This window comes from Aptenodytes patagonicus, chromosome 1 (genome assembly GCF_965638725.1).
Source record: "Aptenodytes patagonicus chromosome 1, bAptPat1.pri.cur, whole genome shotgun sequence".
NCBI lineage: Eukaryota > Metazoa > Chordata > Aves > Sphenisciformes > Spheniscidae > Aptenodytes > Aptenodytes patagonicus.
The window spans coordinates 32,063,615-32,551,201 of record NC_134949.1 but is presented as its reverse complement, the minus strand read 5'-3'; the positions used below and the strand labels follow the sequence as shown (position 1 = coordinate 32,551,201).

At 38.9% G+C, this 487,587-nt stretch overlaps 2 protein-coding genes across 26 annotated transcripts; both read right to left on the bottom strand.

Moving 5' to 3' along the window:
- Positions 1-748: 748 nt before the first annotated feature.
- CNTN1 (contactin 1) lies at positions 749-272,046 on the bottom strand. The gene is made up of 24 exons (XM_076331302.1): positions 271,950-272,046; positions 191,711-191,756; positions 98,922-99,051; positions 82,731-82,860; positions 78,681-78,853; positions 74,210-74,305; positions 72,976-73,182; positions 71,604-71,700; positions 71,268-71,449; positions 69,949-70,073; positions 67,861-67,978; positions 66,068-66,218; positions 65,446-65,573; positions 62,633-62,808; positions 50,306-50,426; positions 46,904-47,062; positions 43,526-43,675; positions 39,892-39,962; positions 34,750-34,984; positions 31,014-31,117; positions 24,543-24,729; positions 23,179-23,291; positions 21,892-22,048; positions 749-3,124 (listed from the first exon to the last, which is right to left on the bottom strand). Exons 3-24 carry the CDS (start codon positions 99,031-99,033, stop codon positions 3,045-3,047), a joined length of 3,072 nt encoding a protein of 1,023 aa, XP_076187417.1. The 5' UTR covers positions 99,034-99,051; positions 191,711-191,756; positions 271,950-272,046; the 3' UTR covers positions 749-3,044.
- A 38,945-nt stretch (positions 272,047-310,991) lies between these two features.
- Positions 310,992-477,534, bottom strand: NRCAM (neuronal cell adhesion molecule). 25 transcript variants are annotated; one of them, XM_076331191.1, is made up of 34 exons: positions 477,431-477,534; positions 421,674-421,768; positions 383,614-383,801; positions 381,229-381,246; positions 379,148-379,253; positions 376,051-376,247; positions 375,000-375,122; positions 374,452-374,622; positions 373,949-374,005; positions 371,711-371,822; positions 369,555-369,739; positions 367,962-368,093; positions 357,125-357,268; positions 356,012-356,123; positions 355,521-355,687; positions 355,290-355,437; positions 354,615-354,739; positions 353,911-353,940; positions 352,546-352,647; positions 349,377-349,574; positions 349,193-349,263; positions 348,114-348,339; positions 347,693-347,808; positions 343,605-343,809; positions 343,283-343,405; positions 342,080-342,256; positions 340,934-340,969; positions 332,783-332,848; positions 332,133-332,258; positions 330,878-331,030; positions 326,451-326,582; positions 323,173-323,251; positions 313,924-313,981; positions 313,295-313,354 (listed from the first exon to the last, which is right to left on the bottom strand). In XM_076331191.1, the coding sequence occupies exons 3-33, from the start codon at positions 383,702-383,704 to the stop codon at positions 313,948-313,950; spliced, it is 3,762 nt and encodes a 1,253-aa protein (XP_076187306.1). In that variant the 5' UTR covers positions 383,705-383,801; positions 421,674-421,768; positions 477,431-477,534; the 3' UTR covers positions 313,295-313,354; positions 313,924-313,947. The 25 variants fall into 25 exon arrangements, with proteins under 25 accessions (XP_076187187.1, XP_076187224.1, XP_076187206.1 ...); XM_076331072.1 differs by lacking the exon at positions 313,924-313,981 and having other exon boundaries at positions 310,992-313,354; positions 477,431-477,533; XM_076331109.1 differs by lacking the exons at positions 313,924-313,981; positions 477,431-477,534 and adding an exon at positions 477,149-477,168 and having other exon boundaries at positions 310,992-313,354.
- Positions 477,535-487,587: the final 10,053 nt, after the last annotated feature.

Sequence of the window (487,587 nt, the reverse complement as noted above, 5' to 3'; positions counted from 1 at the left end):
TCTCATTGACTCTCACAGTTTGCTCTCTCTGAATACAAATGAAACCAAGTTCTGCAATATGACCGTCAGCTTCACCAACTTCTCATATGCCACATTTTGTGCGTTTTAGGGCCTGAACGTGACCCCTCAAAGGCAGGCAGTATCTCAGTCAGTTATACGTGATGTCACCTCTTGAAATTACTGTGATCACACAACGCATTTAATCAGTACAAAGTTTTGCCATTTCAGCCACCTTTCTTTGTAATGTATCTACTGGAGTAGAAAACATCACCCGAAAAAAATACTCTGCTTGGTTAACTCTTGCTTCCAAAAATGCTGAAGAGGTCTTGGAAGACTCTCTGTCACTGACGTTAGGAAAATCTTTCTACCTGTATCACCTATAATCGAAGCAGAACAGCCACGCTTAGCCCACCAAAGCTCTTTAACTCCAGCAAAACTCACAAGAAGGCAGGGCAGGGACACACGGGACCTCATTCCATCCACACCTTTCCTGTCACAGATGACCACATCACTCTTATGAAATCAGAAAGCTCCAATTCAAAAGACAGTTATTCTATTTTGAGTAACATTAATACATTTATTTAATTGTAATTTACTTTTCATTCATAAAAAGGACAAAGCACGGTCCTGCTCTACTCATTTGGAAAAAAAAAAAGATAAAAAGTAACTAAAAAAACAGTTCAATATTCATCAGTATCAAATAATAGTAATATCAAGTTTTCTGAAATATAAAGAAACAACAAATATGTCTATCTATATAAACTTTAATTAAGAACCTTGCGTTTTAAAGCAGATGATACATTAGTTAGTTTTTCTTGACAACAATTTGAAACTGAAGGTCCCAGTCAAATTTACACAATTACGTGAAACAGAAAAATCTCCAACTATCTGATCAGTATGTGAGACCTACCTCATCTGTGTTGCTGATTTAAAAAAAGAAGTGGCTTTCCTTCCCAGGTCATTTCCATGCAAAAACTAAACAGTTTTGCTTTTTACACCATGTATTAGAAAAGTAAAAGGCAGTCATGCATTTGGCAAAAGATTTAGTTCTGGTTGTAGTGTATATAAAAATGAGTCATACTGCAAAAGAACCAAACAAAATGAAACACAATAAAACACAATTTTTTTGTACAGAAGGCTTACAGCGTTTTAGTTTCTTATGTATGAAGACAGCTCATTTCTCTTTCAAATAATTATACGATTTATGAAACTCAGTAGTGTTTGACACTTTGACATTCCTCTATAGGGAAGTTACCACTTTCACCTATTTAAAAAATTTTCATCTTGTAACAAATAGTTAAACTGAAACAGTATTATTGATATTTCTTAATGAAGACTCTACACTTTTACATGTAAATATATAGTACAAAATTATACAAATAAAAGAAGGGGGTGTAAACTATTAATAGACCTATTCTTGCTTCATGTAAATATTATTATTACGGACCTCTACAGTATCAGTTCTAAAAAGATAAAATCTATTTCTAAGTAGCTAGCAAGGTTGTGCTAATAAAATATGATTCAAAGCTTATAATTCTTGAAGCATCAGACATTGCACTATTACTTGAGCCAGCTGATTCAGTATCACTGTGTTTCTTCAACATTCACACTCAAACTAATTCCCAGCACACCGTGGAAAATGAAAGGAATGTGCATTTCTTTAACAACTTAAAAAAACCAAACCAACCAACAAAAAACGCAACACTGAAACACTCTAGACACAGTCAGAACAAAAACATTCTCTATCTCTAATAGAGTTCCCATTTTGCAAAGGCCATAGTAAACATTTAGATTCGACTAACGGTTGGGCTCTGACTTTCATGTATTAGCACACAGTTGGATCATTCAGTACTCCATCAAATAGGGAGACGGTCTCAGAACTTTAAAACTCTTATTTACAACACTATGAACATTAGAATAATATCAAGTTCTTGAAAAAGCATATAATTCTCCCAAATGTACACCTTCACTACAGGAAGGTAACACCTGGTATGTGCAGCATAAAAATGTAAATATAATAATTTTTTTATTGTTTTTGCCATTTATTGTATCTCTTTTTCTTTTTTTTAATATTTTAAAACTTTTCACTTTAAAAAATAACATACGTTTCCTACCATTTCATGGTCCACTTGGCTGATCTTAACATGGACTCCATCTCCAAACTCCTAAGTGTTACATTGCTACCTTAATAATAATAATAGTAATAATACTAAACCAAAAACCAATACATTACGCTGCTTCCCTGAAAGCTGACATTTCACTCCTAAAATCAGCCACAACGACCATAACGGAATTTTTCAACAGAATTGTTTTAAGAAAAGAATATGGTAAATCTTGTGTCAGTGAAGTACAGGTAAATTCCTTTAAGCTGAGCATGCTACGCATGCCTCGGGTGTTCTGAACATCTTCAAAAATAAAAAATTCCTTGTCACTGACTTTTATTTCAAGTCCTTCAAATTCTATCCAATTGCCTCAAGAAATATAGCTCTAAAAAAATGAAATGTTTTTGCTTTGACTGTCTCTCTAAAAACCAGTAATCCCAATAAATGATGATGGGGCCATTCAAAAATATGCAGTACACAAAACATATAGGATAGTACAGACAGACGTAGTACTCTTACATTTATCACATACAATCAACATTTCAATCTCTATTATACTTCACAATTTGTTATTCAAGTTAAAGCACCTACGCATGGTGATTTTACTTTCACTGTACAGCCTATGTTATTGGGTTTTAACACTGTAACTTGCCCCATTGGACCGAATCATGCAACTGTCACAGATCAGCAGAAGTGTTTTATAAGGCATATTGGAACAAGTTAAAAATATTTCTTAGCCTTTCAAAAGTTGATTTACTTCATGAAGGAGTTCCTGGATGCCTCAGTCCTCTTAAAGTTCATAGGAAATTGGTAGGGTAATTTATTTTAAAGTGTAATTTATTTGGCTTAGGATGGTGCCACAGGAATCAAAAAGAGTCGTGGTCCTCATCTTCAAAGGGAGTCCTTTGTGTTAGGCGGAGGACAAGGTAAACCCAGCTACATTCAGAATCCCGAGCAGGCGAGGACACCCAGGGTAGGCACCACCAGGACCAGGAGCAGAGTCGGTACTCCAGCAGCGGCACCTGCACGTCGAACAGATAACAACACGGTGTTGGTCTTACTTCAGTATTACTCACGGCGGAGGGGAACAACCCTGGATGCGAGCAAGAACGCGGGGTACGAAGGCTGGAAAACCAGCTGGCGTATCTCAGCACAGCCCCTACCTGTATGGATAATCTGAAACGGACAAAGAGACTTGCTACAGTACAGCGGAGGACTCGCTCTTTTGTGCTGCAAGAGCTGTTTATGCAGCGTGTTTATACAAGCAGCAAGGCCATTCAGAACACATCAGTGTATTTTGATTTGGCTGGTCCAACAAGCTGGGAGGTTATACCAGGAGGTAAAAGGTCAAACTAAATATTTAAACATGTGAAAACAAAATTAATGGAGTCTTTGAAATGTGACGAAGCAAAGAGACACCTTTGGAAACATTAATGTTCATATGATCAGCAATAATCTGAGAGATGTCAAAGAGCCTGGTTGTTTGTTTACCTGCAGGTTACAAAGTCCAGATGGCTGACTTCTAGTAGTGTGGCATTTACACATTTACGTCTCTTAAAGTCACAAGGTTCTTTCTTAAACAAATATTTTAAGACAAAAAATATTAATTGACAGCTTACAAACTTTTCATGACTTGCTCTGGCAAACAGGCATAAGAATTGCTATTATGTTAAATGGCTTGTGTTGCCATGGTCCAGCTCCCTGTTAAGAAGCATCAGTATGAGAAAATGATCCAGTCAAACCGATACCGACTGACAGCCTGGCTGTCAGCCTTGGAGACGGGCCAAAGGAGCTGGAGAACAGCCTATGCTTTCATCGCATTGGGCTCGTCTAGGTCAGGATGGTAACGTGTAGGTGGGCAGTGCGGGACCCAGCTTACTGCTCGTCTTGCTGTTGGACACAGCCTAAGGACAGACGTGCTTGCAGCTGGCGGTGACAGTCCTGAGGAGCTGCTGGAACCGACCCACTGGACAGCTCTCCAGCAAATGTTCTTCTGAATGAGGAAAACCCAGACTGAAAAGGTAACACGCAAACCAAACAGCACAGATTTCAGCAGACAGCCCTGTTTTAGCTAACAACAGGCAAAGTATGACAAATTTCAAGTATTCTTTCATAGAATTTAAAGTCCCAAAAGAGCATTCATATTTTCTCATCAGACCTCTTGCAAGGACAAGTAAATCACATCATCTGGTCCAGCACCATGCAGGCTTCTAGAAGGACAGATCTGTAGGTTTTACATGTCTGCCTCAGAAGTTTCTGCATCGTTCAGGATAAATAAAGAGCTTAATTCTTCATTTTGTGTCTATCTCAAACCTCCTATTAATAAGTGCTTTATTAATTATGTTAGCAAAACAAGATCCCAAGTGTGAAAAAAATGCTGGTTTGAAGTGAGAATTTGGCCAAATAAATATTTGTAAGTTAACTTCAAGCATTTATTTCTTACAGTATTTCCTACCCACAATAATAAGGAGAAAGTAAGGAAATGAGATGGAAATGAAACTGACTGATAACAAAAAACATTTTTAATAAAATTTGTGGATTAAGTCCAAATCAGAAAACTCCATAGTTCACCAGCTCATCGGTTAGCTGTGGATATATGGAAGTGATAGTATTTAGTCATTTGTGGTTCCTACATAAGTAATTGCAGGGATTTTTTCTGATGGGGTTTTCACAATATGTCTCAATACACTGTGGGTTTGACTTCCTTCTGATCAGCATCTTCTCTGATGTACCATACATGTACTATTTGCAATTCCGAGATGAAAGCTTTGTCCCTCAAACAAGTCGTGCCTAAGGATGCTTCTCCTTTTTGCAGTCATTTAACTGAGTCTTCATCTGCAGTTCCCCATGTTCATAGCACTGTCTCCTTTCCTCATTTGGCTTTAAACAGCCCCACTCCAAACAACGGCAGTTTCAGGCAGCTGTTTGGAAAGCCAGTTGGGAGCATATCTCAAACTAGAGTGCTTAGTCTTCTTTCCTCACAACTGGCTTATTACAATACTTCCCACTAAATCCTGAGCATTGGTACGGTGGAACAATCATGTTCCACCAGATGTATAGTACATGTGTATCACTGGAGAGAGCTGGGTCTAAAGACACCTTTCATCCCAGAGCTCTCTCTCTAGAGCTCTTTCATCTCTAGAGCTCGCTCTCTAGCTCTCTCTCTAGAGAGCTCGCTCTCTAGTGTGAGCGCTCTCTCACACTCTCTCTAGGAGTATGTGCCCTCCCCATCCCAGGAACAGAAGAATGCTTACGAAGTGACCAAATACCACACGACAGGATGTGCCTACAGCTGTTCACATGCACTTAGGTACAGCTTGTCACCTACCAAATCATTTAACAAAAAGCGGACCATAAGCTACTAGCAAACAGAAGGCCTGACTTGTTTACAGTTGGCTTTTGGTAGTGAATTTAAGTGCTATTAGAAAGGCAGATCTGAAAGGCAGTGTCTCCTGACCCATGGATGAAGCTCTATGCAGATCCCATCAGGGATATATTCAGAAGACAGCCTCCAAGACGGAGACAACTATTTCCCCTCCTGTTTCTACCACAGAAGGTGGAAACAAGTATTTTTACATGATCCTGGTTTCTCCATTGTCCCACCAGGGAGAAAGTCCATAACATCTGCCAAGAAGCCAGAATTTTAGAGCTTTCCCCACAGAATTTATTTTCAATTTCAGCCATATTCCTCTTATTGTCCCCCTCCTTTCTAGGTCCACCACCCTACTCCTCCTGACTCTGGTCCTCACTCAAATCAAGTTTTTCTGCCGCTCCACTCTCTTCCCTGTCTCCCATACTAAACTCCACCCTTTTTCTCTTGCTTCTGATGCCTCAAAACTCTTCTCTGCTCCCATTCCCACCCCTTCCCCTACTGCTGTAGGGATGCTTTCTGAAGTCAAGATTTCTTCCTAAGTCCTTTCTGATATCCAAGCACTTAGAAAACCAAGACAAGAGACCTACCAATCCTTCTTCATCAGCTCAATTCAGCTGTAAAAAGTACATTTCTACGAATAGTACATTTTTCCACAGGAAGCAGTATATCCACCTCAGTGAACGATAAAATTAAGGAACATATTGGAAGACTGCTTTTGTAAGTATCCATTAAACAGAGGAATTTTATGCTTAAGATGAACATGAATGTATGTTCAAATATATTCTCATACATAACAACTGCAGATTTTGGCAACTGTGAAAGTACGGGGGTATATTTATCTGTACTTTTTAGTGATTTATGAGACACATTAATCTTTTCTGCAGTCTTTATCCCTAAATATCGAAGTAGTGGTTCTTAATGAATGAATAATAGCCATAGGAAAAAAAAATCCAGATTTTATATTTAAGAATATCCACAGAAAATGTATTCTGCCTTTGTCAGACCAGGATAATGCAGTTGGAAAGACACAACTAAACTCATATTTTGAATGCTTCTAATGAAGGAAAACATGAAAAAAAGTTTGCTGAGTGAAGTTAAATGATGAACAAGTATGAGAAAATTTTTATTTGCGTGTAACTATTCTACAAAGAGAAAGGAATAATAAATCTTCCCCTGAGATGTGCTCGCTGGCTCCAGAATTAATAGTTAGCAATCCACCCCATTACAGCAATTCCTTACAAGGTTTAGGCACCGTTGCAGAGACATGTATAACAGCTCTCCGCAATGAAGCAAATCCTACCCTTAGACAGCACATTAGCAGAATATTAGGAGGACAAATGCACATTGAACAGATTATCTCTTCTTTTTTCTTGTTAGATTACTGACCCACATGTCAGGAACCATATTTTACTTGAAACACCAGTCACCAGTGAATGACAGCCAGTACGCTCCTGCCGCTCATGAATGGAAATTAATGTAAGTTTTGCCTGAGTACAGACTACAAGATTTAATTCTGTGCAGTAATGCAATTGTGATCTGTCAGTTTTAACAATCTTTAAAAACTAGAGAAATGCCAGATAAAGACTTAATGAATGTGTACAAATAAACATGTGGATGTAAATTAAAACAGAAGGATTATTAAGCTCCTTCTGAAGTCTGGCCAGGTATGAGCTGGATGTATTTAGCACCTAAAGATTTACTGTCTCCTCAGTGTTATAATGTGTGATCTCTCCTCTCAACCAGCACCTTGTGTATCCAGTGTGCGTGCAATTGCAAACTACAGTCATCAAAGTCAAGGCCAAAACCAAATCAGTATCACGTGACCTAACTACCACTCAAATACACCATGTGTGGACTTCATATCAAGAGTCCTCATTTCTTTCCAATAAACAATGAAATGCACACCTTAAATTTGTTTTTTTCCAACAGCCCCAAGCAAAAGAAGTTGTGAAATCTTGTTATACTCCCATAGAGACCTTGCTACTGTCTGCTATAGAGTTCCTGTAGCTGATATTTTTAAGCCTAGGACTAAAGTATCTACAGAAACATCTACTCAGAATGTAGCTTAAAACTGAATACAATTTGTATGAGATGCATGCAGTTTACCTAACATTTTTCCCTGCCTCCTGTTCTCAGCAGCCTTTCTCACAAGTGGTTGTTTATCTGAGTAAATGAAGAGAACAACTGCTGGACGGATTTTTCTTCAACAAGATCTTTACATATCACAGGAACTCCTGGTAACGTCCCACTAATCCACAGCTTTCTATTCGTATTTTAAATTCTGTGTTGCCGTCTCAATCACATAAAGTCTAAGATGAAATATTTTACACTGCTGAATAGTGTAAAATATTTACACTATTTTACTGACATCTTCAACAGTATGCAACATTTTTCCAATTATATTCAAAAGTAATGAAATCAATTTAATGCCTAAATGAAACAGGTGTTAAAACAATTCAGATTTTGATGTATTTCCCAAGCCTTTGTAACAATTTGCTATTAAAAATACATCATTATTTTCTTTAAATGTTACTTATCTTTAAGATATGACACTTTTGGCCCTTTTCCCAGCATCAAGTATCTTTTTATACTGGATTGTAAAAAAAAAAATAATCGAGAGGCCTTTATAGAAATCTTACTTTCATCAGATCTGTGAACCAGGAAATTAGTTACTGGTCATCTGTGAAGCTGTCATACGTGAATAACTTCTCTTTCTCAATGGGAAAGTGTTTGTCCTGCCAACATACACAAACTTCAAGCTATTCCTCGGCTAATCATGAGCTGATCCTGTTGTGGCAAAACCCTTTCTCTGCTTTTGTTGTCAGGAAGGATTGTTCAAGAATTAATTTGTATTAAATGACATCAGTTTTCTTAGTTTCCAGGTACTGAACATTGAGGGGGATGTCTACGTGACTGTTCTAGTTTGAGAAGGAGTGTGTTTTTAAATAGGTATCTCAGCTGTCCCCTTTATTGGGGTTTATTTTGCACTGTGGAGCTGTCTTGGATACCCTGTGCCGGACCAGATTAGAGGTAGTCCAAAGTAAAACCTGACATGAGCATACGGTGTGGAGCTGGATCCTCAACACCGCTGTTTCTCTCTATAGATCCACTCCTCTCATGCTGCACAAATTGTTCAGGTAGATGCAGACTGGCTACATGAATGATACAGCTGCTGCAACACATTTTTCATGACGCAAGTTATCATACATTTAGTAAGAGTTATCATACATTTAATAAGAGTAAGGAAAAGAGAAATTTTTCTTACCAGGACTGGTACTTTATATAATTCATAAAGGATTTACGTTTGTAATGTAAATTTTGTAACTTCTTAAGAAATGAGTTGGCCTTTGTGTCTGTTTTGCAAAATAGATTTCTTTTTTCTGAAAGAATGGGCAAACTCCTACTCATTTTCCTGTAAATAATATTCTCCTTTTGGTTCAGGATCCAAGACTCATCTTCCATCAGGACTGTCTGTTTTTATAGCTCTTCTTTTTATTTTAAGAAAGGTAAATGCAAAGCCTTCTCATGTTCTGTTTCTCCTTGCTTCTAACTAAGCTCACCCACTTCTCTGCAAAAAAATTGAGCTGCCTGGAAAAAGAAGGGATTTTTTGCCTGCTCTGTTCTTTAGTTTCTTTAGCATCTACTGGGCTTTATTAGTATCTGTTTTTTGAGTGTTTTCATATGTACCCAAGTAGAACAGAAAAGCAGGAAGGGAGAAAATGTAATTTCTTCAGGTTAAACTAAACTGCATAAAATAAGTGGGTGAGTTTGTAGTTCTGTCAACTGGCTTTTGAAAAGAAATTCCACTTATCCCAGCTGGAAATATTGTTTTCATGAAAGACTACTGCAAAAGATGGGTAGTATCAGCTGACATGATTTAAATTCTGCTATCCCTATTCATGGTAAATGGAAAATAACTGAACTAATTAGAATATGCTTATCTTGCATCACTGGCATCATTGCTAAGTCATGGGTCCAACTTTCCCTTGTCTAGGAATACCTTTGCTTGGGCACGAGGAAATTTTCCTTTTGCCTGTGCCATAAACCTTTCAAGAAAGGCGCTGTGGAGTAATTCACAACCCTGTGAATTACTGTTCTGCAGCAGAGTAGATGTATAGGATGACAATAATGCTGTCTGTGCATCTGCCCATGCTTTGTGCCATGTTAATAAGGTTTGCTGTGCACCTGCGGAACAGCTTTAAACCTATTGTAAGAAAAAGAGAGAGAACTTTAAAAACATATTTGAAGGGCTGCTGATGGTCTGGGTGGTTTGTCCACCCCGCCATGCTAAGTCTGTCTGCTCCTACTTGAAAATCCATATGCCAGAGCCAAGTAAACATTTTGGTTTGTTCTGGCAATGGCACCTGGTGTGTTGGCAGTGTTGGCAGGCAGCTGTGGGGGCTTCTTTGCCATTCACTCTGGCCCTGCTACAGACCTGGGCTGCCAAAATGAAAAGATGTCTTGGACTCTGAGGAAAATGAGGTAATTTTCAGTCAGTGGGCTACTACTTCACTATCCAAAAATGTAAATTATTTCTCAGCTACTTCTTCCCCTTCACATTATTACTGTTCATTACGTATTCTTTTGCATGGAGAGTTAAGTAGAAGACCACAGGTAATATTTTTAAAGGTACTCTTTTAAAGCAGTATACTCAACAAATAGTAGCAAGAACAATCTATGGGGGTTCTTCTGTGACCCAGGCAACAGTTGTAGTTGTACTTCACAGGCATTTTTTGAGTTTCAAGATTGCTTATATGACCTAAAGGCTTGTCATACCTCTCAGCATCTGCCCTGTCTCCCCAGCTGCGAGCAGTCACTCCAGACAAACTGGCTCACCAGCAGCACCAGGAGTACTGCCAGGCCAAGTAAGGCTGAATCATGTGCTCAGCTAGGACGAGGTGTTCACTGCTGGAAACTGCCTGCTGAAGCAGCAGGAGGAGCTTGGAGCGAGTTTCAGTAGCTTGCCCCTATAGAAAAGCTTATCTGTAATTACACTGATTGTCTGGTGTGGCAAAACACTTGGCTGTGAATGTTCCCACATAAATGTAGTCTGCATTGCCTCAGAAATTATGGTTGGTAGTCATTCAGAGGAATTCGATCATCCTCTGAGAGAGTCATCGACAGGTTTTTCGCCAAAAAGGGATAATTTGTCAGGAAAAAAATGGGAGGCCAGAAGAGAAAGTTTCATTGTAGCCCTGAAAAGAAGAAACAGGACAGTTCTTCTTTGGCCAGCTGGCATGTCTGGGGATTTCTGAGTAAGGAACCTGCTCCTCCTTGTTCAATAAAATAGGAATTTGTGAATGTTTTTTTACAAATAAATTCACCCCAAGTATACACCAGATGTGTCACTCCTTTTCACTTGCAAATAGTCCACATTTAAACAACCACATGGTACAATGGGCAAACAGTAGAAAGTCTTCAGGTGCAAAATGGTGGTGAATTAATGGGAAAAATACTATAGTTTTGGAATTTCTGTGTTCTTGGGAACAAATGTGGCACGTATAAATGCTGAGGTACATTAAAAGCCTGCCTTAAAAACCTTCATCTTTCAGCCTGGAAGCCTGGCTCACACATCAGAAGATGAAGAAGGATGCCCTCAGCTTCTACAAGAGCAGAAGCGCCCAGTCTCAACGGGCTGGATGACAGTGCTTGCTTCATGGCAGGGGAAGGCCACGATCCCTCGGCAGCACACGAGACTTCCATAGCACGTATAGTACAGCGCAGGTCTCATGCTCATGAAACTGGCCATGTGCTACACAGTCTTCATGTACAGGTAAGTCCCATCACCACGCAGCCCTTGAGAAAGAGGGAAGTGCAGGGCAGCCTCCCTCCCTCTGCTCCCTGAGCACAGCAGCACAGCGAGCAGGGAGACGAACAGCGGGAACAGGACTCACCCAGGGCTGGGGAGCAACATGGCAAACATGCAGCAGAATCAACTAGTGGACTGAGAAGCAGCAAAGAAAATAAGTTAGTCCAACAAACCAGCTCAGCTTAAATTTGGCCTTGCTATTCAGCAAGGCAGAAAAAAATCTTAAATTGGGTATGAAAGTTACTGCAGAAAGGAAGAAAGCAAACAGCTAGCCTAGCATGTGCCTCCCCAGAGCAAGATAATGTAATTTTTACTCATAAGGATATACTTTGAAGAAATGGGTGCTGTTAAACCAGAAAGGTCAATACAATTTTCCAAGGTAGCTGGATAGCAGGATCTCTGGTAAAGAAGACAGATAGGAATAGGAGGATAAAGCATCTTAGAGGGCTGCATAGGCTGCATAAACCAGAGAAAAGGTTTATGGTAGCGGGATAGCAGGCTCTCTGGAAAAGAAGACAGATAGGAATAGGCAGGATAAAGCATCTCAGAGGGCTGCATAAACCAGAGAAAAGGTACACACACTGGTTAATACGGAACCTTTACTGGGAACACTCCAATTTGCCCAGTTCCAAACAAAGGTAAAATAAAAGGAGAAACAGATTAAGGTAGAAACTAGCAAGAACACACAAAAAAACAAGAGCAGGGGGTTAGTGTAGAAATTGTTCCTAGTTTGATACATTTGTTGGCAACTCCATTTGACTAACAAAGTAATTTTCAGATTGTGAGGACTTTGCAGGTGCATGCAGAAAAGGCTGTGATTAGTACCACATTCCCCTCCAGCTGAGCACATCATTTTACATTTTAGTGTCCTGATACAGAAGTACTAACAGCCATTGTAACTGAGTGCAAATGCTTCCTTTAAAGCCAGATAAAGCTTTTTACCTCCACACTGTGTAACGTCAGAAAAAGATGTGAAACAACCCATCACTGGATTCTATTATTATACAAAATAATAACTTAGAAATTCATTAAATACTTGTTTTATAGAGAGAGAGACAAAATGTTCTCATGTAGAGGTAAATGAGGGAAACTTTTTTTTACAGATAATACCTAAATGAGCCAGTAGTGCCTAAACCCATCTTTAAACAGCTGCTCATCTGTTCAGATGAGTGACTTATACTGCCACATTAAATTCTACATTTCACTTACTTCTACTCTGCAGTATTAGAAAAAAAATGCTGTTACAGAATTTAAGCACAGAAAGGATCGTTATGTTTTTTAATATATATCCTATATCATCTAAATATTGCCTCAAATACAATACGGTTTAAGTAGCCTTTTACTTAGTTTCTCTTGTACTGAGCCCAGGCAGATGGATTTTTCTAAAACACACCTTCTAAAATGGCTTGCAGCCTTGGTTTAAAAACACCAGGAGTTGAAAAGCAAAAAATCAAGCAGATTTTTGTGCTTCTGGAGAAGAAATTTTCAAATTGATCTTCTGTTAGAATTTCTCTCCTGATAAAGTTCTTACTTCAGCCACTCTATAGCTAGAGCCACAAGCACCAAATCTGATACTCTGAAACATTCACATGAACTTAGATGAAGGATCCTTCTGACATTTCCTACTTTGACAGAAGTAATATTCCTCCTTCTCTTCCCGCTGGCTTAATATAATTGTGTTGAACAGGCACAGAAGACAGACCAGGTAGCACTCTTCCAATGCCTACTTCTAAGAACCCTGTTGTCAACTCTCCATCTATTGCTTCTATGAACAGGCTTTAAAAAAATGGTGAAAGCAACATATATGGTATTAATCTTTAAAGGCAAGAACATTTTGACATTGAAGTCCTTCAAGTATTCTGAAAAAGGCACGGAGAATTTCAGTATGTAATGAGAGGTACTATTTAATATATCTGTGTAAAGAAGGCAAAAATACACACAAGTATTTCCTATATGGTCACTGGCACTTTAATGATATGTTTGAGTTAGCACATATGTGATTTTATCTGCTCTTTATATCTGTAGTACCAAATAAATCTATTTATACATGAATACAAACCTGCCAAATAATCACAGTACAAACTGTGCTTCTGATGAAACATTTATCATTTAATGTACTGTCAGTAGATCTGAAGTTCGGAAGTTATACAGTTCGCAGGAGCACAAAACGCCTGGTTGTACCTGGTTGTACCTCTGGGGCTGTCTAGTCTGACCTCCCACTCATATCAGGACTGTCGCCAACATTGGATGTTGTCAGCTGCAGCTTTGCCTAGCTGAGTCACAGAAATCTCCAAAGATGAAAACTGCACAGCCTCTGGATAACCTGCTCCAGTGCTGCACTGCCCTCTGGGTGAAATTTTTCCTAATGTCCAGCCTGAACCTCCCAAATCGCAATTTCTGGCTGCTGCCCTGTATTATATCATCTGCCATTATCAAGACTTTGGATTCATCACCTTTGTAACCACTCTTTATACAGTTCTGTACTTCTGTTAGATCACCCCTCTCCACCACACTAAACCTTGGTGTTTATTAAAGGAACTAGACTCTGTGATACTTCCTTAATACTAAAGAGCTGTGCACCTTCCTTACTACCAGAGTTTTTCTGAAGTCCCTTGGGCTTTGCCACTGAAGTAACTGGAAAATTATCACTGCTGCCTTTGTCAGAGAATCACTGGGTTTTGTTCTCTTAAAAGAGAGGTTTCATCAAAAGGTGTGTTACAGCAGGTGTCTAACCTAGCACTTCTGAATCACTCTCCTCGCTAAGAAAAGGAGTCTGGCTAGGTTAGGTGCATAAAACTGAGAGGTATGAGCATGCCACCACTCCAAGGCACCCATAAAAAGTAAGAGAGATTGTTAACTGCTGAACTGAAAAATACCACAAGGATTTGAATAATGCAGTTCCACGGCTTGCTACTGAAAATTAAAACACGTAAGAATTGTCATGACTAGAAAGTATTCCCTTCTTCATTCCTTCACCCCTGTGATCACGTCTACAATTCTGTCTAGATTATTAAGGAGAAAAAATTAATGAGATGAGTCTTCCAAAAATTACTTTAAATCACTCTAAACACTGCTTTGATTTCTCAAAACAATTAAAAATACTGTATAAATATTGTTCAATAGTTAAATGTCCTACCAAGAGGTGAAAGCAGAATATGCATTTGTATTAAATTAAATCATTATGCATCAAAGGGATTACACTATTAAAGCAAAATACTAATCTTGACATTCACTCTATGAGCTATGTGATTTTTTCTGTGATATTCTTTTTTGCTATGTTGCTACATTTAAGCATAAGAGAGCTAAATAATTATCTTTTGGATTTTTTCCATCTTCTTCTAATGGTAGAGTACAATGAATATAAAATACCACGCATTTTGTTTCATAAAAGTGAAGGAGTATAGTGTTCCTGTGTTGGTGTAATAAAAAACCTGAAAGTACCTGTATGATATACCTCAACAACTGGATAAATTAATGGAGAAGAATAGTTCAGCCAAACTGAATTTGAATGTCAGACCTTTAATTCATGGATGAATTGATGGTCCTACCTAAACAGTGGCAATCAAAACCTTGCTTAAAAAAGGTATTTCTAACTGCACAGTGAACCAAAATTTATTTTTCTTCTTCTCCTTAAACATTTTAAAAGTCAGTCATTGTTTGGTGGGTAACATCCAAACTGCTGAAAACAGTAAAGAAAATATTTAAGGGTTTCAGAAGAAGAACAAATCCTTTGTCCATCAACTAAATATTATTCAGGCATTTCATAGTACACCAACTAAATATTATTCAGGCATTTCATAGTACACTTTTCTGAAGCTGGGAGTATAGGGTCAGCTTTAGGGAGTCACACCAAAGGCCTATGTAGCTCAGGATGCACTCCAACTCAGGATCCAACAGTGGTCTGTAACAGATGCAGTGGAAAGGAAAAACAAAATCATGGCATGCAGAATATGACTTTCCTCTTATATTCTCTCCCACTTGAGTTGAAGTAGCTCCTGAGCTACTTTGTAGCTTCTGTTCAGTAGCTCCTGAGTCAAAGCCTGAATATAGGACATAGTTTTAAATAAAGGCTGATAGACCAAGCCTCTATTTATAAATTTGTCCTGCACAACATCCTGTCACAGGAAGTTCCACAATTTAATTTTGTGCCATGCAAAAGAGTATTACTTTGATAGTTTTCAATCTGCTGCCTGCTAATTTTACTGAGTACCTTCATTCTCATAATGTGAAGAAAAGTGAATAATCTTTTCCTACTTACCTCTTCCTATTGTTCATGACTACCTTACTAGCCATCCTTACTCTAGCTGAAGGCTCCTTGCCTCTCTCGCCCACCTCACTCAGAATTCACTCCATAGCTGCTGTACCCTCACTGATTTTCTCTATACTTTTACAGTATCTTTCTTTAGTATCTTTTAGTATCTTCAGTATCTTTACTTTCTGAGATCCAACAAGAATGTATGTTTTCCGTGACAGTCACACCTTCCTATAGCGTTCTTGCAAGCTTGGGGATAGCCAGCAAAACCTCCAACATGTAACAAATTAAAACTTGTAACAAGGTATATGAAGTTGCCATAGATTTCTTTTTTGCTCATGTTTAAAGGCACTGCAGAGTTCTCATGCCTTTGTATGATCGAGCAATAGCCCTCAGCGGGGATTTTGCAGGCAATTCCCAAGCTCACACAGACAGGCATGTAGCAACTCAGACTGAAGATGAAAGCAGGAGGAAGTTACACGGTCCTTTTCAAGACAGTGGCCACTTTTTCTGTTTTCTGATGTATAGCAACTGTGGATTCCTGTCTTGTCAGTATTCTCTGATAATGAGTAACTTATCCTGCTCTTGTTTTGTGTGATATTGTTCTCTTAAACCTCTGTTGTGTTCTAAATCCATGTGCACACACATCCAATTTCTAGCCATAAAGCCTGTCAACCACCACTGCACAGCTTAGTTACGAGCCTTATGGCTAAAAATGAAATTTTGTTGTATCCACACTTCATGTGTATACAGGCTTTCCCATATAAATAAATAGAAATGACAAAATAAACAGCATTGGGGTTATCATAGGATAAAGCAGACTAAGAAAATGTAACTAGATATGAAAACATTTCTGCGGTCTGTCCTACTGTTGAGTTTGAATACAAGAAAAAGAGAAGAAATTGAAATTAAGGAGAATATGGCTTTTCAAGAAAATGCTTGTTCTAGCCCTGAATATGTTGTAATGCTTGGAATTGTCAAACCTTAGTTGTCAATGTAAGTCTTGAAAGGAGGCAGTACCAATAAATTAGAACTCTGATGAAATGAAATCTGATGATGAAGGAAAATCAAGAGGAAATACCAGAGAACTGAGTATGTTGTTTTAGACAGATTTATGTACCAGGTTAGAGGCTATTCTGAGTATTTTCTACTTAATTTTCAAGCCATGAGACAACAGCCAAATGCGTTGTGAAAATTACAGTTCTTGTAGAGGAGAGCTCTTTTGAAAATGTATTTTTAGTTTAGTAGAAGCTTTTTGTTACACTCCAGTCACAGATACATAATAAGTTCCAAGATCAGTAACAGGACTGTCATGTCAGTTAGAGGACTGTTTCCATAAGCATTCCTTATGATTTTTACCTGTGTTCTCCTCTTTTCTTATTACTACAACCATCTTTGCAACAGATGGACATTTTCAAAGTATGATCAAAAGATTTTGATTATACCACATGAAAAGTGAATGATCACCTGATTTACTTGGTACTAATATGTGCAATAAATATTAATGTCCCCTTTAAATAATAATAAAAAGAGAAATTAAAATAGAAAATAATTAAAAGGTTTGTATGAGTTACTACGGACAAAAATTTTGCATTTTCCTTTGAAAAAGCTATGCTTCAAAGTAAATACTTTTTCAGGATCCTAAAACATGCCTCTGGCAAATGGAATTCATATGTCTATATATATGTGTGCAGTGAACACAGAGAAGCTGTAATTTTGTTCTCTTGCTATAAGCATATACAATACATAAATTATTCTTTGTCCATGTCACTATTTAAACTGAGACGTTAACCTGATTTCATATTTGAAGGTGAAGGTGCACGGTATCTTCATTTTTTCACAACATTTTCCCAAATCAGAAGTTACCATCCCCTCTCCCCCACCCTGGATGCAATTTTAAAATTTGAGAGCTTGATTCTATTTTTCCTTACTCTGGCATAAATTAATTGCACTGAGGCCAGTGCAGTTACACAAGTCAAGTGAGAAAAGAACCAAGCACCATATGGTTTTAGTTCCTACTGATTGCAAGATTGCTTTGATTACATTAATATTAGCATTATGACAAAGCACCGCAATCCAAAAAGCATGGAGGAGACAGAAAAAATATCTCAGCCTTTAATATATTTCAAAGAAAACAGATAACCCTGTTATTAGCCACTGAAACAGACTCCTTTGGTTAAACAAATAGTTCCAACCTTCAACTGGTTGTTGTATCTCAAGAATGACTTTTAAATTGTGTAGCGCATTAATTTACTATAATGGGCTTGAAAAATATCCCCAAACCCCTAACTGTACAACAGGCACTGGCTAATAAAATATAACAGTTCATGACTGTATTTTACACTGATTATAGCTGTATGATGAAATGCAGCTCAGCATATACACAGTGAGTGATTTTATGATAGGCACTTATATTTCAAGATGTTCACTAAAACGAAATGCATGTGAGATGGCTGTGTTTGGTAAACTTCCTTTAGATCATTCTCAACTAAAACACTGTACCCCACAGGAAGCTGACTGGTTATATGAGAGCAAAGTTGCTGCAGGACGTTTGCCTCCCTCTTCAGCATGTGTCTGGGTTTTCTGTGAGAAGGAAGAGGATGAGGAAAACATAAAAGATAGTTTCTCCATTAGACAAGGGGTTGAGCTAGAAACAACATATATTTCTAGTTTCTTTTACATTTGACTTTCAAATGTAACTTTTGTTAGTTCAAACGTGCCGTATTTTTAATACCTAAGTTAAGACCTCAGGGCCAGTCCGGGTTCCTGAACTAGATGTTCTTGTACTTAAACCTAATTCAGACCTAATTCAGCAAGTGCTAAGAATTGCTCAGAGTACATCTACAATAGGCTGACAACACGGTCAACACAGCAACAGCAGCCACACAAATCAAGGAAATGGTTTTGGTTTGCAAAAGGGTGCAATTCATATGCCTGAAATATAGGCCAAAAGATGTCTTCTGATGTCCTGTCTGGCCTCCTGTTGCTGATCCAGAAGACCTCAGGTCGCCTGTAGATCATGTCATGCCTGCCAGCATTGCGTGGATGTCCCTGGTAATCTGGGGCATCTCAAATGCTGCAGGCTTTGTTTAAGCTTCTTGAAATTACATGCTAGATGACAACTGATTATAATGGGAGCTTAGACACCTAACTCAGGTGAATTATGTAGACTACTTTGGATTTGATACCCAATGAACAACAGGAAAACACCAATCTGGAAGACATATAGGTTTTCTAGACATTCCTCTTTCTTCGGTGCAGCCTTCCAGTTTGCTTAAGATTTGGTCATGCCTGGTCAGCATCCACGCTATTTTGAACCCCTGCCCTAGTTGCTTAAATCTCCCCATTTGCTTATGCAGGAAATTAATTTGGTTTGCAAACTCTAGAATCAGATGCCTAAAGGTCAAGTAAGGCAATGGTCCTCTCTGAATCTGATAAGATGCCTTACATTTTGCCTTAGCTATTGTTTACATCTCTCTGTAAATACGTAAGTTCCATTTTGGCCAGCTGACCACGAGAACACACATTCCTATCAAACTAGGTCTTCTTTTCTTTGCAAGTGTCTGAGAAAAATCATCATTATTTAAAAGCTTCTTATCACTCTATCACCCTTTTTGGGCAATTATTCTAAACCCTGTTGCACTACTGGAGAATTTCCTTAAGAATAAAAATTAGCAGACATAATTTGCCATGTGTAGGTGTTAAAACTACACCTTCATTCTGCTCTTTGGAAAAAGCATGGTTTGAGCCCAGAAATAGCCTGAAATGCTTGCCCAATTCTCTATATAGTGTGTATTCCAAAGAGATTACCCTGCCTTTTGTCTCCTTTTCAATCTCCTTTCCTAAACTGAGTCTAGGGAAAGCTGTCTTTATCTAGGCCACCAGAGGCACAGTCCCTCTCTGTCTAGCTGGGGTATGGTAGAAGTTGTGGCTGAAAACTTGGCTGCAGTGTGGAAGACAGAGCAATACAAAACTCTGCAACTAGCATTTATAGAGTGCTAACTCTCCCAGAGGTGCTAACTCTGTATGGGCATGCTTGGGGCAGGCCTCACTGGCAAGACTGATCAGCTTGCGCTCAACGTTGTACTGACATGATGGTTCTGCTTCCAGCCTGGGAAGTAATCTGTCTGCTGCTACCTAAAGGGTCTTTGCACCACACTGATGATAGATGATAATATATGTATGATAAATATAAAAATGACCTAAGACATGTCCTAAAGGTAGCAGTTGCTTCAATTGCTATTGTAATTCATAAAATATGTTAAAAGTGATTCACCCAGAGTGTGATAATATAATGCAATGTATTACAGCTTTTGCAAAGTGGTTGACTTAGTACCCCAAGACATTCTCATAGAAAAAGGTACACACAATTAACAGAGTGTATGCTAAATGGATTAAGAATTCAGTCAATGGCAGATTTCAAGACACAGTTATTGAAGAATGGTCACTGAATTTCTAGTGTAATTCCACAGTGAACAGTAATAGGCTGAACGCAATCCAATAATTTTCATCAAAACCAGAAGCAAACAGCTAAGGAACTGTGTACATGAACCAAAATGGCAAAGTAGTAAAGAGTGATGACAACAACACATTCATACAGAAATCCAGACAGCATGGGAACTTAAGCCATTCAAACCAACGGTGCTTCGTCATAGCCACATGCAAAATTATACACTAAGGAAAAAAGAGACATGCCACAGAGATCAGGATGGGACACTGTATCCTGGAAAGCAAGGACTCCAGGGGGATTTAGAGCTGGTGTTGGAGAGACAAGATGAACACCTTTTATAGCCCAGTGCAAGGAAATAAATGGCTAATGAAAGCCTTTCATGAATAGTGCTGGGAGTAGTAAGTGTAACTCTGCAGACAGCAGAGTTGAAACACTGCATATAGTTATAGTGTCTACAGTCCTAAAGGAATTCTCAGAAGTTGGAGAGGTGAAGAGAAGAGCTGTCGAAATTATTTAAGACGTGAAGAAAATGTTATCACAGAGAAATTCAAGGTGCTCAGTCTGTTTAGCATTTGATCAGTCACTTGACTGATATATATGCATTTCTTAATGGGGAGAACATATCAGGCACAAAAAGACTCTTTAATCTAGACAAAGGTTATAAAAGGAAACAATGGCCAGACCCCAAAACCAGATAAATATAGATTAAAAATTAGGCAAAAAAAATGTCAACAATACAGGTGATTAATCATGAGAACAAAGTATCCGAGAGGATCTTTGTTCCATCCAGAGGATGGGTCCTCCACCTCTAGATTCCATTTGATGAAGACTGGAATAGATGCTTCATACAAACAAAAATGGTGTTCATACAAACAAAAACAATACCCATGAGTTCACACTAGCTGATATGTCCGTATTATTGAAAACCAGCAGATCGGAGGTCCACTCCTTCAGGAATGGGCAGCTTTTCTCACAGTGCACAGATAATATGGCGTAGGCATTGCTTTTTTTAAAATACACAATAATGGTTGCATTGACTATGTGACAAGATACTGTTGATGTTTAATCCTTACTATTCCCCAAGTTCATTTTTTAATTAAAAAGACAAGAATACAATGACAGTGTTTAAATCATAACCTTGCAAAGACACTATCCAAGTCCTTGATGTTTATTCATATGTTCTCCTTCATACACTGTGCGCTAAGGCACTACTTAAATTACAAAACTAACAAGAAACAGATGTGCAGACCATGTCTGAGTTCGTAGATAGAATCAACACTGAGTAGAAGTTGAATCAGCCTGATCCACGCAAGCTCCCTTCCCCTCTTTACAAATCATCCAGACCACTCTCAACCTGAGCATGCTGCATTTCTCATTGCTTATTCATCTGCATGTGCCACAGCTTCCCTTGTCTCCCGAAAAGTGGAACTTCCCTAGCAATTGGTCTGTGGACCACTGTGGACAACCTACTTTTCTTTGTTACTTTCTCTCTTAGTGGCAGTTGACAAAGGAATGAGATACAGAGGCAACAGGTACTAGGAACTATAGGATTATTGCAAGCTGACATCTTGAGCCTGAGGCCTGCACCATGTAGTTATGCTTATAGGACACTACTAAAAGTGGTAGCCTAACTGGGGGCACCAGTAGAAACAGTTTGATTTTTGGAAGATTGGCAGTGCTTCCGGGATTGAGCTGGACTGCTGCTGAAGTGTCCTGTGTGCATTACGAGTCTTCAGAAAGATTTTAAGATAAACCCTAATTCTCAGTGCAGTCACTGCTGAAGAGCTACCTCTCCAATTTTGGATGGGAATGGTGTGCCCATCTCTGGATAGTGCGCAAGAGGAAAGTATTCAGTCCAAGATCTCCAAGGAGTGTGGGAAAGAAGAAAGGAAGTTATCTGCTCACCTGAAATTTTTATTTGAGCTACTTCTCCATCTCCTCCTTCACTGTGTGCTCGGACCTCAACAACATATTCACCATCACTGGGGACTGGGACCTCTATTGTGTGCTTTCCAGTTGAAAACAACTTGCCTTCATGTTGTCCATCTGGTCTATACAGTATCTAGGAAAGTCATAGTAAGTATAGTTACTGAAATGCTACATTTCCATGAAAACAGTTACTTATATACAGTGTGTAAATTAAAAAGTATTAGGTTTTCATTTATATATGAAACCTGTATATATCAAAACTTAGTGGCAGATACTACTTTTTCCATTTTTACGTAGGGTGAATCTAGACAGGTTGCTTCCTCATTGTTTTTCTGTTATAAAATTATGCCACCTTTTGAAAAATAATTTCAGCCCCTACATTCAAAATAAGCAATTAAATGATGAAGGATAATAATGCAGGGTGGCAATGAGCATCAAATAAAAATCTCAGAACTCAATTGGGCCTTCTGACATAAGATTTATTACCATTTTCATAAATGAAACAATTATTAATTTTATTATTAACTCTCAGTGCTGTTATACTATTGCAAATTCGATGGTATATGTCTTGTGGGACCTTTAGAAAAGATCTCTACTCTTTCTGGAATCATCTCTGTGAAACGTTTTCAGCAATTCCCAGGAAGCAGTTCAACTCCTCAAGCAAAATTTGTACATGTAGAGCATGACACTAATTTTCTTACTATCAAGCAAGCAGCAAAGTTAAACAGGAATTAATTTTTTAAGCTTTCTATACAGCCTATAGTTAGTATATACACTTGCTCTAGTTATACAGTAATTGCATCTAACGAGGTTAAGTGTCCCTTCTCTTCCTCTACCTTCCCAGACCTTGTGTTCCAGGAACTGTAGTTCCCATGGAGGTGGGAAAGGAAAGCTGGAACAATGCATACTGGTATAAGGAAAAACTATTAAAGTGTACATTTTTTTTCAGTGTTATTTTTAGCCAATAGACAATAAATGTAATCATATGGGAAACTAGGTTGCTTCAGTCACTGATCTAAAGTTTCCCATAAAATGGCTCACCACTCAAATGAATTTCAGTGCTCCAATGTTTTCTCATCATATCGACTAAGCCCACTGGCTTTTTCCTAAGCCTTTTGGATGTCTGTGATCTCTGAGCATGAAACCTTCATCTTCAGCGTGCAACTATGTTCAAGTCTGAGTAGGTACCAAAATTCAACACTGCCTATAAAATATACCTCATATAGTATACACAAAGATAAAAAATATTTTCATAGATCATACTTTGTATCCTTCAACTGCAGACTCATTTGACATTGCCTTCACATGATCCCAGGTGATGATGTACCTTGAACCAGATCTTACAGAACTGATAATTCTTGGACGTTGGCTTGGAGCTGAAAAGCAACATATGTATAATGTGCACATAAATGAGATTTCATAAACATTCAATGCCATTTTTATTAAGACATGTAAAAATGTAAAAAGGAAAATTATGGCTGACCTTTATATGATTAAAGGACAGTCTCTTTCCTAGAATGAATGCTACAGCTTCAGCCAGGCAATTTTGTACGGCTTGTGCAGTGGCTGCTTTGTGGGTTTGCCTTTCTGTGTTGCCAGAATGGATGTGGCCAACATTACCCTTCACTATGTTGCTGACCGTGTGTGTTTGCTGGCATGCAACTATAACTATGTTCAGAACCTCCCAGAAATGTGGCTTAAGTCATATTTATTCATTGAGATTAAATATTTAATTAACCATTTAAAGGCATTTCTACAGCATTTAACTCAGTAGAAATCAGAGTACCCCCCTGCAGAAACCATTAATTATATTTCACACAATAAGCTTATAAAAATGGGGTCTTCTTATTCAACACAATGAACCCTGCAGGTCCAAGTTGCACAATACACTATTTACTGACAGAAATCCTCAAATTAGTTGTACATCTTTTTAGCCTATGTAAGTGTGTCTTAAATACACAAGATGGGCGCCACTGACCTGGTGGGGAGCTGGAGCACTTGCCCTGTGAAGGGAGGGTGAGAGAGCTGGGCTTGTTCACCCTGGAGAAGAGAGGGGTGAACAAGGGGAGGGGGCCCAAGAGCCACCTGTCTGTTCTTATAGGTTATTAAGAAGATGGAGCCAGGCTCTTCAAAATGGTGCACGGCAGGAGGATCACTGACAAAAGGTACAAACTTAATTAAAAGAAAGAAGCTCAGACTAGATGCTAGGAAAAACAGTCAGGGAGTGGAACAGGTTTCCCAGGGAGGGAGGTCATGCGGTCTCTATCCCTGGAGGTTTTCAAGACCCAACTGGATCAAGACCCTGAGCAACCCGGTCTGAGCTTGTAGCTGACCCTGCTTTGAGCAGAAGGTTGGACCTTCCAAGTCCCTTCCAGCCTGAATTATCCTATGAGACTATAATCTGTGTCTCCTTACCACCTTTTGTAAGATAGCCACATTGTTCACGGCAACAAAAGCGAAGGAGGAGAGCCTTGGTAGAACTTTTCAGACCAAGAACCAATACAACATAAAGGGAGAACATTGGGTATATGAATGAGAAGCCAAGTCTGAAGACATGATGGACATGATGCAACATGCAATAATGAAGTACATGACGTTATACATAACCTAATGCTCCATTTACTTACGTGCTTTCCTGGTAATAATATCGATGGTTCTACTGGGAGGTCCATAGCCTGCACTATTGAAGGCAGAAACATCTACATGGTAGCGAGTATTAGGCTTCAGGTTTTCCAGTTTGGTTGAATATTCTTGATTGCTCACTTGTACCCGCTGTGCAGCTGCTTCTTTATCATGAGCAGCCCAGTAACGAATCTGTAAGCAATCAAATTGAATTATTAAATTTAGCATATTTAGTAAAAAAGAAAGTTTATAAAAAATTATGTACGCTGGGTATTTCTATACTACATACCCTGGGTAATAAGCGAGCTCAAAGAAATCTAACAGCGGTAGCATGGAATGCCTGCTACAGGCTGTGATTTTAACCAAGTTGTATATAGACATAAAGAAATAGAAACAAATTCAGATTTTTATTATGAAACCTTTTCTCACAGTTGTTTAGCTTGTTCTCAGCTAAGATAATGGATAATGCCTTCAGAGAACAAGACTATTTTCTGCTTGCTGTTTTGTTTGAGCATTTTACTCTGAACTTTAATATTGTTTTCCTACACTAGTGTAGATTAAACTCTGCTAATGTTTTCACAATATTTTTTTTTAAATGTCTTACAAATTTAATCCTTTTGTACTTCTACCCAGGAAATGAGAAGTATTCAGTCATGTTATCTGTATGTGTGGGTCTAGATACATGTACTTAACCATTTTCTAAAGTTTTTTGGCTAAATTCAATCAGATTTCATAGTACAATATGACATTTGTCAAAGTAGATGAGAAAGAACCTGAAAAAGCTTGAACTATGGGAAAAGCATCAATGTAAGTGTGTAACATCTTAAAATCCAAAGTCAATTAACTGTACATAGAAATTCTGTGAGGTTTTTTTTCCAAGAAATTGCTCCATTCTACTTTAATTCATTACACATTACAAAGCACCAGTTTAAAACAGAGTAATTCCTACGGAGTGATGCCATTCCATAGGTGTGTCACATACACAGGGTCCTATTCTGCATGGCCTTGTGAGATGGAAATGAGAGTAAAACACTGTCAGTCTCTGGGTTTTGTCTGGTTCATAGCCGTTTGCATAAGACTAAATTACCGCACTAACCTGAGAGAGTGGAAAGCCATGCCCATTACATTTTGGTTTTGAGTGTTTTTACTCTCAGCGTTTCTGCTCTGCTTCTGCTTGTCTTCATAATGATTTTTGGGTATGCTACATGAGGACCTTTTAAAATCTTTTTAGGAAGAGGTTAATGTTGTTGGTAATTTCAGGCTCTAGGAAAAATCTTGCTTTGTAAGATTTGACTAGTGACATCAGGTATCCTGTTATTTTATCTTTTAAATAGCAACCACTTTAATCTTCTGTTCTGCTGACATAAGTTTTCCTTGGAAATTTCATTTAAGGAATAGGTTAGAAGAGTGGATAGTTTGTCAAGGTGTTAATATCATAGTTCTCCTCTTTATAAATTATGGGCACAACCTTTGCTTGGCAACGCCTTATTTTCTCCTGTTCACATTTATATTAAAATGCTTGATAAAAACATTTGTTTTACCTCAGACCATGTACTGTGGCTGAACGAGGAGACATGCAGCAGAGGATTTCACTTTACCTACTTCAAATGTCTTTGGACACGTTAACAGTCAACATCACTACACAGAGGTTACTCACATTTAAATACTAAAGTCTTTTGTCAGAGTTTGTTGCCTCAGTCTTGCCCACCAGTGTTAGAGGTTACTCATACTCTGGTTATTATAAATGTGACAGTATCATAATGGCTTTTCTCATTCTTTCCTGGTGTAGAGAGAATCATATTGTATCTGCAGGCCAAACTGCCTCCCATTTTTAAATACAGCATGCATACCTGCCTTTCAGCAGGCATGAATGAGTAATTTTTAGTTATATAGATGTATGTCCTGCACAGTGTTTTGGAATTTTAATCCACTAGCATCCTAAACATCAGTTTACTGCAATTGAGGCACTCACGAATTTCCCACTTATGAAGGTGGCTATTTTACTGAGTCAACAGCTTTTGCCCAAAATGAGTGAGGAATGTGCACCCAATCCATCCTGCAGGCTTCTCCAGCAAGGTGGTAACCTCCGCTTGATGAATGGTTTCAAACTGGTGTGGAACTGAGACTGTCACAGACATTTCAGCTGAAGGTCTGATTATGATCCTCAAGTCAGATTTTTTTTTATATGATTATAATTAACAAACTGTTGTAGATTAGCTGCTGCTGTTGAATGCAACCAGCTGTATACCATAAGCTGCTAACTACAAGCGGCTGACTCAAGTGTGAGGGGCATGTCCATCAGGAGCTAGAGGACGTCATTTCTATCTCTGTCCCTAAGTTCAAACAAGTTTCTAGCCTGCAATAAAGGGATGTCTGTGAAGTTCTAGGTGGCCAAAAGTTTCTTAGCTACAACAGGACCAATGGTAGCTTTGTTGTTGATATTAACTGGCCATTGAAGACTAATTAATTCATTTTTAGTATGTTCTATTATGTTAATTAAGTACCTGCTTTACCTAAAGATGGCAAACACACTTTATGGGAAGGTTTTGTTAATCATGGGGCATATGCTGGAAGCCTTTGCATACCTCTGACTTGCAAAACTTTCTACAATCTTACTAGTTCATTTGCACTACAGTGGTGCTAAGGGTGTAATATAACAAGTAATATATAGCATCAAACAAGACAAGCGAGAACAATGAATGAAAATGTAAATTACTTCACTGAGAGCATATTACATTTCAGGCAGAAGTAATATAATTTAAAAATTAAATTAAATTTAAATCCCAAATACTATTGTTCTTGGCAGCAATGTTGTGGACTTAACTAATCCTATACTGTGTGAGCTGTGCGTCACTCACTCAGAATGTTCTTCTTTACCTCTTAATTTAATATACAGTCATATCTACATATTTGGATCATTGTAACTACTCTTGGAAAAGAAGAAAATTGAAATAAGATTACTCTCTTGAGAGCTAAGAAAAAGTACTGTCTTCTTTACACTATTCCAACATTTCTCTTCTCACTTATTATTTAAATACTTTAAAAGTCTCTTGAAATAACTTGGAAATTTCTTTCACTCTCTTGCCTCTGTGGCAGTGATACCAGAATTAATTGCCCCATTGCTTCAAGATACCACATTTTCCCACTTTGCTCAGTAGTCCCTCTCTCTTTTTATTAAAGAGCTTGGATAATAACCCCGGACAGTCTGCTTTTTCCTGGTGCTCTGCATTTACCTTGTTAGGATAACCCATAGGTAATGAATCCCCAGGGGACACAGGAGGGTATTTCACCCTAGCTCTAGAGTTCGTTGTAGGCGATAAACCAGCAGTGATCTGTGGGAAAGGAATGCCTTAGCCATCATGAATTAGTGCAGCCCTCCATGCTGAAATCGGGGAAAAGCACTCTCTTTCATGGTCCTCTCCTCTATTCAAATTTTAATATACTGAAATACATCAGAAGCTGTTTCTGTAAGTGTCATGAAACAACAGCTCTCATATTCATGAAAGTTTTTCATAGGAGAGACATAAAACATACTTTACTCATATTAAGAAAGAATGCTAATAGCATACTTCAGTAAACAAGGGACAATGGTGGTGAGTAGTGATAAATTTGTTTAATAAAATAAACATATATCTATTGCATAGAAGCAGCAGGAAATACAGATAGTGTCTTTGGTATTGCATGCACTGAAGAGCTGTGGCTTTTAGCAGGCTATTGAAAGAACTCGTAAATCTTAAATTCTCTATATGGATGGAGATAGTTTTCATACTTTATCTCTTCTTTAAGTGTCAGCTGAAGATACTCCTCTGTAATGGCAAAATGTATCAGCTCACACTCATCACCATGAGGGCAGTCATCCTGACAGTATGCATTAGTGTCAAGAAAATCTGACTCCTCCTGGTGTGAAAAGTGTGGTGTCACAGGTGAAATACCTTCAGGTACTTTGCTCAGGGTACTCCCACCTCTTAAACTTTAGCATTTAAAAGGTCAATTATGCAATTTTCAGGTAATAATAAAGACCAAAATGAAACTGAGAAGGTGTTCTGGTGAATGAGGGATTTTGCTAACCTGGGTTACAGCTCAGCAGTAATTAAATAAATTTTGGAATATTTCCTGATGCCTATAGAGAGAGAGCCTTCCAGACATATCCATTGGAATTTTATAATGTAGTTTGAGTGCTTCTTCCCCCACAACTTGTAACTTCACAAAAGCTATCTACAGCCTTGACCTTCCAGAAGAGCCCTCTCTATTTTTGCCCTGTCCCATGGCTCCTTCAGGACTGACGGGAGATGTGATCTTCAGGAGCACAAGACTTTCTTTTTGCCCTCAGTGTAGAAGCACAGGCTTGCCCTTTGCTGCTTTCCCCACTGCTAGTATGGGGCTGGTTTGCTCTAGAGAAAAAGATCTCAGAATTAACACCTTACTGACCTCCATGGGGCAGTAATTCATGCCTATCAGCCTGTTTATTGTGTACCCAGATGGGAACTTTTTTCCACAGTCCTGATAACTAGAAGGTTACTTGAGAAAAAGAGAAAAAAAGAGAAGAAATTCATTCTAATGCCACTGCTCACTTTACGTATTCAAGCCACCCAGTTCATACCGGATTTGTGGAAGTGCGGTACTTCTCTAGGAACAAGTGGACAAAGTCACACGCCAGCTATCAAAGTAAGGCCACACCCCACACCTCTATATTCTGTGTAAGAGAGCTCTCCACCCATTCCCAGGGTATCCCACCTTTCTTCAGAAGAGCAGTTACTCTCTTTTCAGCCCAAAGATCCTCCACGCTTCTTTCTGACTTTTTTCCTTTTTTCTATTGACTGTTCCATGCATCCTGTTCTTTCCTGCTGAATCCTCTCCCTTCCCTTCTTTCCCTGATGTCCCCAACAGCAATTCAGATGGCTTTATGTAAAATAAAGTAAAATTTAAAAAACGGCCAAAAGTGGGTTGCCTATGGGAATGTTCTCCCACGAAGTTCTTTCCCTATTCATCCTCACCCCTCCAGCCTTCCTACTCCCTTCCCCATTACAACTCTCAGCATCCAGTCATGCTTTATCACCACTGCAATCCCAGCCTCTCCAGTGCTCTCCTTGTTGCTGCTCTCTCCACACCCCTACAAGTCCCCTGGTGTGTGCCTGATGAGTGTCTGTTCTGCTTATTCAGGGTGCACAGGCTTCGTGCCCAATTTCTGTGCAGACTGTCCAGCTTGGGAGTGCAACACTGCTATGTGGCTGGCTGGTCTGAGCTCACAGATCTGGGCACTCCACCCAGCTCTCAGTTACGACCATGAACTTGTCTATCCTATTCTAGTTGCACAATACCCATGAAACACCAAACCAGTGGGCTGCTTTAGTAAATTAGGTGTTACCGTTGATGTCAGTGTCTTAATTTCAAACCCCAGTGTCCTCTGCTTGTAATTTTAAAACTTTATGTGTGTACTGTGTAGAACTGGGCTTTATATGGGACACTGTGCTAGTTCCTATTGAGATCTTCGCTATGATCTTGTTACAGTATCCCAAAAGTATTACATAAATCTCATGGAGACAGAAACAGAGATCAGGAAATATAGAAACAAGTACTACTAATTAAAAGAACATTTATTCATAAATTTCAGTCATAAAAATACATTCTATGAGATTACTCCACATTTGTATGTGCTCACTTTGGAGCACAGAGGCTACCATCAAGCAGCCAACAACTTAAATCATGTAGGAAGTCACTAACAAACTAAGGTCCAAATCCCTATTTTGGGGTGCAGCCGAAGTAAGCCGGCTGTACACTGCAGAGTTCATCAGCATCCACTGTGCATGGATGATGTTAAGACTTCCCTGCTGGAGTACTACGCGGCCATTTCTGGTTGCACCCATCCTGTGGCTGTTGTCATCTTTGTACAAGGACAAGAACAATTTTTACCGGTAGTACCACTTAGTCTTGGATGAGATGAACATACCTTGAAGCTCTTTTTCACGTGGAGAATAGAAACCATGAACAAAACATTGTTATCTTGCACAATAGCACTGTCTCTGTTATACGGGATTCTGGGCATTTGTCACCTGGTCCCACTTACTATTGGATTTGTGGGTGAATTATATTAATAACTGCTGAGAATTTAAATGACCCACGAGTTAGTTACAATTTCATGTCCATGTTGACAATTACACCCAAAACTTAACCTCAGTATGTTTTGAGAAGGTAGAGATAGGTATTCAATTACATAACACAAAGAGACAAGATTCATTTACGAAATAATGATGCCTTTTTTCAGTTGAATAGTGAGCACATACATTTGTTAGTGTTTTAGTAATGAGGTACATAGCACCAAAAATAATCTGTTTCTCAGGATATGAAATCTGTACAGCAAATGACAACTAAAGAGAAGTGAACTCTACGAGAGAGAATGCTAGAGTAGGAATTATCCTTGCATTTCACTACTGAAATTGAATGAATGAGAAGATATACAGTGTCACCTCTAAACTCACCTGATATCCTTCCACAGATTTATCAGAAACATGGTGCCAAGAAACAGACATTTCAGAAGATGACAAAACTTTTACGCTCACATCTGTAGGTATTTCAGTTGGAGCTGGAAGATGAAACACATATTAAGCATCCAATCTCATCCAGCGATACTGTTATACTTGCTTGTATTTCGTATTATTTTCTTGGTATCAGGGGGCCAAGTGTGTTAGTCTTTAATCTGTTTTTACTTGAGTAAACCTTAAATTCAGTGATGATCTGTATGGGAAATGACTCTATAAAAACAAAGCAATGATTCTATTACTTGGCTCAGACTATGTATTTTTATGCTTCAACAGATTCCATGCTGAAATTTGTGTAAATTAGAAACAGGTTTTGATAAATAGAATGAAGCATCCAATGATCTTTTACTAAATTGGACAGCAGCTCACAGATTATGTATATCAGATTTTTTAAGCTAGCTACACACAAATATTCATGTGTATGTCACTTAGTCATTATGATACAAAGTTTTTATGAGACCAGATATTAGACATAGAGCTGGCCAGTGGCACATACAAACTTGAACACAGGTGCGAAATAGTCCAAGAACACCCTTCTATTAGGCCTACATCACAAAGTTGATTTTGTTTGTGTTCTTAGTTCTGGACACCAGCCAATGCAGAATACAGACCATTATAATGTGGTATGCTTTTATTCAGGGCTTAGAATATTAAGTTCTAGTTTAATTATAAGAAGCTGTTAATTTCACTGTTGCTTGCATTTTAAGTGAGGTAAGGAATTTAAAAAGGCATAAACTTAGCAAAGTCTATAAAACATAAAGTTTTCCAAGCTAAGAACAGTTCTCTGTCGCGAATCTTTTGAAACAAGTTGCAACAGACAGGCATGGCAGCCTGAGCTGAGGAAAGCTTTCATATACCTAATCTTCCAACTGGGCATCCAGTCAACTATGCATCAAAACAGCCACTGTTAAGAAAAAAACCAGTTACATCTCTCATGAAAAGTATCCTAGGTAACAAAATAATCTTATATGCAAAGTTACCTTTTGTAATTGTCTTTCAATGACTGTTAATAATGCAAATGTATAATTAAATAATGATACATTATTGCAAAATTGTTTTCACAATGACAGGAATTTAGATAAGCAAGCGGCCTGTGCACTCATTACTAGCAATCATTACTCGCTACTAGCAATGGCAGATATGACTAGTAGTTGTCAGATATGGAACTTGGCTTAAAACACGTGGGAACACAGAAATTCCCCAGTCACTAAAGTGGATAAAGATGCCCACAGTTATAACTAGACACACATAGGTATATTACAAAATACACAACTTAGTGGAAATGCTGTCATTATATTTATGTATGTATGGAATATTGTACAACCATATTGCTTTAAAATCTCACTAATACCTTTGAGAAGTTGTGTTGTCTGATGGTAGTAATATCGCTTGCTGATTCAGAGGTACAGAAGTACAGGTGGGATAGATGTGATCATCTAATCTATTCCCAAATCACTGTCAGATTCTTCTCCATTGTATCAATTACAGAATTTGCCAAAATGTTTCATACTGAAAAGTTCCAACTGCCAGGGATTTTGCTGATACAATACTCTAAACAAAATTTCATCTGCTTATGCTTGTTTATGACCTCCAAATAATTTATATCCCTATTTGGCATTTATGTTCTCTAAATATTTTGCAGTCTCTCTTGAGCCAGAAAGATGACATCAGCTGCTTTTCTCCAGACTTCTAATTCAGTAATTCTACCAACAAAAGAAGCAATCATGCGGGCCTCACAGTATGTTCACTTCACTGAAAACACAGTGGTCATCACACAATTATCTTCTAAGCGTAACTATACAAAGTTAAGGCTGAGAGTCAGTAAGCATGCTACAAGGTACTGAGGTGACTTTGTACAAGTCCTGATGCCAGCAGAAAACTCTGCAGAATGTTCTTTGGAATAACTTCCATTACACCTATTGGAAAAATTCCTTCTAACCCACCCTGAAGTTCCTGGATTTGATATGGTCAGTAGTCATGGTCATAGCTCTGCGCAGGAGCTGTGAGCACTACTGGTAAGGTTTGGAGCACTGTGAATCTGACTGTTTTGGTGACTCTTGTGCTTGAAAGCAAAGAAAAGAAGTAGGTTCACTGAGCTTCTATTCCTTTTGCTGCCTGGATCTGGCATCACTTAACCACAAGTGTTTCTACCAAGTGTCTGGACTTTGCTAAAGTCTATGTTAGAACATCAGCAGCCACTGAAGTGACTTCTTTATCTGGAAGCTGGCACTACTGTGCATTTGCTTTTCTTCTGTCTTTTGGAGCTGCTAGACTCTGCCATGTCTCTGAACTTAGAGAGCTATACAAACACACTCCCATCCCTGACGTGGTTAGTATAATCCTAACACAAATATGTGTGAGCTTATCAGTCAGCTGTTGATAATGTCTCTGAAAAAGGATGGATACTGAAATGTTATTTGGCAGATACAGCTTTTATTACACCATAGCTACTAACTCATTTACACAACTGCAAAAACAACCGTTCTGTTGCTGCAGCAGCTGTTGAAGATGATACCCTAAGGTATGCTTTTCTGTAAAAAAGGGTTAGTATTAACCTCTTCAGATAGTTAAGTGTTGCTAGCTTGAATCCTGAACCATTGTAAGAAACAAAAGGACTATTTTATCTTTTCTCGGTGTGTGGGCAATTTGTGTGCAAAGTTCCCATTAGTGCTAATGGGAATCATGAACATAAATCTCCCATAAAGTACACAGAGTAAAGAACAGAGTCGGAAGTGTGAGAATGTGGCCTTGTTATCATATCCCTCCTCTTGGCTGTTTGGTCTGGATCTGTTGACTTTGTGAAGGAGATTCTGCTCTATGGAAAGAAAAATATAAGCAATTCTTCTTTGGGTTTCTGGCAGAAATTAATAAACCGTATTTTTTTAAAACAGACTTGAGTGATTATGTTGCAATTAGGTTGTTGTATATATTTCTTCTGATTTAAGGTAAACCTTCTTCTAGTGCTTTCTCTCTCCTGCTAAGTTTGGAAATGTCATTTAAACTTGAATCCTAAAGATCACAGCATGTGAAATAATTCCAGCAAGAATTAAGAAAAAGATTTTAGTGAAATGCCAAAGAGGTTTTCATTAAATTATTCACTTGATAGCTCTAACATCGAAACCAGAATAAAGAATGTGGCAGGGAAAATTTATATTAGACTCTAAACATGCTTGAAATATAACTAGATACAACTGAACTATCATTCCTTCACAAGTTTTGGGCTGAATTCTGATACTGATCTACTCGAATAATAGGCTTTAGTGTGGTCTGTTAAGAAGAAAAAACCCATACATATGTCAAATACATGTATTAAGATCACAGAGACATTGCTGGATAACGATGTAAATGTTTTAGGTAAGAAATATGAAGATCAGAATGTCTTTTTTTTTTAAAACTCTTAAATCTTTTAACAAGCTGTGTGAAAAATCTTGAATGCTTCTGTGTATTGCTCATTCAGACATCGAGTACAGCCAAGTACTCTGCTTCGCATAGAAAATAAAGTCTGAAGTTGTTTATTCAGAACAATTGCAAGTGTTTTGTGTGAGCAATACACACTCTCCTTGCTGAAGGTGTATGTTGCTATATTAATCGGTGTCAAGGACCAGGTTCTCTCTACTGATGTTGCAGGTGCTGATCTGGGCCCTCAGTGTAAAACTTATCTGGAACCTTTACTCACCATCTTGTGCTGAATAAATGACAGCAGTGAGACTGAATGGTCCATCCCCTTTGTTGTTAAAAGCTTTCACTTTTACTTGATACTGGGTTGAAGGTGGCATTGATTCATCCTTGTGGACATACCGGCCAATTTCAGGATTAGTAACTGTAACTCTTCTCCATTCTTTCTCACCAAACGGCTTGAAAGCCACTATATAACCAAAGTTATTGCCATAGTGGTATTCTCTTGATAAAGGCTAAAGAGGCAAAAGATAAAACATTACTTTTTGTAGCCAACTAAACAAATGGATCTCTAATTAAATATAAATAACACAGAAAGCATCGATAGGCGCATTGTAAAAACACTGAAATAAAGTTCCATTTTCTCCTGGTTTGCTTCTATGGTTCCCGCCCCCCCCTTAAAAATACACCATCTTCCTTTAAAAATACACCATCTTCATTATGCAGATCTGCAGTAGTAGTGTATCTGCTACTAAAGCATTTTAAGATCTTGTTCCTCATCCAAACTCAGTGCAAAACACATCATGTTATCTCCTACAGAAAGAAAACAAGAATGATTGTGTACTAAAACTGTTGTCAGCTGTAGCTAGCAAAAAAGGCTTTCTTAAGGAGCAAGTGATAGTAGATATGTAACACAGACACACTATGCAAGTATATGGGTTCATGTGCGTGTGTGGAGATAGATGTTCTTGTGAAACAGAGAGAAGAGAAAATTTACATGGCTGGCCTAAATTATATTAATTTACCTAAAGTTGGTCACCTAGGCAAATTGCATAGCTGATGAAGAGAGATGGTCATATTCAAAGAATGATTCCTCCTACCACTTTTCACTGATGATGGAGGGGGTCCAGTTGCTGGTTTAGACTATCTACCTAGCTTCTCACTGGTAAAAGTTTAAGTGAAATGACACCCACTTTCAGCATGAGCATTAAAGGTACCTATCCAAAATATTTCTTAAAACTGTAGCTGATTTCCTATACCTAGGAATATTGGAAAATACAAAATTACAGAAGACCGTCTGCTATAATGGATTTTGCTTCATTTACCAAAGCTTTACATTCAGTGATCCCTCCTCAGTCCATGGAGCCTTTACCACGAGTATTAGACAGTGCACCCAACGGGCCAAAATCATGTCATTCATCAGTGCATCTGAAGGCTGACCAGAAGCATCCTTTCAAAATAAACTTTCCGCATCACCTTTTCCCATACTGTAAACCACACAGAGATGAAACAGCTTATCTTGAGGCAATGGTCCTGGAGCAGTGCAACAGAGAGTAATTATTCTCCTTAGGTGTTTGCCCACTACTGTAGCACTTCAGCCAACATGTGTGGAGATATTCTGAGCAAGAATTTATGAAACTTACATGTTAACAGTGGAACAAGCCAAAAAAAAACCCCAGCTTGCAAATTTTGATGTTCATATTTGTTTGAAACTAGAATGGAACTCCAAAGATTCTCTGAGAAAGAAAATTCTGGTGAAAACTCACCGAATTTTTGGAACAACAGAAACATTTAAGTTTTGACTTCAGAAACATAACACATGGATTAGAACACTAGTATACATAATACAACAAGAAAAAAATTAAGGCAAACACAGATGTCGGAACTCAGAATTTGAAAAATGTCTGATAAGGACGTATGAACAATGATGGAACTTCTTTTCTTCATGACAAAGCTTCCAAGAGAAATGTACAGAATCAGACCAGAGGCTTGGACTTCTGACTTTACTCAGCTTAAGGTTAACTGACCCCTGCCCTGGGTGTGCCAGCTATCAGATCCCACTGCATGCCATTTTCTCTGTTGCTGCTGTAAAGTTTCACCACTCTGCAACATCAGTGCTAAAGTTACAAGAATAACAATACAGCAATATTAAAAGCAGGCAGCCTTCAGCTGGCTGAGGACAGAAAGCTGGTTCTAGATGAAGCTCCCTAGACACCAGTGCTTCAGCATAGGATCATCACTGGATACAGGCAGGGGATATTTGGTCTCTAGTTGTGACATTAACCACAAGCCACCAGGCAAAGACTCTACCTACAAATCAGCTATGAAAATTAAAAAAAAAAAACCTAGATAATCTATTTTATGTGCTTAATTTTTTTGTGTTTCAGGCATATTCTGAGTGTACCTATTGGATGAGGCATAACTCATGTCTTAGCTTATTTTCTATTTCAGGTCTGACTGGACATCAGGTGAAAATTGGATACCTAGTTTCCTGAAACAGCTAACGCACCTTCATGTACCTAAGTTTAAATTCATAGGCAACCTTGCAATTCAAAAAGTAGAAGACTTCAGGGACTGGGTCACCTTCGATAGCTTGTCTTCTGAATCTATCATTGTATGTAGCTGCTTAAAATAAACCAGAATCATATCTCATATGACAAAGTAAGCAGCCTGGATACAGCCCTAGTCTCAGAATGATTTTCAGCCAGAGCAAACTTTAGAAAGCCAGGACTGGCATTTAAAAATTATATTCTGGAAGGTCTTAAATAAAATGTTAAAAGCAGCTTGCCCTCCAATGGCTGCACATAATAAGTAGGTATAAGTAGCTGAATAGTTTGTAGTATCCACTAAAAACTTTGAAAAAGAAAACGGAAGAGGGAAAGACAAATGGCAAAAAATGAGGAAGAATGGGCACGCCACTCCTAGCTCTCTTTCTCAGTTCTTTCAAAACAAGACTCAGAAGAGCTTTGATTGCATCTCTGGCTGTCTCATTCAACGTGGGCTTATGAATCATAGCAAAAACTGAAAGGGGGTTGGCAGCAACATGTGAACCTGCCATACATTTTGTTCTTCTCTTCTTAATTAAGGACTATTTTGAGTAGCATATGCAAATGTCAGCACATTTGGGGGAATCAATATACACCTTTATCTTAGCCTTACAGATAGATATATTGTTGTCTGTCAGACAGGCTCCGTAAATCTAATGCCTCTTTTCAAAAGCGCTTGCTAGACATAGTAGTGGAAAATTCTTGGGAAGTAAATATTTGAAGCCATGCTTAATTTGTCTGACTAAATGAGCTACTCTTTACAGAACAGATGTAAAAAGCATGACATTAGGTAAGAGAAATAATTGGAATATAAATCTACTTGGGCGTATAGGAAAGACTGAAATGATCTTGTACTTCAGATCTTGCATTAGTCACTATTCTCCTGGTCAAAATTTTCTTTTTTTTGTTTGGTCACAGCCAAGTTTTCACTGTATTGAAAATGCCATGAGTATGGGTCTTTACATGCAATGCAAGAAGTAGCTCTGTAGTTTGTTAAAGTTTTTATAAGACAGCACTTGTGAAGAAATAATTAAATAATCTAGGTCTTGTGCAACTGTCCATTGCATGTGTTCTTATTTGACTTCTGCTCTTCAATTAGGATACATCTACTTCCTAACCTGTTGTTAGTGGAACTAAGAAATAACCTTTTCAATATATTTTAACAGAAGTGTAGATCTTCCTTTTTCAGAAACTTAGAAATTTTTTCTTTAGGTAAATTCATTGCTAAAATACTTAGGAAGACTGAATAAATATTTTGAACTGAATTAAAAAAAACCCAAGAAACCAAAAACCAGGAAAGCCCAAAAGTGCTAGCCCAAACATGTGGCTGACTATTTGTGTCATACTTGAGAACTTTTCCAAAGAGGCATGATCAACCTTAAGTACAAAAAGAAGGAAACAGGCATATGAATTAAAATTTGTACGTTCATAAGGATGATCCCTATACAACAATGACAAAGTTGCTGTTGGAATTATGTCATCTTTATATTACTTCCCACAAGAGAAAGCACTCTTCATAGGGGTAAATAAGCTGCTACATCTGAAACAAACTATTCCCCAAAAGACACAAATGGTGTAATGTATCTTATGTGCCTCACAGCCTTATGAAGGTGAACAGAGAGGTCATTAGCAAGATAAACTTGGTAATTTCTTCAAGCATAACATTTAATCATCTTTCTTTGCCAGAGGTAATGCTTCTGTAACTCTTTTTGCTGGATACTGATAGGCTCTGACATGAACCAGATAGGCTTTTTTTTTGCTTTATTTATCCTCCCTAGCTTTCCCAAATACCCTTCAGAAGACTTCAACTCTCTCTTCCATGCAACTTTTGCCTACACAACAACTTTGCTTATAAATTCTTATCCTCTCTTATTCTGGGCTTTGCCTTCTTCCTATCTTCTTGTCTCTTTTCCCTTCTTCCCTGTTTTCAGAACCATTTTTTTCCCCACAGTATAGGTAAATTTTAAAACCCACTGCTTCAATACCAGAATGAAGACAGCATTTATATATATAGCTATATATGCAAGACTTTTTAAAGACAAAATATCATGGATTGAATACCTAGAGTACACGAGAGAGATGACATTTTCAAAAGACTGCTTACTGAAAAGCTTTTTTGATAACACTGTAATTTTTTGAACTTTTCATTCCATTATTTTTGTGATTAACATTTTATCTCTGTCCCTTTCCCCTTTTATTGTTTTGCTTAATATATAATCATTCAAGAAAAATTAATGGCTTGGAGGAAAAGAACAACATCAGTATATGGATATCAATGAATGGCTAAATTGTGGTATGAGGCAACATTGTTTTGTGTTACCAGTCACATTAGCATAAAATAAAACTTATAAAATGTCAATATACAAGAATTTCCTTAAAACTCCAGTTAATAATTATGACAGGCTAGTTTATAGAATGGCAATGTATTTTCTTTTTTTTAAATAATGCCTGTAAATCTGTGCACAGCACATTACAGTCATAATTAAGATGTTATACTTTTAGTTGTAATAATCAAATCTGCATGCTATTCAGATTGTAACTTCAAAAAGGGCTCGAAGAAAGATACAATATGCAGAATTTTCAGATGCAGTTACATCAATGCATTATCATAGTCAGTATGTGTTTCAATCTCTTTGAAACATACTCAGAGAATGTTTTAGATCATATTTTAGAAACGTCCAATACATAAACATCTAAACTAGCATCTTCCTCATTCCTTTTTACATATTTTTATGAGAAAAGTCTGAAAACCTATATATATTGTGTACAAATCATGCTCTCAGAGGAGCCAGTGCCAAACCATCCATGGGTTTCAGGAGGAGCAAGATCAGACACAAGGAAGTATAGGTTTCATGCCATCTCAGTGCAATACCTACCATCCATGTTATTGTCAGCTCTCGATTGCTTCCCCCCCCTCCTCCGACATCAGAAGGAGCCACATTAGGAGCTAGAAAAATAGAACAGACAAGAAAAATTACTACAAAGTATGCAGTCAGTACTATTTACTAGTCTTTTTACCAGCAGGGCCAATGAGCACACGTGGCACACACAATTAAAACAATGATAGTCTGTAATAGCTGTGAGAGTCTGTGGTCTTGCCAAGACTAATGTACAGCTACTGCTGCAGGAAACATGCCAGTTCTAACCATAGCTAGCAATCATTTTTCTTTTCAACCATACTCTCTATAAAGATTTAATTGAATATTCAGAAACAGAACACTCCTCATAGGTCTTAAGAGAAGCACCGTATATTGTTCTTGCGCTTCCTCAGATGTTGGTATGCCAAGGGCTCAAGCACCCAGGACTTGCACGTGTATTTGCCTTAACAGACTGTGATTAGTTCCATCTACTTCAATATATTTACTCACAATGTGTAATGTTAAATACATGGATATACCTTTGAAGCACTGGCATCCTAATCCTATTCTAGATTAGTGGCACGTGTCTTCTTGATTGGCATGTTCAGAATGGGTAGATGTTCAGAAGCGAAGCTGGCATAGCACTTAGTAATTTACTAATTGCATTTTACACTGATATTCTGTGTAATGAAATAAAATCTGTTGATCTATCATTAGTGCACAGCTGAGTGGTAAAGCAGGATACTCTCAAGGACTCCATTACAAATCAGTCCTGTATTCTCATTTCTGTAAGACTCTTTGTGCCAAGTGTGATGATTCTATTGCTATCCTCTACGGTGTTTATGTGTTTATTTGCTGTCACTCAATACTAAGGACACTGAAAGTACCACTGAAAACTTAGGAAATGATGGCCTACCTACAGTGCATTAAATGCATGCCCCAGGCAATCATGCATTAGCTACGTGCCCTAGCTACATGAACATGTTCTTTGTGTTAAAAATTATTAAATGATCAGGCATTTTCTCCACTAATCAGTGAATGCACAAGATAGCAAGGGGATAGTTCCTAAGTGCTCTCCCACTATTTAAATAAGATGTTTGCTGAGGCCTTCTCTGAGGGTCAGCTGAGGAGAAACACAAGGCAAAGAAGAATTCATGTTTTCAGAAAGGATAAAAACACGTAACAATAAATTTGAAACTGAAATCAGCATTCAGTGCATGGTTTGCGTTATTTATTTGTGGCCTTCCAGAAAACAAATCAGTGGAGAATGAGACTAAACATACATATCGTGACAATGCAAGAGGAAGCTTGAACTTACTACTCGACCTTGTTATTACTGAAATACACAGTAGTCACACTATCTATTATAAGCATGTAACTTTAGTGCTAAGTTAGAAGCAGAGGTTTGCTAGCATGCTTAAGTAGTCAAAGAAGATACACAGGCTGCCAGAGAAGAGAAAAAAGACTGTCTAATGTCTTACAAATCACCTTTTTCAAGAGAATCTCCCTCATTCTCTCAACCGTTAAACCCATGTTTCTCTCTCCATTAAGACCAGGTTACTAATTTAGACAGCTAGACTTAGACAATTACTCTAATGCATCCAGAAGCTAAAATACATAAAAGCAGACTTTGATTCATTGACTTTCAAGAAATCACTGTGAAACGTGTTATTGATGAAGGAAGCAGATTTCATTAAAAAGAAAAATCATAGCACACATTCTTAGCATGCTAATAAAAATGTTACTGAACTTCCAGTTATCTACAAGAAGAGAGACTTAAAAACTGAAAAAGACACTGATAACATTTGAGTTTAACAGACATTATTCGTCACTCATACAGTACAGCAAAGACGCAGCACTGTTTGTTGCTGTTTAAGACAGGACAAATGTTAAAAATAACTACAAAGTGTGGATACGGGTTGTTGTTTGTGCAATAAAATATTTACCTTCTTCAGATTTACATGAAAATGCACATGCAGTCCTGACTCTGTAGTACCCTGGAAGCTGATAGCGCAACCCAAATCCTATTGTTGCTGCTCATAACAAATTCCAGCTCCTGGCAGGAAATGCACTTGGGCACAGAAGTTCATCTGCAAACTGTTACTGATTTACACCCTATTTTGGCATGGCAAGAAATGCTGACTAATGCCTAGGAAGACTACATTAACATTTTGCTTTGTTTCACCAAAAATGTCTCACAGTCTGACAGAGATGACAACGGTGCTGTGCATGGGGAATCAGACAACAGACTAAACAGACTACCTCTTGCAAAAGCATTGCATCCTGCTACAAAACTGGAGGATATGCCATTTTTTGGGAGGCTACAACAAATACCATGAACATGGCACACTGCAAACTGCAGGACACTACCACTATTCCACCTGTGAGCATTATTTCCCCTCCCTTTCTGTCTCTTTCCTGATATTTCAAAAATGTCTGTTGTGCACCAGGCACTCCAAGAAGCACGTGTAGATTTCTCATTTAGATTCCTGGACCTTCAAATACAGCTGTTGAGTCATAAAACGTATGACGCTAATAGTCAATTTTATAGGCAGTAATTTCCTTTTACTTTAGTATTAAAGTTCTGTGGTTTTTCCTTCCCTGTCCAGACTAATTTAACCAATCTGTAGTTCCTTTCTCCCTAAGCAACGGATTTTTTAATGGACCAAATGTGGGTCTTCTTTAATAAATGTTTTGAAATTTGCAATGCAAATACATTTTATTTTGAAAATGCTGTCTAATCAAAGCAATGACCTAGCAGGTGTAATTGCAAAAATTAATTTTTACACTTTGGTTTTGCATTTTTAGTTTCAAATCTCAAGCTATGGGACAACAATTGTAAATATATCTAGGTTGCACATGGGTGCTAATATGTGTTAAGGAGGATATACTGGTATACAGGCTTTGTTGGATACAGTCTTTTTGCAGTGATACATTACCTCCTAGAGCACCGCACTTATCTCCTTTGTACAGTCAAACCAGAATGTATTATCTTGAATAATAACATGTAATTCCTCATTTTGGAGAGTTCATTTTAAAAAGGACATGCCTGAGCCTAAAGGATATCCTTAAATATGCTCTGAGATTTTAACACTGAGCAATTAGACTGATAAGGGCATATGTTGTGTCAGATAATGTCACATCTTTGACGTGGAATAAGAAATCACAAGACCAAACCTTCAATCACAGAAAAATGGCATTATCCAGTGTAACACACATCCTGTCATGTATTCTTTAGTTAGAATACAAACCAAACAGCAAATGGACATTTTCCTTGTTAAACACATGCATGTTTTTTCCTAAGTCCTGTACCCTGGTCCCAAGCATGTGCGTACATTCATACACACACAGCCTGACTGATAGATATACAGTGGGGGATCTCTGAAAGATACAGTACGATTCTGTTTCAGCAATGGAGGCAAATTTGCCGTTTGTACCACGATGTTTCTTTCCTGTCTGCTTTGATGCTATCGCATCTGGACAGTCCGGTATTTGCTTACTAAAATCTATAGTAGCGTGTGGCTGAAAATACACGCTCTAGACTTGCATCTTGTGAAGTGCTTTTTTTAAATAAAAAACAAAATTACAAAATTAATAAAAATGTGAAAATTAAAAAGCACATTAAAAAACTTGACATTTTCTGTTTACGTACGAGCGCCTTCAGTTCTAATTCTCTGTGATGGCATACTAGGTTCTCCTGTCCCCAATGTGTTTGTTGCTATTATCCGGAACTCATATTCCATCCATGGAATTAAATCAATCACTGTAGCAGATTCCATATTTCCTTCAATATCTGATGGTTCTAAAAAAAAATAAGAACTCGCTTTAAAAACCAGCATTCTTACAATAAGGTCAGTCAACAATGTGGTTGATTTCGGCAAAGCTACCACTATTTTTAACTGAAGGAAACGATGTTGTATATTAGGAATACCACATTTTACAGGAGTACTCACAGCAGTGACTGGGAATTTGGAAACCATGACACTATCTTGGATAAACCCTTATAGACTTGTAAGTTTTAACTGGGTGTGAACTAGCAAAAGAAGTACATGTAGTTATGAGGTATCCTTACTAATTACATATTGTAGTTGTAGGAGTTCATTTTACCTACAAACAAATGCAATGAGAAATCTGGAATGCAGAAACAGTAAAATAAAAATTCATGATATAGACAAGGGCTAGACGTGCAAATGTAGGGTTCGAGCAATTGTTAAAGAGTGTTTTATAAAATGTGGTCATATTTTGGTGCACCTTATTAGTGAGCATGTTACAACTTGCTATCTAGTTCTGATCCAACAAAGGTAAGTGTTCTTGTAATTCCTGCGAAAAGACTTATTATTGTCATAAGGATGAGCTTCTTTACCATAAATAAAATGCGTAACTCATGACTCTCTGTCTACAATTCACAGACAATAGGGGTTGTTTCTGTAGCTGTCCACAGTTATAGAAAGACAGAGGATTTTCATTCATTGCATGGGCCAAGAGTTGTTTGTCAAATTAGTCTTGGGTTCAGAGGGAGATGAGAAATGAGATATTCTGCACTGGGAAGGCAGCTGATTTGGAATTAAAATATGAATGTAATAGCTGCAAAAAACCCCAGGCACAGCAGTGTAAGCACTGGATGGTGACACAACTTTCCTCTACCTAATGATCATCAAATTGTTCATTCCAAAGTGAGGCCCTGAAGGAGAACGAAAAACACTTTCCATTGTCTTTCCACCTGCCCACCACCCTCCCTCATCCCTACTCAAATTATTTTTCTATCCAGTCAATAGAGCCATTGCAAACCTCCTATGGCATCCAAGCCATGATGTAAGTTTGGCATTCCTTTTCCTGGGCTACTTTCAATCTCTTCATTTAATCTTACTGGGCCACAAATTCCCAGAATAATTATGAATACTCAACATGATGACAATCTGATCCCCTTAACTGGAAAGAGCAACACAAATGTAAATAATTTATTACATAACTCATTCATACATATTTCCATACTGTGAAGTAGAATACACTTCTTTCATAAAACACACTCGATATTATGCAACCTGAGATGAATGATTTGGTTTGGGAATAATGGTAGTAGCAATAATAACAACAATATTTCCAAAGTGCAATGCCAAAGTATATTTTTTTTGTTCCACACATTGAAAATCAGCAGCATTAAATGATAGCCTAAACACTGATGAGAGATCAGTTTGGGCTGTTCATCATGCTTCTTTCAGGTGAAAGTGAACACTGAGCCAAACTGGGAGGAGCCCAGAAATTAAGTAAAAGCTTGCAGTGGTGGCAGTGATGGTTACTATGGTGATTTTACCTATTTTTTGAGGGAATCATCTATTAATCAAAATTACTCAGTGTGGTTCAAATGAAAAAGCAATGATTTTGAAAACACCAGAATAGTTCCTTTCAACTTTTCAGAAATGAGTAATTTATATCTTGCCTGCCCGCTTCTTAAAAAAGAAATTCAGCAATCTAGATTCCTCCCTGTCCCACTCAAGATGTGAATCCCACTCAACATGCTACAGCGTAAGACTCAAAGTCTGACTGCATGTCTCAATGACTATCTCATTAATTCTGTGAAGCAGAACTTCAGAGATGCAGAGAAGTGCATCCCATCATGCCTATAACACTGCAAATAGGGAATCTTCCTGAGAAGAGAGGTGGGTTCAAGTGTCTGCTCTGAACCAGACAGCGCAAAGATCTGAATCCAACACTTGTATCTCCTACACGTTTCTAGTTCCAGTAACATGCAGCACAAAAGGAAGCAGTATCAGAGCTGCCACCCCCTGTTTATAAATTTTTCCAGTATCTTCCTATAACCTCGTTTCTTCCTAATTCCTTTTTTTTTTTTAATAAAAAAGAAAAAAAAAATGAAGAGGAAATAAAATATAATTTATCCTGAAAAAAGCAGAGGCTGGTATAAAAGGATCCTCCCTCCTGCATATATTGTTACTGAAGCAAATCATCGGTTATTTGAAAAGCTCTAATTTCTACATGAATTTTTTTTTTAAAGTTCAAGGAAATCTATTCTACAGAAACTATTAAACAAGATATAAGAGATAGGAAGGGACTGGGGAACCTTCTAGGTTTATTTTCCAAGCTACTTTAATGTAAGTCATACATTAGTGCTGGCTGTTGGAGTACGCCTACTATTTTTAACTTTTTACTCTAAAAATGTAACAGAGATTTTCAGGTCAATATGTCAAAGTCTATTTCTTAGACATCTATCTCTGTAGTTTCAAAGGACAACTTAAATGAAAGACAATAGATGAAACTATTAATATTCTTAGTATTTAGAAATGCTGAGTATGTGATGCTCTAATTCCACAAAAAAGCACTTAGGTTATAATTTATTATGGTGGCATAATGAATCATATCGACAATTCTGTATAGCTTGTAGCTATGTTATCCTTCATAAAGCATTCAAAGATACTAGTAGTTTAAAATATTTTCATAATTTATACATTTATGTTAAATCTTGCAAAAAAATATGTATTGGCATGCCCTGTATTCAGGTAGGTGCCTCCTCAACTGCAATTATGTGGCACAATGATGACATCCAGTGGTTAGAAGGATAATCCTAGCTATGTTTTCTCTAGAGGTGCCAGTTTTAACGCAACTGCAACTTAGTCTGCTCCCAGGAAAAAGCAGACAATTTTAAACAACTTCCTGCATAACAAATACAGACATGAAGACAACCGTTTGTCATCCAAATTAACCTGTAAATAAATTTTTACGATTCTAGTAGTTGATGTGGAATGTTTCAAGCAACAAGGAAAGAGGCAAAAACCAGGTAAAAACTCTGGTCTGTTCTTTTCTGTATTTCTTGATATTCAGTTCAGGCCCTCCAAGTGCTAGGAACAAACCTGCTGACAACACACTGACAGGACAGTACCTGCCTCCAAACCTTGTAGCAGACATTAATAGCATCCCTGGTTTCCTTTTAGTGTGACTATTTTCTGATTAGCTGAGTTTTCTAACAATCAAACACTTTAAAACCTATTGATCTTATTACTTCTGGCATTACTCTTACCTGTTTTGGCATCTTTCCACTCTTCAGATAGAAAGGTTTTTGACTGGATAGTGTATTTAGAAATGGGGCTATGATTGTCTGTTCCACGACTCCAGGTAAGTGCGACAGCAGTGTCTCTAATTTCTTCTACTCTTATACCTCCGGGAGGGCCTGGAGGACCTGAGAAAAAAACATTGGCAATTCAATTAACAAATTAAATACTCTAAAAATGAAAGTTCACTAACTTTCCTACTTGTATTTATCAGATACAAGGCTTTTGAGTCTCACTTTCTACTTAAGAACAGATTGAAAATGTATATATACATTTTAATAGGTTGCAGAGTGATTCAGAGGATAAATGCTCTTGCATGTAACAACTACCAAATGAAACTTCCATGACTCCCGCCTAAGCAGTAATATTGTGATTTCCTTAAGTAAAAAACCAATACTTTGAAACTGTTGCTACTCTTTTTTTCAAACAACAGTGAACTCAAGAGTCAGAAAAAATACACAGAATCTTCCTTCCTAAATTCCACCTAATGATGACCTTATTGGTGGCCCATCTTTCATCTACACTTCTGCTTGTGCCATATTGGCCTTGACTGCAATTTATATGGAAAATCTTGTACTTGTATTGGAGAAAAACCGTATCTTGAAAGACATTTCTGTAGACCTCTTCACATTTCTCTTGGCCTTCATATTAACCCAATGTGGTAAACCCATCATTGGATTAAAACTTCCTACACACTAATATAACTTGCGTGAAAGCAGAACTAGGCAACATTTCTCTACAGTTCTACAAAAGCCTTCCCACAACAAGAATTTGATAAATCCATGCCAAAATGCGGAATCCACTACACCCACTGAACTAAAAGCAGTCTTGCGAACTACATAGGTGAAATCAAACAACCTCTGTGCACCAGAATAACCCCACAAAGACCACCAACAAGGAACAGAAGCACCGAGTTGCCAAAGGGAAAACATTTTTCACAAAACAGCCATTCCACCTCTGCCCTTTCAGTCTTGATCATCAAGAAGGACCTATAAAATAATTTCTAAAGAGTATTTTCTTTTTCTTCAAAAGGCAGATACTTGCAAAGATTAATTTCAAAAGTCATAGTGCTAGTGAATATAAAAAGTCATGAACTAAATACAGATGTTGGCTTGATGGCACATTATTATGCTCCCAACAACCAGCTAAATCGTTACAGGTAGAAGTTGCCTGTCCTAAGCTAGTCTCATCTCTATGCTTTTCAAGTATTAAACACTATTTCTGCTCAAACCAACTACTTAAAATAGCTATGTTAAAATAACAGCAACTATTCTCAATCTGTATTTGGCTTTAAGTTTGTTATTTGTACTTCAGATCTGAAGAGATAGGCTTGTTCCTAAAACTTGCCTGTTTCTTCCAGGTGTATCACTAAACCTAATAAATGGTATTACATCTCTTCACCAAGTCTCACCTGGTTTATTTCTGAACAATAATAACAGGCAAAAACTGCTGGAGTGAATGCTTGCATTTTTCTAAATGCATTTTCTAAATTTTAAAATTTTTCTTCTAATTACTACTACTCCCATACCTCCACTTTATGTGAGTAACTTTTTTATTGTTGCTGTGCTGTGCTTTAGTCCCCAGAAGAGAGGCTAAAATGTGCAGATCAACAGGCACAGATGACTTTTTCATAGACTAGAAAGCTAAAAAGAGAGTGATGCAGGTGCACACATATGTGAGTATAGGAATCTTCATCTGTAAAAGACACCACAAGATTCTGTAAGCTGTGCTAAAAAAATCTCAAACTTAGAGTAATTCTGTAACCCAAAGCTTAGTACCTACTTACAAACTTGGCCTATAGATATTTTCAGATCATTCTTTTCATATTGACTGTTCCAGTTTTGTTATTATATTTCTGTTTTATATGATGCACAGTTACGTGATATATATTAACTAATGTGTAAAAACAGAGACAATGCATTAGAACTATTGAGAAGTATTTTCTGATTCCACATTCAGAGATAATAATATGTCAACAAGATTCAGGTAATTATCCAACAATCTGATCGAACAAGTCCCAGAGCATACGAAAAAACCAACAAGAAATAACAGGATATATTTCTCTGCAGTATTTACAGAGGAACCAAAACCAAAACAAAAACAACTCAACAGAAAGAATGGAATGAGATTTCTACATCAGATCTAAACACACAGTGTGCCAAATATGTCTTCAGCTCTTGAGCTCTTTATTTTCTCCATAAATCTGAGAAAAGGAACCAAATGAAACTAACTGAATCAAACAAATATACTACCATACATCATTGTTTGTCTGTTTCAATTAATTTATCCTTCTAACAAGCAAGCAGTTCCATTCCTGACTCCAAAAGTATTCAAGTTTAGACTGATTCCTCAAAGAATATATACGCCATAAAAACAAATAAGCGTGACCACTCTACACAACCTTTTGGGCTATGGCCTATGACTTTGACAATCAAATTCCTGATTGTTTCTTCTCCTAAGATCCAGGAATAGTTCCCATTTAGTATCCTTGGAAAAATGTATGTCAGTTGACTATTGGATTGCTCATAACCAACTTCTATTAAAATTCAAATACCCAGAGAAAATTAAATACAGAAATACTGAAGTCCACAACATCCCCAAATGACAGAAATTCAGAATCAAGGCACAAGCTATACTTCAGCTGCTGTTCAGCTCTACAGTATAACTGGAATGTGGGGCAAAACATGACAGTAATGTGGCTCCAAGTACAAGTTATGTCTGCTTTGAATTGTCAGCATTACAGCTCATTGCAGAGTGTTAGCACTCCAGAACATGTTATACCTGGAGGCGCAAAACAGAGTAAAATGCCCAAAGGACATGAATTATCTCACGCTATTGAAACCATGCATTGTAACAGATCTTGTAGGATACGTACTATATGAGCAAGCACAGTGTTTTGAGACTGCAGTAATACTTAACAGACATGAATCAGTTAACAATGGAGTGATAACCTTAACCCAAATGTCCTGGCTTCTGTAATTTTAAAACTAGGAATCCTTTTAATGTAGGCCTAGTATTATACACAATAATTTAATACATAAAGCTTTATGAGAAAACAGAAGCGGCTTCTTAAAAATGTTATACAGCGGATACATTGAAATGATACTTAAAATCTATTTTTAATAATGAACACCAAATTAAACTGTCTAAAAATTACTTTAACATAAGGAAAACACGCGCTCAGTTAGACCTCTAAATGTCTGGAATAGAATCAGTACCCCGAGTAGACTTCAAGGATTTTGCATGGTTGTGCACTTCTCATTTTGATTTCTGTCATTTCTTGATGAGAAATAACATATGCTAAACAATCAGAAACACTGCTTGTCTAGGTGAAAACCAGCCACATTTCTGTTTTACCTGGAGAACCTTACCTCTTACCACAAGGTCAGCCGAAGCCGAGGAGTTGTCAACAATCGTCTGAGCAGTGCACATGTACCTCCCAGCGTGCCGCAGCTGAACGTTTTTAATGAGCAGCTCACCGTTGGATTTAATCTGTTACAAAAATAGCAGGTAGTGAAGCTGGTAAACATCTCTGTACAGCTGTGTGATACCCGTCTACACATCCCTCCCAACTGATAGACAGTGGCCGCTATTTCCAAAGAGCAAGTGCTTACTTCGAGCATGAATCACCCTCAAAGATACATCTGATTTATATGACAGCTGTTGAAAGTGTCCTGTGTTTCCTGAAGACATGCTGCTCTTTACCAGACATGAAAAAACCAGACGTATTAGTAAATGCATTTTTCACAAGGCAATATTGCCCTTTTACTATTTCAAGCCCATATCTGAACGTTAAATTTAGTCAAGAATTTTTTCATGAAGAGCAGCAGTCAGATGATTCCTCCATACCATTACTTGCTTTTTTTATGCACGTTTGTATGAGAACATGTCATGGAGTCCTACTAACAGAGCAGGACACTGTTTGGCTCTTCCTTTACAAGCCTAAAGCAGTACGAACGTTTTTATCGCAGAGAGGCTACAATCACAGCCTAAATAAAGATGCACCAAAGAGATACCAAAATGCAGTGACTGTGAAGAAACAATTATGTTCAACGTGTGTCACAGCTCCTTAGAAAGGCCAGCCCCCGTTCTGCCCAGTGGTGTTGGCGATGGACAGGACAATGGCAGTAACCATAACCCCTGTGGCGGGAGCTGGGCTGCCGGGCCTCTGGGATGGCTCTGAGACAGCGCAGTCCAGGGCAGCCCTGTCCTTCGGCGACCCAGGATGGGGCGCACGCAGACAGCGCTGCAGTGAGGCCTCAGCCAGGGCCAACCCCCTGCTGCGGGAGCTGCTGTTGAGCTGAAACACTGCCTTTCTGGCCCCGCCAGAACTACAGCTCCCGTCATGGCTCCGCCCAGCCTGGCCGTGGGCCCTGCTGGTCCTGACATGCTGGGCGGCCAGCTAACTTCCCAGCCCGACTGCCACCCGGCCTCCTCATGATGGACCTGCCCAGCCACCCCTGGGCCGTGCCCGGCCCTGGCTGTCACCACCAGACCTGCCCTGCTCCCCGCCCTCAGGCCCAGCGGGATGGGGCCCTTGCTGGTGAGGCCCCTGCCCTGCCGGCCGTGCTATCCCCCCGGCTCAGCTCTCGCTGCTCCCTGGCAAACGGCAGCAGGACCTCCAGGGAAGCAAATTACCGTTCAGCGAGGCTCATACACTCATCATCATCATCACAGACCCTAATCTTTCCTCAGCACTCTTCACCAATGCTAGACTATTGGGAAAACATATAGCTATGTTTTCAGATGGCTGTAAGGTCCACTATCTGCTGCTACCTGTGATTGTACAGATAGGCAAACTGAATAAAGTATTTTTGTCCTATGACACTTCTGTGAACCCACTGAGTAACTAGATGCGCACCTGTAAAACAAGGAGTAGAACAGAGACCACTATATACACCACAGGAATTCTTAATGAAAAACATATTTTGTGTTAAGACATGTATATAAATGTTTAAAAATAACACACTTGAAATATTTTGCTTCTCTCTCCTGCATTTTATTCCAGAAAAAGATTACTAGGTTAAATCACAGGGTTATATATGTGTTAGTCATAAAGGTATTTCAGAAAAAAACCCAAATGTTCTCTCCAAAATATATCTGATTGCTTTAATGGAAATCAAAATGTTACAAAAGATTAACAGATGGATTTATACCACACTATACCGAAAGGGGCAACATTAAGATTTCCCAATTCACTGCAGATTGTTCAGAAATAATACAATTTTTTTTTAAAAAACAAACACTGACATAACTCACTGCAATCCTGAAACCTTCACATGCAGGAATAAAAGGAATTCAGATGCAAAATGATATGTTAAAGAGAAATTGCTAAATATTTAGGTGTAAGAACTAGTGCCATCATCATGGAAGGTTCTAGGGAACAACAAAGACCTTCAATACAATCTCAAATATTATGGGCTGTCATTAGCGTCTCTGCATTTAGACATTCTGAAGAAATGAAATAAATCTATGTCATCCAGTTTATGTTTCCTGGTTGAAAAGGAGGGGGGAAAAAAGTAAGGTTAAATCCTTTCCAAATGTTCTGAAACTAGAATGCCAGTTTAGAGTCTATATTTAGGGGAGATTAAAATAGCCAGATAAAACTATCCTTTTCCTTTCCAAACTCCAGCGATGATTTTGGATGCCAGCTTCAAATTCTGCTGGCATAAAATTTCAGCACAAACTGAAATCTGTTAACACCAATTTTCTTGGTCCAGCATAAGAATTCACATCTTCAAGAAATTACTGAGGTAAACCGGTGGTTGGATAAAAGGAGACTCAAGCACACATGAAAGAAACTGCTTAATCCTGGCTAGCAATACTTCAGCTGATTGCCTCATAAGGTCAGAGAGAAATGCAGGTTATACTGTAGCTTTTCAATTTTTGAGTGTCACAAGTGCTGTTAGCAATGGTCAAACAGATTAGTTGGATCAGTGAACAATCCAAGGTTCTTGATATATTTCTGACCATTTCTCTTTTAGTTATTATTAAACTATGTCCATGTATGTGTGTGTGTGTATATATATTTTCACACTTTTCACTCAAGACTAATATGACAAGGCTTTTAATTTAATTTGCCAAAGTGCATGCAGGATACAGAGATGAGGTGAGTCTGGGACAGTGGCATTTCTGTGCAGGTGCCCCCCCCCAGTTTATTCATGAGAACTCCAGGGGGACTGCCTTCGAGGACAGCATCCTTTGAAAATCTGTGGGCATTACTGCATAAGCGAACACTGGCTGGCAGCCTGACTAACCACATGTAAGCCTTTTTTGTCTACAGTGGGCTAAGCAACGCTGTCAACGGCTTTCAGGAAGAAAAATCAGTGGGAGTGTCAGTACTTCTATGGGAGCAGAGAGGGTGGCTACTTGCTCCTCTGCCTTCCAAAAAATTACAACATGCAGACATTCAAACTCCTTGAGTTTTTAGTTCCTGTTTTTTTTTCATTTTGTTCTTACTGGTTTTGGTTTTAATAAAAGGGACAAACAGTTCTCTATTTGAGTGCTGTGTACAAACCTTCAGTTTATTAACACTAAATGTCATCCTAGAAAGAACCACACTGCCTGTGAATCTCTGATCATTGCTTGCACTTTGATCTGCAAATAAACATAAGCAAAGGTTGGGCAAAGCAATAAGGTTTAGAAAAACTGCATAAACTTAGAATTCTCATAATCATATTATTACTTCAATAAAAAATGATTACAAATTCTTAATAGTCTTAGCACTCATTAATTCCCATGTTAGCACTTTAATTAAAATACTTTATTGTATTTATTAATGATATGCCCATATACTTGCTCTAACATTAATCTCCCGTATGGGAACTTGGTCTTAAAATCTAAATGATGAAAAACAGATGGGAAAAAGTAACAATTTAAAAATCAACAACCCATAGATATCATATTGTATCTTGTTGATTCAGAAGGTCTCCTGGAGCAAGGTTTTATGCAGTGGGTGATGAGGCTTTCCATACCTCAGAAGAAGCCTAAGTTCTTGGTGGTAAAAGAAAAGCTTACAAAGCAAATAAAGAGCATGGGCATCAGCAAATTCAGTCCACAAATTAGATATGAGTGCACTGTATGTTTTCATTCAAAAACCTCAGCTTGGCTAAGTTTAAAAATGCCTTCCTTAACTCAGAGAAAACTGAATCACAGACTGGAAATAGTGATAGCAGTGCTCAGGGATGTTCCAAGGGTATCTGTGGTTCACCACTCAGTTATTTACCAAGTTTCAAGCAAAGACTTTCATCGTATGAGCCGTTTATTTATGCCTTAATAGTGATGTCAAAAATAGCATTGTATGACCTATTTCTGAAATTCACTGTTCTCTTTTGACTATCACCTTTGCCAGTGCACTAAATTACTGAAAGCCATCAGAATGTGCCCCTGTGTGATCAAAAATCATTTACAGGAATCTAGTCTTTTGACTGAAAGCAGTATCCACCTCTGTTGGGACCTCAGAGACAATAAAGGAACTTATGTTAGTATGAAGCTAACAAGCCCTTTGTAATAATAAAACTAACTTGGCAGAAATAGAAGAACCTGGTAAGCAGAGACAAGTCTTTTTTTTTTTAATTCAGGTTCAAAAACTAGACATCTGAGCTTCAGAGGTGTTTAATACACAGTGGAGGTAAAATGGTAAGAGAATCGATAAGAAGAAATGTGGAAGAGAGAGGATTCTTGGTGATGAGATCAGCTTTTCCAAAGCTAGCAATAATTTGAAACATCTTTTTCTATTACCTGTACCTAAAATTATTAACTCTAAGTGAGTTCACGTGAACTGTTTTGTTCCTGCCAGTAGATCTGCTATGTGGTAGATACAAGTAGAACAGGTAATCCAACAGCTGTTGATGAATGTTAATGTAAATGTGATTATAGCTGTTTTCCTGATATTGAGATCAGAGATGACATGGGGACACCACCACCAGTACAGCTCTATTGTCTCAATCCTATTCACAGGAGAGCTTATCTCACTTTGTTTTATAAGCCATGGCTGGCATGAAAGTTACGGGCAAATAAAAAACCCAGCAGGATAATGATGACAGAGTCATTCCCACTGAAGAATCTCTTCCTTCAATGAACTATATTTATATGTAAAGGAAGTACAGTGCTAATTCTACCCCTGAAATGTGGACTGGGAAATATTTCCAACAAATATATTATTCTTCCCCATTCAGCATACCGCTGAGAATGCCTGAGGACACTATGCTTTGTACCAGCATCCCTGTGGTAATATGCCCTGTTATTTCATTTCCAGCAGCAGAAAAAGCCTAGGTACTTGTTCACTTATACTCATGGCTCACAACTTTACAGCTGATGACGAAAAATCACAATACACTACAAACTACATTTCTCTGAGTAGTGCTCACACCTGGCTTTCTCAGCTCTTGCTACCTAACTAGGGATGGTACGTGGATTTTGGTAGTTTGTGAAGTCTCACAAGCACATAAAGTTACAGTCAACTGATTTTGCAGTGTATTTTTTTAATTCTAGCACAGAAGTTGGCATATCTTGATCCTCTAAACAGACTACATTTCTTTGTGCTGGAAATAGCACTGTGGATTAATAATAGGTTTCCTCAGAGGCTTCTGTCAGAGCTAACTGCTCGTTGGCTTCACCCTCACCACTATGTCTTCTGCTTTCCTTCCCCTCCTTGCTCTTAACCACTGACTCCATCCATCTCATTCCATGCTCACTACGTTACTATTAGGCCTTAGCCTGTAAATTTTACCCCAAACCTAGCCAAAATATGTGACTCCCAACTCGCTCATGTTTAAAGCGTCTCCCTAATACATCAAGGCACTGAAAGCAATATATTGAGACAGTGCCCTTGGAGAGTCCTGCGACTCTTTTTCAGAAAAAGCAGTAGCTCAGCTGATTTGGTTGGCCATGCTTCATGAATAACCACCTGCCCCCTCAATATATTCAACAAACCGGACTGAATGAGCTCACTACGACGCTGTCTCCCAGGTTTTGTTCCAATCCATACACAGCCTCTTCTTCCTCTTCAGTGGGTAACTGAGGATTCCTATCTAAATATTCTTCTCTAATTCTTCAGTTCTCCTCCTGAAGTTTCTACTGATTTCCTGTCACATCGGTGTAGCTAGACTCCACACTCTGCAAGGAGGATTACCAGGGGAAGCAGTGAAGAAAAATTAAAATTAAAATCTTTGTATCTTTTCTGCTGCAGAAAACTGTGGAATGTGCAAGGAGAGATTTATACAATAAAACTAAGTGTCTACTCAGTAATATGTTGAAGCAGGAATATGCAGTAAAACACCTTCGTCTACCATGTCCAGCCAAGGAACTGCAAATTATAATAATTTACAAAAACCAAGCAGGTATTAAGCTATACTCCTCTACATAGGATTTTTATAGTCCAACTTATTCTCTGTGGTTTACAAAACCAGCTGTTTTAGAGAACTTTCCTTTTTGGGAAATGCTGTCTCCAATCTAGAATTCATCTCACCTATTTTAGACGTCTGTAGTGTGGATTTTGGTATCTGAACTAATCACCTTTTACAGTCAGAGTGAAGAAACAGGCTTTTCCATGTGTGATTTACTTTAATGTAAAGTAACTGTATGGCCATGCATCTCCAGAATATTATGAATGTGGTCCTAGAAGACTGCAAAGCTTCCTGTACTTTTGAGAGGTGTAAAGTAAGATGAATAGTATTTGCATAAGGAAAAAAAAGCTTTTGAGACTACAGTGAAGTCCACACTATTGAAGGTTAACTGCATGATGGTTGCAGGGACACCAGAACAAGTTATACACAGACAGCTTGGATTCAGAAGCAACTTCAAAGCTGAATAGAGCCTGAGCTACAAGCCCTGCAAGTTCTGTGCTGAACATGTTTGGTTGCCTTTGTGCCACATCCCTGAACCTATGAACACTGGAAAACACACTCTGGATTCAGCAGGTCTTAATTCCTGCTCAGTAGCAGTCATGACACTGAGGTGTGTCAGCACCGTCTTGAACAATGCTCCTCATTCTGTGAGAGCTTTTTAGCTGGGTGCAATGCTATGCAATGTCCAGCATCAGTAAAGACACCTTTCTTGTCCTGTGAACTCCCCGGGAAAGATTCCCTACCAATTCTGTAAAAAAATTCCATCATTAAAGCTGACGGTAAGGTGAATAATTCCTAAATGTTAAAATGAAATTATATGCCAATTCTCAGTGTTAAAATTCCTATTTTGATGGAAATTAGAAAGAACAAAGCATAAAGTTCCATGATACACTTTCTAAAATGACCTCATTCTTGCTGGTACCAAGCTTTGGTCCAATGCCTTAACTCCTTATTTCAAACACCGGAGCTTCTGCTTGTGGTGAAAGGTGCTGATATCCCATTACACAAACTGTGCACCAGCATATAAATGTATTGGCTGAGCAAAATACTGCTGCCATCTGCTTTCAACACTCAATACCGTCTTTGATACACTTCATTTAACAATGTTTTTTAACACAACTATATTAAACCACCACAGAATCACACAATAGTTGAAGTCAGAAGGGATCTCTGGATGTGTTTTGTCCAGCCTCCCTGCTCAAAGCAGGGTCGACTGGAACAGGTTGCTCAGGGCCTTCTTCAGTCCAAATATTTTGAATAACTTAATGGATGAAGACTCCATAGCCTCTCCAGGTAACCTGTTCCAATGTCTGACCACCTTCACAATGAAAAAGTTCTCCTTAGGTTTAACTGGAATTTCCTGTTTTTCAGCTGCTGCCCATCACCTCTTGTCCACTCCCTGGGTGCTAAAGTCTGGCTCCGTCTTCCTTGGTTCCCTCTCACCAGGTACTTATACATGTTGACAAGATCCTCCTGAGCTTTCTCTTCTGGAGGCTAAATAATCCCAGCTCCCTTGGGCTCTCTTCATACGTCAGATGCTTCAAACCATTAATCATCTTAATCCTATCACTGAAAAGTTCAGCAGAGGGTTTGAGGGCATGCATCTTTGATTCTTCTCCTTTTACAATAGGCACAGAATGTTTGCTTTCTACTTTGCAAGATTTTTTAAATGCAAGACGTAAATTTCATAACAAAACTCAAGTACCAAACAATAGAAACCAAGAATCTGACATGCAAAAAATTCTAAGAGAATTCCAAAATTCTCACAATTTAAAAAAATATTGTTTATCTTAAAAAAAAAAAAAAGGCAACGAGCTGCAAGTTTCTCTTATAAATAGTCTTGGTCACTCCAATTTTGCACCTACCATTTTGGAATTCTGTTTTTTGCTGGCTTTATTTTGTTTTTGCAGAGGAGAGGGGAACTCAACATCTCGAGTGGGGCTCCATGGAATGCTTTTTTTGATAAATTATGATCACAAAGCAGCATGAAGCCTTGAAGCTATCTGATGTAAAAATAAGGATAGTACCTTCTGTGGGAAGTAAAAAACACACCAGATGCCAAGAACAGAACTTCAGTAAGGTACTTTAAATGATCCAAATATTACATGACAGGGTGATACAGGCCTGCATTTTGGTCTCAGGTACCCAAATACAGTTTTTCCTTATGTTCTTTTGATAATCTCACTGCTAATATGAGAAAACACGAGCAAGCAACAAGTCAATTGTCTCTATGACAAAATTTATTGTCCGGCCTTATTGTATTTTTCCATCACCACTTCCTCTTTCTTTTAATTCTTACAAAATAAAGTTATTTGCAAGCAGGTCAAGTTCCTGAATGCTTGTATGGAATTTAATTTAATTATTAAAGATAAAATGGTGAGAAAAATATCAAGGTTTCATGTTCACTGAATTGTTTAAGACAACTAATAAACAATCTAGCAAACACAGGAATAACGATGGTATGGAAAGTATTTTAAAATGTATGCATGTCTATATGTGACTAAGACTATTACAGCCTACATTTGGACTCTTCCTAAGCGTATGTATAAGCTTCTGACTTGAATCAGTTAAATTATGGAGTTCTTCTTCCTGACTGTCTATACAAATGGACTAATGTGGCTTCAAAAGTATAAAAAAAATAGTTACACACCTTCACATATTAAAGAGAATTTTTTGTAATAAACTTAAAAGAATATACTTATTTGGATAGTGTATATTTTTAAATACATATTAAAAGTAAACTTTTCAGTCTTTAAATATACATGACAAAAAGCAGATCCATAAATAACAAATGACTGAACATTAGAGTTTTCCAGATTGCTTGAAGTGCTGTATCTCTATGGGACTTGAAAGGATGTGTTAATGTTTAGTTCCTCAATCAAATAATCAGAGGAACAACCATACATAAAGTCAAAAGCAATCAATTTAATAGTAAGATTTCAAAGACTTCATTTGACTCTTTGAAAGCTAACCAATTAATATGCTTATTTTTTATTTTAAATATCACTGTCATAGGAAATCAAAACAGCACTGACAAATGTTCTTTTGATAAATGAGTTTTAGTAATAATGTAATGCAAATTAGTTTTGCCTTCAGCAAATGATGGAGACACCAAAGCTTCCATTTAAAGAAAGAAGACCTATGCAGGTATTTACATGAATTTCATTAGCATTCCATTATGTGTATGTGACAACAATATTAGTATTATTTTGAGAACTGAAATACTGTGGCTGTATCAAGTTTCAGCATGTTGATCTGCATTGTCACATAAATTAATAGTGGTATTATCAGGAAGACAGATGAGGATCCTTCATCAACAGGAAATTATAGCACAGAGAGCATGCATCACTTATCCAGTAATTTTAATATTCATGATGGAATCTTTTTTTCTTTTATGTTTGTGAAGGGTTGGGTGGCAGCATGGGACTCCACTGCTTAAAGCCCAGCAGTCAGGGCTGCTGCTGTCAAATGCACAACAGCTCACCCTTTTGCATCCGAGAAAGCCTGAGCAAACCTGCCACCCAGTGACTTGAGCTGAGAACTGCCAGAGATGGAAGCGGTAGGCAGAAAATCCCTTTGCTCACACAGGAAGGAAAAAAACCCGTAATGTAAGAATACGATAATATATGAATGAAACAGAAATACTGAAAATGCATATTCCTTTCAATTACATCCCATATAAACCTTTTATTGGATTAGCGGAATTTGTTAAAAATTCTGTATTTGTTATTAATTACGTGCTGAATCACCGAATAACTACAAATCGCAATTCCAGACTTCAGATGCAATCCTACTGTCCCCTCTGTCCCGAGTGATGAAGACTGAGCTGCCCGTGGAAGAGGAACAGAGATTATCTGCACTTGCTTTGCATTTGAAAGCCCAGAAATAAAGCTTAGGAATGCAAAACAAGAAGCTGCCCCTGCTAAAATAATTTCTACCAGTATTGGTCAAGTGCAAAAGGAACACAACAAACCAAGAAATATCCTTCAGGAAGATGGAGTTACACACTGACAAATAAATTAATTGATGTTTGGATCTAACCTACTTAACTTTAACTGTCTAAGTGAATTAAGAGTTAGTCACTCGTCAGCTACTTCTGCATCCTATGGAGTATCCATCTCTATAATCTATTGAAAGAGGAAATCTTCCAGCACAAGATTCAACACCCACATGAAGTGAACCACCTCTTTCTCTCTCTCTACAGATCTTCTATGGTCTGCAGAGTCCAAGCTAGCCTAGCAAAGCTAGGCTAATTTGTTTTTAAAATCAAGCACTTCAATAAAGTGTCTAAAATACTGCGGAGTTAATCAGAATTTGGGATCAGGAGATTCAGGACCACTGGCTATCTGGAAGATGAAACAGGTGGCTGGGAACCTAAATATTAAGTCAATCTTCACAGAGAATTACACCTTACATACTTGCTGAGGCCTTTATTTGGCCCCAGATTTGTTCACTTGAAGTGCTTTGCTAAAAAGTGCCCTAAAATTGGGATTACATTTCAGAATTAATTTCCCCTAAAAGAAAAAAAATCCAATTTCCTTCTATTTTCATTATTAAGAGGAAAACCCAAAAGTATATGTCAATGATATAAACACTTCTGTTCAACATATGACCAACACATGGAGAAAGTTCAGGTTCCTTTCTCTTGCATTACATGGTCTTGCATTACAAAGTCCTCTGGTAAAGGCATTTTTACCTACCTTCTACACCAAAATCACTGATTCATCAACACTTTCAGCCTGATTTTCTGTTTCATGGAACACAATTTCTTTGTGTGACTTCTGTTAGGTAACTAAAAGCAATCAACTAAATAAAATTTGACAAAACCAGAGTGGTTTACTTGCTCTTTTATAAGGTATACATTTAATGGGGCTTTACTCTTTTAGCTCTTATTTTGACTGACACTCAGACTCATTCCAGCTTTTATCTAAGGACAAACTAATGCCATTAGGAGGCGATTCAAGCTTTTTCAAGGTACTCCTATGCACTGATTAGTACCAAAGTGTAAATATAAGCCTATCAAAAGTGTGGCTTGATAGCCACATGCAGGAAATGTTTTGAATGATGCTAGTGTCCTAGTGTGGATCTACGTATTTTGTAATTCCTGAGGCAACACAAAATACACTGCAAACTGCTTAGTACCCTGCTACTAAGTTTGGACATAGACTTTCGGGAGGTTTATTGCAGAATAAATGTCTTTGGGTTTCAATGTTTTTCAGCTGATCTTAGCATAGTTCTACTGGCTTGTTGGACAAGGACTTGTCCTCTCACTGAAAGAGAGCAGTGACTTCTTAGGGACGTTTACAACTCGGCAGGCTGAGGCAACTCTGACTCCTCAAAGGACTGGTTTGTTCCAAATCAGACTAGAATAGTTATGCTTGAAAAATCTTCTCACATGGAGATAAACAGACATTGAAAAAGAAAGAGAAAAAAGAATCTCTTGGTCCATGGGAAATCAAATAATATTGCCAGCCTAGTAGAAAGACTCTGCAGGAGGCACTGTTACATGGTACATCATTTTGAACACAGAGCTGAAACTGAACATGGCCCCTGGCATTCCCGCACGCTACAGGCACCATTAGCAACCTTTTCTCTCCACATATGCAGTTCCTCTGGGGAGCACAAAAAAAAGGTATCTAAATTCGAGGATTTTTGTATCATTTAAACCCAGAACAACAGAATAAATATATACACATGTGGGCAACCACTCCGAGGTTGTTGTTGAGTATTAGGTAAATTAGCATGTGATTAGACATAACCAGAAGGGATTTCTACTCGAGGTATTAATTTTGAATAAGCCTGATAGAAGACTGAAAAGATAACTATACATGCAAACACGAAAGATCTATGATTCCTCTTTCTATGTGCCAAAATGAGTGTCTTTGTATTAACTTGTTTAGCCTTCACACAAACTCTTCTCGCTCAGTGTTTACAGACTGTTTGACTCCTACCCACCATCTGGCCCGGACTTGTGCCAAATTCCAGAAATGTTGATGAGAAAAACATGGGTAAGTAAAAGTGAATGCATATGCACACTTTTTTGAGATATTTTGCACTCTGTTTACAGTCAAGCTACCTACTTACCAGCTATATTCACTATTAATCAGAGTGGGATTTAACTGAGGTACCAAAATACTTATGTCAATTTAGATACCTGATTTCAGGTATCTACCTGCAAGTGTCTACATGTCTGTAAGGTGTCTAAACTGTAATTTTATTTTATGTTCTTAGCCTACTGCGTTTTTCTAGACCTGAACCAACACAATAGAAAAAGTAAAACAGAAAAGACAGCTATTCACAATAAAGAAAACTAGGCTTTCACATATTAAATAAGGATCTATAGTATCTTACCATAACATTCCTTTCATAATGTTCGTGCTCTTTCTCAAAATCTATTACAAAGCCATTTAGAGACCAAATAAATGTCAGGTCTAATGTGGGATCATGGGATGCAATGCATTGCATGGTAGCATTCTCTCCAACGGTGACATCAACATTCAACGGAGCTAAAGTAATCCTTGTAGCTTCTGTGAAGTTAACAGCAAACATGGAAAATTCCAATAAATAAATGTTTATCTGAATGTAAGCTCAGCTCCATAACTGTTTGATTATACATTAAACCGCTCCCTCAAACTCTAGTTTACATGTTATTCATGCAGCTACATTTCAAAGGACCAAACTAAAGAGAACAAAGGAAACCTTTTACAACTGAAATGCCTAACTTCTATTTAGCTGTCCTTTGAAAATGGCTGTTTCAGTCTCTGAATCACGTTACTGACTATGTAAAGCTTTTTTTATTCATTGACTATATCTCAGGTAGAAAGAAGACAGATGATGAATCTTACGTGACTTGTGTTGCATTTCTTGTTTTAATTACAATATTTCTTATGTTTTAAAACCTGTCTCTTTAATGAATGGAAAGTTCTACTCAGTTGTCAGGCTGAGTCAGATTTCCATTAGAGCTTTGCAGGGACTGAGATCTTAATTTATCTACTGAGAAACAATATAATGGATGCATAACAAACTATGCAAATAGTTACATGTGGAAAGGAAGAGAAAAAAATACAACAAAAGGAAGAAAGCTGTATATCCCCCAGAAATGCCTGTTATTATTACAGAAACAAAAAAAGGCAGAGATTTCATGATACTTGCTAGAGATCTTGGTACATGCATCAAACTCATATGGCAAAATAGCAACACTGTTCTGGAAGGGACTCACTGGATCACTGAGACCTGTTTCTTTTCTTTCAAATATTACCATAAAACAAAAAGCCACAGAATATCTTCCTCATGCCATGACATATAATGTCTCTCCCACCAATATGACAGTGGGAGTAGGGTACCAAAACCTGGAAGACAATAGCCATAAGAAAAGAACTATTTCTACTAGGTAAGACGTAGGTTTGAGCATGCTCCAAGGAGCACACTACACCCCACCATACACAGAACAGCAAAACATCCTCAATAAAGCCAACATTTCTTGTCCATTTGCCTTGGTGAGAAACCTTTCCCCAGATCCTGCTCTAGTAATCTAAAACCTGCGTAATACTGAGATGATGAGGATGGCACAACTACTGGCTTTTGCAGAATGGAGTATCTCAGAGGGCATTGGCGCAACCTGTTAACATCTGATCTCTAAAGTCCTAGCTATAGACACATGCTTAGGATACCTGCTCCATTCTAGCGTTGTGCCTGTACGTTCAGCATTTGGTTCTACCATCAGTGATTTTCTAAATGTTTACGTAAAGTACTCTACCACTCTAAGAAGTTGCTGAAAGAGTGGTCCAGTGGCAGTGAACAAACAGCGTGTGGGAAAAACCATCAGACTTTGCAGTGCCTGTCAGCTTCAGAATTAACTTTTTAATTTTCTGTAGTCATGAGCAATGTCTGAGAAGTTTTATGGACCACACAACATGCTTGGGAATACATTTTTCAAAGCATTCTTCGTCAACCCTCATCATTGTCCACAATGTGAAAATAACTTTGAAATATGTCATCTGACCCTTCTGTTTCCGCTGTGATGCAAGGGAGATGTGTTAGTCTTTTGGTTTTTCTTTTTAGACGAATCAGAGCAGAATTCTCCAAAATTTTAACATTCTTTATACCCAGTTTATAAGTTTTATAAACATATGCTTTAAGTGTTTCACTGTGTGAATTTAGTATGCAAATGTTATTCCTGATTTTAGAAAGTATGCTATAATTATCAAGGGGCTGGATATTTATTTACATAACCTTTCAAAATAATGAAATGCCTAAGGGTAATATTAAGACATATAAAACTGCAGAAGATGATAAAAAGTAACTGCAAACATTAAACAAATCTGATTAATCAAAAAAAAAAGTCTTACAATTCATTTGGTACAATAAATTTGGTATAAATCAGCCAGAAAAATGTTTCCATATTATCTGATGATACAGGTTAATTCTTACATTAGTACATCAATATTGTGGCATTAAGCTGTCACATCCAGCATGATTTCTGCAACAGACATTAAAAAATGTATTTGAAAAATGACTCTTCTACTGTCAGTGATACTTGATAGACATAGCTGTTCATGAATGTCATCTTTCCTATCTGTATTCTACAGCTATTTATTTATTTGACATTGGATTTAAAATACACAATTAAGGATATCAGTACTTAATCAGTAAATACTAATACCCAAAAAGGAAGTGAATTTAGTAGTGCAACCATATGGCTATATGCCCCTATCTCACAAATTTAATGTGTGTTTCTTTAAGTGCAATGCTCTCTCAAACTCGCTTACCCTACCAAAAAAAAAAGAAAAGAAAAACTAATGAAGGTCAGTAAGAGTCCCTTTTCTCTGAGTCATGGCCCCAGAATCACACCTTAGCCTGAGTGCTAAGCTACCAAACTGAATGAATGCGTTAAAATGTGTCAATTTAATGGATCAGTTTTAATAATCTCCTATGGAAAAATCACCCCTGAAAATTGAGATACAGTCTCAGAACTGGTGCAAACATACCCGGTTTCTACTGAGCAATATGCTTTAAAAGCATCAATTAATAGTTTAATGAGCAATTAAATTAGAAAGAAAAGATATAAAATGGCTTGCAAAAGTAGTGCAATGCTGGAACAAAAATTAGTGATTTTGAATTAAGGGATTCTACCTGAAACAAACTAATGCAATTCAGAGGTTTACCTGTCATTTCTAGAACACCAGTGCTATTAGCTTTTCCTCGGTTATTTTCTGCAAAACAGGTGTAGCGACCTTCATCCAGCTTTGTGATATTGATAATTTCCAGGCTCCCATCATCCCAGATACGTATGCTATTGAAAGTGCAAAAAATACATCAAGAGAAATTAGGTTTTTATATTAGAAAGCAATATTTTCAGTAGAACTGTAGTAAGTGAAAGGACAAACCACAAACATCTCTTGGAAGATCACATCTAACTACCGCACTTCTAAACACTCCTATAGTAAAAAATATTTACATAGACTGTGGCATGATTAGATGCCTCACATTGCTGGAGCAAGAGAGTGTACTTTTATTAATTTGTAGTCATCCAAATATTTTTCTTACAGTTTTGTTATCCAATTCAATTCTGAAATGTGAACAGCACCAAACAGACTGGTTAAAGTTGGATACCCTGCTAGCTATTTGGAGCCACACTGCTAGTAACATTTTGGCATATCATTTTCCTGAAATTACACATTCTCCTGCCCCTGAAATCTGCAAAAGTGAGAACTAGCCTACAGGATAAATAGAAACATAAGGCAGAATTTTTAAGATTCACGGTGTCCACTAACAGTCAATACTAACCGGCTCCCATTTACAAGCAATTCTGTTCCTTTGCTCCATGAGAATTTTGGCTTAGGAGCAGCTTTAGGCTTGCATTCAATGATTACACGGCCCCCTTTAGCTGCTAGGATTTTCTTCTTCATAGGGTTCAGTTCGAAAGTAGGAGGTGAAGCTGAAAGCAAAAATTAACACAAGTACTGCTGTTAGTGATTTTTCTGCAGAATACAATTTGTTTGCAACATGAAGGTGAATGACAGAACTATTGACTTGTATACAAGTGTCCATTATTCAGACCAGTGAGAAAAATATTAATGATACAGAGATGTGGTAAGAAGTAGATGGCAACCTAAAAGAAACAGAAAAAATCATTATGTAGTTCTATGCTGTGTTACACCAGAGGTTTCTTTCTGTTGATTTCTGAACCTCCATCTTTTAATCTGACAAGATCAAAGGCCCTGGAAATCAATAGAAAGTTCCTCCCTTTCAAAGGCCTTTTGATCAGTCCTAATAAAATTTAGATTCCTAGAGCCCAACTTCTGCAAATAGTTGCTCACTCGATCATACTTTCAAATAATAGTTTGGTTTACTTTTCAGTGGTTTTAACCCCCCTCTAGCAACTTTAAGGTTGTGCCCTTCTTCCTCATTGTAGTTTTCTGTTTGGCTGACTGGCCTTAGGTGCACTCTCAGATGTACAAGAGTAATGAGACATGACTGTAGCAAGCACCACGCTTATGTATCTGAGGTCAGACCTTTGCTTACTAATTTTCTCTTTATTTGTAACCAAATAAAAGAAAAAATGCTTTTAATTATTTTGCATCTCGGCGCACCATCATTGTTAATCATGCCAGCAAGTGTGTGCACAGCTTGAGGGAATAGGGCTGTTAGTTACTTACAGCAGTACAGAGAAAAACTCTGATAAACATCCACATCTTACCAACACTGAATTTTGAAAATGTGCATGCAAAAAGTGCTTGTTTCTGGGTAATCCAGGCTGGCAGTGAGTACATAGTAATGGAAGAACAGTGAAGGACGAAGTATTGTTGTGCAATAGGTTGGGGAAGTCAAGAATAGTTTAGCTCTTGGGAAAGTCTGAAGGCAAGTGTGAGAGGGAAAGAACCCAGGATAACTACTGCAGGGAAATCTCCTAGGAAAGCCATGTCATACAGCCAGTATGCCTGCTCTAATGACATTAGTAAAAATGTCAGAAATTGTTTTAAGCCTGAGCACTCTGGATCTGAAAGGCAAACTTTCAACAGGGTGCTCCGTAGGAAAACACAAAGGATTAATATCTATATCCAGCCATGAAACGGGACAGCTATATTGCACACAAACTTTGCAGCTGATCTGAATGGGTTGTAGAAGGCAAAAGCAAAGGGGAGAGTGAAGAGGAAGAGCTTCAAAGGCCTGGTGACTGACAGCATGGTTTCTAAATAAGCAGATTTTGCCCCACAGAGGAGTGAGCATAGGTGAGCAAAAAAGAAAACACTTCTCAACCAGTTTTGCAAGCTTGGGAGGGTAGTCAGCAACTCCATGCGTTTCATTTAATTTCTGCACTACCAGTTCCTCTGAGGGGTAACAGCAGCAAGCAAACATCAGAAATAACACAGCAAACATTCCCCATAAATTAGTAACTTGATTCCTCAAATCATTGCCAAAACCCAGCTAGGGAGCTCAAATGAACCCCACCTCACCTAGATTCAGTGACGGTTCTTAGCTTTACCCTCACAAGAATCTGTTACCAAACATTGCTTGCAAATACGACTGCTATCTTACTTAAACCTGAAATAGTAAATAGAGCAAATAATCCCACTGACCCACAATCTTCAGTTCAGCATTTGCATAAATAATTCCATGCGTGTTTTCTGCTATACATTGGTACATGCCGGCATCGTCAAAGCTCAGACTTTGCATTCTTAGTTCACCTTTCCGGAACTAAAACACAGAATCAATAAAACAACAAGATATTCATATAGACTACATATGCTGAAGAACCCATCCACATTTCTTCATTTTTTTTTTAGTGACGGTGTTCAGAAGAGAGTCCCTCACACAACATTCAGGCACCGATGAGATTTTATTTTATCCATGTTACATTTCAGTCTTTGTGACAATGTGTTCACCTTTTTTTAAAGAAAGATTCAGTGTCGATTGATACTTTTCTGGAAAATTCATAGCTGAGCAGCACTAGACACATCTATTCTTCAGTCCACTGTTACCATACCAATGCAAACACTACTGATTCAGAAATAAGAAACAAGAAATTAAGTTCATTTTATGCACATAAGCTTTGTTTCGCCATGCTCAGTGTTCAGTATGTTATATTGTATGCACATTGTTTTACAACAGTAAAGGGTCAAAGCAAGTCCCAATGAGGTAGTTTTTCAGAAGATTCTTCTGGGAGGTAGTATAAACTATTTTTTATTACTTTGTTGTAATATAAAAAGAAAATTTAGTAAATCAAAATGAAGTAATTGATCTATTTCTAAAAAAGTGTGTATAAAAATGCACGGTGTGGTGAGATATTTTGTAAATTACAAATAGATGTCAGTCGGTTTTTGAAAGATCATGTTAGTAAGTTCTGTTTTCTTGCGAAAATGAAGCTGAAAAGCTTTAAACTTTGTATGTGAGTCGACTGGAGTGCACGGAGTAGTGGAAGATTAAAAGAATACTATTTATCTGAAAAAAGAATAGATTAAAGGAATCATATTTCCTGTACTGTTTTACTGAAAAACATTTGAATCAGATTTTCTACAAGAAATCTTTGTTTTGTGCTAAGTGAAATACCTAATTAAAAAATTATCTGATTTAGAAACAAGCTATATTCTCAAGGCAATTTAAATATTTTTGCTATTTTCCATTTGGAAATCATCTCGTGATATTAATACACAGCATAATCTTCTGGCGTACTACTGGAGAATTACACACCACTTTCTGCAATCCAGTATGCAGATTTTGTCAGCGAAAGCCAAGTTCAGTGGGGACCGGCAAGCAATTAACTTGCTAAATTACTTGTTTGTAATAACTACAGAAGCTAGAAAACAGCATTGTTTTTTCTGGTGTAAGCCATCTCCATATGGCAGATGGTGTTATCCCTGTTAGCCCTCCAACCTCCGACATTTTTCTTAAGATACGCAGCCAAAACAACGCTGCCTCATTGTCTTTTTTTGTTTGCTGCCAAGATCAGTGTCACCACAGCTCAACAGATGCAGCGTTACATTGTGCCCTCTTGTATTCTCTTTGTTCTTTAATGGCTCATCATCCAGTATAAGCAATGGATATTTAATATGTTGTTGAAATGCCTGGACAGAAAATCTACTTCGTTTAAACAAAATATCCCATGCAATAAACTTAAATTATCAAATGGTACTCATTTAAACTTCACATCACCTAGAATAATGGGATTTTGCAATGTTCTGTTGCTAGAAAAAATACGAAAACGTACATGATATAGGAACACCACTGATCATTTAAAAATTCTTCTTTCTTCTCTTGTCTCTACTGACTCCATTTTTTCTTACATTTTTAGACACACTCATGTTTAATGTGGTAAAAAGGATTATTTTTAGAGAGAAGCTGATAGACATTTTTCATCCAGGGAGAAGAACATAGAATTTACTTATAAAGGCCTGGAGAAAAAGGGATATCCACCTCTCAAACGTGGTAAAAAGGCAAGTTCATAATTCAGAGCTGAATATTAAATAGCCTGAAGAAATGCATTTCAAAACTGAAGATTGAGATAAAACTTTAAAAAAATAGATTTTAATCCCTAATGCAAGTGGAATCAGCAAATATTTGTATCATTATAATTAATTTTCTCTTAACCTTCTAATAATGCATGCTTCAAAAAATCATTTCCATCAGCTAACCAATCAATCCTGTGTTAACTATGGCAACATACTTACCGAGGCACCATTCTTCAACCATCTAATTGTTGGAATAGGCTTGCCTGTAGCTACACAAGGCCAGTATAGGTCACTGCCTATATCCTTCTCTGTGTCATTGATATGTTCTACCCACTCAGGAGAGGCTGAAGAATAAAAACCGTGATGCCTTGTAAATATAGCAGATACATATTTAATTAGCATTACAATCTATTAATTCCACTGCTTTTTCCATGATACTTCAGAGGCCACACAAAGTAATGATGATAGCTCAGCCACACACCAGCACAAGAAAGAATGAAGTGAAGATGTTTTTCTCTTACCACATAGACTCAGAATAACTTCAAACTATTTTTTATGAGAAGAAAATGTGGAACTGAAATAATGCTTCATAAATGTCCAAAGATATAAGATGTTACTGCTTACACTGACCTGTGGCAATTATTCAGTAATGTCATAAAAATGATAGCTAAATTACATGAAATTGTGCAAAATCATCTACGTACTGAAAGGGTCTCCAAGAAAAATATTCTCTTGGTCCAGAGAAGATATTTAAGAAATTAATATTGAAAATGTCCCAGCTTTTACTAAGCAAACGAATTTATTTATTTATTAGCTTTACCTATAACAACCAGTAACAACCTTCCCACACCAATTTTGAATTTATCCCACTGAAGTTCAAGCACTTAACTGAGGATCTTAACTCAGGAAATGTTCTGTACAGTCAATGAAAAGAGACAGAAATCTTCTGAACGCAATTCAGATGTTACATAAGGTCTTTTCATGTCACAGTTTTGTGGCATAAGTCTCAGTCAAGGAGTCAGGTTACGTGGGATGACTCCACTGTGAGCAATAAGATACAATTTTTTGGTTCCCTCACTTAACCAAATGCATGAGGGGAAGGGACAGAGGCTGAAGGAATAAAGAATTGACTGTAGCTAATAAGAGATCTAAGACAGTTAGAAAAGATAAATGAAATGAGGAAACTAGAAAGCATAACAAATCTAATGGTCTCTTTTTCCTCCTGGCTGTTTTTTCATTTCAAGCACTGTAAATGTATTTAATTTCCATTATGCATAATTATGTTAATACTAACAGACATGGCTGTCAAGGTGTATATACAGCTATCATAACCAGACAAACTGAGTAGCTGTTCAATTAATACACAAATGTTACCCCTGGCATTCAGTGCATGAGTTTTCATTTTGCTCTATTAACTTGAACAGCAGTGTGTCAGGATGATGCAATGAGTCAGCACTGACATCAAGTGTGAGAACACAGATACTGCCAACATAAGTAAAAGCAACGTAGAACATGAAGAATAAAATTGTTCTACCTACCTTGTACATAAACTCTTGCTTGATGTTTATCTTTTCCTTTATAGTTTTCAGCTTCACACTCATAAAGTCCTTCATCTTCATACTGAATATTGAAGATCTTAAGAACTGCACCAGACATGCTTATCTCAGCAGTGGCTGGCATGGGTTCAAGGTATTTACTCCATCTGAGTTCAGGAACCGGACTTGAAAAGGTACAGTAAAGTACAAATCAGCACGTTCAAGAACTGGCTGTGAAATTGCAGGCTACAGAAAAGTGTTTGATGACGAAACATGTATTTTCATTCCCTGGAATATAAAAGCAAACAGTGCTCTACAATAACTTTAAAACATACTTACTTCCCAAGAGCAAAACACTCCAGTGTCACATTTTGCCCCAGGAGAGCATACGTGTCCTTGAACTTCACCTTGATATCAGCAGGATATACTTTTGCACCTAACATGAAAAAAGAGATTCTCAGAAAAGGCACAGCAGAAACAAATACAGCTATCAAAACTTCCACAGTTCAAGAAAACTTCTTAAAATTCCAGACAAAATTCTTCTTTACAGTGAATAAATAGCCTGGCCATCCATGAAGTCTGATTTAGCACTGAACTTTTAATAGTAAGGCAGGATTGTTTTGCTCAGCAACTAGTTATCTTACTCTGGACGGTAATGCCTAACATGTTTTACAGCACAATGCTTTAACATAAACTCATTTAGTTGCATTGGAAGTGTGATGATGTACTGTGCGTGTGGGTAGACAAAAGCCTGAGTCTTTGCTTCCCACAGGTTCTTTTACTGGATGGAATATTTTGAATTATTGTGAATTTAAGCTCAATATTATCTTAGTAAGGCAAATCTACAGCTTAATGAGGGCACAGGGATGCAAATGAAATCAAATCTACCTACTGGTGATCCCTGTAGGACTCCTCTTGCAGTTCTTCTAGATGAAGATCTCAGTGTGAGTATTGGCCATGGAAAATTTGGACAAAGATCACTGATTTGTAATTACCCAAATTAAATCACAGTTCCTCACTGTAATATGGGAAATTTAACAGATAAAAGGGGCACTGAAATCCTGATAATCAATTTATGAGACTCTAGTGACTGACAGTCTGAAGTGGCAAAAGGGAACTTGGTTATCATTTGGAAAACATGCAGTTTTCATGAAGAAATGGCAGAGAATAATCTAGTGACACAAAGCCACATAGGTGTCTTGGGGGATTGGCCATGAAACACAAAGCCCTTAGGCCACTGTTGGACAGGAAAGTTCAACAGAGGAAAAGGATTTTTCATTTTCATGAGGGATTTCCTGGGAAAAAAATTAAGTCCTGAATCTGTTTACCAACTTTTACATAAAGTTTCTGCTTTACAGTCATACCCCTTTGAACCAATGCCAAGACCAGAAAAGATATTAAAGAATTTGGGATGAGTACAGGGGCTTATCACATGCAGGAGATGGGGACTCTGGGGATGAGAACTCTGTTCTCGATGATATGAAAGGAAATTCATGAAAGAATCTGGGGAGATTTCCTTCACAGAGTTTTCATTGTGGATGGGAATGATTTGGACCTCTGCATCTGGAAAACTAAACAACATTGTGCAGTAGCCATTATAACTTGCCATATAATTCTCCTCACAGAGCTGAAAGTAGTTATGAATGAGCAAAATTAAAATACAAACAGTTAGAACACTGCAGGTACATAGTTATTTCCAATAAATACTTACGATCGGACTGTGGAATAAGTGGAATAAATTTACTGAATACACTCTTTGTTATTGAAGGGCTGGACACAAAACACGAATAATTGCCCTTATCTGATGCTTCTACATTTGCAATGTAGAGGTTGCCGTTTGTCTGTGACACAAATCGTCGTTTGTCCAAAGCAATGAATACCGGGAACTCATTTAGAAGCCAGCGATAACTGAGATCATCTGGAGGAAAATATTTTCTAGTCAATATTAAAAAACAATACTATCAGCTACTTAAGCCATGGAATACTGTCTGCATATAAATTACTTCATCCTGATTTCTAGCTTATATATCTTTTCTTCAGGAGAGGCAGCTGTATGAGAGAGAATATACATGTCTCAGTAGCCAGCTAATATCTGTCTACACTGAACATCAGGGTACTTCTGCCGTGACTGCAGATTACTGGGGACCCGGCTACAGTGCGCATGGCTCCCGTGGGGCACGGCCTTCCCACAGGAACCGGAGTGGGGTGGGAGGAGATGGGCAGCTGGGTCTTGACCTCACACAACTGAGAAGCTGGGAAGCCCTCACCAGTCTTGCCATTTAGACAAAACCTTAGAATATTTTAACTAGAAATATGTCTCAGTTCTTCAGTTCCTTGCAATACTTAGACACACAGTATGAAAACTAAAACGTTATCCCATTTTACAAGGTAAAAGAAATGCTAACAGCTAAATTCACCCCTCACGATGGAACTGCAGATGCTTGAGGTTACAGGTATAATCCCTGCAGAGCTCTTCAATAGCTGATGATGAGAAAAAGGCACTTCCAGAGCATAAATCACCTCATCTCTGACCCTCTGCGGGTGCCTACTGCTCTTCCATGATTTTAACAGAAGCCCACGATCATTTCTGTTGAGGTGACTGTTGAGTAATTAGGTGGAATGAAGCTGGGCCCTGTCCAAGAAAGTCTGGGATGACACAGTGACATGTACTCAGGTCTTTTGAATGGTAGGCCAAGTCACCTCTCTATTATGCAGAGTAATCTGAGTAATTTTATTTGTAATGTCAAAACCTATTTGCAAATTCAACAATATCCTTTACATATGGTCAACTACAAGCATACATTCAAAATGGAAAACTAACCTAAACGGTGATTCTCAAGCTGCATAAAAGTTACCGTTTAAGTAAACTTAAAGGAAACTTTTAAAAATAAGTATTGTCTTCTACTCTTAAGCAGTTGAAAGTGAAGCACTTTGAGCTGAATTACCTGGATAGTGGTAAGGGGGCTCACAAAGAAGCACTGCTCCAACACCTTCTCGCACTTTAACCTCATAGCGTTCCTCAGGTGGAAAGGGATCCAGATCTAGTTTAAAAAAAGCGGGGGAGGAAAACTGGGTTTTTCACTACAATATCTTTTTATTATTATTATTTTCAGCCCTGTAGAGAATAATATAGAAATACAACAATATATGGCAGATAGATAGATACCTGTGGACCCATAATGACAGTTTTGCTCATTTTAACTTTGTCATTATCAAGTGCAATTAATTTTTTTACAGTATTTTAGTCATGATAATTGCAAATGCCAGAAAGAAAAAAGTGATGCAGATTGTATCCTTAAGAGTAGCCAGGTGAGCTACATTTGAAGAAGGAATCCCAGGAAGAAAGGAACAGGATTTTAGGTTATTTTCCAACTGGCTTCTCAAAAATGTAAGTTTAATTCTTTACCGTAACTTAAAGTGGCCTCTCTAAAATGACCTGGCTGTCCTCCCTAACAACTCCAGCAGCCAAGGACTGGTAAGCAGTTAGCTCAGACACATCTTTTGTGCCAGAGGTTTGGGACAGAAGTGGCTCAGATCCCAGGAGAAACCTTAGCTGACCCTCTTTAAACCAACTTCCATGCAGCAGGGTAAAGGGACTGTTGTAAAAGGATAAAGAAAGAAGTCCTTCATGGAGCTACGTATCATCCCACAGACTGTAATGGTATCTGCAGTGATAAGACAACAGTTGCATGAGTAACTTCAACTAGGTCAATAATTGCATTTTGCTTATTCTTTTCACTCTCACTCTGTGTATCCATTCTGAAATTAAACTATAAACATCTTGAGGCAGGGAACATCTCTTGTGAAGCTTCTCCATGTCACTAAGCACAGTGAGATTGTAGAGATCCTGACTGGAGTTCTGCTCTAAATGCTGCTGTGGTGTAAACGGTACATCAGTAACAGCCAAGTGCACAGCCTCTGAATGCAATATTCTACCACAGAAACCACCTAAGCTAACTTCATTCAGATTACTTCAGCTTTCTTCAATGGCAGGTAGCTACCCAGTTCTACTAAATTCCCAAAGCTGGCTCTGAGATCTACCTAAAGCTTACGTTCAAGAGCAGACAGCCAGAAACAATAAAGAAAAAATCAGGACAGAGCTACATACAAAAAGAAATTAAGTAGAAAACAGAGACTATTCACTACTGTAAAATGCAATGTATAGTTAGATCCAGTAGACACTCTGCATTATCTAAAAATAATAAATTCCTTAACTTTGTAACAACTGCTACATTTACTAAACATGGTACAGGTAAAGGATTCCCCCAAGGCCAAGCACAGCTGTCAGACCTGAATGACTACAAGAATCTAGGAAGAAAATGTCATTACACTTTGTCAAATGCATGGAAAAAAACCTCTAGGAGGTTTTAACCTCATGTCAGTGTCTAGGGAAAGACACCTCTCCCAAGTTCTGAAAAACTCATCTTTCTTGCAGACCAGAAAATAATATTGATCTTTCCGGTGACTAACTGGATCTTTTCATTAGATAGTACATGGTAGGGACTGTAATGGGCCATTCTAAGGACTTCTGATTATTATTTAATATAATTTTAGCCTGCAATGAATGTATTCAGTTCTCCACAACTAGTTCCCAATTAATTTGGAATATTATTCTTTGATAAAAAAGAAATTAAATATACCAGACTGACTTAGTAAGAATTAGCTATTTGACCAGACAGGTTTTGTAATCGAAGCCAAGGAAGCTCTTCACATAGATTGGAATACCTCTATTCATATAATATCTGCAGTAGTTTGAACATATTCCCATTCCATTTGTCGGCATGGACCTAACTACACAACTACTTTCTGTCTTCAAAATACTGACTGATCTCTCCTGAAAACATCTATTTCCCTTGTTGCAGACCTTTTGATCATCATTTAAACTTGCCACTATTATTCAATTCCACCTTCATTGGAACAGATTAGCATTTAAAATCTGTTACAGAAACACATAAAAATAAAAAACTACAATCATTGGAACAAATCTGTTCTTAATTTGATACTGCTTTGCATATGGGCCGTGCAGGGTTTGGTGAAAAGAAAACCTATCCCTGCTTTTAAGTTATTTTAGCTATTTCCAGTTTACATTTTAAGTCTAGACATTTTGTTTATAGTGTTCTTGAATAATCTTTGAAACTCTAGGACAGTCACCAAAAATTTAAAGACGTGGGATAGGACAGGCAATTTGAATATGTAAACCATTATGTTAGTACTGAAATAGAATGGTCTATGCCAGGTGCAGGGAACTCATACAATTATTGAAATTTAGTTGTATACCTTCTTCCCACTTACGAAATGCCCTGTACTCTGATTGGCTCTTGATGTCTTCTTTGCGTAAGTACTGCTTGGTTATTACTCTATAGTAAGCGTGCTTCCATGAACTCTTAATTGGAAGACATTCATTTTTAACAAGAATGAAAGAATTAGCATAATCTCTGCACTCCTACAAGCATACAGTTAGTATCTAGTGAGTATAGAAATTTATCTCCCTTGTCATTCTTGCAGCCTCTCTGCTATGAAATTGCTGTGTTTTACTATTCTGACACTGTTTCCCAGCAAACAGAACAATGTATCAGCTGCTGATTTTGCTCAGCACACACCAAAAAGCCACTAAATATTCCTGCAGGATAAAATTCCTTCCCTCAGGAGTATGTGTGTAACAGCTAAAAAAGATTTTAATGGGTTTTAAAGCACTGGATGCAAAAAGATCCAGTTCTACTAAAGACAGTGTTCTCAGATGGATTAATTGACATGAAGTTTATGAGACAGTGTGGCTTTTGTTCCATTTCAGTAAATTTGACAGTAAGACAAAAATAAAAGGTCTTGCTCATGTATAGCTGGTCAAGATTTTTTTGAACTCTTCTAAACAGTTGTTGCCACTTTTCAATCAGTTTATGCACAAGCTAAAGAGCAGACATTTCCTATATTAATTTTAGCAACTCGATATTCAATTTTTTAGAATCAGTGATTGTGGAAGGAAATGTTTTTTATAGGTGATCATAAAAAGGAGAGGGGAGCAAACACAACAGTGTAAAGAAGAATGACAGTACCATTTTTTTAACAAGTATTTATCAGTTTCCAGCTATCTTTTCACTTCTATTCCTCACTCTTTACCCTATTTTCATTTAAATAGTTAAATACTATGTATTAGGGTTCTGTTCAGTATAATTGTCCAGTAATTCAACCTTCAGCTCATGCAACTTGTGAGCTGGTAGGCAGAAAACATGCCTCAGACTGTTCTGATTCTACTTTTTTCATCTATGATGTGTATAGGTTTCATTTTAAGTATCTACAGCTATTGTCATAGCTTTTATCCCAGTGGCTGCGCAGGACTGGCACCACTGGTGCCTGCTTTAGGTATAAATAAATATCCTGTAAACTGAATTTTGATATCATCTCCATTAGAAGGAAATAACAACCTGACCTTCTATTCATTCTAGAAAATACACCGGGTAAAATACAGACTAAGACTAGATCAACTATTACGCAATCCATCAGCTCTTTACAGCCTCTGAAGTTTTCTTGAGATATGTGGTCCCACAGTATTATAATCACTAGCAGAAAACAGAACTTTTCAATTCATCTCTGATCTTATACAGTAAGGAGTGAATTCTGCTCACGGAGGCTGCTGAAAGACAAGAGGGGCACTAAACACTTAGTGTCAGGATTAAAGGGCACACAGGGCTTTGTGAATGGTCACCAGATAAGAGTGGATTCCTTTTTTTGTGGATTCCTTTTTTTCTCCCATGAAAAAATATATGCAGGGAAAAAAGCATCTTAAGGCAAAATAAAATAAAAATCCCAAACTCTGTTGTCAGTTGGTAAAATTTTACATTACTCTTCATGTAGTACATCAGTTCTTTACAATGCATGTATTTGTCGACAGTGCAGGTCTGTGCATATGCATGCATTCACAAGACTAGCTCATGATTGTCAGAAGCTGACAGAAATGTCCCCCAGCAGGGTCTTCATTGTAGCCTAGGAATCAGGGAGCACGCTTTACTAGCGAGTGCTATGCCTTCCTCCTAAAGGCATCCCAGTTGTGTTTGCATGGCAGCAGCGCCTCATCACCATATGCCCCACTTGTGTCTTTCTTCTGTGACTATTTCCCCTTAGGTCCTACCATGATTTAAAAAGAGTCTGAACATTATTATCTCAAGATCTGGCTCCACGAGTCTCTTCAATTAATAATTTAATAATAATTTACTGAGAAGGTTGTCATGTCAGCTGAATGCTAAGAATATAAAATGCTTACGAAACTTATTTCGTGTTCATCTCTGCAGACTAAGGCACTTAAGATTGTTTTTACAGAGTAATAGAGCTATAGCACGTTAGCAGAAGACACTGCAGTGTAATACATTGGGCATTTCAAGCTAACCATAACGTTTCTACGTTTTGACATAAACATCGGCTTACATCCAAAACTCAGAGTGGCTTCACTGCTTCTGACAGTTCCAAAGATATTCGACACTACACAGACATATTTTCCAGCATCCCTTGATTTTTCTGGATTATTGATAACAAGTCTGCCTCCCACCATACTGTAGCGATCCTTTGTTAAGTCAATATCCCAGCTGTTGAGTTTCCACCTATTAAAAAAGAAAAGCCAGATGTAAGATTTGGCCCAAAAACCAAACCTGGTAAGAAATATGATTTGAAAAATAACTCATAAGTTGTGATAAACTATACAGGAATTTATTAATATACTTCTATATATGTTTTAAGTTTTTCTTCAGCAAGAGCCACAGATTTGAACTCCATAGGTCTTTTAAACATAACAGCCTCAGTCTGCTTCAGCCTTCTCAGAGATGTGACAAAGGTTAAAACCTGCTTGCTGGCCATGCAGTAAAGGATGCTTGAGCTGGCTGTGAGTGAGCTAGCTAGTGATCAAGCACTGGGATTATAAACATATCCTCAGATAGTTATTTAAGGCCAAATTGGCTAAGAAAATACTCCCTCTGCACCTTTACAGTATGGACTAATGAAATTTTTAAGAGCTTTTTGCAAACTTGCTGTGGGGGACGAAAATGTTTTGTAATGCCTAACGTGCCAGTGAAGTCTGTGCAAAAACAGTGGCACACCTGATTTAAGATCTACTTACTACATTAAAAAAAATTGCTGGACACTCCCACCTAATTACTGTAAAACCCCGCAGCCAGTTCATTGAGTCACTGTAACTTTCACTTCAGGGACTACAAGAGGAACTTGGTGGACCAGGTCTGGCCCTTACTGACTGCTACTGATTTCAACAAAGTTACAGAACAAGGAGGAGGAACCAATATTCATGATTCATATCTATATTTCTATCTATTACCGTGTCCACAAGGGGGAGCCCATAACCTTCTTTGAATGGAACTGCACATTTCCTGAGCACAAATAGGAAAGATGCAATTTAAAGACATTTAAAGATTATAAAATTCTTTCAGTGTAAATCATTTTTTGTCACAAGGTAAAGACAGGCATTAGTGTTTGAAAATGACAGCACATACCCTAGTGTTCCTTCCTTATTGAAGATGTACTGAAATATACAGAATACTCATTTGGAAGCTGAAATTGCAATTGTCATAGAAAGAAACAATAATAAAAGTGGTATTAACAAAAAATAAATTAAAAATAAATTATGAAATGGCAGGATTTTCAAGATGCAGTAAATATCATTTAGGTCTTACAGGATTTTAGAGGTATCACTTCAGTCCTGTGAGATATACTACGTCTGTATTACAAATAATAAATCCCCTGTTCAGAAATACCTAGGAATAACTGTAATGAGGACAGCTTATGCTGCAATGAAAAAGATTAGGAAAACATTGCACAAAATGTGTAACTGAGGAGTAAGAATTAAAAAAACACATTAAAAATAATTTTCTTCTGAATTTATTAATTAAAAAATCAAAACACGATCATATTTCTATGATGTATCACCAAATCTCTTTCTCTGAGTACAGTATTACTTATATTCATTTGTAAAACAGGGTTACTCTGCAGTATAAAAAATTAACCTTAACAAAGATATTCAAGTGAGTACACATCAAGCAGTCATGCAATCTGCTTGCTCAAACCTTGCCTCTTAAATGGCAGCTCCTCCGTTCCACAAAAGCTGTGTTTGTGAGTAACTTCATTCACATGGGCAGTTCTCACCAGGTTCAGCTGGACTTCTCACATGCATAGTTTTTCTCATACTTGAAAAGGCAGAGTAAGATGCCTCATGACACCCAATCGGATGCACTTAATTTAAAAGAAGTTGTCTCTCTTCAGAGCTGGGAACAAATCTTTGTATTTTTTTCCTATAAACTATCTAGCAGCTTGGGAAGGTGTATTAGTAAAATGTGTAGATATCTATCTCTCTTCTCTTTTTCCAAGGCTGGTCTGAGTTTCTTCCAGCTGGGATGTAAAACTGCAGGAATATACATATAAAGATATCTACAGATGAGTTAGGAACAATCCAAAAGGTTATATGTGAAGGGAGCCTACAGAAAGAGAAGGTGTTTGAAGAAACCTTAGAAATGCTAGAACCACAATAGACCTATGAAATCTCTAAAGATGGTAGGAAGACTACAGAAAATGGTCATTGGTAATCACCAGTGTGTATCTGTATAAAAGGTCATTTTGGGAGAAACAGCGCAGTAATCTGAGGTCCATGATTTGCAAACAGGACTGGGGACTAATGGACTCATATCTTGTCCCCATGAAAAGTATGTTGCCTTTCATAGTGTTGAAGGCTCCAGCAACAACTGGGGAAAAAAACAGATTCCCAGAAACTCAAATGAGTATTTGAACTCTAGCAAGGGTGAAGGACCATCAAATACAGAAGGGAGAGTGGATGAATGCTTAACAAACAGTGAAAATAAAGAACTTCTAAAAGAAGACTAAGGTGACATCGGAAAGAACAAAAGCGGCAGGAAGGACTTACCTACCTCTGAAAGAGGAGAATTTTGGCTCATGAACTGTTACAGGGCTAAGAAATGAAGACAATATATTGAGGTAGACTAAAATAATGATGTCAGGAAATAAGGAAAGTGTCTTTATCCTGTATTGTAATTATCATCACATCAGCTATCAGCAATAATTGTCAGATCTGTTCCTAGATAGAAGAGCTCTGGAGGTGTGAGGCAATTCTTCCAGAGTGACTTTACTAGTTCAGATTTTGCAGAGCCCATGACAGATAAAGAACACCACTAAAATTTATGTAGAGCCTGTAATCACTCTATAGATGGTATGTTTACATAGTCTTGCAGACAGGGTGGGGGAGTCTCTGGACAGACTCGAAGTGATGGGTAAGCATATCAGAATCTAAGAGTATCTGATCTCTCCACACTTCCAGGCCTTTCCAAGCATGGGGAGAGCAAACAAGTGCAACAGCAAAATGCCATGTAGAAAAACTTGTAAAGATACTAGAGCCAGGGATCATATTCAAAGGGGGTATTCTAGTTTCCCCTCAAATCCTTCAATCACAGGTGGTCCTGTATATGTAGACAACCTGTGGGTAGGTTTAAAAAAAAGACAATGAAGACTAGCTAAGCTGTTTTGATGGAAGAATACCATAGTTGACCACAATATCGTAATAGATTTAAAAGAATGGCCAGCAGACTCAACTGCTTTTGCTGTCTTAGAAGCCAGAGTTTAGGAAGATGCATAAGTGAGTATCAGGGGCAGATCAGAGGATCATAGGACAATTTAATGAAATGGATCTCATTTGCTGGCAAGAAATTGCGTCAGCCCTTAGTATGATGACAGTAGTTTTCTGCCCATGACTAGGTTGCAAACTAGTCATGATCTTAGTAACGACAATCTTAAGTACATTTCTCTGTACATAATGAGTAGATAATAGCCAATAAACTCATATGGATGCCCCAAATTCCCACAATGAAACAGAACTGCTCTGCTAATAACAATGTAATTATTGTGAAAGAGGTCACATGTGTGAATCTCTACTAAAACTAGTTGAAACATCTTCCCAGAAGAAAGTTTTTCATGTCTTCAGTAGCATAGCTGATACATTCATGAGCACCTCTCTACAATATGGTAGACACAAAAGCAACATAGGATGTAGAATATCCAGGTTAAACAGCCAGTCCTTCTTCTTTCAGAGTAAAATAGGATAAAAAAGCCGTTCTGAATCAAGAACAAGGACTTGAACCTCTGCCATCCTTAACCTAAGCTAGAAAGATAGCCTCTTAATAATTTTTTAAAGGTCACTTTTTTTTTGGTTTGCATCTGGATCAGTATTCCTTTCAAAAGCTGAAAACTTTTAACACAACAGGAATGTACTATTTTCAACACTGTCCAGACATTTTGGCAGATTGAATCAAGGTTGATCCTTACTCAAAAATTGCAAATCTCCCCATTTTTTCCTGTCTTGAAGACTTTGTATTGACCTGCTAAGACAGTCAATCATTTAATACCACAACCTGAAACACCCACTAAGTAAAATACATAAGACCTGAAAATCAAAACAAGAGAGGTTACCTGTAAGTAGGAAAAGGAATTGCTCGCGCCCTGCAGTTCATTGAAACTTGTCCGTCTGAAGATTCTTCTGGGTAGATAGTATCAATGGGTTGCTCCTCAAAAACGGGTCCATAACCTTTGTTTCCTTCCTCTGAAAAACAGAGTTTGAAATGAATCACGCTTAAGTATATGTATAAGTTAACTCTCTCTCCTCCAAAACAAAATTTTTAAAAAGCCCCATATCGAAAATGATTTAAGTTTGTAAAGTCAAGCACTTAAAGGTGAATAAATGTCAAAGAGGTTTGACAACAGACTATTTTTTTAAATTTTTATCCTCCATTTGCTGATGCTGCTGTAAGGGTTGCAGGCTCTGCCCTCCCCGGCTGCATTCCCTTCTCCTTTATCTCCTCCAAGCATACAAGACTGTTCTTTGGGGTCTGTAAAAGCAAGACTAGGAGCAAAGGTGGAACACTATGGGAAAATTCTGCTCAGCAAATCCAGGATGTAACTGGGTTTTTTTTCTGTGAAAATGGTAAATGTGCACTCTAGATACAGAATGGCACTGTGAGAAGATGGTACATGCTGAGTATAGATAAAATTTTTAGACAACACAGCTGTCTAATTCTCACAGGTCTCTACTGAGACTGAACTGACAGTATGGACACTTGGAAGCAAACTCATGGGAAAAGCAAAGTAGTACATGACTGCTACCAGGTTCACTTCCCATTCAATCTTTTTAGCTTAAAAATTTCCAAAAGTAATGGTTAAGGATGGAAAAATCCTAACATTTTACAATAGTATCTGTACTGCCCATAAAAAATCTGCTACATGTCCTGTAATGCTACATTTAAAAAATCTTCACAGATCGAGACATAAACTGGCAATGTAACAGATGAATGTCCATAATCAAGTTACGCTTTTGTACTGATCCCCTTAAAATTCTTGCCTTTGGTTTTAAAATATTTTAGACTAAATTAGGCAGGTTTTATAAAACCTAAGAAAGAAGGAAGAATCTATCGATATAGCTAAAGAATATAAATTATGTCAGTATTAAAATATTATATATATAAAAAACAATCCTTATGCAGATATCTTTTTCATTGTTCCTAAATTCCATATTCATAGATAGACACTGGATTACGGCACTGATTACACTGATTACAGAAAACTGGTTACAGATAAAAAGTAAGTTCCCTTCCCAGTTCAAGTTTGGGAAAAAAAAAACCCACTGTTTTCCTTAGGGACAGGAGCAGGCCCAGAAGGCACTGTTATGCTGCAACAAGTATGGTCAGGTGTCCTGGTTTCGGCAGGGATAGAGTTAATTTCCTTCCTAGTAGCTGGTACAGTGCTGTGTTTCAGATTTAGGGTGAGAACAATGTTGATAACACACCGATGTTTTAGTTGTTGCTAGGTAGTGCTTACACTAGTCAAGGACTTTTCAGCTTCCCATGCTCTACCGACTGAGAAGGCTGGAGGTGCACAAGAAGCTGGGAGGGGACACAGCCAGGACAGCTGACCCCAACTGGCCAAAGGGACATTCCATACCATGGGACGTCATGCTCAGCATATAAAGCTGGGGAAAGAAGAAGGAAGGGGGGGACGTTCAGAGTGATGGCGTTTGTCTTCCCAAGTAACCGTTACGTGTGATGGAGCCCTGCTTTCCTGGAGATGGCTGAACACCTGCCTGCCGATGGAAAGGAGTGAATGAATTCCTTGTTCTGCTTTGCTTGTGCGCACGGCTTTCGCTTTACCTGTTAAACTGCCTTTATCTCAACCCATGAGTTTTCTCACTTTTACCCTTCCGATTCTCTCCCCCATCCCACTGCGGGGGGAGTGAGCGAGTGGCTGGGTGGTGCTTAGTTGCCGGCTGAGGTTAAATCACAACATCAGGCAACTTCATTTTTAAAGACTAATTCATGTAATGAGAAGAGAAGCCTTTCAAAGAAGCAAAGAAGAGCAACTAAAAAGGCAGAGCTTTTGAAAAATGGTCTGCTTTCTTTTATATTTTAAAAGTACAACACTATGTAAAAATCTACATATGGCTAGATCAAAAGAAGTAATTTCAGACTGAAAAGGCAAGAATCACGTATTTGCTCAGAGCCTGGAATGACTGAGCCACAAACCTGACGGCAGTTTCTGTGCAGTTCTTAAATATGAATACAGAATAACAATGATCTCTAGCAGCAAATAGCCATATCACATTGTTGTAGTTTAACCCCAGACAGCAACTAAGCACCACCCAGCCACTCACTCACTCCCCCACAGTGGGATGGGGAGAGAATCGGAAGGGTAAAAGTGAGAAAACCCGTGGGTTGAGATAAAGACAGTTTAACGGGTAAAGCAAAAGCCGTGCGCACAAGCAAAGCAGAACAAGGAATTCATTCACTCCTTCCCATCAGCAGGCAGGTGTTCAGCCATCTCCAGGAAAGCAGGGCTCCATCACGCGTAACAGTGACTTGGGAAGACAAACACCATCACTCCAAACGTCCCCCCCTTCCTTCTTCTTCCCCCAGCTTTATATGCTGAGCATGACGTCATATGGTATGGGATATCCCTTTGGTCAGTTGGGGTCAGCTGTCCCGGCTGTGCCCCCTCCCAACTCCTTGTGCACCCCCAGCCTACTCGCTGGTGGGGTGGTGTGAGAAGCAGAAAAGGCCTTGACTCTGTGTAAGCACTGCTCAGCAGTAACGAAAACATCCCTGTGTTATCAGCACTGTTTCCAGAACAAATCCCAAACACAGCCCCATACTAGCTACTGTGAAGAAAATTAACTCTATCCCAGCCAAAACCAGCACACATATGCAGCTGACTCTTTCCACCTTAAGACTCAAATGATGTTACAGACCACTTAGGCATTTCATGGCATGCATTTTTAATGCTGCCAGCACTATTCATTATACTGAGTGAACATCTGTTTCTCACACCTACCGAGTATGCTTTATAATGGCACTTCTGCTGCAATCTATTATGAATCTGGTTTCAGATGTCTGGCTGCGCAGAGAAAGATGCACAGACTGCATGTCAGGTGTGGCAACCAATAAACCTTTCATTCTCAATCGTAAGCTGAGTGTGGACCAGTGACATGTAAACAGCATGGGGGAGAAAAGAGAAGAGAAAGGGTTTGTGAAGAGATCAGCAAGAAATGTTCAAATTTTAAGTGAAGTACCATGCCTGTTTGACTAAGTTTGGAGAGTGAGGAAGGTACAAGGAAAAAGATCAGTTGCTTGAAGTTGTACCTACAAGAAAAAGGGAAGATGTAAAAGTAGGGAAAGGAAGAAGGAAATTGGATGCATTAGATAAACTGGGGATGAGAAGAAAATCACATTTCGTCTGTTCTGGTCCTGCTTTAGACAAGAGGATGGACTTCATGACCTCTCGAACACCCTTACTGCCCTATTTTCTGGGTACATTTCTTGTGATTCATATTTTTAATTGGAGCAAAAGCTATCATTGATTTCTGATTATTTGAGGCATTCTTCAGCGAATGCTGCAAATGAGATTCAGACTCTTCAACAGTCCTAAAATGTATTAGGAAATCTTTGCAAAGGTCAAGAAAATCTCTACACAGCTGATGAGATCATGGCTCCTGTGTAAGAACCAATGCTGCTGGAAGGTGGCCCTGTCACCCCTTCTCCAAGCGATACTCTCCAGCTGGGCAGTGTCATTCTCCCTCCAAGTGTTTCTGCAACACCTCTCATGCTTGTCTGACTTCTCAGGTAGCTGCTAAAGCTAAAGAGAGTGGAAATTTATTCAATTCCAGCCTTCTGGGTTAGATTTCTGCCAGTTTAGTGAGGTGAATTTGTTCACTGATGAACACCTGTATTGGTGTAAAGGCTGGAATAGGAGCAGGGGTATAGGCTTCTACCTTTTGAGTGGAAAAAAGTTGTCTTATTAACTGAACCATCTGAAAGAACCACTGCTTAAGTAAGGTAGATATATCTGAAAGCCTTACCACTACTTGCAGGTGAGCTACAAAATTATATTAGTACACCGTTATGTCCCTGCACGAGCCTGTGAGAGATCATAATATAAATTTGCAGATATAAGTTTGCAGATGACACCAAGCTGAGTGGTGCGGTCGACACGCCAGAGGGACAGGATGCCATCCAGAGGGACCTGGACAAGCTCGAGAAGTGGGCCTGTGTGAACCTCATGAGGTTTAACAAGGCCAAGTGCAAGGTCCTGCACCTGGGTCGGGGCAACCCCCGGTATCAATACAGGCTGGGGGATGAAGGGATTGAGAGCAGCCCTGCTGAGAAGGACTTGGGGGTACTGGTGGATGAAAAGCTGCACATCAGCCAGCAATGTGCGCTCACAGCCCAGAAGGCCAATTGTATCCTGGGCTGCATCAAAAGAAGCGTGGCCAGCAGGTTGAGGGAGGTGATTCTGCCCCTCTACTCTGCTCTGGTGAGACCCCACCTGGAGTACTGCATCCAGCTCTGGAGCCCTCAGCAGAAGAAAGACACGGACCTGTTGGAGCAGGTCCAGAAGAGGGTGACGAAAATGATCAGGGGGGTGGAACACCTCTCCTCTGAAGAAAGGCTGAGAGAGTTGGGGTTGTTCAGCCTAGAGAAGAGAAGGCTTCGGGGAGACCTTATTGCAGCCTATCAGTACTTAAAGGGGATTTATAAAAAAGATGGGGACAAACTTTTTAGCAGGGCCTGTAGCGATAGGACAAGGGGGAACGGCTTGAAACTAAAGGGGGGTAGCTTTAGACTAGATATAAGGAAGACATTTTTTACGCTGAGGGTGGTGAAACACTGGCACAGGTTGCCCAGAGAGGTGGCGGATGCCCCATCCCTGGAGACATTCAAGGTCAGGTTGGACTGGGCTCTGAGCAACCTGATCTAGTTGAAGATGTCCCTGCTCATTGCAGGGGGGTTGGACTAGATGACCTTTAAAGGTCCCTTCCAACCCAAACCATTCTATGATTCTAAGTAAGACTTCATATTTTATTTTAGCAAATCTTTTCCAATATCTAACAATGTTAGAATGGAAATTAGAAGATTTTTCTTTTTAACATCTAAATTTTAATATCTAAAGATCTTCAACTTTTGGACCTTTTTGTTGAACTTTCTAATTTTACTAAAATATCTCATGTTAGATCTGAGTTTCATCTTGTGGTATTTTACCTGCCTCTTGGGTCTTTCCTCTTCTTAGTGAGAAATAATGAAGAAAAAATTGCACCAAGAGTATTTGCACACAACCAGTCATCTTGCTCTTCATGTGGAATGGAAGTCTTTAAACATAAATGTGATATTTACATTCTACATAGTATTAAGCAACTATGCCAACCTGTTACTACCACAGACAATATAAAACCTTGAACTCAAAGCATCAATTTCAGTGGGTTAGAGCGCTGAGCAAACAATTCCTCTGTCGAGAGAGAACAGGGTTAGTTTGCTTGTTTCAACACCAGTCACACAAATCACTTTCAGACAAGTCAATTTATTTTATTATCACCTAATTCAGTCCTTACATGCATCTAATTTATTTTGAAAATCTATTTTACTCATAGATTAAAGATAATGTCATGAAGTAAATCTGCTTATAATTATGGGAACTGCTGTGTGTGTGAGCACAACCAGAAAGGGAAGTTACAAATATGTAGTTTATTAAAGACTTTGTGAATTTTTTTCGTTCATAGGAGAAAACAGCAGTTCTTGGGCTTATTTTTTTCCAATATGGAAAATTAAATAAAACCTAATTGTTTACTTTTGACTTACTCATTCTCAGCTGCAGATTGCACATATTGTGTATGTTTTTAGGGGTTGTTCTATAATACGTGTGGCAAATCATAGAGCATAAAATGCTTTAAAAGGCTTTTCTTATAGATAACCTGGGCTTGCAGCACTCCAGTATCTCAAACCTTAAGGAGGAGATAACGATCAATAAATGAAGTGATAGCAAGAACAGTAATTCCTTCTTTCTTTGTTTCTACTCAGTCTTCTCTCCTGTGTACTGTAAATTCAAAGTGAAACTCCTGACATGAAGTGTGGGATTTACCTCACATAATTTTAGAAGTTAGAGATTTTGTCCAAACTAGTCATATGGGCTTTCTTTAGAGGGGTCAGACAGGCATTTCCAGCAGGTAATTTGGATATCCTATTCTCTCTTCATCAACTAGAGAGAAAGCTGAAACCTGTATCACATACTTAACCCTTAGATGGTTAAAATAAAGCGCGATGAATCTTCCGTAAGAGAGTCTGGATTGACCTGACTGTAGCTGTGCAAACATAACCTGGAGTCTCTCAGCTGAGCACACTGGCCAAAGCCTATTCCTGGCACCGAACCCAGAAACCAAGCCTCCTCCTGGAGCTGAACCTTCTGAGGTAGCCTTAGCACCATCACTAGCAACAACAGGAACGCTACTGGCAATTTATCTCCCATTTCTTCTAGTGTTAAGATTCAGGAGGGAGGGTACAATGATGGCACAGCCCACTCCCACAACTGATGAGGGACCTATTATTATACACTTGGGTTTACTTGTTTTGCAGCACCATCTAGAAACCTCTGTGGAAGATCAGGGAACACATGGTCAGGCAGTACTAAGAAAGCAGTCCTTGCCCTAAAGAAATTATTACTCCATTCCAGTGCAGCACCAGAAGTGCAACTGCACTTTCTGCATCTTACTTGTTCTGCAGGGCTCAGACACCCAAAGAACACGGAGAAGGTCAAGCACAAAGAGATACTATTGTCTTTACACCCTCACATAGCCAAAGATAACAGTGTACCTGTTCCTTCTTAGCCAAAATTGAACATCCTCTAGTGGAAGTCATAGAAATATACATTTTTTTCCATGAACGTTATCCAGAAATGTATTGAAATAGTGATTTTATTGACTTATAGGAACATAATTTCCACGATACCAGATAACTCATCAGTTCCTTTTCCAAACTTTCCATTTTTTTGATGCAATACCTCTACATATCATTTACTGCCAGCACAGATACCGCATTTGGTTCTATAAATAATAAATCTCGAAGTGTAGGTTTAATCTATGAAGTTCCTGGGGATAAAACTACTGTCTCTGTGGGTATCTGCTTTCATGGGAATGTAAAGTCTGAAGAGCTTTCCTAAATCCATTTAGGAAGCAGACTTTAGTGCTCAGATTAAATACGACATTAGATATGACAATGGGTCTGTGTGAAGCTGAAGACAGCTCATGAGTTCAGCAATTTTCTATTTTATAAAAGAGCCGAGAAAATGGTAACCCCAGGCAGCTCGCACATCATGGCTGAAGTAAGGCATCTTACTCATGCTGTAGTACTTCATTTAACAGAGTCAGACTCACCACCAACAACAACAACTTTTAATGACTCTTTCTAGGTTCAATCATGATCTTCTCTTTTTTCTATCAGTTCTACACTCAGATAGCTTCAGAGAGTTAGGAATTTCCTGGATCGGCGCCGACGAGGTGAGAATTGGCCGCTGGTGCGTTGTTTTCCAGGACACCAGGTTAAAAAAGCAAGTTGCAGCACAGCAAACCGAGCACAGTACAATTCCTCTGACTTTTGTTGCAACTTTCAGCACTGGGAATCATAAGGCTGATATGTATCACACAGGCAGGGAACACACACTAAGAAGGAAAGAGCTGATGATCTTAATCAGGACTTCTGTACCACATGGCAGAAAATTTGGAACAGGAAAAAAAAGACCACTATTTTTACTGGTAGATGCAGCTACTAATAATTACACATTACTTCACAGTTAACATTTAACAACTACCCTAATTCAAATATATCTATTTTCTTCTGCTCATGGACAGTTGCCACAAGTACACAGGGAGTTACTTCATACCTGATCTGAGATGTTATTTTGTAGGGAACCTGAAATGGATAATTCTTGCAATTTATTTAATTATATTATTTGTACAGACTGTTACCTGTCTTTTCAATACACTCATTCTCGCATTCTGCATAATCAGTTCTTTATCTAATCTGAATACAGAAAAGTAGAAGAAAACAGAAAATTCCCAAAGGGAATAGTATACTGTAATTTTACTGTTTTTTATAACAATGTCTCTCAAAGACAGGTCACTAAACCATGTTAGGACACTTGTGCATCATTCTGTCTTTGTATGGCTAGTATGAGAATAAGCAAAAATGTTATAAATTAACATTTACTCTCACTTTCTAATTTGATATACTGATTTGAAGCACATCTCCATTTTCTACATTATTTACAAGATAGACCTTTTCATGTTGGCTTATAGGGTAATTATAATCTATATTTCATGCAGGAGCTGTGGAATATTCTTCACTTAGGAGTAAAAATAATCTTTTAACTTCTTCCTTATTTACAAAGTTATTAATACTTTACCAATTTTTAAAAAAGTTATATATTTCAAGTGATTCATCAGAAATGGTGGATATACAATTATGTGGCAATTCATTGGGAAAGTGGATTTAATGGGAAGTCAAATGTAAGATCAAGTCACTTCACTCAAATGATTCACATACTGTGACTCACGTGCAAGAGATTTTTAATGGATGCCCATTTGTGTATTTGCCTTATTTGTTCTGAAGTGTTCTTAACCTCACTAAATCCTTAAATTAAAACACAAAAAAATAGAGAAGTAATTGAGTCTTAATAAGGGAAACAGCTGGTTAAACAAAATGGAGCAAGCATTCCCTTAACCAGTAGTTAGGGCACTCAGGCTTCTGGAAGGGCTCCCAGATCCAGCACCATTTAAAAGGTGCTTTACTCAGGAGGAACAACTTGCATGTGTCAAACAGAAGAACGTTACTGTGTAAGGTACCATATGCAAAAGAAACTAACAGAGGAAATGATGATGGATATCACTGAAATACAGTGAAGGGCTGGCAGTAAAACATGCGGGGCTATATATGCCTACAAATCCATATGTTCAGAAACTACAGTGGATGTATCCTAAGGCCCTAATCCTGCAAACACTTCTGTACATGTATTCAATCCCATAGTAAAAAAATCCCAAGCTCCAAGACCAGAATACCAAACCTCCATATACGAGAAGGGAGTACTGAAAAATAAAGGGAGAAAGATTTGAATGCTCTTCAAGAGCAAACTTTAACAAACAAATTACCATTTTGCTTTAAAAAAGAAAAGGCAAAACAGCATTAATTTTCCTTTCAGAATGTCGGCGCATAAATCAATTCATTTTGAAGATAATTGTAAGAAGGTTAGCAATAATTTTTTGATGGAAAAATGCCTAATAATTCCACTGTAATGAAAATATATTTTCAACAAAAGATGGTAACAGTTTTACTAAGGGATGGCTACAAGAGAATCATAGAATCATAGAATCATTAAGGTTGGAAAAGACCTCTAAGATCATCGAGTCCAACCATCGACCCAACACCACCATGCCCACTAAACCATGTCCCTAAGCGCCTCATCTGCACATCTTTGAAATACTTCCAGGGATGGGGACTCCACCACTTCCCTGGGCAGCCTTTTCCAATGTTTCACCACTCTCTCAGTAAAGAAATTTTTCCTCATGTCCAATCTAAACCTCCCCTGGCACAACTTGAGGCCATTTCCTCTCGTCCTATCGCTTGTTATTTCGGAGAAAAGACCAACACCCACCTCGCTACAACCTCCTGTCAGGTAGTTGTAGAGAGCGATGAGGTCTCCCCCCAGCCTCCTTTTCTCCAGGCTAAACAGTCCCAGTTCCCTCAGCCACTCCTCATAAGACTTGTGCTCCAGACCCCTCACCAGCCTCGTTGCCCTTCTCTGCACACGCTCCAGCACCTCAACGTCCTTCTTGTAGTGAGGGGCCCAAAACTGAACACAGTATTCGAGGTGCAGCCTCACCAGGGCCGAGTACGGGGACACGATCACTTCCCTACTCCTGCTGGCCACACTATTTCTGATACAGAGCTTCTGCTGGAAATACTAAGATCTTTAATTTCATCTTTAAGAAGGGTAAAATGGTAATACTGTTTGCTTAAAACAAATAATAATGAGACAGCATTGATTTACGTTCATTAAAGGCCTCTCATATTCTTTCAGGAACTCAATCCATCATAAAATTTAAGCACATAATTTGAGCCAAATCAACAAGCTTACATATGAATGCGATCTTAAGCACGTGTTCAAGTCCTCTGCTGAATAAGAATCAACTGGATTCTAAAAACACCACAAATTGTAACGTGAATATCAATGGCAAATCACAGTGAAAAGTTTTCCAAAGGTCAGTGTCAGAAAGAAGCTAAAACAGGTGGAAAACCTTAAGATCCCATCACTCCCACTGCGCACTGATATAATATTATTTTAATTAGCATCTTTTATTTTCTAATGAGCCTTCTCCTTCTCTTTCTGTTCCTGCTTCCTGTACACCTCTCTATTTCCCTGGCATTTAACATTGCCAAAGGTGGCTGCTCAAGACAGTCATTTGGTATCACTCTCATTAGTATTGATCTAACCGACATCGTTGTATCCTGTTACATATTTTCACGAGAGACATCTTCATAAAGATCTGTTGGCACAGCGCATGGCTGAATTAACCTTGAATGCTAATGGATGCTGAACAGAAGAGCCATGGACGCATTCATTATCTCAGCTATCACTAAGTCGTCAGGCCCCGTATCAGCACCGCAAGCCTAGAAACCATTTGATATTAAGGTAGATCTCATACTGTTTTCAATATGTCATGGAAATGAGGACCTACTAGTACCTGAAAAGCTCATGCTCAGAAACAAGATGGTCTGCGAATGAGCCAAAATATCTCTACCGGGCTCACATGAATGTAAACAAGGCACTTCCAAGTTTCTGAGCATTATGATCACAAAACACATGATGATTATTTATTTACAAATGTCAGACACTCTGCAGTGGCATGAAATGGTCTTCTAAGATCCAAGCAGGGACATGGCAGACAAGGTAAACAGGTATTAAGTATATTCATCCATTTTGTATTTTAGAAGAAAAAGCGCATCTCTCTTTAGCAATTGTGAATAATGCCATATGTTGTGGTAAAAAGCTTTAAATAATGTAGATTCTGGCCCTCAGTTCATAACATGTATTTTTGAACCTGCTGTTCCAGAGAAATTCCAAGCTATATATAATTTAAGGTTTGAGGGTTGGATTTTTTTTTTACTTCTCTCATAATCAAGTGGGAAAAGCTGCACTTGGCATTCATGGGAAGCTTATGTGCTGAAGCAGTAACGTGTTCATGTCCACAAAACTCATGATGTAGCATTTCGTGGTCTATAAAGAAGATTCCATCATCCTGATGGAGAAGAGGTACCAGAGTAAGCCAGCAAGACGCTAAAGGGACGTCAGTTTCCAAGAACCAGTCAGCACTCAAACAGAAGAAGTAACCACTCATGCAGTCCCACTTCATATTATACGAAAGGGTTAGATTGTCTTTGGGAAGGCTGCCTCTACTTTTCTGGACCGAAAAGAGCAGGAGAATTACTCCTCTCTCATATGTGAGAGATTAATTTCATGTATGAAAAGCTCCAACCCTTGGCAGAGCAAGTTTCTCCACTTATGCCTAAGAATGACAGGGTACAGTTTGCTTCTCTTCCCAGACTACCAGACCTATTATAGTACTTTTAAACATACCCACATTTGCCTATCAGATACTTAAATAATTTAGGTGATTCTTCCTCAAAAACACAAGTGTTACTTCAAAAGCGACTTAAGAGCCTAAGATGTTGATCTCGTGGGAAAGCCAGTGCTCAGCAATTAAGAACGAAGGTAAAGGGCAGTAGCTACCCTGCACAATCTCCCCACACAAGCCTTCCAAGTGCATATGAAATACCAGCAATGTACTCAGAAATTCAGCATGCTGTCTAATCGCATCCTCATGTACACATTGAAGTAACTGCCCTGCACTGAGAAGCCCTGTGTATTACTGGCTTTTTGACTTTCCTAGCCTTCACTGAAGCTCGGGGTCCTAGTGATTTTTGAAAATAAGGCATTAGGTTCCCTAAATAGCAGAATTGCTTTTGACATTTTTCATCAAAAAAGGACTATCAGGTCATTTTGCAAAAACCAAAATAGTCGCTAGAGTGACAAGCTGCCTTTTGAGGCCTGATCTGACCCAAACTCAGGTACTGCCTGGCTCTGCACTATGAAATCGAAAGGTAAAAAGTACAACAGTTTGATCAGAAATAAAATTTTGGAGGAACACAGTAACATTTTTTGCTATTGATTCCTCTTACAACCAAATGTAATCAAGTATTCATTAAGCACAATAAAATATAGGGCCTTTGCAGTTTTTGATTAGTCTTTTGGAGGAAGAAACAAAACAACCCTGTTGCTGAAACAGACTCTTAATTCTTTTGGTGCAAGGTTATTATCCCAAGTAAATATACACTTCGGTTCATTGATTTATATGGGATGTGCTAGATGAAAGAAATGTCTAAAATTCAGGCTTAGCAATAGGATATGAATTTAACAGGAACTCAAAGGCAACTTAGAAATATGTTGGCGGGAGCCCAGATGTCAGGGGAAAGAGGAGAAGAGTCAAATATTACAAGTAATAGGCATGAAATAACTTTTTGGCAGTGGACTGACAATCATCACAATGTTCCCTGAGGAGTGATTTGCTGCTCTCATTTGCCTTGCACTGCTCAAAGTGCACTCTGAAAAACAACCCTCATTATAACTGTCTGTTCTATCAGTAAGTGAAAGACCAAATTACTTATGGTTTTTTTCATCAATTTATATCTGCAAGACTACACTTCAAGCACTAATTGACCTCGAAAATAAATATTGCTCCTGTCTCATTCCAGAAGATGACCCTGCCTAAGCTTCCGATGCACTGATTCGTGTAATGTTTGCTTCCCTTCAGTCAAGTAAGTGCACATTCTCCACTGATGGGAAATGGCCGGTCATTGTAACAATTCTCATCTTCTGCCTCTGATTACCACAAAACAGAACTGGCTAAAAGTCAAGTGTTTTATTCCAAGGCCAACTCCAAATTTCTAAAAAATATGTATGTCAGTTTGAGAAAAAATCTTTTTTATTTCCTGCAGCAGGAAAAAGATCTATTTGAAAACAGGTAAAAATCCTTAGCTTACAGAGTGTCACAATAACTGTCACCCGTTCAGACCAAATTCTGAACATTTCAAGTCAGCGCAGCTTTCAGGTTTTCAGCTTCCTCGCTCCTTGTTTCCCAAATACTTCTAGCAGGTAATTCTGGAAGCTCTCAAAGCTCAATCAAAAGTATGAATTCACAATACTTTCAGGCTGCTTGGCTGATATCTTTGAACTTGGGACAGACCATATGGTAAGATGTCTCAAAGAACATTGACCTTGGCAGCTACCAGTTTCCTGGCTCCAGAGCAGTTAATATAGTAGGTCTGTTTAGGAGCCATGGGTTGCAAAAACCTTGACTGGTGGCTCCAGAGCCAGGGATCGGTTTGCCCAAAGGCAACTTACATGGTAGAACCACCTAGAACTGTGGGTCCAGCACCACAGGAGGCAAGGTGAGCCAAATATACTTCCAAAGAAACCTCATGTTTTGTTAAAAAGTGCTAAAGCAACTTTTTAATATTCTGCTTTCAACATCTGCTCCCAGCTAACTTGTCTCTTCACTCTGGTCCTTGGTCTGTCTTGTTATTGAAATGAGAACTCATGATCTTTACTCAAAAACTGTTCCCGATTCCCACATTCTCCATTACTTTTGACATTGCCAGCATTCTCCTTGATAGTATCATGTGTGCAAGAACACCTCCTACAACTTGACCTGATCACCCTAATTGTGCTCCTTCTTTCTCTACAGTATCTATCTTTCACTTTTTAACCATATTGTGAACACTCCCAAGCAACCCCTTATATTTCATCTTGGTTACTGCAGCTATGTATTTTCTGGTTTCCATGACATTTCATTGCCAAGAAATACATTGAAAAGGAAAATTTGCTAAGACTAACCGCCAGCAGCTCTAGCACTCATTTGAAATGAGAAACCCCCAGCAAGATTCAAGAGCTGGGACAGAGCAAAGACTGCAACATCAGATTTATATAATCCAGAAGTGTGCCCTAATCCTAGATGACAGAAGCAGACTTCCTCTCAACGCAAATTTAATTATTTGTGCAAAATAGAGCAGGTCCAAGAGGAGAGAGTGCGTGCTACTCAGCCTTGCAATAATACACCGAAAATAACAAACTGCTTCTGATTGTATAAGACCACGAATCTTCCACATTGGAGGATGGTGCCATATCTTTAGACATAGTGGTAGGTCTTATCTTTGGCTTTTGATGAAAAACACAAGCAAGTCCTGGATTTATTCCATAACAGAAGATAAGTTAAGAAGTTTCTCTGAACTGGGAACAGCACTATTAGAACCTGGCCCCATTCAAAACCTTTCACACCAATGTCTCCTATTCTTCTGAGAGGAATTATAGCCTAACATAGCCAATTAGTCAAGCAAAAGATCAAACAAACATTGCTAAGAATATATCAATGCATACTCCAAATGCATGCAATACCATCATACCCATCTTTGTTCTTCCTAAGTCACTTATTCGTGACACTCATAGCACACAATCTTCCCATGTCATTCTAAGGCAACTGCCAGGAGGTGCATTCTGGTGCCAAGATTTCTAGCTTCTGGGCACAACTGCAATGTGCATAATACACAAGTAATAGCATTAATCATCTGGCCTTGCCCGTCAAGAAATTAACTGAACGTTTGTTCTCAGTGATTGACTCAACTTTTATATCAACCAATGTCCAGCGCTTGCTTGGATACTGCAGCTGATGGTTTTGTTTGATGTCACCGTGTCCAGAGTGAAATCACATGTGAAACATTACTAACGGCAGTTGACAGCCTCTTTTTTCAGGAAAAGCCCAGTATTAAAGTGATGAATTTTAATTTTAGTGCCACCAGCAACCTTCGTATCTTAACAAAGAAAACACCCTTGAAACACATAATAAATACATTGTAAGCATGAGATCACAACACTTTAAAGGTCTTGATTTTTATTAGGTAACAGTATATCCTCCAGAAAACTCAGACATGGAGTAAAGAACTAAGTTCAAACCCTTCATAGAATAAAATAGTGTTCTCACTAAAACAAAAGGCACTCCTGTGAGATACGGAGTAATTTCTTAAAGGCAATGAGTTTACATCACAGTATTAATCAGATTTTTTGACTCAATAATATAAACAATATGGTCTCATGATAGTGAAATTGAGGCGATGCCTGAAATGGTAGGACAGATTAAGCAAGACTATGAACAGCCCGTTTCAATTAGGGACTCATTAATTACATAAAGAACCCAGAGAAACACAAGAATATTTTATGAAACGCAGTAGAACTAGCTTTATGAGTAACTTTCTCCTCAAAGTAGGGAAGGATCTCCAGCCTACCTTGAAAATAACCAAATCATTAATAGACAGTATTTGCACTTTTCAAGCCTCAGTCAGTATTTCACGTATGCACAATTTAATTATTCTGGTTTTTACATGCTCAGATCTCAGTTCATGCAGTCTGTACATAAGCAAAATGTTTTCTTTCTTGAGAAGAGCTCATTTATGCTGGCAATCTAATTCCTGATAGCAACTAAAAACCAGCATTCATTTAAATTGGCATGGAAAACTGAAACAGGCTTTACAAATCTCAAAGTTGTTCAGAACAGTTGGAACAGTAACTAGATTTTAATTCTGAATATTTACTTTCCAAAGAGCTCCTCCCACCTCTTAGAACTGAACGAAAATTTCAGTTACAAACATATCTGTAATTTCAGATATTAGAAATATGACACCTGAAAATTTTAATGTTCATGGTCCCATCTCTATTTACGAAAAGTTTTCCCATTGTAATTTCAAATTAAAGTCAGTATATGCAGTTTTGCCCCACTGTATTATGAAAACTACCACTGTATTGTGCTGGAAGGATGCTGATTTTATAAATTTTAGATGGTGTCTATATAATATGATTTTGTGTTTAGTGCCTCTTCATGTGGGCATATTTCCATTCTTCTATTCATGTTGATCATCTGTGCACAAATAGATGGTTGATATATTTTTATAATCTAGATAAATAATTAGAATAGACAAAACCAAATTTAAAGTCCAGATCTGTATTTTCTCAAGCTTTTAATTATGGTGTCCACTGTAGTAAGTATGTTTCCTTATAGCTTCATCATTCACATTTAGTAATTCAATGTATCTGCACAAATAAATTAAAGCCATACAAACAGCATAATTGACCTTGAAATGCATAAAACTGACAACAGTTAGTTAAATGAATTAACATGGGAGGTCATCTTACCTGCCAGGCAGAAGACGAAACAGGGTGTAATAAGATGATAGATGAAGAGCCACATGGTTATCTTCTGTCCAGTGATTATCGCAAAAAGAATTGTGCCTTGCAACACCAGCATTCAGAGAGCTAAAAATACCTGATTAGACAGAAAGAAAAAGGAGTGAATAATTCAGACATAAGGCTTTATCTCATACCACATTTCATTTGCCATACTATCTGTCTAAACTGAATACTTAAGAGTTAATATAGGATAGAGTCTTCTGAATAATAAATGCATTATCAAATTTCCTGGATCAAATTCATGATCTCTTTTATTCAGAGAACACACTGTTTAAGAGTACTCAGATCTGCCGGTGACAGTAAGTAATATAGTAAATGTTAATACTGAACATCCTCTTTTAGACTCATCTTCCTAAACCAAAACTTCTTAAGCCAGATCCTCTCCCTGTGAACACTTCACGTTATTAGAAATATTAAAATATTACATAGTTTGCAATAAAATAAGGAGAGTCCAGATTCTATCCTCCTTCATCATTGGCCGGTCATGAGTGGTGTTCCCCAGGGCTCAGTACTGGGGCCGGTCTTGTTTAATATCTTTATCGATGATCTGGATGAGGGGATTGAGTGCACCCTCAGTAAGTTTGCAGACGACACCAAGTTGGGCGGGAGCATTGATCTGCTCGAGGGCAGGAAGGTTCTGCAGAGGGACCTGGACAGGCTGGGTCGATGGGCCCAGGCCAACTGTATGAGGTTCAACAAGGCCAAGTGCCGGGTCCTCCACTTCGGCCACAACCACCCCATGCAGCGCTACAGGCTTGGGGAAGAGTGGCTGGAAAGCTGCCCAGCAGAGAAGGACCTGGGGGTGTTGGTCGACAGCTGGCTGAACATGAGCCGGCAGTGTGCCCAGGTGGCCAAGAAGGCCAATGGCATCCTGGCCTGTATCAGAAATAGTGTGGCCAGCAGGAGTAGGGAAGTGATCGTGCCCCTGTACTCGGCCCTGGTGAGGCCGCACCTTGACTAATGTGTTCAGTTTTGGTCCCCTCACTACAAGAAGGACGTTGAGGTGCTGGAGCGTGTCCAGAGAAGGGCAACGAGGCCGGTGAGGGGTCTGGAGCACAAGTCTTATGAGGAGCGGCTGAGGGAACTGGGACTGTTTAGCCTGGAGAAAAGGAGGCTGAGGGGAGACCTCATCGCTCTCTACAACTACCTGAAAGGAGGATGTAGCGAGGTGGGTATCGGTCTCTTCTCCCAAGTAACAAGTGATAGGACGAGAGGAAATGGCCTCAAGTTGCGGCAGGGGAGGTTTAGATTGGATGTAAGGAAAAATTTCTTTACTGCAAGAGTGGTTAAACATTGGAACAGGCTGCCCAGGGAAGTGGTTGAGTCCCCATCCCTGGAGGTATTTAAAAGACGAGTAGATGAGGCACTTAGGGACATGGTTTAGTGGGCATGGTGGTGTTGTGTTGACGGTTGGACTCGATGATCTTAGAGGTCTTTTCCAACCTCAATGATTCTATGATTCTATGATTCTATGATCTCAGTAAATAATACATTACAATTAATGATTTCAAAGTATGTAAAAGGAAAATTACAGTGAAACCGAAGTATGTGAATCTCTTTCAGGATCCATTTATTTTGTCTAAACTTTTAATACACAATTCATGATCCTCTGGAAAGGCGGTATTAATTTTTACGAGTTTCCTTATAAATGTTGAATATAATCATTATTGCAATGTCGTAATTTAAATTTTCTCTTTTCCCTACAGGATAAACTCTGCCTGTATATATACTAAAACTGAGCTAAAGAAACATGCAGCTTCTTTTGAAAACTTTAAAAATTTAGATACTATTTTCCAGAATACTTTACTTCTGTAACATTTTTTACTTCTTTCAATCAGAATATTTTGTTAGCTTTTTCTTTCTGGCTGGTGGCTGTTATCTATTTCTTTAGGGCAATGTGTCATCATGTTTGCTGTGTGCAATTTTCCATTTTGTTTAATGGATTTCTTGCCATGAATATATAAATGCATCTTTTACATCCATCACATCTTGTTCATACTTCTTCTCTTGATTGGTTCTGCTGTAGCACTGGCTAAGTTACGACCTTCACACAAAGCAAGGCTTCCAGCTTATCACTGACAGATTATTGTTGTACCTCAGGCACATGCTGATATCATCCATTCCTCTCAGTATATTACTTTTGCTACTATTTCATTATAAAATATGCTTATACATACTTGAATACCCTTCAGTAACATGCATCCTAGGACATATTAGCCATGCATGCTAACACAGCATTGTCACTTTTGGCAGGATATAATCTTGATGCTACTGTTTTCCAGCTTCCCATGCCAAGTACCGATGACTCCGATAGCGGCTTCTACCTTTTACCAAGACTCTTACTCTTTCCAGGTCAAAATTTTTACTAAATTGTTTTCTTTTTCCAAAATCCAAATGTTTTAGATCTTGTTTTGAAACTGCCCTGTTTCCCACCTCCAACACCAAGAAATGGGCAGTTTTGAATTTCAAAGCACATGTACAAACATATCTGACTCCCTAAGTATGCTTGGGATAAATGCTGCTCTGATTAACAGAGAGCCTCTGGTTTGAGCTGCTGCTGGACAGGCCTGTCTCAGTGTGCGTGTCTCATGTCTCTCCTTGAGGTGGCTAGGAACATGTCTTGGCCATCAGGGCCTTACACTTGTCCCTTCTTCCTCAGAATAATGCTAAGAAGATGTTTATCTGAACATGCCTCAGATAGCGAGCTTTCCTTAGAGGAAAGTTGCATGGGGTGTTTTATTAAACTCATAGTGTAAGAAAATGGCAAGAAATATCACAAGAGAATCTTTTTGGCTCAGAAATTACAGGAGCTGTTGCACTTCACATTTTTCCTTTTTTTAGTGAATGAAATCTTTAACAAACAGGTCAAAACTGTGTTAGTTGCCATGACCCTAAATTCATGGCTGTTACATGAAAACAGTGCTCAGCACAACACATACAAGAGCTAAACAGTGATCCCCAGAACCGAGATTTATTTAGACATATTCCCTGGAAAAAGGCTCTTATGTTGGCAACAAATGCATATGCTTCCTGTAGCTGGATCCAAGGGGAAGAATTTAGTAAAGATCTTTACCCTCCCACTTCTGTTGGCACTAAAGTTTCTTCAGATTCTGTCACACAAAGGATATTCACAACTGTTATTTCAGGCATCTACCTTAAATGACCAAGGTATGAACTACTGTGTCTGTATGATTCCTCCAAAAGACAGTGGTAGGCTACATCAACGTTAACGACTATACTTTTCCAGGAACCATATCCTGGCTATGAAGTGTCTTGCGTTATGACACTGCCTCACCTGGAACATTTATTTCCAAGTGACATGAGTTAAACTGCATAGTTACGCTGAAATAATGCACATAATTAAACAGCAATGAAACAGGAATTCTGTTGGGAACAACGGTAATTACACAGTAAGTCATGGTGATAATAACTGTGTTCAAACGTATTTAGAGATGAAACTGTTAAGAGTAAACCTGTGTTCTCTCTCTGACATTACAGGCACCACTGCAGGCAGAAGATCCCGCCTCCCTCTCTTTTGCAGAATCCAGGTTTGATTTTGGAAAGTTACCTTGTCCTCTAGCTCTCCAAAAATTCCTTTCTGTTGGCTCAGGAAAAAATGGTTTGAACACTGGTTCAAATTACAGTAACTAAAAATTGTGTCAGTAAATGCTATAAATACCTCATTTTATTCAGATACAAAAATATCCACCCTGCCAGGATTAAAATCCTTTCCTTGCTCTCACTTCTTTTGGCTGAGTGGGTTCTGTATGTATAGCACATCCATCCCTTCTGATTCACCTCAGCTTGTGGACAAGAAGTGAGGCTGTTGCACATCGCTCTGCTGAATTTTGGCAGAACTGCCTGCTATGAGATAAGGCAGCACGCAGGTTATCGTCTGTATGTCTGAAGTAGTATGGCTGTACACGATGTCACCACCCAGCTGCCCAAGGAAGACTCCAGGTGTATTTGAGGCAGCAGCACTCGTGCCGGAGGCAGCACTGTGGGCTGCGGTGCTCACGCAGCGTTATCTACTGCCTCTCTCGCTTTACAGCTCTCAACCTTTTCCCTTCACAGAGTGAGAAGGATATTGTTGCCTAAGTAAAAATCATTCCTGAACAAAAGAACAGTCATCAGTACGACTCACTTTTCTCCCCTGTAAAAGCAGAGAGTGACTGCATGCCTGGACATACTCCTTTTAGTCTGCACCGTACATCATCCTTCTTTTCTCACAACAAAGCATCATAATTTTAGCAAACAAGTAAGACATTTTTAAAATATGTAATAAAATGAGCAGGCATTTAACTGCAACTGTGTCAAGTTTAATTACTATCTAATGCCCATTAACACATTTATGTCCCTTTTGACTGCTCTGTTTCCCAAAAGAGCCAGTCACCACTACAGGGCCTTTGACTTGCTAGATTCAAGAAAACTCCTCTGGTGAGCTGTCTGGAGTGCAATCCTCCCACAGGAGGTGGGGGAAAACTGGGTCATTGGCTGCTGAATAGGAAGCACGTTCAATTTTGAACACAGGGACCTCCCAGAATGCTTCTGGACGCCTGCAGTGTCTCGTGATGCTTCATTAGGATGAGAGGTATTCCCAGGACACAAGGGTAGACCTGCTTCTCTATACTACCCAATTGTAAGGATTCTTTAATCTCTCTAAATGCACTTTAGGAAAATGTGTACATTTTCTTCCATATGCTGTGTGGCTTTCTTCAGGTCTGAAGAGGAAGCAAAGAAACAGAACTCAGTGTTACAGAGGGGAGGGATGTCATGTGGGACATGTAAGTAATGTGTGGGAGGATGGAAGCAATAAACCAACCCAAAAGGCAGAGAGGGAAAGCGATGGAGATGGAGATATAGGTGGATGAAGGTGCATGAGGATTAGCAGTCGCCTCTGCCAGTAAATCTCAACATTTACCATGGCAAGATCTTCCCTGAACCTCCCTTGCTGAGGCTTTCAGCGTGGGAGCGGTGTGATCGCTGCATCAGCCCCCGACACCCACTCAGGGCTCCTCTCAGGAACCCCAAGTGCTGAACGGGCAGAGAGGGGGGCAAAGGAAAGCGTTTAGGAGCTCTGGCTTGGTACACTTAGCTAGGAGAGGTAAATCAAGATCCTTGTTACGATTCTCATTTCCTGGTATATTATGATAATTATACACATTCAAGTTTTAGAATTGGTAGAGATTCCGTCCAGATCAGACTATAAATAGATACAACGATCTGGAAGAAATCTCCGGTTCTCCACCCTTTTTCAAAACATGAATATATATAATTGCAATAATTCACTAGTAAATTAACACAGTGGCAAGTTATAATCAAAGCCTTTTAGGAGCCACACAATACTTCAACCTAATCAGTGTTTTGTATTTGTTTTTACTTCAGGCTCTCTTAGTGATTTTAGTAAGCATCTAATTGCTCATTATCTTGATTTTCTTAAAAGAGTTGGCATTTTTTGCTATGATAACTAACTCCTCATAAATCTTATTAGTTGCTCAGTATATAGAATAACCAAGAAACTTTTAAATTTAAGAAAAATAATGATGTACATTGTATATTATTTATGGTATCACCCTTTGTTCTTTTCTACTATTTTGGTCTTCGCAATTTAACTTTGTGATCAATCAACAAGTTTTGGCATTCTAGGTTAGACTGTGCCATTAGAAGGGGCACTACATCTTATTCAAAAGTCTGACTTCTCAACCATAACCCACAACCCCTTGATTTATTTCTGAAACCAGTACCTTAGCCACTAGTGTTTACTAGACTTCTCTATTACCAGAAAGGTGATGACAGTCAAGTTCCTTACCACTGCACAGATTTATCTCATTACAGTGGTCTGGGTTTACTGTAAGTAAACTTCCAAGCCAGCCCTGCTCTTACAGCACTGCTGCATCTACAGAAGATTTTTGATGATAGCTGGCTATCTCTTCAGAGTCCAGGAGAGGCTTTAGCTCCCTTCACAAAGGCTTGTAGAAACACTTCATTTCCTTCTGATCATCTTTGATTTCTATAATTATACTCTTCGTTTTTTCCAGATTTGTTCAAATGGAAATGCTAGTTCAAATCCACTGCCCCCAATACTGCCCGCTGGCCCAAACAGTCCATCACCAACAGTCATGCTTCTAGTATTTTACACACCATCCGATTTAAAGAATACAGCTACCCTCACCATTTCACATGAATGAAAGCCAGCTAAGAAGCCCATCAATTTGATGGCCCATAGATAAGATACTCTTCTTCAGCAGAATTTACACTTTCAAGGACAACATGCAATAACATAACAAATAACCACTAAGTTGGAGCAAAGAGCAGTCTAATCCCCCCCCCCCCCAGCTACTCAAAATTTTTTTTTCTACTGCTTACAGGTGCTAAATAAATAAATTTCAAAACACAGGATCAGTTCATTAATATATTTAGACAGGCTAAATTAATAAGTGATTCTATCACTAGTGGACAATTCAACCAGCTCTGTATTTTTGTTTAATAAACATTGACTTGGAAACACAGAGAACCAATGTCTCGGAGGTGATGAGGACTCCAGGGTTGTTATAGGGCTTGGCCCAAGTTTCAATGAGAATGTCCTGGTTTCGGCTGGGATAGAGTAATTTTCTTACTAGTAGCTGGCATAGTGCTGTGTTTTGGATTTAGCATGAGAATAATGTGGCAACACACTGATGTTTTAGTTGTTGCTAAGCAGTGTTTGTACTAAGTCAAAGACTTTTCAGCTTCCTGTGCTCTGCCAGTGAAGAGGTGCACAAGAAGCTGGGAGGGGGCACAGCCAGGACAGCTGACCCAAACTGGCCAAAGGGATATTCCACACCATATGACATTATGCTCAGTAGGTAAGCTGCGGGGAGTTGGCCGGAGGGCAGCCATCGCCACTCAGGGACTGACTGGGCGGCAGTCGGCAGGCGGTGAGCGGTTGCATCACCTCTTGGGTTTTTTTTGTTTGGATTTCCCACCCCCCCTTCCTGGGTTTTGTTCCTCTCTCTCTCTCTCTCATTGTTTTACTTTCCATTACAATTTATTATTGCTGTTGATATTATTATTATTATTATTATTATTATTATTATTATTTTATTTCAAGTATTAAACTGTTCTTATCTCAACCCATGAGTTTTCTTACTTTTGGTCTTCCGATTCTCTCCCCCATCCCACTGGGAGGGGTGTGGGTGAGCGAGCGGCTGTGTGGGTTGCCGACTGGGGTTAAACCATGACAGGGAAACCTTAACTTTAGAGTGCAATACAAAACTTCCATTCTTTTACAAATATTTATAAATTTACTCTTTGTGCCGCCTTTTCCACTTAAACTCTCATGTTGATAGGCTTAAAAGAACTCATGTCCTGGCACATGGATGATCCGCAATATACTCTGGCTCAGAGTTACCCTTTTTCTCCCCTCCCTGCCCCCTTCTTTGGAAGCTGTGACTTCTCTTCAAGAATCAAGCACCAAAAAGACAGTAAATTCCTTCTCTGGATGTGTTTTGAGCCATGCCTTTTGCACTTAAAAGCAATAGTGTCTATTCTACAAAGCAAGAAAACATAGCGCCTGTAACAAAAAACAAAAACGTCAAATATATTGGCAGGAAATTGTTGTAAGATACAGAAGGTACCAGGGATCTGAATGGCAACCTTACTGTTACAAGATGTCTGTTTTCCATGACAATTTTCTAATGCACCATTTTTTCAAGTAGGACAACACGCTGGTAGTTAATCACACTGTGAACTTAACTCTCCTGCTTCCTTTATATTTACACATCAAAGAATTCAGACCTCGAGAATCAGTAACTTCTTCAGTCAGTTGCTCAGTAGGCACTTTTGCTTTTTTGTTAGGCAATTAAAAAGCCCTATGGAACTTTGCTTGCCTGCTACATCATCCTTCCCATTTTCAGTTTTTTCACTCTTTGTTTTGGCTTTCTGTTATTTTGTTCTCTCAGATAGTTCATGCAACTAATGAGATGTCTTATTTTTCTTATTTGCGTCCATAGATTCATTATGAATCAACATTAATTCTTTTCCCTACAAGGGTTTTACAGTGGTCACACATCTATCTCATCTTGCAGTTAATCAACGACTCTGTAAGGAAGGGTCATTTAGTATTGCTATTCTAAACATTTTTTTTAGGAAGGTTAGGCATCTTCTAATTTGTGGTAAGATCAACAACTCAGATTTACTATTAATTATGAATACGGTTTGGTTACTTTTCTTGAGTCACTGAACAAGGTTTTGTTTTGAAATACTTTCAGATAATGAAGTGTTGTTTAGCGGTACCTAAACACTGTCTTTAATCATCATGTCAGCAGCAAAGGGTCAGGCAGCCAGTCCTCCAAGTCCCTATTCACACCGTTTGCTCTATCAGCAACTGGCTGTTCTTTCTTCTAAGGTAGTAAAGAATAAAAAGATCACTTACTGCTGCCATAACTCACAGGCATTACTCACACTTTTCTGAAAGTGTGCTGTAAGGGCTTTGCTCCTTAAAGATTGCCTGGTAAAAAATTTCAGCAAACAAAAATCAATAAACCTCCTGCCAAGCACTGACCATCACGCAGAACAGCATACTACTTTGTTCCTATACTTACAAGTAGCTTCCATTTGTGTCTTAAAGCCTAATTAGTTTAACTTTGACTCCAAGATAACCAAACATACCCAAGGCTGTAAAACCAGCATGAAAAAAAAATCAGCCATGAATACAAATAAATATCCATTCTTAAACCCGGCCATTCTTTCTTATGATAAAGAGGAATTTTTTTGTTACTTTGGCCAACAACTTTCAAGGGACAAAAAACATTAACTTCTCCAGTAAAATTAAGTGTATAATTGCTGTTATCTTTTGGAGCTTCAATCTTGCTAAAGTTTTTAAAAGAAAAGGAAAGAACAGACTACTCAGAACATCATATCGGAGTTAAATCTTAAATAGATGCATTTCTAAGAAAAAATTCATTTGATGTTTCAGAAAAAGGAAACAAGATTATATGAAAATCTTTATCATACTCTTGGCATTTTCTATCTGATTTTCACATTTTCTTGAACTTAGTAATACCTTGTTATTCATCAGTAAATGAAGATATGGGAATGAATCATGTATTCAGTAAGTTCATAGCAGATGTATTTATATACATAAAAATTTAACAGTTTATCCATATAATCTGTAACTCAGGATACCCTATAACATCCTTCCTATTGTACAGCCAAAGACAAGCTCAATGGGAGATTTCATCTTAAAACTGCATGTTTCCTAGCAACTCTCTTTAAATCAGAGTAGCTTTTTTTAAATTTACATCAATCACTTGGAACTGTTGAGAATGCTTAAAAACATCTCTTTCATCCTGTGAATAAACAGTTCGAATCAGACTAGCAGCTGCAAAAAGGAGAAAAAAGCAAAATCAATTCAATGTTTACTAGAATTTACTGGTGGATTTTGGAATAATACGTTATTTGTGCCTTTTGGTTTTAAGCTTACACATTTCAGAATAGCTATTGGTGAGATCCATGGGCATTTTTCACAGGTTTGAGCTGCCATCCACCATTTCAAAGATCCTCTGTGTTTTAAAGACTGCTTTTCAAGGATACTTACTCATGAGGTAGACTTAGTTGTATTCCGAAGATTTTAAAAGACAAATGATGGTTACTATTGGTTTCATTACCTACAACTAAAGCATTGTTTCTGTAGTCTTCAGATTTTTTTGGAAAAAAACCCCCTTTTTTTGAAAGCTTAGTTTATTGCCTGCTAATCATTAGTTGATACTTTTCATGCAAATATTCTCTATCAACCCCAGTATAGCCTCAGAGGCGTACAGCATCTACAGAAATCTCTCTTAACACGTAGTCAGAAAAGGGGAACACATGGACGTGTACCATCAGAACAGCCTTTGGATGAATCCCTGTGTCAAAACCACTACACCTGAGAGACACCAGAAATCACATCTTCCCATGCAAATCAGAAAGAATATTGATGTCATGATTGCACTGAGATTAAATCAAGGGGGATGGGGGAGGAACAAAGGTGGGGAAATGGGTGAGTAAGGGGGCAAGAGGACCCAGTTGCGTATCAGCAGTGGGTGGTCAGTACAGTTGTCTGGCCAAAGTGTGTCCTGTTTTCTTATTAAATTCCATCTGCGACTAATTTCCTGGGTGAGGGGCTCCCTATTCAGTGCGCATGTGAGTGTACGGAGGCATAAGTGCCACCACTGGGGTGGGACCACGAGCCCAAGGGGCCCAAGTGCCCACGGTGGCAGCAATTGGAGAGACCGGAGTGTGTGAGGGGTCTGAGTGGTGGCAACTGGACAAGGGGCCACAGGTCACAGGGGCCCATGTATCCAGGGTGCCAGCAACTGCAAAAACTGGAGTAGATAGGTATGGTGTGGATGTGTATGCCAGTGTGCGATCACCAGCAGACATCAAGCCAGACTAGCCAGCAATTTGGGTACGAAGCTTGGGAGCAGGTATTGGAGCCGCTGCTGCCAGCAGCTGGGGACACCTGGGGATCCAGGGCCAGGTCTGGGACAGCCCGAGTGCCTAAGGCCAGCTACCGGAGGGGTCCACATTTATATATGGACACATGCCTTCCACTAACAGGCTTTCATCCTGATCAGCCAGACAGTGTGAGGCTGCTGGGGCTGATTCTGCTTGCGACTGCTGTTGCTCTCTGTCTGTTGATCTACGTGGCCAGCCACGTACAGATGTATGTATGCACTGTGTGAGCTGCTGAGCACCTCAGGCGACTGGATTTGGCAACCCCCAACAAAAACAACCAAAAAGTTCGGTGAGATGCATCTGACCCTGAATTTCTACAATGACGTGCAGGCTTGGCTCCACCACTGCTGAGTGTTTTATCTTTGCAATGCAATACATCTGAAAATGCCAGTAGTTTATCTTTGTAATACAATGATGTTTATTCGTATAGAAAGTAGTTTAAAGTATGAGAATTATATTATAAAAAGTATGACTAATCAGTTTAATGACTGAATCCAGAGAACCATTTAAGATCACTTCTAAGCAATTAATAGGTCTATAAATAAAGTCAAAAGAGAGAAGCACTTCATTTTATACATCCAAATCATTCTGCTTTGCTTTTTATTCTTAAATATCAAGGAGTAAAAAGTTAAATAAAAAACCAAACAGGTATATGAGAGCCGAAGGCCTGATCTACTGAAGTGTCTGCAAATATTTAAATATAGGATGAACACATACAGCAAATTCCCAGGAGACACTCATCAGTTTGCAGGACTGAAGCCTAGAAAACTGCATTTTAGAGATCTTGTTCCAAGTTTCATATTGTTGTGACAAAAAATACATTTTGATATGTAGATAAATACAGCTTAGGCAAGTCAGCCACAAAAAAAGACATTTCTCTTTAGTTATCAAAGTTCCATTAGTAAGTAATTCCATTCCAATAGACTAATTCCAAATAATTACAAACGTTTTAGTTGATAACTATTCTGTTGAACGTAACATACGAGTATATTCTTTCACAGATGCTATTTCAGTATGGCAATAAGCCAAGAAATCACAATAACCTTCCCATTTAGAAGGTGTTGATTGCAAAGTAATGCCGTACCATCCTGCAGCAACTCTACGTTCTTCCAAGCAATAAAGCAATAAAGTCCCTACAGACTCCATTAAACAACTGCCTACAGGTCCTGCACAGCTATTCTCTATTTACTGCATTTCTGATACGGACCTGGAAGCGTTCACAACAAGGAACACGTGGTCTCCCACACAGGGGTTTTCCCTGTTTAGGAGCTCCTGACAAAACAGGTATAATGAAAACTGCAGTAAAGTATATCTGAAAGAGATGATCCTTTCAAAACATGCATCCTACCTGTTTTGATTAAATCTCTAATTTGAAAGTATGAGATGCAGTATGTAGTAGTGTTGGGGTTCATGTGCTTACTACTCCTGATTTTCAGCACTAAACAGAGTTCAAATGTAACAATGTCCATTGTCTTTGCTTACTAAAACTTAAACAGACTTTGTGAAAATGCCTGCAAAATATTCGATATATATAATTACTCACCAGGCATTTTTCAATGCAGTTTTAGATATCACCTTTTTCTTCTCATTAACACAGGTCACAGCACAGATAGCTTCTGTGCTGGTGGTATAACTGAAAATTCCTTTTTGAAGATATTGAAATTTGACAATAAGTCAGTATTATCTTAACTGAGAGATGGCATCTTACATTACTGTTTGATTTGGTAGTTTATTTTAATGCTGCAATCTGGCTTCTCTTTTACAGTAACCACAGAAATGCATTGGCAATTTTGAAGAACTAAAATTTCAGTATTTATGAGCTGCCACAGGATCTAAAGTCCAAACTTTTGCAGATCTTTCTTTGGACTCTTAAGCAGAAACAAGATGACAGAGAGAGACAGGAGCATACAGTCCTTTGTCAGTATGGCATATGGGGACTGAAGGATTTAAGTAGAAGCACAGTGGAACAAAGGAAATAATATGATAGTTTAGGACCTCGGGACCAGGAAATCAGGAATAATTTCTGTGTGATCATTTTGACGTATGCATTTCAAAGCTGTTACTTTTCAAATTTAACTCCGGCTTTACACTTTCTTAGAGTAGAAACAGAATTAAGATCAGATACCAGGACATAAAAAATGTTGAAAGCTAAATGTTTGAGAGGTGCGTTAGGTTTTCCATGGGAATAAAGTGTTATGTGATTTTCATGAAAAGATGAGCTTCAGAAGACATGCAGCAACCTTCACTCCAGGAGGCAACAGCTCCCCTAATAGAGCGCGTACCAAAGACAGCTTTACGACCTACCCTAACAATGAATCTTCCTTCCTGCTTTTTCCTGTATATTTGCTTGGTATGAGCAGACTACTCAATCATTTATAAACTGAACTCTATGGACATTTATCGTGGATGGAAAAGAGCAAATGACAGTCCAAGCATCAGCAATAAAGTGATAAATAATGTACATTAATTTACCTCTTTGTTGTACATGAGAATTGAATAAACATTAAATTTCTCCCGTTTGACACAGGCAAAACCCCCTTTGCCTGTAACTACTGCAACATGGTCAAGAATGGATTTATTGATACAGACAAAAAGAAAAACTCCTTTCATCTATGCTATCATATTTGACACTTGAGATTACAGTTGAGGAGATTATTTAAGGCACACTGCTATACTCTTCCAGTAAATTACGTGGAGAATACACTTTATAATTGCCTACATGTCTTATCAGAAGAAAAGTGACTAGACTGAGGAGAAAAAACAGAGTAAGCAGATTTTCTTTCCTTTGTTTACCATTGATCTTCCTGTCTTGAAGTGTGTTTTGCAGTATACAGTTTGCAGAAACCAGTTACTAATGTATGCAATTACTAGTCACAAAATAATATAGTGCTATGTCTATAACATATAATGGGTCAGATGATTTCATTAATTGCTCATACTTTTTTACCACCACTATTTTATGCTTCATGGCACATCTAAAGGTTATTTGTTTTAACACATCACTAGTATTTTTAATAAAAATGCTTGCATTTAGCAATTTGTATTTATCCTGCAAAGAGTGGGAACCTACGATGAAAACCAAATGCATTTGAATTAAATACAGAGAGAAATGGTCAGGTGATAGTCTTAAGTGACCAATATCAAGACGTCTGGATCTCCATTATGTTCTGATATAAATGTGACTCATTCTATGTCTCATAAATTTGATTTAAACCATTTAGCTAAAATAAAATGTAAAAAACATAACAATCTACAGTTATTAATACTAAACTAAGAGCAAAGCAATATATTTGCAAATCAAAGCTACATAAAAAAGCTAGTGTCAAAATTAGACTTAAAATATCAAATCAGTTAAGTCTTCACATTGGCATCACCTTATCAAGTAATCAATTCTTTTAAATTCTAAGAAGGGTTATCTGGAAGTGATCATCTGCTGTTGTGAAACAATTTAATGAATTTGACTAAAATCTGTATATATTTTGAAGATCTTTTGAATAACTTTGTAGTCAAAACTGAATCTGTATCTAGAAGATGGTTCTAAAGGGTTATTTAGTGTTTAAACCACAAACTTGTTTTTACTGATTTTGCAGATTTCATTTTTCATTTTCTATGTGGTACATAACCCACTGCTCTTCCTAACTCCCAACAGACACAGGATAGATCTTAAAAGAACACTCAGGTGGAAAAAGTCTGACAGCTCTTGTTAGCCTCTTACAGCAGGCATTGTAAAAGTTTCCTTCAATTCAAGAAGACGTTTTAAAGAGCATCTTTCTGAGACTATATTTTGATGCAGAAAACTTCCTTTATGATGTCTTCCCTTTCAGAACTTTATTGACATTCGTGCTACCAGGCAGGCACGCTACTGCACGCTACAACCAAAGCTCTGAAGTCTTGGGTATTTCCCATCTAATAACGCCAAAGGAAGGACATGAAAAAGGAAATTACATTTCACAGGAAGTTTTTGACCTGTTCAGCTTGATAATATTTGTTATTTGGAAGTAAATGTAAAATCACTCCTGCTATACTTGCAAATGAAAAAAGTCTGGTTTTACAAAAAAACACAATTAACAATAAGAACAAAGCGGCCACAGTGTTCTTCAATGCTTAGAAAACCACCGCATTCAGTGCACAAAGGAATAAATTACAGAGGTCATAAACCAGAATGGGTGCGCTCTGGACAGCAGCGACTCTGAAAAGCATCTAGGGGATACAGTGGACGAGCAATCTAACTGGGGTTCCCAGGACAATGCTGTGGCTAAAAGAACTGCATGATTCTTAGGGATTAAATAACTAAGAAGTACAGTTATCATGTGAATTTGCTCGTTAGAAATAGGCAAATTTGCTTGGAACAAGCAAATGACTCAAATGACAAGCATATGACTCATATTGGAACACTGTAAATAATTATGATGCTGGATGATATTTATTAAAAGAGACTGAAAAAAAAGGAGTCTGGAGAGATGTAAAATATACATATATATATATATACACAAAAGGAGTGGAGAAAATGCCTTATGGCAAGAACTTTCCTTGTTCAACCTGTCTGGCATACCAAGGAGGCAACTGAGGAATATCCTGGCTACAGGACATAAGTATGGTTTGAAAATACTGGAGACAAAAGGGTCCTTTAATCTATTAGAGAAAGGCATAATAAAACCAAAAAGCTGGAAATTGATTCTGGAGTGATTTAGACGGGATGTATGGTGAAATTTTAGCAAAGAATACAGCCACATTCCCAGTTCTTGAGGTCTTCAGTAACTACTAAATACTTTCTTGCAAAGCATAAAGTACTGGACTAAGCACTGAGGCAGCTGGTTGAAACTTACTGACCCACCTCTGAGCTCTCACAGTCTTTTAAGAACTGGAGCTGCAGAAAGAAGGCAGATAATGATGTTCTGGCACACAGAACACACAGAACAGTTTCCCCAGAGTAGGATCCTGTGTTTTCAGACTGGCAAGCCTTGCTACCTGTTCCTAAAGCCAGAACTTGCAGTTCAACTCCATTTTATAGCACCTCCTTTTAGTGCTTTCAGGAAAGGCCACTGCTAGACCACAAATTAAACTGCTAGGCTCCAGTGAGGTTCAAAGTAGATAATTTTTTAGTGAGCAACAATTTTCATCGCTCCTAACAAGCAAAAAACCTCCAGCCTACTTCATGTTTGAATACTACAAACAGCTGTGGAAACTGCAAACAAAGCTGTGACCAAGAGATCAAAAATACAGAAAGAACTGATTGTAAAAAACCTTCTTGATAATCACTACATCAATAACAAAAGGTCTTGAGATGATATTGGGTTATGAATGATCTTGAAAGACGTTCCATTCACACAGAAATAAACTACCTGCATGAAAAAGATCTTTATAATCAGCAGCCACTCAGCATTCCATCAGCAGCAAGATTAAAAATAGATCTCGATGTATTATGGCTAGATGTCACTGCTTCTCTCTTAAAAAACAAGCCTCATGGTACATTTTAAGTTTATGCAATAGACCATATGTCAAAGAGCTTATTCTGAGAAATTTTCATCTTGATACATCAAATGTTAAAGGTAAAGATTTTCAAGATTGGCTTTTAGATCTATTATAAAAATTATAATTTTCAAATTTTATTTTGGGCGCTCCCTCCTTTCCTTTTTTCTAAGTATTTTACCCATTCCCACCAATGTATTTAGCATGGACATTTCAAACCCCATTGCTCTAGGTGAAATGCTGCTCACTCTCAGACCTTCTACAGTTCCACTCCTTCCCCAAACACAACTCACTTCTTATGTCTCATTTTTTATTTTCGGCCATTTTTGCCTATATTCAAGCACATTCAGATGAACACATGCACACCCATTCCATTTCTTGTCTGAATCTGTCTAGCACCAGGAACCAGCAGCATCAAGAACCAGCCTTGTTATACCTTTATTTACTAAACAAAAGCTTCCTCTTCTAGCACTTTACCATTGCTTGTAGGTATTAGCTGAATCTTTGTAAGTTCTCTGTGGTACGCACCCCTTACCATAAGGCATGCTTTCTGATACTTTCATTACTCTCATGATTTTTCTGTGAAGCCACTCAGATATTTTAAAATCTGCCTGAAAGGCATCTGCAGCGTTTTTCTCAACCTTATTTAGCATTTCCTAGTTTATTATAGTTGAACATCAGAAAAGGCACATTTACACGTTTACTAAGATACTGATTATCTCCGAGACTCCCCATGTCTTTTTTAAAGCCATTCATCTCATGGAGAAGATAAACTAATCCACAGAAATTAATGAATTGTACAGATATCTACCGGGGGGGGGGGAACTGAAAACCCCAGGAACTGCTAGTCTGAATACTTTCCATTCTGCTCTGCATTGTAGCTATTCAATATTAAGGAAGAAACTGCTCATTCCTTAAACCTGTTTCTAAAAATCCTGTGGCATGATTTTGGTTCTGTGAAATGCAGTTAATGAACTGTGCACAATGATTTTCTGTTAGATCTTGGCCTTCCCTATTATTTAATTGGCAATTAGTTCAACATACTGCATTGCATGCACTGCTGATGTTACCAGGTTACCAGGACAGAAAGTACTTTTTCTGAAAGGAATAAAAGCAAAGGAAAAGGGTATATGAAATTCCATCATTGGAAAGGGTGTTTTAAAACCCATCACTACCAGCACTTGGCAAAGACTAAAGAAGGCTAACAGATCGCGAAAACACTGTCTCAATAGGGAGTATCCTGCCAAAGGTCAGTGTGATGCTGTATAAAAAGAACAGAATAAAAAAAACTTAAAAAATGACCACAGCATTCGTCAGATTTCTTGGCTGTAATCAACTTACAAATCTTACAGCTTTTATTAGTTCTCCCTCCTTTTAATAAAAAGTGAAATACAATCCAACCATTTATATTTGCAATGTTTCTGGCTGCAATATAACAAGTGGAGGATGAGGAAAGAAATGACCGATATGTTGGCTGCTGCTGCTTTTTCGGCATCAATAAGACCGTTATGGCTTCAGACTATAACCTGCATTCTCAGCCAAGTCAGCCTAAGTGAATCCCAGATTTTGAAAGTGTCTCGAGAAGCTGCCTGATTTACCACTGTGCTACTACAGCTTCTGGATAAGGTTATACAACTTAAAAAAAATTGAAGCAATGCAGCACTGACCTAGGACCATGTCTTAGCTGTACGATTTTCTGTTTGTTTTTAAACCATTTTTCAAGAAGGTTTTGTGGGACAAGAAATGTCATTTCAGGAGTTAAAAATGAGAACAGCTGATTTTATGCACTATGTGGCCTCTTTTTTTTTTCCAGGTAGAGAATTAAAGGCAACAATCTGTCCTAATGTCTTGAAGCAGATAAAGAGTAAGTGATGTATGTAACTATTGTGCATCCCTGCCGTGATGCAGCTGCTGCTTTTGTGTTACTAATGGATTCCTCTGTTGGCAGAAAAGGAATCTCCAGTCCTTTTTCAACAGGTGACAGGCAAAAATAAATCGCAAATCCTTGAGTTGGCCTGACAGGGAGCCAATTACTGTTTCAGCTGACCAGCATCACTTGAAAAGAAAAGCAAGGAAGAAGAAACATGACAGAAGATGACAGAAAGATGACAGAAAAAAAACCCAAAACTGGACGAAAAGGAAAAGTGGATTCAATGCTGAAAATAAGAGAAGCCTCAAAATAAAATTAGGATAGCCTCCTAGTAGTTGTGCTGTTTCCCTTTCTTTTCTTTTGCATTTAATGGGAGTAAATGCAAAGACCCCTGTGGACTTGGTCTATGGATCTTTTCTGGTACCTTAACAAAACACACTTTGCCCCTGGCAAGTTATTCCAGTTCATTATTTCAGTGATTTGGGTTTTAATGGAGTGCTGCATCTTACTCAGCAGTAAGTATTGGCATGAACTTGGGAGGCAGCACGGGTGGAAGAGGCGTGGGGATAGAGGGAAGGTTTACTGATCCCTCCAATTATAAAACCCTCCACAGCTTGCCCAGAGGAGGGAAGGGTACTGGCCTCAGGGACAAGGGTGCAAAGAAAAAAGGGATAAACATGGTGATTTGGCTTTATAATATGCTGCCTACTATATCAAACTGGATTAGCTACAGTTCATTGCCTGCGAAGGTTTCCCAAGCTTTGCTTTACGCTGCCTTGTGCCAAATGAGAGAGTTGCTTCCTGCTATCCCATAAAATGTGGGTTTAGTAGAAGGGTACAGCTTTAGTACGAAGCTGACTATCGCATGGTCCTGACAGCGAGCCTCAGCACGTGGCATCTCCTACTCTGGAGCTTGCTCATAAACTGCCCACCAGTACCTCAGCTGGGTGAACAATGACAGGCAGATGACAAAGATCTCTCCCATGGATGCAGTTTTACCATGTGTAACAGTTTATAGCAAACCAACTTACAGACTACATAATGAGTGGCAGTCCTAACGCAATACCTACATGTTTCTTTCCTTCAGAGTTTGCAGAAAACATGCCAGTACATATGGTGTTGCTGGTTTGTAATTCACAGCATAAGGTGTTTGATTTGATTTGAGCTATATGTAAAAATGCAGTGGAGAGAAACATAATTGAAAATCACTGATTTTCTGTCAGCTGCTTATCTTTTTGTTGGAATGGGTATAAAATCTGAGTCCTTTGGGAAAGAGAACGAGTGGTGCCACTGGAGGCTAGCCTGTGCAAGAGTCAGATGATAGGCAGCTCAGACAACGGATTCATCAGCTCCTCTGGATCCTGTTCTTCAACCTGCATCACAACGAGTTTCCTGCCTTTGCAGCTGATGGTAAATAATAGCAGATCTGGGGATTCGTATCAGGAAAGAGTGGCTTATATTACCCAGATTACGCAGAAGCAGATCCTCAGGCAACTTTAAATGTTCGCAGCTCCCAACATGTCTGGTATACTACTTCCCACCACACAGAAACCTACCGGCTTTTTTCAAAATATTCCATTACAAATAAAATAAACCGCTCTCTACCAGATCTCAAAACACTTTTTAAAAGCTTCCCCTGAAACTTAATTTCAGGTAAAAAGAGAAGGTTACATCAGTGTTCTTATTCTTTAGCACATGAAACACAGGGATGGCATTCACTTATTGTCACAAAACGGGGGGAAATAACAGTATCTGAAGGTATGCTTCCGTCTGCCCTCCAGAACTGTTATACAGAAAATTATTAGAGGTAAACAACAAGAGCTTGTACTGAACAAGCTCACAAAAAATATAAGTAATGAAAGCAAGCGGACCCCAATTCCAAGAGCTCACAAGACCTCCTGCCAGAAGAACAAGCCAAAAAAAAAGAAAAGGGGAGAGATAGAAAAGATTAGACTGTTAACAGACTTCTGCCTGCCAGGTACCATGAAAATGCTTTCCTTATGTATGCTTATGTATGAGGTCTTGGTACTTCCTCCTCCACTTGCCATGCCCAGTACAGTTAACGTAAAGCCCCAATCTCCAGCGCCCTGTGCATGACGGACACACTGAGGTTCTTGGTCAGGTTTCTTTCCCTTTTTGCTCTATGTTTCACATCTGTTCTCAGCCCACAGCAAATGCTGACCTCTTACACCAGCCTCTGGCTAGAACACCTGTCGAAAATAAATTAATCTTTGCAAAAATACTACCTTCTTTTTAGGCCAGTTTCCTAAGGAAAGGAGCTGTAAACAATCAAGCTGCTTGTATGTGTGTGTCTGTCTGTCTGACAGTTTCTTCCTCCTGAATAACTCATATCTTCACCAAAGGTGTTTCAACCAAATTTGGTATTTCAACCAAAGTTGACGGAAGTCTGCAGGACGTAAGTAAGTTAATTTCCTAAAAGCATCATGAAAATGTCTACCTGGGTGCAGGAGACAGGCCTGGTAAGCACCACCCCCAAGGGAGCGGCAGGAATGGCGTACAGCCACGGTAACAAAGAACCTGCACAAGACAGTGGTCACTCAGGGAGGTCTCAGCCCTGGGAGAAGCTTGTTGGGGGCTGGCAGTTCACCATGGATTGGATAATGCAAGCACAGCATGCAAAGCCACAGCAAACCACGTTTCATAAATTCTGCTGCTCACAGAACTCCTTGTTTTCTAATCTCCATTTTACTTCAAAGGATAACGAATTTGACAATGGAATATTGCCCATGTTACTGTACTGGACCCAGTCCCATGCTAGGTTCGTACCTGTGCACTGCAAAACCACGCAAGCAGCAATTTGGGAAAAATTTCATAGTTGAGAACTACCAGGCATAAGAGGTCTCTCCAAAATTAAGATTACAGATGTTTTCTGCTTAGTCCAATGAGATGGTTAGGAGAAGAGCTCTAATTCCAGGAAATTTATGCAGAAGTATAAGAAATTGTTTTGAATTCATCTCCTAAAAAAAATTTAATTTATTTTATCATCAATATTAATTATATATGTACAATTTTTTTGCTCTGCATTAATAGATTAACTTTTATTTAAATCCTAATTAATGATGTAGATGTAGAACAACATTGGCCACATGGGTTTTCAGCAGAAAACTCTCTCTCTCCAAAGAATTTAGTTATCATCTAAACAAAATTATATTTCTTACACCATTTTATATATTAAATGAGAACCTGTATCACAGAAGAGGAATAATAAAGATTTTAAACATGTTACTTTCATGGCATTTTATATATATTTTGAAGAAGAAACAATTATACTGCATGAAAGCCTATGAGGAACTAAGTCTAGTATAACTAAACAATAACAAATTATCTAATAAAAATAAATAATATAATATCAAAACTAAAAATGGTCTTAAAGACATTAATTATGTTCTTATCATATGGCTGCAGGTTACTTGGAAAGAAGTCAACTGTCTATTAGTTTTATAAATGGGGTCTATACAGAATTCACCTGATTTCAGCTATAATATTAAGATGCAAGATTTTGTTTTATCAATGTATCTCAAAGTTCAAAAGATTGTATTAATATTAATGTCAAAAGTAGAACTATACCCACCCTTAAACCTCAAAACTGATTTGACTGATAAAGTTTACATTTATAAAATATTTATTGGGGGGTTGAGGACTCAGTTGACCTCATGAAATGTAGGCAACGGTAGATGGCTACTGTGCCAAGTTCGCCATTAAGAAGCTTAGGGCGAATTGCTCAGAGACACACAGAGTTAGTCCGATTCCTGTCACACTAAAAATCAATGCTTACCACAGACAGTGGGAATGCCCCTTAGAAAAGTAACGTTTGCTGTTCTTAACCTGTATCTCTGTATTTTGCACACATATTTGAACACAGTTCATAGGGTTCATAACCCAGTTACGAGGCTGCGAGAAGCCTCCCCTGGGGCCTCCACTCATGCATGCGCTGCTCCTTGGCTTGGAGGCTATGTTGAGCTCAGGCTCTTGCCTAAGCAATGCTGCAGACACCTGTGCCCAGCCCTGACCTTGCCCTGCTGACTTGACCTTGGACTTGCCTCATCACTGCAAACCTGTCTGGCAATCCGGACTCTTGCCTGACTCCTGGTTTCTATCACTGGACCTCCTCTGCTCTTCTTCAGTTATAGACAGAAAGGTATATGCCTATGTTCATGTACACGCGAGCATGAGTATGGTTTAAGCAATAAGAAACAAAAGGATTTGTGTGTTTGCATATGTGTGTGTATGAATGAAAGGTGAGTGGGGAAGGTTGTTATGGCAGGCTGTGTGTGTAAACAGGGACTGTAACAAGTTGATGCATGTATGTCCAAGCTGGGGAAGTGGTCAGAACAAAGGGTGGTGGTGGTCTCATTGAGGACAGTGCCCCTGTCGTGGCTCCTGGCGTGCCTTCCCCTGCAGAGCAGCCCGTTCTTGCAGGACCTGAGAGATGGCATGATCTCCTCCAAAGGCAAACAAAGAGCTGAGCTTGTACACAAGGGGAAGATGACTCAGAATAGGTAATTTTTATAGACCATAGCAATTCGCATCAGATATGATGAGGTCATGGAGAGCCATTCTGAATTTACTGCATCCAACAGTTTAGTACATTTAAGTTAAGATGGTGTTTTCTGAAGACAACTGGCTAATTTTCACATCAAGGAGACACTTCCATTCTGTGCATGTCTTCAGGAAATAAAATGAAATGAAGAGTTTAAAACTTTGCTGTGCTCTGTGTAAGCATCCAGCCAGAGGATTATTACTGTTCATTGCCAGCCAACTTCAAGTTCCATTTGCAGAGCCAGAGAAGAACTCCAGGATGATCACTGAGGCATTATCCATGCTTTTGTAGTCTGGTGGCAAGTTTCCTATGTCATGAAAGCAGCTGGGGACTGTTCAGTTCCAAATGCCCCAATGCCAAGCTTGTTTGTCCCAGTTTCAGTAAGTTACAGCAAAATAAAGCCAACGCGCACACTTTATTTCCTAGCTTTCTGCAATGGGTTCATCTTTAACAGGCTGTGTTGACCTACCAACCATTTACAAGTGCAGATGATTTTTGTCACAAAGGTAGCTGTTCAGAAGTTAATTTTAGAGATATCCATTACTTGATGTTGTCTACTGCTAGTATATAAGACATTCTACAATAGCTCTACTGTTGAACTGCCTGTAAAAGTATATCTATAATAAGAGACAAAAGTATATATACAATAAAACAGACGCACAAAAAATATTTGTTTTGATAATTAAATGCCAATCTTGCTTGTAAAAATTCCATCATTGTATTTGACAATGAAAGTGTTAAAAACATTCTATCTTTACTCATACTAATATGCAGAATTATTCTTGTTTTACAAGTTTAAAAAAATTAAGGGAAAATGATGGCGAGAAAAGTCTATCCTCTTTTAAGATGATGTTCTGCTGATACTTAATTGTCATTATTCTATACACACTGATAGAAAGTGTTCCACTATCTACCAACTAATCTTATATTTTCCATACTTGCAGAAATTAGAACGATACTTGTACTTAATAAACAAATAATTTTAAAATGCTTATAAAAATGTGTAGTACTTAGTTCAAGAAAAAATATGCATCCACAGTGACATTCATTCAGGTACAGGTGATTCATTTAGTGGTCCTGCCTCTTCTTGCTTCCAAAGCTGAAGTCTTCTACATGGCTTAGGCTGACTGAAAATATCCATACAGCTCTATGCTGTATTTTGCTCCAAAATGTTATGTCACTGTAAAAATCCTGCTACAGTCCCTGTCTTTTCAGGGATAACTAAAAATTCAGCAGCCATGGTTCTGCATCTCAAGGTTCTTTGTATTATCATCCTATGTATCACCATCAATATTATGTCCCTTCTTTGACACCAAATCAGACTGGTTAAGCCTGAAGACCCGGCCAACTACTTTACTAGGAAAGTAACCACATTAACATGAACTTTATTTAGTGGTAGGGTGATAAAAATAAGAAACCTACTTCTGTATAGATAACTGGTACAAGGCCTTTTAGTTCCCTCTTGAGCCTCTAATTTTTCCTTGTCATTCAGTTCGTAGTGAAGGATTTCCCACACATGCTTCCTTTTAAATGTCTCAGAAGAGCAACTGCTTATTTTGCAAAAGCACAATAAAAAGGTCCATCCCTACAATTTAAAATAAAATGCCATCACGAGATTAAATCAGAACTCTATCAATTTCATGAAGTATACAAGGCCACATAATTCCTCAAAGACAAATTGCCTTAGGACATACATATCTTTCCTCAATGCAAGGAAAGATTCACACAAACCCACAGATTCTCTCACAAAAGCAAGCTGTAATTTTTGCAGGGATAAATTAACATTCTGTTCATGATAAGTATCTGCGTTACAAATGCCAAAACAAACCCAAAACAAGTAAGACAAAAAAGACACTAGTGATGGAAGCTAGATCCTACAGTCTGTTTTGTTCTGGTCTCTGGCAATAAGAGAGAAGAAATATTTCCTTAGCCTACCACCAGAACAAGCTCCGGGATGAAGTAACCAGACTTAGCCTGTCATAGCTGCCAAACCCCGACTGGCCTGTGCCTGCCTCAAATACTTAACTTGCAGGAGACCGGTTCTCACTGTTCTGCCAGGAATTGATTGCGGCAGTTGTGAGCCAATGTAGGATGCTGTCATGAAAGAGCATTTTCTATAGGAAGAAAGCCCAGGAGGCTGGCCATCCAAGAAGGGACAAAAAAATGCCTTATACACCTGTTGCGGTATAACCTACCTCTCCCCAAGGGGGAGACAGTTGTGATGCCTTTGCAGCCCACTTCTTTGCTGTGACAGTACATCAGACATGATGGTGATGGTCTTTTTGCAGGACCTTAAGGGTAAGATAATCAGGCACTCCAGCAAAGTTCACGCTTCTCCAGTCTGCTGAGCTGTTCAGTGATGGCAAAAGTCTGCCCATGTCCACCTATTGGGGTTTGGTGGACCTGCAGGCCACCTTGGCAATGCTAATTACAAGCAGATTTTGCTCTTGAAGACACTGTAAGCATGAAGAGGAAACTTATGAAATGTGCTAGACAGCACCAGAAACCGAAGTCCTGAGTGGGTTAAAAATAGTAGAGGGAACACTGATGGCAATTCCGCCCTAATCCCCTCTTAATGTCTCCTGAAGAAGAGAAGACCATTGGCAAAGCAGGCGTCTACTGTGGTCAACAACATCAGATAATTGCAATGGTGTTTTCTAGGACGGAGTCTTTTCTATTTACATGGTATAGACTAACGTACTACTGCAAATGGTTATCAAATTTCACTACGTAACTAACTGAAAGCACCTCCAATCTTTCCATGCCTCAGTGTTATTCCCTTCAATTATTTATAGCTATTCACATTTGGACTTTTATTCTATTTTATTATCATTGGCACAGTTACACAAAATTGGCACCTTACAGCGATCCTTATGCATAATCATTTAGACTGAATTTGGACACTGAGTCATAGCCAAATTGATCTGAATAGAGCTTTGTTCATTTAAGCTGGAGGATGAACAGTTCCAGGAGTGGAGCATGGAGGCCATTTCTTTGATTACTTTGGTTTTGAGTAACTGTATTAGTGCCATTGCTCAGCAGCATGCAATAACTCATTCATGTGTTCTTGTAAATAATTTTGGTGCAAACAGTAATTTCAGTAGAGTGTAACTGTTCGGCAACTACCTCTTTTATGGAGAAGCATTTGCAAATGTTTGAGAGAGATGAGACTGAAGATGAGCAAAAGGTATTTCAATAATTAACTACTATAAAATAGAAATTTCCTTAAGGGTCTGTATGGAAAAAACGTAACATACACTATACGAACTGTAGTGTACTGACCATTACTTACGTGCCATAGGCTGTCTATTAAACCCCTTTTACTTCTTGCTGAAGAAGCTTAAAGGTAAAGAGGGACACACTGCAAATCTCACGGCTTCTCCCTAAAGCTCTGGGAGGATCTGCACTCCTTACTCATGAAGACAGCCTGAATTTTTATAATGCAATATAGAATGCAATTTTTCCTGGCATTGATTAAGCCACCAGAGAGGTGCTAAACTCCTGCTATTCCTACCAAACAGCAGCTTCCAGGGATGCTCATAACTTGATGTTTCATTCCAACGGGTGTCAGTAGTAGTTACAGATGTTCAGCACCTTTTAATATTAAGTCCTTTGTCACTGTAAATGATTTGATTGTTTTAATTTTAACATGTGTCTGACTGTAACGTGAGCTTTTGATGAATGAATGAAAATACACAGTAAATGCTATAGTAAATGATACTTGTAGGAATATATTTAACTGACCTAAGAGGTGAAAAGAAAGACAATTTTAAAGAGACTATCTTTGCTGGTGAGTCTGGTGCTTTAATTTTTCCTTAGAACTAAAATTTTTGTATGCAAATTTTGTTTTTAAATTTTACATCTCTTGAGAAAAAAATCTACTAATTTCCAGAAAGAATGAATAAACTCTTAATCTCCATCATGTGTCGAGAAACCCAGCATCTTTCTTCCCCTACTCTCCTATTTGTAGACAGTAGCTCTTATCCTGGCAACAGTCAGACAAAACCTATTTATTGCTAATAAAGTCAAGCCAGCTTGCCTTTGTGCTGTGGAGGAGCTGCCTGCATGTGAGGTTTTAAGGTTTAGTAATTTTGTTGAAATGGACAGAAGAACGTGGGACTGAAAAGGAGAAGACCTACAGAATTAGAAATTCTTAGTGAACACGTGGAAGGTTTTTTGCTCCTCGTGTGGAGAATGGCTGTCTTCTCTGAGTTAGACATTAGAGTACTAACACTTGCGATGCATTAGCCTGTTAGGATTTGGAATATATTTTAAGTAGAGGAAAACTTGGTAAGATTTCCTAACAAAACTTGCTTTGGTTTTTTTCAATTTCATATGTTTCACCTTACATATGTTTCATATGTAATGAAACATTATAATATTTCATGTAATTGAGATAGAAATACAAACTAAGTTACATTAAATCAAAGGAATATTGGTTCTCAGGTTTGCAGTGCAGTCATACATATAAATAGCTAATAAATGTAAATGAGCACGTTTGAAGACAAACACATTTTAAAAATTGCTCTTTGGGGCTTTTCCCCCAGGTGATGTTATGATTAGTGCTGGGATCTTCTTTTCTGCCATGCTGGAATTGGGAATATGAGCAGACTTGAGTGTTGTTACAAATTACTTATATTTCATCAATAAAGACATTTAGCTTATATTTTGCATTGATTTTTTTTCTGTGCCAACAGATTTCTCCACTAAATTGTTACTGTTAAGACAACTGAATCTAACAGAACTAACAGAGATAACAACACTAACAGTTTGATACATAATTTAGAAACCTACCTACATTGCTACAGGATCCTAATTTGTGGGGTTTAGACCTAAAGTTCGCTTAGTCAGGGAGTGTTTGTTCTGCTTCATTAGGAAATATATAGGACACTGGTTATCACTATAATTGTGCTATAAACAATCAGCACAAACCCCAAGATTTGCTATAGAAGCTGTACTGTCCTATAGTTTATAGTAGCTATTTACATGCTCTGTGGACTCACTGGAAAAGCAGCACTATGTTAAAGTATCTATTAAAAAAAAGCATTCATGGTTTGAAAATTTAATTAAAAACAGCTAATGGTTTTAAACATGCTTTTTTTTACAAACTAATCAAGTTAATGCTTGGGAAATCACATTTTAATGGGTGCTTTTTCAAATACATTATTTTTTATGGTTGCATAATCTAGAAGCAAAGGCCAATACTCTGAAGCACATCCTGAAGCCCTGTTACGACAAACTTAAGAGCAGAGCCATTCAAGACACCATCTATAGTTGGAGGACAGAGATCTGCCCACTTAGAAAACAGGTCAGCCTACCTAAGATCGAAACCTCTTAGTAGGTACCTGATTGTCTTCTTTGACTTGCCCCATCCTAGAGGGGCAAAGCAGACTATACACCTAGCTCATGCACCTCACTTAGATGTACAAAGTTAGATGTGATGAGCCTGGTCCCTAGCTCTTAACATTTTGCCATATTAAAAATGATAGGATCTGTATCTTCTATTCCTTTTAGGAGCAAACCTGCAAAGAGTAAGACAAAGAGCTTATAAAAAGCATAGTTCTCAAACTATTTCTGATTTAGTGACAGGGTCTGGTTTTCAGTTTCATCTTCTATGATACTTAGCACCTCTGTACACAGCCTCAGTTATGGTCGCCCTCAAAAAAGAAGATGGCATTCAACAAAACAATGATGCTGAAAAATGGGAATAAAGACATGACTTCTCACTTTGCAGAACTGGCCTCTTCACGAGTATCTCAGAAAGACTGTATCTCAGGGGAAAAGGCAAATAAAACCCCAGAATTTCCGTTTGAGCTGCTACCTTCAGGTTTTTTTATATGAAAAGCCCTACTAGAAAACAATCTTCTCAGTTCTGCTGAAAGTACGCAGACCCAACAGCACTAAATTACTGAGAGAAGAATCTAGCATTTAACTGAAACAGATTCTGCTCTCGTTTACATCTCCAACAGGAAAGAGCAACCTCACAAACTGCTAAAATTATTTTTGAAAATGTATGCATTTAAAAACAAGTCAGTCCTTCTGATTGATATAATACATCCAGAGGGCAGCTGAATGCCAGACAGGTGTTATTGCCATGAAATTATCTTCTAGTAAGTGTGACAATTAACATCCTAACTGCATTTGTCTTGTGCTAATGCTGAGTACCAAGAGACAAAATTGAGCACAACCCACTACAAATCTGAAGAGAAATTTAATATAGGAATAACAGTTTGTAACCAGCTGAGATTTAAGATTTCTATTACGTATTATTTTATTTCCTACAAATCTCAGCTATTTTTACTTCACAATAAAGTGTTAGAAATGAAATAAAGTAGGTTTCAGCTTCTGTTGTCAACACTACAAATAAACATGCATTCATCCCTAATAAGCACTGCGGGAAGTCAACTATGCAATCTTAATGATCCTAGAGTCTTTTGCTGAAGTATACAGTTCATAATCTCAAGCAGATTCCAGAATACCATGTCAATTAGGATATCACGCAGAGCAACAAAAAAGGCAACGCCAGCTGGAGGCATTCATTGAACCTCATTATCAATGCAGCAGTAAAAGAAAACCTGTTCTACCAAAATGAAAACAATAAAACAGAGATAAACCGAATTGGGTCAGGAAGTAAAACAATCCTGAGTTGCCAACTTCAAATGGCTGAGTATTAAAGATCTTTGGATAATCTACGAGTTGACAGATTGGGATTGTCTAACTGGATGCCTCCGCTGGATGTCACTGGTGCTTAAAGAAAGGCCACTGCACGTGCATTTATCAGGCTGCACAGCTTGGAAATGGCAGTACTGGGAGTTAGAAATACTCTCATGCTAATGCTCTTCTGTAGCTTGCTTTTCACTTTTATCATCTCTCCAACTTACTTCAGAAGTTGAAATTGTTCAGTAAGCCTCAATAACACTTAAAGAAGTGAAGGAAGAAAAAATAGTTTTACAGCTAGCAACCACACCACTGCAATTATCCTAATCCTAACATCATGTTTTGTTTTGCTTTAAAGTAGGTATACCAGGCCCCCTGGAATATCATCTGTTCTATTTATTCTTGTGTCTACTCAACACAGACTTAAAAATTTCCTTATTGTAGGCTAGCATCTTCATGTTTTACCACACCATGAATTTTATTGGCCAGTTAAAATGGGATACACACTTTCCACAAATCTAAATAGCAAGTTTTTGCAATGGATGTGTCCCAATAGCTAAAGCTGGAAACCATCAAAATTCATACATCTACTGTCATCTTGCTTCAGAATTCAGTGATGATACAACCTTGCTTTCACCTGCGTGGCATATAGCTAAAATGAAAATGGTACCTTTGTATTCTTCAGATTATCTATTTTAGTCAAGTGGCAAATCTAGAAAGAAGGGAAAAAACAGCCTAGCCATATAAGCATCGTATTGAAGCATCCTTCTCTGCTGACTCAGGCTCTCTGAAAAAACAAAATGCAGAAACTAGCAAAGCAATGGATACAAGAGACCTGCAGGCAGCCTCTGCCCAGAGCTCGCAGGGGGTGCTTCCCTGGCAAATATTCTCTCCTCCCAGAATCTCTTCTTGTGGATTAATAAGCATTGAAAGAAGAGAGACAAACTGTAAGAACAATGGGTTGGTTTTCACAATGGAACAAGGCTACCAGAGGGATCCCTCGGATATTTTGCTGTTCAACATATCCATAAACAAGAGGGAAAGGAGCAAAACACTGGGATGATGAAGACTGCTGAAGATACAACACTTTTCAAGGCATAAGATCCAAGTTATCTGTAAAGAATTACGGGAGATCATGGTACCAAGCAACTGAAGGTAAAATGGTAAAATAGCAGATGAAATTCAGTTCTGATAATAGAAAGTGAGGAACATTGGGGAAAAAAACTGTACATACAGAGTTTAAATCAGTCATTACCACTCAAAACCCCCCACATGTTAGCATGAATAAGGTCTCTAAAAATATCAATCCAGTTCTCAGCAGTGGTCAAAAAGGGAACTAGACTTGGCAATACTACTGGTTATGTTGTAGCTGTGATGACTTCTAGATAAAGGCAACGGCAGTTTCGTAACCAGTGGTATCTCATATAGGTGGAAAAAACTAAAAAGCGTTCAGACTTTCCGACTCTTCTTTGTCTCTCAGCAGTAGCAGCAGCCTTCAAAGTTTACTACAAGCTGAGAACAATAGTTTGAGTTCAACTTAACTATGTTGAGCAGATAGGAGGTGTTAAGTCTGCTAACTTTAATGGGCAGCTTTAAATGAGCTTTCCGAATGCCATGTGCGAACTTGCTTTGATGGAGAAAGAAGCCTCACACTGTCATATATCTGCAGATGCCACATACAGCCTTCCCAGGGAAGCTATACAGAAAAATCATTTAAGAACGATAACCCACATGGAAAAATGATCCTACCTCATGTATTTTTTCCAGAACATCTGCTCCTACTACTCAAGCAATCCCTCAGCTTTGCTAAGCTCCTTGTTAGGAGCAGACTCTCCTCACACAAACATACACTGCCACTGGAACCAGCTCACGCCAGGGCAGCAAACACAAGGCTTAGAGATCATCTTCACAACCAGCAAAAAAAAGTGCTGCTCCTACAAGAACCACCCAAACTCCTGTATCTGCACGGCCAGCGATACACTTGATGCAATGTACCAAACACCCTTATTGCATGCGTCTATGTGGCGGACACTGAACAACCATTTTGCACCAGAGCAAACTCTGCCCTTGATAAGGAATAGAAACACCCCGTCATCAGTGGGAAAACACATCTCACAAAACAGCAGCTTCTTCTCTGACGTCTCAGTGTTGATGACCTGAGGAGATCTACCAAACACCTTTTAAAGATAAGCCTCAGAACAAAAGCTCATATACTAAATACCTTGGACTCAATAGAGTTGTTAGTTTTTTGGGCTATATTAAATTCTCAGCTAGCTTCTAGCAAACACTGCTGCTTTCTTGAGGCAATAAATTGCTTCTCTTTCTCATAACAACTAGTGATCTCATTCCTTTTCTGTAAGTACTCCCACCTTGCACCACAGGTTACAAACTTTTGTTCTCCCACCTAGTCTAACTGATTTAAACACTGAAGTTGAACTCAAAACAACCGCTCTCAGCTTGCATTTAGCCTCAAAGACTGATGTCTGATCTTTCTAATTCAGGAGAACAGAAAAAATCATTATGCTGCTCTGTAAGTCTGTGCTGTGCCTACCTGTTTTATCCAGCTGCCATTGTGGCCTCATACTCAAAAGGAAAAAAGCAGAACTTGAGAAATTACAGAGATGGAGAAGAAAGAGGACTAGGGGTATGGAACATCTTCCACACAAGAACTGCATAAACCTGTACTCCTTGTTTCATAAAAGGGATGACTGATAGCGTAAGGAGGTCTATAACCTTGTGAATGAGGTAGAGAAAATGAAGAGAGTGATTATTCACTGTATCTTGCAATATAACCAGTGATATCATCAGGCACTGGATTTTGAAGAAATAGGTAATTAGGGAACTTGTTATCACTGAATGTTGAGGAAGCCAAAAGTATAAATAGTCATTCCTTCGTTATGGAAAACAATGGTTCATATGCGACCTCCGGCTCACAATGCCTTAAAACTGCTGCTTGCAGAAAGATGTGTGGGGAGGATCCATGCTGGGTGCCCCCCCTGTTGATGGCTCTCTTGCTCTAACTTCCCTTCTCAAACCAGTGGAGCTGAACTAGGATCTGTGTTCTTGCTGGTCTGCAATCTGAAAAAGAGATTTTGAAGAGGACATATACTACCGTCTTGCTTTTCCCAGAAACTGGAGAGAATGTGCCATATAACAAATGCAGGCATCCTCTCCTTATGTATAATTCACACTCTTCTGGGTGTCTACCTAAGGCAAACTCAGTGTGCAGAGACAGAGAGGTATTATTGAGACTACAGCGACATTAGCTTCTGCTTCCTAATTTAGAAAATAGTCACTCCAATTTCTGTAAGCGCCACGTTCTTTTGGATTTATCTGTTTTCTACTCCCCCAACAAGGGAACAGCTATCTTTCATTGCAGCCATGGCAAGGTCACTTGCTGCAGATTGGGAAGGGAAAACTGGCTGCAATTACTGGATGTAAGCACAAGCCCTCATTCTCCTCACTTGAGAAACTGAGCTGTTGCTATCAATTACATGTATTTAGCATTTCCCTGGCAAGCGTAAATGCTCGCATACAGTAATTACAGTTGCTCCTATGTCCCAAGAAGGAAGAAGGGGAAGAAAAATAAATTATAATAATTTGGTTTTATTGCTTTTCACTTAAGTTTTAGGCTTTGAATTACAATAATGTTACAATTAATAATTTAATATTTTTATTAAATATATATTTAATATATTTATTTAAAATATTTTTATTTTTTAAAATAAAATATTTTTATTTTTTAAAAATTGTTTTCTCTAGTACTTTGTAAACTTAGGCCACAAAACACTGTAGCTTTGTAAAAACTACACAAAATCTACTGCATTGTTGTGGGCTCAGAACAAATAACTTGAGACTCATGATTAAGAATACTAATTGATTTGATACACCATAGTTCATTTATATGTATTATATCTAATAAATTTACCATAACAAATTAGTACAAATGCATTAAAATATATTCTTTTATACTGTAATATGTTTAGTAGTCAAGGCACAGCTGAGACTTACTAAGATATTTCTCTGTAACATTTCTTTGTGCACAGACTAAAAACTGCAGGATTTTAAAACTCCTTATGTATTCTATATTCTTTTGCAGTCATTGATGCTACATGTTTAGTAACAGTAAATTAATTATTAGGAATTGAACACAGTAATAGTATACTTTTTCGTTAAAAATACTAAAGGAATTAAGGTATTCATGTATGTTATGAGAAAAAGCAGTAATTATTCTTTTAAAAATGAAATATTTTATGGAGTGGTAACTCAAACCTGCGTATATATTCTTGTAATCTGTTGTGTGATAGATCAGTGAAGATTAGTTGGGGTTTTTTTAGCAGGAAACCATGCCTCCCAGCTCTGTTGGAGTTCTTTGAGGGAGCCAACAAGAAAGTCAACTCATTGCTCATTAACAGTGAAAAAAAATTTGCTAAGCGTTACTAGGAAAGAAACACAAAACACATCAGAAAATATCAAGATGCCATTCTATAGACATGTCCCCAGCTTAGGCACTGCAAACAGTTCTGGTCTTTTCATTCTCCTCCTCTCCAAAACGCTGTAGGTGGAAGGGTACCGGTGATGGATGCTGCACCAGAAGCAGTGAGGAGGAACCGGCACAGAGGACCTAACACCCACACGACGTGCACTTTGGGTATTTCACTTCTGCCTAGCTCTACTGTGGTGCCGGGACTGAACCCTCATTGCTGGCAGTGTCCCCCTCAGCCCAGGAATCAGCTGTCTCTGGGGCAAGACCCAGCTTAGCACAGCCCAGATGTGCGACCTCCGTTCAGGTTTATTCAAGAAAAGTGTTAGGAAAGTGTGAAACACTATGTGACCTAAAATTATGCAAGATAAGAGAAGGAAAAGCACAGACACCAGTGTAATTGTTGAGAAGGTAAAAGACAGCAGCTCAGTGGTTCAACAGGAAAAGTAATGGTTTAAAACCATTAGGTTTAAACCCCAAGGCTTAAAAGCCCAAGAAAAAAAACAGGAATCGGGAGATGGCAACTCAGCAACATCGAAGGTAATGCAAGGCATATTGGAGGCTCATCGCTTCCCCGCATGGCTGCTGCCCACTGTGGAACAGCAGGACACATGGAACATCTTTTTGAGCGTGGTAGCTGGTAGCTTTTTAGTCCTATCTATTGCATACATTAAGCAATAAACTACACTTCGTACTCCTAAGCTGCGTATATCCTGCCTACCGAGTCTCTTGAGGAACAGGTTGCTCATGCAAAGTGTCCCAGAGAGAGGCTTCATTTAAAATAAAGATGCATGTGGAGCACAAGCTCCCCTTCAGTTTCATCAGAAGAAATTCAGTTTGTGTGCTCCCTGCAGCTTTACAATGAACGAGGAAAATTTGGCAATCGGCATCAAAAGCTCACTCCATGGTAGTGACATGTGTACTGTGCATCTCACTGCTAATTATGTAAGGATGTCAAAATTTTTTGAATGAATTCAAAAGCAATTACACAACCATGCAATACAGAAATCTTTAAAATACAATTAAGCCCAAAGATGGCAGCTGTGATTTGGGAATTCCCAAGTAACAAATTGCTGGGGACAGACAGAATATTGTAGGAGTATATTATGCAATCTTTTCCCTCTTTTTGTACTCTTTCCTCACTATATGTTATTTGAAACTCCTGGAGAGAAAATACTAGGCCAGATGGACCACTTTTAAAATTTTATGTAATTTCTGTTTGCATGCAGAATTTTGCTTACGTGTATTCTTACTGTTCACAAACCAGTAAATCTTATATGCATGTCCCTTTCCATACAAGAAATAAGCAGTAGTTTTTTGTTACCATCTCCTGTCAGAAAATAGGAGCCTTTTTGGAGGCGGCTTCTTTGATTTTACTTTGTCATGCCGCACTGCCACCTTACGCAGCCAGATGGATGACTTTGCTCAAGTACTGCATAAAAGTTAGGTACTACTATATACAGCTATAAAAAACCTGTTTATACACAGTAAAACACTCAAATGTCAGTCAGGCAAAGTCAGGATAACCAGGCCTCTTGGTTTAGCCACAATCACACTAGAATATTTCTCCTTCCTGACAGCTAAAAGATTGTCTTCCAGAGACAGTTTCCTTTCAAGACAGAATATTTTCATACTCTCCCCCTGGTCACTCTGTGCTAAAATGACAAAAACAACTGAACTCAATCCACACTTGTGTATTCACCATAGGCTTAAACTTCTAGCATCGTGACCAAACGTCAGCTGTGCGGCATACTGTCAGCTCTCGAGAGCTCAGTCCTGTTAAAATACCTGTGATTACACGGGTTCTCTGGCAAAGGGAGAATCAAGCTGGGAATAACAGGGCCACTGCTCCACCAGGGAATTCCAAGCACTTCTGCATTAACGTAGGAATAAGGATGGCTGCATACAGTGTCTCAAATAGTGCCATGTACTGTAAAGCCACTGTAATTATTCTTTGGCTGCATAAGGTTTATTTGAAGGTGCACATATGCCCTTGATGAGGGGCATGCCTTCGGTACACATTTTACAATTAAATTAGCCCTCTATGGACAACATCTTTCTAAGACAGACATGTATTTTGTCTGTTGGAGGAGGGAAAAAAAAAGAATGCTGTTCACTCAGGTAATTTCAAAGCCAGTAAGTCAATCAAATTAAACCTTTTTTACCAGGACATTGCAAGTCATTTGCTCAGCTAAGAGCCCAGTCCTTCAGAATTTCAAATCTATTGTTCCACCTACAGTCAGTCGCTTTACCACTCAGATTTTTATAAGAAGAAAAAATATGATTTTTCAGTCTCGTGATTATCAAAGAATGACAAACTTATTTCAGCTCTGAATGAGGACCAGAGGTAAAAACATTTGTGTTAAGAAGGAATTAAGAAGAAAATAATTCAGGAAAGGAAACGTCAGGGGCTGGCAAAGCAGGAATGCCTTCACTGCCCTAACAGGAGAGCTCATACGCGACCCAGTGTCAGGTATAACTTGTAGCTCATGTTTTTGTAAACCTGGGTTCTTAAAGATAGGTTTAAAATTCACATATGGTCTTTTAAATAAAAACGGCTTGCATTTAAACATGTAATGCATGTACATATCCATTTGGAGTTGATTGGAATTAGCTTGTCAGCATTTTTGAAAGCTTGATCACGTTTATTTAACTTAGGGAGTTCAGAGGCTAACTTTAGAGGCCCAGGAAAGTTTCTTGCTTCTTTTTGTTGCCAATGATACAAATACGATCTCAGGTACACTGTTCCAACCTCTAAAGGTCTAAAGGTGACACAGAAAATCCGTTGACATTTATCTCGGAGACACCCATCATTGCAAGGCTTCCGTTTTGCATTTAACACTTCCAGTCTATCAATTTTCTAATTATTAGTCTCATATTTTACTGTGTGGTTTTGCCAATGTTGTTAGATTTGTGTGTAATACAGAAAATTAATCTTTAACGTAATTTTGAACTAGGGATAATTTTGAATTATTTAAGTTCTGTAACATTTTTTAATTCCCTGAAGTTTTAGTATAAAGAATCTTATAAGCAATTTATAACCCATTCAAGCTGCAATTTTGGGAATAATATACTGATGCCCTATATAACTTGAGATCAGACGGGAAAACACCCTCATCTGAACATCTATTTGCATACAATCATGTGAGGCGCTGCAGTTTTGGGACGCGGCACCGCTGGACTCAAGCCTAGGGAACCTATGCAGGCCACAGCATGGAAGAGCAGCGAGAGCCCTGAAGTATGCTGTACGCACCAAGACAGGCACAGAGTCTGTCCACACTGCATCGCCAGCTTACTTGGGTATGCTGCTGTGCCATTTTGCGATGTGTGGTGTAGACATACCCTAAATACTTAATGTCTGAGCACCAACTAATACTCGTAGAAAACAGATGGGTTGGAGGAGGTTCCAAATGCCTGAAGCTCTTTTTTGGCCTCATCCAGCTCCTGCATGGAGTATCTGGCAGCTGCACTCTAATGTTTTCCTTTGTTTTGAATTAAACTTCTCTTTGCTCCTGCCCTACCCATTTCTTTTTTCATACTCTGCTTGTGACTCTGCACATGCAGTGTCTGTTGTATCGATGAGTCCTCACCAATGAATCTGCTTGAGTAAGGCCTGCTGGCCTATCACAATATTTACCAATGAGTGGTGCAGGGAGATTTTTTAAGCAGCACTTGCAATGATAGATTAATCTCTGTTACCTTGTTCTATACCAGGGCTTGTTACAGAAATCCTCTTAAAGGTCTTTAAATTTTTTTTTTTACCATGATTTAAAATATCACAAAGGGTTTGTGGTTTTTGGTTTGTTTGTTTTGTATGGCCTCTGAGTTTAGCTGATATGGTTAAAAACACTTCTGTAAACTGCTCTGATTTGTGTAACATAAAATAATTCAACCTCTAATTATTGTATTCCTACATCTCAATGGAATTTTATAGCTCTAGGAACTTCTTTAGAACAGTCTAACAGTGTCTGTGAACACTTCATTAAAAAGTAAGTTACAAAATGAAGGCAAAGTCTCTAAACTCCTCATGTATGTGTGTGTGCATGTATACATATATATGTACACGCACACACACACTTCAGTATCACAAATCTAGATTAATATAAAATTAAAACAGAGTTCTTCGCCTATTCTCTGATTCTGATTCATCGCTTATTCATTATTTCAAGCCTGGCCAGTATATCAGTTTGCTTCACTATTGTAAATGAATTTTTTCTATAAATGTTTAATTAGGCATAAATGTTACCACAAAAAAGCCTTTCTGGCCACTGCAATTTAGAGTTGCTAGAACTAGCATCAAAAAGGAAACATTTTAAAGATAAATGCGTGCAATAAAAAGTATCAAAGTTCATTTTCAACTTTTTTCCCATTCTTTTTAAACTGAAATGCAGAGTAAGTTCCATCTATACGGTATGATTTACTCCCCGATGTCTTCCCTTACAACCTCTTCCAGTCCTCCCAGTTCAGGTTTTTCTTTCTCTGATTCAAGAAAAACTGAAGTTGAATCACCTCCTGTTCATATTCCTAATCTCTTATTCTAAGTAAATGCCAGTAACAAGTAGCTCAAAGATGAAAAGGAATTCCATTTCTTTCTCATTAGCTTTTTACAGGCTTCATCTGCTTATACCAAAATATGAGCGTTGCCGCTGCAGCCATAACACAGTGCATTACTGCTGTGCTTGGCTGCACCAGCAGTCCTGATAACCTGAGAAATCCTACTGAAGGGTCATGCCAATCTCATTGCCAAGGGGCTCAGATGAAGAGCGGATTCTGCATCCCACAGAAAAACAATCAAGAGGTTTCCTGCTGTCAGGTTTCACGTCCCACTCTCATTTTACGCCTGCTCAGCTAAGGAGGCCACTAGACCTGAGTTAACTATATAAATCTGGAACTGTTTTTTCTAAAAAAGGCTGTGCAGCAAAATCTGGATTTTTATAAGAAACTGGTTAGCCTCACTAAACAAGGAGTTCAATCAAAGGGGGACATCCTTGAGTTTCACGACTGAACTGCGGTGGTGTTTCAGTAAGGCAGGCACCAGTTGGACAGAAATCTTCAGAAGGTTGAGGTGAGCAAATTGAAATAGAAAAAAACCAAGTACTGCGTCATTTCAGGCTTTGATACAAACAAGATGGACTAACTTGCTCAGTTCTGACGGAATAAAACAAGAGCAACTTTAAGACTGTCCTAAACTTAGAGCCTCCAGAGGCATCTGTAGCCCATGGGATTTTAATTCATCCCCGGCTCAGTGACCAGAGGGCACTTTCTGGTGCCGTCCGTGCTGAATCCCAGAACTGTGACAAAGCAAAATACTGCAGAGAGAGCTCTGCCAGATGGGCTTTTTGCCCGTTTGTCACTAAACATGCTGGATGAGCTTTCAGAGCCATGAGACACTGGGTAGGTTCGCACAAGCCTCTTCACTGATACGTGCCTGATGTCACTGGAGTCAGGTGAACCTAAATGGAAAAGCCTTAACAAAAAGTATCCCATGAGATAGTTTACTGACATTTACTGAGTTTAAATCTGACAAATAATCTAGTTGATGTCACCATCTTGAGGACATTTTGTTGATCTGCGATTACAATGGTGCATTTCACCACATGCTCTGCCAATCAACCTTGTACTAGAAGAGCAACAAGCAAAAGCCAGACTTGTCCCTGCCTGTGCTCTAGAATAAATGATTCCACAAGGCCTGAGAGCTGGGAGGGTGAAACGCAAAGGCAAGAAGTGATGCTAGTTTTATACTGATATAACTCTAAGGACTTCAGCAGTTACTTCTGCTCTGGACAAATAAAGGTGGGACAGAAAAGTTATTTATGACTTCTCTTAACTGAAATCTTTAAAGATGTGCTATCCCTAATAAATTCCCCTGTAGGCTCCCATGCGCCTATAGAGGGGCAGGGATAGAAGGACAATGAAAGGACTTAAAAGTCTGTCACCAAACTTGCCATGCGGCACTAAACTGCACTAAAACCAACCACCTGCAAGAGCACATTCAAACTGTGTGGGTACTGCACGTGTGTACGGTAAAGCCACAGAAGAGCCTGAGGACAACGATACTATGTCTGAGAGACGAGGCAGAAGAAAAGACCTGGTTTGATGCCTGGGCATGCTGCCTTTTCATGTATCTGATTTAAATGTATAGTGGTAGTAAAAAAATCGAAGAGCAGCACAATTTCCACTCCTGGGCATACGATAAAAGGCAATGAAATGTGTACAAGCACTTGATGAGAACAGGGATAGTTGCTAGAAACCAGACTTCACAGATAACTCTTCAGAAAAGTATTTGATTCAGGGGTTAGTTTTAGAAAAATGTATCAGCTTTGCCTAGAATGAAATTTATAGCCATCAAGGGAGGAAGATTCTGGAACAACCTTCCAAAGAAAAAGCAGGAGCCAACAACTGTTGTTAAAAATTGACATCTTTATGAAAGAGGTTAAAGAACACAATGCTTTCTGACAGCAGAAGGTCTTTCCTTATTCTACAATCCTCTATTTTTAAATAAATCTATTACTAATAAAGCACTAGAAAATACCATGTTCAAAAAAATGAATTCAAAAGTAAACAAGTAACAATTTGAATACAGCAGTGTTTTATGTTTCTGGGCTTTGATTACCTTAAGCCCTTATACACGCACTGGCTGTTTTCCAGATCACTGCATCAAACTCCATCCTTACCTGCTATTCGAGTAATTACATGGAGGTGTTTGACTTTAGATTAAGATCAGCTTGTCATGCATCAAAGTTTTGAGAGGCTTAAAGGAAATTATTCATGTCATAATGAAATGTAATGCCATCATTCTTCATATAATCATAATGAAAGATTAACCATAAGAATCTGACTGTGCCTTCCTGCAGTAAAACTGGCAGATGGGGAACAGAGGACACAGAAAAGTCTGCAAGGTTCACCTCTGTGTCTTTTCATAGAGAATCTCCGCGTGTGGGGATCAGCCCAGGAAGCAGAAATGGTCTTCTACATTTCAGCACTATGCATCAACATGGATTTCTGCCTTAAGTCCTTCCCGTGGCTGGTCTCCTGCTTCTCCATCCTGGCTGCACAGCCCACACGCAGCCAACAGGACACGCTTTTGACATTGTTATGGTTTAACCCAGCAGGCAGCTAAACACCACACACCCGTTCGCTCACTCCCCCCCTCCCCAGTGCGATGGGGGAGAGTTTACTTCCCCCCCAGAGAGTCCGGGGGGAGGGAGTAAAATTTGTGGGTTGAGATAAAGACAGTTTAATAGGACCGAAAAGGAAGGGAAAATAATAATAATGATGATAAAAGAATATACAAAGCAAATGATGCACACTGCAATTGCTCACCACCTGCCGACCGATGCCCAGCCAGTCCCTGAGCAGTGGTCACCCCTCCCCCAGCCAACTCCCCCCAGTTTATATACTGAGCATGACGTCACATGGTATGGAATGTCACAGAATCATAGAATCATAGAATCATTAAGGTTGGAAGAGACCTCCAAGATCATCGAGTCCAACCAGCAACCCAACACCACCATGCCCACTAAACCATGTCCCTAAGCGCCTCATCTACACGTCTTTTAAATACCTCCAGGGATGGGGACTCAACCACTTCCCTGGGCAGCCTGTTCCAATGTTTAACCACTCTGTCAGTAAAGACATTTTTCCTCATGTCCAATCTAAACCTCCCCTGGCGCAACTTGAGGTCGTTTCCTCTCGTCCTATCACTAGTTACTTGGGAGAAGAGACCGACACCCACCTCGCTACAACCTCCTTTCAGGGAGTTGTAGAGAGCGATGAGGTCTCCCCTCAGCCTCCTTTTCTCCAGGCTAAACAACCCCAGTTCCCTCAGCCGCTCCTCATAAGACTTGTTCTCCAGACCCCTCACCAGCCTCGTTGCCCTTCTCTGGACACGCTCCAGCACCTCAACGTCCTTCTTGTAGTGAGGGGCCCAAAACTGAACACAGTATTCGAGGTGCGGCCTTACCAGTGCCGAGTACAGGGGCACAATCACTTCCCTACTCCTGCTGGCCACACTATTTCTGATACAGGCCAGGATGCCATTGGCCTTCTTGGCCGCCTGGGCACACTGCCGGCTCATGTTCAGCCAGCTGTCAACCCGCACCCCCAGGTCCTTTTCTGCCAGGCAGCTTCCCAGCCACCCTTCCCCAAGCCTGTAGCGCTGCATGGGGTGGTTGTGGCCGAAGTGCAGGACCCAGCACTTGGCCTTGTTGAACCTCATACAGTTGGCCTCGGCCCATCGATCCAGCCTGTCCAGGTCCCTCTGTAGAGCCTTCCTACCCTCGAGCAGATCAATGCTCCCGCCTAACTTGGTGTTGTCTGCAAACTTACTGAGGGTGCACTCAGTCCCCTCGTCCAGATCATTGATAAAGATATTGAACAAGACCGGCCCCAAAACTGAGCCCTGGGGAACACCGCTCGTGACCGGCCACCAACTGGATTGAACTGCATTCACCACAACTCTCTGGGCCCGGCCATCCAGCCAGTTTTTTACCCAGCGCAGAGTCCACCTGTCTAAGCCGTGAGCCGCCAGCTTCTCTAGGAGAATGCTGTGGGAGACAGTGTCAAAGGCCTTGCTGAAGTCCAGGTAGACCACATCCACAGCCTTTCCCTCATCCACTAGGCGGGTCACCTGGTCACAGAAGGAGATCAGGTTGGTCAAGCAGGACCTGCCTCTCATGAATCCATGCTGGCTGGGCCTGATCCCCTGGTTGTCCCGCTCATGCCTTGTGAGCGCCCTCAAGATGAACCGCTCCATAATCTTCCCCGGCACCGAGGTCAGGCTGACAGGCCTGTAGTTCCCCAGATCCTCCTTCCGGCCCTTCTTGTAGATGGGCGTCACATTGGCAAGCCTCCAGTCGTCCGGGACCTCCCCCGTTAACCAGGACTGCTGATAAATGATGTCCCTTTGGCCAGTTGGGGTCAGCTGTCCTGGCTGTGCCCCCTCCCGGCTTCTTGTGCACCTCCAGCCTTCTCAGTCAGTAGAGCATGGGAAGCTGAAAAGTCCTTGACTAGTGTAAGCACTACCTAGCAACAACTAAAACATCGGTGTGTTATTAACTTTGTTCTCATCCTAAATCCAAAACACAGCACTGTACCAGCTACTAGGAAGAAAATTAACTCTATCCCAGCTGAAACCAGGACAGGCATATGTTAATAAGGTGCAGACATAAAGAAATATTATCTCGGAAAAAATTCCCACAAGATTTAGCATAACCGAGATTACCAGTTGATAAAAATAATAAATAGAGTGGTTCAGCTGAATATTTTGGGTTCCTTTCTCAATACACTGATGCAATATAAAGTACATGGACACAGCCAATCTGTTGGAACATCTTCTAAGGAACTAATTTACCTTAATTATAACAAGTGAGCAGGACAACCTAACATAACGTCAGAAAATTTATCTAGGTGACATACTAGGCCACTGCAAAGTGGTTAAGTGATGGTTCATGAGCAGGACTTGTTAATTAATTGATCTAAAGCTATTCCTCTTCCAGAAAGTACATTTAAGAGCTGAGAAAATAACAACATTCGTAGTTAACTATTTCTCAGATAAAACAACAAAACTAATTTTTCAGGTCAAACCAATTTTTTTTTTCTTGACTCTTAGACAAAACATTTCATTTTAATTTCAACATCTTAGCTTTTTTAATTAAAACCAGCTAAATTTATAATCTAAATATCATTTCAAAATTAAGTGCTGGAGAAGAGGATGTCTAAATGAAGCACTGTGCATAAATCCCATCCTTCACCATTTTTTGGCAGAGAAGGAAGAGAATTGATTGCTGACTACAAAATCAGCCCAAGTTTTATTAACTATACATCAAAAGACATTAACAGAACATAAATTGTGATTCTCATGGTATAAAGCCTTAAAGATGTTCAGCATTTCGTTCTCGGCCTCATCATAAATAACTTATATAAATCAACAGACTATATTATTTTTAAGTAGACTGATCAATATTGTATGGATGTTGCATATAGTAGGAATATTTTCTACAGAAATTAGCAGGGAAAACCTTAAAACTACTCTTAAAGTTTTAAACTGCATTTAAGCCCAACTAACAGTGTTAATTGGTTAATAACGAATTATCATCTAATTTGAACCATTTCTGAATTGTCAAAGAAAAACCATTCATACATTTCTATTTTTTTAGGCTGTTTTTACCTGTTATAAACACATATGAACCAGCAAGAAAATCTGACTGGAACATAGGGGAAGGTCTTCGATGAACCAGTTTGCCGCACACTTTACTATAGAATTTGCCTGTAAGACATTTACTTTTAGAAATTATAGGGATTCTACACCACACCACTCTCAACTCTCAACTATTGAGAATTTCTAGTTATATTTTTGAAGGAACATATGTCAAATAAACACAACTTGAAGGTGAATTGTGGGGGTTTTTTCACTCAAAAGTCATACACAAGCATGTTATATGGTTTGATAATGAAGAGGAAGTTAATCCCATCACCTTTCACATCCTCCAGCCGTTCCGGACCCTGGTGGCATTCCCGGAGTCCCTTGCTCCAATGATGGAGCGCATCACTGGGCACAGCTGTCTGCCAGCTGTGACTCCACAGGACACCCAACTGAGTTGGCAACAAGCAAAACTGGCCTGTGGCTACTGGATGAAAATGAAGTGGCTCACTAGAATTTCTTTCAAATCAAACTCTTCACTATTCGTTTATGAGAGGACAGAAATCGGATCAAATCAGCACAAATGTCCACACCCTAAAATTTAACCTTCACTTTCAAGCTTTCAGTTCAGCCTGGAAATCCCTCGTCTCAGTCTACTGCCCCAAAGACATCGCCTCTTTCCCTCTACTTTACTTATTAGTTATTTATAAGCTATTCTAAATAAGTAAATAAGTGGTTTACTTGTTCCTTGTTCTTTTGGCTTCCATGAACAACTGCACCTTAGCCTGTGGTTTATATACTCTGTCAGGTATGTTCCAGCACAGACAATACTGCAGAAATCTCTGAATAATTAGGTACAGTGAGCGGGTTATACGTAGCCGTTGCCAGCTGAGCTCCACGCAGCCAGAAATACTGACAAAGATACACAGAATATTCACAGAAAGACTTCTGACATCTTCCAGTGCTGGAGAAAGTAATTAAAATCAAGTACACTGTTACTGTCTGTGCTACAGGAAAAGTCTTAAGATTCCCAGCCAGGGCTCAAAAGCTGCTGTTCTGGGTACAACAAAAACATAATCAAGTTCCCCAAGAATTTTTATTCCACATAAACAAGATGAATAAACATGGGAAGAAGGAAGCATTGCTATTCCCACATTAAACATGCTGAACTCTGGTAAAACAAGACGCTTAGCCTTTTTGATTTGTCCTTCATCGCAACCAACAGGAGAGCTAATTCCTTGTATTTACTCCAAACGACAAAGCCTCACTCAAGAAGGAGCCATCGCACTGCACAGCCACATGACACCTACATCAAATGACTCGATTCACAGCATCAGGCCACTGGTCAGGCAATGGGTCTAGTTTCACAACTGATAACCTCTTGCAACCTTACTTGTTGCAGTCTCATTTTGCCAGTAGTTCGAGCACCACTGCTGTTAATTACTGTCCTGGTTTCGGCACGGATAGATTAAATTTCCTTCCTAGTAGCTGGTACAGGGCTGTGTTTTGGATTTAGGGTGAGAACAATGTTGATAACACACCGATGCTTTAGTTGTTGCTAAGTAGTGCTTACACTAGTCAAGGGCTTTTCAGCTTCCCATGCTCTACTGACTGAGAAGGCTGGAGGTGCACGGGGGGGGGCCGGGAGGGGGCACAGCCAGGACAGCTGACCCAAACTGACCAAAGGGACATTCCATACCATGTGACGTCATGCTCAGCATACAAAGCTGGGGGAAGAAGAAGGAAGGGGGGGACGTTTGGAGTGATGGCGTTTGTCTTCCCAAGTAACCGTTACGCGTGATGGAGCCCTGCTTTCCTGGAGATGGCTGAACACCTGCCTGCCGATGGGAAGGAGTGAATGAATTCCTTGTTTTGCTTTGCTTACGTGTGCGGCTTTTGCTTTCCCTATTAAACTGTCTTTATCTCAACCCACGAGTTTTCTCACTTTTACCCTTCCGATTCTCTCCCCCATCCCACTGGGGGGGAGTGAGTGAGCGGCTGTGTGGTGCTTAGTTACCGGCTGAGGTTAAACCACAACAATTACTCGAGGTACCTGCTTCATCAAAAGTTTCAGCTGAAATTTCATTTAATGTAAATGAAAGGTTTTGGATGTGCACAAAAATCAGGCTAAGGATAAAAGGGAACTACAAATGGAAACTACTGCATTTCATTTTTCCTTTCACGCCTGAAAAAACATTCTCTATTTTTTCTAAGTCCTGTCTTATCTTTCACAGTTTAACAGAATTTAATAAATGAATAATTAGTGCAAAATAGTAACATTTATATAGGCCTCAATTGTGCATAATTTTATCAGGCTAAGGAAGAAAATAAACATGGCAAGTATAGAAATAAACAACACACATTTACTTCTCTTTTTCTTTTTCTCTGGACTCTATTACAAATAGCTGGCAGTATAAGGAAGTCTATAATTCATGACAAGATACACACCAGAACCAGGAAAACAAAGTCACCCGCAAAGCCTCTGCAGTGACAGCTGAGATACAATAAAAGAGAAAAACTCTTAAAAGAGTCACCTTGAAAAGTACTGAGGCACAGCATTCCTCTTCACCGTGGGGAACAAAGAGGAAGCACATTACAGCATCCAAGACACACAGTGGTAGTTAAGAGAATGAAGCTTCTCTGGGAAAGCACATATTTCCGTTTTTAAGTTCTTTTATCCTCATACTTTCCCTGTTTGAGGAAGTTTTGTCACGATTGTCTAAACTCCCCTCGGGCTGAAAATGAGAACATATTACAAGCGCAGAGAGGAGTGTCATGAAAACACTTTTATGAGCATTTGAAGAGATAAACCAGTTCAAAAAGAGATTAAACAAATTCCTGGCGGATGGGTTAATCAGCGACTGTTAAACACCCACCAGCTGGCTCCAGATCAGGGATTCTCTGAGCAGCTGAAGGCTGGAAGCTGGGGAGGTAGAGCAGGGGAAGCATTTGTTGTTAGCGACCGTTCAAGGCAGGATGCTGGACTAGGTCTGGTCCAGTATGGCCTTCCTTACGGCCTTGCATTATGTCACCCAATGACTCTGCACCGTATTCACTTTCACCCAAATTATCACGTGCAATGGGCAGTCCTGGGCCTCTCATAAAGTTAGGAAGCATGACAGCGAAGTAACCCAAATGTTACCAGTTCTCTGAATACTACTATATGTTTACTTGGACCTAGTCCTTGGAAAAGGTTCTTTACCAGCCTCTGGAAAATTACGGTTCCCTTTTTTCTCAACAGAAGTCCATTAAAAAAACATCATCGTGGTCTGGACGGTTACCAGGCTACCAATGGACTTCTGGTTGCTGTAGCCCAGGCAGATCTTTCTAACACAAATACCAGGTAAAGGGGGTTATATTTTATGCCAGATGGTACTCAACTGTCTGGCATCTCCTTCTTTAATGTGTTAGCTCATTACTGATTGCATTTCAGGTGAAAATTAATGTAGTCTGTTTTATTTTTAAATGTGTCCCAAATGGAGATTCAGAGGAACAGATGTTGGGGGGCAGGGGAGAAGGGTGTTTTCATCTTCTTAGCATGCAATGCTTGATATAGCTTCATTACAGCTCCTCTAGTATATGTAAGTATTATACTTCCATGCACAAGTGTGTGTGTGTGTCTGTTCCAATTTGTACCAGTTTATTTTATCTGACTCCATGTGTGAACACATGTCCATTTATTTTATAGAACATACAATGTCTAAAAGGATTTTTCATTACTTATTCTATAAGATTATAGCAAAGGGAGCATTAAAAAAACAAACAAAAAAAATCCCCACACGGCAACCCCCAAAATTATGAAGATGAACCTGCACTGTAATTCTAATAAGTGACAGAAGGTACAAATCCTCTGAAGAAACTACCACCAACGCCAGGGATAGTAACCTCCTGATTTTGGGCTGTAGTCTTGGCTCGTGCCACAACCCAGAAAGTCCTGAGGGGTCTGGCTGCATCCCAGCAGCCTGTGATCACCTGCATATGGACAGCTATACTGCCCAGAGCCTCCACAGCACCGCACACGGCAGCTTCTTCAGCTGCCAGCCACACCGCTGGCACAACCCCCACCTTAAAATCTGAGAACAACCGTGCAGGTTAAGACCATGGTGCATCTCACCTGGCAGTCCTGCCCCTGACAGTGCCCCAGAGAATCCGTCCAGGACGCTTGTCATGGTTTAACCCCAGTCAGCAACCAAGCACCACACAGCTACTCGCTCACCCTTCCCCCCCAGCAAGATGGGGGAGAGAATCAGAAGAGCAAAAGTAAAAGAACTCATGGGATGAGATAAGAACAGTTTCATAATTGAAATAAAATAAAATTAATAATAATAATAATAATAATAATAATAATAATAATAATAATAATTTGTAACTAAAAGGAAAACAACAAAAGAGAGAGAGAGGATCAAAACCCAGGAAAAATAAGTGATGCAACCACTCACCACCCGCCGACCGACACCCAGCCACTCCCTGAGCAGTGATCGCTGACCCCTGGCCAACCGCCCCCAGCTTATCTACTGAGCATGACGTCATATGGTATGGAATATCCCTTCGGCCAGTTTGGGTCAGCTGTCCTGGCTGTGCCCCCTCCCAGCTTCTTGTGCACCTCCTCACTGGCAGAGCACGGGAAGCTGAAAAGTCCTTGACTTACTATAAACACTATCTAGCAACAACTAAAACATCAGTGTGTTATCACATTATTCTCATGCTATATATACATGCACTATACCAGCTACAAGGAAGAAAATTAACTCTATCCCAGCTGAAACCAGGACAGTATCCACCCCTTATTCTATACCATCTACGTCACGTCCAGGTCCCCACACTTTCCGATACATTCTAATTAATCACCACTGCTTTTCCTGTCTTTTAATATATACACACAGATATCATTCCCTTGGTCTGTGGGCCATTCTCCCCGGCTGCAGTGTAGAGCACATTTTTTACATCTTGTCTTGCCCAGACTGGCCCAAGGGCTACTGCATGATCTCCTGTTTAATTTGTTCAAAAGCTTGTCGTTGCTCAGGGCCCCATTTGAAATCATTCTTCTTCCAGCTCACTTGGTAGAGAGGGCTTACAATCAGACTGTAATTTGGAATATGCATTCTCGAAAAACCCACAATGCCTAAGAAAGCTTGTGTTTCCTTTTTTGCTAGTTGGTGGAGACATGGCTGTTATTTTGTTGATCATATCCATTGGGATCTGGCAATGTCCATCTTGCCATTTTAGTCCTAAAAACTGGATCTCCTGTGCAGGTCCCTTGACCTTACTTTGTTCTATGGCAAAACCAGCTTTCAGAAGGATTTGGACTATTTTCTTCCCTTTTTCAAAAACCTCTTCCGCTGTGTTGCCCCATATGATGATATCATCAATGTATTGCAGGTGTTCTGGAGCTCCACCCTGTTCCAGTGCAGTCTGGATCAGTCCATGGCCAATGGTAGGGCTGTGTTTCCACCCCTGGGGCAGTTGATTCCAGCTGTACTGGACGCCCCTCCAAGTGAAAGCAAACTGTGGCATGTGCTCTGCTGCCAAAGGGATTGAGAAAAATGCATTAGCGATATCAGTTGTGGCATACCACGTGGCTGCCTTTGACTCCAGTTCGTATTGAAGTTCTAGCATGTCCGGCACGGCAGCACTCAGCGGCGGCGTGACTTTGTTCAGGCCACGATAGTCTACTGTTAGTCTCCACTCTCCATTAGACTTTGGCACTGGCCATATGGGACTGTTAAAGGGTGAGCGAGTCTTGCTGATCACTCCTTGGCTCTCCAGTCGACAAATCAGCTCATGGATGGGAACCAGGGAGTCTCGGTTGGTGTGATATTGCCGCCAGTGCACCGTTGTGGTATCGATCGGCACCTGTTGTTCTTCGACCCTCAGCAACCCCACAACAGAAGGGTCATCCGAGAGACCAGGCAAGGTGGACAGCTGTTTAATTTCCTCCATCTCCAAGGCAGCTATACCAAAAGCCCACCTGTACCCTTCTGGGTCCTTGAAATACCCTCTCCTGAGGTAGTCTATGCCAAGGATGCACGGAGCCTCTGGGCCAGTCACAATGGGGTGCTTTTGCCACTCATTCCCAGTTAGGCTCACTTCGGCCTCCAATACAGTAGCTGTTGGGATCCCCCCCATCACTCCAGAAATACAGATGGGTTCTGGCCCTTTATAGCTTGATGGCATTAGGGTACACTGTGCACTGGTGTCCACTAGAGCCTTACACTCCTGTGGGTCTGATGTGCCAGGCCACCGAATCCACACAGTCCAGTAAAGCCGGTTGTCCCTTTCCTCCACCTGGCTGGAGGCAGGGCCCCTCTAGTCCTCGTCATAGTATTCGTTACTCGCTTCTTGTACATATGAATCAGAAGTCCCTTTATTAAGATTGGAAGTAGGATCAGCTCTTCTACTCTGTCTGGGGAACGGCCCACTGGAAACTGGAGCAGCAATTTTCCTGGAAGAACCCCCTTTTGTGATTGTTTTTCCTTGCAACTCACGTATCCGTGCCTCTAGGGCTGAGGTAGGTTTTCCATCCCACTTCCTCATGTCCTCTCTGTAGTCACGCAGGTAAAACCACAGGGTGGCCTGTGGTGTGTACCCACTATATCCTCTCTCTTGAGCAAAGGAACACTTACTCCTAATAGCTGAGATACTGGTCCGTACAGGTGAGGAGTAGGACCTATCCTCTTTGAGTTGCTGGACCTCCTGGGACAGTTTCTCCACAGTCAAGACGAGGGAGGAAGAGAGACTTTCTTTGTATTGCCAGAGTTGACCAGCCAATTCATCCACTGTTGGTCCCTCTTCATCTTTCCAGGTCAGTATTGCCAATGAGTTGGCATATGACGATGATGCACTCTGTACAAACTTCCGCCACATGGGTTGCGTGCACTTGACTTCATCTGGATCTTTGGATAACTGCTCGTTGTCCCGGTCATCATAAATCATCTCCAGCATGGCTAATTCCCTCAGGTACTGGATACCTCTTTCCATGGTGGTCCATTTGCCTGGGCGATATGTAACATCTTCCTTGAAGGGATATCTTTCCTCCTGACAGGATTCACCTCCAGAGGTGGAGGGCTTGTGCCCCTTTTCCAATTGCTTTGTTGATGCCCCCTTCCCTAGAAAGGGATCCCAGCTGCTTGGCTTCCCTACTCTCTAATTCCAGGCTACTGGCCCCATTATCCCAGCATCAGAGCAGCCAGGTGACAATGTGCTCGCCTGGACCACAGCTGAAATCTTTCTGCATATCTCACAAGGATGGGGATCAGGTGGTTTCCATCTCGTTTAGAAGTTCTTCCTCTTCCTCCTTGTCTCCTTGTGATGGCCCTGCTTTTTCATCATCCCTTACTAAATAAGCTGACTTTCACTTCCAACATTTCTTCTTGTGTATAGCAGTGACTGATACCGGCATGGGTTGGTTCTCTGGTTCAGCTGCAGTGCCTGTTGGGGGGGTTGGCTGGAGTATCCATAGTGCCTGCTGCCGGGGTTGGAGTAGCTGCAGTGCCTGTCGGTTTGTTTTCCCTCTCTTCTCCCTGAGGGTGCTGCATAATACCAAGCAGTGTTTGGTAGGTACTAGTGAAGGCCCAGCACAGTGCAGTAAGTTGTGCCTTTTGGAATAACCACAGCATTTTTTTTTTTCAAGCATTCTATCACTTCATCAGGATCCTGTAATTGTTCGGGAGTGAAGTTCCAGACCATTGGAGGTGAGACGTTCTCTAAGTACCTGCCCGTATTCTCCTACATGTCGTGCCACCCATGACCATCCAGCCTCAGGGCAGATCTCTGGGTGATTTTTTTAAATAGCTGTTTAATCCCAAACAAGACCTGAAACACATTCAGGAGACATAGCAATAGGAGCATGCTGGCTTGAACATCCCAAGGATATTCAAAATTCTCGAGAGCTGGTGTAACTAGCCTGAAGGAGAAAGGGAAGGTGAAAGAACGGGGGAAAGCATCCACCCCATCTTCCCCATAGATTGGTTCTCAGAGGAGAAAAGGTGAAGAGTGTCATTATTAATGATTTCCGAGAGATGGCGCCCGAGGTACGGAGAGAACAACAATACCAAATTAGTCTTTTTACCAGTAATATTATCGTATCATAAGCTGATGTTACACAGTACAGCACAATGATAATCCTGACCCATCTCCCAGAACTGAGAAGCACCACAGGGAATACATACTGCAAGTGAGGATTTACATAACACAACCACGCAAACAAAAAAACCAATATTGTGACCAGCGACTATTAAACTAATATAATGAATGCTTATAACAAATGTATTTTAACACGCTCTGGTCAGATCTGTCATTATCTCAACCCTTCGAGCCCCACGTTCGGCGCCAAAAAGGACTGTCGTGGTTTAACCCCAGCCAGCAACTGAGCACCACCCAGCCGGTCGCTCACTCCCCCCACCCCGCTGGGATGGGAGAGAGAATCGGAAGAGTAAAAGTGAGAAAACACGTGGGTTGAGAAAAGAAGAGTTTAGTAATTGAAATAATAATAATAATAATAATTTGTAATGAAAAGGAAAACAAAAAGAGAGAGAGGAACAAAACCCGGGGGGGGATGGGGGACCACCCAAAAAAATCCAAGAGGTGATGCAACTGCTCACCACCCGCTGACCGATGCCCAGTCAGTCCCCAAGCAGCAATTGCTGACCCCCAGCCAACTTCCCCCACTTTATATGCTGAGCATGACGTCATATGGTGTGGAATATCCCTCTGGCCAGTTTGGGTCAGCTGTCCTGGCTGTGCCCCCTCCCAGCTTCTTGTGCACCTCTTCACTGGCAGAGCACGGGAAGCTGAAAAGTCCTTGACTTAGTACAAACGGTGCTTAGCAACAACTAAAACATCAGTGTGTTACCACATTATTCTCATGCTAAATCCAAAACACAGCACTATGCCAGCTACTAAGGAAGAAAATTAACTCTATCCCAGACAAACCCAGGACAACGCTGTAACCCTGCTATTTCCCCAGAACCCCTCTTCTTCCAGAACTCTGGGATCTGGGGACTTCCCACATCGGAGGTAGCACCTTTCTGCCTAATAGCCTTTGCTGGATTGCTCTTCTGCAAATTTGTCTCATTGCTCAGCCCATGTGAGAACATTTTGCACCTATACGTCCTGTAGCGATAACACCAACAGTTTAACCATTCCTTACATGAAAAATACATTCTTTTGTTTATTCTGAACCTTTCCTCGCTACAGAACAAGGGAAATTTGAATGAAATCATTACAAGAAACAGTGACAGTTATTCCTATTCACCTTCTGCACACCCTTTGTAATCTTACAGAGCTCTCTTCACTCCGTTCAGACATCTCTTTCCAAGGCTAGACACTTCCTTTACATCTATGCTATTTCATATGTTTTGAAGAGTCTGGATATTACACTTCACAACAAAATTCTTCCTGTTTCTTATTTCTTGTAATATCACGTCACACTGTCTCTTCTCAGCAATACCAAAGAACTAGTCAGACTAGATATGAACAACTGGAATACAGAAAATTATACATGATGAATCAAGCACACATTTCTTTTTGGTGCTTGCTATAAGTAAGCAGATGGACACTAAAATATTCTAAAAGCAACATGAGAATGATGGGTAAAATTCAGGAGGAAAGTGCTACCATGCACAAGAACCAGGAACTTATCACCCAGACAATGCACCTACTCAAGTACACCAAAAGTCCACTAAAATTATGTTTCTTTTTGTAAAATGTACATATACACATGCTCTGGTGCTATCAGTGTTAGTCCAAGTTGGGGAGACAAACAAATCTGGAGGACTTAACTGAAGTACAACTGGAAAAGGCTGAATTCAGCGCCTTGCATTCAGCAGTGAGCTGCTATTTTTGAGGTAGATCCTGCCCCACCTCTGCAGGTACAGCTGATGCCCTGCTCACAGAACTAGGGTAAATCCTGGGCACGGAAGGAAAAGTATCCTTCTCTTGGCAGGCAGAAATGTCTAGTCATGGAGTATTCCCAGTGCAGAGGATTGTTGTATCTTCTTGCTTTCCTAGGATCATGAGAGGACATGTGAGCCTCCACAGAAAAACTTTCTTTACATAAAAGTAAATTTTCATAAATTAACGGAACTCCATTTTGAAGCTGTGTTATGAGTTGCAGCGACTTGTGCCATTGCCATCAGGTTGAAGACACATGCATTTTAGAAGAGTTTGCTCTGAAGTGCTGCAGTCCTGCCTTTAGTGACGATACGCAACAGTACCCTTTCAGCTCCTTCCCATCAGGATGAGAACCTGTTCTCTTCTCCTGTGTTTAGTGAATGAACCAATAAACTACAATTTCATATAGTACGTTGGAAACCCTTGGGAGGCCAGAAATAGACTGAATGATAAATTTCTGTTTCTGGATTTTTCCATGCTTCTTACAACTAAAATCATGAAGAGAAAATACACAGGAGAGTGTCATACATCATTGGTGTCAAATTATTAATTAGCTAAGTCTAACTTTTCCGATGGGAAAGCTACCAGTAGGTTTCAGAGAAGCTCTGCAGGCTAGGAGGAAGAGAGGAGAGGAGGGGGTAACACTCTTACCCAGTGTGTTGAAGCTGCCTAATAAGAGGATGAAGTACTCAAGCTCAAGGGTTGAAATTTCCCGGAGAAAGTGGGGATGAAGTGCCGTGGCCCCAGCACTGATGCTTGGGGCACTTTGGGGGCTGAGGTTAGTTATCACTACATGACCCCTGGAACAGGAAAGCAGAGGAGACAGAGCAGGAAGAACAAGCTAGCTCTAGGACTAGGACTTGAGAGAGGAGGAGGAAGGAGGAAGGAGGAAGGAGAGAGAAACTCAGCATGAACTGATGTGCTGCTTTTTCTTGGTGACTTAGCTCTGCTGGAGCATATTTCCATGCCCACGGCAGGCTGTCCCAGCAGGTGAAATGGAATCAACCCATGCATGCCCTGCTGGATAGCACCGAGTGCTTAGCTAGTAAAGGTGATGTAAAATGGGGGAAAAAACCAGGAGTTCACACACCTCTTACTTGCATAAACACCTTGTTCCAAGGTGCTCTGGCAATGCACATATTTAGCCACAAAGGTAAGTAGTAACTAGTAAGCATTTCTCTAACACTAGCAGCACGCATCCCCTTTTCCTTCTTCAGATACTTTTCAACTGCAGGCCTCAAATCAGTTACAGGAACAGCAAAGAAAGAATAGAAAAAACAGGTTTGGAGTGCTAAAAGGTAAAATAGTAGAGCACTCCTACTTTCATTGCAGCATGCATTTCTGGTAAAAGACAAAGCATTTGAACCCAATCAGCAAAAGTATTATTTTCTTCTGGAACAGTAGTGGAACTACATAACTGCTTCAAGCTGAGTATGAAACCAGTAATGAAGCAAAGTACAGAAGTAATTCTACAAATGCAGCTATGATTAATACAATGTGTGCTCCTTTTGGCTGGGATAGAGTTAATTTTTTTCATAGCAGCCAGTATGGGGCTGTGTTTGGGATTTGTTCTGGAAACAGTGCTGATAACACAGGGATGTTTTCGTTACTGCTGAGCAGTGCTTACACAGAGTCAAGGCCTTTTCTGCTTCTCACACCACCCCACCAGCGAGTAGGCTGGGGGTGCACAAGGAGTTGGGAGGGGGCACAGCCGGGACAGCTGACCCCAACTGACCAAAGGGATATCCCATACCATGTGACGTCATGCTCAGCATATAAAGCTGGGGAAAGAAGAAGGAAGGGGGGGACGTTCAGAGTGATGGCGTTTGTCTTCCCAAGTAACCGTTACGTGTGATGGAGCCCTGCTTTCCTGGAGATGGCTGAACACCTGCCTGCCCATGGGAACTAGCGAATGAATTCCTTGTGTTGCTTTGCTTGTGTGCACGGCTTTCGCTTTACCTATTAAACTGTCTTTATCTCAACCCACGAGTTTTCTCACTTTTACTCTTCCAATTCTCTCCCCCATCCCACTGGGAAGGAGTGAGCAAGCGGCTGGGTGGGGCTTAGTTGCCGGCTGGGGTTAAACCATGACACAATGCTACATTACCATCACAAATTTATTAATAGGAATTCCCAAGCTCCTATATTGTGAAACAATATTCAGGAACCTGACACACAAATTTGGAACTACTTGTATGTGGACACAACTCTGTGACACCGCAAACAAATGCAGAAATGGCAGGAAGATAAAAACTTAAGTATATTTGTTATGAATATAATAATGACTCCTAAGTTCAGATCATTTGTCCCTCTCCCTTTTTTTGCCATGAAGTGGTTCAGGAGAGAAAAAAAGATGTCTTAAAAAGCCAGTTGAGGATTTCTTTGGGTCCTGAGATATAAAAAACATTTATTTATGCAAGTTAACATCAGAAATTCTCTGTGTAACTCCCAAAATATGGTATTACTGCAGGCAAGAAAAGAAATTAGCAGCTATAGTGTTGGCAGTAGTAGCCAATGTGAAGATCTTGAGCTATGTGCAATTCATAAGCCGCTCAGGTACGGCTCCTATGCATGGTTTATGGCCTCTATGGGCAATGTGGTTGCTGGGTTATCTGAAACCTTAGCTGTGAGAGGAAACAACCAACATCTTGTGTTGAGGCTGCCATTGCCAGTTTATACTCAACCCCATGAATCCTGGTGCAGGGAAGCAGAGGAGTTTACATTTCTGTGCTATGATTTCTATTCATATTGAACTTTGTTTTGAAGTCCCTAATTCATGTGAGATGTAATAATTATATAAGATATGATTGATTGGGTTGCCTGGTGAAATCACAATTTATATAAATGTGATTCTGCATAACCAAATATCTGATCAGCAGCATCAAATCCCAATCAATACTACCAGTGAACTCCTGTACTCCTCATCTGTGATCTTAAATCACTAAGAAAAGTTGGCAATGCTGTGACTAAATGGGCCTCACTATATCCAGATATTGTATGACAAAAATGCTCCTCACGAGAGCTTCAAACCCTATGTCAACCTAAATAATCCTCCAGACACTCCAAACAGACCAGCCCGTGGTTAGATGTGAGGGAGTCTGAAGAAGCTCTTGCTTTTCCTCTCAAGGGTTCCTCTTCTCCACCCCAAACCCTCTTCCTCCTGCATCCCCCTGAAAGACATTGCAGAAATGACATCAATGGAAGTTTCTACTGGTTTCCTTCCCATTAAACTATGTGTGAATGTAGCAGAAAGGACTCAACTTGAGTCACTCTAAGAAACAGGTTTCCTAAAAGAAGTAAAAAAAGTAAAAATACTCCTGATACCTCTGTCCTATTTGGCAGGAGAAAGCAGTCTACCAGTTCCCAGCTCATAGCCCTTGGCTGTTTCCTGGCTGAGACTTCTCCCCAGGGCCACCTCTGAAGTTTTCCCATCAAAGAGTGCGAGGGAACAGCATGCTCTGCCCCAGGAGGAGGACAAAGACTGGCCAAATTTCTGACCACTCTGCAGTCGTTCCCTGCAGCTATGAAATCCCGCTCACCCCCCACTAAGAACATTTTCAAAAGGGCACAGTCTTCCAGACCTAGAAACTTAAATAAAGAGCATGTTTAGGAAGAGTCCTGTTCTGGCCCTACCACAAAAGGCTATGTACTTTGGTCCCTAAAAACAACTGAACCTCCCTCACAGAGCATAAGCTAGAATTTGGCACAGGTGGATACAAGTTACTGAAATTTGTAAAGCACTTTGTGGTGATGGTCTCTAACACGTGATCTCATTATTTTGCTGGTCTAATGAGTTAAAAGATTCAATTTATTCAGGTGTCAGTGTTTTCCTATTAGGAAATATGGCCTATGCTTTCCCAAAGTGACTGCTGGGATATCAAAGTGATCATCATTACCGTAGCCAGATATGTACACTTATTAATACAGTTCTTCATTTCTATCGGTTAATCCAATCAAATTTTGTATTTCATTTCTAACACCATTTTCCAGTCAGTAACAACCAGTATGAAGCCTTGTGACGCAAAAATGTCAAACTGCCAGCATTCATCTGACATGAAGAGCACTAGTGAGACTTTTGGAGTCTGCTGGGCTTCTCCACATGGAAACAAACAGTCAGCCCAAGGATAATTTCATTCCGTAACAGGGTGCAACAGGAACAGCCTTGTATCTAATGAATAAGATCATCATCGTTCCCATCCCCTTTGAAGAAGGATTCAGGATGGGAGATTGGTTGCTGGGCTGAAGAGGGACGAACACTGTGGTCAGCTCGGAGTTCCAGCACCCGAAGGAAAAGCCTGTGTTTGAACTCCCCATACTGAAAGGTTTGCAGATTTCTGTGCCATTATCTTGATGTAGTCTACCTGCTTCAAACAGTAAACCTTGAGAAGCAGATTTTGCTGTCTACGACTGTTTTATTTTCTGCCACACTGTTCCACCAGTTAACATGCCCCTTGCGCATTGCTGCTGCAGGAGGCAGAAGGAACACCTGTACCAGATCCACGCTTTAAGACACTAAACCCATTTTTAAAATAAGGAATGAGATGTAGTTCAAAAAGCTCAGCTGAATAACTCTAAACAGTTTCACTGACCTACATTAATCAATTAATTTATAGCTTCCAGCTCAAAAGGCAAGTGAATAATTATTTTTATAAAGTAATCTTTAGCGTGCCAGCCCTTTTTTTAGTAAAAAGCTACTAGTAGAAATCCTAAGACACTGGCTCCTCTCACCAGTTTCTCCTAAGAGATTAAAGACCTTGTTTCCAACATACTGAAATATTACTGTACTGTGAATAATGTCTTCAGTAAATGGGATGAAGGAGTTTCGGTTCTCTTGCTGCTCAGCTAACTCAAATGAGTTTTTGGTGCTATCAGTGAGTGATGTTCAACAGAACTCACCTCCATCGTCCCTTCAGTGTTATTTACAGGGAAATGCTAACAGAAGGAAAACGTGGCTATTAGTTACTGCTGAAAAACTAGAGCTCAGATTTGTTGAGTAAGCAGGTATTACATACAGACACACACATACTGACATATTTTTCTGTTAATAAGCACTGATAAAGCATTCATAGGTTACTTGCGTAAAATGATTCTATGCAATTACCAGTTTTTAACTCTCTGAAGATGTATTCAATCAGTCATAAGCAATCTGATTATTCTTAGTGATCTCTTCTCCACCACAGTAGGAAATGCAAAAATAAATAAATTACTAGTAACAGTGTACAACACAGTGAGTTACAGGAAAAACCACTTTTTACTGCATTATTAATAAATTAGAAGCATGCTCCTGTTAGCAAAGATATACGCCAAAGTATTTATTGCTAATCTACTATTTTGCTACTTTTGGAACAATTCCAACTGCATGATCATTTAATATGCATTAATTCTTGCTATTAATTCCTCTTACTAATATGCATTAATTCTGCTTTCTCTTTCCAATAACAAATGAAAACCAATACAGACCAGAAGAACAAACCTTTCCTTTTATTTATCATAGAGGCATAACTCAGAAGTATGACAACATCACTTTACTGCAACAGGAAGTGAGAACTGATTTGTGTTCATTTGAGTTCACACGATGCCTAAGCATCAGCTCCTGAAGCTTCTGGTTTTCATAAGTAGTCATCCCTTCGGTTATTAACTGTACTGAATGGGTCTGCTCTGCAGCCCAGAGCAAGAACAAAATCAATAAGATCTGGTAGCAGGCATCAATTCTCTGATTGCCAATGTATATATTACAAGACAATTTTCCAGAATTAAGTCCAAGTTGGTTAAAATTTGCAAAGTCACGATTTGAGAAAACCAAGTACTGTAATTGAATCTTTGACATTATAATGAGAACGAGAAAGAGAATATTCCAACAGGTTATTAATGGAGACTTCTGTCCACATTAAGCTGCTTTTTTTCTAACAATATCCCTTACTAATAAGATGCTTGCAAGATCTTCAATTCTTAACCCTTTTCTCTGTACAGTACCCTGGATTATTTGTGGGTATTTAAAATTATATAATTACCCAGTTATCTGAGGAGACTGGGGAGAAGAAGAAGAAGAACAACAACAACAACAAATTCTGCTCTTCCTCTAATTACCTGTATTAACAGCAAATAGTTGCTGGGCTGCCTTTGTTTTCCTTGATTTTTATTCAAGCTGTTTTCACTGTAGTGACTAAAATATTTATATATGCTCCTCTGAAAATCTCAGCCAAAGAGACTAAAGATCACGGGCTCTAGTGAATTTCAGTGGACCCTGGATACCTCTCTCAAATGCCTTGGAAAATCCTAGCCATTATTTCTTAGAGAAAATCAGTATTTCCACTTCTTTACCATTTATTGGTATATCTGTTTCCTCATTAAACACAGGTAATTTAAGTACCTCAGTTTCAGCGGGGAAAAAAATGAGGATGTTGTTATAAGATTAACATTCGTCCACGTCACTGTGAGTGTAGCTGTGATGCTTTTTATGTATGATAATCAAAGAACGTAAGTAATGTTTATTCACTGATACATCTGGAAGTAGTAGCAAAGCACTGAAACAGCTGAGCCATATTTCAGTAAAACACACATGCTCAGTATTTGAATGTGCAACCCTTAACTGTATACATGTGTCATTCTCTCTCACAGAAATAGGTTTCCATTTTTTTACTTAGTTCCTGTGATACATGAAGTTAGGTATTCCCTAATTAACCAAATGAGAGGAGTTTAGTTAGTTTTTTTCTGCTGTTAGCTACTCTCTTTTTTATATCTGTTTTCATGGTTGAAAGCCTGCTCAATCTGCAAATTATGCATTTCAGGTGGTATTTCATGGCAGAAGCACAGCAAATATAATCAATCCTCCACGGCACATGAAGAATGACTAGCACATTTGCAAGCGGCCAGCTATTGTATACATCTTTGTTGTTACTACTATGTGAGCTCTTCACTGATGTCACTGCCATCCCCCCCGGGTTCCCAGCCTGGAGTTCGCACGCCCAGAAGCGTGTTTGCACTCACCACTCGCAAGATGCAGTGTTTGCCAGGGAGGATTTTTAATGTCTCTCTCTCTCTCTTCCCTCTAGATGCTCCTAATCCCTATATATGTATTTTTCTTCCCCAGGCTTCATCTCGCTGCAAAAGCTGATGTGGCTACAGCCAGGGGGCCAGTGAGCACCTCCCAGACCTGCTCTGTGACTCAGCATCCAGCAGGCCTTCAGGATCCCAGAAACCAGCACCGCCTCTCCCCACTGGCAGAATATATTCCTTAGCCCGGAGAGACGGCCAGCTTCCCCCAGCGCGGGGAGGCAGGGTGATGAAAGGACGTACCCCTGGGCAAGAGCAGGCGGGATGCTGCTTGCCAAGGCGGCAGGGCATCGGCTAACCTGCGGGGCTGTACAAGGCATGCACTCCCACATAGAACGGTGGGTTCAAAAATGCCACTTCAGCCTGTTGATTGCTCGACATGTTCTTAGTCGAGCAATATTAACAACGCCTCATCTCCGGTACCCCATTTTTCCAGCTGATTATTAGGTAATTAACAACCAAACACACACTGTTCACTGAGGCAGGGGTCCATATGTGTTTCTGTGGCACAAGGACTCAGGGATCCTAACTGGGCCATCAGGTGTTAGTAAATGTAAATGTAAAATAACAATGTAAACTCAAAGTAAAAGGCATTTACCCAATGAACCAAGGAATTCCTGTTGTGACTGCCTGTAATGCTTATGGGCAATACCTTGCTCCTTCAGATCACACAGCAAACAGCTTTCAGGTTTACTAAACTAGCTATTTCTCAACACTCTGTGACAGTATGTCTCTTTAAAGTATGGGTACATCTTCAAGTTACTGATCACAGAAACTAAAGTATTTGTACTGTATTTTCCAAAATACAGTGTTTCCCAAAATAGGAAAATTTACAAATGCACGAAATAGTAATATTTTTAATATTATCAATTTTTAAGCATTTATTGTGTTAAATCATGTAATAAGCAAGAATAATGTAAATTAACTTCTCTTCTTTTAAAAGGTGGTATCTTTACTATATACCTACATTGGTTAGACAAATTTCTTGGATATATACTAAGCTGTCAAATGTTCAAATGAAAAGAATATAGATGCTTTTAAAATCTTGCTTTTTTTTTTTATTTCCAGCAAATTACGTAATTAGAAATAGCTGTGTTTGTACGTAAAATCTCTGACAGTACATAGTTTTCTGAAGGACAATAAGGACAGGCTTCTCTCTTCACTGAATGACAGCCCAGACTTTTACCCAAAATGTAACAGTTTGATCATCTTAGTTATTTACAGGACAGCCAAGCAATAAATTCTGGGACTTGTTTGCCTGACACACATTTTACTGTAGCTTGCAAATGTTACAGAAAATGTACAGATAGAGGAAAACAAAGTCAATGAAATCTTACTGTCATTATTCAGTTAGGACCTCTAATGAAATAGATCATGTTACTATATTGATTATCTCGGTGACTGTCCTGCCCCTCCCCACAATGCAGTCATCTATAGCAGAAAAAAACTGATCAGAAATGCACACTCTTGAACAAACTGCAGGATTCAAAAAGTATAACAGTATTTATTCTCAGCAATACTTAAACAACCCTTTTAAAATAATCAGACGGATCCATGCAGCCGTATCCACCTGAGAATCCTGACTCTGCATTCCAGCGCAGATATCTGAGTCAATGTAACCACACTGCATCATCATAATCCTGCCTCAGCATATTCCCTCTTCTGCACTCAAATCCACAAATAAAAAATACCCCTTTTTTACCTTCGACGGTGAATTCCTTCTTGTCCTTTTGTTCATAATAACTATTCCAAGTTTGTATCTTTGAAAAATACAAGGACGGTTGCACCAATAAACTTCACAGATCCTCTCCTGCGGCAGAAAGCAAATTAAAAAAAAAAAAAAAAAAAAAAAGACTTCAAGCTGTGACCTCAGAGCAAAGCACAGCCGTTAGCATCCCTCAGCCAACCTTCGGTAGAAAGCAGGTTAGACAGCAGGAAAACTGGCTCTGTACATGGCTGCAATGCTTTCAAATCAAGCATTCTGTGCTGTAAGCTTGGCGATTTATATCTTCTTAAATAGGCCGTCCCACTCAATGCTGCTTGTGTGCATGAAAATATGAAGCATTTCACTGCAGTCACTTTATGCAAGAAACTACCCCAGTCATCTTTACAATCTCTGTCACTCTGCTCTGAGACTAAAGAATGAGCACAGCATGCATAATTCATGCATTAAAATCTTCTCTGCACTTCCTGCAGCAACTGTTACATCCAGTAATGGGGTATTGATCAGCTCATCACTAAAACAATCGGGGCTGGGCAATTGCTTTGCTGCAACAAATACTCCATCCAAAATGGGATGCAGACACAGGCTTCCCCGCTGCAGCACTCAAGCGTAACTCCAACATACATGGCGTGGCATTTACATATTGCAGAGCGTTTAATCCAGACTCTGCATCTCTTTGACCTTCGAAAAATGCAGTATTATCTCAGCCTTTTATTTAAAGTCTGTATTCCCTGCAGCCTGTTTCTCCTTTTAACTCTATGCAGCATGAGAAGCAAGTATGCTTTCCTAACCCCATGTTTAAAGCACAGTGAACCCCCAAAAGCAAAGAGCAGTTGTAAGAGCTTTCTACCCCACAATGCATTCTTTGCCCCATATACACCTGCCCCTTGTTTGCACCAGGGGATTAAACCACTCGCACTTGAATCCTTTTATTACAATGCATATACTATATTCAATCTGAATAGAGATGCACATATGTATCATTTTTGTCTAGCACAACTCACATAATTTGTATGTCAAATCAATTAAAACGAGTCCCAAAGTTTCTACTTCTTCCCACAGATCTGAACATCTTCCAGCCATTTCAGCACACTCCCTTTTCTTGCACCCCCATCATTTAAACAAGCTTCATCAACAGTTTACCAGCCCTGTCTTCAGCCCCTGCCTCCAGCAGCCTCCGGGCAACCCCACCCCTTGACTGCCACGTGCTTCTCCCTCTATACACAGGAAAACCACGACTCCCACTGTTTCAGAAGAACAAGATGAGAGAGGGAAGACAGACAAAAGGAAAACACTAGAGCCAAGACTGAGGTGAATCTCCAAAGCAATATTTAAAAATAAAATAACAAGAATCTTTGGTTACCCTGGTGTTGACAAACAGCATAGTCATTGGCGTGTGAACCACACAGACCTGTAGTTTCCTGAAATCCGTGGAATTATTCCTTACTCTTGATGGGGTTTGGGTCTGATTTTTTATCACTAAAATACATCGACATCACTAAAATAAAGAACTGTTATTGAGGTTTATTTGAAAAGAAATTCCAGAGGCTAGTAAGACCTACAACAATTATTTCTTCCTGGGATCGAAGAAGGTACGATTGGCTAAAACAAAAAGTCTTGATGAGACTGCAGCATGAACGGGGACACTCCACATATTGATGAAGACCTGAATCTGGGCTAAACTATCGACTCTCCTGCAATTGTAGGCATTCAGAGTCCTCCCAAGTGAGTTAATGGAAAATCATCTGGAGTAAGCAGGATTTGACATACGATCTGGAAACCAGAACGAATAAAGGCTTTTTCAGAGGAAAATCGGGAAGAAGTTTTGCTTGGTTTGTCTCTCACCAAAGCAATGACCTTTCAGCATATCCAATATCTACTGTTCTCCCTTATGCTAAGGCACGCCCATACATTTCAGTGAGGTGGCAAAGGTGTCGCAAAGAAATTACCATATGCCTTTCTGGTATGTCCTTTCTCAACAGCTACAAGGGCTGTAATATAACAGCAGTTAATCTCTACTTTGTGATACATCAAAACCAGCAGTTTAGGTTGTCAAATTCTTCACCCATTACTATACCCTGAGTGCTGGGTCATGATCATCTCTGACAAGCATTAAACTAGAAGTTACAAGCCATATCAGAAAACATGATGTTGTGAACCTGACTGCTTAATTAATCAGATTAGAATGGGAAGAAACCTCAGAGAGATGAGATTCGTGCCCCAGGTCATACAATCCCCATGAGCTCACTCTGATCTTACTCTAATCAGTTATAAGTGCGAAGTTTACTGGGAAATAAAATGCTCATGTAGGCACTGCAGACTAGCTCATCCTACGCTTACCATTACAGTGGACATCTGCCACTTCTTGCTATGTTGGGATTGTGCTCCAGATAAAGATGTCTAAATTTGGATAGCTAGCAGTGCATGCCTACACCCGAGGAAGATGCCCATCCTCTGTCAAAAGATTCTTAGAAGCTGTTTGGCTGTCCAGCTCCTGCGGCCTATTTAAGGGTGAGTTGAATCATTCCCATCTCCATTGACTGTATTGACTGGGTTTCCGCCGATTATGATCAGACTGCGGACATGTAGATATCAACACGCAGACCGCTCAATTTACACATCTCAATCTGGCACTGTATCCACCCTGCATGTGGTTTAACAGAGTATTTCCCTGGCACAGGGCAGGAGACATGGTAATTTTGGGCACTTAGGTACACTTTGACATCTCCTACTTTCCCTGTTCAAGCTATGTTTGGGATTCTATAGAGCCTTTCAGCAATTGCTTAAAACTGATTTCATATGTAAATGCCATAACACAAGTGCCATTTTGGACTGTCCAGAATACAAATTTTGATCGTTGATTCAGAAAGAAACTAGACTTCGACATTTTATTAAGAGCTAAAGGTAAATTACACATTGAATTCAGAGTTGATATTCCCATTTGAAATCTGAGATGGAAAACATCTCCATGTGGAAGTCATTGGTATTGTAATAAATCAGTCTTAGGTATTTCATGCAGAAAAAAACGTTCTTAGAATTTCTGCAGTCTTTGCCTGGTACTTTGGAATTTGTATGTAATCTGATGGGTTCCTCAAAGCAAGACTAGAAGCTCTGGGGAATAAAGTTCGTCTTCCCTCCATCAGCAAACATTCATAAGAACCACAGACATTAAAAAGAGAAACTGGTGCCACTTTCTTTGGAAGGTCACAAAGATAAGAAGCGTTTCACCATTCAGATGGATAAGGTCTGACAACTGTGCCAATTAGTGCTTTGCTGAAGTTACTGGTGTTAGCAAACACAAACACGAGTCTTTGTTACAGGTGCATTTTATTACATTGAAGTACTGCCTACGGATTCACTCCGTTAGGCACGTATCCCAAAGAAATCTGACAATCCATTAGCCTTCTGTGCGTATTTATTTGGGTTTTTTAGCATTTCCTGATTTACCAGTAATGAAAAATATGTAATGAAAATACCCTGCTCTCCTTGCTTTATTACTCCGGTTCCACACTTCTAATATAAATGATCATATCAGGCATTCAAATTCTTACTATGTCTAGGTAGAAATCAGAAGCTCATAGGCATAAACACAAAGATTTATCCTTCATCATGAGCACCAGTTTCAGCACACTACACACAGCCTCGCAGCCCTCCTGGCACATAGAATAGAATAGAATCATAGAATAGAATCATAGAATCATTGAGGTTGGAAAAGACCTCTAAGATCATCGAGTCCAACCGTCAACCCAACACCACCAGGCCCACTAAACCATGTCCCTAAGCGCCTCATCTACACGTCATTACCCTTTCAAAGTAAAAACTCCAGACTTGAGAATCTTCTACACAGTTTGAAATAGGAAAGTGCTTATGGGTCTGGGAGGTTTTAAGATGTGCTACACAGTGGACTGTCAGGTACTCTCAATCACAGGATCCCATTTCTAGCAGAGTATATTCTGAGAGTACAAAGCCATTTAATGCAGCCATTTCATGTAGATGTCTTGCAAATCTTCATTTTATTTCAGTAACTAGTTGTTCAAATCCCACTGTTTCATGCACCTCTTATTCTCCCTTACTGTAGTCTAACCCCTGCCTTGGTTCATCATCATCTTCCTCTTCTGCTCCTCTTCTTACACTGACCAAAAGCTCTGTTCTTCCACAACAGATGAATTCCATTCTCCTTCACGTTTTCTAGGTGGACAGCTCTTATTCCACCATTTATTTGTCACATCCACAATGACTGTTACCTCCTTGACTCCAGTTCTCAAATCCTCCTGTCTCTACTTCTCTTTCCTTCTCTTTCCACATGCCTATTTCTCCAACAGAAATCTGACAAAACAGCAACATGATTTTTTCTTCCTTTGCTTTCCCTTCCTTTCCATACCTCATCCTTGAAGCACAGAAAATGCTTGTGCTCAGTCCTGCGATATGTTCCACCCTCCTTAGAGCCACAGCCATCCCACAGTTTCGTGATTTCCTTCAGAAACTCTCATTCCCCATCCCTGTCTGCTTTCATTCTCCTCCCATTCTCACAGTTTTTTCCTTTCACCCTAGTGTTTCCCTTAGCCTCATTTGCTTCTGCAGCCACCAGTACATCTTCCTCCTTTCTTTCAACTCTACATTGTTTTAAAACTACTGCATGAAGTCCCTCTCTTCCTTTCCTGCTGCTTTTTACCTTTCCCATTCAAACGTAGCAACTCTTGAAATCTCTCACATAGTTATCCAGACCTCAGGAACTGCACTCATTCTTCATTCTTCCTGAGATGCCAACTATTTTTCATGGTTAGGAGACCTAAGGTTTTACTTTTGAAGTTTTGGCTTCCTTGACACAGTCTATTCCTGATCTCTCTAACTGTTGCCCTGGATGTCATTCAAAGGAACAACTTCATGCTTTCTTCTGTGCTCTGTGGAGAATTATTTGGTCTTCTTTCCTCTTAAAACTTACTCTGGTGCAATCTCATCTATAAACAGCGTCAACTACCACCTCCTCTTTGGATGCTACACCTCTAACCCAATACTCCAATACTACTACACTCTTCAAATTGCTATCTCAGCCAGTATTTCTGATACTGTAAATTCAGGCATCAACTGAAGTTCAACATCACCAAATTAGGGTTTTTATTAGCCACCCCCACAAACTCATCCTGCCGGATCCTTCCTGAATCACTGTGTACAGTGGCACCATCTAGCCCACCACTTAAGACACCTGTCTGAACATTATCTCCAACCCAGATCATCCTCAGGTCGTCAAATCCAGACCAAGTCTTGCAGAATCTTTCTGCGCAATATTGCTCATATACAATCTTTTAATATGCACTTAATTAATACCCTTGTCCAGATCCTCATCATCTCAGGACTAGATTAGTACAAAATCTTTTCCTCTGGCCTGGACAAACACAGCACCTAATCAGAGTGCTGCTGCAAAGACCAGTCTTCTGGTGCCTCACTCTGACTGTGTGACCTCTTTCCTTGCATCCCTTCACTCCCTTCTTTGGTATCTCAAATACAAGAAACTTCATGTTCCCTTCCAGGGACCGTTCTCATTATTATTCTCACTCAGTACTGAACAGCCAACTTACAATTAATCTGTAAGTTATTTTTCATTAGACCCTTGTTAAATTTTCAGTCAAGCACTTCTGTGCTTCCTCCCATTACACTTCATGCTTTGGAAGAACTCTCTGCAACACCTGCAAAGTCACTGCATTGCCCTCCTTCAAACCCTTTCTTAAATCTTGTTTGCTATGATAATTACAAAAAATTTGACAGTATGTAGGCTGCTCAGGAAAGCTGAGACCTCTATCTATCCTCACGGCTGATTTTCTTTCACTATTTCTTCGCAATTCCCCATCTGTCTTTGCCTTTTATGTTATACTTCCACTCATAATTACTTCTGAGTAATTCTCACTGGGAGAGGGACAGACTTCATTTTGTTTGTTCAAAGGGGTCTCTCTGGTTGATGACTGTGGCTTTTCAGTACTACAGTAATCAACAGTACCGGAGGGCATAGGAGACTGGGAATCTAACAGGGGTTATCTAATAGAACCTGGGGAGTCAGGAGTAGAATTTGTGCCGGCCAACAGTTCCTATGGAGCGGTCGTACGAGGCTAAACAAAATCAAGGGTGCCAGTTCAGTCATATAAGCTGAAAATGTGATTTTGTTCCTCTGTGGACTACTTTGCTACCAATGCTTAAACATGTTCCCCAACAAAACAACTGCTTGTTCTGCTTTACTGTTTAAGTCAGTGTTCTATCAAAGATACTAATTAATTATATGGAAATATAATTTCCATAATTTCTTTATGGATTAATTTCTTTAATCATTGTTCTGAAACAATCAAAATATTTAATACAATTATATAAATTGTATGCCAATATAATTGTCCCTACTACATATATTTTACTGCATTCTATTATATAGCACAGGTTTAAAATATCATACTATATAGTATATAGTTATAAAATAAAATAATATAGTAACTATAGTTATTATCACAGTAGACTACAGACTACTATATATATCTGCCATATTTCAGATGTAAAAGAGATTCTGTATATATTGAGAAAAATGCCACTCTCTATGTTCACATGTTCTATATGAAGTCTAAGCTCTTCTTCTCCTCCTGTTGAGGTCCTCAATATGAGGCAGTTGTTACTCAAAACATCATTTGACTTTCAAGAGCTAGCCACACATACAGAGCTGGAGAGAGTACTACTTTCATGTTCTCCTAGGCCTTTGGTTTCAAACAGCAACAAAGGCTGTATCCAAGATAACACACAAAACTTCCCTCCAAATGCTTTCCCACATTTACAGAGTGATTTACTTCAAATCGCTGCTGCTCCAAAACTAGCATGAAGTGCAGCAAGACTTGCTGCAGTATATCCCTGTACAGACCGTCTGTAATACTGATGGGAAAATTCGGTTCTTCAGGTCTTCTCTTCACCTGGTTTTCTGGTCACATCATTCTCCTTGGGCCTACAGTCCAAGCCCACTACAGCACTGGACCTCTGCATGCATTCTGAGCTCTTGCGCTTAGCAAAAAATCTGTTTGATATGATCTTTTCCTATGTTCTCATTACTGCTGGTTTTGCACTCTACCATGCATGCTTCCTCTATGATGTTTCTGACCTCTGGATTGATTTTTCTATCCATCATTAGTTACGAACTCTCATTGTTCAGTTTATTGGTCCTCATTCATCACACTAACCACTTACATCACTGGATGTCCTGGTTTCGGCTGGGATAAAGTTAATTTCTTCCTAGTAGCTGGAACAGTGCTGTGTTTTGGATTTAGCATGAGAATAATGTTGATAACACACTGATGTTTTAGTTGTTGCTAAGTAGTGCTTACACTAGTCAAGGGCTTTTCAGCTTCTCATACTGCCCTGCCAGCGAGGAGGCTGGAAATGCTCAAGAAGCTGGGAGGGGAGACAGCCAGGACAGCTGTCTCCTGGCCGAAGGGATATTCCATACCATATGATGTCATGCTGAACAAAAAACTGGGGGGAGTGGGCCAGGGGACCACGGCCGCTGCTCGGGAACTGGCTGGGCATTGGTCAGCGGGTGGTGAGCAACTGCATTGCGCATCACTTGTTTTGTATATTCTTTTATAATTATTACTATTTTCCCTTCTTTTTCTGTCCTATTAAATTGTCTTTATCTCAACCCACGAGTTTTACCTGTTTTCCAGTTCTCTCCCCCATGCCACTGGGGGGGAGTGAGCGAACAGCTGTGTGGTGTTTAGCTGCCTGCCGGGTTAAACCATAACACTGGATAAACAAAGCAAGCTCTTATACTTGACCCAGTAGCAATTCCCTGTTGGGTTGCCTGGCTTTAAAGTCAGACCCTTCCGATACCCTCATCCAAAGACCCACAAAAATTCAGGGAACACCACAGGAATCAACTGAATTATGTGTTTTGGTGAAAAGTGGAAAAAGCCAAACGTCCATTACCGTGAGCAGAAATTCAAGGCCACTGCCTGTGCAGAGCATAGCAACAAGTTCACAGCTGCCAGCTCTTTAAGTGTGCAGTTCAAGCCAATGAATGTTTCCAGTTGACGGAAATGCTTTAACTACAAGCCATTTACCATACAAACAAGAGACAAACTGCTGCATCCAAAGATCTTGCTGGGGTTGCTGTGAAAAGGGTTGGGCAGGAGGGGGTCGCTGGGTGAGGGCAGGGGCGAGGGCAGCCCCTCACCCGCAGGGCACAAGCCTGTGGCCCTTGAACAAGCAGCATGGGGCTGGGCTGATTGCAACTGGGGCAGCCGTGTGTCGGGATCACCAGGCAAGGCCATTGCAACAGGGCAGGTCTGAGGTCCTGACAAGATGGGGCAGGAGCAGCAAGGTGCCTGGCCAGACACAAGTGCAGCTGAAACACAGCTCTGGCAAGGTCCCAGGCAAGGCCAGCCCTAAAAGCAGCTTCTAGAAGAACGGGGGAGAAGGCTTCTCACAGCTTTACTACAAATCTGATCCCAGGCTACACAGCTCTACCATTTCAGCGTTGGGTTGAACAATGGGAGCTAACTCCTGGGAGGGTGAAGGAGCTGCAGAGCCTATTGGTGCAGTCAGGATCCTGACATCTGCTACGAGCAGGAATGAAAAATGATGACATTTTCCATGAAGACTGGTGAGGTGAGAGGAGGGGGTGGGGGAAGCAAGAAAAAGAAATTTGCAAAAGAGATGTGAGGTTTGGTCTAAAGCTATGGGAACAGAAGCTATGGAAAGAGTGTGAAATTGAAAAGCTAACCAAAAACGTCAACGACATCAGCAGAATGGTGAGAGGAGGGCCACTGCGCAGGCAAGGACAAGCTGGGGAGCGCAGTCACGAGGAGGCAGCTATGATAAAACTGGGTGGAGGTGAACAATGGGAGCAGTGGCAGCCTGGAGGTAGCTCAATGGACTGAGTCAACAGGGTGGTCAAGGCTAAAGTGAGGAGCAAGAAGGATTTGACCATCACACAGTTTCTTTTCTTTTGCCTCCTGTTTCAGGCGATCATGGTGGTGATTTTTTCTATCTGTGAAATGCTCTTGACATCCCCAGAGCGTAGCACGTCTCAGAAGGGAGAGACTGAAATCACAGACGGTGCCGGCATGCCCACTCTGCCCCTCTGCAGTCAGCAGCTCTGCAGAGGTGTGGCCCCAGTATCCAGCCAACTCCAGAAACCTGGGGAACAACCTCGTCCCCATTCAGCAAGATCTTATGGCCACAGGTACTAACCTAGTGCCCTGAAAAAGTGTTTCCTATGCCAAACCATGAAAATAGAAACTTCCATTGCCTGCAGCAAATTAATTACCAAAGTACACAATAGTCAGAAGAGTTTTTCTCCTACTCACTTCGTAATCTGCACATTTGGATTTTTATCTGTTTTCTACTCAGTCTGCAAACTGCTCAGAGAGGGCATATTGCATAGCTACTTTTCAGAGTGGACTGCTGTCCTTCCCATCGCACTGATGGAGGAAACGAGGGTGCCTTCTCCCACAACGACCCACTGAACACTAGAAGAAATACATTATTTGCTTGCTTGATTTTACTCTATTCCCTGCTAGTTCTGCATGTCACACTACACTTTTGAATGAAGAAAATGTCAGTGTGTTCCCTGATACGCAGCATGGGATAGCATTTGGCTGCATGCAAATCACAGGAAAACTGAGGTGGGAGGCCAGTATTTAATTTTCATCCTCATGTCAAACATACTTGTCAGTCCATACCACCCAGCGTTTTCAAATGCAGGTCAACTTAGATCAGTAGCTTGCCAGTAAAGAAGCAAAAGTGACATAAAATAAACAGAAAGCCTCCTACCTCCCTGCCACCAACAGCCTGTGTTTTTAGTGACAATCATCCTCTGCTACTCACCACCGGCACACAGCCCTCTCTCCTCTTTGCCAGAGCATGGCTTTTGACTTTGTCATCTCCATTTGTTCACAGTTCTCTGAATCAACAGATGCTCCACCACGCAACACACACTGTTAGTCCTATCTGACCAGAGAGAAAATAAACGTACAAATACAAATGGCAAAACCAGATCTTTTTAGCTTGTGAACAACTGTGTTCCTCCAAATAAAAACTGAATCAGACATTCAGGTTCTCCTAGGAAGGATCTTCCCCTGCACTAATATGCATTCCCAGGTCTAAGAGCAAACATGTTTTTAATCCTCCGCTTTCTCCTTAGAAATGCACTGTGAGAAGTTACGAACTGCAAATGCTCAAACAATATAAAATGAGCAGTTCTAAATATGCATCATAGATTGCAGGGGGAAGACCCTAGCAATTAATGGAAGTAGAAAACTCTCAGTCATCAGTGAAAATTTAGTGGAAAATCAATCAAATCTGTAAAGTTCACCACTTTGGGGGAAAACGCAAAACTAAGCCAAACCAGGATTGTCAGTTCCTTAAAATTGGGAATGAGAAGCACTCTTTCCTTTAACTCTTATTTTCTAACCTATACCAATGCGATCATTTTACACGGCTTTTAGAATTACTCCCTCCTCCCCAAACCATAATCCTGTATACAACTCTTTGGGTTTTTATGTGATCTTCTTTTCAGCAAAAGGCAGATTTCACTAACACATACAGAATAGGATATTTCCACTGAGTGATGCTGGAACCTGAATGAACAGATTAATGTCTAAAACTTTCCCTGTATGGATAAAGGAATAGTAGGCAGCACTTCATGAGAAATGCAACATATGATACGAACTACAAAACATGAAGGGTTGCAAACATTACATAGGGTATGCAAGCTGTTGCTTGTTTTAAAAGAAATAAAAGCAATGTTACTAAAACCAAATTCCTAACTGGGACAAAAACTAGTTGTCTTTGAGGAAGTATGAGCTCAATTTCAAGTCCCAAAGTGAAATGTTGTCATGTAAGGGATATACTGAGGGAATATTGTTTTTGAATGAGTAAACACTAAAAATTAAGGAAACTTTTGAAAGGGTGTGATCTATTTCTGAAAGAATCATACTTTTTGATCAAAGGACTAACATTGCACAGTTTACTTGATTTTAGTAGTAGAAATAAAAAGAAAAAAAAACAGAAAAATAAATCTAAATTACATAGTATCACACATACAGCTTATGTATGCAGATGTAAGTGTTCACCAACTTTTTTAATACACAGAAGTTAAGCTAACCATTTCACAGATTAAAAAAAAAAACCCTAAGCAATTTAATGCAAATTAAGTATTTCTAGTCATTGGCTAATTCTTTTTTTCTGCCACAGTTCCAAGACCAAACTTTTTTTTTAGGCAGATGATGGGATGGCTGAAGGACTTCAACATTCTCCCACTGCTTGTAGAGACACTCACGTACCTTCGCTGCAGTGCGGATGGTCCTATGAAGAGCAAGTAAAGAAAACTTCCAAAAAGCTCTTCTTTCAGTTACTGAGGTCTGCAAAAACTAACAGCAGCTCCTTGACAAATACAGGAAAAATTCCATATAAGCTGTACCACCATATAAGACTAGATACTGTGCCTTATGGGATACAGCAGCTAAAAGACAACAACAAAAAAGCAGTTGCAATACTGCCTTTTTATAGCTCTCCATCTAACCAGTCAGGTAAATAATTGAAAATTAACTGTTTGGGCCTTTGAGTTTAAGGAAGTTACCCTTTATTTATTTATTTTACAGCTGAATTATTAACAGGCAACAGAGACTAGTTCTTTGACAGAAAAACGCATAGCATGTTTCAAAGGATAGGAAGCTGCGGTGAATAGCTTAATGGACATCTACAGTAACCCACCATAACATGACTGTGAAGAGAAGTAGCAACATTAATAAAAAGTACATCTGTATCAAAATACCAAATATCCAAGCCTTCCAGTTATCCAAGGTGAAGATTTTAACTTCTGAGGAATATGAGAAGATATTATTCTTATGTGTTAGCTTAATTGTATGCTTGGGGGATATAATTTTTAGGGTTTACAAAAAGTGATGGTCTCCATTCTGTACACAAAGCTTTTGCTTACAACTGCAGTGGAAACTAAGGGTACTGACAAATAATGAATTTGTGATCAGAACCTGAAATACAACTGCAAATATACCATCTGGCACTTAACAGCTGACTAAATGTGACTGATACAACCCACCTGTTCTGTAGCAGTTTCATTATATAGAATTTTCACCAAATTTCACATAGAAAGTATTAATCTGTTCAAGCATGAGGATCATCTAAAATAAGAGAACTGCAGGCATACAACTTGAAAAATGAAGAACAGAATTTATCCATTAGAGAATGAAGTATAAATGTATTTAGTGCTCTCTAAAGAGGAAAGAATTAAGTTAGCCTTGAACTTAAGAGTGGAACTGGCCATATTCCATCTCTTCACCCTGTTTTCAGTGTACTTTCTGCCAAAAAGCATGTAAAAGGTTTTGTCACTATCGGACTGAGTGACATCCTAAGATAACCTGACAGCAAAGGAGGACAGGAATTTTCTGGACAATTCAATTATGATCTTACCAGGGTATTTCCAGACTACTGATACATTATCACCTCTTAAAAAGCTGGCAATCTTTTGTGATAGGAGCACTGGATTTGCTAGATGTCTCTTACCGAAGACTTCCTCTCATTTCCTAATACAAAACAAAATTGCTGCTGTGCTGTACAAAACATGGACCACAAATTAGTGACATTTAAATGACCTATGCAAGCTTATAAACTGTGGTCAGGATTTGAAAAATCATTTTTTTAACCTACAGGCTCCAATTCTGCCATAGAGCTACAGGCAGTTTCTATTAACTTCAGCAGGACTACAAGGTTGTTCTAGAGTGGGAAATGTTTGTTTCTTAGTAATTAGTTACGTTTATCACAAAAGCATACAAAGACATCTGCTATTTCCATAAAAACAAGCTGAGATATCAATGAATGCCACTGTTGCTTTAGAAGAAACAGTATGACTTTAACTAGGGCTACCTGGGGGGACACAAAAATACTTGTTGCTGACACCTATCTAAGGCTTGATGGAGGAGGTGGGTTTGCACCAGCAAGCCGTAAATACTGTATTGCATCATGGGCAGTGACTATGCTGTTCTGGCAAAAATCTGTGTAAGGGACACCCTGCATGAAGGACAACACAGTCTGTCAAAACCAAACCCTATATAACTCTCTGACGACCGAGGTTTCACCATCTCCTCTATCTCCACCTCTAGTTCCTCAGTGATGTATGTGTACCTTGAAGGACAGTATGACGTTTTAATTTGTATGTTTTCAGTAAAAACAACGTGCATGGTATATTCTGTTCAGGAGGGTAGGAGGTAGTCGGGTCAGCTACCTGTGCTGCCCTGGCACGTGGAGTCTGGGACTGAAAACCTCCAGAGGGAGGGAAAGAGTGCGACTTCTCTGCAGGCTTTGCTCCCCAAGCTGGGCAAGCTTACACGGTGCCCTCTGCCTTCCCAGGGGAGTCTCTCTCCCAGGATGTCACCCACCCAGAAGCGGCCTGCCACGCAGTGTGGGGTTAGTTGCTGGGATGGGGCACAGCAAGCTGGGACCTTGTAGCCCAAGGCAAGTAGGAAACACCTGAGAGGACCAGGGACTTCCCTGCAGTAAGGAGCAGATCTGCAGCCGACCCTCAGTGGTTACAAAAACAGGGGCAACTGGAGGGGACTGCATACTGTTTGCTCTACCATACTGGAGGAAAAAGCCAGCTCTGCAAGGACACAGAGGGAAAGAACTGGTTTTCAAAGCCTTTTATTTTTATGTGGTTTACCTACAGTTTTTCCTATTTAATGAGATACTCGTTCCAGTTTATTAATTTGTGTCCTAATGAAACCTAACTTATAAATCCCATTTGGTGCATTTGAGTATGCCATCAGATAGGAAAAAGGTAAAGCTCTATTACTTCAGTTCTCTGAACAAACACAAGCTCATCACATACATGGATTACAAAAAAAGCCTCTGACTTCTCAGTCCATCTTTTTGTTACCAAGGAACGCTTCTCAAGACATAAGTACACTTGATGGCTTGTTTAGTTCAATATATAGTCTCATCCAAGAAAAAAAGCATGAAACTGGTATTAAAGGAAACCAATAAACAGTATCAAGTGCTCTGCAGTGTTGGACTTGTCAGAAAGATGGCACAGAACAAGATTTTATTTGTCACAACAGGAGGAAGACCAGAGACCAAAACCACCAGAGACGAACTGAAGAAAATACATGGCTTTTGTGACTCTCTGTGTAGTGCTACAAGGTGTCTGGAAAGTACCTACACTGTTAATATTAAGAGAATACTTTAAAAACCTCTCTGGACATACAGCAGTACAAATGATTGGAACATTGCTCTGTGGTAGCCTTTGCCCTTCAACCAAACCAGGACACTTCCCTGTTTTTTCCTTTAAAAATTCAGACTCCTACCATTCTTATGCAAAAAAAAGAAAATAAATCTTGTAGCATCTCTGACTTTCGTGGTTCCCTATTTGCTGGCCACTTCAGTCTATGCATGGTGCTACAACACCCGCCATTTACTTCACATGTGACTCCAGTCACGTTCTCCATGTCCTTCCTGGCTTCCCTTCAGCCATGGCCTCAAGATCTCCTCTGGGACACCAATCAACCCTGCACTGGGAGCAGTGCCGGTACAGGAAGCTAAGGGGTAGGGCTTGTGATCAGACCTGTGGCAAACACAGACACAGCAGGTACCCAAGCCTTGGGCTTTTTCAGAAGCTGCTGCTAGGAGAAAGGGCTTCAGCTCCATGTCACCCAACTGGATGAGGAAAAGAGATGAGTTGTCCTGGGTGCTGATGTGCATAAGTTTCACTGCAATTCTCCTAATACTGAGTTTATTAAAATAAAGAAAAAGACTACCAAGTAGCATTTCGTTATATGTATATATGCAGCTGTACACAAGCAGAACAAGACCTGTTCTGGACTGCTTCAGCATTCAAAATCACCACTGACGGCAATGGATGCCTGCAGTATCTCTGCTGAGGTTCTTCCCCAGCACGTTCACCACAACGGAGATGCAAGAATCAACGATGCCTAAGTCACCAGGAAGGATCAAGGGGGTTAGTGCTACAATTTTTCGTCAACATTCACCTTTAAGAGCTGTAAAAATGCTCACAGAAAAGTAAGAAAAGCTTGTCAAAATGACCAGGCCTTGGTTTTGTCACTTACTAAAGTAATTCTTATTCTCAAATTCCCATTTTTACTGAAACAAAGACCTAGATCCAAGGTCCTTAGTTAGGTCCCTAACTTCTCAGTCTCTGCTGCTTTTCTTTCTAGATTTGAAAAGGAAGAGATTTTACCTTTTCAAAGGGTAGTTTTTAAAAATCAACTCAGACCTTGTTTTCCTCAACAGGGGTAGTTTTGAAGATTCATTATCTAATCCCATGTGATCAAAACAGTCCACCTCCAAATCACAAAGGATGTCTCTTTACCAGAAATAGTAATAAATGTATTATCAGTAGGCAAGAAAGTAAATAAATTGCATTAAGATTGCTAAGGCACATTTATGAAATACTGGAACCGAGGCTCTAATTCCTGTATGCAGTTAGATTCACAGGGAAATTTACAAAGTAATATTATTCATTAATAATTATTGGTATAATTCCATTACGATGATGATCAAGGAAGCTTTTAAACACTCATTTGAAAGAGGTAACAATCATTTGGGCCCTGATCCAGCAAAGCACTTAAAAATGTTAGTTTTCATCATGAAAATAACCAACTGGATTTGAACAGGACTGACACGCTTAGGTTTAAGATAATCTTGGCTTTGTTAAGCTTATAATGGGAAAATCAAGTAGAAGTATTATAAAAGTAAGCCATGAAATCCTGCTAGAACTTTGCCTCAATATTACACCATTATCATACACTCTCCAAAGGGCTACTTTCTTCTGGGAGACTAACAAGTAAAATGAAGAACTTTTATAGGAACTAATTTTTGGGGAAAAAAAAACTATTGCGGACCCACGCACACTTAAAACCAATATATAGCAAATAGATAGATGGTCACAAAATCTATATCTGGTATGTAAGGCCAAGATTCAAGTGTCTGACCTGAATCCAAACCCTGAACGAGGTCTTCCACATCTGATTTTGAAACGCGTTTTCTTCTTTACTCACATTCTTCAATAAGGAGTTGCACAAGCTCCTTCAGAGACAAAGACTTGGGCTAGGTATCTGGGTGTTCAGTTGTAATTTGTAGAAGACAAGGAAGAAACACAGGAACACATTTTATTACACATCTTGGCGATGTCTGCCTTTGGAGCTGGGTAGGAGCTGATCACAGTAGTTACGGACAAACAAACTGCCAAGCCTCTGTAATCTTTCTGGAAGGGATCCTGCCTGCATCTGGCTCCAGTCCCTTTTATCTTACCTGATGCAGAGAGGCCGCCTCTAAGGGCTGTGAGCTTGTCACTGCTTGTCAAGACTCCCAAAAGCTATCTACCCACCTGTTTAAAAGAAGCAGTGCACCTCCTCAGAGTCCCCTGTGGAAATTTGTTCTCTTTTGACCAAAGGCTTTCTTCAGCACACGGAAAATTTAAAAAAACAATCATGGTATTCAGCCTGAAATGTAGACGAGGCTTTTTGGAAGCATGTATCTTCCTTGTTTTTTCACCAACCATGAAAACAGTAGTGGTCAAGGAAGAGTGTCTGAATTTCTGTATTATAATTTAAACTGGATTTAGCTGCAGCAGAATGAATTCTGAAGAACCCAAACAAATTGATCTTCAGCAGTTTTTGAGAACAACATGAATCATTTGCTGTCTTCCTATTCTACAACATCCGATCATGCTCTTCTTTTACTTTATTATTCTTGCTCTTATTTCAGACCAATATTATTCTCTTTATATATATTTAAAGTATTTCATTTTATGTGTAGAGTCCAATAAAATCATTACCAGTATCTAATAATAAAATCTCTGCCTACGCCTCTTGGCTGTCACTTGCCCTACACTAGACAGAGATTTCTCCTTCTAAATGAATTCAGCACAACAAGGAATGAAACCTAAGATGAGAAGTTTCACATAAAATCACATTTCAAATGCTCTGTCCACATTCCAGACACTTTTATAATGTAACCTACCAAATTCTCAGTGTGGGTTCCTACCTCTCTTCTCCACTCCTGAGCAGCCAGCAAAAACTAGGTTCTTCTGCAGTGCACACAGCATTCAGAGAGACACCCATTTCCCATCTCTCCATCCACTGCCCATTTATATAGCATACATTTTTTATTAGCCTTCACAACTACCTTTATGCTTAGATTATTAGTGTTCCTAAAGTAATGCCTATGGGTTTCAACATTATGTACTTACAACCTTTAATCTCAAATCATACCACCTCCCTCGACCTACATGGAGCATGCAAAACGACCAGAACAAAAGGACATCATATTCAGGAGTCAAAAACTAGGAAAAGATGTAAAGGCCATTTTATCATTTACATGTTGCATGATGTTTCAACTCTATGAAATATAGGTCAGCACCAGAAAATACGACTGCAAATATCATTAACTGTATTAAAACAAATTACATTTGAGTTACTGAAAAGACAGTGCACTGCTGGTGGAACGTAAATGGATTGCCTGACTCATTCAGGCTGAAGGTTAATCCTAGAGGTTTCAGAAACCAAACGGAATAAAAAGCAAAAAATCCCTACACCACCACTGAAGAACTTTTCATTAATTATATGCACTTCTACATACCTCCCAAAATTGAGGCAAACGCTTTACAAAGAAAAATAAGGTGACGGTCTAGATTATAAAGTTTATCTATATGCCATGCAGTGCAGGATTGTGCGGAGATACTCAGCTAGCTCTGGAAGCAGCAGCAGTACAGCTTTGCCCAGCCTGCTGGGAGAGAGCAGTACCTGATGTGGTCGCTGCACCACAATTATACGTAACAGTCCTTCCTGCATCTGCGCTGGTGGCACAAACATATCAGACATCTCTAACATGCCATGGCGTTGCATAGGCTGGCTCGTACAATACAAGCTATAAATTAACAGAGTAGGATAGCAAGAACTGAGGATGGAACAGATGTTATGAAAGACAAGCATCGTAGCAATTAGATCACACGTAGGATTTTCCATATTTCATGACTACGCTGACATTATATGCCACACTCCAGCGATGTCCTGATTTGAGATGAGACCTGTATAACTCCTCTTTACCGCCTTTTCTTCTCCCCCTCTCCTCTTGAGGTGCACCAGTTTCCTTTCAAATGAAGGCTGGAAAGAAGCTGTGCTGTATTTAAGGAGATCCTCTAACATAAAAGGCTAGCAGATGAGGGCTGCTGGAGTGTGCATGCATCCCAAGATCAGGATTTTGGGGTGTAGCACTGATGGCACGCGTACTGCGGGCATCCAGAGCTTAGCTTCATCTACTCCAATATCCTATTCAAGAGCAGCAAGTAGAAGACTAAAGAGAAAAATGTTTGGATTTCCTTAATGAACATATTTGTCCTCAACCTTTTCTAAGCTTATGCCCTTAAACACAAAGAAATGTATCCCTCTTACCCTCTCTCAGGGAATAATCATTGACTGTTCTTCGGAATTTTATTAACCTCTTTAGATATAATATACTGTGGTGATGACTTCAATAAATAATTTATTAAGTAAAATATGTTTCCTTTTATTAATTTTAAATTACTTTTTTTTATAATTCTATTACTATGTCACTTCTTTTTTAGTATTATTTGAAAGAATAAGTGGAACTTTATACACATATGGTCAACTTCTGTTGACCATATTGTAGTTCTCCAATTATACCTTCCTTGGAAGTGTTTCATCTGCAAAATGAACTGCCCTAATCAACTAATTACTTTGTAAAATAATTAGCCTGTGTGTCAAAACATTTCTCTAAAATGTCTACCTATTCATATCTTTGAAGAAGAACTAAACACATTCAAGCAAGAAGGTATTGTCTAACCTGTTCCATTCTTTATATGACTCCAATGCTTATTTTTATTGTATATTGAACAAATATTTTTCCTGAGTTGTCTAACATGGTCGCTAGCTCTCTGCAATGATTGCTGCTGAAAGAAATTAATGCATGCTACTATTCAATCTTCCCATTGTATCTTTCCTTCCACTTGACAATGCTCAAATTTGACTGCCTTTATGCTGCCAAATCATTTACCTTTGCTTTTGCTCCTAGGTCGTCTTCTTTGCTCTACTTCTTTATTAAAGCTAATTCTGGTTTAGGTGCAATACCAGTTTCTCTGCATTCTGCACCTTACCACAAGTCATCTGCTGAGCTGTCTTGCACACCGGTGACTGAAGGAGGACAGGAACAGGCCAGTGGCAATCGTGTCTCCCCATGTTGGGAACCTGCATCTCTGACTGCCTGTCAGAAGCCAAATTTAGCAAACTTCACAGCACTCTGAAAGGCTGTTTTGTCCACTCAGCCTGCAGAAGGCACATTATTTGATTTCTGTTTTCCACTTTTCTTTGTTCTGGTTAATTTGATGCCCAAGGCCATCCAAGGCTTTATAAAAGCAAGACTTCTGAACTAATTTTATGCTTTGTTTTTAGAAAGTATTTATAGTACTCAAATCCTTTTGTCACAATACAGTAAGTAAATATATTGATATTAATGAATATAAGAACATAAATTACTAGCTCTCAGAGTAATACCAATAACTAAGCATTTAAACTCACTGTGACTCCATACTGAAATCTGATTTTTTTAAAATGGTCTTCTGGAGTTACTTGCTTATCATATTTTAGTGCGCACTAATGCAAATCTCTTCAAAGACCAGCAAAAGAGATTTCTGAAGCTGCAAGTCAGACTAGTGCCAGGGAACAAAACCAAAATATGGCTCATAGCTAATAATTCTAAAGATAAATGAAGCAAAATAGCTTTAGCTTCATTAAGCATAATGTGCAAAGACTCTCAAATTCCCACTCATTCTCATCTCGGAGGCATCTTATCTCTAAAACTGCGTATTTGGTGAATTCAGTAATTACATTACTTGAAAACGGAAATATGAATGGTGAAATGAAAAAAAAAATATGTAATGAGTTGTTCTGTGACCAACAGATGTAATGAAACACGATTTCCTACAGATTTGAGTCCTGCTTCTCTCACACCCCTTAACCAAAATAATTTCAGCTTCTCTCCCACCACATGTACTTTTTCTGACATCTCTTCGGGGCAGGAGACAGCACCTGCTGTGCTTAGCCTGGAGGTATGTATATGTTGATTGCTGCCAAGGAGAATATATAACAGCTTTCCACTCAGTAGGGCACTGATTTGGGTTTTTCCTCTTTACTGAGCCACGGCCATCATGAAACTTGTAAGAACTTAATTATCTTAAAGACTTGCAGAAGACTTCCTTCCCATGTTGCGGGAGCTAGATCAGCAGTTCATAATCTGACGCAGAGGACTGACAGACAGAAAGTGATTGCGCAATCCTTGTTTCCTTAGGAAACAGCAAAATGTTACACCACATCAAAGCTTCATTACATTAGTGGTGCAAGCTCTATGAAAATGTCAGCAGCTTATTAAATTTATTGAGGTATGTAACATAAATGCCTGGCACAATATAATAAAATATACATTAAAAGTATATTTTTAAATGTGTATTTTGAATTTTATATATACCCTACACACTATAGTTTTTATATATAATGTGTATATGTGTATGTAACTATATATAAAGCATGAAATAAAATCCAAAAAGTCTTTGAATTGTATTGATTTTTATTTCTTTTTAACTGTAGGCCCTCATCAAAATAGAAACCAATCTAAATGGGTGATGAGGTACTTCTGATTCTTGCACACTTCCGAGGCTGGGCAGTTTGAGTACGAACTAACGGCGGTTTCTACCACAACTACATCTGAACACAGCCCCAGGACTCTGCCTAAACCAGGCAGAGCGAAGAGCTGGAGTGGTTGACAAGCCATCTACAAGAGCTGTGCTATTAGCTACTTGGTAATAAGTCTCTTCATGGGTTTTACTTCTTTCTTAAATTTTATCATGAATATAAACAAGCTTCAGTTTTACCCCGTATTGAAAGAAAAGGCCAAACAGGATTCTTGTCTCGCCCATCCTACTGCTCTCTCTTCCATGCCTTCCACAAGGGTGGGCTGGCTTTGACCTGAATCGCAAGCCTCTAAAATCCTGCTCTTCAAGACACAGAGTTGCTTAAATATTCTCTTCCTAAAACTCACACAACTGTTTATTGCTTTCTTAGTTATACCCCTGAGGAATAACCTGTCCAGGGTTTGGTTTGAGCACTTTGGACAGACAATTCTCCTTGTTTGCTTCACTTGGCTTCCAGTCAGGGAAAACCTCCGAAAACACTCTGTCACCCTTCTGGTCCCTGCGCTCCTCGTGGAGAATTTCCGCATTCTCCCAGCCCCACTCTGAGAGGCATCGTTCAGAGTTGAGCAGTATTGCTGGCAACCAGCTGCTTGTTTTACCCATGAAGTCATCCACAGTGTGATTGCTCCTGTCCCAATTTCCCAGATGAAGTTTGGCTATTATATGCAAATGCCTCTTAAGAAATGAATATATGTTGTGGTTTAACCCCAGCTGGTAACTAAGCCCCACCCAGCCGCTCACTCACTCCCCCCGCAGTGGGATGGGGGAGAGAATTGGAAGAGTAAAAGTGAGAAAACTCGTGGGTTCAGATAAAGACAGTTTAATAGGTAAAGCAAAAGCCGTGCGTACAAGCAAAGCAACACAAGGAATTCACTCACTACTTCCCATCGGCAGGCAGGTGTTCAGCCATCTCCAGGAAAGCAGGGCTCCATCACGCGTAACGGTTACTGGGGAAGACAAACGCCATCACTCCGAACGTCCCCCCCTTCCTTCTTCTTCCCCCAGCTTTATATGCTGAGCATGACATCATATGGTATGGGATATCCCTTTGGTCAGTTGGGGTCAGCTGTCCCGGCTGTGTCCCCTCCCAACTCCTTGTGCACCCCCAGCCTACTCGCTGGTGGGGTGCTGTGAGAAGCAGAAAAGGCCTTGACTCTGTGTAAGCACTGCTCAGCAGTAACGAAAACATCTCTGTATCATCAACACTGTTTTCAGCACAAATCCAAAACGTAGCCCCATACTGGCTGCTATGAAAAAAATTAACTCTATCCCAGCCAAAACCAGCACAATATATTGTGTTAAATTGTTAAATATATTGTGTTAAATGAAAGCCTCCTGTCAAAACAGAGGTTGTGATAAAGATGCTGCTCACAGAACCAACATCAAATTCACACAGCCATATTCCCAGCCTGCACAAACATCAGTCACTTTGAAAAGTATGTTTTTCCATTGTTCTATAAAACAAGGGGAAGAGAGCTCAGAAATACACAGGTGGCTTCCCACACCTTAAATATGATCCTCAAAACAATTTTTGTGAGAATTGTGAAAATGGAGGGAATTAACTGACAGCAAGCTAATGCAGCTCAGTAACGTACTCTTTAATAACTCACACATGATCTACTAAAGCACCTATGTCGATGTGTTACTTTAATACTTGAATTTTTTTAACAATAGGCCTGAAATCTAAATACCATACATACTACCCTTCAAGGACTTCTCCACACAGGAATGCGACCAGTTAGTTCAAGACTGCTCGGCCGAATTTCACTACAAAAACTGATAAAAGGCATTTTGTAAAGTAGTGCTGCAGGCACAAAAATGCATACACACACACACACACACACCTGGAATGTACATAAGACACGCATGCAGCCACAGAAGGGAGCAGAGTTCAATAGCCTAAGCAAGAGGTAGACTTCAATTATAAGCCACAGGTTTCATCTGAATTTGAACTTCAAAATATATTTGAAAGACAAAGCTGAACCTCCTTAACCACCATAAAACGAAACATACACCATTATTCCGGTTTTCTATTACTTTTTAATTTAAGATTAAATTCTTTATTAACTCCAGTGTGTGTTGTGGCTACAGAAGAATATTTTAATTTAGAAGAACATTTTCATCTTCAAGCTCTGTCATGAAACAGAAGAAGGAACATTTTCAAGATGCAATCTGGTCTGTGGCCATAAAGCAATGTGCTAACATCTGCTGCCATTTTCCTTTTCCCTGTGCTGACCTGGTAGAGAGACGGGGTAGCTGGTGTGCTCATCACCATCAGTGCTTCACGCCCGTGATTTTTTACACAGGAAAATTACTCACTGCTTACAGGATTACTGCATTAGGCATTTTTTTGCTAGGGTTATGAACAGGTTGGTAGGAACCCATAAGAACTGTAAGGGGCAGACGTGGTGAAAGAGCTCATACCTTCAGTCGGCTTTGCCTTCTTCAGGCAAGCCTAAAAGAAGAGGATAACTGCTGGCAGGAGGGACAAGAAAGATCTTGCCTAAAATCCTGTTTCTAATGTCAGGTTAATGAGCACTGGATTTCAGTGGAAGAAATTACTCCAGATGGAAGGAAACAGTGAGAGAGAGAAAAATGAGCTAAGAAAAATGGGGTATTATTTGGAAAGGAGGAGAATGAAACAAAAAAATCCCAACAGAAAAATAGAGATAGGAAACCATCTAGATCAGTTTGTATCCCACAGCAGTATACATACATCATTTGCACAATTTCATACTTTGAATATCTATTTTTGACAAAACTCCAGAAATAAATTTAAGTTTCAAAATGAAATTATCTCTGGTAAAAACAAGCAGTCCCTGCAGGCCACCGCCCCTCATGCTTCTGCAGAGAGAAGACCACTTCTAACAACATTTCTTTGGCCCAGCAGATTTCCTTTGCTACTACTCAGATGAAAAATGTGTCCAGCTCTGCAGAAATGCTCTGCAGTTAGAGTCTCTGGTGATGGCAGACTCAAGTCTACCAAGAACGTCAGATGATCCAGCTAACACAAGTCTCACCCACAGCTGTGGAAGCCACCTTTCTGATCCATTAACTACCCCATAGCTGATCTCCTGGGAAAACAAGCAGCCGACCTGGCTGCTGCCAAAACAGGCTCACTGCTTTCCCATCAGCTGCCAACACAGTTCTTCTCACCAGGAGAACAGCGCAGAGTAGACAGCAGATAGCCTCTCTCCTGTCCACACCTGATGGGCATCCAGAAGCTGAACTCATAACACCATTATTCAAACGAATAGATTTTTTCTCTGTTACTTCAGCAGCAGCACAGTGATTCCTAATCTAATTTGCAGAAGCCATCACTGAAATCTTAATGTTGTTTTGGCATTTGCAATGCTCTGCACTTAAAGGGAGATGCTAATAACTTTTCGCGAAACTTTCAAAGGTTAGAATAGTAGCCAACATACACTGCATATTAGCCAAACAGTTTACAGGAGATTACTGAGGATCTCTGAAGCTTATTCTGGACAGAAGAAAAGAAAATCACCAAACCTATTGTATCCACTAGAGTAACTAAAATGGGTATCACCCAGAAGAGACCAATATAATTAAAATATACTTTCCTCATGTATATGCATGAATATATGTGTGTATAGACATGTAGATGTATGCAGATGACAGAAAAAAGAGATAAGGAACAATTAGCAACACTGCTGTTTAAATTACCATGATTCAGGATGAGCAGAGCGCATGTAACTCAGCAATTTGTTATACCCCATCTGCAAAATCAGGTAGGCACTAGTGAATCATTTATAATTCATATTTGGATCGAATTTTTATCCAGCTTTCAGTTACGAAGAAATATGTTTCTGCCATCCTTTTTCAATTTTAGAATGGTATTATTTTAGGGAATTAGCATGAAATCTTATTTATAAAATGGAGAGCTGTATCCCAAAAAGCTCTGAAGTGAACTCAGCAAAGACCAGGAAACCAGCTGAACGTGCACTTCTGTTGTGAAGTTTTAGCTATCCCTGAAGACATAAGCAGGAGAATTATATACTAATACATAATTATCCTTAGAATTAACATGTAAGTTATGCTTTTGTATTTGGTATAATTAGGACCAGTACATGATGTTAGCGAAGTCATTACTAGTATTCTGCATATAGTACTTGAATCAACACCTCAAAAGGATGTTTAAGACTAAAGAAAAATTTCTAGAAAAGTTATATAGTCACATTCGTGAAACTTGCCTCAGGCAAGACCTAAAGAACTTCAGCCCATATGGTTTCTCCAAAAGAAAGCTAAGATGAAATAGCACATTCCACAAATACCAGCAGACAATAACAGATTTCATACTATCTATAATGCTTTAATGTTTAATTTATTTTTAAATATATTTTAACACAGGGTGGGATTCATCCAGCCTATCATTAAAAAAGTCTAGTGTAATCATTAATCTCTGATCTCTTCATCTAGAGTCCCTTTATACTTAATGAGCATTTTTAATAGTGCAAATATCAACAACTGGAGCATCTTACTGAGAGGTCTTTAAAAAAAACCCATGCAGTTCAAATTAATGTCTGTATCGGGGAAAGGTTCTGTGGTTTGCGTTGTCTAGGGATTGCTTTTGAGTCTTAAAATCTATGAATAACTACTGCTTTGCATAATTCTTGGAAGCTCCAGTAAGCAATTTTTTGCAGAGTTAGTCTCTTTTTAATGAAAAACATAGACTGTTCTTGATGCAAGGTGAAAAGTCACATATCCAAGATGTCAGAGTCCTGCAAGGTCATTTGGTACACTGTTTTCAGCCATATGGATCTCTTCTTATTTACTTGTGAAAGCTGGCAACACATAAAAATAAGTGCCTTAATATCTTGCCTTGATTCAAATAGCTTTCAGCACACCTGCAATGTAAGTGCCTGACATAGACCCTTCCTTCCTCATGAAAAAGAGGTGATATCCGTGACTTGACCCCAGCATCAATACCAGCAGTTGGCTAAACAAACATCTGGATAACCTTCCTCCCGCTGGCCCTGCCTAGGGAGTGTGGAGTGCTGACAGGTGAACAAGGGAAACGTTCTGAGCATCCGCAGGGATCCCACTCCTAATCTGCAATAAATTATGTTGTTTATGCAACAAGTAGTTCTTTTGAGCAAAATACCAGCTTAATCTCCCTTCGCAAATGAAGGGCTATGGGTTATTTTGGAGACTCGTACACACAGTCTCTGTCACTCCAGCTACTGTGTTTCCTCCAAGGCTACTGGCTTTTGTGACCCAGTCTAGCAAAGACTTTGCACACCCCCAATTAGGAAATGTCTGTGCTTGACCCTCAGTATTTGCTGCTCATTTGATAATGATCCTATTCAGTGCTTTGCAATAGCTACGTATATGCTTCAATATTGTTCCTACCAAAGTCAAAGGGTTTTATCACCAGTGGCAGCGGCACTTGGGAGGTGCCTTTCAGTAGCATGCCAGTCACATTTTAACCCCAAGGGGGGTGTAACAGTACTGAGGCATGTTAAGAAACTGCAGTGGTAACCACATTGGTACATATATCGCCATGTATCAGTGTATCAATCAATAACGTAGTCTCTGCAAATTTGCAACAGCTTTAATAGATACTGCTGTGCATAGTGCTATTGTTTGAAAAAAATCTGTTGGTTTTCTTTAAAAAAAAAAAAATCTCAAAAGCACAATTAACTACACTGTTGGGAAAGCTGGTGCATATCCAAAACAGCTCACAGGTGAAGACCTTTCATGAAGACAATGCTATACATTTACATTTCTGCCAGTTACACTGGCTGCTCCGTGAAGAGGAGCAGACCACTCCAACAATACAGCTCAAGGATAAGAATGTGGAGCAGCAGGAGCCGAGGCAGTTGAGTAATTCATCTCTCTTGAGAGGAATAAGACACGATTGCACTCTCTGTACTGGCTGGCACAAACTCTTCAACAACAATCTACTATGTGGAAAACAGACTGGCCTTTGTACTTTGTTTATGCCTTTACCAAGAGCATCGCTCTTAAAATACTTCAGTAATTCGAAAATAATGCCTCCAATATAAAAGGCAGCTGCATAGTTCTAGAAATTAATGTATAATAAGCAGAATGTATCCTATGAAGGCCTTTCCAGGAAAATGTTGATTTGAACTGCTTCTGCTCATTCAAACATATTCAAATTGAATTCTGCAAGATTGTTGAGAAGTATTTAGTCTGAAGCAACAGTTACATCCAAACACAGATCTAACTTTCATACTTTGGGGCATTGCAATGCTTAATTTTAATGGGACGAGACTGCATTGCATCGTAGAAATACAACAATATATGGAAAGCATTACTTTTGAATGTCTGGTTATTTAATTAGCTTATAGCATACTTCAAAGAGCTTTGTTAGATGAGATGCTACAACTTAGGCAATAATTAACACAACACAACACCATTACTCCTGCTGAATACCCACCGGATAATATACTTGCCTCTCAACCTTCTCTTTGAATAGATGACAGTCATCATGCCTGGTCATATCACAGAATCATGTCTTTGAATCTGACCATGGGAGAGGCACACAACGGGCACCTTGTGCCACTTGCCTGCAGCCAAACGTTGTCCTTCTAAGTGCTGAGTCCTACCAGAGAGCACTCCTCTGCTGCAGCTCAGCACGGCTCAGCATATCTCCCAGTCCTTAACCGGACACGAACAACTGGCAGATCCTACACAAGGCTGTCTAATCCCATAAGGTCAGAGAGTAAAAGGGAGGCTGCAATGTCGCATTACAGCTGCGCTGCCCTCCCCCCAGCCTGTCATTTTACATGACAGGCACTGTCGAAAGATGGTGATCAGAGCTATATGCTTAGCATATGGCCTGCTCCCTCTTCGCGTCCCAGGAGCTCAGGAGCGAGCCGTGCAGGAGACAGGCGGCTTACTCCCAGCTGCTTCCTTCCCCGGGGAAAAGTACTGAATGGGGAATTGCACATAAGACATTACACCTGACCTGCGGGCTTGCTGCAGCTGCACAGACCCACAGCAGGCAGGTGCCCTGTCCCAGGAGGAGCATAAGCAATGCTATCTGCCACTGCAGGGAAGTGCAGACTCCTGCACTTCCACCTCCCACTCCTCCATCAGGACCTTAGTCCTTCATTTTGCCTTTTTTTTCAGCCAAAGAATAAAAGTAATATTCACCTTTACTGATGGCAGATATAAATTAGAAACAGCAGGAGATTGTGGCCATTTTGAATGAAGACAAAAAGCATCAGGTATATCCAGCTGCTCCTGGGATCACGAGCTCATTGGTACAGAACAATAAGCAGGGGAATGGTCATACTCCAATAAGAGAGTAACAGCATGTGCCATGCCAATTATGGGGTTATTGGCAAGGAAGGTGTGACGACATGTACACGGAAAATTGAGCATGAGGAGGAACAGTACAACAAAGGTGGATAAAATCTTTCTCAAACAGAAAAGGTGCATGAGAGCGATTTGATGGACCTCATCTCAGATACAAAACAGGTTTCAGGAATGAAAGCTCTGTCTCATAAACACCTGTCCCAAGGAAAAAAAGATATAATAAGGTGTATTTATAAGCACAGAGGACAGAACCTCTGTGAAAGTCTGCTTGCAGCAGCGTGCATTGCTACACGTTTGAGAAGCACGCTCTCCTCCCGCACCACCACACAAGGCCAGCTACTAGCTCTGTCAGATCTGGCTGATAAGAAGCTTCACTTATACCTGTAAATCAAAATAAGAGCCTAAGCACAGTTTCTGTGAGGACCAGAACTATTACTGTCTGGTATGACGCTAAGCACAGTACAATAGGATCCCATACTCAGTAAGGTGTAAGTGAGCTTTATCCCATACTCATCATCCAAATGGAAAGACACCCACCGACTTCCAGGAACTCTGATCAGGCAACTGGAATCACAAATAACTATTAATAAGCTGCACTTATGTCTTTGTTAGTGTAGAAATCAGCTTTCTAGAACATAAATAAAACCAGCTGAACAGAAGAGTTTAGCTCTCTCCAGACATTATGTGATAAATCAATGTCCAAAGACATTATCTGAAAAACAGTATTTCTAAGGGTAGAAAATATTTGGACTGAAATCATGCCTACAACATATGTCATTTCACTAGCACTGAACAATACAGTATACAAAAAGTCATGTCGTAATTTGGAAACAGACAAAACAGCCGGACAAATATTTGACTCTACAAGAATGAATTAAACAGTAAAAACAGAGATTTGGGGCTATTTTTCAGACAGGTTAGCTAACAATGACTATAAAATTAAGTCTGATCTACATTAATTTGTTAATTAAATTAAAATTAACCGAAGCAGTATGTAAAATAGAAATGCAAGGTGGTATTTCACCAAAAAAAACCCACAATGCATAAGAATTACTGTTATTTGCTCATATTGCACAGATCCCTTGGGTTCAGTACTACACAAATATTCAGCAAAACAGTTTGTCAATATATCAGTCAAAGACACTGAGGTTCAGACTCCCAGAAGGATTTGGGCTAGAGGTAGGTACCTACAGGATTCACTATAGCGCTTCTCTGAGCCAATGCCTTCCTTGTCCAGCAGCAGAAAATTAATGAAGTTATAGAAGGTAAAAGACGCAGAAGTTAAACATGTCAGTGCTAAATAACTTTAAGCCAAGGAACCATGTTTTGCCATTAGGAGCTGTGACTTCCTCTGGTCCTGTTCTACAACAGAATAGTGGATTTCACTTCAAGCATTTCAAACCATATACTGAAAACTGTTTCCAAAATTGTATTAAAATGTCTCTTGTTTATGTTCTTACTTGAATGATAGTCTTAGGAATATACATTAACTTAATGCAATCTTTCAGTGATCTTCAGGGGGAAAAAATAATGCCTGCAAACCCCTAATGAAAATCTAAGCATATTCCTATATGCAGCTAGATGGATTAGAAATCACTATGTGCAGCTGAGCTGCCACTGTTATTTCAACTATCCCTCCTACCAGACTAGCTTCATCAGAGGCATGTAATGTTGCTTACTGCAGTGTAACATGACTTTATAGGTAGCCCGAAGTTAGTCCACCTTCATATAGTGAATACCATCACACTGAGCTATGGGCTTCCAATTGCCCAGCACTATGTATATACAGAGCCAGGTCAGGAAGGGCTTTAGCCTGCTCTAACCTGATCACCGGGTACCACCTTACGTGTTTCAAACATCTATACATTGTGGAAGCCCGTAGGTCATTTCTGAATAGTCAACGAATATACAGATCAGGTCCTATGCTTCTGTATTATGTATACAAAAAGCTCATTTGGTGTGGCTTTCATGGCAGATACCGTCTCAGAAGTACAGACTACTCCAGCCGTCAGATAGGAACTGACAGATATGCATATCAAATACCAGTTCAAACCAGAGAAGTATTTGAATCAAAAAACCTTGCCAGTAGGCCTAATGCTAAAATGTTATATTTCAATATAGCTAACATTTAAAAACTAGTCACGTTGATGAGGTCAAAAGCACAACACTGCTTCTGTCCATTAGTTCAGCATACATTTCTGAATTAACAATGTTTTTACCACTTTTTCCATTGCACTGGCACCAATCATTTGCTAATAAGAAGCTCATATCTTTCACTTCATTAAACATGGTAATAAATAACTATTTTAAAACTGGATGCAAGAACTGAAAAAAGAAAAGTCACCAACCTCTAATAAGATGGAGTCTTTTTCAATGCAGATCCAGAGGCAGTATCTAGAATTGAATAAAGAGAGCGCTCAGTTGTTTGCTCAACTCTCAATTTTTCAATTACGAGTTCTGTTAGAATTTGTTATGCATACTTTCATAACATTCTATTATAATCAGCTTTTCCCAGATGTTTCCTGCAATTCATAAACATGTGGGTTTTCAGTTAGTCACTGTCTTGCATAAAGATAAGACGTATTAATAAAATCCTACCAAAATTAAAATTTAAAAGCAGAGTGAGCTTGTGTGGTTTTAATTTTCCTGATTACTTGATACACAAGCTATTATAGACTGCCTTTAAAAATAAGCTTGGGCACACATTTAGCTATTTCTGAAGTCATTAATACCTTATCACAAAAACTTGATCCTAGAGCGCTCTCTTGCAGTAAATTACACTGAGATGCCTGCTCAGATACATGCTGGTATACCATCACCAAACTCCTGCTTTCTCTAACACATTTCATTCTTCCCTTTATAGTATCTTTTCTGATCCCTCCTTATATTTGTCTCCATCCAGCAAATTTTGGCATGCCCTTCCAGAATGATTCAAAAATCTTTACTCAAGTTCTGCTTTGATTTCTCCTTTCCAAACCTTCTCCGATTCACAGCTGCAGATACTGTCAAACTACCTCCAAATCTTCATTTCCTCTCTTAGCAGTTTGGGTGTAATATCCACTATGCATCTGGTTCAGTGGATCCATGGTAGGAACTACACTACACTGGCACTACTTGCAATTTTTTAAATGCTTCCAAGATCTAGCGCAACCCAAACACATCATATAATACAGAGTACTCACTTCAGAAGTTGGCTACATAAACGAACAGATTTCCAGCTCATTCCCATGCCTGTATTTCCTTTTGTAACTGCAGTTCATCCCTATTATACAAACGATTTTTAAGTTGTGTTAATAGCGAAATGGACAATGATTTAAGTATGTGAATGTGAGGTAAGGAAATTTTTAGATATATAAGGTTCAATGCTAATTCCATGGGTGACATAAAAGACCCAAGCACTCAGGCTCCAAAGCTATACTACTTTGTAGGTAGCTTAGTCACGGTATGCTCGCTACTCTGTTTCTCCTGTTCTCTGGCTTACTGCAACGCAAAATCAGATCTGCCCTTCAGTGATTTGATGACCATTTACAAGATTGGAAATGTAGTAATTTCTCAGAAGGCTTCATTAAGTTGTGTAATTCTACTTTTTTCCACACGCTGCATGTCTGTGTAAAGAGACACAACCTTCTTGTGGCACCTTATCTCTAGAAGTTTAATGTCACAGTCTTTTCACTGTGCTGAGAGGAGAAGAAAGATGATGACTGTACTTCCAGGCTCATCCCTTCTCCCTCTTATAAAATAAGTGTACATGTTAAGACACTGGGGTTTAATCCTTCTGTTGCTGCTGACCTGGACAGAATATCAGAATATTCCCCATCCATAAAGAACATTTCTATTATTTCTACCTCCTCGTAAAGTACTCCCGAGAGTCTGTGGACAAAAATAATTTGAACTAATCTTACAGAGCCACATACCCAAAAGGACTCACTTTGTCATGCCTAAATTTTAGTCTCCATTCACTCCCTTGCTGAGTACATATTTGCATGGTCATAAGTCTTAGTAACTCTGAAAACTGGCTTTCAAGCAACATCTTTATCCCAAGTAGGAAGTTCTTGGAATAACAAATTATTGAGTACATCATCAGGATAATGCAATACATTCTGTCATTTTTCCACCACTTAGTATGAAGGTTTACATGTTTGCTTCATAATTTATTAGCTCGGGTGAAAATAAGCTAGAACACAGAAAAAACAACCTCAAGGTTCTGAATGGTTTTCTGAAATGACAAGCATTTAAAGAATGCCAATTTCTCATTAAAGTTCCCTCAGTTAACAATGTATTTTTCTAAAGTAAAGGCTTGAGAACTATTCCCTACCATATTCAGTGAAACACCCTAACGGTACTATACGATAGTCTTTCTATAACTTTCTATATCTTATTTTCCAAGATCCATTTGTGTTACACCAAACTCTGTACTTGTTGTTAATAGCTTTATATTCATTTCTTTCAACTGAAGCTTACAACTGCTGTGCAATGTAGGAAGCAAAAAAAGGTTAAAGAAATCAACAGACGTTAATTTCATCCTCAACAGGGCAACACTTGGTTAGAGGTGAACTGTGGTAGCTGTTAACACCTTCCTTCCCTTTCATCAGTGGATGAAATTGCTATTCCTGGATATTGCTATTCCATCATTTGTCAGTATTTCACCTCTGGAAGTTTTAACTTTACCTTTAGTAACCTATGTATTATGGAAAGGCCTGTCAAACCAAAATAGCTGCTAAAATAAAAAGCCGGACTATGGACATTAGGGAACTAGAAATGCATTTTCCAAGTGTGAAACGCAGGGGGACTACAGAAAAACTACGGGGCATAGAACTGTGTCGTTTTGATTTAAAACAAAACACGGAGTATCTAGAATGGTGCTGTTATCGGGGAAAAGATGAAACACCCAAGAATAGTCTGGGAAACTGTGAATTAAATAGGTTTATCCTTGCAAGTCTGGAACAGAATATAAATCTTTCTTGCTTATATGGTTAGCGTAGGACCATCATAATTTTTTAAAACTCATCTGCTGAAGAATACAGTACACATAGACACAGGGTGAGAGGAGGGGTCCTTCTAGCTTGGTATATTGACCTGGACAATGGCAAGCACTGGATGCTTGTGGAGAGAATATAGGAAAAGGGATGAAGGATTCTTGCTCTGCTGTACTATGCATGACTTAAATGAGAAAGAAAAAACCACACCAGTAAAACCAAACACAGATTCAGAGAGGTCTAAAAGTGAAAGAGCTCTGTAGGCCTGTAGCCCACAAATAAAAGAGAGACAGGCCTATAAACGGAGTATTTTTCTCTCTTTTATCCTCTAGAAAAAGAATTTGTTGACACCTATTAAAAAACCCCTTTCAACAAACCAGACAAGTACTGGCAGTTTGAATGTGTCCAGGCAATACCCAGGCCTGCAGTTCAGTGACGTCCCAGGGGATGTCCTGTCTTGCTCCTGGGTGGCAGGTCACACTGCTCAGACGACTCACCACTCAGCACCTCCCTGCCTGCCATGGGCACAGCGAATGGAGGGAGATGCTCCAGCAGGATTCACTCCTGGTGACAAAATAAGCCATCTTCCACAGACGACTCTGGGAACCTTCACAGTAGACTCCTCTTTCATATTTAAGCAATGACGCTGGAAGTGTTATTATTTTTCTCTATTGGTACCTGCACTGAGCCACTGAGTCAGCTGGGAAAGCGGTAGTACTTTACCTGGTTTTTTCATTTTACGAGAACAGACAGACAATATTGCATCAGGTGTTACGAAAACGTGATTTCATTATTTCAGCTCGTAACATAATGAAGACAGGAGGAAGATTTTTTTTTCAATTTTATCCCACTTTTCCCATTCACAGTGAGCTGTAAAAGATAATAAAGTAATTTGCTTGAATCACCATACATGAAAATTTATAGACAACCACACGGAATTTTAGATCATCTTTGCAGATTCAAATTCACTTCTTCAGCCTCAATCACACTGTGAGGCAAGAGAGAGCGCTGCGATGGAGAAAGATTACTGCTGAACTCAATAATGCCTAAGCCATCACGAGTAGCTCTTGAAAAAGCCACTTTCAGTGTTTGCTAATCAGAAGGACCCATTAGTTCAGCACCAGGCACTGGACGTGCACAGCAATGGCAAAAAAGGGTCATTATAAATTAACCTCCACTCAGATAAAAGCTTTTTTGTAATACTTATTATATATATGAATCCATTGCAGAGGACACTATAGGAGAAGTATGTCATGCAAAACATCACCCATGGAAAAGAAATATGGGGAAAATGAGAACTTTAGCAAACTGAAAGATGATTAATTTGTTTATATCAGAAAGATACTTGTATATCTATTATCTACTTAAGAATGGCTTCTGGATCAGAATACAGTATGCAGAGTCCTGCATAAATACAAAATTCAATGCTTTTTGTGCATGTTGAGGAGCTTAGATTTTCCAAGCTTCACAGAGATACAAAGCTGTTATCTATCTAGAGATATTAAGGTTCAATTGAAAATCAATATGCTAGTCTGCCACACTAAAAAAATGACCTTAGTACCAACCGTTAGATGAAGCATTTCTAAAGGCATAAATTGCATTCAGATTTAAGCTCTGACTTAGAATGGTAAGGACTTCTGACATTTTTCTAGCAGCTTTCGTGAAAGCTGTTCGTGATAATTTGCCTCCTTTCCATAAAGCCTTCCTCTGCATTTTCACCTAATTCTTTTAAGTACCTGTTTTCATGTTCCGACACATATGGCCTTTCCTACAAGTCCTTCACAAAAAAACCCCGCTTGAAAACTGCAGAAAAGATTATGTAGCTTAGCTCTTTCTGTAGTCTATTATCATAATAGCTAGAAAGTTCGACTTGCTCTTACTGCTTATGATAGAAAATGAAACTAACAAAAAGCTCAAAAATTACAGTGAACGAGAAGCTGTATTCAAAAATGCATAAAAGTTCTTCCATATCTTTCAAAAAAAAGGTAAAGCAAATTCTTGCCCTGTCTAGGCATTACTAAAGAACAGAAGCCAGAATGAGTATTCCTTGACCTACACAAACAATAAGCAAGAACATCATTTCATAGTGCCAGCAAGAATATAGCTCCAGTACAATAGAGGAGATACGACCAACACAAAAATGGTATAAAACACTAGATGAGAGATTCAGCTTTGTGGCTTGAAAACAGAAACAGAGCAGTATTTAAGAAATCTTCCTTTTTTGTCCTCTTAAGTTACAGTTTGGGTAGTAATGTCAAAGATATACCTGAAAATCACAGGTGCCACACGAGAAAGACACCAGTCAAAAGCACACACAAATTCATCTCACATTGTTGGAAAATTATAAATTAAATGGTTGGTTTAGACGCTAATTGAATTTTACATCAGCTGTATAACTTTAGTTCCCATCCGTTAAGCAATTTGTAATGCAAGCTCAGAGCTTATTCCTTTTTCATTCTTTTTATCTTTTTTGTTTTAAATTTGGATGTCAGGAAGCTGGTTTAGCAAATGCTTGCCTCATATAAAAGAAAATATTACAAAATATAGAACACACAGATTCCTACTGTCCATGATCTTTCCCGGAATGCTACAGAGGTAGCAGTGGAAAACTCAAAGTAAGTTTCCCCATCAGACTGTGAGCCTGCAAACCCATCAGCGCGCTCTCCCAGTCCCACCCCGGCTCCAGAAGCAGGACAGACAGTCTGGAAGTGCTGGGGCTGGAGACAGAACAACCCAGTGAGGCACACCTTGCCTAAACCATCACCCCAAGCACTGGGCCACCTCCTCTCTCCTCCTTCCCCAGTATAATCCCCACTGAGGGAGCTTCTCCGACTTTCCAGGGGAAGGAGGCACAGCTCCTGCAGAGGAGCAGAGCCCCAGCCCGTCAGGGAACAACATTTCTGTCTACTCACTCTCACTGCACAGGCAACCACAACGGATGCTTTCTAACTCCTAAGTGCCTTGCTCTGCTGCCTAAATTACCTTCTTCTAACATAGTATTTTTGTAAGTAATTTATCATATGTTAATTTTTTCTATCTGAATTTAGTGTTTTTATTGAAGGCTAGTGAATTTATAACAGTAATACACCCACCTGTCACAAAAAGTCAAATCAACCTTTTGCAATACTGCTCCGTGGAGGCTGCGTGTCTTAAAGGGCAGTTTCAGAATTTGCTGAAGAACAACAGGAACATGAAAAGAGTCTCTCGGCCCTGCCAAAGGAAATCAGCCTGCAAATGATTTCACTGATGGCAGGATTTCTTGTATGGAGGTTTTGTTCGGAACAAGCAAGCGGTGACTCTTGAGAAAAACAGGCAAGTCAGAGTGGTCAGCAAAGTTGGAAGTTTAACCAAGTCGGCTTCCAAAGGCCTCATTCAGCTTTTCCAGGAAGTTCTAGAAACTTCTGTTTCTTAGAAAATCTTCTCCTCAACCTTTAAATACCTACATGATCTTCTAAAATGTCTGAAATAGCATTTTTGATAATCTATTTAATATGCACACAAGTCTGACTTACGCAATCCCTCGTACTGAATCCCCTGTTCATTTACAATAAATGTGCACTTGTAAACTGACTATTGTCATCAGTTAAAATAAAAGACAGAGAAAGGAAGTCCTTCTTTAATTCAGAATATTTTTTCTGAAAGTTTCAAAAATCAGTTCCTCAAACTCAACAGTTGTTTAAGAGGCTATGGCATAACCTGCTAATGTGCTTGATTAAAGGGTGTATTATTTCAAATCAGAAATCTTGAAGCTGCTAGAAGTCATACATATACGCCTAACATGTCATTCCCATACATACATATTTCTGCTGACATAGCCACAGTGCAATCAAGGTTTCTTTAGCCTGGAAAGGGACAGGAGGTCCATGAGATGAAAAACTTTTATGAAGAAAAAAATGCACACCAAGAAAAAGAAACCGGTTGGTCAACTGATGTATACCATTCTGAGAATACTGAAATTACTTCCATTTCACCAATCATCATTTCAAAAACAGTATTTCTTTAAGAAACTTTAAGTAGAGCTACAAATATTGTTTGGTGAAGTATGCTGACCCAACTTACCTTCTTTTAATGGGTACAATTTTAAATTTTTGTGCAATTAGTATTAAAGAGAGAAACTTTAAGAATCAGGACCCAGAAAGGAAAAAAAAAAAAGAAAGAAATTAACAAGAAAAACACACAAATACTGCAAGGATGAGCTTACCAAACCTAGAAATATAACCTCACACACAAAATATGATTTATTAAACCTATTGTTCATGTAAATCATCAGAGAGCTTATTTTAGCAAAGATTTTTAGAAGGGTGATCACTGAAGTTTTAATGTATACTTTATTATCTGACTGGGGAAAGTTTGCATGAGCAAGGGAATAGACTGCTCGCCTCAGTAAGCATTTTCCAGCTACCGTCCGTATAGTATCCATCTCCAACAAGCAAGAACCACGCAGTGGGTATTTTCACTAAAATGATCAGCAGTAAAAGTGAACAAACGTGACAATTAAAGTTGTCATCTTTCACCTCTGGAAACCAGGGGGTCACTTTTACTCTTTACTCCAGAAGGAGCTTTACATCTGCGTCACAAACCAACATGAAAAACCCCGATGTAAGTTTAATTTCTCCCACCCAAGTTTTGTGATGAAGACACAGAGCCGAGGGTGCCCACCTCACCTTCCCCCAGGGAACCTGTACCGCTCTCAGAGCACCCATTTGATTTCAGTCTATTTACCATGGACTTGCTCTAGTTTGGATGGAACCTTAAGACAGCAGAGAGGACTGGGTACTGGCTCCCTGTCAGCTAACGTAAAACACAGGCCATCACCAGGAGAGAATCCCGAAACTCATCTGGTGCCTTCGCCTTTCCTGGCTCTGCATTCTGTTACAGCTGCATGGAGCAGAAGGGAGTTGGTTCAAAACCCTCTTACAAAAATTATTTTAGTATGTCTGCTGGGCAGAAGACCTCACCATCAAGTCTCCTTCAGGCTGGGGCTATTGTAAAAGTCACACCAGCTTTCCTTAAGCTGTGATGTTAACTTAACTAAGCTCAATTGCTGGAAGCCAGGCTTAGATTCATTTAAAAAACAGGTGCATTCACAGAAAAGTCTGCACTGGTATAAAAAAATTTTAGTTAATCAGATGCAAGCTCAATCTTCAGAAAGCTCTTTCGTTCCAAATTTCCTTCCCATTTCCAAGGGTTATGAAAAAAAATGCTGAACTTTTGCGTAAGCTATTAACTGTAGGATCATGGAAAAATCACAAAACTATCTACAACCCTGGAATAAAACCAAAGTGTAGCACAGCACAGGCACAGGAAAATGCCAGAGGCCATCAGCCTGCAAATACAAATCAGAGTGTAAAGGAGTGAGGTAAAACCAGTTTTAGTGGTAGCAAACAGAAAAACAAGTATAATGTGAACTGGAAATCAATGAAGAAAGTTCATGTAAGCCAACTGTGCTAGAAAACCTGTAAAAATATCTCCAAGTGGATTTACGAGAAGGCAGTAAGGGACCCCCACCGCTAGCATGAAACTTGTCCTAGCACCAGTGTGCTAATGACTCATCATAACCTCACTCCACTGCTCCTCCAGTTCTCCTTGAGAAGTATCAACACCACCAGCCTGCGGACCCGGAGGATGCCAAAAAGGTGAGTGTAACACCAGAGATGGGAAAAGGCACTAGAAAGTCCGTGTCTTAACTGTATTATTAACCATAACGATGGAGCTGGACTAACAGCTGTATTTTGATTAGAAAGTTAAGACTTTAGTTAGGCTAAAAAGTAAACTCTTAGCTCCACATATTACTCACTACTCCCTCTCTCCCTGTAACAGGAGCACAACACCTGCAGCCCCAAGATGAGCACCAAAGCCCTGCATTGACCAGAGCTACTGCAACAGACAGAAAAAACTACACTTCCAGCTGCCACCACTGAGTTACGAGGTTAAGCAATTTTTAAAATTGATTTGGTTGATCACATCAATCTCATCATCTTCTACTAGCTGCAGGCTGTTTCATTAGTTATTGAGGTCTGCAAACGGGGAACTAGATCTGTGAGCAGCGGAGATCCAAGCTCTTGCCTTTCTACAGGCGAGTCCATTGTGAACCCAGGCTGTAAACAAGACAACTTCACGGTGCAAAAGAGAATGCTATCAATATGCTAAGAGCCTCTGCAATGCCTGCTCCCCATTTATTCTGGATTTAGCTCATGGAAAAACTCCTGTGGGCCAGAGCTGGAGTCACTGCTTTCGCAAGGAATAAAAATTGAGTATTATTAGTTATGCATTCATACTGGAGGTAAATCACAAAGCAGGGAGACAGATATGGCTCCTGCCCTAGAAATTACAAAGGCTCTTATCCTGGAAAGATTTACACATAAGTAACTCTATTCATGCAAGTAATCCTGCAGGACTGGGATCTTATTTAGTCTTTCTTCAGAAATTGAGCCTCTACGAGCAGCACAAAGATAATGCTTCCACTTCCAATAGCAAGTAATTCTTTTTATATTAATGTTCTACCACTCATTTAGCTGTAGCATTGCTAAGAGGCTTTCCAATGTATTAAAATATTTTAATTATTAAAATAATATACACAATTTGCATTTGAACAGCATATTGTCTGGTTCAAAAAATACAGCAGGAGGTACTCTCTATGTATTAGGAAATCTCTTAACTTACCTCTGTGAGGCAATGATGTTACCCAGCGGACAGTGTGAAATTCTGTTCAAAACCTCCTTCTACAACTTAAACCGTTCCTGATGCAAGAGGAAATCGATTCTGACAAGGCAAAAAAGATCTGCCCATGGCAAGCTAAGTATACGTATGAATTTCTGTTTCTATAAATGTAAAAAAAAGGTTAAAAAAGGGAAAAACAAAGATGCTTGCTATTCTACTAAGACACAAAGAAAAAGTTTCTTCTTTCTGATTAAACCACCTTTTGTTCTAGAGAATCTTCAAGTTGGTTTTGCTGGTGTTGTTCTGGTACCCATGAGATAAATTGTAGCTATGTAAGGCATCATCCTTCCACACACTATAGCACTGGAAAACATAAAAAGTCTCTTTGTATCTGCCTGGGTGTGTGAGATGTAGTATTCCGGCAAATGTCTTAACGGGCAACAGGTTAGCAGCACTCTGAACTGCAACCCCCCCCCATCTACGTTACTTTAATGCTGATCAAACATCAGAAAACCAAGAAAATAATCTATTTCATAGCTACCCTCACCACCCACATACCATTAATTGTTAGCTGGACAATTAAATAAGCATCTCTAAAAAGATGGGGATATTTAAATGGCAACCAGTATTTTGAAGGAATTAGTAAATTTTATTCCACACAACATCAAGAAGTTCCCTATATGCCATTCATTACTAAAGTGTTTTTTTTCAAGCTCTGACTTCACTGATATTTGTGCATCTTTAAACTGCCTGTTCACTGAAGGACAACACTAGATCATTAGTTACTGGATTTCAGTGATCCAGGGAGCATGTTTGGACTGCACACAGATTTTGCCTATGCACTATACTTTGAGTATTAGATGCAGCAGATTGTGTGGGGTGTCCCTCTCCTAGCTGTATCTGGGTTTGGTCCCTATCCCAAGTGACACGGACTTGTGTGAATGCGTGGATTTCATTAGCATAAGCAGTAAAAGCCAGACAAGTGAGAACGCCTTGTATACTAGGTTATTATAAGTGGACATCAATAAAGAATTAGGTGGTATTTCAGTGAGGTACCAGTATTGCGGCTCAAGGTGGTATTTCCAGTATTCATTACAAAGGATGTTCTTCACCATTAACCAGAGCAATTGCTAGCTCAGTTAAGGCTAGATATGAAAAGTGCTTTCCTATTTCAGAAAAAACATGTCAGGAAGTGGAAAAAATCAAATATTTACTGACTCCCTCATTCTCATGTATTGTAGCACTACTATATTTGCTCAGAAAGATAACTTGACAATTTGAAAAAATTGTTACAATAGAAACATTTGCTGAAACAAAAAGCATCAAATAAAAAAGGTTTGCCAGAGTAGGCCAAGCTCAAACGATTTATCAAGGGCCTCCAAGTTTAGGTTTGTCAAAGACCTGTAAAATATTTCTGTTTGTAGACGAAATAAATCATCTTTTACCCTCAAGAATAATGTTAGCAAAGCGTATTCAATCCACTCAGGCAGAGTTATGATAAAAACCCCGTTCACCTCTGGACATGGAGACCTTCAATCCGTCACTGTAGAATTTGATAAAAATGTTCCGGGAACTGCCAAAAGGTTCAGATTTAATTATCAGTGGAATCAACAGAAAGATTGCAGAAAATTACAAGTTCTACATCATTTAAGTTTTCTGATTGCTGACTTCTAAGCTTCAGAGGCAGCCTGCATTACCTTCTAAACTCTAATTCATCTGGTCTAGAAAGTCGTTCATTTCCACTCCGGAGAACATAAAACTGTCACCACTTTGAAGTATGTTCCACAGGCCTGGATTTACTGGGGAGAGCAAGGAGTTGCATCTGCCCTTGTTTCTATCATGCAGAACACCAATTAAATGAATGATGTGATTCTTCATTACAGGATTTTCAGCTAGTCAGTGCATGCTCAAGAACTAAAAAGAGATCCAGATTTAGCTCTACTTATGAAACGAGAAAGCACATTATATCTGCTCCTTGGGAACAACCAAACAATTTTTAGTCATGCCTTGGATATAAATGGAGTAGGATTGCCTTAAACTTTCTGCCAGGTAGCAGGATGATATATAACTTAGTCAGTCTGAGAACTGAAACTGGAAGACGAAAAGAAAAATCACTAATAATTCTGCAATCCTCAAGGTGCTAATTTGTTTCTCTAACAAAATCAGATGGGATATTCAAAATACCACTACCACAAGTATCAAGGCCCAGGAGTAAACGTACTGCTGTTTAAATGGTATGCAATAAAATAACTTCAAAAAAAAGAAAGTAAGCATTTGGGTATTAGTCTTTATTTATCCTGCATGGCACAGAACAGAACCTCTAAAAGCATGATACATTAAAGGCACTTCATTTTTTTGTTAAATACTGCTATGGCATTTATCATCTTTATTAAGAAAAAGTACCTGTAAAGAAAGGACAGAAAAAATGTATACTTCTAGCTGTACTAGCAAGTAAATACCCTTTTTTATATCTGACGTGTTTCCACATTGCTTAAGAATTCAACTGTGCATAGTAAAACAGAAAATACTTGGCAAATTTTTCTTTGCATTTCTTTAAATGCCTGTAAAACAACGTAAGTTGCTGCACAAGTAGACAACTGAAGAAGCCTTCATACATGTGTCCTACAACTTCACCTGCCTGCGCTGCCTCAGTAAGAAGTCCAGCTCCTTCCCCTGCCCTGCAGGATCATACACCATCCCATGGCACCTACAACTGATCTCCACGTTCTGTAAATCACCCTCCACTTAGACTGTCCCCATAAACTGCCATGTATCTTGCTTTAGATCTCGACAAGGTGTAGCCAGGTCTGCAGGTGTGTGTGCTCCTGGCAGAACAGGTAACCACCGAGGTAACCCTCCTCCTTACTGGGGCCAGTTGCAGTCATTTTGGAAAATTCCAGCCCTTCATCAAGTTTGAATTAGAAATTGCACAATAGGTTCAAAAGCTACCAGAGAAACACCGGTGAGCGCACAGTACAATGGCCTAAGTCTCATTTCCTTAAAAACAGGCTAAACATTATGCAGGATTTTTTTTTTTTTCATTAAATATTTGTCTGGAAAACGAGATACTGATGAAACCCTTAGCATGTCATGGGCTTTCTATGCCATGCTACTAATGCAAATCTCACACTTATATATAGCCAGGGTAAATCAGCTTCTCTTGGGTTAATAAGGCCAATTTACCACGCTTTTTTCACTTCTCTAAAATGAATCAATTAGTGAAAATATTATTTTATGTAAAATTAGTCCATTGAGAACTGAACTAAATCATCAATTCCTGTCACATGAACTACCATCTCTAAACGTCAGATATTCATCCTGGTAAGATTCTGATCACTTGGGTTGCATTCAATCTGAATCAAAATTAAAACCTTTTCTGTTCCATTACACGCTTCCTGATCAAACTGCCCTTCCACAGAGGCAATTTTTGATGTTAAAAAGAAACACAAAACAAAGAATGTTTCCTTTAAGTCTAAAATGTCATAAATAATAAACACATCCTTTCTTTCCTTACTGCCCAATTTCTGAGATACCAGCTCATATTCCATATTGAATGATTTAATGATTTTATCTTGGTGCCTAGTGAACCAAAGTCTCCTCTGTAAAACCAGCACATATCCTTTCACACAGTTTGGCAGAATCAGCATTCTAGACCCAGAAAATGCTAACTCTCTTTACCACAGCATCCCTAACAGTCCATCTCCTCATTTTTCTATTAAGCCTCCCTCCTGGGCTTAAAACCTGAAAGTTGTAAGAAACCTATCCATATATTAGGCATGCAGCCAGATCAGACCTACACAGTACTCTGACTTCTTAGATCCATTAGAGGGTGTGTTATACTACCAGGGAGTCATCTCCCTTCTGAAGCAATACAGTAAAAGCATTAAAATATGTACCTCAATGTTATGGTATATAGATGTAGACTTCTGATTAGCTTCATAATAAAAACATAAGATCCAGAATAATTCTCTGCTGAAGAGACTGACCCGTGCCCCAGGATAAACTAGACAGCACTATACACCTTTAGACCTGCCTACCCCAACTAAGGCGATGTTTTAGTGGGTATAGATGGAAATGAAAAGTCCAAGGTGGATGGAAGGCACCTTTTCTTTTTCTGCAGAGCTCACGGCCACCGTTACAATTTCCCCAAACTGGAGGGGGTTGAGAAAGATAACAATGTAAGCATTATTAACTTAACTATAAGACTGTAAATGCGGGAGGCTAACCATGCTGAAGTTCTGATCATCTGTTTCGCATTTCTATGAGTCATAAGAAACAGATTTCTCCATTGGCAAAAATAAATAAAGCACTGAATATTGGGATTTTGGATGACCTCAGCTGACAGGGAAGAAAAGCAAGAAAATCTGTCAGCGATATACATGGGCCTGTGTCATGGAAAATGAGATTAGGATTGTTAGGAAAACATGATGAGAGCCTTCCTGATTGACATTACATATATTATGTCAGATCACAGAGAACCCAGTGAGACCGGGGCTCCGTTAAGCTATCTATATCATGTCACGCAGCACATCACGGCTCAGCCTGTGGGATGCTTCCACCCAGCCTGTGGCTTTTTTTTTTCCTGATCCAGAAGATGCAGAGCAGCTGTTTGAATGGCAAACACAGCTCAAATAGTCAGAAGTTCCTCTTGTGCTTGCAAATGGTCCCACACTGCAGGGCTGCTGCGCGCTCTATCAGTGCATAAGAGGAGGTGGGGTGTTTCCTCCCATCCAGACGTGGACTAGTACAACTCCACCGCTACAGCTGCCAGCGAGTCACGAAGCCTGGATCCAGCACAGCCTGAGCCATTTCAAAGTGCAAGGCTCAGATGAATGAAATCAGTGCAGATTTCATAGTCAGATGAAACCAAGACAGGCAGATGATAGGTGGGAAGGAATGAAGGCGCAGAGTAGCACAGTAGCTTGTTTGTGTGTGTACAACATATAAAGCGCCTGTTATTCTGATAACAATAAATGGATATTTTCTAGCCTGTGAATCACAAAACATTAAGAAAATTCTTACAAAGCAAATGAGAGAATAACTGGCTTCTAGCTCGCTCTCATCCCTCACAAGGGAGATATCTTCTGACTGCTTTCAGAAGCAAGTTTATGAATTATACCAATTAACCACAATTAATTACCAATCTGCTTTTGTCCTCTGTCTCATCTGTTTTACTTTGTTGACAGCCATTACTTTGTTGACAGCACCATGGGTGCCTGCATGAGGGAAGAAAGCCAGTTTAAACCCCAGAGAACTCTCTGACCGTCTACCAGGTTAAGAAAACAGTATTTACCTTTGCTTTGCTTTCCATCCTTTCTCCTCTTAGTAAGGATAAAGGAATACAAAATGAGAAGGAACAAGCAATAAATCACTACTGAATATTCATTTTATTTTCTGATAAACAAAGACCTGCATCCCAAGAAAACTTACCCTTACATCAGAAGAAAGGAGGGAAGAGAAACAAGTCTACAGCAGATTGTGGACCCCCATTTAAGAGAGGACATGTTTGCTGCTGTGAAGCATCCTCAGAGCCATCCTAGTCACTACCACCGTGGACTGCATGGCTTCTACAGCACCTGCCCAGAAAGGACCTCCCCCCGAGACAGCAACGAACCTTGGTCTGGCTGGCTCAGACCAGCAGCTCCTGTAGGACAGAATCCTTCTGGGCCAAGGACCTTCCTTCACCTCCACCTTAGGAGAACATCAGACTCAGTAAATGCATCTCCTCTTCTGCCGAGAAGATTGTTGAGGCGGTCCCTTTTACTGCATAACTTCCCACCTCCCTCTGAGAAGGTCAGATCCTACTTATTCTCCTTGACAGGGAGAAAACAAGATTCCTGGCCCCTATTCCAGTCTTTGCTACAGATATTCAAGTACCTTGCTATGGCTCTAACAAGTCTCAAAGAGTCTTCTGGTGCTTAAATCTCATCAAAAGTAAGAATTAGGAAAAATAAATGCTGTTTTCATAATGTGCTGCTATTTATAAGTTACAAGGTTCTCATTCACTTGTTTAATTATTTCTAGAAAGCCTGTGCCAATAAAGAAATAATTTCTTCCATCTGGGGTCAGGTAAGAGCTTGCAAAATAGTAGCCAAATTCTGCTCTGAAATCACTGATAAAATTTCCACCAATCAAACTGGAAACAGCATCCTGTACTAATTGTACTTCTGATCTCTGACCTCAACAGTGACCACATCCTTCTAGGTCTCCCCTTATTTTATGAACTCAGAGAAGGTCATTCATCTTTGCATATGACAAAAGCACTACAAGAACAGATGCACGCTGCTTAGGAAACTCTCGCTCTCTCAAGTGTGGTTCTTTGAACCTTGCCCTCCCCAGCACAGTCCCTTGAAAGCAGGGAGCGTATGTTTGTTCTGTGTTGCAAAGCTGATGGATTCTATGATGTGCAACATCTGAGTTTGATTTATCATTTGCTGGCCACCATTTTCTGCATTTGTCCTCTCAGGAACACAGATACATCAGCCATATGGTTACATATTAAGGCGAAGCTTCAAAATCAAAGGTTACATAAGACACAATGACTTTAAAGGAGAGTTACCATTTCACTTTTAATGCCACCAAAAGAAAACGTATCTCCCTTTACACCACTGTCAGACTCCAGTTCTGTTTGTGTCGAGGCTGAGTTGTGCCTCACGGCTGGCTGAACCATGCCTGGTAAACTTTCACACTTCCAGCTTTGGCCTGGCCTAAGTGGATGGCTTATGAAATCTGGCAATATTGCCCGCGTTAGCAGGATAAAAGCCAAAAACAGCCTTAGAAAAGAAAATGATAAATGGCCCATGTTCTAGAGATTGATGGACTTTGATACATGCTTATACTTCCCAAAAAATTGCTTCAATGTCTAAAGTGTTACTAAACATTATTCACACTGAAGCCCCTTTGCACAACTGATACGCTGGAAGAAATCTTCTCCGCAGCCAGGATATCATTTTTATTGCAAATGAGAACTGGTTCCTCCATTCTATTTCAGATCCCTCATTACTAGGCTAGAAATTAATTTCTTACATTTTTTGTTTACATGGTAATTCTCCAAAATAAATCAGGTGATGAAAAAACAAAATGGCACAAATTTTGCAATGTTTTGTTTCATTGCCCTTAACAAGTCAGCACTTGCCTATGAGTTACAAAGAATTTTAGCACCAAACAAATTGCAAAAATATAACTTTTCCACTTGGAGAATGAGTTTCAAGATGTAACAACTTTCTGACAGTCAGTAAATTAAAGCTTTATGAAGGGAATTTATCTTGTATGCTACACATTCACTGTATCAACTGCTCCATGGAGTACCCTATAGAAGTAATTTCCTTGTAATAAAAATGTAACCATCTGCAGCAGGGGAATAAACCACTAATGAAGATGATGAGGATTTTATGTGGATAAGAATTTCTAGATCAAAATGGTTTACGAAATATTAAGTGCCTGCTACAGGACTGACACAGCAAGATCTGTACAGATTACTTATTTTTAGGGTTAAGAAATTTTTTTTGTTTTCTTTCCTGGTCTACTTCCTGTAATTATGTACTTTCAATGAAAAAAAGAGGTTGAGTATGCTTTTTAATGGTTTATATTTCAGTTCATTAACAAAGATTACAGAGAAGACTGGTCAACTCCCCAAAAAGGCTGGTTTCCATTTGCCTGAGTGGTCCAATCTGCTTGGGTTTTTTTTTATTTTTTTAATTAAGGAAACCTCAACAATCAAACCCAGCAGGCAATGTTTTTCTCAAATCTAATTTCTGCTGTGCTTTTTCTTTTTCAAAGCTTGGAAAATTAGGGAGGGAAATAGCTCCCCAACTCCCGTGACTATTCAGTATGGTTTTAAGAGAATCCTGACCAGAAACTCATTTCACTAGACCACGGTGTTCCCTAGCAAGCAAACTACATTTCTGAAATTCACATAATTAGATAATCGCCAAGAAAGCTACGCTTAGCAGAAAACAAATAGGAGACAAAACTTCCTGCGATTCAGATGGATATGGTGACAGATTCATTGCTAAAAGTAGGGCATATTCAAACTGGGAATACTTTTAATAGATTTTTTTTCACAGTTAAGTCTATTCAAATAAGTGAGACTCTAGGACAGCTGGGAACCAACAAAAATACAGCAAGAGACTAAATGCTACATTCAGTTTTAATTGACACATCGCAAAATCTAGAGCTCAGTTCTGTATGTGCAATGTGATCCAAGAAAAATACTAGTATTTCATGAATTCTCATTCTTTTAAGGTCAGAATCCTGTTGTGATTGGCTCTGCTGCTTCTGCATCCTTAAGATGGAAATCCTAAACTTCTGGTCTTCTGTGTCATACTATGATTAACATTATTATTGCTTTGATTCCAAAAGAAGTTTAATCTTTCAAAACCAAAGCTATTTCAAAATTATGATTTTACTTTCAGATTAGGAAATTCACTAAGCAGTCTGTTACCTAGATAGGAAACTGATACTGTAAAGTTAGATATTTTGGCTCTGTTTGATGCTTTAGACGAGTTCAAGTAGCAGACAAGGCCCAGTATTCCAAGCAGTCTGCTGCCTAAAGCACTGCAAAAGCACTGCTGCTTTTGCATAGTCCTACTCAACATTTTGCACAGTCCTAGGAAAAGGAAAGATGGAAGGAGTATCAGGAAATGAAACAGGCCAAGTACGTGCTGATTTCCTAAAGTCAAGGTATGCATCCTACCAACAAATCAGCATGTGCTTCCTCTGAACTCGACAGAGACATCTAAGTGGTTCTGCCAGAGTTAGCCTTATTAGTCTAGCAGGGTCAGTGGTGACTCAAAGCTAATCGGTCCTGATACGCCACAGCTGCCTTTGATAGTTACATTCCAGCTTGCCCATCACCCCCTTAAAAATTATTAGGGGTCTCCATTACATGGATCATTTCCTTTTCTGCTCCCCTAGAAAACAATCAGTTGCCCACAGTCACTTTGCTCTCAAAAAATCTTCTTCCTTTTTTTCCCCTCACCTCAAACACTGCTTATACCAAAGTCTCCCTTGAGAGATAGCTGTAGATGGGAGTTGAACTGTACTGCATTATTGACAGATCTAGCTAAACATCTGAAAGCATCCATAAACACTGAGGAATAATATAAGGCTTTGCAGCAGTGTCTTCCTGGATGCTCTAACTGCAGAGTGTTTAACTAGCTTAGCTGCCAATTTGAACCTTCAAAAAATTGTATATAAAGTCACCGGTGTTTTATAGAAATTTATAGAAACTGCTCTTATAGAGTTCCCCAATACATGCTAAATTATTTCTCACACCTTTTAATTGCAATCTCTTGGCCATCCAAGAGATGCATAACAGTCTGCATTTTAACTCCTCCCCAAGTTTAAATATATACAAATAGAACTGTTTCAGCTCAAAGAATCTGAATTAAATAAAAAATAAAATCTGCTTTTCCTCAGTGAAAAAAGAATCAGAAGATAAGGCAGATGAGTCTTGGTTAGAAATATTTCAGTATTTATTTTCTCTTTTCATCCTGAAAAAAAATTGGAAAAACATCCCTTTCAGTGATTTTGGGGGGGGGGGGTGTTTTGTTTTATTTTTGCTACTATTTACTTTGCAAGAAGAATCTTCTATGATGTATCTTCCAACTGAAGGACAGGAAACTATTATGCCGTTTTTCTCAGTTACTAACCATGGGACTTTCCCTGAATATTTTTCAGAGATACTAAGAGAAGCTATTTCTTTCCTGAGTAAAAGAAGAGACAATGCCAATATATAAAGTCAATAAAAATAACTTGTAACTGTAACTTCTACTCATTCTATGGATCCTCACTTACTTTCATATCATTCTGTGGTAAGTTTGGTTGTATGCTTTGCTTGTGTTTGTGCAGGCCTTTGAAATAAACTCGTTTATGCAGCACCACTGAATGCCAAGAATCTAGGAGGAAGCTCACCAGCAGTAAAGGAGCAGTAATGTCTCCTGTCACCTTGTAACATCTCTTAATGCAAAGGAAAAAACAGATGCTTACTTGTCACTAGAGACTGAGAATGTAATTTGCCCTCAGTATTTTCTACAGTAATGATTGTTCTACATCTTCTTTGACTGCTCCATCAGTTTGCAGATTGCTGAAGAAAAGCTTCCTATTTTAGACCACACATTACCTTGCAAAAACCCCCACGAATGCTGCGAATAAATAGTAACAAGAATACAGCCAGCATAGCACAATATTAATTGTTAAAAGGAACTGCCGATATTCTAAATAAGAATACACTATCCATCTCTGAATTTTGACAGACAAGAGTTGAAAACTGTGTATTTCTGATGTAGAAAAAAATGCTAAAGTTTCATTTAGTTTCTTGTTCAACAGCTGCTTTTCCAAACCCTCCCCAGTTGAAGTACTCCCAGGACTCTGGCATAAATCACAGAGCCCAGCTTGCAGCAGGTGCTGACAGCATAATATCTCCCCTCACATAAAGACTTCTATTTACATAGAAGTTCAATAATTCAATAACAACTTGAGTGTGCAGTAAATGAACTAATATGAATTAACTTACAACGTGGCAAGAATGGCTTATAAAGACCTCGGGGCAGTTACCACATTTCTAAATCCTTTCTAGCACGTGGGGAGGAAGAAGGGCCCATGATACCAAGAGGCGCAGCTTTGCGTGGAAGTGCAGCAGAAGCTGTATGTGACACTGTGCACCGGAGAAAGGCAGCGCAGGTACCTCCCCAGAGGAAGGATTACACCGACTTTTGCAGGCGCTGGCAGCCAGCCAGCCCTACTAAGGGAGAGACACACACATATGACACGCGAGTCCCAAATCATGCTAAACATAAAGGACGCAGTGATGTTGAATCACACTTGAGGCATAAAGGTCCTTCTTCTACTACTTCCCTTTTACATCAAAGTAGGGCCAAACTCTGGCGTTTGAACTATTTTTGATTGCTCTCTAGAGTAGCAAGTGCTACTCCAGCACTCCCTACAGTTATCTTGTGTTTCCCCAACGACAGGCTTTTTTATAGCACAACATTTGATAGCATTGCCCAAACTAGCCCTGACAAAATACACATTATGCACACGAACAGGCTGAATCACAGGGCTGGTTCTGGCAGTTGCATGACAGTTTTATTACAGTACAACTACACCAAAGCCTACAGGAATGAAAATGTGAGCAAGAGAAGATTTACTTTTTCTCCATTGATATTAAACACTTTGAAATTACATGATGAAAATGACGCTTAGCTCCTCGCTGTCACTGCAGATGAATGCACACATAAAAATGAAATCCACTGGACCATGCTGTCATTTTTTCAAAGCACACCAACAAGTCTGGGAGAGGCAAGGAGGAAAGAAAGAATCATCAGCTTACTGCGCTTCACACCATCAGTTTCTCACCTACAGTGACCTGTATGACCTGCTGGAATCCACAGGCTGCCCGTCGCTCCAGGATTAACCTTCATATGCTCTTTAACAGCAAAAACAATTTAAGCAATTGTCCTGTGTACATACTTTCATCTTGAAATGGAGGAAAATTTATTTCCACTATTTTTGTTTTTATTTTCCTCTACTAGAGGAAAGGTAGAGGAAGCCTACATAGCTTTAAAAAGCTAAGCTATTTTAACATCTGTTATTTTAGCTGGTTTAACATCTGTCATTTTTTTTCATATCTTTTCATTTAAATCTGCAATACACAGTTTATCTGAAGACATACTTTCCTGTAATGAGATTCTACACAATAATGTGACAGTTATCAGCCATTTCTGCCAAAAATACCCTAGCAGAGGGGAATGGGGGGGGGGGGGGGGGGGGAACACATCAGACCTGCATCACTCTTGTTATTTATTAATATGCTTTTACTTCTGATTGTTCATCAAAGTAAATACTATACTTCACATTCCGACAACATAATCTAAAAATACTACCTGTCAGTTTGGTTATAAAAGGATTTTTTAAAGAAAAAAAGGACAGTGAACTGAATTTATGTGAAGACTAACTGAAGGAAAGTCTGCCAAGAAGAAACTTAATTTATTTTTTTAAGCTCCTTACTAAAGCAGAATCTTTTTTAATTAATGCAAATTCTATGAAATATGTTATAACCATCTAGTTTTCTACAAGGCTCCAGTATCTTGTGTCACTGTCTAGAGAGCAGCATCCTACTTGTAAGAGCTAGATAGCTCAGGCAATGTAGTAGCTCCCACTCAAACCAAGATGCCTCCAAGAATGCCCCTATTGCACATCACCTGCACTAGCTATGCACAACTATACACATCTGGTGGAGTCTTACTGAGGCCAGAGCACTGAAAGGGGGCACAGTGCGTACTTTGTATGTTGTAAGGTGTACAAGATACTCCAAGCATCATCAGCACTGAAAAGTGAGTAGCCACTGCCAACTGAATTTGTGGATTCTGAAAAACCATAGCAAAATGTTTGGTTTGCCCAATTTAACAAAAAATATTTTGTTTCCAGGCCTGCTCAGCATTAAACTCCATCTGCCAGGACTGTGAAGATGGGATGCAAATCATAGCTGATGCTTCTTGTCTTCACCATGGCCAGAACAAGCTGCAGTGTGATTGCAGGGTAAAATTGATTACGTGATTTCATTCCAGACGTAAAGAGTGCTGCAGACCACTGCATATGGTACCAAACATTTGTTTACACAAGAATATATATACTTCTAATGTATTGTGCCTAATAAACTCACAGTCATTTTTAGGATACATGATTCTGACAGAGTTGTCAGCATTCTGACTCATGGAAAATACTTATCTTTTATTGAACTTGGCAGTGTAGAAATGGTCTTTTTAAAAGGACATTGCTGAGCTATTTGACATTACCACAGGTACATAATGCAGTTGAAAATGTCTGCTTTATTTTATATCTTCTAGATAGACTTTTGAAATATATCCATCTCCTACCTACTTACAGACTTACTCTGATTTTTGTACTTATCTCCTATATTATCAGCTGTGTTTATTAAAAATTTATCTCTAGAAATGAGTGATTCTGGACTTCATCAGGGGGAGTAATAAGTGCATATTGATATTAGTGCACCCTTTTAAAAATCTGTGGTTTTTTTTAATTCATTCTACAGAGTGCAAGCTTTAAGGACAAGTAAAATGTTGATTTGTATGTGATTAATTTTGTATTGTATTGAACAAAAATAAAGTAGCAGAAAAGAAAGGCAGCATAAATCAAGGCTGCTTTTACAACTATTCCTTCTCTGCTACAAGCACTATTTTCTCTGGATTCCTTGTTCCTCTAGCAGCCAGTTTAATTCCCTTCCCCACAAATTTATTTTCCCTCCCTTTCTTTTTATACTTTCATGGTGTGAGTATATCATCTCCTTAGGACATTCAGTATAGTCTACAGGAAGGTCTGGCATCACATTCCCCAACTGACACCCTGCTTCCACACTGCAGCCCCTTCTACCTCTGTTGCTACCACTCTGTTGCACCGTAAGACCAGCAGCAGGGCAGGGATCATTTTCATATCTCTTGCCATGGTGCCTACAGCAGAGGCTACTACAACATGTAGTTCAGATGACTGATAAATCATTTAGACAGCACAGTATCCAAGCTCCTTTATCATAATGTAACAGAAAAGCATGGTCATGCCATCCAGACTGGGTATGTACACTAAATGGACTGCCTAACGTAGGCAGCCTAACTCAACCGTTTCTTCATATATGAACCAGGATCCAGCAGTGCCTCAAGAGTAAATGAAAGTGTCAGGATGCAGCACGGTGTCCGTGCCGGTCCGGCTAGTTCTCCACAGGCTACTACAGCTCTATGAGCGCCTATCTCAGTACAGAATATATAGATACAATAGCTCGAATCGCAGACTCGGTATAGCTGGCTTGGCATGGCACCATCCCAAGCTAACCCATGTACACTGTTTCTCAAAGGGGTTGATTTACTTGGACGGTATAGCTGTACCTAAGTATCTCATGATGTTCCATTGCAGATGACTGTCATAAGGTCATCTCTGAACAGTAGTTTTCACCCTCATCCTGATGGGCATCTAGTTGGTATACACAGATTATAAGTATACAACGTACTACACAATCATCGTTTTAAATCTTAACTGTCTTCTAGTAAGGAAAAATCAGCACATACCTCGTCCATTATGTGTTTAAAACCATTATCATCCTCATTTATATACATAGAAAGTGATATATTTATACATAGGAACTGAACTAAACTAAACTAACATGCCTGAAGTTACATACAGAGACTGCGGTGCAGGTGGGAATGGCACCATCTCTGCATTCACAGCCTACTGCCCTCCTCACCAGATAACTCTTATGATGACACTTCTGTCACGCAGTGACCAGCAATGCCCTAAGGCACACCAGATGTATTACAAGAATGATATTAAAATATTCTTGATGTTGGTTTTATAAAAAAATAAAAAGAAATAAGAAAACCATATAAAACAGCAGGAAAAACAGGTAAATGATGCCATGCTTAAAAGTGAGGAATCTCTCTTAGTGAGAAAGGTTATTTGTATCAAGTCAAACCTTTCAGGATTGCGACTGCTTCCATTTTCCTACCTTCTCATATGACATTGCTATAAAGTTTTTATTATTTAGTATTATCTATTATTTGCTTTGGTTTTGGTAACTTCTATTGCATTTTAGAATAAAAAGCTCATTTAAAATACCATACATGTCATGGTTTTCAGAATACCATTTATGCCAGTTATGCCTTTAAATGGACAATTACTCTCTCACTGCATGACAGGCTATATTTTCCGTATAAAGAGTTTGGCCTATATTTCGTGTTTCAGTCTTCTTCCTGAGTACACTGAAGAAAGGTGTCGGAAGCATAAGCAACCAAAAAAAAGCACACAAACATGTTAGTGTACATTTCTGTAAACCATCCTATTCCTTGAAAAGCAACTAGATGTCAGGTCCTCGAACAAGGCTAACACAGGCACGCTGAAAGATTCAAAATAAGCAAGTAATACTTGGACTATGCAGCCTGCAAATATAAATGACACCATGCTACCTCGCATGGCTTTAACATGTCAAACCAAAATGAAAAGAGAAGTACAAGAAGAAAAATGAGAAGAAAAAATCAGTCAAATTATACATAGCAGCCCAGCACTGTTCAGCTGTATGAATCTTGTGACTGTAGTGTATTTGAATTTTACACAGCATTCACATGATATTTCTATAATCTACATAACACACTGAAGGCTATGTTTTCAAAAGGAAAGAAACCCCCTACAAACTACATGATGATCAATCATCACTAAGCATGCTAAACATGAAAATACATACATACACACACACAATTGTATAAAATCAAAGCTATTTCCGTTTTTCTAATGTATTTTTTCTTCTCATATAAGGCTTTAAAAGTGATATTTGGTTATTGTCTGGCAAAAGAAAATCCAATGAACCTTAGCTGAAGCATTCCTTAAGCTCTTTGGGAATTCATGTCTCAGACCTTCTTTTCAGTCCTATTTCAATCTTCTCTATGTGGCTGGAGTATTTGATTGTTTACTAGTCTTAGCATTCACAAAAGCCACAGTCTGGAACATGACTTGCAGCCAAACATACTCTTTGACAACACCTGTAAGCATAAAGCCCAATGACTTAGTTGGCTCAAAAAAAAAAATAAAGATCCTTTTCCATTTTAGTATGTTCCAAAAGGTCTTTACAATGTCCTCTGGAGACCTAAGGGAAGTGTAAATGGCAATTTATGATGAAAAGATACAGTGACCAACATTTTTTCTTTCTTTTTCTAGATAGCAAAAGCCTTTCATTCAGTAGGTTTTGCTTTGTAACTGCTGGTCCAGTCGTTTCTTTGGTGATAAAGAACTGAATGGCATTCAACCAATGCCAGAATTACCAGGTTTTACTTAGCAGATAGCCAAACACGGGCGCTGATCGCAGGCCCTGGAGTGTGCTTCCCCCATGACCAGAGCTGGCGCTTCTCACTTGAGAAATGACTTGGGGAAGCCAGCAGGCTTTAGAATAGACTGTTATTAAATGCAAAGCCTCTGGTGTCTTATGAGCAGCATATTTAAAGCATATGATCAGATATTTTATTATTGTAAAATTATGAATTCTTCACGTATTTGTACACAGGAGACTGATTACTTCCTCAGACGGCATAGATAAGGCAAACAAATACTTCGACCTAAGCACACATAAAGCCTTACCAAGGACTGCAGAGCATGCTTGAGTTTCACTCCAGAGCAACATCAGAACAGCAGATTTTAAGCTATCTAAGGCAGCTTTTTTTAGATAAAAGTGGATTATGTCTGTCAGTGTTGTTTCTCTTATGAGGAAGGAAAGAACACAGGATCTTATGAAGTTTTCCATGGCAGCTCTCGGTCCCCATTTCCAGTGCTGCTGTCACAGCTGGGGCAAAGCCAGCTGGAGGCGAAGGCCAAGTGTTGCGCAGCCAGGTATACTTCCAGTCTCAAACGCTGAATCTTACACTTTCGGGGCATCTGTTTTGTTATGATCCCAAACCAAAACCTGGCTAAATAAAAGGTAGAAATATTAGACCATGTAGCTGACTCCCAAGAATGAAATAGTAATGGCAGAGAACTTTTCTCCTTGGTCTTGAACAGACTGATCAAAACCCATCGTAAATCTGAAACAACCATATTTTTACCGTGCAAAGAGAATTGACCAGCAACATAAAAACAGGACAGCAAAACAGTAATTTTTTCTCCATTATTGGAATTTTATCACCCAAAATAAACAACTTCTTCATATCCACCAGCTGCATGTAAGAGTTATTTCCAAGGCTGACAACTGCCTGCACTATTTATGTAATTTAGAAGTCTGAAGTATTTATGCTATTAAAATCCAGCATGTGGCAGAGATCTGGTTTTGTTTGAACAGGTCCAAGACATAAGCTAGACCAAGATGAATTTTTTTTCTAACACCAATGGAAAAATATTACCTTATTGGATTTCTAGCAAGTAATTGTTTTACTGAAAATAACAATTTGGGAAGCACTGGAAGTAACAGTTTGATAGTGAGACAAATTAATTGTAAGAGAAGTCTTCCAAATAACACTGTAAGTTTCCTATTTTATCTGATTCTCCTTAGTTATGTGTCATTCTTATTATGCTTCTGTGTACTTTTTTATGCATGTACAGTATTTATTTTCAAACCAAAACACTCCAACAAAATTAATGAAACGGCATATTCTAACTGAACTTTTTAAGTGTAGATTGGCTAAATAAGGATATTACCAGTTTCATATTCAGAGGGACACATTTTTGCAACCTCTTCCATATTTTAGTCCTTTTTTATTTAAAAAAAAAAAAAAGAATTGAGGTATTGCTCTTTTATATAAAACGTAAGAGTGAAGTTAGTATTTTGCAATGAAATTTTAAACTACTAAACTGCCAGGAAATACTACAGCTTTATTATTTACTTTTCTGTATGATCCTATCAAAATTACTGCCAAACCTCCCTGTTTCCAAATCTGACCATGTCTCTAGCAACTTTGGAGGAATGGAAAGAATCAAGAGAGGTGATAAATCTTCTCATTTCCTCATCTAGTTTGCTGTCTAATCTCACTGCACATAGAGAACTCATCCTTATTTTCTACAGTTCACGAAAAGAAGGTAAACTGTAAATCCAACACAAAACATTTGTGTTTTTGCCTACTGTCCAAAGTTAAATTTAATTGTTAACTATATGTGTTTTTTTCCCTCTGGCTTCAAGAAATTAGGTTAAAAGATGCATCTCCAAGGGGGGGGGGGGGAGGCGGGGAGAGAGATGCGTGTTTGTGTATATATATATGCACATATACACTGTACTTTCCTGCACTTCTAAAGAGTTGAAGAGCAGTAACTGTTGAAAGCATAGGCATCTTACATAATACACACCTCGACTCTCAAATCATTTAGAGATGATAAAATATTGGGGACCAGCATTTCCATTATTTGAGTGGGAAATACCTCTTAAGACACTCTTTCAAAATTGAAGAAACTTTGATAAACTGTAATACAAATCTCAAAGGCAAGAAGTCTAGGCTTGGAAGATGCAAGGAAAAATTAGCTACAGCATACAATTTACAAAATAACAAGGAACATCTCCTTTGGTCGGTACTTTTGCAAAATCATGAACTCAACCATCTGCATGTTGATTCCGCATGTTTAGAATTAAAGCTTAAATTTGGTCCAGTGACCAGTCTTATTTCAAACTGGTGAGCCACACACTGTTCTCATTTAGATGTAAGAAAGCTCAATGGGTCCGAAATGGTTTCATGTATGCACATGCAAATTATTAAAGCTTGTATAAGATTAAATGTCAATGCTTTCATGGTTAATTGACACACATTATCTAACATTTATTTCTATAATTTCATTTCCCTCTAGTCCCTGCTCATTTTGCATTCTGAAGGAGAGAAGGGCAGTTTTTCAGCTGACCTAATGAAAACACTGCCACGACAAATGAGAAACCAACCTGTGTGCAGTGGAGTCCAGCTGGAGAGAATGCTAATTCTCTGCCTCAATACTGCCTTCAAAGAGATTATTCAAGCCTCTCTCTGACATGGAACACAGTGATCAGCCAGCAAATGCTAGAGATGAAAATAACCTTTATCTGTTTTAACAAAAAGGTGAACTAAAAAAAGCAGTCAGTCATGCCCTGAATGTTTACTATTAGCAATGAACAAAGTGACTTTATTTAGTGCTCATTCAATAACTTTCATTGATAGGTTTGTTACTGTAGATTCTGGAATTATTAAATCAGTATAATTTATCTATGTGAGGTAAAAAGAGGAATAAAATAAGCAATAGGAACCTGCTGTTTTTAAAAAAAAAAAAAATTACCTGTTACTGAAATCTAGCAAATGCCTAAGAAATCTAGGAAACAGATTTAAGCTACAATTTTGCATACGAAAACTACACACACCAAAGCTCTGAACTTACTGCCCTTGTAAAGTGGGTGGAGTGATTTACAGAATTCAAATATCAAATACCCCAAAAGCATGAGGACAACTCAGACAAAAAAACGTGGCTCAGCCCCAATCTATTAAAGACATGGGAATGAACCAAAGTCAGCAAATGAATCAAAAGACTAAGCATAATGAAAACCTTGTTAAGGTGAAAAAATATACCACTGGAGAAATGACCTAAGATTCCTGAATTTTCACCTGCAGAAAAACAAACGATCAAAGCGATCCACAGTAAGTAGCCTACACTACCATGAATGCACCAACGCATTAACAAATACTAACTTTTGCTCATGAACAGTACTCTTAGTGTATTTTAAATTTATGGTAATTAGTGACACACAGAAGTCAATATATTTTGTCTTAGTCTAATTACATAGAAAAAAATCTTAATGAAAGCAGGCTGATATTATCTGCTATAGAAAAATTTATAAATAAAATCATGACTACGGTGTCCTCTGAGTGAAGCAGAATATCACCTAGTAATAATCAAACCTGGCAGTAACTTCCATGAGGTATGAGTACATAGTGATATGAATATCAAGCTTTCATATAGTGCTTTCCATAAGCAATATCAAAGCACTTTAGAAAAAGAGAAGGATCGGTATTTCCATTTTACATATTGGGAAGTCAGCCACAAAAATGATCTGACAGGGTTAAACATCAAGAAAAGATGAATGCCACCTCTATGCACTGAAGATTTTCTGTAGTTATAGGCAACTGTTCATCAAATTTTATAAACATTTGTTCTCTCGTTAGAAAACAAAAAGACAAGATTAATTAAAAAAAAATTTGAAGTATTTAACAGCATGGACAATCTAATGGCAAATTTAAACATGCATCAGCATCTGAAAGTAGGATTTTTTAAAATTATATTTGCATTTCTTTGGTTTGTCACAATAAATTAAACCACAAATACTCAAAAATTATGAAAATTGTGCTACAATTACACTGAACTCTCCTGTGGGGTCCTACTGCACAGAAATGTGTTGTGTACCTAGAATCAAGGGCAGATTACATTTCTCGTGAGATTTTTTTAATCTTATCTCTAGAAGTGATGTTATTTGGAGTAATACAATTGTGATGCATTACTTCCAGCATAGTAATATGGGACTGTGAGTCACAGTGTTCTCACAGGTCCTGGTTTTGTCACAACATGGAACAGGACTGCCACTGATCATGCTCGCCAAGACACTTACTCTTTTGCACGGAGTTCAGAACCCATTTAAGGGTTTTTGTCCATTTTATTTAAACTTCCCTCATGCCTTTCTTATTTTAGTTAAAAAATAAAAACAGGCATGTCTTATGGAAATGGAAAAGATTTTAAAGGCTTTGTGCACAATCACATAGTTTCTTCAACAGAAACCATGCCCACGAAGGCTATACCTTTGTAATTCACATCGGTGACAGCAAGGAGTAGCTGTCATTATAACCTAAAGGTAGATTTACACGGTGGCAGTCAGAAGATGCTACTGCTGCGAGCAGCGTTCAGACAATGAATTCCACAGGTTTTTTTGAAAAAGGTATACTCAGAAAAGTTAAAATGAATTAGCAAAACCTTAAAACTAAAGCTATCAACTTTTAATTTTTCCTGAGCTTCCCCGCCAGGAGCATCCCCAAAAGGTCACAAGTCCTAGTTTAAATATTTGAGCAGTGCCAAGTGGTTATTTTCTGAAAAATATCAGCTGACCACCAGAAACAAAATGTTGCATAAATATAGGCTTGTATGTCATTTTTTCTGCTTGTCCACTACTGCAAGAATCTCCTTCAAATTCAAATTAAGGTTTTTACCTTAAAAGATGCATCTAGAAGACATTTTCTTACTAATCTGTTAAAAGGAACTAAAATTTCCAAGGGAGCCACTCTTATTCCACTCCATAAGGTACACTTTGCATAGAGATCTTTAAGGCAAGCCAGTGTTGCTTTGACATATGAATATAAAGATTAATGTCAAAAGTCGAACATACCCAAGTATTTCTATTCCTGTATCCAAATGTCAAAGCTAGTATTCGGAATGTCTGGATAACGATTAGTAAAATGTCTACGTGACTAGTTGTGTCAGTGGCAACTTATACGTGCCACTGGCCATTCATGTGGCGTAACATTTTCAGTGCTGGTTGGCTCTGGCACAGTCCTTGAGTTGTCAAGCAGTAACGATCACCCCATCACAAGGGGGCTTGGAGAACTTCTGGAGGGCTTTAACAGTTCATTCCACTCTGTAAATATTGTTGTAGCCAACGTTGGGGAAAGCAGCAACACACATGATGATGCAACCAAGAAGTTAGGTCAATTCAAATCTCTTCTTGGGGAAATCATATTATTTTTCAATACAGTATGCTGGAAATATTTTATTTATACACACACACACACGTATGTATTTGCTGACAGGTGCACTGCAGTGTCCTTAAGAAAAAAAAGACCTCTCAAACTGAAAGACACTTAGCCTGGAAGGTAGGTATGGGAAGAAAGAAAACAAATGTAGAGCTTCATCTGATTTGTGATTTGTAAATTCAAAAAACCCAAACCTTTTCAAACCTTCCTATTAATAAGAAATTACTAAAATTTCATTTTGATTAATAGAAAAGATATCCACACACAAAGAATTCTAAAAAGACAATCTGTTTATGGAAAGAAGCACCAAGCAATGGTGGAGCAGAATAGTAAGCAACATGTCACGTTCCTTCTGTATCATTACCCAAACAAGATGATCTGGAAAGGTCTCCTGAAGGTCATCATACTAACTGCTGGTGAAAATGGAGACTGCAGCATTTGGAGGTGTGCCACACAGGGGTTTCCAATATGTAGTTAATGATGGAAGTTTTTCCCCACAAGTAATTTGTTCTATTTAAACAGCTTGCATCTTTTGGTCCCTTGTCCATATTTGAGAAATTTTATGTGTAATTTTTAGTTCACTAGAACGAAGCAGGAAGACCACCTTGCTGTACTTTTCTCTGTAGACTACAGCGACCAGGTTTGCTAAATCCTTTTCATCAAACAGGCATTACAGATCTGTTGCTGGAGCTGCAAATTTAAGCCAGTGTCTGCCCCTTCTGAGAACTGAATCTTAAAGCAGGACACTCCTGTGACAGTCCTACTAAAAAGAATAGGTTTTTAGATGTCTAAAATTGCTGAAGTCATTGAAGTACCTGACAGGAAAAAAATGCATTGCCAGCATTGCACAGGACACATTTCAAGGGCAGAACTGAACACAACATTTATGGATTGTGCAGATAACAGCAGTCCCAAAAAAATTTTCAATTAAGTCTTACTACCTATAGCAAAGGACTTGGAAAACCTGCATAGTCCACCTTACTCTTAAATGTATTAAATCAAACTCCAGAAACTACACAGTTCTTCTTACAATCTCGGAAACAAGGTATATGAAATGGTTTAGGAGATTGCCAACCTCTCTCATCAGCCAGATACAGGTAGTGAACTTCATAGCTCAGTTGTATTTAACGTCCTTTCCTCAGGGCACACAATTCTTGGTGCTGCTATGGGTATTAGAAAAACACTGAAACAATTCATCCAGCAACAGCTGTTAACTGTCCCCCAAAATGCTCCTCTGACAGAGAGAGGGGCATAATGCTTCACCCGTGGTTCCTCAGGATAGATTCCCTACCTTGAGGCATCCTGCCATGTCATATGGTACGTGTCTGCTTCTGTACGTTTCTGGAGTTTATTTCTCCAGACCATTCCTATGCTCTGTCATCCTAAAAATGATAACCATATGTGATGGGGCTGTGGTCCAAGTTGACTGATTTCACATTCTGTATTACAATGAGCAGTAGATAAAGCCTTTAAAACCCGTTAAGTGGACAACGGTTTACTGATGCATTCCCAGGAATTACTTCCCGTTATTAGCTAACCAATGCGAGAGTTCTTCAACAGTTCCATCCTCCGTGTCTTCAGCCTGATGATCATAAATGTCAGACAGCATTACTAGTAATTATTTATCCCTTGTTATTTTTTCCCTCGGTGGTATTTGTGTCACTTAGTTCCACCAGTTTATTGTGCACCAGTTTCAAAGGTGATAATTTTTAATCGTCATTTTTAGTTTCATGATTTGTAGTTTCCTATGACTAATCCTTCTCTTACAGTTATGAGAAACAAGAGGTAAAAGCACTACCCTTTCCATTGCTATTTGTTATCTTTATAGCTGTACATTAGCATTATATCATCTCTGTCTTGCCTAAATAGTCTTCAATAGAAGAGGTATTGAACCAAGTGCTTTGATATCTAGTAAATGTTCTTTTTACATTATTCATGGGTAATTGTCAAAGCATCAATAGAGAGCTAGTAAACCTTCCTGCACCTATATGAAAAACTGAAAGCTACAAGACACAGCACAATGGGAAGGTGCAAAGCGTTTTCTAGGCAGATTTACATTTTGGATGCACTGAGCTGGATGCACAACATGGTTCTAGGATGATGTGGAATGCTGCCCCCAGAGCCCTACTGGCTTGCTTCCACCTGCAGCAGTTTTGGTGTTAGCCGTGACAGACACAGCACTGGAGAGACATCTGAATCATCCCACGAGCTGCACGTGGCTGAAAAGCTATAGGTTGGCCAATTTTACAGCAACAGAAAGAGCAGATGCAGTGGGGTGGGGAGGCCTGTTTTCAGTTACAGGTAAAGCAACAGAAAGGCACCTTGAGGAAAATGCCCTTTGGCCTTTTCATGTCAGCAGAACTAGATTTCATCACCTGAACAAGATCCTAAAACGTCATCCCAGTTCATTCACAAGACACACTGGAACACAGGTCATGTAAATAATCGCTCTGCTTCCAACCACCTATACCTTTCAGAAATAACTAACAAAAATCATTAGTCTACAAAGGCTCATCCCACCCTGTTTCCTCCTCATTTACTTTCTCAGCTCCTTAGGACCAGAAGTTGCTCATTGCTTCTGTCTTAGGCCACAGTAAAATGGACAGTAATGCTTCCTTACGCACATATTTTATACAAGGAAACACTACAGCAACAGTATGTCATGGGGAGGTCCCTTCCTCTCTGACACTTTCAGTGACTGGAAAACTCACCTGTTTCCCTTCTCATTCATAAAGAACTTGACTCTGCTGTGAACAAGCACCTTCAAACACTTACCAGGATAGCAGTGCTGTCCCTGTGTTCCTGAGCAGACATTTTTTCTGCATGAGGCAGCAAGGAAATTTAGTATGGGGTACAGAAACAGATCAAAATGACTTAGACTTAGTTTTAAGAAGCAGTAAGAAAGACTGATCATGGTAAGCAGAGGTGAGGCAAAAGCATTAGTTTTACTTTTTAATGGACACTTGGATAATTACGCAGGAGAGGAGAACGAAAACCAGCCAGCGTATTTTGAGAAGGAAGGTAACTTTCACTTGATGCAGTGGGAGAGGAAGTGTAAGAGGTGGCATGAAAACACCCAGTAAGTCCAAAGTTGCTTTGGGCAGGGCGGGCATGGGGCCCAAAGGGACCACAGGGGAGTGCTCAGTCTCACTAGAAACACTCAAAACCAGCTACGTACTGAAATCTTCTTGTCCTTATTACTGCCTGTATTATTTGCAGTATCCGACTGAAGAACAATTACACCAGTTATCATACCCACAGTCTGTCTGCTAATTATGCATGCGGATCTTTTCCATGGTGTACATCAGCCTTCACCAGTAATTAGCACATTATCTGTTTTCCTCTTAAATATGAATGAAGCCATAAAGATGAATCATTCATATGATTTCTTAGGATCTACATTATCCAACTGATGACGTCTAAACATCTGATCTAAATGTCTAAATTCAGACATCTAAGTGTCTTCATTAGGCTACAACTTCCATTTGTGCTACAGTAGGTGAAGCAGCTCCACCATACCAAACAGTGGCACAGAAAACAGGTGATCCAGCTCTCTCTGCTTTGCTTTCCATCTGGCGCTCTGTTGTGGAGCATGCTTGTAATTTACTCTGTGCACAAATTTGATTCTCTAGAAAATGAGAGTTAAGGGCACTTGACTGGCATCAAAAGTTCTCAGGAGTGTTCCCTGTGTTCCTGGCAAGCCTGTGAAGATGATGGCAACTTCATACAAGTTTACTGTTTCTTTCTGTGTAATACAGGGTTTGTACTATTTTGAAAGCCTGTGATGAAGCATGAATTACTGACTGACTTCTTGATTCCTGGCTGAGAGCAAGGGCTATTTCTATTCAATAGCCCTTATAATATATTAAATATATTAAATATTGGCCCAGAGAGTTGTGGTGAATGGAGTTACATCCAGTTGGCGGCCGGTCACAAGCGGTGTTCCCCAGGGCTCAGTACTGGGGCCGGTCTTGTTCAATATCTTTATCAATGATCTGGATGAGGGGATTGAGTGCACCCTCAGTAAGTTTGCAGACGACACCAAGTTGGGCGGGAGTGTTGATCTGCTCGAGGGTAGGAAGGCTCTGCAGAGGGACCTGGACAGGCTGGATCGATGGGCCCAGACCAATTGTACGAGGTTCAACAAGGCCAAGTGCTGGGTCCTGCACTTGGGCCACAACAACCCCATGCAGCGCTACAGGCTTGGGGAAGAGTGGCTGGAAAGCTGCCTGGTGCCTGTCGGAAAAGGACCTGGGGGTGTTGGTCGACAGCCGGCTGAACATGAGCCGGCAGTGTGCCCAGGCGGCCAAGAAGGCCAATGGCATCCTGGCCTGTATCAGAAATAGTGTGGCCAGCAGGAGTAGGGAAGTGATCGTGCCCCTGTACTCGGCCCTGGTGAGGCCGCACCTCGAATACTGTGTTCAGTTTTGGGCCCCTCACTACAAGAAGGACGTTGAGGTGCTGGAGCGTGTCCAGAGAAGGGCAACGAGGCTGGTGAGGGGTCTGGAGAACAAGTCTTATGAGGAGCGGCTGAGGGAACTGGGGTTGTTTAGCCTGGAGAAAAGGAGGCTGAGGGGAGACCTCATCACGCTCTACAACTACCTGAAAGGAGGTTGTAGTCAGGTGTGTGTCGGTCTCTTCTCCCAAGTAACAAGCGATAGGACGAGAGGAAATGGCCTCAAGTTGCACCAGGGGAGGTTTAGATTGGACGTGAGTAAAAATTTCTTTACTGACAGAGTGGTTAAACATTGGAACAGGCTGCCCAGGGAAGTGGTTGAGTCACCATCCCTGGAAGTATTTCAAAGACGTGTAGATGAGGCACTTAGGGACATGGTTTAGTGGGCATGGTGGTGTTGGGTCGATGGTTGGACTCGATGATCTTAGAGGTCTTTTCCAACCTCAATGATTCTATGATTCTAAATCAGATTGTTATTGTAAGAAAGAGGTAAGAAATAAAACCAGAATTAAATGTTCAAAAGTCAGTCACCCTGTCATCTCTATAATTTAGGTTACATGTCTGAACCTACTCTCAAGACAGAATTCACCGCTTAGCAGTCAGATTTCTCACACTTCATACTCCATCCTGTTTAAGTGTGAAACTTGCTATGGGAACTTCACAGTGTTACCTAGAAATTCATTTGCATTGCCATGTTGCAGCACTATGTATTCCCATACAAGAAATGCATACACTCGTTTGAGAAGACAGAGCAGGGCCTCACATGTTCTTTTAAAAGGACTGTTTTGGACACAATGGCATGTCTTCAACACTGGGAGTCACCCCACACACACACACTCCCACAATTTAGCTTACACCGTAACAGGTGGGAACTCCTCTGAGAGGCAGAAAAAACTCAACTCCATTGGGCTGAAAGTCCCATCTTCCAGTTCTTGGGTGAGTGCTCTACATGAAAAAGACAGGTACCCCATCCTCTGACTGTATCTTAAAAAGAAACAACAGCTGAGACCATACTGCATTTTGCCACAGGTCTGCTCTTATACAGATGTATGAGATGTTCATTCTCTAAACACATGCAGGAGACTGAACTCTTCAGAGGATTTAGGTAAAGCAATACTTAAACCAAGATTCATCCCATCTAATTATAGCATTTCACAGAGAGGTCCAAGTTACAAGCACAACCACTCTGTGTAGGCTCATTACGTAAAGAGTGGAGAGAGACAGACACCTTCAGGCTGTGATTCACGTTAGGTACATATCTGGCTGCTAAGAATGGGAATGTTTGAAGATGGAACAAAATCAGTGTAGGAACCTGAGGAATTATTAGTCAAACAGAGAAAATGCTCACTGTATTAGAAACCTCCAATAAAAGTGGTCAATGCCAGAGGTTTTCTGGGGATTTGGACTCGGATACCTAAGGTTAGCCCAAGTCCTGATTTAGGCAAAGCTCTCATTTGGATCTGTTCTTTTGCCTATTTCTTAAGGCAATTTAAAAGAATAAGAAATAAAATAACATTAAAATTAACCAGTTTATTACCTGGATTTGAAGATAAACATGTAGCAAGTACCCTGTGCTTGGGCTCTCTATTAATTCTAACACTGTGCTAAGATTTTAAAGTTTTGAGGACAAATATCAAAACTGAAACATCTTATTCTGCCTGCTATATGTCGTCTCTCTACTGCTAAATTAGTATTTATTATTCCACAAAAACAGTTGCAAAATGCAACCACCCATTTTAAATTGTTCTTTAGGAGTTATGAATAATGACAGGTACAAAATGCACTAATAACTTATGGTCAAAAGCCATTAAGGTGGAATCACAGTATTTCAGAGTGTAATTGTAAGAGATAGTAAAACTTTAACAACATATCAGGTAGGATTTCAAATAATAAAATAATTGTTTTCTGGCTGTCTCATCTTCCTCGAATTTTCCTACGCCAACTTTCTTTAGATGTGCTATTATGTATTAAAAAATCTTGGCAAAATATGCTCTTATTCAACTATAAAATAATAACTTCCTCTACACTGAATAATATATGCAACACTGACAAATGATGACTGGCTCAAAGATTCCAGAGCAGGAATCCATTAATAGCTCCTACGCATGATTATTAATCCTTTTTTTTTTCCAGTTAATAAATCACTCTGATTGCATACCTGTGGACTGAAACAGCAGAATGCATACTCCACATTAGTTTATTATTTTGTCTCAAAATCTGATCTATAAGTACCTAGTACTGATATCTAGGTAGTCACTAATCAAAATATTAATTTTAATTAGCTCAGCTAGGATACAGTTGTACTCAGTGCAAGAAAACAGCTCTGGTTTTACAAAATTATCTCTAGAAGAGAATGATAGCTCAATAAGCAGAACTTACCTTCTGCTCTAAACTGTTTCTCTGAGAGGGTGTTAACAAATTTCCTTTTTCTGTCACTTGCTGATCAGTTATAGAGTTATAACTCTCTCTATATATACACAGAGTTAAAGATTTATAAAGTTAAAATTAGAATTCCTCAAGAAAGTAAAGTATTAAAACTATGCAAAGATCAGGACTGAAAGGGTGAGACACAACATGGCTCTCATCTAAATGTTGCTGCCTAAAAAAGCTAGATGTCAGGTTAGTCATCCAAGTTGGTCAACCTGCACTGTTGAACATCTGGAGGAACGGCTCCCCTTTAGGGGAGCCTCCTTCTCACTGCTGACTACAGAGAAAGCACGGATCAGTAGTTTAACTGGACACAGACCTTTAGAAGACTAAGATTAGCTTAAACATCTAGATGAGTCACTGGTTGCCACCAGCATTTTGGGCTTTTTCTGATCCATTTTTCTTTTTAACTGCACCAGTTCAATGATTCAGATCACTGTGAGGGCTTCCAAATGCTAATACCAACATGAGCCAGAGGACAAGAAGATCCAGCTCAGAGCAAGGAGGATGCCAGACCTTCTCTTTTGATGGCAGGGCAGATTTATAGCAGAATAAAGAAAATTGTCTCTCACAGTACAAGGGATGCCATTATTCTCTCAGTGCATTTTTGGAGCAGAAATCCTTTTTTGCCTGTGCAAGCAGAGAGTTCACTGCGTAGTGTTTCCACTTAAAGTACAAAATTCTCCTTCTTAGAGTGATTTCTAGTCGTTAACTTTTCTGATGTTTATTTTAGTTAATTAACTAACATTACGAAACAGTATTTCACACCAAAATTATACTCAGCCAACTCCCATGATTTTACTTGACTGTGATCAGTGATCTATAAATACTTAGACTCTCTATGATATTACTGTTTTCCAGGCAAAAAGAAGTTCTCTCAACTTTACAGTTCTAGAAATCACCAATATCAGATATTGGAATGTAGATCTTGGAGCTTTAAGCAGGCAAATCTATTAAAACGACACTGAAGAACACAAGGGAGTTTGAGACACTGAAGAAATAGCCCCAGTGAATACACAGCCTTATACAGTTACAGTCTATCAGCTACAACAGGTACAATGAAATTCTGCAAGGTTGTTTCTCTGTAATTTCAGAAATAAAAGGCAATGTATGATTTGAAATATTTAATGATATGCTAAGGAAATTATGAAATCTGAAATGCTTGTGAATAGCAACACTATAACTAGTGGTCCAAACAACAACTGGCACAGGACTAATAGTAACACAATGGAGATGAAAGGTGGCAAAAGTAAGATTCCTCACAAACTGCAGCTGAACAGAACTGGCAACATCCCACGCATGTATTAAACGGCTTGAAGTGCAATCCCTGTCCCTGCTCTGAGACAGGGCTTCTACCAGCATCCCAAATGTTGATGCCTCATGGGCCAAGGATAAAGGAGAGGTGGTAAAGGAAGCTGGCAACAGGTCAAGCAGTACAATGAAGGCTTGAACAGGGAGCTGTGCAACTGCCCTAACAAGCTTAATTGATAACTGTTATGTACTTGACTAGTAAACAGGATGTCTTCAAGGCAGTCAAAGACTAAAAATTCTGTAAAAGACATAGGTGTTATTGTCCAAATGTACCACTTAAGTATATAGATGTAAGCAACAGTATTTTCAGTTGAGGATGTCTACCTTTATTTTATGGGGAAAGTAATTAACCAGCTGAAAAAGCACAGTACCCAAGACACCAACTGGCAGGTGGTGCATGACACAGAACACAAAGAACCAATCCAAACGTATCTAAAAGAGAAACATAGTTCAGATGTAGGCTTCTAGACAGCTAGGCCCCACCAAGCAGCTCTTCAGCTGTGGGGACATAGTGTTATGCTATCAACTTGTCCTGGATAAAGAAGCTTTTGTGACAAATCCCGTGACAAACCCGGTTACATTTCTGGCCAAAGCTGAACAAGCTTAGGCCCAGGAAGATAGGGGACCGCAAACAAAGCGTGGACCGGCTGACTGCAGCTAGTAAGGGCACAGCACACCAGAGCACCAGCAGTGGACCACAGCCCCAGCACAGCCCGTAGTGGCCAGCAGGACAGCAGGGCCAGCTGGAAAGATGGGCTCTGGAAGGCACAGCCAGGACAACAGTACTCTAAACTCTGCAAACAAGCTCATCTCCACCAACGGACAGTGCCAAAACTAGATGCCAAACTGTAGATGGTAGATACAGCTGACTCCCTCTGAACCCTTCAGTTCAGGCAGACTCTGTTGTTAGTCTTTAAAAACTGGGGAAACATAGCTCCCTCCAAAGTCCACATACTCCAAGCAGTGAAATGAGGGGAGAGATGATGAAGACTTTGCTGGATCTGCACTGTGAACGCTCTCCTTTTACTACACTTTGAGAAGCAGAAAAACAGAGAAAAAGGATGACAAAGCCAGCAATAGAGTCAACATCCCCAGAAAGCCTGCTGAGGCACCTTTGCAGACCTAGTTTCAGATGTTTAGCAAGCATGATGGCATCAGTTACACCTAGTTCACATTTTAAAATACTGAGAGCCTACGAACAAGTAGCATCATGGGAATGGTATTCTACATAATACACTGCACAGCAAGACAATTTCTTCAAGGAATTGCTCTTTCTCCAAAGAGGATCCAAACCAAGATACTCTAGCCTCAGCATCCTGAGCCTTCAGCAAGGCAGCCTTCCAGTACCTGAAGGGGGCCTACAAGAAAGCTGGTGAGGAACTTTTTACAAGGGCATGTAGCGATAGGACAAGGGGCAATGGGTTTAAACTGAAAGGGGGTAGATTTAAATAAGATATAAGGAAGAAATTCTTCACTATGAGGGTGGTGAGACACTGGAACAGGTTGCCTAGAGAAACTGTGGATGCCCCATCCCTGGAAGTGTTCAAGGCCAGGTTGGATGGGGCTTTGAGCAACCTGGTCTAGTGGAAGGTGTCCCTGCCCATGGCAGGGGGGTTGGACTAGATGATCTTTAAGGTCCCTTCCAACCCAAACCATTCTATGATTCTATGATTCTATGAACAGCAAGCAATAAACACAGGGTGGTTTCCTCAGCCTAATAAGATAGCTCAATAAAACATGTATAAGTGCTGCCACCGGCGTAAACCTCCAGTTTCTCAGTTACAGCACTTAATTCTCTACCTGTTCTGATGTCCATTTGATTCAAAAGCTTCCCAGGTGAGACAGCCAAGGAAAGCAACTCCCCCTCCTCCCAGGAGTGTAGCCTCCCCTCCACAGCCCTCGGTTCCTTTCATACAGAAACACAACTACCAACCTCATCCTCAATGACCAAAAAAGTCATGTGTCAGCCCTGCCCCCATAAAACCCATGCCACCTTCCATCATTAGAGCCTGGATCTAGCTATTTAGCTCAATAAAAGGATTTATTACCTTCCTGCATCAACAAATTAAAGAGTATATTCACCCTACTCCAAAGTACCAGAGTGCAACCAAGAGTGTCCAGGGAGCAGAGAAACATCACACCCGCATCTCCTGTCTTAGCAAGTGACCATACATCAGGCATGACCATCCTGCAGAAAAGATGCTACTTTTTATCCCCATTAGGGAATTTAACTTCCTCAATTTCATTCTGAGGCTCCCCTTAATTAACGGTTTCCTTAAATTCACAGACTCTGCTATTTTTCATGCCACCATGTGAGTGGGAAATGTAGGGTAGCAAAGAATCTGGTTCCACATAATCTGTTTGCTGGGGAGAAAGGTCATTACACAAAGCCCTTATACCACTAAAAAAGCATACTCCATTTGCCTCATTTGGCAATATTGCAAATGCATTCAATTAATAATATATGAAAAAGCATTGACTAATTTTCACAATAATTGATTAATTATAAAAATGTCTACAATGATTAAGTATACAATCTCCACAGCATCTGCTGTACTTAAAAAATAGCAATGGAGTACGTTTCCCTTACCACTAGCTGAGTGGTGCTGAGCTGGAAGTTTAATTAGTTAAATGGTAAGTTACCTAATTTTAGCATTTACTTCCAGAGCACATAAGGTACATATGAATGATTTTTCCAGTCCTGTGCATGCTACTAAAGTAAAAGCGAATGCAGTTTGGAAAAGTCTGTATCCTTTTCATATCCCTTACTGAGCCCTGAGGCACATACCAAAAATAAACAGGGTTAAAAAATTATTTTGTTTTAAAAACCATTTATTTTTCAATTTATTATGACCTCATATTTAGTAAAGTCATAATTTAAAATTATACTAGGCTGGTTTTAGACAGTAATTAGTTCTAAATAAAACCTAACAGCCTTATTGAACATAAAGTAATGACATTATCTCTTCAGATCACAAATTGAGTTGTGAAGATTAGCACAGCTATCTAATAATTTCTTTGAGCAGAGACAACACATCGCAGAGAGAATGTTATTCTACCATTAACTTTTTTATTATATGAGCAAAAATAGATGATAGTAGCTCATATTAAACAAAAGAATAAAAAACAGATGATGTATTTATGCTAGTACTGTGTTTTAGCCTGTTAGTAAACAAAAATGTAAACACACTTCTACAGGTTTTTTATGTGTTTATTATGTACATTTGTACATAATATTTAATCTGAGACATCTGATATTTACCTTGGTTAGGTGGGTGCCTTTTGTTCATTCAACACAAGAAACTGATGATGAGGACAAATGTATTATTCTGTTATAAGCAACTTCTTACAGCATTGCCCATTTATTATTTTTAAAAAATTCCTACTCTTGAACAGCTTTACCAGATAGCACACAGTCTAATAATATTGACAGTCTTAGACAAACAAACCCTCAATCCTTGCTATTTGACCTAATTTACTTCAGATTTCAAATGGCAAATTCTAAAAAGCACAGTAAGAAAAAAAATTTAGAAAAGACTATTGCAAAAATAACATTTTAACTTTATTCTTTTCACAGCAAAACTCTATATAATTAAAAATTCATATCGAATCTCAAAGAACTTTAATTAAATTCTCTGAATTATCTGAATTTATTTTAAAAGTGGTTCTTCAGTTGCCTGAAACTTTGGATCATCAATGCGCTAAGACAAACAACTAGAACTTACATGCTAATAAAATCACATAAAAACAGATAAAAAGCAAATAGAGTTTAAGGACTCTGAAAAGACTCAGTGTTTAATACCTAATTCTTCCTAATTTTTCCTTTAAAATGCCAATTAATTCACCGACAAAGTATTTCTAACAAAACACTGTATTTTTACGCATACTGAATTTCTTGTAATATGTAAGTATGCTTATCTACTTACAAATGGTAACACCACATTACTGCATTTTCAATATGCATTTATTTCAAAGCACTCCAGAAATAGTTAAAAACTCTTGCACAAAAACTAGCAAAGTTTTGCCACGTGAAGAAATGACTAGAAGAATTTTACCATGTAGATCTCTGTTTACCTTATACTTACAGTAAAATAAAGTATGAAGTACATCCAAAATGGTACCTTAAGCGGAAGTACCAGCAGCCTCATATACACACAGAAAAGCGATGAGGAAGCGTTTTAACAGGTCACACAGAAAAAATTCTGATCATCTTTTTTTGTCAAATCACATTTTAAACCTCAGTAACCACACAACATAAAGAAAGCTAGCGAGCAAAGATCGTTGGCAAAGTGGAAGTATTTCTTACTGCTAACACCACTAGTCATATGTCATTTTGCATTAACTGAAATCTTCAGTCAAAAAAACAGCGGAGGAAAGCCAGTGAGAAGGGCAGCAATGAAGCTGCAGATTGCGGTGTAAGAACGTGCCAGTGTCACAAGGCCCAGGTCTCCTAAACCGAGTCGGGAAATACTCCTGAAATAGCAAGGCAAGGCGATTGGAAACACCACGCAAAGCAGGACAAAAATCAAACATTTAGCATGCTCAGGCTTAAAGATCAAAAGCTGCATTTTTCTGCTGAGCTCTCTGCAAAGCGAGGCAAAGGCAGCTCCCATCCATGAAGTATGCTGTGCGAGCAGGAAGCTTACACCGTGTTGCTCTGAATCAGTGGAGTAAATTCAGGACAAGCTACACCACATGACAGCATGGACTAATCATCATAAAACAAAGCCATTGCTGGCACCAGCAGCTCATCGTTTACAAACACGTGACAAAAATGAACATAGTGATGTCTTTGTTCTCATTCTGAAGCAGTTATCAAAGAAGATTCAACGTGGAAAACTGACATAAAAGCACATGGAAGTAGAAAACTCTTTATGGGGTTTAGCTGAACAGAGGCTTCAAAGACTGGAGTTTCTCATTTAGGGACTTTGTAGCAGTATCAAAAAGAATAAAGTTCAAACTGCTTCACTGCTGTGAATCCCTGGAACAGTATTGAACTTGCTTTGAAAGGCATAAAATGGAAATACACATTCATTTGACTTTTATAATAATATCAATTTAGGAAAAGGAAAACTGCGACTGCACACTTACGCTGTTATGATGTTAACCATTCCAGGAGGAGAACTTAAAGATTGGCTTGTATTTGGGAAATAAGTTTAAAATTTGAAATTAAAAAATCATCAGAAGCTGATTTGCAACATCACAGTATCAAAGTATTACATCACTCTCCTGCTTCACTAATCTCTAAGGCTCACTTAGAAAGAAAGCGTAACCCATTTGTAACTCAGCTCTTTATTTCAGAAGGAAAAATACTTCAGTGGTCTGGTGAAAGCTGCTCTTCACACATCCATAAGCAGAAGAGAGCAGCCCAGTGAACTGCGCTCTCCTCCACTGGCCCCGGGGAACATGGGACTCCGGATAGTTACACCCCTTCTCTGCAGAAAGGGCTCTACAGTTGACTTGCTACAGTCATTCTTGTGCGTTGTGAAAAGGGGACCCAGGTTTGCCTCCTACCTGCTGAACTTGATTAAAAGTGTTACAGTTCATCAGAAGGTAGTATCAGGCTATACAAATTGGCATATATTCTGGAATGCTTACCAAACAAGTACACTGCCCTAAAAGAGGACCACTAATAATAATAATACAAAATGGAGTGGGAGGTGTAATCTATGCAGAGATCTTTTTCCCTCCCTTACACTCTCAGCAATTTTAAAAAAATATTTCTGCCAACATATTGTTTTGTGTCAAATATAAACTGAAGACATTCGAGGATATGGTCTTTGGTGTTTATGCCTCATGGTTATAAAATTAGCCTCAGATTCTTTATTCTGCATATAAAAAGATCAAAATTTTTAAGCCTAAAGTGAAAAGTGTGCATCTAATGCTTGGAGCTGTGTTTTACCTACAGAACATTTTGCATTCTGTTTGTGCCCTAGGAATTGCATTTTATTATTTTCAACAGAACTAACACAGTTTTGATGGGAAAAAAAGAAGACAGACTATATTAAGTTTTTAATGCTGAAATAGATCTGGTATGCAATATCATCATCCATGCTCTGTTTGCGTTTATTTTTGGCATAGCATTCCAGAAACTTTTTCAAATGGCCACACTATTAATGTTTGTTTTTCATTTAATACATCCATATTGAATGGTTCCTGAATGTTCAAAGTAAATTAAACAAATTTATTTTTCTGTACTTACAATTGTGATTTTCATTGTGCTGCAGCAGGCGTTCCAAAATATGGAATTCCGGGGGGGAATTTTAGTAACAAATATAGCAATACTTTTGCAAGTGAAAATCTACTACAATCCACTACAGAGTCAAGAGCACAACCAAATCCATCTAAAGGTTCCTTCCAGACAAGCACAATTTTGAAACGATCTTGCAAATATCTACAGACATACCCACACATCAATCACAGCGTGTTTTCAGCTTTCCGAGAGTACCTTCCCTGATGCGTGCCGCGCTTAGCATTGCACAACTGCCACTCCAAAGGCCTTTCTGCATACTTTCAGCCTAACAAAAAGTCTGAATAAACTGAACAGATTAAGTAATACGTTGGAATATTTAAGCACATTTATCACCTGCTACCACCAACTTATTTCCTTAAGCACCCCTCTTTTGGAGAAAGGCTGTTTCCAGTTCAGTTTGTTGTTCTAAATGACAAAAATGTGTTACGCTTTCTTTCTAAGTGAGCCTTAGAGATTAGTGACAGTATGCAACATCCTCAGCATAGTACAATTAGTATGACACAGCAAATACTGGCGTAGTCTCTCTCTCTCTTTTGACAACAGTGGGGAGTGAAGAGTATCACCCAGCTAACTTTTATGGCAAACCTGGGCTAAACTGGGGTGATGTGAATATTGTTATCACACATCTCCACTTAGCGTAGTTTGAGAGAGAGGATACCAAAACATAAGAGTAAAAAAAGGGTTTGAATTCCCCTGACCTAGTCTTTGATGCTTATTTTTTTAAATACCTGGGTCTGACTCAGGCTCTTACACTCACTTCATGTTCAGAGAGAACTAGGTTAAATGACTCATTATGTAAATGTCTACTACTCCTCCTGAGTGATTAACTCAGACAAAAATATCTACCTTTTAGATGCCTAAATTGGGTTAGATGAATGTCACCAAAATATTTAAGAAAGTATTCTGAGGGATCAGGAAAACGTCCCAGACTTTCCCGCACTTCCCAAGGCCTGAGCATGGAACTGCAGAGGAACGGGGCTGCCACAGGCAAGGGAAAGCTAGCAGCAATGGCTCTGTACTGTGGACACCGTCCAGATTTTCTCAGTTCCTACCAAAAAGAAAATCCTTCGCATCTGAGATTTCAGCCGATGAAACTCTTCTGTCTGTTAAGAGGAAGATGAAATCAGTTAAGTGAACTAATTATGGAAAGGAATCGCTGTGTAATTATTGAAGTAACCTTTTCTCACTTTCCCAGTTAGACACAGTAAAAATACTTCACAACATTTCCAAGGAATTAACACAATTTGTTTCCAAACTGTTTACAGAAGATTATTCTCAAGAGATTACATTTAATGAGCAAGGCTATGTCTAAAAGGAAAAGGAATACAGATGAAAGCAAGCAAGCTTTTCTATACGTTCTGAAGGTACTTGACAGTGCAGCTCTCTAGCAGTCAAGCATATGAAAGATTTAATAGGCATGGAAAGCTGGAGGTCAACGAACGCTGGAGAAGGCATTTTTATTCAGTCAAGTGAAATCATAACAGTGCAACATAAGAGTAACTTGGTCGGGATTCATGTAGCTTATTTAGTAATTTTCACAGCACATATGTTTTTCCTCGCTCATTAGATTACTGAATTAGGTAATTCAACTCTAAAGGAGTCTAACGTTCCTCCAAGAACTCAAGTGAAATGTATGAATTCACCTGATTCTATTTTGAAAACTTCTCAAGAGGTGCTACAACTAATTGTTAACTGTAACATCATGCCAAGAACAACACTTTAAAGAACATGGGTTAGAGGCTTTGTCTAGCTACTGTGAAATGATCTACTTCTATTCCGGTATTTGCTGTGTCATACTAATTGTACTATGCTGAGGATGTTGCATACTGTCACTGTTTGTTTAACTACTGGAAAATTGCCAAGAGAAAGAAAAATGGGAAATTGTTTTAATGAAGTGGCTTTCTGAACAATCTTGGAAGAAAATTCTCCTTCCATATGATGCTTGAGCAGCACCTCTGTCTAACACTTCATCTGTATACTTCTGTAGTCTCTTACATCTGAGGATTCAGAGCTTTTTGCCAATATTTATTACACTTCATGGCAACCTTGTAAGGAAAGAAAACAAACATATCACGCTATGATAAACAAACAATGGAAATGTTGTAAACTAAGACAATATTATAATGGATTTAAAAATACTCCAGTCAAAAAAAAAAACAAACCAAAACTGGGTTGTTTGGTGTTAGGGTTTTTTTCCATATAGTGGGAGAAAAAAAAAAGTGTCATTTAAGAATTTTGCCTTTTTCTTTCTTTTATATATATATATACACACACACACACGTATACATTCACACATGCATGGACTTCAGTGTTTCACTTGTTTGCTTTAAGACTCAGGAAATCAGCTTAAACAGTCCGGAATGCTTCACAGTGCAAAATATATAGCTCTACTCCAGCCTCCAAAGTGGATTTGAAGAGTAAAGGTTTTTTTGAAAATGGTCTCTTCTTATAATCTTCAAAACATCTTCTTATGATCATTTTTATTCACTTTGAAAAACTAGAGGCTTCTATATATCCTACCCTAAAATCTCTCTGCATTCTGGAAGTATGGATTACATTAATTCTTTTATATATAGTTTTATGCTTCTGAGAAATTAAAAGTTTTCCAAACCTGATTTTCTATTTGGACTAACACTACCGCTATTTTAAGTCTAGTTCTTTTGTCTGTATGTCTCAGCTACTAGGCAACATGCTACTACTTTCATTTTCTCAGCCAATATACTCCCATAATGTATTACGGGAAGCCACATATCCCAGAGAGAGATTTTTGGTGATACAGAATGTAGTTAACTCTTAAGGACAATAAACCACAAATTATACTTTTAGCTTCCTGCAATAGCAAAACAAAGCAATGACAGTACCGCTAGGACATGCACTTGAAAAAGATTCTGTGACCAAAAAGGCCATAATAATAGTTTGGTCTGATCTGCTGTATAATACATGTCACAAACCATCATCAGTAATTCTTGCATCAGGTCAAATAACTTGTGGTAACACTAAAACACAGCTTTTATGAAATAGTCCATCTTGGTTAAGGTTAATCTAAGAGTACATAACCCTCATCTTCAAAAAAATATTTTTACTGTATTTTTACTGCAATTTTTTGCATTTGCAAATTCCAGCTTTATAGTCCTGCTATATCTTTGTCTGTCAAATTAAAGGGCACTCTAGCAGTAGTTATCTCTTCCCAGTGCAGGTACTTAAAATTTTTGATCGAGTCACCGCTCAACTCCCCCTTTATAAACTAAATAAACTGAGCTCCTTAAGTCTGTCACTGCAAGGTGTATTTGCTAGACCATGAAGCATTCTTGTAATGAGCTCTGTGCCTTCAGTTCTTTCACAGTCGTGAAAAAAGGGAAGAAACAGCAAACCATCGGTCTTTCCAAACTCCATTTCTTTTGCCTGTGAATATATGTGAAAGAACTAAAACAAAATACCCACATAATTTTCTAATAAAATTAACATTTATTATTTCATATGATAAATGAATTCAGAGACTTTCCATACGGATACGTTATAGAAGTAGCACATCAGCCAATACATACCATTTGTGTTATCACGGAAAAATCTTATCACCTCTACAGTGGGTGCTCTTGCCTACAAGATACTCCAAAACAAATTTCCCAACTCCCATGCTTATTTCAGGGCTTGGAAAACCATAGTGCAATTAAGTCTATCTCCTTCCAGTACCTGTTATATTCTTTCATTCCTTAATGAACGTCCTGATTCTTTCTTTTTAATTTCTGAAATTATTCAGGAGTTGGACACAGACATGAGATGTTATATTTCAAAGTTCCCTATTACGTTTTAAAACAAAGACCAAGAGACTACCAAAAAACACGAGCAAAATTTACAGTACATACAAGTATAACACCCATGATGTAGGAGGTAAAGCATTAACTAACCCATGATCAGTAAATATTTAGACAAGCTGCAACTTCAACAAGTGCCTATGTGAAAAATAAATTAGAGACAAAATAATCAGTCAAAATAAAAGACACCCCTGTCAGCTGATCAAAGAACATTTATATGCAAGGAGATTTAAGATTTTCATCTTAGTAAATATTCGCTCAGAATATACAGGAAGATCATTTTAAAATAAATTGGGGGTGGGGAAGAAGAAAAAAGAAAAACCAAAAGACACGTTAAGCAAAAGTTGGGACTTCTATTTGCCTTTTTTTCCCCAAAAACATTATTTTATATTAGAATAAGCTTCCTGAGGGATGCAGGAATTCAGCAATAATTATCGCTATTACTTCGGTTGGCAATTTTTTCTAACATATACTAAAATGAATCACTACATAGAAACAAATACCAACACCCTTCAGGTTCTGCTTCTTGGTAATTTTGCCATTTTGTTGCTAACATCAACCCAAACAACTCTTGACTCTGAGAAAAAAATAAAACTGCTAAGATGCAAAACACTTCTCTGATTTGGGTGAGACAGGATTATTCAGTCACTAGCAGCAGGAAACAATCCCAGAAACAAGAAAAAAATTACTAAGGTGTGCATCGTGGGTTTTTTTCTTCACCCATCTGGGTGGTATTGCCATCAAGACTAGCACATTTGTTTTAGAGGCTAATTCCTATATAACTAAATTAGACAGACAGCAATGGAAATAAACAGAGAGTACTTCCAATCCAGAATGTCTCACTGCTTCTACTGACCTGCAAATCTCATGTTAGTAACAGTCTGCTATCAGCTCATTAAACAACCATGTGGAAATCTAGCCATCAGCATTAAAAGGAGCTATGTGATTATTGTCAAAGGGGCACGATATGCATGGAATAGTCATTCAAGAAACATCCAGCTTCGGTCTAAATATTTTCGCTTAAACTGTCTTCCCCTATTCTTTGTTCTAAACGTTGAACAAACTTCACCTCCACTGCATAACAAATAACTGTAGAATAGCTTTAAATACTGTTAAAACTTCCAAAGGAATGGTCCGCATACTTTAATTAAACTTGAAAAAGAATACTGATGGAATACCTTTTGAAATTACTGATCAAAGGAGCTCAAACAGTATGAGTCTATGAATTATACTTACCCAATGCGAGGATATACGTTCCAGGCATCTATCTGCTTAACCAGATGATCAAAAATTTATTAAGGTGAAATAATTGACTAATAAGCATGTAACTGGCTAAACCCCATCAGTATTCTAGGTAGCCTGATCATTTCAAAAAGGAACCACCAACCTGTGAAAATTCTTCTCTGCTTGTGGAAATTAAGTGCCTCACCCAACCTCCATCTTTTTTCCCCTATTTGTAAAATATACTGTGAATTATTTATCCAAGTTCTGGTCAAAAGAGAATAGAACCAAGGTGCAAGCAGAGTATCACGGGATTGCTCACAGCCTCTTTCATGAGCTTGTATGTGCAGAATCAAAGTAGCAAAATGTAGAATCATAGAATCGTGGAATCATTTAAGTTGGAAAAGACCCTTAAGATCATCGAGTCCAACCGTAAACCTAACACTGCCAAGTCCACCACTAAACCATGTCCTTAGCACCACGTCTACAGGTCTTTTAAATATCTCCAGGGATGGCGACTCAACCACTTCCCTGGGCAGCCTGTTCCAATGCTTGACAACCCTTTTGGTGAAGAAATTTTTCCTAATGTCCAATCTAAACCTCCCCTGGTGCAACTTGAGGCCGTTTCCTATCGCTTGTTACTTGGGAGAAGAGACCGACCCCCACCTTGCTACAACCTCCTGTCAGGTAGTTATAGAGAGCGATAAGGTCTCCCTCTATTCCAATTTGCAAAACTCAGCTTGAAGCCTTACAGGTTATTCTGCTTTCATGACTAAGTCTTTTGTAAAAAACAGATTTGGTTTCAAGTTACACTGAATAAGTCATTTTACACACACACAGAGAAAATCTGTATTTTTAAATCAAATTATTTTATTATTTTTGACAAAAAATATCACATTGTCCATCTGATTTTCTTGGGCTTAACCTTCAACACCTAGTACTTACACTTAATCCAAAAAATGTCAGACAAAATCAGTGACATTTTGATTAACATCACATGAATATATACTCCCCCACACACACACACTCTTCCTGTTTAACCATTCAATGATTTAACTTTAGTAATAACTTCAGGATTACTGCTATTTAAGTAATAATTACATTTCAACACACAACACATTGTATTTCTTCTCTGTCAAGGAAATCCTAAGGCTCTTTTATTTAACAGATTTATGGAGTATTAAATGCCATTAATGGAGCGCTCTAGCTGAAGAAAAAGAATCACATTTCCACAGGATTAGCAAACTTTAAATTGTATTAAATCAACAAAAGCATTAGTCATCAGTCTACCTATATCTTATTCTTTTCCAATGTTGTTTGTCATGTGATGAAATTACTAATTCACCATTCATTTCCAAAAGAAACATGAATGACACTTTTGTGGGCATATTAAGTCATCATAATATTTACTTTATAAATGTTGCTTTATTAATAAGCACTTAGCTGTATGCTTGTACGGAGCCAAAATTAAATCATTTTTACAGCTGTCAATGTGCTACATGATTCTGCAGCACCAGATAAATTCCTAATCACTTTGCTGATTGTCAGCAAACTACAATGGACAGTATTATCACTGCTGGCAAACAGATGTCACAGAGTCCTCCGAGAGTCATGCTGGGCCATGACTGCTGCATGCAACACATTAGCAAATCATATTTCTAGAAGGGTTAACTACTACTCCCATGCCTGTCGTTCTATAAAGCATCCTACTAAAGACTGAAGGCCACATAAAAAATAAGATAATTGGCAATTAAAGTGTTGGGAGATTGTAAGTGGTTCAGTCGTTACTGGGCTTGATCCAAGTCTGAAAGAAATCACTGAAAGACTCCCCCTGATGATGCAGGCTGTAAATAAAGCTCTTAAAATAAATCCTATTCAAGTATAGGCCTGAAGTTGTGTTCTATATTTTACACATTTTTAACTACTAACAACAGCGAATTGCCACCACTTATCAGTTTTATTTTTAGCGCATATCCCTCTGAAATACTTGATTAGGTAATCTAATGTTCCACTTTACTATGACATTTAGCTCTGCAGAGACACCAATGGTACACAAATCATAGCAAGGCTAAAGTAGTTTATGACACTTCTTCTGAATTCAAAAGACACAATGAACATCAACCACTTCACAAAATACTCAAATATTGACACTCCAACAATAAACCAGTGCATCCAATACAACTGGTGATGAAAATAACGGGAACTAATACACCAAAAACATCCATCATTGCTGCCTGTGTGGTTTCTTATCCTCTTTGTCTTCCCCATCCTTTTTCATTCTGTTTCCAATATCTGTCATGAGCAAATGGCTTATTTTAGGGGTCATCTGGGACTCTCCATGAGCACACCTGATGTTTTACCTGGTTTAAATGCTAGTGCTTTCACTTAGAATAAATGTTACATTCTGGAACAATTTCCCCAGGACCAAACAGCATTTTTTTCTTTAGTACCAGTTACATTAGGCCTTCCCAAGTAGCCTTTTTCAAACATATGCTTCAAGGTCATTGTTTCAGAGAATCTTTTTACCCTAAGAAAGTGGAAAAGTTAGTGTGACCTACTTTACAATACTTGTATGCTGACACTGCTTTCAAATGAACATCTAATTCATAAGATTAATGACACAGCTGAACAGTTTAATGGGATATGGGAATTATTTACCCTGAACTGAATGGAGAAAAAAACCAACCCACCCCACACTCCAGATACACAAAGGAGAGGTGTGTGTTACTGGGTAAGAGAGGTGAGGTATACATGAACTAATGACAAAGCCTGGAACCCTGTGATTCCAAAATGTTCAGTTGTAGCTTCCCTATAATTTTTCTTAGGCATAATTCTGCAGACTAACGGGATTTGCCTCCTCCTTAATATTAGTGTATGCCACCAAGATCCCTATGTGGCCCTGTCCAGGTTACTACAGTTCTTACCCTGAACTGAAGATGAAGACAAAACAGAAGCCTTAGTTTATGGCAAAACCAACACCAATCTGCTTTGGCTGAAAGACATCCTTTCATAACAAACCAATGCTTTGATTTTATGGTACCACTTCTAAAACTACCTATGTGATTTATGCAAAATTATAACTGCAGCATATTTACACTATCTAGGTCCTGTGTTGGCAGTAAGGTCAGTGTGGCAGCATCGGAGAAACTGCTGGTTAATTGCTCAAGACTTTGCCCAGAAGCCCAGGCACACTTTGAAGCTATTGCTGAGCCCCATTCTCCTAGACTGCTTTCTTAGCAATTAACCCAATTAAGTGAGTTTAAAGTTAGCTCATGCATGTTTACAAGTACTAATAATAACGTTTCTGATGGTGGAATAGGCACCTGCTGTTATGCACCTATACTGCCCTGAGTTTCAGTGGGATTTAGTTTGCTTTGAGATTTTTTTCCCAAAAACTAGGATGACAACTTCCTAAATCAACAAGATTGCCACCTGTAGCTCTCTAGGAGCTATACATTCCCAGGATAGTAAGCCCTAGGCAATGAATGACTGACTTTGAAATAAATTACTGAATTAAAGAACTGGGGGGGGGGGGACGACACAAGAAACTGAAGTGGAATTAAATGACCAAGTGCAACCTTATTTTACCCACAAATACATGCATAAATCTTATGACCAGCATGTGGGCAGTGAACTACACTCCATTCGAGTCAGAGAATATTAAGGATGATTGATGCAGTCTAGGACTGTGCTGAGAAGAGAGATGTGGTCCATACAGATCAGAAGGCAGCCATTCCTTTTTCCTCATAGCTTGGGATGTGCCATTTTACACTTCGCGTTTGTAATGAAGGCATGCTTGGCCATCAATCTCACTGAAGCTAAACACTAAAAGTAATATGATCAGTATAGTTATACCTACCCATATATATTATGCTTCCCTGTTTGCCCTTGAATACAGTCTCTTAAATCAACTATCACACCTTTTTCTTATAAAGGACTTACCTTGAAGTGTTCCCTTGTTGTACACACTGCAGTTCCCCAGGTATTGTAACTCCACCACTCATCTCGATTTGTCGACATGACCGTTGGGTGACCTGGATTTTGAGTTTGCTGCATGCTTTGATACCACACTTCATTATGTGTCATGGCTCTGTAAATCAGTTTGGCAGTGTCACTGAGTAATTAAAAAGGTGGTTAGGTCAGAGCACAGGTATAACTCAAAAACCTTCTTCCTCAAAACCCCTTCCTCTTCCTGAATCAGAAACAGAGTTTTGCTATTCACAGGAGGATCTGCCTTGGGCAAGATCAAGCGCCAGCATGGAGTCAATCCACAGAGAGTCACTACAACTTTCTTCAGCTTTAGGAAAAAGTCCCAAAGAGAAACATGATTAGCAGGTTGTTGGCACAGATGAATCCACACTCACCTGGGCTCAGGCATTTTGTCTGGAATCAGAGAAAGGAACGCTCTGCCTCAGCCCTTAACTTGGAGCAATCACAGGTGGCACAATATATTCTATATGGGTTTATAAGCCAACGAACCAAAATGAATGCCTTCTGTAGAATAATATAGGACCCAGTTACTGATAAAAGGTTTCCAGAGTAAAAGACAAGAAACACTAATATAACATTTTTCAGAGGGATAGGAAAGGAACATTGATAATACAAGATTTTCTGGACCCTCAAATATGTGTGTCACTCTTCCTAAATCTCTGGCTAATCAATACAATATTCATCAGTTTTTTAACCTTGGTATGTCCTTCAAATTACTCTATATTATTATGGCTATGTCTACACTAGGAAATTAAAGATGCCCTGAACCATATTACCTGACACAGAGGTCAACAGCTATTGAATAGCCTGTATCCACACTACTGCAATCCTTTATACAGCAGAGCTGAGCAGCCACAAACTCTCTTCTGGAAAATGGTTTGGGACCGTATTAACTCCTAAACTATGCTCATGATTGTTTCTGTGTGTCCCAGCAAGAAACCCTTCTAACAAGTTAGCAGGACAGGCAGCTGAGTTCCCGTGCACAAGAATATGCCCTGTCACTCTTTGATTAGCATAGTACAGATGCAATGCAAGTGTCCCCAAGATCAGCTCCGGCAAGAGGTATGGAGACTAAATATTATTCCTACACACTTACATATTGGGCAGAACCAGTATTTAAAAAATCATGCAATTAATAGCTTCTGATTCTAACTGAGCATTGGTAGCACTAAGAGTTTAAATATCTAGATGCTATTTGTGAAAGTTACTTTTTTTTTTTGCATTTAAAACCACACCTTTTTCTTTGGTTACTCAGACACTTGTCTAATCTCATTTGTAATACTCAAACACTCATCTTGCTGTGTTCATCAGAGGAACAGCACACACAATTTCAGATTAACAGCAAGTGTAACCATACAGAATTCAAGATGCTCCTCTTGGCCTATAAAGCCCATTATAATTTTGAACGTTATCTCCCCAATGTGATCTCAACATATAGATGCTGAGTTTGTGTGATATCCACCCTGCCTCAGTACAGTCAATACACTTGAAAAGAGAGATGCTCTTGCTGACAGTGCTGAGATTGCCTTAAAGCTATGCAGCATCTGGAAAGAATAAGCATGCAAGTTTCATACAACAAGCATACAATGGCAATATGAATTCTTAGCTCATATGAAAAAGAAGCTAACATTTGATTTACTAACTGCAATGGCTTTACAAATAAAGAACATTATCAACTAAGAACTATACATCTGGACCCCCACACCAAAGTCACTGTGCTCTGTGTACACTCTATTCTCATTTGTATTGTTCTCAAAGTACAATAGAAGTCATTCTCTAGTTCCAGACTACCTTCTCTGTTGATATTAACTTCCATCCACAGTCACATTTTTACAAAAGAATAAATTTTTAATTATGAAACATCACTTCAGACACAACAGTCCTTTTGGTCTTTCCAAGGCAGAAAACAAAAATAGTATGAATGTAAGAAAGGAGAATCACTAAGAAGTATAATAGGAATCAAGCTATGCTTTCAGTTACCAGCAAAGCAAAATAAACTAACATCTTGAGATAATTCTTGAAGTACTCTCCTTTGACTTTAACCTGACTTACGCACCAAACCATGAAGACTGACTCACTACACTCTTGTTGGAAAGGAGTGCACAGGCTAATAAGAGCTGGCATGTCCAATGGAAACACTGCAATCTTCGATGTAAATCCAGACAGCACTTAAATAAATAAATCCAACTATAAAACAAAACTTAGACATGACAAATAAGAGTAAAGTTTAGGTTTTTCTGTAATTTTTTCTTTTATTGTAAGAGTACTTTTACATTGCTGTTGAACAAAGTGAAAAGCCCTGCGTCAGAATGAAATAAAAATACAATGTTAGAACCTTTTTCTACATAGAAATTAATCAAACTAGAAGTATCTTTGGAAGGTAACATTTCATGTTAGTTACTCCACAGAAATGGGGAAAGACATTCAAAACATCAGTATTATGCTGCTAGTGTAATGAAGTTACACCACGTTAAAAAAAAAAATTTGGTACAATACTTGCTTTTATTAAAGATAAACCAGTTGACAGTAAGTCAGTCAAGTTTAACATTGCATTTTTCCTAAAAAAGTTTAATTCTCTCTTGGATGGAGGAATATGACATTTCAACACCGTACTATGACTCATCTACCTGACCAGAATGCACTAGAATAAATTGCCTCCATTTATAACAAGCAGCATATTGAGGCAATTATGATCAATTTAGCTGCATCTCCTGTCTTACAGCTCCTCTAGAATGTTCTTCTTGAGTAGTCTTTTTTACTAGAAATGTCACAGGGGCAATGAGAGGGGAAAAAAGTAGTAACATTCCCTGGATATTGGTCCAGTATTTGAAGCATTGATTATATGAAATTAAACTACAAAATGCACCTTATGCAAGAACAACAGAAAAACAACCTTGCCTGCTAAAACCTTGAACAGCCAGCAGAACTCTATGAAACCAAACCACTTATTTAAATAGATACCTATTTTTCTGCATTAAAGGTTTGGCCCAAATCTTAGCTAATGGAGCTGAAAGCACTAATGGCCCAGTGGTTACAGAATCAATGTTTCTCCTAAATGATAAGGCAGAAAAGGTTGCAGAACATCTACATGTAACTGAGATACTCATCTATATAATCACTCAGTTCTCCATTTCCATGGCAACCATTAGAGAAGAGTTTTCACCCTGAAGGAATTTTTCTTTCACAGTATTACTGGAAAGCTGCCATTGGAACAGCATTGGTTATTTGTTGCCCAGAGCACAGGAAATTCAAGGACAGGTATAACAACACTCTAACCTCAAGAGAGGCCAAGCCCACCGAGACCAGAGGGCAAAGTCAGGCAGATCCACATATCCTGGAGCATCTAACCCCACATCCCCTTTCACTTCCCTTCCCCCCCAAAATCCCACAAGTGGAAATAGGTCCACACAAGTTAGATTCGTTTCACATGAATGAGACTATTATAATGAGAGGCAACAAATCTGAAAAAATGGAAGGAAGTGATTCCATATGAGAAATACTGGTATCACCTACCGGGAGACTACAGCCCCTCATTCAGAGCCAGTTTGTGTTGGACCCCCGAGAGGAGAGCGCTGCTGCAGGCAGCCTGCAGCTGCCCAGCCCCATGGGGCGGTTCCTGACCATCGCACTAGTGCTCGGGCTGCTCAGGGAAGCCAGGTGCCGCCTAACTTGCAGTCTGGCCAGTCAGCCTACGGACTGAACAGCCTGCAGGAGCCAGTGTTACCCTCACAAATAACACCATTCCCTCCACCTGTGGGAAATTTTCATTCTTCCTTCCTCACATTATTCATCAACACTTTATTAGCGTTATGATTTCTGTACAATAGAAGCCTAGCTTAGCAACCTAATCTACTTCGACTGAAATACACGGTAAAAAAATCCCATTAATTTGGGAGAGAAGATTGAAACCACGCATACTAAAGCATGTAACAATTCCAAAAAGATTGTGTGTCCCAAAACTACATTTATGATACTACGAAATACAGCAGGCCATCATTTTTTGTTTGTATTTTTTTTAGTAATCACTATATACAGGAGCTGACAAAAATAAGACAGCTTATGAAACAGAAAATTTATAAGGCATAAAGTTTACTTGGCATTACTTGGGAATGACTCACACAGCATACTGTTCACACATAGGGTATTTAAAAAAAAACAATTGTTTTTGTAAATACATGCTTTCAGTGCATTTGAAGGAGTTGAGACTTACACAAATATTAAAGAACTGTACTTCCAGGATGAAAAACTGTCATTTAATAGAAGATTATTTTAAAGTAGACAAGCTGTTCCTTGGAAGTTTCCCAGGACTATGCCCTATGCTGTACTATAGCAAAATGTAGATCCCACAGGCACCTTTCTTAAGGACAACCCCTCCAGCCTCAAGGATAACCCCCCCGGTGCCCTTTCTCCCGAAACACCTCCCAGATTTCATCCAATCTCTTGAAAGCTCTCCCATAGCCTGAATTACCAGCGGGGCAAGAGGTAGGTCCGAGCTACCTACTGATGCCTGCCAGCAGATCAAATAAGACAGGTAACTATTCTGTTTTGTTGATCTCAGGTTAAACATTTCCCAAAGAAAATATGAAAAAATTGGTTCACCAGATACTCTACAAGAAAGACCAGCAGACAGGGCTACTTATTAAAGCCAATTGTTGTATTTGCATATGGCAGAGCAGTATTTAACAAACCAGTGCAGAGTCTGCACTCTTCCATTTTTTGAGGCAGATCAGCAGCTTTCATTATGAAACAGAAATCATAACTACAAATCATAACTATTCTCAGCCTGAAGAGGAAACGAACACGTCAGTAACATGAGCTTTTAACCCATAGTCTTATTATTCTATTAAAAAAGAAAGCAAATGATATTGTTAAGGGACCATTTTCCACAACTATTCAAAACAGCAGGACAGCTCAAAGCAAGGCACGCTATCATGCTGACATGCTCAGGGTTTCATTAGGAAGCGTGTGTATTTTAATCTCTTGCCATTTACGTGTGACAAAAAATACCAAATTTCTGTCCATTAGTGTGCTGTAACCAGTACACTACTACTGCAATATGCTGACTTTTAGTAACTGATATAACTTATAGCTTAACACTATGACAAAATAATATTTTGTAACAAGCATAAAGTGATAACTCAGATACACAAACTTACATTTAAACATGGAAGTGGCAGTCAATAAATACTAGCAGTACTTATTATAGGTACTTATCTACCAAACGATGCAATCACCAAAAATCTCGTCATGCAGTTCACCTGGTTGTGATGGTCAGCATCTCTGGCAGCTGCATCCACAGCAGTAAAAAAAGATCCAAACAAATCCAAAAAAATGTAAAGAAATAAAGAAAACCAACTACAAGAATACAAAACAACACTGCTTCCCCATTGCCTTAGATTGGTTTAGAACAGGCAAATAAAGTTATCTGTGTTTGTTTGCTCTCCATGCTAGAATACAGGAATAGCAGTATGCAGAAGTCTCTTTCTTTTTTTTTAAATCTTCAAATTCCTTCCCCCCCCCCTTCAAACAAGCTTCCATTATTGTCTTTTTGATTCTAAGATCACTTTGGATGATCAGATAGAAAATTAGCTGATACCACTGTGTGTTTAGTAAATTCTCTCGTTGCTAGGTGACAATATACTTTGGTGAAAATACATCTGTTTATTTGACATGACTGCTACCTGCATCAGCAGATGGAGAATGTCAAATCAAAATACTTAAAAGTTCTCAATTAAAAAAAAGGGAATGACTGAAAATTTAAAATCTTTAATAATATATATTCACATTTATCTAAAATGAGCAGATGTATGATTAGTATCTTTTGTTCACCTACAAATTTAGTTTCTGAAAGCGTATTTGTCAAATACTCTTCTGCTAATCTTTTCCTTACAACTTTGTCTCATGAAATGAAAATGAAACATTAAACTATCGCTATGACAAAGATGGGAATAATTTATTATTTTTTCAGTCAACTAATTTTTATGAATGTTTTATTTGATAGTTTGTCCTGGTTTTGGCAGGGATAGAGTTAATTTCCTTCCTGGTAGCTGGTACAGTGCTGTGTTTTGGATTTAGGATGAGAACAATGTTGATAACACACCGATGCTTTAGTTGTTGCTAAGCAGTGCTTACACTAGCCAAGGACTTTTCAGCTTCCCCTGCTCTACCGACTGAGAAGGCTGGAGATGCACAAGAAGCTGGGAGGGGGCACAGCCAGGACAGCTGACCCCAACTGCCCAAAGGGACATTCCATACCATGTGACGTCATGCTCAGTACATAAACTGGGGGAAAGCTGGCGGGGGGGGCCGCTGCTCAGGGACTGGCTGGGCATCGGTCAGCGGGTGGTGAGCAACTGCACTGTGCATCACTTGCTTTGTTTATTATTATTGTTGTTGTTATTATTATTATTACATTATTATTGTTGTTGTTGTTGTTATTTTATTTCGATTATTAAACTGTTTTTATCTCAACCCACGGGTTTTTCTCACTTCTACTCTTCCGATTCTCTCCCTCATCCCACCGGGGCGGGGAGGAGTGAGCGACCGGCTGTGTGGTACTCAGTTGCTGACTGAGGTTAAACCACAACATAGTTTTATGGTACTTCTTGCTAAATCCCACAGGAACCCACAAACAACATCTGCAAACAGAATTTAATTTCTCAGCGCTCAGTAGGACAGAAATATATTTCTAAGGAGCTGAAATAACGTCAAACCTATTGCCTTCCTTTTTATTAAAAAACACAGGTTGAATACATTTCCAAATCTTCCATGCAAATATTTAAAAGGAATGTAAAATTTGAAGAAAAATATTTTAATAACACTATCATGCATCCATTTTGATTCAATGGGAGATGTTTTGTGCCTCAGGACTTGTAGACTCTCAGTTATTCAGATGGCTCACTCAAATTTAGTTGTATCAACAAAAATAATTTAAGCATTCTGGGAGGGGTTTTTTGTTTGATTTAAGAGATATCTAACTGAGAAGCAAAAGTATGTTTTTGATTAAAAGATGTAATAAGTGAAAGGTTTTTTAAGTGATTTCTAATGCGTTCTTCCTAGAATTTATCAAGTCATTAAAAAGGTGATCTCTCTTAAAAAGTAAATTATTCAGAGACAAATAAACTAAAATCAATTCCACATCTACACAGAAAAAAAAGTCAAGGGCAAACCCCACTTCTGTTTGACTAGAATCATACACAAATTCAAGTGGAAACATCATCACCACCTCTTTTCTCATGAAATCCAATCATGTAAATATTTAATCAGGGACCTATCAAACTCCACCTCATGACAGTATTAGCACCAGCAAATGATGCCCTGAGGTTTCAGCATGCATTGACTTTTCTATTACTCCATTTAGCGATAAACTCAAAAACAGAGCATAAAACATGACCTACTTCTTCCATCTTACAGTTTTCATTTACTGCCTCTAGTGATAACCAGAAGACTACTCTCCAGGGGCAACATCAGCGTCTGAATCAGAGAGGGAAAATGAACATAATCCCCAACTCTCAACAGTCAAAGCTGAAATTCAGTCCCTGAGAAAAGAACATCCTTGCACATATTGTACAGGACATCCATCTGTCCGAATGTGTCGATAGAGAATGCTCTTGTTTGAACAGCTACCAAAATTCCGAAACAGAACATAAAACTTACTCAAAATTAAACATAATGAGTATTCCAAAACTACAAACCTATTACATTATGCAAAAAAAACCCCTACAAAAACCCAGCATTACTTACTAATTTAAACTGAAATAGATCTTCTTGTCATCAAGCAATGAAATTCAGTAGAGTTCTTCCTCCCTTGCATCTATGATAATTATTCAAACTTTGTTCTATTTTTTGTCTGTTACACCTTTCAATAGTTTTAAGTACTGCAAAAAGGAAAGAGCTAGGACTAAAATACAGTACATCAACAAAAATAGCATGCTCACAATCTTCCATCCAAACATCTAAGGGTGTTACTTGGTATAATCAACTCATATGAGGACCAGAAACCCGTATCAAATGGGTTCACAAGAGATAAAACACTGTGCCTGGAAAGATAACAAATACAAGCACTGTCTTTTGGGGATTATCTGGTGAGACTCTGTGCATGTCTGTGAGCTAAACTAAGCTACAGGGGCAGCTGAAAGGAGATAAATGACACTGGCAAATAGTTTAAGGGAACCTGCTTTTGAAGGACCATTGAGATTTGCACTGTTCAGACAGTGTTCTTCCCGATTCTCTGGAAAGTGTTTTCTTTTTTCCAGCCAAGGACTCAGAGTTCTTCCAAATTAAATGGTGCAATCAGGTTACTTCCATTAAAATATAGAAAAAAAACCATTAAACTGCAAGGAGGTTTGCATTTGAGAAAAAGGGATTGACATGGTCAAGTCTGTTCACATTACAAAAAATAAAAAATTTGGGCACTCAAAAGCAGGAAAAAAATAGCCCCTTGCAGGGTGACACTTAAAAGCTATTCTTTGTCACCTTTCTCTTCTTCTGCTGGTCCTTATATGAAGTATTACCTTGAATAACTGATCACTACAAGAGTTTTAGAAATCCTGTTCTAACCCATCACTATTTAATAAAACCAAGATATTGTAAGGTGATTATTTTGACTTCTTAAGTGAGAGACAACAACTTTTACATTTTTCAGCAGCTTATCCACCAAAAATATATATAATTACTCTCTGCTTTTTCTCACAATACATATATTGCCTCTGTGGCAAGCAACAGATGAAATCACCTGGGATATCATTCATTCCCTTGATCTATTCATGTATTTCAATATTCAAACTAACTCAAAGAGCCATGAAATAGGTATTCAAACTGGTGCTGAAAATGCTTTACTTTTTCCACCCCAAACCCTACTCATTTATAAACAACATATTCAATTCTATTCCAAATGAACAAATAATCTGAGTATGCAATTTGAAAATACGGTACTACATCTCTTCATAAATTCAATTTCTGTATCTTTGATAGCAAAAATCAGAACAAAAATCTTCAGGATTACAATAGTACTAATATGAAGAGAGTCAGAAGAAAGTAGAATGACTACTCTAAAATGAGGAATTGCATTATCAGCAACTGAAGCTCAAAAATACTGCAAAACTATCCAAACATGAAATGCTACCAAAAACTCTCATCCCTCCCAAATAATCAGCCCGATGTTTACACATCAGCCAATAAAGTTCAGGGGAATACAGGTACTATCTGGTGTCTGACAGCCACTACTTTTTTCCTCGAGTGTCATTAAGCAATAACAATATAAAAATGGTTGAAATACTTTAAAGCTTGGTCTCTAGTCACTCTATTTTAAATTGATGTTAATTTTAACTATTTAGGGAGCCAAGAACTGTTACATACAAAGTAGCTGCCACAAAATAACAATAGCTTTTTTTTTTTTTAATGTCACAGTAGCCTTAGTTAAGCATTGTTTACATGTCCTTTTGGTAGCCTAGAAAATCATAAACTTAATTTTTACTTACTACAAACTGAAGTATTCAAATATTTATACACAATATTAACACTGTCAATATTAACAGTGGTGAAAAATTCAAATTGTTTAGTTACATTACCATAATCATTCAGAACAAAAATGGAAACAAAAGATGACAGACACAAATATTCATTTCCTCCAAGAACAAAGGTTTTAGTTAATTTTAATTAAAACTAATGGTCTAATTTACTTGTAGGTTCTTAGAAAATTATCTGAAGACTCAGAGTTATAAATATGCTATTTAAAAATACAGTTTAGTGATTCCTAAAGAACCTGAATTAGCTTTTTTTTAAGAATGAACGGAATTCACAGTTCACTGTAGAGTTACAAAGTATGGAATGTTTCCATAATTACTGAGCTATTCATCACATAAAACTGACAACCCCATATAGCGAAACCATCAAGTGAACACTGCAGCCAATATGCTCGAAGGTACATATCAGAGCCAAATGAAATGTTCAGGTAATTAAGAGTCTTGAAATGAAATTAAAACATCGCTCTATGTTGCAATCTATATCTAAAGGATATATGAAATGCTAAGCACCCACAGACACCAAAAAGCAGAGACATAACCTACCTGACTTATACAATGGTAAACCCAACTAGTTTGATGTCTAATGCCAACACTCACAAGAGATTCAATTTTTTTCAGAGGTGAAAAGCACAATCTAAATTTATCTGCATGCTGAAGCATTCAAGCTGCCTTTAGCAAGCAGCTTCATCAAAAATGAAACATATTAGATCAGAAGCAGCATTTAAAACTTCTCCTTCAAATATATTGTTGTTGCATTTGCAGCTAAATCAATATACGAAATAGAGCTAGTGAAATGGCTTTTGCAAAGCGAGAAAGTTAAACTTAATTTGTATCCTTGTTCTACATATCTATCCATAGAAAGCAATATGGTATTAGATGATAAAATTCAGAGATCGTCTAATGGGATATGGCCATTACAAGTTCTGTATAATGTAATGCCAACATTGCCTGAGAATCTACATAGGTACCTAGGGTGACCTTCAAGCAGCTAAGACAATAGGTTACAAGGGGATCCTCTTAGGAGAGAGTTCAGATATTGTTCAGGCATGCAGAAATATAATACATGAAAAGAATTTTATTTATTAAAAATAGCTGATAGAACAGTATTGAATAGTATTTACAGAACAGTAATTGTAGTGCTCTTACGTTTCCCGGTCCAATCTTTTCCTATTACTTGCAGTGAACAAATAGTACTTTGAGAGCTGTCCAATTAATAGCAGCTAAAAAGCTGAATTAATCTACTCTTTTGTGGACAAAATAAGATGTTATGTAAATTACTTCTCAACTTCAAAGTTGTCTGCAGATAAGGTTCATTAAAATCAGTTTTATGTCTGTGCCACTCCCTTGACGTCAGCTAAGTTATTCCCAATGCATACTTCCACGTGTGTGATTAATGTCAGACCTAATAACCAGCTAATCACAGTGGAAATCCATAATGCCTTCTATTTCTAGGAATTCTAAATCGTGCAGAGGATGCAATGTACCTTAACGTTATGGTAAACCACTAGATTTAACTTCTTTCCATTTTCAGCATCAACTGGAAAATTTCACAGTAACACAAGCTTCAAGAGCAGAATTTTGAATTATAAAAAGTTTGGTAAAATGGAACAAAATTTATTAATATTTGTGATTGAGAAAAGGGAATGACAATCTTGAAATAAAAATGACTACTTCTACAGAAATAGTTCACAAAGTTATAATAAATAATTTCCTATTGCCATTCAAATTGCATAAATGAAGTTAGAGAAAATTGTCATGAAATGCATTTGATGTAATAAGTTTTTCATTACTATTTTTATAAGAATTGGAAAATGGGATTGAAATTGGTCCCAATGGAACACATAATAAAACCTCTACAGAAGTACATTAGAAAACAAGAAAATTCAAAATTCAAACTGATTACAGTTCAATTCCAAATGTAACATTAAGATTGAAAGAAGGTTGAGAAAAATGTTTCACGGGTCAATGACTTCCCACTGCAGTTCCACATCGAAGGGCCAGTTGTCCAAGAGTTGCGTTTTCATAAAAGCCCTGTCACTAGGAGTTTCTGTAAATGGACTCTACAGGTGCGGATGACTAACAGTCACCACAAAACAGCAGGCTAGAAAGAACAAACATACAAGATGAGAAGAAGGGTGTGAAAGTCTCCCAAATGCTGACAAGCTCTGGAGATCTGTCATCCTGTTGCACCTTCAAGAAATGAAAGAAGACCCAGAGTGTGCTGAGCATGTGTAAGGCCACCAGGACATGCTGGCACCAACAAAGGGATGTGCAACTCAGACCACATCCGAGGTGGCAGTGGCAGCTGTGCGCCGTCAGAGGCACCAGGACTCCCTGTGCTACTGAGGAAACAAGGGACCCCGTGAGGGACTCTCTGCACAGCTGCCTAGAAGCCACTGTCACACCGGTGCAGCTCTCCCCCGTGAGTGAACAGCTGGGCTGGCCTCCACCCGGGAAACTGTGAGTGACTGCGTGTGTGGCAGTGTCTGTGTGACAGTGTGTACCTGCGGGTGTGAGAACAGTGGGAGGGAATAAGTTATTTGCATGGTTCATTTGCTATCTGCTTTTAATAATAGCTTGATTCTATTAATAATAAAAGCTTAATTAATAAAAGTTGCTCTAATAAATTTTCATTGGGATCTGTCTCTCCCTGACTCACTCCCCTATCAGGGAAAGGAGAATTTACAAGCGTGTTTGGATGCTCTAAATGAGATCAGGACCCAACCTCCTACGCACCCTGACATGCATTACAATACCTGCAGAATAATGTATTTTTTTCAACATGTGATTTTGTTCATACAATTTAAGTTGTCTCTGAAAATATACTCAAATAAATGTTTTATTAAGACTTAGAAGAAAAGGTACTACAAACTCCAAGACATTATCAGCTCAGATCTTGCATCTGATGCATGAAGGGACTCCTCTAGGCTCATGGAATGCCAGATTTCTGTGAATTCTGTAATTCTGACTTGAAGTGCACTGTGATTTATACCCATACACACTGCCAAAATCTTCAGTAACTGTTAGAAGCAAAATACACTTTTAAATGTCTTTCAGCAGTAATATCCTGCAAAACAACTGACCGTTAACTCTGCTGTTGCTCCATTTAAAAAAACAAAACAAACAACACACCCCCACCCACCCCCACCCCCCCCCAAACAAATGTAACTCATAGTACATAAGCTTCATTGCTAAATCATCTGTGAAGTCTGAACTGGCAACACTCCTAAAAAAGTATTGTATTGACAAATACAATTCTTACGTAATTAAGAAGCTTCAAGTGATCTTAAAATACAACTGTACTATACAAGTATATTTACATAGCTAGCTATATAAAATATAAACAAAATAAGTTGCATAATTGTTGTATCAATGTTTTATTGCTAAAAGGTGTGGGGGAGTTCTTCGTTCAGATGAATAAGACTATGATTCTCTGACCCAAAGTAACAAGAGTAATATAGGCTTAAGAGGAGGGAATAAAGTATTGACACCAAAGGTGTATAAAGTTAGAACACAAGACACATGTCAAGTCAAAGAGCGTTACAAAGAGAATCTAGCATTTGCTGATACCACTTTCAAGACAAATCTTTTGCAGTCATCAAGATGCATAATTACATTGTTTTAAACAAAAAGTAAAGACAGAAGTTGTATTTTATTAGACATCCCTTCAAATATAAATATTATATAAAAACCAGTTATTTCATCTGTCCTAAGAATCATGTATTTCTTGAAAGAAAATTCCTTGTCCCATGAATTTAAAGGAGGAGCTGAAATGTTCAATGAGGAAGACACCAAGATATTCCAATGTTTTACACACATTCCTTAATGTGTTTAACTGTACCATATTCACTTTCCAGTCTTTCATCAGGTTTCTATACCTACTTTAATGGACCTTATTATTGCTATTCATACAAAGTATGTTTGCACAGCAGCCTGATTCTGAGTGACACACAGAAGTGCTGCTTCAATGAAAACTAATTTATAAGCATATTCCTAACGAACCATCTTAACGATAGAAATAACTTGCAATAGAATCTCAGAATAATATTTTCTCCTCTAATTTGCAGAAAGAGAACTTTTCTTCCTCATTCTCCAGTAAGTGGGAAGAAAAAAGAAGGAGCAAAGAATCGTATTTTCAGATGCACAGCACAGAAACGTTATTTTTAATGGAGGGGAAAAAAGGAGCCATTCTTTGTATAACCGCAAACTGACAATTTTATTTTTCCTTGTACAGGAATATCTTTTGCCACTCATTTCACACAGGTACCCCTAAAGTTTTTCCCAATTGGCACCCACTTTAACTTTCAAACATTCTTAGACTGGTTTTCAAAAATAGTGGTGAGACTTAGCTGTCAACTCTAGCTGGTTCAGCAAAACACAAGCCATTCTGAGGACAAGTACTTCTTCCTCATGCTGCCTACATGTATGCGCTCTTTCTTTGAGAAAACTGAATAATGGCTGATTTTCTCTGGAGAAGCAAAAGAAAAAGAACTTGTATTAAAAAGAGTATATTGTAGCATAAGAGAAGGAGGCAATTTCCTTTACCCAACTTCTATGCCAATTACCAAGCTGTGCAGCTTACAACTCTCACTTATTGGAAGCTAGCACCTGCCAACTGTCACTAGACCAACAGAGAAAAAAGAGACACAGTAATGTTTATGTACACTTCTGCAGTCAGAATTAACAAAAAAACCCCACTAATTGTAACTGTCTGTAAAACCATAAGTGAATATTTCTAAACGTCTGCAACAAATATTTCTGCTTTTATATCACATTGAACTGAGAAAACATTTAAACCCAAAGCTCTGGATGAGCAATTTAAGAAACTGATCTATAAAGGATTCCTTCATTGCTTTCAGCTGTCTTCTAAGGCAGCCTTCTAGGTTTGACTAACTGAAAAACAAGAATACAGATGTTTCTACTTGTCTACATGTGATAATGCAAAACTTTGCAACTAAAAAGCTCATCCTTATAAGTGTCCCTATCTTCCTATAAACTAACTGAAATATAAATTTATTGGCAGGCTACAATTCCTCCCTCAGAACTGGTCCAATGATACACAGCAAGTCACAAATGCATGCAAAAAATGTGTGTAGCATGCCAAAATAAGAAAGATTATCTTCATTTGGAAACATTTATAATGTAGAAGTATAGGAAGAGCAATAAAATTGTTTAAAATATAACAGCAACAACTGAACTACAAATACTTAGAAAACAGGGTGTTTTGTGCATGCAAAAGTGAAAGGTTTTAACAAAAAGCATAGTCCATAGTTTCAGTACATTCAATCATCAAGCAGTTTCTTGAAGTGCTTGGCTTGAATTAAAGTTTCAGATTTTCTTCTATTAAATTTTCACATAATGATTAAAAATAATAATCCTGCTATATTAATTTACATCTTTGATTTGATTATATGCTCCTGTACTTAATACAGGAAAACCTGTCCTTATCCGGTATCGCAGTCATCTTCATCTTTCTTTCTTTTTTTTTTTTTTTTAGGTATTTTGAGAGATGGCAGGCTTACAGTTCAAATCATGAATTAGGTACCAGGTTTCCATATTACATCCTGGGATCAGTTGAAGCCCATAATCTTGGCCTGGCAAGTTTTCTGAGATGCTGCTGTTCCCAAGTTACCATTCAATTAACAGCAAACGTTCACAGACGAAGTCAGGACCTCCAATTCTTGGGTGCCTTTCACGAGAACAAAGTCTGAAAGACAACTACCTCTAAGCAGACAGATGATTTCACAGGTAATTATGTTCCAAATTGGAAGAATCTTGAAGGGCCAAGCATGACAACCACAGGAACATAAGAATTGGCTGCACTCCTACTACTTGTTGAAATCTGTCTCAGATGACTCTGTTTTTGAGACACAGTCAGTAAACTTATGAGTGGTCCTAATCCAGACTAGGGCAAAATCAGACTATTTATTTTAAATCATTCATGTGAATTCAAGCTCATGCAGACAACTTTAGACTGAAGTACAGAACAGGCTAGGCAAATTAAGAAACGTGTGTTAGCACTCATTATCTATTACCTTCTCTGACCCAGCTTCTCATCACTCCCTACCCCTAGGAGTGAGATCAAGTTTACCCAAGGGGTTCTCCCCAGGCCATCAAGAGAACTTCCAGGGAAGATGAGAGAACCACCCAGGATGAAAGCCAGGTTTCCAAGTTTTAATGGGCCATGAATTCAGAGACAAGCATGAGCACAAACAATACTAATATATCCAGCAACAGAAAATTTTGCTATTTGCCAGGAAGATTAAATAACATTTTAAAATATTACCCAAATGCACACATTGGCATTTTTTCACATGTACTAAATAGATTCCCAGGGAAAGATCCCACAGAACGGGAATAATGAAGTCAGGATTAAAAAAAAAAAATCACCTGTAGATTAACAGACATAAAGCCACAAACATAAATACACTTTTTATGTAAGTGCTTAGCAACATCCTGAAGGACTGTTTAGAAGCAGCACAAGTGCCTTATGTTCTGCAAGGTTACTCCAAACACCTAAATATTGTTGTCATTCTATACTACGGTAAACACCTTCAGCCAGAGTGCTCAGTCCAGCACAAAACTTGCATCTGGATGATAAAGGTTAAAGGCAAATGCTACCAGCTAACAAAAAGTCCTCCCGTTTAAATCTGCCTATACTTAACTCTGAAAAGCCCTTACTGAATTTTGTGTTCTGACAAAACTTTTAGATGAATAAGACAAAGTGACAAGCAAAAAATTACTGGGAACATGTATTTAACAACTGATTCTCCCGGAGCAGGCAAGAATTAGCCCCTGGACTCTCTGGAATGATGACCTGTGTTTTATGAAGCTGAACTGGAATTACCCTGCTGGTAAACCAAAATTTCCAAAACATAGTTTATTAGCTATACAGATAACCATATTTCCCTTTGAATTATTGTGTTACCTTAGATTACAATGCCTTCAAGTCAAACCACCAAATAACTGCTCTTTGGCTGCTTGCACACCCCATTAAAAAGCACAGTATCTCGCTAGTACCCACACAATAAATGTTCTCCCCTTTTATAAAAAGAGATTTGGCATCTATAAAAAAAATTAATACCTCATTAACCATGAAAATCCTTGAAAAACAGGCCAAGAATATCCTAAATGTTTGGAGTGCTTTAGTTTAGACAGTCATAAACAAGTATCAAAATAGTTCTACCTAGAAGTGTGCTGACGTGAGCAAGGGGCTGTCTAGAGACAGGTGCCAAACTGCTAAAATAAAAATTACATTTCAAGGTGCTCTATATCCTTCACCGTACTTATATTAATCCACCAGTTTTTCTTCAAGCTGGTCTGCCACAAATGTCTGAAAGCTGAGTAGTTCTGTAACATAAAATACTGTAAGTGCTTTGATAGTATTAAATAATAACACAACAGTAAATTATGACCTGTTCTCATTGGTTTATGTGGTATATTAGAATTTTTTTGACAGTGGCCAAAAAGGCACATATATTTTTTCCATACTTTCCTTTCTTCTCTTGTCACACCAGTACCAGTAAACATTAGCACAGATGCGGAAAAAGAGTGCTTGGTGTTTTTTTTTTTTTTAAAGAAAAAAAAAAAAAAAGAAGACACCACATACATAGGAAACCTTAATGACTATTTGCAGGCTTTATCTAATCACTGCCAGTTTAAATACTGTCAGTTAGCAACATTGCCAAGGATAAGATCAGCTAAAAAATACTCAGTAGGCCACAAAAGCTTGCTACATGATTGAAAATAAAACTGAGGTAATACGTAAGTATATGGTAATACACTAAAGTACGGTTCTTTCAGAGTTGTCCTAGTTAAAAAAAATCATCCTAAACCTCTGTGCTTCCTTCCAGTATATGCATAGGCAAGGTCTGAATTATATGAAGCTGCTGTAACTTCAGACACAAATGTCACATTGGAGTGGAGTTAATCACTCTGAAGAAAAAAAAGTCTTTATATCTTTTGAACGCTTCAAATAAGATCTCATAGAAATGAGACAAAACAGGTTTTATGGTTCAGCCACATTTAAGACTGGGTCAGCTGGTCTGTAGAGAACCCACAGAATGTAATACAATAAAAGAATGTGAGCGGAAATGGGAACAGCTGTGCTTTATTACAAACCTGGGGCTGTTTTAACTACAAAACTTTCTTTATGCCTTTAAGTTTCTGTAGGAGACTCTGCCATTCTGAACAGCAGATTCAAAACTCCCATTTCCACAACAAAATACTTGGTTTAGTCAGATTTATCTTTTTCTGTATCTTACCTATACAGCTAAGTGCAAATTAATCTTTCTTCTGAGACATACCACTTTCCTCCGTGCCCCAAAATCACATTTTGTAATCACACAGCCTAATAATAAATGAACCGGCAAATTGCTGGTAATGAAAATGCAATCAAGTCTTTTTCATTCAAAACCCTTTAGTCATCTCAAGTATTCTTAGCTAATAAAGCACAGATCACCATCACATTAAAAACAAAAAGCTATTTAATATTTTTAAAACAATTATCCACTCCACTATCCCAGAGGGAGAGTTTACACTGTTTTTGCTCCTGATTCATATTCAATATGATTTTTCCAAGAAGAAAGAGGGAGAAATACTTCAGTTCAAGAAAATCCCTCAAGTGATGACTCATTTTTTGCACATATTGGCGGAAGGTCCCCAGAAGAATAAAAAGCATCCATTACTTTTCTTGTTAATTTCATTAATACAATGCAAGTACCTCAACGTGCTGTTTACACTGACATTTTAATAATGCAATTAGTAACTTCTAAACTCATTTCTTAAAAATTATCCTACTTGAGATTATCTGCTTCTCTCTCCTTTTGTTATTTTTGGGGTATTTATTAGAGAGAACTTTCTTCTTCGGTCCACTATCATCAGACAAAAAGAAGTGCATGGGGGGGGGAAACATGCATATAGAGATGTTTGTGTATGTATACAAATATATGTTAATGTAATGGTGACTGGATGAGGCCAGATCAATGTGTCAGAGGAGACAGTTATGTATTTTTTCCACTATGCAATTTTTAAATAATTTTGATTAGGTTTTGTTGATGTTTTCCAGATTCTTATTTTGCAAATACCAGCTACTTAAAAGGAAATTAATTCTTCATCTAAACTGCTAATACTATGCTTACACAGATAAACCATTTATAAAAAGAATTTTGAGATAAAGTGGTTGTGTTAGGAATTATTCACCATATACTGTAATTTTTCAGTTAATGCATCAGTAAATTTTGCAAAAATCTACTTTTCAATGGGGGAGATCAACATCAAGAAATGAAAGAGGCAATGAACTATGATGATGAGCCAAAGAACCAAGGATCTCATTCAGCATTCCCTCCATAACTCTGAGGATAAGCCTTTTCTCCTACACTGACTTAAAAAAACCCAAACAACAAAACCAGAGTATCCATCTGACAAGACCTAATGCAAAACTGAAATGGAAGATGTTTAAACAACACAGTATAACTGAGCCATCACCCCAGTTATTTAGAATAGAAGTCAGCGTTGGCACTATTCCACTAGTTATTCTTTAGTTGTTTTTTTTTGCAATAGCTGGCACAGTTCTTAGGTGTTATATAAAGAGTCAAGAAAAAAAATTAAAGCAATCAAAAAGAAATTCACACATAATTTTTTAAGCTCACATAATGCTGAACTTTTACATTAATCAGTCTTTAGTTTGTGACTTTCAAAAACAACCTATTACAGTCAAGCTCTAGGCTAATTTTGCCATTGTGATGGCCTGATTATGCCTTTTCCAGGGATATCACTGCTGCACCTAGTGTAAGTGGCAGAACTGGATACTTTTTCAAAACATTAATACGTTAAAAATTTTTGAAAAATTACAGGGCCAGGAGAAGTCAGAGGGAAAAGGTATAATAAAAATCAAGAGCAAAGAGAGTTCAGGAAGTGACAAAAAGAAGGGGAAAAAGGAGCATTTCAGAAAGCCTGGCTTCCCAAGATCTATTTCAACAGCAGCTGGTGTCCCTTGGAGCTCCTTTATAATGAAAATCTGAAGTGGAAACTGTTCAATATTCCAAAGTTCATTTTTATAAAAGAACTAAACTGTAGACAGCTGATGAAAGCTTCTGGCAATAGTACAAAAGAGTGATGGCCTTATTCTTCACAAGAAGAAATACAGAAAACAAAAAATGTATATTTCTAGCTGCTCTTTCTCATTTATCTTAATCCTTATTACTTTCTTTTTGCTTTGCTCAGAAATGTTCATAGTGAAAAAAATGCAATACTTTAGCTAAAAGTACTACTAGCAACAGCAGTGAGTCTTCTAACTTCTAGAAACAGCAAGCCTTATCAACAGGTAAGTTATCCTACTAGGCACTTTTAGAAGTTCACTGATAATGGTTGGTAAAGGAAAGTATCTTCAACATATCGAGACATTTGATTTCTTTTCAACTTCATTTTAGGTCTTACCAGTGAGTACTTGGCAAGACAACTGACCGCCTTTATCAAAACAAAGTCAGCTTTATTTCAAGTTTCAAAGAAAGCATACTAGTTGGAAATCCGGTTATCTAGAAGGAAGCCTTCATTAAGAAATATTTAGGGTAGAAGGCTGCTTCTCTTTTCCTCACACAAGAAACAAAATAAATTATTTTATTTCTCCTAAGCTGTGATTAGGCTTGAACATGAAAAGCCTGAAGAACAGACACAGTGAAAAACAAAACTATACGTGAAAGGTGAATTTATGATATTCATAAAATCAAGATAGCTTTCAAAAAAATGATGTATTCATCACTGCATCACATATTATTTAAATTATAAGCAGGCACTCCAAAAAATCATTGGGTTTACAGAACACAGAAGTTTAAAATGACATGGACTTCTTTGCCAGTTGTGGTAAATCCAAAATTCCCCATCTCACTGCAGCTGATGTGTTAGAACCAGTCAATCTTCTGTTGTCCCATCCCTCTGCTTGAGACAGGGCACCTAGTTATCTCCCTCATTCAGCAAGCACGGATCATTCCCAGAAAGATCAGCACCTTAACAACAGGTACAACACTGAGACAACATTAACAGCCTGTTCCACTTATCAACATCCAGTGTTTGTTTTAAAGATTTACATTCAGATTAAGTGTGTGAGATTTTGTTTGAAAAATGTAAGTTTCATAACATAAACCAGGGATCCTTTGTTCTGATGAAACTGAAGAGGTATCATTACTTAAGTACTACAACTTGTTACAACATACCAACGTTAACTGACCAAGCTATTGACTCCTGTTATTATCTCCCATAAAACAGAGCTATAATATAACATCAAGCCTACCTAATGCACACAGCAAATCTAGCAGTGCATTTAAATACAATTACCAATGAAAACTAAAATGGGGATTCAGTCTGTAACATTAAATATTTCATTCAGACATTAAACATTTTGCCTGTTGGCACAGCTATCCTTCCCCTTTCAGAAAGTACTGTTCAGACTGTATATTGATGCTTCCCCTTGTAGAGAATGACAGGATAACATCATAGGATAATTCATGTCGTAAGGGACGTCAGGAGGTTTCTAGCCCAACCTCCTGCTCAAAGCAGGGTCAGCTAAGACATCAGATCAGGTTGCTGAGGGCTTTATCCATTTGAGTCTTGAAAACTTCCAAGGAGGGAAACTGCACAACTTCTCCAAGTAATCTGTTCCAATGCTTGACTGAATATATCAACACCTTTCCTTGATTTTTACAAACAAATTAAATTTAGCAGTTGTTAAGCTGAAGTGCATTACTCAGATTTTATGGATAAGAAAAACAATTTCATGCAGAAACTAATACAGCAGTAAATTCAAGTACATGCCTAACAACTTTGAGCACTGGCTTGACCAGGAATCAACAGCAACTTACAGTTATGCTTGTGTTCAACTATTTTACTAAACTGGAGAAAATTGAATTGTCTATGGTAAAGGAGGATGTTTCCAATAAAGCTATAAAAAGAACACCCATCTCATGACTAAATCATGATCTCTATGCTACAAGCTAACTCCTTTGCAAGGGAACAACACATAATCTGGCCACTATGAGGCAATTATAAAAGCATTATATAAATACAAGCAAAGAACTTGTAAAATACGTATATTTATATTTCTTCATTTCAACACTGCACTGCTCGTATGAGCTCTTAAGAAGATTCCACAGATACAAAAATGGTTTTACATCCTGTCTCACATTAATTATAATATTCAGTCTGTGGTACAAACCATAATTCATCCATGCCCCCCATTTCAGACATGAGAGCTACTAAGTTATTGCAAATAGTATTTTTATCACGTCAAAAGGACTACCTCATGTAAACAAAATACTATGGTGCAGTGGTAAGTCCACCAGTCACAGTTTTATTCAGATCTCAACTCACGTGAGAGGCTTACATCTTCTTTTTATAAATATTTCTCTAGAGTAGCTGTAGCAAAACCTTAACATAAAATGAAAAAAATAAGTATAAACCCAAATCATCAGTTATTTTATTTGCCAGCCCAGAAACCCCCAAAACTTAGCAGAGTTAAGCAAAAATACAGTATATGCTCCAATCAGAATTGCTGATGTCTATTCATAATTAGGACTATTTAAGTTGCTCAGGATTTCTAATGTTTACTACTACTTACAACTTTGGCAAAGTAAGTGTCCTCTCTGTCCTTGCTTTTTGCCAATGCATATATAGAAACACATACTTACATGCCTCATTGAAAAATTCATTCAAGAGTTCAATTTTTAAAAGGAGCAATGGAGGAAAAACATAATTTTTTTTTCTTCTTTCTTTCAGCAAAAGTGTCTTTTACTTCAAAAAATGTTAGTGACTATGGTTTGAAGCCATCAACATAGGCAAGCTTTGAGTTAATGCTACGCTCTTTCCTGTATCTCTAAAAACATACCAAAAACTAACCAACTTTAAGAAGAAAATACTGTGTTGTTTCAGTGCAGAAGAACAAAAGCTACCTTATGGTCTATGAAGAGAAGCAAAAATTGAGACCAATGTCTGGTAAAAGCACAGAAAAAGTGACTGGAGACTGGGAAGAGAAGGAGACGACTGGACTGATGCAGCAAATCAAGAAGAGGAAGCCCTGGGGAATAAAGAAAAGTAAATGGAAAGAATGCTGGCAGGCAAAAAGCAAGGAGAGACAGGACTGGCTGAGACAAGAAACTGAAAACAAATTTGGAATGGTCAAGACCAGGAATACCTAAAAAATGAAGACTGAGACTGGCTACAGGAGGATAAGGAGGCTGTCATTAGGATACGTGTATAAAGGATGAAGTGAAAAGGACGGTGCTTGAAGAAGACTGGCAAAAGAGCCCTCATCCACCATGATACATTCTCTCTAAAGCCTAGAATAGAAAGGACTCCAGTCTTTCACCACTTTTCCACTATTAGCAGTACCCATGCAAATGCACTACAAACTATGCCATTCTGCTTTATCACTGGTGTATATAAAAGGGACTGCACTCTCATAATGCTAAAAGTTCAAGAGCTTTTGCAAAGGATTCAACTTTTCCAATCCTGCTGGTAACCATTGTGGGTCCAATACAGTAACACAAGAAATCTACTTTGAGAGTTGTAAATTTTCTGCATTTTCTTGTTTGGCTGGGTTTTTTTTAATTCTCTTGAGTTTAATTTTCTAGGTTTTAAGAAAGTATATGGGACATGTATGCACATTTTACCCCACAAACAATGTGAAAGAATATCATTAAGGTTACTAAATCAACCACTCAAAAGTTACAAAATAACAAACACTGTTGTCTGTGCAACCATAATTCACTTCCCTTGAGTGTGCACATTTTTATACAATATTTAAATAAACATGTACTGCTTCTTCAAAGTTACCTTGCCTCATTCAGTGCACAGGATGAACATGCACAGAAGATGATACAGAACCTAATGCAGGTAGGACTCTTGACTTACCTACTTAAGAATAGGAATATGAGTAGTGAATGAGGTAGGGCTTGCAGAAAGAAAAAGGGACAGGGGCTCTGTAACATGCCAGAAAGGCTTTAACGATTAAAGTCCTCCCTTTTGTAGTTTCCCCCGTTCCTCTTACTGTCATGCACACCATTTAACCCAAAATTTTCATAGTCTGTAATTAACTGTGAATTCCTCTTTTTCCCATCCACTCCGCAGATACATTCAAAGATGTGTGGAGCACTCAGGACTGTTACAAAAAGCAGTGGCAGTTGTAACTTGAGCAAACATATTTACAAGAATTGTAGAAATTTCAAACTGGACACCAAAAATGAGTGGGTACTTTTCACCTAACCCTCCTTGTGTCTCTGTTCACCACCTGTAAAAGTCTTGTCTCATCTCAGGTAGTGTTCGATAAACTAATAATTATTTGTGAGGCGTTCTGATCACGTAATGATAAGCACTCTAGCAAAGCCCATACAGATGTTATCGGTTCTGTCTTCAAAGCAGAGTTGAGTAATGTGGAGTAAATAAATCATGGGCTCACGTAGTGATCAATGAAAAATACTGAATTGTGTTAAGTGAGCTCCATCCATCCCGTGCACTGAATGAGACAGGGTTCCTGTAGAAAAAAGATAGTATGTGATCATGTAGTTAAGACTGTATCAGAAAGACATGCTCAAAAAGGCACTTAAAAGCTCTTTGTTCCATAACCTTAATAATGTGGGATTTCTCCTACAGAAGGTGTTTAAGATAACTGATTTCATAGAATCTTAAATCAAGTAAGTTCTTGCATTATCATGCAGCTGTGTTGAGGTTGCATTACTTTTTGGTGCCTGTCAGAAGTAAAACTGGAACAATCTCTTGTTGGTTTAGAACAGCACTGTAGATAATACAAACATGGAAAAGGACAGAAGTGTTTTGCTTAGCTTCTTATTTTTACTTTTTGCAAAATTTAGAGATGGATAAGGTATATTTAGATGCAATGTCAACTATCACTAAACACAAATACAAAAACTAAGCAACTGATGCTGATAATACACATTCAAATATAAACAACCAAAAGCTCCACACTACCAACAGGCTCCTGCAACATTAAGGAAAGTTCTTATTAAAGAAATTTTGGTCGATTATTATTATTTACACAACATGGGCCAAAGATCATCCTTTCATAGGGATTTGTACAGTATTTGCACTGCAAGAAAGACACTTAAAAGTTACTGATGGTAGAAGAGAAAAATTGAGAATTTTTGTAACTTCAGGTTATTTCAGAAAGCCTTCCCCCGCTCTTACGCAATTTCAAGTCCTGTGTTCATTATTTTTACTGGTTTACAAGAAATTTTATACAAAAGACTGATACTAAGTAAAGTATATTTGTTAACACCTCCTTTGATACAGCCACCTTTGCACAGGTGGCTGCATTTTTAGGCAATTTATTGCCTCAGTTGTACACACCACTAATTACATAATGGTTTATTTTTAAAACCTTAAAGAACCCTTTAAATATTTTTTTTATGTGCTTTAATATAATAACCATTGAAAACATTCTTAGCTCACAGGTCATAGTTTACTTTCATTACTAAATGGAGCATAGTTGATTAACTGCACAGATAATCTCCGGTAGGTTTTATAAGCAGAATTAAATAGCGCTTCGTAGAGCAGATGGCATTCCTAAAGAGCCCCCTCAGTCTGCAGCTCAGGCACAGCATCACGGGCATGCTCAGCCCCTTCAGGTGACTTTTAGCAGAGCTCAGCAACGGCAATGTCCGCAAGTGGTATTTCTGTTCTCACCAGCAGGTGTTACTACAGTCAGTCTGAATTACTGCCATTTACGGAAAAGTGACACAGAAAAGAAGCATAATTAGCATTTTACAAGGGGAAAACAAAGTGAAACGCTACTATTTTTACTGCAAGAAGGTGCAATGAAAAAAATCCCTTTTTAGCTGACCACCATTAAATACACCCGAAACGCAAACAAGTGAATGAGACGGAGCAAGGCTGCCCCTGGGCGTGCAGGCTGCTCTGAAAGACAACCCGCGCAGCAACGGCGGTGCTGAAATGATGCGCCGTAAGAACACAGCACGGATACATTTTTCCCCACGCTGCCAAAATCCATACGTGCGCCAGGAAGAACCAGAGACGAAACCGAGAATTAGGTTTTCCCCGCGGCACCCTCCGCGGCCCCTCCAGCGAGCCGTGCGGCAGACGCAGCACGGACGCGCGGCAGCTCGCGTCTCCCCCCGCGGAGCCCGCGCTCGCGAGGGGACAGCATTCGCGAGAGGATTACCCAGGGAAGGCGTCCCACTTTCGGCAGCCCGGGGGTCCGAGTAATCGCGTCCCCGGCGCCCAGTCGCCCTGCGAGGGGGCGGCTCCCCCCCCCGCCCCGCTTCCAGCGCCGTGTAACGACCGCCGCCCCCGGCCGCCTCACAGGAGCGGGCCCCGCCGCCCAGGCCCGGGCTCCGGTGCCCTCCGCGGGCCAACGCCGCGTCCGCGGACCGTGGGGGAGCTCGGGGCTCTCCCGCCGCCCAGCCTCGGGGCGAGGGGCTGCGGCCGCCCGCCATCCCGCACCTGTCCCAGCTCCCCCGGCCGCACCGGGAAAGTTGACTCCCCGCCGCGGCAGGCCCCCCGCCCGCGCAAACCCACCCGCGGCGGCGGCGCCCCCTCCCCGGGACCACCCGCGCCCGGCCCCGCTGCCAGGGGCTGCCCTCTCCCCGCACAGGAGGCAGCGCAGCAGCGGCGGCTCTTACTCGCGTCTCTAAAGCGGGACCCCGCTGCGCATAGCGGGCGGGGGGCACACCGCCGCACTCGCTACGAGGCGAGCCGTGCCCTACCTGTGCAGTGCTGCCGCACGGCCGGGCTGTCACCCCGCGGCGTCCCGCCTCAGCTGCGCACACCTGGGACGGCTCGGCTCGGCTCACAGCACGGCACGGCACGGCCCGCCGCCCGCGCGCCCGCCTGACAGCCGCCCGCGCGCCTCCGCCACCCCCCGCCGCCGCCGCGCGCGCGCGGGGCCGCCGGGGCCGAGTGGGGCGCGGGGAGCGGCGGCGGCTGATTGGACAGGGGTGATGTCACTCGTGCGCGCGCGCGAGCGCGGCAGCGAGGGGAGAGCGGGGAGCGGCGAGGGGAGACGTGAGAGAGTGGGGAGAGGTGAGGGGCGAGCGGGGAGGAGGGAGCAGGGAGAGGCGAGGGAGGGAGGGTGAGGAGTGGGAATAGGCGAGGGCAGAGCGCTGCGGGGGAGAGCCGTGCGGAGCGGGAGGTGAGGGGAGGAGTGTGGTGAGAGCAGAGTGAGGAGAGACGCGAGGAGGAGGTGAGCCTGGCGAGGCGAGGGGCGAAGGGCGCGCCAGCTGGCAGCCCTGGCTGCGGTGGGTGCACGGTCTCGGGGGTTGGGGGAGCGGGGTGAGAGGCAGCGGGAGGGTCGCCCCTTCAGCCCAGGAGGGGCGAGGGTGAGCAGTGCCGGGGACGCGGAGGGTTTTCAGCGTCCCGGCATCCGCGCCTGTCCCGCTCGCTGCGGCACATGACTGCAGGTGGAACAGGCCTCCGCGGTGCCCAGTGAGCATGTGCGGCACCGAGTGTCTCACTCGCACACGCACACACATTCGCACACGCTCGCAGGGACAGGCGTGCGCTCTGCACATGCCCAAAGTCAGGGTGAAGCCCGAATGAAGCTGCTGCCCATACCCGGGCCGTGTCCCTCAACTGCACCCGCATCCGCTGACAGCAGAAAAAGAGGCGGGAGACGAGACGGACCTCAAGGGTGCAGCTGGACAAGAGGCGTGATGCTCGGGATCCTCGAGAGATGTGCCCGCTAATGCCAGGTCCAAACTTTCTATTAATACCCTCCTACCAAGTTAGGAGAATAATTTTGAAATGACAGGATTTTTCTTAAGCCTCAGTTTATTTTCTGGACTTTGCATCTTCTATGCAGGATCATATTTCTTAATTCTTCATTACCGCAAAGGCTAGATATTTATTTTTAAAGCCTCTACCTCTCCCTTCAGCCCAAGTCCTGTGGTATTTCCACTTTGTAAATTGCTGCAGAAATCAAAACTCCCAGAGGGAAAAAAAGACAGAAGGGCTGTGTGGATGCACAGGCAGGAAGGTGCCCTGTCCCAGGATAAGCATGGGGCTTGCTGCATACCTGCTTGGAGGAAAGCAAACAGGGCCAGAGTGGAGAAATGGCCCACTGAGGAGTCACGAGCTGCCAAATTTGTGATGGCTGCTGCAGGAAGGACTCATGAGGGATGGAACATGGGACCTACAAAACTACGAGACATGAGTTCGCACTGTATATGAAACACAACTTTTGGGGGGAGCAGGGGCTGAAACGGTGACACTTTACATCTACAAAGAGTGACAGATAGCACATGGTCACTAGCTGGCAGAGCACAAATAACACTTGACTAGGTTATGCCACCTGCACGGCAATACGGACCAGAGAGTGGAAAACTTCAGCTAGTCCAAGGCCCTCAGCCTGGCAGCCTGAGGCCCCTTGTTGCTTCACGATCAATCCTGTATGTCGGGAGTAACACCAAAGCACATACATTTTCCCTTATGAGAAATCGGGTCTCTGCAGTAGAGAGGCATCTGAAGTACTTTTTTCAGCAACTTGAGGTAGGGAGGGGTAGGAGGAAGTAAGTCAGGACTGCTTCACTTGTAGCTGTCATCTCGGGTAGTTCTTGCATGTCTGAAATGATTTGAACTCACTCCTCTAAAACAAGATACCACTGACCTTACGGCTTTACAGTCTGCAGATTGCAGCAAACATCATTATGTTGATTACAGTGAGATCATATTCTCACAACCATATGGGTCAGAAGCTTGTTGTTCAAGGATAAAAAAGGTAGTTCATAAAAAAACCCTAATAGATTCTCATTTAATCATTCCAGAGTTGGAGATTTAGGCTTGGGACTTTAATTCCTGTGTCTTAATCCAATACTGAGCATTGTACGCTTACACAAACATGCAGAAGAGGAGAAGAGCTGTCACTGTGGGTGTGCTCTCAAAGCCGTTGCATGGGACGGAGGTTGCATGCCAGGGAGAAAACTGGGTGGTACCAAAGGTGCAGAAAAAATGGGAAATAAAGACTGAATAGCAGAGCATATTAGGGTAAACAGGTTAGATTATACATATTGGCAAACAGTATATAGTAACGGAACAGAAGGCATTTAAAATATTAGTGAGCTTTGAAACTCTGGCACAGACTTCATCTGAACTGCAGTTTTTAGACACCTTAACTGCTGTCTTACAGTGAGGACCATAAAACCATTTCAGCCCCTGGCAGGGTTTAGAGCTGTCTTAGGACTGCTCTGAATGGCATTTGGTTCCAAAACTTCCTCAGGCTGCATTTTGCCGCACTAAAACACGAAAGTCAACTTTAGGATGATTTGCTGAAGGGAGTGCTAGGCTGCTCGGCGTGTCCCCTCAGATGTACAGCACAGGCAGCTATATACTGCCGCAGTGTATTTAACGTTTAGGATACTCTCTGAAGGATGTTATTCCCTAACGTTCAGTAATTTCAGTTTCCAATTTCGTTGCCAGAAGTTAAGATGGCTGTCATACGCGTTTTGAGGCAGGGTAGGTTTTTTGCTTAAATATACCAGCGGGTGTCTCTGCACTGCACAGAACATCCCTGACTCTCCCTTTGCTTGAGTCAAACATCCTTCGCTAGAGCCAGGGAGTCAGCAAAGCAAAACAGGAACAGAAAACGGGCAAAAAGCAGAATCAGAGTGCCTTCAGCACCCTGTGTGTTTGTAATCATCAGCTGCCTGTTATTCTGTAACGCTTCCTATGATCAGTTTATATCTGTAGCTCGTACACATACCTACGTCCCTGGGTACTTGATTCCTGTGAGGAATTTGCTCCCTGGAAAGAGGCACAAGTCATTTAGGATCCGACCGTAAGGATGAAAGAGGCATAGCTGCAGCCTGCAGCACTCGTGGAGGAACAGCAATCACTGACCTCACTTCATATTTCCTACAACACTCAGCATCCACCATGGGAGGAAGGGGGGCGGGGGTATACGAAGCAGGGATAACAGCTTTCTGTTATTATAATAAAATGGAGACACAGGCCAGCATGAGCTTTATGTACCCTTACCCAGTCTCAGCAATCTTTTAGAGGATTAATAAGATTAGAAGCCCCTATTGTTTTGCTAATGGCTGTTTATTTGAAAAACGTCTTTTCTTGTAAACATACAGAAATGACCGTATGTTACTCCATACTCCAGTGCTGCCTTGGACTACTACTAAAGGCAAAGAATGAAAATCATGTTCCAACTGCAAATTTTACAAAAAAGAAACAATTAATTTGCCCTTCAACTCTGCTGCTGTGGAGCCTTACCTGGTTGAGGGTAATGCATTAAAATAGCTTAAGAGTACTCTTTCTTTGAAATGTCTTGCTGCAGCTTATGCTGCTGTAAGAAGGCTAACAATGCTAACAATCCATTTAAAAATCCATGGTTATTTGAATTCCAGATGTATATTTGCAGAGATAATTTGAACTCTGACTGTATCCAAGCCTATTATTCATAAAGTTGACGCGTGCAAGTTCCTTTTCATTGCTCCCAAATGATGCAAAATATTTCCCATGATATTAAAAATTTTCAAATGAAAGAGTTTTAGAGTCAGACACCACCGAGCTGAACACTACTCTTGTTGAATTCCAGACTCTCCAAAGTGAATGAAACAACGTCAGACAGGTAAATTTAATTATAGAGCTTAAAACAGAGCATACAGCAAGACTTAAAGTTGAAATTAGCTTCTGTATCTTACAAGTCTATTTTCAATAGCTTGTAGTTTAATCATTGAGGCTATTATTTCCTATGCTTGATCTCTTTCATGACTCAAACGTTTCTGGAAAATGATTCAGACATTTTTGAGGATGCAAAAGGACAAAATTAGGTACTTTTAATGAGAACTTTTCTAACCATTCTTTTAATGGGAATACTGTCCCTATATCCCTCCACAGGAGGGAGTAGGAACTTGAGATCTGGCAAAAAAGGTAGCTTGGAGCTCAGACAGATTTTTCTGTACAAACAAAAATACTCATATGTGACAAAGAACCGGAGCAGGAGAGAAATTAGGAGGATGACATGAGAGTATGTTTACACTCTGTTGATCACTGACTGGTACAGTAAGCTCTAGATACCAGTCCAGAGCTTGTAACTTTGGACATTAGGTTACTCTTAAGTTACACTGGGGTTTGTTCAAGAAGCAGTCGCATCAGGTCATGGGTTGGGCGAATATAAAATTAGCTGTTCCTCTCAGTAAGCAGATCCCAACTTCCCCATGAGTCTAGTCCCACAAATTAAAATGTTTAACTTTCCCATGAAATTGTTTTCTCTATAAGCTATTACCAGGATATCAGGTTTGTACCACAAGACAGGTGACTCAAGTGTCACTTCAGAGAAGCAGAAGTTGCCCAGATTCTCTCCCAAGTCAAAAATACAATCTCTCACCAGTCCAGTCCATATTCCGTGGCTGCATATAGCCAGATGCATATAGCTGCTTAAACTCACGTAGCCACAGCCTTCCCATAGCAAAACAAAGGAGAAAACAAAAATAAATAACATTTTTCGAAAGCGCATTGTGTGGTCCTATATTGGCTATTTCTCACACATGGTAATACCTATTGATGCCCACAGTTACTCATTTGGCCCAAGTGAGACGATCATGTCGTGAACACAAAATTCCTCCGTTTACTGACAGTTCTGCACATTGGGAAGATGTTTGTTTTCCCTAAGTATATATGAAAATCTGCATAAACACTATGCAAAAAGGATACTACTACTTACTGCAGTCACAAGTCTTTCTTTAAATTTAAGAATTATTGTGTTACCTCAGTTTTGTTGCCCTACTCTTATGCATTATGTGAACCTTTACATGAACTCAGTGGTTTTCTTCTATGAATTCCTGTCTCATTCAGTATAGAAGGGGAATATATATGATACAGCATCTTTGCAATATTTCTTTATATTCTTACCAATAAATGGATTCAGGTGTAACTTACAGCTAAATGGTGCTAAATAAAAACTCATGTTCTTTTTTCATTGTGCTGGTAAGTGCAGTTCCCGAGTGTTCTCCAAGGTTCCTGGCTTTGAAACTTTTCTTCCAAAAACAAAGAAAAAGATTATAGTCTCTTTGTTTCAGTATATGCAACTGAGATAGATACAAAATGACATGTGGGAATTCCTAAATAAATTGCAAATGTCTCAGCCACTGGATGTCCAACTCAAAATATTAATAGCTTGTTTTTTCAGAAATGCTAAACATTTTCCATATTCTTTACAGCGAAGTGTAAAGATAGAAAAGATTCCCCAAAATCATGCCTGAGGCTGGCACTTCAAGCTGGTTGAATGGAAAAGAAAGAACACGTGTCTGCTGACTTTGAAAAAAAAAATGACTGAAGTGGCTTGCACAGTAACACAGCCTGTGAAAGACATGGAGCTCAGTTCTATCTTGCTAACTTGTTTTAAGCACTTTCTGCTATTTGAAATCATGCAGTGTAAGGCTTTCAGAAGAAAATGCACAGATTTCAAAGAACATCACTTCATTCAAACCTCAGTAATAATGCACACATAATCTTTACTTTGGCCTTTGGCCTGTTCTTTCAGCATAATTTTGGAGGGAAATATATAATGTTACAAAAAGAAAGTATTCATTTACTTCAAAGGAGAAGAATTGCTGTGCGGTAGGGTTCAGCATATCTGTAGAGGCTACAATATGCTCCAGATTTCTGAAGGTTATTGAACTATTCTTTGATGATATTTTCAGAAGCTCTTTTAGAAGGAGCATTCCTGATGGAAGACTCTCGGTCACAGTAGGTGTTTGGGTATTGGGTACTTAGCATTAGCTAAGGTGTGACAGATGCCTTGGACTTTTAGCACATTTGTTTTTACACTCGCTGGCCTGCTAGTTGTCACATATTAGCAATGTGGGAGTTAACCTCTACTGTTTCCTAAATCTTACCTGAAATCAGCCTGACAGGACAAGGTACAGACGCTGATAGAGCCCCTGTCTGATTGTGGGAGGAAATGGGAGAAAGAGATTAGTGCTAAAAATTGTATGGCTACTGTCACCTGTGCTGTTAGTTGCCATCAAGGTCAGTAATAGGTGGTTTCCTTGTTACTGCTGTTGTCTTCAGCTGGGGAATATTGACATGTCTGTGCCGAGGCTGGAGTGCTGCTGTGCTTTCAAAGCCGCTGTGAGAAGATCTCACCATTCAAACTTCTTCTTAAACAAAACAACCACAATATCAGCTTGGTGGTAAAGGCGAGACCAAGTTTACTGCTTGCCAGCACAACCCTAACACGTTTGCCTGATGATCATCAGTACAGGAGATAGGGTGTATCAGAATGATTTACTGGTGGTGAGGAATTCGGAACAGCATCAGAATACATCCCCAAAGACTACCATCAGCATCACTTAGTTTTAATTCTTATTTCATGAGCAGAACAACCCTGCTTAAGCACCACATTCTCTCTGTATCTTTGTTTTCTTAATATCCTGTCTTAGGTGGCCTAACCCCAGCTTTATCAGGTTCATCAGTTGTACTACATCTAGTACAGTTTTACTTTCCTTCTGTCCTGATAAGATTGCACATTGTGTGAATGCCGTGGCGAGCTTTTATGTGAGCAATGTACATTCTCCAAAGCATGTTCGAGTCCTACAGCTACAACGTAAGTGACACGGGAGTTTGTCACATACCTAGTAGTGCTAATGACAAGGCTAAACCCCTGAAACCTCCATAGCTGAAATCTGTTCACCTTGCCTTGACTGTGTGTGCATATAGGTAGGTATAGATATAGATTAGATAGAGATAGAGATACATACATATGTGCATGCCCCTATATACAAATGAATTTAGAACAGTTTTTATCAGGAAGAAAATAATGAAAAGGACTATGTCATAATTTTCACCCAATATAGTCTTGTCTTTTAGAGCTCCAAAAAGTCTTTAATCTTCTCAGCAACGTACGGCTAAACTTAATTTAAAGAATTCTCATGGGACTGACACAAATCGGTTGCTCAGCAGTCAAGATGATAGTCTAATAAAAGGCTAATCTTTGAACTACAAAGACCAGGAACTTCCACTTCAAAAGATTATACTTTTTTCACTCATGCTTTTTCAAGCAATGTGTTTTCCTTCTAAAAGGACACAAAAGTAAAGAAATAAAGAAAGGGAGATGTAACAAAACGCATACTTTAAAAGGTTCATATATTTTAAAGTAATATTTTTAATACATTTTACAATTAATTTTGCCGAATTTATTTTAATGAATGTTAGCTGTGGATTAGAAGAGGTTACCAATGAGAAAGATACTGAAAAAAACCATTCTTAAACCTTTGATTATGTGAAAGTTTAATTGACATTCATAAAGTTCTTTGCAAAACTACAGTCATAATTATTGTGGTGTATTTTGCATAATGCGTTCCAAATTTCCAAGTTTCAAATGTTGTAATGTTAGGAAATGTGTTAAAATATTTTCCCATTTCCAGCAGTAGAAGATGGAGCTGCCAGGATTTCCACCAGGAAACCTGACACAACTGTCAGCAGCCAGCGGTGCGCCCTTGCAGCAAAGAGGGCCAACAGCGTCCAGGGCTGCTCTCGGAGGAGTGTCGCCAGCAGGTTGAGGGTGGTGACCCTTCCCCTCTCCTCAGCACTGGTGAGACACATCTGGAGTGCTGGGCCCAGTGCGGGGCTCTCCAGTACAAGAGAGACATGGGCATACTGGAGCAAGTCTAGTGAAGGACCACAAAGATGATTAAGGGAGCGAAGCATCTGACCTAAGAGAGGGCTCGCTCTCTCTAGCTCCAAGGGCTGGGATGTTTTAGCCTGGAGAAGAGAAGGCTCAGGCGAGTCTTACAAATATGTAAGTATCTGATGGGGGCTGGGTAAGGAAGACAGAGCCAGGCTCTTCTCGGTGGTACCCAGTGACAAGATGGGAAGCAATGGGCACACATTAAAATACAATTTCATTTAAGCATTAGAAAACCTTTTTTACTGTGGGGGTGGTCAAACACGGGGTCGGGTTGTCCAGAGAGGCTGTGGAGGCTCCATCCTTGAAGATACTTAAAAACTGCCAGGACATGTCCCTCAGCAACCTTCCCTAGCTGACCCTGCTTGAGCACGGTGGTTGGACCAGATGATTTCCAACCTCACGGGTTCTGTGGTTATGTGATCAGGATATTGTCCTGTATGTGTTTTTATGCAGAAAATTCTGACTTTTAAAGTATAATGAATACAATTTTGCAGTCTCCACATATTCAGGACACAAGACTTTTCCACATAATTTCAAGACGTGGTTCATACAGTACATTTAATATAGATATACTTAAGAAGTTTTTCTTAACATGGTGAAATTTTAAAATAAATATATGCATGTGTACACATGTGTATGTATAATATAATGAAACATCACAGACATTCCTTATTTTTCAAAAGGAACAAAGATTTGATAGAGGTTAAATACGTCCATAAGTATTTGCAGAACTCAGGATTTTAATTTCTTTTTTAGGTATTACAATGCATTCATTACAGATACTGTAATATTTCTACAGATTGCATTACTTAATCCTTCTCTGAAATACACCCTCTTTTCTGAGTGGAATATGTCATGACATGCAACTCTAAGCTATAAAAACTGCACAATCAATTTCAGAAGCAAGCAGAAAAAGCATATATGCACACAACCACATGCACTATTTCAAGTGCCTAAGCATTAGTCATGTTCTTGATCTTCCCCTTTCTTTTTGCAGAATACATGATGCTTGAATCTTTTCATCGTTCACTGAATGTATATACTAGGAAGTGTTTTGTGGTTTGTTGCATATGGTGGCATGACTGGATGCTATATGGACCATTTCAAAGTAGACATAAACTCTAGTTTTCTGCCATTCAGGAGTGGTGCTGATCCATGTGATCTCTTACAGTCTCGTGTTCCTTCTAGAAATCTTTACTTTCTGCTAACATCGTCCTGGTTCCAGCTGGGACAGAGTTAATTTCCTTCCTAGTAGCTGGTACAGTGCTGTGTTTTGGATTTAGGTTGAGAATAATGTTGATAACACACCGATGCTTTAGTTGTTGCTAAGTAGTGCTTACACTAGTCAAGGACTTTTCAGCTTCCCATGCTCTACCGACTGAGAAGGCTGGAGGTGCACAAGAAGCTGGGAGGGGGCACAGCCAGGACAGCTGACCCCAACTGGCCAAAGGGACATTCCATACCATGTGACGTCATGCTCAGTAGATAAACTGGGGGAAAGCTGGCCGGGGGGGGCCGCTGCTCGGGGACTGGCTGGGCACCGGTCGGCGGGTGGTGAGCAATTGCATTGTGCATCACTTGCTTTGTATATTATTATTATTATCATTATTACTACTATTTTACTTTATTTCAATTATTAAACTGTTTTTATCTCAACCCATGAGTTTTCTCACTTTCGCTCTTCCGATTCTCTCCCCCATCCCACCAGCGGGGGCGGAGAGTGAGCGAGCGGCTGTGTGGTGCTTAGCTGCCGGCTGGGGTTAAACCACGACAACTGTATTTGCTAAATGTAAAAACTATCCGGGTCTCATCTTCTGAATAGAAGTTAGGCAACATGGACTCTAGGCACATCAAGTTTTCAGTGTGGTGGTTTCTTACCTCCACTCTAGGATTCAGAGTAAAAGTGAGTATTTATCATTTTAGACTGACAGAATTTCTTTCCTTAGGGTAAATGTTTCCAGGGGCTCTAGGAATGACAGTGCCAGCCTTATTTATCTACCTCTAAACTTTTTAATCCTTTTTGATGGAAGTGATGCTTTTATACTTACACTGTCCATGTTTCCATCACACTGTCCATGTGACCATTTGAAGAGGTCTGAACCTGTTGGACACATTTGAAGTACTGAAGTGTCAGAGTAAATTCTTACACATTTAGTGAAGGCATGGCAGAGTAGAAATACTTCGTAAATGGTTTGTTTTAAGGAAAAGCTGCATTCTATTAAAGATCATAAAATCTGCATGAGATGGAACGTCCCTATAGAAGTCCCAAATTCAACGTAAACTGCTCCTAGGATAACCTGTTAAACTTATCCACAAGAAAAATCTGTCTCCAGCGCTGTAGGATTAGTGCAGTACTTATTCAAAACTGAGATTTTTCATAGAGTAAAACACAGGGAAACAGCCTAATTTGAGACGGTCCAGTCTGCTTGGTACATAAACCATGCTGAATTAGGGTCTGAGATTTGCTCTGCCACTACCTGATATTGTGCTCACACATTGCTGCTTGCATGCTTTTCTTCTTGATTAACAGTTAACTGTGACAGACGAAAGCCAATAAACACAACAGAGATAAAAATTCTGAGAGAAATGCAGTATTATCCATATAACATTTCAATTAATGTCAACAAGGCTATAAAAATAAGTGAAGTCAGAAATTACAGCTCCAGTGAGGTTAATATTTGTTTCTTGGTGGTTTGGTGCTTTTTGTGTTTAGCAGATGCTATACCTCAGGGGGAAAAAAACTGCCAACAATTACAGTTTACAATTAACGCCTCTGTAGTTCCTAACATTTTAGTGACTAATCACTACATGCTGCATCATTACACTGCAGTACACACAATTCCTCTGTTAAAAGGGTAGTTTAGAAATAGAAATTTAAGTTCAGCCTAATATTCATCTGGTTTTTTCATCCAGTGACATTCTAATGGAAAATACAGAAACTGTTCTGAACAGCAACCAGAACTTGAAGGTCTCTCTGTCCTGGATGAATGACATAATTTCATCTTCTTCATATCTCTCCCATTAAATCTTCATTTATTTTCCACATAGCTTCAGTTAGAGACTCTTAATCTTGCTGGGATTTAAGAGCTAAATGTTACTGGGGTGCAGACTGCATTTGGGAAAATACACACTTCCTGGAAGAAACGTAAAAGCCAGGGAATTTAGATTATTAGAAGCTGTGAGTTTGGAGCATATGGGTCTTAGATATCTGAAATGACAGTTAGGTGGCACTTAAGTCCTTTTGTTAACCTACCTGACTGCTTCTCTGCAGATATGTCAAGACCAGATTGTATCAGACCAGTCTAATCTCCTCATACAACAGCCTAACCGATCTTGTGGACAGATAAAAGGCAGCAGATAGTCAAATACTAGGAATTTTTTAAGGGTTCTTGTAACAGGCTCTGAGCAAATTGGAGAAGATGGTTTAGATAAAAATGCTATTGCCTGGCTACAAAACCAGTTGGAAAAGCATATTCAGGGTAATTAGCACTGACTCAGAGTCAAAATGGAGAGGTGTGCTGAGAGATGTTTGGTAAAGGGCCTGTGCTGGCATGGTATTGTCTAATATTTGCATTGTTGAGAGGAGTGATAGAAGAGACTACATGGCTTACTAAGGTCAGAGATGGTCTAGATGGAAGGGAGCCAGCTTGCCAGAGGACAGGTTTTAGTTCAAAGTGGAGTCTTGACAAGTGGAGATTCAATCTGAAAAAAGTAGTGCACTGTAGGAAAGGATCTGTGGGTCATGCGAGACGATTCCTGAGCACAGGAAAACAGCGTCATATTGCTGCAAGAAAAGCAAACGTCAAACTGGGACTTACAAACAGCAACATGAAGCTGCGGAACGTGTGAGGCAGTCCTTCCGCTTCACTCAGGTCTGGCAAGGCCTTATTGCAGTACCATGTCCAGTTTTAGACGTGACAGCTCCACAATGGATGTGGAGCAGTTAGACAGAACTGAAACGCTGAGAAGAGTCACTGTGCCATATGGAAAAATCGGACAAAACGAGATTGTTTAGCCTAGAGAATGGGGAACTAAGTGGTGACATGACAGCAGTCTATTAAGTAAAAGGTGGAATAGAAGGATATTCACCTGTTGTTCAAGCCCATACTAGAGAAGACAAGAAGTAATGGCTGTAAACTACAACAAAGAAGCATCAGCTTAGATACTAGTGGTTTGAAGTCTCCAACTTGGGAGCTTTGTAAAAGGAAGAATAATCTCACTAAAGATGATCTTGCCTCAGGAATTTGGCTGTACTAGGTGATCTCTTTAAAGCTCCTTCAGCCCTATGATTGATTGTCTTATTGATGTCTAAATCTCAACGAGACTGTTTTCCTGTAGCAAAAGCCTCAAGCAGTAGCAAAACTGAGTCCTGAATATCTTCACTACCTTTTTTACGTTATCTAGACCATAGCAATATTGTATTCTGAAGCTGTAAAAGATTATTTTGCCCATATTACTCTGCGTTAACTGAATGATGATGGGAACACCTGCTGCTTTTCGTAAGACGATATTGCAACACAGGCAGCGGTTACTTCATTTATTGCCCTGCCTGGGACCTGCTCAGACGTAGCATAACATGTCAATTATGAAAGAGAGAGAATTGCTAAAAATGCCAAGGCAGTGGCCAGATGCATCTCACCTACCTTCCTATGTCTACAGTATAAATGTCTACAACTGCACCACTCATGCTAATCTCCATTCACAGTGAACGGAGAAAACTAGGCAATTTTAGGATGCAATTCATTTGACTTATTTTAGATGTCTATATTAGGGTGAGATGAACAGAAGTGCTTATTTTTCTCCATTGACTAGATGCAGACTAGATGAATAGCTCAGATGGGGAAATCTGCATGGCAAATATCCTCATTTCCTAAGACAAATTCTATCTGGTGTGTTGATTTCAGAGTCCAACAGTATCCACATAACAATATTAGATACACAACAGTGCTGACTAGCAGCTGTTTGAAAGAGAAGGTAATAGAGAGAAGATCTCACTCTACCTCTCAATTAACTCCTACAGCTGTTAACAGCAGATAAAGCTAGGAGATAGAGATTATCAATAAAGTTGAAAGGACTGACCCCGTAAGAAAGGAGTATGATCATGCAAATTATGTTAAAACCAGAGAATTAATACGTAAAATCAGGGCCAATATCTTTCAGCTGAAGAATCTATTGATTAAAACTGCTGTGTACATGACTGCAGTGCACTGGTGTTTATTTTGAATTGGAATGACCACTTATTTTGAAAAGCATAGTATTTCTTCCCTTGGGCCCTCCAGATGAAGTGTTAAGGTCAGGTTCATGCTATGTCTGGAGTTATATATTCATTATCAGATTATTATATTTCCAATCATTACAAAAAATCATTTAAAAGGGAGGAACACTTCACCTCACTTCTAGCCCTAAGATTTTTGCTGGAAAATGGCTGCCTTTCCTATTTGGGTATTTTCAGTAAAATGCTACTTTATAATTGAGAAAAGAGCAGAATGCACTCTTTAGCCTCAGTCTTTGGGTCTTTAACCCTGCCTTCCTCTACAAGATCAGACAGTTTTCCTCTGGACTCAACAACTGTGTTAAATAAAATAGAATTGAAATCTTACCAAATCTACAGGTTTTCACCAGTGCCTCCCTTGAAGGGCCAGGCATCCTGACTGGTTCCATAATCCCTGGCTCTTCCACCTCACCCTTCTTCCCTTTTCTCACCTCCTCCCTCTTCAGCATTTGCCTCCAATATATTTCTCTCTCTTTATATTTGTTATAGTGTTCTGTTCTGGGATTGCCTATGATGGTCAGATCCCATGCTAATGGCCACAGTGTATGTGCCCAGTTAGCAGAAGCATTTAATTGCCAAGTTCCATTCTGAATATTGCTTTGCACAGCGCTGGAGTCACTCTCAGTCACTTGCAGGAGAAAACCAGAAGAAAACTCTTAGCTCTGGGGCTACTAGAGACAATGTTTTCTTAAGTGCATAGAGGATTAATTGTTGTTTGATTGTTTGTGGATCCAGAATACAGAAGCCAATGAAGATGGACAAAGACCATCCTGTAGACATTTGCCCCACAGACCCCTGAAAATATACACAGCATCGGACTGTATTTCTTTAAGCCGTCTAAAAAAATCCATCAAGTATTACAGGAAATAGCTTGCATATAAATCAGAATAAGTGCCCTGAGGGAGTAACTGGGGATCGCATGAAGACTTCTGAGAATTCAATGTATATTACTCAGATACATTGGAGCCCTGAAAAATCAGGCTGAAGAACCTTTCTCTGAACAACAGGGTCAGCAGCAGTCCCTAGAGCTTCATTATAAACATGTTTTTAGATAGCTCCTTGGGACTCGTGTTGAGATGGAAGACTGTGTGGAGAAAGAGTTATTAGTTAATTCCACTGCTTTTGTAAGAGCTACAAAACTTTCCTGTTCTTGACCATGAAATTTTGAGTCCCCAACAAGTTTCCATGGATCTTCCAAGGTAAAACCCCATCATCTTGCTCAAGGGAAAAAAAAAATAAAACTACTATGCCTTGTAGAAAATATTGAACTTTTTTTGCAGTGTGGAGTGTTTGTAAATACGGCATGCAACACTATTGCATTGTGACTCCACCATTATGTGCCTGTATTCCCTAAACATCGACAGCTTATTTTAAACAGTAATACACTGCATGTGGCTTCGCTGAAATGCATCACAAACAAAACTGTGATGTTTCCCTAAACTAAACTGCTAAGCACTGAAATTCAGACATTCCTAGAGAAATTTATTCATTTCTAAATCACTTTCATGTCACTGTCACGCACGAAGATTGAAAAGACCCTCACACACAAAGGCCTGCCATCGCTGATGAGGTCAATGAAACTACCTACATGGTGAAGTTTTCTGGATCAAGCTCTAAATTTCCTGCTTAGCATTTTAAATGCCATAGGAAAAATGATTCATCAATATTTTATGCGCATATTTACTTATTTTACAGTGACCTCCAGATAACTGGTATGTTCCAGACTGCAGTCACTGAAATTGCATTATAAATAAACAATATAGACACAAAAAGCCAAATGCACAGGTGGGTAAATAAGCAGATTCCAGAATGCCACACGGTTATTGCTCTCTGGAGTTAACACTGAGAATGGCGATGCATGCCCTTACTATGATTTAAATTGTCTTCTAAAAAGAAGCAGGTGGTCCAAACTGGAGAACCCAAATACCTGATATCTCACAGGTATTTGGGTTCTCCATAATGCAGTAGAAACACAAAGCAAACAAATAAAAGATCAGAGAATAGATTGAGTGCGAATCAGAAGGGAGTGCAAAAGGCACTGCTTATCCACCCAGTGTCTGGCTTAGGTTAGAGCAACATGCAAATTGCTCATGTGTGGGTAAGCAAGGACTGCCTCGGAAGCAGATGCTGAAGGTGGCTTCTGGCTGTGGCCAGGCTGCTCCTGGTCTGGCCTTTGGCAGCAGTACTGGTGGTGGAGAACTCTAACACACCATGCAACTGGCCCTAAAGCAGCCATAGATCAGGGCCATGGGTGACGAGTGAGATCACGTGTTATTTTTCCATCCAGTTTCTGTTTTCAAGCAGAATCTGAAAATCGGCTGTCCAGTAAAGTCCGGCTGCATTAAGGGCTTTTAAATGCTTGAGGATAGGTTTCAGACGTCAGCAGTGACACCATCATGCTGCTAAGTGATACTTTCCGACAGACCCAGTAATCTCTGCAAAATGCTGCAGCTGTACGCCAGAAAGGCTCCTTCCGTGTACAAACCTGACATCAGAAAAGCATAAAAGACGGAATTGCTAGTAATGACTGCGTAGCAAATGAGAATTTTAATGCCATATATAAAGAAAGCAAAAAGCCAAGACCAGAAAAAGCCAACGTTAGGTAATAAAAAAAATAATTAAAAATCCAACAAGCTAGCAGTCTGGCAGCAGTCTTTTTTGAGCTCTATACTGATTTTCAGCTCACAGCTGCTAAAACCCAGCTGCACACACGTTATGTGGCAGTCCACATGTTATTCCTGCAGCTTTCCAAAGGCCACACTTGGTGAGCTGACCTTTAAGGGAGGTACTGGGGAATGAACGCGATGTTTCCTGCTTGACCAAGAGGAAAGTAAAACCGCGGAAAATTGTTTAAGGCGTTTGATATATCCCAAATAGAAATTACTAGCCAGCAGTCTGCTGGAGAGAACAGACGGTCTGATCGCACCACAGGTTAAACATCGCTAAAGCTGATGAGCTCTCTACTGCTCTGCTGGTGGAACTAAGAAAAGTAAATCTAAAGTAAATCTGTGCAGCATTACAGCTCCTTATGCAAAGGAGCTTCTTACAGGTGTCACTAGTGGAATGACTTTATTATCAACGTCGCCTTATACTTTGCGTTAGGAAATTTTGTTCAACTTGCATATAGTTTTTCCAAACTAGTTTTTTTTCAGGCATATGACTTGACATTTTCCATGCCCAAATACCCAGAATATAGTCTTTAGTGAATTCCTAAGATACAGATGTTTCTCCTTAGGAAACCCTTTGGACAAGGACTTGTCATTTGGCAGGGAGGTAGTTTTTGCACTGTTACTTCTGTGGCTCAAACTCAGGCAAACTGACTGCCCAAGTGAGTAAAGACTGCTGCTGTTTTACATGTTAAAGGTGTAATGAGTCAGGATGCAATAAGCATGACTGAGACTCTCAGAGTATATTCAGGCGAAAAAAATGAAACGTGCCTGATCTCTGGTACAGAGACCAGCTGGCCTGGCATTGCCCATAGCATCATTATATTCTCTTTCTCCTTACAGCAGGGGGGCCTCATTGCCACTGCCTGCTGGGAAAGGTCCCTGGCTGTGCTGATTTCCGAATGGCGCCAGTGAATTGTTTGTTGGAGTGCTTGTTGGCCCAGGTCAAAACTGTGCCATCACCTAAGAGTACAGACAGGCGCGTGTCAGTGCCCTGAGACGGGCACTGTTTAGTTTACTAGTACAGCTTTGACCTCAGAGCTCCCGATCCCATGTGTCATCCTCGCATACAAACATGCTTCATACTCTCCCTGTTCCCAAACAAGCTTGAGTTGCATGAGCAACATACAGAGCATATATGTTGGCCAGAATTACCAGTGGCAAGCCAAACTTTCCTTGAAACTGCTTCTTTTGCCTAACCTTAGGAAACCCTTCTCCTCACTTTGGGGTCCTGGCACTGTGCTAGAAGCAGCCTGACTTGATGCCCACTAGGTCTGGTGTGCTGAGCAAGGGGTGCTGGACCAGACAGGGCAAAGGAAGACATTGGTGAACTACCACTTAGAGCTGCTGGAGAGATTGGGAGTGTCTGGGCAGGGGAAACGGCACCAGGTGGACACAACTGGTTGAGGCCTTGTGAGCAGCATTCCCTATTAAATAGTGCCAACCCATCCCCGGAGTAGCTCCACGATGCTACTCTGCATGCTATGCAGCATATGCTCGCTGAGACACCATCTTGGTGGTGAAAAAAATCTGTGGCCATATTGTCAAAGATTATTATAATCCGTGCATAAAAAGGGCAAATTAAGCTTGGACGGAGAAGTTTGATTTTACCACCTTGTAGCTTTTCAGTGTTTGTCTTTTCAGCATTAATAATGTACTTTTAAAACAGATTTTCTGGCTTATTTGTCATTTAAGATAAAATGCATGAATGTGTATTTATCCTTTCTCTGTACAGGGATGCCATGAGCATCCTGGGTACTATGGCTAAGTCAAAACACTCTAGGAAATGTGATTTAGAAATCAAAAATTTAGCTAACAATATTTGCAGTTAAATAGTTTAAGCACTTTTGCTTGTTTGTTTCAGATAAAAGTGCCACAGACCATCCTTCAAGCAGAGCTCTGGGAGGATGGCACTGCATTGTTTGTACCTGCAAATGTTACCAACTTACAGCTGTAGTAATGAGCTGCTGAACAGCATATTGCTTTAATATTGGAAAAATGAGTTTAGAAAAAAGACAGGCTATAGTTAATTACAAACATACCCATTGCTCACATCTGAGAGCTCTCCAGTAGGAATCACAGCAGATATTCCATATTTGGTACCAGACATAGTGGAGGAATTTGACAAGCAGTCTGTCTGATGGTAAAACTAAGGACTCATTGGTTCTACAGGGTGCTTAGAGTTGAAATGAATTGCCTTCAGATAGGTAACTTGAACTCTTGTGTTGGCTTATGTGTCAGCATCTGTGCAAATTCAAGCCTGAGAAAGTCAGTGTTGGTTTTATCCACAAAGGAGACCATCCTCCAACAACTTTTCCTGCTTTTTTGATAGGGAAGATGTGTCAAGTTAGTTCAAAACTTCACGAAGTTTTAGATATGGAAATACAAGTGATGACCTCTGATGTGCTCAGAAAATACAAATGACATTTGGACCTCTTTTAAATATTAATTAAATCAGATGTACTATAAACTAATTAATACAATCTAGCCTTTGCTTTGCAGTAGGAACATACGAGATATTCACAGATAATAGGTCAGACGAGGAGATTTAAAAGGAGGCAACCTTTTAATACAGAGCTTACATTAAATTTTATTTTATTCATCAGATCCCTTGTTGCAGTGATGAGATTTGGAGGCACAATATGTACTCATTCTGTCACGATGGTATAAAACCCCCTTATTGTTTGGCATCAGTTGTAAACATATATTAAATAAAAAGCTAACACAAGATTAAAAATGGGGTCAAAATCAGTGTGATTACATTTTTTGTCACATCTGGCATTTGGTAATTATTTCAGCGTCTTAAAATGCAAGTGACCAATTCCATAAGAAATGGATTATCCATGCACGTATCATGAGGCAAATCCAGACACCTCCCTCATAATAAAAAATGTTCCCTTATCTCCCAAGAACACACTGTAGATTCTCCACGACTCCACATACTCATCGGTGTATTTTAGAGTCAGATGCAGTGATGAAATCGCAGCATCACTGTGAGGACACAGGTTTACATCACTAGCAGACACGACCACCCTCTCCTGACCTTTATTTTCCTTGAACCTTTTGGACATGTTGGTCAGTATGCGATTGAAACGGTCAGCAGACTGATCTGGGTTTGGCTGGCAGTTGAAGAGCGTGTGATGCTTGAGTTCGGATACTGCAAGTAGTGGGCTTGGGGAAGTATGCTTGTTTCAAGGATGGAAAAAATGGCCACAAGATTAAAATTCAAAATGAACTGTGACCACATGCTCATTAAGGGAGCAATTAGATAAACTGTGTGGTTTTGCATGACTGTTTATTTGTGAGAAATGCTCCCAGTAAATATCAGATATTAGTAATACAACTGAGAACCATTCAAATGAATTATAGCTACATTAAAAAAGGATTTGTTTTTCAAAGTGTCTGTCCCACATTAAAAACAGAGATTTTTTTTTTCTCTGAAGTGTCTGTCCTTTTTTTCAGGAGATGATTATTTTTCAACTCCACAAGGCCCTTCTCCAGTTGTGGTTCACCACCTTCCTGTCCCAACTCTCCGTGTCCTCTCGGATGTGGCCTGCGCCATACATAGCTGTTTATGTGCATTGTTAAGCAGTGCCTCTTAAAATCTGGGCCCTAAACTCTTAGGTATCTGTTCTTTTTACCAAAATGAATGTGGAAAGTCTTTGCAGGTGCAGACTGATGGGAGGTCAGAGGGTTAATACGCACTGCATGTTCTGGGTTGTACGAGGATGGGGAGAAACTGCATCTCTGGTTTCAGGTTGCCTACAAGGACAAGCTGAGTGTGCAACAGGAGCATCTTGGAGACAGTCCAGACTCCAGGCTCGCTCGGGTCCAGATCGCTCAGCTAAACATAGGCAGGATGACAGGGTCACAGTGAATTCGCAGCTTTTATGAAAGGGAACAGATATTCTCAGCAACAGGCCCCGTCTCTCGCCATCGGCACCATTGTACAGTATTGCAATATTTTTAAGTCCAAAAAAGAGAATAATTTTAGGCTCTAGTTTTCTTTGTTTCCACACAAAGAGACAACAACAAAGAAATATCTGGAAATAGAGTGGTTCCAAACATTCTTCTTGGTTGCTTCTGAAGTTGCGTAGGAAGGTCAATAGCCATCAAGTATTCATGAACAGCTCTGCAGGTCAGTAAAGGGGAGACAAAACTGGCTCAAAAACATGTCAAGAAAGGTGTCTGCACATAGAACTGAATCCCATGTAATTCAAGGATCTGATGAGTGTTTTTCCAGCTTTTCTTGTGAGAGGAGCCTTCTATTAGAGTAATATTTTGTCCAGCACAACATATTCCCTTTATCCAGGGAGTTGGCAGGGGGAGAGGACAGAAGCTCTTCAGGCTGTGGAAGTTGAATTTAATAGGATTCACAGAAGAGATTTAAGGAGCTAATCATCCTCATAGCTGCTCAAGTCCAATTTTTATCCCCCAAAGCTACTAAATTTTTTAAGCATGTATTTTTGGCAGCGGTCTCCAGCAAGTATCTCCCCTCGGAGCACACTGAATTGTGTAGGCTGTATTACATAAATTAGCTTCTTTGCCATCTCTGTAACCCCTAAATGCTAGTGAGATGTATAACTAGGTATTCCCTTAGCTCACCGGGCTTGCCTAGTCTTAGCCTTCCACTTAACAAAGCCAGAAGAGGACAGACATTCAAGGTAGGGCTTGGGACACAGTGGCACGCAGCACTACAGTGCTTAGATGCCAGGACCCAGAGTCAGAACTGACTGTATTAGGTGCCCAGAAAGTCCTATCCAAATATGAGGGAGGCTCAGGTGTCTACACCAGGATTCAAAGCAATTGGCACTCTCACCCTCTGCCAACCAAAGAAAATACCGTAGATGGCAGTATGTTTGATATTCCATACATATATCTATACACCTGGAGATTTCCATATAGAGGAAAAAGGGTGGGGAAATGCAAACCAACCCAAGGATTCATTTGCAAATGTTTCTCCCTCCCCGGCTTGCCCCTATCATGGGTTCAGAGTCATTTAAGTGAGCGGAATAGGAGAAATATTGTCCATGATTTGGAAGGAGATATTTAGGCACTACTTGGGCATCCCTAATGTCCCATAGACCCCTCATTGTCATTGGCACAATGCTTGTCAAGAGGGCTGCCAAATGCTTTTAACAGGCAGTAAACAGGTAGGAAAGTGGAATAACTGTGGGGTTTGAGGTTTTTGTCAGCTCACTATAGACGGGAGAGATACGCAGCTCTGCTTTCCTCAAGCTCCCAAAATTCCTCTCTTCTTTAAAGAAACATCCATCTCATACAAGTCTACTGTCTCCATAGCACATCCTCCTTAAAACATGAGGGCATTTTCTTAGCTTACTAAATGCAGACACCTGGTTTGATTACTGTCCTTTCTGAGAAACTGTGAATGTCTCACTTCACAGCAGTTCCCTTCAAAAGAAACACGTGTCTTGTGCCTATATGGCAGAAGAGGTTCATTCATCGGTGGCTGGGCTCACAGCCCTGCACTGGGAGACGGCCAAGACCCGTCTGAGCCACACAGCCTTGCTGCTCGGGGAAGGCAGACTCGTTGAGATTTTCTTTCATTTGACGTTTTCTGCAGCACACTGGAAAAAGAGTAGGACTAAAATCGGCAGATCTGGAAGGGTTGAGCTGCCACCACCGTTTTCACCAAGTCCAACAAAGCTGAGGGCAGCCCACATGCGGATGTTCGATTCCTTCCATTTGCTCTGCTTCCACCTCCAGGGCTCCCAGAGGCAAAACTCCCTAGCAGCTCCTGGGCACAGGAGGGCACAACACGCTCTGAAAACACTCGAGAGAAAAGTAAGTCCTTCTGCTAACCTCAAGTTCCAGTCTTAGACAGCTGCATAAAAAAATAAATATCAGGGTTTTGACTACTTCAGTTTTCAGAATTAGTGCACAACCCATGCAACGAGCCTCCCAAAGAAGTGTCATGTTCCTCAAGCCTTCCTATGGGCCCTTACAATTTTCCAGACACCAGGTGCTTGGCAACACTTTGTCAAACATTTTCTGTATTCCCTGGCTGGAAGCAGTTTGAGTCTTGTAGAGTAAGTACTGGGTCAAGGCTGTCAAGGTTGATAGGGGCTGTGAAGACACAGCGAAAAAGACCTGGAAAGTATTGAGGTGTAATTCAAGATTTTGAGTGATTATGGAAAGGCCAACATTAAAGAGACATCTGGAAGAAGAGGAGACTTAATGAAGATGAGGAACCGTGGCTATGTGGGTCTTCCACCTACCCAATACCCTGCGTACAGCAACTGTGGCTGTGCTGAGTCAGGCAGCGAGAGCCAGAAATCTTGTCAGATGAATAAAGATTGTGAATTAAATACCACAGCGAGTACCTAGATCTTTTCAGATGTACTTTAATCATCTAATTAGTCCCAACACTGAAAAGTGCACAACCGTATTTCAATTATTATCTCTTTTCTGCCTAGGTAGAGTAGTCACCCCTTCTCCTCAAAAAAAGGAGGTCAGTGCCAGTGTATATCGCTCACGCTATCTGAAAAAAAGATGTATATTGTTTCTGGGGAACCTCTCATCCTGAAACCCTTGTCCTTACGCTTGAAGAGAAAGACATGTAAATTGAGATAGCCAAGGTTGTCTATGGACTTGGAGGATGAATTTGTGCTCATTCCTATAGAATTTAGGAAGTGGGATATTTCATAGCAATTTTGAATGAGATTATTTTAAAGGTTTTTGATTTATTTTCTTTGCGGTGCCATGTTGGTAACATGAAAGATATGCAATATCACATACAATAACAACAGAAAAAATAATTGCACCGGTGGACTACTAAAGGCTTATTTCATCACATTTTTATAACATTAACACGCTAGATTGGAATATCTGGTTGTGTTTATCAGACGAATGCCAAACCCCAGTAATCACACAGTCACTGGGAGCTACTTCTGCACTCCCACAAAAGCTGCACTCATTTACTTTTGAACTTGTGGCTACGAGCCAGTGTAAATGGGCAGCCTAAATTTATTAAACAAGGAACCGCTTCTTCAGTTGTGAGAATCTCTCTGGCTACAGACCTTCGGTAGCTCCTAGTGTCATTAAATCAAAAGCCTGATCCAGTTCCTAGCTTTGTGTGGGAACTTGCTCAGACTTGCTTCATTTCTCACTTGACCAGGGCTGAGATTTCAAACCTGCACAACTTCTACAATCCTCGTAAACTGCTGATGGTACAGAACTGTATTCCTCAAACATTGTTTTGCATTCTGGTGAGAAAAGTAATTAGCATAAGCATATTTCTATAATTGCAGTAAAAAGCTTTGCTTTCTCATGGTGCTAAAGGATATTTTAAATTGGATTCACAAACTGAATTCATTTTATATAATCGCCTCGGATTCTGTAGTTCAGCTGTTAAAAATCATTATCCCGGATAGCCCCTAGCAGTCTTTCCCCACATCTGACCAACCAGTCCTGAATACAGACACGCGTGAAAGGCTGCCTGGTGCTCCAGGGGATGATGGAAATACAGGAAGCTATCCAGCTCAGGCTAATGAAAGCACATCTCTGCAGGGGCTGAGCAAGCTGATGATCGGCTGTTAATTATATGGGGCAAGTTCAATTGCATTTCCCTGCAATAGGTTATGTCTGTTTGACCATGATATCTAGTCGGTTTATATACCCATTTAATTACATTGCAGCCTTCGTACTTGCAAAATGCAGAAACTCTTATTAAGTGAATAATTCAGAAATATATCGGTTATCTCATTTTTAAATGGCTTTTGCCAGTATTATCATCTAAACTCATAAAGAATTTTCGTTGTATATGTATGCAATAGAAATACCAAGGTATAAATAACATTTTGGTATCTAATTTCTCCGTTCCAAAAGAGCAGTTCTCAGCCTGCTCCATGTATCTCCCCTTTTTATCCTTACCTTTATATTTCTACCAAATGAGCTGTCTACGGCTGCTGCGTAGAACTCCTCTGCCCAGCTCTTTCCTTGCTTCCATTGGGATTGATTCAGCCTCCCTTTTGAAACTTCTCTGCACAGAGCTTTTACAGCTTTTTTGGAGGAAGAAATATTGTGTCATCCAACTCAACGTCTCTTCTGCTTTCAGCAGAGCAGCCAACATATTTTTTCTTGATATCCCATTCTATGTGAGTTTTTGTCTGACCCCTCTTTAAGATCTCCTTCCCCTTGGTGACTGTCCTGGTTTCAGCCGGGGTAGAGTTAATTTCCTTCCTAGTAGCTGGTACAGTGCTGTGTTTCGGATTTAGGATGAGAACAATGTTGATAACACACCGATGTTTTAGTTGTTGCTAGGTAGTGCTTACACTAGCCAAGGACTTTTCAGCTTCCCATGCTCTACCGACTGAGAAGGCTGGAGGTGCACAAGAAGCTGGGAGGGGGCACAGCCAGGACAGCTGACCCCAACTGGCCAAAGGGATATTCCATACCATGTGACGTCATGCTCAGTACATAAACTGGGGAAAGCTGGCCGGGGGGGCCACTGCTCGGGGACTGGCTGGGCACCGGTCGGCGGGCAGTGAGCAATTGCACTGTGCATCACTTGCTTTGTATATTCTATTATTATTATTGTTATTATCATTATTATTACTGTTTTACTTTATTTTATTTCAATTATTAAACTGTTCTTATCTCAACCCATGAGTTTTCTCACTTTTACCCTTCCAATTCTCTCCCCCATCCCACCGCAGGGGGGAGAGTGAGCGAGCAGCTGGGTGGTGCTTAGTTGCTGGCTGGGGTTAAACCACGACAGTGACTCATCCGCCTTTCTCCTACACATCAACTCTGTTTTCTTCCTGTGCCTACTTAGTTTATCTAATTAGTCGGAGTCAGTCTGAGCTTCCAGCCTGACACCTTCCAGATCTAACCCTTTGCTTGTTGCCTCTCTCTGTTCAGACTTGTGTCTCAGCCTGTCTCTCTCCCTTGTCTGGGACAGAGTTCCAGCTACAGACCTTCCAGCATCTTTATCATCTTTCCAAACTCTCCCCATCATCTCCTTTCCTTGGCACAATTCAAAACTTTACTGTGCTCTCCCTATCTTTTCCATTATTTGGCAGTCATATTTGATTTTCCTTCATATTTTTTTCTCTGTCCAAATATTAGTAGTTCTTCTGTCAAATCTCTGGCTGTCTCTCTCTCTCTTTCTGTCACTTGGGAAAGGAAAGTTATCTTTATTACAGTAACTGGAGTCCTTTTGAGGTGTTTTGCCCATCTATTTTCCACACTTGGTAATGTAGAGCCCATGAAATTGGAAAGGGACTATTTTGGACCAGTAAGGGCATTAAGGGATGCTTTGCCACTGCAGAGTCCAGATTTGTTTCGTTTCCAAAGCAGAGGAAAAGAGTGCCAGTCATGGAGTAAAGGATGTCTACGCTAATATGTACACTTTGAAGTTAGAGCCACGGGAAGTACCTTTGCCCATGAGACATGGTCTGAACCCAGCCAGTCCATAAACAGTCATAAATGGTTCAGCTGCAGGTCCGTCTTCCTAGAAATCATTTTATATATTGCTGTAAAAACATTGCAGTTGAGTCAGCCGTGTTATTGTTATGTAAAATTTCTTTACTGAAAGAGTGGTGAAACATTGGAAGAGGCTGCCCAGGGAAGTGGTTGAGTCCCCATCCCTGGAGGTATTTAAAAGACGTGTAGATGAGGCGCTTAGGGACATGGTTTAGTGGACATGGTGGTGTTGGGTCGACGGTTGGACTTGATGATCTTAGAGGTCTTTTCCAACCTTAATGATTCTATGATTCTATGATCATAGCACCAAGCTCTGACCCTTGGGGTTATGTAGGATCTGCTCAGAACTAGAGTCTCAATAATGTTTTTTTCCTACTTTTCTCAGACCTTTATACAGCTTCCAAATCTGAATCACAGTGGCTGTATTCAGTGCCTGGAAAAACGGTTCCTATTCATTATCATCCCTCCTCGGTCTCTCCAGTACTCCTTAGGTTGCCAAATTGCCATCAGTGCTTTTACTCTTAGTTTGTATTTATCTTCGTGTCCCACTGGCTCAGTTTCTTTTTGTGTTCTGTGTTCTTTTAGGAATGATAATTAAAAAATGCATCACGCATTTGTTTGAAATAATACCTTTTTTAAGTGGCATGTCCAGCTGCAGGCTGGGGTGCTTACTTGCTCATATTCTACAGCCATTCATCAAATTACAACACTACGAAATCATATCACTAGTAGCTATGGACCCAGTGTGGGAGAGGGCTATGGGACCTCATCTCTTAGGGGCGTCAATGCACAACAGAACTGGGCTCCGAGGGAGCCAAAGGGTCAGGATTCAGTTGTGTGAGCAAAACTAGAAGTTTTATGAAATGTTATTTGTTGTCCATAATTTTGTCCATTGATTTTGGATGGAACCTAGAGGTTCACACTTGATAACTAAAATACTAGGTGATGGAATATCACTATCAATATAATCTTTAAAATTTTTGTATTATACCCAGGTGTGTTTGTAGCCATTTTCTCTTCTTGGGCGTACTGTCAGGCTATTTTTCAGGTACATTTCGTGATTTATGCCCCTTCTCTTAGAGTGAAACTTATTTCACTGGAGTAATCACGGTTTCCAGTCTATCTTTTATCAATGACATCAACTCACTCACCAGCCTAATGCTCCATTATCCCAGGAACATCACGTTGTTGTGGTATTACCTTTCCCTGGAGGAGGCTGAATTGCTTTTATTACTTCCTGCTTGAACAATCGTTAATCTCTTTTCTGGAGTTCTTCCAACAGGATGACTATACTTCTGACACAACCGATTCAAATTGCCCTTGCCAGGATTTAACAGACCGAAATATCTGTCTCACTTTCTTCAAGGACAGAGATTTGATTTCCTATAGAATCTGTGATTTAAAAACAAGTGTCGGGTTTTGTGCAGTTTCCCGTTTATCCTCCTGTTTTGATGAACTTGCCCACATTCTGATTTTCCTGATGCCAAATTGCCAATTATTGGTAACTACAGCCAGACTCTTGAGGGTTTACAACCTGTAAATCCCATTGATTTCCGTTTCTATTCAAAATCTAAACTACCCAGAATTTGTTGTCAAATTCCTGTTTTCCTGCGTTAATTTTCTGGACTGTGACTTCTTAGTTTGCTAACCCGAGCTGCTAAATCATCTGCTTACTTTTAAATCTAATGTTCAATATAGAATAAGTTTTGTTAAACCAGTTCCTGAACTTTACTGATGTACAAAGAAGTTAGATCTTCTAGGGCCAAGAGCTTAACAGCAGTGACAGGACAAACACCTACTGTACCCAGCCTTCACCAAGTTAACACCGTGGCTGTATGCTCAAAATATACTGAAGGGACACTCCCGTTCCTAAACTCACAGATTAAGCCCTGAGATTAAGCAGTAAAATTGCAGCAGTGAACTAATATCCGAAGAGCTTTCAGCTTTACCATTGAATACAATGCCTACGACAGGGCTCAGGACTTCCTGGGGCTGGGGAAGGAGAAGAGGTCTGAGGATGGTGGCAGAAGAAGGAAACGAGAGCCTTTCCCATGACCACTAAAAGCCTCCCACGATTCCCCTTCTCCACCACCCTGCCACAGCCCCACGGACAGGTCCTGCAGGGGTGGCTATATTGCTATGCCAGCTTGCTCAGGGGTCTATAAACAGTATTACTGAAGCAAGTTGTGTACCTTAGCTTCTGCTTTTTGGCTGGAGGTGAGTATTTTTTATATAAAAGTCTGTCCCTTGAGCAACACCCTTTCAGTTCTTGGGGAAGTATAGAAAAAAGTAAAGCCGGTTCCTCCTGCTGACAGGGGCCGATCAGAATAAACAACTCAGACAAGTAAGTGGATGGTTGCAAATCACGCAGGTCCCGCCGCCTCTCCATTTCCTCTCCCAGTCTGTAATGTGCCTTTTTACTCTTGGCAGAAGGATTTAGGAGGTGGGCCCGAGTCTAGTGGTTGGCTGCCACTCAAGAGAATTGACAGAAATAAGGGGAACAGCTTATCAGTGTCTCTTGCGAGGGGATAAAGATGAACTTAAAGACAACACCTAAGTTGTTTTTTTAAGCAACTTAAATCAGATGGGATGGGCCCTGTCTCCTTTTTAGCATCGCTTAACACACTGGGATCTCCAAACTCCTCCTTGTGCTGTTGTAACATAAATAACAACCACAACAAGTGATTCCTTCTGGTGATGGATCTGATCTCACGGAAGAAAATCACAGGTGTAAAAGAGGAGGAAAAAGAGACATATTTAATTATGTTGAGATCTCTTTTCCAAGTTTTCTGGATTCTGACAGTCCAGGTTTCTTATTTTAACAAAGTGTTTAGACCTGGCTATTTCAAACCAGTACAGTCCTACTCAGCTCGGTGGGGGCGGGTTGATACGGACTAGCTGAAGATCAAGTCCGTTCTCTTTCACTACTGGAAGGGTACAGGCACCACAATAGAAAGCTGAACCCACTGGAAATAAATTAGCAAAGTATATGGTAAGAACAGTGAAAATCTGATCTTCTTTCCATTAACTCCACTGCCACATAAATTTCTATTTACCATTAAGGTTATTAACCACCGCAAGTTACTCGTTTTTAAGCTGATAGCATACATGTCTATAGTCTACCACCCGTAGTTTGACTATCCAAAACATAAGCAGAATTTTCTCGGCTTCTTTGGTGCTCGGAGCTGGTTTCAGAGTGGTGTGGGCCCCCGAAGGGACTGTGCTTTTAATTGTGTCTGGATTCAGTGACAAAACTGTGCGCTCAGGTATTAGGTCCATTAACAATGACTGCATTTTTCAATGGAGAGTGTGACTTATTTGATTATCCATTTAGTCAGAACATGATTGCTGAATACCCTTAAGAATAAAGTATTTAAATCAACCCGGTTCTCCCCGGATGTCTTACTAGCGACTATTAATAAAAGAGTGGCAATTACTTGGCTCTAAAATTGCTTTTTTCCCTCCAACAGAAACATTTTAAGGCATCACACAAGTGCACATGCGGCAGTGGGCAGGCAGTCCCCTTTTAGGTTTGGGCAATCAGCCATTCATCTCTGCTTTTTGTTTCCTCAAGGTTAATCCCTCTTTCATCATGTTTTAGTGGCAATAAAGGTTTTCTAGATGGATTTACTTTTGCCTGTTCATAGAAACCCGATGTGAAGATCTTACAGATTCATTTCTTTCAAAGCTTTAGAAGTAAATACATCTGTGGTAGAAAAGTCTTGTCTTGGTCTCTTAACACTTTCCTTATCTCTGCCTTTTTTCTCTGATCTGTTGCTTACCTATTATACTCACCCTCCTCGTTCCTCCTGTGCCCTCTTCTTTGGCACTTGCCCCTGAATTCTGCTGAGGCATTAGTGCTTGAATGAATGTGTACCTTACATCTGGTACACCTGCATCATATATACCAGCCACCCTATATGCGTACGATACACTCATGTCCTCTGACCTATGCACTTTTTCCTGTTCATTGCCACTGTTAGTTCATGTCTTTAAAAATTAAAATATTTTGTTTACCCGGAATATCCGTTCTCAGCATCATTGCACAGATGTTCATGATCTCTTTGAAAAACACACTTTAAATATACATATTTAATAGTGGCGATTTCTTGTGTCTCAAGCAAGTAAAGGAATTTAATTGCATGTTGTCTTAAGAAATAGGTCATGCCATACGAGAGAGAGGAGAAGAAAGCAGTCTCTGACAAGCTAACCTGAGGTAAAACTCATTTGTGATCACAAACAGAACAAAAGCTGAGCACAGCAGTAGGACACACCAGCCACACGAGATCAATTAACGCCATTAGGACCTCCCTGTATCCTGTCCTTAGCTGGGGAGAGTCTCCAGCACCTCAGAGAAAAGTGTAATAATATTCCCCCTGGTCACCGCTCTGCAGGGGATGAGCTGCACCCACTGGGGCTCAGCCTGACCCTTCTCCCCCCCAGGTCTAAAGCTGCAGTAGTGGTATGGGAGCCCGCTCTCCCTGTGGCATGAATGTGGTGTGTCCTGGCCGCTCGGCGTATGGAGCGTGCTGAGACGGCGCTGAAGGGAGCCAGAGCTCGCGCAGTCCCGTCCCCGTTGCCTTTCGGGAGCGGGGACCTCCGAGGCCCTCCAGAGCCCTCGCAGAGCCCTTCAAAACAGAGCCCGGTAATGAGCTAACGGCAATGCTGTGGGGCTGGTCGGGGCTCCAGCGGTGAGCCTGGCCCCGGGGATGCCTCTAATTAACAACGGGGACAAACCCGCTGAGGCCAGTGCAGAGTCAACAACGCTCCAAACGCGTGTTTGCATTAGGACTCAATTTGAGTTGTTTGCCCAAACGGAGAATGAGGCAAACCAACACGTTTCAAAGTGACATTGAGCCTTAGACAGGACCCATGGAGAGGCTTCAGCACTTGTTTGAGCTTTCTGAGAAATTATGACTGAAAATATCTGCATATATGTATATTTTAGCGGAAATATATACACATTCTGGATGTGGTTTGAGCACACCTGTTGAAAAGGTAGGGGTGCAATTGGTAATTACAATATCACATTACTATCACTTGGTCACATGCAGCCAGGCTACGTGTCATTTATTTTAATCAGTCTATATTTCAATTTTATCTGTGGTTTTATTCCAGAACACAGCTCCTCAAATATAATTTGGGCTATCACTTCAAGGTTAGGCATGTGTGCAGCTTATTAGGATCTTAGAAGCTGAAAAAATCAGTAGTGTGTAGATTAATGAAGTTGACAACCCTTCCTGCAAGGATGATGCATGGACCCATACCAAAACTGAAGCAGGATGCCTGGGGCTCTTCAGTGTGGATAATAACTTTTCAATGAACATATTTATCCAGCCAAACTATATAAAAAACATCTCAGTTTTAGAAGAGTTGCACCAATGCATTTTCAGTTTGTCGCCTGTTGCTGTTAGGAGCAATGAAACACGGAGAGATTTACAGATCGCCGCTGAGCCGCACCGTGTGATTCACAGCACGTGGCTGTGGCCACCCCGCAGCATCTCAGGGGTATACGTGTTTTGTGTGACACAAGCTTTCTCAGGATTTAGCTCTGTGAGTGTTTTATGCAGTGAGGACAAAATCATCCCACATGCTTTTTTGTTTCATATAACATAATGGTGTACTCATTTCTGAAGCGTGTTTTGCAGGGGAAGATATACTGTAATGTTAATTTGCTTAAGAAATCAGTGCTGATATCTAAACTCCTGCTCCTTCATATATGTCTCGTGTCCCTATGACAATTAAAAGAGCCAAAAGTCAACAGAATAGTTCTGTTTAAGTGTGCTGTTGACCAGCATGTGAGGTACCAGCACAACAACGTAACACGCTGTGAAATCATCTGTTTATCATGAGGTCAGTAACGAGTACTAATGGATGGTGGCACAATATATTCAGGGGTTCATTTCCAGTCCTTAGTTTGATTGTCTGTCCTAGCAACAGCTACCGTATCAAGCATTTATTACGCACAACAATGTGAATTAACAGAAAAGCACAATATCTAGTGACTTGACTTTTGCATAAGTCAGAGCTTATTTGAGGGGTCAACCACTATGGCAATGCAAAAGAGATCCTGAGAATGACACCTGGCTCTACCCACCAGACCATGTCCTGCCTAGGCAGCCACGGGGCCGTGGGTGTCCCTGTCACCCTCTTTTGTCATTAGCACAGTTCGCTTGTGATCACTCATTCCAGGCAAAGGGTAGTTCGGTAGGGGTTTAGGCACATAGCTCTAGGTAAGTCCTGCTTTGGCCATCTCCTTTTTTGCCCTGGACCAGAGTGACTGGATGCTTGCTGTAGTGAAAGCTCAATCGCCAGCGCCAGCATCACAGCACCATCAAAGCCCAGAAGGACCTGGATGCTGGGTGCCGCTGGTTTCCTCTTTTTTCTGATGAGGTAGGCTCTCCCCATGCTGGCAAAGGAAACACATCAACTAATTCATTGGAAATAAATGCAGCACTTCCTTTGAGTGTGCGGAAGTGGCTGTGCGGGGCCGTTCCCATGATGAGGAGCCTCATGACAGTGGGCAGACTGGTCTCTCCTAACCTTCGTAAATGTTCATGTCTGTGTTGATGCAAATCTCTGCCCTGTGTAGGGAAAGGGGGTGATCCTGCTGGCTTAGGTGGGCGTCTTCACATGTCTTCGACCTGCTATCGAGTAACACACTGGTCTATTTGTATTTGCTGGCCTAAGTAAAAGCTTCATGGAGCCCTGGTTTACTCTCCGTTCCTTCACCTGTTTGTAGAAATAACTCCAGATGAGTCAGTTCTCTGTAAAGACATCCAATTATTCAAAATGTGCAATGAAGTATTTGTTAAGACAAAGTTAAATCAAGTGGCTGCAGTGACCTTGTTTGTAGGAACCGTTCCCAGTGGGTGCCTGGTTAGGGTGCGAGAGGCTCACCTAGCGCTTTGAAGGGGTGGAAAACCAAATGTCCTTTAAGCATGAACCTTCCTTTAGTGACTCTTCCCCCTGTAACTCTTCCTCTTTGGAGTGGTGGTGGGATTCGGCGTTGGGTGAGACTGCGCCACTGCAGAGAGCCCTGCAGCGCCGGGGAGCCTCAGAGCTGAGCTGGCTCCTCAAGGCTGTGCATGGAGAAGAGGAAACATAACTTTTCATGTGAGGCCGAGACATAAATTAATGATGAAATTTTTAGCAAGGCTGTCATTTCTGCCTCTATAGCTTTCACTTTACATTATCTTCAATAGAAACCAACCCCCCAGAATTTACCGTCCTTTCGTCTTGAACTAGAGCAATCCATACGTTTCATACATCAGCTTTTATTTTGTCAACTAAAGTAGTTGAACTTTTCAGTTTCAATATCTGTGTATTTTTATACCAATTCAAGTCTCACATGGAAAGCTTATTTGAAATTAAAATCTAAGTTACAGGGAAAGACTACTGCTAAATGCAGGACTAGGCTGCATTGATTGTCATATCTGATTTTTGACAGATGTAGTCTTATGGTATACAGCAATTTTTCTCCAAACATCTTACTGAAAACCTCATTATCCAGTGATGAATGGATGTAAATCACTCTTGAAACCTATCCTTCTAGATGTATTAAAAAAATAAATGCCTCGCAGGCAACCAAAACCAGAACCAAACCTGCAGACAGGCTTGAGAAGAGCGACAGGCAAATTCGTCTTGTTTCTTCTGTTATCTTTTACATGGAACATCGAATTCCAGCCATTAAAAATAGAAAATTTTATCTACAATTAAGAAGGACGTTGCAATGATTCTCCCCAAGCTTTTGTGTGTAGAATTAAAATGTACACTTTGAGAGTGAGCCTCTTAAAAACATGGACTATGCCTCTGCAATGGTCCTTTCACATTATTATTACAAATCTTTAGTGAACAACTGATGAGCAATAATCTCACCAAAATTAGCTTCATAATTAAAGTGTTTTGCTTTTTCAGTATTTGTACTGGAATGTTTTTCAGTTGCAGTCTGAAATGCATGATTTAGAAAAGAAAGATTGCGGTTCTGCCGTGTGGCTGTCTCCAGCACGTAAACTGGCTGTAGCTGTGAAGTCCCCGCTGGAGGCTGCTGTCGTTAGCGGAGAAACCCTGACGCTCTATTAGACAGTTATTCACTAAAGAAGTATTCATTATGCAAACCTCTGCCCGAAGACCTGCCTAAGACGCCACAGGCGGAAGTCTCAGCTGGTGCAAATGAACGCAGCTTCTATGGCTTTGGCAGGGCGGTGACTGCCCGCTCCATCTGAAACATCTGTCCTGGGTTCCAGTTTTCAGCCTCTCCGCTCTCATCACCAGCAGAAAGAAACAATTGTTTGCCAAATTTTCTTCGTTGTTAATCATTAACCCGTGACTGTGTTCCCATCTCTAACCTCAAACAGCTTGGTACCTGTGTATTTTGTATGGTGCTGATACATGATGATTTTTCTACCTTGTTTGATTCGGAGCTGTAAGTAGTGTTTTGAAAACTTTTATTCTTTTCTTAACACCTTAGGTTTTCTTGTTTTATGCCACTGCCTCGATCCATGCAACAAGTCTCCTGCTACAAAGCCGTGTGCACCCTGCAAACGTCTTCCCCTTCCGCCCCTTGTTGCTACCGCAGGGATGATGTGATGCTGATCCCGAAGGGCAGAGCCTCTGTCCTCCTCACATGAATGGGCCCTGACGTGCTGAGATGGCTCCTGCAGGCAGGGTCCCTCTGAAGATGATGCTGTCTGACAAGGCGTATCAATTCACTGTTTCTTCATCTCATTTCAGACCAACGGGGCTTCTAGTGGTGCGATACTGAAAATGCGCTCTGTGTTGCCTGTCCTGATCAAAGGGGCTAATAGTGGTCACCGTCCTGGACACGCTTTAAAAGGAGCAACTTAAAGAGTGTCAGAGGAGGGGGGCAGGCAGAGCAGGCACAACGCTGAGCTTTGCTCCCGCTGCTGCGACACCCGCCCTGCCTGAGCGCAATCTGCTGTGTGACAAGCTATTCCCATCTTCATGCGTCAAGACCTTAAGCCTTTCTTCTTTGACACAGAGATTAAGGGCAATCCTGACAAATTCAAAACCAGATCAAGTATGGCGAGATGAACTACTGGCCTACAAATTACCCGGCGCAGGCTGGACTCCTGGCCTTCTCACGGCAACCCGTCCCTTCCAGTTTTGCAGGTTCAGCTGTGGGCACCACGTCGCCCTTTTCTGAACCTATTCTGAGCCTTTACATGAATCGCAAAAGCTGAGCTAATTGGCTGCAAACCAACCAAATCAACACCTTTTTTTTTTTTTTTTAACTTTTTCTTTTTTTATAGCTGCCAAGCACAGGAACCTCCAAACACCGATCTGGGAACTGACAACCTCGCAAGGCATTCGGCTGTTTTCTGATTCTGCCTCCAAAAAGCGCTATTTCCGTGTGCCTTTGGGACAGGGCTGGCTGCTGAATTTCAGACCAAGCATCCCTGTCCCATAGTTCTTACCGATTTACTTTCCAAACAGCAATTCTGCCCAAAATGTCCCTGAACTTTATGATCATGATGTCAAATGGGCGAATTAGAATGTCAATATAATCGCCTACACAAATAGCATTATTGCTTTTTGCAAAACAAGTAAATCATTACGAACTTGTGTCTTATTCTTATTAGCCACTAGTTTATATATACTTTTATATAGATATGTAAAAAAAGTATATATAAAAATATATGTATATAAGCATTCACATGGGATGTGAACTCAGCTGCCCTGCTTTGGGTCGCAGTTTTCCCTAGGCTTCTGCTAACCAACAACTGTGACTTCCCCCTAGTGGCCAGTTGTTATTTTTAAACGCTAATGATTAAAGACTGGGCTGCCTCTCAAAAAAAAAATCGGTTTGTTTCAGAAAAATATAGACGAGCTTCCCTTTTGATAAAGTTTATGGTCATTGCCTAATTTTAATAGAACAGCAGAGGCTGGTTTCTTATTAAAGCAAAAATTGTGAACCAAGCATCTGCTGGGAAAAAGCCACGAAGAAAAAACAATCTCAGCTAAATAAAAGTTCCTGCTGGCTAATTGGCTCACTAATTGTTCAAGTTATATAATTACATCTACAAACTGCGGCTTGCGGACCGCTACAAAATTAAAGCTACAGTATTCTCTTGTAGGCAGCGTAACCAGTTTTCTAGTGCTTCCTCATGTGGCGTTTGTGTCTAGAGACCATCAGATGGCCTAGCAAAGGACACTTTTCCTCTTCTTGCTGGAAATCAAACTGTTCCAGTCCATGTCAGCTTTTTTCCCATTCATCTGTCCTCTGACTTGGCCAGAAACTGTTTCAATTAGCTGCCTTCCCCCCCCCCCCTCAGTTTTTGTTTTTTTTTTTTTTTTTTTTTAAGAAGCTCTTCAAAAGCATTGATTGTGGTATTCCAGGCTTGGAGTCCTCATCCTGTAGGTTCTTGATTTACTCAACAGTTTGTATGGCTCCTTTGTATCTTCCTTATCTCAACAGTTTGGAAAACGCCCACTTTCCTCAAATTATTGGAACAACGCTGGTCAAAGTCCCAAGCAAAGGGAAAAGGGTCTCTTCAGCTGGCCTTGCTCTGTACTTACAGAAAGCAGTTGCTTCCCAGGTGACAGTTCGAGCTTGCTTCAAAAAGTAAGGAAATTAAAGCAATTGCCTCGTGTGTTTGTTCATCCATCTGTCTGAGCACTTCCCCTACCCCAAACCTGCAAACTGATGGGCATTTTTCAGTTAAGTTTGGCAGAAGCCTCAAAGATTAGTAAGTCCTTGTAAGTCTCTTGAAACAATAGTTGGATAAATAGAAAAAAAACAAAACATAAAATTCCCTGGAAGGAGAATGACGTACTGCTACTCCATTATATGCTGTTTGCCAACAACAGATAGTCTGGCTTACACCTAGCGCGTTCTGCTGCTCTAGACTAGCAAGGGCTCCTGCTGCCTCTCCCATGTGGGTAAAGTAGCCTTTGGCTGCTCTCCACCTTTCCCCTTCAGGCCGGCTATCTTAATAGCTGTTTCTCAAATCTTTAAAGGAAACCTCAAACGCAGTACCTTTGTTCTTTCATTTCTCTGTCCCAATGGTTTCATTTTCCCTTCTTCTTCTTCTTACAGTGCCAGACAGGCTAACTTTTCATGCCAGCACGCCTGCAAGGCCTCCCTCGCTACAGCACACGCATTGCAGACCATCTACTTGGAATATATTCTGAATACTGCCATTACAGAACTTAATTTGTCCCCTTAGTCCTATGAAATCTTGAAGCCCTCTAGATCTTTGCAAACACAAGGCAGAGCCATGTATGGAGTGGGCTGCTGTCATCTGTCAGACAAGATGCTGGGTTTCAAGATCAAAGCATCCCTCTTCAGAGACCTGTGGACTGGGAAATAGGGCGGCACCCTCTGGAAGATGCATAGCAAATGTATTTTATTATCAGAGGTAAATGTAGTTCATTCCTTAATGGAGCACGAGACCTAGCAATTTTTAAGAAGTTAGGCACCAGAATTAGACTGTCTAAACTTTCCCTGGACACGCATATTTGTACAACACGGCAGGCTGGGGACTGGGGCATTTTTCTTCCTCTTCACTTATATCCAAAATGTAATTGAAAGCCAGGAGGAATTAAATCCAATTTACAGTAGCGGCTTAGAGGTTGACATGATGCCATGGTGGTTTTTTTTTTAACAGCTGACAGGGGAACCATGCTATCTTCTAAACTTCTTCATTTTACCTGAGCACCTCAGGGTAAGGGAGAACAGGACGAAAGGCTGGCCGGGTCCCGGTGACAGGAGCCGTCTCCTGCCCTGCCTCACCCTCCAACTTGTAACATATGCAAACCCATTACTTGCAAGCTGGCTTCTATTTCATCCCTCGGGGGAGCCCCGAGGGACAAAGCCAATGCCGCCAAATTCACATTTGGGCAAACTTCTCCAACCCCAAATGAGAAATCCATCTTTCAGTTATTAAACACGATCTGAATTTTTTATCTGCTCACCTACACATGAGCACAGTAAGGAACTTTGTGTGTATTTTTGTCACGAGATCACAAGGATCACAATGTTCCACCTTGCTTACAGTCACGATGGATCACATCTCCCGTCTGTCAAAGTCCTGTTGACATGTATTTAGCTTGACAGTTTGCTCTAAAGTTTCTACTTCACGTGTGCAAAGAGCAGCAAGAGATCCCTTCAGAGATTAAAAAATGATGGCCGTTGGATTTATTTGCACCCCAGGGGGCATCACTTGGGGGTAGATTCCTACAAGTAGCACATTCAGTTATTTCCATCTTCCCACGATACCAGTTGCTGCTTCTGTCAGCTCTCTGAAATGTTCTTTCCTAAGGTAGTAGGAGGGGGAAGACTGAGAGGGGGAGAGATGGAGGGAGACAGAAACACACAACAAAGGACAATTACTTTCCAGAAATTATTGAAATCTCACCCTCTTCCTGCTTTTCTCCCTTATTCTTCTTTCAGAGAAGAAAACACTTCCATACTGTAGACAATATTTCTTTGTATATTATATCTCTAGTTTCTGTCTTAAAATGGGTCAGACAGCATACGAAGAGAGTTTGGTTCCCAAACCTTTTGCCGCTTTGCCTCTGCTACGTGGAGCCACAAGGAAACTGTATTTCCCTAGGAACAATGTGAGAATAGAAGATTACAAGAAAAATTACTGTTGGGGTATCCTCTTTAATTCCCTCCGGATTTATACAATCACTTCAGTGAGAATAAAACCAAAAGCAAAGGCATATCACTAAAAGAAAAATGTAGCAACTATACGTATTAGTACACTTTGGGGAACGTGCACAAAGAACGTAGGTGTCTCTCCAAAAATGGTTATCGTATGAAATCTTTTGTCCCAACAAAGCCTAGAGAACTCAGTCCCCTCTTTTCAGGAATTATTCTTTAATCAAAACAGAAACAGCTGTATTTCGCATCTCCCAGTCAATGCATATTGCTGGAAAAATCAACAGATACCCGTATAGAAAAACAGGCAGCCCGATATCTGAAGGTGCCAGAACTGCGACTATGCAGATGACAGAAGCTGGAATAGCCCAGGGTTTCCAGTTACACACAGGTGGCTCAGAAGGCTGACAGAACAGCTTCTGATTCAGTGATAAAATCCCTCTTTCAAGCATCAAGGCCAAACATCGACTTTCTGACGTGTCTCCTGAAGCATCTGTAGCTCTTGGAATCCATGGCTCTCCCGCAGTCTTCTCTGCAGAGCAGCTGCCCTCCTGCCCAGTCTGTTTCCATTCGTACACAGAATAGACAAGATATGAAAAGAGCATTGCAATGGATTTTGTGTACTGTAAAAGATGTTATTTAAAATTCCCTCACTTCATGTACGGTTTAAAACAAGCACCCAGATTTTTGTATGTCAGATAATTAATTTAGGACACAAAATCCTGATTTGGGATCCTATCTGAGGGCTCTTAATTTCAAATAAACATTCTTATTTTCTCTTATTCACTCTTGCAGGTATGAACATGGCTGTTTCGGTTTTTTTCTTTGAAGAAATAGGACTAAAAAAAAGCATGCATGAACTAAAAAGTAAATAGTAGGAGATTTCAATGGGAAACGGTCAGACAAATTCACATTTTTTCAAACAGTAGCATGTAAAGATACGCAACTTTCCGTAAACAATTTGGTTGCAGTACATAAAGTCCTGTAACATCATGGGAACAACTTCTGCCAGAGTTGTTTCATGCTTTTTTCCACTTTGAATTCTTAATTACATGGTGAATCAGATGTGATTTTTAGTGCTAGTGTAAACAGAACAAACAGTGAAATTTTAAAACCACATTTATTTTTAATACAAAATCTGTTGCACTATTACAGAAGTGAGCCTGTATGTTTACCCCCACATGCACAGATAGTTCAGCATCTACAATTAAATAAGAGTAAAATTATATTTCTCTTTTACCAAAACCATCGGCAAATCTTACTAAGAAATGTTCTCTTTGTGCTTTGTAATCAATGTTTGTAGAATTCATTTCTTATTTCCGTTCCCATTAGGAAAACTGATCAATGGAAAGCTCAAAGGTGCGGAAGAAGCTTATTACAGCTAGCTTACATTTGTGATTACTTCAGTTGTGCTTCACCTACAATATATACATGAAAGCTGTGAGGTGTACTACGGTCTAATGTAATGCACTGGCAAAAGCTCTGAATGGTTCAATTAGGAATCTGCAGTAAATAAGCAGAACAGTTCACTATTTCGTTTTCACAGCAAAAAAAAAAATACATATTTAAGTAGATGCTTCAAAATACCATGCACACCATTGGCTATAGTACTTCTTACACAGTACAACATAAGCTTTCTTGTTTTATTTGTCCGTAACACCTAGAAGCATATAGCATCTACGCTTTAAGTGTATTTACAAATTCAACAAAATATCTACATATAAAAAGCTTACTTAAAATTAAACTTGATGCAAGTTATGAAAAACCAATTTATTGGCAAATGAAACTGAGCATTCCTTCAACCATAGGTTGTTATAAAAATTTATATTTGGAGGTAAACATTTGATTGATATAGTATGCGAGAAAGTAATTTTGTAACCGATAATGGTAATCCTTTACCGCTAAGCCATATTAGCACTTGTCAGATTGAATTCTGTGCTGCCGAGCGGTAACCCCCACACTGCTTCAGGGTGTCGATAATTACAAAGCTGCCACACTGATCAGGCCGGGACACGGAGGGAAATGCACTCTCGCTGGTGTAGTCGGCTGGTTTGGTTTTTTTTAACGATTTATTTTACAGGAGCTTATACCTTGCTGTGTTAGTAAATAATTTACTTCTGGTTGTGTTTTGTCGCTTTTTCAAAATCTTCTAAGGCCGTGAAAACATGTTGTGCTCTAACTGTCTAGAAAGCATTTATTTTTAAAGGAAAACAAAATCATACTTTTCTTTGTGTAATTTAAAATATTTAAAACCTTCCATTTTTAGCACAACGGTTTCATAACACTTTTTTGTCCTTCACATTTTTACTTTATTTGGCAATGATAGTAGTCCGCTAATCACAGTTTACTGCACCAACTGATTTAGTATAATGCAGCGCATTATGGAATGCATATTGCATAAAGGCACTGAATGTATTTTGCCCTGTGTTTTCTGGAATATTTTCTCTCATTTTAAAGTTTTCCTTTCAGTGACTGTACAAATTCCAAAATGCATTGCAATGCGTATCTGTTATGCCCTAAAATCAATCCAATGTGTTTTGATGTAAAAATAGAACACTGTACTGCTGTAATACTTGATAGATTAAAAAGGCTATAAAGTAATAGGAGCAAAGAGCAGATAATAGGGTCTCATTAAGCATCAGCAAATGCAAGTGTCATACTTAAATCATTTAGCAATTATATACTGTACATACTGTTCCTAACTGTCTTGCAAAAAGACATATGATAGCTAGACATTAAGTCACCAATTTCACAACAATGTCCACAAAGACATTGAAGTTCTATATAATACTACTATAACACTCTGACAATGAAAATGGAATTCATACCCAGGGATTCAGCTGAGGACTGCATAACAAATTGTCAAACCATGGTTTCATAGTGTACACGAGATTATCTGTGAATTGTGTAGCATTTGTTTTCCATGCATTATACTGTATTTTCAACAGGAAACAAAATTGTAAGTCGATGTTATTGTTTGTGTCAGTTCCTTCTAAAAAAAGTAAAAATACCCATGTTTTGAACAAAATTTGAATTTCGTATTTTGATTCATACTAACATACCACTTAATGTGTCATTACGCTGCATAATTGTATTGACCTGCATATTCTCATAGCATAAACATCTCTTGGTGAGGAGCTCCGTTACCTGCATGTTCATAGTATGAGAAGGAGGATGTACAAGTGCTTTAAACAAACTGAAGATACAAGGGGATCAAGTTCTGTGGTTACACAAATGAATTCATGGCATTTACAGGAGAAGGAGCCTCAGAGCTTTCATTTCCTTCGGCAGGTTCTTTCTCTTTTTTACCACTATATTGTCCAATAAAGGAGCCATCCTCATTGAACTGACCATTTACACCTTCTCCATAGTCAACTAAACTATCATCACTGTCTTCTTTTTTCACGGTTCTGTCTGAAGGTGTCCGGCTTCCTTTTTTTAGAGGTTTATGGTCCTCTGCATCACTGAAGACACAAACAAACAAACAAAAGGAATTAACTGATGTATTGTATATTAACACAAAATCAGCCATGCATGCAGAGTTTATGAAAAGCACGTGTGCAGCCCTATAATCCTTTAGTAAACCCACATCACATTGTAGAGACAGATCAATATGATACAGTTGACATGAGACATGGTGTAGGAATGGTTTAAACAGAGAATGTCTTCAGTGGAGGGAGGGGGTTTTGTGGTTTCTTTTTTTTTTTGTCCCCCCATCGTGCATGACTTTTCAATGATAAGACTTGTGCCCTTGGCTTGGAAGCAATTTAGATGCAACTGCAAGCATTAAAAAGTAGGTTGTAAAGTTATAAAAAAATTATTTATTTGTTCTCCAAAGTAACAAGCTTATGATGTGCCGTGAAGTTAGTCTGTTAAACTTCTTAACTTCTTTGACTCCTTGAACATGAATGAAGAATGAATTTGGTTAAATGAAATATACTGATTTTCTTTACTAGTATAAAGAAAATAGAAGTGCTGCATTTCAAATAATTTGTTACATAATGCAGGCCAGACTTGCAATTTTCAACCTTACCTTTCAAGAGACCTACATATTCCATTAAAAGGGTGCAGAAGAAACAAATGAAAATAGCCTAAGAAGAAAAGCAAAGTCCATATCCTGATAGTGATCAGTATTTTATCAATAATAATTTGCTCTTAAAATTGCTAAAACATTTACTGCATACAGGTAAAGCAATAATTTAGCTTACAGGAGCTACGGTTGAGCAGTTAAGAGCATGCTTAGTTTTTTTCATTACTTATCAGATCAACCTCCTTATCCTAATCCGTAACTGCTAACATGTTCTGACAATGATGGTGGTGATATGGTGAACAAAAGAAAAAGAAAGGAAAGAAAGGCAGGGAGGAGAGATCCCTGTGGCAAAGTACTGTGGTCTTTCCCTTGTCAGTGGAAAAGCTGCAGCACCATCAGCATCCCCAAATAAATTTGCAGCTGTGGTAAGCTTGTATTTCATGAAATAGATGTAGTTGGGCTCTTTTCAGAATCCTTTACACTGCACTTCAGTTTCAAGATGAAGATTTCGGCAGCAGCTCTAAAGCATTTCCAATTAAAAACCACTATTGCCAGCTGCAATTATTTACCTCGTCTTAAACAGATCATGTGACTTTATTTGCATATAGGGTACAAAAGAGTAAGTGATTTTTGGTTTTTTTATTTAAAGACTCCCAGCTTATGGAAAATATAAAGAAACATGTATCGAATAGCAAGGAAATAAAAATATATTTACAATAGCCACAATATTAGGCTGAATATATATTCAGCAAATTATTTTAACTGTGTAATTCCTAAAAACAAATACCTTAGTTATTCCAATAATTGTATTTTCTATTTTTTTTTCTAATGAGTATCTTTGAACACCCAGTAGCACATACAAGGTCACACAGATTATACTGTTAGCTAACAAATGCCCCGTTGAGAAACATTTCACTATTGCTAGAAAACCATTACACCAACTTTCCACCAAGCTGCTTCTCCTCATCTCATCACCTTTTTTGGAAGACTCCAAGTTATCACATTCTAAAAGAAGTACACCTCTAATATGCATATACTTACAGAAAAAGCATACCAGAGATTTTATTCTTCTATGCATACACAAGAAAGAAGTGGTAGGAATATCTATCTTATTAACATGTAATAAAACCTTCATGTTTAAAATACACAAAGGCAGAAACTCTAAACTTGACTGTATCAGTCTTGACTTTGTTTTTAGTTATTCCTGTGTACGTGGCATGAGGATAAATATCGTATTGATGATCCTCTGTGCTCACTGATACTGCAAACATATAGGCTAGTAACATTTAAAAGGATGCTACTCCAAAACGTCAAGCATCCAGCAGCAAAGTGCAAATGTTTGTAACACTGCAAACACAAGCAGATTACAGAGACATTACTGAAGAGAGTTCATTCTGGAAGGACCCTATATTTAAAGGTTTAAAGATAGAATTGAGTATTTAAAAATCACATGCAATGCAGTTTCTCCACTGCCCTCATCAGAGGGCATTAGAGTCACTGTAACAGAGTACACAAACCAAATGAAGACCAGACCCTCACTTTGTAGTAGTACCAGGTCCTGCTCCCTAAGAAGAATGACCTGCAGTGTTTAATGCTTTCTGGGTAATAGCATTTAGTAAAGAACACTGCATGTATGGTTTGCTGTTTGATTTTAGATGAGTAGCTTCTTAATTGCTTACACCATAGTATGTAGGAATGAAAATAAAATTGCATTTGCACCATATTCCATTTGGTCAAGAAACTCTGTGCAAATATTCTAAGGTGTGACCCTATCCAGTGTAATTCACTAGGCTGGAATATACACTAAATAAATAATACACCATCACTGTATTGAAAATATCCACATTTTTGTGTTTAATCCAATATAAAGCTCGATTTTCATTTATAACTTTGATAAATCTGGGTAGGGGAACTTCTGCTCTTAGGGTTTTCATTTGCATTTTTGAAAACGAAAGTTTTCAAAAGTTTATTTATAAGCCAAACAATGAAGAAATACTTACACAGTTGGTTGCACTGTCTGTGATTTTTCTATATTTTAGTAATGATGCAGATTCTACTGTCTGTATAATTAAAAACAAACAAACAAAACTGCAGATTTACCCAGGAGCGTACCTGCACAGAGGTGGGCACTGGTGTAAGAGCACAGCCACAGCAGATGCAAAAAGCAAATCTGAATCTGGGAATTCCCTCCCTTTTTGCACTATACAAGTCTAGAAAGAAGTTCTGCCAAGACTCTGGCAGTGGAAAAAGAGGTGGTGCTTTCCACTCCTTGTTCAGGAAAAGGAAATATATGCCATCATACCATTTATTCTTTATCAAACGGGATTATGACTCTCGTATTAGATGTATATAATGTTTTGGGTGGAAGGGAAAGAAACTGAGGAATAAAAAGCAAAACAAGCAGGAGAGAGAGAAAAAAGTGGAGACATCAATGTTTTGGACAGCACTTTTGTAACCCTGGGGGTGCGAAACAGAGAAGGGACCCTGGTGCGCTGGGGAGATGAATGTATGTTCTGTTTGCCGCCAAGAAGCAAACTGCAAAAGCTGTTGAATTGCATTATGAATATGGATGCCCAAAGAGCTATAGAACACTTTAGGCTGTAGAATATATAATACTATATTGCAAAAACATGTTAAAGCCATAAATTTTGATACAGTATCTGCAAGATTTGCTAATCTTCTTACAATTGTTCATAAAACTATTCCAAAATGCAACCAGGATAGATCATAATTTATTTTAGTTTTTGTCTGTGATTTTGCTTGCTGTCTTTTATACTAACCTATTGTAATATCTTGAAATGAAAAATAAAGTACAAATTGGGTTGACTAAAATTACCATGGAAAACTGAAGAAGTTTTTGGAATCTGTCATGTATGCAGTGCGTGCAATTAATAGTAAGACAATAAGTACTGGGAGGGAACAAAACAAGAGGTGAGAACGGGTATGAATTTCATATTTAGATCAGACAGCCAGTAAAGTTAAGTCTAGGGATACTTTTACTATTTGTTGTCTTACAAATAAATTCCATAGTACTAGCTTTTTAGGGATGAAAGTTGCTCAGTAAAGACTGATATGTACCAGTCACTTTGATAAGTACTGATATCTACCACACACATTTCTTGCCCTTTTAGTAAGAACAGTGTTTAATATTAAAGCATAGTCTAAAAGCATGATTTAAGTATTTTTCATAAGGAATTGCTAATATATGAATACATGTTTCTTTTTCTTCTTAGTTTAATGAAACACATAGCAAACTTGCAGCTAATGATTAAGAGATATGAAGAAGTAGAGAGGTGACAATAACGTGTAAGTGCAAAGTACAAACTTATCTTTTTTAAAAAAGTACTTCCATTTCACAAGCTCATCAGTTATTAAAATAAATATGTACCTTGAAATCTCCTTTCTTCTTTCAACTTTTCAATTTTTCTTCCTTAGATATGGGTACATGCAGCAACCAGTCAGAATGGGGAAGACAGTTTTACGATGCCTCTGCAGTCCAGCAGGCAACTAGTTCCCACTAAACTTTGCCACATTCATGGACATGCAAAAAGACTCAATATATGGTTAGCAATATACTTCTTTTCCTTGTAACACAACTGTCAGATGAAAGGCAACATAAAACAAACAAAAAGGGTAAAGCATTCTGGGCTATTGGACGCAGAAAGAGGATGCAGAAGATGAAAACTGTTGGCAGTAAATTCCTTTTTCTGTGCCCTCAGGTCAACAGCCCAGAAATGCTTAATTATAAGCAGTCACGTAAAGCCGCAGAAGTACCTTACACTGTGGCTTCCCTGCACGCTCCAGGAGAACCTCTGCCCCAATATCTAACAGGTTTCTGCTCACGCTCCTAAATTGATAGGACTGTGCAGATGAAAAATGCTTTCCCTAGACACTTATGCACCTGTATCAATCCAGAATTCAAAACATTTTACTATTTCTAATCTAGCTAAGACATAAGCACATCTATATTAGTTTTCTGAGTAGTTTTTCTTTAGCATCTCTGTAATACTGAATCTTCAACCCTGGCAGAAGCTGGAAAAACTGGGAGATTAAGCTCTGGCTTTAAATGGCAATGGGTTGAAAAAACTGTTGTTAGTCAAAGAACCTGACTCACTCATTGGGAAAATTTTAAAGAAAAATCTGCTTGAGAGAAATTCAACCAACTTTTCACCTTTGCTATTTCTGGTGGAAAATTATACAAAGGGAAATCAAAGCACTGATTTTATTAAAAAGTAGTGACACAGATGTTCAAGAATTAAAATAAGAACCATCAAAGAAAGCACGCGTGCGTAAATGAGGACACAATAAGACCACTGCCAAATCCAATCAGACTATTCAGAGACAAGAATTCTTCAGGCAGTCCATTGACATCATCTCTTGTGCTAGAAGGGACCAAGCTTAGAATTACGGTGCTGAGGCACAAATCATTGCTAGGTCTCCCTGGAAACACACCTAAGCTGCAATAAAACGTGAATAACTACAAGAGAAAAAAACACTATTGTCATTACAAACTGTATTCTCATTGTTAATCAACCCAGAACAAGAAGGACAACTAATAGATTATCTAGCGATCTCAGAACTCTCTCTCCACCAACCATTTCCAGAAAGTCTCTCATTGCATAGCCAAGAATTTCTAGGAAAAACATTGTGTGTCAAAATGTTGAAGAAAAGAGGCACAATAATTCAACAAAATGTGCAAACATCCTGCGTTACCACACTAACAGTCCTACTACTGTAGTTTGATCCTGTTTGATCTTCCTAAGAACATTTTGCAGACTGCAATGAGACACTAGACTTTCATACTTCCTGTGAAGTTAACGAAGAAATGCATGCTTGCAATCTCTCCCTACCCATGAATCCACAGTCTGTAGATGCCATAACTTCTTAATTTCTCTTGATTTAGGGCCCAGGATGGAAATTTAGGCTGATTTATATACCTACGCTGACCTGAACAGAAGCTCTAGATAGTCTTTAATTTTAATTTAAATAAACATGCATTTGTGGTACTTCTTGTATTTCTTGCAGTTTCTTAGTGTAAGCATTGACTGTCCACAATTTACTATCTCAGTCTTCTACAACTCAGGAAACCACTGGGATTGTAGTGCAGTTTGCTACAGAGGCACCATTTTCCCTTATTATGTAAAAGCGTATGTATGCCCCCAGTCACAGGAACATAGTGTACCCGGTCAGTCTGTGGTTCCTGAAACACCTGCGTTTCCTAAAGCATTATTTCCTTCGTTAGATTAATATGGCAGGAAAATCTGATGTTGGCTGGTTCTGCAGAAAGTATGCTCTTCGATGAAGTTGAAGAGTGCAAAACTTCAAACAAGTCCAAGCCATCCCAAGAATACTGGGAAGCCTAGAAATTAAATGTGACAAAAACCTCCCCTAAAATTGAGAGCTGTGACTTCTCTAGAATATCTTAATTAGTCATTAAGATTTAAGTAATTTAATAATTTAAATCTTATTTTGAAACAACTAATTTTCTAAGCATTGGGCTTATTTGTCCAGAAATACTGAAGTCTATTCAGTATAAATTTCCAAGTCTTTCACTCTTCCCAGTTCCTGAGGAAGGAGGAAGCAAGTCTATGTTCTTAGAAAGTTCCTCTTGATGGTCTGGTGTCCCTCTGAAAGTGAGATGTCCTTTTGTACTTGGCATGAAATGATTGTGAGACCTTATACTTTCCCTTCCCTCCTTTAAACTTCGGAGGAGAACGAAAGGAGCTCAGACACTTGTGAGGATAAGAAAATGAAGAGCTTCCAACAGAGCTCTTTTTTTTCAGCTGACGTAAGGAATGTTTGTGTTTTGAGAAATCCTTCAGGATCTGGACCAAGGATTCACCAAATAGCCTGCCACCTGTGTATGGTAAAGACAGCAGTTTACATTTTAGATCTAGCGATGAGGTCCAAGGACGTAGCCATATAGCTCTCCAGGCTACAGTGAGGCATGCCATATTTTTAATGGTGAGTCTAAGAGAATCCTCAGCTGCATCATGGATAAAATCAGCTGCAATTTTACATAGCCTGTGTTTCCTCTGCATGGCACCAGACAGGACCCATTTCTTTTTGAATCTGGCTCGTTCTTCCTCCAACCATATTAGTAACGCTCTAGAAGCATAAGTGCAGTAGATAGATACGCCAAGCTGGGCTGCAACTAGCTTGAAAGATCTTTTAATTGCTTCCTCAACCTTTCTATCAGTAGGATCTTTAGGGAGAGCATCCATATTAGCAGGCACTGATAGTACAAAATCACCAGTAACCAATGCTCTGTCTACCTGAGGCAAGGTCCCCCACAAAGCAGCTTTATCCACTGGAAAAGGATAGAGCTTACGTAGGATTGCTGGGGCTTCATGCTTTGCCGCAGGATTACCCCAAATCCTACAGACAAGATCTTCCACTGCTGAATGGATAGGAAGTGCATTATCTACCTTGCCTTCTTCAGAGGGGATAAGCAGTTCTTCTGAAGCACATTCAGATTTGGAAGATTTTAGCATTAACACTCTCTTTATGTGCTTGAATAGATAGTTCTGATTCTCCATGTCAAACTTACGCAGAGGATCTGGTCCTTCTTGGTCTTCTGCAGGGGACTCAGATGACACCTCCCCTTCTTCAGGGGATGACTCAACCTCCAAGGCCTTGTCAGCCTCAGATTTCTCCTTCCGAGAAGCTGTTTGATCTTTTAAACTGTCCATATGGTCAGACTCAGAAGTTTGGGAACTGCTCCCAGCTGCTTCTAGAGGAACCACTGGAACTTCTGTAATTGGTACCCTGGGATGCTTTACTGAATGGGACCTAGCCTGTGCCACAGAAGTTATACTTTGTTTGGCTGCTGTCAAAGCATCCTTTAAGACAGTAGCTAGCTCAGGCAAAATTACAGATTTCATTAATGAATTCTTTTCAGATTCACAGAAGTGAGTAGTAGTAGAAGGTCTTACCTTCCTGTGGTAGGAGCTCTGAGTGTCTTCTGAATCTGAGCTGTAGTCTGGGGTCTGGCTGAACCAGTGCTGAGGAGAAGAATGCTGCCATGCCAGTGAGCCACGAATTGAGTTGCAGCTGAGGGGTTGCTGGAAAGGGGATGGCTGTCCTGCCTGAGAATCTGAGCCCTCCTCCAACCCCATTATCTGTTGCTTAGAAGCATGATGTCTAGAGCCATGCCTGTACTTCCATTCGTCTGATCTCTTTTCCTCTCGGCAGAGGGAAGCAGAGACAGAACTAACCCTTGTAAGCTCTGAAGACTGCCTAGCCCTCCTCCTGGTGTAGGAGGTCTCTGATCTGGTGCTGGAGTATTGATCCCCTGACCTTCTGAAGAAGTTGGATCTGTCAGATCTCACAGACTTTGCTTTGGTAAAGACAGGGTCTGCTTCAGGAGAATTGGCACAGCTACCTTTTCTTTTCTTTTCCTTGTCCAGTTTCTTTCCTGTCCAAGCAGACATGGACCTGAAGTGATGAAAAAAGTTCAAAATACTCGAATTCCTAGATCTTTCAAAAATTACTTTTTTTTTCTTCAAGGGAAACCCTATACCCTTTTTCCTCAAAGAAGCACTGCATAATGACCAGTGCCATGTGAGGCAGACAAACTGGGAACTGAGTGACTGCAGTGATGCTGGGCTGCAGAGAGGGTGCCAAGATATCTTCTGTAATCTGACTGGTTGCTGCTGCTGCCCTGTCTCTAAGGAAGAAAGAGGAAAGCCCAATATAGACTAATTACACAGAAATACATTTTAGAAAGGAGTTTTTTGCATGGTAAATAGGATGAGCTCTTTCATGTGAACAAATCTGAAACCTTGGTATGCATCTGTCCATATTCACCAGGCATGAGGTGGATAAATGCATTATAAAATAATTTAATCAAGCACTAGATGATTCTATAGATTAACTCAAGCCACTTAAATATGGAGACATAAATTCAAATCTTGCTGCAGGTCACACATGCAGCAGTCACTTGAACAGTCTTATTCTAGGCCTGAGAAAACATGTACTGAGGTCATATCATTTGTACAATTCTGTACGAATGTCAGTTTCTGCTGCTGAAAGTTCCAAGTATCAAAAAACAGAGGAGCAATAAAGGAGAATGCAAACTGGACTGCCTAGGTAAACTTATACAGTACTTATTTACCTCTGCTTCCAAACATTGCTTCACACTTCCCTTTTTATCAGCTGAATTTAATTAATCCATATGCACTTAATGCTGTAATAAAATACTATTCTGAACTCATTAACCTAGGAACAGAATATCGTATTTTTTTAAAATCAAGGAAGAATAAACAGAAACTGCTCTTTGGCATTCAGAACTGTAAATCTATTCCAGTCAGATCAAGATGCACATTTCCCGTATATGAAGAAGCTATGGCAACAGAATAGAATCTTCTTGAAAAAACTGATTTTTCTATGTACATTTACAAATGTCACACCTTCAAAATAATAAAGGGCTTTTACAATGCTTTTGACACAGGAAGGCACTATAAAATCTATTATAACACCCATGTAAAATATAATGGTATTGACATATTTAGAAAATAATAACATTATTTCCTGTACTAATCAAAAAACAACAAATAAAATGCTGCTTATTTAATAAGCTATACTCATAATTGTTATATGAACAGACTTGCCAAGGCATGCTTTTTGTGATGCCAGGAGATTCAGCTAGACTCCATTTACAATAAAGGAAGAGAGACAGGAGTAAGACCTGTGTTGCATGCTTTGAAGCTGCTTGCTATGTGTCTTGTACTGAAATACATGAAAGGGAGATTTGTTTCGTCTTGTAGGACGTTCCTTCACCTCTGTGTGAATCATCACTTCCTTGTTATTGGATTAGGTGTTAGTACTGGCAGCCATTTTAAATGCATTTATTTTCCAGTCAATGTAACACAAGATTTTCTTTATTAGGCTTCAATTAGAAATGTATTTTCAAAAACCATAATGCTAAATGTGCCCTAACTGAAAGGACACTGTATCTGGTATTTGAACTATCTGAAAGATTGGTTTGTAAATAAAGGTTCCTCACTTTTAGACAATTGTGTTTAAATCTGGATTTCACCTTGCATTAGTGAATGGCTTATTCTAAGCCTGGATGTTTAATTTTTTTCCTAATGGTGTGGTTGAAATGCTATCTATAGTTCTGTACAACACTGGATACAGAATCTTTGTCAACAGGGGAAAAAAGTTAGTTTTGAATTAATAAGCGTGATATGATATACAGTACATGTGTGATATGAACAGTGACCATGGCAAACCACATCAGTTGCTCACCTGTATTCACCAAACGTTCCATCATCTTCCTTCATAGGTTGTATTTCTGGATCAGCATGTGCATCCTCCTTTTCCTTCACTAAAATATTTGAAATAGTAATTTTTATCATCATGAAACTGCAAGACGAGAAACCATAAGACCTTAATTTCTCAAACTGATCACATTTTGCAGGAACATGGTTTGAATAAATATCATTTTTTGAACTGAGGCCTTAGACTGTTACATTTTTTCTTTTGAAGGAAAAGATCTGTTAATTAGTTATAGAATTTTATTTTCACTCAAGTACAAAATACTGTATGTCATTCTGCATTAGTAAAACAACTACTTCCTTTCATTTCTAGCACTAAAGAGAAAGTTTTGTTAAAAATCCTACTAAAATATTTTACTTATGTTACTAATAGAGCTATTTATTGAAATCTGAATAATTTAGTTTTACTTATCCATGCTCCTTATTTCCTCTTGATATTCCTCTCGTACTGATTGATAAAACTGAATCAGATTCACTTGTGTTCACTGTCAGTCTGTACACTTTCTGCTTTCATTTAATGCACTACGAATCCAGGGCATTTTAAATAGTATTTTAAGAATTATTAATATAGGAAAAATAGGCATGGTCTGGTAATTCATTCTTTTCAAGCAAAGCAAAACCACCTACACTGGAACCTAAATTTAACACAATTGTATCTCTCTTGCACATCCTTGTTATAGGTTTAGTCATCATTCACTGGTGGGAATAAATCCACACATGTAACTTGTCCCTATTAAAAAAACCTATGTAGCACTGTGTCCTTTGACACAGAAACCTGTTAGCACCTGAGAAGACAGATGTTTATAGAAGACATATATATTCCTATAAGTTAGGATTATTGACAAAGTAAAATAATATACTGACTTCTAGAATTATCTTTATGGTTCTTCCCTTTGCCTTTTCATTTCTGTTTTTCTGGCTACTACTCAAATCTTTCCCTTGTTTAGCAGATACAGTTACGTAATCCGATATACAATCTCTTATCTTTTACTCTGGTAATTACCACACTTAATTTGTACATCATTAGTTTATATGCTGTTATTTAAGATGATATGAATCATTCCTGACAGTATTTTCTAAGTCTGTAATTACAACAATGCATAACACCTTGAAATGCATCTGGCTGCTATAATTTCATACTGAAATAATTTATTACTTTTTTCAAACCATAGGCAATCTCAAGATGACATGCTAAAATTACAACAAAAAAAGAGTTAATAAATTCATGCTTTGCATTTGTCACTGTGGAACAGTACATTTGCAATGACACAAGAAATACAATTAGCTCTAGAGTCACTGCTATAAACAAAAGTACATACTGAATCTGGAAATCCTATATACAGTCAAGGTCTACCTTTATATATATGTGTGTATATGCATAGGTATGTGTGCATAAAAAAAATTAATACCTTACGTCTAGTAATTCTGCAGAAGCAGAGAAAAGAAGGGCATAGCAGGAATCCCTACAAAGTAATGACAACCTTAGCATCCAGCTGCCCTCTACGCTTTTACTGAAACTGTGCTCTACCCTCTTCTGGATGGTGGCTCACTCCAAGTCCTCCCTAGTCTTTCCAGTTTCATCACTTTACTTGTTTCATCCTCCTAACTTTCCTTCTCCTTTCTCAATTCTCTCCACTATGAGTCACTTTTCTATATCCTCTGCAATCTCATTTTCTCTTTAAAAAATCCAAATATTAGGAAAAAACCTAAGATGATGTCTTCAGCCTGTCATTCAACTCATACATAACACTATGTTCCTTAATCGTCTGTCTTTTCTCCATAGGCATAGGTGGTTGAGACAGAAGCTTCTCTTACTCAATATTTGCTGTCACTACAAATCTTTGCTCTCTCCATAAAACAATGAAACCATTAGATTGAGCAGAGTAGGATTCTTGTACTTAATAAGGTGATTTTATCTTCTTATAAAAATAATCTGCTATGCTAAGTTTAGCTATAAAAGATTTGCCTATGAAGAGGAAATGTTTTAAGTGCTCACTGATACTAGTTTTCAGAAGTGCACTGGTCAAAACAAGCAGGAGAAATTAAAACAGAGTATGGAATTTTTTTTTTTTTTTGGTACTTTTGTAAGTGCAGCCATCTTTTTAATGTCCAAATTAACAATATGAACTTCAAGAAGTTTGAGCTGACTTTAAATAAGCATTCCAGAGACTGGATATTTATATAATTTCCAAACTTTTGGAGTCTGTAATATAGAAAATAATTTTTTCCTGAAATCAAGATTTTACTTGCAACTTAGCAATTGTACTTTCTGTTGTAGGTAGGAGAGGAAAAAGAAAAAAACAAATTATCCTTTGATGCCCAATTGAAGTCCATTCATAACCTCTCACACTTCACGGCTGCTCTGAGATCCTATCAGGCAGTACTACTATCCTATGCAAACTGGTTGTCACTATCCTTTTCAAGACAGCTTTAGTCTATGGATCTACTCCATAAACACAAATATAAGACTGGGGAAAGATATATGTAAGACACATACGCATGCATACATACATACATGCAAACATATATGCCTTTTATAATATGTACACCCAGAGGAATCAGAGTTTTGATAGAAGATGTACGTTGTATAGTTCCAATTTTAATTACAAATTATAAAATATACTTGGCCATTCTTAGGCCTAATAAAAAAACCACCAAACCTAAAAAGAAAAACCCTTATAAAGAAAAACTTACAGAAGACAAAACAGCCTAACTGAAGGATGGTAACTTCAAATTTGGCTGCAAAAATGCAGAGGCTGAAGAGGACAGATTCTGAGAAGGAAGGTAACGTATTTGAAACAAAATAACGTATGAAGAGATTTGTCCTATGAAATGCATTCCCAGTACATTAAAGTAACACAGCAGCTGTGATCTGGTATATGTTTCCACACTTTCTGATCAATTAAACTCTACCTCAGCTCATTTTAGTGGGTTAAACCCATCTGGATTACACTTCAGAAAGTCTGGGCAGGACCAAGTATCTCAAACAAAGCTCAAACCTCTCTAGAGAGGTAATGTAGTAATATGACCCTCCAGGAATGAAGGAGATACTTTTCTTATGCTTAAATGGATTGAGGTTTTCTACCAATAGGCAGATTGCTCCTGACAAGCCTACCAAATGATGACTGATTTACCATATACACAACATAAATGTAAACCAGCAGCAAATGTAATTTCTCCAGTAAACCTGAGGTCTGTCTTAACGGATTACCAGTAGATGATTTTTACTCTCATTGTTATATATCATACCTGGATATTTGCCACCCTTATTCCTCCTTATGAAACAAACAATCAGTAAAATCAAGATCAGAAGAGCAACAGCACACATAAGACCAATGAACCATCCTTGAGTAGCGATGTCTACCTGCCGACTTGCCATTGCTAGAGAATAAAAGAAGAAAAATGAGATGTTTTGCTGCATTTATATGCTGTGCTAATTCAAATAAATAATAGCCAGTATACATTGCTCATTAATTAAGGAATAACATTCACTGTGAAAATTAGTATTAAAAACCCAGTGATACTGTATTTTGTGAATATTTTCATTATTTAAAATGTTTCCAAGTACCTGTGCATAGAACTTACTTCTGAGTATATAAGAATTCTGTCAACATTTAAGCTTAGCAACTACTTTGCAAAACCTGTGCACATACTACTTCGCTTTCCACAAACCTCAAAACTATTCTCAACCATTTTACATTAATTAAACTACCAAAATGAAATTGCAAATTATAATTCACACAAACACATCGATTGCATTCTCAAAATGAATAAAAAGCCAAAACTCATTAGCTAAGGCACTCCCATTAGTCTGAAATGGGGAAACAGATGGGTCATTCAAGACTCTAACATTCAATTTAAACTAAAAATCAACAATGAAGCATCCTTTAAAGCCTTATTAAGCATCATGTTTTCTTCCTGTCCTCAAACCCGAACCTCATCCTACAATTTATCATGATTGCCATGATTTAGCATTAGTGAGGACTTAACACAATGCAATTGGGAAGCCTTTCCTTGGCGCTGTTTCTCTCCAAATGCTGACTCTAGCTGGAAGATAGTGTAAATGATAAGCAAACTACACAGGAAGCACTACAGTCACTAATAAGGACAGGAATTATCTGTGCGGTTTGGGGGCTGGATCCCTCCTACTGATCTCCAACACAGTAGGAGGATTTTCCTGGTGAAGCTTATTTTCTACTCCCTTGTTTGCAAACACACTACAGGCAACTGGCCTTAGGATTTGCTGTTGGGAGAAAGTGGGAAGGGTGAGAGGAGTTAGGGATGTGTGCTACAGACAGAAGAAGACATGAAGTGGAGGAAGATGGACATCCATCCAAACCTATCTTGTTCATTCTTCACCTTCTCCTCCAGCCCCAAAACCCAAGAGTTTGAAACTCTGTGAAGAGTTTCCCAATAGACCTCTCTCTATTTGGGAAATAGACACAAAGACCACCTTCCCACATGAATAAGGAAAGTCACGTGCAAAACACTTCCTATGCATAACTCATAAGGCATTTTGGTTCAGCATTTGTTGTTTTTTCTGGCTTCATGAGATAAGGTATTGGATTATTCACAGCCAGTACATTACCAGGATTTTAGTAAGGATCAATAGTACTTCAGATCTCAGCTTAGCAGACACTTCGCACTAGGACCAGATTATATTTGAGACCTTCAGTCAGTCTCTTTGTTCGGATGCTGTGAGTACATCAGCTCTCACGGCTCAATATGTTTCATCCATATCTGCTAGGGAAAGTCCATAGACTTGCTTCCACTGAAGTGGAAGACACAATGCATGAATAGCTTTACACACAGAAATGTGAAAGTCCCAGAGCCCCATAAAGATTTCCACCTCTCCTTAGAGAAGATATGCTTTTAAGGGAAGGCTTATAAAAACACATCAGAGAGCCTATTTTCAATGAAGCATTGACTGTTTTCTAGCCACAATTCCAGGTGATACAGCATAAACTCTTCTCCTTATAAAACGTGTCAGCTTGCTTGGCAGACAGCTAGCTGACAAGAGACTGCACTGGGCTGGCAAGCACACTAACAATAAAATGCGACAATATTCAATTATAGGACAGAATTCAAGCCCATGTCTCAATGTTATTTATTAGTTAAGACAGAGGCTGAGACAGCTAGCTTAGAAACATCAGCTCTCAATGGTCCCAGGTTCCTGAGGGTTTTCCATGGACTGCATGAAAACTCAAAGTACCTCTGATGTCTGGAGACAGTATCTACTTTCCATTCCATACGGAAGACCAATGTGTATTCCACTTTAGAATTACTAGGCTAAAATTAACGCTTTATTTTGCTGCCTCTTTTTGGTCTTACTGGGCAAAGTTATGACTTGATTTTCATTTAAATAGATCAATGAATTTATGTGCCTGGTTATTGTGGATTACGATTAGGAGATTTCCCAGCCTTTGTTTAAGAATATGCTTTCTGATATTTTAGAAACTCTTTCTTCTATGCACAAGAATTTAAACTATTTTTGCATAAAAATGTCTACATGTTATATGACTATATAGCTTATATACATATATATTTATACTTTATATACCATATATAAATATATAAATATATATAAGTGGCAGTCTTAAAAAACAAAATCAAAAAGACAATCTTCCTCTGAATTAAAATCAAATTAAAATAAAATTTTGTTTCCACATTAAGGTTAAAATAATTTTGAGTTTTGCACATATGCATTCATAATAAGGCATTAAAGGTTGTATAATACATACTGTGACAAAATGCAAAAGCACATTTAACATTCAAATGTAGTAAGAAATAGCATCAAGCAAAACAACTCATGCATAAAAATATGCAAGATAGATGGGAAGGAGTAAAGATGAAAACTTACTTATGCAGCTTCCTGTATTCTTTAACTTACTGCATATCCAGTAGGAAAGGGTTTCTAGATCTCAGTGCAACTTTAAAAACAGCACAACATTTCCTGCTTACACTAAGCAAATTATCTGCTTCAGGCAGAAAGACATTTACTCTTGGTGAACAGCTAATGCAGGAGTCAATGGAATACACTTTACTGGTATGCTCCAAAAGATAAACCCACACACTATGAAGATACTCTATAGGAATGCTTGTCAAAGAAAAAAATATGGCAAAAGCCTCATATACCGAATATTGCAGTTTCATTCCTAATTAAGGACATACTACATATTCCAGTATTTTCCTCTTTGTCCACTTCATTTTTTGCGGTGTTTAAAAGCTTCAATCTAGGCTGAAGACAGCGTGACACAACATTTTTCTGTAAGAAATATGCTATGTATACAATTTAATGCTGGACACTGAACCTTTCCATTATCAAGAAGCAGAAAAGAGTGTCTTTAAATTCCCTTCCTCCTTAACTGCTCAAGGATATGAGCCAAGGCGACTGGTTCATTCATGGGTACGCACAGGATTCCTTATCTACTGGCTCAGTATTTTTTGTGCAGAAGGATGCTTTTGGGAAGGTTTCCATTCAGCTTGTTTTGAATTCTGCTATAGTCTTGATCCTTGCTTTACTGCTGCTTTAGGCTTTGGATGTGTATTTGCATAAAATTTTACATATCTGCTTTTATACCACTAGCTATCTCTGGCATAAATAACCTCTGTGTTTAGCCCATACATATTTGCTTGGCACTGTTATTCAGCACCATGTTTTCAAAGCTTTCCTGCAACATGATAAACTGTGAACAGAAATGGAACAAAACAAAGCAAAAAATTATGATTTTAGGAAGTGCTCACTTTCAAACTGGCATATTCATTATTTACTTTGTTGTCTGATAATTATTACATATTGTTCAAGCATATTTTCATATTTAAACTACTTTCTTAAATCATAAGATTCTGGAGTTGGTGAGGCTACTGCTAAATAACTATGCACTGACCAAAATGCTTGGAATGAGCAGAAGTGGCTAGCAAATACACAACAAATAGTAACAGCTGACCAAGAACATGCTATGATGGCAACAACATATTCAGCATAACATCAAAAAACTTCCAATAAAGCCCTTTCTCTGAGTTAAAGGAAAAAGCATTACTGATTTGCTTACGAAGAAATATGACTGAAATATCTACATAAGGAACTTAAACAGCCTTACTGATTCACAGGATATAGTCATGACATCAAAATCTATATAAAACCAGTATATGACAGGAAAAGAAACGTTTACAAGTAGGAATATCTTAACACTGGTATAAATAGATTACATGAGACATCAAATTGAATCTGCACTGCTGATTATGCAAACATTTTAGCTCAGATTTTTTGTATAAAACCTGATCATATACAGATTGTTAGCTTTAAAAATATATACTTGGCTCTATTAAAGCACACGTTATTTAAATATAGCCATCTAATTATATTAATTAGAAACAAATGAAATAGGTCATCTTCAGTGCACAGCACACAGATGGAGTGTAAGCAGTGAGTATCTTGCCCCTAATATAAATAACAGACAAGCAGAGTGAATTGAAAAGATGAAAACATTCATAATCTACATATTAAATATGCTGGCATTAATTTAGGAGTCTATAAAATAATTCAACATTGCTCTAAAAAAAGAACATGCAAAGATGCTAGCTACAACATCTCTTAGCTAGAAGCAGTTCAATGTTTCAGCACTTGGTCTACCGCAATTCTGACTACGATACAGAATTGGTACGGTGTGCCTCACCTGGACCTGTCTCAAACACATCCTCTGAACTCCTAAAACCAGACAGGCCCTCAGCACCAACCCGGACTTTATATGCTGTTCCTGGTGTTAAACCCTTTAACACAAAGAAGCTTCGAGAACCATTTACAATTTCTTTTTTCCAATCTTCTTTGCCTACAAAAATTTTAGGAAGACAACATATTGGAATTTTAATTTTCTCTGTATTACTGAAAGTTTCTAGACAGAATACTATCAACAGTTACTTGACTAAACTATGGATTGGCTGAAAAAAACAACTATTCTCTCAAAAAATAATAAAATCATATAAAATTATGACTTCAAATAATATATTGCATGCAATATATTGAAGAAGACATTGTACATGAATTATGAAACTATTTTAAACATTTGTTCCATTGTACTAGAGAAATACTATTTTCATCTGCTTTTTTAAAAGGCTTATTGAACTTGCAATTATAAAATACATTAAAATAGATTGTAATCATTTAACTAAATTACACTTCTGTAGTTTCAGTCAATATTTACTTTAGTCGAGAAGTTCTACTTCGATATCTGAACCTATCATATTTCCTGATAATTCTCTTATATCTTTTTCTAATACAGTCTCAGCTGCTTCTTTGACCAATATCCAGAAAAACGCATTTATATTCCAATTTTCAGATTGATCATCTTTAGTCATAACTTTAGAAGGATAGAGTATTTGAATAGAAGTATCTTGGGTTGATTAGCTAACTGTGTTTTAATTATTACTGGTATTATCAAAGATTAAAACCTGGTTTTATGCCAATGAAAGTACGTAAGTTGGTTGATACCTTCTTTTAAGGTTTAATTTAACAAAGAATATTGTTTTGATTGGCTCTCTTATTTAATTCTTTCTTTTTCCTGAATTGGACATAATTTAGGAAAACTGTTATATCCTATTTTAACGCAAGTAATCATATTTTTACACATGTAATGACTGCATGATAAACAACTTCATGCAAACTACATTTTTAGAAGTTCACGTTCAGAAGAATCTATAAAATAATACAAAGGAACAAAGGCTGATATTCCATCTAAGCATCAAATACCTGCTACACATCGATGTTCATTAAAATGAAAATTATTTGATCTTCCCGATCAAAGTGAAAAATAATTCTTCTAGACATTTAAGAGCTATCATTAACACTGGGTCAATTTAGGACCACATTCACTATAAAAATCTTTGAAAATATATCTGAACACTTTAGCAAAATTTAATGAAATGACTTCTTACTGCCTGCTACACCATATTCAACATAAAAGTTCACATGATCTGGTCCCTCATACTCCCAACTGATATTGGCATAGGTCTCAGCGGCAGCTGTTGTAACATTTCTGATCCTTGGATAAAGTGGTTGCACTGAATACACAATAGAAAAACAAAGCAGAATACAAAATTGTGACTTCATACATTAAGAAAAATTGATTTTAAGAAGTTACTACGTTAATTTAGACCATATACAGGGTAAGTATAGTACATTTGTCATTGTTTCCATTACTGGAAATTAGTGGCTAAAGTAACGTATTTGGTAATTGAATCCTAGGCAGTTACTACACTATGAAATTATGAAGTAAAATCTGTGTACTCTACTGAGCGTGTCCTGTATCACAAAAACTGCCAAATACTTAAAAATACCTAATTGCCAAAATTCTGGAAAACATTATTTCTATTCATCTAGAAGTAAAATGCAGACAGCTGGAAAGTGAGAACGTTGTCAGGGTAACGGGAAAGGGCAGGAGAGAACGGAGTTACGGCGTTACGAAGGTGATACACACCTCCCTTTACTCCCCGTGTCACTGAATGGACTGCAAATGCCTCAACTGCAAGCCCTTATAGGATTTTGTCTCTATTGCATTGATAATGATAAAAAAGGAAGACAATACCCTTATAGAATGTTGGACGGACAGTGTGCATGACTGGGGAGGTTGCAAAAAGGGTTTCTGAATATCCTTCACCATCAGAGATAGTAGGAAAGAAAAAATAAAGAGTAAAAACACTTTGCATTAAAAAGTAACATTTAAATAATACAGTAAAACCTTACCTGTTAAATGAACAACACATGCACACTCTAAGTTCATGCAGGGTTCAATTAGTTTTACTTGTTAAAATATGAAACAGCTAAGTGATACACATGTATGTGAAATCAAACTGAAGTATGTGTGTACTGACACCTTTACTTTCACAGAATATTTCTGAAATCAGCTTCATTAACATTATGGATTCACGGCACCTTTAGACACTGGAACATTAGACATCAGATATTGGAAACCAGTATCAAAATACTCTGGTGTGAAGGACACAAATCACTGGAATGCAAGAAGCTGTTCATTTTAAGGTACTGTGTCTTACTGTTGACATTCTCGTTAGACAACAGTACTTTTCACAGATACGCATAATACCCACGCCTACGAAAAGAAGTGCTTCTCTCTTTAGCATCCTGTAATTCGCCGCTTCTTTGCTCATACCTTAATTCTTTGTTCTCCAATTATACTTGTTACAAATGGATGTATATTTCAGTATTTTTGTTTGCCTAATATTAATGAAAAATAGATTTTAACAGTTCTAATACTGTAATAGTGCAGATACAAAAAGGATGCTCCTCAAAGGCATGAAATTAGTTTTCAGTGAAAATGCCTCACTCGGTTTGCCACTGACATTTCTATCCTGCTAAAAATATCTTTTCTGTTGGAAACAATATCAAAAACACTTCTCCCCAAAAGGACCGTGAAACATCAGAGGCAAAAACCTAGCCTCAGTAAAGACAAATGGAAGAATTCTAATGGCTTCACCTACACCAGAAAATAAAATGGGCAAAAGCCTGTTCTCAAGGCAAGAGGTGCTGCACAGATTTTATCTATGTACTTCAGTTATTTTGTCCTTAAAACAGAATGGCCTTGTCCACATGGCTGACCAGAAGAAATTCCAAATTAGATTCGAAGAGAAAATGGCTTACTTTGGCATAGTAAAATAAATAAATCTGTATATAAGCCCCGAAACACAGACTAAATAATGAGTACTATGTCTAGAAAACTAGTTTCTGAGTCTTTTTAAAAAATACCTAAATGATGCAAATTCCATCAATTCTCCTGCAAATGTATTCTCATGATTACAAATTCTCACAATTATCAGACTTTTTATGCCCATACATGCATCAAACTTTTCTTCGTAACTCTATTCCAGTAGTACTCATTCAACTATTCAATCTGTATTAACTAATTACTCCCACACTTGATGTCTTTGTAGGTAAGCTGTGCTTATATATTTTATATATCATTTCTTTCACCAACCAAAAATAATAAGGAAAATATTATTTAAATAATAAAGAATATATTTATTTCTTGGCTAAAACCACCTGAACAAAATCAAACAGAAAGCATTAGATTTTAAAAAAAGCCATCTAGGCTACTAAGTCAACAACAAACCCCCTAAGAAATACCAGAGCCAGGGCTGTCTATGGGAAATCTAGTATGTAACCATATACACTATGGTAATGCATGGGGATTAGATTCTGCTTCTCTGTGCCACTTGAAGGTAGCAAGTGGAAAGAATAGCAGGCTCTAAATTTAGAAAGGTGCAGAGTCTGAGATTGCAGACAGGATATATAAACTTCCTTCCTCATTTGCACATAGGAACAGCTGTTTGTTACAATCAGCATCTAAGCGTTTGTTCTGTGCCAAGAAAACAACTGGTTTGTATTCTAAATGCGACTTTGTTTTCTTCATTAAATCGTATTTTCTCAAACCCATCCTTTCCTGGATTTTGCTCTTCCATAAAACATGTCTAATTAGCAGCACAACTGTATGACTGATATTTGTCATCGATGTTGAAGACAGAAGAAACTATTAGCAATAATCTGTTTTAAACTCTTGCAAACAGAGGCCACAGAATTACACCTAACTTCTCCCTCCTCATGCCCGAGCACTTGGGGATGAAGGAAACCATCTCATCTTTTGGAAAGACAGCTTCTGTAACACTAAGCAAATTCGATAATCACCTTCTTGTAAAACCTCAATTTCATCTTGTGTTTTGGGTTTTTTTCCCCATCTCCAATTTCCAGTTTCTGCTCTGATTAAAGAGTTGCCTGCTAGATTAAAGACCTGGTATTTGGTAAATATCTTTCTGTTCATATGATTGTATATAACAATTAAGTTGGCTCTGAAAATTACCTCAATTTCCTTGGTGTCTTAGTTTCTAAATCCTCTCAAGTGACTGATTTATGCTTACATTTATCATATGTACTCTTTTCTCATTCTTACCAAGAGCTGTTTGTATAGATTTATGCATGTGTAGTATTTGGTCAGATTTAAGTTCTGTTTTTTTCTATTGAATACAGTGCACCAAGAAATTTGTTCAGTAGCACATTTATTTTGAAAATCATTATTTTTGTAATTCTTCTCTTTTTCACTAGTGCTTGATCTAATCTTCCAGCAGGCCTGGAAAGTTTTAGTTAAGTTTGTTAAATGTGCCCTGTTTGCAACATGAATACATGCATAAGAAGATAAAAGATGGCTGATGGATCCTCAGGTGATGAAAGCCTAGAGTTGAAGTGCTTACAACATTTAAAGCTTGTCTCCAATCTACCCAGACTCTTGTCTTCTCAATCAGCACACCTCTAATTATAATTAACCTCTTAGTTCTTCAGTAGGTTTCCCAGCACTGCTCACAAATGCGAAATGTGTAATTGTCAGTTGGCAGAAACGCTCGGCATGTGCAAGCGCCAGTTGGTAAAAAGGGGGGGCAGAAAGCTTTGTCTTGGGGAGCAGGGCTTTTTCAGTAGCGGAGCACTGTGCTCTCTTGATCTGTAATCATGCACGACGCTGTGCAGCAGCGCTGACAAAAGCGTCACTCTAAAACTGATGGGAATGGATTGTTAATAAGTTACAGTTTTTATACAGACTGACTCTTATTCAGCTACCTCCAGTAAATTAAACTCTTTTATCCACGCTACGATATGATGCAAAATTTAGCTGGCACTTCTCAGTATGGTTTCATTCCTGTAGTGAGATATGATATGAAAGCATTTGCCAATTGTTGAGAAAGAGGCCTAGGCTCAAAGTAAAACTTTCCTTTCTTTTCAAATTAATTCCAGTGCTTTTTTTAGTGGAGTTTTTTGTAGAGTTATATTTAATCTTCCAGCCTTTCAGGAACACAGTTCCTCCAAATAACACAGTTACACTTGGGCTGCAGATTCAACAGAATTTAGTAAGATGTGACATGAGATAACAATGGATTTTAACCACAAAATAGGTACTCTCAAGATTTAGTTCAGCAGAACAATAAATTAAATAATCCCCAAGTGACTAAACTTTAGGAGTTTTCATGGGATTCACCTGATCTCCAAGAAAAAATGGCAGGTAAGTGACAAGCACACATTTGAAGATTGGTGTCAAATGGAAAAAAAAACCCGCAAAGCAACATATCATAGACAATTAGTTAAAATGCATATATAAAGAGAAAAACAAATTAAAAGGAAAAACCCCATACCCACACACAAGAAAAGATGAAGGAAAAAGGTAATAGATTCAGCCAGAGCCTGTAAGACACAGAGAAGGGTTTTGCTTTTGTTTGCTTTTTAACCTACAACTTTTACAGTATGAAATTCAAGCCCTAGTATAACAGTAGGAGTGAATTCCATTTCTGGCAGTGAGAGATGGGCATTAGTCACTTCTAAGATTATTTGGGCAACTCCAAGAGCATTCCTGTAGTGCAATACATACAGAAGACAAAGAAGAAATGCAAGAAATCGTTTCACCGATAAGCATTTAGTGTGGCATGGATTTTGCATGACGTCTGTGAAGCGAAAGGTATTTGCAGGAATTTTTGCATTGCAGTAATTATAATTTTCTCTTGTCTAGCATGCAAAGCATCATCATTGTTCCCAGTAGATTAAAAGAGGACAAAACAGTAGTTCTGCGTAGCAGGCTGTACTGAAAGAATCACATAGATATCTCATGGAGAAGTCCACATGGAAAGAGTGGTTGAAGGAGCAGTACAAAAATACTATAATCAACTTGAAAAGAAAAAGCAGCTTGAACTTGTTAGCAAAAAATATGGAGACATTCTGTGAAATGATTCAAAGAGGGAGGGAAAACAGACGGTGGGCAGGGAAAATGATTTAAAGAACAGCATTTTGTACGGAACAAAGAAAATTGACATGATCCTATCTTCTATGAAGAGATCAGAAATATTAACTCAGCTGAGAATGATTTCTAGCCTACAATGAAGAGCTACATATTGGAGATTCAGTCAGAAAAAAAGAATAGTTTCAAACCCAGAGGCTAGACTACTTGTTTTTCTCCCTTGCAACAAAAGTATTTCTGTCAATAATACTTGAGACGCGAAGTTCACATGAAGAAGGCAGACCAGACCGAGTAGTGCATTGACAGGAAGCGTTAGCTTCAATTAAAGGTAACTGTGATCTCACAACCTTATTTTAATTACAGTTCAGGACTGCCAGTTACCAGTGTCTGCGTGCATGCAGACTACAAGACCTTGCTTTCAAATAAAAATGTTGACTAAATCACAAAGAAACTGAAAAGTGAAACAAGAAGGCTTGTGAAATGTAGAGACTGACATGTCATGGCATGACTCCCTACACTTCAGCTTACCACAAACACAATAACGAGGCCCTGTGACCGTTTATTTTAATCAGCAACTTTCGTTTCTACCACTGGTCAAATTTGTATTCTCTTCCTTCTTCTGTAGTCCAGTTATTTAAAACTTCTAGTGGAAAAGGGTAGGAAAGACTTGACTCCAGTGATTGCCTGAGTCACCTTCCAGCTGCTACTATAATTATTTTATATGTAATCGGGTTCTTATTCCCCAATTTTTCTCACACCTCTGTTACCTCATGCCTGTTAGATGCATACTGCTTATCTAATACTGGGTATAATACATTATGTTTTACATATGCAGTTTTCAGACACACTTAGAATACAGGTTGCTAAGAAGAAAAACAATTATTTTTTCTTTGTAGTGCCATAATTCGATCAAATTTAAGTCATTCATAACATCAAAGTATCAGAAAGGAAAAAAGATAGTGCAAGTCAAATAGGAATATCAACTATAACAGGATAGCTTGCCTATCTAGTAAAATAATGTGTCTCATAATTTACTCATGTGGGCTTGTGAGAGAATGACATGGATCTCCTCTGTTAAGTTTCCCTTAGAGAAGAAAAACACCCTCAATTCTTGTAATTTGCCAAGATCCATTGCATTTCTGCTATTTGATGCAATGGCACTGTTTGTCCAAAGAACTTTTTTATTAGGATGGTGCCCATATTACAGGGAGACAATAATTTCCTCCTTATACTGCCCGCCATTTGAATAGAGTTTCTAAGTTTTATTCAAGCTACAGAAAAAAAAAGATTCCTTTATCTAAATCCCTTATCCTTGACCTCATATTTCACGTTTTCATCTAAAATTGTTATTTTACCTTATGGGAAAAATGCACAAAACTTGCTTCTCTACATATTGGTCTAGAATATACTGGATATCTTTACTTAACACCAGTACAGTCGTTATAATTAGACAAACTCAGTTGGGACAAATATTAAAAGTGTCAAGCGTAGCAGTAAGCGGACTGTGTTTACTTTCATTGTGTTTAAAGTAATAGAAGACAATGAAGGGCCCATGCCTGTCTAAAAAGATGGCAAAAGACACACGGTGCCAAGAGGCAGGGAATGTATTTCAAGACTACAATAAAAATATTGATACACTCTAAAATCCTTAGATTTACCATGGCAGTATTTCCGTCTGCACTTTAATATATAGTTTCACTCTGAGAAGTGAAGTATGCCCCAAGTGGCACAGCTCACCCAGGTTTAAATTATTTTAATTCCTCCAGGACCTTGTGTCTAATGTTTCTGACTGGCCAAGCTGCAAGTCTTCAGGGGCAGCTAGCCAGTAGAAAACACCAAGTGCAGAAATTTCAGTGCAATTCAGGCTGGCTGAATCTGGGACCTATTGTCTTCTTAACTTCCAAGATGAATGCACTCAAATTGAAAGAGAAAGGATAATTACATTTTTCTGGTAAGTTCTACCGTTCAAAATGAAAAACTGAGATCTTTTTGATAGATCACAAGAAGGTTAGGAATATCTAAATTTCACCTTCTCCTTTGTGTGGCTTTGGGTCCACATTAATAAGAACTGTATATAGGTATAGGCCCTCCTGCACATAACGGAGGAGTAAAAATTCACTGCTGGGTACGGCTTCTTCTTGAGTGGGTTGAGTATTTCCATCTTCCAAATCCACCCGCTCATGAGACCAAATAATTTGGCACTTGATCCTGATAATACGATCCTCCTTTTCCTTCCCCATAGTCCCTGATCAGTAGTGAAACAGTTAACACGTTAATGTAAGTAACCACTGAGAACATTCATCTCAGACCTGCAGCAACTCAGATGTCCTAACAGATGTCATGGCTTTAGTTCCACCCTGTTTGCAGTTCCAAAGTTTTCTTTGCAATTGTGAGAGCTAGATGCTACAGGAATATGTGGAAACTTTGAAACCATAAACGGCATGGAACCAAACGAAGACATCTGCTTAGTTTTCAGAGAATCTGAGATGACAGCTCTGAAATGTGAGCTGCTCCAGCTGATCTTACAAATAAGATGCTTTCTGCTAGCCACAGACTGTGATACAGCTATAATTAGACCTCAGTTTCACACAGAGAATCCATTTTTCCTTGCATGAGTTTTTATAGTCAGCTATAAATAATGGGAACTTAATTTACATTTCTGCTGTTAATGTCCAGGACTACAAGCCAGTTTTATTGTTCCAATCTGTGCTGACTTCTCAGCTACAACTAGACTAAAAAACAGTAGAAGGACGTGTCATTAAAATAAATCCACAACTCCATACACTTACCAGAAATGCAACTGATAGTAGAATATATTATATATACACATATATATATTATATATGCACAAATGCATGCATACATACATATATATATATATATTATGATTTATACCAGACTGAGTGACTGAAGTTCTTTTTTATGGCTATTATCATTCAAAACACCTGATCATGAAGTGGAAAGAAAATATATGTAAAACAATTTATGCTATCAGTTCCAAGTTTGTAAAAAAAAAAAATGTTGGGTATTTCATGTACAGAGTTTGATTTGGGATGTTTATGGTCTGAGAATCTGAAGCACAAATGTTCATTAGTGTTAATGACACCTCTGTGATAAAATGGCACATACGTATAGAGACACCTTTCTGACTTACATCTACCTAACAATCCTCAGGACAATCTTTGCTTCTGACAGTAAAGGTATCAAAATTCATAAAAACTGTCTGCAAAAATGTGAAGAACACCTTGTTTGGCGGAAGAACTGCATCATAAAGAACTAAGTATTACTGAATTCAAGAATAAGGAAGATAATACGTTCCCCTCACTGAAATATCCCCTCAAGCACTCACTCACAAGACCTGTGAACCTGAGACAGCAGGAAGCCATTTGCCTCTATATTCAATCTGATACTCGAACCAAGAAGTGTACAGAGGGTATTGTCAGTCATCTGTCTCCTATGCACAGTTGGCTTGCAAATGAAATAAACGTGATCAAATGGGTAGCATTCATCAGCAGTGAGAACAAGAATGCACCTATTTTTTTTAAAACAAAAAATGCACGTGGCACAGGCAGTAAAAAAATCTCCTTTGCGAAAGTGCTGTTTTTTCTACTCCAGCTAATCAGTGCTAGTGCACCTGGATTCTGAATATTTATGACAGTGACATACATCTGTTAAATGTTCAGAAATAATTAGACTTTGCTGAAGCAAAGCTAATGAATTCCCCTGGAACTCTGTGGCAAAATAAACAGATGAAAGGTATTAATAAGCATTCTGGATTCCTTTTAAAAAAAAACCAAAACAAAACAATAAAACCCACAAATGTTTTCTTCCAGCACTGATTAATACTTTGTATAGCAATGTGTAGTCCAAGATTTTCTGTCCTTACCACTGCAATTTTCCCATTTGCAACACTGCAAAATCCACACATTAACAAATCATGCAGTTTCATTTTACCTTTGCCTGCACCTACAGCAGGACGGAGAATACCAGCTTTAATGGAGGAAAACAAGAATAGGAACACTATATAATTAGATACAACACCAAAGGGAACATACATATATAATTTCATTATAAACCATGAAAACATGCAGACTAGATAAAATGTATTAATTCAAATAAATTAGAAACAATCCACTTATGCTGAACACTGACAGACTATTACAAGACAAAAATTAATATACATGCATTTACAAAATTTTATTGCTCATGCTTGTTAAGATCCATGATTTAAAATAAATGTTGTTCATATGCAACCTTAATACACTATTAGAGAAATTGCATACCAACTTATCTATAGCAATTCCAATAAACTATAATTTTGCTAAGCATAAAAATACGTGGAAAAGATGGTATCAAAATACACTTTTAATATTAAGATGTGCAAAATCATAAAAGGCATTCCCCCCAAATTTCCCCTTTGCTTTAAATTACTCTTATTTTATTAAGCTTTCATATTTAAATAAATAACATCTTCAACAAAAGAACTGCCAAAATCAGACATCTAGAATGGCTATAAATGTAAAAATCAATAGTGACAGGATTGAACATTATACTTAAGAGTATTTAAATATTATACAGTGTCACCAGTTACTTGGGGCCATAGATTTATTTCTGCAGCTTTTTTGAAGTTACAGTTTTTGCCAGCTCTGTGAAAAAAGTTTAGACCTCACAGAAGCTGTTGCATACTTCAAAAGAGAAATAATTACCTCTAGCCCTAAAGCTGCATCATTTCAGTATTGTTCTCTGTGACCAGAGATGGTCAATGAAGCAGAATAGGTGAATGGAAGAAGACCACTTCAAATGAAGTTACATGAAACTTTGAAGCCCAGAAAAGCCAAAGTCTTAGATCTTGTAAGTTTATATCAAAAAGAGGGGCTTTACACCTCTTTTGGGGCTTCCACTACAGTAGAAAACTTTTGCACATCTTTTCTTAAAAACTATTTAAAATCTTGTATTAGTGTATAATACAGTTAAGAAAGTTCTAGAGAAAATCTTACTAGGGGCTATTTCCTTAATGGAAGGAAGGAGCAGTAATATTTTTAATAAAATTTGTAGTGGTTTTTAAACTCAGTGGGTTTTCTTTATACATACCCATCTTACCTTCATCCATAATTGTTACTGCTTCCTCAGTTATCTGACTTCCTGATCCAACTGAAGTTTGTGCGTTAAAATAAAACTTGTACCGTGTGCTGTAATTTAAATTTTTTAATATCAAGCTGCTCTCGTTGGCAGGAATTCTTATCTCTACCAAGGGACCTAATTCATGTGTGTTGTTAACTGTTGTTATAAGAAAGAAAAAAAAAAAAGAGTTCGTTAGGAAAATTGCCTACATTATTGTTAAAACAGGCTTTTTTTGCTTGTATTTATTTGTTTTGTTTGTCTGCTGCATTGTTCATTTCCGGTTATACGAATGATAATCTACAGTTTCAAAAGAAAGTCACCTTTTTTAAAAAGGATCTATGCGGGGGGGCTAAAATTCAACAGGGAGATGGGAAACACCTACAAGTTTTTTAAGTTCAAGTTCCATTCTCATAAGTATCTGAATCCAAGGCAATGAGTCCACATCAAATCATCTGAACTTACACACATTTGAAACACTGATCATTAAAAAATTCTGAAACTCTAAACAGCTATATTACAATAAATTCAGTATGTTTAGGGAAAAAAATACCGAAGTGACTTGTATCTACTGCCAAGGAACAGTGGAAGTTGGTAAGTGGAAGAAAACAAACTTCCTTAACCTGTGGAGGTTAAGGAGCACACAAATCTCTCAATTTCCAGTGTCACTGCTGACAAATTTCTGGGCAAGTAAGCAGTGGCACAGGGATCCTAAAGAAGTGATTTATAGCTCTGATATGAGTAAATGGCACATTTATGAATTTTTCATTTTAAAATTAGAATACCATGAAAATTGAAGAAGCAGACAACAATATAATTGGATGTATTTCAATCTACTTCTAATGATATTTTTTCTGCAGTTAGAATATAGGATTTGTAAGTAGTATCTTGCTTCTAACTTGTCTGTCAATTATATGTAGGACTTCACCTCCATTTTTCTGTGAAGCATGGTTTGAAGAAATAAAAGTAATGGAAAAATGCTAACCTTGTACTTGAGCAAGTGAAGTTTTCCCAATAGAGTCATCCATATTGTCAAAATACATTAATCTTTTTCAAACTTGTCATCTACAATGCAATCATATCTTCTGTACGTTATAAATTTAACGTAATTTTTTCTTAATAAATGGTTTGCTATTTGGTAGACATATTGTCTAAGTTAAACTTATATATTCATAATTAACTTACTTGGCTGAAACTTCAGTATATATGATGTCAAAACACCATTTGGATGGGTAGGCAAACCCCACTCCAGAGTCAGAGAGTTCAACGTTGGGTTAGTAATCTTCAAAAAGGAGGGTGAGCTAGGAACTTTTGAGAAGAATATACAGTAAATACAAAGTAGATTAACTTAAAACAGCTCATGAATTATTAATTCTTAAGAATATTACTGTATTGAGCCAGATTATTATTTTATTATGTCCAAGATGCAAATTCAGCAATTACACCCTTAGTGTTCTATTTCTGAATATACCATGTTTAGTTTATTCTTTAGCTTCTCATTTCATACCTCCTTCAGGGGTCTTAAATACTTTGTCTGGGCTTGCTGGTCCTTCTCCTTTACCATTAACAACTCTAACATTCAGCTTGTAAGAACTATAGGGCTCCAGCCCTGGCAACATTCCAAAAGTCTTGTTTCCCCTGAAAGTCAAGATCTTTTTTTCTACATGCCGCTTACTCCTTCTGGATAGACTCTGCACTTTCCAGTAGTAAACCTAAAGACAAAAGAAAATCTACAGTGAGTGTTTAGGTGTTCTGATTTTACAAACTCTTAAGCTTTTCCACGAGTATCCATGAATTGTAGGTAGGAATAACTGCAATTTTATTAAGTTCAGTTGAGACACAGCATAGAGCTTTCCTGCTCCAGAAACAGACCTTGTCCAGAAACATTCATGTCTACACAACTGGGTGAAGACTATCATCTGCCAGTTCTGCTAATGCTCAAAGCCAGTTTGACACAAGTTCTGGTTTGGAACTGCATTAGTATGTGATGGTTCTCATGTTAGCAAGTCCATCTGAGAGGCCGGACTCATTCAAACCATCCATTCTTGCAGTAAGATGTCTACACAGCTTCCAAAGCAGAGTTGCACTTCGCTACCTTGTTATGTCACACACCTGACCATGCTATTCTCTGTGATGTGGGAGCCAAGCAGATATTTTAAATGGGAAAGAAACCAGAAGATTTGTCTGGGCTAGAAAAACACACAAGTTCTGAAAGGACTCTGAGGTTATAGTCATGGAATGACCTCTGCGCAGGGACAGGAAGACTATTCCTCCATTTATGTGACAATTAGATCAGACCACAAAGCTGATTCTGGTGTCCCTTTTGCTGATTGAGTTTCTAAGAAACTACAGATGAGCCTCAGAGGTAATTACCTTGACTGCAGTCTATTTACTACACAGTCTCTCTACCATGCTATCTGAAAAGATATTAACAGTTACCCCTACAAAGACTTGTGTTACTACTAGGATTGTCACCTTCAAATACATCAATGTTCATTTTTCACAGCATAATTGTCATGCATGTATGATCACACACTAAAACTGATAAAGCAATGTAAATGGGTAAAATTCTGGTGCCATTTAGGCCAACTGCAAAACACCTCTTTTATTAAGGAAGCTGGGATTTCACATATGAATTCAAAAAAGGGAGTTGTTAAGACTTATAAAGCCCAGCTAGATAGCTTATAAAGCAATGTTACACTAACACCAGCCTTCTATTGCTAACAACATATCATTTCACTCTAATCACTGTTAAGTGCCACTGTGTTTTACATGGCTTGAGTTAATGTTTTTCAGCACCACCAGCTGTCATCCTGTAGCTCTCATCCTACCAACTAGTGTAGAAAGCCGTTTAAAAGCTAACAAAAGCTTGAAGTGTTGGTACTATTAGTATTGAAACTCATCAGGTATAGTTCATGATATTTTAAGAATTGTTAGCCAGTAACTTTTCACAAAGCACATTATTATAGTTGGGTCATCACTTGTCACTAGCCAGGCTGAAATTAAAAGAGAGCTTTAATAAGCTCGGTTTGATAAGCAGTGATTTGGAAGAGGAATATGACAGTAAAAGAGACTACCTCACATTTTTCACATACTGTATTGAATAACCACTGAATTCATAAGAATAACAGGAAAAAATGGCAGAAGTAACAGTGAAAAGAATTCTTTTTAAAATTTCTTCTTAGGTTTGAAATGCTTTATAGTACCACAGTATATCGAGTAACAGCTAGATTAATACAACAGCAAAATATGAGTGATGTGCTGTAGACTGCTGCTAGATAGATGTCTTCTTGCTTTGTTCATACATTTGTCTTCATGACATGACTCTCCAGAGAAATACCCCTCTCTTTATTAAGAAATGTGTGCCTAATGCAACACTGCATATTGGGCTACCGTCTGAAACAATTTTATTAATTATGAAAGCCTGAGTTTGCTAGTAGGATTTTGCTGATGTGTTTAAAAAGAGATAGTCATGTGCTTTGTAAGCTATGTCAATAACCAAGACATTTAAAGCGTGCTTGGCATCCATGAGAAATTTTCAGCTTGAATTCAGAGAAAGCTTTATAACAATAACTATCCACTAGGTCTTAGGACTTGTCATGCCTTGCCTAGTTTCTAACCTATTTTAGCTTGATTTAGCTGTATCTGCAAAAATTAATTAAGAAACTTTTGCTGCATCTGCAACTTACTGAAGGATATACCATTGTCTTGTTTGTCCTAGCCATAACAGCAAAACTACTCAGTGGTCAGGTCTGTTGTCAATCCTGTGGTCTTGAGCTTGTTTTATTTATGATTATTGACTAACTTATTTTAGCTTCAGTTTTGCTTAGCTTTGTGTAATTGTGTGGTTCTCCTCCCCACAGAAAAAAAATCATACTGTATACAGAGAAGGACTAATACACTAAACAGAAGTAATCATGGTATGACTAACCCCTTAGACCAGCTGGAGAGGAAAGTGTGCAACCCATTAGCAAATACAGGACAGAAAACAACCCTCAGAAAGTCTGAGGAAAAAGAAATCTCCATCTAAACTTGGGATGATGACAACTCACTGTAAACATGCCTTTGATGGGTGAGAACTTAACACCTGATGTATGGGCAGACGTTTGTGTCTATGGATTTTTTTGTGTTATTACTGATCTTTAACAGAAATTTGTTGATTTGGATTATGAGCATTAGTGTTGCTGTAACTGGATTAATAATAAGCATTAACTTCACTAAATTCTAACTCTTTAATCCTCACATAATGGGACGTTTTATTTTGGTTGCCCATTTGTGTGTGAAATACCAGGTTGATATGAGACTGTCATCTAACAGGTAAACATCTAATAGACTAATAAGTCCTGTTTTTCAGCTGAGTTTATTATCTAGGGCAAAGCACCACACTAACTACAAATACTTATGCTAGCTCATACAGAACTAGCTTGAGTCTCTCTGAACCGTATTTTGTGCCAGGTAAGTGACATCCACATACCAGGAACTCACATTCATGTGGTAACCAGCTGTAACGCACTGAAGTTTGGTTTCAATGCTCTTGAATGCTATTCCTCCATTTTATAAGTGTGATGTACATTTATTCTCCTCCAAATATTCTTTACTCTTTTCATTTTTCAAATATTTCTTTTTCCTCCTTTCATTTAAACAGAAGTTGTTTAAATTAGTCTGTCTTACGAAGTAACCTAGTTCAGGCTGTGTAACTAGTTAGAACATATTTATTAGTATACTTGTAGAGGAGCAAAGAAGTAATTATTTTTTATTTTCTTCTATTGTTGCATAGGAAGTCAGTGTATCCTCTCATTCCACTCTTCTCTCCACAACCAGTCTACCATGCAGAGTCCACTCTTGAGTTTCTTCTGATGGGCTTCTAGTGCAATCTCTGAAGCAACTTTTGCCATCAGATTTTCCCTGTTGTCCAGGGACACCCGTTCCCCCAGTTTCTAATCTTGAAGTCCTTCTGTCTCCCATTCTCTAGTAGTTGCAGTCTTTTGTCTTCAGCACAACCTTCTCAGCTATCATCAAAGCCAGCACATTATCTTACACTAAGCTTCCTTCAATTATATGTACTCTCCAAATCTTCTGCCATTTCCTGTCTCCTTAAATTGAGCTTTTAAACTGAGCTTTTTCCTGGCCCCCAAAAAGACACAGCACCCAGCATAATCTAGCAAGTGGCCAATTACTCAGATTTAAAGATGTGATTAATCATATTATGGCAGAAGATGAGTAATCTTAGCATTAGACCTAGAAGAGACTCCTACAGAAACTATTTCTCCTCATCCTCTACATATCCTTTTGGAATAAGATCTGTAAAACTATTATCAGTTTTTTAATCTATATAATGTGTGCAAACTTAATTGCAAACACATCCCGTTTTTCTTCAAGGACAATGTCACAGGAGGCTAGTGCTACAAGGCTGGAACATTGCTGAACTTTAAATCAATTGTATCAATGCTGTTGTTCTTGTCAGCAAAACTTGTGAGCTCACTGAAAAGCAAGAGTCCTTTTGTATGTTAGTTACTTCAATCTGGATACAGTCTCATATATGAAGAGTGATCTATTTTAATAAATGAGGAACAGCAAGCTTTTGACTGTACTTACTTTGTACCCTTGAAGGTGTCCTCGGACAGTTTTTAGTGGAACGGGGTCCCAGTGTACCTTTGCCAATGTGCTGTTAATAACATGAACCTGCACATTGCCTGGAGCAACCATCGGCACTGTGTGGAAAGGGTGCAATACGTACCTAGTTAGAATGACACACCACACTAACATACTTTTTCAGAATGAGTCTTTGCATTGCACTCAAGGAGTAGGTTAAAATGTTCCTATGTTAAAAAGCTGACCTCAGGATTAATATTACAGATTATTATGAAGCCTTATTATCTCCAAATTACTACTTAATTAATTTTAATTAAAAAAATAACTACTATCCCCCCTTTTCAATATTTTAATATTTTAAATACCCATTTAGGTTACACATTTAGTTGCTCTTAGTAGAGTTGAGTCAAACTACAAAACTTACAGTCTTCCCCTGAATGTCCAATCACCTCTGAGGGCTCTGGTGCATATCCCAGGTCATTTAAAGCTTGTACTTTTATTTCATAGGGAACAAAAGTTGGTGTACCAGACACAATATATTTCGATACATTTGCAACTATAACAGATGTCCATTCATCATCAACATCTTTCTGACGCCAGCTGACTTTGTACTGAAGCCCTGGTCCATTAGACTGAAAACCTTTTAAAGACTGAAATGAGAAGAAATATTTTTTTAAAATATTCTGAAGCATCTGCAAAATCCAAAGTCACAAAGGAAATATACTGATTCTTCTTCAGAATTTTACTGAAAATTTACCACTGTGTTCTGTGACAGAGAAGCACTGCTGAAATTTCCAAGCCATGCAATTTAGGTTTTACAGGAGGTCAGTTTGGTTGCTTTTCATTCATTAGTAAAAATTACATTGAATGGTGATCCTGGCTAATTCTCACGCAACCATACATTGTGATTTCTGTATACATATTTTGTTTTCAAATATTTCTTAAGAAGTGGAAGAGGGAAAAACAGACTTACACCAAGTCCCTATAAACAGTGTTCCCTAGACAATGTTTCTTGCCTGATGGAGATAGATAGATATCATCTCTCTGACGATAGAGAAAACTTTTCCACAGAAGTTTTTTAGTGGAAGAGTGCACAATAATTTGGTTTATCACAAAAGTTGAGGGTAGAATCAGGATTCACATTAGAATTAATTCTAAAAATAAGACTCTACTTGAGATAAACCACCATTTACATATTTAAGTTTTCCTAAATTGGTAGCAAAACATCCTGTATTACCAAATTCATGGCTTATCTTGAGAAATCACTCAAGGAAAATACAGCACCTTAAAATTTTATTTTTTTTTCATAATGCATGCAGCTTTTTCCTGAAAATGAAGACGGGGAAATGTCTGGATTTTACTCTTTTTCAAGAATGTTTTAAGCAAGCAACGCATTGGGTATTCTCATAGCGTGTTCACAGTTAGATCATTATTATTTCTCTAAAAAAATGCTACTCACAGACCTGAAAACAAACAAATGAAACCTCCAAAAAACAAACTTACCTCCCATGTTATTACCAAATTATCAGGTTCTGAGCCTATCCCTTGTACATTAGAAGGATTTTCATCAGGGTCTAAAAATAAAATATTTACACATGAATAAGAATGACTGCTGTTTGCATTCCAAGCAAATTCAACACCATTCATAGTATAAATCAATCACTGGTAAGCGGGAATAGTTATTTACTTGCAGATTTTGTCAGGTACTGCTCAGATGGTTCACTCGGCTGACTTCTGCCAATCTCATTGACAGCTATCACACGGAATGAGTAGTTGACGTACGGAGACAACTTCAACTGTATTGTTGTCTGAGTTCCAGGAACTTCCGTCTGGTAATGCCATACCCCTGGTTCATGCAGCCCATCTTCATACTCAATCACAAAGTCTGTAAACAGAAATTGAATCCAACTTTATGTCAAAACTTGCAACACCTTCCTAGATCAGCGTAGGCATTTCTGAATGAGCTAATCAGAAGGGAGTGATCCAATCAATGTTTTTAAGAATCATGGAAATTGAAATACAAGTACATAAACCAGAACAAATATAATGTGGATCTCAGAAGTACTGCCTAGGTAGAAATATAATAGAAACACACTTACTTTTATTATTTGGTAATCTCACTAATGCAGCTACCTGTCAGGTAACACGTTATTACAAGAGCTCTCTCTCAGATACTGGATTTTAACATAACAGGAACCCTTGAACTATCACAGCAAGAAAGTGGGACAAGATTGGAATTTTGATGTAAAAGTAATATTTGGCTGACAAATATATTGGTCTCAGTTGTATCAAGCTGACAGTAAGTAGTACCTGTACAATATTAAAACTCTCTAAGTATTCCATTTTCCCCAGTGAGACTGGCTTAGTGAAGAACTATTTAAAGTCAAGAACCAGTACTTGAGGAAAGTTTTCGAGAACGCTTTTCAGTATCTTCAAATTAAGTCAAGGAATGTATGTTCAGAAGCTAAATTTCTTGAGAGTTCTCTGTGTGAACATTACAATGATTACTATTAAGACCCTACAGAGTATATAACCTCAGGGATAAATAGGTTTGTAGAACTCCAAAAAGAAAATCATATTCATTATCAAAGACAAAGGGCATTTTTTTTCAACTGTGAAACAGCCAAAAAAGATTCCTGGCTCTTAGGTATGAGATACAAATTTTGAAACACTTAAGAGGAATTGTTAGGATACAGTAAATAAATGGGAGAAAATGTGTAATCTGAGTATATTCCATGGAACCTTAAGTTTAGATACACGAAATTTACATGAGCATCAAATGTTTGTGTGTTGTGTAACTACATTTTTGCCCTATCTCATGTATAGGTGTGAACAAGAAGCCAGAATATGACTCAGAATACATCCTGTTTGCACTACTAAAGAAATTCTGAGGGGCATCTAGAAATTGCTTTTAGAAGAATACCTACAGTACCACACAGAAATAGTCCACAACAGTCAAACTGTTAGCCAAGATGTTCAAGAATTAAAATAGGTAAGTAGTACTAATCATAGCCTTCTGGACTTAAGGCTTGCAGATTTCATCCTGACCTGAGGAGTAAGAAAGAGGGAAAACTGGCCCCAAATTACTGCCTGAGTTATAGCTGGTGTTCTGTGCTCAGAGAGAAAGGTCTTGGGATGCGATATTTTCTGGACCAAAGTCTTTGTTGAAAAGGTACGAATATTACATGCTAAAAATAAAAGCACCCACAAAGTTTTCACTACTGCTTTTTGCTTCTCTAGTAATTAGCATTCTGCCTGCAACTCTAGTAGAAAAATTTATAGGATACTTCAAGGAAAAAAAAAAAAAAAAATCTATTTGAGCTTTCAGAGAGATTCTAGCATGTCAATCTTATTACTCGTGCAAAGGGATCACTCATAATGAAGTGCTATCCTGGAGTCTTGATCTGCACGTTGAAGTGATAGCAGCAGCAGTAGCAACAACAGGCTTACTTATGAAGCAAATGTCTTATTTTGCAGGCTCTCAGGGGACCACACAGCAATAAAAGTTATATCATAATTAAAACCAGCATTATTTAGTCAGAAGAGTTCAATTTCCAATATCAGAGTACATGCAATATCTCGCTTCTAGAAAAACTCTGACATGAGCCAACACCACTCAGTATCATCTCTTTTGAAACAGCGTGATCTCATTCCTACAGAAAGGCAAGACTTGTGTCTTCTGGTCTGGAAAAAAATGAAAATACTGATACAAGAGTATATGAATTAGCCATAACTTAAATACAACTCAACTATTTACATTGAACTTCTATATATTATATTTTTGAAAGTATATTACTAGTTGATATACATTAGACAAGTCTGAAAGTGTAAAACTTCAGCAAAAGCTCTTGGTGTTTCATTAAAGTGCAATCAAAATCTTTGATGTGTTCCGAAATTTGTGAAATTCTGTTTTTACAAAACTTCCTTTCCAGATGCCTGATGGTTATGGTTTGTGTTCAGTGTTGATACTGACCAGCATCAGACCCTGGAGAGCAACACCCAATAAGTCAGCCTAACTCATTCATTCCAAATATAATCTGTACACTGGTCTTGGTAACTTGTGGCAGTTATTAACTAAAAATACACTGCATAAATAATTAAATAATTACATTAAGTTGCTCATAATGAAAAAGTTGCCCTGACAAATCTTTCTGATCCTATTATTTTTTGGAAAACAAACAGTAACATCCTTCTTCCTTCCTCCTAAATTCCCCCTCCATTCTCTTTGCTCAGTATAAGCAAGAGTATCTTTCATCATGTTCTGCTGGGAGGAATGATAGCATTTAAGATTGATTTCCTGTCTCAGAAGTCTATAGATGTTTATTTTCTCTGTCTTATGGACATGCTTTATTCCTTCAACTGTCTGGAAAAACAGAAAAACTATCTGCATTATATTTCCATGAAGAATAAGTTTCTGTATCAGCAGTGATGGATAATCTCTAAAGATATTGGTACTGATGCTATTTCAAATTCTTGGGAATTACAAAAGAGTTAATGCAAGACGTTAGTAGCTCTCTCCTTCAGAAGCATGCAACTAATGAACGAGTCTACTCTCTACATATTCATAAGACTGGACCTTGTCAGACAGAGCTCATATCAGTATCAACTTCTATGTTAACTAGCACAGGTTTTTGGATCAAAAGCTCAGCTCTTTAGGGCAGTAAATAAGTCTTTCTGCTTGGTTGTACAGCAGAGGACATTTGGTGAATTTTTGTTATGTAAGTAGATGGCAACTGTAGCAAATGAATTTACCATTCTTGCATGCTGCACACAAAATTTATCTCAGAACTCTTTGGACTCTGAGAACAGTTAACGTAAGGCTGTTAATGTAATGCAATAGATACAAACAAACATACTTGTAATGGGACTGTTATTTTCGTCTCCTGGTATCCATGAGAGTTCAACACTTCTTTCTAGCTGACCTGTCAATTCCAAGTCAAAGGGTGGATTTGGCCGAGCTGTAAATCAAATAAACACAAAGTAAATAAACACACCAGAATATGCAGTTTCATCTTTGAAAAAATCCTTACATTCCAATCAAAATAATTCCACAAATGCAGGGCAGATCTACTCACTTACGTAAGCATGACTTAATGACCACTAGCATGCAATTGTTACAAAACAGAGATAAAATGGAGAACTGATATATCTGGAAACTTCTATACATTAACAAGAATCTATATTTGATTTTGTCTATGTCTGACTGCATTGTGATATAAAAATGTAATGAGATGCAAAGAATTGTGAAATGCATGTTTAGTTTATCTTTGAATGATTATGGGTGGTTATCTATTGTAACTAGAAATATTTAATAAAACATGGAAAATAAAGAGGCATTCACATCAAAGAAGCTTTTCTAGAATCTCTACCAAGTATTTTACATGTGAATTCAAAACAAGTATAGATCAAATAGAAACTAACTGCAAGTTACTAAGTCATTTATTTTTTGCTGTACCTGAAATACTATGCAAGCTGTTAATATACATCCTTATAATGCATAAAGATGTAATTGTCCATTCCAAATTGCTGAAAATAATTCATTATATGATTTGTTACACAAAAATCAAGACTAATGAGTAGGTTCGTTTAAGAATACATAAGCAGTTTCACTGAATGTGATAGGATTTTCATAAAAGTGCTTAAGATGCTCATACTAAAAAGTATTTTAGGCGTATTATATCGCATTTTAAACCCCAAATTAGGAAAAAATGCTACCAAATTAAAGGCTGTATACTGTCAAATTTAAGATTGTACCTGACTGACAGATTTTGGGGGGAATTTCAGCTTTAATTTTAAAATCCTTATTAGCAATTTCATCAATCATAAATCAAACTGGTCAATATGGTCCTATCCATTTTATGAGTGAAGTAAAATGAAGATAAACTATGAAATAAAGTACACCAGGCCTACAAAGTTGTCACCAAAAGCAATGTAAAAACATAACATAATTTGGCTGGTGCAAGTTCTTTGATAGTGAGCCTTAATTAAAAATAATTTATCTCTGAAAATCATTTATTCCCTAAAATACAAAGCAGCCTGCACTGTAAAGTTCCGAAGTCCAGTATTCCAGTAATGAAGCAGTTGGTAAAATGGGACCACACACACAAAAAAAAACCACAGGAAAAAGGGGGGGAAAAAAAAAAAGATGTTGCACTTTGCAATAGGCAAATGAGAAATATATCTGGCAGGTGATGTAGAAAGAGAACTTTGTATTAGTTTACCGTAAATGATAGCTGGAGTTGGGGGAGCAGCTGAAAAGAACATTAATATAAAGGATTTAATCAGTTAGTAGCCAAAGAAACAGAATACTGTACGTAGTTAAAGACTATAATTATTAGAGACAAAGAAAAGTTAATCTATTTAGAGTAAATGGTTGATTTTAAATAATACATTGATAATTTTTCACTGAAAAGTTATAAACGTATTCTTGAATATTTTATCCATTTTTTTAATATGGATAGATCAAGAAAATAAATAAAGTAAGCAATCTTACAAAAACTTTTAAGTAAGTAGTAGAGGTTTGGCGTATGTCATTCCTGGATAGGCATAAGATCACAACACAATTTTAAAAGACAAACATACTTGACTTTGAATCTCAGCTTGAACTCAGATAAGAATCATGTTCAAACACTCTGCAATCTGTGTTAGCTCAGATGTGATCCAAATAAAAGCCTATACAGCATGAAACTGAATGTGTCCTGTTGCTACTGGACCCTTTTGTAAGTAGCTGATTCAAAGGCAAACTTTAGGGTAAGACTGTATTTTTAAAAAACTGAAACACATTTACAAATACGTGACATTTCCTTTGTCCTGTCCTAGAAACCAAAACTATGTTTGTTCTTTTCATTTTAAATCTAATGCTGTTTTCATACTTAACAATAATGAAACACAGTTCTGCTATCATAAAGTTTGAGAGTATTCTTACCAACAACAGTAAGCACAGCACTTGCTGAAACACTGTCCAGAGTAGTATTAACTATGCAAGTGTATGTTCCATCATCTTTATCAGTTACATTCATAATGGTCAAGTTGTCTTTACCAATTAGAAACCTGTAAATACAATAGATTCAGCCACTGATTTTTCCATAACTGGTACTGTTACAAGAAACTTGCATAAGACATTATCAAATCCCACATACTTGTGTATTTCAGCAAATACCTAGACAGCAGTGTAAGCTATGGGACTATGACAGCCTTTTCTACATTGCTCTTGACCATCTTCCCACAGTAACCGTCTATCCTAATGTGCTTTTATTTCCAAATATACTAAAACAACTTTTAATTATCTGTGATCTAGAGCAAAATAGTCTTCCATTATCCCTTTGGCTTCTTATGCCCATTATCTTCTCCTTACAATTGATATACATGGTCAATGTGCACAATTAAAAATTTTTACATTTCATTTTATTTTGAATTCTATCTTAGTATTTTCACCACACTAGGTAAGTCCCTTAGTCACCAAATATGGGATAGTGATGGTATTTATCAGTTGTCTTTGGAAAATGTTAATAGGTCAATATGTTCCTTTCAAAGATCAGGAAAAGGAGCAGAAAAAAGAAACTAGAAGATTAAAAATAAAGGAAAATTATTTTGTCCATACCTTTCATCATCTGGCAGTTCATCATTGTCCTTCAACCATGTAACTGTTGGCAATAAGGTAGAATCATGTTTTATTATACACTCAAATGAAACTTGGCCATATCTCTGAATCACTTTGTATTCTGGCTGTTTAATTATCATTGTTGGATCTGAAATTTAAAATGGCTATTAGATATTTAGAAAGTCTGAAATTCTATACTAACCTGTGATGAAAGGGTGATTAATTTCTTACCTTTAACTTCCAATTGCACCTCATTTTGTATCTTTCCTAATTCATTCCTTGCTACACATGTGTATGTACCAGCACTATCCTTTTGAGCCACTGGAATTTCCAAGGTTCCATTATCATGGAAAATGTATTCATTGCCACGCAAGATGCTGCCTTTCACTCCCTTAAACCTTTATATAAAAAGTAGTATCATTATCCAACATCATAGTTAAATTCTGTTGTATTTTAAAAAATACAAACTTTGGACTGCCACAGTAGAAAATACAAACAGAATCACATAATGAAATTTCAACTTGACTCTGTAGGGATAACTTAACTGTTGTTACGTTAAGTATATGTAATATTGTATTAGCGTATTGTAATTAACATATATTTAAAAATACACTATTTTAAATTGTTAATAGAGTAAAAATAGTTTTAAAGCTTTAAATGTTTGTTTCCATAGATATAACTGGCTCTTTTTACGTAACTTAAGCACCACAACTATAGCTTACCATTCAATTTCAGGCTTAGGTGAACCAAAATAAGCACAGTCTAGCAACGCAGGACTATCTGCAATGACTTGATACAGTTTATTAGCAGGAGTTAGAATTCTTGGTGGCTCAGCTGAAAAGACAAAGATATCTGGATATAGATGCAAATACAAAATACTAAGACATCAAGAATGGCCTGAAGAATTATATGTTAACATCCTTCTCTGAAGTGATTTCTGGTCTCAGTCTAGGTCCAAGTATGTTCTACTGCCAGCAGCCTGAGGAAACATTAATGTAGGAGAATTATCTTGTGCAAAACAAATGCTTCTTTCCTGTTTACAAGTAACAGAGATGGGCACCAGAGGCAATGATTTCATTTGGAAAATTTAAATCAGAATATACTTCAAGAAGAGAAACTCCTGGGAACAGACTGAACTATGTAATTCCAAACAAACCTGCAGGCAGAAATAAGCTAAGATATATTTTTGGTGAAACACCTACATTTTTTAAAGGAACCATGGAACCAAAGTGAGTTCTTTCATTTAAAAGACACTGTCTCTCAATCAAAAGGTCTGCCAGTTCCTGCAGGAGAGTCTTTAGAGGTCATTCTGCCCAGGATTTTGCTACTAGCTTTGTTAAATTCAGCGAGAAGAATTAGAGAGGCCACAATGTTTCATAACTAGAAACGCGTTCTTTGGAGGCCTTCAAGACAAATGCATAATCATGTCCCCTTGCAATAGCAATTTAGAGATCATCTATTTTAACTGATCCAAAGCGTCCACAATCAATGAAAATGTACTGAAATATACTAACTTAAGGAATATTAATTCCTGCCTTATTTGTTATGCTTCCGTTTGCTCGATTTACATAAACCAACAAAAAAAAAAGAGATAAAATTTATTCCAAGTTTTCCCCAGCTTCCACAACTATCCTTCTTACTTAGGAATAGTGAAAGTGAAATTCAGGAATATCCTACAAAAAACAAAGTATGTATGCCCTTGCCTTTTACAGGGCTCAGGAAATACGTCCATTCCCACTGAAGACCTCAAGCAAGGCTTGAGCATGCAATCCGTGTAGTAGCAGGAGACAACTGAGTACGCAAGAAAACTGAAAAATATAAAATCTGTTTCTTACCCAGAATATTCACAAATGCGTTTGCCAGCAAGTATCCATATTCATTAGAAGCATTGCACTGATAGACAGCACTTGACCTTTCTTGCACATGTGAGAAAATAATGGTATCACCATCTACCTTTCTGCTAGGATCTTCTGGGGCAACTGTTGGTGTAAAGAAAAAAAAAAGTGTATTTCCTAAACTGCTGTTGGATGATATGTTTCATACTTCTGAAAAGTTGAAACAATTTGAAAGACCAATATGTCCTTTCTTCTATTTTCCTGGGTGACTGTTCACTGGTTAAGATGTGAATTTCAATACCATTACGGAAGTTCCTCCAAATTCTACAAATATTTAACTCAGGATGGTAGAGTTCCCATTTTTTGAGGGTTTTTTGTTGTTGTTTGTTTTTCAAAGAAGTGAAGCTGACATCATATTTTGCATGCGTTATAGAGGAAAAATACTGATATGACAAGATTCAGGCAAATACAGACACTATCTAGAAAAAATAAGGAAATATTTCTGAGTGTCAAAAGAAAACTATGTTAGAATGACATTGGAACTTTGCAATCCTCTGTGACTTAAAGGTTTCAGCTTTTCAAATCAGTTGTTATACCATAAATAATTATCCAAATATAAAAATAGCCTTTCTCAGTTGAAAACTATCTCAGAGTAAAAGGTAATTCTTTCACACAAAATCAAGAGCCTTCACAAGAGCAGTGATAGTAATTCAGTAGGTGGCACTCTTTCCCTTTTATAAGAATTATACAATGCCGTTTCCTCAACTGTTCTGTAATAGGCCTGAGCTGCCAAACAGCTCTTGCATCCCAGAATAATCGAGAATATAACTGAAAAAAAATTCTGAGATATCACTGAAGAATAATAGCTGTCACTTATGATACAACTGGATGGAATTAGAGAGGTATAACAGAGAAAAAACTTAGCTTGGAAAACCGCACTGCATAAAAATGCACAAACTATAGTTTAACATTTTAAGTAAGTATTAAATCAAAACACAACAATGTATTATTAATATTGAAACTTAATGGTGACATTATATATTAATATTAAAATAAATGCATATAAGCATAAATAAATGGATCATTTTCGCATTATAAATGCAAAATTTATTTGCATCATAATGCAAATAAATGCATAATGATGTTTGGTTGCATCATCAAATTGACACCCTAATATATTATTGGAACTTGAGAAAGCAAGTATATTTGCAGAAGACATTTTCATAAAAAATAATTTCTCATTTCTTTGGATTCAGAGAAAAGATCAATTAACTAAATTAACATCAATTTTTTTTAAGTGGCAAAGCCTTTTGATTCAGACAATAGCTTAGTACTCATCTGTAAAGAAAAAGGAGACATTTCTCCTACATTCTCTCAAATCTACTGAAGTATCTGTTACTGAATTCTCTCAGAGGGAAGAATAAAAGGGGACAGATGAAGAGGACCACAGTTCTGTGCTCCTGCTTAAAGGTATTTCCATCCTGGGTGAACTCTAAGGCCATTTCGCATGTAAAATAATTACATCAATTTCCAAAGAGATGCCTCAAGTACAGTTTTCAACTCCATTTTTAACTCTTACCTTCTATCACTCCGAGTTCAAATCAGTATCACAAATTCAAAAATTTTGGAAAGGAAGAAAAAGGTACTACTAGAATTTTAAATGCTTATTCTCTGGGCTTCTGGATTGCTGGCACTTATTTTTCTCCTCTTTTGCTTTACTTCCTATTGTGTTCCACATTGCTTCCTATTCTATGTAAATGCCATTTTCATTAGAAGATTCATGGGCTGAAAATAGACGGAGCAGGTGAGTAGCCCAGCAGGCAGGCCGGTCAGCTGTGAGAAGTGGTCTGTTTCTGCATACAAATCACTGTTAAATGGAAAATAAGCACAACGGCCCTCCCAGGAGGTAGAAGATCGGCCCACAGCCGTTCCAATCATGGCTACTTCCTGCCCCGGGCTCTGGGCTTCCCTCCACTCATGCCCTCTGAATCCTGCAGCATTTTCTGCACACAGACAGAGCTTTAATGGGTGCAGAGACTCCACCCCTCACACACACTCCCATACTTAATACCTTTCAGGCTGATGGTAGGGCCCCTTCAGAGAGATGGAAGCCATTAGTTTGATCCTCTATGACTGAAGAAGGAACTGGATCTTAAAAGAGTGATCTAACCATTAAATTATCATATAAAAAGAAAGATAGCATCTTCCCTTCCCACTGTTGTATTTAAGGGAAAAAAAGAGACATCGCTCTTCTGTTATTTGAAGGAAAGGAGGTAGGTGCCTGTTCTCAGAAAAGGGCTTCAAGCTGTGGGTCCCAAGAGGAAAAAAAAAACAAACTGAGGGAAGTGTCAGGTTAGTCAGTGCTTCCTTTTGACTGGTCTAGCCACTTGCATGCTGAAGGGCACCGATTTTAGAAAGCTCCCTGTTGAGACTGGCGTCTATTCAACAGTCTGTCTCCTGACATACCTCATCCTCCCACGCAACACCAACAGAACTTACACGTCTTTGCCCATGTACTCACCGTGTTTTGCAGGGCCAGGACCTAAAAGTTAGATGCTGTATCATCCATCTGCTTTAATGATCTTAAGCACACACTGCTGCACTCACACAGACAGAATGGTTGAGGCTGGAAGGGACCTCTGGAGGTCATCTTGTCCAACCCCCTGCTCAAGCAGGGCCACCTAGAGCCAGTTTCCCAGGACTGTGTCCAGATGGGGGAAGGATCACTTCCCTCAATCTGCTAGCAATACTTTTGTCTAATGTAGCTCAGCATAACATTAGCCTCTTCGCCGCAAGTGCACATTGCTGGCTCACGGTCAACTTGGTGTCCACCAGGACGCCCAAGTCCTTTTCTGCTAAGCTACTTTCCAGCTGGGTGGCCCCCAGCATGTACTGGTGCATGGGGTTGTTCCTCCCCAGGTACAGGACTTTGCACTTCTCCTTGTTGAACTTCCCGATGTTCTTGTCAGCCTGTTTCTCCAGCTTGTCGAGATCCCTCTGGATGGTAGCATGACCCTCTGGGACCCTCTGGCGTATCAGCCACTCCTCCCAGTTTTGTGTCATCAGCAAACTTGCTGAGGGTACACTCTGCCCCATCATCCAGATCATTAATGAAGATGTTAAACAGGACTGACCCCTGGGGTACACTGCTAGTTACTGGCCTCCAACTAGACTTTGTGCCACTGATCACCACTCTCTGGGCCGGGCCATTCAGCCATTTTTCTATCCACCTCACTGTCTGCTTATCCAGCCCATACATCAACAGCTTGTCTATGAGGATCTTGCGGGAGACAGTGTCAAAGGCCTCACTGAAGTCCAGGTAGACAGTATCCACTGCTCCTCCCCTCATCTACCAGGCCAGTCATTTCATCATAGAAATGTATCAAGTTGGTCAAGCATGACTTCCCCTTGGTGAAGCCATGCTAACTACACCTGATGGTTTTCTTGTCCTTAATGTGCCTGGAAATGGTTTCCAGGATTAGCTGCTCCACCACCTTCCCGGAGATCAAGGTGAGGCTAACCAGCTTGTAGCTCCCTGGGTTCTGCTTCTTGCTCTTCCTGAAGGTAGGAGTAACATTTGCTTTCCTCCAGTCTTCGGACACTTCTCCCAGTTACCGTGATCAATCAAAGATTATTGAGAGTGGCCTTGCAGTGACATCTGCCAGCTCCCTCAGCACTTGTGGGTGCATCTCATCAAGGGCCACAGACTTATGTGTGTCCAGTTTGCTGAAATATTCCCTGACCTGATCCTCTTCCACCAAGGGTACATACATCTCATTCCAATCTTTCCCCCTGGTCTCTGGGACCTGGGATTCCTGAAGGCCAGTCTTGCTAGTAAAGACTGAGGCAAAGAAGGCATGCGGTACTTCAGCCATTTCCATGTCCTTTTTTTCCTTTTTCTGGGGAAAGAGAGCAATGGCAGGGCCACTCAATCACTGCTTGTTTGCCTTTATAAGGATTCTGGTCACATTACAGGATAGCTGCATGAAAAGGAGAAAATGCTTTTGACATGTTTGACAAATCTGAATTTGGCACGGATAGGCAAAATAGCAAAGTATTACTTAAAATGGGTTTGTACAATCGGGATGATGAGTGATCAGGATTTGCTACAGGAGTTCTGCTGCTGTAATAGACAGTTGAACATGTGCCCTGTAACAGCCAACATTTACTCCCAATAACATCAAGTCTCAGCTTATGGACGTGTTTATGTCCTTTCTGGACAAAGACCTGATTGCCTGGTTTCACCTAATTTTTCCATCACTTTGTATAATAAGACAGCTTCTTGACTCTATAGCCACGTACAGCATATTCCTATACAGAGAAGGTATAGCCTCCGTCAGATACTCTTGTCACAGTTAGTCATCAGCACCCTGAGTATCTTCTGTTCATCTGAATGCATACTTCCATCTGTTTCATAAACTTCAGACAGCCCAAGCAATTACTTTTGTTAGTATGTTTAAATAACCACTATGGCACCATTATTACTTTTTTCCTGGAAAAAAAGACAGAATGAAATGTGCTCTCTGAACAGAAGCAGTTAAAACACACTATTATTCTTAAAACTGGAAGGAAAAATCCAGATTTTGTTGAGATGTTTTACCCTTTTCCGTCTATGTGCATTTATGCAAATTCAAGAAGCTAAACACAATGAAGAACAGAACAACTGTCAACTGATGATGCAGTTTATAATACAATGTTATCAGTCCAAATAAATGATACAAACTTCAGCCTGATCTGTAAGAAAGATATGTATTTTGGGCAGAAAATTATTAAGACATGAAATTGGTCTACCAACTTTAAATTCTTTAGCTCAGATCTTTAAGCTCTGTGTAAAATAGGGGAAAAAAAAAATCCATTGCTTGGAGTTGTGGGTTTTTTTAACTTAAACATAAAAATAGTGTTTTTATTGTGAGGGTGGTCAGACCCTGGAACAGGATGCCCAAGGAGGTGATGGAGTCTTTGTCCTTGGAGATAGTCAACATCTGTCTGGACACAGTCCTGACCAACCAGATGCAGCTAACACCCTGCTTTGAACAGGCAGGTTGGACTAGATGTTCCTTTCACCCTCAACTATGCTGTGATACTGTGGTTTTAAAATAACCTGACAAACAATGTAGATTGAAAATAATTCACTCGGAAGGAGGTATATACCTTTAATTGTGATTCTGTAATTTGCTATTGTTTACAAAAGCTAATAATGTGAAAAACATCATTCTTGAAATCAGAGTTCCTTACACTGTTACCACATTCTGAAATACAACAAAGTGAGTATGAGATTCAGCTGACATCAGAAGTTCTCAGCTCTGCTTAGACTCCAGGTCCCATAGGACACTGAACTAGGGTGTTTCTTGTTGTCTGAGAAGTATGATGTAACCTAAGATAGTATATATTTTTTTCCAGAAGCATGTTGTGGATTACAATCATAGTTTGTAAGATATGTGAGTACTAACTGTTTCTATTCTATAGTGAAAATGTTCATGTCATCCTCAGATGTTGTACTAGAGATTCCCTCTGGCTGAAAACAAGCTGGAAAAGAAAGGGACAAAATGACTTGACTGCTTTTCCCTGTATCAATGAGAACACATACATCTTTGGCATGTGTAAGAGCTAATCTTACCTAGATCAGTAAAATGTCACAGAAAAACACAGCAAAAGCAGAGAATAATTTCTCTTTAGAAAAGAGCAGAAATATTCATTACTGTCTTTAGATGCCTGCATCTCAAAGTTATGAATCAAAAGTAATCAGTCCTGTTCTGCATTCACAGTGACTACATATGATTGTGTTATTACATTCGTTTTCCAACAATGTCTGTTGTTTAAGTGTTATAGTGCTTAGTCACTCATTTCTTTAGTAAAGCTCAGCTATCACTTTGCATCAATAGCAGAATACTAGCTTCTCAGAGAAGCTGAGTCAATTATTTGATTTAGATTTTTATACTGAACATTTGTTGTTGTAGTTCTCCTATTACTATAATTCTGTCCTTAAGTTTATGCACAAATAATAGTGAATGTAAATGGGAGCATGAGATCAGTACTGGCTCTTAAGCCATGATTTTCAACAACTCTAACTTCAGAGACAGCTTTGAAGACCCCGTTATTGCGGAAATATATGAAGAAAGCAAAGACAGAAGGCTAGGTGCTTTTTTTCTGATATCAATGTAGAAACATATGGTCCTTGTATAGTGATGCTCACGTATGCTTTTCAAGTTCTGACAGGATCACAGGATCATTTGTATTATAGTAACTTTTGCTAGAAGTATCCTATCATTCTTCTTGACCTGCTTATTCTTCCAAAAACTCACATTCATGAGTAATTTATGAATATAGTAACCATTTTCAAAACTAGAAAAATCCTTCTGTGGTTAAAACTAACTACAGCTGAATGACTGAAATGGAATTTTTTAAGAATTATTTGTATAATTTTGGACATCCATTTTCAGATAGATTAGCTACGACAACAGAAGAATGTGATAGAACCAGGACTTAACATTATCAATCAACCAGCCAAGAAAACTGGGAGGAACATCCAGTATATAGTCATCGAGGTGGCTTGATAAGAAGATATGTTTCTTATGGAGGGACCTCCTGGTTTTCTGTAGATCATAAACCATGTGGTCTATGAATGAGCATCCAGTTCATATTCCTCTGGCTGTAGCTGACTTTCCTCATAACGTTTGAAAGCCCAAATCAGGGGCTATTATGCAAGACAGACCTGTTCTCTCACATCTCTGATCATATTGCCTAAAATACCGTATTATGTATTTAGAGAATGTTATGTGACTAGAATCCTTTTTTCTTCTTTTGGGGGGATGGGGCTGGAAGCTACGCTTTCAGAGTTGAACAAAAAACTGGTAGTGAAATAGCAAGGGCGGGCAGTATAGTGCATCAGACAGTTGAGAACCTATAGGGTCAAACCAAGACTGAACCTAAGCAAGAAAAACAAGAGACTTAAGTGATCCAGTTTTGCCTTACTCTATCCCTTACAGTGAACTGACAAAGACTTAATTCTGGAAGAGATGGGTCATGGAAGAAGATGCCCTTTTCCTTTTCTTACCAATCTCACTTGCTCCTCAGCAAAATATTTTCCTGTGATCACCGAAATCCTTGTTTCCAAGTTTCTGATTCTGATAGTACTATTACCTCCAAAGGGACAGCAGGTTATTACCTCCACTAGCCACAACCATCCTTTGACTATCTTGTGCAGAATAAAAAAACCCTGATTATCAAAGGTTTTCATATCTGCTGCAGTTCCTAGGCCAGATGCGCAGTTCCAATACAATGACAGCAGAAGGAGTAGATAAATGTCTGCCCTGGCAGCCCTCTCCTCTCCGAGACTGAACTCCTCAGGGCATCAGAGTCCAGCAGATTTCTCCCCACCCTCCTATGGCTGTGATGAACAGCTTTTGTGTGTACCCACAGAACACGATGGATGACGAATCTCTGAGCCAGGGATTATCAAGGCCTTTCACAAAGGAAATCTAAGGGCTAATGTTTCTCCCTTAAATTCGATGTGATTACTAATGGAGACTAACTAACACCTAAGATTCAATGTGAAATGTGATATAAACAAGTGAAGAACATGTTGAAAGAAGATAAACAGTGCCTTTCAGTGCACTACTTTGTATAAATCTAAGTGTGTGTATTTAATATTTAATAGCTCATCATGAACTGTAAACCACTGAACCAATAAATTAGTCTTTTGTGCAGTATTTGCAATGCCTTTCTGAAGTCCAATTATGAAAGTGCTTCCCCTTCCCAATTAATCCAGGTTGTTACTTTCTTAAAACTTGAGATACTTTATGCATGGTTTCCCTTTTGTAAAACCATGCTGAATATCTAAGCAGTAAAACACAACGGATTATGCAGCGGTATAAATAATGCAGATCTTGAGTGTTAATTGAAGCACAAGGCAAGGCAGAGTCATGGCCTGAACTTTCAATTGCTACTTGCCAAAGTAATTCTAATTGACCTCAACGGGACTGTGCATGTGAGTTCAAACTACTCCTGTGAGTAAACTTTAGGAGGTTAGGTCCTTATCACTCCAGCATGTCTGAAGCAGCTTTCTTTTCAGACATGCTGGAGTTTTTCTTTTAAGCGTTATTGTTGAAGAAAATTAATTAAAATATTTCAAAGAAACCTAAAATCTTCTTTAAAAGTATCTTTTTACTCTGATTAATATAATCTGGATCAAAATTTACACCATGGCAAATTTTTTTTCATAGGTCCTTAAGACACACTACCTTTTTCTTTGTTCTTCCCTTTTCCCTATTGGTATTTAAGCCTTACCCTTTGACTGAGATATGGACGAATGATTCTTTCTTCAACATTCCCCCTTCCTTGTCTGACTCTATTATGGAAAAACAAAACCGGAAGAATTAAGCATCTCCCAGTTGTGCTTTCCAATAGAAAATTAAAGTATTGCAAACAGATTACTGGGCCACAGGAGGCACATTGTGGGATATATGATGACAGCAGGGCTTTGAAATTCAAATGTAGCTCTTTTTCTTTGAAATCCTGCCATGGGTGTAGCTCTCTCAGCACTGCCCTGAAGCTGAAACAGCTGCTTTAGCTTCCTTTTACAGTGATTTACTAATCATTCAGTTGGAAGAAGAGGGGCTCAATTCTACAATTTAGTAACAAGAGAACAAAAAGGCACACTATACTTGGTTGTTTCCAGATCAGCTTTTGATAACTCAGAATAATACAAAATCACAAGAATCTTAAGAACTGTACTTTCTGTGATCGTGATGCTTCTCTTTCTTAGATGCCCTGACAGACTCAGTGCACTGGAGCATCCAATCAACTTGCACTTAAATACTTCAGGTGGAAAAAACTTCAGCTTTTCTCAGCAGTGAAAGTGACCTTTAACATAAGGCTGAGCTACCCAGTTCTTTATTTCCTGTGTTCTTTTCTTTTTTTCCCCCCTCCTGAGGTTGAGTGGCTAATTTAATTAAAGTTTCTTAATTTTTACTGAGTCCCCTTCTATAATACTCCGTGTACTGATTCCTCAAGGCCAGCCAGCCAATATATGCTGCCGTTGTATTTGGGAAATTCGGTGGCATCCTGCAGCTGCTTCTGAAAACTCTCTGTTTCTTAATGTTTTACTGCTATCCTGCAAGAATGCAGAACACATCATTGCTTTTCTGGAAAACGTACTTGTCTGTCATTTGAACAGCATGTCCTACAGCTTTGACAAGAAAGCAGTGTGAGGCAAAGGTGAATCTCATAGCCAGGTGAAAAAGATTTTACTAGTCAGGAGGCCTGAAAAGAAGAGTTAAACTATCAGGACAGCAGGATAAAAATGTCCTCAGAACAAACAAAAAAAAAGTTAATGGTAACTATATAGAAAATAGTAAGGAATATGAAACCACCAAAAACCCAGAAAGGAAAGAGCAGGACAGGTACCAAACTTTGATTATCAGACATGCATTATGATATATTTACATACAATATACACAATACAAAATTACATTGATATTTTCCTGTTTTCCTGCAAAACCACTGTTTGATAAGGTGGTTAATGTCATAACTTACATAACTTATTTAACCAATGGAAACTTCTCATTTTAAATCTCAGGCTAGAGATCTCAACTTACATTTAATTAGGATTCCTGAAAGAGGTTCTTTGCTAAATATTTCTATCTGTTTCAATATATACCCTTGCTTTCCCCCCCAAAGTTGCATATTTTTCCCTCCAGTTCAGTTTAATCTCTCTTGTATCCCAAATATTTTTAATATATCTAATGAGGGTTCTCATTTACCTGTTGCTATTTCCTAGATTCTCACTGTAGAGAATTCTCCTCCATGTCCCAAACTCCATGACATTTACTTCATCAACAGACTTAAACATCTCCTGAAACTCCTGAAAGTTACGCTGTCATACTTTCAATAGGTCAGCACAGACCAATATTTTAGAGCACATTATCTCTCACGAGCCAACAGGGTAGATTGTCTGTTTCTATAAGATCGTTTTGTGAAAGAGGAAGGATAAAGGTAGAAGAACCAAGTGTGATTTTACGGTACAGGCTATGCCGAGCGCAAACCCAAGTGACAACACACCGCAGTGTCCTCCAGCAAGTTCTTCCCAAGTTGTGCTATATATAGCCGCTATCTTGTGTCTGTCATACAGCGTTGCCAGTCATAACACTGCAACAATTAAGTGACTCAGTCACCAATTCAGGGTTGCTTTTCTTACCCATGCACACAGAAACAGCTGTTTCACTGCCTTAGGGGTTCCTTTTCTTTGACACCTACTTGGCACAAGCTGTTCGCCAGGCACTTGCTGACGCATTCAGTCAGTTTTGCTGCTGCTGCTTTTTAGTGCTGAAGGCTGGAAGGCTCAAACATACTCTAAGCTGCAAATCCTGCAAAAGTGCTCTGTACATCCACAGATGTGAGGACTTGACTTTTTATGTCACCTTTATGATTCCTAGACAAAATTAGTGTTGCAGTGGGGTGGCAAAGGAGAGATCTAGCAAACACGACTGCCACAGCAACACAATGGTAAAAATTACACCCCAGCAATAACCCTGTAAAAGGGGCACAACGCAGCTTTGTTACTATGGCCCCATCTCCACAAGGATACTACCAGCAGAACACCAGACAGAATAACCAGAAGTACAGTCACAAATTTTAGTGCTTTCAAGCACATTAGAGGCACATTTTGTTGTTCCACTTTTATGAACCACAGTATTTTTATCACCTCATTTATAATTTAGTATTACCTGTCAGGCAAAAACTACTCAAACACATGCTTTTCATTTATATTTGAAAAAAACATCCTGATACTCCCCATATTCTCTTACTCATCCTTCTGTAAGGTAATTAAGAATCTTACTTGCTATGGGAACGCCATTTGCTAACCAGCTTATATTAGGCTTTGGGTTGCCATTAGCTCTGCAGATCAATGTCCCATCTTCTCCAGGAGACAAGACCAAGTTTCTGGGTGCTGTTATCCAGTATGGGGCAGCTGGGGTTAGGAAGAGAAACACAGCAATTGTTTTCCAAAATTATGTACAGAAAATCGTAAGGCACAGTCATGGTAACCAGAAGATAATTTAAACAAGTTATGTATAGATATAGACTTACATGGTTAATTTTTTTTATATATACATATAGATAAAGATATATATATATGTGATACTCAATGATTAACTGGCAGATTATACTTTGGCTAAACTGAGCTATTGGCTACCCGCTGCACTGAAATTCTAAGATAAGCAACAAGAGGTTCTTTGTTTCATTTAGGGTTGTCTGCTTTGAATCTAATCTGCCTTTCCTAAAGAAAGCAAGATTTATCTGAGTATGGCATCTGCAGAGACTAGAGTGGTCTTTTGATTAATTTCAGAGATATCCATGCTCACAGTAGTTCGGCTGTTAGAAATTAATTTAGGTTTGATTACATAAAAATATTTCATGTCAAGGGTGAAATTTAGAAATGGCAAAATCCTCAGTCTCGCTGAATTCAACGGGTGATTGCAGTGGGGCCAGACGTTTACCTGAGACAGCTGAAAACACACAGAGATCAAAATGGATGGAACACTGTCCTTATCAAAAGATATTAATCTATGTCTCCATCTCTTTTACAATAAATAACCACAAATAGCATATGTTATCACACCTTGCAATTAAATTTCAGATTTCGGATTGATGGACAGATGCAGACAGAAAATTAAACTTCTGCTCTTAAAAAGGAGGTTGAATGTGATCATAAAATGGTGCTGGTCTACAATAAAATAAATGGCTATTTAGCATGCAAAGTAAGCACTACAGTTGATTATTTCAATGACTAATTAGCTGTCATTCCAGTTTTTTTGTTTCATGGTATTCAACACATCCTTGCAATTCCTATTTGGACAAACATACTGTAAGTATTTTTAGAAGTAGTAAGACATCATCTTGGGTAAAAAACATGAAGAAGATAGAAAACCAGAAATGTCAATTACGAGAGAAAAAGGAAGAAGAATATAAGACCGTAAGACAAATAGTAAAATAGAGAAGAGAAAGAATCTGAGCCATATGAATGGAGAGCAGAAAAGATGCAGAAAATAAGAAGGAGGTGAAGAAGAGAGATGGGGAGGAAGGTACAAAAACAAGGGAAAGAAGCAGTCTAATGACAGCTGATCAAAGGATCTAAAATAAATGTACCCCTGGTACAAGCTAAGAAATTTTTACTACTTTTACAGTACAGTCTCAATTTAGCCTGTTGCTTTATAAAATAACATACTAAAAAACCGAAAAGAGATTAGAGATATTAAAATCCTTCCAGTGGTAGAATTCAGTCAGTTTAATGATCATTTCCTCAGGGGTTTGAGGTTTTTTTTTTACCATTATCACTCATCCTTTCAGCTATATTTTATCCTAGAAAGCTTACTTCAATCTTGCATTCTGGACACTGACAATATTACATTAAGGATTATTTTAGTATTACCTTTCACAGTTACTGAAATGACATGATGAGCAGAACCTAATATATTTCTTGCTATACATTTGTAGTTCCCAGAGTCAGCTTCAGAAACATCTATAATCTTGAGAGTTTTCTTAAAGTTTTCAAAAAATGTTCTGTTGGCTGGCAGTTCCCCACCCTCTTTAATCCAGCGGATTACTGGTGTGGGTCTGGAGAAGCAAAAGCACAGATCAAATTTAGGGACTGGAGAAAAGGAAGACGAGAGTTCAGTACATTAATTTTTTGAACATATATTTTACAAGTAATTATTTTAAGAGCCTTTACCCAGATTTTGGGGCATGTCCAGCAAATGTGCAAAATATGCCAGCATTTGTTTCTAGGAAATGACAAGCCTCACTAACAACACTGTCAATGGCCATCTGTTCATAGGCTTTATAATTACAGAATACATTTGTCTGCTGATTAATCTAAAAACCCTGATGGTTAAGAAATGAATACAAGTGTATTTCAAATCTTATTGCACTTATACTATTAAATTGGTGCTCATGGTGCTTTAAAAGGTAGTTTCCAGATAATGACAAGTTTTAATTGTCTTTCATTTGAGCAATATCCTAATGCTTCATGAACATCATAAATTTTACAGCAGAGCTATAAGGAGACAGAAATATTTCCTATGAGAAATCAAGAAAAAAACATCAGTGCTGAGTCAAGTATAGCTACTTGTGACTGCACCATGTTTAAATCTTGGCTATGCCCCATGTTGTCCACTGAAGTTGAAAGTTGTCCAAACACATGGAGATATACGTTTAATATTACAAGAAATTACAAGGTGTTGCTTACCGAGTAGAATGTCCTGTCTCAAATAGTAATGACTCAAGGCAAATATTCCCTTAGCAGTCTAATATCATATATTTTATAACAGAGACACCTAGCAAAGTTGACTTTTAATTATAGTATCAGTAATTAGGAATAGTTGTTTTAAACAAAATCTGAATCTGGTCCTTTGTGGACAACTATGTAAGCTTCCCTCATTTAATTATTTCTTTAAAAAAATTACATGACCGCTAAAGACACGAAGCCATATAATGTATAATGTTCTATTTTTTCCCCCGTTTTTATCCAGCCATTTTACTGGAGTTTGGATCACTGAATACTTTTATTGCAGGGCTGTCAAAAAGCATGTAACTATATTGCAGATGAAGACTACCCAAGCTGATGCTACTCCCACTCATAGGTGTGGTTTTGCTAGTGGTGCTGATGCAGACACCTGAGCAGACCACAGCTGAGACAGAAACAGCACTGATGCTTGTATCAAGCTGTGTCAACGCTGTGCATGAGCGTGCCCTATGGAGCTTATGGAAATGAATACATGTGCATGATGCTGTGCTGCATCATTTGCAGTTTTTGGCTTTCCTCGTGGCTACCTCAGAGCACTCTGCATTATATGCTTTTGTGCACTGTAAACACATTTACCGTTCCTGAAATAGGTACTAAAGATTTTCCACTTCTGCACTAACCAATCTATTCTCAGTGTTCTTCCTGAGAATGAAATTGATTTAAGATCAAACTAGTTCATGAAGTTAAATTGCTCTTTAGTCATTTTCTACTTGCACAACAACCAGCAGAAGCAAACTTGCATTACATCGAAGTAACAAGTACCAATTACACTCAACTACAATGACAAATTGGATGTAAGGAGGTGAAGGTATGTTCTAACAACTCCCACCTAGCTGATCTACTAAGTAATTATTAGCATATGTGAGCAGCATTGTCAGATTAGACCAGCAGATTCTTACCTATTTTTATATAATTTGAAAGCCTGATTGTAAATTTAGGAAAAAAACAGAAGCTCGATTCCTGAGTGCAATTCTGCAGATGTGTGTCCAAGGTTACCCTATGGCGTTTCTTGCTTGTGTACAATGGTATAACCTGAATCCTGTGCAGAGGGTTTGGGGATATGAGAAGGCAGAGGCCATAATACTTATGTTCATAGTCAGTTTTAAAATCTGCTGATGCCCAAGTAAATGGTGGACTTCCTTAAAAGAGCTCTTTCCATTTTACATTTCTGTTTCTCTGAAATACCTAAGCTTATACAGTGGTAACATTTTAAGCATCTCTGAAATATTTCCCTCTGTTTCTGTGTTTTTATTTAGAAAAACACTGTCTAAAAAGTAACTCACAATCCTGCTGCAATGCACTCCAACAAAAGCACATTTCCTCTGAGTTCCACTTTGGTACTTGTGCTACCTGTTGGTGTTAGAAGAATCGGTTGCCTCTCTGTAACTGGCTTGGCTGGAACAAGAAAAAAAAAAAAATAATTAATTTCTAAATTTTATTTTAATATTTATTTATTTATTTAAATAGTGATCAAATGCATACATCCATTCTCACATTGTGGACAGAGATTTTGCTGCACATTGGCCATTTAATTAAAAATCATTGTTACACACAACTACGCAGTTCAACAAATCAGGTTTTTGACAGACATAACATAATCATATCTCAACCTGTTAAATGCTATAATTTTGAACATGAAAAATGTTATTATTAAAGATGGGACCAATTGATACATAGTTTTTACATAGGCAACCATGCAGCCTGATGGATAAATGCTGAGCCTTAATCCTAAGCAGCCCCTATTCACTTCAGCAGAACTATTACAGGGAGTAAGAGGTCACTGATGTGAGTCATAGTGCAAGCCTGAAAGTTACCAAAAATTTCTGGGCTTCCATCAAAACACAAATAAAGCAAAGTTATTGTATTTAAGGGGATAAAAGGTACATTCCACTTCACAATATGCTTTGTTCAATATTTTCTAGACAACATGAGGCGTCTTTTCAGAAGCTAAGCTTTGTATTCTCCTCTTACTATATATTTAACTTTAATTCAAGCTGTTCCCCAGTCTGGTAATAAAGAACCATTGACTAACTCACAAGAAATAACCACAGTAAACAGAGAGCTATAAATATAAGACCCATTTCTGACATTATACTCTGTTGGCTTTTGAAGTATTATGATATTTCATGTGCCTTCATGGAAGTCAGAATAAGAGTGCTTTCTGTAATAATAGAGTGCTTTCTGTAAATACCCTAATGTTCTTTTATAGCAATTTTAAAATAGAGGATTAAATTGCTCTAAAGTGGAGTAGCAGTCTGAATCATTACAGTAAATCATTGTATTTTTTAAAAATGTGAGGAGAAACGTAATAAACTCTTGGTTTATTAGGGTACAGGATTTACTGATAGATTAACATAAATAGAACACTTAATTTTAATACAGTATGTGCTATGAATTCCTTAAAAACTAGTACACGAACAACTTAAAGTTGGGAGAAAAGGGTGGTCTAGAGTGAAGAAAACAGTTGATAGTCACAGGCAATAACTAATCTACCCAGTTTTGGCGCTGCTAAGGACCACTGACTCATTTTGCAAGACTGTGAAAATTCAGAAGAGTTACCTCCGGTATTTCTGAGTTGTGAGCCAACCGAATGGTGTTTTCCTCACTAATTGCAGCTAATATATCATTCTGTGTTCAGATACATATTTCTTGTTTGTTCCTGAATGACATCTTATTTTTATGCAGAGAATGAAAAAAATTCTGTGTCCCTGTTTTATTTTAGATTCCCATTAAGTTATGGCGCAATATGTAAAAAGCCTCATTTGACAAGGAAAAAGACAAAAATAGAATAAATATCATGTATTTTCTATCTCACACAATATCAAGTGGAGAGTCTAGAACCTCAAGTGTTACAAGTATCAGTGTTGCTCCAAAGTCAGCCTCACTAAACACACATATACCTGTTTGGGAGGATTTAATTCACAATGTACAAAAGACCATTCAACATAGATTAATGTAAAGATCAGCTTAAACACCAGACAAACAAAACTCATCTTTCCCCTACAAAGTTATTTATACAGATAGTATTAAAATGTTTAGATTTTACACTTATGAAATACGTTAAAAATGAATAGTACATTCAATAAACTATTAAATGTGACGTGCATCTGTTAAATGCTTAATTGTTGTTATTTATTATGCAGCATGTGATATTGAATAGTCCTAGTGATAATGAACATATCAAACTACTAGTTAAATTGGAGGAAAAATATAAAAAAACAACACAGTATAGAAGCAATCAAATAGACAATTTTTAAAATCTGCCCCAGTGTGAAAGGAGTCATTTATTATAAGAGTTTGTATTTTTTGAGCCATATGTTACAACAACATTGAAACATTAAATATTTGAAAGGATGACACTGTGCAGTCCCTTTCTAAAGCATGTATTATCACCAGCACTAATAGATACCTTGATTAGAAACTGAAAAGGGAGCAAAAGGTTAAGTAGCCATGGAGGTGAAGTTAGTTAACTAAATGCTACTGTGAAACAGGGAGTATCAGTGGGGACCAGTGTAACTCACCACCATAAATATCAGTGTCACTCAAATTAGCAGCTATAGTGTCATTCAATGAATCCACTGAAATAAACAGAATATCATGAAGAATGCATACAAGAGGGATAAATCAAAGTACTGGGAATCAAAAGGTGATGATATGGCCGCGGTGAGTTAATCAAATGATTGATTAATTTGTTTCAATAGTTACAATAATCATAATAACTTTATATTCTTGGACATGTAAACCATTTTAAAACTATTATTTTTTACACTGTATTTTTTTCAATATTTCAAATCTTACAAAACATTTTTTCAAAAGACAAAGCCTGATAAAATGACAGCTTTTAAAATTAATTATATGTCAGGAACACTGGAGATTACGTTTTAAGTTTATACAGTGATGTAATTTCTTATTCAGAATTAAAATGACAAAATTCCCTAGCATAACACTACTTAACTTTGGCAATTAACTTGAGAATTCTGGATAAATACTATGTAACTATGTAATTAGGTAATGCAGTACCTACTTGAAAAGACTTTTACAGAAATGGGTTGTTTCTGCTGTATAGTTTGTGTATGATTAAATCTTGCATAGCAGATATAGTCCTCCCGGGTATCTTCTGGTTGTACATTAGAAAAATAAAGGTCTCCATTTAGACCTTGGGAAACTCTTTCACTTTGAGGCAGCCTTTGGAAAGCTAAGGGAAAACAAGAACACATTTATCTCAATTATAATACACACTCCACTATTATGATCTGCAGACTCCACATTCGTTCGATTATGCTGTTTGTGGGTTTGTAAATATATAGACCTTTCTAAGTTTCCTCTCGAGCTCCCTTGTCTTCCCATTCTTCCCCAGTGCGTTAATCTACAACTTACATTAAGATCTCCAGCTGCTTTTGGCTTCATGCTTTTGGGCTGCATGTCTGCTTTTTCTTTGTCTCTACAGAAATGAAAATTCCTTGAATTTTAACTTAGAGGGAAACTCCACCATCTGTGGTCTTGGTAAGCAATGATCAACTATGTAGAAAAATTGCAAAAAGTAAACTAATTCTGCATAAAAAACAAACTCACCATTATCCATCCAAAATATTATAGGTGGTGGTAAGCCAACAGGAGGTCTGCAGTGTAGTACTAGTGAATCACCTTCTCGAACCTGATTTGGTTCTAGTTTTTCTTTCGTCCACAAAGGGGATCCTACAGAAAGTAATTTTAACACACATACAAACTATGGCTTGACAAAAATTCCAGAATTTAAGGAAGAAATGCACATAATATTCCAGAAAAACAGAAGAACTACATGCATCAGAATGTTAAGTCCTATCATGTTTACTAAAGATTTAATTTTTGTTCTTTTTTATGTTTTCTTGGGAGAAAAGTAGGTTTTCTTTAAAACATTTTTACAGCAATGATTTGCTGAAAGTATAATCAACTGCTTCAAATTATTTTGGCTGCTCACTAAAGGTTCTATAACAGTATCTTGGAAAGTTTAAACTACGATAATGCAAAAAAAAAGAAAAGAAAAAAAAAGTGATGCACCAAATTAGAAAACAAGGTAGACCCTCCTGAAACAGTATTATATGCACACAGTATTATTAAAAGATGTGAGAACAGCACTTTTAAGCTGAGAAGTTTGAAAAACTGATCTGAGATAAAAATCACATAAAAAGCTGTAGAAACAGCCTACCATTAATCGAAATCTTTTAGCTTTATCTTCTTTTTGGTCCCAATCTGTTCTGTATTAAAGCTATTATAAAAACTATGGAATACATGCATCAGAAAGAGAATAAAAATTATCCTCATCAATGTTCATTAAGGATTTAAACATTTTATTCTAACTGTAGCATCATATATACAACCCAATTTTAAACATGATAGGTCATCCAGATATTAAAAAAAAAAAAAAAATCAGGAAAGCATTTTGGTTATTAAATTTTCTAAGGAATATTGGAGACAAAATGCAATACATTATTAAATCTGAAAATCAGAAACTATACAATACTTTCTGATGTGATCACTTTGATGATTAAATTTTTAAGATAGGGAAAAAAAAAGTGAAACATTCATAAGAAAATAAGCAAACCGAAGTGTTTCACATTTTATGAACATTAAGAGCTTCACTTACTAGAAGGCCTTATAACAATATTGTTGGAAATGGCTGCTCCTCGTTCATTCCTTGCTGTACACTGGTATACTCCTTCATATGCTTCTGCCTTCCCACCATTCATAATATTTATGACAAGGGTTCCTGAATTTGGTTTCATTGTTACCTGTGCATCTTTATCTATATCAAAATGAGTTCCATTGCGTGTCCAGGAGAAGCTAAAATAATAAAAACAAAACGAAAAGTTCCTTCTTCAGTTGCCTTTGTAGATTGTATGGAGAGAAAGAAGAAAAAAGTAATTTTCAATAATACATGGTATTTTTCTTTAGCAGATAAGTAAGACTTGTTCCCAAACTAAATTAACTGATAAAGTAATAGAGCACTTTTTAATATAAAAAATCTGGCAATACTTTAAGATAAAAGGCTTGGCTGAATTTGTTAACAGGAGACGTTTCAAAGTTAGTATTTAAAAAAAAAAACATTAAAAGATTCTGAAGTTAATCATATATGGAAAAGAACTGATTTTCTTTCTACTAAAAATGATGCAGTAACATCTGCAAGAACTGATACTGCTAAAGCTGCATTAGCATTTCCATTATAAAACCTATTGTTGAAAGGGTTTATAAACCTGCCTTTAAAAACTTGCTCTGGGCTGAAATGTGTCATCTCAGGTCCCAGCAGGAGACCATTTCTTTTAATTGGTTTGGCCATTTTAAAGTTATGCAAGTGAATTAAAGACTGTGTGGTTAGTTTGATTTCTTTTCACTTCTCTAACGCAAACAACCATGATTCTTTAAATGAAATTTTGCAGTCTGATAGCCCATAATTGATCTAGTAAATTTATACTGGTGTTACTCAAAGCAAGAGATCTTTTCCAAAGTAGTCACTAAAAATGAAGACTATTAGAACTCATAAAAAAAAAGTAAAAAAGCAGAGATTCACAGTCTGCAACTTATACTACCGTAAACACCGATTTCTTACTTATGCTTTGTTAATGGCCAAAAGTATAGTTACAGAGAGCTAGACTCACGCCTGTGATGTGCTGAGCGCTCACAGGTTCAAATGTTGTGAACAGCAGTTTTCCTACTTGCTACATTCAGCTTCATAATCTTAAACACAAACACTATACATACTTACTGTTTAGAATGCTTCCTACAAGTATAAACATATACAGTATTAGAAAAGCTCAAATTTTAAGTGACTCAAATTGTGCGCTGACCTTCTGCAGTAGGAGGGCAAGACTGGACATGCTGTTTGCACTTTGTGGTGGGGGAAAGCAGAAGAACTGGTCCTGATCAGCAGCACTGCACCACACTGCAGTGTTTTTGGGAGGACTAGTGTGCATAGCGAACCAATAGTAAACCTGTCTCTTACAACCTTGTGGGTGAAGCTGCAGAACGTGGGGTTCCTGTAACCCTCTGCTACCAATAACGCTGAAGGATACAGGGAACTGTAATGTAGCTTCAAATGAGAGGTGACAAATGTGGTACAAACCCCTGAATTTGAGATACATGGAAGTCAGAATCTCTGCTGCTCAAGCTATAGGTAGCAGCACATCCATAAACCTTTATGCCAGCTGCTCTCACCAATAAGAAGTTACCCTGTTTTAACAAACAATTCACACTCCGGGCTGAGAAAGTTCATCTTCAACTTCAGAGCTTTGAAGCAGCTCAAGTTCCAATACGCATCTGCAGGTCATCAAGACCGATGGACCAGACTAATTATTGAAATAAATTATTTGGATGTCGTATCTTTAAAAACAAGCAAAACTAGGCACAAGCTTATAAAACTCACTAGAAAATTCTGCACTTAAATTCTGTCAATTCCTCTGTAGCAGGGGATCAAAGTGAGACACAGGTTTGATGGGAAAGGTGAGGCTGTACAGCAGGGAGCCCTGGCACATGACTCAGCTATGTCTGTCTCACAGACAGTGCTCTTAGTCTCTCAGGTAAATCCAACCCAAAAAAGGCCTTCAAGAGAAACATCTGCAGAAGCAGTACAGTTGTCCCAAAACGCACGATAATCACCTGATCCTCCAGGTCAACACCCAGACTCTTGAGAATGGCATTGTGCCTGCTAAATTAAAACGCTGGTAAACACAGCAGCTTTATGGCACTCCTACCATTAACAGAACTCTAGAAAGAGTGACAGTATCACAGATAATCTCCATCTTCTCCATTCTGCTGCCCAGCATGATAATGACTATGATCCCAAGGCAACCAGAAGGAATAATGTAGAAAAAACCCTGTTTATTCAGAAGAAATACATTTAATGAGCTCTGTGTGTGTCTGAATGAGCAATTATAGACTGACCTTGCAAGCAAGTTGTAGCATAACACTACTGAGAACAGAGATGCGCATTTCTCTTTATAGTCTCCGCAATCAGAAGCAGTTACTAGCAATGCCAGAATGCATCACGGCTACTGCTGTTTCCAGTGCAGGCACTCAGTATCTTGAAATGAGTAGTTTTCAAATATTTCAAGATACTGAAACAGGGCCTTAAAATGGAAGATGGTCAGGAATCTGATCTATACACAGGGTTACCATTTCTGTCAAAACCAAAACTTAAGGCTAGTAAATACACTTGGTAAATCAAGGCTACTGATCATTAAAACTGATAGACATTACATAACTTCCAACAAAATGCTTATGTATTTCAAGATGAGCCGCATCAAACGGAATGATTTACAAAACATTAAATTTGCATTTATTAGTGTTACTCTGAATTTATTCAATATCCATTCTTCTCAGACACTATGCCTAAATCTGGAATGTGATCCAGTTCACAGTATGGTGTGCCTCTTAGTGCTTTCCATGGGCATTTACCTATCTGCACCTGTAATAACTGAGTATTATTTTATTGTTAGAGCTTTGAGAAGAAAACAAATACTACAGTTACTTGATGACTATAGAAAAGTTTAAATGTCAAGGATGAGAAGAGTCAAATTTATGCCACTATCTGGTAGCTGTTTAAATTACAAAGGTAGGAGTGCATGCATGTTTCTGCGTGTGCAAGCACGCACATATGCATATACTTGTTAATTTACAAAAGTTACATCATTTTCTCCTAGTTTTCCTATGTTGTTAGGCCAACAAAAGCAAAACAAAATGCTACTAACCTAGGAGGTGGCTTTCCTTTTGCTTCACACTGTATTACAATATTCTCTCGAGGGTCAACAATGTAATCTTTTGGAGATTGCTGAGTTATCGTAGGAGGTTGCGACACTTCATTATGGAATATAAGAAACAGAGAGGAATTTAACAATATTTTCAAAGCATCAGTGAGACAGTTTTGTAAGCAGAGAAAGCAGAATTGCAATTAGCAACCAAATCATCGACAGAAGAGTGGGATTAAAGTATCCTTTGTATTGGCAGGCTGAAGGGCTCTACTCCTGTAAATCAGTGTAGCTATACTAACTTCCAACTGAGCTATGCCAATTTACAGCGGATGAAGATCTTGGCCAAAAAGTTTAATGGATATCATTCTATACATCAGATTTCAACAGATTTTCACAAAACCATAGGACACTTTAATTCTAAGTCCAACATATCCTGAATGAACAGTTGTGAGACATGTACCCGCATGAAATGTTTTTTACCACACAGAAGGAAAATACATAGCCTGTATTTTTAAACATTTTATGTATTTCCAAATTCTCTATGGGTATAAACTTTTCACACATTTATTGTGCTCAACATATTGAATTAATCTACAAAGCATGCTTTTAGGAGCTACTTTTCAGGAGTAAAAAAATGTGTTAGAAGTAAAAGACTCTAAAAAATGACAAAAATAGTAACTAGTTTCCAAATAGAGTAAACATGTAGGAAAAGTCTAGCACTGATTTTCCTTAAAAAAAACACAAAAATATAGTCAATCTTGTGAATTGCCCCAGGATAAACAAACATTTAACATTTATTATTTATCAAGTACTCTAGAATGAGTAGCACAAAACAGAATTTAAGTAGTTGGTGTCTACCTATTTAAAGTAATTTATAATCTGTTACCATTATCTATGCCCATTTTTGCATTAAAAATATCCTGTTATGATATGTGAGAAAGGTGTCTTCCTCAACATTGTTCAGCTGTTTATAGTTTAGTGTGACCTAAAGGAACCAGTTTAATAACATGCCCGTTAACATCCCTGTCTAAATCTTGTAAATTGTCTGTCCAGCAATACACTTTGCTAGTACTCTGGGGTCATTTCTAGCCACTTTAGACTTAGCTGTGTTCTCATGCCTCACTCTAGCCAGTTAAAATTGTAAAACTGGGATTTTTATTTTAAGTCTTCCCTACTGTTATACATTAAGTACTCTTGCACAGAAAGAGGTACCTGTCTGTAAAGCCCTACCCACAAGAAACAGCCAGGAAAAAAAATCAGATCACGGAATCATAATGAGATATAGCAGCTAAGCAGAATAGAGCAGGCCACGCAGAGCTGGGTTTTCCTCCTCTTCTTCACTGCAGACAGGAGAGTGCTTAAAAGAGGAAGGCAACTTTTTTACATGATGATGACTTTTTGTGTATTTCTTTACATAGGCACTTTGAAGACAGTCCTTTTCCCTCTCAGAGGCAGTTCTCAGGGTCAGTACACGTCAGATGCTTACTTGGGAAAAGCAAGCACACTCTGAAAAGGGACATGACGTGAACGCTGCCCAACATACAGGATATTCCATCTGATGCACACCAAAGAGCTGGAGTCTCCACTCCTGTGCCATGCACCGTACTTAAAACTTATTAAATTAAGCATGACACTAGAGCTGAGTTAGGAGATCCCATAAAAGATTAGATCTACTTAAATAACTGTATCCACTGTTTTTTAAGGATAAAAAAGTATCTCCAACCCGGACATGTAAAATAGTATGTAAGTACCTATATTCCAATGAATTTGTTTTTATCAAGTATATTTACTCCTGAAAGTAGTAGTAAAACATTGCTCATGCTGAAACTGAGTAAGGATTTTAATGCTCAGATAGCACACAATCAAAAATCACACAATTAATTTGTTCAAAATATCAGAACACTGATTTATGTACAGTAGTATTTTCTGAACACTGCATGCACAAAACATCTAGCTACAGCAAGCCAAATTATCAACAAAATGTCAGAATCACACATTTTTGGACTGCAAATTCAATTCGCAACACAATCAGTATTAATTTTCAGCAGCACACAGCCTAGTTTTTGTGGACAGGAACTTACATTCTTCTAGAAGTTTTGCTTTTATTCCCCCATCAGAATCAGCAGTTGAATAGACAAATGGAGATTAAAGAGAAACATTTGTTAGTTAAAAGAAAATTAGCATTTTTGAGAGGGAAGATAAGTATCTCTGACAAGTACATTGGTCACCATTAAAAAGAAAACATTTAAAACATTTAGCACTGTAACCCAGGCAGCGATGCCTGGAATTCCAGCCACCATTTTCATTGTGTCAGATATTACTACATTTATCTCCAAGTTCATGGCATGAAAAACTTTTCTGAAGTGTTGACTTTTTAAGGGCAACCGTAGTATGTGATTTTGGCCTTGCAAGGACACAAAACACTCATACTGAGGAGACTAAATCAGAATTAATGGAGTGCATTGCCCTCATGCTGCAGTCAAAATCAATCCACCCATGAAATCATATGGAAGAACAAAGGGAATGCTTCAGGCTAAAATTACTCTTACAAAGACGAAAGCACGTAATTCTACTCAACTGACATGCAATCCCTTTTGGTTTGAAAAATAACTAAACAAAAAAAATCATCTTAGTTCTCACATCTTTATTGCTTGCTTCAAATATTTTGCATACATGTCTCCTCATCAATAATGTTTTAGAGCAAGTCAAACCGCTTTTGGTCAGCTACATTGTCAGTCATCCCTTACCCACTCTGAGACACTGACAAGCATAGGAACTGCTAACCTGGTTGAAACCTAAAGGTTCAACTAATCAAGTATGTTCCCACCACCAGGTCTCTGTGGTGGGTATGCAGGGAAGACCCACAGAAAATGTAAGTCCTTCCCTTGTGGTGCTCTCCCAGAGCCCATTCTAACCATTATTTATGAAAGCAATAACATCACTGTAGATGTAACTTTGGTTAATATGATTTTTGGGTAAAAATTCAAGTATGTGACTTTATCAGACCTAACAAAGTTATTAAACATTACGTAGTAGGGAACAAGTTAATTGAGAGATAACATGATACATCTAAAAGGGCTACTCATTTTTGTCTATTGATGCATTTCTGGTTAATTTAACCTGAAGTGTTGCTCTATATAAAATATATTAGAGAGGTGCACAATTTACATTTGTTTCTAAACTACAAGATGGGTTTAAAACACTATTTCTAGCCTGCAAAAATATTTAGGGAGAAAAATTAAGTTTAGAAAGTAAGACATTCATTCATCAAACTTTTAAAGCCCTCTTTAAGCCACAGTTTATTGCTCTAAAGGCATTCACAGCACAAGTCTAATGTGATTCAGATATATTGATCTTGTTACAGAAATACAGGTCATTGGTTTGAGAGGCTTGTAAATATGCACGGGGAAAAAAACATCAAAGCAGTTGTAATTTATGTCAATGATTATTAAAGAAAAACATGCATTTATGGAAGGTAGGAAGGTATCAAAAACATGGGGGTAAAGAAAGCCACGTGGATTAGAATCATAGCCAAATTTACTGATGTATTAATCCATCAATTTAACACCAGCCCTAACGTTCTCTTCTCTGGTAATTAGTTTAACAGATGAATAGTCACTGTGAGGTGCAACGTGGTTCACTGAATTCTGAAAATGTGATCATGCTTATCTTAAGAAGAAAATAACAACCTGAATCATGAATAAATTCATAAAATTAGCTATCAGGACTAGAAAACACAGCAGCTACCATTGCTTCCTTTTCAGCATGGAGTGCTACCTTCAACGTTCCCCACTAGCAGAGTCTTATATTAGACAAGAATTTCAGATCTTGTGATTTTCTCTCTTCTAGATGTTTCCTCACTGGTTAATGCTAGAGTTCCCCGCTCAGCACACATGCTTTTAACTTAAAGTTAGGTACTTAACTGTTTTCAGGCACTCTTTAGGAAATCTAAAAGCCTAACTTACTCTTCTGGATCAAAAAGTAAGAGGCTTCCAGTGTCTGAATTTTAGGTATTTGAACCTTTTACTAGCTCTCATATCAGCTCCTGGAAACCTCTTATATGAAGATAAGGGTAACTGTTTACAGCAACTAGGAATTGCCCTGGGGTTTTCAGCAAATTGTCAATATGATCTTAATTTCACAAATAATTAGCATTTAACTGGACTTCTCTGCCCTTCTTAATTTTCATCAAATAAAGTGTTCAATAAAGGCACACCAAAGTGTGAGTATTCATGAGAATCCTATGTTAATCCTCTCAAGTGAACAATGTCAGTCATTTTAATCTGCACAGTTTTTGAAAATCTTCAGTAAATTAGTGTAAATATTCATAATCACAGTGTCCTGACTGAAGTGAGCAAACACACTGCATGTTTAGCTCTGCGTTGGAGTTATCTTCATCTTCCTATACAGAAATTATTTAACTAATCTTCCATTATTCTGCACTTATTTAGCAGGTTAATACTTACAGTCAAGAGGTACATCCAATGCAGAAATCATTTGGCACAGAAAGAGGACCAAGGAAGCTTTGCTTGAAGATATGCTCTTCTTTTTCATCATGGTTTTAGGCTGTATTGAGTAAATCACACTGAAGAATGAAGTTCAGCTTCATCAGACTAGGTAGCTTGGAATAGTTATGTAAATATAGACAAGAAACCTGGTAAATAAAAATAAGAGAATAACAATATGCGGCTACTATGGAGAACTGAATGATCACATCTCAATAATATTATGAAATACCAGCAGTCTACGTATTATAACCAGGGATAACAGTTACACCATGTGCTCTAATGAAACCCAAGCAGAGATCCAGGAGTTCTTAGGACACCTAGATCATAACACTTTCCTAAGGAAGCTAGTGACCAACTCCTATAACCTTGTTGAATAGAAATACAAATGCCTCTCCTAAGAAGGATAAAGCATCAGTCTGGCTAGTTAAAAAACAGTATATACTAAAGAAAATAGTCCTCTGAAGTAGATTTAGGAGATTAAAGCTCTGAATGCCCACCTAATCTCTCTTTCAAACACCCTGCACAATTCTTGGAAAGAGTTATTTTAGGCATCTACCCCAATGAAAACATATCTGGCCACAAATTTGCTAAGTAAACTGTGGGATCTTCCTGCAGCTTTGAGTTAGGTATCTTAGCTTCTCCTCGCTTTGGAACTCTTTCTAATAGACAGCTGTAGACTGAATACAGAAGACTTCATGGATTGCCACACTGAGGTGCTAGCTTATGTACTGTATAGGAACCTAGGCTCCTATTCCTGGATTTCTGATTCCACCCAAAATACGTAACATCAAAATACTTTGTAATTTCTAGCCTGAACACCCAAAATCTAATTATCTGGCAGCACACTATCAAACTCTCTTCCCCTCCTTTCTATGTGAAGAGGTGGCAGAAATGACACCTAAGGGAAATCCGTTCTTTGAAATGTGCTAGGTTTTCCCCCTCAACCAAGCATGAGAGATCATATTAACCACAGCAGAATGATTCTGGCTCCCTCCTTATTTTTACTGCATTCAGGACAAAGCTCTAACTTAGAGGAATGTTGAAAGAGCAAAAACTAGCTGCCTGCAAGCCCCATCATCACTGGTGACCTAGAAAGAAGGATAAGAATACAGCCTTAGAAATCCAAATGGTGCCTTCTCGGTAAATGGACATCAGCTGAGAAAGTACTTCCCAGATGCCAGACTGATCAGAAAGTTCACAGTGATCAGCATTAATTTACCTTGAAGAGAGCACTTCCTCAGCTATGACTACAGATGCGAAACACAATGCTATGAAGTCCACAAGGAGTTAAAGTTGCAAAGAAGCAGCTGCCTTACAAATGTTAAATAAAGAGATATTTGCGCTTCCTGAAGTTAATTAAACCAGTCTATGCTAAGAATTTCTCTCAATCTTCAGGTTACAGAAGAAATGATGTCTTTTAATCGCTGCTGTAAGTGGTCTTTCTCTTTGTACAGTCTTCTGAGCAGAGACTGGAATCAGAAACCTGAACTGAGGTGTAGAGCTCAACCTCTCATCCTAACCTAGCACATCAAACTCCCTGATTCTTACTGTCACTATCTATAACACAAATGTTTGTTTCAAAATCAAAATATCCCAGCAGGTTAAACTCCCAGAGACGTACTGGTCCTTGGAGCTCTTGGGAGCTGCTGACTGGGGCACCAGCTGAGAGGGCAAATTGCTTATTCACATTCAAAACTATCCACAGTACTGTACACCATAATGAAACAACTAAGTATTTGTCACAGCAGATTAGAAAGATTACAAAACTCATCAGAAGAGAGAACACCTGAGTTCTAGCCTTTGCATAATTATTTATACAAACTGGAACTGCAAAAGCAGACAAGGTGGCAAGCCTGACTCCAAAACTCCTAAACCACACCAGAAAGGGGTTAAAGCATCCAGCAGGGAAGCATGACAAGTACTCAGACTTTCCTAGAAAAATAAACTGAACTTTCCCACGTTTTAAATGAGCACCCTAAAGCACTGGGGATTTAGCTGGGGAAGGGGAGAAGTGTTTCTTCCATCCCACTTTTGGCACATATAGTTTCCTATGCTCCCGCTGCAGTGAGTAAGGGGAAGGAGAAAGCCTTCTCTTGAGAGTGCCTGAGAGCACTCCAGTGTGTTTCCTGCGGTGAAGTGTCCTCCAGAAGAGCTGATTTTGTTCCATCAACTACAGCTGTCTGCTCTTCTCCAGTTAAACTAGGTTCTCACACGCTGTTCTGATCTTTATGTCATCTCCTCATTACAGCATCGCTGCAATTAACAAAGTGCCCTCACTGTACAATGTGTTGACCCAGGATTTACAGGACACTCTTCGAAGTATTCTACAAGTGAACCTTGACTTTCATTGCTTCTTTAAGCAAAATTTCAGTTGTCCTTACGAAACTCTGAGAACCCGATTATCCACTTCATTGTCTTGTTCTTTCACCATGTAAAATGAGTATTGCAGTGATTTGAGAGTATTTTAAAATTAAATTGCATTCCCTTTGAACAAGTACAAATGAATACGCAAGCAATGGTGAATCAGGCATGTGCAATTAAAATGATTGTGAAAGTAATACCCTTGAGAAAATGCCTCACATAGTCTACCTCTGCTGCTGCAACGTTCCAGTAGGATACCTATTGAGTCAACTGCTGGGATGTTTGGATATAATATGAGAATTCAACAGGCAGCAGGAATTATAAAGCTGAGCTTGCACACTGACTTTGTTGTTCTTCAGAGAGGCAATGTGCCCAAATGATTTGTCATAGAACATATTTAATTGAAAATGATTTTAGGTTTGTCAGCACAACTGGGTGCTCTTGTTGAATATATTCAAGATTAAATCTGACGTAATTTAGTATGAATACAACAGCTGCTGAGTAGAACTAAATGTTGCTTTGACATAATATTATCTGCTACAAAATAAGGCCAGACCTCTAAGTGCAGATCAATGTAAAGGCTTCAATTTCAAAACTTGAAATATTTATACAGCAGATTGCCTTTTACTCCAGATAATTTAAGATCTCTTGTAACTCAGACATTTTGTCCTACCCTTTTCATAGGAAAACATGTATTTTGACAGCTCATTCAGGAGTCTGTTCACTGATTTGTACAAAATAAGATGCTCTATACCTACATACCTCTTACATACGTAAGAAAATATCACTTACTGTATCTTCTGTGCTTCTTGCTGAGATGCTGATTGTGAGTAAAAACATGGACTAAAGGTTGAAGCTATGGTGTAGCAAACAGGAGTCATAGTAAATATGAACACATAAGCAAAGTATAATAATATTTTATCACAAAGTATATGATCAGATTTCAAAGGGAGGGCTTTTATGTATGACAAAAGAACAAGGATCATGTGAGAGGCATCCACTTTTTTTTTCACTTTTTAAAAAAAGATATTATTACTTTTTACAGATGAGCTACAGAAAGACTGGAAGAATGAAAGCACCAGTGAGCCTGAGGTAGAATATCTGGCAGCAGCACAAAACACAGTTTGGTGTCAGTGGTCTGTTCGCTGTGACTCACATGTCTGGACACTTTGGCCATAAACAACAGATACTTTGAAAACACCAAAGGAGCTAGGAGAAACAGCATGCATATGGAAGGATCAGCTGGGAGGCAGAATTCAAGACTCCTTTTCATACTATAAATCAAATGGGACAGGGACCTTCTCCTTGATTTTAAGAGCTTAAAAGCAAATGAATCATAGAATCATAGAATGATTTAGGTTGAAAAAGACCTTTAAGATCATCAAGTCCGACCATTAACCTAGCACTGCCAAGTCCACCACTAAACCATGTCCCTAAGCACCACATCTACACGTCTTCTACATACCTCCAGGGATGGTGACTCAACCATTTCCCTGGGCAGCCTGTTCCAGTGCTGGATAATCCTTTCGGTGAAGAAATTTTTCCTAATATTCAATTTAAACCTTCCCTGGCACAACTTGAGGCTGTTTCCCCTTGTCCTATCACTTCCTACTTGGGAGAAGAGACCGACACATCATGGCTTACATCCTTTCCCTCCGAAGGAAGTCTCCATACTACCTATGCGCTGTGCTATTCCCTGAATCATGTCCAGGCATCGTCTGGGAGAATTATAGTTGGCTCAGGTCAAAATCTGCCAGGGAGAGTGTTAACAATTGAACACTATACATGATTGCAGAACGCATGCTGTAGGGTTTATTTTACTATATTATACTAGCACTGAGTATTACCAATTCCTAATCAGGATATTAATACAGGCAGACACACTTAATGGACATTTCAAAGTTTAATCAACTAAGGCTCCAGCTGGCAGAGGGAACACACTTTTCCTTTAGCTCTCTTCAACATAAGCACATGGCATCTTTGATTTCCTTGCAAGTGCAGCTGCAATATTTCTTTAATAGGATATAAGAGGTGTAAGGGAGTATATTTACTGAAATTCAGCCTAGTGCAAAGTTAAAGAATGTGTTTTCTAAATGAAATATTGTTCCACAGAGTTTTGATGCATCAACTGATTATGCATTTCTACTCAATTACATTACGTTAAGACAAAGAGGTCTCTACAAATGTGAATTGAAATCAAGGTCAACATTAGAAACGTGAAAGGGTTATAAAACTGCAAGAAAGAACAACTGGAATATTTCATGAACATTAAGGGAAAAAAAAGCATTCTCTTCTAGATAGTCATGATTAAATTAATGGGGAACAAGTTAGACAGCAAATGAGAGGAAAATGACTACTGAGCAAAACACTTCCTCTGCTTCATTTGTCTAATACCTGTATTTTTTCTCACAGCGAAAGACAGGTATCATTAGAATATACGAAAAATAAACAGTTTTCCAGGAAATCTGTTTCAAAGCAACCTTTTATAAAGCTCCATAGAAACATGAAAAGCAATTTCAAATGAGGTAAATGGATTTAATGACTTGCATATAAAAAAAAAAGTTGGTAATACACACATTTTATTTTATATTTTTAACAGATAAAAAACACAAACTGCTTGCTTTTGAGGACAACTGCAATACCTTATCACTTAATGACAGATCTTTATAGGGCTTATGCATTTTATGCAACTATGCTAACTATGCAAGTATCAATAACATGATTTAAAATATTTTTGAACAACTAGCTTCAAATTTCACACTTCTTTTTTAGCTTATCTAGCATTTACAGTAATAGGTAACATTAAAAACTCTGATTGGAAACTATTATTTCGTTTAAAATCTTTCAAATAGAAACAGGTAACAATGCACTTAGTGTTATACTACCTAAGTGGCATGGACACTGTACTAATAGAAACAATAATGCTATTTTGCTATTGCCTTTATTCTGGCTATTTTTATGGAGGTAGCATGACTTAATAGACTAAACACTCATGTATGTGTCAACAGACCCGAGCCCTATTCAAAATTCTGCTCCTGAATAATCATGTAGTCAATTCAGCCCCCACTGGTTTGCTTTCCCCATCCATCTCTTTACCTATTAGATGTAAATTGTCTAAGGTATGGTCTTATTAGTGTTAGATGGTTCTATGTACTTTAGCCATTTTTAAGCTTTTTTGACGAAGGCAGACAGCAAAGCTGTGTGCCGCACTCTAAACATTCTTAGCAGTTCTATATACAGCGAAAAATCATCAGCCTGGTCATGCTTCTGGACTCCCCCTACACACAGCATTACTCTTTTGGCTCCGACACCGTACTTCAGTGCTCACACTGGTCTCCCTCCTTCTCACCACCCAGACACAATTTCCAGTCTCTCTACTCTCATCCTCTATTTTCCACGCATGGCCTGCCAGCTTCCTTCTTCCTAGATGGATTATTTGCATCTTTCCATATTAAATAATAAAAATTTGGCCCACTCAGTCATCTCAATCTTTCTTAACGATCACCTTGTCTTCAGGGTTATAGTTGTCCTGCCAATCTTCAGCAGAGCACCTGTTAATTTCAAAGTGTAAAATTACAGCTGATCAAGTCAGCAAAGAAAGTATCATTTGCCTTTACATTGCTCCTCATGAGAACACTATGGGAAAACCACTTAGTCCTTGCAGCTCCTTTACTGACAATCCTATATCAAGACCTGCTAGCTGGTTTGTTATTCATTCAAGTTTGGGCTGTTTCATTATATAGTTCAATTTATGTTTTTATTAATTGGTTTCACATGGCAATAAGTGCTGTTCAAAGTCTATTACATCAACAGCATCATCTTATCAAACTCGTAATTTTATCAAATATTAAAAGATTAAAATCAAGTTTTTGTCAATCTTTTTTTTTTTTTTACAAGCCCTACTTTCCATAAAATTATGTTGACTAGAATTAATTTTACTCATGGCCTTTAATTCCCAATCAGCTGAATCCTCAATCAGCTTTTTCCATATGTTCACTGTGATTTATATCAGGCTATATTTACCCTGCTCAATCTGCTTGTCTACTCTGAATCTGGGCAGAACACCAGCTTTCTTCCAATCTTAAGGAATGTATTAAAAATGGAAACCTGTGAACCAGAAATCTCCCCTGACCGGGGTCCTCTAGAACTCACAGGTAGACCCATCGCACCTAGACCTGCTGACTAAAAATATGTATCTTCAACACATACTATTTAATATCTATTAATGGTTACTATGACTAAAAAAGCTCTCCATCCTAACATGATGCATCATACTTTTTCTTCCAATTCATCATGTTACTTGCAATAATCAACAGCAAGAGAAGAAAATGATTGTGAAGTAGCTCACAGAACAGTGCCAATCCTGTTTCTGTTCTTAAGACTTGGTCTTGTAAAAATAAACCAAGTATTTGTCTGCTTGCGTCCTCAATGGCAATGGCCAACGCATCTGCCATGAGAATAGAAGCTTTCACACAAGTAGCAGTACTGACTGCGCATCTGCACAGCCCCAGCTCAATGGGATCCAATTGCTTTTAGCGTAACTTCAGTATCGACTGCTGAACTAGCACTGTAAACCAGCTTCATTATCCACCCATTTTGCATCGCTACTGAACTGCACTTGTACCAGGTCATCTGACACCCACCCAGCTGACGCAGCCTTGCATGAGGTTGACTCCTCTGGCCCAGCCAGGACTGAGCAGGGTCCTACAAGGGCATGAATGCTTAGGGTCCATCTAAGCACAGTCAACACCATCAGTCCTTTAACAGTGTTTTATTAGGGTAAGTGGGGGTATAAATGAAGATATGCCAGTTCAGGTAATTCTGTAAGACATCCTCCCTTCAGCAGCCACTTGCCCATTGAACGGGAGGCAGGAGGAAATCCCTGGGTTCCAGGCTAGCTTTGATCTTTTCCACATTGGTAAGGCATAAGCAATCTGGATCTTGTCTCATTTTCTTGTTTCTGTTTTTTTGTGGTTTTTTTTTTTTTTTTTTTTAAATTTTCTTCTCTCCAAATATTTTTCCCTTTTTCTTTTGGGAGTCTCTAGTGTTGTTCTTCCCTGAACACTATAAAATTTTATAGCTGCTAACTGCAGCTCATTGGTAAATCACTACAAGCACTGGGATACACCTAAAAAAGCAAGGATGTAAGTCCTTAAAAATTCCACTCAGTAGTGTTATTTCATCTGTCTGCTCTAGAAGTACAAGTGCCACATCCTAGGAGCACCCAAAAATGCAGGGTAAAAAAACAAACTAAGCACAGAGTTCAAATGTCTTATTAAGGGCTGCAGGTAAGCCCGTAAACTCAGTCATGATCCACAGACTTGAATCTTCTCCTGAGAGCAGCCACTTAAGAGTTGATTTTTAAAAGACTGGAACAGGGCTGATCTGTCCTTTTACAGCTGTCTTACATATTCCCTGAGGACCTATACCGGATTTGGCCCTTCTGAGGATTTAAACAGAGGAGCACTTACTTTCTAGATCCTGCTCAGATTAAATTATAAGCTGCTTTGGCTGGGGCGATTACAAATATGGCAGAACAAAGCTGTGGATAGCCCTCAAACAGGGAGGTAAGCCTAGTAAGCCTGGCAAGTTTAGATGCCTCCAGAGTCAAATCAGCAGCTGAACAGCATTTTTGGATTGCAAATTTAAACTCAGATGTCTCAATCTTGCTTGGGTGTTTTCTAGCATCCTAAATTCTTGACTGGATTCAGTCTTTTTCACCTTTTTTACTTACAACAGAAGATGGAACGGAGCATAAAAATAATGGTTTAGTGCCATATATTTCAGTAGTCCTTTAGAGTCATTACAGCTTGAACAAATATGCTTCATCTCCTACGCATGTATGCATACTTTGCTTTCTTTCAAAGATCTGGTTGAAGTGCTTGAATTGAGTGCAACTTTGCAAATCTGCTGAGGACTACGGGTTTACACATGAGGGAGTAAAAACATAACTTGCATAGGTTTAAAGAGATATAGTTTGGCTTGAAGCGCATCACTAAATGTGGTGATCAAGGAGAGTAAAGAATTCAGCTTGATTATTAAAATTCTCAGTGAGTTAGAAATCATTCAGAGTAAGTGAGAGAAAACAAATTAAGAAAACACATTTTTACAGCACCTGGATGTTAAAAACAGGTACCCACATGATGGTATCGTTAGGATAGCTCTTCAGGCCATAGCCTGACATAGCATTGACATTTTTAGAAGCATGCAAATGATCTAGTCACTCATTAAGTCCACTTTCAGAAGCTCTAATTCAGACTGAGCTTCGACAAGACAAAGGTTTTCAAGTAGCCCATCTCTTTCCCTCTGAAAGGTTTTGCAATAGAGCAAAAAAAGTGCTTATGAGAAAAATGTCTATGAATCATCAGACTGCTGTTACAGCCATACTGTACTGTGCAAACAGAACCAGAAGGGAAACTGCAGAGTGGGCAGAAGGCAAATGCACCATCATCCTGAGTGAAGACTCCCAATTCGATGACTACAGTTAGTTCCTCGTAAATATGCAAAAGGGATGCTCAGCTGAAATGGTCTCTGAAACGTTAATTTCTTTACCCAGGAGATATAATGAAAAGGGTTTTTTTTTCCTTTTTTTAATGTTTTTTTTGAACCAGAATTCAGAGCAGGGGCTTCAGAGACCTCACTTAGGAGAACGTAATAAATTCTGTATTACTCTGGTTACTCATCTTCTTTATATCCCTACAACTAACCCCAGAAGCACTATCTGTCCAGAAGTATTCCTGCAATCCTGGAGATACTCTTGTGAAAAGCATACTGTGCCGAACAGCAGAATCTGATTCAAAGACAGGGAAGCTCCTCCCTTTGGGAAGTAGAGCAGAAACCACTAATATTAGCATGAAATGCCAGAATAGTTATGCTAGGGAGGAGGTCACTCAGAATAGGGACAGTGCCAGAAACTGAGGACTAAGGCATTCTGTCAGATACAAAACCCTAACAAGTACAGGAACAAAGGAGGGTAAACAGTGCTGAGGGAACAAACTGTACAAAACTCCAGCTAGCTGCCTTGGGTAGATATTTTGGAGATGGGGGTTGGGGACTGGCCACCTATGTGTAACATCTATTTAACAGGCAAAAGTTAGCATGTTTGCTGATTTAATTTTAATGAATTCTGTTACAGGAGTTACATCTGTTAGCTTGGAATCTCTGCCCACAATTAGAAACTGAAATGAACGGAGAGCTCAGATAGAAACACTTCCATGCTTTAGAAATATCCCTGCCTTTCTCTCTAAAAGTGCTGATAATGTTCACAATTATTATAGCTGTGCAAATCAGGCCTGTCCCTGCTTGAAACAATACTGATTCATGCTGCCACCGTTCCTAACAGAATGGTGTGAGACTTACGCAAATGAAAAAGGAGTTGGTACTCCTTAAAATTTGTTTGCAGATATCACCGGTGGTGTGCTACATTTCATAACCAGGTCACCATGCTCAGGTATGCTCCCAGCCAAAACCAGGACAGCAGCATAAAAGATGAGGATCGCATGTGCAGGGATGACTAGTGCCCTAACAACGGTCAGAAAGAACTTGCCAATTTTAAGATTTTCTGGCTTTATCACATCTCTATATGAGCATCTCTGGTTCCCCCTCACTTAAATAATTCATAACAACATGCAAAGTGCTAACTACTTCGTCACCTTCATAAAACCTGCCTGCTGCAGCTGGCCACCTCAACTCTATAGATAAAGTAAAGCAGGGAAGGCTGGCATTCAAGTTTCCTTTTTTTCCTGCTGCCTTTGCTTTTTTTTTTTTAATATTATTAATTTGTAGAGCTTCCAGCTCCCTGAATATATAGGCTCTTGTGGACATTGTGGAAACTTTAAGTGGAAGTATACAACAGGGCAAGGCCTGACAGGACATGCACTGTGTCTGTGCAACACCGCGCGGTGAACAATGACAACCTCACTGCCTGTCTCTGTCATTAAGAGCTGACTTATTCGGTTGGCACTTGAGAAAGCAAAGGAGACCTGGTGTCTGCCCTCAAGAGCTCACACAGGGAGCTCACCACCACAACACGGGTAAATTCCGCCAGGGTTTCTTCCATTGTCTATGAGTAGGGCACAGAGCTGCCTGGATGCACTGTCTTCTGCCTACAAATATTAACAATAATGGCAGTCCTCCATTAGGTGGCAGATTGACCCAGAGATAGGACGGGGCAGGCGCTTCTCTGAGCTTGGAGTTGAGGGCAGAAGAGGGTGAAGGTGTGGGGCAGGCAACTGTTGAAGCAAAACACTGCGATGGGATTAAGAAGATACCAGATAAGTAGTAACTTTGAGGTTTTGTTAGATGGAAGGGAAAGGCAAGAAGGAAAGAGTGTGTGCACATATTTAAAGGCATTAAGTTTGGAATTACATGTTAAAATTTTATATACATAAATTGAGATGTAGAGAAATTGAAAGTATTCAACATGATATTAACATGAAAACAGAAAAATAATATTCCAGCAGCGTTGAAAGCCACAATCTGGAAGATGATGGGGAAAAAAACCAGACCCTGTAACAGCCTAGGGGTTTGCACGTGAATATTTGTACAGCTGTGCCCCCTTCTACAGTGAATTCACAGCGACAGATTATTTCAGCATAGATTTCACTTTTAAACAAGGGCTACAAGAGCATTTCAGATGTTTCACAGGAAGAAACAAGGGAAAGGTGAAAAAACAATGTTGCTGCAATTAGGGAATATTTAAAAGCACTAAGGCCTGAAGGCTTCAGACACATTGTGGATCCACTGCAAGATCCATCATAAGGAAAACTCCAGAAAATCTGAAGCATACAGAGAGATTTCAGCACAGACCGCTGTGACTCTGTCACCACCCCGACCTCTGACTCTGAAGTACAAATCAGGGGTATCCTCCTCCTCATACAGCTTTTACTTAGTCAATTCTATTGCCCGCTAGACATAGAAGTGAATGGTTTTAGTTCAGAGCAGGAAAAGTGCCTTGGATGAAACCGATGGAAGCACAGATGACATTTTTGATGAACCAGCATTTCACCTGTTATTACTTCCCCCTGGAGTCTACTGTTACCCACAACTACCACATTCATTCCATTTATTACTGTATTTTCCTTCTTGTTTTAAACAAACTATGTGATTTTAGGCAGTTTTACTGCCATTAACTGTTAAATCTCATCTATCTAAATACACAAATGGATTGACCCAATGTTGTTAACATTGTTTTAGTGGGACAACTTCAGATAACAGATACAATGAACTAAAATTCATATTTTTAGGATTAATCCCTCGTTTTGCTGGTGTCATTCAACCAAATCTGCCACCGGCTTCATCTGAACTTGGCTTGATTAAAACTCTTAAGATTTGTTCTATAATCTTTATTGCAGCTGATTCTGTTAAATCTGTGTTCTCCAGCCATTTCCTTGTATCTGCATTATCAAAGACCAAAAGAAAAAAAGTAATTCAAAAAGAAAAATGAAGGGCTTATTTTTATGCATTTCATGTTTATGTAAATGTGGAAAATTTCTCTATTATGATGTTAAAGGATTAATATGGCTTTTTAATTTAATGATTTTTTTATTTTAATGTATCAAAAATAAAACCCTGCAGCTTAGTTCTCACCATAAATCTTGCACTTCTAATATAGTTTTAAAACATCATTATCAAAATGAAACCTTCTAAATGAGATGTCCTCACCTACATTCCCATGCTGTTGCCCTTTCATTTGAAATATTTTTTACACGTTAAGAATATTTTCAATTTTCTATTTAAAAGAATCAGAGAAGGCACTTAACACCACTAAAATAACATAATTTTAGGTGCAATTTAAGCAAGCAGCAATAGGACAAAGCCAATAACTAGAGCCTGAGTGAGCTTTTTATACAAATCATTAATTCAAACCTTTAGGGTAAAAAAGAGCTCATTTATTCATCAAGAAGTTAATCCAGTTTGTTCCCTAACTGGGAAATAGCTTTCCCTGCATTTTTTTGTATGTGTAAGCTATTCATTAATGAAACAAAAAATCTTACCCAGGACTCCATATCTATTATGTAAGTAAACATTACACTTTGATGTAAAAATTTACATTGTTCACAGATTCATTTGAATTTCACATTCATATTACCACCAAGGAGATGAAAGAAATTCCTTTCATACTGCCATGTTTCCTACTGTCTTCTCTGGCTTGTTACAACTAATTTATCCTTTAAATCAAGATCTTAAATGCAAACAGCACACACTGCAAGAATAGTAATTTTTTTTGCTGTTTAAATTAAGCTCAGTGCAGTTCTGCACAGTTACAACAATGGATAAGGAAAAACTTTTTTCCATTCAATGTACTCTTTCAAATAGTCTGTTTTCTCATTATATGAATACTATTCTAAGCACATATGGTATCATCCCACAAAATTAATAACGAATATTGAATTAAAGAAAGATTCTTCAAGGTAAAGGAAAAAAATAGCATTGCAAGAGGAAAACATATTACAAAATCCCAAAATAACTACAAAAAAAGTTCTGAAATTCTGCTGAGAGTACTGCAAAAGCACTTTACTACACAACTTGTAATCCAGACTATATGTTGGTACTAGCAGATTGGTAAGCATAGTATGTTATCCACAGTAGAGAATCATTAAAAAAATAAAAACAGCTTATTAACATATATGCATATATAATACTTGTATCACACAACGAGGCATCCGAAGAAACATCTGCTTTTTATGACAATACATCTAGACACAGAAACAAGGCAGCATGATTTCACCCCACAACAGAATTCTTATTCTCGTGAAAAGACACTGGTTTATAATTATGCATACATTTTATTTCCAAACTACTGTTTTTTTTCTTAAGCCAGGTTATTTGCTAAATTTCTAGACATGCACAAAAAATGAAAAACAAATTTCTCTCCAATAATATGGGTACACTCTACAGTAATTTCTCGCAGCACAATTATTAGAAATTATTGCAGTAAATTCTGCCAGTTCCAATTTTGTATAGTTGTAACATCTAATGTGTATTTTTCATGCAAATGCAGTACAAAATATTAACATTTCAGAAGGAAAAAACTTCAAAAAATATAAAAAGGCAAGACATTTAAAAAGTGAAAATAAATAATATTCCTAATTAGCTTTGATGACTTCAAAAACTTGGCTGTGCTTTATTGTTTTTATAAATTATCTTACTCTCTGAGGCAATTTTCAGTCAATACAGTCATAGTTAGAATAACTGTATCAAGGCAGCTTGTCAGTCAGACCCCTCTCCTTTGCACATCTTGAAATATTGATCCTTCAAAGAAAATACAAAGGACTGCTCACTCAACTCTCAAGCAACACCTGCAGGTGATACAGCCATATTAGCATAATATTGTTCTGGATTTCAACATGTAAAGAATGCAAAATTGCTATAAATCAACATTAAAGGCTAACATGATTTTCTCAGCCATGCTAAATTAAATTGAGAGAGATGCTGTTGTCCAAGGATTTTTAATTTTACATTAAATTGCCTTACTGCTTATACACCAGAGAAACCATAATATAACTAAGACCAGAAAGTACTCTTTAATCTTTAATATAAAATTAAATTTTGCTGGTTTTTCAATTTATCCAGAGACTTAGCACCACTTAAAACTGTGCTTTGTTGTATTCATTTTAATCAAACGTTACTTTAATTGAGTCTGTAAGGACATGTAGAAACTACTGCACCATTGGGACGAAACTAATTTTTGATCTCCTGTTCTTACATCTCTGAAACCAGCCTGGTTTTTGGTCTCACCTTTAACTTTCCTTCAGGCATTACTCCCTAAGGTTCCACAACTTCAATTCCCAACCCAGATTTGCTCAGAAGAATAATGTATCTCAAAGCAGTACTTCTGGAAAGCAAGACTTGTGGAAATAGGGATGTCTTACCAAATTTTCGATATGGTCCATATGGAAGAAGTTGAAGCCTAAAGTATGGCTCCTGGAAACACTTCATCAGGCTCATGGACGGAGCAAAAGGAAAAGGCAACTCTACCCAGCATGTAGTTTCATGATGTTTATAAGGGTTTCCACTGTGTGCATACACTACAAAATTAAGAGTGCCTCCTTATAAAAAGGAGCAAGAAATCAAGGCAGGACCTTAGACAACCAGTTGTGAATGTACTACATCTCTCCCTCCCCAACCCTGATCTCTCCTAAGCATCCTTCCTTCTCAAAGACAGACAGATGCTGCCTTTTCTTCCTTCCTAAAAGCTGTTCTCCATACTGCTGAGAGAGTAGCCGTCTATGAAGGAGGGTGATGGGAAATAAAGTCCATCAACGAAAAAAAAAATCAATCAGAATTTGAGTAAGAACATTCTACCTCATACTGAGGTAGAGGCTTTGAGATATGGCTTTTCTTACCATCAGAACAATAAAATACTAAATTAATAATAAAATACCCTCTCACAGAGGGCAGTTACAATAGCTGAGATTGGCCGATAATACCAGGTGGCAAAATTAGGGCAGCCCTCTCCCAGCCCCGATTCCTTCCTTCCTTAGCAGGAACTTGACTTAAGCTGTTTCACTGCAAAGATTTGGTAGGTAGTTCACCATTTTCTAGACTAAACTACAAGTTAAATTCATAACTATATTCCACAATTAAATTAAGTTCAATTTGTCCAGACAACATTTCAACTGAAACTAGTAGCTGCACTCCCCATCAGAATAAAATTTAAAGTAGCAAATCAACTTTCATCTCTAAGTACATGAAAACAATGTTTTTCATATCAAGACATATTAAAAGTCTCAAGGATGGTTTTTTTGTTGTTGTTTTGGGGCTTTTTATGGGTTTTCTGTGGGGTTTTTTTTTTTTTTTTTTTTAGTTTTTGTGGGTTTGTTTTTGTATTTTTGTCATTTGAGATCCTGGAGAAAACTTTTTGCACTATATTTTAGATGGAATTGGATCAAGTTCATGAAAGGGGTTATTTCACATTGGTTGTCTGTGCAGCAGTCATCAGACAACAATGACCAAGAAAACCCTTGCAAGCTTCCTCTTCCAGAAGGAAAAGCATAAAACAGGCATCAACATATTTAGGGCTTGTCAGTAGGGCACAGAAATACTTTTCTTATAACACTGAATAGTAGAAAAGGGAAAGAGTCTCTGACTCCTTTAAGATTCACATCTTAAGGTGTTTTGGGTTTGTTTTGTTTTTTGGTTTGGTTTTTTTGTTGTTGTTGTTGGGGTTTTTTTTAACATTTAACCAAGAGTAGAACACAAAGGCAACACCTGTTTGCACCCTTTACTTATTTAAAAATGTTACAGGTTTTCGCAGTGCATAGGGATCTCCAACTTCACACTCATGTCTCATTTTCAACTTCATAATTCATTCTGTAACAGGAGCTGGTTGCTGTAAAAAGGAGTTGCCTGGACGCCTCCTCCATGAAACCGTGGAGGAGGTACAGATGAAGTAAGACCTTTTCTCATTCTTCTTTAATCTTGATAGTGGGTTCCCAGCATTAGGCTGGGTCCAACAAGTTACATGCATTTTGACACATAATGCTTGCTGCTGGGGTAGCTGCCAGGTAAGATAATAAAATTTCTGCTTAATTGAACCACATTCCTTTCTTCCACAATGGCTTACAATCTTGGCTATTTTTAACATCGTGAGTTTTATTCACATCAGTATAGGCTGGGAAAAGTGTGATATACCCTTTGTTTAACATCAAAACCCAGAATTTCCAGACATAAAGCCAACAGTTGGCATGACTGAGATGCTCTGAACTTCACATATGCTTTCTCACATGTTTAATCAGAGAAAGTCTACTTAAGTCACTGCACTGGTTTAGCAGAGAGACTGAATGTCATGGGGAAAACAGAAAGAGGAAGGAAAGACTCAAGGATTTAAAAAGGACAGAAGGATAGTTAAAATATTGTTTTTTAAAATATTGTTTTAAACAAAATGAACCACTTCTAATGTATTTGAGTCAAGACACCTGCACGAAAAAAAAGCACCCAGTGAAATCTGGGTTGAGTTAACAAATACAATTAAACCTGAACTAACTTGACTGCTGAGTACAAATTAAGTTAGCCATACAATTGCCTCTGCTACTATAAAAGCATTAAGGGCCAGATTAGAAAAGTAGTTTCTTCTTTTTTGCCAGCAATCACTGTAGTCTCTTAACCATCAAAGTACTTTATTAGAAGGTACATTTCAGTACTTAATCTTCCATATATCCTAAACAACTGCAGGTATTGAAAAGGAGGTTCACGGAGACTAGAACAACCACTTTGGTTTCCTGGGTAGAGTCACAGAATTATGCAGCTAACTAATTTCCACAAATTAAAATAGTATCTGGCCAACAGGGGTGGGGGGTAGAATTAGGGCTATCCATTCACTGGGCATAATCCCTTTTTCGCAAGAGCAGTCCTTACAGTTCTCTCCAACATCGCCTTTCACTTGAGTGAAAAAGTTAGTACTTTATTTAGGGGTGGATTTTTGCACTAGGCTTGCTCTGATCTAATGACAAGTAGCTTTCAAGAAGATATGGAGAGGTTCTGAGCTCTTCTTCTACTCCTCACTGCAAGTTCCTGCCCTCTCTCCTTCCATTTAAGAATTGTAGTATCCCCAGTGAGCTACATCAGTTCATTGATCCAAGAGAAAACAAACATATGCAAGAAAACATTAGGTTCTGACATGACAGAGATTTCCCAAAAGGAACTACATCTTTTGGATGACAGCCTGAAATTAAACAAAGTGAAGCATCGTGTGAAACTATACCCCCAGCCTAAGTCTTCATGGATCTGAGCTGGGTCAATGCCATACTAAAGTATTCCCATCACTCTAAGTTGACTCTGTTCCTCCCTACTGAAGCACTGGTGAGGAATACTCTGCAAAGCCAAGGAAAATTACTTCAGAGCAGAGTCAAACATCTGAAAACAGTTGGTTTCAGTTGGTTTTCTTCTAAAAATAATTTTAAAAAAACCTCAAAGAAAGATCCTAGTATCTCTGACTTACTCCATTTGACTCAATGAATGAAAAGTCAACAACACCCACCATGATTTTCCAAATCTCTGTAAAGTCCATAAAGGTTAAAAGATGTTATTCAAAGACAGCCTCCCAAATAGGCTTTCTCTTCACCTACTTCGCTATGGGAAAGAATTAACTTCTCAGAATTGCATACTTACTGCGTTTCCCAAGGAATTCTGTCCTGCTGCTGACACAGTCTTCAAATAACATTTATATTTAGTTCTTTCATTCAGATTAATCACTTACTCAATATGATCATTCTTTTGCGTGGCCTTCAGCGAGGACCCAGTTTCTTCATGTCCCTGTGATTCACATCCATACTTTCTTTTCAAACTGCTTTTCACTTTAGCATCCCATTTGCTGATTTTAACAGAATCTTATACCATTCAATTATTTAATGCTTATAGTTAGGGAAAAACAAGAGATACATTTTTATTTTGAGGTAACTTGTTGGAATCCTTATCTGATGTTCAGCAACTTTAAAATACACACAGAGCACAAACAGTCTTTCATGTTTTTTCACATGTTCAGGACAAGATGTTGGATAAAACGTAACACACGGATAGACTGTAAGCAGCAGGCTACCAATAGATTAACTTAACAGCGGGAAGGGATGCTGAACTTCTCCCTACATACTGGACATTTAATTAGGTCCAGAATAGGCTTTGATAGCTTCAGATCATGTAAGTAATAATTCAGAATTGATCTACTTCATCTTAAACCTCATCTCACCTTTGAATTCCTCTTACCTTCTTTCATGAACTTCAATGGAGACGTGGCCTTAACATTCAGAAGCTTTGGGACTTTTTCCCCCCTTTCTTTCATAAAGGGAAACTCTTTGGACATATCCCATTTCCTTCTAGCTGGTAACATTTTCAGGTCTAAATACGTTAAACTGCAGGATGCAATAAGCAAACAATCCTATAGTCCTCCTACCATTAAAAATCCTGCACTGAAACTTCTACCTCATAGAAAAATGATTCCAGACATAACAATCTGGCTAACAAGAACTAACGAGAACACTAACTTGAACTGCGTTCTACTTTATTTACATCACTTCAAATGCATAGAACTGCACTAACCTCAGTGGAATTACTCCTGATGTACATAGGGAAGAAGAGAACAGAACTGGGTCTCTTGCCCTCATACGCTTTCCTGCGACACGTCTGTATCGCAATAGCACAGCAGCTTGTAAAGCCCATATAGACTCTTCTGTCACCATGTCTCAGACATATTTCATAAGATGACAGATGCATTCATAAATTTCACTGCACATTTCCATTAAAAAAAACAGCATTGACATTTCATTTTTACTATCTTTATGATTCAAAAGATGTCCTTGTATTTCTTCCTAATGAGCTGCAGCATTGTTCCTACCGTAGTCTGTTAGGTATGTGAATTTTTAATTCTGAAGAGAAGCGCTATATTCTGCAAACTCCATAAGTCATGTAAAAAGGAATGTCAAACCTTTACTGGATTGCCCTGAGTTTTATATCTACCAACCTTTTACACTAATTTATTCAAATAACAATTATTTGGTTTATCAGGAATAAAATAGTTCAAGAAGTGTAGGCAACTACCATACATCAATGTACGCAGTCTCCTGCAAAATAATTCTAACATAGCAACATCCTTCACATACATTTACCAGGATGCATTTTATAAATAGTGTAAATTCTATATTTGAAGATAGGAAAATTAGTTATGTACATATTATATAATTACTTAAATTATATAGTTGTATAATTAGCAATATATATGTGTGTGTATATATACACACACACACATATGAAAACAATATTTAGTCTGCCCTGTGACAAATTAGAACTGTATTTCTCAACTTAATCAGAACCTGTTGCTTTGATGAATACTCTCCTTTAAAAAAGCACCCTGGCTGTGCAGTTCCTGTGCTCACTTGCATCTCAAATACATGTCTGGCACAACAGAGCTTTTGCGTTTGCACATCAGTTTGCAAATGATATAGAAACCATTGTTATCTAAAAGTCAAAGCAGCCATTAAAAAGGAAACTGAAAAGTCATATTTAAGGTATTTATGGAAAAGGGGTGCAACGGCAGGTAACTTGACAGAACATTGGTTAGGTTAATATATAATACTCTGGAATGTAACACAGAGGGAGAATTAACCCAAGATTCTCCATCAAAACTCACCAAGCTATATCAGAATTTTAAATCTATTTTTGCTAAATAATAAGTTAAACTGTGTGCCATGTTAGAGAAAAGCTCATAGGGGAATAAAGATTTGCGAGAGTTTCTGGCTACTAATTTCGTTTCAGCTGTTAGTATACTTATAGGAAGAAAAAAAGAAAAAAATTCTCAAAGTACTGTCAATATAGTAAAATAAGAGAAATGTCGCCTTTGACATGAATGCTGGCCAAGAGGCATCTCGGTGTGTAGGTTATTCCAAAAAGGAGATTTTAAAAACACATTTCATTCATCTGTGAGAGTCTAACGTGACATTCTTTCAAAAATAAATCAGATGCTGGTTTTGTGCTCAAAGCTTCATAGCCTTTTCAGGCAGCACCCTGACCGAGCAGCTCACTGCCTCCACTTCTGCCAGGGTCACACAGTGACTCCTCTCAGGCTGTGTTGAAGCTCCTCTCTCCCTTTCAGCATGTTGTTGTCTTCAACGGATTTCATTCTTACCTGTGTGAGCGAGCACACGCGTGCAAACTACCTTTTTTTCAAATTTGTAGGAACCCTTTATTTGCTTGGGTTTTTTTCAGTAGAAAGATGTTTTTGAGTGGAAAGATCCTTAGCTCCCTAGCTTTGTCACAACAAACAGCAGCAGCTAAGTTTATCAGCATCAGACAACTTTATCAGATGGCAATAAACAAACATTTAGTTTGTACTCTAAAGGTAGTCAGCTACTTTAAACGTGAAAGAACTACTGACTGCGTTACTAACAATCGCAGAAGGATGTCGAAAAGCTCAAGAACTTTCGCAGGAAGTTTTCTACTAAACTAGTTGTAGTTTTAAAGATGCTCTACTCAGAAATTCATAATTAAGTTCTTTACACACAATCTTATCAAATACAGAATACAATGAAAAACACATTAACCTTTTTTGATGAAAGAAAGTGTACTTTTTAAACAGAGGTGAATGCACTCCTTTGGTAGTGAGAATAGGAAGAATCTTTCCTTTTGCCACTTGACTGAGATCGAGTGCTGCAGTAGGCAGACACAAAAGGCACTTTCTACTCTTCCCAGAGAGCCTGTCCATCCTTTTTCCAGGCTGTCATGACTTGCTTTAAAGGAATTACAAAACAAGGCAGGGATAAAAGCATTTTGTGAATAATCCACAGATTCAATTTTTATTGTATTTTGCCAGGCAGAATATTATTTTGCCACTAGATTAGGTCAGTAATTTACTTCAAAAACACTAGTATAAATTTTAACATGAGAAGGATATATCCTCTTTCAAAACACCTTTTTCCTTTTTAATTCATGGCTGGTTTGGTGGCATTTCAAACACTAATAAATATACTGACAGATGACTAGATGACAGGTTTCAAAGAAATGTTTTTGCTTTCTGTGGCTAAACGTTTGACAGTTTTCTTGCAGAAACGTGTTTCCTGAATAATGCTTTATAGAAATTCAACAAAAAGTTCAATTTTACAACTCCAAAGTTGTAAAAGCCAAAACCACATGAACTGTAATTATTTTAGAAACTAAGTGGCCATCAACATTTGTATATCCAGTCATCTTTGTTTTGTTCTAGCACTGTACACTGTCATTATCTGTTCTTTCAGCAGTATTAAAAGGCTTTACAAACTGCTGATACTCAGCCATTTACTCTTTAGTGAAACCAGAGAGCTTTACAACATTACCGGACCACGTCACATATCAAAAGACACTTAGCTACTGCAAAAGAGGGCTCCTGATGCCAGACAGATGACATTACTGAGCCATTACAGCACTCGCATCTGCTAATTTTTAGAAGACTCACGAGAGTTCATGAATCCCAAAACAAAACCAAACGTCTCTGTGGAATAAATATGAGATTACGTATTCTTCAGCCTGCATTATTTAACAGTGTTTCTACTTTGGATTCCCAAATCCTATATAGATAGATCATTTAATAAAAGCCTGAAAATGTTGATGCTCCATAGATACTTTTCCAAATGTAATAGTTTTTTATTTCACAAAGGACTTACATGGGTTGCAAAAAAAGGCATAACTGGAGAATTTTCATCACAAATTTTAGATTTCAGCTTTTGCAACATAGGGTAAGCAATCCCTGGTGTTTAATTAGAAGTCTAAAATCACCTGCTACATTTTACTATTCTAATACTGATCCTAACTGAATGCAAAGTGATACTGTAAGCGTTTTTTTCCCTCTGATGACAGTGCCCACACAGCCCAATCTAGTACTTTACTGATCATGTTACAGGGTCAGTGAGATTTTAGCTCAGCTCTACTCAAAACTGAGGTTATTCTTCCTGCCTCTGCCTAATAAGTTTAGGGCCATAACTTTTAGTTCTCTATCCTTAGACTTATACATGCTAGACTAGGTTCCACAAATCCACCTGACAAAACCAGAGCCACTATCCCTAACTCTTCATCAACTTACACCGGTTTCTGGTCCACCACCATACGTCTGTGCCCAATTCAATTTCATTACTAGCATACTACGGGTTCTGTAAGGTTATGGACAAATGTTGTCTTCCAGCTGGCTCAATTAACAAAGGAATTAACAAGATTCAAACAGGTAAAATATCAAACGAGTGATTTAGTTGGCTCTCACAGGAAGGCAATACCCATCAGCAGGGAGAAAGTCAGGCAGGCTGATAGGCAGTAAGATATTTTGCTGGCTCAGCTGTTTGAAGAACACCCATCTGTCCACATGCTAAATTGAGAAGTCATGTTAGAAAGCAAGTTACATTGACACAGGAGGGTGTGCTCCTTCAGCCATTTCCTACATGAATGAGTGGTGAAGAATTATGGTATCATAAAAATCAATGGCTTCATAACTGCTGTTTAGTGATAACGTCCAAACAAGGGCCAAGAGTATTTGCTGTATGAAATGTCACATACTGTGTCACAGAAAGATTTTCATAGCCTGTCATGGCCACTCTCCTTTCAAATGAATTTAGTTGGAAAAAAGCAGACATCTTTGTGTAGATCTTCCTACCTATGCAGACTAGTACAGATGAAAAGAGCTTGACAAAAATCAACTAGGAAAGTAAATTAAAATAATCTGAACCTTATTCTGTCAGTTTTGATACACCATTACGAATGCAATCTCATCACAGACAGCCAATGATAACGAATTATATGCTTACTTAGTAAGGTCAATAGGAATTCTGCTGCTGAGTTCAGTTAGCTGGGATTGCATCCAAACATGTTCTTCACATCAAATAAGGTTATTATCTGGTTGAGTACAAGCACCAAAGGAGCTACGCACCCTGCTACGAAGGGGGTGCCTCCTGGAAACAAAATGGACCTTATGCTGAACTAACGTGCTTTAAATTCAGAAGAGGAGCACAGGTCAAGTAATCTGCTTTCCTGAGGTCTGTGAGAAGAGAGCAGGGTGCAACAGTGTGCCTGAGAGCAAAGATGCCGTGCAGATCACATCTCACAGGCTCCACAGGGAAACTGTTGTTAGACACACAACACGTCACAGGCAGTTATTGTACTAAACAGACAAGTAAGGTAACTGCATGAATAACAGATAAATGCTGACATCTGTCAAGGTACAAATGCACATACCATATACTGCCCTTCCAGTCTGGTTGTGTCCTAAGCCTGTGTTCTCTGTAACCTTTCTCTCATATGCTCACTTCTCTGTGCAACGTCTGTTCTTCTTGAAGGTTCCCCAGAGCCCTGAAGGCAAGATCTATAGCCTACAGCAGAGACCTCCACTGAACAACAGGTGTAGGAGAAGAGCTGAAGCTTTGTAAGAAGAGATGTTGCACTGCAGCTGCAAGAAGAATCATGGGTGCAGAAACACTTGTTGTTACAATCTGCAACTCAGTGTTTGTAGTATTTGTTTATTTGTATTTTTCCAGGGAAGAAAACCTTGTTCTTGACTGGTTAAGTCATTCATCACTGGACGCTATGCAACTCGGGGATATTCAATAGCTCGACGATGAACAAGAGAATATCAAATACTGTACATGCAAGCCACGAGATCCTACTTGAAACTCCTTGGACCAAAACCAGAAACAACAGACACAGGCTTCCCAGCACTGAACACCATAAGGACATAAGCACCTAGCTCCAGAGAAGAATTCACATTGTTGGTTTGAGCATCTACGTTCCCTATTACAGTGAACACAAGAGGCAGGTGTTCATGCACAGTATTCACAACTAGCAATCTCAGTGAGGAAATGCCTATCACAGCCAACAGAAATTACTGAAAAATTTTAAATTCTGTCTTTCTGCTGAGAGTTCAGAGTACTGTTATACCAGCATGAAACCTGAAATCAGAACTGAAAACCTGTTGTGCAGTCATGAGACCATGCCATGACTTTGCATATGGATGCAGCAACGCTTTGCACAGCAGTGTGGTAATGCAACTATGGAGCAAGAGGAAACCTGTATGCTAGGTTTTTTCCAGTTCAGGTCTAAGCTAGCAAAAGGCCATAATCACGAGACTCTCAGAAGTTTACTTCTCCTGAAGCTGGGCCATTGTGCAGTCAAGAAAACATAAGTAACTGCTTCTATGGAGTATATACTGCAAAGAAGTAATAGCAGTATGCTATCTTCCAAAATCTAGGCATCTTCTTGTGTAGGCCTGCCCTCTAATAGGAACCCAATACTCTGATACACTTGTTGGTATTTTGTGGAAGCTATTTCTGATCCGTAACAGTGCTCTGTCCCACTGTGTAAAGAGTAGACCCTGCTACAGCATGTTTATGAGAAGAGTAAAACTAAGCATCCTCCTTGGACCTTCAAGTAAAACAAACAGTTACATCAATGAAAAATATCTTTATTCGGTTTGATATGGCACAATAAACATTTAGAGGTTTAAAGAAGCTTTTTTGTGTCTCTTCCCCTTTTAAGGACTAAAGTAAAGCTCTTCATATCAAAATGCAGTTACTTAAATCCTCTCCAACTTCACCACTCCTCCCAGCTCCTCCAAAGATACAGCTTTAAATTAATAAATGGATCTCATTTCAGTTTCAAAATGCATTATCTAAATGTTGCGGTAATGCTGGGAAAACACAAGGATGGTGATGACTGTTTCAGTCAGTATACTACATTTGTTTGTGGTAAGCCAGTATGATTGTTTCAATAGAACATATGGGCCAAACGCCCTTCCCAGTTTTACTTCCTACTTATTAGTACTCCTACAACTTCACACAGGCTACCCGCATGATTTTTGTGAAAGCGGTATGAAGAATCAAGCTCTCAAAATCCTTTTCATAACTTACTTTTGGTACACCAGTGAACAAGCGTCAAACACCTTGAAAGGACTACTTTGGTTTTAGAAAGAACAGGTGTGGATCCAGTTTCCTTATAGTTTAAGCATGAGTTACTTTTCTGCATCAGTGCCAAAAAAATGAGTCAAACAAAATGCCCCCATCAGCTTTTCTAAACTTGTGTTAATTTTCAACTGACTAAACAAAGCACACTTCTGTAGTGAGCAAATTGATTTTACAAAAGTTTCAGCTTAAAAAGCTTACTTATAAAGTAGGCTAAAAACTGATAGCAGCATACATATGAAAATGTTGAGAATCACAATTGTATTTCACACGAGAAACTGGGAGGAACTGTATAAGGAGAGAAGCAAGATTCAATTGTTAATGTAGAAAAATAGCTCTTTTATGGTTCCCATTAAATCCCAAAACAAGTTTTAACATGTGCAGGCATATTTTGTGTCTTTCCAGAGTTTTATATCAACTAATTGAATTCATCAACATTTGACTAACCAAAGATCCAAAGTGCTGCATCTAAAACGCTTACACTTTTCCACATTCCTCAACCACCTCATTGTTCTGGTAAATATCCCAAAGTCCCAAAAGGAACAAAATACTGTCTTTACTCTTTCAACAGTAAATACTGTGCTAGCTGAATCAATGAGACAGAGAAGTATAGTGGAAAAAATGTTAAAGTATACTGTAAGAAACTTAATCCATTTACTTTGCATGAACTGAAGTTGTCTGATTCTTCAAGGCTCTGCAAACAGTCCAAGGCAACTAATACTGTCCTTTAAGTATGTGACTAATTTGAAAGAATGGTTGCTGTATGTTATTCCATATCACCATTCAAGATACAGCTCTATCTCCTGAGTTTTACAACTGCTTGAAAGAAGACATTAACAGGTGGAAGCATGCTGTCCTTCTGCAGTCTGCTGTTCTAGATGTGAAGAAGCTTCGATACCTTCAAAGCCTGTGTGGCCTAAGAGCTACCATTTCACATAGAGGACTGGAGAAACTTGTCTGAACAAACTTAAACTAGTAGGAAGATATGACAGTCGGTGGTAGATTATTTAAAAAAATACCTACGGGGTTTAAATCTTCCTTGCAACATTTCTCTCTTCTCTAGCTGGAAAACGCCCATTCCTGCCAGCCAAACATCCGTTTTCCTTTGAAGTACTTCGTGAGAATTTAATTGCCCAGTAAATTGCCAACAAAACTTTCAAGTTGTAGACCAGCCCTGAGAGACTCCAGAGGGAACAGCCTGTAATACTTAATTCATCTTTCCACAGTCAGTGAGGAGGGCAGAGTTGCTCTACAGGCCTCTAGCCATAAAAATAAATTTTTGACTGGACGAAGTTCACTGAGCTAAATACAGACACATACAGGAGGTCACAGTTCTCGCCAAACACAATCTGAAGTTACATTGGAGCAACGCTTTTGAGAACTGGGATAGTTATTCAGATAATTAGTGTATCTAGCTACATAAGCACTATAACTCAAATTTGAAAATGTTTCATATTTGAAAATGTGTTTCTTAGACAATTAAACTTCCTCAGTTCTTTCATTCTTGGCAGGTCCTCCAAATTGACTACTTACCATATAGTTCAAGTTGGCAAGGTTCAAATGATGACACAACATAAGAAATACAGTGGAGAGGAGCATTAAGTTACTAAAACTTTTTTTAGTAACTGAAACAATTTTAGATTCTCGGTTTCAAACATTCTCAAAATAAATAATTTTCCATAATAAAGCAAAAGGACTCAAAATTCTTGCAAGACAGGAAATGTGAAGATTAAAACGGAGTAATTTCTTTTTAAAGAAAATGCCAAATAACTGTAGTAAAAAAAAAAATCCTAACACTGCTGACATCCTTTCACAATAATGTAAACTATGTACCTCATGCAGTTCTGGAAAAATCTGTTATCTGTCAGGAAAGCATAAATTGAGGTAACACTGAATTGCAGTAATGCCTAGCATGGTATGAATAATCTATTTATTTTTTGTTGTTTGGAAACAACTGTTTTACAAAAAAATGTTTACGCTAGAATACAGGCTGTTAATCACTCATGACACATTTTATTATTAATATTTTAGTGAATACTCTAAATTGTCAATTCAGAAAAATTAGTATTTGTAAACACTAGATACTGAGGCCTGTTAAGGGTGTTAGAATACATTATCACGAAGGGCTAACCTTAACTGCGTTACTTCATTTTTAATGAAAGATAAGCATTTTGCATGCAAATTCATACTAAAGCTATTACTTCAAGAGCTCAACTATTATTTCTTATATTTTATTTCAGGATCTTCATACAATTTATTTTTTTATTGTTTCTCCCACTTTGCTGAGAAGCTTCTCCCATTCAGTGCTTTGTAACCTTTCCATTTACTTGAGCATGTCCTAGCAACGCAGCAGCTAGAAAAGCACAGAAAAAAATTGAGCAGCAGATGAGCAGCAGAGATTAAAAGATTTGTAAAGAGGGTAAATTATTTAGCAGACACAATGGAAATGAGAAATATTTTGGAAGCTCCAATCTGTGTACCTCTGTAATCTCCAGATCTTTGTATTTGAATTTTCTGTAATTTTTTAAAATACTGAAATATATGTACACTTGTAGGATAAAGAAGGAGAACAGAGATCAAGAAGGGGTCTCTCAAGTCACAGCCTGAAAAAAGTGTATCATACCTTATAAGTTATGGCACTATTGAAAGCTGCATTACCAAAACAAACACCACCACCACCCCACCACCCCCCAAAAAAAAAAAACAACCTCCCTGAATTTAATTGTATTTTAACTTTTATTTTAAAGTTCAAATTGTTACCAAATTCTCACTCAGTCTTCCACTCAGAAGTGGACTCACACTAATGTAATAGTTACACGACCAGATGGCCCATTAGGGCACATCTGCTTTTAACCCTGGGATTCTGTACAGTGTCTGCTTGGATTTCTGAGAGTAAAACTAAGCAATGCAACTTAAGTTTGGAAGTCATGTTTTTTAATTATCCTCCAAGAAGTCTTAATTTAAAGAACCAGTTTTCTTATATGGTTTCTATGTTTTAACCTCAGTTAATATCTCTGAAAAAAAGAAAACCATTCTTTGTGCAGAAAAATATATCCCCTTCCTTCATTACTATCTTTGGCCTTTCTTGTCTTCTCTAAGTTTATCTCTGTACCTCTCTCACAATACTATCCTAACATAGCATGTACCTTTTTTTCTTAAGACACTACCTGGCTATTTTATCGTCACCATGAATGCCCCAATGCCAGAGTCACAGTATTGCCTACAAAGTTGGCGAGGTCTCTTGTGTCCTGTTGAACCAGCCTGAAAGAATCTCTTGAGTAAAACAGATATAGAACATTAGGTGTGAGAGGGTGGAAGCCTTGGTAGGCTTTTGATCATGTCTGATGATGTGAAATCAATGAGATTTAGAAGTATATATCCAAGATCAAACAGGATTAAAAAAATGGCTCAGAAATGGTCTCATTTCAGGAACAGGACAGGCTGATATCTGCTGAGAATTATCAAACATGTACAGCATCCGTTGACCCAAAGGACACTTTGTAGGCCTACAAAAGCAAGAAGCACCTTTTATGTCTGGTAAAGAGAGTCAGGAAGGAAAAGAGAGACAGGAAGAGAGACACAGAAAGAACATGAAAGTCAGGGAGATCCTCTGATCCATTACTGATTGGGTTTTCAATCTTCCACTGGTACCCATAAGGGAGAAACTATCTTACATCCACAGAAATAGTATGGTTTCAAGATTACATCTCTCTCTCTCTTTCACACACACATGCACAGTGAAATGTGTGTTGTTCACAGCAAAGAGATTTAATAAACTGCAAGTGTTCTTGCAGGAAAAACCTTTGGCATCTATCCCTCCCTTGCAGGTATAAAGTTCATTAAGAATCTCTGTGTTAAACTTGTCTTGAATGGAAAGCAGAACCATATATGTTGAACACATTATCACTTCTTGTTTATCTGAAATCTACAGGTCTACATACTATACCAGAAGTCATATGTAATATAGCATGAGTCAAAAACGAAAGACATTGCATTTCTTGAGATACAAAATGAGATTCCTAAAGTACACTTTTAAATTATTCAAAGAACTAAGAATGAGTATTTCATTTAAAAAAAAAGAATTAGATTTATTAGAAATAGTAGAAAAAAGCCTGTGGTCTGCTGCTAGACTTATTTTTAATCTTAATCTTCAATTGATAAGCACCTCTGACTAGTTTCCTTTCCTACGTAACCTCAATCAGATTCTTGCATTATTGGGGTACCTATCTCTTGCTACCATGGGGTAGCAAGAGATAAAAAGCCCCAAGTATGTCTTGGGCCAGGCTTCAAATGAGGGAAAGAAAACTATCTACTGCAAATAACGCAGACATTTGAGAGAACGTACAAGGAAAGAGAGAAAGGACCCTTGCTAGAAAAAAAAATGAAATTAAAATCTGGAAATACAAAATCAGCTTTCTACCAGAAGGAGCAACCAAGGGAAGGGTCGGGATTACCGGTCACTGGACACAAATACGAAACGTCTGAACAGCTCCCATACCTGCCTGCAGCAAAAAGCTGAACATTAGTTATCTGTCCAACCTTCCGTCCACAGACAGTATCTGTGTTACTGGGACTAAATTTCTCATTTTGTTTTGCAAATCATATTTCAGAAAGTAGACTAAGTTATGAGAACTCTAGTAAAGCTAAATTGTTAAGTTAAAGTTTCATCTGACCTGCTTGCAGAGGCACATGTCATACAGGCAGCAGAGAAGGAGTTGGTGTACTCCAATAGCGCTCCTTCTGATCACAAAAAGGAGCAAGAGGTACTAAAGCTGCTTCTTCTCTGCCCCTGCTGAGCCTCTTAACTACAAACAGGCCAGATTCCTTAACCAGAGAAGAAAAGAGCCACATGGACAACTGTCCTGAGATCAGGCACCAGCCTCATCCTCCTCTGAAGACAGTAGAGGTAGGCAAGGAATTAAGTCTGGGTGATGTACATACAGCATTGTGTTGGGAGCAGTGCAGAGCATGAGAAATAAATACAGCTTCCACCTTGTCACTCTAAACACTTCTGTAAATTTTAGAAGGTTATCTTCAGTTTACGCAGGAGCAGCTGAGGCTCAGAAAACATAAGTGATTCAGACCCTAGTGAATGGACTGATATTTTTTCCTAGAGATAGCACAACAAAATATTGTTCAGGATTTGAAGACTGTAGCAAAGTGATTATTAAAGCCCATTCAATGGAGCAATTACTATTCTTTTCAGCAGTAAATGACCTTCTATCCATTCTGTGCCTTCCCCTGTTGTTACTATATGCTTCTAATATAGGGGAACTATTGACAGAATGATTTTTGGGAAGCAAAGGGGAAAGGAGAAGTTAGTTACAACCCACTACTTGCCTTTATTTTTTCTATCTTAAGCACAGATCTAGATTTGTTAGCCCATTACATCTCCAGCTTCTTAGAAAGAAATCCATACATTCCAAATACAAATTGGTAGTACATGAAGAGGTAACACTGATAACATGAACATCTTGTTTCAGAGATGAACATGTAGCTCAATCAATAACGCACAAGTGACTCTGCTGTCTTAAAGCTTTTAGAATATGATTACCTTGAAATAAATAGCACAAAATTAAAATGAAGTGTTACACTGTATCAGTCACTTTGAATATTCATATGCATTTAGACATAATACACTCCTGTTGCAACACACTAGAAAAATATTCAGATAATTAAGGGTTATCTATACTCCTCTGCAAAAGGACATCGGCCTTCAAGAAAGGCTGAAGCCCTCCAGATATTAAAATGCACCACATTTGCTGCCTTTATTACATCCATTAAATTTTATTGATGCATAAATCTGTCCAGATCATCCAGTAATATTATGTCTGTTCATTACATTTACTAACTCTTCTATAAATTTATAATAAAACCACAAAACTGCATCTTCTTTTCTTCTTTTATTATAGACAGTAATAAAAAAATAGTGACTTAAAAAACAATTTATCCCTCTCCAGGTTGAACTGTTATCCTTTGTTCTTTATATCCTGTTGTAATCCATTCCAGTTGTCTTTCCCTAACTGATTTTGTAAGCTCATCTTTTGTGTCATACAGTATCACAAGTTTTTCTGAAATCTCGATTATGTCCTTTGTTTCAGCTTCTTTGTTTATTACTACACACTCCTGAAAATGTGAGCATAAGCTTACATGCTGGCAAACCATTCTATAAAAAAATTCAGCCTTTCCAAACCTTCCACATGACAGACCCAGGGAAAAAAAGATGTATTCTGGGATTTCGTTACAAAAAGTCTTGGTACAATGCTGCAGTCTTTTTCAGTACTATGCTTCTTTGCCCATTTCTCATGTTAAGATGCTCCATAAAATATTTAGTAAAATTAGACTTTAAACAAGTAAGTATAATGCTTCCCAACAACATCTTAGTATTTTATAAAGTATTGAGTCAGGGTGGTGCTAAGGCTTTTGTACATTCCCAATACCAATCCCTAAAGTCACAGCAGAAGGGGGGCTGCAGAAAAAATACAGCCAGACTTCAAGGTGCACTACAAAAAGCCAAGAGGCAGTAGTCACAAGTTACAGCAAGGAAAAGTTCAATCAGATTTAAATAAAAAAAATTTTCCAAGGAGAGCAGTTAAGGACATACTAAGTTGCCCAAGGAGGCCACAGAATCTCCACCCTTGGAGGTTTTTAAAACTGAATGGGACAAAGCCCTGAATAATCTGCTCTGACTCTAAAGTTTGCCTTGCTTTGAACAGGAGGCTGGACTGGATGACTTCTAGGCCCACAAGAAGACCTCAAAAACTAAATTATTTTATTATTCTACTAACTGCATAGCTTGAAGAGTCTTTAAAGATCAAATTATATATATTTGCCATACAGAGTAGCTGCAATAAGTAAAAGCATTTGTATAAGTTTCACCTAAGCTTCCACTGAGGCATCATTATTTTATGGGGGGGGGGGTTATTAACAAAACTATATAAATCTCACTGTCTGTCAAACTTCAGGAGGACTGAAGTCACAACTGAAAGTTATATGCACTCACGTAAACAAATCTTTCAGTTGGAGCTTAAAAATTTTGCTTAATATTGGTCAACTTAAGCATTTGCTTTATTCTGTCAGATTTGTAAAAACAGTTTATGGTAACCTTTACTGTTTCATTACCTCTCTCCTATGCCCCCTCCATGCTTCTTTAAAACAAAGATATGTACACGCTGGTGTTAATGTGTTAACTGAGAGAAAACTAGATGGAATCTAGTAGTTCTATAATTACAGCAGGATCAGCTACAAGGAGTACTGTCAACTATTGGGAAACTTTCAACTAAAAAAGGAAAATAGCATTTGTGTTAAAGAGTGCCTTATCTTGGCTTTTGGTTCTATGTCTATCTAGTGACATACTCAGAACGGAAGATGTTTGATTGTACCAATTTAAAAGTATGTAACTGACTTCACAAACGTTTAAAATGGTTTAAATTGCTCCTCTTACTGATCCAGAAAAAGAGTACTTCAAGTTTCAAATAAGTTTTGAGTAGTGAAGTGTTTCCAAGCTCAGGAAGGCTTTCTTACTACTGGACCTGGCCCAAGTATTCAAGAACATCTGGTATGTGGTTTTCTTTCCCAGTTTGTACACTCAACAGTATAATATTTTTAAATAAAACTCTTGAACTACAAGCACTCCTAAAAGCTAGCTTTAAAAGATAGAAAAGGTACAGTCATGGATCTCTGGAAAGCAAAGTTTTGAGATCATTTGGGTATACTGAGATCACCTGGGCACAAACTGAAACACGGGAGGTTCACTCTGAACATCAGGAAACACTTTTTTTACAGTGAGGGTGACCGAGCACTGGCACAGGTTGCCCAGGGAGGCTGTGGAGTCTCCATCCTTGGAGATAACTCAAAAGCCATCTGGACACGGTCCTGGGCAACCAGCTCTAGGTGGCCCTGCTTGAGCAGGGGGATTGGACCAGGTGATCTCCAGAGGTCCCTGCCAACTTCAGCCATTCTGTGATCCTGTAACCATGCATTTTGTTACAAGAGTCAAAATATTTGGAAATAAATATAGCTGACTGAAAGCTATTTTAATGGTGCATGTAAATAGTTCACTCTGATAAAAGAATCCTGTATGGTAACAGCAAGGTATGTTAACTTGGTTTTCAAAAGATCTTTACTGAGAGTTTTAGCTTTTTTCAATAGTTTCAATATCAAGAAGCAACAATATCAAAATATTTGTCCTAAAGCTGCCCACTTTATACAAGCAGCAGTATATTTGAAAGTGGACAAAAATAGCGAGAATGGGTGCAACAACATTTTCAAAGGAGGAATAATAATTTTAACTTAAGATAACTGGAAAAAAAGAACAGCTGAAAGAAGCAGTGAAATTCATAGGTTGAAGTTCCACAAACAAATGTTTCTGCAGCAGCTCACTGACCTCTTATTCCCCCTCACTTCTACTCACTACTGCCTTCCCTGCTCCATGTTAGCACTTATGCACCAACTCTTTTTTGTGCTTACACACATTTGAGTAGACATACGGGTAGGCAGATGAAGTAAATAAAAAAATAATTAAAATTGCCTATCAAAAATTGTGTTCCTCTTTAATTGGATCAATTCCCATTGATTAAACTATGCTGTTAATTTAACTGAAGTATCCAAGCACCTAAAATGAGGTAGAATAAATCCATGTCTTAATATTTGTGGTTTCTGCGTTCTATGTTTCACAGTCAGTCTTAGTGGGACATTAGTGAATGCATAAGGAGCAAGGAACAAAAATATGGCACTCAAATATATTCCCAAGATCCTTCACTATTGCTTCTCTTGCGGGAAGTTGAAAGCTCAGAAAGCTTTCAAAGACACAGAAAAGACAGAACAAAAACTGGTTTAATGTTTCTTTTCCGTTCTTTACCTCCCCTCCCCTTTTAACATTATGGTAAAAAAAAGTTATGTTTATTTATGGCATCTGTGGTTGCATTCATGATTACCGCAGGAACCGACTCAAATTTGCAATAATTCATGTAGCATAAAATTGATACTCCTAAGTCACCACCAAAAGTTCTTGTGAAAAGACTCTATGCATCAGTAACTGAGCAACTGAGAATTATATGTTTTCCTTACATGTTGTCCTTTTTTAGCATATTGAGAAAATACATTGCAAGAAAGCTAAAAAAGGAACATCTGAAGAAAGAGGTCCATTTAATTTAACCAATTTACATATAAGGAAATCAGAGATTGTAAAGTGAGCAAAAAAGCTGGGCAAAACCTAACGTTTTATACGAACACTACAATTATTCTTGAAACCATACACTTACTACATTTGGGCAGGCTTTAGTAGAACTAGAGTGGCTATGATCCCTAAATAAGTTACAACTACTTCTGTTTAAAACTCTGTTTAGCTGTAAATGAATTTATGAAACACATCAGTTTATTATCACTACATAAAAGCTTTGGGAGGTATTTTTAACATAAATAAATGCATGCTTTTCCACAAAAGAAACTAGCAGTGTTCCCTTTCTACAGCCTTCCATTTTACAACCCATTAAAAATGTCTCTGATTTCTAGAGGGAGTTTGTCACTTAAAAATACTTACATTTACATTCTTGAATAAGAAACCCTTTTCATCCTCTCTTTGCTGATGTTAAGAAACTATACATTACTGAAATATGCTTCTCTTTTCCAGATGATTTCTCCTATCAAATTTCCTAAATTTAACTAGATGATATGCCAGTCCTGTTAGAATGAGGACATTTTTCACAATAAAAGTTTTACAAGGAAAAATGTAAATTTGAAAAATTGTAGTTATTCTTATTATTATAAATAATTCTTCTGATTCCTACCAATTAAAAGTTTCCGTTCTTCAGCCTGTTTATCTTATAGCAAATGGCTGTAAGACACCATGTCAAACATTTTTTCGTCTTTATTTTTCGCCTCTGTCAGCAGGTCTTTTTATTAGTAAGGACAGCAAGATAGGAACATAAACAGTTGCTATATAAACAATGTTAACAATAGCTATGTTGCCGACTTCACACCACTTAGAATACTTTCAAACTTGACAGTGTTTAAATGACTACTCTTCACACTTTTAAATAGATACCATTAAAAAAAGCATTATTTTAGAAACACACATGCAAGTCAGCCAAAGCAAAACTGACAATATTGTTTTAAACAAACCTGGAACTGGGGAGACACTGATTTCATGGAGCAACCCTGCCAGCAGCACCTGCTGGGACTGAGATACTCTGAGCAGAACAGACCAGCTAATGGCTGGCTCGGTAGATGACAGGAGAGCAGCAGATGTTGTTTATCTTGACTTTTGCAAGGCTTTTGACACTGTCTCCCATAAAATCCCCACAGACAAACTGATGAAGTACAGGCTAGACAAATGGACAGTGAGATGGACTGAAATCTGGCTGAACTGCTGGGCTCAAAGGGTTGTGAGCAGCATGAAGTCCAGCTGGAGGACAGTGACTGCTGCTGTACCTCAGGAATCAATACTGGGGCCAGTACCATTTAACCCCTTCATTAGTGACCTGGATGATGGGACAGAGTGCACCCTCAGCAAATTTGCTGATGACACAAACTGGGAGGAGTGGCTGATACACCAGCTGGTTGCACTGGCATTCAGAGGGACCTTGAAAAGCTGAGTAATAAGCCAACAGGAACCTCATGAAGTTCAATAAAAGGAAATACGAAGTCCTGCACCTAGGGAGGAATAACCCCAGGCACGTGTACAGGATGGGGGATGACCAGCTGGAAAGCAGCTCTGCAGAAAAGCACCTGGGGGTCCTGGTGGACACCAAGTAGACCATCAGCCAGAAGTGCACCCTTACAGCAAGGAAGGCCAACAGCATCTTGGGCTGCATTAGGAAAAATGTTGCCAGCAGGTCAAGGGAGAGGATCCTTCCCCTCTAATCAGCACTGGTGAGACACATCTGGAGTGCTGTGTCCACTCGTGGGCTCCCCAGTACAAGTAAAACTTAAGCATCCTAGAGTGAGTCCGGTGAAGGACTGCAAAGACGATTAAGGGATTGGAGCATCTGACATATGCGGTGAGACTGAAAGAGCTGGGACTCTAACCTGGAGAAGAAAAGGCTCAGAGAGATCTTATCAAAGTGTATAAATACCTGATGGGGGCAGGGGTAAACAACACTTCTCGGTGGTGCCCCACGATGTGGCAAGAGGCAATGGGCACAAACTACAACAGATGAAATTCCATCTGAACAAAAGAAAGCACTTTTCTACTCTAAGGGTGGTCAAGCACTTGAACCAGTTGCCCAAACAGCAAGCTGCTCTAGTTGACCCTGCTTTGAGCAGGACAGGTGTTGGACTAGACGATCTCCAGATACCCTTTCCAATCCCAGGTATTCTATGGTTCTTCTAGGAAAAGACAAAAGGAGAGCAACTACATCCGAGTAATATGGACTATGGACTTAATGTCAGTTGTTTTCTCTGCACAGACCAAGCCTTCAATAAGATAAACCAGTTCCCTTGCACATCAATTGCCTATATCTGACTCCATTCTATGAAGGCAAGTTGTTTATTAGACTTAGGGAAAGCCTTATTGTGCAGATACAACAAAACAAGTTTTTTCTCTCCCATGTTTCCTGATGCCCAAGCCTCCAGGTCTAACCAGTATGAAAACTACCTAACATAGAGATTAAGACAATGTATTTGTTTTCACCAGTCAAATAAATCACTTTATTGTCTATTACAATGTCCATTTGTATCAGCAAACATCCATCACTTTAATGGATTTCTTTGCCTCCCCTCCAGTCAGTACTCAAGCAGTAAAACTAGTTTAACCAAAACAAGCTAATGGAAATCATTCTTCTCCTTTCGTAATGCCTGTTCTCTCGCATCAACGTATTGACAGTTTTGTTTTACAACTGTAGGAAAAATGAGAGGAACCAAGAGACCGTCACAGAGAAAAGCTAGAACATCTCACTCATGAGGAGCAGGCACCTGTGCGCTGACCCAATTAGACATTCAAACACTTGTCACTTTGGAGCTGGCTGGTTGTCACTCATCCAAGTAGCCCCAGGGGACCTATTGTATGGTGGCATTCCCTGACAGGAGAGCTGGAGCTATGGAGGCAATGAGGGCACAGTAGTAGGGTGCCAGGATCCTGGTGAGCGAGAGCAGCCAGCAGCAAAGCCAAAGAACTTCAGAGCTTCCTTAACTTGGTTACCATCCAAAAAAGCCTTTCAGAGTCTTCAATGGTTATCTTTTTTACAGAGCAGTCTAGTTTAAAAACCTTACAGTAACAGTCCTCTTTATACAAAGCTACATTTAACTCTTGAGTGACTAACACAAGAACCATTTCAGAAGAGATCCCTGAAAGAATAAAAAAAAATAATAAAAAAATCTTCGTTGCAGGGAGAGGATGCACTAAATGTTACTTTTAGTAACGCTGCCGGCATGTAATTCAAGTGTCAAAACATTTCAGTGCCCATCTCCTCCCTTCTCTGTTTTAAACATATTATTGATGCTTTCAGATGCTCTGTCTGCTTGAACACATAAATGAGGAATAAAACACTGTGCAGCTATCCACGCCTACGCACTATAAGAGATATAAAAGGTCTGTTCTAGTAGACTGTATACAATACAGTATTCAAGACCCCCAAATCAGATTTTTCATTAAAAAAAAAATCAGATATTAAAACACAGATGACTATTCAGCAGCTACTATTGACTTCAAGTAAGGCTATCTCTGTTCTTATGCTGAAAGATTTATGCAATTCAAATACAAGAACAGGGAAGGATTGGAGGAGGTTTGAAAAAAGAGAAATCAAAGCTTATTTCAAAACTTCCAAACCAGGCATTTTAACCTTAGGACCTAAACCATGAGAGTGAAGAATTCTGTGATCTATGCTAGAAGAAAAAACTTCTAGATTTTTGGTACAAAAATATCTTGAGCTCCTTCTAACTCCAGTTTTCCAGACTCACTTTTTTACTAGTTGACTTGTCCCGAGACCTGTTCTCTCCAGCAAGGAACATCAGAGATGATTAAGTCTACCTTCAGTTATGTGAAGCTATGACATGCTTTTAGCTGCTTTTCTAGTTAACATTTTATATGAGCCCTTCAGTTAAAAGATGAGCTAACGTTTTAAAAGTTATATTAATCACAACCTGTTAACTCAAACAAACATGGAAATGCAGGTAAACGCAGAACACATTATATGACTACCCTAATAATACTTATTATATAGATATAATAAAATATCTGCTTAACAGACAGCAACTTAGCTTCCCCCCCCCCCAGTTAGCATGAGCAATTAAAATTTAGAGGGAATAAAATTATCTTACCTTTGTACAAATAGCCTCAGAGCAAGATGGTCTCTCTCTTTACTTTTCCTTCCTTCTTATCCCCTGTATGACAGGTCTTTATGTTACTGCCTTGCCTGAAAAAGTAATATACAACCTGAAGTATTTATAGAGGCCAATAATTATGTTCACTGTTAAACAAATACATCAGATATGTCTTGATATAGCTGCAGTGCTAAATCCAGTTAAGTCAAGGGGAATGATATTTTAATAGGAATTAATTTATGTATGTTGGGCTGAAGAAAAAAAAAAAAAGAAGCATTAAAACAAAACAAGCTCCCTAGGTTTCAAAATCATGTTTTGCATCCAGCTGTCGAAAATAATATAGCTGGTCACATCAGATCGGACCAGACCACCCATATAGTTATCCAAGTTCGCTGTACCATCAGTGAAAAACAGTCAGTGCTTTGCAAAGCTTCAACAAGCCAATAGGGAAGCCCAACCACATCTTTCTAATGTTCAGTAACCTAACTCAGGGCCCACCAGGTACCTCTATCTCCTCAGGACCAAACACTTCAGTGCTTTTTGGGATACAGATGCCCAAGCTTCTAGAAAGACATCTGCTGGAAGAGGTCACAGCAGCTGACAGCAAGCCTCTACTGCAGGAAAAGCCTTTGGTCACCGCACTTGCCCAGAGAGATATCTGGGCTTATAGTCAATTTGTAAATTGTCTGATCTCCCGCTTTCTAGGGGAATATCCTAAATTCTAGTTGAGGGATGGGACAGACAACCCCCTCCCTCCACCCAACCCCCCCCAAATTGAAAGCACAATACAAAGAAAGAGGAAACAGCAGGAGAGGTTTTGTTTTTAATTCAGCTGCTACCTTCATTTATTCACAAGAATTATGCACCCAGTTCCTCTCTTCTTACTCTTTGTTACTTGAACCCCCCATTTTAAACGGGTTTGAGGTTTTGTTGAGAAGGAGGTTGCTTATTTTTCCATGGTAATGCATGTGTGGAGTTGAACTTTCAAGCGAGCAAGGTTCAAGTAGGATCATGAATTTTGAAAGTGAGCTTCAAAGAGTTTCTAACTGAGGATTCCCCCTTACAATCTTTTAATTTTACAGTACACATTGCTCATCTGCAAACTCAGCTATGCTTGCCACTATTATGTAGTCCTTATTTCAGAGAACTGGTGATGAAGTGACGCTAATAGCAACAGATTAGCATCACTGCAGCACATGTTACTTTATATACTGTACATAAAGTATACATTTTATCTGTAGGAAAGTAATTAAAGTTCATTGTTTGCTCATAACTGCAGATAAGCACTATTTTGTAAGGTAAAACAGGAAGGACTGCAAAATCTCAATTTACAACAGTGATACAGTAAAATCAGTTTAATTTCCCATCAAATTGATAACACAATCGTACAACTTCTTTCAGTATAGTTTTAAAAGCCTTTTATTGTTAAGTTGGTCTGCCAATTGGCAAACTGTTGACCAGAACTCTCGTGTAGCTGTTTCTTCCAGTAACAAACAGCACTTCTCATAAATTGCTATTTATCATGCTCCTTCAAATCAACTTGTTGCTCTTACATAATAAAGCACTGGAAATAAAACATTATCATTGTAACTTTGAGAGTTTGATAGAAATAAGTGAATTTCACCCCAGTGAAATAAATTAGGGAATTCACTTCATTGCCTTCATCTTTATCTACCCCCCTCCTCTATGTTGAGCTGGAACAGCTACCTGCAAACCAACAGGACCTTGATGAGCCAAAGTCAACACAGAACTTGCATTCAGAACTGCTACATGCATGCAACTCTTAATTGACCAAAACACTCGAGTACGACAATGATCACACATATTCTATTATATAAAGGTAACGCCTACATCTACCCTGCCATTCATGCTGCTTCTTGGCTGGTTTGGTCCACCAACTCACTGCCTCCAAGATAAAACCAGAGCACACTTCAGGGAACACTCCAGCCCAAGGGACCCTTCCAACAGGCAGTATGGGTAAGACTGCGTACGTTTTGATTCTCCACTCAAGACAGTCCCGCAATTCTCGCATGCAAGGCTCTGCATTCTCAGTTGCACACTCCACCTGCCTCCAGGTGACACTCCAGCACACATGCCATGGATTTACAGTATTAGGCTGCAAAATCGTAACTTTGATGGGCTGCAATACAGCTGTCACTATTTCGGAACTCTGAACTAAAAACACTAGCTGTGTATTAGGGCTGCAGGAACACCACACTACTCATAAAAATAATCTGAGTTTCATCTAAGAGACTAATTTTCAAAAACATTAAAATGTAGAGGCAGACCAGCCCTTGCCAACTAGCCTACCTTGATGACAGGAATTTGTCCTCGTCTTGCTGTTATTACCAGTGAAGAACAGCTCTAGCCTCAAGAGCTATGTTTAAAAGTTAGGCATGATCTTAAACCCAGGGATGGCTTGTGTAAGACTTCACATACAGCAGAAAACCATAGCTCTGTTAACACTGCAGGTAATCTTTTCCAGACTTCTAACACTCATTAAAAGAAGGGAAAACACCTCATCACCCTGTTCCCCTTACTCTTTTGAAGTAAATAAAGTCATGTAATAGTATATATGGTGTGGGACATACTATAATGAATTACAATTTTCAGTGTTTTATTGAGAGAAAAGAAACTGTACTACAGTCAAACTGTTTTCAACTGCTGGGTGAGAAATGGTCAGAATATCAGTCTCTTTGGATGCCTAGATTACACACATGCTGCTCCAAAAATAAATATTTGCTATAGTTCTTCTTGACATCTGCAGCTTTAACCTATTTACAGTCCATGATCGGATTCTTTTGCTGTGACATTAGTTTCTCTGATAGTGTCTTAGGAGGGAGCTTAACAAAAGCTTGAAACTCCAAGGAAATCATACCAATGAGGAGTTTCTGTAAAACATGTACAGAACACCTGAACATCCAAAAATCAACTCGATGGAATGAAGTAGAGAAGCAATCTCAGATTTATTTTTTTCTTTCTGTCTGACAGCTGACATAAAAGTTTGCATTCTCATTCACAATGCTAAGTGCATGAAGAGGATACTTTGAATGGCTTGGTGGCACGATCTTACGAAAGTCAACAGGTAAAGTCCCATGTATTTCATTCAAGCCAGGAACCCCTCATGTCCAAGCATGTAAATTAATAACCAGATGTCTGGTTTCCAAAGTGAGAGGAGCATTTGCACCCTCACAGGAAAATCATGAGTGAGACAGCATGAATTTAAAAAAGAAAAATCAAGGAGGAGGGCAAAAAGATGGTTTAAGAAAAAAAGTCTATCGATTAGATGAAACATGTTTTAAAATTTATGTATTTGGGGTCACGTAATTTGCTTGGCCACTAGCATGTTGTGGAAATGTAAAGCACACTTTACTTTTCTGCACTTGACGTTATGCTTACTGTGTACCTATTAATTTAAAAATTTGTGAAAGAACTAAAATTTACATAGTATTGTTGCTTTACAAAACTTTTCTACTAATAGTGTTGATAGACCAGGGAAGTAAAATCTAGAATGAAAAATACATAGATTGTAATACGTAACTATGCAAAAAGTTCAAATGTAAAAAGTTCAAAATACAAAAATTCCATTCTTATTTTGTAATCTGATTGGCCAAATGGTTTTACATAAAATGTATTCAAAATATTCTTTAAAAGGTTAAGACACTAATGTTCTTAATGTAACCTTAAAAAGCAATAGAATGAGACAACATGAAGCTTTCTCCTAAAATTAGTAATATATCTATATACACACATACATATAATTCAGTTTCCTTTTACTTTACTGCAGAAAGTTATTTAATACAAAACATATTCAGGGGACCTGGAAAAATATTTGCTTTGTGACATATAAAGTTTATTTAGTGTATTTAAGCACAGTTTTATGCAATCCAGTACTGCAGAGCTCCATTATTCACCCTCATGTCATTTCTTCTTTCAGAACTAAGGAGTAATGAGGAGCCCTCAGAAAAGGAGAAACTACCCTGTTGGTTGATGAGGGCAGTGATCCATCTTTCTGTCCTATCTATCTTATTTCTGGTACTGCTCAATGCCAGATGATTCTGACAAAGTAAAAATGGAAAAAAATATCCTGGAAGTACACCAAAAGTAACTGTTTGGTTTTTCATTTCTCATACACACATCCTCATGAAGACATTTCCTAGGGCAAGTATTCCAGTCTAGGTTATACTAACATCCGTAAGAACAATGCCTTAATTTTACATATATTATAACAATCAAAACAGAATACAGATTTCATCTGATCTTTAACATGTTGCAAAGTCATGCCCTTCCTCCGTGGATACAAGTTATAACTGCATTGATTTCAATTTCTAGACTGTTAACCAAAGTCAAATATTTCAGAAAGTCACATAGAATCAGTTTATTCTCCTCTTCAGAGGTATAAACCGCATTTCCTCATGTTACTTCATTCCAATAAATCAAACTAACTAATACTAAGGTACACAAGTCTCAGCTATGTAAGTGATTGAGAAGAATCAGAATAGAAAAGGGAAATCACAGCCACTACCTTGTGCATATAGCTATATAGTCCTCTTAGTCCTCTTCCCTCTTTGGTGGTGGGGTTTTTTCCTTTCTTTTTGTTAGTGAGAGGTAAGAATTTGTACCATGCTCACCTTCATGTTGTAATCTTGACAAAACTCTGCTGTTAAGCCCTGCTGTTGCTGGACTGTGTGCAGAAGCACATACAAGAGGAGCCGTTTCCAGCAGCCCGTTGCTTTGTCCTCGGCCCTCCCAAGCTTCTGTGTGATCAGCACAGGCTTTGTGGCCATACAATAGGGGTTAAACATTTCCCTGTATTTATTTAAAAGCGGAGCTAAATCTGCTTAGCTGCATGAACATTTTAGTAAAACTATGCTCACTCTATTAGGGTATTTTTCCATGTGTTTTTTTGTTTAAGAGTAATTGGTTTCTATCAACAAGAAGAAAAAATATGTAGTTCCTTTTCATTATACACAGTGCATAAATAACGCAGCCAGTAAAATCAACAAAGATTTTTATCCAGATCTTACCGTATCCACAATTTCCCCTTAAGCAACTACCTGTGACTTGCCTCTTAACTTAGAGCTCTAGTTTCATTTTTCCTTTATGTTCATTCTGCTTGATGACTTGCCAGTGGGGCAATCCTCTGGTCTCCATCGACAGTGTCTGAGAGGCAGATCGTTGCAAAAAGCTACTATTTGTGCTGAGTGGTGAAATTCCAGTACAAGAAAGAAAATTTAAACATACCAAGAAATAAATGAAAACATTTTAGAACAGTTGAATGTGCTTGCCCACAGTATTAAAGCCACCGATTTCACACACCATTATGAACCTCTGGACCGCCTTTGCTTTCCAAGGAACTACCTCAAAGCAACACTGGTACAGAACAGTGGCTTTTTTCCAACTCCTAAAGAAAGAAACTGTATTTAAAACTTTTCATTTTTGTTCTGCCACAAATCGAGATTTCTTTTTTTATTATTACTTTTAAGTCCAGTTAAAACACTTCTAACTTTAGGGGGTTTGCATCTTTTTACAGGTAGCAGTAAGAATTCTGTCAGCATTTATTAGCACCAGCATTAGTTCAGAACAGCAACTTCATCTGCTCCTTTGAAACCGATTCTGTTAGAGGCTTATTAGAACAATGCTTTTCTTCACAAAAGCACAATCTCTACTTAAGAATCCACTTCAGAGCAGATTGCCAGTGAGGTTCAGTAATGACTGCATCCACCTGATCTCTTAAACTTGCCGAAATATAACCAGAGTATCTTAATTGAGCTCCCACTTCACATATGTACGACGCTTCTAGAGCTGCAAAGGACTTAGCTGAGAAGGTTAAAAATCTCAGAAAAATAGAAGTTACATTTACAGGCGATTTATTTTTGATGTGAAGATTTATCATCAAATACTATATTGTTGATTAAGCAAAACCTCTGCCATTCAGTTATTGCTCTTTAATTGCACATTTACAACTGTCTAATGACAGCTGACATGAAACTGTAAATAAGAAGCTACTTCCCATGCCACAAATGTGGCACAATATTAATCTATTATTTGTATTTATTAACATTTAATTCTCTTAAAAGCTCAATTCTCAAAATCGCTATTTTCATAGTTTCCATCATTCCTTCCAAAATGAAATCCCAGATGAAAAAGGCAATTTTGCCAATAGAGTAGCTTAACTATTTGTACTCCTCTGCCTTTGACAGCACATTATATCAAGAAAGTAGATAAAATATAACTGATTGAACAGATTTTTTTTGTTTAACTGGGTTTAGGCAGAAATTGTTTTCTGAATTTTAGAGCTGAATGACAGAGGGGCAGGGCTCATTTTGTCATCTGATTGACCAAGCCTAATCAGAATTATTTCTGCATACTGCTTCACTACAGCTGTAGACCCATTAAACGCTAAATGCTCTGGAGGCCCGTTCCCCTTCAGCTTCCCGGTGGGACTCCTACTTTTCAGCCAGTAGCTACTCAGTGGGCTACTCAAAACATTCAAAAAATTGAGGTGTTACATTTAACAGACAGCTCAAAACACATAGCAAAATCTGTCACTTGACTGTCAGGACGGCTGCTATCATAATAAAACAGACTTTGTGATGGAGACTTAAAAAGAAGCCTTTGAACCAGTTCTCTTACCTCCCAATACATTTTTATTAGGAGAAGGTTTTCAGTCATAGCAGTTATTTTTTCTTCAACAGAAATAATCATGTCTGCCTCTGAAAATGTTCACTAAGATATGCACATTTTTTAGTAATCATAATCTTACCCGTGGTATCTTGTTTTACATCTTATTACCATTTTAGCCTCAGGAAGCCTTTAAACTAATATAACCATTAGGAATGTCTTACTGCACAATTTACATATTAACAAAACTACTTTTTAACCTATTGAACTGTTTAAGCTGAAAATAACTGATGTGCACATATAGCCCACAATTCCTTACTTTGAGATCTGCTCATTAGAAAAAATGAAAAACAGATTCTGAAAAATATCTAGCAATGGCCTGATGATACCAATTTCTCATTTATCTTCCTTTTTATGCATTTTTGGCTCTCTTTCAAACATCCTCATCTCTTTCCAGACACACGATAATACTCAGAAAAAGACACAAACCATTTATGCTTTCTGAGGTCAAAGTCATACCCCAATCAAAATTTAGCTAATGTAATACTCAGCTGAGATCTTCAAGCAGCTCAACAGCTATCTCATCATAGAGTTTAACCCCCGATGCTCACCTTTTAGACTATGGTAGGTCAGTCTGGGCAAACAGGTATGGGATCTGCAATTGTAGAAAGACAGCATGGTTCACAAGTACCCAGGGATGGGGCATAGGAAGACATGGGAAGAATAAACCCAAGATAAAAGATGCTTGTGTAGTTAGGCCAGTGCAGCTACGAAGATAAAATAGTTTCCTTGTGTAATACAGAAGGCTCACGGTCATAGTACTGTAACAAAAGGGGGCTGTTTTTTTTCACCTGTTGTTTTGGACACTATGTTTTAAGAACTTCTGTATGCCTAACAATTCCAACTGAAGCCACGTAAATATTATTCTTTTTAGAGTAAAGACTTAAGTATTAAAAGGTATGCTTGGGTATATCATTACCTCCATTAAGCCTTCTGGCATGTCCACTTCACAGTATTTCATTTTGATGATCACATGAGGACCAGGACTAACTAGGTGGCTGGAGGTTTTTTAAGTTATTATTACTACTACTGTTTCTTTGTTTGAAAAACAAGAGGGAAAGTACTTTCATTTCCTACATGGGAATTTAGGGAATGCACAGCCTTGATTTAGCTTTGTTCCTTGCACGTGTTTTGATAGAGTCATTTATCACTATTTTTCACATTTTTGCATCTGCAAACAGAATTTTTTCTTTTTCATTTTCCAGCTTCAATTTCCTTTACTTTACCAGTAAAGTTTTCTGGGATCATAATTTTGCGTGCAAAAGTAAGATCCATATTGTTTCCAGTTTCTTTATGAAAAATGCCTTTGGGATTAAGGAGTCTGAAAAGACTTTAAAGTGCAGATGACATTCAAAAACATAGCTTCATAGGCATATCAAGATATATAAGAATATTCACTGTCACCTGTATATCCTCCTCCCAAAAAGTCATTCCAAATATTTGGGTTGGGAGGTGAATTTTAAAGAATGGCTAGTAAGTGAAGTGCTATTTTGAAGTGAAAATTGTAAAGATCAGGATCCTCTGAGGATTTCAAAATTTATTTGTTTACTTTAAAACATCATCGTAACCACTTCTACTGGTTTTAGCTGTTACCACTGAAATTTCATGGACTTACTTGAATTAAACCCATTGCTGTTACTTCCTCAGTAATAATTTATTCCTTTTGTTTTTTCCTACAAACGTACATAAGGATGTTCTATACCAGAACATAGCCAGTTATTCCTTACTACAGTCACCAGCAGTTTATGGTAGGCAAAGCAGGTTAAGTGATTTTTAAACTAGACCTGAAAAACCTATTATTTTTGTTCCAAAATCATTGTAGCATGTATGTCCTGATTATCACTCCTAGACTTCTCTGTCTCCGTTCTACATTTTCTTGATATTCATTGTACCAGCCAAAGCTGGCTATCCGCCAGCTACAGAAAAATCACTTACCGAACACTGGGGATGCAGACTCATACTGGTTCGATTTCTCCGAATCTTTTACAGAGAGAGACTTTGTTCCCACACATAAGGCATATAAGTTGTTTATCACAGAGAAGTTGTCAAGAAGAGTGAGGTTTCCCAGAAGTGACTCCAGCATGGCAGACTGAGAAAAGTCCTCTTCAAATAACTCAAGGTTCATTCACTTTATTATTTTACCAGCTATAGCACATACAGCTTAGTATTGCCATAGATTGAAGTACACAGGCTTTCTTTCTGCTTTCATGTTACTTTTTGATGAGGATGCTACATAATAAGATTCACAGCATTAACTTTAATTATACTAGGATTTTCTCTAGTACTGTTCTCCATCCTTTTTCATAAAGGAACAAATGCTTTGCCCTTCCTCTTTGTGCACGAGTGTCCTTGACTGCTGGATGCCTAAAGCAGTTTAAATACATAGGTCACAAGAGACGCAGTGTTAAGTGTAGACAAATGTACACTTCCTAACCCCAGAATGAGGAGATGTATCAGCAGCTAGAAAACCAATTGCAGCTTCAGGAACAAAACAGATTTGCTGGTGCTGTGCTGCCTTTAGATAACTAGGGAAGAAGTTACTGAAACTAAAACCCTCCTAAACACATCACCTAGTGCATAGCCTAAATGAATTTACGTCAAACTATACAAAAATGATTGAACAGAATCAAGCCTGAGGGAGAAAGGGAAGAGGATAAAAGGAAGAAGATGACAGCTACAAAGGGAGGTTACAATCTTGACTCTTGTAAAAAAAAAAAAAACCAAAAACAAAACAACCAAAAAAACCCCAACAAAACCAACCAACCAGGAAAACAAAACAAACAAAAAACCCCCACCAATCATCCAAACCAAAAAAACCCCAAAATATAGATTCTGACATATGCAGTTTTCAACCTGTGTTCAAGGGGAGGAAAAAAAAACACCCCACCCCAAAAAAACCATACAGTGAGTCTTCTTTGGTTGCAGAAATCTTTTTGGGATGCTTCAGCTGCCTAAGAGTTTTCTTCTTCTTGGTAAGGCACGTGTTGTTTGAACTTCTGCCTGTGATATACGCACTGTATCTGGGGCTGCACTACCCAGAGAGGGTCTGGCTGCCACAGGGCCTCATTCCACTCCTGATGTCCCTCTGTCCAACCTCATCTGCCATCACACCTAGAAGGACCCAAATTCATCAGTATCTTACTTGAAGGCTCTCTAGCTATCTACCATTCTTTCTCTGTAACAGTTTGAAAGAATGTAACAGCTCTCTGCTTGAATGGTGCCAGCATCTTGACTGACAACTTGCAACTAAGTTTATCCACCTGAAACTCCTAAAGGGCTATTTTCAGTAGGTACACACAGAGCATGCCTAGCACACAAAAGGACCAGGCTCCCCAAAGCACTGGCACAGCTGTGATTTTCTTTAAAATGACAGCCAGAGAAAGCACCATATGGCAGTGCTTTCTCCTTTACACAGAGCAGGACTGGCTGTGGCTCACCCCAGCATTTTGCCCTCGGTGGCGCAGCTTCTGTAGAGAGACAGAGAAGATACTCTGTTCCCCCTGCAGATCACATCTGAGGAACACATTCAAGTAAAAAAAAGACACTTTTCTGCCCCTTTGTCCTTGCTGTCCAAAGATCCCAAAACATGATGAATAGGGATCTTCCTCAGAGATAGAAAATGTGGGCTTGAATCTACTTTGAAAAACAGTATTTTTTATCTCAAGTCTCTCCTCCAGCAAGTATTGCAATGTCACGGCTGTTTGTCGGAAAAGGCACAAATCTGTAATAATTCTCCCAGTAAGTTTGTAATTAAGTAAAGAGCTTCACTCAAAAAACCAGCACCCAGCAGCAAAGCAGAGTCTGAACAGAAAAATGGATGGAGACACCTCCTGATTCTGTCTCAGTCTTCCTATGGCCCAGCTCTTCATAGCTACATGCTGCTGTCCCCAGAGTAGGGCCATCAAGGCACCACCTACATTAGCAACCGGTGCAGTACAAAGTGGGAAAGGGGGGGTGGGGGGTGTTAAAAAATGAGCAGCTATACATGATGCCTGTGTGCACACATGCACACCCAGACTTGGCAGAGTTGCTGTGATGTAGAAAACCCTCATTTTGCTGTTTTGATGTATTTGCCCATTTTTAAAGGGAAAAGTTGCACATTGTACATAAATGCATTTCTGGGCATCACCTTCCCCAAACTTTCACTTGAAACCTGGCTTCTATTTCTGAGGCTAAACCATGAACATTTATGCTCATCACACACGAATCTACCTTCAGGTTTAAGTTCTTAAAGCATTGCAAGTTTTCCACTATGGCAGAGGCCTTTCGTACTGTATGATTAAGACTTTAAGGTCTCAATTTTAAAAAGTCTTTTTGTCAATCATCTGATAGACAAATCAATTTTGATGACTACTGATCTGGAAGGAATTTCAACTGCTGACCTGGAGATGAAAAAGAATTCAATTGCTTTAAACCATTCATTCCTGCAGTCTAGTCAGAACTGCATTTGATTTTAAATACATTTGAATAATTTGGTATCACTTACGGAAAGAGGACATTTGATATTTTTCTTTGTAATTATACTCCCAATTTCAAAGTATTGTCTCTCAATGTGCCGCTCACATCTGCACAAAGACTACATGTTATTAATATTTTGTAAGTTGTCAAATGTAGTATAGCAACTAATTTCCCTGAACTTGTGTTGCATGAATAGAGTAAATATTTCATTTTTAGGATAGCCACTGAAAGAGTGTTAAGCAGTAGCCACACAAGCATAATGGCTTCTTCACCTCTGCAACAACAGAAAATGGAACTATTTGTATTTTCTTTAAAGACAGTAAAACTATATGGCAATAGAGGTGAACTGAATAATAAAATCACACACTCAAAAGATAGTTTCAGCAAGAAAATACAGTATGCAAATACTAGCAGTGGAGGAAGAAAAGCAGTAGGATGTATAAGGTATACAAAAAGACCAAAAAGTAGGGTATGATCATGTAAAGTCATTATTAAAATATTTTAATACAGAATTTTTATTAAAATAAACAACATAAGATTCATTATAGCCAAATTCCCACACATCCAAACTCACAGCAGGCTCAGTTTTTGATTTGCATGCACTGCATGATTTTGTGTTCTGTATAGCGAGAGATGAAATATTCACACACATACAAAAATGGGCTTTATCACTGCTTAAAAAACCCAGAAGTTGTGCCCTTTACAGGTTTTTTTCCTCACTTCACACATTGGTCAAATTACTTCCTATAGGCTTTAAAAAAAAAAAAGCCTAGAAGTCTCCATAAGAACCTGACCTTTGCAGAAGCCTGTTTTGCTGGTATCAAACAGCCTGATAAGCAGCAGATGCACTACTCTTCTTTCCTAGCAGCTTGAGAAGAAAGGTGGTTGGAATCATTTCTGCACCTAGGAGGCTGGAGTTGCCAGCCGTCCCATTCAGTTATTTACTATTTGCCTTCTGTACAGCAAATCTGGTTTGAATTAGCCTCAGCTAGAACTACTGCAGAGACGGAGCTGGAGCAGCTGGAAAAATGGCACAGCCGTAACTCTGACACCAACAGGTACAGGTTGTTGGACTAACTCCTGAGACCAAGTAGTCCCTCTGCAATAACAGTCTCCTGTATGACACGAGTCCAAAGGTATTACTGTGGGAGACTCAAGTTATTTTACTTTTCAATTGGAGGAGGAGGAATATAATTTCTATATTTAAATATAATCCATTTTAAGCACTTTTTGCTTACCAAATTGTATGCCACATATAGAATTGTAAAACAGCTACCTGTTTTACAAACTCTGTGGAGATCTCCATCCCTAGGACGGGTTTTACTTCTACAAGAGCCTGCAGTGCTGGTTTCCAAATGGCTATGGCCAGGAAATCAATGTGTTCCCAGCAGGTGGCTGAGGTAGTAGAGATGTGCTGTGTTCCCCTCCAAAAGTGGAGATAACACATGCATGTAACAAATGCAGCCTCAAGGCTCAAAGTTCAATGAGTTTACAACGTATATAGTAATCAAATGTGATCTTAGAAAGTGAGGGGTTTGCCTTTGAGGGACTTCTAAGGACATGACTAAAATTGATGTTGTTTTATTCAATATACCAGTATCAGTTGCTGTTTTGACACACAAAGAAAGTCATGGTATAGGAGGGATCTGTGAATACCCTGTTAAAGCTTTAACATCCACTCATCCAATGGTCCCCCTAATTTACTTTTCTGTCTGTACTGCACACCTCTCATATTAATAAACCCCCCAGTTTCAATGAGTTATACTTGCCCTTCTTCCCAACAACCTTCACGTCTTTCTCCAACTTCATTATTTACTGGAGATGTCAGTCTTGGAAATTTAATCAAAGCTATTTATTTTAGTTATACTATTATGGTCTGTGGATATCAATGTACATAATTCATCTTTTCTGAAAGCGTACCCTGATGTTACCCCATTATCAGACCAGAAATATTTTGGTTCAGGAGCTGTGATGGGTGAAGTGCCAAGTTATGACAATCCCAAGTCTTACTGGAATTCTGCAAAACATGTTTGGAAACTACCTTAGCAAATATAGCCTATTACAAATAATGAATTAGCCTCAAAAAAACTGAAAACATTTCTTTTTGATCTTAAATAAGACATTATCAGGAAGGCCACCTCTTGATTCGGTAAATAAGCTTTTAGTAATTCTTTTCTACAATACAGAAATAAAGATCTGTTTTCACTTTGCTAAGCTTTAGGGTTTTTTGTTTGAAAATATACTTAAATCTAAAATTAAACAGTTTAAATATTAATTATTTTAGCTAATATTTAATTTTTCCTTAAAGAACAGTAAAGTTTATTATGAAGAACATAAAAACAAAAAATACCTAAAGGAAGTTTATGTAAAAGCAAAGACTGAGGACTTGAAGACATAGTACAGTAATCCAGTAAATAAAATCAAAAGTATGTTTCATTCCAACATTGCTGTGGAACTGTTTTCCAAGTGCAAATCAGATTTTTTTTTTTTTCCCCTGCCATTGCCACGGTGTTGTAGTCTGTCTAGGATAATCCATCAGCACAGGCAGTGCTGGTATGCATGTACAGTTCTCCCTTACCAGAAAAACAATAATATTTGGGCAAGGACCACAAGTAGCAAACAATTTTAAAAACATACTTTTACTCTCAAAAATGCTACAAACAGCAAGAGATGAAGTGTATACTATTGACAAAGCTAAATCCAATATGGGAACTGGCATTCAAACAGTTTAAAGGAAGATATAAAAAACAGCGTAAGAAAGAAATAGTCACTGCAGGTTCCTTAAAAGGATTTATAGGCATATATCGATTGTGGTTAACACAAAGTGCTACCAACTCACTTTGAAGTACTGAGATAGCTTTTAAAACACACAGCAAGTTAAAGCTGTGGTGTTATTAATGTTTAATGTTACTTTAACTTTAAACACTGACAAGATGTCTATTTTATCAAAATAAAAAAATCAATTAAAGAACACCTGAATTTTTTTTGAGATAAGAGATTCAAGTTTAAAGTATGCAGTGCAAAACTTTCAGCTTTCAGTTCCTGAGGACATATGAAGAATTGTGCCTTCATGACAGCTACAACACTACCAACTCCATGCAGGTATCTGCATTAAAAAAAAAGTTTTTACAAAATGTGTAAGTCAAAATCAAAACAATCTTGAGAAAATAATGACAGCTTTTGATAATTTAAGAACATCGTTCTGGTTTTATGTTTAAACTGAAGGAGAACTAACACACTGAAACCTCACGCTGAGGACAGTTCTGTTAAAACAGCTCACACCATTCTGCCAGCCTTACAAAGGCCTGACCGCCTCAATGTAACCAGATAAGTTAATCCAAGTTCAGCATCATTTAGGTACATCAGAGTAACAGTTTCTGTCAGTTAAAGAAAGTGTATGTTCCCTCATCCTTCCTGTGTTAATGTGCAAGTTAATAAAATTCAGATGTGCACATATAAAGTGACGTCCAAGTACCTTCATTTATTTGGAAAATGAAAATGAAAAAAGTTTTTTTAATATAGATTTAAATATAAGACTATTTTACAGAACATTCTACAAGCTTCAAACCACCACCTAACATGGCACAGTCAAATAGCAGCTCTTATTTTACACATCCTATTGAGAACTGAAATGACTTAGGGCTACAGAGCAGCAGCAGATGATATACTCCAGTATGACAATTATACAAGCTTCAAAAGACAAAAAAAACTTGGGCGATGGCAAGGTCACGGTAACAGATACCAGTCCTTCGCTCTGTTCTGCATGGTCCTGCCAGGCTTATCTGGTTCTGCTTTCTGTCTCCCTCTCACTCTGCAGCTATCAGGACCCTGCACCCCGTCCCCAGCCCAATTCTTCTGACCCCAGTTCCCAATCCACTGTTCAAACCGGGCCGTTATTTCTAAATATCATCAGTGGCCAGAACCTCCATGTGTAAGTCATGCCCTTTTTCAGCAAATACTGCAATGTACCTGCATTAGGAGTGCTTTCTGCTCAATGGATCTGACAGTCTAAATCAGCCTCCCATTCAAATGAACTCTGTTGCATTCTCTGAAATCACTGCAGAGTATATCCTTCCCCTTTTTACGTATCAGAGGCAAGTGACAAATGCATCTGGATTTATGCAGCTACTTCAGGCACCTGGGTATTGAAACACTGGAAAAAGAGCTAGACTGACTAACTGATAACACCACAGTCTGCAGTACCGTCTGTGTAAAATGACAGCGAGATATTTTCATTTTGCATCAAGTACATATATTGATAACACCTGTCAAAGCTACAGGGCATCAAAATAATTTTCACCACCTGTTGAGAAGGTGAGCAATCCACAGAAACCACCTGGCTTCTCTAGCAGCAAAACATAAGGTAATGAAGAAAATAAAACCCATATTTCTTCCCTCACAACACCTAGGGATTGCTTTTGCCCCAAGAGGAGGGGTGAGGAATGCTAACAAAACCAAAACTTCCACTAGAGATGATTTTGATCTTGGCTACAAGGTTGGAAAACCCAATGTGTTTTTGTGAGCTGGCAGGTGATTAAAGCTGCCAAGCTCTATGCTGTCCCGAAGGGCAGCGGGAACAGGGGTTTTGTGTGCTGCAAACCCCCACTGACTGGCAGGAAAAGAGCTGACAGAGCATCCGCCAGTGCCACAATGACAGCGCTGTCACTAAGCCTAGAAGATGGGGGTTCACGATGCCGCAAACACTAACTCCGGGAGATGAGAGTGAGAAAAAGACCCATACGACTCTAAGTAGGTATCTGAAAATAGAGGAGTCAAGTCATCCATGCTAGAAGCGATAGAGAACTCAGTCCTAGGGAATGGGGGAGTTTCTGCAAAGTGTTTCTCCGTAAGATTTCGATATTTAACACTCTGGAAGTGCCTGTCGGTTCCTTCTATGTGCACTTCCCCCACCATCCAATTCCGTATACATTTCATAAACAGCATATGGCAGGAAGAACTGTTATCTTTAAGCTGATCTCTATACCCATATCAATAATTAAATCAAATTTTCCAGCAGCAATTTCATCCCTGCCCCTTATATAAGCACATGATTTATTATATCAACTTCAGCATGCCTTATCATGTAATGATTATAATGCACATGTATTATGAGACTAAAGTTCTATCACATTTGCAAGTTGATTCTAACATTTCTACTGACTGCTTGATTTTGAAGGTTTTCTGATTTCTTTCAACAAAACCTTCATGCCAGATTTTCAGATAAATTTTTGGAGACAGAAATTCTATCAGATGGCAAAATTATAAATAATGACATAGCTTAAAAGCAGAGTTGGGAACTTCAGGTCTGCTACAAGTGATCTAAACACTGACCTTACCTCCGCACAAGTGATCTAAAGAGAAGAAACATCAAAAAGTGAACTTGCAAAACACCACCAGCGGAAGAGACAACTTTTGCAGTGCATTATACAGCAGCAGAAAGATGACCCAAAAATTTTGGAGTCACCCTTTGAAGCTGTGTAATGGATACTGTTCAGAAGCACATTTCAGCCTACATGAACTTTTTGTATAAGAAAAGTGTCCCACTGCTACTCCTTAACCTTGTCTTGCTCTCTGCTAATCAAGCTTCAGCTTTTCCAGTTCTTTAGGGTTTCTCCTGGTATTTCCTCTCTTCCCAGCTCTTACTCTTATCTATTCCACCCATCCTTTCTGTCCTCCAAATCCATGTGCATAAACAAGCTTTCAGACCTTTAGGCCAATCCTTTTCTCCCCATCCCCCAACCTCACAGGCCTAATCTCTTTGCCAAATCGGTCATGTCAAACACATACGTACTGCTCACAAAAAAGGCATGTGCAGGAGCTTAAGCACTGAGCTGCTTGACCATCCATACTGTTTGGTCCCTTCAGCTAGCTTTCTAAAATACTACCTCACTTGGGGGCTGTTGGCAATGGACAGCATTCATAAGACAGCATTACCTGTATTTCATTCAACAGCTCTCCAACACCATCCTAGGCAGCTTCTGTCACACATATGCTCTTATGTTCACCAGGACACACAACATACATAACCAAGTCCATACTATAAAAAAAGAACATCCTGCTGAGCTGCAGCAGAGTCCTGACATTATACCAGACACTTTGAACCAAACCTTCTGAAACCACCAAGGCACAGGTTTGCCATGTAGGACTTGGAGGCAACCCAGCACCAAATGCCACATGGTGTGGAAGTGGCCAGGCTACAAGAGGATGCAGCCCTCACCAGTGCTGAGTCAGCCACTTTACCCTGATTGCCTACCAGGCAAGGATCGCCTTCTTGCCTAGCAATTCCCAGTCCCAGTTTCATCAGCTCCACAGCTCCTCACAGACGCTGGGCCTATCCATTCACCCTCTTGCTGACTCTCCTTGCTCCTTTGCATTACCAGCTATTCATCCCTCTAAATTAATGACAAGCAACATTATTAACCAAAGGGAAAACTTCCTTCCCCCCCCGCCAAACCACCAGTTCTTTTGCCAAGCCCCAGACTTGGCCAGCCCCCAATAGCTTATTACTATAATTACAAAAGAAAGCCTTTTCAGACACCTGCAAGTATGATCTGGGATGCACTCAGTGTAGATACAGTATTTGTTACAGCTTATGCATTGCTACTGAAAATGGACAAGCTGAAATTTATTGAAGGTTCTTTAACTCAGCCAGTAATAAGCAAATGTTCACAGATATGGCAAAATACCGATCTTAGACAGAAAGGGAAAGGCTTCTAAATAAAAACGGTCTTTTTTTTTTTTACTTTTTTTTTTTAAACCTTCTACCATGTCATCATCTCCAGAAGTGACTGAATTACTTTGGCTGAAGTTTTTCAAACAAATTTAGCTTGCAGCAAACACTAGTGTCAAACAGCTTTAAAAAACAGATAGCACTAACAATCCCTGCTTTAATAATAAAGAGTGAGATGTGATCAACTGTTACAAGTTATATTTATTTCATGTAATTTGATATCACTGTGCCTGTATGAATTAAAGTAACTCAAAATAGGAACGAACATAAAAAACTAATCTCCAGGTTTGAAAATAGCTCTAATTTTAGCTCAGCATTGTGTAACAGTTTCTTTAGGTATAATTTTCTTCAAAGTTTTTAAAAATTAAAGTATAAAAGTTGTTCTCAACTACTTTCAAAAACCACTGGAAGAAAGGCTGCATCCAGAACTGGTGCAGCACAAAGCGTACTCAGATGGCTCAGCACGACCTGCTCTGCTCAGAGCAATACTTGACTTTCAGCTCAGTGTTCCCACATTCTTTGGAGCCTACTTTGGACTGCAGCAAGCATAAGCATCAAGCAGATTATCCTTTACTATATACATACATGTCATCAACTAAAATGACTGGGGAAGCAGCTGCAATCCTTAGAGCCTGAACTTAGAAGCCACTAACCGTACCCCCAGGTCCAAGGCAGACTGCACTGCAAGGCACAGACCCTTGCGAGAAGCCCAGCACCAAGGAGCAACCCTGAGTAGCTAAAGCAGATCTTCTTTCCTGTCTGTAACATAAACAGTGCCAGTAAGAAGAGCTTTGAATTCAAAAGCAGCACACTGGAAGTAAAATTAGCTCAAAGCGCTGGATCGTGACTTGGCATCTAATCACTGCACCATCCTACATGATTCACCAAATTGAGAACTCCCAAGCGGCTGACCTTAACAAAAGCAAACCTCCACCACATACCTACAGTATGATATTTTTAAGGATAAGGAACTCCACAATACACACTGTTCAGCACAACCATACAAGTCAGACTGTTGTGCATGAGCTGTGTGTGTTCATTTTACATTAAATGAAATGGATCAATAATTAGAAACAGAAGTATATGACTCTTTCAATTATGCAATAAGCATTTAAAAAAGGCACTTGAATACTTGATGGTTTAAGCATGGTGGGTGGGGATTTGTATTTTAAATAAATGTTGCTAAATTCCACCGCACGCACACACCCCCGGCTCAACAGGAAATTCCCAATGTGGGGGCTAAGAACCCACTCCAGATAAAGAAGCATCTCAATCCAAACAAGAACTATTTTTCCATTTTAAAACATTAACCCCCTAAAAGAGAACCCTAAGTGACCAGGTGCTTTAAAACTGATGCTTCAGCTTTCCTATAGAGCATACAGAAGGTTTTTCACATTAAGAAGCCCAAGACCTAAAATTAAAAAAGCTCTGAGTGCGAGGACAAGACACACTGACTGCTAATTCCAGTTCTCTCGTTCAGATGTGTAAGAGTTTTAAAAGTCACATGTCCAGACCCACACTGACCCTCCCGTTTTCTTGGTTTGTTTTGCTTTCTAATCCTTCTGCCAGCTTGCCTTCTCTGTACCTGTTCATGGACCACATTACACAAGGAGTTGGTGACAAAGGGTTGGATTCAAACCAAGGGACTGGGAGAAGGTGGTCTTCCAGGGATTGTGTGGACAGTTCCCTCTGTCAGTCACCTGAAGATTACACACCAGGACTGAGACTACATAACAGAGTTTGAGTAATTCATACAAAGTGAATTGCTGCATGTGCAAATATATTCCACATAATGCATGCTTACAATGAATTGTTTAATCAATGTAATAAGCACACAGGATTAAAATGCTCTTAATGTTAACCCTTTTAAGAGGTGTGTATATACACCATTTTCACCAAGTATAGAGTTGAGTTTAAGTCTTTTTTCTAGTTCTCAAATATCACTGACAGATGCTAAACTTGTAAATGCACAGACAATATATTAAAGTAAGCATTTGATCATATTTATTTCTGAAATAGCTGGCAATATTTGTCTTTTTCCACTCCATGAAGAGATATTACAAATATTTCTAGTGCATTAAAAAATAGTGAACTCTTTTTGATTAGTTTATGGTGATGGAAGTCACACTGTTGACAGCTCAAAAATTATAAGGAAGAGACCCCTCAAAATTAATGGAATTAACAGAATAAAGCCATATAGGTCTCAACTCCAATCATTAGACACATACTCTGAGAAGTCTCTTAAAATATTTATTAAATACTGAAATCAGTCAAGGTTTTGGAGGTTGTTATGGCCTATTTAAAAAATACTGTTAGGTGAATACTTGCATTGAATTACCCATCATCCTATCCGGTTTCACAAATTATCTGCTGACATAATGATATTTACTTTAAGAATGTTAAATAATGAGAAACTGCAAAACTATTTATTTATTGACATTTAAACAACCAAACCAAAAAGCAATATGGAAATGCAGAGAACGGGTAACAGTAATCTGCTTTCCTTTAAAATCTGCGCTTTTAGAAGTGTAACTAAATATTATATTTCACATGATGCTCATTTGAGAAAAAGCTTCTTAGTCAAGTATTAGTGATTTGAACAGGAAGATGGCCTTTAAGTAAAAATATATATATATTCCCTACTACATCACTTCTTGCATTTTTCATTTTTCTGTATTATCATTTTCTAGTGACATCTGAAGATTATTGGTACCACCCAGTGTAAATTCATCCTAAGAAAATGTGAAAAAGCAAAATATTTTCTCCAGTAAAAACTCTACAAGTATTCTGTGTAAAAAAGAAACTGGGTATGCTTCTCCTTACACCTTGACTGAATTCTTCTTTTCACTCTGCTCACAAAAATAACTTCTGGGTCCAGTGCTAGAAGGCAACACAGCTTCAAAGCTCCTTGAGAGGTCATCTGGGGAAATCTTCTTAAGTTTGTCAAACCACATCTGACAATTGACTAGGTATCACTGGTTGCTAGAAAGTATAATAAACTGAATTACAATCCTGTTGCAGGCAGAAAGAATATAACTGAAAAGACAGACAGCTAACAAGGAAAAAGAGGCCTTCCAAAGCAAGACATGCTAGCAGGGCAGAGAGAGATCAAGTCAAATTTAACAGTTATTAAACCAATAGAAAATGATGTCAGGAAAGCATAGGATTTTTAGTACAGCACATTCTCATAAATAATAATTAACTGGGAGTCATTATCTAAACTGGAGCTTATTGTCATCACTCTCCTTCACACTAAAAAAAAATGCTGAAACCAGCACTCAGATGCCATGGGTGCTTTTCTTCTCTGCCTTGGAAAAAAAAAGAGATTAAAAAAATTTACAGCATTTCACATTACATCACTCAGCAGAGTACAGCAAGAAAAAAAATATACTTAGGCTCCAACAGTGATGCAAGTCTACTGAAATCCTGCCAGTGAAAAATATCAACCTTTATGTTCAGCTTACACTAAGACAGACACTGAAGATGTTCCCAAGGCTGTATTTATCCCTTGCATCATCTGTCTGGCAATACACAAAAGTCTTTCCAAGGTCTTTATTGTTAGGGCCAGGAAGTTAAATGAGGCAATACACTTACCAGGAGAAAGGATAGCAGAGACAGACTCAAGAACTGTCTCAAGCTGGTTTAATACTTTAAATGAAACATACAATATTTCACATATTCTCACAACAGTGTTTGTACTTGCAGAAGATGTTTCTCTGCATTCTGAAATTAAACTTAGAAAAGCCTCACTTGAAATCATCCCGTTTCAGCACTCTGTGAATCACTCCATATGCACCCTTGCTCTTTACAGCCCACTCACTGCCATACCACACTGACGTGCCATCCTTAGGATTACAAAGGACACTCCAACAAAGAGGGATCACCTACTGTTTTCTATAAAACATCTTGAACCTCATTGATTACTTTAACAAAGGTAGTTCAGATACACGTGCATCTTTGGCTGTCTTGCCAGAGAAGAGGAAGAATCTGAAACAATGACAATTTTACTCCCTAGAATTCAATACAGGACGATAACAACAACTTACTGTAATAAACTGAAACTGACATAGTTATTTAGCTTTCCCTAACAAGTAGCATATGAAAAGCAGCAGAGGAAAAAAAGGGTATTTTTTAGTCACTCATGATTATTTACTGAAGAAATTAGGATGCCTATCAAGCACACTAATCATGGCCCAAAACGCTGACACTATATGGAAGCATAACAAGATATTTCTCTTGATTTAGGAGAGATTAAGCAGGAGGGAAACATGAAAGGAAGTCATAAGAATCCCTGCTGAGCCTGACACCCAAGTTCTGCTTTCCATCTCTTTCCATACTTCAGTAAACATGAAATGAAAGTTTTACATTTCTGTAAGGCAAAAGAGTTGACCCTGAAACACCACACCTTCTTCTCTAATTTAAAATTATTCCACTGTTCAACCTTCAACTACAAATGCATATTTTGAAGTTTTCTACCACTTTTCTCTATCTAAAACAAACCTTTCCTTCTTGGAGCTTTTAGTTTCTTAGACCTGGTAGCTTGAACAAAAAAAACATTACATTGCAACTACTACTCTTAAAGCTAAGTAGAATGGGTAAATTTAGACAAGCTTATCCTTTGGTTTGAACTGCAAAAAGCAACTGGGTTTTCTCTCTCTCCCTATTTCATCTAGGCAAACATTTAACCAAGCATTTAACCAGGACTTCTGACTTGACTGAAATTTAAAATCCTAAATTCCAAAAAACAGTCCGGAGAAAAAGCTTCTGTCCTACATTTCCGGTAACTACTTCCCCAGGAGGGGAAGAGTCTTCCTACTTCGCATGCTTAGTGAGGTTATCATTTTAGTTTGAGTTGGCACTGGACAATGGGATGGCAGGTAGTCATTTGGAATCCAAACATGGTGGAGTCTGCAATTATCTTATGCATATTAACACCAACACATTCCTGGTTCAACACCCACTCCTCTGTGACAGAGCATAACCCATCCTGTTCCCATAGCCAGGGCACTGGTCTAAGCCATAGGAAGCCGCTACTCTTTGAGAGTACTTTCAATTCCTCTTGCTGTAGCTAGGTCACTGCATGCTCTAGCACACAAACATTCATTAGTACAGAAGGTGTCAGATACTCTTCCTTAGGGCATTCAGCAGGTCCAGAAGGTGTCATTTATTCCTGCCTAGGATATTGTGGCAGTGTACTCCCCCTACCCCGCATAAGCAATGACCATCAGTGGGGGCCGTGATGGCTGCATCCAGCTTATGCTGGACTTTGGGGACAGATGGCAACACAGTAGACAAGGGCTGTCTGGAGCAGTGATCCAGATGTCTTGCTGGTGTGCAAATATGACAAGTCAATCATCTTACTCTATAAACACTGGACAGCCCAGGGCCCATTGAGCTCTCCTGCACGCCAGCAGGCTGCATGCCAGGATCTCCCCTTGAGTGGGGACACCTATCAAGGTTACTCCTTGAGGTTGAGAGATTCCTTGCCGCAACAGATTCTTGGTAAGTGACTAATAGCATGCTAGACTTTGAAATCTTAGCTAAGTGATATAAAGGATTGATTGCACATATATAATCCTTTAGACATAAATTGTTGACCAAGCTTGGGACTAGGACTGGATCCAGCTGCACCTAGATGCCTCTGAGAAGGAGTTCAGAAAGCAAGGGGGTCCTTTCTGAACCTCATGACTAAATGGGAGGGTCCCCCCGACAGTTTTGTCTGACCCTGTTCTCTACGCAGTAAATAAAGTGCACCTTGCCATCAAATCTTGTTAAACCACTGTCGCATTTACCACTGAACTTTGTTAACTCACTGTTTTATATCAATAAAGTATGGTTTTTTTGCTCCTCTCTTACGGGTGAAGTGCACTCCATCCACACCACACACTGAGCTGGGCTAAGATACTCGTCTTGGAGGATAGACCACATGGTTTAGTCCCTGAGTCATTTCTATTAAACTACTACCAACAGGAAAACAAACAGTCCAGGGTTCACAACTGCAAAACCTCACTACTGTCATCTCCCTCGCTACAGAAATGTCTCTCATAACCAAAGACACAGTTTTGACACACTTTTTTGTTTTCTTATCTCTTATTTCTTATAACCCGCCTCCATTCATTACAAGCTATCTGTACTCACTTTTGTTCTTAATATTAAAACTGAGGCAGTGTTCAGCCTCAGACTGCCTCAAATAACTGCTTTATCTCTGACCCTGTGTCTCCATAGACAGCATGGCACAGCATAGTTATGCCTGAAGCAGCTCAGGTGCTAGAAACCTCTATCTCCAGGGCAGCATGGGACCAGGCATTGACTCCCACAGTGACAATGAAGATAAGCTGGCTTCTTCTGAGGTCTGTGCTGCTGCTCCCGCTATTACAGGCAGTATGGTACAGGTGTGCTCAGCATCATTACAGCCACATAAAGCAGCTCTGTATGAAAATCTGTGTATAACCAGCCTTGATACCCTGCGAGGAACAGCATGCCTACTCAGGTTCTCTGTGCTGGCCTTGGGCTAGTAAATCCCACCAGGCCTGGGGACCGTGCAAGCAGTCGGACTAGGTCTCTGAACCTCATGCTGGGATCTCAAGCTGCTTACTGGAAAGAGTTTAGACACACCCAGCACCCTGAACTCCAAGAGGGCTTGTCAGCTTGCACATTTAATGCATGAATGCGTAAGGCTGGCTCGGATCTAGTAGCGAACCTAAGCCAAACTCGTCCTGGCACCTGCTGAGGATTGCAGAGCAGAAACATCCCATTTGAAGACAGCAGGAGATAGCTTGAGTCCAGGAAGGGCCAGTGCTGAGGCCTGAGCGGGAACCCTGTGTGCCACCCCAGCCTCTCTGACTTAGCTCCTCCGGCCTTCCACCTCAGATGGGCAATTCAGCCTCTCCACTGTCCAGGCTAAGGGAGAGTGATTGCACTGGCATACAGCAATAGTGTGAGTAGATAAAAATCAATGGCACAGAGGCTGGCACGATCAGAAGGGAGCGCCTGTGAAGAGCCGGAGCACACCGCTATCGGAGCCACAGGCTCTTCTGGGGGCACAGAGGGAGAGGCAGGGTTGAACAAACCACAGGACCTGTGCCAATTATCCCCCAAATTCAAGTATGGTTTTCAATACCTGAAAGTATTGCTTTCAATACCTTGGACCTAGCGTACAAAGTCTTTCGTGGCTGGAGGACTTCACAGTAACCGGGACCGATTTCAAAACACGCAAATGCTTACATGCACATGGTCAGCTAGGTGGGCATGTACAGACAAGGAAAACACTTGTCCACTCAAGAGCAGTTTGCTATGATCTTACAAACAAAAAGTGTCAAGGTGTGAAAGGTTTTCAGGCAGTAGCAAACTCTTGTCATTATGGGGTGTTAAGATTTTACCATACAAGAACAGACAGATAATTTAGTTTTACATTGTGAATGAGAGAGAGCAGGTTTTCCCAGTAAAATACTAGGAGCAGTAAAATTATTTCCCAGTGATTAGCACCTTCCTAGATAAAAACTTTTACTTTTTTCCTAGATTCATGATTAATTAATAAAAAGCTTAAAAAAACTATTTAGTTTTACTTTAAAACACAGTATTAAAAGAGCAAAATTGAGCCTCACTAAAATTAAGCCTCATTTAATAAGCCACAATAGCTTATGGCAATATGTTCATAAGTCACTGAGCTGCTTTCTTACTCCCAAATCATCATCACCATTGGGGGATAGCAGATTTCCATATGAAACGTCAAGCCAGAACAAAATTGATAAGAGTATATACTGATAATCAAATGTTTTCAGTACCAAACTGAAATAAATTTTCTGGTGAAGCAAATGGTGGGTAAATTCCCACCCCTTGTGGGTAACAGTATGAAATCTAACACACACATCCATAAATCTAAGAGCAAGTTCTCAGAGTTTCAGAATCCAATGGATCACAGACGGGTATAGATCTCAGATAGTATAACTGTCAGTTATCTTTATTCCAGTCAAACTGCCTTTTTTTGTAGATTAATAATATCCTCAAAAACAAATAAAACTCAAATTACTAACTTAACATTAAATTCACCTTCATGAAGAGTGTAACAGACTCCTGTAAACTATACTATTGTTCTTGGCATTTCAATTGTGACTGTGGACTCTGTGGAAGCAGGAATTTCCTAACAAACATTAAGACTGGTAATGGACTAAGTATGAATGGAAGTGTCTTTACATGCAAGCACCTAGGGACATACACAAAAATCTTGGTGCTGGTGAGTATGTGCATATGGAGAGAGCAAGTGACTGAAATCTGAGGGAATTAGTAAGAATGACTAGAATCAGGTTAAAATAAATAGCACCTTCCCCTTCCGTGAGCTCCACCAAGCTTTGCCGAATTCCCATGTAAACATTTCTGTGCATTCGGGCCTCTATTTTCAGTACCAAGAATAAAGCCTCCAACTGCCTTCAGAGACATGCATTTAGTTCTTACTACTGTCAAAAGAATAAATACAAAAGTACAAATAAATAACATACCTTTCCAAATAAACCCAGAAGGAATTAGCAAGTAGGCAGAGAAGAAACAAAGCCACTACTCAAACTTCAGAAGTTTTCAATCATACTGTCAAAACCCTTAAAAAAAAACCCCACCACCTAAATAATCAATAAATAAAAAGAAAGGCAAATATCTGGATAAAAGATTGGAGGGAAAGCCCCCAAAAATAAAGACTAAAACCAATCAGTTAATTTGCATGCTGGGAAAGCTCAGAGAGTCCATGCCAGACCTCCCAGAGATAAGGATGCTTGGACATCACCTGAAACAAGGAGGATGAGGTAGGTGCAGGGTGAGACATAGGGCTGAGGATACTGCTCAGAGCCACAGGGACAAGGGCCAACTGTGGAGAACTGCAGGCCAGATGTAAGACTGACCATCAGCGTGACAGGACAGCAAACGAAATTCAGCCCAGGAAGACAACAGTAATGCACACTGGGACATACCCCACAAACAGATTCAGTAACAAGTTCCAGGGGGACTGTTACCAAAAGATGATTTTGGCAGTGTAACAAATAGCTCTTCAACAATGTCAGTTCAACCCCCAAGCAATCAAAAAAGCAAGCCAGAAGTTGGGAATTGGTAGGAATTAGAAAGGGGGGGATAGGGTAAACACTTCGTTACCTGACAGCATATTCCACAGTATCCTGTATCCTGAGTGACATGCACCATTCCCATCTGCCCAGCTCAGAACAAGGTAACTGTTCGAACTGGTTTAGAAGTGATCAGCAGATGGTTATGACCACTAAATGATTTCTGAAAAGAAAATAGCCACTTGCACTTAATCTTCAGGCCATCAAAAAGGTGGCTAGAGTAGTAGGGACTAGAAGAGGTAAGATAATAGATGGCATAAAATGGCTGAGTAAGAATTGACTTTGTAATTGGGTTTTTTTAGTACAGGATACAGTGAACATTAAATGGAAGTTATGCACTAGACTTAGATACAAAATCTGCAACAAAGCCTACAAACGATAAATAACTCATCACATAAAGTGTAAGTAAGCCAGGACACAGGATGCTGTGAACAACAGAAGTCTGCATGGGTTCACAAAATAAGACAAATTAAGCGAAGAAAGGTATTGAAGGATATTAAAAAAAACCAAACCAACAACCAACCAACCAACGCCAACTCCAATTCAGAAAGCTACCAAGATGAAAAACTGCTAGAGTGCACTACATATTCTTGCTGGCTTTCAGGTTTTCAGACGTCTACCATCAGACCCCAGACACTGCGGTAGTGGGACCTTTGGTCTGATCCAGTATTCTGGCTCTTACCTTAACAATGGAAGCAGGACTAAATTCTGGGTGTAGATATCTGCACTAGTACAGAAAACCTTTGGCAGAGAAGTTTACCACCACATTCTTCACACCTATACTGAAGTTAATTAGTACTAACTAGGCACTACCATAAAAGTGCTTGGTCTAAAAAGCTCACTAACTAATAGTTAATTAGTTAAACTAATAGTCCAATCAACAGAAATTAGTGAAGACAGGTAGGTCTCTCACCAGGAAAGGAATGGAGAAGGGTTTGTTCGCTTGCTAGCCTGATGGTGTTAGCCATTAGATCTACAGAAGAATAGTGGTTAGTGTTCTCCAACTGGAGTCTGGGTGGCTCAATGCCCATCTCAGACTCACACGAGTTCTGCTGCCCTACGCCACAGGCCAAGTCACATCTGAGCAGGTCAAGCAGAGGGAATGGGCCCTGCACAGTCACAGAACAAGAGAGGACTCGAGGAGTTTTTATTCTAGCTTGCTTCTTTCACAATAGGCCCAACGACTGCACACAGATGGCGAATTAGGGCTCTGTCTGATAAAATATATCTTGTCTGACCTAAATTTGTGATATAACACAAGATGTGGGTGAGAACCCATGGAGCGTAGGAAAGCAGTGAATGGGAAGGGCCACAAGCCTGTTTTCTGGGGCAGAACCAAAAGAAAATGTCTTTTCCTCAATACCTGAACTTGTGCATCTCCAGGCAGGACAGCCTCAGTTCCTCTCTGTTCACAGATGCTTCCTAGAGAGAGTTCCACACCCATCCCCATCCTATGCATTTATGATTTTTTAGGAGCTAACCGGTATGATAAATTAACCCCTTTCAATGAACACATAAGCCCATTTCAATCAATCAACACAAAAATTTGTATCATTGCAAGAGTGCAAGATCAACCTTAAAGATAAACTGCAGATTCAACATTATTTCTAACTGCACCCAAGACATCTCAGTTCAGAAGATGCACATTACACACAGTCTGACTTAAAAAAAAAAACACAAAAAATTCTGGCTCTAACAGACATAAATAAACTACAAAAATTAGGATTAAATATTCCAAGACATAAGATTTAAAAAAAAAAAAATCTGTTTTTTTTTTTTAAGAAATCTAGATTTAGTTAGAACGGATAACTGCTTTCAAATACAAATAAAATGTAAATTATAATGATCAAGTAACACCTAGGGGTAATGTGAATTTAATAGTTCATCTTCTAATCAAGTTTGTCTTGTAAGTTTTGTTGTATTTCATTTTAATCATATTTTAATGAGATTTGCAATACAGCCCAGTAAGACTGAAATAGGTTACTGTGCTGAGATGAACTGCCTCAGGGAAAGTAGGAAAAAAGACCTGGGACAGACTCCCCTTCAGCAGTGCATCACACTGCCTTCATCTGTCAGCTCTATTCTCTATGAGCATGTCTGTGATCACAGAGATGGTGCTACAACAGCCTGTTACACATTTAATGAATCCAGCCCAGGAGAAGAATATGGGAGGACCTTCCTTTGTGTTTTCATTGCATATTTCTTAGATAAGAAAAAGACTGAGGGAAAACCTCTCACACATGAGGCTATTGCCCTAGAGACAGTCTGGAATCTTTACATTTCCTTTCAAAGTATATAAACATGAGCCTGAGAGCAACAGTGCAACACCAAGTGAAAGATGCCATAGGAGAAACACTAGACAATTTCAAAGCAAATTAATTAAACCTACAAATGTAGGTTTAATTTCCACATTAATTCTTCATCCACAGTAACTCGTATTTTCCTCCCAGCTTCATTGTAAGACAGCTTTGTACAAGCCTTCTGTTAACTAGAATTAAAATCAAAAAATACAGCAATAATAGGCATGTTTTCTATATTTATAAAGGGATGATGGACTAATTTAAAAGCTGTCCCACCACTAAATAATGCAATGAAAAGATATTACTGGTGCTAGCTTCATAAAAATGGAAAAAGGAGCTGAACAAATGGGTCTGATACAGGTAGAAGAGATGAGATAGCAGGAACCAACAGATAAACAATTAGTAGTGTTAATTTGCAGGGAAAAAAAAATGTACAGCTTTCTCCTCTCCCTTCATCCAAAGGCAATTTTAATCTCAGTTAGCTTTATTAAAGCAAGGACCGATGCTTTTCTACAAACTATGCACGAACAATGTGATCCCAACCTCTTGTCAGACAAGAGGGACTCGGAGGGCCATGCCCACACCAGGGATTTTAAGCACAGGTTGAAGTCTTTGACTTAACAGGGACAATTAACATTTTAGGAGAAGCTGGGCATGCCCAGCTTGGCCTCGGACTGGAACCAGGTTCTCCAGGGTAGTTTTGCCCACTGATTTCCTTTTAAGCTCTTCTCCATCACCTGTCCCTGACATGTCTGGAGAACCGAACTCATGCACACCCAACTCCCCAAAGTAATTGAGGGTGTTGGGGGGGGGGGGTGTCAGTGAGAAATCTGGCTGGATCCCCAAGGCCACCATTTCCTCTGCAGTTGACCATGGCAGCTCAGATCTCAAGTGTGTCTAGACCACTAACACTATCAGTAAAAATATTGGCTGCCCTGATTAATAAGGAAATTACAGTAACAGAGGGTTGAGAACAAGCAGGGCATCTGTTGATAAGAGTAGATTAATTGAGAAACAGTATTATATAAAGCCTTAGAACAAACAAGTGAGGGGAAAAAAAGGAAAGCTGTACCTACAAAAAGTCTTTTCAGACAAAATATGCTATCCAAAGCAATATGCAATCTCTTAGCCTTATCCATTATCTCCAACATCCATTTCTCAGCAATATGAACTCTCTGCAAACCTGCCTAGCCTCAGTACCCACACTTCCCCAGCCTTTTTCCAAAGGTCATTTTAATTCAAGCCTTGGGCAATATTTAAACATCTTTACATGTTGTTCGGATGTCTAAATGCACTAAATCAACGCCTTCATATTCTATTGTCCACCTCTTCTTAAATACCAGCTACCCTTGGCCTTTCTAAACTCCAGATACAGCAAAACTGAAACTCCCTCCACTTACTACACTTTAAGCTATGGCTTTGTTTCTCCTTATACATTCAGATATATGTTAGTCTGTAATAACAAATGAAAGAATTGAAACTGCAATTTTTCTATAGAGAAAGAATTTGCACCTTCAAGAGTCCACTCAAACAAGAAGGAATATAACACAGTTATGCACAACACGCTCTGTTCCCAAAGTTGATGTTCAATCCCATGATCACTTATGTGAAAGTCTACATTATCATATAAATCTATTGAAAAGTTACAATACAAAGGCATTTTCTTGTTCTCATTTTAAATTTTGTTCTTAAGACAACCCAATTCTCTCCATGTGGTTTTTCCTCTCATTTTTTCCATAGTTTTCTAGCCTGCAGACTGTTTCTTCTCTCAATACAGCTGAAAACATTTTAGTTCCCTGCTTCTTCCACACAACTCTTTGAAAGAAATCTTTCGTTATCTTGCCACTACCAGTCACTTACCATCTCTTGAGAGCTCTGAGGTTTCATTTTCTGTTTGCCTCCAACTGCCTGTTGTTTCTTACTTCCCTGCCCAGTGAAACTCTTACACTTATATTGACTAAGGAAAGGAGGGGGGAAATAAAGAACAAAGATGCCTATTTGCAATTTACTGGAAACTTGAATCATAAGAGAAAAAATACAAACCTAAAAGACTACATTATAGCAAAGAATTACTGCCAGTCCAACTCAGCACATAACAACCAACGCACTGCAAAACCAGAAGAGCCTCTACACATGCAACTATTTAAAAAGAAGTCTGAATCAGTCAGCGTTCTCAACATGACCACCCAGAAAGACAATGTTGTCAGCCTGCCCTGAAGTTACAGCTATTTTGATACAAGAAAAGGTTGGAAACGCATTTAAGTCAAGCACACTCATTGAGGGCACTGAGTCAAACTATCCTCTCCCTGGCGGGAGGCTCTTCCCCACAGCCTGAGCCGCAACTTTCCCCACCTCCACAGCCCAGTTTTGGGAACTGGTAGCTGCTCACACACCCCAAACGATACACCATCACTCCACAGACACCTTGCCATTTTGCAAGTTTGACACATTTTAGTTTTTCTGCTTTTATGATGCAAAGGCAAGTAACATTTGATAAAAGAATGAGCGCAGAGTGATCTCATCTTCAACTATTGGCATATATTAGATCAAACAACTGAAGTGGAACAAGTGCCTGTATAAAAGAATTATACAAAAATGTGACTATCATTAAATGATTACATCTCTGGAAGAGAAAAATCACATGCTTTTGAATCGTGCATTTATGCCATAAGTAACTAAAACAATAATTGTAAGTCAGTCCGGGTATGCATTTCCATGTTATAACAAGGTTCTTTTAGAACATGAATCAAGCATTAAAAATGCTTTGCTATCAAAGATGGAAAAATCAGCTATCAGACTTTCAATTACTTTATTAAAAATAATTTGAAAATCCTAACATATAATACAGTATTAGACCTTGAAAAAAAAGACATTGATTTGTACACAGCTATGAATTTCCTCCCAACTATTTCCAACAAGCTACTACATAGAACAGATCTCATCCGTATCATTCCTTACACTCTCTTCTCCCTGTCCCCCGTTCCAAGTTTCAGTAGCTTAGTGTTATTGGTATCTAACTGCTTTAGTCTGTATTTTAGGACACCAAAGCAAGTTAAAACCACAGCAACCAGGAGACAGAGAAAGTATCCAGCAGCAGTTATTGCTACTACTGAACACTGGTTGCTCAATACTGACTAGGCATTAAGCAATGGAGAGGAAAAAGTACAAGGTTGGAGCCTTCATTACTGACTCTGGTTATTATGAAAGGTGTAGCTTTAAAAAGAATCTGACTAGGTAATCATGTCATACAATGAAGGGAGGCTATCCTGAGTCCCGCAGGGATCAATGCTCAGGCTTATGCTGTTCAATGTATTCAGAAATGACCTGGAAAAGGAGCAAACTCCGAGCCTCCTAGTGTTCCCAAATAATTCTGACTGTAAAGACAAGGACTGATCACAAGTAATTGAAGAAGGGCCTTGCAATACGAAGTCAGCAGACAATAAAATAGCATAAGAAAGTCAAACAAAAAATTAGCTATATAATGAATTCTGAATTGTTAAAAAAATATCAAGAATGAAATATGTGTTTATAATTAGTGTTTCTAAGAAAGGTCAGTGCAATCCTTATCACTGGGTGAAAAAAAACAAGCCAAGTATTGGGAAAGCAACAGAGAAACATAACATGATTTTTTATGTATACTGTATATACATATCTGATATTTACAGTATAAATCCGTGATACAGCTGCATCTGCATTTGGTGTGTAATTTTTGCCCTCCCTCAAAAACCTCTTCTCTCCCTCAAATCTCAAAAAACCCAAACCTACAGTCACACTGGAAAACATTTTTGAAAACAATCTTCCAGTCTTGTCTTTTCTCTCATGTATAGAAATTGTTATTTCTCTTATTAGAAATAACACAGTGCAATCCTAATAGATGACATTTTTAATAAACAGAGGTCTGCAAAACTGGCTTTAGGATACAGATACTTTCTCACTAAGACTCACCAAACCCCATGATGAACTAACAGAATCAAACTTCTGTTTTCTCAAAATGATTATGGAAGAGATAGAGACACCCTTTCCACTAAAAGAAAAAAAAAAATTCTGCTAACTATTCCCTCTCTTGCAATACATTTAGCACTTTTATTATGCAGAGATACTAGTTTTTCCTCATATCTCTGACAAAGGGACTGGAGTAAGTAGTGATCTGCAAATTAATTGATAGTAGCTTGTTACTGACCATTAAGAAGCTCCGACCATAAAGACAGCTAAACATGCTTGCACAGAAGCTTCCTAAATGCGAGACCAACATCAGCTAGACGTACACTTACCATTTCAGACTGACCGTAGCAGTAGCTCTACTAATCACAGAAATGAAAGGATATGCAGTCTGTTAGAAAAGGGAACAAAGACCTGTGGCTACAGGAGAAAAGCTCCCTGTTCACTGGGTTAGGATGCTTCATTTGCATTATTTGAAGCAAAACAGCTCTTGTCAGGAGGTTTTTGACCACCCATTCTCTTTCATTTCACAGTGGAATTAGGTGATATTATCTACAGCTAGTTGAATTCTTAGAACAGGCTGAGTAAGCAGTAATGTAGGCTGGGCCACACTGGTTTAATACAGCTTTGGAAAACAGAAGGCTAGATCATCACCATACTCACATCCGCAGCGTAAAACAAACCTGTGCCCTTTTGGTCAGAGACCCATGTCAGCCTCTTCAAGGAAAGACTGCATCCAGAAAGCTGAAACTCGGCATTAGGACTTAACCTTTCTCAAGCTGCCAGACCAGTGGTTCTACCCTCCCTGGGTGGACAGGCACCCTTCTGCTCTCAGAGGAAAAAACAGCTTCAATTTATGCACTGGTGTGAGATGGAGGTAGTAAAGAACTTGCTAGACACTTGCTGTAGTTACCTCAGCTCTACTAACTCACTGCTAAACAACTCGCTGCCAATTTCTGGCTCATTTGTACCAATGAGAAGAGCTGTCACGTGCCTCAACCTTCACAGAGGTACCATTTCTCTCCCTCATTTAAATGAGCTTATGGGGTAAAGACATGGTGGAAGCTAACAGGTGTCACTCTGCAGTTATATCTATTACACATCTGTATGTCTGCCTCCTCCCTGTATCAGTCCAAAGAAAAGGAAATAATTTCTGACTTGAGGAAGTCAAACCTCCCCCTTGCTTCGTACTAGGCATGCCTGCGGCACACGCGCTCTGCAGATTGCTCAGCCGGACTGAAAGGCAGCACAGAGGGTTACAAGGAGTCATACAAAAGAACAAGACTGAAGCCAACACCTGTAGCTCAGTAAGTGTGCAGGCAATAGAGAAAGGGGCCATTTCTTCTGGCAGCACTCTCACCCCAGGAAGCGATCACCGCTTTCCTTCTACTGTTCCATCGGGGTGCTGTTTCACACCCATTCACCTCGTACACATTTCAGGGTACATACTGGAAAAGCCAAGAACCAGCAATGGTAGTCAAGGGCTACGACATCTCGGATCCTTGGTTTCATCAAGGTGTTTTGCACGTGGAGGCAAGAAGGGGAGAGACATGCTTAGGTTTGGAGAAGGAAGTACTCATGAACAGTTTTGAACTGTGTTATGCCAATAGACTATTCTGAGAACCAAGACAGTCCCATTCATTCATCAAGATTACCAAAACCCAAACACCAACAAGATTTCTTAAAAAAAAAGTTATATTTACATAAATGACACAGAGGAAAAATTTTTAAAAATCAATTCTAAAGATAATTGACTAATAAATGCCAAATTTGACAATGGATGAAAGCACTCAAAACCAAGACACGTCAAGCCATATGTGCAAATACTAAATATGTCTTTATGTGCCAACTATTGTAGTCTTCACTACAAGAGCTAGAAAAACCTCTTTATGCAAAAGACTCTTCATTTGTATCTCACATGTCACAGGAAAAATGTATGCATATAAGTGATAAATAGAAAAATTTTAGAGTTACAGTTAGTTCATTAAGAGAGAGGTTACAAACCCACAAGAATATCAGCTTCATATCAAACTATAGAATGAATTAATTCAGAATCCAGGTAAATGGTAGGTTTAGCTAGCCTTATAGCAAGGCCTAAAATAACACTGGACATTACAAACTACATTTCCTAATTTAAAAGACTTATGTTGAACTAAAGTTTTACTTCAACTGCAGTGAAAATGTTATTTCTGAATAGATGCATACACAAGGGCAAGATTCATAGACCTCACTCTGAAAATGAAAATTCAAAGGAAGTATCACAGAAGAGTTTAGCTCAGTGTTCTAAACATGAGGCATTGCTAGACATACCTTTTGTAGAAAATGAGAAGTCAGCTTTCATAAGATGAAAGTGGCAAGTTTTACTCCCTCTCCCCCTACTATCATTTTTTTTATATCTGTATTAAAAAAATATAGCTTTTAAATAATTCTCTGCAACTCAAGGCCAGGGTAGATACCCAAGTTTTGTGTATGAAATGAAGTGATAAACATTTCCGTGTCCACAAGCATTCAACACGTATCATTTCGCCTTTTACAAATTGAGTAGGTTTGGCATGGAAAACATTCGGCAATGGTCTGCATAAACCATTTCAGAAAGATAATTTTTTTCCTCCTCCTGCCCATTCAGAGCCAGCTGAGGAGGCACTGGGGAGAGGGGAAGAACACAGAGAAGGAGTTGTATTGTATGTATTTCCTCCCACTTCACCTTCTCCCATGCATTATTTACCACAGGAGGCAACTTCATTCATGAAGTTTAACAAGTGCACTGATATTAATCCAGCAAAGAGGAGAAGTTAGTGTCCATATCACAGAGCTATTCTACTATTACTGTTCTCTCCCACTTTCAGTTTATTTTATAATATTTTATAAAGCTTGCTTAAGAATCTTATACAGGCCTAAATCATGCAGGTTAAGAAAAGTGAACAGCTCAGTCTTAGGAACTCATGGTCCATAAGTCTAGTACAGTACAAACAAGAACCTACACAGAGCTTGGTTAGTCTATGCTGCATGTGTGTTTCAAAACTGTCACTTTGAAATACAATTTTAAACACTTATTTTTGTAGCATTTGTCACATAACCTAATAGGAGAATTTTGCTTGCTCAAATACCTTTAAAAGAGTGCATGGAAAAGGTCTGGGGTTAGCATGGGAGCATAAGATGGGTAAGAAAAAAAACCCAAAACCAAACCAGTTTCTTTTTCTTCAGCCACCACTGTGAATAATCCTGTTTCAGTTGGAATACCCACACTTCATTTTCACCTAAATGAAATGACTGCATGTGGTGGGTTGACCCAGGCTGGATGCCAGGTGCCCACCAAAGCCACTCTATCACTCCCCTCCTCAGCTGGACAGGGGAGAGAAAATATAACAAGAGGCTCATGGGTAGAGCTAAGGACAGGGAGAGACCATTCACCAGTTACTGTCACAGGTAAAACACTCCACTTGGGGAAATTAGTTTAATTTTATTACCAATCAAAATCAGAGTAGGATAATGAGAAAAATAAAAACTAAATCTTAAAAAACACCTTCCCCCCATCCCTCCCTTCTTCCCAGGCTTACCTTTACTCCCAAATTCTCTACCTCCTCCCTCCACAGAGGCTCAGGGGGATGGGGAATGGGGGTTGTGGTCAGTTCATCACATGTTGTCTCTGCCGCTCCTTCCTCCTCGGGGGGAGGACTCCTCACACTCTTCCCCTGCTCCAGCCTGGGGCCCCTCCCACAGGAGACAGTTCTCCACGAACTTCTCCAATGTGGGTCCTTCCCACAGGCTGCAGTTCTTCACGAACTGCTCCAGCGTGGGTCCTTTCCACGGGGTTCAGTCCTTCAGGAACAGACTGCTCCAGCGTGGGTCCCCCACAGGGTCACAAGTCCTGCCAGCAAACCTGCTCCAGCATGGGCTCCTCTCACTCCACAGGGCCACAGGTCCTGCCAGGAGCCTGCTCCAGCGCGGGCTTCCCACAGGGTCATAGCCTCCTTCGGGCACATCCACCTGCTCTGGTGTGGGGTCCTCCATGGGCTGCAGGTGGATATCTACTCCAGCGTTAACCTCCATGGGCTGCAAGGGGACAGCCTGCCTCACCATGGTCTTCACCACAGGCTGCAGGGGAATCTGCTCCAGCACCTGGAGCACCTCCTCCCCCTCCTTCTTCCCTGACCTTGGTGTCTGCAGAGTTGTTTCTCTCACATATTCTCACTCCTCTCGCCGGCTACAGTTGCTGTTGTGCAGATTTTTTTCCCCCCTTCTTAAACGTGTTATCCCAGAGGTGCTACCACTGTCGCTGCTGGGCTCAGCCTTGGCCAGTGGCGGGTCTGTCTTGGAGCCGGCTGGCATTGGCTCTGTCAGACACAGGGGAGGCTTCTAGAGGCTTCTCACAGAAGCCACCCTTACAGCCCCTCTGCTACCAAAACCTTGCCACACAAACCCAATACACTGCATCACTACTGCCTGGAGCAAGCTGTCAAATGACTTTATAGAGATTTCGTTCTCCTCTTCCAAATACTGTCCCTCTTCTCTGTTTCAGCACTTTCAGCACCTCCGGACCAGAAGGCAGACCGTGAGCACAACAAGAAAGCGTTACCCCCACAAGTCCCGTATATTCAAGAGCAGAGACATGATTTGCATGGCTTTCACAGGTATGATCAGACCATCATTTAAGAGCTGAGCACACAATGTCTCCAGGACTAATTCCTGCCTACTTGAAACTGAGGGGTACAGGGAGAGATGAGCTTAGCAGGAAGGCATGGGCTTTCTCAGCTGCTTCCTTGGTATTTAAGGAACATCAAACTTCATACCCCATTGTATTTTTATCTCTTTGAATATAAATTGTACGTAATCACTTAAAAGGAGCTTTTCTTAAGGTGCCTTCCAGCCAATTTTTACCAGAAATTATCACCGTCAAAAAATCCTGGAAGTCAGCATCCCACTTCTCAGGTCTCAAAAATAATCATCCCCCTGCAGAGCACATCAGTATCCATCTGACTGTTACCTAGAAATGGCAAATTGAGAATACTACAGTAATTTATCTTCTAAAAGGACAGGCTCCGATTATCTCCATAACATTCAAACTCCTTATGGCCTGTAGCCATATTTCGTAGCTGTATTTTGGTACGCACAGACCAGAGCTCTGCAGAAATGAAAACTAAGCTGATGGGAGAACTATTTAGTTGTAATAAGAGATGTGAACACAAGTCACAGAATACAAGAAAACCTTTATTCTTTAAAATAGAAGGAAGATGCTATCTACATACAAGCTATAGGTTGGGGGTTTCTTGCTTGCATACTTATGTGCAATACTAACATTTCACAAGTGCTTAAATGCCTTTCCCCCCCCCCTTAAGTTTCTACTTTTTCTTCCTTGGCCTGTATATACTAAATGCACCTTGTAAAGCAGGAAATGCTGCCAAATGTTTCCCTGGGAAAAACACCAGAGTAATAAAGGTTTGGAAGAAATCTGGTGCTCAAACTAGAAGATGTCAACATATTTGAATGAAACTGGGCATAAGCCACAGTGAAATACAAAAATTGAAACTAGTTTGGGGGGACAAAAAAGCATGCTTCCAGTTAAGTTGGGAAGTAGGGTTAGTAGGGAACCGTCGGCTGCTGAATACATCAAAGATTTTAGCTTTCCAAAAGGAAACATTAACTTTTGTAAGAGCCTTTCTTTCTCATGTCTGCCTAATAGGGAGTGGCACATTTCAGGCATTCAGAGCATAAAGCAATGACAACAACGCAGAGTGACGTGAAGCTGTTCTGTGCCAGCTGTGTAACCTTCCTGAAATTTCATTCACTAAAAGGTCAAGAACTTGTGGTACTGTACGCATGAGGCCTTTTAGAAATTATTTGGAATTCAACTGCCTTGTAGTTTAGTACAAAGCTAACATTTGACTGATTTGCTTGGTAATGTGACACGTTGTCCACATATGTTCTGCCGTGCAGGAAATGCATTTGGTCTTTTGTGTTGTTTTCGGAAGCAAGTGGCTCTGCCTTAGGAAAAAAGTCATAGGGGGTATGATGGACAACAGCAATTTCCGATTTTACCTATGCAAATCAGATTGATTGTAATGATACTAAACAAAGAAGCTATCCACCTTGACAGCTATTAAAAAAATAATCACAATTCAGAATAAGTTAATAATTTTAAATTTAAAAAAATGAAGTCATCTAACCTGAAAATATCAAGGATTTGGAAAATGGTATTCTGCTGAGCCTAATCCTAATGTGCTCGGTTATAAACAACCATATATAACACAGCAAAATGTAGCCTCTAGCTTAAAAACAATCCTGTATTAAAGCCATAGGTAATCTGTCTTACATAATGCTATTTGCATTTTGTAATCCTGTTAAAAATATTTATGACAGCAAATCAATGCCTTCTATTCACAAATGCAACATCCAAACCAGGAGTTGCACTCATGTAGTAGAACTTCTTTCAGGCTTCTCCTTTATGAGTAGTCCTTTTGTAGCATTTGTGGTATACATAAACAGCACAGTGGTATGAACAGAAGTTTAATCTTTTAGTACAAATACAAATTAAATCAGAGAACTATCACCACTTGTCCTAGGAAGTTAAACTAGAGCCTGATGTTCCAGTTTGGCGAATTATTCACATCTGTGGCAGATGGGATGGTAACACAAAGTTTTGCCATTAATAAAGCAGATTATAACTTTAGGGTGGGAAGTCAGTATTAAACCTTATGCTAAGCTACCTTATCCCACTTAAATTCTGAACAACAATTCAGTTTGTAGCATCAGAAAGTCCCAGGATGTAGGCAGATACCCAAATACACTACACAAGTCCCAAGTGAGCCTTAGAATTTCCTAGAGAATTGACTTCATTCATCCCCCTGTGCACAGAAGCACATGTTCTGGGTAGATAAACACTTATCTTCTGTGTAACACTCTACAGCTCTCTAAGTAGATGTGATTAAGCACCTGAAGTCTACAAGAGCTCTCTAGGAGAACTGGAAAAGTCATGTGTGATGGGGATCACAACTACTTCTGAGAAGCAGAAACTGTAATATTCCTGCCCACTTTCTCCTCAGCCAGGTGCTTAGAGCACATACCTACGGATGGGAGACCCAACTTGCAAGCCCCATGTAAGAAGAGCTGGTTGAGCAGGGCTGATGATGATTTACTACAGGATGAAGGCTCATCAGAGCGCGTGACCTGGCATACCAGCTCTCCCAGCCATTCCCTGTTGTACAGGGGCTCTGAGCAGATGGAAACTTTGACATAGCATACCCTGGGTGCTGGCAGTCAGAACATAGAGAACAGAAGTGACGAGACCCCGTGAAGGCCAGCAAAAAAAGAGAACCAAGATCTCCCACTTCTCCTGTGCCCTGATCACTGGAAAAAGAATGTTCTTCCTTCCAACACTTCTGAAATGTCCACCCGCAGAAGAACTATAGTCAGACTTGTTCTGAAATGGAGAGAGGACATACCGCAGAATTAGAGAGTAGTTAAGGTTGGAAGGGACTTCTGGAAGTCACCTGGTTTAAACACTTGCCTCCCACCCTGTTCAGCACAGGAACAAATTCAAAGTTAGATACGATATCCTAATGATTCCTTAATGTTTTTAATGAAAGAAAGACAAGCACTTCATTGGACTGGTCTTCAGGGAGTTCTTACTTCTCATCATGAGGCAAAACGCTAAAAACAAAGTTGTACTGGGCAGACTGGCTTGCTACCCTATACCAAATAGTTCAAATTCTGGTACAGCTGAGTTTAAGTTAGGAGGACTGGATTTAACTCTTAGTATGTACAAACACACACAGAGCTACGTTTACAGATACGTTCAGTTATTACACTAACATTTCTCAGAAAGATATCCTAGAGAGTCCAGTAGGTTTCCAAGCCCTGAGCTGGTTTAGTTTTAAGTCTGATGTTCTCTTTAAATTTGCAAATACAAGTGCTGCATGTCCTACCAAGTCTGGCATTCACTTAGCATAATAACAAAGATCCGTCTAGCCCAAGGTCTCATCTCTGACAGTAGCTAAAAGCAGATGCTCAAGGGAGAAGGATATGTTTGTGGCAATACTCTCCCAGCATTCATCAACTGAAAGCTCAGAGTCTCGTTGCAATTTCCCATTGTTCAACTCTACTGCTATACTGTCTTGATGAAGTACTAACATTTTTACACTGTTGCTGTCATCAGAATAAAGACCTCCGATTTCAGAAGCTATTGTACGCTATTTGAAACATTACGTGCTGTTAGTGGCAATGGCTGTAAAGTTAGCAATAAACACTAGTTTTTCCAGAAGCTTTTTCAAGTGTGCATCAGTTCCTTTATCTTGATTTTACTATCAGATTATGGTCTAAAACAATATACTGTATATTGTGGCAAGGTCTACAGAATTTATAATTGTGGAGGAAAAAAAAATTGAAATTCAAGTGTGTCCTATAGCGAGAGTCCTAGGCATCAGGACCATGTCTGTGTGCATACCAGCACACTTATTCACCAGCTCCCAGCATGGTCCAGGAACTGTTCAGCTGAAATCTCTCAAATTAGCCCTTTGTGCCCCCCGTGCAGCATGGTGGCAGACTGAACTCCCACCTGCCTTTACAACAAGGCAGCTGGTAAACAGGACCTCTCTAGCTGGGAATTGTGGACAGTCCCTGAAGTTTCCCCAGGCAGCTCCTGCTGCGCACAGGCCAACTGACAGGAGTTGCTTGTATGCTTAAATGTATGAACAGCATCCCAGATTGAGAATCCGACATTCACAGAGACTCCCCAAGGCAGCCGAAACCGTTCCTGGTTACATAGCAGTCTCCTGTATATATGCAAGACAGCCGGGAAACGTTTCGTACAGAGCTTAATGTAACCAAGAGAAAAGATTGTGCGTAAACAGCAGAAAAGATTTTGCGGGGTCTCATCTAATCCATCTGAAGAGACTCCCATCACCATCCGGTAAAGGACCATCAGACCCTATCAAGAGATTAGATTCCCCAGATGAACATTACCCAGTGCAACAGAAACCAGTCAATTACTTTTCCCATCCACCCTCTTTCAACAAACAGCTGTCTGACTGCAACAATATCGGGAAAGTTATCTGGAGACAAAGGATTACATTGTCTTTTTCAATGAAAACACTGTGGTCACTTCCCAAAATACGATTTGCCATCGTATTAAGCCTACTTCATCTGCATCTGTGTTGCTTCCTTAATGGTTTCCAGATTAAAGTTTTTGGCATAATACCTAGAAATATTTGTTTTTTCAAAGTTGCACTGAACTAAACAACAGAAAGTGATCAAAAGCCCAATTCAAGCTTCAGATTAAATCCTAGATTAATCCTAATCAGATTAATTAACTCCCATTTTACATATATGGCAGACCAGAAAAAGCCCTAAAGACTGAGACATTTTCATGTAATCTTAAAGTAATGACACCAGATGGAAAAAATAAAACCCCACACATTTCTCACACAATTTTTCTCAAATATAGTGAATTTACTTGAAGTATCACCAGTGTTCCTGCAAGTACTTTAAAATACTTCACCCGAGTGAAGGTTGCATCTACCACTTACAAGTTCTTAGATCAGTCCAAGTGTAATCAGCTTCACAACTCTGGCTTCTCAAAAAAACCCACCACAACACCCAAGTTTGCTTTTATTTCTTTACATACCCATTAAGTGATTCCAACAGTTTTCCTTAGATAAGACCTTTATACCGCAACTGTCTTGAATTGATAGTGATGGGTGGCAGTATATCTTGCACACAGGTTACACCTTAGAACCAGCTGGGAACTGGTGCTGATACGCAATACAGTCATCACCTCATAAGGTATCATTCTCACCTTCATTCCCCGCCAACCTTAAGCAGCACAGTTAATTTTCAATTATCCAAGGCAGTAAAGGGGTCAGATAATCAAGAAAAATAGAAGTGTACATGTATTAAGTTAGAGAAGAACACTCAACAGTGTAACTGATGCCAGAGAGGTCAGTTATACTGTTGACTATGAATGGACACAAATCTCTTGACTAATACTGACCTCAAATCAGACAGCACTGCATAAAAGTAAGTCTCCTGCTCTCTGACCTAAGCTTGCTCACAAGAAGCCAGTTTGGTCACTTCTACATTTGTAGTACAGTTAATACATAACTTGAAAAATAAATACAAATAAATTAACCTTAGCAGAACCACAGCTTGGAGGATAAACAGAAATAGGTATAATGGAAAGTGTTTTATTTAAAGCTACTGTATGATGGTACTTCTAATGATTACAAATTGCCAGTGTAACATTAAAACCATTGCCAGCTCTCAGGACAGTTGGCTGGATGTGTAAGGGAAGCTCCACACACCCCCCTTCAAAATGTAATGAAATAAAGTCTCAAAACTCATCACCTTTCTGTCATCAAGTTTTGTATTTGTTAATCTAATTAATAATTTCATTACAACAGAATATCACCCATTCATACTGAAGATCAAGTCAGTGAGGATAAATCTGGCCATGTTGGTTCTCCAAACTCTATAGTGGTGCCAGCTCCCTCAGACATCTGCAGGATATTGTATTTTCTCTACAATATAGTTGTTAGCCTTCCAGTACTGAAGCACTATTCAGAATTAAACTAGCTGGATATAAAGCCAAGTTTTCCTTTCCACATTCCCAATAAGCTTAAGGACCTCAAATCCAGCTTCGTTAATAGCAAAGAAAACTTCTGACGAGTGAGGTACACTACATGAAATGCTCCTGAAAGTGGAATATTTACACTAAACATGTCATTTCACACAGTTTTTAAACTCTGATACTGAACAGTATAACAATAATATTTTTTTCTGACCAATATGAATATGTTTAGTGGACCAAGCTTTAATATTCTTTAAAAACATAAGTGCTAAAAAACCCTACTGCATAGTACTCATTAATTGTGTCTAGGAGCTGTAATCATAAATTACAATTCATTAGGACTGGTAGTGTATGGACAGATAGCCACCGCCTCAAAGAACACAGAGATTTGCAAAATAATTTTATATGGAAACTCAGAAGTCATTATATAGCAAACAAAGGTTTTAAGATACTTATTTCAAAGTCTGACTGTCTAATTATATTTGAGTGTGTAAGCCTTCTTAAAAGGAACCTTTAAGTTCTGTTTTACAGTTCTGTGCCTACTATTACACAATTGCACTCAAAATAAGATTTACATACTAATTACTTGCCTGTGCCTGAATAGCAGGTATTTAAAAATCTATCATAGGATGGCAGAAACAGCAATGAAGGGATAAAGAAGACAAGGGAACTAAAAAATGTTGCTCTTCTGGGTCCTACTTACAGACTTGCAAGTGTTTAATTTTGGACTCTGCACAAGTCTTTGTTTGAGGATTAGTGTTCAGAAATTGAATTACATTACCGAGGTTGAGTTACATTTTGTGTTCTATCTGAAGAGGGATGGGTTGTTTTTTCCAGCAACATTTAGTGTTAAATATTATCAATAGCTCTATTTTTGATAGGTAATATTTAATGGTGAATGGCAATATATTTAAAAGTACATAAAATGTTTTAAATTCCAAGTCATATTTCAAGGCAATGCCAACACAATATCAATTTAGTTCCTTTTTTTGTTAATTACAAAACTAAATTAATAATGAAACTGGGGAAAATTAATCTAATTATAATCAATTATTTCATTATGAAATGCAAATTCATAATTCCACTAATCTGAATTCTATTTTGAAAAATATCAAATATTAGTCAAAGTAAGTGCAGTAGCTCACCATATCGAATTATAAATTATTTCCCACAACCACAGATAAAACCTCCCACTAATGAAAGCAAATATTCAACTATTTTTATAGACATGCTTTCAGAAACAGAGGTCTCACTCCATCCTTTACCATCTAAGATAAGTCAGGCACTCAACTTTAGGGATCAGCATTATTCTGCGTCTTCAGAGAATCGTGCTTGCACTAACTTGTAATTTCATTTCAGCATTCTGTCACAATTCAGACCTTTTTTTATATATATATATATTTTTTATATATATATATATATTAGTGTGTAGAATAATCATTGGAGCCTAGATCAACATACCATCAGTGAAAGGTCATTTTTCCACTTGTGAGCAGCAAGACAAGGAACAGATGTGCAGTCTTTATGAGAAGAATCTTACAACTGATTCTTTTTTGCACTATTTATTTTTAACTTAATTCTTTGCCAATGCAGACGATACTTCATAGTTATGAGCATCATTCACTAAAACAACAGCTCGAGGTTTTGTTTTAGTAAACAAGAAATCACGGCTCTATTCTGTTAGTAGCTATTTGTATGTAATTAAATAGACCTCACCTCTTTGCTATGCTCCCCCTCACTTTGTTACCTTCCACACTTCCTTCTGGTTTCAGCACTTTCTTACTCTTATCTGTTCCATTCCAATTAATATGTCTTTTTATTAGCAGTCAAACCAGGAAGCTACATATTAGTTTGTAATTTGAACTTTCCCATCTAAAATAATAAAAATACTGGTATTTATTTACTTTAGCTTGCTGTGTGAAACTTCTTTGTCATCAGTATGGTTAGCAACTGTTGGTGTATCTTTCAATATAATCTCAGTTAAACTAAGCAGGGGGAAAAACTCACAGAAATCCTTGACTCTTTTAGGACAGCTTTACCTCAGAATGGAAAAGAAACACACATAATTGTCTATACAACATAATGAACATAAAGGCTAATCTTCCTACTAATGCTAACTTTTGCATTAGCCCTGGCACCCATTTAACTTCCAGCAGATTACAGCTATTGCACTTGTTCTCAGCAATAGTGTTTCTGTCACTGTATTTAAGGGACAGAATTCAGCCCTTGTAGAGAGCTGTCAAGTCTCATAACTTTAACTGAATTTTTCAAAGAAACTCAGATGTAAAAATCAACCAATTATTAAGAGCAACTCAGGTTTATTTTTAGATGTTTCTAGGCTTCTAGACATAGAGAAGAAAAAAAAAAGAAGCTAGGACACATTAGCCAAGTGAACTATGAAGATACAAATCTTAATAAATCATTAATTCCTGTGATACTCTTGAGTGTCTGATGCTGTCAATTCTGCTAGTACATTTCCCTGTATGCGATGAGAAACGTACTCCCATATTTCAATGCTGAGGGGGTGAGAAGGTTGTGAAGTAGTACATAAAACTTTAGAAGTAACTTGGAGAAATACCTCCAGAAAAAGTTTTGAGAATGATATCTGCAAACAATCTTACAAAGGACCTCTCCAGAAATCCTGCTGTTAAGGGAACTGTGCCTGCTGGAAATGACAGTGCGGAAATTGGAAATATGGGGCAGCATTTAAGGCTATTTCAATGATGCTTCACTCCAGCACAACTGGTAGAATTGAGACCCCCAGAGAGCAACCAAAGCTCTTACGACTTGCCTCTAAAGAACACTGTGACTTTGAAACAATGGGATAAAGACTTTGCTTTCCTTACAAAAACTGTCTAGGTTTTAGAGGAAAATAATTCAAAGACAAGGCACTACCGCTGTAACTTGAGATGGTGCATGAGCAGTAAAAGCCAACATATGACATGCTTTAACTAAGCACCTACATTCCCAGCAAGAAAGCTAAATAAAGATTACTGAACACCATCTTTCACTAAAAACTACAGTACAGCATTCCTGAAAAAGGCTACTTTACTGAAGTATTTAATTTTAGACCCATAATGTTAAGTATTTTCCATGATACTCTGAAAAGCAAAATTACATGCTTTAAAGGACATAAATGTTATTAATAATAAAAACAAAAAGAAGAATATGCAAATGCTGGGGGATCTTTGTGAAAACATGAACTTTAATTCAGACAGAATTAAATTATTCTTTAACTACAAGAGAGAAACTATTGAGAAAGGAGTATGTTTTTCATTTTCAAATGAAGATGGACACAGTCCTGGAAAACATGCTTGAATTAAAATTACTGGACTCAATGTAAAGGTAAATGGGTTAAGTTTAACAACTCATTATTTACAGGTCAAACTACATGATCTGATGAACTGTACTGACTTCCATTGTAGGAATACAAAACCACAGCTGAGTTCTAATCAGATGTATTTACTTTCATCTTAAACATTAAATAGTATTATGCTTTGTCAGTGTATGAAATTCTGTGCATCTATACTGTGTTATTTATGCAGTTATTATCTCACTGTATTTTTACAGGCATAAGCAGTCTCCTTTCTAAGGATTTTGGTTTGGAGCCATTAAGCAATGTGTCTGCCCTCTAGTGGTCACACTCACCTTTATGTGTTCCCCACATTCTTAGTCTTTTTTAAGTTAAAAATGCACTTTATACAACTACCACCTACAAGGTTTAACAGATAATTTAGCTTTTAGTCACCCTGGGCTGGCTTGCTTTCCAGTTATGTAATTGCTTGTATTTCAATTTTATCATGCAGAAATAGCCTGCACATAATTTCAGATGTTCCTCGTTTTGTCCATGTGTAGAACCAAGTTTAGACACCAATTTTTAAAGCACTCAAACTACAGGAAAGCAGAAAACTTGCAAAAATTCCCCAGAATAACACCTGAAGTTTCAATTTATATTGAGATTATGTGTTTGGTATTGTCTAGGAGAGGACGTTACACCTTGTAATACATTGAAGCGTTGGCTACTAGACTCCAAAGTCCATAAATACATGAAATGCTTCTGAGGGAAAAGATGGATATTTAAATGACTATTTGCACATTAAAGGTGTCAGAGTTGTACTATATAGAAACTTCTATGACTTTGTATATCATGCAAGATCGATATGGACAAAAACATTCAATAAGGAAGGACCAGGGTCTGTAGTCCAGTTATTAGCACTGCTCCTCTGACAGCCACATGTTAGTTCATGTGACAGGGGAGTGGTCATGCAGCTTCCTTCCTTACTTTGTATTATATATCCAGGAAAAAGTTAGAGAAAACTGTTTCCCAGCTCTAAGCCTTCATCGTCAGGCAAGCAGTAGGTGGAATCCTCTCTCTCACTATTTGATGCTTTTAAAGACATTAGACAATATTAAAAAACCACACAGACAAACTTCAGGACGATTCAAAATACACTTTGTATGTAGAACACTGACATCAGATTTGTTGGTTGTTTTCGATGTCTAACCAAAAACCAGCTCATGAGTAGACAAAAAGCAAGCCAAACAATACATAAGGTACGTACAGCTCCAATATGAAGGGTGGGTTCCTTCACACCCCCACAGATGTCCCAAACGCCCTTGTAGTATTACTTGGACTGGGTTGCATTAATAGTGATAATAGTTCTCATCTGCCCCTATGTCCTAATCAAACCTATGCCTAAGGAAGAATAATGACACCTGCAACAGAAAGAAGAGCCCAGAAGACTCTGGATTCTCTACAACAGCCTCAAGAACATACGTTCTCCCTTCCACCTTCATTGCCAAGATATTCCCTATCTTTGGGTGTCTCTGAACTTCACTATAAATAATAAAACAAACATGGTAAATGGAAGTGTGAATCTTTTACATCTGGTGAAGACACCATATCCTGTCCAACATCTCTGGTGACAAGGGCTCTTGGCTTCATGACTTACAGACTTGATCATTGCAATACTGAAATGATTTCCCCACACTCCAGGGAAAGCAACAACTTCCTCAAAACATGACAGGACTCTGCAACATGCGGACTCTGGCTTTCAGTGTTACTCAGAACTCAATTCATTATATGGAAAATGGGTTGCCATTATGTCCTGAACTGAGTTAACAACAAAACCTAATCACACTGGAACCATTAAATTGCTCACAACTGAAAATGCTCACCACTCATGGAGAACACAACTCTTCACAGCAGCTGGACCCAGAACACAAAACTTACTGCTCTAAGACTCAAGAATGGCTAGACACCTCAGTTTATCCAACATTACATGCAAAAACTCCATTTCTGTTCTTTTCTCTTTTAACACAGAGCTTCCCTGTTGTAAACATACTCAAGTCCTGTACAATTTTGAAAGAATGGGAAAGGAAAATGAATGTATCTCCCTTTTCTGAGCTTCAGTAAGAAATACCTAGTCAGAACAGATTAAAAACAGTAAAATGGCTAGCACAGCCTATTAACATCTCATCTCATCCAAAGCAAGAAACAGATTTTGATTCTATGTGGCCATGTAACAATTGCAACAAAAGTACCAAATTCAGCTGAGCTCACAACGAAAAAATACCTTCCATTTTCAAGAAAAGAGCAGCAACTCAAGGGGGTTAAACTTCCTATTGTATATTTAGTTTGTCCGGACACCACAGCATTGGTCTACAGGTAGGGGGGCTTAGCGGAGGGACCCACAGATTCCAGCTTACTCAAAGCGGCAGTAACCAAGCCACCAAACCTGTTTATCCCACCCAAAGAAAAGCCATGGCCAAGCTTACCTCTTCCTGATACCACTTGAAAATTGTAGTGAGGAAGGCACATCAAGCACCTCCTGCATTTTAATTCCCCTAGAGATGTGAACAGCAGCAGTCCTTCTAAACACTGGAGAAGTAGTGAAGAGGACCATCTATCCTGTTACGAAGGGTAACTTGTGGTGTACAAGCCTACTGATGAACAACACTGAATTCTTAAATACTCTTGTAAAGCCCTAAAGGGAATATGCCATGAAGATAACAGGGGTATATAATGTTTTCCTTCAAATTGCTTGATTTAATAATTCCTAGCAAGAAAAACAAAACCCAACCCTTTACCAATAGTAAGACAAATTCTTGTTTTTCTTCTTCTGCTCCTCTTCAAGTAACTCATTTCCCTGCTTTTGACATGCTCTTCAAAACTCTTCCCTCCCTCAGGACTGGTTGCACTTCCCACCTCACACTGTGGAGCTATCCCCTGCTTCATCCCACACACTTTCATACATGAGCTGTACATACATTCCCTCTCAATCTATTCTACTCAGAGCTTCCTAGACTGTTTCCTTTTCCCTTTAAGATTCCCAGTGAATTCTATTCCCAAGTCCCTTATTTCTACCACTTCTTTCTAATGTGAAAGTCAATAATACATTTTGTTCTTCATCCTTCTTCATACAGTACATCCTTTGTCATACAGTAGTCCTCCTCATGGATTTCCCCCACACACACAATTCATTATCTTCAGCCTCTTTCTTTGAATTTTGTTCATTTCTGCTACCCTGCCCATGCTACAATATTCAGTGGGAAGACTTCCCTTGGCCAGTGCCTATGCACTGGTCGGTTAACTCCACAGTATCATTCTCCACCAGCAGAACTGTTCCCCGACTCCAAATCTTGTACAACAGCTGGCTTTTGCACTAATTGATTATATACAATGCCTTTGCACACACACAGACACACACGGAGCCCTACAGTGTTGTGACATTGTAAAGGCAACTCCTCTAGATGAACTCTCAGAATCAAGGTGGACAAACGCAGCAACACTGGAAAAACGGAAAAAGGGAAGTTAGAAATGAGAGGCACAGTTCAGAATGACAAAGAAAATGTGTACTCATGTATAAACACTGTCAGCTCCTCACTTAGGTAACAGTCTAAAGGAAAACGGTATGTTAATATTTTGGGTAGCTGTCCAGAAAAGCCTAATTAGTGGCCACAGACTCACTCATACAACCAGGAAGTTATGGATCAACTTTTGTTTTCCTCAAACAAGCTGTTAAACACTAACAGTTACATACTTTAAACCAGAGGAAATTAAAAGGTCATATATACCTAATGCTGCAGACAAAGTATTAGGACAACTGTATTCCCACTGGGATGCATCCAAATTCAGCAATCTTCCATGAGTATTTACAGAATTCAGAGAGACTACATTCGTACTGATTCCGTCTGATTTAATTGACAATTTAGACAGCTAGTTCCTTTCTAACACAGCTGTTTCTTAAAGTTATCACGTCCTCATAAGTTGAACTGGCCTTTTTTTCCTCGCTTGGCTATTTTTGTGCATCCGAGATGCTCTGCATGAAATGCTGCTTTTTATATAAAGTTTGGTTGCTTAAAGTAGAATGGGGGTACTGTGAGCTCTTACAGAAACATTTTATAATTCAAGCTGTTATGCTTCCATACTAAAAAGTTAACAAGGGGAAAGCTGTAATCACATTATGAATTGAGCCATTTCAAAACCGAAACAGTGTAGGAAAACAGTGTATTCACAAAATGAATACTAAGATACATTTATCCTGATTCATACAACAAAACAAAAAAAAATTGAAAGCTTCTTACAACAGTTAATAGAGGATCCAGATGAACATTTCTGTACTTATTCAACATTTACTAGAAGGGAGAAGCTAAAGAGCAATCCAGAGGAGTATTTGCAATGCAATTAGGCTAGACAAGTAAGTCTGAATGTATGCCAGCTGCAGAGGCCTGCCCTTAATTCACACAATCAAATGTCTAGTGTGTCACACAGTGTCTAGCATCAGTATCTCCAGTATCAAAAGTCTCATCAGATATGTACTTGTTTACTGAGCATCTTAATCAGGGTCTGAACACATATCTAGCTGTACCTTCTAGCAGCCTATATGCTAGTCCTTCACCATCTGTCAGTTAAAGCTTCCACAGATAGAAAAAAAATCAATTCAAACAAATGCGTTCGGCACTCAAACTAAGCTATCATTCACATTTCAATATAAGACTTGAATTCCTTTTCAGTGTTCTTCAACTTTGACCCAGCTCTACCCCCTCCTTCACTGAAAAGGGCAAAGACAACAGCCCAGCAAGTGGGACAGGCAAAACAGACCTCCTTTGTTCACTTTTTCCCTTTCAGTTTTCTATTGAGGTAAATAACTGAAAGCTCAGCCAGCCTCCAGTAGCTCAGAAGAAAGCAATATAGCTAGCTTGCAACTACCCTTTTCTGGTTAACAAACAGTTGGACAAAACTTACGGTGCATCGTGTTAATCTTATTATTGGAGATTAACTCTTCACAGATTCCCTTAATATTATATTTATAAGACAATATTCATAAACAAGTTACAATATCATTAATGCTAAACTGAATAGGCAAGAGACATACTTAGCAATTTAAAATGCAACAAATTATCACTGCGGAGAAAGTATAACTGAATTTTTTGAATACTATCAGCCCACTCAGGAAGGCAAAATCAAATTCATTGCATATTGCCCAGCAGACAACCTCCTACATTATTCCCTCAGCTTACATTACCAAGATGTACTTTCTCTGTACGGCTTCCCATTTTACCAACTCTGTTCATAAAACATAACAAAATGAACATATCCAGTGAAAACTGAATAGCACAGTTTTACTGTACTATTCCAATATAATGGAAGGTAAGTAATCTGTCCTGGTTTCATCTGGGATAGAGTTAATTTTCTTCCTAGTAGCTGGCATAGAGCTGTGTTTTGGATTTAGCACAAGAATAATGTGATAACACACTGATATTTTAGTTGTTGCTAAGCAGTGCTTATACTAAGTCAAGGACTTTTCAGCTACCCGTGCTCTGCCAGGTGCACAAGAAGCTGGGAGGGGGCACAGCCAGGACAGCTGACCCAAACTGGCCAAAGGGATATTCCATATCATGTGATGTCATGCTCAGTACATAAACTGGGGGGAGTTGGCCAGGGGTCAGCGATCACTGCTCAGGGACTGGCTGGGCATCGGTCAGCGGGTGGTGAGCAACTGCATTGTGCATCACTTGTTTTTTTATATTCTTTTATCATTATTATTTTCTCTTCCTTGCTGTCCTATTAAATTGTCTTTACCTCAACCCACAGGTTTTACTTTTTTTTCCCCTGATTCTCTCCCCCATCCCACCAGGGGGGGCTGTGGGAGGGTGAGCAAGCAGCTGTGTGGTACTTAATTGCCAACTGGGGTTAAACCACAACATAAGGGTAATTCAAGGTGATTTGGGACAACTGAATAAAACTACAGACTAACAGCAATTCCACAGACACAGGCAAAAGAGATTTAATTTTTAGGCTGATTGAGCTGTGCAATAATTATTAACAGAAACCCAAACCCTTAGTGTATTCAGTATGTTTTATGTCCAGATACCATGGTGAGTCATTTCTCTACAGCAGGAAGAATGGGGAGACTAGCATTACATTTTCCTGACTTTAAAATCACAATCCTCAAATAAAATCTGTCAATTAGAGAGACATCTCATTAACCCCAAGAAACTCTAACGTGGTTACTAAAGCTTCTGCCGTCACCTTTTTGAGCACCAAAGAGAGAGAAACACCAAAGCACAACAAGCTAATAGGAGGTATCAGTAAGCATCTGCTGGATTTCTTATTTCATTTCATTTCCTGAAAATAAAGACCATTTTAAAAAGCTGAATTTTCTTATTACAACCCTTCTTATGAAACAAGCTGTGGTATATGTGATAAATATTGCACTTTCTGCAAGAAGATAAGGAATGATAACTAAGGCTCAGATTCTGGTGATCTCATTCACCTTGAACATTATTACTTTTGAGTATTTTTACTGTGGCCAGTAAGACTCATTACAGAACTAAGATACCAATACAGGTATGATTAATTGTGGATTTATTCTGCAAGTTGTGAAGATGGTTTTAGCTCCATCGTTAACATCAGCTGGTACACACTACCCCGTCATCCAATGTGGTCACACAGCTGTACATTTTTCCTTTAGCTACATCGCCTTTGCACAATCCAGAATGTGAATTCATTCAATGGATCTTGAGTTCTGTCAACATCAAGCAGCTTTCTGGTTTTGGTTCTTTACATTCAATATTCTCAGGACACAACACTTTCCCAATTCTGTATTGATACAGTCTGACAGCTAATTTTAGACACCCAAGAGAATTTCACAGTACTTCGAAATTCAAATAAGTAACTTCCACAGACTTTGGTATCAAACTCTTTAGCAACTCTGGTCACTTGCTTTGCAATTTCTATTAAAAAATACGGACAACCATCAACTAAACAAATGCCTGAGGTGTATTCATACAAATGGTAATATCAAAGAGATTAGACAAATATTAAAAATATGCTCACCTGCAAGTCCATTTTCTGACTTCTAGGTCCTTTGTGCTACTATGCGACACTATAGTATCCTTCCCTTTCCAGCTGATACCCTTTGCCAAAGAACACCGGCAAGATGCATCTCTTAGCATATATGCTGCTCTCAAACTCAAAATGCAGTCTAGACACCTTCTGATATTGTACAAGTGACCTGTTCTATGCACAGCCCCATATAATTACTATCCATAAATTACCACATCAATTATGTTAAATTATGGAAGAAGTTGAAGTGATTAATAGTGCACCTGTTAGATGCAATAAAGTTTTCAGGTTTCATCTACCTTTTCCATAATACACTTAATCAAGAATCCAAATGTATTTTAATACTCAGAAACAGAGAAAGAAATAGGCAAAGACAAGGAACATTAGAAAAAAGAAACCCAGGTGGTTGATACTGGCTTCTTGACTCAGTAGGAGGTTGTTTTGAATAAACAGTGAAAAGCCAGACCTTTATGGATAAAAGAACATCTTATCGTGATCTGTAGGCTCTGCTGTAGAGTTACACATCACGTTTACCATTGTTTTATCTAACTATACAGACAGCTAAGAAAGAGTATTCCTTTCACAGAGTACTTGTCAATATGAAACAGCCTTATCGACTGGGCTGAAGCACACTATGATCTTAAATATTTAAACAGCTTGGCGTTATTAATCAGGTACTGTTTACACTTAGACTCTGAAGCCTCGGTTTAAACACATCTCAGACTTCAAAACTAACACATCTATGCTGAAGCGGTAGCTGAAGGTTTAGTTAATTACTACTTTTTAACCAAAGAGCAAGTGTATTTGCTGCTCAGACTTCGTCACAATTTTCTGCATTAATCTCCATCAAGAGAGAGGAAGCAAAACAAGGGCAAATAGGAACAGCTCAGGAACCAGCCACATCTTAGCTATTTTATACCTAAACAAAATTGGCGTTGCTATTCGTTGCAAGAAGCAAAGCGCGGAAGGAGGGAGGAAAAAAAAAAAAAACAACCAACCAAAAAAAAAAAAAACAACCCACCAAACAAACCACCAGAGCTGATAAATTAACGTGTAAAAGCCGAAACCCGGACCCCGGCACTTCAGCACAGACAGCTCCTTCCCCCGCACACGCCGCCCGCCCCCGCCGGGCCCTCGCCCCCACCGGCCAGCGCACGAAATGGCGACCTAGCGAGGGATGTGGGCGCGTCGCAGGCGCGGAGCGTCTCCGCCCGGCCCGCCGGGGCCGGGCGGAGACGCTCCGCGCCTACGACGCGCCGGGCCGGCCCGCCCGCCCCCGGGAGGTCCCCGCTGGCCGCCGCAACAAAGCCCCCGCAGCGGCCGGCGCGGCACCGGGCGGGCTCACCAGGTGCCTCCTCACAGACGCTGCCGGCGTCGCCCGCCCAAGGTCTCCGCGCCCCGGGCACCTGCGCCGCGCCCCGCTCGCCCATCCCCTCAGAGGAGCCCCGGTGGTGCAAGGCGGCAGCAACCGCGGCGGACCCGACCCAGCCCGGCCCGGCCCTGCCCTGCCGGTGCCGAGCGGGTGGCTCCTCGCCGTCGGGGCGGTCGCCCGGCGCGGCGGCGGGCGCGGCACCTCCCGCAGCCTGAAGCGCGGCGGGGTGACAGGGACGGCCAGGCTGGTACTCACGGGAAGCTGCAGCCCCTCCGCCCGGGGAGAGGGTCGAGGGCGACCCGCGGCCGCGCTGCTCCTCCCGCCCGCTCGGCAGCCCGACGAGAAGAGCCGAGGCAGGCGCGCTCCCGCGCCTATCACCTCCCCGGCACCCCCGCCCCCGCCGTACCGCGGGGCGCGCTCCCGCGGGGGGCGGGGAAGGCGCGCGTCTGCGCGAACTGCGCCGGGGGGGGGCTGGGGCGGGGCGGCGCTGGCCGCGGCACGGGTCCCTCGCACCTGAGGTGGCGCGGGGCGGAGGCCTCCATCTTGGGCATCGCCCCGGGGCCACCGCCGGGGGAAGGGAGGGAGCCCCAGCCGTCCTCCGCCTGGGGGCGGCTGCCGACCTCCCTCCCTCACTCCGCCAGCCGGGTAAAAATCAGAGTAAAATCGTCATCGTGCTCTGCGAGCGGACCTGCAGGCGGTGCCAGGTCTCGGCCTTCTCAGCCCCCCGCCCCGCCTAACCGCCGCCCCTTCTGGGGCGTCTGGAAGATAACCGACCCGGCTCCCGGCCCGGCGGGAGCCTCCTCAGCGCCTGTGTCGGGCAACGGCGAGCTGCTCCCCTGCCCACCCCCGGCCGGAGAAAGCCAAACACTCGGTCGGGGCACCCCCACACCCACCCCCCTCAGCGGTGCGGGCCCTGGCAAAGGCGGTGTTTTAAATAGACGCATTATTTTAGCCCGGCAGTGCTCCTCTAAATAGATGGTTTCAGCTAGTTCCCAAACTGGAGACAAGGATATTACTTTACACTCGAGAATAGCCCTATTGAACTCGGTAGCGCTGCTCACATGTATGTAGTTAAACACGGGTGTTTGCAGGATTGCAGCCAATAATTTCGGCCCTTGTGGGTACAACAATACAGTAAATTAAACCGACTTCAGAAAGACAGAGGCTTGTATTGCCGGCTTCTTCTGGGGGGCGGTGGAATCCTCCACGGCATGCCGGTTGTCTTGGGGACTGCCGCAAATAGCGGAGCCGGTGGCCTGCCCACAGCTCATACCAGCGCGTTCTTCACCAGTCAGAGCAAAATTGAATTAGGTTAAATTTCCAGTTCACAAGTTCAGGAAGTCAGACGCTTAGATGCGATCACTTAAAGAGAAGCTGTGGATGAGACCGTTGGGAGATGAGTCTCGGAAGAGGGTTATTTCAAAGAAACCTTTCTGCTGAGCGTGCCTCTCAATCAAGAAGCGCTCACAGTGCTCACCTTCCCTTTCACATCTTGCAGTTCATTTAATGCGCAATATCAGAAAGCATTTTAATATCATTTTGAGACTTCTATGGACTATGCTCAGTATTGCTTGAAATTATTCCAAGTCTACATTTAACGTAGTAAATGTGATTATCTGCTGCTGCTGAACTTGCTTTTGGATCAGCCATTTTAGGAATAGCCTTTTGTGCATTGCAAGGTGGCAACTTTTTTAGTGGTTAACTCTTTATTATACATTTCAGGAAACAGCTTTCAAGGTGAACTCTACAGTGATAACTTAATAGTGCAAAACGCAATGCCCAAGATGAGGAAAAAGCCCTTACCCTGCATCTCTGCAGAAACCCCATTACGACTATGGCAAGTTGAATCTGAACAGCTGACCTACTGAAAAACAACACTCTAGATGAATAACAGATTCTATAAAGCACATGCATATAAATATCCAAGGGTTAAACAATAAGTTAGACATCACTGCTTCAAACTTTGGAGATATTCACGCTCCTATCAATCTGAGGCCAGAATATTATTGTTTGAGACCTGAATATGCAAAGAAGATTAGACGTATGTGAAGAAAACCCTTTTTATAAAGAGAGGGAAGTGCTTGAATTTATTGTGTACCCCTAAATGTTCTTTACTTTTGTTTGTTTGCTTACATTTTGTCTTGCTATACAACTCCCATGTTCCCAACTAATTTATTTAATGTTAAATACAAAACCACTACAGTTTAAGTAAACATTCAGCAACGTGTAAACAGGGAGCCTAAAACATTGGGATGTTGCCTGATTTGCTTCCAAGATACTGTGTTCCATAAGGAGAATATGTAGCCACTCCTGGCTTTGAGAAAATATGGGTATAAAATGCTGAGAGAAGAATGATTTCTCAGACTGCTATCTTTTTGCATCCTTGCCAGATTCCCAGGGGAACATGGTGAGCCAAACCTTCAGGAGGTTGACTGAAGAACTTCATCACAGTTCAAGGGAAAGACTTGAGTTGCAAGTTTAATTTAAAATGTAGGAGCAAAGATCTGGTTAGTATTTGGATGGCAAATGTACCAAATTTTATAAGCACAAACTAATGGGCTGTGGCAATCCACTTGGTGCAAGTTAGACCACAGAAACCAAATAAATGAAGAGATTTCACTGTTGCAAGGAAGGTGTAATAAACAACTCTATACTGATGTATGACTAAACTGAAATGTTGCAGCTGGTATGATTATACCCTTATGATTCCTCTAAGAATTTAAACTCTCTATTTTTTATATTACTGAGATAAACAAATACACACATTCAATAGCACAAAGCAGAACTTTCCAAATGGTGGCATACATATAATTATCAGTAAACAAGTAAATTCAAAGGCTTATACGGCCTATTACAGAGCTAGACGCTACTTCTGCTGGTGAGGGCATCCACTATTGTGGACGAGTGCCATCCATACTGGCAGTAGGGTGGTGGCACCAAGCAAAAAGAAAGAGGTGGGCTTGTTGGCATAAACAACAGCCATTATGATAAGCAGAAGTTGTGTGGCTGAAGGAATATTAGCTTTCAGAGTTCTCTGCTGCCTTGCATCTTTTCTGTAGTCATCATACTACTTTTTGCAGCATTTCTCCTCACTTTGCCTGCTGCAGTTATATCCATGGATGGGCAGTTCCAAATGTAGTGGTTTAGTTTTCATTTTGCTTTTGAGAATATCAAGGTTGATATACCTTGATTCACTTAGCTATCTACCACCTTCTTCTGCAGTAATCTGTTAGGGTTTTTTGTAGTCTTTGTTTAGGGAAGCATTGATCAGGTGCATGACACATTCATTTAACTGATACACAAAATTGATACCCATAATCGCAGTATTGTGACACAGGAAAAGCTATCAAAAACTTCTCGGTGATGGGTATCATTCACGATCCAAACATTTGCAATGTTTTTAGGAAGAGGTTACCAAATAAAATATTCAGAGCGCTAATGTGTTGGAGAGGCTAGGGTTAGCTGAAAAGAATTCTTTGACATTTTGTTTGTAGACCAGATGTTTTTAAGGGATATGGAAAGACATCTTGGGTTGTTCATCTCACCTAACTTTAGTTGTCTACTATGTGAATGTCTGCATCTAAGCGAGTCACTCTCTCCACTGAGTATAAAGGGAACCAGAAATAGGCACTTTTAGTGTATGATTCATCTGACCTATTTTAGATGTCTACATTAGGATAAGCTGAGTTGCATCCTAGAAATGCCTGTTTCTCTCCATTGACTGTAACAGGACCAGCGGGTGTCTCGTTCAGCTGTAAATGTCTACATTGTACAAGTCTGCATTTACTCAGCTGAATGCCACCCATGTGATTTTAACATGAGTTATCCCACTGTCCCACTGTTCCACTTGTTTTGAGGTCTTACAGTGGTGAACAGAGCACGGTGTAGCACGCTAAGTACTTTAGACAAAGTAAAATGGTGAGGAATACTCCACTGAATATATTGAAAGTCAATCAAATTCAGACTAATCGAATTCAGTAGATTATGGGGCCCTCCCAATCAAAAACTGAAGAACTTTTGAGATGAATTTTAATCTAATTTATTTATGGGCATTTCAAATTTCCTTTGGAGGATCTTCTGATACCATAATAGCAAAGTAAACACACTTACTGCTGGACTAATACTTTTCAGAAGCTAGTGTTTATTTACTATAGCAGCATACAATGTGAATATTTCTAAGCAGAAAAGAGACCAAAGACAAGATCAAAAGCTTAAGTGATAATGTCTAATGTTAAAAGCTGCACTGCTTGGTGTACAGTAACAGAATCAGCTTTCACGGAGAACCAGGCAGAGGGTGTTTTGATGTAAAATATGTTGAGAACTAGGCTAGCAAGAGAATCGTACAGGAAAGACACTGCACAGAAGTGTTCTGATGTGCTGTCAAGAATTGAAAAATAATACTTAATTTAAGGCTTCAGAACTATTTTCTCAAAAGACAATTTGTGACTACAGTTGGGTACTGCCATGCCTGATATATAAGCTATCACCTAGGCTTCCCTTACAAGAAGTCAGAGTTCTTCTAGCACCTAAGGTGGCTATCAGGCTAAGCAAAGAGCCAGTTAGTGAGAGCCACATGGAAATGCTGTGGTTTTAATCTTGCCTTTTTAGGACTTTAGCTATTCCAAGCTGCTGGAAGACACTGCCAGAGATTCACAGGGCTGAAACTTCCTTCAGGAATTAGATGACTGAATGCAAAATGGAAGGAGAGGATCCTATTCTTTGGGGAGCAGATGGAGAGGAGGAGCTGCCAGTGCTGTCACCTGTCTCATCTTCCATTAGCTTGATCATTAGAGTGCTGAGAAAGGAAGTAGGAGGTCTGGGTTCAGTTGTTTCCTTTGCTTAATGAACTTGAACTTCTCAAGGCACAAAGCTCACAACAGCATCTAGGAGAATCTGAGGATGAAGACAGAGTTTTCAATCCACCCTATTGACGCTCTTCCACCTTGTACGGGATCGTGAAACACTGAGAGAAAGTAAGATTACACACATAAAATACATCTCACACAAACACACAGAAACTCTGTAATTGATGTATTTGTCTATGTATGTGGAAACTTGAGTTCTAACCCTATACCTGCACATATTTCACTGCTTTTTTGTGTCTTTTTTTTTTAATTAGATTTGTAACTGGCCTGTCTTCTTCCCAATATCTTGACTATCTAGACTAATGATTAGAGCGTTCTCTCTTGTGCCTATGAGTATTTAATAATTCCATGCAAAGTGAAATGCCTTCAGAAGGAGAGATGACAGCACCGTTTTATTTTGGAATACTCCATCTCTTTGCTGCTAGATAGCAAAGACTGAAAAAGGAGTTAAACATATGTCTCACACACCCTGGACAATTCTAATCACAAGAAGATATTACCATCAGCTTGGTTTTGTGTCAAGCTTAATCAATCAGATGGATGTGCTCTGAGAATGCTTGAGAGAGCAATTTTTTCAGGTAAAAAAAAGAGAGAGGTGAACTTTTTAAAACATCCACAGATACCAAAATATGCACTTTTGGCCATGCTCCGAAGGTGATCTCAAGGAACATAAAGGACCATTGGAACTCATCAGAAACTTGAGAGAGAAAGGATTATATTAAATATGCATTTAATGTGATCTGTGGCATATTACAGAAACTACATGCATTTTTGACAGCTGTGTTCAACATGGTAAAATGGCTGAAGTCAATGGAAATTCGATAGTGATTTCAACAGGACCAATGTTTTACCTGCTATATAAATAAAGGAAGGAAGCCCTTCACACACAGCGGATTAAACTGTCTGCAAACACCAAACATGTTTTGTGTGCATGATTAGAGTTCACATTTCTCCATTAGAAGAGATTGGCTGAGACAGTTAAAAATCTCTTACAAGCGTAATTCATGGTTCAAAGTTCTTGAAAAACTGCTCCACGAAGATCAAAAGTCTACAGACACCAGGCAGTTTATCCAAAAGACTTCTAAAGTGCTGAATACTAAGCAGCTCCATTTTCAAAATTGGAGCTTAAAGTCAAGCTTGACCTTATGATTTAACCTGTTACATCTTTCAGCTAAGCGTCTCACAGGTTAAGAGAGTTTCTCTTCAGTGGGGAGTTTTCCATTATGGAAATGAGCGAGGAAGCAGCTCCAAGATTCTGGAAAATGCCTAATAATAGCTATTAGAGCTGTAACTCTTGCTTTAGTGAAACTTTATTCCAATCCACCAAATGTTCATGCACTTGTTTATTATGCATATACATAATGTGAATGAACAAAAAAATTAAGCACGTACTTAAGTGTTTTCAGATAACAGAGCAAAAGAGCAAAGATGGTGAAAGAGTATGGTCTGCTCCCTTTCCCAACACATGAATATGAATTTTGATTACATGTAGTAAGGCTTAGAATGAAGGAAAGGTTTTGCCTGGGAAACTGAGAAGAAGGAGAGGAAAACTTTGGTGAAAAATTACATCAATTAAGTCCTTTTGAAGTTATCCTTTAGTCTTGAACTAGAAAAATGCCCAAAGGGCTTTTCTAGTCTGCTTGCTTAAGATACACCTTGTTCTCTAAGTCTGTTGGACCTTCTAAGGATGAGATTAGTTTTAAATTACAAACACACAATTGCCTTAATGGCTTATGTTTGGATTTCTTGAAGCAGTTTAAGTGAGAAAATCTCTGGATAAATTGACTGGCTCTACTAGGTTCCCAGAGGAGAGACATCAGTTCATGGTCCTTGTAGCTTTCTGAAGCAGACAACAGTGAACAATCAGCTTTATTTTTTTCTGCATAACCAAACATATTTCCAAGATTCTCTTGTATTTGTCACCATATCAGGATAATTATGTATTTTTAAAAGTCCAGAAAACTATAATTACTTTAAGTGAAAGGTTTCGCACTTCATGGTTTTTTTTAATGTTAGTCCAAAATACAAAAAAAACCCCCAATTTCTGACCCTGAAAATGTACGATTCACACAGGCAAAACACCCAGGATAGGAGGAAAAGCAATACCTGCGCAGCCCATCACCTCAATAACAATGCATACTGTAATGCGGTATGTGAGTATTCTCAGCTTTAACTGGCAGTGAGGTTAGTTAATAATTCATAGGGCCTGTCATAGTCCAAGCACCAAATGGTGTTTAGAAGATGTGACTGATGATCACCGCCATAGCTAATCACTAGCCCTTGGGGAAGCCTGGAAGAGGAGCTGAGGTCCCCTGGGAATGCTCTAGTTGTGATGACCTCTACGTATGAATTGGGAGTTTAGAAGAGTTCAAGAAATCTACCCCAGATGAATCAAATACTTCGAAGGACTCAGAAAAAAATTACTGAAAACGTTTAATGTGGAACACAACAAATGGATTAAAAACAATGCATTCGTGCATCACAAGAAATGTAATATATACACGTTTAACAAAAGAAGGGAATTTTAAAGTGAAAAGATGCTGAGATGTTCCAAATGCTGACAGGTGACATCCTGCTGGAAATAATTTTCCCCATGCTTTTGAGATCAAATTGAGGTGCAGTGAATTTGCAAAGGTCCTGTTGCATGTGCAGGTGAGAGCCTCAGCATAAACAGAAGGAATACCTTTCTTTTATCCTCTCATTCCTAACAGAAAGTTCCACTGATACAGAAACAGCAAGCAGATCTATTTAGTTTTACCATTCTGTCTCTAGCAGATGAGCTTCTTCCTGTGTTTTTTTATTTTATTTGATCATTTTCAATTCATGGTATACCAGCATAGCACTTCTCAGTAAAGCAACCGAATGCTTCACTACGTCCTCTTCAGCTTGATCTCCCCTAACCCCCCGCCCTTTGCTGCATAGTCCCTGAGCTTTGTTATTTTTCCGTTCTTTTCTGGCAAGAGCATATAATTTTCCTTTCACAAACTGAAGGAAAGTGGCACAATTTCTGAGAAGAATACTGGAAATGAGTCTTTTCTGTCTCACTATTTACACTTTGCTGGAAGAGCTAGTATCACGTACAGCAATTATCGTGAAGTTTGGGTATCTTCCATCTATGTGCTGTATCTCACTAAAATAAATGAAAAACCTTAGTTAACGATGTACGATCCCTGGCGTTCACACTTTCCTCTCACTGGAAGTGAGCCCTTTTCCAGTTCGTGTTTAAGATTGTCAGTCTTTCATTCTGTAACTACCCTTGCTCCTTCCAAAGTGCTCTGGCAGGGCTCACGTTTAAAGGATAATCACTCACCTCCTCCAGTGCTGGAGCCCGCTTCCCTGCTTGCTGTGATGCTGACTGCTACAAGAGTCCAGCAGTTTCCTCAGCTCAGGAGTTCCCTTGAATATTTTGAAAACTTGCAGAAGCAAATTAATATAGTTACCAGCTATATGCCCTCAAGTCAGATGGCTGAAGTGACAGAGCACGGACTGTGCGATATTTTGTCACCAGCAGTGGTGCAAAGAAGTTTTCCTGGTTTACTCAAACTAATACCAACTGAATTTTTCATTTCTTTAATAATAAAGGCAGAGTGCAAGCAAGCCTAAAAAGGTAAAGCATGCAGTTTTGTTGCTCCTTGGTGCTGTAAATCCCAACTGGTGACAAGCAATGTGGTCCACAGGCTGGCGCTACCCCTCACAGGTATAGCTGGCAGACTCTGATGCTCACAGCTGGAGGCAAGGTGGGTCAACCAACCTTAGGAGAGGCGGTGGAAACCTCTGGATCTATGGGACTGATTCCCTGACTTTTTAATCTAATACAGTCCCTAAAATGGAGCCAGGAGAATGGCTGTACTCCTTACAGGGAACTTTTAACTGGGTGTAGATACATTCAGGTTTTTTTCTGTATGTGTGCACGCACGTGTTCACTATTTTCCACTGCCATGGATCACAGAAACAGCTTTAGGTCTGAGTTCCCTCATGTATTTAAATACGCTAAATAACCATTTTATTTAGCACATTCAGTAATAATTTGCATATTTGATATATGAATATCTGTAATCAATACACAAATGAAGTTGTGGATTACTGTTTCAGTCTGTGCCTTCAAGCCAAATAGATTCATCTGTCATCTAGATTTCTCTTCAAAAACATGGTATATATATTACCTTTGACATCAAACTTAATTTTTTCTGCTAACCCCCACTTATTTTCTGAAGTTATTTTTTGTTGTTGTAATTAGGGAGGAACCTTCTACCATACCCAAAATCAATCCCTTGGCACCATCTATGATCTTCTGTTATTTTAGCTATGTAACAATGATTTTCTTATTTCTCCAATCATCTGTTGTTCTGAGAAACATTTGTGCTCCACTCAAAGGTTTAGAAATGCTGTAACACTGACATTTTTGAGCAGGAGAGACAAGGCTATTGCTTTTTTTGCTGTAACACTTTTATCATTCTGTGTTCTATGGCACGAATTCAAGAAGTAACATGAAGAGAGCTATCTTAGGCAAGTACACTCTTGTCCAGAAATAGAGAAATAGATGAGCACAAAGACTCTTCTATAAGCCATTTAACAATTGTTTATAACAGCAGCATTAGGTTTCAAAATTAGGCATGTGATCATTAAAGACAGTACTTTAAAACACAGCATTAGAGGTACAGGGCCGTCAGAGGTCAAACCAGACATAGACAAGGCCATGGGGCAGAGCTAAAAAAAATGAGTTCTTCAGAATGTGGAACAATGACATAGAAAAAATTGATCTTTTCTGGGAAAGAGAAGGGGAAGATCTTGAAGCAGTACTCAGGTAGGAACTCGTAGAGAAATGCTATCATAGCTTTTGTCCCTAGGGAAGTAAACCTAGACCTTGATTCACAACAGCTATTGTTATAGACCTTGAAAGCAAGATGAGAATAAGGCAAGATGACTTGTCTGAGCAAAACTGTGAAATCCTAGACATCTTCGCAGAGATGTGGAAGAGCAGGTGCAGCTGAGTGCACAGCTGACTACTTGCCACCATCTACTGTGACATCTTGTTTTAGTAATGATAAAGACATACGCGTAGAGATTAGAGATACACAGCTCTGACACATATACCTGAATAAAAGCTCAAAGATGTAAGATACTAACATTGAGCTTTCTGTGATCTGATTTGTTGACCTTCACAGTAGGTGACTGCAGACAAGAGGCTAACACTAAAATACAGACTAGCTGTAGCAGGTATTGTTTAATTCAAGCTAAATGAAGGCTGCAGTGCTATAGCTCTATAAAGCTATTTGAGTATGTCTGCATCAGATTAGAAAATCAGCTACATACAATCATTTTCTAATCTGCTGTTTACTGCTGTGGAGAAGGGGGTTATGAGATGCAATGTGTTTGTTTTTACAAGTACAGCCTGACAGGGTGACTTACCTTCTGAAGAAGCTCTTTATTCTTGTTTCTTTTTAGGTATCTAGGGAAGAAAAGCTGTCCAGGAACTGTCATGATAAAGTACATACTTCTGAGCACCTAATTAGAAGTTCTGTTTGCTACTTTGTTCAGGCTTTGGGA

What these genes read in the sequence shown, in the direction of transcription:
- CNTN1 (XM_076331302.1), bottom strand. Translation starts at nt 99,033, where the DNA reads ATGCTGGTGTTGCAAGGCACAATTCTTTTTGCGATAATCACTGGACAG. An exon ending in GTGGAAAGATGCCAAAACAG is followed by an intron (nt 43,676 to 46,903) that starts GTAAGAGTAATG and finishes ATTTTTTTTTAG; the next exon opens with AACCATCAGATATTGAAGGA. An exon ending in AGCTGACAATAACATGGATG is followed by an intron (nt 34,985 to 39,891) that starts GTAGGTATTGCA and finishes TTGCCTCTTTAG; the next exon opens with CCTTTATCAAGAGAATACCA.
- NRCAM (XM_076331292.1), bottom strand. Translation starts at nt 383,704, where the DNA reads ATGATGAAAAAGAAGAGCATATCTTCAAGCAAAGCTTCCTTGGTCCTC. An exon ending in TATTGTTATAAGGCCTTCTA is followed by an intron (nt 375,123 to 376,050) that starts GTAAGTGAAGCT and finishes TACTTTCTGTAG; the next exon opens with GATCCCCTTTGTGGACGAAA. An exon ending in GACACCTTCAAGGGTACAAA is followed by an intron (nt 343,810 to 347,692) that starts GTAAGTACAGTC and finishes TTTTGTCTTTAG; the next exon opens with GTTTACTACTGGAAAGTGCA.